The following is a 576,716-nucleotide window of genomic DNA, read 5'->3' as shown; positions in this document are numbered from 1 at the left end:
CTCACCTCATACTCCTCACGATTGCCCACTTGGACCGGACGAGGCCGAGGAACCGAGGAAGTGAAACGATTACACACCAGTGGCTTCAACAGGGAGACATGAAACACGTTGGAGATCCGCATGCCGCTACATATGCGGCGATGTCGGAACGTAGAGAAGGCCACCAGAACAGACGTGAAACAGCCCAGGACAGCTGATTCTTTCCAGGATGCCCCGCGGCCTTGGAGTTATGGTAGGTTCGCAACAACCGAGTGCGCAACTCCTCAGGCACAAAACATCTGCCGTTGGGTCTCCCAGAGGGAGCACCAGATTGAGCCGCCAAAATCTGCTCACCCAGGGGAGAGGTCAGGCTGGTGCGAATGGCGGCCAGGATTTGATTCGGAGGTATGACCGAAGTCGGAATCGACTCCTCCCCGGACAGCTCGGAGTACTGCCGTGATAAGGCATCCGCTCTGATGTTCTTGGAACCGGGTAGGTAGGAGACCACGTAATTAAAACGTGACAAGAACAGAGCCCATCTGGCCTGACGTGGTGTCAATCTCTTGGCCTCAGAGAGGTAGGTCAGATTCTTGTGGTCCGTCAGGATGAGAACCGGAACCACCGAACCCTCGAGCAAGTGCCTCCATTCTTTAAGGGCCTGCACGATGGCCAATAACTCCCTGTCACCAATCTGATAGTTGCACTCCGCGGAAGACAGTTTCCGGGAGTAAAACCCACAAGGAAGCAGAGGACCCTCTGGTGTTCTACGCTGAGACAGAAGGGCGCCTACTCCCGTCTCAGACGCGTCCACCTCGAGGACAAAAGGCAACCCAGGGTTGGGATGCGACAGAATCTGAGCCGACACAAAGGCGGACTTTAGAGCCTCAAAAGCTCGGATGGCCTCGAGCGGCCAGACCTGGGGATTACTGCCCTTCCTGGTCAGATCCGTGAGAGGCTTGGCTAGCATGGAAAAGTCCCTGATGAACTTCCGATAATAATTGGCGAAGCCCAAAAAGCGCTGCAGGGCACGAAGACCACTGGGCTGGGGCCACTGTAAGACAGCCGACACCTTCTCAGGATCCATGGAGAACCCCTCAGCGGAAATGATGTAACCTAAGAAGGTTACCTGGGATCGGTGAAATTCGCATTTCTCAAGCTTACCGAACAGCTTGTTCTCTCGTAACCGTTGCAACACTCGTCTGACATCCAGAATGTGGGCCTCCATGGATTCAGAATATACCAAGATGTCATCCAAATAGACCACCACACACTGCTGCAACAGGTCACGGAAAACATCGTTGATGAATTCCTGGAAGACTGCGGGCGCATTGCACAACCCAAAGGGCATAACCAAGGATTCATAATGACCGGTCCTGGTGTTAAACGCGGTCTTCCACTCATCGCCCGCCTTGATCCTTACCAGGTTATATGCCGCCCTCAGGTCGAGTTTGGTAAAGACCGTGGCCCCTTTGAGGCGATCGAACAGCTCGGAAATCAAGGGTATCGGGTAAGCGTTCTTGATCGTGATGCGATTGAGACCCCTGTAATCGATGCAAGGCCTCAACTCACCGCCCTTCTTTTTCACAAAAAATAAAATCCAGCCCCTGCCGGGGACGAGGATTTGCGAATGTGTCCGCGTGAAAGCGCCTCCCTCACGTACTCCTCCATGGCCTCATTCTCCGCTACCGACAGTGGATAGACTTTGCCACGAGGAGGAACGGCACCAGATTGTAACTCTATGGCACAATCGTATGGGCGGTGCGGAGGTAGGGCAACCGCACGCACCTTATCGAATACATCCCGGTACTCCTCGTATTCAGGAGGCAACAGAGAGTCCGAGGAAGTACACAGCAACTTGACAGGCCCATGGATGCAACTAGCCCCACACTGCGGTGACCACGAGAGGATCTCGGCCGATCTCCAATCGAAAGTCGGATTATGCTTCTGGAGCCAGGGGTACCCCAAGACCACCGAGTAGTGTGGAGACGAAATAACCTGGAGACAGACCGACTCTCTGTGAACGGCACCAATGGCTATCCCCACTGGAAGGGTCTCATGAGTCACGTGTGGCAGCAGAAGGGGTCTGGTGTCTATCGCCTCAAGAGCCAGTGGGGAACCTCGAGGCTGCAGAGGAATGGAATTGGCGGCAGCGAACACACTATCAATGAACAAACCACCAGCACCAGAGTCCACCAACGCCTGGGTCGTCACCGAGCCCCCGACCCAGGAGAGGACAACAGTGATCAGTGGTTTGTCAACACGGGAAACCGGGGACGAGGAGACTCCACCCAAGATCTGCCCCCGACAGGATCTCAGGTGCGAGCGTTTCCCGGACGGTTCGGGCATGCCAACCGAAAATGCCCACCGAGACCACAGTACATGCATCGGCCCTCGCGTCTTCGGAGTACCCTCTCCCCCTCGGACAGGCGAGCAAACCCCAGCTGCATGGGTTCACCCCCAGACAAGTCATCCCCAGGAGGCGTGGGAGGAGAGGGAGGCACGGGTGGGACAGCAAACGTAGGCGCCAATCTGTTAGAAGACCTCCGCAGGCTCTCCTTAAAGGAAGGTCTCTCCCTGAGTCTGGTGTCAATCAAAATCAGGAAAGAAATAAGAGACTCGAGCTCCACTGGTAGGTCCTTAGCTGCAACCTCATCCTTCAAGGCATCCGAGAGACCATGAGAGAAAGCAGCAACCAGAGCCTCATTATTCCAGCCCACCTCTGCTGCCAGGGTACGAAACTCAATGGCGTATTCAGCTACGGATCGTGAACCCTGTCTGATGGACATAAGGAGCTTCGCAGCAGAGGCAGCACGAGCCGGCACATCGAATACCTTCCGAAGAGAAGCAACAAAACCGGAAAACTCGGCAACCACCGGATTGTTGTTCTCCCATAAAGGGCTGGCCCAGGCCAAGGCCTTGTCCGAGAGCAGCGAGATCAAGAAGCCCACCTTTGATCTCTCAGTAGGAAAGGCATGTGGCAGCAACTCGAAATAAATTCCCACCTGGTTAAGGAAACCTCGGCACTGAGTTGGCTCTCCCCCAAAGCGCTGTGGAAGGGGGGCAGAACCGGTCATACCCCGAAACACCGCAGGCGCAGCAACAGGTGTCGGGGTAGACTCTGGCGCAACAACCGGAGCTGCAGTAGGAGCGGGCCCAGGAGCGACAACCGACCCATCGGCAACGGAAGCGAAATGAGCCGTGCGTTCAAGCAGGGTTTGCAACGCCACAGCGAACCGACCCAACAGGTGATCCTGCTGATCAAGTCTGGCAACCAGCGTAGGTAGCGAGGATGGCCCTGTACCGTCAGAATTCAAGGCTTGGTCCTAATGTCATGGAACCATGAACCAGACGTACAACAAGAGATAAGTGGAAATAAGAAGGCTTTATTGAAAATCAAGCTGTAAGGCAAAAGTCCAAACGGATGGCTAAACCGAAGCAGGGTCTTGCGAAGTCAGAGGTCAGGAACCAGAAGGGTAGTCAGACGAAGCCTGGATCAGGAACCAGCAGGGTAGTCAGACGAAGCCTGGATCAGGAACCAGCAGGGTAGTCAGACGAAGCCAGGATCAGGAACCAGAAGCAGCAGCAGTCTTAGAAGCATGTGAACACAGGAGGACCAAGCAAGGAACTGAAGCCACAGACCTCCTATATATATGAGCTAGGCATCCAGCTCCTCCCAGTGGGAAGGAGAAGCCGCAGGGTGGGAGGCTACAAGAAACCCAGAAACCAAGATGGCCGCCAGCACATGTCAAACGAAGGAGAACAGCAAGAAGGTAAGACCATGACACTGGCCTGGTAAGGAAGGGGGATAAACAGATAAATTAAGTGGTTAAGAATGTTTATATTAAAATTTTTCTTTTAAACTTTATTTTTTTTAAACACTTTTTAACCCTTTCAAGACCAAGCTAGTTTTCACCATAAGGACCAGGCCACATTTAGCAAATGTGAGATGTTTTAATTTATGTCGTAATAACTCTGGAACGCTTTTACTTATAAAAGCGATTCTGAGACTGTTTTCTCGTGACATATTGTACTTCCTGTTAGTGGTACTTTTGAGTAAATATATTTTACCTTTATTTATAAAAATTAATTAAAAATTTGCAGAAAATTTGTAAAAATTCTCTATTTTCTGGATTTTAATTTCTTTGCTTTTAAGATGGATAGTGATACCTCATAAAATAATTATTACTTAACAAGCGCCATATGTCTACTTTATGTTGGCATCATTTTGTAAATTTCATTTAATTTTTTAGGACGTTAGAAGGATGTTAGGACGTTAGAAGGCTTTGAATTTCAGAAGCAATTTTGAAAAAAAAATAATCCAGACCCACTTTTTTAAGTAACAATTCAGTTATGAAGTCACTTTGTGGGGCACACATAATACAAACCAACCATACATTTTAGAACCTACTTCCCTTAAATTATTCAAAACTGATTTTTACTTTGTATTTAAGAATTAAAGGAAAATGAAGGTGAAATTTCAAAATATAACTTTTTTTTGCAGATTTCCCATTTTTATAAACTTTTTCCTGTAATACATCAAGGGTTAATGGAAAATTCATTTGTGGTGTCATTTGAGGTGACAGTTTTATAGCTGCTAATTTGGAGTACATATGTTTTTCATAAGGCAAGGTTGTGACACCGTTTTTGTTTTTTATGGAGTTCTCCTGACAGGATAGATCATGTGTTATTTTATGGAGCAGGTTGATACGGACACGACAATACCAAATATGTATATTTTTAGTTTTTTGTATCGGTTTTACGTAATAAAGCATTTTTGAAAACAAAAATGTTTTTGTGTCTTCATTTTCTGAAAGCTACATTTCTTTTATTTTTTTGCCGATCATCTTGTGCAAGGGCTCTTTTTTTGCAGGAAAAGCCTATGTTTTTATTGGTACCAATATTAGGTACATATGATTTTTTGATCATTCAATATTACACTTTTTTGGGGCAAAGTGACCAAAAACTGTCTATTTTAACACAGTTTTTATTTATTTATTTTTTAACAGCGTTCACCTAAGGGGTGATCATGTGATATTATTATAGAGCAGGTCATCATGGACGTAGGATTTCCTAATCTATTTTTTAAATTTTTATTTTAGTTTTATACAATAAAAGCATTTTTGAAAAAAAAATTGTTTTTTGTGTCACCATTTTTTGAAAGCTATAATTTTTTTTTCTGCCATCAACTTATGTAGGGGCTAATTTTTGGCGGGAATAGTTGACGTTTTTATAGGTGCCATTCTTGGGTACGTATGATTTTTTTGATCACTCAATATTATACTTAATGGGGCAAAGTGACCAAAAATTGGGTATTTTGGCACAGTTTTTATTATTTTTTTTAAGGGGGTAAGAAATTATTATAGTGCAGGTCAATACGTATATGGCAATACCTAATATGTCTACTTCTTTATTTATTTATTTCAGTTTTAGACAATAAAAGCATTTAAAAGAAAATGTTTTGGCATCTCTATTTTCTGAAAGCCATATTTTTTTTATATTTTGGGAGATTGTCGGTTTGATTGGTACTATTTTGGGGTACATACGTCTTTTTGATTGCTTGGTATTACAACTTTTGTGATGTACGGTGACAAAAAAATTGCATTTCTGGCACAGTTTTATTTTTTTTATTTTTTTACAGCGTTCACCCTAGGGGTAGAACATGTAATATTTTTATAGAGCAAGTACTTATGGTGTCCATAAGTACCTGCTCTATAAAAATATTACATGTTCTACCCCTAAGGTGAACGCTGTAAAAAAAAAAAAAAAAAACAATTTGACCATGGCATCTGAGGACTTAAATATGTGTGATCGGCATGATCATTGATTGTATACATTAGCCCCGAATGCCTGCTGTTTAAAACAGCAGGGACCCTGTGGCTTTGGCACCCACTGTACTCATGAGCAGGCACCATATTTAAAGTACCGACCGCTGATGTATAGCAGTCGGGAACAGGTTAAACGGGTTGCTTAATAGAGTCAAGATATTGATCATTCTACTCTTCCCTTTATCTCTTTCTAATACATAATTATTACATATACATTTCTGGAAGATTTTAACTCTTATGCAAATTAATTTGTGTGCCCTGTGCCCGTGCAATGGCCACAAATTGTGGTCTGCAATACACGGGCACCTTCCATGTTGACACCGTTTGCAGATGCGGACCCATTCACTTGAATGGGTTTGCGATCCGCAAGAGAAGGTTGGCATGTTAGGACATGTTCTATAAAAAAAAAAAAAAAAACATGGGCATATGATCCATGCCTCCGTATCTTGCAGATTGGGCACATTCGTTTGCATGATCCATTAGGGCCCATTCACATGACCATATATTTTACTTTGCATCTGTTCAGCAATTTTGCGGATACAGAACCACTGATTTCAATGGGGTCACAAAAGATGGAAACAGTACACAGTGTGCTGTGCGCATCCCTTCTTCCCTTCCATGGCCCCGCAAGAAGGATAAAACATATTCTATTCTTGTCCGCAAATGCAGACAAGGCAATTCTATCATTAGGCTGGCAATTCCATCCCGCATAATGTGGAATGCACGTCGGTATCCATGTTTTGTTGGTCGGCATTTTGCGGACCCCAAAAGCGTATACGGTCATCTGAATGAGCCCTATAGGTTGTAGTAATTTCTGAAATGATTGGCTCTCACGGCACACAGCACTCCCATAAATAAGACCTAGCTTATAGTTATCTTGTCTCCTTTAACAATAATTAACATTGTTATATAAAGCTTAATGACAGACTTGCATCAGTATTTAATGGCTAAACTTTCTTGTAATAAGTCTGTGTAGCATAGAATCATATAAGTCATAGGGTGCAGCTGTTAACAGTATAGTGTATCTTTATCTGTGTTTGTTAGTTATCCGACACTTATTCTCATGACATGTATCAGAGATGTGGATTCTCTCTGTAATATTTTTGGGACCAGTTTCACTGAGGGGGGATCCTCTGATTTTAACCCTTAAACTCAGCAAAAAGGAGTGGACTTTGCTGGAGGTTTCTGCCCCAGAATAGCCATGGATTGATGTCAGTAACACTGATGCAGTAGCATTGATGTCAGTAACACTGATGCAGGAGCATTGTAGTCAGGAACATCAATGAGGAAATACCAGCTGGGATACCTACATAAGTTTATTTCAGTTTTACACAGTTTGCTCTAAATGTATGCTGCTATCTACTGATTGCATTATTACTGTTGGATAAAATGTGTAGGTGCAGAGGAGAGGACCTTTTCAAACCTGTGACTTGATTTGAAAAAGGTCCTTAAAATGCAGTGAGAGCATGTGACAAAAAAGATAAATAGTAGTACTCTGCAGACCTCATGTTAGTAGCAGGCAGGATAAAGAAGGGTGACCTGGGAATCTGCTACTGGAAAATAAAACCAGCAATTTTCCTGCTTGTAGCTTGCAAGTAGCCAAGGCTTGCTTAATATTCAGGCTTGTGACTAAGGCCAGCCTCCCTGCCACCTGCAAGCAACCTTGTGTAAAATACTCTTGAGTATTTTACACAAGGTTGAGGAAAGGTGAGTTTCTGCCTTTTAAAGGGACTTTGTTATACAGTATTTGCCTGTTGCCACTTACAGAGACAGTGTACCTAAGTTACCTGTTACCTCTAACTAAGCCACTGCCCTCATTGATAGATTGTAACCTGTTACCTGGCAATAGTCAGCCTGTACCCTTTAAGCTTAGAGATGGCCTTGCGGTTCGCCCGGGGGTCATTTCATGGCGAACTTTGCTCGTTCGCGATTCGCTGAACATGCGAACGATATTCGCACGTGCCATATTTTTTTGCATAGCGCCGAATTTTGACTCATGACACATCCATCAGGTGGGACAGGACAGCCAATTGAGATATTTCAGCACATGGACACACGCACAACCCTATGAACGAACCCGACCTGGTAGCCATTTTACATTATGTGTTTTGCCAGTGAAGGGAGAGGTTGCATTTTGGAGCAGGAACAGGTAGGGACACCAAATGCTAGCTAATAGGACCACAAAAGTCCATTTATGGACAGCGATAGGTGTGATATAGTGGGGTGTGATATACTTATAATATACTTTCTAACATAGAAATTATATTATAGTGTATTTTTATTGTGCAGCAGTTGTGTGCGGTTCTGCTGCGATACCGCAGCTAGATAGAGGAACAAGCGCTATTGGAGTAACTAATTGCAACGGGTGTGATATACCTGTTGCCCCCGTAAAAAAACTGCTTGAGTGCTGCGATATACCTTCTTTCACAAAATGCTGATTGAAGAGTACTATATACCTGTTTCTGCCAAATACTGATTGAGGGGTGTGGCAGGCGCAGCACTATGAAGTGCCTTTTGCACTGTGGCATTAAAAAAAAATTCTTCTATATCTCTGACTTTTAGTCTAACCAGATTGTCTATTACTCTGTAATTCCTCTAGCGCTGTTCTATGGAAACAGTAGGTTTAAAGAGCACACCAAATGCTTGAAATAACTTTTTTATTAACTTCAACTTTTCTTCATATAACACTGCCGCCTCCGCAGCAGATAATCCATGTACATAACACATGTTGAAAAGATATCACAAAATGGTGGTATGATTAAGATGGTGGTTCAACTGTTCAATCTTGTCATTCAACATAAAATGGTGGATATTTTTCTCTTGAGTATCTGTTCTCTCACTTTAAGCTATTTAAACACTTTATGATCTCTTTGAGCAGTTTATCTGAGGTCTAACTAATAGTTCTGCTTGCTCAACTTGGTTTGCAGTTTGCAGTATGCAATTGCTTATGATCTGATATGAGCAGTTTGCAGTTTGTATGCAATTTGTATGGCATCTGGTTTGTATGCTTGCAATTTCTATTTGCAATTGTATGGCTGCAATTAAATTTGATGGAACTGTAAGTAAACACGCATATATCTAGTTCAGTATACAGTTCTAAACACAATACTACCGATATAAACATTATATAACTATTTTAAATACCTATTTTGGCCTCTTGTTCACATAAAACACAGCTCTCAGTGGAGTGAATGTCTCTTCAGCTCCTGTCTCTGGTGAATTATAATTCTAGCAGCAGGAGCTGGGGGAATTCCAAGACAGGCTGTCTGTGAGGCTGGCTGTGATTGGTGAAAACTCTTGCTGTGTGAGAAGCTGCTGTGATTGGTCTAGACTTGGGCCCAGCAACAACAGATTGACACTATGCTTTCTGTTGTTTCTGCTGTGTCACTGAGCTTACCTTACATTACAAAATTACAAGATTGAGGGCTGCGATATACCTACTTCCACAAATACTGCTCTTCTCTATGGACTTAGGCAGAGGGCCATTTAGAAAATGACAGGCAGATGAAGAGGCAGACCATTCTGCAGGGATGGTAGGGGTCTGGCAGGTGCAGCAGGCCAAAGCCTAAGTGGGAAGTTGGAGAAGGGTGCGATAACTTCAAAAAGCCCACCAGAGTTGGTTGAGTGGCTCACCTTCCGCTTCTGCACCCTCCTCATCCTCTGTATCTGCACCCTCCTCCTTCTCTGCTGTGTGCACCCCCAAAGACACCACCACCACCACCATAGCCCCTCCGCTCGAGTCATAGGAATTATTTTTCCATCTATTTCCAGACCTTACCTATGCACAGCCATTCTTGGCATCGGTTAAGGAAGAGGAGGTAGCAACGGCTGCCATCCAGTGGTCTGACGACAGTACACAGATAAGCCCAAGGAGGGTGGTCCCCGCTGTTGCTGCCTACTCCGAGATCTCTAATGTCAGTGGTAGTTAAGGTAACGATGATGACGCGTCGATGGGCGTCACGTGGGTGCGTACAAGAGAGAAAGAGGAGGGCAGTTCAGAGGGAGAGACGGAGCAGCAGATAGGGAGGAAAAGAAGGAGAAGACGGCAGAACTCGCAGTGCACAGGAGGCAAAAAGCAGACTAAAAATGTATCTGGAGCGAGCCATCCACCATGCACGGTCACATCTTGCGCTCCCAGGACACCGGCACATGGCTCCGCAGTGTGTTTTTTTTTACGTGTCAGCTGCTGATAATAGTGTTGCCATCTGCAGGCTGTGCTGTCAACACATAAGCCCAACACTCACCTAGGGATGACCGCCTTAAGAAGGCACCTGGACTCCCATCACCGAGCCCAGTGGGAGCAATGCCGTCAGAACCCACAAAGCCACACTCCCGGCTCTCCACGTTGTGCCTCTTCACCTTCTCCTCTCTCCTACCATTTGTCCTCCACTCCACCTTCCACCGTGCCTTCGTCGCGTTAATCTGGCACAAGGCAGGCTTCCGTGGCCTAAATGTTCGAGTGCAAAAAAATTATGACACTGGATAATCCTCTTGCCTAACGGCTGACTGCTGGCTTGTCAGAACTGCTAGCCCGCCAACTACTGCCATATAAATTGGTGGATTCGGAGGCCTTTAGAAAATTTGGGGCCATTGGCACACCACAATGGAAGGTCACCAGAAGGAAATATTTCTCCCAGAAGGGCATCCCTGAACTATATGGCCACGTTCAGTGGCAAGTTAATATATCTTTGGCACACAGTGTTGGTGCCAAGTTACATCTGACCACAGACACGTGGTCTAGCAAACACGGGCAGGGAAGGTAAATAACTTTTACTGCCCACTGGGTGAACCTTCTGACGGCCGTCAAGCATGTAACCCGTGGTACCCATGTGGATTTGGTAATATGGCCACAGATTGCACGCAGGCCTGTTCCTTCTTCTCCTCCATCTCCTACTCCAGCCTCCGTCTCCTCCTCGGCTGTCTCCTCCTTTTCCACTGGTACTGCCTCTTCTGCTGCACCCGCCAAGCTCCCCAGAACCTTGTCGAAGTGCCAGGTGAGACGTTGCAATGCTGTTCCTGGAAGCCAAGAGCCAGACCGGTCCTGCACTGCTTTCAGCTCAGCGGTCACAGGCCGATCAGTGGATAACCCTGCTCAATTTGACGGTTGGTAAAGTGATGTGCGACAACGGTGCCAATCTGCTGAGTGCGCTGAAACAGGGCAAAATGATATACGTGCCATGCATGGCACATGTCATGAACTTAGTCGTGAGGCGATTTGTTGCCAAATACCCAGGGCTCCAGGACGTCTTGCAGCAGGCCAAGAAAATCTCTGCCCATTTTATAAGATCTTACACGACCATAGCTCGCCTTGCTGACGTTCAGCGGCGACACCAGTTGCCTGTCAGACGTCTGATTTGTGACTGCTCGATGCGCTTGAACTCCACCATGCTTGATAGGCTGCCCCAGCAGAAACGTGCCATTAATGACTACCTCTATGAACTCTGCAGCAGGACAGATTCTGGAGAGCTTGGTTTATTTCCACTGTGCCAGTGGCTGCTCATGCGCGACGCATGAAGACTTCTGTGGCTTTTTGATGAGATCACCAAACTGGTCAGTCGTAGTCAGGGCTCCATCAGTGACATCGTACCTTACGCCTTCTGGAGCGTGCATTGCGTCGTGTCATTGATCAAGACATCGAGGAGCAGGACCTGGAAGATGAGGAAGTCGCAATGCTGAATGAATTCCCAGGAAGAGGCTACTCCATCTGAGAAAAGTCAGCAGGAGTCTGAAGAGGAGGCACAGGAGGATGGTGGCTGGGGGGAGGAGGAGCAGAAAGAAGAGCAAGCTTTAAACTTTTTGGGGATCCCTGGTGTTGTCCGTAGCTGGGGAGAGGAGACCGAGGACGACATTCTCCTGGGCGATGAGCAGGAGCCACGGAGCTCCACCACTTCCAATTTAGTGCAAATAGAGCCTTCATGCTCCAGTGTTTGAAGAGGGACCCCCATATAAAAAGCATAAACGTCAAGGACCTGTACTGGGTGGCAACGTACTTAGACCCCCAGTACAAACACAAAATGGCAGACATGTTACCAGCATCACAGAGTGCTGACAGAATGCAGCATTTCCAGGTGTTGCTGCGAGAAATGCTGCATTCTGCTGTTGCGGGCACTGGCAGAGGAATTTCCACCCACAGCGAAACAGGTGCGGGTACCAATCCTACCTCGCCTGCAAAAAAAGGGCGGTTTGAAGATGTGTTGGTCACTTCGTATATGAGATAATTCTTGCAGCCAACCCATTGACAGCTGCCCTCCGGATCCAGCCTCAGGGAAAGCCTAGACTGACAGGTGTCCGACTACATCGTGTTAACGGCTGATGAGGATGCTCTGAGAAGCGAGGAACCCCTTGACTACTGGGTGTGCAGGCTTGACCTGTGGCCAGAGCTGGCACAATTTGCTTGCCCCTATCACGACCGGCGTGCCGATCACATACGTGACACAAAGGGAGGGAAAAGGAAGGCCCTGTCCAAGGGAGAGGGAAATATGGTGACCCCCTAACTCACCTTGAGGCTGGCACCTGACTGCCCTGACGTCCCTAGACAGGTTTTTCACCCGTACACCGATCACGTTCCTAAACCCTGGCTTTCCCTAAGATGAGCCCTACCTAGTGAATAGGGCGGTGGGAACACTAGTCCGCACCACTAACACTAAAGGGAAACACTAGGGAGAAGACAGACAATACTGACAAAACATATAGTCCCAGGTGGGCGACAACAAACAACCAACAGGGATCCGGAGGGTAATGCTCTGGTACGACAACCAGGGATAACAGCAACTCAGCTCCAGTGGGTCAGTATAGAAGTCCAGGCAGGAAGCTCTATATCTGGCAACCAGAGAATTGGGAGAGGGGAATATAAGGGGGTTGGGAGTGCTGGACAAGAAACAACTGAGGAGAAGAAGCTACGGATCCCTGAGTGAGACAAAAAGGATTGCAAGGCAAACCCAGAAAGCTACCATTAAGTAGCAGCACTATCTTTAGACATAGAGCGCGCAGCCACCCGCTGCGACTTCCTGACCCCGGGTATAACGGAGTCAGACGTGGCTCTTGACACCCTCGTGACAGTACCCCCCTTTCCACGAGGGGCCTCCGGACACTCAGGACTAGGTATCTCAGGATGATAGGCATGAAAAGCCCGAACTAACCTGTTGGCGTTTACCTCTGATGCTGGAACCCACATTCTTTCCTCGGGACCGTAACCCCTCCAATGCACCAGATATTGAAGAGAGCGGCGGACCCGACGAGAATAAACAATTTTGGATATTTGCCACGGGGTTAATGATGGCTACTATTTTGTAAGGACCAATGATCCTAGGACCCAGTTTCCATGAGGGAACCTTTAACTTAATATTCCTAGTAGATAACTACACAGTCATTAACTCCTAGGTCCGGACCTTTTCTTATCAGCCATGCATTTATATTTACCTCCCATATTTTTCAAGTTAGCTTGCACTTTCTGCCATACAGATGAAAGAGATGACGAAAACCGTTCCTCTTCGGGAACCCCAGAAGACCCCCCCCCCTTTGAAAGTACAGAATTGGGGATGAAAACCATATGCACCAAGAAATGGTGACTTGCCAGTGGATTCCTGACGGCGATTAAATATGATGACCACACCTCTTGGTTTTCAGACACAAAACACCTTAGGTATGTCTCAAGGTTTTGGTTGGTACGCTCAGTCTGTCCATTCGACTGAGGATGGAAAGCTGAGGAAAAAGGACAAGTGTACCCCCAAACGGGAACAAAAAGCTTTCCAAAACTTAGAAATAAACTGGGTTCCCTGATCCGAAACAACATCGGAAGGGACCCCGTGAAGCTTCACGATTTCTCTGATGAATACCTGAGCAAGAGTCTTAGCATTAGATAGTTCGGGTAACGCAATGAAGTGTACCATTTTGCTAAACCTTTCTACTACTACCAAGATAACTGTTTTACCCGCAGACAAAAGTAAGTCAGTGATGAAATCCATTGACAGATGTGTCCATGGCCTATTGGGAATGACAAGTGGCAATAAAGACCCTGCAGGACGTGTATGAGAGACTTTAGCGCGTGCACAAGTCGAACAAGTAGACACAAAATCCATTACATCCTGACGCAACCTTGGCCACCAAAAACTACGAGACAATAGCTCCAAGGTTGCTTTACTACCCGGGTTCCTCAGCAAGTGCCGAATTATGATGTTCCTTTAATAATTCGAGACGCAGGTTTAACGGTACAAACAATTTCTCTGAGGGACAAGAGACCGGGGCGTCCCCCTGGGCCTATAACACCTTCCCCTCCAGAACAGAGTGTACAGCCGAGACAACCACTCCTCTTTGTAGAATGGGTACTGGATCACCCACATTACCCCCTCCATGGAAACTACGAGATAATGCGTCTGCCATGGTATTTTTTGCCCCAGGGCGATAGACGCACCTCTGACGCATCTGCTTCAACAAAAAAAGCTGGGAGACATCAGGTTGGATTAGTACCGGTGCCGAGGTAAACCTCTCTTTTAGAGAGGAAAATGCAATTTTGGCAGCGTCAGACCATATAGAAAAATCAGTCCCCTTCCTAGTCATTAGAAGAAAAGACCGACACTCACTAGATCTTCAACGAACTCAAGCTTTTTAATCGTCACATATAGGATACAATTCTGTGACGCGCGTTTCGGCTCACAATCCGAGCCTTTCTCAAACAGATCAGATATAAGTATAACACACACGATTTAAATAGACCACCAAGGCGGAAGTGACATCAAGTAACCATAGTGATACATTAAACAAAGGAAACAGAAACACGTGAGGGAACAGCCCAACTGCAGCAGCATCAATCAAAACAATTTTACTATATCCTATATGGAATTCTCCAGCAAATGAGATAATTTCAAGGTCAGATGATGCGGTTGGGGATTCATCATGTTTTCTGCAAAGATAAAGAAAAAGCTAATAATTACAGAAATATACATAAACGGAGCTTGGAGATTACAGGAAGCTATTAAGATCATACTCCCGGTTCAAGCCCATGGGTTCAAGTGTCTGCAGTGTATGAATCCAATAGGCTTCACTTTTTTTAAGATTTTAATCCTGTCGCCCCCTCTACGTGGTTGCGGCACATGTTCAATAATCTGGAAACGCAATTGTGCGATATTGTGTTTACAGCGATCAAAGTGGTAGGGAATAGGTAGAAGCAGATTCTTTTTTCGTATGGTTGACTTGTGTTTGGAGAAGCGATCCTTCATCCGCATAGAAGTCTCTCCTATGTATAGGAGTCCACACGGACATTTCAATAGATACACTATATACAAACCGGATTCCCAAAAAGTTGGGACACTATACAAATCGTGAATAAAAACTGAATGCAATGATGTGGAGGTGCCAACTTCTAATATTTTATTCAGAATAGAACATAAATCACGGAACAAAAGTTTAAACTGAGAAAATGTACCATTTTAAGGGAAAAATATGTTGAATCAGAATTTCATGGTGTCAACAAATCCCCCAAAAGTTGGGACAAGGCCATTTTCACCACTGTGTGGCATCTCCCCTTCTTCTTACAACACTCAACAGACGTCTGGGGACCGAGGAGACCAGTTTCTCAAGTTTAGAAATAGGAATGCTCTCCCGTTCTTGTCTAATACAGGCCTCTAACTGTTCAATCGTCTTGGGCCTTCTTTGTTGCACCTTCCTCTTTATGATGCGCCAAATGTTCTCTATAGGTGAAAGATCTGGACTGCAGACTGGCCATTTCAGTACCCGGATACTTCTCCTAAGCAGCCATGATGTTGTGATTGATGCAGAATGTGGTCTGGCATTATCTTGTTAAAAAATGCAGGGTCTTCCCTGAAAGAGATGACGTCTGGATGGGATCATATGTTGTTCTAGAACCTGAATATATTTTTCTGCATTGATGGTGCCTTTCCAGACATGCAAGCTGCCCATGCCACACGCACTCATGCAACCCCATACCATGAGAGATGCAGGCTTCTGAACTGAGCGTTGATAACAACTTGGGTTGTTCTTGCCCTCTTTGTCCGGATGACATGGCGTCCCAGATTTCCAAAAAAAACTTTGAATTGTGACTCGTCTGACCACAGAACAGTCTTCCATTTTGCCACACACCCTGGCCCAGTGAAAACGCCTGAGCTTGTGGATCTTGCTTAGAAATGGCTTCTTCTTTGCACTGTAGAGTTTCAGCTGGCAACGGCAAATGGCACGGTGGATTGTGTTCACTGACAATGGTTTCTGGAAGTATTCCTGAGCCCATTCTGTGATTTCCTTTACAGTAGCATTCCTGTTTGTGGTGCAGTGTCGTTTAAGGGCCCGGCGATCACGGGCATCCAGTAGGGTTTTACGGCCTTGACCCTTACGCACAGAGATTGTTCCAGATTCTCTGAATCTTCGGATGATGTTATGCACAGTTGATGATGATAGATGCAAAGCCTTTGCAATTTTTCGCTGGGTAACACCTTTCTGATATTGCTCCACTATCTTTCTGCGCAACATTGTGGGAATTGGTGATCCTCTACCCATCTTGGCTTTACTTTTTCCAGCCTCTTATTGCTACTTGTCCCAACTTTTTTGGGATTTGTTGACACCGTGAAAATTTGAATCAACGTATTTTTCCTTTAAAATGATACATTTACTCGGATTAAACGTTTTATCTGTCATCTACGTTCTATTATAAATAAAATATTGACATTTGCCATCTCCACATCATTGCATTCAGTTTTTATTCACAATTTGTTTAGTGTCCCAACTTTTTTGGAATCCGGTTTGTAGTTGCTGTTGCATGTGAAGAACCCCTTAACAGGAAATTACTTGCCCGTATGGGGATGTGAAAAATATTCCCCTCTGATCACACTCGAACAGTGTATACATCCCAAGCAGGGAAATGTACCCTTTCTTGGAGTGGATAAAGTATGTTGTCGCTTCTCAATCTGACTGCTGCCCACGTCAGCCCTTACCACAAATGTTTTTATTGCGCTTATAACAGATTAAGGGAGGACTCTTAAACTCCTCCACAGAGGGGTATGCCCTGGACAAAATATTCCAATGTCGGTTAAAAATAAGCCTACACTTGTTAACCCATGGGTGATATTTAGCAACAAATGGCTAGGAACCAAAGAAGTGACCTTATTCCTCTCCCTATTCAGCAGTGAAGTGGGATAACCTCGACTCGACTCACCGGAATTTTGGGTATAGAGCTGAGGACATGGGTTGCTAGATGGCCGCTAGAACATCCGCAATATCCAGTCCCCATAGTTCTGTGTGCTTTTATTATGTCAAAAACCCGATTTGATACATATGCAAATTAACCTGAGATGAGTCCTGTCTCTGACTCATCTCACGTACAGGACTCATCTCAGGGTAATTTGCATATGTATCAAATCGTGTTTTTTACACAATAAAAGCACACAGAGCTGTGGGGACTGGGTATTACGGATGTGCTAGCGGCCATCTAGCAACCCATGTCCTCAGCTCTATACCCAAAATCCCGGTGACAGGTTCCCTTTAAGTAGTCTGAAAAGTCATGAAGGAATCGAATGCTGCCCCGCCACACGCAAAACACATCATCAACGAATCTTCGCCAAAAAATACAGTGGAGTTTAAACAGTTCATTATTGTAAATATATTTGTCCTCAAACCATGACATGTAAGCATTTGTGTATAGCGGTGCGGCATTCGAGCCCATCGCGGTCCCACAGCACTGCTGATAGTACATATCTTGGAACAAAAAATAATTTTCATTCAAAATGATCTCAAGTAAGCATAAGAAAAAATGTTTCTCACGTTCTGTATGAGAGGAAAAGGACAATAACCACTCGACAGCCCGTATATCCTTGAAATGAATAATGGAAGTGTATAAAGAACACACATCAAAGGTGGCCAATAAATCCTCATCCTGTAACACCAGGTTTCCAACCTCATTTAAGAATTGATTAGTATCCAGCTAGAAAGATGGCATATTTTTGTGTCATGACCTTTTCCAGCAGAATAGCTGGTGGAGATAAAATAGAATCAGTCAGGGCCACAATTGGGTGGCCAGGCGGTTGACTAAGGGATTTATGCACTTTGGGGAGTGTATAAAACACTGGCATTACAGGATGATGATTAATCAGATATTCCCCCAATTTGGGGTCAATAGTTTGATTGGATACAAAAGTATCCACCAAAGTGCAAAGATTGTGCTTAATGGTAAATACCGGGTCCCCCTTTAATGGCCGACATATATCAGTATTGGCTAGTTGGCCTAAAATCTCCTTAATGTAATATTCCTTGTCCATCAGGACAAGGGCACCCCCTTTGTCAGCGGGTTTGAAAATTAAGCTGCTATCCTGTATCAAATCTTCAATAGCCTGTCTTTCTGGACGTGAGATTGTGACTTAAATGAAAGCCACAATGTCTCACCTCCTGTAATGCATGAGAGATATCACGTTGGACCAGGGAAACAAATGTTTCCACAGGATGGTAACATTTAGGTGGCTGAAAGATACTTTTTACTCTTAGGCCAAAATCCTTCAACATGAGACAAGTATCATCTACAATAACCCTCTCTTGATCCATCTTATCTGGGCCAGCGAAGTGTGCCTTAAGTCGGACATTCCGAAAGAAACGCTGGCAATCCATATCAAGTTCAAAGCGCTGTCCACTGGACTGGTCGGGAAAAAGGACAGTCCCTTTTCAAGTACATGAAGTTGTAATGGACTCAAATTCTTTGAAGAGATATTAAATACTAGGGTGTCACTTGTACCTGGGAGCGTGTGGTCCTCGGTGCATCGATGCCGCCGATAATGATGTCCTGCTCGTCTGGTGTTTTTCTTGGCTGGGGTCTTTATCTTCTTCTGCCTAAAAAAGTCGAGCGGGGTGCTCGAACCTAGGACCCAGTTTCCATGAGGGAACCTTTAACTTAATATTCCTAGTAGATAACCACACAGTCATTAACTCCTAGGTCCGGACCGTTTCTTATCAGCCATGCATTTATATTTACCTCCCATATTTTTCAAGTTAGCTTGCACTTTCTGCCATACAGATGAAAGAGATGACGAAAACCGTTCCTCTTCGGGAAACCCAGAAGACCCCCCCCCCCCTCTTTCAAAGTACAGAATTGGGGATGAAAACCATATGCACCAAGAAATGGTGACTTGCCAGTGGATTCCTGACGGCGATTATTTATAGCAAACTCGGCTAACGGTAAATATGATGACCACACCTCTTGGTTTTCAGACACAAAACACCTTAGGTATGTCTCAAGGTTTTGGTTGGTACGCTCTGTTTGTCCATTCGACTGAGGATGGAAAGCTGAGGAAAAAGGACAAGTGTACCCCCAAACGGGAACAAAAAGCTTTCCAAAACTTAGAAATAAACTGGGTTCCCTGATCCGAAACAACATCGGAAGGGACCCCGTGAAGCTTCACGATTTCTCTGATGAATATCTGAGCAAGAGTCTTAGCATTAGATAGTTCGGGTAACGCAATGAAGTGTACCATTTTGCTAAACCTTTCTACTACTACCAAGATAACTGTTTTACCCGCAGACAAAAGTAAGTCAGTGATGAAATCCATTGACAGATGTGTCCATGGCCTATTGGGAATGACAAGTGGCAATAAAGACCCTGCAGGACGTGTATGAGAGACTTTAGCGCGTGCACAAGTCGAACAAGTAGACACAAAATCCATTACATCCTGATGCAACCTTGGTCACCAAAAACTACGAGACAATAGCTCCAAGGTTGCTTTACTACCCGGGTGCCCAGCAAGTGCCGAATTATGATGTTCTTTTAATAATTCGAGACGCAGGTTTAACGGTACAAACAATTTCTCTGAGGGACAAGAGACCGGGGCGTCCCCCTGGGCCTATAACACCTTCCCCTCCAGAATAGAGTGTACAGCCGAGACAACCACTCCTCTTTGTAGAATGGGTACTGGATCACCCACATTACCCCCTCCATGGAAACTACGAGATAATGCGTCTGCCTTGGTATTTTTTGCCCCAGGACGATAGACGCACCTCTGACGCATCTACTTCAACAATAAAAGGCTGGGAGACATCAGGTTGGATTAGTACCGGTGCCGAGGTAAACCTCTCTTTTAGAGAGGAAAATGCAATTTTGGCAGCGTCAGACCATATAGAAAAATCAGTCCCCTTCCTAGTCATTAGAAGAAAAGACCGGCACTCACTAGATCTTCAACGAACTCAAGCTTTTTAATCGTCACATATAGGATACAATTCTGTGACGCGCGTTTCGGCTCACAATCCGAACCTTTCTCAAACAGATCAGATATAAGTATAACACACACGATTTAAATAGACAGCCAAGGCGGAAGTGACATCAAGTAACCATAGTGATACATTAAACAAAGGAAACAGAAACACATGAGGGAACAGCCCAACTGCAGCAGCATCAATCAAAACAATTTTACTATATCCTATATGGAATTCTCCAGCAAATGAGATAATTTCAAGGTCAGATGATGCGGTTGGGGGTTCATCATGTTTTCTGCAAAGATAAAGAAAAAGCTAATAATTACAGAAATATACATAAACGGAGCTTGGAGATTACAGGAAGCTATTAAGATCATACTCCCGGTTCAAGCCCATGGGTTCAAGTGTCTGCAGTGTATGAATCCAATAGGCTTCACTTTTTTTAAGATTTTAATCCTGTCGCCCCCTCTACGTGGTTGCGGCACATGTTCAATAATCTGGAAACGCAATTGTGCGATATTGTGTTTACAGCGATCAAAGTGGTAGGGAATAGGTAGAAGCAGATTCTTTTTTCGTATGGTTGACTTGTGTTTGGAGAAGCGATCCTTCATCCGCATAGAAGTCTCTCCTATGTATAGGAGTCCACACGGACATTTCAATAGATACACTATATACAAACCGGATTCCCAAAAAGTTGGGACACTATACAAATCGTGAATAAAAACTGAATGCAATGATGTGGAGGTGCCAACTTCTAATATTTTATTCAGAATAGAACATAAATCACGGAACAAAAGTCTAAACTGAGAAAATGTACCATTTTAAGGGAAAAATATGTTGAATCAGAATTTCATGGTGTCAACAAATCCCCCAAAAGTTGGGACAAGGCCATTTTCACCACTGTGTGGCATCTCCCCTTCTTCTTACAACACTCAACAGACGTCTGGGGACCGAGGAGACCAGTTTCTCAAGTTTAGAAATAGGAATGCTCTCCCATTCTTGTCTAAAACAGGCCTCTAACTGTTCAATCGTCTTGGGCCTTCTTTGTTGCACCTTCCTCTTTATGATGCGCCAAATGTTCTCTATAGGTGAAAGATCTGGACTGCAGACTGGCCATTTCAGTACCCGGATACTTCTCCTAAGCAGCCATGATGTTGTGATTGATGCAGAATGTGGTCTGGCATTATCTTGTTAAAAAATGCAGGGTCTTCCCTGAAAGAGATGACGTCTGGATGGGATCATATGTTGTTCTAGAACCTGAATATATTTTTCTGCATTGATGGTGCCTTTCCAGACATGCAAGCTGCCCATGCCACACGCACTCATGCAACCCCATACCATGAGAGATGCAGGCTTCTGAACTGAGCGTTGATAACAACACCAACAACAACAACCGCTGGCAACACAAATTGAGATGTTCGTATGGAGAAAACGTATTCCCCCCGGCTGACATCCTCCCCACAGCCTGGGGTTAGTAGTTTTCCGACGGTCTTTTGTTTTTGAGTATGGAAGGACAGACATTAATGAAATGACCCCTCCCCCCACAGAAAAAACATACCCCACGCCTACGGCGAGCATCAGGAGGACGGACCTGACGAGTAGTTCCTCCTAGCTGCATAGGCTCATCTAGGTCCATACAGACTAGCTGCTGCTTGGGAGGGGTTACTAATTGCTCAGGATCTTTCAATCTGTCCCTAAGACATCTATCTATTCTGATAGAAAGGGACATAACAGCATCAAGGGAAAAGGGGGTCTCATACAGCGCAAGCGCATCCTTAACCCGTTCGGATGACCCAGAGCAAAACTGACTCCTTAGAGCCGGATCGTTCCACTGGGTATCCGTAGCCCACCTACGGAACTCTGAGCAATACTCCTCTGCTGGCCGCTCTCCCTGTAGGAGTCTCCGTAATTTAGACTCAGCCAGTGCGACTCGGTCAGGGTCATCATATATGAGACCCAAAGCCCCAAAAAATTCCTCCACAAACTGGAGAGCCAGAGAATCAGTGGGTAAAGAGAACGCCCAGGATTGCGTGTCCTGCTGAAGCAGGGAAATAACAATCCCCACCCGCTGTTCTTCATTACCAGAGGAGTAGGAGCGCAGCCTAAAATATAACTTACAGGCCTCACGGAACATTACAAATTTATCCCTTCCCCCAGAAAATCTGTTAGGAAGAACAACCTTGGGTTCTGGAGCAACCTGGTTACCCATAGCAACTGCAGGACTTGTGGTCTGCTGCAATTGCTGCTGTTGCTGGAGGACCGACGCCTTCAATCCTGCCACCTCCAAAGACAGGCCTTGAAGTTGCTTTGTGAAAACAGAAATAGTATCCATGCTGGATTCTAAATAGGCAGAAGAGAAAAGAAAAAAAAAATATATATTTTTTTAAAACAAAATAAGGGCCAGATATAATATCACGACCGGCGTGCCGATCACATACGTGACGCAAAGGGAGGGAAAAGGAAGGCCCTGTCCAAGGGAGAGGGAAAGATGGTGACCCCTAACTCACCTTGAGTCTGGCACCTGACTGCCCTGACATCCCTAGATGGGTTTCTCACCCGTACGCCGATCACATTCCTAAACCCTGGCTTTCCCTAAGATGAGCCCTACCTAGTGAATAGGGCGGTGGGAACACTAGTCTGCACCACTAACACTAAAGGGAAACACTAGGGAGAAGACAGACAATACTGACAAAACATATAGTCCCAGGTGGGCGACAACAAACAACCAACAGGGATCCGGAGGGTAATGCTTTGGTATGACAACCAGGGATAACAGCAACTCAGCTCCAGTGGGTCAGTATAGAAGTCCAGGCAGGAAGCTCTATATCTAGCAACCAGAGAAGTGGGAGAGGGGAATATAAGGAGGTTGGGAGTGCTGGACAAGAAACAGCTGAGGAGAAGAAGCTACGGATCCCTGAGTGAGACAAAAAGGATTGCAAGGCAAACCCAGAAAGCTACCATTAAGTAACAGCACTATCTTTAGACATAGAGCGCGCAGCCACCCGCTGCGACTTCCTGTCCCCAGGTATAACGGAGTCAGACGTGGCTCTTGACACCCTCATGACAGCCCCTCATCGAGTGTCCTGTCCGAAAGGACGTTCAACGCAGCAGGGGGGATCATGACCGATAAGCCTAGCTCATGACAGTGTGGACTACCCACATTTTTTAAAATGAATGAGGCATGGAGCTCGGAAAAATTCTGTGATGACCACGTGTAATTGAATTTCCTCATGGCAGCCCACACATATTGGCCACCACCCAGAACAAAGAATGGCCCTTGCCTTATGTACTGTATATACAGCGGCATAAAAGGCCTTTTATGTCAGGTGAATGTCTCATTTTTGGGGCCTATAATGGCCAATAGTTACATATTTATCTTGTGACCACCTAATGTACCTCCAGCCACAGAATCCAAAGTTCCCTGCTGTCAGGTGAATGCCTATTGGCTAATTTTTGGGGCCTGTACTGGCCAACAGTTACATATTTATCCTGTGACCGCCTAGTGCACCTCCAGCCACAGAATCCAAAGTTCTTTGCTGTCAGGTGAATGCCTATTGCCTAATTTTTGGGGCCTATACTGGCCGACAGTTACATATTTATCCTGTGACCGCCCAATGTACCTCCAGCCACAGAATCCAAAGTTCTTTGCTGTCAGGTGAATGCCTATTGGCTAATTTTTGGGGCCAGTACTGGCCGACAGTTACATATTTATCCTGTGACTGCCTAATGTACCTCAAACCACAGAATCCAAAGTTCTTTGCTGTCAGGTGAATGCCTATTGGATAATTTTCGGGGCCTGAACTGGCCGACAGTTACATTTTTATCCTCTGACCGCCTAATGTACCTGCAGCCACAGAATCCAAAGTTCTTTGCTGTCAGGTGAATGCCTATTGGCTAATTTTTGGGGCCTGTACAGGCCGACAGTTAAATTTTTTATTGCATTGGGCAGCCTTTGCACGGCATCGGGCTTGCCACAGCAGCGCGGGGACCCGATGGGCTCCCTCACCGACCGCAAATCCCTTCTATATCGCGGTCTGCGCTGATCGTGGCATAGAAGGGATTAATCTGCCGGCATCGGCTTGTACAGCGATGCCAGCGGATACAGCAGGGGCCCGGCTACCAGGGACTGCCGGCCCCCTGCAGTAATTGGGCACGCACCGCTCCGGTGCCCGCCTGATCACCATGGCGTAATAGTACGTCAAAATGCGGGAGCGCACCTGCCGCCATAAGTTACTATTATGTCATATGTCGGGAAGGGGTTAAAGTCTGCCCCCCCCTTACATACTAGGATAGAGCTATAATTTAGTGAAATATAATTTTTTTATTGGAATGATGTAGAATACATGGCTTGAATATATAATAGTAGTATTTCTTTCTTAAAAACCTCATTAGTGCTATGTGATCTCTCACAGGAGTTCAAGAATATAGTGAGGCCTTGAGAGAAATAATAAAAAAGTAATCAGCAAAATCTGTGAGCTTAATTTTAGTTTACCAAATGCAGAAACCCTACCAAGTACTGTATGTAAGATTTTCAGCGGGATGCCTAGAACTAAACAAAATAAAATATCGAAAGAGGACAGACATATCCCTCTACTGAACATAATGAGAGAGGATTTAATGATAGTAAATATTTTGGGATTTTAATATTGATGACCTAAGGATAGGTCAGGATAGGTCATCAATATCAGATCGGTGGGGTCCGACACCCGGCACTCCCACCAATCAGCTGGTTAAAGTGAAAATTACCCTCTGTGCAAGGGCTCCCTTCCCTTGTTTGTTTACCTGCTCGTCATCGACAGCGCAGCAGTGAGCAGGTGTAGCTACAAGCTGTCCCATTCATTTCTATGGGACAGCTCATTCCTATACACTTGAATAGGAACGAACAGTCCTATTGAAATAAATGGGTTAGCTTGGAATTACACCAGCTCGACACTGCACCGTCGGTGGCGAACAAGGGAAGGCAGCTCTCACACGGAGTGTGACCATCCCTTCAACCGGCTGATCGGTGGGGATGCTGGGTGTCGGACACCCACCGATCTGATATTGATGACCTATCCTGATAGGTCAAAAATATAAAAAACCAAGACAACCTCTTTAATTGCTCATCATTTGTAGCTTCTGTTTGATATATATGGATAAACTGTGGGAACGAGTTTCCTAAATTTCTATGTCTGAGGAATATTTGGTATTCTAGAACTGTCAAGATACAGAATCAAAGTTTTCGTTTTTTTAGCCAAGTACAGTGTTGCAACTGTGGTATAGCCCTTGTTTTGTGGTTCCCCTGAATAAATTCATAATATGTAAGAAAGGCTTGCACCTTGGCTACAATGTAAAGGCACACAGTAGGATACATCGTAATATGTTCCCATTGTAAAAAAGTATACCATGTGGTATATGTCTTTTTACTGTATACCTTTCTGTTTAATTGGTCTAATACACCATTCCATGCCAATATGTATGCCTGATGGAGGTCAAAATTACTCTTTTGGCCTATGCCAGGTGAACTATATGTATGGTTGGCCTATGAACCTGGATCTTTTAAAAAGTATTCACTAAGCTATGGTGAATTGAATATAGTTTAATTTTGATTTTAAAAAATTCTGCAGTCTGTCTCTTGAAATCTTCAACAGGAATTTCCCGTGGTATAGTGGATTTTTATTTATTTTTTGATTTTTTTTTTAAATTTTACATATCTTGCTCCAAATTCTGGGTGCAATCACATTGGGAAATGTGTTCCATTATAAACTTAATATATATCTTTATTTCTATAAATAGTTAACAGAGCAGTGGCATTAATATAATTTAGCACTTTGTATTACTTAAAGTATAACTGTCATATTATTATTATTTTTTTTGAGTATTGGATTGTGGTGATTAATATCACCTTGGTGGCCCTATTTCAACTTTTCACTGTGTATTCAATTACCCCTTAATTCCACAGTTTTGTTCCCTGTCCTGCCTACTTTTACCTGTGCTTAAAATAGGGTTGCTATGCAGGGTCCGTCTATGTGTTGAAGGACCGGAGGACACAGAAGCATGCAGCGTGCAAGGTCAGATTACAGACAGCCAGGGACTGTAAGTAAATGATTAAAGCCAGGTCCTCCCCAGCAGCTGATAGCAGTGCCCGGGCTGTGTGCACTTCTCCCTGTCCCTGCACTTGGCAGACGCTCTCTCACTCAGCAGAGCTGGGACAATGCAGAGTCGAAGCAGCGCAGACCAGGGAAGGGAGATCTGCCATCTGCTCAGTGTATAAATGACAGCAACATGTGGTAAGAGGACCCCTTTGTGCTGCAGGAGATTAACCCTTTAGGCGGGAGGGCTCTGGTTACTGACACCTTTGGGGGGCTATTGTTACTGGCTAGTGCGGCAGGCGGGATTAGCCTCAGGGTGAGGGCTAATATGGGGTAAGTCAGTCTAATAGTAACTGATTCTGGAATATCATGTTATTAGTAACTACATATATGAAAATTGAAATTAGGGTCTAAGTGTGACAGTTATCCTTTAAGGGGCAGCCAGCAACTTTTTATTTTACGTGTACTGACTAGAGATGAGCGAATTTTTCTAAAATTGGATTCGTCGATTCGCTGAATAAAAAAAAAAAAATATTTGGTTTGATCCGAATATATTTGCGGTGAATTACGTAAAAAAACTGCTATTTCCTGGCTGCTGAGAGTCTTTATAGTGGTGTAGAACACTATGCCTTTTGGCAACACGCATAGGGGGTCCGCTTTGTTACTGAAATAATACTGTGAGTCCGTATGACATGCAGATGACAGGCATCGCTCTTAGAATCACTGCACACTTCCCTTATTAGGGCAGTCACGGCGCCAAAGCTGACCAAATAACTCAAGTATAAACTCAGCCTTAAGCCTCATGCACACGTCCGTGGAACACGGACCGTGTGATAAAGGTCTGGATTTCTTCTGAGTGCAGGAGCACACGGCGTCATTGGGTGCTATGACGCCGTGCGCATCCTGCTGCCGCCACAGTACAGTAATACACTGGTATGATCTATTCCAGTGTATTACTGTATTGCGCCGGCAGCAGGAAGCGCACAGCGTCATAGCAACCAATGACGCCGGGCGCTCCTGCACTCAGAAGAAATCCAGACCGGTATCACACGGTCCGTGTTCCACAGGCGTGTGCATGAGGCTTTACAGGTCGATGTTAGCGTCAAGAAGAAGTGCACTCCTTTTACACAGTCGCCACCTGTTCTATTAAACGCGTATACAAATAAACTCCCACTGGACAGAGTGAAGAGGATGTCAGCAGTAAGTTTGTGTTGACATCACTGATTAATTTGCCCTTCATCTGAGCCATCAGAACAATAACCCACAAAAAACGGATCCTGTCTGTGGAGCATACGTCTTCAAACTGTCGGCATTTGCCCAATAATCCTTCAGTATTGCTAATGCCAAAAAATCCTTCAGTATTGCTAATGCCATGTCCTCTGTGTTTTGTACCCACTCCTGCTTTTGGCTAGCAAATCATAAGCCAATTCTGATGGCACCATGCAGGCCTTACAGCTGCTACACAGACAGGATCTGTTGTGCGTCTCATTTTTCTTCCTTCTGACAGATCAGAAGAAAGGTCAAATAAATGATGATGTTAGCCAGGCCGAAAGGCAAAATAGTGGCCCAGTCATGAAGTGGGGAGGGTGGGAACAGCATGAGAAGTCCACAGAGTGGCCCTATGACATATTGATGAGGTGGAAGCAGCATCAGGATACCACAGAGTGGCAAGGTGACATAGTGTGGATATGGCAGCAGCATCAGAAAACCACAGAGTGGCAAGGTGACATAGTGTGAACATGGCAGTAGCAGGAGGATACCACAGAGTGGCAAGTCAACATAGTGTGGAGATGGCAGCAGCAGGAGTATACCACAGAGTGGCAAGGCGACATAGTGTGGAGATTGCAGCAGCAGCAGGTGGATACTTGTCAACTTTCCTATTTGATTGCTAGAATTAGCGAAGTTGACGAATATGGAGCTAAAACGAAGATGGAGAATATTTTGTTAACAACCGAGGCTGCAGGGCTCAGGCTGGGGATGATGATTAATGTCTCAGCTGAGACGAGATCCTGGTTTGGTTCTCTATATGTGGGAGCTCCTAACATGCACACCCTACCCCTAGCAGGGGGTGGGCTACACTCTACTCTAATTTCCTTTTTCTTCCATGAGGCAGGATGTGGGCATAGCCCACTCTGCTCACATTGGGGGGAGCTAAACTGGAATGAACTATTCCATCTTAGATGTGCTGAACCTAGCTCCTTGCCAGAACATTGCTGCCACCTGCTGGTGAACATGGAAATTACAGCAATATACATCTAACATGTATTATAATGCACAGTTGTGAGGAACTAATGTAAAATTACATCAAATTACAAGGTTAATGCTTTTAACAGATTGTAGCAGGGTAAAAGAGTTTCGTAACACAACTCTGGGGTGTTACAACTGCAGCACCAGCAACTTGGACAGGAGCACGTTCAGCTTCTGTGCCGTTGGATGCGTGCATGCATACTGCTGTCTCTTGGCAATCGCTTCGGTAAACGATTGCTGACGGAATGACTCATGAGGAGTAGGAGCAGGAGCATCTGTACCAGCAGAAGATGGGAATGACAGCTCCCTTTGGCTAAGGTGGTGGAACCTTGACTGGCTGAAACGGGTGCGTGCCACTGGGTGATGCAGCGTTAGCTGCGGCAGGCTGGACCACCACATCGGAGCCACAGTTTTCCCTGGCCACTGCATGGCAACGGTGCATATGTAGACGTAGGGCCGTAGTGCCAATATTGGCATTCTGGCCACGCTTCACCTTCTGCCCAAATTTTCTACATGTGGCCACGTTAACCTCCTCTGGCAGCTTAATTAAAAAACTGCCACACCGCTGAGTAGGTGATTTTCCCCCCAACAGTCCGCACTGACTGACTGCTACTGCTGCTGCCTTAGTGAACCCCTGCACCACTACTTCCCGGGCAGGTAGGCTGCTGCGAAGCAGGTGGTCTACCCTGGGCACATTTAGCTCCCGACCTGCAACTGCTGCCACTCTGCTGACTCCCAGCCATGCTACCATCTTGCTGGCTCAGCTCCTGCCTTACAGGCAAGCTGCCACCCTCTTCTCCTGATGATGATGAAACCCCTTCTGCACCCGGCTCCATCATCATCATGTAGAGTCTGCACGTCACTGATGTCCTCCTCAACGGTCTCTGAGTCAGGAGTGTGACCGCTCGCAACACAAGCTTATACGACACTCTCCTCATCACTAGCTTCCCGCCTAACGGAGGAAGCGGCGGATGTCCGATCCAGATCTTGGCTGGGCAGTAGCTGCTGACTGTCCTCTAGTAGCTCTTCCTCGCTGAAAAGTGGAGTTGAGCCCACAGCATATAGTACTTCTTGCGGTGAGGGAACAGAAAAGGACAGAGGCAGGTTGAGGACAGGTGAGGGCAAAGGGCTTTCTCCCAGGCCATGCCAACTAAGGGTACTTTCACACTAGCGTTTTTCTTTTCTGGCACAGAGTTCCCTCACAGGGGCTCTATACCAGAAAATAACTGATCAGGCATATCCCCATGCATTCTGAATGGAGAGTAATCCATTCAGGATGCATCAGGATGTCTTCAGTTCAGTCATTTTGACTGATCAGGGAAAAGATAAAACCGTAGCATGCTACGGTTTTATCTCCGGCGAAAAAAACTGAAGACTTGCCTGAATTCAAAATACCAGAATGCCGGATTCGTCCTTCCGGTAAAAATGTGAAAAAAAAATACAAGACGGATCCGTCTGTCCGCATGACAAGCGGAGAGACGGATCCGTTCTTGCAATGCATTTGTGAGATGGATCCTCATACTGATCCATCTCACAAATGCTTTCAGTCACATCCAAATCGGCGGATCCGACGACGGAACTGCCCGCCGGATCACACTGCCGCAAGTCTGAAAGTAGCCATAGGGTTGTGTCTGACGAACCCATCGACTGTTGGCTAGGGGTGTCTGATGTCACTTGGGATGACGTGGATGACCGAGTTAACCAATCAAGAACTGCTGGGTTGCTGGTCAAGACACGACCGCTAGATGACACCGGGAGCTCAGGCCTCTTGCTGCGACTCCTGCTGCCAAACCCCATTACTCTGCTGCAACCTCTGCTTGCGCCAGAAACATTTAGGCCTCTGCCACTCCTCTGTGCATGACCTGGCACTTCTCTGCCTGATATACTTGTAGCTGAACTAAACAAATTGAACCGAAATTAAAACATCCCTAAAAGTGACAAATATATTTTTCTTTTTGTACTGAAATACACCACTATACGCTTTCAACGGAAATACCTGCAGAAGTGAACTGAGAATATATTTTTCTTGTTGGACTGAAATAGGCTACTATACGCTTTGACCAGAAAAACTTAAATAGTGAGGTGCGTATATACTTTTCTTGTAGTACTGAAATACACCCCTATACGCTTTCACCACAAATAACTGCAACAGTGCAGTGTGTATATATATTTTTTTTATGAAATACACCATTATACGCTTTCAACAGAAATAACTGCAACAGTACGTATATATTTTTCTTTTTTTACTGTAATACGCCCCTATATGCTTTCAACAGAAATAACTGTAGAAGTGAACTGAGAATATATTTTTCTTGTTGTACTGAAACCGACCGTATTCGCTTTGACCAGGAAAAACTTAAAGAGTGAAGTGCGTATATATTTTTTTTCTAGTACTGAAATACGCCCCTATACGCTTTCAACAGAAATAACTGCAACAGTGCAGTGCGTGTTGTGACACAGTAAGGCCCCTTTCACACGGGCGAATATTCCACGCGGGTGCAATGCGTGAGGTGAACGCATTGCATCCGCACTGAATCCTGACCCATTAATTTCTATGGAGCTGTGCACATGAGCGATGAGTTTCACGCATCACTTGTGCGTTGCGTGAAAATTGCAGCATGCTCTATATTCTGCGTTTTTCACGCAACGCAGGCCCCATAGAAGTGAATGGGGCCGCATGAAATTTGCGAGCATCCGCAAGCAAGTGCGGATGTGGTGCGATTTTCACACATGGTTGCTAGGTGACGATCGGGCTGGGGACCCGATCTGTATTATTTTCCCTTATAACATGGTTAAAATAGTGATGGAGGGGTTAAAAATAAAAAATTATTAACTCACCGAGTCCACTTGATCGCGTAGTTGCGGATCTCTGTCTTCTTCTGTAATGTTGAGCTGCCGGCTAAGGACCTGTGGTGACGTCACATCACATGATCCAATCACATGGTCCCTCCCCATGGTGATGAACCATGTGATTGGACCATATGATGAGCACAGTGACGTCATCAAAGGTCCTATTCCTGTGCACAGCAAAGAAGAAGATAGAAGAGAAGCCGGGCTGCGCGATCAAGTGGATTAAGGTGAGTTAAAATATTTGTAATTTTTTTTTAACCCCTCCAGCCTTATTGTACTATGCATTCTGTATTAAGAATGCTATTATTTTCCCTTATAACCATGTTATAAGGTAAAATAATACAATCTACAGAACACCTAACCCAAACCCAAACTTCTGTGAAGAAGTTCGGGTTTGGGTACCAAACATGCCGATTTTTCTCAAGCGAATGCAAAACGCATTACAATGTTTTGCACTCGCGCGGAAAAATCGTGCATTTTCCCGCAACGCATCCGCATCTTATCCGGGCAGAAAACATCACGCCCGTGTGAAAGAGGCCTTAGAGGTTTGGTCTGGGAAAACAGGTATTTTATTTTCCTCCCAGCATGTGCTGCTGGGCTGATTTACAGCTAGGTGAGGTCAAATACAGGCAGTGGCGTTTCTAGCTTTCAATTTTGGGGGGGGGCACACTGGGGGCCAGGACAAAAGTAGGGGGGGCAGCTATGACAACGATACATTTATACAAGAATGCTTAGAAATGCTGCGATACTTTACCCAATACCTAAAACCGCAACAGGGAAGAGAAGTCCTGCTGTCTGTGGTTTAAAAAAATAAATATATACATATGTGGGCTGCCATCTTTTTTTTCACAAGTCTGGCGAGGCACAGGTAAGCGGTCTGAAAACAAATGCGGTCACTGGGAGCAGGCAGTTCCGAGAACAGCCCAATGAAGGCCGCCGGTGGCTGTTCACGGAACTGCCTGCTCCCGCTGACCGCACTTGTTTTCAGACCGGCTCGCGCACAGGCACCTGTCTCTCGCCGGACTTGTGAAAAAAGATGTCAGTCCGCATATGTTCGCGGGCGAACAATGCGAACTGGCCATCACTGCCCTTCTCTTTGTCACATGGCATGACCCAATAGTATCGCTATCGGCGAGCACCTGAAGTACTTGTACAAAGACAATATCTGTAACAAAAATAGAGGCACAAAGGAAATGGTGGAAAATTGTGTGCAAATGTTACTCCTAAATAACTACTGTGTAAGGAATATCTTCAGTTTTATACATACCTTTGCAGTCTTCCCTTCTTCTCTGCAGGGGGACATCAAGCTCTTATGGGCTCACCACACTGAAGCTGAGCCTCACCCACTGCCCTTTCACGATACAAGAGTTCGTGTCACAGGGTTTTATCTTGTGTGCTTTGGACCTTCAGCTGTGATTTAAAAAAAAAAAGTTAAAAAACAAATATATATATATATATATACAAATTTGAATAGCGTATCCCTGTTTACAGTATAAGAGCAGGGGTTCCTGTCAAAATAATAGGAGTTTCTGCACTTTAATGTTATTCGAAGTGCAAAAGGTGTGCCAACTCTAGCTGGGCCTGTGGCCATCTGTACTGCAGCATAGTATAACTGTCAGTATTTTATGACCGTTCGCCTGTGAGATCCACTGGCTTCCTGTTGCCATGGCAACCAGCCAGGTTCTGCCACCGATCTCGAGGTGCAGTGAGAATGCAGGACGTATGCATACGTCCAGTTATGTGAACATTGCAGCTGCAAGGGCATAGGCATACATCCTGAAGCTGGAAGGGGTTAAAGGGTTTTTCCCATCTCATTAAGTTATATATATCCACAGTATCGGGGATAACAAGCAGACAGGTGGGAGTCTGACTGCTGGAACCCCTGCCGATCCTGAGAATGTAGACATGCATAGGGAATAGAAGGAGTGGTGGACACGCAGGTGCAGTCCGCACCATTCACTCCAGGCACAATTATGTCCCATTCTCAGGATTGGTGGGGGCCCCAGTGGTCAGACCCCCATTTACTGCTTTAGCTTATAGAGCAGTGGTCTCCAAACTGTGAAGCTCCAGATATTACAAAACTACAACTCCCAGCATGCCTGGACAGCCAACGGGAGCTGTAGTTTACTGAGGGCAGTGATACAGCTGAATTCAGGAAAGCGCCCGCAGCTGCTGGCCAAGTGCATAAGTACCTGAAGCTCCTAGCATTAAAGGATGACTGTCACACTTAGACCCTAATTTCAATTTTCATATATGTAGTTACTAATAACATGATATTCCAGAATCAGTTACTATTAGACTCACTTACCCCATATTTAATAAGATTCAGCCCTTAGCAACCAGTCTGCATAAAACTGCAATTTCTCTATTCAGTTAAGATGGCCGCCACTGCCTCCACCCTGAGGCTAATCCCGCCTGCCCTCACTAGCCAGTAACAATAGCCCCCCCAAAAGTGTCAGTAACCAGAGCCCTCCCCCTAAAGGATTAATCTCCTGCAGCACAAAGGGGTCCTCTTACCACATGTTGCTTTCATTTATACACTGAGCAGATGGCAGATCTCCCTTCCCTGGTCTGCGCTGCTTCGAAACTGCATTGTCCCAGTCTGCTGAGTGAGGGAGCGTCTGCCAAGCGCAGGGACAGGGAGAAGTGCACACAGCCCAGGCACTGTTATCAGCTGCTGGGGAGGACCTGGCTTTAATCATTTACGTACAGTCCCTGGCTGTCTGTAATCTGACCTTGCACGCTGCATGCTTCTGTGTCCTCCGTCCTTCAACAGATAGACGGACCATGCATAGCAACCTGATTTTAAGCACAGGTAAAAGTAGGCAGTACAAGGAACAAAACTGTGGAATTAAGGGGTAATTGAATACACAGTGAAAAGTTGAAATAGGGCCACCAAGGTGATATTAATCACCACAATCCAATACAAAAAAATAAATATATATGACAGTTATACTTTAAGTAATGATGAGAGCATCAGATCATTATGATCTGTAGATGGCAGTTATGGGGGATCTGTGGATGACACTTAGGCCCCTTTCACATGGGCGAGTATTCCGCGTGGGTGCAATGCGTGAGGTGCACCCGCACTAAATCCTGACCCATTCATTTCTATGGGGCTGTGCACATGAGCTGTGATTTTCACGCATCACTTGTGCGTTTGGTGAAAATCGCAGCATGCTTTTTATTCAGCGTTTTTTACGCAACTCAGGCACCATAGAAGTGAATGGGGCCGCATGAAACTCGCAAGCATCCGCAAGCAAGTGCGGATGCAGTGCAATTTTCCCGCATGGTTGCTAGGTGATGATTGGGCTGGGGACCCGATCTGCATTATTTTCCCTTATAACATGGTTGTAAGGGAAAATAATAGCATTCTGAATACAGAATGCAAAGTAAAATAGTGATGGAGGAGTTAAAAATGAAAAATAATTAACTCACCGAGTCCACTTGATCGTTAGTTGCGGATCTCTGTCTTCTTCTGTAATGTTGAGCTGCCGGCTAAGGACCTGTGGTGACGTCACATCACATGGTCCCATCACATGGCCCCTCACCATGGTGATGAACAATGTGATTGGACCATGTGATGAGCACAGTGACGTTACCACAGGTCTTTTGCCAGGTCCTGAAGATAGAACAGAGACTGGCAGCTATGGAGCAGGTAAGTTAACTTTTTTTTTAACCCCTTCATCCCTAATTTACTTTGCATTCTGTATTAAGAATGTTATTATTTTCCCTTATAACCATGTTATAAGGGAAAATAATAAAATCTACACAACACCTAACCCAAACCTGAACTTCAGTGATAAAGTCCGGGTTTGGGTCTAGGTACCAAACATGGCGTTTTTTCTCACGCGCGTGCAAAACGCATTAAAACGCTTTGCACTCGCGCAGAAAAATCGTGCATTTTACCGCAACGCACCCGCATCTTATCGGGCCCTCACACGCCACGCTCGTGTGAAAGAGGCCTTATGGGGGGATCTGTGGATGACACACTGTTATGGGGGGGATCTGTGGATGACACTGTTATGGAGGGGGATTTGTGGATGGCACTGTTATGGGGGATCTATGGATGGCACTGTTATGGAGGGGGATCTGTGCATGACACTTATGGGGGGGATCTGTGGGTGACACTTATGGGGGGGATCTGTGGATGAGACTTATGGGGGGATCTGTGGATGACACTTATGGGGGAGATCTGTGGATGACACTTATGGGGGGATCTGTGGATGACAGCTATGGGAGGGTCTGTGGATGACACTGCTATGGGGATCTGTGGTTGACACTTATTGGGGGGATCTGTGGTTGACACTTATTGGGGGGGATCTGTGGATGACACTGTTATGGGGGAGGGATCTGTGGATGACACTTATTGGGGGATCTGTGGATGACACTGTTATGGGGGGGATCTGTGGATGACACTGTTATGGTGGTGGGAAGGATCTGTGCCACTCTGTAGATGACACTGTTATAGGGGGAGGATCCCAGGATGACACTACTATGGGGGATCTGTGGATGACAGGGTGGGGAGAGGATACGGAATCGGAGTTTAGAAGAAATGTACAGTACACAGTACACTCCTGTGGCGAGCGGTCCAGTCTGGCCCTGCCTGCAGCACACCAAAATGAATGGGGCGCATTTTAGTTGGGGGGCACATGGGGGGGGCACAGCATGATGTAGGGGGGGCTGTGGCCCCCTTTGGCGACGCCACTGAACACCGGACCGGATTTTAAATTCCGATCCGGGTTTTGGCAGCACCTGGCTATCCTTAAATAGGCAGCTGGGCTCAGAAGACATATCTCTGTGTTGGGATCTGGGAGCCTTGTGTCTGGATGAAGGCTTGCTACCTGTTTGGCGTGAAAACAGGTTGGTGCTGCTATCAGCAAGGACTCTTTGAGGCAGAATTGCTGCATGGTATGAATTACCACCAACACCGCAAGGTGACTTTTTGTTTGAATATGACTGCTTATTTTGTCACTTAACAAACACAGGCCTCAATAAACTAACATTAAATCAGGGCATAAATGCAATAACCATAATATACCTACAATGTTGTTCACTCAAAAACAATGACACAAGCCCAAAATGGTCAAAAAATATAAATAATTTTATTGCATAAAAAATCTATATACAAAGCATATCACGATATGAAATAAAGAATGAAGAGGAAACAACCGACGTATAAGGGTACCAGAATTGCCTAACCCCTCTGCTGCTACCCTCAAATAGATGTAACACATGTCCCGCGTGGTCAAAAATATAAATATGTGCACTTATAAAACATAAATAGCACATGGTGACCAGCCATGTATGCCCCAGGGTATATCCCACTATATAGGTATATTCCTCTCCAGATTACATACCCGGAAAGTGTACAGTAACACTGATAGATATTGCTAATCCAAAGCAATGGTACAGCAAGGGCTCGAGGAGGCCACAAATAATATAATACAACAAATCACAAAAAGCCTAACACTAGAAGGCAGTATATATCGTAAGACATGATTGGGGGTAGGAAAGACAGCACGGGTCAACCAGAAAACCTCGCCTCAGCTTCGTCAGCGGTTATTTTGTCACTTGCCTAAAGTGTGAATAAAACACTGAACTGTTTGATCCAAAGAACTTGTTGTTACCTCTACACTGCGTCTGCTAATCCTGTCTACCAGAGCGAGTCCCCACAGTATATATTTTTATTTTTTTACTGAAATACACCACTATACGCTTTTAACAGAAATAACTGCAGAAGTGAACTGAGAATATATTTTTATTGTTGGACTGAAATAGGCTACTATACGCTTTGGCCAGAAAAACTTAGAGTGAGGTGCGTATATATTTTTCTGTAGTACTGAAATACGCCCCTATACGCTTTCACCAGAAAGAACTTCAACAGTGCAGTGCATGTCAAATTTTTTTTTTTACTGAAATACACCACTAGAGATGGCCTTGCGGTTTGCCCGGCGGTTGTTTCACAGCGAACTTTGCGTGTTCGTGATTCGCCGAACATGCGAACATATGGAAAAATTTGCGCCCGCCATATTCTTTTACATTGTAAAAAACTTTGACCCATGACACATCCATCGGGTGGTACAAGACAGCCAATTGAGACATTTCAGCACATGGACATACCCTCTACCTTATAAATAAACCTGATCGTGCCGCCATTTTACATTCAGTGTTTTGCCAGTGTAGGGAGAGTTTGCTGTGTGGAGCAGGTACAGGCTGTTAGGGACAGGGCCACAAAAGTCATTTTAAGCACTAGTATAGGTGTGCTATCGATATGTGTGATACACAGAGGGGTGCGATATACCTAAAGGCAAAAGAAGAGGCTCAAACAGGATAGGCAGTTGAGCCCACCTGGATACTGCTCCAGAGGATGCAAAAAACTAATGTGAGGGGGCAGTAAACTAGAATAAAATATCACTTTTAATTCAACAGGAGATAAAAAATAAAAAAAATCCCCTACAGACAAACAAACATATAAGACATGCACACCCTCAGCCTAAGAACATGGCCGTTACCATGTGAGGCTGGGATGTCAGGGTTGGTGTTAGTGGTGGGCTAGGCAAGAATAAAAATGAAATGGATAGAGTAGGGTATTAACATGGTACATGTACTGACCCTAATGAATCCCTACTTGTCCTAGTCCGCCCTATTGATATATCCAAGGGACGGGGTCCAAAAAAACCTGCAAGGGGTGGCCCAGACAGGAACTCTGATCCTACGCTGAAAGCCCTTGGAGACCAAATTGTAACCACACATTGATTAGGACTGTAGGATAAAAAAAACAACCAGGCCCAATCAAGTGAAAGAAGAAAAATACTCAAGTAAGCCCGACCAGCAAGCAGAAGAACCCCCGCACCTACTACGAAGTCCCAAAGAAGTCGCTTAAGGTATAAGGAGTGGAGCGACATCCCCAACTCTAAACAAGACTGCTCTGAAGAGGGGCGGGTGTCTGGTTCACAGGAAAAGGTCAGAAATGGATGGAAACACCACTGAAATGGTTCAGGAACAGCATGTGGAGGATGTCTGGACGCATCTTGGCCTCCCAGGTCGCTGCTGGGAACGATGTTGTCTGAGTAGTACGCCACCTTTACAGACTGGCGATAATACGAACAAAACCGAATATGAAATTGATTTTAGGGGAAATATTGTTAGGAAGCTTTCCTTTCTGTATATTTACTTGTATATAAAGTGCAAGTGCTGCCAAAAATTACAAGGAAGAGGCACTCCGATACAACCTGTATATCACATAAAGGAGGGCCTCATTCACATTGTGGTACAATTGTTCATGTAGTGGGACTCCTACACTCATAAAGCCTATGCACTAAATGAAAGGGCTGCCAAAAATTACAAGGAGCCAGCACTCCAATACACCCTTTATTACACATATACATCCTTACAAAATTATGATTGATGGCCTGCTGGTGACCCTCAAAAACATTAGGGGCGAGGGCCTGCTGCTGATATGACCGTCTAAAACATTAGCGGCGAGGGCCTGCTGCTGATCTGACCATCTAAAACATTATGGGCGAGGGACTGTTTGTGACCCTCTAAAACATTAGAGGTGGGAGTCTGTTTCTGAGCTGACACTCTAAAACATTAGGAGCAAGGGCAGCCTAATAAGCATGTTGATATGATGGAGGAGGAGGACGAGAAAAGGAAGATTGAATCAAATACCCTTTTTTGTGGTGGAAGGGGTGCATGGGAATATAGTGTATTTAATACACCATAAAAGCTACATTTAAAGTGCCTTTATGTTCAGCCACTTTCCTCTGTTGGAGTAGAGAAGTCAGGGGCAACCCAGGCCTTGTTCATTTTGATGAGTCAACCTGTCAGCATTTTCAGTTGACAGATGGATGTGCTTATCAGTTATTATGCCCCCAGCAGCACTAAATACACACTCTGACAGAACGCTGGCGGCAGGGCAGGCCAGCACCTCCAAGGCGTAGAGCACCAGTTCGTGCCGGGTGTACAGCTTGGACACTCAATAGTTGTAAGGCACAGAGCGATCACTGAGGACGCTGACACGGTCTGTTACGTACTCCTTCACCATCTTCCAAAACTATTCCCTCCTTGTGACACTAGGCCTCGCATCAGGGTGAGGGTGCTGGCAGGTTGTCATAAAACTGTCCCAGGCTTTTGAGAGTGTTGCCTTGCCTCTGTTGGAACTGCTGTGTGTTCCCCTCGTCTCCCCTCCTCGGTTGCCCAAGGAACTACGAACTCTGCCTCCAGCGTAGTCAGCTGGAAATTTTTGGAGCAATTTTTCCACAAGGACCTTCTGGTATTGCACCATTTTGCTCGTCCTCTCCACCACAGGAATGAGAGATGAAAAGTTCTCTTTGTAGCGGGGTTCGAGAAGGGTGAACAATCAGTAATCGGTATTGGCCAAAATGGGTATAACGCGAGGGACCCGGGAAATGCAGCATAACATAAAGTCAGCCATGTGTGCCAGAGTCCCGACAGACAAGACTTTGAGAGTCATCCTCCTGATGAGGACAGCAATCTCCTCATCCTCTTCCTCCTCTTCTACCCGTCCACACTGAACAGATGGAATACAACTTTCATGGGTACTACCCTCTGTAGCGGAGGCAGCCATCTCCTGCTCCTCCTCCTCATCCAATTTGTGCTGAGAAGACGAACTAAGGGTGGTCTGGCTATCACCCTGTGTACTGTCTTTTTCTATTTCCACCTCTTCCACATGCAAAGCGTCCGCCTTCATTGTGAGCAACGAGCATTTCAGTAGACACAGAAGTGGGATGGTTACGCTGATAATAGCGGCATCGCCGCTCACCATCTGTGTTGATTTTTTAAAGTTGCGTAAAACCTCACAGAGGTCAGACATCCATACCCACTCGTCGCTTGTGAAGAGCGGAAACTGACTGGAAAGGTGACAACCATGTTGCAGCTGGTATTCCACTACTGCCCTCTGCTGCTCACATAGCCTGGCCAACATGTGGAACGTGGAGTTCCAGCGCATGCACAACAGTCGGTGAGCTGGCGATTGCAATTGCTGCTGCAGCGTTGACAGACTGACGGCAGCTGTAGATGCCTTTCAGAAATGGGCACACACGCAGCGCACCTTCAACAGTAGCTCAGGCAAATTGGGGTAGGTTTTGAGAAACCGTTGAACCACTAAAGCTACTTTTACACTCAAGTTTGGTGCATGGATCTGCGCAGATGGATCCACACCGATAATACAACCACATGCATCCGTTCAGAACAGATCCGTTTGCATTATCTTTAACATTGCCAAAACTGATCCGTCTTGAACACCGTTGAAAGTCAATGGGGCGGATCCTTTTTCTATTGTGTCAGTAACATAGTAACATGATGTATAAGGCCAAAAAAAGACATTTGTCCATCCATTTCAGCCTCTTATCCTGCAAGTTGATCCAGAGGAAGGCAAAAAAAAAAAAAAAAACTGTAATGTAGAAGCCGATTTTCCCCACTTAAGGGGAAAAAAATTCATTCCCGACTCCATTCAGGCAATCAAAATAACTCCCTGGATCAACGACCCCTCTCACACTGGAACGTATATTCTGAAATAATGTATTTTATTAGTCAAGCTAAAAATAAATAAAATAAATATTAATAAAAATAAAATAAGACCTCTCAAAATTACACTCAGTTAAAATGGAGGCCGCGATTCAAGTATCAATAGATAACAATAAAAGTAAATAACAATAAAAGGATATGGCAATGTATGTGTTTTAAGGCAGATTTCAGCCTGTATTTGTGGGAGGGACGGAGATCTATTTATAGCCGCCTCCCTCCTTCCCTCAGTACGTGCAATCCTCGTGCGGACGTGGGCTTTACATGGAAGTACGCCGCATGTGCTGGGTTCCGTCCTAGTCAGGCCACGATTCCCTGTCTTCTTACCTTACTATTGGGGTAAGTGGCTCTTCCTTCGGCTCCAGGTTACGTCGGCATCAGGGCTCGTTCATCAGTATTGGTAATTTAGGTGCTGGGGGCGGTCATGGCTCCGTTCCCGGCGGCACTCTGGTCGCGGCTGCAGCTCTCCCCGGCTATTTGGATTCACAGCTCGGGAGCCTGTCCGCACAGACACTAACGTTCTACTGTTACTCACCAGCGCGGTCTGTTCCCCTGCTCTCTTTCAGGTGCTTGTAATCTTTTAGGCCTCTTTCACACAACCGTTTTTTTTTCCGTTTTGCGGGCCGTTTTTTGCGGTCCGTATACGGTCCGTATACGGAACCATTCATTTCAATGGTTCCGCAGTAATGGAGCCGCCGCCATCACACACAGAAGGGAGATCGGGGGCAGCACTGGAAAGGGGGGGGGGGCCGGGGGGTACTGACTACAATATTGAGGGAGGCTGGGGCAGGAGGGGCAGCTAGAAAATTAATGCATGGGGCGTGGAGGGGGTGGACCGCATGCCATCAGGGCAGGAGATGAGCGCAGGAGAGGGGCTCAGATCGACGGGGCACAGATGGGGGGGGGCACAGAGGGGCACCAAGGGCTTGGAGGGGCACAGATCGGGGGGCATGAGGAACACTATCTGCTTTCAGGCTCTGATCTGCAGAGCGCAGATCAGAGCCTGATACCGGCATTTTTTCACTGCCGCGATCCGATTGGTTAGTCTGCACAGACTAACCAATCGGATTGATTGCCGGCAAGGAGCCACTCTGATTGGTCCCTTGCCGGCATTACTGCTTTGCAGCGCTTGGATTAAAGAGCTGCCAGAACGTTTATATACGTGGTAGCTTCACGGGGTATGTGCAGCTATCACGTATATATACAGATTGCGGTCGGGAAGGGGTTAAAAAAATATATAAAATATATATGTAGTAGCTATACTTAAAAAAAAAGAAAAAAAAGGGGGGGGGGCTTTTTCTGTCCCTCGCCTCGTGGTCACAGGCTGCCACCACGGGATTTCACACACATATTTCCGCACGATTCCGCCATTAGTGTCTCGCACACATGGCCTTCGCCATTAGAGTCTCGCACGCATGGCCTTCGCCATTAGAGTCTCGCACGCATGACCTCCGCCATTAGAGTCTCGCACGCATGGCCTCCGCCATTAGAGTCTCGCACGCATGGCCTCCGCCATTAGAGTCTCGCACGCATGGCCTCCGCCATTAGAGTCTCGCACGCATGGCCTCCGCCATTAGAGTCTCGCTCGCATGGCCTCCGCCATTAGAGTCTCGCTCGCATGGCCTCCGCCATTAGAGTCTCACACGCATGGCCTTCGCCATTAGAGTCTCGCACGCATGACCTCCGCCATTACAGTCTCGCACGCATGGCCTCCGCCATTAGAGTTTCGCTCGCATGGCCTCCGCCATTAGAGTTTCGCTCGCATGGCCTCCGCCATTAGAGTCTCGCACGCATGGCCTCCGCCATTAGTCTCGCGCGCATGGCCTCCGCCATTAGAGTCTCGCACGCATGGCCTCCGCCATTAGAGTCTCGCACGCATGGCCTTCACCATTAGAGTCTCGCGCGCATGGCCTCCGCCATTAGAGTCTCGCATGCATGGCCTCCACCATTAGAATCTCGCATGCTTGGCTACACCATTTGGGCCCCGCTTTCAGAAGTATTCCATGCTTTATCCTACTCACATTGCTCCGCCATCCTGAGTTTCACACGCATGGCTCTGCCTTTTGAGGTTGGGCGAAGTTTTTTCGTTTAAAACCTTGCACGCTTGGCTTCTCCATCCTCGTGCCACACATGCCTCAGCCATCCGTGGTCCTCCGTGGGGTCCAGCAAGTTTGCTTGCCTCCACGCTCCGCCCGCTTGGCTCGGTCATCTGTACTCTACCAATACAATGTTTTTGGGAGACTCACACGCGTGGTTTGCGCCACTAGAGTCTACTTTAGTTATCATTTCTCTCTGTTTTTCTTTTTCCAGATTGTTGAGTCTTCTTTTTCTTGTTATTAAAAGTCAAGCATTTAAAGCCTACTGTTCGGACAGGGTCACCTTTTCTTCTTGCCATCTCTGCGTTCATAGGACCACCTTTCCAGGAAATCCTTCCAGCGGCCTTTTTTCTGTTTCCTACTGCAGTTCTGCCTCCCAGGGAATATTAAAAAAAAAAAAAAAAAAAAGCTATATTGCTTCAGGTAGGTAGAAAAATTTAATCAAAAATATGCATAATGGTACGTTCCTTCGCCTTCAGGTTCTCGGGTCATGGTAGCACGCAGTGTACCTTAACAAAAAAAAACACTTTTCACATCGGGTTTCTGCTTCTCTTATTCTTTTTATTCTGATAACCAGTCGGTGGTGGACATTCTGGCGAAAGGCAGATCCGACTCCTGGCAAATTATGACTTTTGTGCATAAATTGGTTTTGCTTTCATTATATTACAACTTCCATTTTTGCTGCCATCACATCCAGGGCTTCAAAAATCTGGCAGCAGATGCCCTATCGCGGTTCAATTTTGCTACTTTTTTCCAGGTCATGCCAGAAGCAGAACCACACGGGTTAACCCCTCCAGTATATCAAGATCTGGTATTGGACTAGAAGGCCACGTCTCGACCACCTACGAATTAGTCGGCAAGTCCCTTTCAGCCAACACGGCAAGGAACTATAAAACCGGATGGAACATCTTCAAGTAGTTTGCAAGGTCTCTCCCAGACTGCCGTATCGTTCCAGATAACCACAAGCATATTATGGCTTTCCTGGCTTATTGTCATCGAGACATCAAGCTGTCCTATAATTCTGATTATACCTAGCCGGGATACAACATTTCTCCCTGCTGGAGCAGCCTGGGCGCAGGTCAGTGTTTGCATCCCCAGTCATCAAGGCCACACTCAGGGGTATTCAGAAAGATTGTGCGGGGAGAGCCCCAAGGCGTCAGCCAGTCTCTGGAGATCTCTTCCATTCCCTGGACGACTAACCCTTTTGGGCCATACTCTAGCATTGTCATAAAAGCGGCAATGTATCTTAGTTTTTATGGTTTCCTACAGCCAAGGGAATACACTTGTGTTTCGGCTAAGAATAAAGGGCTCTCTATTGGCCAGTTAGTTTGGCTAGAGGACCATTTCTCCTTGTCATTAAAAATCACCAAAACTTCACAGGTAGGCCCGGCAATCAAAATCAGGTATTTCCAGTCTCATAATGATTGGTGTCCGGTCAAAGTTCTGAAGGAGTTAATGGCCATGTTGAGGGACGCAAGTCCAGATGAGCCGCTGCTACTTTTTAAAGGTCGACCATTTACCACCTCACAATTCATCAAGCATATATACGCATTCTCATATCCGGTATGGGCCTCGATCCATCCTCCGTGTCGGGCCATTCTTTCCTTATAAGCGCCGCTTCGGCAGCTTCAAAACAAGGGGTCCTGGAACATATCATAAGGAAGTCTCTAATCTGAGCTGCTGTTAACCTGCGATTTCTGAGGCTGGTGACTCGTATGAACTTATCCTTCGCAGCAGAGGTGACTCTTGGTCTTCCTTTCCTGGGGTGGTCCGCATGTGAGCCAGTTTCTTTGTAGCACTTGATGGTTTTTGTGACTACACTTGGGGACACTTTCAAAGTTTTCCCAATTTTTTGGACTGACAGTCCTTCATTTCTTAAAGTAACCATGGCCACTCGTTTTTCTTTACTTGGCTGCTTTTTTCTTGCCATAATACAAATTCTAACAGTCTGTTCAGTAGCTGTGTATCCACCTGACTTCTCCACAACGCAACTGATGGTCCCAACCCCATTTATAAGGCAAGGAATCCCACTTATTAAACCTGACAGGGCACACCTGTGAAGTGAAAACCATTTCAGGTGACTAACTCTTGAAGCTCGGCCCGGCAGTCAAAATCAGGTATTTCCAGTCTCATAATGATTGGTGTCCGGTCAAAGTTCTGAAGGAGTTAATGGCCATGTTGAGGGACGCAAGTCCAGATGAGCCGCTGCTACTTTTTAAAGGTCGACCATTTACCACCTCACAATTCATCAAGCATATATACGCATTCTCATATCCGGTATGGGCCTCGATCCATCCTCCGTGTCGGGCCATTCTTTCCTTATAGGCGCCGCTTCGGCAGCTTCAAAACAAGGGGTCCTGGAACATATCATAAGGAAAATGGGCAGATGGCAGTCATCCTGTTTTAATCGTTATATAACCAATCCTCAGTCGGAAATTTCAAAAACCTTTCGCACTCTCGTGCTGTAAGTTGTTTGTAATGCATAATAAATCTTTAAAGAACACTTCTTTACCTGTCTGGTCTGTTTTTTGCCCCCTTATAGGCTTACCCCGCACGTGGCTAAGGGCACACTTCAGCCATGTCAGGTCCACGGATCTTTCGGGTTGTCCCCACGTTTTTCGGCATCAGTAGTCCTGACCACAAGTTTTAAGGCTGATTTCAGACTGTATTTGTGGGAGGGACGGAGATCTATTTATAGCCACCTCCCTCCTTCCCTCAGTACGTGCGATCCTTGTGCCCCACCCTCGGTTCCCTCCCTCTGGGTTTTTCTCATTTTTCTTTAGGGTATGCCCCATTATAGGCTTACCCTGCACGTGGCTAAGGGCACACTTCAGCCATGTCAGGTCCACGGATCTTTCAGGTTGTCCCCACGTTTTTCGTCATCAGTAGTCCCGACCACAAATGTATATATACACAATTATAGTACCGATGGTATAGCGTTTGCACCAAAAGATCAATAAAAATGAATAGCAGTACATGTGTATAGGTACAGTACAGACCAAAAGTTTGGACACACCTTCTCATTCAAAGAGTTTTCTTTATTTTCATGACTATGAAAATTGTAGATTCACACTGAAGGCATCAAAACTATGAATTAACACATGTGGAATTATAAACATAACAAAAAAGTGTGAAACAACTGAAAATATGTCATATTCTAGGTTCTTCAAAGCAGCCACCTTTTGCTTTGATTACTGCTTTGCACACTCTTGGCATTCTCTTGATGAGCTTCAAGAGGTAGTCACCTGAAATGATCTTCCAACAGTCTTGAAGGAGTTCCCAGAGATGCTTAGCACTTGTTGGCCCTTTTGACTTCACTCTGCGGTCCAGCTCACCCCAAACCATCTCGATTGGGTTCAGGTCCGGTGACTGTGGAGGCCAGGTCATCTGGCGCAGCACCCCATCACTCTCCTTCATGGTCAAATAGCCCTTACACAGCCTGGAGGTGTGTTTGGGGACATTGTCCTGTTGAAAAATAAATGATGGTCCAACTAAATGCAAACCGGATGGAATAGCATGCCGCTGAAAGATGCTGTGGTAGCCATGCTGGTTCAGTATGCCTTCAATTTTAAATAAATCCCCAACAGTGTCACCAGCAAAGCACCCCCACACCATCACACTTCCTCCTCCATGCTTCACAGTGGGAACCAGGCATGTAGAGTCAATCCATTCACCTTTTCTGCATCGCACAAAGACACAGTGGTTGGAACCAAAGATCTCAAATTTGGACTCATCAGACCAAAGCACAGATTTCCACTGGTCTAATGTCTATTCCTTGTGTTATTTAGCCCAAACAAGTCTCTTCTGCTTATTGCCTGTCCTTAGCAGTGGTTTCCTAGCAGATATTCTACCATGAAGACCTGATTCACACAGTCTCCTCTTAGCAGTTGTTCTAGAGATGTGTCTGCTGCTAGACCTGGCATTGACCTGGTCTCTAATCTGAGCTGCTGTTAACCTGCGATTTCTGAGGCTGGTGACTCGTATGAACTTATCCTTCGCAGCAGAGGTGACTCTTGGTCTTCCTTTCCTGGGGCGGTCCGCATGTGAGCCAGTTTCTTTGTAGCGCTTGATGGTTTTTGTGACTACACTTGGGGACACTTTCAAAGTTTTCCCAATTTTTTGGACTGACAGTCCTTCATTTCTTAAAGTAACGATGGCCACTCATTTTTCTTTACTTAGCTGCTTTTTTCTTGCCATAATACAAATTCTAACAGTCTGTTCAGTAGCTGTGTATCCACCTGACTTCTCCACAATGCAACTGATGGTCCCAACCCCATTTATAAGGCAAGGAATCCCACTTATTAAACCTGACAGGGCACACCTGTGAAGTGAAAACCATTTCAGGTGACTAACTCTTGAAGCTCATCAAGAGAATGCCAAGAGTGTGCAAAGCAGTAATCAAAGCAAAAGGTGGCTACTTTGAAGAACCTAGAATATGACATATTTTCAGTTGTTTCACACTTTTTTGTTATGTATATAATTCCACATGTGTTAATTCATAGTTTTGATGCCTTCAGTGTAAATCTACAATTTTCATAGTCATGAAAATAAAGAAAACTCTTTGAATGAGAAGGTGTGTCCAAACTTTTGGTCTGTACTGTATATACAATTAGAATGCCGATATATACTGTAGCTTGCACTGTGTCTATTTTGCGACACTGTTACCGCATATGCTTCATATATTAAAAGTCTCAATTCAACCTTTGATGGCACTTTCCACTCTAATGGCTGTAACAATGGCTGTTTTCATGCCCTTTTAGTGGCCCTTGTTTTTAGATATACCGTGTGTCCCCGAAATTAAGCCTTACCCCGAAAATAAGACCTAGCCCTATTTTGCAGGGTTTTGGGAGTAGGGCTTAAATATAAGCCCTAATCCAAAAATATGCCCTAGATAAATTTTATATTTATGGATTCAACAGCTCAGGAGTGCTCACTAATGGCTCATGAGCTGCCAGAGTGGGTGGGCAGGACCTCAGCGCCGGAAATCTCTCCCAGCTGATCGGAGACGGAGGCGGGCAGGAGTTACAGCAGCACAGGCTACCAACACTTAGCCTTCAGTGAAGCCGCTAGCCCGCGCATACATCCCAGCTGGCGGCTTCACTAAATGCTAAATTATGCAGGCAGCCACGCTTCCATCTACCGTACGGGTACATCGCTGGGCGGGCTGGACGACTTCTCTACCCTGTACTGCCGACAGCCTGCATGTTCTAACTTACCCCTACCGTAGATGAATGAGGCAGCAGGAGGATGTCCTTCTCCTCTCTGCTGCCTGGAGGTGCTGATTGTTTGTGAGCGCGTCCTGCTCCCTCCCCCGCCTGCACCAATCAGCACCCTGTCATCTCTCATGCCTGATCTCTCTGGTAACGTACACATTGCTGCCTACGGCTCAGGGGCAGTGTACGTACCAGAAAGAAGTGTGGCATTGCCTGTCAGAGTACTGTACCGGTATCATACCGTAGTACTGTGCCACCCACTGACACTACCGTACACCACCCATTGTAAGTTACTGTAGGGTTATGGTTACTATGGTAACCCAAGGTTTCTGTCAGTAAAAAATCGCTATGTAGCCTGCTGACATTAGCGATGTACTAATGAGCCTCTAGCACCTAGAGGCTCATTAGCATACTGTATTATAAAAATAATTTTTTTGTGATAACGGCCAAATAAGCCCTACCCTGATAATAAGCCCTAACCCATTTTTTCGGAGAAAAAAATAATAAAAGACCCTGTCTTATTTTCAGAGAAACACGGTATATATAACAATTGAAATATCCAATGTGAATTATTCACAATAAAGTTGGTTTATGTCCAAGACCTTTCTTGCTTTGTGTTGTTTGACAGGTACAGTCTTTTCGTATTTCCCGCCAGAGAAAGTTGCGGAGCTCTCTGATATAATTATAAGTTCCAGGTCTTTAGCTGCATAGGCAGTCGGGGGGTCTTCCTACACCAAAGGAAGTTGGTGTAGGAAGACCCCCCAACTGCCTATGCAGCTAAGGACCTGGAACTTATAATTATATCAGAGCGCTCCGCAAATTTCTCTGGCGGGAAATAGGAAAAAACTGTACTTGTCAAACATCACCGCTGCACGGCTTGCAAACAATCATCCTACCTCACAGGTGTGGCATATCAAGGTGCTGGTTAGACAGCATCAATATTGCACAGGTGTGCCTTAGACTGCCCACATTAAAAGGCCACTCTGAAATGTGCACAGTTTTGCCTTGGGGGGGGGGGGGGCCACCATTTGCCTCACGCAGTGCAACACATCTCCGTTGCATAGAGTTGATCAGGTTGTTGATTGTGGCCTGTGGAATGTTGGTACACTCCTCTTCAATAGCTGTGTGAAGTTGCAGAATATTGGCAGGAACTGGAACATGCTGTCGTATACGCTGATCCAGAGCATTCCAAACATGCTCAATGGGTGACATGTCCGGTGAGTATGTTGGCCATGCAAGAACTGGGATGTTTTTAGCTTCCAGGAATTGTGTACAGATCCTTTCAATATGGGGCCGTGCATTATCATGCTGCAACATGAGGTGATTGTTGTGGATGAATGGCACAACAATGGGCCTCATGATCTCATCACGGTATCTCTGTGAATGCAAAATGCCATCAATAAAATGCACCTGTGTTCGTTGTCCATAACATACGCCTGCCCATACCATAACCCTACCGCCACCAATAGAGAAATTAACATTCATTGCACGGGCAACAGCTCTGGTAGACATTCCTACAGTCAGCATGCCAATTGCACACTCCCTCAAATGTTGCGACATCTGTGGCATTGTGCTGTGTGATCAAACTGCACATTTCAGAGTGGCCTTTTATTGTGGGCAGTCTAAGGCACGCCTGTGCAATATTCATGCTGTCTAACCAGCACGTTGATATGCCACACCTGTGAGGTGGGATGGATTATCTCAGCAAAGGAGAAGTGCTCACTAACACAGATTTAGACAGATTTGTGAACAATATTTGAGAGTAATGGGTCTTTTGTGTATGTAGAAAATGTTTCAGATCTTTGAGTTCAGCTCCTGCAAAATGGGAGCAAAACCGAAAGTGTTGCGTTTATATTTTTGTTTAGTGTATGTACCTCTCACAATTAGATTTTAGGATTCTTTTAAAAATATCCAATTTTGTGGCTGTATTTTTATTTTTGAGGACTTTGTCCCAGTTAGTTAGGCCTATGGCCTCTATTAGTTGGCTAAATTTAGCTTTTTTGAAGTTTGGCATTTTTGTTCCTCCCTGAAGAAACACTCTTTTGAATGACAATTGGAAGGTTATTATTTTATGGTCAGTATTTCCCAGGTGCTCTACAACCTGCACATCTGTTCTGTCAGGTCTATTGGTTAATACTAAGTCTAGTATGGCCGTCCCTCTAGTCGTTTTCAGTTGGGAAAGGTGATTGTCTTTGGCTATTGCCAAGAACCTGTTTCCTTTATGAGATGTTCAGGTTTCAGTTTCCCAGTCTATATCTGGGTAGTTGAAGTCCCCCATAATAACGACCTCATTATGATTTACTGAATCGTCTATCTCGTTTAGTAGCAGATTTTCTGTGGACTCTGGTATATTAGGTGGTTTATAATAAACTCCTATTAATAATTTATTATTGTTTTTGCCTCCATGTGCAACACACAGGCCACAGGGGTACAACTTGTGAGGTGACGATGTACTGAGGAATAATAACAGTTTTTTACTCACAGTTTTGACGCTCCCTGGACCGGGCTGCAGTGATGGGGAGAACAGCACCAAATTCTCCGGGGAACACTCTTCTACAGGGGACACCGGCCAGGTGATGACTGAGGTGCCCTTGATGGTGATTGGATTTTCTGGGTGCTTTTGCGACTGGGCCCCTGAATTAGGTAAAATCGTGACGCCAGCACCTTAGTGGTGCAAAATGATGAGAGTGGTTATAGTATGGTGATGGAAGAATGAGACAGGGTTCGAATCCAACTAAGAACTTTATTGTAAGCAGGGTCTTGACAGCAATTTCCCTCCAGAGATAATCAGTCTCTCATGTATATGGAGGTTGAATGCTGTAAATCCCTTATAACAGGCTTTATGTGTGGTCCTGTGTCAGGCTCAAGTCTTGTTAGAGTATGAAAGGTATGTTCTCACTGGTACTTAGCTCTTTGCCTTGTTCTAATCTCACTAACGGTGGTTTATGTCCTTATCTTCTACACCCAAGTGCTACAACAGATGGCCTGCCTGTCTTTGAAGTAACGGTGAGGCTGCCGGAAGCTAATAATCCTTCACCTTGGTACAAAGGCGCCTAAAGTCTAGTATAATGGCTATTGTCCTTCCTTTGTCTTTTACAAACCGGATTCCAAAAAAGTTGGGACACTATACAAATCGTGAATAAAAACTGAATGCAATAATGTGGAGGTGCCAACTTCTAATATTTTATTCAGAATAGAACATAAATCACGGAACAAAAGTTTAAACTGAGAAAATGTACAATTTTAAGGGAAAAATATGTTGAATCAGAATTTCATGGTGTCAACAAATCCCCAAAAAGTTGGGACAAGGCCATTTTCACCACTGTGTGGCATCTCCCCTACTTCTTACAACACTCAATAGACGTCTGGGGACCGAGGAGACCAGTTTCTCAAGTTTAGAAATAGGAATGCTCTCCCATTCTTGTCTAATACAGGCCTCTAACTGTTCAATCGACTTAGGCCTTCTTTGTTACATCTTCCTCTTTATGATGCGCCAAATGTTCTCTATAGGTGAAAGATCTGGACTGCAGACTGGCCATTTCAGTACCCGGATCCTTCTCCTACGCAGCCAGGATGTTGTGATTGATGCAGAATGTGGTCTGGCATTATCTTGTTGAAAAATGCAGGGTCTTCCCTGAAAGAGGTGACGTCTGGATGGGAGCATATGTTGTTCTAGAACCTGAATATATTTTTCTGCATTGATGGCACCTTTCCAGACATGCAAGCTGCCCATGCCACACGCACTCATGCAACCCATACCATCAGAGATGCAGGCTTCTGAACTGAGCATTGATAATAACTTGGGTTGTCCTTGTCCTCTTTAGACCGGATGACATGGCGTCCCAGATTTCCAAAAAGAACTTCGAATAGTGACTTGTCTGACCACAGAACAGTCTTCCATTTTGCCACACTCCATTTTAAATGATCCCTGGCCCAGTGAAAACGCCTGAGTTTGTGGATCTTGCTTAGAAATGGCTTCTTCTTTGCACTGTAGAGTTTCAGCTGGCAACGGCGGATGGCACGGTGGATTGTTTTCATTGACAATGGTTTCTGGAAGTATTCCTGAGCCCATTCTGTGATTTCCTTTACAGTAGCATTCCTGTTTGTGGTGCAGTGTCGTTTAAGGGCCCGGAGATCACGGGCATCCAGTATGGTTTTACGGCCTTGACCCTTACGCACAGAGATTGTTCCAGATTCTCTGAATCTTCGGATGATGTTATGCACAGTTGATGATGATAGATGCAAAGTCTTTGCAATTTTTCGCTGGGTAACACCTTTCTGATATTGCTCCACTATCTTTCTGCGCAACATTGTGGGAATTGGTGATCCTCTAACCATCTTGGCTTCTGAGAGACACTGCCACTCTGAGAAGCTCTTTTTATACCCAATCATGTTGCCAATTGACCTAATTAGTGTTAATTGGTCTTCCAGGTCTTCGTTATGCTCAAATTTACTTTTTCCAGCCTCTTATTGCTACTTGTCCCAACTTTTTGGGGATTTGTTGACACCATGAAATTCTGATTCAACATATTTTCCCTTAAAATGGTACATTTTCTGAGTTTTTGTTCTGTGATTTATGTTCTATTCTGAATAAAATATTAGAAGTTGGCACCTCCACGTCATTGCATTCAGTTTTTATTCACGATTTGTATAGTGTCCCAACTTTTTTGGAATCCGGTTTGTACATAGATATGATAAAGTCACCTGGCACTCCAAAGAGTAGACGTAGAAGAAGGTCCCACCTCTGCCTGTTTCTTGGCTTGACAACTGAGACAACGAATAGGCTCCTCCGGGACGTGGAGCCCAAGAGAGAGCTGAGAGGAGGGGGTCTTCTCCTTCCCCCTGCTCCTCACTCCAGCTACTCCAACCAACCACTAACTAAGCTTAAACTGTGGTATAAATAGACTATGGTGCTATCCTCAGCTTGTGGTGGAATAAGTGTAGTGCACCTGACAGGTATTTTACTGCTAAGTCACAGAAATATGCAAATAACATAGTAACATAGTAACATAGTACATAAGGCCGAAAAAAGACATTTGTCCATCCAGTTCGGCCTGTTATCCTGCAAGTTGATCCAGAGGAAGGCAAAAAAAACAAAACATGAATATAACAAACTTTGCAGTGCCCCCGTACACGCTGCACATATATTTCTACCCACAGTGATTCCACATGCTCATGTCCCTCACTTATATCTTCTCGGACTGTGGGCTTTAGACAGGACTTTACATAAAGGCAGACCCCTCCCCCTCTCCGGTTTTGGCGATCCTTTCTAAACAGACTGTAACCCTGTACATTAACTGTCCAGTCATAGCTATCATCCAGCCATGTCTCAGTTATTCCCACTATGTCATAGTCCTCCTCACACATCACTAATTGTGATGAGCGGGAGGTGCCATATTAGATTTTGCGATATTTCGCGAATATTCAATTAAATATTCGTCTTATATTCGTCAAAATTGAATATTCGTCTTATATTCATCGAAATCAAATACTCGTCATTATTCTATTTATCGCAAATAATATGCGATTTAATTATTCGTGTATTGCGTTTTTTTTTTTTTAACTGTATAAGGCAACTTTCCTATTGTTGGCTATGGCTATGGCTAATATGTGTATTTTACGAATATTCGCTATATTGCTATAACTTCGTTTTTTAGAATATGACGAATATTCTAAAAAAGTTATAGCAATATAGCGAATATTCGTAAAATACACATATAGACTGTAATTTAGCTAATATAGTGCTATAATCCATGGGCGTAGGGATCACCATAGCAGCCATAGCAATGGCTATGGGGCCCTACGCCACTGGGGGCCCGGGCTGCCTGCTGAGGATTATTATACATTTTTAAATTCATGTGGTATAGCTACAGGGGTCGCAGGCCCCTCCAGGACAGACAGAGAAAGCACTATCTGCAGGCTGTGGGCAGTGCGATAGGGGGTGGCTGGAGGCAGAGAGGCGTACCTGCAATGAGGAGATGGAATGGTCCCGCTCCCAGTCTGGGCGGCAGTCCTACTGGCCGGAAGTGGAAAAGGCGGAGCGTACTGGGCCTGGGCCTGGCAGCACTGCTTGAGTGGGGGCGCGCAGATGTTCAAGTGGCTGTGAGGTGAGGGCTGGCTGACTCTGGGACTGGTAAAAATTTACTCTGGAGTCCTGGACCATTATATCTAGGGAGGAGGGGGGAGCAGGACCCTGGAGGTCTGGACCAGTACATTTAAGGAGAAGTGGGAGCAGAACCCTGGAGGTCTGGACCAGTACATTTAAGGAGAAGGGGGGAGCAGGACCTGGAGGTATGGTCTGGACCATTATATAGGGGGGAACACGACACTGGACCATTATATCTGGGGAGGAGGGGGAGCAGGACCCTGGAGGTCTAGACCAATTTATTGAGGGGGGAGCCGCAGGATCTCCAAGGTCTAAACCATTAAATTGGGGGGGGGGGGGGGAGCAGGACACTTGATGTCTGGACCATTATATCTGGGGACGGGCGGTGGGAGATTTAGGATGGGTGTGGGGGTGGGATGTCTTGGAGGAGTGTGGGGATGCTGGGGTAGGAGGTACTGGAGGGGTATTTGGATGGGAGATCTGGAAGGGGTGGGAGGTCTGAGAGGTATGTGAGGGTGGGAGATCCGGGAGGGGGGCCCATAAATTTTTTTGCTATGGGGCCCAGTCATTTCTAGCTACGCCCCTGCTATAATCTTTTTTTTTATGGTCTAATTTTTTTAGTCTCTTCTGAACTTCAGACTTGGAAAAAATGTACACTATAAAAAAAAATACTATAGCACTATATTAGCTAAATTGCAGTCTATATGTGTATTTTACAAATATTCGCTATATTGCTATAACTTCGTTTTTTTGAATATGATGAATATTCTAAAAAACAAAGTTATAGCACTATAGCGAATATTCCACTGTTCCACTGTTATTCCACTTTGGCATACTTCTCCCCGACAAGCGTCCCCGTCACCATGGGAACGCCTGTGGCTTAGAATATACCATTGAATCTGAGTTTTCACGATCTCATGGAAAACTTAGATCCGATGGTATTTTCTAACTCACAGGCGTTCCCATGGAGGAGTATGTGAACAACTGTACAGATTGGGGGAAAAAAAGGCGAATATTTCCATATGAAAACATGATTCCTTCCTGCTTAAGTTGCTTGTGGGCCAATGACTCATTGACCCACAAGAAAGAAGCAGGGAGGAATCATGTTTTCAGATGTAAAAAAATGACGAATATTCAATATAGCGAATATATAGCTCTGTATTCGAAATAGTCGCAAATTAGCGAAGGTGCGATATTCTTGATTAATATTCGCTATTCGAATATTCATGCTCAACACTAATCACTGATTCCAGTTCCCCAGTTTTATAAGTCAGGCTTTTGGCATTAGTATACTGTAGGAAAATGCAAGGGTCCGTCATAAACGGAAGGTACGTGTCACCGAGGTTCCTGGCCTCGGTGAGATAAGAACCGGTAATTTTATGTGTCAGCGGCAGCTAGTGCTCGCTGACACTGTTTTACTTACTGTGGCTGTAAAGCTAATCCGGGCCAGTTCTTATTGGGTGCAGCCAAAGAGCATGGGGAGTAGCTGTTCCCCACCTCCAGGCCAGGTTTTGGGCTGGGGTTTAAAAACCCAGCAAGCAGCTCAGCTGAGTGTGGTATGAGCCTCCAAGTGATAGTGGAAATGTGGAAGCTCTGTTTTTTTGGGAGCTGCATGAGAGCCGCCTTCTGTGAGTCAGGCGCCCTAAAGCCTGCTGTGGTCTGCCAGGTGATTTATGTTATTTTGGGAACTCTTGCTGTGTGACCTAACACCAGGACCCTGCAAAGTATTGTTTTTCATTCTGCCTTCTCTGTGTGTATAAACACTGGACTTTTGTTTTTTCAACCGTGGTCTTGCCTCTGTATTGCGTCCCCTTACCTTGCCTACCAGAGCAAATCCACAGTACACAGTATTACTCATACAGCAAATGCATTCCAATACAGAAGTATTGGAATGCATTGTAAAGGAATATACCTCCCAAAGTGGGACCAAAAAATAAAGTGTAAAAAAGGTTTAAAAAATAAAGTTTCCCCCCCCCAAAATTAAAAGTTTCAAGTAAAAATAAACAAAAACGTCATTTTTCCCAAATAAAGTTAAAAAAATTGGTAAAAAATAGGGGGGGGGGGGAGTATACATATTAGGTATCGACCGGCTCTATAAACATATCACATGACCTAACCCCTCAGATGAACACCGTAAAAAATAAAAACTGTGCTAAATAAACAATATTTTGTCACATTACATCACAAAAAGTGTAATAGCAAGCAATCAAAAAGTCACACGTACCCCAAAATAGTGCCAATAAAACCGTCATCTCATTCCGCAAAAATCATACCCTACCCAAGGTAATCGCCCAAAAACTGAAAAAATTATGGCTCTCAGACTATGGAAACACTAAAACATGATTTTATTTGCTTAAAAAATGAAATCATTGTGTAAAACTTACATAAATAAAAAAAAAGTATACATATTAGGAATCACCGCATCCGTATCGAACGGCTCTATAAAAATATCACATGACCTAACCCCTCAGAGGAACACCGTAAAAAATTTAAAATAAAAACTGTGCTAAATAAACCATTTTTTGTCACCTTACATCACAAAAAGTGTAATAGCAAGCGATCAGAAAGTCACACGCACCCCAAAATAGTGCCAATAAAACCATCATCTCATCCTGCAAAAATCATACCCTACCCAAGGGAATCGCCAAAAAACTGAAAAAATTATGGCTCTCAGACTATGGAAACACTAAATCATGATTTTGTTTTGCTTCAAAAATGAAATCATTGTGTAAAACTTACATAAATAAAAAAATGTATACATATTAGGTATTGCTGCATCCGTGACAACCTGGTCTATAAAAATATCACATGATCTAACCTGTCAGATGAATGTTGTAAATAACAAAAAAAATAAAAACGGTGCCAAAACAGCTATTTCTTGTTATCTTGCCTCACAAAAAGTGTAGTATAGAGCAACCAAAAATCATATATACCCTAAAATAGTACCAACAATACTGCCACCCTATCCCGTAGTTTCTAAAATGGGGCCACTTTTTTGGAGTTTCTACTCTAGGGGTGCATCAGGGGGACTTTAAATGGGACATGGTTTAAAAAAAAACAGTCCAGCAAAATCTGCCTTTCAAACACCGTATGGCATTCCTTTTCTTCAGTGCCCTGCCGTGTGCCCGTACAGATGTTTATGACCACATATGGGGTGTTTATGTAAACTACAGAATCAGGGCCATAAATATTGAGTTTTGTTTGGCTGTTAACCCTTGCTTTGTTACTGGGAAAAATGGATTAAAATGGAAAACTTGCCAAAAAATTTAAATTCTGAAATTTCATCCCCATTTGCCAATAACTCTTGTGGAACACCTAAAGGGTTAACGACGTTTGTAAAATCTGTTTTGAATACCTTGAGGGGTGTAGTTTCTTAGATGGGGTCACTTTTATTAAGTTTCTACTCTAGGGGTGCATCAAGGGGGCTTCAAATGGGACATGGTGTAAAAAAAACAGTCCAGCAAAACCTGCCTTCCAAAAACTGTATGGCATTCCTTTCCTTCTGCGCCCTGCCATGTGCCCATACAGCGGTTTACGACCACATATGGGGTGTTTCTGTAAACTACAGAATCAGGGCCATAAATATTGAGTTTGGTTTGGCTGTTAACCCTTGCTTTGTAACCGGAAAAAAATTATTAAAATGGAAAATCTGCCCAAAAAGTAAAATTTTTAAATTGTATCTCTATTTTCCATTAATTCTTGTGGAACACCTAAAGGGTTAACAAAGTTTGTAAACTCAGTTATGAATACCTTAAGGGGTGTAGTTTATAGAATGGGGTCATTTTTGGGTGGTTTCTATTATGTAGGCCTCGCAAAGTGACTTCAGACCTGATCTGGTCCCTAAAAATTGGGTTTTTGAAAATTTCTGAAAAATTTCAAGATTTTCTTCTAAACTTCTAAGCCTTGTAACATCCCCAAAAAATAAAATATCATTCCCAAAATGATCCAAACATGAAGTAGACATATGGGGAATGTAAAGTGACAACTATTTTTGGCGGTATTACTATGTATTATAGAATTTTTTAAAATCTTTTGGTAAATTTGGTATTTTTTTATAAATAAAAATGATTTTTTTTTTTTTACTTCATTTTACCAGTGTCATGAAGTACAATATGTGACGAAAAAACAATCTCAGAATGGCCTGGATAAGTCAAAGCGTTTTAAAGTTATCAGCACTGGTCAGATTTGCAAAAAATGGCCAAGTCCTTAAGGTGAAATAGGACTGAGTCCTTAAGGGGTTAAGTACGCTCCACCTACCTTTTAAATTTGTCATTGCTTCCGATATGGACCATGACCGCTGGATCTTATCTAGCCCCTCCCAGTAATCTGTCAATCCGATTCGCGATGTGTTGAACTCGAGTGCCAGAAAGACAACACACCGTTCGACGATCCCGGTCTTTGTGACAAATCGCTCTATCTGTACCCCTAACAATTGAGTCTCCCACTACAGCACCTGTCTGACCTGCCCTGCTCTCCTGGTCCCCTGCTTACTGCAGCCGACATTCCCCTGACTGGCAGAGAAAGTGTCCGGCTCCAGCAGAGCTCTCTCTGAACTGACCTCCCCTCATCTTCCCCCTATCATCCATGATCAGGCCACAAACTTATGCACACCCATTACTACAAAAGAGATAACCACAACTTTGAAACATATAGCAAAAGGGAAATCCTCAGGCCCTGATGTCCTCCCGGTCCTGTATTATATGACTTTCATTGACACCCTTTCACCATACATGCTCCAAACCTTTAATACAGTGCTATCCGGCATTCCTTTCCCACCCCAAACCCTAAATGCACACATTACATTAATGATCCATAAACCACAAAAAGATCCGACTCTATGTTCAAGCTATAGGCCTATCTCTTTGACCTTAGACCTCTAAATTTACGCGAGAATACTATCCTCAAGCATAAAGCCTCTGCTCCATGACCTGATCCACCCAGATCAAACAGGATTTATACCTGGCCGAGAAGGCAAAGATAACACATACAAAATTATGAATGTCATTGTTCTAGTAAAGAGGAGAAACAGCTCTTTGATCCTGCTAAGGACAAGCTCCTATATTAGGGTAAATGATAATGGTACGAGACAGGGCTGCCCCCTCTCTCCAATTTTATTTATTTTAACTGTAGAATCTCTGTTACAACATATTAAACAATCCAAAGAGATTAAAGGCCTGATCTGCGGGGACCTAGAGTTCAAGCAGGCTGCTTATGCGGATGACTTCTAATAGTCTCAAACTCCACACAGTCCTTCCCAACAGTCATTGAGATTTTCCACTCTTTTGGTGTAATTTCAAACTTTAAAATTCACATCTCTAAATCCCAAGCCATGGGAATAAAAAGAATTGCAGGCTTTATGTTCAGAGTCTCCCTTTGAATGAACTGATAAATCATCAAAATTTCTAGGCATCAATATACCCCCAGACCTTAATAAGTTATATGACCTAAATTACCTTCCTCTTCTGAAATCTATCCCTGGGATACTTAGCTCCTGGTCACCCACCTTTATTTCTTGGCTAGGACGTAAAAATATGTTCCTATAACACTCCCACATTACTTCTTTGTATACTTCTGTAAAATTTGCTTAACATATTTATGGGGTTAAGAAAAAGCCAGGATATCTAATACAATCTTACAGCTTCCATTCAACAAAGGAGGGATTGGCTTTCCATCTATACAAAGATTGGTCGAGTGGTTGACTGGATTAGACGACCAGTCCATAAACATTAGATTTGGATATAAGAGTGTTTGGCAAACTATCCGCTCAAAGGTTTGGTCCTCACTGACCCACAGAACACTCCCCAAATACCAAAAGACAACACCCTTCTTAGAGCTACTTTATCAATTTGGAAACTCCTGGAGATAAGAGAATTATGCTCCAAATTTCCCTCACACCTGCTGTCGGTGGGAGATTGTCTTTTATCCTCTGGAGGTGGTTATCGCTCCATACCGACTCAATTACAGAATTCTACAGCCGCTCCAGAGGAACTACTGGACCAGGATTGTGCATTTCTAGATATAACCGCCCTTAAAACAAAGTTTCAACTACCACAGTTAAATGACCTACAATACGCCATTATCTGCACTGTTATTAGGGATGTCTTACCACATGTCAATCAGCACTCTAAGCCAACTTGGTATGAAAAGCTCATAACACAGTCACAGCTCCCCACTAGACTAATCTCCATTATGTGTCAGAACTTACCCACAATTGAAACCCCAGCTTCATCATATTTCATTAGAGAATGGGAAAGGGATTTGCAGGTAAAATTCTCTGATACTGACATTCAAACTATCTTAACTTCTCCCAAACTAACCTCAAGATGCACTAACAAGAGAATACATAAAAAGTCCTAACCAGATGGTATCTGACACCTGTGAAGATAAAATTGATGTATGTATCCTCTCCAGAACTGTGCTGGAGATGTCAGGCTGACAAAGGCACCTTTCTACACATATGGTGGTCCTGCCCCTCTCTGACAACCTTCTGGAGACAGATTTTTGATAATATAAAAAGTGTTTTTAAGCTAGAACATACTAAACTCCATACCTATCCCAAGATTGCTTTACTCAATTTACTACCTGGTACTTTGTCAAGACAGAATAAAAGTTTAATGAGAATATTACTGGCGGCGGCAAGACTTCTGATTGCCTCTAACTGGAAATCTAGTGTGCCCCCTTCTCACACACTCTGGCTTGACAAAGTTGAATCCCTCTCCAGATTAGTGGAACTATCACACTGGGAACAAAGAACACACCATAAATATGCCACGATCTGGGCGCCTTGGGCTGATTGGAAATCTAATAAATAAAGATTTTATCGAAACTTGTCCCTTTTGACCGTTGTTTATGGATACTTCTCCCCTCACACTCTTCTTAGAGAAGTCAACCCAACTGGGGAGATGTGGAGATTGTTTGTTCAATACCATGAAGAGATGATAACTAGAGTCTATCTACATGGTCTTGGGCCACATTCATGCCGTTTCCTATCCCCCCTTCTCCCCCCCCCCCTTTTCCCCTTTTTTTTCTCCTTCTTTGTGTGTCTTTCCTTCCCTATTCTGAGCTAAGTTTTCTTACTTGTTTTGCGAGTTCCCATGGTAATAAAAGTTTGATCTGAGAGCGGTCTAGGGAACAATTATGTTCTCCTTGGTCCATAGTAAACACTATCTTAAAGACCACTTCTATGTTCTGGTGAGCTTGCTTTCTTGTTATAAGTTGTTACGACTGTATTGTAACAATGTCTGGCAACGTAATCTGCTTCTATCGGTGGGTTTATATACCAACTTGCCGGTGCATTTTATTTCTGTCTGTAAACGTTTAAAAATCTATAAAAAGATTTTAAAAAGAAAAAATTAAGAATATATTTTTCTTGTTGGGATTTGCTCTGGTAGGCAGGGTTAGCGGTCGCAGTACAGAGGCAAAAACATGGTAGTAAAGCTAAAAGTTCAGTGTTTATTCACACAAAAGGTAAAAAGTAACACAAACACTTTGCAGAGTCCTGGTGTTAATTCACACCTCACAGAGTCCACAGAACAAAGATGTCACCTGGCAGGCTGATTTGTCCACAGCAGTCCAAAGCAGGCTTTAGGGCACCTGATTCCCAGCAGTGTGACTCCAGCACGGTACCAAATGTTTAGGTCCCAAAGCAGAGCCTGACAGAGTTCCACTGTCAGATGGAGGATACAGCTGGCTGAATTTTTATAGCCCAGCCCAAAACCTGGCCTGGAAACCCTGCTCTTTGGCTGCTTCCAATAAGAAATGGCCCAGATCGGCTTTACAGCAATACTAAATAAAACAACAGTGTCAGCCAGCACTAGCTGCTGCTGATACACAAAATGACCGGTTCTTATCTCACCGAGACCAGGAATCTCGGCGACACGTACCTTCTGTCAATGACGGACCCTTGCGCCCTCCTACATACCTCCCCCTTTGTTTAACCCTGAGGGGGTGAACACTTGCCAGACAGTGTACCCTGGACAGGGCATCTGCATTTCCCTGTAACCTACCTGCCCTATGTTCCACAGAGAACTTAAAGTTCTGTAGAGACAAGAACCACCTGGTGACCCGAGCATTCCTCTCCTTGGCTTGGCTCATCCACTTGAGAGGGGAGTGGTCAGTCACCAGATGGAACTTTCTCCCCAACAGATAATAGCGGAGAGACTCGAGTGCCCACTTGATGGCCAGGTACTCTCTCTCCACTATACTATACCGGGTCTCAGCTGGGGTAAGTTTGCGGCTCAGGAAAACAACGGGATGTTCCTCCCTATTGGTTTCCTGAGAGAGTACAGCTTCGAGGCCTACTTCAGAGGCATCGGTCTGTAAAAAAAACTCCCTCTGGAAGCCGGGCATCACCAAAACCGGGGACCCACACAGGGCCGATTTCAAAGCGGAGAAAGCCTCTTCCGCCTGCTCATTCCAGCAGATTATCACGGACTTACGACCCTTCAAGAGCCCTGTCAATGGAGCCGCTAAAGTGGCAAAATGGGGAACAAACCTCATATAATAGCCCACCATTCCCAGGAACGACTTTACTTGTCTAGAGGTGACAGGTCGGGGCCAATTCCGTATCGCCTCTATTTTGTTTACTTGGGGTTTGATGACTCAGCGCCCAATTACATACACAAGGTATTAAGTCTCCTCTAACCCTATCGCACATTTCTTTGGGTTAGCTGTTAGTCCCGCCTTTCGAAGGGAGTCCACTACGGCCTGTACTTTTGGCAGGTGACTTTCCCAGTCGGTACTGTGAATGATAATATTGTCCAGGTAGGCTGAGGCGTACCGCCGATATGGACAAAGTACAATATCCATTAGACGTTGAAAAGTGCACCATGCAAGCCAAAGGGCAATACTTTATAATTGGTACAGCCCCTCTGGTGTGATGAAGACCGTTTTCTCTTTGGCAGCCTCCGTCAATGGTACCTGCCAGTACCCTTTGGTGAGGTCCAAAACAGAAAAATGGCTGCTTGGCCTAATCTCTCAATAAGTTTATCTACCTGAGGCATAGGATTTGAATCAAATTTAGATATTTTGTTCAACTTCTGAAAATCGTTACAAACTCGCAATGTCCCGTCTGGCTTGGGAATTAAGACTAGGGCCCACTCACTTTTAGACTCCTCAATGATGTCTAGCTGCAGCATGAGCTGCACTTCCTCCGAGATGGCTTTTCGCCGAGCCTCAGGTACCCGGTATGGCTTTAACCGGACTTTTGCCAGGCTCAGTGACAATGTCATGTTGGATTGCGGAAGTGCGTCCAGGGAGGTCCGAGAACACATCCGTGTTCCGACTAACGAACTCCCTGGTCTCCTGAGCCTGTTTAGAGGAGAGGCTTTCAGCAATTTTTATTGTGGCAACCGCTTCCCTTGCATCAGACAGAGGAGCCGGAACCTCTTCCCCTAGCTAGCCCGGCCTCTTCAAGTTTTTCTAGTACCTCCTAGGGTCTCTGCCATCTAGCCAGGAACTTACTGTCCACGGTCGGTACCAGAACCAAAACTCGATCACCCAGGTTAAAGGGATTCTGTCACCAAGTTTTGGGCTATAGAGCTGCGGACATGCACGGCTAGATCGCTGCTAGCATGTCCACAATATACCTGTCCTATAGGGCTGTGTGGTTTTAATTTCTTTAAAAAAGGATTTTATAGATATGTAAATGAGTATTGTATGTGTCCAAGGGGCTGTACTAACCTTCCTGGAGCCCAGCCGTGCCCAGCCACGCCTGCCTGTGAAGGAGCCCAGCACCGCCTATGTCCTCCGAATCTCCTCCTTTCATCAACTATAGATTGCCGTAATCTCGCGATGCGCTAGCTTGCGCATGTGCAGTTCTTTCCCTGAGGCTGATGCCAGCACAGGGAAGGAACACTATACCGGCACTGCGCATGCGCGAGCTCGTGCATCGCGAGATTACGGCAATCTATAGTTGATGAAAGGAGGAGATTCGGAGGACATAGGCGGTGCTGGGCTCCTTCACAGGCAGGCGTGGCTGGGCACGGCTGGGCTCCAGGAAGGTTAGTACAGCCCCTTGGACACATACAATACTCATTTACATATCTATAAAATCCTTTTTTAAAGAAATTAAAACCACACAGCCCTATAGGACAGGTATATTGCGGACAAGCTAGCGGCGATCTAGCCGTGCATGTCCGCAGCTCTATAGCCAAAACTTGGTGACAGAATCCCTTTAAAGATCTGGACCTGAGCCTGTCGATTATAGATCCAACTCTGGGCTCGCTGAGCAGCCTCCATATGCTCCCTGACAAGAGGCAAAATGGTCTCTATCCGCTGTTGCATCTTGACAATATATTCCAGGACACTTTTATGCAGAGTGGGTTGCTGTTTCCACGCCTCTTTGGCTACGTCCAACAGACCACGAGGATGTCTGCCATAAAGCAATTCGAAGGGCGAGAACACAGTAGAAGCCTGGGGCACCTTTTGCACAGCGAACATGAGATAGGGCAGAAGAAGGTCCCAATCCTTTCCATCTTTAGACACCACCCTTTTTAACATGTTTTTTTAGAGTTTTATTAAACCTTTCGACCAGACCGTCCATTTGCGGATGGTACACAGGCTTCCGTAACTGTCTGATATGCAGTAACTTACAGATTTCCCTCATCACCTTGGACATAACAGGGGTCCCCTGGTCAGTCAGAACCTCTTTAGGTAGCCCCACTCGGGAGAACATCTCCATTAGCTCCTTAGCTATAAGTTTCGCTGAGGTATGTCGCAGTGGCACCGCCTCCGGGTACCGAGTGGCGTAATCAAGGACAATCAAGATGTGTTGTTGTCACCTAGCTGACTTCGGTACTGGGCCTACTAGGTCCATAGCGATTCGCTCAAACGGTACCTCGATGATCAGGAGAGGTACCAAGGGACTGCGGAAAAGGTGCTAGTGGCTAGTTGCCTGGCAGGTCGGGCAAGACTTACAGAACTCGTCCACCTCCTTAAACACACTGGGCCAGTAAAACCATTGTAGTATCCGGTCCTGTGTTTTCTGCATTCCCAGATGACCCCCGGGAACATGCTGATGGGATAACTCTAACACGAGTTTGCGATAAGCCTGGGGCACCACCAACTGTTCAATGGATTCACCTCGCAGCTGGTTTACACAAAACAACATACCCTGATGAACCATAAAAATGGGGGAACACTGTCTCTGCCCCTGGTTGTTGTGGTTCATCATCTACCATTAATACATTTTACCAGGCTCGGGATAAGGTTGGATCTTGGTGTTGCGCAGTACCGAAATTATCCCCGGAGACATTGAGGTCTGCCACTATTACACTTAGCGGGGTTTTCTCCTCCTCTTCCACCGAAGTGGCAGTCACCCCTACCGCTGGCCCTTTGGACTCAGGCTCCCAGGGTTCTGGTCTTTCCCCTGAGCTGGGCCACTTTGCTAGGGTTACACCTGTCTCATGGGTATCAGTCACTCTTGGAACAGGCCACAGCGCCAGGAAGCCTGGGAAGTCTCTCCCTAATATAAGTTCATAGTGTAGACAGGTTGCGACAGCCACCTCGTGGGTCCACCGGCCAGAAACCGTAGACAGAGACACCATAGCATTAGGGTAGTCTTTTAAGTTCCCATGTATACACATGACTCCAACTTTATGGCCAGTATACTCATGACTCCATACCAGGGGAGCCCTTACCAGGGTCCAACAGAGCCTCCGCTGGAGTGTCTCCCACCTCCACCTGGCACAAGTGATTCAGTGACTCCGGAGCACCCACTGCACACAGTTTCCTGGCATACAATGATTGACGGAGCCCATAGTTCGTGTCAATGGGTTTCCCTTGACGTGGACAGTCAGCTTGAACATGGCAAGGCTCCCGATACTGCCAGCAGATTATTGTAGCAGGGTCCAGAGGGGTTACATCCCGGGCAGGTTTGGTGGGCACCAGTCGCCGGGTCTGGGGTGGAGAGTTACAGTATTTGACTGCCACCCTCCCAAAAGAACCCCCCTGTAAGTTCCAGGTCACCGAATAATGCTTCACCAAGTCGACCATCTCAAGCGCATTACCTTGAGAGACCTGGCCAATCCATTGCTGGAGAGGGGGTGGCAGAGCCCTCCAAAGCATATCTGCTAACAACCAGTCCAGCATAGCAGTGGGGCTCAGCACGTCAGGCTGTAGCCACTTTTGCAAAAGATTGAGCAGGTTATAATACTGGGGTCTCACAGGCTCAGCCGGGTTGAACCACCACTGATGCACCCGCTGGTCCTGGACCAGCACATTCACTCCCAGTCTTACCAAAATATCATCCTTTACCTTTGGGCAATCGGCCACTTGATCACCCGGCAGGTCGAAATACACCCGCTGAGACTCTGATGCCAGGAGAGGAGCGACGACCTCAGCCCACTGGTCCTGGGGCAGCCTTTCCCTGGTGACAACTTTCTCATACATCGCCAGGTTGGTTTCAACGTCATCTGTGGGTGTCATCTTTGGGATCGCTGCACGGACTGCTTTACGGGCATCATGGACGCTTGGGGTTGCTCCTGCTGTCTGCAAAGCCATCGCGTGTGGTAGCAGCAACTGGTTGGTCTCTTGCTGCTGCTTATTAGCCTCTCGCTGCTGCAGGTTGGTCTCTTGCTGCTGCAAATTAGCCTCCATGAGGGCCTTCACAACAGCCTCCATTTTGTCGTGCAACACAGGTTTGAATTTAGCTGGTTTGACAAATGACATACAACCGTGCCCAAAAATGCAAACCAAAAATATTTTGGCGTTCACGCCAGCCTCACTGTGCTTGCCCGCTCCAAGCCACCAGTTGTAGGGATTTACTCTGGTAGGCAGGGTTAGCAGTCGCAGTACAGAGGCAAGAACACGGTAGTAAAGCAAAAAGTTCAGTGTTTATTCACACAAAAGGAAAAAAGTAACACAAACATTTTGCAGAGTCCTGATGTTAATTCACACCTCACAAAGTCCACAGAACAAAGATGTCACCTGGTAGGCTGATTTGTCCACAGCCGTCCACAGCAGGCTTTAGGGCGCCTGATTCCCAGCAGTGTCACTCCAGCACGGTACCAAATGTTTAGGTCCCAGAGCAGAGCCTGACAGAGCTCCACTGTCAGATGGAGGATACATTCCACCCAGCTGAGGCTGCTGGCTGGGTTTTTATAGCCCAGCCCACAACCCGGCCTGGAAACATGGGGAACAGCCACCCACCCTGCTCTTTGGCTGCTTCCAATAAGAACCATCCCAGATCGGCTTTACAGCCATACTAAATAAAACAACACTGTCAGCCAGCACTAGCTGCTGCTGATACACGAAATTACCAGTTCTTATCTCACCGAGACCAGGAATCTCTGTGATACGTACCTTCTGTCACCTTCTTGTGCCCTCCTTCAGCTTTGACCAGAAAAAACTGTGAAGTGCCTAGATATTTTTCTTGTAGTACTGAAATATGCCCCTATACGCTTTCACCAGAAATAGCTGCAACAGTGCAGTGTGTATATATTTTTATTTTTTACTGAAATACGCCCCTATACGCTTTCACCAGAAATAGCTGCAACAGTGCGGTGTGTGTATATATTTTTCTTTTTTTACTGAAATATGCCCCTATACGCTTTCACCAGAAATAACTGCAGAAGTGAACTGAGAATATATTTTTCTTGTTGGACTGAAATAGGCCACTAAAAGCTTTCATCAGAATTTACTGCAGAAATGCACTGAGAATATATTTTTCATACTGAAACACGACCCTAAACGCTGTGACCAGGAAAAACTTCGAGTGAAAGTGAAATACGCCCCTATACGCTTTCAACAGAAATAACTGCAACAGCGAAGTGCGTATATATTTTTCTTGTAGTACTGAAATATGCCCCTATATTCTTTCATCAGAAATAACTGCAACAGTGCAGTGTGTATATATATTTTTATTTTTTAACTGTAACACGCCCCTATATGCTTTCAACAGGAAAAACTGCAGAAGCGAAATGCGTATATATTTTTCTTGTAGTACTGATATAGGATACTAAAGATAATAAGATATAAGCCACTAAAGTCTTTTCAACATAGCAATTGCAGCCCAAATAGCTGGAATGACAGAGCTGTCTAATGGCTACTAATGGCTATTTGGATCCCCAAATAATCTTTCCCTGAACTTGTAAAACGCTTCCCTATCAATGTCTCTAGCGCCTTCTGACGTCTCTCCCTGCACTAAGATGCTGTGAAATGATTCCTCCCCATCCTTTCCCTGCACTTATAAATCATTTTTTCTGTCTTTTTTTTTTCCACAATTAGGTTTTTCCAACTGCTGTCCCTAGCGCCTTCACACGTCTGTCCCTGCACTCTGAACGCTGGAAAATGTCTGACTGTAAGATGGCTGCCGTATTTATAGGGCTGTGACATCACAGGGCTGGCTGCTGATTTAATGCATGCAGACATGTCAATCTGGGTGATCCTGCCTTTCCAGAGTTTTTTGCCCCATGTCCTCAGTCCTCACATGTGTAGCCTCCATTTTAGGAAGAATGTGATTCGTTATCACGAAGCGCAAGGAAATTCGCATTCGTTGCGAATCAAATTTTTCCTGAAATTCGGATTGAATTCCACTTAGTCAGCTTCGATTCGCTCATCTCTAGTACTGACCTCTGCTCAATTCCCTTATTCTGACTCTGTCACCTAATCTGACCCGTGCCTGTTAACCATACTAACCCTGTGCCACCTGCACTTCATTTTGGACTGTTTCACAGATTCACACATACTCTGCCTAGACCTCTATCTGTTTCCTGACTACAAGTATTGCCTGATCCCTTGGTGGTCCAAGGACTCCCTTGGATCAGCTGCCATCCTCACTGGGACTGTTCGAGGAGGTAGCAGCCTGGTGGCTCCCCTGCAGTAAAGTCCAGATCTCTATACAGAGGTTAAAGGGTGAAAACTAGGGGACTGCCAGGATAACACCATTAGGTCTTCCCGGCTGGTCAGTGCAGCAGTTCCACATACACTGTCTGTGACATGCTATTTATGCTTAAATAGGTCTTACGAACTTTATTGATGGTCTACTTAGGCCATTAATATCAAAATGGTGATGTTTCATCTCCAATCACAACCACAGATCAGCTGATGGAAGACCCAGTGGTGCTCTGCACTGCTTCCTCTTCATTGTTTAGCAGGCACAGCTCCGTACACTTTTGCAATGGCTGTGCCTAATTTTGCAGCTTAATGCTGCTGCTGATCTCATTTGAATGACCGGTGGTCATCCTTGCAGGGAGATGTCTCAGGTTCAGATCCCAGGAGATTGTAGATTTTTCTGTTATTTTTTTCTCCCTTATTTAACCTTAATAAAAGGCTAGCGCCTTACTATATTGTGAATAGAGTTTTTCTATGCTTAGAAAACTAATACAGGAACAATATATCATTCTAAAGACACCGGTAATATGTATTAGCTTTCTAAGTATAGAAAACCTCCATTCGCAGTATAGTAAGGCTATAGCATTTTATTTTGTGTTAAATGAGGGAGAAAAAAATAGAAAAGTCTCTTATGGGATTTGAACCTGGAACATTTACATGTAAGGCTGGCCACTTACCTACAGATTACAGACATCATATTGAAAAGAGGGATTTTATATACTTAGAAAGCTAGTACACATTACTGGCTTCTTTATAACCATATATTGTTCCTGTGAACAAACCAATAATATGTACAAACCGGATTTCAAAATAGTTGGGACACTAAACAAATTGTGAATAAAAACTGAATGCAATGATGTGGAGATGGCAAATGTCAATATTTTATTTGTAATAGAACGTAGATGACAGATCAAACGTTTAATCCGAGTAAATGTATCATTTTAAAGGAAAAATACGTTGATTCAAATTTTCACGGTGTCAACAAATCCCCAAAAAGTTGTGACAAAAAAAGTAAAAGTAAAAAGTAAATTTGAGCATAACGAAGAGCTGGAAGACCAATTAACACTAATGAGGTCAATTGCCAACATGATTGGGTATAAAAAGAGCTTCTCAGAGTGGCAGTGTCTCTCAGAAGCCAAGATGGGTAGAGGATCATCAATTCCCACAATATTGCGCAGAAAGATAGTGGAGCAATATCAGAAAGGTGTTACCCAGCGAAAAATTGCAAAGACTTTGCATCTATCATCATCAACTGTGCATAACATCATCCGAAGATTCAGAGAATCTGGAACAATCTCTGTGCGTAAAGGTCAAGGCCGTAAAACCATACTGGATGCCCGTGATCTCCGGGCCCTTAAACGACACTGCACCACAAACAGGAATGCTACTGTAAAGGAAATCACAGAATGGGCTCAGGAATACTTCCAGAAACCATTGTCAGTGAACACAATCCATCCGCCGTTGCCATCTGAAACTCTACAGTGCAAAGAAGAAGCCATTTCTAAGCAAGATCCACAAGCTCAGGCGTTTTCACTGGGCCAGGGGTCATTTAAAATGGAGTGTGGCAAAATGGAAAACTGTTCTGTGGTCAGACGAGTCACGATTCGAAGTTCTTTTTGGAAATCTGGGACGCCATGTCATCCGGACCAAAGAGGACAAGGACAACCCAAGTTGTTATCAACGCTCAGTTCAGAAGCCTGCATCTCTGATGGTATGGGGTTGCATGAGTGCGTGTGGCATGGGCAGCTTGCATGTCTGGAAAGGCACCATCAATGCAGAAAAATATATTCAGGTTCTAGAACAACATATGCTCCCATCCAGATGTCATCTCTTTCAGGGAAGACCCTGCATTTTTCAACAAGATAATGCCAGACCACATTCTGCATCAATCACAACATCATGGCTGCGTAGGAGAAGGATCTGGGTACTGAAATGGCCAGTCTGCAGTCCAGATCTTTCACCTATAGAGAACATTTAGCGCATCATAAAGAGGAAGGTGCAACAAAGAAGGCCCAAGACGATTGAACAGTTAGAGGCCTGTATTAGACAATAATGGGAGAGCATTCCTATTTCTAAACTTGAGAAACTGGTCTCCTCGGTCCCCAGACGTCTGTTGAGTGTTGTAAGAAGAAGGGGAGATGCCACACAGTGGTGAAAATGGCCTTGTCCCAACTATTTGGGGATTTGTTGACACCATGAAATTCTGATTCAACATATTTTTCCCTTAAAATGGTACATTTCCTCAGTTTAAACTTTTGTTCCGTGATTTATGTTCTATTCTGAATAAAATATTAGAAGTTGGCACCTCCACATCATTGCATTCAGTTTTTATTCACGATTTGTATAGTGTCCCAACTTTTTTGGAATCCGCTTTGTACAGTATTCGCTTTCTAAGAATTTTCGATTATCAACATGGTAAGGCTATAGTAAGTAGCTTATTTAATATGTACATGCTAGGATACTGCTCTAAGACACAATTCTGCCCTCAGCATGCTGATGTCTAGCCATGTCAATCAAGGGGGGAGGAGTGTGCACAGCACAGGGGTTACATAGTAACCTAGGTTAAAAACAGACATGTGTCCATCCAGTTCAGACTGTAATCCTGCAAAGTTGATCCATAGGAAGGCAAAAAAACATCATAAAGTCTAACTCCCTAATTTTATGGGAAGAAATTATTTCCCGACTCCAATCAAGCAATCAGAATAACTCCCTGGATCAATGACCCTTCTCCAGAATTCTAGTAACTAACCTGTAATATTATTACACTCCCAAAATAAATCTAGACCCCTCTTGAACTCTTTTAGTGAGTTCACCACCTCCACCTCCTCTGACAGAGAGTCCCATACTGCTTCTACAGTTAATAATTCCCTTCTATGTTTGTGTAGAAACCTTCTTTCCCCCTTTAACAGTCCTGGGTATAAATAGATCTTGGGAGATATCTCTGTACTCACCCTTGATATATTTGTATATTCTGCCTACGTTTGCGTGGGTTTCCTCCGGGTACTCCAGTTTCCTCCCACAATCCAAAGACATACTGATAGGGAACTTAGATTGTGAGCCCCATTGGGGACAGTTGGATAATGTCTGTAAAGGGCTGCGGAATTTAGTAGCGCCATATAAGTGCATAAAATGAATAAATAAAATATTTTTTTTCTAAACTAAACTCTAGTTTTGATCATTTTGATAATCCTTCTGGGTACTGTAATCCACTCATTTTGGTTATTATTTTAGTTGCCATTCTAAGAACCCTCTCTAGCTCTGGTATGTATTTCTTGTGCACAGGATCTCAGAATTGTACACAATAGTCCATATGCGGTCTAAATAGTGATTTGTAAAGTGGCAGGAAAATGTGCATCTATGCCCCTTTTGATGCAATCCATAATCTAATTGACAAAGGCTGCCTGACACTGGTTCCTACAGTTAAATTTACTGTCAACTAAAATTTCTAAGTACTTTTTCTTGTCATTGTTACCTAGTTAACATTTAGTATGTACTGGTGTTAAACCTCATTTACCACTTCTCTACACAAGCCTCCAATCTATCCATATCCGCCTGTAGCTGTATACTATCCTCTTTTGTATTAATTACTTTTCACAGTTTAGTATTGTCATCAAAAATTTATGATTTACTGTGCAAGCTCTCTACAAGATCATGAATAAATATATTGAAGAGAATAAGGCCCAATACTGACTCCTATGGTACCCCAATGGTGATGGTGACCCAATCTGAGTATATTCTGTTAATGACCATCTTCTGTTTTGCTATCAATGAGCCAGTTAGGCTAGTTTTACTTATGTGGCAGAGCCTCCATCAGGCTTCTCCAGTAGGGAACAGCCTTCTGTAGTTCTCAGATCCGGCATCAGATCCTAGTCGATGGGGTCCGGGGGTGATCTGGCCATACCTGGCAAATATGCCAAGAATCAGCCAGACTGAAACAGCTGCACGCTGACAGAGGCTCTCTAAAGAATTTTTCCAAAACCCCAAAGAAACAATCTGATGACTAGTAATGTTATAAAATGTAAAGATAAGCCTTACAAGCCTGCTCAATCTCCAGCTGTTCCAGCACCACTGCTTTGGTGCTCCCTGTACTCTGTTGTCAGCAATCAGGTGGGGCAATTGGGAATTTAATCTCTACAGAAACAGAAACAAATACCACTGAGAGCAATGTAGTGGCAAAGCTAGAACAGCAGTGTTTAAGCAGGCAAGTTAGGTGTCACTCACTTACCTGTCTGTGTCCCATGGTGAGTCCAGACGCTCTGTTTCTATGGCAACCAGCCCCGCTAAAAGTGAGGCTATCAGGGAACCAGGCCAATCAGGCTCAGTGCCAGAATCACATGCTTCCCGAGGCGGGCTATTTAAACAGGCAACTGCTGGCCACAGTCTTGGTTTTGCCTGTCTGATTTTCACCTCTCTCTGTCTTACTACTCTTTTTCCATTTTGTTTTAGGCCCGTGCACTTAGCTAAGAAGGGAGCGTTGTCCAGTTGTGGGCCATCACTTAGCATGGATCATGCAAGTAGGTAGGGAAAGTGGTGCACATGGAGCACATGACTGCACTGTTCCCTTCCCTTTTATAACATTAGGTTTATTTTGCATTTTCTAACATTACTGGCCCATGGCTAATTTCTTGGGTTCTTTGAAGACCCCTTTAAAAAGGCAATTACTTTGTTGTATTGCATGTTGGGTCAGTGATTCACCCTTTTGCCCTCTAGCACTTTGACTAAAGGTTTCAAACTAACAGGGCAACATTCATAAAACCTGGATCTGAATCTTACTTTTTAAAATCTTTACTAGGGGTTCTCCAGTTTCAAAAGAAAACAAATAGATGAACCAAACAATCTCTGAAATTAGCCTTAAGTCATTTTTATTTGTGTCTAAATTATGAGCTGCTTCTTGGTAGGGGTATGATGTGAATCAATCCATTACTGGGAAACAAATTGGTGCTTTATAAATAATGGGAAATTACATTTTTCTAAACAAGTATTTTAATGAATTGTAAAATACTCATTTAATAATTAAATCTTTCAAGCTATCTTAATTATGGCCAGATACTTCAATCATGCTAAACTTCTGATTGCAAATTACACTGGAAGTACTTCAGCAAGGACTAGAATTGACAGATTATCCACACTATGGAAATCATCCACATAACTGACATTTTCCATAGCATGTAAACACAAAAGACTGCTCCAGCTTACAAGTCTGTCCACTCTGCCCACTTTGTATGCTAAGCACCTTCACATTTTCGTCCTGACCTTCTCTGACATATTTTGATGGGTTTGGAATCTTATAGAACTTTGAAAATAGATAGAAGGAAATTCACAGTGAAATGAAATGAAATGCTCCATAGCACAGCATGGTACGTGTCTTGCTGGAAGAAATACGACCGATCTCCCTAACTTTTATAATTGCTGCCTTCTTAAGTCGAAATATACATTTACATACAAATTGAAAGTGATGGCCGATAAGCCCACCTGACCTGACCATTTACTTAATCTTCTGTAAAACAGTAGCTCCACTTTAACTTCTGCCTGTTTATATAAAAGGGCACATCTGTCTGACATTCAGTTAATTTATTGAGCACGTTTTCTTTACCTTTGCTGAGAGTTTGCTTAATAAATTGAGCACATATTCATTCGGATTTTACTGCACTTTGTGACATTTCAAAGTTCTCCATAGTGCTGTAATGGTGTTTGCTATATCAATGTAATGAAATGGCATTACTTAAACTTTATGTACAGATATGCATGTTATTATCCATAGATCATAATGTTATATGAACACTAGGAAATATATTGGTGTGCATGCACTGTCCCACCAGTGATATGGCTGGGACTGCATGGGGTCAATCTATTTATAATTTGGTTCAAATAGCCTAGGCTACTAAACTCCCGTTTCAGGTCTATTAAATGTATGACAGTAGGATATCTAATGACTCACCCACAATAGCTTTAAGCGCTCACTTGCAAAGCACTTGTGTTGATAGTAGCTCCATTCCCCTGAAGACGCCACATCTAGTGGTGAAACATGTTGGGGGAGCTGTATTTCGGATTTTAGATTAGGTGCATGCCGGAATAAGTGTCTAAGTGTCATGGTCTTACCTTCTTGCTGTCCTCCTTCGTTTGACATGTGCTGGCGGCCATCTTGGTTTCTGGGTTTCTTGTAGCCTCCCACCCTGCGGCTTCTCCTTCCCACTGGGAGGAGCTGGATGCCTAGCTCATATATATAGGAGGTCTGTGGCTTCAGTTCCCTGCTTGGTCCTCCTGTGTTCACATGCTTCTAAGACTGCTGCTGCTTCTGGTTCCTGATCCTGGCTTCGTCTGACTACCCTTCTGGTTCCTGATCCTGGCTTCGTCTGACTACCCTTCTGGTTCCTGATCCTGGCTTCGTCTGACTACCCTTCTGGTTCCCGACTTCTGGCTTCGCAAGACCCTGCTTCAGTTTAGCCATCCGCTTGGACTTTTGCCTTACGGCTTGACTTTCAATAAAGCCTTCTTATTTCCACTATCTCTTGTTGTACGTCTGGTTCATGGTTCCTTGACACTAAGTGGGGAGTGACTGCAGACTCACCACACTTTGACATATAAGCGGCGGAGAGTCGCGAAAAATTATATATATAAAGCGAATAATCAAAAGCGACTTGACAGGTGGTCCTCAAATATGCGATCTATCTAGATACATCAATGACTGCTGTTAACAGTGAATAAAAAGAAAGATGGACGCATAAGAATGAGGCAGGATATATGGGTGAAGTAACCCTTAATCTCTGCCGCTTGAGTCCAAACAGCACCTTTAATTTTAAGGTTTTTCTTTTTTCTCCCGATTCATATTATCTTTAATAAAGTGAAATAAACGTTACGTTTAATAGACCTGAAACGGGAATTTAGTAGCCTAGGCTATTTGAACTATATTTAGAATATCCCGGGTCCAAAGGGTCCTTGAAATATAACAATCTATTTATACTCACTCTTGCACTACCCTTCCACACAATCTGAAAATTGAGCATAGCCAAACCCCAAACACAGCCCACGTACCAGAAACACCTGAAACTACTACCGGTCATTATAGCAGATAACATGCCCCTCTGGTAGAACTCTTTGAAAGACTATGGGGGTCATTTGCAATCAGAAATATGCCGATATTAGCTGTATTTTTTGGTGTAGATTGCGACTGCAATGTAGACAGAAGAAGGTACCATTCCATTTGGATTGTACTGTAAGTTGTCTTGTGAAGTTGTGCAGGTTGCCAATGTCAGCTCTAACCATATTTTCTCTTAGGTTTCAAGGTCTTTTGAGGCACATCATAACAGGTTCCCAGAACTGCTCAATTGTAGGGTGTGCTTCGTTAAGAAGAGGCCAGTGTTTTTTTTCCAACCTGTTAGATTTTGGGAATGAGTAGATGGTATGTGTGGAGAAATGGGACACGTTTACACAGAGTCTTATAGAGTATGTGGTATGAGTTGTATAAACAATTGTGAAGTTCCTTGTTAAGGAGGGGCTGGGTGTAGTTCCTGGCTCTAAATTGATTGGACATGGTGAGAAGAAGTTGTTGGCATATCTGTGAGTTGGAGGCAATTGTTTTAACATGTTAAAATTGGGGCCTGGGTAATGAGTTTTTGATTTACTGAGGGTGACAACTTATGTTCATTGCGGTTTGTTGGTTTGATACAGAGGTCAGTGGTGAGTTTACCTGTGCTGTCTGTGATAACTAAAGTGTCTAGGAAACTGATTATATAGTCGTTGTGATTGAGGGTGAATTGAAGCTCCGGTCTGATCCGGTTGAGTTAGTTAAGGAACAATAGTAGTGTGTCTGGTGAGCATTGTCAGATGCAAAACATGTCATCTAAAACCCTAACCAATATAAAGCATCATTCACACGTCAGTGTTTTGGCCAGTGATTTCCATCAGTGATTGTTAGCCAACACCAGGATTGTAGCCTCCACAGACATACAGTATTATGGATAGATCTGCACCTGTTCTGTGCTTAGAGGCGGTCTTAGTTTTGGCTCACAATTAGGGTCTATTCACACGTCAGTATTTTTACCTTTCCAGATAAACGTTCCTTTTTTTTGCGGATCCGTTTTTCAGTACAACCTTCAGGTTTTTTTTACTAAAGTGCTTCCGAATCCGTTCCGTGTTTCCGTTTTTTTTTTTCCAAAAGAAAAAAAGAGGAGGAGGAATAGATGTTGCTAGGGTACCAAAAAAATTAATAAAAAACTGGTGAAAACAGAGGACATCTTCTAGAACAGGTGCCATTTTATTGTGCTTTTGGTGTAGTAGGAGCTGTGTAAGAAATCTCTGCCTTGCTAGCTTAGTTTTCTACAGTTATCTCACCGATCGTCATGTCTGAAGACTTGGATAATGTATCTGGATCATAGTGATCAATCGGTCAACTTCATATGACATTTTGCAGGAGAGCAGAAGATGACCTGAACTTTTCTCACCACAGGCACTGAGGGCTGGACTTAATTATTTTTTTTTAGTTTCCTGTCAACTGATCAGTTAAAAAACTGATGACATTCGGATGGTTTTGTGCATGTCATCAGTTTTTATGTGGATCCATTGACTTGAATGGACAACGGACCAGAAAAACGGACAGAAAGTAGGACAAGCTTCATTTTTTTTCAGGATCCGCATACTCGAAAATAGAAAAACGGAACGGATTCAGTGATTCGGAAAGCACTATGATTGGTGTCCGCATTTTTGCTGAGGCAATTGAAATTAATGGATCCGAAAAAACGTTCCGATTTAAAACGGAACGGAAAATGAGTGTTATAACAGCCGTGTGAATGGAGCCTTACTGATGGAAATAACTGATGTGTGAAAAAGGCATACTGAGTGTATAGTGGGTTTGTCAACACATGTTGTTCCTCAAATATGTCCATGTAGCCATTCTCATAGGGTGAGATTTGTGCCCATTGCGGCCCCGGATGTCTGAATGGGCACAATTATGGCTCCCACCAGTTAGCGTTCAATTTCCTCAGTGTAGTCTTTAAAGTTCACGGCCAGAATGGCCCCGCCATTATCGTTTGGTTTTATGATAATATCTAGAGATGAGCAAAGTGGAATTCAATCCGAATTTTAGGATAAACTCAATTTCCTCGTGCTTCGTGTCAGCGAATTGATTTAACCTGAAAAAGTGTTTTTAATGTTAATTTCGCACTGTTTTTACCCTCAGATGCAGCGATCGTGTATAAATGCGGCATCTGAGGGGTACAATGACAGGGGGCGGCGCTATCACTGCTCCCTGTCATTGCACCCACTACTTACAAAAAAAAAATGCTCTTCGTGACAAAGTTATTAGTCACAAAGCTAATTTTTTTAGAAAATTCGGTGAATCAGCCGAATCGAACTTTTCATAAATTTGCTCATCTCTAATAATATCCTGATTCGATATTTAGGTTCTGTAGTTCTTTTATTTCTCCTTGGAGATGTTATGATTGATGGGGAAATTACCCTTTTGATACTGGTCAAGTACTTTTCAACATCTCTATCAATTAGTTCTATGACAGTTTCAGTGGCATTGTAGTTCTTAGGATGGCTGTAGTAACAGGAATTTCTACGGTCTAATCAGTCAATTAAAAGTTCTAAAGAGGTAATGTTTATATTCCTTATATCATTAGTGGCATCCGATTCCATAATGAAGTGAGTCTTGAGTAGCAGACTACGGTAAAATCTGTGTAGATCTTGCTTTAATTGAAATTAGTTCATTTGGGGAGAAGGATGAAAAGTGGGTGTGAGGAGACTAAGCTGGTATTCCTACCTGTGAGTATGTCTAGATCTGGGAATCTCTGTCTATGGTGGTTCCTTCCCCGTGCCTCATCTGTCTCCTCCTCTGTGTCGGGGACCTAAAAACAATGGGTATAGTGTGTAGAGGATACTTCACCTTCCACGCTGGTAGCACTTTGGCTGTTGTGTGAACATCTACTGCAGGGAATGTCCCAGCAACTATTGGTCAATGTCGGGTCCTGCAATCTTTATACTCTATCATTAAGTCTTCGGAATTGCAATGGAATTTTTCATGTTTCCATTGTTCCATGTTTTCTGAGGATCTTGTCTGTTTTAGTTTTAAATTCAGACCAGGGGGCAGTGTTGAGGATAACTGGGTCTCAATTAACCTAATCTTCGGTTTGATATCTTGGATTTCAGCAGGAATTCAATAGTGAGGATCATAAGGTTCAGTGAGCATTTATTTAGGGTGCTCCTAAACCTGTCACAGAAATCCAGATTTTCTTGGAACAGGGTAGGTCTCAGGTTACTCCCGAGTCTTCTCGGTATGCAATTTAATCTGTGGTATTTAGCAAGCAACGCACAATGGAGTTCATGCGATATACATTTCTTTGCAGCTCGTTTGTAGTCTCACGTCTTCAATACATGTGAGGGGTTGTGCAAAACGTCTTGTGAAGTCGTCACTTGTGAAAGGATTGCAGATCTCTCATTAGCATCATATGTGAAGATTTCTGTAGACATTGGGTGAGGTGCTGTGAACCAATTTGTCAAGCAGAAATGGTAGAGGGCACACACTCTGCAAGTAACCTGAAGCTGTTCAGTGGAGACCAGCACAATAATCAATTAATAGAAACCCATTGCACACCTCAGATATGGATGCAATTAGGATACAGTTTATTTATCCTCAATCAATGAAAAGCGGAAATGGGTTCATAAATTTGACCAAAACGTCAACCAGACTCAACCTCTATTCAGTCACTGCACTAATACTGCATCAATTTACAAGCAACTACACACTGTTCATTGATTGAGCATTAATAAACTGTATCCTAATGGCATTCAAATCTGAATGTGTGTGCCCTCTACTATTTCTGACAATTACTGACTATTTCTATTTGACATCGGAGCACATGGATGTTTATCCTGTCAGAATTGCACATAATCTAACAGAAGAAATATAGCGCAATGTTCCATCAGATGCTGTATAAAGTAGATTTTCTTCTCTAGAAGCGCAGTTTGTAGAAAAGAATACCTCTGTAATATGGTGCTCTATGGATTTTACATACAGGGACACATGGCCTGATTCTGGCTCCATAGTGGAGGATCATAGGGATCTGTGTCACCATACTGCCAATGTGCAAACAGCTCAACCATACATCTGGATATATTGGATCTTATCACTTTTTCAGCCATTGTCTAAAGAAAGAAAGACATTGGGGCAGCTGCATAGATTGAGAACATCACTTGCATTAGTGAGAACATAAGTGAGCGGCTGATTCCAGGGAACAGCCATACTATTACATCGTGGTTAAATGCCTGTGCCAACACCATCACCAGTGGGTGCCTGCTGCAGGATAAAACTGGCATCCTGTTGTATCAGCTAGTATTAGAGACAACTCCAATTTCACCTGTTTAGCACCTTAGATGCTGCAGTCAGTATATCACTCTGTAGATTTAGCATGCAATGGATTATGATATTATATAACTAACTGTAACTGATAGGTGCACTATCAATTTAAATGCATATCTTCCAATTTTTGAACATTGCAAAGAAGGCAAATGTGTGCTGCGCACATCACGGCAGTTTTTTCATACTAGGCCATGCCTCTAACTCCACTCAAAGCATAATTACTGGAGCCCCTGCGGCAATTTTTTCTTGCATTTCAATGTCCATATAAATAATAGCACATAAATCATCAGATTATAGATATTTTAAGGTCCAAATTGTACCAATTAATGAAGTTCTGGTCTAATATACAGGTAGAAACCATACTGTCACGGTCCCTCCCATGACAGTGGTGAGACGATCGGAGAGACTGGCTGCACATGAGGGTATCTGACAGTCTCTCTGTTTTCTCCTTTTAGTGTTGTGTTTGGTAATGACCACACCTCTTGTCTGGTGCAGCTGGTGGGGCATTAATGAGGCTATTTAGTTCTGACTTAAACTGCTTACCTTGCAGTCAATATTTCATTCTGAAGTTGGTTGAGCTGGTGTGTTGTTCCTTTGAATCTCCTGCTCCTCCATTCTGCTTTAAGCTAAGTGTATTTTGTCTTGCATTTTGTTGTTCGCTTGTGTGTGTTGTTGTCTAGGCCTCAGGGAGATGCTGGTTCCTTCATCTGGGAAGGAACCAGTAGTCTCATTCACTGCCACCATTCCCAGGGCCTTCCAGGGTCTTCAAGGCCTAGGTTCCAGTGTATGAGTGTTTCCACAGTCAGGGTCTACTCATACTGGCAGGATTTAGGGAGAGCTCTAGGGATTCCTAGGAGGTCACCATCCCTCTCCCTTATCTTTGAGGCCTAGACTCCAGTGTATTCCTTTTGTGTGTCATTTGGTGTTATCCCCTCCCCTCCTCATTACCCCTGACACATACAGACACTTTAGTAAGGAGCAATTTAGTAAATTTATTAATGCTCATTTATGCATTAATTCTCCAGGTCAAAAAGAGGGATATATAAGCATCAAAGAGGGAGAGAGGGACTTGGGTCAAAAAGAGGGACACTTGGGAGGAAGGTTCCACAAATACCCATTAAATGTTGAAAGTTGAAAATGCAATTCAAACTGCAGGCAGCATGTTATTAAGAAAGAGATGCTGAGCAGATTTATAGTTTTGTGGGAAAAATGTCAGTATAAGGGCTCGTGCACACAACCGTTGTTGGCTGGTGACCGGATTGCGGCCTGCAAACAGTGGGTCCACAATATATGGGCATTGGCCGTTTGTGCATCTCATCACAGATGTGGACCTATTCTCTTGAATGGGTCTGGAATCTGGAAGGTGCGGTTCAGAATAAATTTTTGTGTTTTGCGGATGGATCATGGACCCATTCAAGTTGAATGGGTCTGCGTCCGTCTGCCCAAGCCACACGGATGGTGTCTGTGCATTGGGGACTGCACGTTGCAGTCCCCAATGCAAGGAACGGGCGGCAGACGTTTATGTGCATGAGCCCTAACTTGCATTTAATTAATTTAGATTCCTGCTTATTCTGGGCTTCGAAGTCGAGGAGGTCCTCTCAGTGATTGACAGTTATCTCTGTATACACAGTTACAGAAGGAAAGGCTGTCAATCACTGATAAGATTCCCTCCTTGACTTCAAAGTCCAGAATGAGCAGGAATTTAACCATTTCATTACCAGAGTGTTACTCTTTACCAGGCTAATTTTTCACTTGTAGCAATGGGCCAATCTAACTGCACATAACTAATTAATTTCTAAACTAACCTACATATATTTGATATGATTTTTCATCACACAACGTCTTATACCTTTCTTTCGTGTCATTAGATGTCAGATAAACTATTTAAAAAATATATATATGAGGAAAAACTGTGATAATTATAAAAAAAAACTTCAAAAGGTTTCAAGATAAAACATTTCTAAAATCATTACCGTACATTTATACTGTGAAAATGGACACTATTTGTGCAATTTATCTACTGACTGGGCTCACCGCAAGACTTCAAAAGAAAAAAGGGCATTTTGGCAGACAATTTTTTTTTATTGCTGGTTCTATGGCACCATACTGCCAGTACAGATCATGAACAGCGCTAAAACATTACAAGCCCCTTCAAAGTGATTTTTTTATGGTGTCTCCCTAAGGGTGCATTCACATCACCGTTTAGCTTTCCGTTCTTCTGATCCGTCAGAAGTAGAGAGAGAGAGAGAAAAAGAAAAACAGGATCCAGTAAAAAAAACGATCCTGTTGCATCAGTTGTCATCCGTTTGAGCCATTTCTGTCTGAGATATGTTTTTTACATGGGAAATAAACTGCATGCAGTGCTTTTGTTTCCATCTAAAAAAATGGATCTCAGACAGAAATTGCTTAAATGGATGACAACTGATAATGCAACAGAATCCGTTTTTTGCTGGATCCTGTAAAAAAAATGATCCTATGCAATCCTATGCATAAGGCTATATGCACACGACCGTGGTGTGTTTTGCGGTCTGCAAAACACGGATGGCGTCCGTGCGCATTCCGCAAGTTGCGGAACGACACGGACAGCCTTTAATATAACTGCCTATTCTTGTCCGCAAGGCCATGGAACAGAGCAACGGCTCGGATGTGGACCAAAACAACGGTCTGAAACACGTAACCAAACTGTACCTGTTTGTCGAAGGTTTTATGCCGCAGGAAGGCTACAATTTTTCCACCATTCCTGAGCTGGATTTTCCTATTTTTCCTATGTTTTTATATTGTACACACACAAATTCCACAATACTATTGCTTAAACTAACAAATATCTATATTTTTTTATTTTGTTATAAAAGAAAAAGGGGGATGTATGTGTGTGTGTGTATGTAGTCTGCTATGCTATTGATAATACTAGTAACTATAGCTATAACTTTTTAATTTTTGTATTGTCTTTATTCCACTTTTTATGAATTTTTAAATGGATTTTCTTATTTATTTTTACTTTTTACTTATTTATTTTAACCCCTTTAGTACTACGCCATTTTTCCCCTTAAGTCCCAGGTCAATTGCTGCAAATCTGACATGTGTCACTTTATGTGGTAATGACTCTGGAATGCTTTTACTTATCCAAGCCATTCTGAGATTGTTTTCTTGTGACACATTGTACTTCGTGTTAGTGATTAATTTGAGTCATTATTTCTTTATTTATTTTAAAAAGTCCAACATTTTCAGAACATTTTTAATAATTAGCGATTTTTACAATTTTTATTTCTTTAAGGCCTCTTGCACACTGCCGTGTTTCACGGCCGTATGCGGGCCGTGGAACCGCGGCCTGGATCCCTCCTGAGAGCAGGAGCGCACGGCGTCACTGGTTGCTATGACGCCGTGCGCCCCCTGCTGCCGGCACAGTACAGTAATACACTGGTATAGATCGTACCAGTGTATTACTGTACTGTGGGGGCAGCAGGGAGCGCACGGCGTCATAGCAACCAGTGACGCCGTGCGCTCCTGCTCTCAGGAGGGATCCAGGCCGCGGTTCCACGGCCCGCATACGGCCGTGAAACACGGCCGTGTGCAAGAGGCCTTCGGCAGATAGCAATACCTCATAAAATAGTTATTACTTTACATTCTTATATATCTAATTCATGTTTATTTAATTCATGGCTGTTTTGACACAGTTTTTATTTATTTTACTGCATTCACCTGAGGGGTTAGATCATGTGATATTTTCATAGAGCAGGTCACTATGGACGCAGTGATACCTAATATGTCTTCTTTTTTTTTTTTTTTCAGTTTTATACAATAAAAGCATTTTCTAAAAGCAATATTGTTTTTAAAGTTTTGGGGGCGATTGTCTTATGTAGGGGCTTATTTTTGCAGGAAGAGTTGATATTTTTATTGGTACCATTTTGGGGTACATATAATTTTTTGATAATTCAATATTACACTTTGTATTTTTATTTTTTACAGCATTCACCTGAAGGATTCGATCATGTGATATTTTTATAGAACAGGTCATTATTGACACAGCGATACCTAATTTTTGTTAAGTTTTACACAGTAAAAGCATTTTTTAGCAGAAAAATTCCTTTTCTGAAAGATATATATATATATATATATATACAGACGTGGACAAAATTGTTGGTACCCTTTGGTCAATGAAAGAAAAAGTCACAATGGTCACAGAAATAACTTTAATCTGACAAAAGTAATAATAAATTAAAATTCTATAAATGTTAACCAATGAAAGTCAGACATTGTTTTTCAACCATGCTTCAACAGAATTATGTAAAAAAATAAACTCATGAAACAGGCATGGACAAAAATGATGGTACCCCTAACTTAATATTTTGTTGCGCAACCTTTTGAGGCAATCACTGCAATCAAACGCTTCCTGTAACTGTCAATGAGACATCTGCACCTCTCAGCAGGTATTTTGGCCCACTCCTCATGAGCAAACTGCTCCAGTTGTGTCCGGTTTGAAGGGTGCCTTTTCCAGACTGCATGTTTCAGCTCCTTCCAAAGATGCTCAATAGGATTGAGGTCAGGGCTCATAGAAGGCCACTTTATAATAGTCCAATTTTTTCCTCTTAGCCATTCTTGGGTGTTTTTAGCGGTGTGTTTTGGGTCATTGTCCTGTTGCAAGACCCATGACCTGCGACTGAGACCAAGCTTTCTGACACTGGCTAGTACATTTCTCTCTAGAATTCCTTGATAGTCTTGAGATTTCATTGTACCCTGCACAGATTCAAGACACCCTGTGCCAGACGCAGCAAAGCAGCCCCAGAACATAACAGAGCCTCCTCCATGTTTCACAGTAGGGACAGTGTTCTTTTCTTGATATGCTTCATTTTTTCGTCTGTGAACATACAGCTGATGTGCCTTGGCAAAAACTTCGATTTTTGTCTCATCTGTCCACAGGACATTCTCCCAGAAGCTTTGTGGCTTGTCAACATGTAGTTTGGCATATTCCAGTCTTGCTTTTTTATGATTCGTTTTCAACAATGGTGTCCTCCTTGGTCGTCTCCCATGTAGTCCACTTTGGCTCAAACAACGACGGATGGTGCGATCTGACACTGATGTTCCTTGAGCATGAAGTTCACCTTGAATCTCTTTAGAAGTCTTTCTAGGCTCTTTTGTTACCATTCGGATTATCCGTCTCTTAGATTTGTCATCAATTTTCCTCCTGCGGCCACGTCCAGGGAGGTTGGCTACAGTCCCATGGATCTTAAACTTATGAATAATATGTGCAACTGTACTCACAGGAACATCTAGTTGCTTGGAGATGGTCTTATAGCCTTTACCTTTAACATGCTTGTCTATAATTTTCTTTCTGATCTCTTGAGACAGCTCTTTCCTTTGCTTCCTCTGGTCCATGTCGAGTGTGGTACACACCATATCACCAAACAACACAGTGATTACCTGGAGCCATATATATAGGCCCAATGGCTGATTACAAGGTTGTAGACACCTGTGATGCTAATTAGTGGACACACCTTGAATTAACATGTCCCTTTGGTCACATTATGTTCTGTGTTTTCTAGGGGTACCATCATTTTTGTCCATGCCTGTTTCATGAGTTTATTTTTTTACATAATTCTGTTGAAGCATGGTTGAAAAACAATGTCTGACTTTCATTGGTTAACATTTATAGAATTTTAATTTATTATTACTTTTGTCAGATTAAAGTTATTTCTGTGACCATTGTGACTTTTTCTTTCATTGACCAAAGGGTACCAACAATTTTGTCCACGTCTGTATATATATATATATATATATATATATATTTTTTTTTTTTAAGCAATTGTCTAATGTAGGGGCTCATTTTTTTGGGATGAGGTGACTGTCAGGATCAGGGACTTCAGGAGGGGAGCCTGCAGGGTCACACTGGATCTCACACTGGACCTCCCTCTGTCAGCAATCCTTCATCTGAAACTAATCAATCTTATCTGTCACCACTCCTCATATTAGGCTGCCAAAACACCTTGCATGAAATAACACTTAAGTACTCTCTACAACTGCTAGCATTCACAGGGTTAATAAATCAATCTAGGTAACACTTCTTCTAAGGAATTGTTAGAACACAAGAAGGCTCTTATTAAAGTGAAGTTGTAATATAAAAAAAGGACTGTGCGTACAAACAATAGGATTATCATCTGATACATAAAGCTGAGTGTATGTGTGTATGTATGTATGTATGTCCGCTAAAGGAATCCGCACGTCGCATTTAAAATCACAAAATTTGGCACAAACGTACATCAGGTGTTCGGGAAGGTTTTAGACCAGGTCTCAGCTCTCTAGGTTCCTGAGATATTCCCCAAAAATGCATTAGCCAATAGAAGCTTGGTCACATGACCCTTATCAGCCAATAGAAGCTCGCAGGTCCTCCAGTCTCCACATACACAGTTTTAGTCCAGGTTTCCATAACAACCCAGCCATTTATCTTCACTGCTGTAGGAGAGCGTTAAAGGAAATCTGTCACAAGGATAATCGCTATTGAAGTAAAGCCATGGCCTAACAGCACTTAGTACCTTATTTTAAGATGTGCCTTTGTTCCAGCAATAGATGTTTCTATCCTCTGAAAATCCAGTTTATTTGGTATGCAAATGAGCCAGTAAGGTGCCCAGAGGGGCGTTACTCTTGCAGAAAGGACCCCAAACACACTCCCTGCCACAATGTGTCCACCCTCAAAAGACTTAAAACCCCACCCCCATGTCCCGCTAAGCCACGCCTATGATTAGCCCACGCCTGGTTAGGCCATGCCCCCTCCCACTCCTGAGCTCATGGGGATGAAAAAATGAAGGTAAAAATCAACTTCTGTCAGCTGCAGGGGTGGGAGAGAGGGTGACTTTCTCCCTGCAGCTCATACTCAAACAGTTCAGTGCTGCTGTCTTAGAGTGAGCTGTTCAAAAGGACATGCCCCTGATCTGGTTAGGCCACGCCCCCTCCTCAACTGACTGAGATTGAAAAAATGAAGTTAAAAATCAACTTCTAGGTCCCGCTAAGCCATGCCCTGATAGTTAGGCCACTCCCCCTCCCACTCCTGACCCAACAGGGATTGAAAAAATGAAGGTAAAAATCTACTTCTGTCAGCTGCAGAGGTGGGAGTGAGGGTGACTTTCTCCCTGCAGCTCACTCTCAGACAGTACAGTGCTGCTAGGTTGCTAAATGATTCTTTTATTGGTCACTCATAGATACAGTGGATCAATGAGTGACCAATAAAAGAATCATTTAGATTTTTGCGTGTCATTTTTCTCCTCGTTGGTTTATCTGGGATGACACCCGCTGACCGAGCACCCACATTGTGACACAGTGACGTCCAATATCTTTGAACAAGTACAGTGCTGCTGTCTTAGAGTGAGCTGTTTAAAAGGACACGTCCCTGATTCAGTAAAGGCCACTGTTAAGCGGAGGTCACTGTTAAAGGGGAAGGCTGCTGTAAAGGTCAAAGTTAAGGGGGTGGGCTGCTGTGGAGGTCCAATTTTAAGGGACGGGGCACTGTGGGGGGCAGTCAGTGTTAAGGGGTGGGGAGCTGTGGAGGCCACTGTTAAGGGGGCGGGGTGCTGTAGATGTCACTGTTATAGTGGATAGTGTTGATATATTTTCTTTTCTTTTTAATATCTTTTTATTGATTTCAAAGATAGACATGGGGGGGTTACAAACAGTCTGTAAATCAAGCTAGCAATAGCCACGATCCATATTACTTGTGAATAGTAACAGAGATATTGTGGTGAACATACAAAGAATAATAACAAACCCTAGTTATCAAGGATAGATACAAGGGACTTTTACGCCCGTAGTGAGTTGTTGAGTAAGGGTATTTAGTCTGTTGACTTATATTTGAAGGCAAGGAATTAAGAGCCATAAAAGAGACAATATCATTGAAAGCAAATTGACATTAATAAGAACAAAACATAACAGGTGGGGGTGGGAAAGGGGGAGGGGGATGGAAAAGGGGGGGGGGGTGGAGTACCCATTAAAGAGCAAGATATGTAAGTGTCTGATATGGAAGAGAGGAAATAAACTAGGTAATTATAGTTCAAGAGAGACGTCTGTTTATCTAAAATGAGTGTTTGTGATCTCGTGAGCCCAAGACATTATAATAAGGATTAAGGTAATGAGGATCTCCATTTGTGCCAAGGGGACCAGATTTTCTTGTATTTGTGATGTGACCTCAATTCCCAATGCGACAGTTAGGTTTATCTAAATGCTCCCTGTTACTGAGCTGGGTTCTCAGAAGGAAGCACGTGGCTCAAATATGGATTTGTCCACTTATTTATTTGATGTATATTGCAATGTGTGACCTCGGCTGGAAAGGGCACTAGCCTTTTCTCGACCCCTCTAACGGTTCTGCTCTTTATAACACTGGTACATGACATCTTCACATTTTATGATAGGGGTCTCTGGTTTCTGTGAAGTTCCATCTTACTGGTTTGTATTGCTACAATCACCTGACCGGTCTCTGGAAAGGACATGGAAGAGGTGATGACCCCCTACAGGAATGTAAATGAAGGGGTTGCCTACTCCTAACAATAAGTTTAATATCTAGATCCCTCTATCACCACAGTGACACTTTGATTGGTACCATTATGGGGTACATAAGGCTTTTTGATTGCTTGCTATGTTTTGCACAGTTTTTATTTTTTACAGTGTTCATCTGACAGGATGGATCATGTTATATTTTTATAGAGCTGGTTGTTACGGATGCAGTGATACCTAATATTCTGTTTTTCTTTTCTTTTTTCTATGCTTACACTTTTATATGTCTTTATTATGGGAAAGGGGCTTTTTTTTACTTGAAATTTTTTATTATGAAAAATACCTTTTTTTTACTTTTTATTTTTGGCCTACTGTAGGACTTCAACTTTTGGGGATCTGATCCCATCTGCAATGCATTACAATACATCCTGCATTGTAGTGCATTGCCTGTCAACTTTTATATTGACAGATGGGGGCTGGATCTCATAGGCTTCAATAGAAGGCAAGCCCCAATGCCTGCGCAAAGCATTGGGCTGCCTTCTGAGCCATCAAGTCCCCATCAGAGCAACGTTGGGACCTGAAGGAGACAGGGAGGGAGCCCGTACCCTCCACAAGCCGAGTGTATGCCACGGTCAGCGCTGACCTTAGCATACAAGGGGTTAATATGCCGGCTTCTGTGTATTCACTGATGCCAGTGTATACAGCAGGGGCTCAGCCGTCAGGAACAGCCAGGCCCTTGGCACTAATCGGGCAGGAGAAGCTGTTGCACCATGTATGGTGCTAGGACTTAAAACATGTTCTGCAGCTCATACACCTTGTTCAATGTGACTTGTTTCCTGTATGACAATGTGAAACTGCATATCATGATAATAATTATCACTGTTTGCTCCTGCTGGTGACAACTGCTCGGTATTACACAGGGGATCTTCTTTTTAAGCTTCTGCAGATTGCTACCGCTCTGTTACATAGCAACAACGCTGTGTTTAATCGAGAGCTTGGCTACCATGATTTCTAAGGAAAATTTTTATTTTTAGCTAGAAATTAGATCGTAACTAGCCTTCAGAAATACAGTATGTAAAACTATGACATACACAGTGCTCAACTTAAAATATTCTCTTGTACTCAGTTACAGCATAAGTCTGCTATACAGGTACAGTAGTTAACGAGGAGCAATTAGTAATTATGCGCTCATTCCTGTCAATATATTTATCCCTGGATGCTGTGTAAGGCTTCATGCACATCACTGCATTATTCAGTCCGCTTCTGATCCGCATTTTTTTGCTGATTGAACGCGTACTTATTAGTGTTGAGCGCGAACATTCGAAAAGCTAATTTTTATTGCGAATATAGGCACTTAGAGAATTTGTGAATATTTAGAATATAGTGCTATATATTTGTAATGACGAATATTCTATTTTTTTCGGTTGTTTTTTTTTTAGCACAGTACACATCCGGTGATCATCCCTCCCTTCTTCTAGCTTGTGGGCCAATGAGAAGGCTTTGTCACAGCTTAGCAACATCCCTAGCAACCAATAGAAAAGTTGCCTGCCCCTTACTATACAAGTTGCATGTATTGGGAAAAAATATGCGCATCATTAATTGCCAAAAATTCGCAAGTGCAAATATATTGGAGCACTCTATCTGCATATAAAGCTATTCTAATGTTCTGCCATGTCAACCATTTTCTCCAGTCTCAGAAAATTTATACCAGCTTGAAAAATGTAGCATAAGTGACCCACGCCGGTATTCTGTGCGCATTAAGCGAATAATACATTGCCGATTTTCGCAATCAAGAATATAATTTCGAATTCTCGAATTCGCTAATATATGACGAATATTCAACAAAATATTTGCAAAATATTGCCAATTCGAATATCACTTGTACCTATTCCTTTCTATGGGGCCGCAAAAAATGTGAATATTATATATGTGCTGTCAACATCCGTTTTTCTACATGTCTTTCCCACAAAAAATATAGAAGATTCTTGCTAGTTTCAGGACAAGAATGGACATTTTTGCAGGACGCACACGGCCAGTATCCGTGTTTTGCGGACTTCAAAACACATATGATCATGTGCATGAGGCCGAACAGACGGTGCTCAGATTGGGCTCATTGACATGGACTGTCACCCAGGGCTACTTTCAACCTTTCCTCTCATACAGTGTCTATTTTCATTTTGAAAAGTTATATTTTCTTATGAAGTCTCATTAGTAGCTTTTCTTCACAATTTAGTACAGGGTAACCGCTGCATAGTTTAGGGGCATGTCAGTAGTTTTGCTCAGAGTAAAATACAAATAGTACCAAAATTAAAAAGATTCACTGATGTGGGAGTGGTGGGGCGCACTCTTATCCCACAAAAAGTAACAAGGATGGTTGATATTGTTGAAAATGTCACTTTCCGTAACTTGCTTGCTATAATATTTTTTCTCTCACTGATGGGGCTATTTTTAACTTAAGGCTGGGGGCCCTTGTATATACTATCTGAGGTGTACTTGACATCTGTGAACCTATTGTTTTATCGCTCAATATGTGATACCAATGTTTAGTTATAATGGTATTGATCTTTTTATAATTACTATTAAATAATTACTATAATTACTATTAAAGGGCAGAACTATCTTGATAGCTGGTTGATTTCTATTCATTGCCAGAACTCCCATCTATGTTCTATAGTATATAGAATCTATATATTCGTGCTGGAACCTACATTGACTGTGTTCCCCTTATTTGTTTAGTCATATACCTGTAGGAATTTCAGCTAACCAACCTTAGTATCTTTCTTATATATAGGAGGGTCATATTACCATGAATTTACATCAGGGGATGGATATATTCCTTAGAAGGATTACCGACATCTCCTGAATTGATTATTAATATGTTTTACGATGTTTTATATATATTTATGTATTTTATACATGTTATGAAAATAGTTTAATATAAATGATTCAATAGGAGGTGATCCCGCAATGAATTAGACATATTCTCAGAGTAAACGCATCAATGCGAAAAAAACGCAATTGCACCGCACGAAAAACGCAATAAGAAATTATACTCGGGTAATCCAGAATCCAGATTTTTTGGATAGCCGAATGGGATATAAAAGGTGGAGGGAGGAGGATTGGCACTTGACCACTGAGGATGGGGTGTAGACGCGTCTGGTAAAAAGGAAAAAGCGCCCACTAAATCAACAGGACCTCCACTAAAGACTGCATGGCCATACGAAAATAACCCAAGCCAAATCAATCCAAGCCAAGGTATCAGCACAACTTACGCCGCTGATAAGGTACTACTCCTGATTGCGTTATCTCGCGAGACCTTGTCGTTGCTAGATTGAGGTGTGCGACGGAGGACGCCGAGGATCACCTCGCACCGCTCGCCCCTCGTGCAATACAAGCGTGGACGTCTCAGCGGAACACCTTAACAGGAGACAGGTAGGAACCTGTAATTGTTTTACCTAGCATCAGTTTTACCTACCAGCGCAATATCGAGTGATTATATATCACCATTATACGGACATTAGACCACAATAACGTGACAAACGAGAATTGGTAGTTACTACAACAGCTGAAAAGCAATTATAACAGTGAACTCTGGTAGGACTGCATATACTCCTTACCATCGACTATTATCTATGCGCAGTCACTGGCTCAAGTGACCTGCAATACAAACATAAAGAGCGGTATATTCCTATGTTGGGGATTTGAGACATTCGCATGTTGGTGATTTGAAACATTCGCAAACCAAGTCTAATTCACTAACAAGGGTTGCTTATTATAGCAAGCAAGTTACGGAAAGTGACATTTTCAACAATATCATCCCTCCTTGTTACTTTTTGTGGGATAAGAGTGCGCCCCACCACTCCCACATCAGTGAATCTTTTTAATTTTGGTACCATTTGTATTTTACTAGTGTTTTATTATTTATCATTTGTTTGATATATGCATTGTATGTGAAGATTTTTATTGCATGTATAACCCTCCTAATAAATATATATCCAATATATCAATTATGGTCCAGATGATATGAGTGCTCACTCACCCTTCACTGCTATTTTACATTATCTTACCCTGGGGTAGGGCACCCCTTTTGTGAGCCAGTAGCACCTTGCATAGCCATTAGGTGTGAGCCAACCCCTCGTATTTTTCTTCATTTAACAAAAAAACTATTTCCTGAATTTGAGGGACCTGTTAAAATACATGAAAAAAAATACATGGATCGTCATTGCGCGAGTAGTCCAGTACAAGGTCTTTTAAACTGTCAAAATTAATGAGTCGGTAGTTAGCAATGTTGAGCGTCATACCCTTAACCTTTAATACGGTTTTACCATTGTTGAGTTTGTAGCCATACGTCTTCGGACCCGCAGATACAAACTCGGTAATGTACGTGGCGTTGGGGAATTTCACTCCTTAGCTCACCGAGAAAATCACCCAGGGGAGGCGTCCAATCACCGTCTCTATTTACAAATATGACGGAGTCTGTGTCTAGGTAAAGACATCATTCCTGCAGTCTGTCTAAGAGGGTGTATAAATAGAGTCTGGCATAGGCGGTTGTAAAACAGGCAATAAATGTTTGTGTTTTTGTTGAGGGTGTAGTGCTCTCTTACATAGCGCCAATTGACTACTGCCATCTCGTCATCGATGAAATTAACCTGGGAGAGGTTGTAGTACGGCACAAAAGCTAATCTGAAAAGCTTGTCAGGATCTGTGACTATACTGGTGCGCGGCAAGTTAGAACGCTGTCCAAACTTACCCCAGAAAGAGTTTAGGAAAAGTTTTGAAATTTGTCTTTTTGCGGGTTTACAGCTATTTTATCAGTTTGCAAGCGAACCCTTTCTTTTTTTTTAAATGCCTTTATGTACGCCGTTTTTTCTGAATCAGTTTTACACCAGCTGGGATAACTGGAAGCCTCCTGTTTATCTCTGATGTGCAGCTTGATGTACGGGGCAAACAGTTTGTCTGTTGTGTTCGGGAAAGGCCAGATCTTGTACATCTCGGCGATCCTGTAACCTTTTTCAACAGCTAAAATTTGTTCTACGGTGCGCCATGTACCGGTCAGTGAATGTTCGTCGTCAGTGTGTTCGCAAATGTGTTTCAAGCAATTCAGGGCGCATGTGTGGAATAGCGGAAACATTTGTTTTTTATTTCGTTTTATGGGCTGGACCGGAAAAAATTAATCTCTGGCGGGTACACTTTAATTTTGGCAATGCCAAAGTATTTTTTGATGTTACCAAAATGTTCGTAAATGATTTCTGGGTGCCCTACCGGGTAAGTCTTAGTTTTATTAACAAAAGGATACAGACTCGTGAAATCATAATAATGCACGGCCTCGTCGGGCTGTACCTTGTGATAAAGTTTAACGGCGCTAGTGCGGCCTCCGTAAAGCAAGTCACGAGGGTCCATAGGTATTGGAAATTTAATTTTGATCAGAAAGTCTTTGACCCCATCGTCACTAACGATCATTTCGTTCCACTCGTGTTCCCACAGGACGCGGACCATAAATCCTTGTCGCTGTAGTTGGCTTTTCCTAGCAACGATTGCTACAACTGTCCGTAGGATGATTTGGTAAGATCGTTGCGATCATGCTCGTTATATCACACTGGGCACCCATGATAAAAGCAACCCTGGAATTCAAAAGCGTTTTTTTTCCCGTTAACAATCGCGTGGCCATCCAAAAAGTATTTACAAACCTTTTATTCGCCGCTCTTTAAGGCATGTTGTACGGAAATACCCTCAGTGTGTTCAATGTACATGAGCCACTGTATAGCGGGTGTTGAAAATCGTTTCTGGGTCTTTTGGTAAATATCTGCAGGGACAATCGCTATGGTATTTTCGGGAAGAAATTTAAACCGATACATAGCCATACACACTGACGCCAACGTGATAAGTTGAAATGGGTCGATACATTTCTGTTCTGTATTTCTTTTCACGTTTACAGTATTGCGCCACCTTTTTTTCAGTCATGGCCATAATCGTGTCCCTGTAACAATCACAAGCCTTCTCAAGACCTTAACATCCTGCTTACAGTAAGCTCTTAGCTCTTCCTGAAAATTAAAGGTGTCATTTTTATGTTTGTCGTACCACCGCATGAATTCTTTTTTTCTCAGCCGGCATCATGCAATTACAGCTGTAATACTTTGCGTCCGGAACGACGCCTATGTAATTTTGCTTTTTGGCCGTATTGAAAAAATGCGGAAAGTGACCCTTGGCGCCTGAAAAGCCTATAACTTCAGGCATCTTACTGAGCTTCATGGGCATAAAATTCAACGAATCTATTAATCAAATTTTTAAATCAGTCAGGGTAACGCACATTAACCGACCCCCTTGGTTTATAATGTAAATTAAAAAATTTTCGTTGGTTAGCTCCTGTACAACAAAATAAGTGTCGTAATGAACCGCATTATGCGCTATTAACGTATAGCCGGAAAACTTTCCGTCGATAAAAAAGCGTACAAAATCACGCGTACAGGATTTACCGCTAAATTGCCAGGAGTTAGGGCCATATAATGTAGTCGCGTAAATGTAATTGCGTATATGTACACCTGTTTCTTGCATGCACTGAAAGTCGTAAAAGATGTACTTGTTAGTCGCTTGTTTGGGGTTCTAAGGCTGCATATAACAGACGTGGTCATCAAATTTGCCAACCAGTCCGCCGCAGACGCTGCATTTTAGACCGCTACACTTGTGCTCAGAGCCCCAGTCTATATATCTGTAACAAAAACCGCAAAAAGTTTTTTCTTGCAAAGCGCGTTATCACTAAGTGACAGGCTTCTATGCGTTGCAAAGCATATCGGGCAACGTACATTATCGTTCTGATCAACACAGCCCGCCCGCTGACACACTTTGCAAAACTGTGTACAGCTGTGTTGGTATTTGTGGTTGTATACAGAACAACACAGGTTGCATAAATATTTGACACGATAAAAGCTTTTAGATTTTTAATGCCGTAATGATTTTCATGATGTAGTATATAGACGGTCTTTTCTTTAGCCGTATTGCCTGTATGATAATAATGCCACTGGCCCCTATTGTGATACAAAACTTTAATTGGTATGTTTAAGAAAATTTCAAACTCAACAATCTCGCTAAAAGATACCAAATGCCCTTCCGGTATTTGCAAATCGCAATGCATTTGTTGGGCTTTCGCTAACAACACTGCGTCGCTCAAAGCTGAGTCCTCCAAAATAGCATAAACACTAGCGGCCAGACAAACGTTATTATCGTAATTGTTAAAATCATATAAATGTCGTTTTGCGTTCGATAATGCGGCTATGCGCTACTCCTCCCAAACGCCTTCGGGCACCACCGTGACGATCCCTGACAATGATGACTACTAGTTTAAGTGAATTACCGGCTATGCATTCCGCGTTGCTCTGTAAAGCGTTAGCGATATTGTTCAAAAATGTTTTGGCACTAAATTCATCTCTAGAATATCTATTTGAAAAAACAGAGTCAAACGTCTCACCGCCGTCTAATCACAGCTGGATATAATCACCCGGCTCAGCGTCCCGTAAAACCCTATCTAACAAAGATTGTATAGCGGCGTGTATAGCATCAAGAGCGTCGACAAATGAACGAATGGATTCGAGGTTAGCGAATCTAAAATGTTCTGTGTACAGGGTGCTTTCAAAATTGACTAAGTCGCGCTGTTGATGGAATACATGTTCTAGATAAGTGGTTCTAACGTTGTGGGGTTCAGGGGGTTCATCTGTAACAGCTGTGTTACCGGGAATTTCGTCAGATTGTGAGTCGCTGCGCCGAGAACGATTTGTTTGATCATTTGAGACCCTGTTCGTTTGTGTGCTGTTTGGCTGAATGTGCTCCGCTTACGATACCTGCAGCTGTTGTGGTGTTTGTCCAGCGTTCAGACAAGCTGTTGCAACAGTCTTGTTACGCGGGCATCGTCTTTTTAACCTAGCGAGCTTAGAGAGTTTTACCGCAAAGTACATTTTTATAGCCTGTCTCAACTTTCTAGCTCTAGCGTTTACAGATATTTTTGCACTTTTAACAGACCGTTCCCCGCCAACCATGTCTAGTCAGTCTCTCCCAACATCTCTTTTTCGATAGCGTCAAAGGTGAGTAATGAGTCTAGCGTATTTGTCACACGTAGTGTGTATTTTCCGGGCAGTAATTTTGTCGGGTCTGTTAAACGTTAAAGAGAAAGAGTCTTTAGCGCAACATTCTAAATACCTCGCTACGCGTAACATTTTGTCGTTGCATATTGAGAGAGAACTCAACGCGGCGTACGTATTGTCGTCCCAACAAATGCAAGAACAAGCATGAGGTTCGCGTGCCTGTTGGTCGTAGTGTGTCTGTTTTAGGTCTGACTCACTGACTGTTGTACATCATCCGGCGTATTTTAAAAAATAATGCGTCTTTTAAAAGATGTTGTACCTTGTGTATCGAACACTGGAGTTATGTTGCAAAAATCTGTATCATTTATTACGCGTGTTGGCTCACTACTCTGCGGAACCGGCTGTGGGGTCGTTAGATTTTCGGGAATTGGGGTTAACTGTTCGGGCTGCTTTGCGATTTTTCGTTGTTTCTCATTAATGGAACAAAATTTTGCGCCTTCTTTTCTTTTGGCTGAAATTTAAAGAGAAACATTAAGATTTGGTTATTAAGAATTTAAAACATATTGATTAAGCTATATTAGTGCGCCGCTTAATTTTAACTCACGAGCATTAGGGCACTGGATAATCGTTATCGCCGGATCTCCATCCCGCCAACTGTCGCGGGTGCTGGTGCTTCTGAGACCAGATAGATAAATAGATAGAGTGGATAGATAGATAATCGTTGAAAAATAACAAAATTATACATGTATATAAAAATAGTCGGGTGTTATAAGATGTTAATACAACCATATAGCTATTACATATTACAGCCATTTTTTCAGACTGTGTTGATAGATAGATAAAGTGGATAGATAGATAGATAGATAGATAGTGTAGGGATCCGCTCTGGTAGGCAGTGGTAGCGAGTGCAGTATAGAGGCAACACAATGTTTTTTTTTTTTTCACACAGTGAATACAAGTGAAAGATGGTGCAGTTCATAGGGAGGGTGGTCACACACAACAGCAAAATAATAGTTCAATCACAGCAAGTCCCTGCTGCAGGCTACTTGAGGCCTGTTTCCGTCACATAAAGCAAAGTCTATTTAAAGCCAGGAGTAATGTCACATTTTTCTCCTTGGTGAAGTTAGTCCCTGGTTCCGGCCTCTAGCCACGGATCCCTCCTGGCTCCAGCTGCAGGTTCCCACACACATCTTTACAGGCCTCAGCACACAGCCCAGCTCACCTCCACTTCTCACTCTCACAGCCAGAGAACAAAAGAAGTTCCACATTGCGCACCACACCCTTGTTGCTGGTCGAGTTTTAACCCTTCCCTGCAAAACCTGGCCTGGACCGTGGGAAGACAGACACCCACCTGCATATCTGCCTGCTCCCAGTTAGAGCCGGCCTGGATCCGCAGTGTTAACAGCATAGTTGCTGCAAAATTCTATTTTCCAGCTATTACTCCACCGGAGCCAGGACCCCCAGTGGCACGCACCTCCCGTCTACCACCACCCCAGGTACTCTCCTACAATAGATAGATAGAGTGGATAGCTAGATAGATAGATAGATAAAGTGGATAGATGGATAATTAGATAAAGTGGATAGATGGATAGATGGATAGATAAAGTGGATAGATGGATAGATAAAGTGGATAAATAGATAGATAGATAGATAGATAGATAGATTGGATAGATAAATAGATAAATACATGACACGATCTGGCGTAATAATCGCAGAGAAATTAGTCAAGTGTTGCATGTTACATTTGATAAATAAAGAATTTAAAACAGGCATGTTAAAAATAGTAACAAGAAGGGTAATATGGAGATACGCTTTTACCTTGAAATAATATGGAGATACGCTTTTACCTTGCAGAGCCTCAATGTCAAATGATTATGACCGGTGGTGATCTGTCTCACATGTATATATACAGATCCTGCTTGGGTTTTCTTAACATTAGCATATGCATTAGGTGTTGTTGATACAACCAATCACAATCATTTTGTTTCCTGAAAAGAGCTGCTATAAAATATGGCTAGATACTGCGTAGTGTTTACCTCAGCTGTTGCAACGATACCACACTGAAACTCATGTGTGGGAAGGTCGTGAAGGAAATGCTAGTTTCGCGATAACCCCTGCTATGGACACAGCAGCTACCTGAAACTCATGTGTGGGGTCTTGTAGGAAATGAAAAGTTTGATGTTAGAATGTATGGCCCGTTTCAGTTTCAGGTAACAGCTGTCATCCTGTGCTATGATCATAACCCACTTCAAGTTTCAATCTAATGTACGCGTGTGGTCCTGTTGGAAAACTTATTGAGGTGTTTATCAATCAATTGTCAATATAAAGAGGTGTAAATATGCTTCCTGTAGGATGTACAGTGCATGAGAAATGGTTGTATAGCTGACAGGACGTACTCATGACAGCTGCATTTCTTGAGTTAAAATGAACTAACAAGTAGTATAGCAGGAATGTGGCATTTCAGGTTTTTAATTCAAATTCAGTGTGTTGACTCAGTTGTCCAGTGTGGTGGGGGGGGGGGTTAAACAAAAAAGGCTTGTCCAGACTTGTCAGACATTGTCTGTAAGGCAGTGATTATAAAAGCGTATCATTTGATAAGGACTTATAAAGTGCTATGAAAAAGCATGGGCATATATAAAATTCATATCAAAATTATATCAAAGTTGTATCAAAGCACAAAATGATATAAAAGGTATATAAAAGGCATATCAAAATGATATCATTTTGATATCAATGCACAAAATCATATCAAAATGTTATAAATGGGATAAAAAGTGTTAATAAAAGCTTATCATTTGATAAGGACTTATAAAGTGAAAATGAAAAGCTTATCATTTAATATAAAATTTATATTAAGCCGTATAAAATAATCTGAAAAGCGTATCAAAGTGGGCGGCATGGTTTGGGATGGGCGAGGGGAGAGAAATGGGCATATCTGGGCGGGGTTAGGGCATTTCTGGGAGGGGTTATGGTGTGAAAAGGGGCAGGGGACCTGTCACTTTGACGAGACATGGGTCCCTATACTACTGACGTCACCACAGGTCCTTTTCCTGTGCACAGCAAAGATGAAGACAGAAGAGAAGCCGGGCTGCGTGAACAAGTGGATTAAGGTGAGTTTAATTTATTTTTATTTTTTTTAACACCTCCAGGCCTTTTGTACTATGCATTCTGTATTAAGAATGCTATTATTTTCCCCTATAACCATGTTATAAGGGAAAATAATAATGATCGGGTCCCCATCCCGATCGTCTCCTAGCAACCGTGCGTGAAAATCGCACCGCATCCGCACTTGCTTGGAGATGCTTACGATTTTCACGCAGCCCTATTCACTTCTATGGGGCCTGCGTTGCGTGAAAAACACACAAAATAGAGCATGCTGCGATATTTACACAACGCACAAGTGATGCGTGAAAATCACCGCTCATGTGCACAGCCCAGTACAAATGAATGGGTCCGGATTCAGTGCAGGTGCAATGCGTTCACCTCCCGCATTGCACCCGTGGGGAAAACTCGCCCGTGTGAAAGGGGCCTTAAAATTGTGGTGGAATTGCTTTTTTCCAATTTCACCCCATTTGGATTTTTTCCCCACTACATTGTATGGTTCCATTAGAAAGAGCCAACTTTGCAAAAAAGAAGCGTTTATCTCAGGATATCTGACAAAAAGCTATAGGACCATCTGTATACTCTTAGCAGACTCCGTATACAATACATGCCTATAACGGGACAAGATTTTACTACATCACTTACATAACACATGAAGGACATAGTACAATGATTGTTTAAAACTGTCTAAAACATTTAATATGGTGAAGGGAAACTTACTTAGCATACCATCGGGAGTAATACAATACACTAGAGAAAAATTTCCATTAAAAACCATGTGAATGACGATAACTCAGTTTGTTTTGGCTGAAAAAAAATAATTACAATTATATAACTTAATTTCTATCAAAAATAATAGGGAAAAACTAATACATATTTTCATTCAAACCTTCTTATTCTACTGTCTAATAATCTTTTAAAATTAGATTTTTTATCCTCGGTAGTTAAAATATAATTCAAACATAATTTAATTTGCATATAAATTACAAGCGCTTGTACAACATAATTATCACTTGCGAACCGAAAAAAGTCCCTTTTGGTTGAGTATTAAAAGTGAAACATAGTAACAAGTAATTCTGGAATTACCAATTAAAGAGAACTTTTGTACTGAAAATTACTGGTTGCCAACACTCGACACATAGGATGTATTGTGTTTTTAAAAGATAGGGAACCACCTCGTTTCCTCAAGATATCAATTGTTTCCCCTCGCAGCTGCATCTTCTAGTCACTTGAACATATTCAAGATGTTCTTTTCAACTACACTTCACAAATTCTGTGAAGTCGCTTGAATAATCTTGTCAGTGTCACAATTACTAACAATAGAAGGAACATTTAAGACAGGCTCAGTGCTACACTAAAAATTGATTTGCCAAGTCACCTGCATAATTTAGTTATCAAGCCTTTTATTAACATACCCAAGTTGAAAAACTTGGCATTGTATATGGAAAGCAGATCTTACCTAGAAAACCTAGTTACTTAAAGTGTTAACTTCTTCAGGACATCACGATTTTCAGTTTTTGAATTTTAATTTTTTACTCCCTGCCATAGTTTTTTTCTCCATTGACATAGCCCTACAGGATTTGTTTTTTGTGTGATAGCTTGTACATTGTACATTTTGTGTGATAGCCAGTACATTGACTCCTTTAGAAATGTAGTACAGTCTACAATACTGGACAAACTGTAGGGGATTAGCTCTTTTCCAGGGGTTGCAAACACACGCTTCTTCACAGACCCCAGGATTTAGGGGCCAAACTGTGCTTTATTGTGGCACACGGCATAAAGAAAAACACACAAAGCCAAAATAAAATACCTTGCCCGTCAGGGCCCTATCTAAACACATAGGTTTCCCTGACTCACCTAAAGCATAACACAGTTCACACGCGTGATGAGATGCAGCTTTCCCAGCCCAACTTCCAGCAGCCTCCAGGCTGCTCCCACAACAATGTCTCCTTGGGGATAGTGGTCTCTGAGCCCTCCTGGCTCAGACCACACAGAGCCACTCCAGCCTTCTGTGTGCAAGTCCCCACCCCCTCTTACTCTGAGGATTCTATTATCCCCAGGTGATTACTGCACTTGGTCTTTCTTCAGACCTGGTGATTCTGGGGGAAGACACAGCAAATCCTGCCATATATCTCCCCTAACAACCATGAGGCATGTCACTGCCTCACATACCTCCCCCCTTTGTTCAAGCCCGTAGAGGTGAACACTAGCATCAAATCCAGATGCTCGTGAACGGGCATTAACCTGGCCTACAGTCTTCCCCTTATTCTGCCAGACCCAGGACAACAGTGCTTGGTTTGTCACCCTCATGAGTTTATTACAGAGCTGACAAGGCCTCTGGGTATTTCTTGTCCATCTCATGAGCAGGTACTGTCTTTTTGGCTTCTGCACAGGCCCCTCATGTCCTTTCTTGGACTGCGGCAACTCTTGACTGAACTGGTCCCAGTCATGGTCATGTCCCAACCCTTTCTCTTTTGCCTTGCGGGGCTCCTTCAGCAGAGCAGGTTTCTTATGTCTCGCTCCTTTTCAACGCATCTGGACCCCTTTACAATTATTCTCAGCAGGTGTTTCTTCGGGTTTGGAGCCAGCTTCAGAGTCTTCTCCGTCTTCAGTGGCTTTTCCCACTTCAGCAGTCGCTCTTCCCGCCCTAACCTTGGTCTCTGGGACATCCAAGGTTTTCTCCCATTTCAAGAGCTCGGCCTTAGCTTCCTTGGCCTCTGCCTCTTTGGCCTTTACTTTATTAGCCTTCTCACCATTCAGGGACATGGCATCATATCCTTGCTTTCTAAATTCCTCCTTCCCTTTCGCATCAAGGTTGGAGGCACTGGGGTCTTCAGCATACTTCTTGTCTTCTGGCGTTTTCTCCAGAGGCTCACCCAGGACACTGGTCTCCTTTTGGGGAGGAGTCAGGAGAGACAGCCCATCGTAATAGCCCGGATCTGCATACTGGTCGTCCATCTCCTCATATTTCTTCCCCAGCAGGCCTTGTAGGCGGAGGGGACGTCTTTTGCGACCTGGTCCTGGTTACACACTGTCATGAGACTCTTGGCCTCTGCATCGACATCAGCCCCATCAACTGGTTCAGCCGATACCTTTTTCACCTTCTCTGCCTTGGCCAGTACCCTGGCACCACCATCTCCAGACCCACTCTTACCAGGCTCTGACTTCTTGGCACCTTCCAGAGGATCTTCCTCTTCCAGGTTTCTCACTTTCTTCCACCTGCTGTGCAGGAGCACGCTTAGGCTTCTCCACCTCATAGATGGCATCTTTTGAGCTCATGAGAGCTTCCATCTCTGCTCTGAGTTGCTTGTTCAGCCTCTCTAATTCATTTCGCTCCTCAAGCACTTCTTCTGGACTCTTTCTCCCAAGCATCAGCCTCCGCTTGGTCACGTTCTTCGGCATATCGAGCCGATATGTATTTCTCTTCAACCAAGAGCTGGTCAAACTTCTTTTGTTTCTTCTCCAATCTAGATACAGTTTGTCTCTGGTGGTCCAGGTCCACCATGTGATCACATAACTCTTGAACAAGTTGAGCCATCCTAGCTTCCAAATGTCTTTTCTCCTCCAAGAGAGCAGATTTTTCTGAGGTGCTGTTTAGAACCTCATCAGCCAGCTCATCTCTTTCCTGCTCTGCATGAAGTCTGGATCGCTCAGAAGCTGCAAGTTCCTCTTGAAGTTGGAGAATTTCCGCTTCTATTAGTGACTCCAGTTCCTTCAGTTCATTCATCTCTTTCTGTGACTCCTCTGGAGATTCCTTCAGTTGCTCTGCGACAACCGCTAGCCCCATCTCTAGTGTATCTAGGGACTGTGCAGAGCGAGCGAAAACATCTTCAAGTTTGTAGCTGTACTGTCCTGTCAGGTCATCTACAACTGTCAGGATATGAGCTTCAGACACTAGGCTGTCACCCGACTGAACTCTCGTCTCGTCAGATATAACTGTCATCTGGTCGCTAGACTCGCTACTAGTAACCACTTTAGTTTTGCTGGGTCTTGACATGGTAGCCTCACTCTCGGAATTGCTAACTGTCACGGCACATAGGCCACTTATACTGCTCGTGTCATTATTAACCCTGGTCTCTAGGGGCACCCCTGAGTCAATCCCCACCTGGTACATTTTATTAATCATAGAAACGTGTGGAGACTGCACATCCACCTCTGGTCCGTGTGGTACACCCTCAAGCCCCGCCACATTGTCTACAATGGGGTCTCCTAGCGGTGTTTCTTCAACCTTTATCAACACTTTTATATCAGACACATGTTTACCAACAGGGGGAGCTTTTTCCCCAATCACAGCCTGCAAAGGAAAAGGCATGTCATTATTATCACATATATCACATGACTTCACATTTCCATTATGTATTTTGACAAACATGGTATCATCACTGTTTTCAATGGTCCTTTCCCTTACATGTTCACTTAAAGGTACAGGTACAAGTTCAGCAGGAGTTTTTGCACTCTCTGCAGAAGTGTCTCCATTACTCCACAACTCCCAGCATAAGGGAAAAGTACACCCCAACACTCCCTCATGCATAAGCTTATCTGTAACATCAAGTTCATCACTCTCTGTTCTCATTGGAGTCTCACGCTCAGTGAAAATCAGTGGATAGTCCTTATCCGCACGACTGTCCAGCACCTTTATTATTTTACCAGTCTCAGGTTTCAATATTGTGCTACCTCTTACCCGGGCTAGCATGGGATCCCGGATCCTTGTCATCCCATGTCTAGCTTTGGTCATGGGCAACTGAGGTAACACAGAAACCTTCTCCCCTGCAGGTTTCTGTGAGGGAGCAATCACAGCAGGCTTATCCGCCTGTCCAGACACAGTTTTTTCTCTGTGTGACTTATTACCTACCGGTCCAGCAGGTATCCCCTGCCGCCGGCTCACTGTCACTGGGTCTGCCACATGGTTAATAACAGGAACAGTCTTACCCTTTGTAATCAACCATTCTGGTAAAGCAGTGACATTCTCTCCCGCGGACTCATCAAGGTTGTGGTTGCTCCTAGCAAAAGCTTCACTGCACCTCCACACTTCCTCTCTAGGACTCCGGGCACAGTCGCAGGGAAGATATGCACTCCTGAGAACCGCACCGCTCTCCACCTCTTTGTCTTCCCGACGGTTGCCCTTGGCAACGGCACATCTTTGCCTTTTATCAGGAACTCCGCTCCACAACTGCCCAAACAATGGAAAGTCCTTGCCCAGTACAAATTCCACTTCCAGTGTCTCACATTTTAACAGCTCCCATTGCACAGAGCTCCCATTGCACAGTCAGTCACAAAGGTCAGTGACACCGTAGTTTTTGTCTCTGGCCCCCTTGTTACAAAGTCCAGAATTACAGGCAGGACCCGAGACACTTGCTGGCGGGAGTCTAGAGGTACTGAGGAAAACTGCCGAAAAATTGCATCATGTCCTACGTAAGGATAAACGACTAAAAACAATCTTCCCAGACCCCCCCCCCCCCTTACTAGCTTACCGACAACCTCCAAATCTAAGGAACATTCTGATCAGATCAAATTCAAGGCCATGTACCACAGAAAAAGAAACCCATCCCAGTAATATAAGAAGATGCAAAACCTGTTCCCATATAATGACAACAGATAAGATCCGGATCCCCAAAACACAGCAGGAACATAGGATCCCTGGGACATTCACATGTTCTGCATTTAATGTTGTTTATCTGATTCTCTGCACTAAATATCCTGTTAGAGGCCTCTACGTTGGAGAAACAGGACAGAGACTCAATGCAAGGATGAGGTCCCACCGCCACACAATTAAAGAGAAGAAGCTACACTTTCCTGTGGCTAAGCATTTCTGTAGCCCAGGACACAATGTAGAACACATGAAAGTTCTCATATTAAAAGGTAACTTCAAATCCCAAAAAGCTAGAAGAATTTGGGAATACAAATTTATAACACTGCTTGACACTTTGAATACTGGACTGAATTTGTCCCCGGGATTTATGACACACTACAAGATCTAAAGAGTCTTCTGAAGACATAGGGCCAGATATATCATTAGGCAAAGTCACTTTTGTGGAGTGGAAAAGTCGCAAAAAAGTCCCAAAGGCTAAAACTGCGCACAAATTTGCGACTTTTTTCTGCTCTGCACTATGCTCGCCAGTTTTCTGAAAGTGGGCGTGTTTTCGTATGTAAATGAATCTCTAGACAGATTTACTATTGGGACTTTTTTAAAAAGTCGCAAAAAAGTCGCAACTTCACTCCAGTGAGGACCATGCTTATCTTATGAGACTTTTTAATAGAACATGCGACTTTTTCATAAAGATGTGCGACTTTTGTAAAGCTGCTTACTGAGGGATAAACTGCTACCGTCAAACCACATTTATTACAGTCTTAAAGGGCCGATCATAAATCTGACTTGGCTAAAACTGACTTTAGCCATATGTGAAAGTGGAGTGAGCTGTCAGAGTCGTGATAAATCTGGCCCATAGTCGGGGCACCAGGTCTCTGAGATAACATCAATTTAGAGACCATAAAACTTTCACACCCCTTATCTGTAAGATAATTAAGGACTCATTCTCAAGATCTTTAATATGTTGTTCTGTTTTTTTTTCAAATGCCCATGCCTCTGTTCTTATTGTATATATATTGCTGTTTCTTCATATATTCTTGTAGTATGCCTGATGAAGAGAATGGTGACGTCTCGAAAGCTCGCTATGTAACATCATTACTTCTATTTTTGTTAGCCATTAAAAGGTCTCAAACCTGCAATACTCTTATTTTGTTTCTCTTAATGAGAGCACTAAACCAGCTTGTACTTTCTAATGGCACCATTTACTATTGCATACAATGTAGTGGGAAGATGGAAAAATATGATGTTTACTTTAACGTTTTTTTAAGCCCCTAAGGGCCTTACAGCATGCAATTGTCAGACTGCGATTTCTATTTAGTAATGGTATTAAATCTATTGCTAAATAGAATATTCAGTATATTCCAATGTAGTGCTGCCCCTTTAAGGCCTACATTGGTATACACATGTGAAAGGCTTCATAGTCTCCAGCAGGCTCAGGCCTTTGCAATAAGTGACTCTCCTAATTGCCATCTGATGGAGCTGCTCCAGACCTGGAAGCTCAGTGCTTCTGGGTTTTATGCTCTCAGATCCAGTGGTCACAGTTAATCACAGCATCTAACAAAGAGCTTCTACTTTTTCTTACAGTAAGTAAAGCAGAAATGTAGTTTCCTTTTCCCCCCATGAATTCACCGTTTACTTAAAGGGGTATTCCCATCATGTGGATCACTGTTAAATCTGTTAATGAGTTGACAGTGATAATTTTTGTAATTATATTTGATTAACCAATTCCCACCGTTTAGGAGAAAATTCATCCCCACTTACCTCATTGTTGTCATTTGGTCTCCCCTGGTTACAGCTACCGCTCTTCTACGGAATCCCGGGAGAAGACTTCAATCAAGATGAAGCCGCCCCCAGCCAGAATCCAGGAAGTGAACAGCGCGCTGACAGCAGGTAAGTATGGAAATGCGAAGTGGGAATACCCCTTTAAGTATGTTCATTAAGCAGTTTGCTGTTACTTGTAGTTCTATGTATGTATTGTATTTTAGACAAGGTAGCGTGCACCTGCGCCCTTATCTATATGCATTATGGAGGTGCTGCATATATATAAAGATTCAGAATAGAAGGCGGCACTCACCAGTGTCTTCAAATCATATCAGCATTTATTCATATCCCAGCGGTACAGGGGATGAGGGCGGACAAACTTACATAAAACACAGGCTCATCTGTTTGTCCGCCCTCATCCCCTGTACTGCTTGGATATGAATAAATGCTGATATGATTTGAAGATGATGGTGAGTGCCGCCTTCTATTCTAAATCTTCATATATATTTTTGCGAGGAGGCAGAGCACCACATGCAGTGAAGGAAAACCTTATTGCAGTTGGTGCCGCTCTGTATATTGATTACTTGAAAGGTGCGTCAGCAGTTTCTCATATTGGGATTATGAAGGTGCTGGTTTAATTTTTCCTTTTAATTATTCACCAAAATTTTGTCTGTAAATTAAAATCAGAGTAGCACATATCCATTTTTTTTCTCATCTGTTTTATTTTCTGATTGCAGATTTATTTCTTCTATTTCTGAACATAATTAGGGGGGTGGCCATTTTGCCTGAGCTGTTCTTAACCCCTTAAGGACTCGCCCTAATTCACCTTACAGACTTGGCCATTTTTTGCAAATCTGACCAGTGTCACTTTAAAACGCTTTGACTTATCCAGGCCATTCTGAGATGATTTTTTCATCACATATTGTACTTCATGACACTGGTAAAATGAAGTAAAAAAAATCATTTTTATTTATAAAAAAATACTAAATTTACCAAAAATGTGTAAAAAATTGCAAATTTCCAAGTTTTGATTTCTCTACTTCTATAATACATAGTAATACCTCCAAAAATAGTTATTACTTTACATTCCCTATATGTCTACTTCATGTTTGGATCATTTGGGGAATGATATTTTATTTTTGTGGGATGTTTTTTGAAGGCTTAGAAGTTTAGAAGCAAATCTTGAAATTTTTCTGAAATTTTCAAAAACCCAATTTTTAGAGACCAGTTCAGGTCTGAAGTCACTTTGTGAGGCTTACATAATATAAACCACCCATTCTATAAACTACCCCCCTCAAGGTATTCAAAACTGATTTTGCAAACTTTAACCCTTTAGGTGTTCCACAAGAATTAATGGAAAACAGCTGTACTGGCACACAGCAGGGCGCAGACGAAAGGAATGCCATACGGTTTTTGAAAGGTAGATTTTGCTGGACTGTTTTTTTTTACACCATGTCCCATTTGAAGCCCCCCTGATGCACCCCTAGAGTAGAAACTCCATAACAGAAACTCCATCTAAGAAACTACACCCCTCAAGGTATTCAAAACTGATTTTACAAACTTTGTTAACCCTTTAGGTGTTCCACAAGAATGAATGGAAAATAGAGATACAATTTCCAAATTTCACTTTTTGGGCAGATTTTTCATTTTAATAATTTTTTTCAAGTTACAAAGCAAGGGTTAACAGCCAAACCAAACTCAATATTTATGGCCCTGATTCTGTAGTTTACAGAAACACCCCATATGTGGTCATAAACAGCTGTACAGGCAGACGGCAGGGTGCAGAAGGAAAGGAATGTCATACGGTTTTTGGTAGGCAGATATTGCTGGACTGATTTTTTTTGACACCATGTCCCATTTGAAGCCCCCCTGATGCACCCCTAGAGTAGAAACTCCAAAAAAGTGGCCCCATTTTAGAAACTACGGGATAGGGTGGCAGTATTGTTGGTACTAGTTTAGGGTACATATGATTTTTGGTTGCTCTATATTACACTTTTTGTGAGGCAAAATAACAAGAAATTGTTGCTGTTTTGGCACCGTTTTTATTTTTTGCTATTTACAACATTTATCTGACAGGTTAGATCATGTGATATTTTTATAGACCAGGTTGTCACGGATGCATCAATACCTAATATGTATACTTTTTCTTATTTATGTAAGTTTTACACAATAATTTCATTTTTGAAGCAAAAAAATCATGTTTTAGTGTTGATGAGAGATGATGGTTTTATTGACACTATTTTGGGGTGCGTGTGACTTTTTGATCGCTTGCTATTACACTTTTTATGATGTAAGGTGAAAAGAAATTGTTTATTTAGCATAGTTTTTATTAAACATTTTTTACAGTGTTTATCTGAGAGGTTAGGTCATGTGATATTTTTATAGAGCCGGTCAATACGGACGCGGCGATACCTAATATGTATGCTTTTTTTTATTTATGTAAGTTTTGCACAATAATATCATTTTTGAAACAAAAAAAAAATCATGTTTTAGTTTCTCCATATTCTGAGAGCCATAGTTTTTTCAGTTTTTGGTTGATTATCTTAGGTAGGGTCTCATTTTTTGCGGGATGAGATGACGGTTTGATTGGCACTATTTTGGGGTGCATATGACTTTTTGATCGCTTGCTATTAAACTTTTTGTGATGTAAGGTGACAAAATGGTTTATTTAGCACAGTTTTTATTTTTTGTTTTTAAACGGTGTTCATCTGAGGGGTTAGGTCATGTGATATTTTTATAGAGCCGGTCGATTCAAACTCGGCGATACTAAATATGTATACTTTTTTTAAATTTATGTAAGATTTACACAATAACAGCTTTTTTAAAACAAAAAAAAGATGTTTTAGTGTCTCCATATTCTGAGCTATATATTTTTTTTTTTTTTTTGGGCGATTGTCTCAGGTAGAGGCTCATTTTTTGCGGGATGAGGTAACAGTTAGATTGGTACTATTTTGGTGGGCAAACGCGTTTTTGTTTTATTTTCTTTTTTACGGTATTCATCTGAGGGGTTAGGTCATGTGATATGTTTATAGAGCCAGTTGATACAGAGGCGGCGATACCTAATATGTATACTTTTTCCCCCCCTATTCTTTACAATTTTTTTAACTTTATTTGGGGAAAATAACGTTTTTGTTTGTTTTTACTTGAAACTTTTAATTTTTTGAGGGGAAAACTTTTTTTTCAACTTTTTTTTTCACTTTATTTTTTGTCCCACTTTGGGACTTAAACTTTTGGGGGACTAATACTTTACAATGCATTCCAATACTTCTGTATTGGAATGCATTGGCTGTATGAGTAATACTGTGTGTATTACTCATACAGCTTCTGGCCTGTGAGATCCAGGGGGCTCACAGGCTCATCACCCGAAGGCAGTGCGATCCCTTCCTTAGACGTTGCGCTGCCTTCCATGCCATCGGGTCCCCCCCACAGCCGCACGGGGACCCGATGGCACCGCCGACCACCGCCGCCGCACCAGGTAAAAGCCGCAAACCGCAGGTCTGAATTGACCTGCGGTTTGCGGCGATCGCCGATACGGGGGGCCACATGACCCCCCCCGGCGTTGTGACAGGATGCCTGCTGAATGATTTCAGCGGGCATCCTGTCACAATTAACCCCCGCCGCTCCGTAATCTACTTTTAAACTTAGGACGTAACGGTACGTCCTGAGTCCTTAAGGACTCGGCAAAGGTGGCGTACCGGTACTTGATAAGTCCCTATGGGGTTAACAGCATTTAGAAAACATTAAGAAAATTGCTTGATGGCAGCCCCATGGGCCATAGAAACAATGGACAGGAGGGGACCATATTGACTAATATGAGAGACTTTTCTAGGCATACTCTGTGACCTGTGCAGAGGGCATCGTACAAGGAAAGAATAGATAAGCTATGACAATCACCTATTGTGAATGGTGGATTCTGTCTTATCTATACACAGAGGTAATATCATTACAGGCAGGATTAGAATGAGTTAACTGCAGTAAAATTATCTGTATAAACCAAGTGGCGCCAATTATTAGACATAGTGGACAGCGCGAATACTGCAGGATTTTCTTTTCTTTACATATATGTAAAACATAGAAAATTAAAAACATCATCAAAAATTCTTTAAAAATATGTTAAACATTAAAAGTACATATACCCTTTTACATCCAGTCTGAGCCTCTGTAATAAATGTTTTGCAGATATAGACAACCTGTCTAAGCTTACTCCATCTAAAGGCTTAGTAAATCTGGGCCATTCTGTAAAACAGCAAAATATACCACTGGTTTATGCTAATACAGCCAATGATATACTTCATTAGTTTGACTGCATAACTGTCTTTATAACTGGCAGCTGCATCAGAGTGAGTCCGCTTTAGGCCTGTTAAGCTGTATTATAGTGGTTGTTCACTTCTACTATACTTATGACCTATCTTCAGGATAGGTCATCAATATAAAAATCGGCTCCCTGTCTATCAGCTGTTTAAAGAGAAAGCAGCGCTTGTACGAGTGCTGACTTCTCTTCTCTGGTAACCTGCTGTCCCCATTCACTTCAATTGGATAGCTCCTTCTTATTTACTTGAACAGGAAGGAGCTGTCCCATTGAAGTGAATGAAATGAAGTGAATTACACTACTCGCCACTGCAGTTGCAACTGCGAGCTGGTAAACAGTGAAGAGAAGGCAGCTCTCGTATAAACGCTGCTCTCTCTTCAAACAGCTGATTTGGGAGGTGGCCCCCTGCTGATCTTATATTTATGACCTGTCCTGAGGATAGGTCATAAATATATACAAAAAAGTTGAGAACCATTTTAAACACAAATGGGGTTATTAATCAAACTGGTGTAAAGTAGAACTGGCTTAGTTGGCCATAGCAACCAATCAGATTTCCCCTTTAATTTTACCAGCCCCTTTGGAAAATGAAAAATGGAATCTGATTGGGTGCTATGGGCAACTAGGCCAGTTCTACTTTACCCCAGTTTGATAAATGACCCCAAAATATCTTAATGTATTCTGAGGTATTTGATAATGCTGATCTTGCCATTAGAAATGTATTTTCTGCAGAAGCAAAGGTTAATAACAATACAGTCTTATTGCAATATGTTGTCTTACTGGATCTAATAAAAGTGTTATATAAATTAAGTCACAGAATAGAGGCTTACTCTCTCCGGCCAGTTGGGGCAGTGTCCCTGCACAGCCTTATACTATCCCATCAGTGCTGTCAGTGTCACAGTGTGCAGGGACAAACCCCTAACTGGTAATACCCAGTAGGACCTTTATTGCAGAATGATGGCAATTCAGTCAAAAGCCTCTAAAAGGAATAGCTGAGGAATGGCACAACATAGAGTTATATAAAAAGAGGCTCCAGAATAGTTATTACATTAGGAATGCAAGTGGTTACTAATACAGACATGTCAGAAGAAGGGATTGGCCTTCTTTAAAACAATATTTTAAGTTAAACATTTTTTGAAGAATTTTTTGTAATGTTAACTTGAAAAATATTCATATATCTCTGCATAATGACCTCTGCAAAAGAGCATGTCTAGAAAAGAAGTCAATGAACATCTCTTGTCCATCATGTTTATGGCCCATGGTGGCTGCTGTAAAGCACATTTCTAAATACTGTTAATAGCAGCCCAGGCAGGATACCCTTCCCATAATCATGTTCAGAAAACAGAATTAAAAAATCTACAGTCAGAAAATTAAAACAGATTAAATCCAAAGAGTATGTTTAATTAGCAAAAGATATTAGGGTCTGTGCAATTTTCGGTTCTCCCAACTCTGTATGTACAGTATAGACCAAAAGTTTGGACACACCTTCTCATTCAAAGAGTGTTCTTTATTTTCATGACTATGAAAATTGTAGATTCACACTGAAGGCATCAGAACCAAGAATTAAACACATGTGGAATTATATACATAACAAAAGAGTGTGAAACAACTGAAAATATGTCATATTCTAGGTTCTTCAAAGTAGCCACCTTTTGCTTTGATTACTGCTTTGCACACTCTTGGCATTCTCTTGATGAGCTTCAAGGGGTAGTCACCTGAAATGGTCTTCCAACAGTCTTGAAGGAGTTCCCAGAGATGCTTAGCACTTCTTGGCCCTTTTGCCTTCACTCTGTGGTCCAGCTCACCCCAAACCATCTCGATTGGGTTCAGGTCCGGTGGCTGTGGAGGCCAGGTCATCTGATGGAGCACCCCATCACTCTCCTTCATGGTCAAATATCCCTTACACAGCCTGGAGGTGTGTTTGGGGTCATTGTCCTGTTGAAAAATAAATGATGGTCCAACTAAATGCAAACCGGATGGAATAGCATGCCGCTGCAAGATGCTGTGGTAGCCATGCTGGTTCAGTATGCCTTCAATTTTGAATAAATCCCCAACAGTGTCACCAGCAAAGCACCCCCACACCATCACACCTCCTCCTCCATGCTTCACGGTGGGAACCAGGCATGTAGAGTCCATCCATTCACCTTTTCTGTGTCGCACAAAGACACGGTGGTTGGAACCAAAGATCTTAAATTTGGACTCATCAGACCAAAGCACAGATTTCCACTGGTCTATTGTCCATTCCTTGTGTTCTTTAGCCCAAACAAGTCTCTTCTGTGTGTTGCCTGTCCTTAGCAGTGGTTTCCTAGCAGATATTCTACCATGAAGGTCTGATTCACACAGTCACCTCTTAACAGTTGTTCTAGAGATGTGTCTGCTGCTAGAACTCTGTGTGGCATTGACCTGGTCTCTAATCTGAGTTGCTGTTAACCTGCGATTTCTGAGGCTGGTGACTTGGATGAACTTATCCTCCGCAGCAGAGGTGACTCTTGGTCTTCCTTTCCTGGGGCGGTCCGCATGTGAGCCAGTTTCTTTGTAGTGCTTGATGGTTTTTGTGACTGCACTTGGGGACACTTTTAAAGTTTTCCCAATTTTTCGGACTGACTGACCTTCATTTCTTAAAGTAATGATGGCCATTAGTTTTTCTTTACTTAGCTGCTTTTTTCTTGCCATAATACAAATTATAACAGTCTATTCAGTAGGACTATCAGCTGTGTATCTACCTGACTTCTCCACAACGCAACTGATGGTCCCAACCCCATTTATAAGGCAAGAAATCCCACTTATTAAACCTGACAGGGCACACCTGTGAAGTAAAAACCATTTCAGGTGACTACCTCTTGAAGCTCATCAAGAGAATGCCAAGAGTGTGCAAATCAGTAATCAAAGCAAAAGGTGGCTACTTTGAAGAACCTAGAATATGACATATTTTCAGTTGTTTCACACTTTTTGGTTATGTATATAATTCCACATGTGTTAAGTCATAGTTTTGATGCCTTCAGTGTGAATCTACAATTTTCATAGTCATGAAAATAAAGAAAACTCTTTGAATGATGAGAACGTGTGTCCAAACTTTTGGTCTGTACTGTATATGACATAGTTTGTTATTGTTGTTAATCCATAGTCTTCTTGAGTGGACCTTTGCATTTATAGCTTCTGAGGTGTTCCTTTGATAAGAAAACTCCACTTCTTTGAATATTTGCACATGCACTTTAACCTCCTATATGCTGGAGACTTTATACCAACCATGGTTTTATATTGTTGGTAGATAAGATCCACATGATCCTTGTCTTTGTCCCTCAAATATATGTGTATTCTTGACATACTTTTTCCTCAGGGGTAGACCGCACTTTACATTTGATGTGTTATGTCTCTTTTATTCTAATTTTTTGTAGGTTGATTTATCATTACTGAGTGGGTTTTTTCTTAGGGTCTGCTCATAGTACCCAGCACTTTATCTGGGTTTATATTTGAATGTTGTGTAACCTGTATATGCTATCGATTTTCAATTGTCACAGAGAAAGCCAGGATTCGATTTCTTGCTGAAGGACACTGAGCAGTTCCTCCCCTGTGCGACTCCGTTCTCCCAGGCAAACCAGGTGCAGAACTGCGTGAGAGTGATAAGAGGGGTCGCATATGGCTTGCATACACTACATGATCTCCAACATAATTCTTGGCTCTCTACATGAAAATAATGTATTTGCTATAAATCGCGAGAGGGGCATAGTTGGAGACATTGATTTCAAAAGAGATACAGAGCAGCGGAGTTCAGCCACCTCTATTTGCTTCTCGCTGTTTACTGCTCCTGAATTAAAATTGGGGCAACCAGCTTCAGCTTCCTCTGATATTTTTGCCTATGGAGTACTTTTGTTATGGCTTTGCACAGGGAGCAAGAATGTTACGCACAATTGTGATAGAACTCCTGATCCTAAGAAATTGGACTTGGACTCCAAAGCGGAGGCTCTCCTGCCATGTCTTGTGTGCTGTGGAGATCGAATGCAGACGGAGGAGAAAAAAACACATTAATATTTTCAACTTACTGAAGCTGCTTGATTTAATTGTGAATAGATAGTAAAGGCAAACTATACTGGTGTGTTGTCATAGGCGTCTTCATTATGCATACTGCAGGACCCATGACAACGTAATTCGGTCCATACAGCAAAAGGAGGTCTACAATTACCCATCAATTTTCCCAAAAAAAACATGTTTGAAATAAAAAATTTCATCACTGCGTAATTCGTTCCATACAGCAAAAAAAGTTTACAATCACCCATCAATTTTCCCAAAAAAAACATGTTTAAAATACAAAATTTCACCACTACGTAATTTGGTCCATAGTGCAAAAAGGGTTTTACCACATATAACTGCACCACTGAACGGCAAATGGGCCCTTATTTTATTCGACTTTTACACTATACAACGCTTTTCAACATGTAAGTGCAACTCTGAATGGCAAATATATTTTTCTTTTGCCACTAATAGGGGGCAAAAAGGACTTTAGAATATATAACTGCACAGCTGAACCGCAACTAGGCCCTCATTTATTTCCACTTTTACACTACACAAAATGCTTTTCAACATGTAAGTGCAACGTTGAACAGCGAATATATTTTTCTTTTGCCACTAATACAGGGCAAAAAAGGCTTTAGAATATATAACTGCACCGCTGAACGAAAAATATATTTTTTCTTTTTCCACTAATGCATGCCACAAAAGGTTTTAGAACATATAACTGCACCGCTGAATGGCAAATATATTTTTTCTTTTTCCACTAATGCATGCCACAAAAGGTTTTAGAACATATAACTGCACCGCTGAATGGCAAATATATTTTTTCTTTTTTCACTAATATACGCCATAAAGGCTTTAGAACATACAACTGCACCGCTAAATGGAAAATATAATTTTTCTTTTTCCACTAGTACACGCCCTAAAAGACTTTATAACATATAACTGCACCGCTGAACGGCAAATAAATTTCTATTTTGTCACTAATACACGCCACAAAAGGCTTTAGATCAGATAACTGCACCGTTGAATGGCAAATATATTTTTTGTTTTTCCACTAATACACACCACAAAAGGCTTCAAAACATATAACTGCACCGCTGACCGGAAAATATTTTTTTTCTTATTCCACTAATATATTCCACAAAAGCCTTTAGAACATATAACTGCACTGCTGACCGGCAAATATATATTTTCTTTTCAACTAATACACAACAAAAAAGGCTTTAGAACATATACAGGTAACTGCACCGCTGAATGGCAAATATATTTTACTTTTGCCAATAATACACAACAAAATGGACTGTAATTTTAGCACTTCACCACACAACGGCCCTTTTTTTCCTACTAAGCCAAAAAATGCTTTAGAACATATAACTGCACCGTACAAGGGCAAATAAGACATAGAAATATTTCCTTGTAATAAACCCTTATAATAGATGTATCAAACAGCACTTGCACCCCAATAACAAGAACGGTTTGCTGGAATTAAAGAGCTCTATAAGGGCAATTTGGATCCCCAGTCAGTGCAGCAAGGTGTAATAGGATTGTTCCTATTACCCAGGTTGTAACCTCCACTACTGAACCCTGTTCAACATAAATGCTGTGAAGTGATTTTTCCCTATCCTTTACCTACACCTTGAATAATCTTTCCCTGCACTTGTAAATAATTTTTTTAGCACAATGAAGTTTTTTTTACCACTGTCCCTAGCACCTGCTGACGTCTTTCCCTGCACTAAGTGCACTGGTAAATGGCAGAATCTAAGACGGCTGACTCTATTTATAGGGCTGTGACATCACAGGGCTGGCTGCTCATTGGCTGCATGCATGGCATTATGGGTGATCCCACCTTCCCAGAGTTCTTTTCTCCATGTCCTCACATGTGCAGCAGCCATTTTAGAAAAAAAAATCAAATTCCACGTCGTCAGCGTCAATTTGCTCATCTCTAATTACAATGGTAACTGATCCTAAGGAATCTCCATTTTAAAGGGAATTTGTATTGTTTAAATCAAGTTTTATATGTAAAATACATGTTTATAAATGTTTTTTGTTATTTTTCCATGTCACTATCTATATATATTTTTTAAAATCCTAAAACCTGTGTTCTGCCCAGTAGGGTTAGAGAATCATTACAGATCACGTCTGCCTCAGTCTTGGTAAGTGTTTAGTTATAGTACCATCTAGCGGTGTTAAGTTGTACTACACTTTGTTTTTCATGTTACAACACTACTGCACTGTGGGTGATGCACTGCATTGTGGGAGTAAAAGGCATTCTTGAAAAGAGAAGTCTCCATTCTCCAGGACCCAGTTCAGAGTTGTCCTACGCATGTCTCCTCAAATTCCACCATCCTTGTAAAAGCAGATTTGGTGAGAGATCTACCTTTGTTTCAGGGACATGATGTTGCAGAGCTGTTCAGCTAGTTGTAATTGTTATTCAGGGAGTTATAACTGCCAAGGCCAATAAGATAATGGGTTGCATCAAAATGGGCATAGATGCCCATGATGAGAACATAGTCCTACCACTTTACAAATCACTAGTCAGACCACACATGGAGTACTGTGTACAGTTCTGGGCTCCTGTAAACAAGGCAGACATAGCAGGGCTGAAGAGGGTCCAGAGGAGGGAAACTAAAGTAATAACTGGAATGGGGCAACTACAGTACCCTGAAAGATTATCAAAATTAGGGTTATTCACTTTAGAAAAAAGACGACTGAGGGGAGATCTAATTACTATGTATAAATATATCAGGGGTCAGTACAGAGATCTATCCCATAATCTATTTATCCCCAGGACTGTAACTGTGACGAGGGGACATCCTCTGCGTCTGGAGGAAAGAAGGTTTGTACACAAACAGAAGAGGATTCTTTACAGTACATTTTGTGAATACATGATACCCATTTTTTTTAATTTTTTTTGGTTAAAAAAGATGAACTGGTAGTTAGGGCTTTATATAAATATATATATATATATATATATATATATATATATATATATATATATAGAGTTCTACATTTCTATATACGGTATACAGATATAAGTACAATTTTTAGCCAGTGTTCATTGTAGTGAATTTTTATACTACAGTTTTTGCACACACGATCTGTGTGTGCGCCTGCTACAGAGCACCGATCAGTAGTGTGCTCAGTAGCATCTGCACATTTGAGTTTTTGGGTTTTTTTTTGTGTGTAAAAAAAGAACTACAGTTGGTGGTAGTTAGTTCTATATATATATATATATATATATATATATATTTCCGTTAGTGTCAACTTACATTTTTGCACAAACGCGCCATCTGCGTGCATGCATTTTGCAGAGCACTGTAGTGAAGTTTTATACTACAGTTTTTGCACACACACACGACTTGTGTGCGTGCAGCAGAGTACCATTCAGTGGTGTGCTCAGTAGCATCTGCCAATTTTTGAGGGTTTTTTTCTTATTTTTTTTGGTGTGAAAAAATACCTGCAGTTAGTGGTAGTTAGTTATATATATATATATATATATATATATATATATATATATGTAAAAATTTCAGTTATTGTGAGTTCAGGGTTTTTGCACGAATGCACCATCTGTGTGCGTGCATTTTGCAACCACTGAGTACCGATCAGTAGTGTCCATTACTGATTTTGTCTGCTCAGTTTGCACTGCAAGTTTTTTGTTGTTGCAGAAAATACTTTTTTTGTGTAGAAAATACTTTTTTGTGCAGAATACTTTTTTGTGCATTTTTTTACATTTCTTCTAAATTTAATTTCAAATTTATTACAAGCCCCTTTACGTGTGAAAACACTACATACACACCCCTCACACTAAATAATGGTTTACACATTTCACACATTACACCCAAATAAAATAAAAATGTCCCATTCATACTAACGAGTGTGCTCATCCGAAGAGGCATACACCATTCTTGCCTTCGATACTAAGACTTCTAGCGAGGGAGAAAAGGATGCCACTTTCCTCTATTCTATCTGCTGATGAGGGACCCTCTAGAAGGCGCCCCAGGGTAGCAGAGGAGGCAGCCCCCCAGAGTGAGCCCATGTGGACCCCACCCCCTGAGAATTATCAGCCCCAAATTGAGTTTGTGGGCAACTCAAGAATTCCGATAGACTGTGCGCGCTTCACTGAAATTGATTTTTTTTTTAATTCTTTTTCTCTGAAGATTTTATAAATTTGATGGTAACACAAACAAATTTATACACACAGCAATTTATTTCCCAGCACCCTACATTGCCATACGCTAGACCCCAAGGTTGGACTCCAGTAAATGCAGCAGAGATGATGACCTTTTAGGGGCTCTTGCTGCATATGGGCCTAGTAGAAAAAACTAAGATTACTCAGTATTGGAGTGTGGATGTCTTGTACCACACTCCAATTTACAGTAATACCATGGCCCTTATTCGATTCCAATCAATACTGAAGTTTTTGCATTACAACGATAATGCACAGTGCCCACCCCAGAATGACCCCGCATTTGACCGTCTGTTCAAAATTAGGCCTGTCCTTGACCACTTCAACGCAAAGTTTTCAGAAGTGTACACCCCAGAACACAATGTCTGCATAGACGAATCCCTGTCTCTTTTCAAAGGGAGGGTAAGGTTACGCCAGTACCTGCCCAGCAAGCGGGCAAGGTATGGCATAAAAACTGTATAAAGTCTGTGAGACTAGATCTGGGTACACTTACAAGTTCCAGGTTTATGAAGGGAGGGACACCAGGATTCAGCGGCGTAGTGTGGGGTGGCCGGGGGAGGTCGTTGCCCCGGGCGCCAGACTGCAGGGGGGCGCTGGCCGCTGGTGGAAAAAATCTGTGAACTGAATGAGTTTCGCTGTGCTCTGCTGCCGTATTAACATAAGGAGCGCGTGCGGCAGTACGAAGCTCCGTCCACCTTCCTGGCGGGGTAGACACTGCGGAGCCAAAGCAAGAAGAAGAAGATGGCTGCCGCAGGGTGCCGCTTCAGGACTCCACAGGCAGCCTGAATGAGCGTCGAGCGACACTGACAGTGAGTCAGTCAGTCACAGTAAGTGTGACAGCTCCCTGAGTGTGTGGGGTGACCAGGCGGGCAGGTGGTATATGAAAGGGTAATACTGGTAGGCCTGGTATATGGACAGCAGAGATGGCATCCTCTGGGCAGTACTGTCTCTGGTCAGCCTTCACCAGCATCCTGACTGCCACCTGCTTGGCCTGGCTCTCATGGCACTTCATTGCCTGCTGCTTGGTTATCAGCAGTTAGTGATAGTCAGTGCCACCCCACTAGTGATGGACGAACATCTGCCAAGACGGTTCGCAAACGCAATCAAATGTTCGCGAACCATAAGTTCGCAGTGGGTCCCATTCATTTAAATGGCAGGCGAACCTGAAAAACCTTCAGCTCATATTTGCAGCCAAGAAATAATTACTAGAAGTGCACAAATAGTCCCACAACATGGACAGTGACGTACCAGATGTATTATTCGAATTTGCAATCTCCATTCATTATTTTTTTCAATGCAAAATATCGGCAATAGAATTTTCGCGTATGTGCACACCAGTTAAAAAAATTTTTTTCCAATACCGTTTGTCACTGTATGTAGCAGAGGGAATGCAGCAAAACAGCAAACAAATGCTGCAGTACCCAAAGGCACTATATAGAAAGTAAATTATTGGTATACACCCCGCTTCTATCAGTTTTTTTGGGGGGGGACTGGTATATCACACCAGTTATAATTATTTTTTCTAATACCATTTGTCACTGTGTGTAGCAGAGGGAACGCAGCAAAACCGCAAACAAATGCTGCTTGTGAAAGTGAAAAATTGGGGTCTGCTAGTAATTTTTTTTTTTTTACAAATGTGTGCTTTGAAATGCTTTCTCTAGTATTTCTGCCTTCTGTGAGTCACCTGTTTGCTGAAAAGTACCCTTTCCACCACTTAAAATGTTCGTACGGGGGTGCTCTTTCCGAAATGGGATCACATATTGGGTTTTTCATTTCTGGGGACCTCAGGAAATTTATTTCATGCAACATGGCACCTAAAATACATATCTGTTTATTCAGGCCTGCAAAAAACATTTTTTGTACTTTTCCTCTAGAGACCTGCTGTGCGCCAATACAACTGGCTACAAGCACATATGGGGTGTTCGCAAAATGGGTAGAAAATGGGGAACATATACTTTGGTGCATTTTCTCCTTTTGTAAACTTTGAAAGTGAAAAATTGTGGACTGCAAGTAATTTTAAATTTTTACAAATGTGTGCTTTGAAATGCTTTCTTTAGTATTTCTGCCTTCTGTGAGTCATCGTTTACTGAAAAGTACCCTTTATACCACTTAAAATGTTTGCATGGGGGTACTCTTTCTGAAATGGGGTCACTTTTTGGGTTTTTTCATTTGTGGGGACCTCAGGAATTTTCTGAATGCGACATGGCACCTAAAATAAATGTCTGCAAATTTAGGTCAGCAAAATCCATATTTAGCTGTTTGACTCTAGAGCCCTGCTGTGCCCCCATACATCATTTTTTGAGCACATATGGGGTGTTGGCATATTCGAGGGGAAATGGGGAACAAAATGTGGGGTGAATTTTGTCCTGTTACCCCTTGGGAAAGTAATAAATGTCTGTGTAAGGCCTCATGCACATGACCGTTGAGTGCATCCGTGGCCGCTGTTACGTTTTCCGTGATTTTCTGCGGACCCATTGACTTTCAATGGGTCCGTTGAAAACTCGGAAAATGCACCGTTGTTCATCAGCGGCCGTTATCCGTGTTTCCTGTCCGGATTGGCATCCGTGTTTTCCTGCACACAAGATTGGCATCCGCGTCCGTGATCCGTGGCCGTAGGTTACTTTTATACAGACGGATCCGAAGATCCGTCTGCATAAAAGCTCATTCAGAGCTGAGTTTTCACTAACAAATCTGAGTTTTCCTAACTTTCCTAACTGAGGTTCTTTTCCTTAATTTTCCTTTGTACAAACTGAACAGAAGTATTCTTTGAGGCAGTCAGCTAGTTCTTTATCTTCTTCCATATACCTTCCTTCTTTTGTTTTTAATTTGGTAATTCCTTGTTTTAGTTTCCTTTTTTCATTTATGTATCTGAAGAATGCCTTATCGCCTTTTTTCCCTGACTGAACTAATTTCTCTTCTGCCTGTGTTTTAGAAGCTCTTATAACTTGTTTGGCCTCTCTCTGCCTAATCTTATAAATATGCCTGTCATCCTTGGTTTTTTTTTATAATTCCTAAATGCTATCTTTTTGTTTTTAATGATTTTGACCACTTCTGCTGAGTACCACAGTGGTCTCTTCCTTTTTTTTGCATTTACTGACAAGCCTAATGCAATTTTCTGTTGCCTTCAATAGTGCCACTTTTAAGTAGTCCTATTTCTCCTGGACTCCAATGAAACTGTTCCAATCTGATAGGGACTCGTATACCACTAATCTAATTTTAGAAAAGTCTGTTTTTCTAAAATCTAAAACTTTTGTTTTTCTGTGGTGTGACTCAGTCACTGTACTTATAGTAAACTACACTGACTGGGGATCACTAGATCCCAAGCTTTCCCCTACAGTAATATCATATACCAAATTCCCATTTGTGAATACTAAATCTAAAATGGCCTCCTTCTGGGTTGGCTCCTCAACTACTTGCTGTAGAGATAATCCCAGTAGGGAATTTAGAATATCTGTACTCCTGGCAGAACTAGCTATTTTGGTTTTCCAGTTTACATCAGGAAGATTGAAATCTCCCATAATGATAACATCCCCCTTCAAGGTCATTTTAGCTATTTCCTCAACTAGTAGATCATCTAATTCTTTGACTTGGCTAGGTGGTCTATATATCACACCTACACGAGTTACCTTATGATTATCAAGCTGCAAGGTAACCCAAACTGACTCTAAATTGTTCTTGCTAACTTGAATCAAATTAGATTTTATGCTATCTTTCACATACAGGGCCACCCTTCCCCCTTCTTGCCTTTCTCTGTCTTTCCTGTATAGACAGAACCCTGGTATTGTTATATCCCAGTCATTACTCCCATTGAACCACGTCTCAGTAACAGCCACTAAATCTATATTCTCAGATGCCATTATAGCCTCAAGTTCATTGATCTTATTCCCTAAACTGCGAGCATTTGTAGACAAGAATCTAAGCTTGTAATTTCTTAACCTTTGTGCTACTGGCATCTTCTGGCATTGTTCCGGGGGGAGGGACAGTTGGACTGCTGGATTATCACTCTTTTGCCCCCCTTTCCTAGTTTAAATGCCCCTTAGCAAATATTTGAAACTGTTCAACGAGGACATTCGTTCCCTTGAGAGAAAGATGCAAACCATCTTTCTTGTACAGTTCTTTTCCATTCCAACAAGAACTAACATGAGACACAAAGCCAAAGCCTTGGTTCAGACACCATTCACCAAGCAATCCATTGAATTCCTTAATGCACATCTTCCTGTCATGCTGAAGGTTATGCACAGGCAAAACTGCAGAGAATGAAACAGTTGATGTAACCTCCCGTATATCCTTTCCAAGTGTGTGAAAAGCTTCTTTCACCTTTGAAACCTCATTGCAAGCCAGATCGTTTGTCCCAAGATGGACAATAACATCCACCTCCCTTTCCTGCTTTGCTTGCCTAACAATATTAAGGATCCGTCGTCTATCCCTGCTAGTGGTAGCACCAGGGAGACATCTCACAACACCATTCTCCTCAAACTTCACACCTCTTATGATGGAATCGCCCACCAACAGCTGTTTACTATCAATCCTTACCTTCTCCTTTTTGTCTTTGGCTGCTGTCTTGCATACTTTAGGCATGGGAGATGATTGTTTCTCACCCACTGTGCTTGAGCCGTCCTCCATTTTGCTCTTGCACTCTGAAAGTGCTGCAAATGAATTATGGAGAGCCACAGACTGTGGGACATGTCTTCTATCCACAACTCTCAGTCTACCAAAACCTACAGTAACCCACCTTCTATTTCTAGGGGGCCTCTGTGGCAGTAACATTGCGATGTTCTCAGCCTGAGTTTGTTTAATGGTTAATTTACAAATCTCATATTTCGAAAAGGTAATTTCCTGCTGCATTATGGAGAGCTGTCTACAGATCAGACAGTATCCAAACCTCTGAAGAGTGGAACCTGAAATAAAACCACAACAATTCCTGCACATAACCAGGTCTGCCATTGTAAAGAGGGGAAAGATTTTAAACAAACAAATCTTGCTTGTTTAGATTGTATCCACCTCCAGATAGCAGCCTTGGAAAAGCAGTTTCCCCTTTGTAAAAGGGAAAAATGTTAGTGTAAAGCAATTTGTTCTGGAAAAAATTTAAATTTTTCATTTTCACAGCCAAACGTTTCCTAATTTTGTGAAACGCCTGATAGGTCAAAGTGCTCACTACACACCTTGAAATATTCCTTGAGTGGTGGAGTTTTCTAGAATGGGGGTCACGTTTTGGGGTTTCCACTGTAGGGCCACCTAAGGGTGTCTTCATATGCTACATAGCTCCCAATTACCATTCCAGCTAAATCCGCTCTCCAAAAGCCATATGGTGCTCCTTCCACTCTGAAGCCTGCTGTGCGCCCATACACCAGTTTTTGGGCACACATGGAGTGTTTCTGTAAACATCCATTCCGTCCCCATAGAGAATGAATGGGTCCGCTCCCATTCCGCAAAATTGTGAAACAGATGCGGATCCATTTGCGGACGTGTGAATGGAGCCTTAGGCTGGGTCTCACAGGCAGGCTGTCAGCATAAAAGCTTACAGCCAATGCATTACAATATAGGCTGTATTGTAATGCATTGCATAGAGGATCAGACCCCAGAAGTTGAAGTCCTAGAGTGGGACAAAAATAAGAAGTAAAAAAAGTAAAAATAAAATGTGTTTTTCATAAAGTTTAAATAAAAAAATGTTTAAATAAAATTTCCCAAAATAAAACACATACTCTGTAAAATTGGAAAAGAAAAGAGAAAAAAAAGAAAATCAGACATATTGGGTATTGCCGCATCCGTAACGACTGGCTCTACAAAAATATTACATGATCCACTCCACCTGAACGCCGTAGAAAAAATAAAATAAAAACTGTACTAAAACAATCATTTTTTGTCACCTTACATCACAAAACGTGCAACACAAAGCGATCAAAAAGGCGTATGTCCCCCAAAATAGTACAACTCTTCACCTCATCCCGCAAAAAATTAGCCCCTACATAAAACATTCAGGCAAAAATTTTTAATACTATGGCTCTCAGACTATGGAGACACTAAAACATATTTTTTTGTTTTAAAAATGATGTTATTGTGTAAAACTTAAATAAAAAAGTATACATATTAGGTATCACTGCGTCCATAGCGACCTGTGTCAAAAAAAAAATGTTTTGTCACCTTACATCACAAAAAGTGTAATACCAAGCGATCAAAAAGTCATATGCACCCTAAAATAGCACCTATAAAACCATAATCTCATACCGAAAAAAAATGAGCCCCTACATAAGACAGTAGCCCCCCCCCCAAAAAAAAAACTATGGCTTTCAGAATATGGAGACACTAAAAATATTTTTTTTAAAAATGCTTTATTATGTAAAACTGAAACAAACAACCAAAAATACCATATTTGGTATTGTCACGTCCGTAACAACCTACTCTATAAAAATGCACCATGATCTAACCCATCATATGAACATTGTAAATAACAAAAAATAAAAACGGTGCTAAAACAGCTATTTTTGTTACCTTGCCAAAAAGTGTAATATAGAGCAACCAAAAATCATATGTACCCTAAAATAGTACCAACACAACTGCCACCTCATCCTGTAGTTTCCAAAATGGGGTAATTTTTTGGGAGTTTCTACTCTAGGGGTGCATCAGGCGATCTTCAAATGTAACATTGCAAATTAAAATTATCCCAGTGAAATCTGCCTTCCAAAAACCACATGGCACTCGTTTCCTTCTGCTTCCTGCCGTGTGCCTGTACAGCAGTTTATGACCACATATGGGGTGTTTCTGAAAATTACAGAATCAGGGCAATAAATATTGAGTTTTGTTTGGCTGGTAACCCTTGGTTTGTTACTGGAAAAAATGGATTAAAATGGAAAATCTGCCAAAAAAGTGACATTCTGAAATTTCATCTCCATTTTGATTTAAATCTTGTGGAACACCTAAAGGGTTAACAAAGTTTGTAAAATCAGTTTTGAATGTCTTGAGGGGTGTAGTTTGTAAAATGGGGTAACTTTTTGGGAGTTTCTACTCTAGGGGTGCATCAGGGGGTCTTCAAATGTGTCATGGCAACTTAAAATTATCCCAGTAAAATCTGCCTCCCAAAAACCATATAACGTTCCTTTCCTTCTGCACCCTGCTGTGTGCCCGTAAAGCAGTTTACAACCACAAATGGGGCGTTTCTATAAACTACAGAATCAGGGTAATAAATATTGTTTTGTTTGGCTGGAAAAAATTGACTAAAATGGAAAACCTGCCAAAAAAGTAAAATTCTGAAATTTAATTTCCATTTTTCTTTAATTCTTGTGGAACACCTAAAGGGTTAAAAAAAGTTTGTAAAATCAGTTTTGAATACCTTGAGGTAGTTTCTAAAATGGGGCCATTTATGGGTGGTTTCTATTATGTAAGCCCCCACAAAGTGACTTCAAACCTGAACTGGTCCTTAATTTTGGAAATTTTCTTAAAAATTTTAAGATTTGCTTCTAAACTTCTAAGCCTTCTAACCTTCTTTACAAAATGATCTAAACATGAAGTAGACATATGGGAAATGTAAAGTAATAACTATTTTAGGAGGTATCGCTGTTTTAAAAGCAGAGAAATTAAAATTTTGGATTTTTTTTTGTCAATTTGGTATTTTTTTTCTAAATAAAACTGACAAATTTTGACTCAAATTTACCACTGTCATGAAGTACAATATGTGATGAGAAAACAGTCTCAGAATGGCATGGATAAGTAAAAGCGTTTTAAAGTTATCACCACATAAATTGACACGTCAGATTTGCAAAAAATGGCCTGATCCTTAAGATGAAAAATGAAGGGGTTAATATCTGCAAAAACATTCCCCAAAATAAACACATGTCCTTCATCTCAATGACAAGCACGTGGACAGGTAAGCGAGGTAAAATATTGTTGCCATGGAAACTAAGATTTCAGTACATGGATATATTGAAATCCTAAATTAATTCCTATAATCTATTTAATGAGAAGCGATTTTGAAAGACATGCTAAACCCTGACATTTAACACATATCATTTTTATTACTTTCAATTGGTTTTTGTACTTTCCATATCCTTTTGTTTGAGGCATTTTGTTGTTTGTGAAAGCCATGTACAATACAATAGCTCTTTATACTGTATATAGAAAGTAGTAGGAAATGGTTGTGAGATCTGCATTATACATATTCCACACAATACATATTCAAAAGTTGCCGAAATAGAGTATAGAAAGCTCAAGTGCACACAATTGGTTTTACATGTATCCCTGCATATGTTTTCATGCAGGGCTGGCATCAGACCCAGCCCAATGCTCCTGGGGGGGCCCACTGAGCTGCACTTTTTTTAGACCTGGCATGAGCGGGAAAAGATATAGATTGCAGTGCTAAGGACCTTTGCGCCACAATCTGTGTCAGAAATACGCCTAATATAGACATATTTCTATTTAATAAATTACCCCCTAATTGTATTATTATTCGGGGGTAGGGCTAATATCTTTATATTATATAGATTCTAGTGTATTATACTGTGCCCTGTATTTCCCAGTAGAAAATGATCCTTGGGAAACACAGTCCTCATCCCTGACCACCAGGACCAGGTAGCGCTCTGTCTAGTACATGGCGGCCTCCCCTCTCCACCACGCTGCTCCGCTGTGTACTGGTGCTTATTCTGACACTAGGGCTGGGTTCATATTCCATTACACTGTGAGGGCCCCTTACACAACATAATGACCCCCAGTGCTCCCCATTTAGTATAATGATCCCCATTGACCCTCCATTTAGTATAATGACTACCAAAGCCCCCATTCAATATAATGACCCCCAGTGCCTCCTCCATACAGTATAACCCACAGTGTGGGGGCGACTGGGGGTCATTATTCTGAATGGAGGGCCACTGTGGGGTCATTATACTGTGAGGGTCCTTTACATAGTATTATGACCCCCAGTGTCCCCCATTTAGTAAAATGATCTCCAATGACCCTCCATTCAGTATAATGACCCGCAGAGCCCCCATTCAATATAATGACCCCCAGTGACCATCATACAGTACAATGACCCCCAGTACCCCCTCCATACAGTATTCCCCCAGTGTGGGGGATACTGGGGGTCATTATTCTGAATGGGGGGCAACTGGGGGTTATTATTCTGAATGGAGGGCCGCTGTGGGGTCATTATACTGTGTGGGGGGGGCATTGGGGGTCATTATACTGTGTGAAGGGCCACTAGTAGTCATTATACTGTAAAGGGCCACTGGGGGTCATTATACTGTGTGGGAGCCACACTGGGATATGTAAATGTAAAAAAATGCCTCAAGGGCTCCCACTGGGATTTATCGCCCAAAGGCCCACATGAACCTGGAGCCTGCCCTGTTTTCATGTATGTAGTAGATTGGACAATACATTTTTCACCAGTTCTCTGACCTTAAAGTGGTTGGGCTTTTACTATTGATGACCTATCCTCAAGATAGGTCATCGATGTCAGATCCTGGCACCCCTGCCGATCAGCTGTATGAGGAGACGGTGCGCACAGTGAGCATATGCCATCTCTCTTCCTGTCTGCTGCTGCTGATCCGACAGTATATTCCAACACAGAGGCGTTCCCATGGTGATGGGGACGCTTCAGGTTAGAATATACTAAAAGAACTGTGTACATGACTGCCCCCTGCTGCATGGCCACCAATGAGTTAACTACAGGGGAGGGAGGGGGGGCCGGCTGCACTGGCCACCAATGAGTTAACTACAGGGGAGGGAGGGGGGGCCGGCCGCACTGGCCACCAATGAGTTAACTACAGGGGAGGGAGGGGGGCAGGCCCACTGGCCACCAATGAGTTGACTACAGGGGAGGGAGGGGGGGCCGGCCGCACTGGCCACCAATGTAACAAATACAGGGGGGGGGGGGTCAAATACAGGGGGGGGGGCAGCAGGGGGCAGTCATGTACACAGTTCTTTTAGTATATTCTAACCTGAAGCGTCCCCATCACCATGGGAATGCCTCTGTGTTAGAATATACTGTCGGATCTGAGTTTTCACAAAGTGAAAACTCAGCTCTAAAAAAGCTTTTATGCAGATGGATCTGCGGATCCATCTGTGTAAAAGTAGCCTACGGCCACGGACGTCAATCTTGTGTGCATCCGTATTTCTTCACTGACCCCTTGACTTGAATGGGTCCGTGAACCGCTGTCCGTCAAAAAAATAGGACAGGTCGTGTGCATGAGGCCTTAAACTGATATAACAATAGTTACAATATATAATATGATAGTATACGAATGTATCAATAATCAGTCTGGTACCATTAGAGGCTGCATCCTTCACGTCAAAGCTCAGAATGAGCAGGAATGTAAATGTATAAAATACAAGTTTTACTGAATCTTTTCTATCAAATCTATGAATCGACCTGCTCAGCTCTTCCTGCTCTATAACATGCTGCTTGCAGATTACACTGCATTTTCTTGGCAACAGGCTCCCTTTAACCATAGAAAAACCAAATTTGATACATGAGTCTGAGGAAAATAACAGTCTGAGCCTCTCAAACTGACACATTATTAAAAAAAAAAAACACAGTACACGTACACCACATACCAAGCCACACTGTTCGCACTTTGTAATGTATAAGGTAATGTTGCGTTTTGTTCATTCCTATTTATGTTGCACCTTGGGCTTTCCTTTTGACTGAAGTCCAGGAAGTTTTCCCAACTGAGAATGTATTTGGAAGGATGGCATTTTTCATTTTCCACCCCATTACATCCAGCACATACAGCTGTGCTGAGTCAGAAGAAGACAAAGATAGGGTGTCTGACAGGTGATTTCCTAGGACTGCATCTATAAACAGTTTCCAAAAATGTGATCTAAAGAAAGTCTCATGCCGGGCCATGGCTTGTAGGGTATTTATCCACACGTTTAAGTAATAAATGTAAATACAGTATTGTGGCATATCACTGAGGAATGTGGATAATGTATGTGCCTCTTAAAGTAATCTCCATTATTAAAGGGGATTTCCAGGCTTTTAATATTGATGACCTATCCGCCCCCCGCTGATGTGATATTGATGACCTATTCTGAGGATAGGTCATCAATATTAAAAGGCTGGAAAACTGCTTCAAGCATATATTAAAGTAAATCTACAGTATGGTAACAAAAAGTACCCTACCCGGTCGTCACCCCCAGCTAGACTTGTCCAAAAGGGCTATATTAAAGAAGTAAAGAAAGACTTGCCTAAAGAACTTATCTAGGAATCTACAATCCAATGCATATGTTAGTGTGATGAATGAATACTGGGCACTGATGTGTCTATATGGTTACATGGGCCCTATAGCAGTATGCTGGTGGTGTTGTTAGGGTGTTCTATTAGTCTATTATTAGGAGAAGTTACAGCTTGAGTTTATGTTTTACATATGGATGCCCTTTTAATTTACTATTTCTATACTTGAGAACCAAAGAGACATAATTTAATTCCCTTTATAATACACATGTATGTGCATATGTTACATGGCTGGAACAGGGAACGCTTAACTGGCCGCACAGTAAACCGTGGCACGAGGGACCATAGATTAGCTGAAGTGCCCCTGCCTGTAAACATTGCATCAGTGCTTAGTTCAGTGCGTGTCCTAGGCTAGGCGCACAGAGATAAAATATATATATATATATATATATATATATATATTGTGGGGTTTCGCTATGGTAGACAGGATTAGCGGACACAGTATAGAGGCAACAAGTTCTTTGGATCAAACAGTTCAGTGTTTTATTCACACTTTAGGCAAGTGACAAAACAAGCAGTCATATTCAAACAAAAACTCACCTTGCGGTGTTGGTGTCAATTCACGCCATGCAGCAATTCTGCCTCAAAAAGTCATTGACTATAGCAGCACCGACCTTTTTTCACGCCAAACAGGTAGCAAGCCTTCATCCAGACACAAGGCTCCCAGAACCCAACACAGAGACCTGGCTTCTGAGCCCAGCTGCCTATTTAAGGACAGCCAGGTGCTGCGAAAACCCAGACCGGCACTTAAAATCCGGTTTGGCATTTGACCTCTTCTGGCTGTTAATCAGCCCAGCAGCAAAAATACCTGTTTTTCCAGACAAAACCTCTCACTGTGTCACATTACCCCCCTTTGTTCAACCCTGAGAGGGTGAAGACACGTCGGGACAGAGCATCCACGTTTCCCTGTAACCGGCCTGCTCTGTGTTCCACCGAAAACGTAAAGTTTTGTAGGGAGAGAAACCATCGGGTAAAACGGGCATTTCTGTCCTTGGCCTAGCTCATCCACTTAAAAAGGGAGCGGTCAGTCACCAGGTGGAATTTTCCCTCCAACAAATAATAGTGGAGAGATTCTAGTGCCCACTTGATAGCCAGGCATTCTCTCTCTACTATAGTCTACCGGGTCTCGGCTGGTGTGAGATTACAGCTGAGGAAGACAATGGGATGCTCCTCCCCATTGACTTCCTGAGACAGTACAGCACCGAGGCCTCGTTCTGTACTATAAACTCCCTTTTAAAGTCGGGCGTCACCAAAACCGGGGACCCGCACAGGGCCGCCTCCAAAGCGGAGAAAGCCTCTTCCGCCCGATCATCCCAGCAAACCATCATTGACTTGTGTCCCTTCAAGAGTCCTGTCAAGGACGCGGCTAGAGTAGCAAAGTGGGGAACAAACCTCATGTAATAGCCCACCATTCCCAGGAATTACTTTATTTGCCTAGTGGTGACAGGTCGGGGCCAATTCCATATCGCCTCTATTTTGTTCACTTGGGGTTTGATGACTCCGTGCCCAATGACATACCCCAGGTACTTAGTCTCTTCTAACCCTATCGCACATTTTTTTGGGTAAAGGAGTCCACTACAGCCTGCACTTTGGGTAGGTGACTTTCCCAGTCGGTACTGTGGATGACAATTTTGTCCAGGTAAGCCGAAGGGTGACTGATATTGAGTCTGTTTAGAGGAGAGGCTGTCAGCAATTTTTACTGTGGCAGCCATCTCTCTTGCATCAGACAGAAGGGCCGGTACCTCTTCTAGAAAACCGGGCCGCGGGCTTTCTTCTGTGCAGATTTCACTATCTTTCCACGATTTGAGTAAATTCACATGGTAAACCTGCTCCGGCTTTTGCCGCCCTGGCTGGTGTACCTTGTAGTTTACATCTCCAATTTTCTCGAGTACCTCATAGGGCCCCTGCCTAGCCAGGCACTTACTGTCCACGGTTGGCACCAGAACCAAAACCTGATCACCCGGGTTAAAGATCCGGATACGAGCTTGCCAATTATAGACCCTCCATATGTTCCCTAACAAGAGGCAATACTGTCTCTATCCGATCTTGCTTTTGAGTAACGTACTCAATAACACTTTTATGTGGAGTTGGTTGTTGTTTCCACACGTCTTTGGCTATGTCCAAGAGACCGCGAGGTTGTCTGCCATATAGCAGTTCGAAGGGCGAGAACCTAGTAAAGGCCTGGGGTACCTCTCGCACTGCGAATATGTGATAGGGCAGAAGGAGGTTCCAGTCCTTCCTATCTTCAGACACTACCTTTTTCAACCCATTTTTTTTATGTTTGGTTAAACCTTTCTACCAGACCGTCCGTTTGCGGATGGTAAACGGACGTCCGTAGTTGTTTTATGTGCAGCAACTTACAGAGATACCTCATCACATTGGACATAAAAGGCATCTCTTGGTCGGTCAGAACCTCTTTAGGTAGTCCTACTCGGGAAAACATCTCCATTAACTCCTTAGCTATGAGTTTGGCCAAGGTATGTCGCAGTGGCACCTTCTCCGGGTACCAAGTGGCGTAGTCTAGAATGACTAAGATGTATTGATGCCCTCTGGTGGACTTCGGTACTGGGCCTATGAGGTCCATAGCTATTCGGTCAAACGGTACTTCGATAATCGGGAGAGGTACTAGGGGACTACGGAAATGTGTCTGGGGGCTAGTTATCTGGCAGGTCGAGCAAGACTTACAAAACTCTTCCACTTCATTGAATATGCTGGGCCAGTAAAACCGCTGTAGAATACGATCCTGAGTTTTCTGCAGCCTCAGGTGACCCCCGAGAACGTATTCGTGGGCTACATCTAACACAAACTTGCGATAAGCCTTGGGGGACCACCAACTGTTCAATAGGCTCACCCCGTTGTTGGTTTACCCGATACAACATATCCTAGTGAACCACAAAACGTGGAAACACTGACTATGCCCCAGGTTGTTGTGGTTCACCATCTACTATTTGCACATTTTCCCAGGCACGGGATAGGTTTGGGTCTCAATGTTGGGCGGTACCAAAATGATCCCAGAAAACATTGAGGTCTGCCAATTCAGGACCCAGCAGCAAGTCCTCCACGTCTCCCACCGTCACACTTAGCGGGGTTGTCTTCCCCTCTTCCACCGAAGTAGTGGTCAGCCCTACTGCTGGCCCTTCGGTCTCAGGTTACAAGGGTTCTGGTCTTTCCCCTGAGCCAGGCCACTCTGCTAGGGTTACCCCTGTCTCATGGGTATCAGTCACTCTCATAGCAGGCCACAGTGCCAGGAAGCCCAGTAAGTTTCTCCCTATTATGAGTTCATAATGCAGATTTGTGGCGACAGCCACCTCGTGGGTCCATCTACCGGCCACCGTAGTTAGAGACACCAGTGCGGTAGGGTAGTCTTTTAAGTCTCCGTGGATGCACATGACACCAACTTTCCAGCCAGTATACTCACGGGACCGCACCAGGGTAGCCCTTACTAGGGTCACCAGACTCCCTGAGTCCAGCAGAGCCTCCGCCGGAACGTCTCCCACTTCCACCTGGCACAAATTATCTAGAGACTCTGGGGTACCTGTTGCACACAGCCTCCTGGCATATAACGACTGATAGTAGTCATAGTTAGTGTCCATGGGCTAAACCCGATGGGGACAATCATCCCTTACATGGCCAGGCTCCTGACACCGCCAGCAGACTATCGGAGCCAGGTCTGCCATGGGTACATCGTAGGCAGGTTTTATCGGCTCAAATCTTTGGGCCTAGGGTGGAGATTTTCAGGATTTGCCGACCCCCCCCTCTCGACAGAACCCTCCTTTAGATCCCTGGTAGCTTCATAGCGTTTCACCAGGTCCACCATCTCAATGGCATTGCTAGGAGACACCTGACCGATCCAGTGCTGGAGAGGGTCTGGCAAAGCCCTCCAGAGCATATTGGCTAACATAACATACTATCCAGTATAGCAGTGGGACTCAGTACGTCAGGCTGTAGACATTTTTGCACGAGGTGAAGTAAGTTATAATACTGGGGTCCTGCAGGCTCAGCCGGTTGAACCCCCACTGATGCACCCGCTGGGCCCGGACCAACACATTCACCCCCAGTCTTGCCAGAATCTCACCCTTGACTTTCTGGTAGTCGGCCGCTTGATCATCCAGCAAGTCGAAATACACCCGCTGGGATTCAGATGCCAGGAACGGAGAAACGACTTCAGCCCACTGGTCATGGGGTAGCTTTTCCCTGATGGCCACTTTCTCGTACATTGCCAGGTCGGTTTCGATGTCGTCTGCAGGGGACATCTTAGGAATCGCGGCATGGACTGCATCGTTGACGCTTGGGGTTGCTTCTGCTGTCTGCAAAGCCATCATGTGTTGTAGCAGCAATGTAGGTAGCGAGGCGGCACAGCTGCACATGCAACAAGCAGCATACAAAGTGAACAGCAATTCCACTGGTTTTCCAATCACACACACTTCCGATGGTGCACAGCTGATAGTAAGTAGAGATACATATGAATAGTATCGAAGAAAGAAATAGTCAGCGGCACTCACCAGTGTGTAGCTTTGACTTGATGCTTTATTCACAGAGTTTCATGCTTAGCACGGGGCAGACAGACAATCAAACATGCACCAAACAGCGATGTCGGACATCTAGAGGAAGACACTCAAATCATTTCTATCATTTAAACCAAGCTCTCCCAGTGCTTGGGTCCGTAGAATCCACCTCGCTTCTCTCTGCAGGAGGAGGCGATGTCTATCCCCTCCCTGCAGAAGGGCGGCTACTGTCTCCAAGCCTGTGAAGGACATACAATCTAAGATGCTTGCATGGACATTCCTTATATGATCGATGAATCTCGGACATCCCTTACCTGTCCTGACAGACTTAAGATGCTCTCTTACTCGTTCGAACAAAGACCTGATTGTTTTGCAAATATTTTACCTGCCACAGCTACAGAGGAGTAAATATACCACATATGTGCTCCTGCAGTTGATAAAACTCCTAATTCTATACTGGATACCCGCAAACTCAATAAACTTTTTGGGGGAATTATACTTGCATAGTGAACGGCTACCACGTTTAAAATTACCTTTCGGTACACTGTTGGTTAGCCAGTTATTACTTTTAATGGGAGTGAACCTGCTCCTTACAAGTTTATCTTTAATTGTGTGGCTTCTTCTGAAAGATATAAGTGGCTTATGTTCAGTAAGTTCACCCAGAGTCGCTCCCCTCCTTAGAATATCCTAATTTTTTAATATCGCTGAACGAATCTGTTCCGCCACAGGGCTGTATTTAAAGGAGAACGCAAATCTAGTGATGTCCCTTATATCCTGTGCTTGCTTTCTCCTACCACTCCTTTTAGTGAGTAAATTGCTCTCAGAGAACACCTCTTCTACTCTCTTCATGTCCCTATTTAACAATTCTTCTGGATAACCTCTTTCTACCAGACATTGTTAGAGCTCCAATGCTTGTTTGTGGTAACCTTCATCCCTGCTGTTTATTCTCCTGAGTTTAATAAATTGGCCATACGGTACGGCTTTTTTGACACTGAGTGGATGAAAGCTATCGTGGTGGAGCAAGGAATTGGTCGCCATGGGCTTGCGAAAGCCCTCCGTGATTAATCCGTCACCCTCAACCACGACAGCCACATCCAAAAATTCTGGGTGAATGTCATCCCCATATAATTAGCATTCAGGTATTCCACAAATTTATTGCATTGCGCCTCTGTGCCTTCCCATACTATAAATGTCATCCACAAAACGTAAAAAAAAGTCTTCAAACGGGATAGAAAAGGATTCAAGGTGGAAAAAACGAATCTGTCCTCTAATCTAGCAAGATACATATTTGCAAAGGTACAGGAGACGGGGGTCACCATAGCTGTACCCAACTTCTGCCTATACCAATCACTTCCAAATCTGAACACGTTGTTGGTTAAAATAAATTCCAGTGCTTCACCAATGAAATCACAAAATACATGGCTCTTTCACAAATTGGTCACGATGTCGAGGGCCGCCTCCACACCCGCAGTATGGGGTATGTGGGTGTAGAGGCTTTCCACATCAAGGGATACCAGCTGGTAATCCTCCTGCCAATGTATTTATTTCAAAGCCAACAGGAAATCATTGGTGTCCCTGAGATATGCAGGGGCACTTGCCAGAGACGGTCTCAAGAGCCAGTCAACATACTTTGATAAAGGCTTTATCACTGAGCCAATCCCCGCCACGATGGGACCTCCCGGGGGCTGGCTCAGCGACTTGTGAATCTTCGGGAGGAAATACCATGATGGTCTAGATGGAAATGAGGGTATTAATTTGTCCACCATGTTTTTAGGAAGGAAACCAACCTCCACATATTTTGCAATAAGGCATCTAAGTTGTTGTTGGATAATGGGTATTAGGTCCCCCCGTTCCCTTTCATAAGTGTGTGTATGCCCCAGTTGCCTAAGGGCTTCACTCACATAATATTCCTTTGACATTAGTACTACATTGCCCCCCTTGTCCGCCGGCTTCACCACTATATAATTTTTAGAGCAGAGCCACTGCAAGGCTTTCTGCTCCTCATGACTGACATTAGACTGGGCATTACAATATATAACAGCCTGAACATCTCTCATAACCTGATGTTGAAAGATATCAATGCTGCTGCCGGCAGGCACAGGGGGGCAAAAAGTGGACTTAACACCACCTTTGAATGAATCTCTCAGAACATCACTGGGGCAATCCTCAGTGAGTGTTGTCCCAGTGAAGAATTCTAAACAGGCCAACTCTTTCTCATCAAATTTGGTGGATACATTAAAGCCAACAGGATTGGGGCCCAATGGTATCTACCCCTGAGTAAGGAGAACAACTGATTGTGGCGTGACTTTGAACATCTTATGTAGATAGAGATTTCTAGTTGAATAAGTCTATTTCGAATGTGACAGGGTCAAACTTCTCAGTCAGGCTGCATCTGAGCCCTTGACTGAGGACTCGGATGCAGCCCGATGGCAGGACTTGACCCCTAAGATTTATCACCAAGTTCGCCTTGGGCGGCATGGGAGTAGTTATCTCCTCCAGGACACTTGTTTTTTTTCCCTCTCTGATTTTCTGATCCCTTTTCATCTTGGTTTTTCTACGGCCCCTTCTGACACTTTTCCTAAAGGGCCACTAACTTCTCCCATGACGTCAGTTGCCACTTGATTGGGTTCATCCGACACGCTTGAATCCGAATCCGTCGTCTAATAATCATTGTTTTGGCAGTCGTTCGTTTCTTTTTTTTTTTTGTCTAAATCTCCTGCCAATGTTCCAGTTATACATCCGCTGGAATTCAGATGCCAGAAACGGAGCAACGACCTCAGCCCACTGGTCATGGGGTAGCTTTTCCCTGATGGCCACTTTCTCATACATCGCCGGGTCAGTTTCGATGTTGCCTGCGGGGGACATCTTAGGAATCGCGGCATGGACTGCTTTCTGGGCATCGTGGACGCTCGGGGTTGCTTCTGCTGTCTGCAAAGTCATCACGTGTTGTAGCAGCAACTGGTTAGTCTCCTGCTGTTACTTATTAGCCTCGCTTGGTTTGAGGTTTGTCTCTCACTGCTGCAGATTAGCCTCCATGAGGGCCTTCACAACAGCCTCCATTTTGTCGTGGGGCAGTGGTTGTAATGCAGCTGGTTTAATGTACGACATACAACCGTGCCTGAAAAATGCAGAAAGCAAAAAAATTGGTGTTCACACCAGCCTCCCTCTCATGCCTGCATCCTCCACCAATTGTGGGGTTTCGCTCTGGTAGACAGGATTAGCAGACACAGTATAGAGGCAACAACAAGTTCTTTGGATCAAACAGTTCAGTGTTTTATTCACACTTTAGGCAAGTGACAAAACAAGCAGTCATAATCAAACAAAAAGTCACCTTGCGGTGTTGGTGGTAATTCACACCATGCGGTAATTCTGCCTCAAAGAGTCCTTGACCATAGCAGCACCAACCTGTTTTCACACCAAACAGGTAGCAAGCCTTCATCCAGACACAAGGCTCCCAGAACCCAACACAGAGACCTCGCTTCTGAGCCCAGCTGCCTATTTAAGGACAGCCAGGTGCTGCGAAAACCCGGATCGGCACTTAAAATCCGGTTTGGCATTTGACCTCATCTGGCTGTTAATCAGCCCAGCAGCACATGCTGGGAAGAAAATACCTGTTTTCCCAGACAAAACCTCTCACTGTGTCACTATATATATATATATATATATAAAGATATATATATTGTGATGGACTGAACCGTCACTGGGGCTGCTGGAGAAGCCTGAGGGCTAGCCTCCTTCCTACGGACTATGGACCCAGAACTATGGAGACCCCCTCAGACCTTTTGGGGTTAACTCTGCACTGAGACTCCCACTGATTGTGTTAGTGATGGGATTAAGATAGCTGACTGTAGGAGCAGCCGAATCCTAGATGATTAGATCACCCTATGATCAGGAGATAATCCCATCACATCTCCTCTCTCCCTATTCATTCATTATGGAGGGGTGAAGATGTCTGTTTGCATGTTGTTCATGGTTGATTGATTTATGTTGTTAGACTTCTTGAACTGTATATATACTGAGTTGATCTTCAATAAAGTGAGTTCCTGTTTTACCCTCAACATTGAGTGTCATCTCATGTGTGGGGGAACAGCTATATTTATTTTGGGGATTGCTATCGGTATTATACTCCCCTGGGATTACAACATGGTTCTACCCACTGTAAATTAGATCCTGGTCTTGGGCCCAGGGTGGGTGGAAGACGGCGAGACCTCAACCAAGCTGCGGCGGTTCATGGGGTCGGCAGTGATTACGGTGTCAAGTGGAGTGCTTTCTTCCCTCAGGAAGCACTAGAAGCATCCATCAACGGAGGTATCCAGTCAGGGTGCCAGGAAATCTGTTATATTTATATATATATACAGTACAGACCAAAAGTTTGGACACACCTTCTCATTCAAAAAGTTTTCTTTATTTTCATTACTATGAAAATTGTAGATTCACACTGAAGGCATCAAAACTATGAATTAACACATGTGGAATTATATACATAACAAATAAGTGTGAAACAACTGAAAATATGTTATATTCTAGGTTCTTCAAAGTAGCCACCTTTTGCTTTGATTACTGCTTTGCACACTCTTGGCATTCTCTTGATGAGCTTCAAGAGGTAGGCACCTGAAATGGTTTTCACTTCACAGGTGTGCCCTGTCAGGTTTAGTAAGTGGGATTTCTTGCCTTATAAATAGGGTTGGGACCATCAGTTGCGTTGTGGAGAAGTCAGGTGGATACACAGCTGATAGTCCTACTAAATAGACTGTTAGAATTTGTATTATGGCAAGAAAAGAGCAGCTAAGTAAAGAAAAACGAGTGGCCACTGGCCATCATTACTTTAAGAAATGAAGGTCAGTCAGTCCGAAAAATTGGGAAAACCTTGAAAGTGTCCCCAAGTGCAGTCACAAAAACCATCAAGCGATACAAAGAAACTGGCTCACATGCGGACCGCCCCAGAAAAGGAAGACCAAGAGTAACCTCTGCTGTGGAGGATAAGTTCATCCGAGTCACCAGCCTCAGAAATCGCAGGTTAACAGCAGCTCAGATTAGAGACCAGGTCAATGCCACAAAGAGTTCTAGCAGCAGACACATCTCTAGAACAACTGTTAAGAGGAGACTGTGTGAATCAGACCTTCGTGGTAGAATATCTGCTAGGAAACCACTGCTAAGGACAGGCAACAAGCAGAAGAGACTTGTTTGGGCTAAAGAACACAATGAATGGACATTAGACCAGTGGAAATCTGTGCTTTGGTCTGATGAGACCAAATTTGAGATCTTTGGTTCCAACCACCGTGTCTTTGTGCGACGCAGAAAATGTGAATGGATGGACTCTACATGCCTGGTTCCCACCGTGAAGCATGGAGGAGGAGGTGTGATGGTGTGGGGGTGCTTTGCTGGTGACACTGTTGGGGATTTATTCAAAATTGAAGGCATACTGAACCAGCATGGCTACCACAGCATCTTGCAGCGGCATGCTATTCCATCCGGTTTGCGTTTAGTTGGACCATCATTTATTTTTCAACAGGACAATGACCCCAAACACACCTCCAGGCTGTGTAAGGGCTATTTGACCATGAATGAGAGTGATGGGGTGCTGCGCTAGATGACCTGGCCTCCACAGTCACCGGACCTGAACCCAATCGAGATGGTTTGGGGTGAGCTGGACCACAGAGTGAAGGCAAAAGGGCCAACAAGTGCTAAGCATCTCTAGGAACTCCTTCAAGACTGTTGGAAGACCATTTCAGGTGACTACCTCTTGAAGCTCATCAAGAGAATGCCAAGAGTGTGCAAAGCAGTAATCAAAGCAAAAGGTAGCTACTTTGAAGAACCTAGAATATGACATATTTTCAGTTGTTTCACACTTTTTTGTTATGTATATAATTCCACATGTGTTAATTCATAGTTTTGATGCCTTCAGTGTGAATCTACAATTTTCATAGTCATGAAAATAAAGAAAACTCTTTGAATGAGAAGGTGTGTCCAAACTTTTGGTCTGTACTGTATATATGAAATTTTCCCATTGTTTTTCCATTGATGCAGCCATATGATGGCTTGCTTTTTGCAGGCCAATTTGTAGTTTTTAATGGGGCCATTTTGGGTACACATAAGGCTGGGTTCACATCACATTTTTCCCATCCATTTAACATATACAAAAACGCATACGTATACAGATGCCTCAGACTTATACCATACAGTTATCCGTCCATAGTAAAAAAAAAAAGAACTCAACACAATGCGTTCTTGCAGGATACAGGAACTTTTTTTGTATCTTTTTTTTTCTAATGCATACGTCAAACGGAGGCATAAAACATGATGTAAACCCAGCCTAATGCACTGGTTAATGTTTATTAACTCTTTCTTGGGGGCAAGGGTGGACTGCAAATTTAAAGGTCCTGAAAAAAAACTAAAAGTGGCCCCATGTTGAAGGTGGTTCCAGATTGACAGAAGGTGGGGCAACAAAAGTAGGCGGTGTCAGCAGTACCTTAGCGCAGGACAAAATATTGTCCCAGCAGAACCATATACTACAGTGCAGCACAAAGTACTGCTGCTCGCGCTGCAGAATAAAGTTGGATTCAGGAGGGCACCTGTGGAGGATAGCCAGGTGCCTACATACCTGATGCTCCTAGTATTAACAAGTGCTGAGAGTATCAGATCATTAGGCACCCAGCTGGTGGTTGTGAGGAGGGCTCAGGCGTCCCCCTGGGCATTGACCCACTGGGAAATTCCCCTGCTGTGGCAGATGGAAAAAACAACAATACTGCCACTGAGCTTCTACATGACAAATTTTGTGGCGTTGATTTTTTTGGCATAAATAACATGAGAACTTAACCTTACTTTCTGGTTCAGTACAATTACAGCGACAAATACATATAGTTTCATTTACATTTTACCACTTTTTCACAATAAAAACCCCTTTAAAAAAAAAAAAGAAGATGTTTTTGCATTGCTACATCCCAAGACACATACATACTTAAATTATCTTTCCATGGAGCTTATGTAATTTTTATTGGTATCATTTTCGGGTACATAACAGTTTTTAATCATTTTTCATTCAGTTTTTTTTGTGGTGAATAAGCAAAAAGCTATTCACTGTACAGGATAAATTAGATGATAATTGTGATGTGACGATATCAAATATGTGAAGGGGATTTTATATATTTTTTTCAATGGTAAAAGTTGTATTTTTTAACTTTAACTTTTTTTTTTTTACAATTTTAACCATAATGGAACTTAAAAAGATAATCTTTTGATCACTTCTATAATTCTTTTGTACTGCTTATGCAGATCATTAGGCACCCAGCGTTGCCAGACCAGCGGAAGCTGTCGATGACTTGCGGAAATGGGCACACACGCAGCGCACCTTCACCAGTAGCTCAGGCAAATTGGGGTAGGCTTTGAGAAACCGCTGAACCACTAGTTTGAACACATGCGCTAGGCATGGTATGTGTGTGAGCTTTCCGAGATCCAAAGCCGCCACTAAGAAGGAGGTGTTGCAGCCACTAACATAGGTGGTGGCGGAAACCCTGATGGAAGTAGGGCCTGCAATTCTTGGCGTCGGTAGCACCTGTGCCACCCCAGGGTACGACTAGCTCCCGTCCTCCACAACGTTCACCCAGTGTGCTGTCAGGGAAATGTAGCATCCCTGGCCAAAAGCACTTGTCCATGTGTCAGTCGTTAAGCGGACCTTCCCAATAACTGCGTTGGTCAGGGAACAGGTGATGTTACGGGACACATGCTGGTGTAAGGCTGGGACTGCACACCATAAAAAATATTGGTGACTGGGGACAGAGTAACCTGGCACGGCCACCGCCATCAGGCTGCGGAAAGCCTCAGTGTCCGCAAGCCTAAATGGCAACATTTACAGGGCCAGCAATTTGGAAAGGTCCCCTTTTAGTGCTATAGCGTGTCGGTGGGTGCCCCAAAGTCCATAGGGTCAGGGAGCGGTATTTTTGCATGCTTGGAAAAAAGTTCCATTGCACCGCCTGGGCCAGAGCCCAGAAAAAAAAAATTCGGGTCAAGGCACAGAAGTGCACCACAATTACCGCAACTAAGTGACATGGCAACAACTGAACTGCCAGTGACTTGAGCAGGCGGGAGTTCAGCTTGCACATAAGCTAATTGTGGTTGAGAATAGTTTTCTCACAGCAGCACAAACCATTATGGATGTCTGATGATTGAGCGGAGGATAAGGAGATGGAGTCTAAGCAGGAGAAGAAGCAGCTGCTATTGATGACAAGGACACTGTACTGCTCGGGGATGTGGGCTGGCTGCCACAAAGAAGACCAGGAGAAGGAGGACAGACTTTTTCTGATTTGGAATGCTGGCAAGTCCTATTTTCCCACAAGATCTGTGGATGCTTCCTCATGTAATAGAGCTCTGGTACCATGTTTGTTTTTGAACACCCACGGCTTATTTTAATCCTGCAGATCTTGCGCACAGCTGTGGTTTTGTGTTCCTTGTGGTGGAAAACAATCATGCAGGAGTTGCCTACAATATTAGCAGCATCCCCAGTTCCTGAGCTGATCACAATAGAAGCTGATCTGTCCTTGCCGGTTGCTTTGGAGGTTTTGGCAGTACATTGCCTACACTCTTTATTTTCACTATGGCCACCACCATTCTCCTCTGATATATCTTTCTTCTGCTCAGCACCCAGATCTGGCTCCCAGGACCTGTCCAACACACAACCATTGTCATAGTCCTTACCCTTGCTCCACTTTTATCAGATAGTGATATCTCATGGTTGATGTAAAGGGGGGAATATTAATTACCAATATTATGCGACTATCGATAATTAATATTCCTAAATAGGAGGAACCGTCTAGTGAAGGTTCCGCCTATTTATACCTTTATATAACAATAACAATATCCTCGCTATGCCTTACACTAATCACTATACTAGCTGCATGCGCCTTACTTACTACCGCTAACAAGTACACACTACAAAGGGTACAAGTAACACAGTATTTATTAACACCTGATACTACGCACACAATACAGTAATACAGCACTAAATATACAATACTCAACTACACTACACGTTCCCAAATTCCACCCACAAACTAACTATACAATACACACATACAGGTATAACAACCCACCCACCTGACTAATATTCTATCCCTAGGGGGCACGACGAGGGTTGACGGTGGTCGTGCTGGGGTAAAGCAGACCACAAACCAATGCAGGGGTGATAACTAAGGGAATGAGGGTATGGCAAGGGTTAATATAATAACCAGGGGCAAGGGAATAAGGGTATGGCAAGGGTTACCAGGGGAATATTAGGGGATGGCAAGGGTTAATATAATAACCAGGGGCAAGGGTTATTATAATGGGGGGGTATGGAAGAATGGGGGTATTGTGGGGGGCTTAGCGTTGGTGGGATAGTGGAGGGGATAATAGCGTTGGTGGGATAGTGGGGGGGATAATAGATTGGAGGGGATAATAGCGTTGGTGGGATAGTGGGGGGGTAAATAGATTGGAGGGGATTGTGGGGGGGATAATAGATTGGAGGGGATAATAGCGTTGGTGGGATAGTGGGGGGGTAAATAGATTGGAGGGGATAATAGCGTTGGTGGGATAGTGGGGGGGTAAATAGAGTGGAGGGGATAATAACGTTGGTGGGATAGTGGGGGTTAATGGGGTTTCGTTAGTGGGATAGTGGGGGGGTTAATAAAGATACTTAGGGTCCTGCTCGTTGTCCAGGGGGGCTCGTCAGTCCAGGGGATGATTCTCCAGGTAAGGTGGGTGGGCGGCCGGCTCTCTTCTGCTTAGTGTCGGGCCAGCCGGACTTATATGTCCAGCCGCCCGCACTCCGTACCGCCCACACAGCAGCGCGCGAGCGCGCACCACTGTGAGGAACACGTGGGCCGGCGCGGTGAGATGACGTCACCGCGCCTGCACGCGCATCCCTGCACGCGCGCCGCAGGGCCGCGTGTACTGGCTGACAGGCGGGAGATCCTTTGATCTCCCGTCTGCAGCTCTTAGCATTCCGGACATCGCAATGGTAATTGCGATGCCGGAATGCGCATAATAGAGGGAGCGGAGGTGTCTCCACTTTCTCTATTATGCTCCAATTATCTCCAGCCGGGCTGGAGATAATTGGAACAAAAGGATTCAGATTCCTTAGAATCTGAATCCTTTTGAGGTCACCAGAATGACCGGACCTTATCCGGTCATCCTGGCGCCTTTACTCAGAATGCATCAATGTGAATGCTTGGGCCACATTCACATTGATGCATCTGGGTCCATGTAGGGGGGGTTTAATGTATGTGGGGCTGTGTGTGGCAGTTACTTCAGGGGGCATGAAGGGGGACATATATATCTATATATATATATATATATATATATATATAGAGAGAGAGAGAGATTGCACCATGTATATATTTTGATTAAAGGGGCCCACAATATATATTAAAGGGGCCCACAATATATACTAAAGGGGCCCACAATATATACTAAAGGGGCCCACAATATACATTAAAGGGGCCCACAATATATATTAAAGGGGCCCACAATATATATTAAAGGGGCCCACAATATATATTAAAGGGGCCCACAATATATATTAAAGGGGCCCACAATATATATTAAAGGGGCCCACAATATATATTAAAGGGGCCCACAATATATATTAAAGGGGCCCACAATATACATTAAAGGGGCCCACAATATATATTAAAGGGGCCCACAATATATTAAAGGGGCCCATCACCTATTAAATGGGCACGTGTACATGTATATGCATTCGCGGGCCACACTATATGAATTCCCACAGGGGCATGGATGAGCCCCTGGGGAATATCGGAGGCGGATGGGCGCAGGTGCTGGGCACATTTGCGCACATCGTCCTCTGCACCGCCAATACATATACATACACACACACCCACACAATACGCGCCACCCTTCCTCAACAGTTGACTCCTTGGCCCTCTACTGTATTTGCTAGAGTGCCACTGTCGCTACCTCTGTCCCTACCACCGCCAACACCTCCGTGGCTACAAGTGCCATCACCCATAACACTAACACAGCTATGTATGCCTGAACCTCCTCCTCGTGGCAGACCAAACACTGACTGCTCTCACACAAGTCATCAACAGGAAGACTCTCTTGACTATCTGATATAGTATGTGGTATTTTTTTTTTTTGCTTCTTTTTAGGAAAAAAGAAGGTGTCCCACTAAAAGGGAGCATTAAAGACAGAGAATATGCAACTGAAAGGCTTCTGTTGGGCTACAAGTAGGAGAAACAGGAGGAATGTTTTGACCCCTGTCTCCAAAGCACAGTGTCAGACTCAGAGGTGCTGTGATTGAGAGGAGGAGTGAGCCATCCAATCCACAATCTCACACTTTTTGTCCTCAATGATAATGTTGTGCCTTTCCGAAGCCAGGGAGAACTGTTGCCTACTACTACTATTTCTGGCCTGATAGCTGGTGCTGATACTGCCACATTCTGGCTCTGGGAGGAACGGTTATAGCAAAATTGCAAGTGTGTTTTCTGTAATTTAAAGACAGAGACACAATTAAATGTCCTTTCCCTTCTACAAACATACTCACTACTATTGGCAATGTACTTTGGGAATATTGCAGGTGTCGGTAAGATTTCTGCTGAGTTATTTGCGTTTAAAAAGGCAGATTCAAATCGATTTCTGTCTACTTCCTTATCTGTGTTTAAAAACATAGGTTCATAAAATACCTTTCTTTACTCTGCAAACTTGTAACATGATTATTCCCCTTCAAAACCACCAATATGATGATGCAGGAAAGGCTGGTAAGATTTCTGCTTACTGAGTCATTTGCATTTTAAAACACAGGTTCCAAAAATATTTTTTCTTCACTAGTACTACAAAGTCATGCTGCTTTTATCAGTTGAAAGGTAAAAATTTGAAAAGTGTCAAAAAAAAAAAAAGATAAATGCAGTGGAAAGTGTGTACACACATTTTCAATGGTAAATCTGTCCCAATGTTCTTTGGACAGACAAAACCAAACACAGTGTATCAGCACCAATTTTGACTTGTTTTGCAGTCACAGGACCTGAGCACCTTGCAAACATTGTGCTGACCATGAACTTCAGTGTACAGGGTGGGCCATTTATATGGATACACCTTAATAAAATGGGAATGGTTGGTGATATTAACTTCCTGTTTGTGGCACATTAGTATATGTGAGGGGGGAAACTTTTCAAGATGGGTGGTGACCATGGCGGCCATTTTGAATCCAACTTTTGTTTTTTCAATAGGAAGAGGGTCATGTGACACCTCAAACTTATTGGGAATTTCACAAGAAAAACAAAGGTGTGCTTTTTTTAACGTAACTTTATTCTTTCATGAGTTATTTACAAGTTTCTGACCACTTATAAAATGTGTTCAATGTGCTGCCCATTGTGTTGTATTATCAATGCAACCCTCTTCTCCCACTCTTCACACACTGATAGCAACACCGCAGGAGAAATGCTAGCACAGGCTTCCAGTATCTGTAGTTTCAGGTGCTGCACATCTCATATCTTCACAGCATATGCATATTTCCAGTGACACAGGAAAAAGAAGAAGGTATTCTAGCAGGCTGAAAGTAACCAGCATTTTTATTAACCCTGTCTGTCTCATTGAATCAGTCACTTACATTCGAACAGAAACAGGGTATATAATTGATCTACACATATGTATTCTGGCCACTTACAGATTATTGTTATTTATTAACATAATTTTAGGAAGCAAATACTCATAGGTAATGGCAAAATTATCAGATGGCACTGATAGTAAATATATATCACAGCACCAGATTTTAACTTATATACTAGATGAAATACAATTCAATAGTATATACTTATTGCATATTAGAGATATACCCCAATAGATACAGTACCCACTAGATTTGATCACCGGATTATAATGAATTTATAGTGCTAAGAGCAGCCCAAACAATTCAATGTACTAAACACAACAAAAATTAGCACCAAACACATGTATATATAAACATGAAAGAGTCTTTATTTAACATACATTAATTTAACATGTATAAAAAATATACTTTGTAAAAACAGCAAGGAAGGGGGAAACCTTGTGTGAGGAAAAAACAACCCTAGAGGAGGCTGAGGGGTCAACACACAAGGGTATATAGATTGCAGAGAGAAGCCACACACAAGCAGACCAATAAGACAATAGAAGCCATCAGACATAAAAATCCTAAGTAAGGCATAAACAGACCTATGTGTGGAAAGAATAAGCAAATAACTACCCAAGAATGCGTGTGGAAGCCTCAGCCGCCTCCTCCCGACGTTGTTTCGCAAGTAACACCTGGCTTCTTCCGGGGATAATACAAAGTATATTTTTTATACATGTTAAATTAATGTATGTTAAATAAAGACTCTTTCGTGTTTTTCATGTGTTTAGTGCTAATTTTTGGTGTGCCCAATAGATACAGGAAAGACGGAGGGGTGGGAGGGATTTATTTGTGGCAGGTACTCATTTTACTTTTTAGATGGATATACCCAAGTAATTAGAAAAAAGGCTTATATGACAGATATTCATTTAAACCATTGGTTGTCACAGAGTTCAACCTGTGTGTCCACTTTGTTTCTGCCCTTAGGATCATTTTATCCCAGTCTCCACCTCTCCTTGGTTTAGGGACATGCTGAATGCCCATAAACCTAAGACAAGTGATGTCCCCTCCGTGACACTGAACTATATGACGTGCCACCGAGGTATCCTTTTTGTTCTGAACATCATTTACGTGGTCTCTGATATGGCAAAGTGGATACACAGAGTGAACTCTGTGACACCCAATAGTTTAAATAAATATCTGTCATATAAGCCTTTTTTGTAATTACTTGGGTGTATCCATCTAAAAAGTAAAATGAGTACCTGCCACAAATAAATCCCTCCCACCCCTCTGTCTTTCCTGTATCTATTGGGGTGTATCTCTAATATGCAATAAGTATATACTATTGAACTGTATTTCATCTAGTATATAAGTTAAAATCTGGTGCTGTGATATATATTTACTATCAGTGCCATCTGATATTTTTTTCATTACCTATGAGTATTTGCTTCCTAAAATGATGTTAATAAATAACAATAATCTGTAAGTGGCCAGAATACATATGTGTAGATCCATTATATACCCTGTTTCTGTTCGAATGTAAGTGACTGATTCAATGAGACAGACAGCGTTAATGAAATGCTGGTTACTTTCAGCCTGCTAGAATACCTTCTTCTTTTCCCTCTGTCTAAAAAATACACTGCCGCGATGCGATCATAAACTAAGACTTGCAGAGTTTGGAATCAGCCGGGGACGCGGAGTAAGATCCCCATGGCAACATGCACGCCCACGGACCACGTCACTTCCAGGAAGGAGCGGAGCGCAGCGAGTCCGGCCCTGCAGTAGGCTGTGCCTTGAGACCGCGCGTCTTCGTGCAGGATTGGTCGGTAGGTCAGGTAGGAGAAGATTATGGGTGGCACACCTACAATGCCCATTGGTTTGCCAATTTGGTAGGTGGAGCCTAGCGTCATAAATAGGACACCAAAAAGTCAATACTTTGCCACTGCCTTGATATGTAAGCAGAAGCACTGCCACTGCTTATAGTGATCTGCGATACTAACAAATCGATGTCCCTTAAGAGCCAATTCGCACTTGGTGAAACGCGTTGGATGATTGATCAGATATGCTAGGGAGGGAAGCCATTAGGGAATTTTAGCACAGGTCTGAAGTTCCAGCGGCTGGGGGTCACCCTTATCAGGGCGGGTGCTCCAACTACAGCCATTGAGGGATTCCCTGCCTATAGACTAGTTGGCATAGGGAAAGCTCATAGGTTGAGAGAACCCCCCCTCAACATTCAATTGTTAGGTCAGTCCCCCTCCAGATAAGGAACTGACAAGGGCCATACATGTGTCAGTATCCCTGTGCTCCCTAGATAGTGCAGTCACATACTTTATTTAGTGTCTCAATTCATTTTATCTAAATTAAATAAAAGTTATATTTTAACTTTCAATAACAAGGCACGCTCAGTATTAGTCACAGTTTGGAGACCACTGAGTTTACTTATTAGTAAGTCTATTCCCTCTAGACCTCTACTAAACACGTTCAATTGTAGAGTCAAATGTGAGGCATCCAACAGTTAAAACTTCCCTGAAACTGAGTCATGCTACTGGACCATGAACTCAATCACAGCAGCAAATATACAACTGAATAAACAGAATATAATCAACTCAGTTGAAATGCTGTTGTTTAAAGGGAATCTGTCACCCTGATTCTGGACTATTATCTGCAGTAATACATGAGTAGTGCTGCAGATAGGGAGTCCAAGGTGGCCATTTTCTATTTTCCTATTGAGTCCACAACCAGTGTCCACAACATACTTATCTGCAGAACTACTCAAGATTACATGTTTACAGTTAAAGGGGTTCTCCGAGCTTTTAATATTGATGAAATATCCTCATTCTGTCTCCCTTCTCTCTTCCTGCTTGCCATAAACATAGCAGCAGCAAGCGGGAAGAGATAAGGGAGACGGCACACACGTGCTGGGCGTTCCTTCCTTTTATACAGCTGATCGGTGGTGGTGCCAGATGTTGGACCCCTGCCAATAATATATTGATGACCTATACTGAGGATAGTAAATAAAGCGTTAAGAGCAGCACTCAATACCATAGAGACACTGGAATGCATCAGCCCATCCACGACCTCAGATCCACCTTGGTCATGCGATCAGCAAACAAAGACAAATGACAACAGCATCTCCAGAAGTGAATTTTATTTACATTGGGTCCATGAAAAAATGTGCAAATGACGCCAAAAAGTGCAACGTTTCGACTAACAAGTAGTCTTTATCAAGCAAAATCAGAAGTGAGCTAAAAACTACTTAAAAATCATATATAGTGCCTCCTCTAATCTGAATGTACCAGTCATAATAGTGTGTTACTCCCAATGACACCTGTCATTTGTCTTTGTAATGCCTCATGCACACGACCGTTGTGTGCATCCGTGGCCGTTGTGCCGTTTTCCGGTTTTTTTCCCATGGAAATCGGAAAATGCACCGTTTTGCAGCCGAGACCGTGATCCGTGTATCCTGTCCGTCAAAAAAAATGACCTGTCCTATTTTTTTGACGGACAACGGTTCACGGACCCATTCAAGTCAATGGGTCCGTGAAAGAACACGGATGCACACAAGATTGGCATCCGTGTCCGTGATCCGTGGCCGTAGGTTACTTTCATACAGATCCGACTTTGTGAAAACTCAGATCCGACAGTATATTCTAACACAGAGGCGTTCCCATAGTGATGGGGACGCTTCTAGTTAGAATATACAACGAACTGTGTACATGACTGCCCCCTGCTGCCTGGCAGCACCCGATCTCTTACAGGGGGCTGTGATCTGTACAATTAACCCCCCCTCCCTCCCCAGTTTAAATTTCATTGGTGGCCAGTGCAGCCCCCCCTCCCTCCCTCTATTGTAATAATAACATTGCTGGCACAGTGTGCGCCCCCCCCCCCCGCCCCCCCCCCCCTTCCTCCCTCTATTGTATTAATACGTTGGTGGCACAGTGTGCGGCCTCCCCCGGCCCCCCCTCCCTCCCTCTATTGCATTAATAACATTGGTGGCAGTGTGCGGCCTCCCCCGGCCCCTCCTCCCTCCCTCTATTGCATTGATAACATTGGTGGCAGTGTGCGGCCTCCCTTCCCCCCCCCCCCCCCGATCCTTGGTCCGGCCGGGAGCTCCTCCTACTGGTAAATGACAGCAATGCGCCGCACAGACCTGTCACTTACCAGTAGGAGGAGCTCCCGGCCGGACACAGACATCGCAGCAGCCAGCAGGTAAGTATGATGCTTCTACTATTGCTAAGTAACCATGGCAACCAGGACTGTAGTAGCGTCCTGGTTGCCATGGTTACCGATCGGAGCCCCAGCGATTAAACTGGGACTCTGATCGGAACTCCGCTGCCACCAACGATCGGGGGGGGGGGGGGAGGCCGCACACTGCCACCAATGTTATCAATGCAATAGAGGGAGGGAGGGGGGCCGGGGGAGGCCGCACACTGCCACCAATGTAATTAATGCAATAGAGGGAGGGAGGGGGGGCCGGGGGAGGCCGCACACTGCCACCAATGTAATTAATGCAATAGAGGGAGGGAGGGGGGGCCGCACTGGTGCGGCACCTGAGGGGTTAATTGTGCTGGTCACGGCCCCCTGTAAGATATCGGGTGCTGCCAGGCAGCAGGGGGCAGTCATGTACACAGTTTGTAGTATATATTCTAACTAGAAGCGTCCCCATCGCTTCAAGTTAAAATATACCATCGCATTGGAGAAAACTCAGATCCGATGGTATAAAAGAGACTCCAGACTTTACATTGAAAGTCAATGGGGACGGATCCGTTTGCAATTGCACCATATTGTGTCAACGTCAAACGGATCCGTCCCCATTGACTTGCATTGTAATTCAGGACGGATCCGTTTGGCTCCGCACGGCCAGGCGGACGCCAAAACTACTTTTTTTTTCATGGATCCTCCAAAAATCAAGGAAGACCCACGGATGAAAAAACTGTCACGGATCACGGCCCTACGGACCCCGTTTTTGTGGACCGTAAAAAAAACAAACGGTCGTGTGCATGAGGCCTTATACTGAGGATAGGTCATGAATATTAAAAGCCCAGATAATCCCTTTAATAGTCCATGATAGTGGTTACAGATTCCCTTTAAGAGAGTTGTGCATAAATGAATGTCTACAAGCCTCATTGAACTGTATAAACGCTGTAAAGAAGAGTGAGCCAAAAAGAGACTGAAAAAGTCATCCAAAAAAACATTATTTCAAGTTATTGCTGCTAAAGGTGATTCTACAAACTACTGATTCATGGGGCATAGTTAGTTTTTCATGCATGGTTTTCCATTTCAGTTAGTTTTTTGTTGAATAAGTAATGGCATAATGGAATGTGTTGTATACTGTTGTTCACTTGAGGTTGCATTTTCAAATTTTAAGACCTTGTAAGGACCAGATGTTTTTTTTTTTATGTCCTGATACATAAAACCATAGGATTCAAAGAGGGTGTACTCTTTTTGACTGTATGTAGCAGAGACCAATTGGTTATTTGAACCATTGGAGGTTGGATAGTTGTGCAGGCCGCCTGAAGGAAATAGTGTAAATGTACAGGTTTGTTCAGGTGCTGAAGAATGCATTTCACAGAAGTAGAGACCATCTCACAAAGGTCGTATTTTCACCATATGGTTTCAGGATCATAACTTTTAGTTCACGGTGTCTGCGCAGTACTTACAGCTAACCACCCTTGAGCATCATATGGATAAGATAAGGGCAGGATCGTAATGTGTCCCTCTGTAATAGACTACATTTTTTATACACTAAAAATATAAAATACTCTGCCACATACCAGCCCAATATATGACAAGGGGAGACCATTTTTGCATATGGTAGGCGCATGAGGTCCTTGAATACATCCAGCGTGAAATACATACTAAACCTTAGACCGTGTGCATTTCCAGGAGGATTTACAGAGGAATTACACAATGAAGGGTTCTAAGACGATGAAGATAACAGACACATCAGTTGAGTGGATAGGTCCTATTTAATATGTTTTACCTGAATTAGAAAGCAATGGAAAGGCTGTTGGTTGGTAGTGGACTACAAACTGAGTGTAGTTCCCCAAGCTTATGTAACACTTGCGATGTCCAGCATCAGACGTGCAGGCTATAACCATCCGTATACTGCCTCTCAATAATCTGATTACTGTAGCACAAACATGAAGGATAAATAGAGGATTAGGTTCATATTCTGCGAGAGGCTCAATTAAGCCTAAGAGTTTTCTCTAACTACAGCTTACTGCTCTCAGGTACAAGTAACTGGACAACAAAATGTCACCAGAGCTGGACTGGTAGGAGATTACTGAAATAATGCAGTTATATGAGTATATAGAGTAATTTATTAGATTTATTTTTTTACCCTTTACCTGCTTTATACAGAAAGGTCCATGACCCTGTGCTTAGTATCCTGGTTGTCCTTCCTTGGACCACTTTTGTAGGTAGTAGGTTCTAAGGGTTGGAGCTGATATAGAGCTCCAAAACCCCCGTCTCCCATTACTCCACCATGATCTGATTAAAATCTGGTTGCTTCCTGTCACTAGTGGAAGTTCAGGAGCTTTCTGCATTCAGATTTATTGCAGTTATTTATCATGGACTTCAACTGGAACAGTATAAAGCTGTTTGAATTTAGCGCCTCCTGGTGGCAGCTGTGGCCAGACGGAATTCTATTGTTCAAAGTATACTTTTTTTTTTAACAAAAACAATTCCTCCTTAGGCAGCAGTGCATGGGTATTAAATGAAGTGCAGCCAGATTTACCTGCCTTCCTTTCTGAGTGGGTGAACCTTTCTTTAAAGGTTTCTGCATTTTTCTGCATGTCATCGTTTTCTCGTGGGCCATTATTAAGCCCTCTATTTTGTCATGAAGAACCCCTTTGCTTATCTTTAAAGAGTTTATCTTTGAAGGGATTTCTTCTGGAAAGGTCATCAATATCTTATCAGTAGGGGCCCGACTCCCCGCTGTTGGAATGGGCCACGGTGCTCAGGTGAGTGCTGCAGCCTCTTCTTCTTCCTGTGATATTATGTCCATCAGTCACAAGGCCTATGTCCAACTCAGGCCCATTTAAAGGGAACCTGTCACCGGGATTTTGTGTATAGAGCTGAGGACATGGGTTGCTAGATGGCCGCTAGCACATCCGCAATACCCAGTCCCCATAGCTCTGTGTGCTTTTATTGTGTCAAAAAAACGATTTGATACATATGCAAATTAACCGGAGATGAGTCCTGTCCCTGACTCATCTCGCATACAGGACTCATCTAAGGTTAATTTGCATATGTATCAAATCGATTTTTTGACACAATAAAAGCACACAGAGCTATGGGGACTGGGTATTGCGGATGTGCTAGCGGCTATCTAGCAACCCATGTCCTCAGCTCTATACCCAAAATCCCGGTGACAGGTTCCCTTTAAGTGAATGGAATGTAGTACCAAACACTGCCGCTATACAACGTACTTGGTTGGTATAGCATGAGAAGGCTGCAGCACTTGTCCGAGCACTGCTGTCCCTTAAAACAGCTTAAAGGGGGTCAGACCACCGCTGATCAGATAATGATGACCCGTCCTGATGCTAGATCATCAATATTTATTTCCCAGAAAAGCCCTTTAATGAACACATTTTTTCATTGACTGTAAGACCTATATTGTATCAACTTTTTTTTTTTTTTTTTTTAGTTATGGTTATGTGTTGAAAATTTGCACGTGACTTATACCATCTCTATGCAATGTTTAAGTTGGCGTTCTGATATTTTGAAGAACTAAAGAAGAACTTTCCGCTAGATTTTGGCATTGCATTATGTCAATTACAAAACAAGTGTTGCCAACATCTAGCGTTCATTTGTAGAAATGTCTTTTTAAATAGTATCTCCAGAAAACAACAGGTTTCTTCAGAGGAGATAAGGTTTTTGTTTTTGACAACATGAAGAATGCGCTTGTGTAGCAACTACATCCTTATCAGCCCAAATTCACTTGCATTAATTAGCCTCCATTCCTTCAAAGATTACAAGAGGGGACTCTTTCATTTTCCATGGCTCAAATGTAACAGGCTTTCAGATTGTTGTGGGAAATTGCTCATTGTGTGAAGACTTGCTAACATCTCCTACTTGGCACATTAGCTGTGTGTTTCTTTTGCTGATTAAAAATTAAGGTCCAATCATGTTTAAGCAGTGTTTTCAAACTCTAAATTGGTTCGGTGATTAGCAGGCACACCAAGGGTTCATTCACATGCAGGTGGAGTATGTTACTTCCATACGACCAGGACGTTTATTAGCGGCAAATTGATAATGAATTCAGCCAGAAAGTGACTAAAGAAGGATAAGAATCTAGCGCCCTCTTGTGGTGAAGACTGGTGAACTACAAGAGTTATGGAAATACATGAAAACAGTTTGCAGAAGACAGAAGACTTCAGAAAAAATCTACAGAGGATCTTTGGAGCTTTTTGGGGATCAAGGTGACTATTTTTGGTGACTTCAAAAACAATTTGGATGTTTTCAGAAAATTAAAATATTTCTGTGGTGTCTTACAAGTATAATTACATTTAAACAATTGAAAAGGCAGATTAAATATTGGGTCTGAAATATTTTAGGATGACTTTTTCTGTTAAATAAATAAATGGAACCAACATGGTATAAAGAACATAGGGGTTAATTTATTAATATCCCTTTAGCTGGTGGTGGATGCGCCGAATTTATGCAGAGGTGTATCCAATGTCCGACTAACTCTATGCCAGCTCCCTTGCTGGCGTAGATTAAAACCATTTTCTATGCCTAAAAGAGGCGTAGAAAATGATAAATGCACTCCCGTTTACTCATACAGCTGATCGGCAGGAGTGCCGGGTGTCGACCCCCCTCCAATCTGATATTGATGACCTGTCCTGAGGATAGGTAATCAATATTAAAAGCCTGGAGAACCCCTTTAATTCCACCTGTGGTGGTGCTGCAGGGAAACTAAACACTTGATGCTAGATGGCACCACATATTACAGATCATTGAGTGTCCCAGCATGCAGACATGTTGTCATCAGCTTATTGCCAAAGCAATTTTCTAACTGATAGGGGTTGTCCTAAGTGGCAAGCCCCCCTTTAAACAATGGATCACAGATTTTGTATTATGTTCCTGTGCTGCTGGATAAATCGTGGTTTAGTGAATAGTAAAAGGATGCTTCCACATTCTTCCCAGATGCATATGTTTGTCCATATTTTGAGCAGAGAATTAATGTAGATAATTGTTAAAAGGACATCAATCAAAATATTTTAAACATATTTAAATGTTTTTACAAAAAAGAGTGGCTGGTTTTCTGAATATAATATTTTAAACTCACTCTATGTATTCTATCTACTTCCTGCCCTGCCATTTTGAAGGGGTTGTCTAGAATTAGAAAAACAAGACTTTCTTCCCAAAACCACAACACCTTTGTGGATAGGTCGTGTCTGGCATTGTAGCTCCATTTAAGTCGGTTCTAGTTTAAGTTTTTGGAAGAAAGCAGCCACATTTTTCTAATTGTGGACAACCCCTTTAACTCCCTCTCTTTTTTGTTCTTTTAGCATGACAGACAGTCTTGCTGACTTTCTCAGCCAGACTATCACTCTGTCCAGAAAGAGAAGGGGATAAGTGAGTCAATTAGAGCATCAGACATTACACTGATAAGTGCAATGCTCCTCTGAGGCCATCTTTATCTGGGGCTATCAAGGGAACAATAGAGCTAACCTACTATTAATCCAGTTCTATATCTACTATTTAAAATGAGGATTAGCTTGCAGATAATATATTTCCCTCACAAGATCGGTAAACCGACAATGGTTTACCTATACAGGAGTTTTATCTCTCTTAGCTGACAGCTACAAGGACAAGATATGGTATTTAAAGGGCATCTGTCAGCAGACTTGTGCCTATGAGACTGGCTTACTCGTTACATGTGTACTTGGCAGCTTAAAGGGTTTTTCCGAGATTTTGATACTGATGACCTATCAGTATAGGTCATCAGTATCTGATCGGTGGGGGTCTTACACTTGGGACCCCCACTGAGCAGCTGTTTGAGAAGGCATCAGCACTCCTATGAGTGCCTTGGCCTTCTTTGTGCATATGAACATGGGACCAACACAGATTGCTTGAGCTGCCAAACGCACATGTAACATGTCAGCTAGTTTCATAGGTACAAATCTGCTGACAGATGAACTTTTGATTTTCAATGCTATAGTACTGCTGGAATGAAAAAGAGAACAAAAGTTCTAAAAAAAAGTTCTAAAAAACATTTCTGTTAGTCTATATATAAAGAAGGACGTATGTATGTATGTTCCGCGATCACTCAAAAACGCAACCATCTATTTCAACGAAACTTTGTATACACATCCCTAACTACCTGAAAAGAAATCTTGTGGGGGGGGGGGGGGGGGGGCTCACAGCTCTCTAGGACGTACCGTTCCTGAGATATTCCCCAAAAAATTATCTGCATTAGCCAATACAAGCCTGCAAGTCTTTCTCTTCACATCCCAACTGCCATACACACGGTCACATGTCCCTTATCAGCCAATAGAAGCTCGCAGACCCTTAGTCTCCACATACACACAGTTTTATTCCAGGTTTCCATAACAACCCAGTCATTTTTCTTCACTGCTGTAGGACAACTTTAGGCTAGGACTACACAACAATAAGCCGCACAACACTTAGGGCACAACTACACTGCTACATCAGTGTCGTGCGACATTGATGTAACTCCAATGTCGCTCGTCAATTTTTATAATGATAGTCTACGGTGTTGCAGTGCGACACCATAGCCTATCATTATAATAATTGTTGAGACAAAATGGCACGCTACGCATTTTGTCGTGTAGCCCTAGCATTAAAGGGGCAGGGCGCTGTGGAGATCACTGTTAAAGGGGCAGGCCACTGTGGAGGTCACTGTTAAAGGGGCAGACACTGTGGAGGTCACTATTAAGTGGTCAGGGGCCACTATTAAAGGGGAAACTACTGTGGAGGTCACTTTTAAGGCACCAGGGTACTGTGGAGGTCACTGTCAATTGAGTGGGGTGCTGTGAAACTCACTGTTAAAGGCGCAGGCTGCTATTAAGGTCAAAGTTAAGGGGCTGCTGTGGAGGTCCCATTTTAAAGTGGGGGGGCAGTGTGGGGGGGTCAGTGTTAAGGGGTGGGGGACTGTGGAGTTCACTGTTAAAGGGGCGGGGTGCTGTAGAGGTCACTGTTATGGGGGATACTGTCGATATCTTTTAATGACATGCACAAACATTAAATGAAATAGATGAAATATACCCATGCAAAGCCGTGTCCTTCTGCTAGTATTGAATATAAAATACCTTTCTGATAGAAGCATTCCTTTTGTACATCTGCATATTCATGTTATCATATCATGCAGGGTGGTTTTTTTTAAATCTTTTTCTGTGATTTTTGACTACAAGTGTCCCTTCTCTCAGAAATGCTTCCAGGATTGTGACAACAGTTTTGTGAAAGTCCCTTGCACGTCCTAACTACTATGCTCCTGTGCATGAAGCATGGTCCATACAAAATAATTTTCTTAGTTTGGTGTAGAGGAAGTAGACATTTCATCTCAAAGCTTCAACCTCCACCTGACATACACCAGTGCAATGAAATGGATCACTGTGATCACTATTAATGCACAAGCTCAGTAATGCTATTGTGGCCCTATGGTCCTAACAACATATTCAAAACTCTGAATAAATTATACATAAAAAGTCTTCCCAGAAAGGTGAAGACCAGTAGCAAATGCGATATTAATGACCAGGGTCTTAGAAAATAGATCTTCTGGTGTGATTCTTGCTCCTACAGTATGTAGTGTGTTTAAGTTGGACCTGATGTGAGGCTCATGTTGAAAATGGATATTCTTCAGTTTATCCAGTCACCTGTATATCCATATAATAATGGATTTGGTTCTGCTCTTGTTTAACTGGGTTTCCACTGGGGAACATTGAAGAGGACCTGTAACATGTCTGTTTTAGCAATTACTTGCATTTCCCCATGTAATAATTCTGGAACATCTATTCTTATGACACTATGTTGTGTCATTCATGTATTATTCTTTCTAGAAGTTATGAATGCATTGATAGCAGTTTGCAATGAAGGGCAGAATGGGTGTTACTAGTTGGGGGTCTGTCCGTTCACAGTCTGCCATTATCCATTCAGTGTTGCCAGCATCAGACCTTTATTGCAAACTGCACGTTATTCATTCATAAATTTTAGTAGGAATAATAAAAGAATGGTACAACATAGAGTCATAAAAATAAATGCTCTTGAATTGTTATTACATGGGGAATGCAAGTAGTGTAAGGATTTGCTCTGGTAGGCAGGGTAAGCGGACGCAATACAAAGGCAAAACCACGGTTGAAATGCAAAAGTCAGTGTTTATTCACAAAAAGGCAGAAAAGAAACACAATACTTGGCAGGGCCCTGGTGTTAATTCACACCGCAGGAATCCTCGTGTTAATTCACACAGCAAAAGTCCACAGAACTCAAAAACACGTCACCTGGCAGTCCACAGCAGGTTTTAGGGCGCCTGGCTTCCAGCTAGCAGCTCTCATGCGGCTCTCAGCCTTGCAGTATGGCGGAATTCCTCAGCTCCCAAACACAGAGCTTTACTATCCTTTGGAGGTTCCTTCCACACCCAGATGAGCTGCTGGCTGGGCTTTTAAAGCCCAGCCCAAAACCTGGCCTGGACGTGGGAAACAGCCATCCACCCTGCTCTTTGGCTGCTCCCAATAAGAACCGGCCTGGATTGGCTTTACAGCCACACTAAGAAAAACTGTCAGCGAACACTAGCTGCCACAGACACACAAAATTACTGGTTCTTACCTCACCGAGGCCAGGAACCTCGGTGACACGTACCTTCCGTCAATGGTGGACCCTTGCGCCTTCCTACATACCTCCCCCCTTTGTTCAACCCTGAGGGGGTAAACACAAGCCAGACAGGGTACTCGGGACAGGGCATCCGTGTTTCCCTGTAACCGGCCGGCCCTGTGTTCTACTGTGAACTTAAAGTTTTGCAGAGACAAGAACCACCTGGTGACGCGAGCATTCCTCTCTTTGGCCTGGCTCATCCACTTGAGAGGGGAGTGATCGGTCACAAGACGGAACTTCCTCCCCAACAGATAATAACGGAGAGTCTCGAGTGCCCACTTGATGGCCAGGCACTCTCTCTCCACTTTACTGTACCAGGTCTCCGCTGGAGTGGGGTTACGGCTGAGGAACACAACAGGATGCTCCTCCCCATTGACTTCCTGAGACAGTACTGCACAGAGGCCTACTTCGGAGGCATCAGTCTGTACCACCAATTCCCGATTTTTAAGCGTCTATCACAGACTTCCGTCCCTTTAAGAGTCCTGTCAACGAAGCTGCTAAAGTACCAAAATGGGGGACAAACCTTATGTAATAGCCCACCATTCCCAGAAACGACTACTTGTCTAGAGGTGGCAGGTCGGGGCCAATTCCGTATCGCTTCTATTTTGCTTACTTGGGGTTTAATGACTCCACGCCCAATGACATACCTCTAACCATATCGCACATTTCTTTGGGTTAGCTGTTAGTCTCGCCTTTCAAAGGGAGTCCACTACGGCCTGTACTTTGGGCAGGTGACTTTCCCAGTTGGTACTGTGAATGATAATAACGTCGAGGTAAGCCGAGGCGTACCGCCGATGTGGACGAAGTACAATATCCATTAGACGTTGGAAAGTGGTGGAGGCATCATGCAGGCCAAAGGGTAACACCTTATACTGGTACAGCCCCTCTGGTGTAATGAAGGCAGTTTTCTCTTTGGCAGCCTCCGTCAAGGGCACCTGCCAGTACCCTTTGGTGAGGTCCAAAACAGAAAAATACCTGGCTTGGCCTAAATTTCTCAATTAGTTCATCTACCCGAGGCATTGGATATGCATCGAACTTTGATATTTCATAAAATTTCAGAAAATCATTACAAAATCGTCACGTCCCGTCTGGCTTGGGAATTAAAACTATAGGACTGGCCCACTGACTTTTAGACTCCTCAATGATGTCCAGCCACAACATGAGCTGCACTTCCTCCGAGATAGCTTTTTGCCGAGCCTTGTGTACTCAGTATGGCTTTAACCGGATTTTTGCCTGAGGTTCAGTGACAATGTCATGTTGGATTACTGAAGTGCGTCCAGGGAGGTCTAAGAACACATCCGTGTTTTCCGACTAACGAACTCCCTGGTTTTCTGAGCTTGTTTAGAGGAGAGGCTGTCAGCAATTTTAGACATAAACATAGGACATAGGAGCCGGAATCTCTGGTCCAAGAAAGCCCAGCCGCGGGCTGTCTTCCGTACAGGTTTCCCTATCCTTCCAAGGTTTTAGTAAATTAACATGGTAAACCTGCTCCGGCTTTTGCCTCCCCGGCTGGTGTACCTTGTAATTTACCTCTCCAATTTTTTCACGTACCTCGTAGGGCCCCTGCCATCTGGCTAGGAACTTACTGTCCACAGTCGGCACCAGAACCAAAACCCGATCACCCGGGTTAAAGTTCCGGACCCTAGCCTGCTGATTATAGATCCGACTTTGGGCTCGCTGAGCGGCCTCCATATGTTCCCTGACAAGAGGCAAAAGGGTCTCTATCCGCTGTTGTATCTTGGTCACATATTCAAGGACGCTTTTATGCTGAGTGGGTTGTTGTTCCCACGCCTCTTTGGCTACATCCAGCAAGCCACGATGATGTCTGTCATATAGCAATTCGAAGGGAGAGAACCCAGCAGAGGCCTGGGGCACCTCTCGCACTGCGAACATGAGATAGGGCAGAAGAAGGTCCCAATCCTTTCCATCTTTGGTCAACACCCTTTTTAACATCGTTTTTAGAGTTTTGTTAAACCTTTCAACCAGTCCGTCCGTTTGTGGATGGTACATGGACGTCCGTAACGTTTAATACGCAGCAACTTGCAGAGTTCCCTCATGACTTTGGACATAAAAGGGGTCCCCTGGTCAGTCAGGACCTCTTTAGGTAGCCCTACTCAGGAAAACATCTCTATTACTGTAGCTCTTTAGCTATAAGTTTCGCCGATGTATGTCGCAGTGGTACTGCCTCCGGTTACCGAGTAGCGTAATCAAGGACAACCAAAATATGTTGGTGTCCCCTAGCGGACTTCGGTACAGGACCTACCAGGTCCATAACGATTTGCTCAAACGGTACCTCGATGATCGGAAGGGGTACCAGGGGACTGTGAAAAAGGTGCTGGGGGTTAGTTTCCTGGCAGGTCAGGCAAGACTTACAGAACTCGTCCACCTCTTTAAACACACTCGGCCAGTAAAACCATTGTAGTATCTGGTCCTGTGTTTTCTGCATTCCCAGATGACTCCCGAGAACATGCTGGTGGGCTAACTCTAACACAAGTTTGCGATAAGCCTGGGGCACCACCAACTGTTCAACGGATTCACCTCGCAGCTGATTCACCCGATACAACATATCCTGATTAACCACAAAACGGGGGAACACCGACTCTGTCCCTGGTTGTTGTGGTTCACCATCTATTATTATTACATTTTCCCAGGCTCGGGATAAGCTTGGATCATGGTGTTGCGCGGTGCCAAAATTATCCCCGGAGACATTGAGGTCCGCCAGCTCAGGCCCCGGCGCCAAGTCCTCCATGTCTCCCACCATTACACCTAGCGGGGTTGTTTCCCCCTCTTCCACCAAAGTGGCGGTCACCCCTACTGCTGGCTCTTTGGACTCAGGTTCCCAGGGTTCTGGTCTCCCGCCTGAGCCGGGCCACTCTTCTAGGGTTACCCCTGTCTCATGGGGTCACTCTTGGAACAGTCACTCTCGGAACAGGCCACAGTCCCGTGAAACCTGGAAAGTCTCTCCCTACTATAAGTTCATAATGTAGGTTGGTTGCGACAGCCACCTCGTGGATCCACCTGCCAGAAACCATAGACAGAGACATCATAGCAGTAGGATAGTCTTTTAAGTCCCCATGTATACACATGACTCCGCCCTTACGGCCGGTGTACTCAGCGGAGAGTACTAGGGAAGCCCTTACCAGAGTCACCAGACTTCCTGAGTCCAACAGAGCCTCCTCAAGAGTGTCTCCCACCTCAACCTGGCACAGGTAATTCAGAGACTCCGGCGCACCCACTACACACAGTTTCCTGGCATATAATGATTGACTGAAGCCATAGTTCGTGTCCATGGGTTCCCCCTGACGTGGACAGTCCGCTCAAACATGGCCAGGCTCCCGACACCGACAGCAAATTATTGGGGCGGGGTCCACAGGAGATACATCCCGGGCGGGTTTGGTGGACACCGGTTGCTGGGTCTAGGGTGGAGAGTTACGGGATTTGACTGCCCCCCTCCCAACAGAACCCCCCTGTAAGTTCCGGGTAGCCTCATAGCGCTCCACCAGGTCGACGATCTCCAGCGCATTACCTGGAAAGACCTGGCCAATCCATTGCTGGAGAGGGGGTGGCAGAGCCCTCCAGAACCTGTCTGCTAGCAACCGGCCCAACATAGCAGTGGGGCTCAGCACGTCAGGTTGTAGCCACTTTTGCAACAGGTTGAGCAGGTCATAATACTGGGGTCTCATGGGCTCCGCCGGGTTGAACCCCCACTGATGCACCCGCTGGGCCCGGACCAGCACATTCACCCCCAGTCTTGCCAAAATCTCCCCCTTTACCTTTGGGTAGTGGCCACTTGATCGTCCGGCAAATCGCAAAACACCCTCTGGACTTTGATGTCAGAAAAGGAACGACGACCTCAGTCCACTGGTCTTGGGGCAGCTTTTCCCTGGTGGCCACTTTCTCATACATCGCCAGGTATGTCTCGATGTCGTCTGCGGGGGTCATTTTAGGGATCGCTGCACGGACTGCTTTCCGGGCATCGTGTACTCCTGGGGTTGCTCCGGCTGTCTGCAAAGCCATTACGTGTTGTAGCAGCAACTGGTTGGTCTCCTGCTGCTGCTTATTAGCCTCGCATTGCTGCAGGTTAGCCTCCATGAGGGCCTTCATAACAGCCTCCATTTCATCACGTGACACCGGTTTGAATCTAGCCGGTTTAATAAATGACATACAACCGTGTGCAAACCAAAAATATTTCAGCATTCACGCCAGTCTCACTGCGTTTGCCCGCATCCTCCACCAATTGTAGGGATTTGCTCTGTTAGGCAGGGTAAGCGGATGCAATACTGAGGCAAAACCACGGTTGAAAAGCAAAAGTCAGTGTTTATGCACACAAAAAGGCAGAAAATAAACACAATATTTGGCAGGGCCCTGGTGTTAATTCACACCGCAGGAATCCTCGTGTTAATTCACACAGCAAAAGTCCACAGAACTCAAAAACACGTCACCTGGCAGTCCACAGCAGGCTTTAGGGGGGCTGGCTTCCAGCTAGCAGCTCTCATGCGGCTCTCAGCCTTGCAGTATGGTGGAACTCCACAGCTCCCAAACAGAGAGCTTCACAACACAGAGCTTCACTATCAACTGGAGGTTCATTTCACATCCAGCTGAGCTGCTGGCTGGGCTTTTAAACCCCAGCCCAAAACCTGGCCTGGACGTGGGGAACAGCCACCCACCCTGCTCTTTGGCTGCTCCCAATAAGAAATGGCCTGGATTGGCTTTACAGCCACATTAAGGCCCCTTTCACACGAGCGAGTTTCCTCGCGGGTGCAATGCGTGATGTGAACGCATAGCACCCGCACTGAATCCTGACATTCATTTCAATGGGTCTGTGTACATGAGTTTTGTTTTTCACGCATCAGTTCTGCGTTGCGTGAAAATCGCAGCATGTTCTTTATTCTGCGTTTGTCACACAGCCCTGGCTCCATAGAAGTGAATGGGGCTGCGTGAAAAACGCATTGCATCCGCTAGCAAGTGCGGGTGCGATGCGTTTTTCATTGATGGTTGCTAAGAGATGTTGTTTGAAAGCCGTCAGTTTTTTATTACGCGCGTGAAAAAAGCATCAAAACGCATTGCACCCGCGCAGAAAAAACTGAACAACTGAATGCAATCGCAGACAAAACTGACTGAACTTGCTTGCAAAATAGTGTGAATTTCACTGAACGCACCCTGAACGCATCCGAACCTAATCCGTCACGCTCGTGTGAAAGGGGCCTAAGAAAAACAGTGTCAGCGAGCACTAGCTGCCGCTGACACACAAAATTATAGTTTTTTACCAGGAACCTCGGTGACACGTATCTTCCGTCAATGATGGACCCTTCCGCCTTCCTACAGTAGTTACTAAGACATGTTAGGAAAGGTTATAGGCCCTCTTTAAGTAGGATTCCTCCCACCTTTTTAAAACATACTAATAGGCCAGCTACAATAATACACAAGTGATGTGCATTTTACAGGGGCACTGTAGGCAAGGGGTTTAGCCACAACTATAAAAAAAAAAAGGCTGATTTCTGCAAGATTGTATTTAAGAGGATGTGTTAATCATTCATTTGCCTTTCAATTTAGCAAAGAAACTGTAACATTTGTAAGACTAAGAGACAAGAGGTAGGTGCTCTATGAATAAATTAAAGGAAGGAGATCAAAGGGCTCCCATACTGTTGAATAATTACATAGGTGAATTGTAGTTACCTTAACTATGAAGGGTTGCACAACCACAGTGCCCTAAGTTATAAAAATATTCTATAAAGTGCTGTTTCATTCTGCGGAAAATGCTGAGTAAGTAAGTTTCCCTTATTTAGCGAAGACAGCAGTTTTTCTGCAAAGTCTCTGGAAGAAACCAATATAATTGTCAATCAATACTGGAGTATAACACAAAAGAAAGCCCAATGAACATTTATGGCAGAAGACTATTAAGTAGAGTTGTAAGCAAAAACTGTCATATTTCAAGAGGCCCACAGAAAGGGTATTAGATGCACCAATCTGGGATGAGTCCAGATTCTCTGCTCCAGATAAAATCAGTTTAGAACATTTGTGGCAAACACAGTAGGTTACGTTGTGGTGTGGGGCATCATCCTGCTGCAAGAGGACAATGCCGTTAGGGAATTGTCCTCATGATGTAAAAGAAAACATGATCAGAACAGACAACCTTTATTTTATTGCTCCTTGGTCTAGTTCTGGTGTCACATGTCCATTTGAGGCACTTTCGGTGGTGGACAGACATCAGTGAGAACTCAAATTCAAATCCATACAAACTCAATGCAATGCACTGTGTGTTCTCGCAGCTTTCTATGACAGCCAGCATTAACGTTCTCTTCAGTTTTGTGCTACAGTAGTTCTTCTCTGGGATCGGGCCAGATGGGTTAGCATCACTGACCACGCATCAACGAACCTTGGCCACCCATGAACTTTTTAGCAGTTCATTGGCTGTCCTTCTTTGGACCACTTTTAGTAGGTGCCAATCACTTCATAGAGTACAAGACCTGCCTCTTTGAAGATGCTCTAACTTGTCTAGCCACCATAATTTGGCCTTGTCAAAGTTGTCAGACCATTTTTCTTCCTTCTAAAACATCAGCTTAAAGAACTGACTTTTTTACTTGCTGCCTAATATGTCCCAGTCCTTTACAGTTGCCATTGTCATAAGATATTTAATGTTATTCACTTCACCTGTAAGTGGTTTTGATCAGTGAAGATATAGTTAATAAATGCACATGTTATATCCAAAATGCCTTCAAAAGGTTGTCCAGGATTGACATGTTTTTTAAATACCTCTACCCCCATGCTGGAGCTGTGTAGCTGCACAATGGCTGCTTTGGTAGCAGAGCATCTGCGCTACTCAGAGCGCAAGCAGAGCACAAGTGGAAAATTGTCAGGGCTGGGAAAATGTCTGGCCCTGTCAATCAAGCGATGGGGGGAGCCTCTTGAGCAACGTGGACAGCCCCTAGCTGCAGAAGAACTCTCTTTGATAAACAAATTGATTCTTATGAATTGATTCACCCATCTCTACTCCAGTGGATTGACAGTCAAAGATATTGCAGCCTTCTCATTGCCCCCCAAGCAAGAAGCAGTGAGAAATCATGGTTACTGATGAAAAAAAATCTAGAATATTCATAATTACAGATATATAGCACTATATTCTAGATATTCGCGAATTCTCGAAGTGCCAGTATTCGCGATAAAAATTTGCTGAATTCGCAATACGAATATTCACGCTCAACACTAATTGTCTCAACTCCCTTAACCTACCTAATCTCAACAAAGAGCAATCAGACTTGTTAGGTAGACCATTTATGCTACAAGAGCTTAAGAAGACACTTAAATCCTCCACATTACACAAAAGCCCAGGCCCAGATGGCCTATCCATGAAATGCTACACCCTCACATGCTGGCAGCCCAAATTACTATTATCCCAAAAGAGTGTAAGGACCCTGCTTCTTGCTCAAGCTATCGACCAATTTCACTACTTAAAGGGAACCTGTCACTAGTTTTATGATGTCCTAACTAAGGGCAACATAAATAAGTGACTGATTCTCTTAGCAAAATGCTGGGTCACTTTCTTTAATTGACCCAGCCAATCTGCCAACATCTTGTATTGAAAAGCTCCAGCTGATAATGATGAGTCATGAATATTTATGAGCTCCTGACTCTCCCAGCCCACCTGCTGCTGATTGACAGTTATTTTCCATATGAATCAGCAGCAGGTGGGCAGAGGAGTGGCTATAGCTCTGAATTAAATATACGCTGGACTCAATGACATCACGCTGGACTCAAATCAGCTCATTAGCATGTGGCATGTGGCATCTTTGTGTGTATATTATGAGGTAACCTTCTGTCACACCAGTAAGTGAATACATCTAAGGCAGTTTTAGTAGTTAATGATTGTATATAATTAGTTAGATTATAATCAAATATCCACATGACAGGTTCCCTTTAACAATGACTTGAAGCTGCTGGGAAATATGTTATCCCTGAGGCTCCAACCTCTCCTTCCTGGGCTGATTCATGCAGAACAGGTGGGGTTTATCAGCAGTTGGGAAGGTAGAATGAACACAACTCTGATCATCAACTTAATCCATTATGCACATCACACCTCTACGCCCTTGGTCCTTCTCGGCACTGACGCCGAGAAGGCCTTTGACAGGGTCGACTGGGCATATATGAAGAAAGCCATGCTAAACTTTCAAATACCTGAAAGTTTCATAAAGGTAGTAATGGCAATATATAAAGGCCCCAGCGCCCGGGTCCTAGTTAATAACACATTGTCACCACCTTTTAAAATAGGCAATGGAACTAGACAGGGGTGCCCGTTGTCCCCGCTCCTGTTCGTTCTCTCTATGGAACCACTTCCAGGCCTTACAGTTAGATCGCAGGATACAGGGAATAGAGATACAGGGGGAGACCCATACACAGGCTGCGTTCGCAGACGATCTTCTAATACTTGTTTCTAATCCAATTGAGGTATTTCCGGCAATCCATGCAATGTTAGAGCAATTTGGTATTTACTCTAACTTTAAAGTGAATCTCTCAAAATTGCAAGTTTTAAATATCACATTAGACCCACTAACCCAGGCAATGTTGGAAAGGTGTTTACCATTTAAATGGGCAACGCATAGTATTCCCTTCTTAGGCATTAACCTTGCCCCCAAATTCCAAAATCTATATCAGGAAAACTATAAAAAAAAACTTCCTCAGATTATTGGCAACAACATTAAATTATCAGATGTTCCATTCGTCACTTGGTTTGGGTGCAGATCGTTACTTAAAGGGAACCTGTCACCAGTTTTATGGTGTCCTAACTAAGGGCAACATAAATAAGTGACTGATTCTCTTAGCAAAATGCTGGGTCACTTTCTTTAATTGACCCAGTCAATCTGCCAACATCTTGTATTGAAAAGCTCCAGCTCATAATGATGAGTCCTGAATATTCATGAGCTCCTGACTCTCCCCGCCTACCTGCTGCTTATTGACAGTTTTTTTCCATATGAATCAGCAGCAGGAGGGCAGGGGAGTGGCTATTGCTCTGAATAAAAAAAAACGCTGGACTCACTGACATCACTGGACTCAAATCAGCTCATTAGCATGCGGCATGTGGCATCTTTGTGTGTATATTATGAGTTAACCTTCTGTCACACTTTTTAGTAGTTAATGATTGTATATAATTAGTTAGATTATAATCAAATATCCACATGACAGGTTCTCTTTAAAACAATCATTCTCCCAAAAATCTTATATTATTTCAGGTCTTACCAATACCTCTCCCGAAGGTCTTCTTCACACAACTGACAAGAACATTTACCCACTTTCTCTGGAATGGGCACCGACCTAGACTTTTTCACTCCCAGATAACTAAATCAATCAGAGAAGGTGGTATAGGTGTACCAGATTTTCTCCAGTACTATAGAGCCATACAGGGTCTACAAGTTTTAGAATGGCAGCGTAAAACTCAGGGGAGGCTAGATATATCCCTTGAACAAGCTATGTCAAAGATAGCCAAAACCTACAAACATGAAACTCTCAAAACGGTTTCAAACCCATTGACACGAAATACGGTTAAACTATAGCATGCCAGGTTGGCAGACTGCCTGCTTACAAACCCGTTAACACCTTTACTTCAAGTTAGAGATGTCCTATGGGACTCCACTTCAGAATTTAGGTCCACATTAACAGCGGCCTGCAAAAACAACACTGGTACAATCTGGGACATACTAAAAGACAACACTAACACGGTTGATTCTAACATGGAAGACTTCTCACCCCCAAATCTCATTAGCTTTCAAAAGAAACATCTCCTCAATGCACTCAGAAAGATGCAGACACCTAGTGATAAGGAACCCACAAGCTCTGAACAGGTGGTTTTGGGGGATAGAAAACTTCTTAAGAAAATATCTAAAATATATGCATCCCTCCTCCCCAAAGACACTTTAAAAAGGCCCCTATTTATCTCTAGTTGGGAGAGGGACTTAAAACAAACCTTTACTGAAGATTAAATAAGGGCATTACTTGCTTGCCCCCCAAAATTTTCTAGGTGCCTGAGTCTTTGGGAGAATTATTATAAAATCCTTACAAGGTGGTATTTCACTCCAGAAAAACTACACAAGCTATTTCCATCAACACCATCGGTCTGTTGGAGATGCCTCCAAGACACTGGTACTTTTATGCACATCTGGTGGTCGTGCCCTCTGATAGTCCCCTTTTGGTCCAATGTCTGTGAGCCGTTGGCCAAAATATGCCACAAGACGATAAGTCAAACACTACAGCTATGACTTCTGGGGATATTTCCGCTTACTACATTCTCCAAACAGGAGGAACGCCTGTGCCAATACCCGCTGGCAACAGTGCGAATACTAATTGCAACAAACTGGAAAGACACTGCTTCTCCAGCAATTACACATTGGCTTAATAGATGCGATCAGGTTTATAGATTGGAGCAATTAGCTAATTCTGAGTCCAATACTTCCTACCAATTTGAATGCATATAGGTTATTTGGAAGAAATTCAGGAATCTCATCTAACTACTCAGCATACAATTGTTTATAGACCCACTGGACCCCCATTTACCCAGGTGCAACTGTTCACTTTATTGTAATGTTATGTTATATGTAATGAAGAAATTATTCATGTTCAAGGAATGGTTGAAAATAATTGTCTTTGACGTATTTTGCGTTCCTTATACGGGCCGTTTTCTGCATTCCGCATGGATCTGCAAAAGATGCGGACAGCAATCTGCTTTCAGAAGCAAAGCAGAGTTCGGATCCAAGTTTTAATATGGTTAAAATCTACAATAAAAAAGTTAAATTTATGGGAGATTTTTCCCACTTTAATGTGACTGTTAGAAGGTTAATGTCAAATTGCTGGTGGTCAACCCCCTTCGCTTACTGATCAGCTGTTTGAAGGGGCCATGGCACTCATGCAAGCTCTGCATCCTGTTTAATGTTTCCCAGCACACTGTCTAGATTATAGCGAGTGTGCAGTAATTATAGCTTCTACTCCCATTTAATTGAATGGGCCGAGCAGCTAAGAACTCAGCACCACTGCCACAATCTAGACATTGAGCAGGTAAACATTGAAAAGGATGCAGTGTTTGCGGGAGAGAACAGTCTGTCTGAATTATCTGGATCCAGCATTGCCGGTTGTTACCCGAATGCCCACTGGCAACATTGGGTCCTGCAGAGAGGTACTGTGCACCGGTATTTGTCCGGCTGCATCACAGCATATTTGCTGGGTAGCAGCCGGATCTCCACCGGATCCCATTATAGTCAATGGGGCCAGCAGGCATTCTAGTATCAACCGGCATTATCAGATGCAGATATCATTGGCAGACATGCCAAAACTATGATGGCAGTGTCTAACAAGCCTAAGGAACTCCTAGAATTTTATCATTTAACTTTATAGCTGTTTGATTGTAACAGGGAATTTGAAGCTGTGTGTCAGAAAAATAGAGCTTTGACCATATATCATAAATAACAAGTACAGAATGTAAAACCAGGGTTCTGTAAGCCTTTATTGATTTTCTTAGGATAGGTCATTAACATCAGAATGGTAGGGGTCCGACGCCTAGTACCCCTGCCTATGAGCAATTTGCTGGAGCACAAGAGAGATGCACCGAAGCTATACAGCTCCATCCACTGTATAGCAGCCATGCCTGGTTACTGCAGCGCTTTTCCCATTCACTACCTAAGTCCCAGATAATCCCTTTACATTGCATAATATCATAACATTTTAAAGTCACATTTACAAATTTTTACAGGAAAAAAAATAATACCACCTAGTGCTGGTTCTTTAACCCCTTAAGGACACAGGGCGTACAGGTACGCCCTTGTGCCCTGGTACTTAAGGACACAGGGCGTACATGTACGCCCTGTGTATTTTCGATCACCACCGTGCAGCGGGCGGTGATCGGAACCCCGTGCCTGCTCAAATCATTGAGCAGGCACTTGGGGCAAATGCGCAATTCAGACCTCAATTCAGACCTGCGGTTTTCTGCGTTTCCGGGTTATTCGGGTCTCTAAAGACCCGATAACCCGGAACAGGATGGTGATGGTGGTGTGATTTCACCCCAAAAATCACCATCCAGCGATCCTGAGTGGTGATGGTGACATCACCACTCAGGATCGCTTTCTGATTGGTCTGTGGGCGGTCTGGCGGCAGATTCAAAAGAGGCGCTCCTCTCCTCCTCCTTTCGTGTTCCGGAGCCGGAGGAGAGAGGAGCTGCCTGCACGTGTGTCCGCCATCGCTGCCAGCACCCCCAGGACCCGATCTCTGCCCCCAGGACCCGATCTGTGCCCCAGCACCCCCCATCAGGTACATAGGGACAGCATAGGGAAAGTTTGGTTTAGGCAGGGAAAAAAAAGGGAAAGTTAGTTTCTGAACTTTGATTGCATCACCCTAAGTTAGGGTGTCTGGGGTCCACAGCTGTGACCCTAGACCCCCCAGGGGGGCTGCCACTTGTATACGAGGGGCGAGATTCCCGGATTCAAACCCCAGAATGTCCCCCCACTCTGGCTGTTACCGGGAAACTTGTGTCGGACCTTATGTACCCACTGCTGGATAAGGGTTACCACCTTTACGTGGATAACTTTTATACCGGTATCCCCTTGTTCCAGTCCCTTGCCGCCAGATCCACGTCCGCTTGTGGGACCGTGCGGAAAAATCAACGCGGCCTCCCTGCCAACCCCCTCCAGGTACCTATCCCCAGGGGTGAGACCCATGGCCTTACCACTGGAAACCTGTTGCTGGTCAGGTATAAGGACAAGAGGGATGTCCTTATGCTGTCCACTATTCATGGTAACGGCATCACCCCTGTCCCTGTGCGAGGTACCGCAGCAATGGTCCTCAAGCCCGATTGTATCGTCGACTACAATTGGTATATGGGAGGAGTTGATCTCTCGGATCAAGTCCTCAAGCCATATAACGCCATGCGCAAAACCCGGGCATGGTACAAAAAAGTTGCGGTCTACTTGGTACAGGTTGCCATGTACAACTCTTTTGTACTATTCCGAAGCGCTGACAGCACAGGGACATTCCTCCAGTTCTATGAGGCAGGCCTCAAGGCCCTGATCTTTTCGGACTGGGAAAGAGCAGGCCGGAGTACCTCGGGAACTGTAGGTGCCCGGATCGTCCCTGGCCAGCACTTTCCAGGTGTGGTCCCCCATACTGGAAAGAAGGGAAGAACCCAAAAAAAGTGCAGAGTGTGTCGCAGGAGGGGGATACGGAAGGACATGACTACTCAGTGCGACACGTGCCCCGATCATCCGGGCCTCTGCATTGACGGTTGCTTCAGGGAGTATCACACTTCCATGGAGTACTAAATTTATATCCCAATTTAGCATTGACATCGGATAAAAAAAACTGGTTCTCAGACTTGAGACACCCAAAAAAACTAAAATAATTTATTAAAAGTAGACATATTAGGTATCGCCGCGTCGGTAATAATCTCCTCTATAAAAATACCCCATGACCTAACCCCCCAGATTAACACGGTCAAAAAAATAATAATAAATAGGTGCATTACATAAGAAAAAGTTTAATAGCAAGCGATAAAAAAGTCATATAGCCCCCAAAATGGTGCCAATAAAACCGTCCGCTCATCCCGCCAAAAATGAGCCCCCACATGAGATAATTGGATAAAAAAGAAATAAAAAAATGACCCTTAGACATTAGAGATACCCCCAAAAAAATTTGTATCAAAAAAGGTTGTATAGTCAAAAACCTAAATAATTGTAAAAAAAAGTAGACTTATTAGGTATTGCCACGTCCGTAAGAGTCAGGGCAATAAAGATACAGTCTTGTTTGGCTGTTAACCCTTGCTTTGTTAGTGGAACAAAATGGGTTAAAATGGAAAATAAGGCAAAAAAATGAAATTTTCTAATTTCATCCCCATTTGCCAATAACTCTTGTGCAACACCTAAAAGGTTAACGATGTATGTAAAATCAGTTTTGAGTACCTTGAGGTGTTTAGTTTCTTAGATGGGGTCACTTTTATGGAGTTTCTACTCCAGGGGTGCATCAGGGGGGTTGAAACAGGACACGGTGTAAATAAACCGGTCCATAAAAATCAGCCCTCCAAAAACCAAACGGCGCACCTTTCCCTCTACGCCCCGCTGTGTGGCTGTACAGTAGTTTACGGCCACATATTGGGTGTTTCTGTAAACGACAGAGTCAGGGCAATAAAGATACAGTCTTGTTTGGCTGTTAACTCTTGCTTTGTTAGTGGAAAAAATTGGTTAAAATTGAAAAATAGGCAAAAAAATGAAATTTTCAAATTTCATCCCCATTTGCCAATAACTCTTGTGCAACACCTAAAGGGTTAATGGCGTATGTAAAATCAGTTTTTAATTACCTTGAGGGGTGTAGTTTCTTAGATGGGGTCACTTTTAGGGAGTTTCTACTCTAGGGGTGCATCAGGGGGCTTCAAATGGGACATGGTGTAAATAAACCAGTCCATAAAAATCAGCCCTCCAAAAACCAAACGGTGCACCTTTCACTCTACAGCCCGCTGTGTGGGCGTACAGTAGTATACGGCCACATATTGGGTGTTTCTGTAAACGGCAGAGTCAGGGCAATAAAGATACAGTCTTGTTTGGCTGTTAACCCTTGCTTTGTTAGTGGAAAAAATGGGTTGAAATGAAAAAATGAATTTTTCAAATTTCATCCCCATTTGCCAATAACTCTTGTGCAACACCTAAAGGGTTAATGACGTATGTAAAATCAGTTTTGAATACCTTGAGGGGTGTAGTTTCTTAGATGGGGTCACTTTTAGGGAGTTTCTACTCTAGGGGTGCATCAGGGGGCTTCAAATGGGACATGGTGTAAATAAACCAGTCCATAAAAATCAGCCCTCCAAAAACCAAACGGCGCACCTTTCACTCTACGCCCCGTTGTGTGGCCGTACAGTAGTTTACGGCCATATATTAGGTGTTTCTGTAAACGGCAGAGTCAGGGCAATAAAGATACAGTCTTGTTTGGCTGTTAACCCTTGCTTTGTTAGTGGAAAAAATGGGTTAAAATGAAAAATTTGACAATCAAAATGAAATTCTCAAATTTCATCCCCATTTGCCAATAACTCTTGTGCAACACCTAAAGGGTTAACAACGTATGTAAAATCAGTTTTGAATACCTTGAGGGGTGTAGTTTCTTAGATGGGGTCATTTTTGGGTGGTTTCTATTATGTAAGTGACTTCAGACCTGAACTGGTCCCTAAAAATTTAGTTTTTGCAAATTTCTGAAAAATTTCAAGATTTGCTTCTAAACTTCTAAGCCTTATAACATCCCCAAAAAATAAAATATCATTCCCAAAATAATTTAAACATGAAGTAGACATATGGGGAAGGTAAAGTCATCACAATTTTCGGGGGTATTACTATGTATTACAGAAGTAGAGAAACTGAAACTTTGAAATTTGCAAAATTTTACAAATTTTTGTTAAATTAGGTATTTTTTGGTGCAAAAAAAATTATTTTTTAGACTTCATTTTACCAGTGTCATGAAGTACAATATGTGACGAAAAAACAATCTCAGAACAGCCTGGATAAGTCAAAGCGTTTTAAAGTTATCAGCACTTAAAGTGACACTGGTCAGATTAGCAAAAAATGGCCTGGTCCTAAGGTGTAATAAGGCTGTGTCCTTAAGGGGTTAAAGGAGGTCTGTAAAAAATAAATGCAAAACTGTGGCAACAAAAAGTAGGGGGTCTAGGGGAACAGAGCAAACCTTGGAACCGAAGCCAAGTTCGGATCCAAGTTTTAAAATGGTTTTCCAGCTTAAAAATCAAATACCAAAGTTATTCACTGACGTCTCGTGAGACTTCGGGAATAACTGACTTTGCCCCATCAGAGGATGTACATTTTAATGCTGTACAGAGAAAGATCTTCTTATAGCAATAAAACCGAAGTGTTGAACGAAGTGACTTCAGATCTAGTATTCAAAGCTCGTTTCGCTCATCCCATGTCATAACTTTTTCATTTTTTCTTCTATATTCTTTTTTTATTTTGCGGGATTAGTTGTAGGTTTTTTAGGAACCATTTTGGGGTATATATAGAGTAGTAAATAACTTTTATTAATTTATTTTTAGGGGGAAAGAGGAAAAAAAAGCTAAATGTGAAAGTAAAAGCAGGTTTTACCCACAATTATTTCAGACTTGATTTCTAAAAGTAATATGTCCTGCTTATCTTGGGCTAATGCTGTAATGCTGTCAGTTTGGTGTTGTATGAAAGCCAGCTCATGCTTCTAGCTACCAATCAGGAGATATCAGCAGCTAAAACAGTCCCCCTTCCACTTCTGCCCAAGCTCAGAAATGGTGATAGATAGACATGATGGATTGGAAATTCTCATCTTTAGCTCCTTGCAATGGCATTCGCTTTAGTCCATAAAACTCAGTTTCGAGTGGATTATACTGGCAGATAATCACACATTTATCTGTTACCGAATGTAGTGTTTTATTCTCCTCTTTTCTGCACATAAACACAAATATTGTGACAGCATTTCTCACTGGTGCCAGTCTTCTCTATGCTGGGAGATGTGTTAAATGTAATCTAGCGAGAAATTAGTATATTTCCTATATGTCTGTAATGCGCAAGAAGGAACTGGATTCAAATCCATGTCCTCCGTCAAGTGAAAAGCTCTATGTGAGTCATAGTCTTCTCTTCTCCTAAATGTCATTGATCATATGCAGAGCTAATTATGTCATGGTATATTAAGAGAATCCACAAAGATAATTTACCCTCAGCTATCACCTCTAGAAAAAGGCTGATGAAGTTGTAATTATTTAGGACTTAAATTCCCAGACTCATATTATGATTTAATTTATGGGATTAGTATTATTAACTTTCCCGGTTTATAGGGAGACAAATAGGGGTAATTGTCCAGTGGCATTCACCACCCAATTCTCTCTAGTCCTTTCTAGACACTCCCAGTGGTATATCTCTAGCAATGTAAGGGTTTAATTTGGGGTAATTGTGAAGCTAGTGTTTTTCAGAATTTAATACGCAAAGTAAAAATTGCAAATTTTTCACAATTATGCAATTTCAGTGCCGGATATATTGTGCCTAGCTTATTTTATTAACACATTGCCGACCTAGGACGAGAATACTCATCCTACCTGGCCAGCACTTAATGCCTTAGAACGAGCATGCTCATCCTAGGCTTTAAATAATGCCCCAGAAGTGCTGCTGCGATTAGCAGCAGGGGCCCAGTTGTTACAAAAGTGATAAAAGTGTTTTTTAACAATAAAAAATTTCAAGCTAAAAAAGCACCCTTTTCCACAATCAAGCAATATCAAAAATAAAATAGAAAAATAGACATATTAAGTATTCCCACATCCGTATCAACTGGCTCTGCAAAAATGTCATATGATGTACCCAGATGAAATAAAACTGTACCAAAATAGCCATTTTTAGTCACATTCCTTTGCAAAAAGTGTACTTGGGGTACTATGTACCCCAAAATAATACCAATGTAAACGTCAACTCTGCCTGCATAAAACGAGCCACGACACAAGATGATGGAACACAAAAATGTTGAAAAAAATATGGCTTTAAGAAAATGGCAACACAAAAACAGGATTTTTTCCCAAAAACTTTTATCGTGTACTATTGCAAAAAATATAATAAAAGACATATTGGGCATTTCCGCATCTGTAACAATAAACTCTATCAAAATATTACATGATCTACATCATCAGGTGAACGCCGTGAAAAAAAATAAAACTGTGTGAAAATAGCCATTTTCAACAACTTGCCTTACAAAAAGAGTAATAGCGAGTGATCAAAAAGTATTATGCACCTTAAAATGCTACCGATCGAAATGTCAACTCATCCTACAAAAAACGAGCCCCCACCAAGATGATTGGCAGAAAAATATGGTTTTTAGAAAATGTCAACACAAAAACATGATTTTTTTTCCAAAAATGCTTTTATTGTGTAATATTGCAAAAATATAGAAATATTAGTAGAGATGGCCTTGCAGTTCGCCCGGCGGTCATTTCCCGGCGAACTTTGCACGTTCGCGATTCGCCGAACATGCGAACATATGGCGATGTCCATAATTTTTTGCATTGCACCAAACTTTAAGCCATGACACATCCTTCAGGTGGGACAGGACAGCCAATTGAGACGTTTCAGCACATGGATACACCCCCACCCTATAACAGAACCCGATCTGGCAGCCATTTTATATTCTGTGTTTTGCCATTGTGGAGCAGGGACAGGCTGTTAGGGACACCAAACGCTAGCTAATAGGGCCACAAAAGTCCCTTTAAGTACTGGTATAGGTGTGCTATCGATAGGTGTGATATACTGAGGGGTGTGATATACTTATAATATACTTTCATTGGTATTGTGCAGCAGTTGTGTGCTGTTCTTCTGCGATACCACAGCTATATAGAGGGACAAGAGCTATTGAAACAGCTATTTGCAACTGATTGAGGGGTGAGATATACCTGCTTCCAGAAAATACTGATTGATGACTGCGATATACCTTTTGCCCCCCAAAAACTGGGTGGTGTGATATAATTGTTATGGCAAAAAAAATAATTGAGGGCTGCTATAGACCTGCTTCCACAAAGTACTGATTTAGGGGTTTGATATACCTGCTTCCACAAAATACTGATTGAGGCCTGCGATATACCTGCTTCTACAAAATACTGATTAAGGGGTTCGATATACCTGTTTCCACCAAATATTGATTGAGGGCTACAATATACCTGCTTGCACAAAATACTGATTAAGGGGATTGATATACCTGCTTCCACAAAATATTGATTGAGGTCAACAAGATACCTGTTTCTAGAAAATACTGATTAAGGGGTTTAATATACCTGTTTCCACCAAATATTGATTGAGGGCTGCGATATACCTGCTTCCACAAAATACTGATTAAGGGGGTTGATATACCTGCTTCCACCAAATATTGATTGAGGCCTGCGATATAGCTGTTTCCACAAAATACTGATTAAGGGGTTTGATATATCTGTTTCAAAAAAATATTGATTGAGGCCTACGAGATACCTGTTTTCACAAAATTATGATTAAGGGGATTGATATACCTGTTACAACCAAATATTTATTGAGGCGTACAGTCGTGGCCAATAGTTTTGAGAATTACATAAATATTGGAAATTGGAAAAGTTGCTGCTTAAGTTTTTATAATAGCAATTTGCATATACTCCAGAATGTTATGAAGAGTGATCAGATGAATTGCATAGTCCTTCTTTGCCATGAAAATTAACTTAATCCCCCAAAAAACTTTCCACTGCATTTCATTGCTGTCATTAAAGGACCTGCTGAGATCATTTCAGTAATCGTCTTGTTAACTCAGGTGAGAATGTTGACGAGCACAAGGCTGGAGATCGTTATGTCAGGCTGATTGGGTTAAAATGGCAGACTTGACCTGTTAAAAGGAGGGTGATGCTTGAAATCATTGTTCTTCCATTGTTAACCATGGTGACCTGCAAAGAAACGCGTGCAGCCATCATTGCGTTTCATAAAAATGGCTTCACAGGCAAGGATATTGTGGCTACTAAGATTGCACCTCAATCAAAAATTTATAGCATCATCAAAAACTTCAAGAAAGAGGTCCAATTCTTGTTAAGAAGGCTTCAGGGCGTCCAAGAAAGTCCAGCAAGCGCCAGGATCGTCTCCTAAAGAGGATTCAGCTGTGGGATCGGAGTGACACCAGTGCAGAGCTTGCTCAGGAATGGCAGCAGGCAGATGTGAGCGCATCTGCACGCACAGTGAGACGAAGACTTTTGGAAGATAGCCTGCTGTCAAGAAGGGCAGCAAAGAAGCCACTTCTCTCCAAAAAAAACCCATCAGGGACAGATTGATCTTCTGCAGAAAATATGGTGAATGGACTGCTGAGGACTATACCTGCTTCCACAAAATACTGATTAAGGGGTTTGATATACCTGTTTCCCCAAAATATTTATTGAGGCCTGCAATATACCTGCTTCCACAAAATACTGATTGAGGGCTGCGATATACCTTCTTCCACAAAATACTGATTAAGGGGTTTGATATACCTGCTTCCACCAAATATTGTTGAGGCCTACGATATACCTGCTTCCACAAAATACTGATTAAGGGGTTTGATATATCTGTTTCCACCAAATTTTGATTGAGGCCTGCGATATACCTGCGTCCACAAAATACTGATTAGGGGTTTAATATACCTGCTTCCACAAAATACTGATTGAGGGCTGCGATATAACTGCTTCTACAAAATACTGATTAAGGGGTTCGATATACCTGTTTCCATTAAATATTGATTGAGGCCTGCGATATACCTGCTTCCACAAAAAACTGATTAAGGGGTTCGATATACCTGTTTCCAACAAATATTGATTGAGGCCTGCAAGATACCTGCTTCCACAAAATACTGATTAAGGGGTTTGATATACCTGCTTCTACAAAATAATGATTGAGGCCTGCAATATATATTCTTCCACAAAATGCTGATTAAGGGCTTTGATATACCTGTTTCCACCAAATATTGATTGAGGCCTACGATATACCTGCTTCCACAAAATACTGATTGAGGGGATTGATATCCCTGCTTCCACCAAATATTGATTTTGGCATGCGAGATACCTGTTTCCACAAAATACGAATTAAGGGGTTTGATATACCTGCTTCCACAAAATACTGATTGAGGGGTTCGATATACCTGTTTCCACCAAATATTAAAAGAGGCCTGCGATATACCTGCTTCCACAAAATACTGATTAAGGGGTTTAATATACCTGCTTCAACTAAATATTGATTGAGGGCTACGATATACCTGCTTCCACAAAATACTGATTAAGGGGTTCGATATACCTGTTTCCACCAAATATTAATTGAGGCTTGCGACATACCTGCTCCCGCAAAATACTGATTAAGGTGTTTTATATACCTGCTTCCATAAAATACTGATTGAGGGCTGCGATATACCTTCTTCCGCAAAATAATGATTAAGGGGTATGATATATCTACTTCCACCAAATATTGATTGAGGCCTACGATATACCTGCTTCCACAAAATACTGATTAAGGGGTTTGATATACCTGTTTCCACAAAATATTGATTGAGGCCTACGAGATACCTGCTTCCACAAAATAATGATTAAGGGGATTGATATACCTGTTACGACCAAATATTTATTGAGGCCTACAATATACCTGCTTCCTCAAAATACTGATTATGGGGTTTGATATACCTGTTTCCCCCAAATATTTATTGAGGCCTGCGATATAACTGCTTCCACAAAATACTGATTGAGGGCTGTGATATACCTGCTTCTACAAAATACTGATTAAGGGGTTCGATATACCTGTTTCCGCTAAATATTTATTGAGGCCTGCGATATACCTGCTTCCACAAAATACTGATTAAGGGGTTTGATATACCTGTTTCCCCAAAATATTTTTTGAGGCCTGCGATATACCTGCTTCCACAAAATACTGATTGAGGGCTGCGATATACATTCTTCCACTAAATACTGATTAAGGGGTTCGATATACCTGCTTCCACCAAATATTGTTGAGGCCTACGATATACCTGCTTCCACAAAATACTGATTAAGGGGTTTGATATACCTGTTGCCACCAAATTTTGATTGAGGCCTGCGATATACCTGCGTCCACAAAATACTGATTAGGGGTTTAATATACCTGCTTCCACAAAATACTGATTGAGGGGTTCGATATACCTGTTTCCAACAAATATTGATTGAGGCCTGCGAGATACCTGCTTCCACAAAATACATATTATGGGGTTTGATATACCTGCTTCTACAAAATAATGATTGAGGCCTGCAATATATCTTCTTCCACAAAATACTGATTAAGGGCTTTGATATACCTGTTTCCAGCAAATATTGACTGAGGCCTACGATATACCTGCTTCCACAAAATACTGATTAAGGGGATTGAGATCCTTGCTTCCACCAAATATTGATTTAGGCATGCGAGATACCTGTTTCCACAAAATACGAATTAAGGAGTTTGATATACCTGCTTCCACAAAATAGTGATTGAGGGCTGAGATATAACTGTTTCTACAAAATACTTAATAAGGTGTTCGATATACCTGTTTCCACTAAATATTGATTTAGGCCTGCGATATACCTGCTTCCACAAAAAACGGATTAAAGGGTTCGATATACCTGTTTCCAAAAAATATTGATTGAGGCCTGCGAGATACCTGCTTCCACAAAATACTGATTAAGGGGTTTGATATACCTGCTTCTACAAAATAATGATTGAGGCCTGCAATATATCTTCTTCCACAAAATACTGATTAAGGGCTTTGATATACCTGTTTCCACCAAATACTGATTGGGGCCTACGATATACCTGCTTCCACAAAATACTGATTGAGGGGATTGATATCCCTGCTTCCACCAATTATTGATTTTGGCATGCGAGATACCTGTTTCCACAAAATCCGAATGAAGGGGTTTGATATACCTGCTTTCACAAAATACTGATTGAGGGGTTCGATATACCTGTTTCCACCAAATATTAAATGAGGCCTGCGATATACCTGCTTCCACAAAATACTGATTAAGGGGTTTAATATACCTGCTTCAACTAAATATTGATTGAGGGCTACGATATACCTGCTTCCACAAAATACTGATTAAGGGGTTCGATATACCTGTTTCCACCAAATATTAATTGAGGCTTGCGACATACCTGCTCCCACAAAATACTGATTAAGGTGTTTTACATACCTGCTTCCATAAAATACTGATTGAGGGCTGCGATATACCTTCTTCCACAAAATAATGATTAAGGGGTTTGATATATCTACTTCCACCAAATATTGATTGAGGCCTACGATATACCTGCTTCCACAAAATACTGTTTAAGGGCTTTGATATACCTGTTTCCACAAAATATTGATTGAGGCCTACGAGATACCTGCTTCCACAAAATAATGATTAAGGGGATTGATATACCTGTTTCCATCAAATATTTATTGAGGCCTACAATATACCTGCTTCCACAAAATACTGATTAAGGGGTTTGATATACCTGTTTCCCCAAAATATTTATTGAGGCCTGCGATATAACTGCTTCCACAAAAAACTGATTGAGGGCTGCGATATACCTGCTTATACAAAATAATGATTAAGGGGTTCGATATACCTGTTTCCGCTAAATATTTATTGAGGCCTGCGATATACCTGCTTCCACAAAATACTGATTAAGGGGATTGATATACCTTCTTCCACCAAATACTGATTGAGGCCTATGTGATACCTGCTTCCACAAAATACTGATTAAGGGGTTTGATATGCCTGCTTCCACAAAATATTAATTGAGGCCTGCATTATACCTACTTCCACAAAATACTGATTAAGGGCTTTGATATACCTGTTTCCATCAAATATTGATTGAGGCCTACGATATACCTGCTTCCACAAAATACTGATTAAGGGGTTTGATATACCTATTTCAACCAAATATTGATTGAGGCCTGCGATATACCTACTTCCAAAAAATACTGATTAAGGGGATTGATATATCTGTTTCCACCAAATATTGATTGAGGCCTGCGATGTACCTGCTTCCACAAAATACTGATTAAGGGGATTGATATGCCTGTTTCCACCTAAAATTGATTGAGGCCTGAGATATACCTGCTTCCACAAATGCTGCTCTTCTCTAGGGACTATTAAAAATGACAGGCAGAGGAAGAAGCAGGCCATTCCGCAGGGATTGTAGGGGTCGGACAGGTGCACCAGGCCAGAGCCTAAGTGGGATGTTGGAGAAGGCGCGTGCGATTAATTCAAAGGACGCACCAGAGTTGGTTGAGATGCTCATTCAGCCTTCCGCTTCTGCTCCCTCTGTATCTGCACCCTCTTCACTCTCTGCTGTGTACACCCCCAAAGACACCACCACCATAGCCCCTTCACTCGAGTCAGAGGAATTATTTTTCCATCCATTCCCAGACCTTACCGATGCGCAGCTATTCTTGACATCGGATGACAAAGAGGAGGTAGCAACGTCCACCACCCAGCTTTCTGATGACAGAACCCAAGTCAGCCCAAGTAGAGAGATCCCCGCTGTTGCTGCCTACTCCGAGATCTCAAATGTCAGTGGTTGTGCAGGTGACGATGATGACGTGTCGATGGACGTCACGTGGGTGTCCACAAGAGAGGAAGAGGAGGGGAGTTCAAAGGGAGAGGTGGAGCAGCAGAGAGGTAGGAGAAGGATGAGAAGCAGGCAGAACTCGCAGGGCACAGGAGGCAAAAAGCAGACTGCAAATGTGCAGTCAGGTCCATGAATATTGGGACATTGACACAATTCTAACATTTTTGGCTCTATACACCACTTCAATGGATTTGAAATGAAACAAACAAGGTGTGCTTTAACTGCAGACTGTCAGCTTTAATTTGAGGGTATTTACATCCAAATCAGGTGAATGGTGTAGGAATTACAACAGTTTGCATATGTGCCTCCCACTTGTTAAGGGACCAAAAGTAATGGGACAATTGGCTTCTCAGCTGTTCCATGGCCAGGTGTGTTTTATTCCCTCATTATCACAATTACATTTGAAGCAAGCCATCATTAGGCTGGAAAAAAAAAACATCAGAGAGATAGCAAAAAATTTGGCCTGACCAAAACAATGCACTGGTGAGCTCAGCAACACCAAAAGACCCGGTGGTGGATGACCAAAGAATTCTTACCCTGGTGAAGAAACACCCTTCACAATAGTCACCACGATCAAGAACACTCTCTAGGAGGTAGGTGTATGTGTGTCAAAGTAAACAATCAAGAGAAGACTTCATTAGAGTGAATACAGAGGGTTTACCACAAGATGTAAACCATTGGTGAGCCTCAAAAACAGGAAGGCCAGATTAGAGTTTGCCAAATGACATCTAAAAAAGCCCTTACAGTTCTGGAACAACATCCTATGGACAAGATCAACTTGTACCAGAGTGATGGGAAAAGAAGAGTATGGAGAAGGAAAGGAACTGCTCATGATCCTAAGCATGCCACCTCATCAGTGAAGCATTGTGGTGGTAGTGTCATGGCGTGGGCATGTATGGCTGCCAATGGAACTGGTTCTCTTGTATTTATTGATGATGTGACTGCTGACAAAAGCAGCAGGATGAATTCTGAAGTGTTTCGGGCAATATTATCTGCTAATATTTAGCCAAATGCTTCAGAACTTATTGGACAGCGCTTCACAGTGCAGATGGACAATGACTAGGGATGAGCGAACCCGAACTGTATAGTTCGGGTTCATACCGAATTTTGGGGTGTCCGTGACACGGACCCGAACCCCAACATTTTAGTAAAAGTCCGGGTTCGGGTTTGGTGATCGTTGTTTTCTTGGCGCTTTTTGAAAGGCTGCAAAGCAGCCAATCAACAAGCGTCATACTAGCCAAGAGGCCGTCACAGCCATGCCTACTATTGGCATGGCTGTGATTGGCCAGTGCAGCATGTGACCCAACCTCTATTTAAGCTGGAGTCACGTAGCGCCGCAAGTCACTCTGCTCTGATCAGTGTAGGGAAAGGTTGCAGCTGCGACTGTTAGGGCGAGATTAGGCAGTGATTAACTCCTCCAAAAGACTTAGGTCAGTGATCGATCTACAGCTGTGGATCATTGAACTGCTGCTATTCAATTGCTCACTGATTTTAGGCTGCCAAGAGCGTTTTTCATTCACTTTTTTCTGGGGTGATCGGCGGCCATTTTGTGTCTTGTGGTGCGCCAGCACAAGCTGCCACCAAGTACATTTAACCATCAATAGTGTGGTTATTTTTTGGCTATATCCTACATCAGGGGCAAGCTGTCACCAAGTGCATTTAACCATCAATAGTGTGGTTATTTTTTGGCTATATCCTACATATGGGGCAAGATGTCACCAAGTGCATTTAACCATCAATAGTGTGGTTATTTTTTGGCTATATCCTACATCAGGGTCAAGCTGTCACCAAGTACATTTAACCATCAATAGTGTGGTTATTTTTTGGCTATATCTTACATATGGGTCAAGCTGTCACCAAGTGCATTTAACCATCAATAGTGTGGTTATTTTTTGGCTATATCTTACATCAGGGTCAAGCTGTCACCAAGAGCATTTAACCATCAATAGTGTGGTTATTTTTTGGCTATATCCTACATCAGGGTCAAGCTGTCACTGTCATGGTCTTACCTTCTTGCTGTTCTCCTTCGTTTGACATGTGCTGGCGGCCATCTTGGTTTCTGGGTTTCTTGTAGCCTCCCACCCTGCGGCTTCTCCTTCCCACTGGGAGGAGCTGGATGCCTAGCTCACATATATAGAAGGTCTGTGGCTTCAGTTCCCTGCTTGGTCCTCCTGTGTTCACATGCTTCTAAGACTGCTGCTGCTTCTGGTTCCTGATCCTGGCTTCGTCTGACTACCCTGCTGGTTCCTGATCCGGGCTTCGTCTGACTACCCTGCTGGTTCCTGATCCAGGCTTCGTCTGACTACCCTTCTGGTTCCTGATCTCTGGCTTCGCAAGACCCTGCTTCGGTTTAGCCATCCGTTTGGACTTTTGCCTTACAGCTTGACTTTCAATAAAGCCTTCTTATTTCCACTTATCTCTTGTTGTACGTCTGGTTCATGGTTCCATGACATTAGGACCAAGCCATGAATTCTGACGGTACAGGGCCATCCTCGCTACCTACGCTGGTTGCCAGACTTGATCAGCAGGATCACCTGTTGGGTCGGTTCGCTGTGGCGTTGCAAACCCTGCTTGAACGCACGGCTCATTTAGCTTCCGTTGCCGATGGGTTGGTTGTCGCTCCTGGGCCCGCTCCTACTGCCGCTCCGGTTGTTGCGCCAGAGTCTACCCCGACACCTGTTGCTGCGCCTGCGGTGTTTCGGGGTATGACCGGTTCTGCCCCCCTTCCACAGCGCTTTGGGGGAGAGCCAACTCAGTGCCGAGGTTTCCTTAACCAGGTGGGCATTTATTTCGAGTTGCTGCCACATGCCTTTCCTACTGAGAGATCAAAGGTGGGCTTCTTGATCTCGCTGCTCTCGGACAAGGCCTTGGCCTGGGCCAGCCCTTTATGGGAGAACAACAATCCGGTGGTTGCCGAGTTTTCCGGTTTTGTTGCTTCTCTTCGGAAGGTATTCGATGTGCCGGCTCGTGCTGCCTCTGCTGCGAAGCTCCTTATGTCCATCAGACAGGGTTCACGATCCGTAGCTGAATACGCCATTGAGTTTCGTACCCTGGCAGCAGAGGTGGGCTGGAATAATGAGGCTCTGGTCGCTGCTTTTCTCTCATGGTCTCTCGGATGCCTTGAAGGATGAGGTTGCAGCTAAGGACCTACCAGTGGAGCTCGAGTCTCTTATTTCTTTCCTGATTTTGATTGACACCAGACTCAGGGAGAGACCTTCCTTTAAGGAGAGCCTGCGGAGGTCTTCTAACAGATTGGCGCCTACGTTTGCTGTCCCACCCGTGCCTCCCTCTCCTCCCACGCCTCCTGGGGATGACTTGTCTGGGGGTGAACCCATGCAGCTGGGGTTTGCTCGCCTGTCCGAGGGGGAGAGGGTACTCCGGAGACGCGAGGGCCGATGCATGTACTGTGGTCTCGGTGGGCATTTTCGGTTGGCATGCCCGAACCGTCCGGGAAACGCTCGCACCTGAGATCCTGTCGGGGGCAGATCTTGGGTGGAGTCTCCTCGTCCCCGGTTTCCCGTGTTGACAAACCACTGATTACTGTTGTCCTCTCCTGGGTCGGGGGCTCGGTGACGACCCAGGCGTTGGTGGACTCTGGTGCTGGTGGTTTGTTCATTGATAGTGTGTTCGCTGCCGCCAATTCCATTCCTCTGCAGCCTCGAGGTTCCCCACTGGCTCTTGAGGCGATAGACGGCAGACCCCTTCTGCCGCCACACGTGACTCAGGAGACCCTTCCAGTGGGGATGGCCATTGGTGCCGTTCACAGAGAGTCGGTCTGTCTCCAGGTTCCTTCGTCTCCACACTACTCGGTGGTCTTGGGGTACCCCTGGCTCCAGAAGCATAATCCGACTTTCGATTGGAGATCGGCCGAGATCCTCTCGTGGTCACCGCAGTGTGGGGCTAGTTGCATCCATGGGCCTGTCAAGTTGCTGTGTACTTCCTCGGACTCTCTGTTGCCTCCTGAATACGAGGAGTACCGGGATGTATTCGATAAGGTGCGTGCGGTTGCCCTACCTCCGCACCGCCCATACGATTGTACCATAGAGTTACATTCTGGTGCCGTTCCTCCTCGTGGCAAAGTCTATCCACTGTCGGTAGCGGAGAATGAGGCCATGGAGGAGTACGTGAGGGAAGCGCTTTCACGCGGACACATTCGCAAATCCTCGTCCCTGGCAGGGGCTGGATTTTTCTTTGTGAAAAAGAAGGGCGGTGAGTTGAGGCCTTGCATCGATTACAGGGGTCTCAATCGCATCACGATCAAGAACGCTTACCCGATACCCTTGATTTCCGAGCTGTTCGATCGCCTCAAAGGGGCCACGGTCTTTACCAAACTCGACCTGAGGGCGGCATATAACCTGGTAAGGATCAAGGCGGGCGATGAGTGGAAGAACGCGTTTAACACCAGGACCGGTCATTATGAATCCTTGGTTATGCCCTTTGGGTTGTGCAATGCGCCCGCAGTCTTCCAGGAATTCATCAACGATGTTTTCTGTGACCTGTTGCAGCAGTGTGTGGTGGTCTATTTGGATGACATCTTGGTATATTCTGAATCCATGGAGGCTCACATTCTGGATGTCAGACGAGTGTTGCAACGGTTACGAGAGAACAAGCTGTTCGGTAAGCTTGAGAAATGCGAATTTCACCGATCCCAGGTAACCTTCTTAGGTTACATCATTTCCGCTGAGGGGTTCTCCATGGATCCTGAGAAGGTTTCGGCTGTCTTACAGTGGCCTCAGCCCAGTGGTCTTCGTGCCCTGCAGCGCTTTTTGGGCTTCGCCAATTATTATCGGAAGTTCATCAGGGACTTTTCCATGCTAGCCAAGCCTCTCACGGATCTGACCAGGAAGGGCAGTAATCCCCAGGTCTGGCCGCTCGAGGCCATCCGAGCTTTTGAGGCTCTAAAGTCCGCCTTTGTGTCGGCTCCGATTCTGTCGCATCCCAACCCTGGGTTGCCTTTTGTCCTCGAGGTGGACGCGTCTGAGACGGGAGTAGGCGCCCTTCTGTCTCAGCGTAGAACACCAGAGGGTCCTCTGCTTCCTTGTGGGTTTTACTCCCGGAAACTGTCTTCCGCGGAGTGCAACTATCAGATTGGTGACAGGGAGTTATTGGCCATCGTGCAGGCCCTTAAAGAATGGAGGCACTTGCTCGAGGGCTCGGTGGTTCCGGTTCTCATCCTGACGGACCACAAGAATCTGACCTACCTCTCTGAGGCCAAGAGATTGACACCACGTCAGGCCAGATGGGCTCTGTTCTTGTCACGTTTTAATTACGTGGTCTCCTACCTACCCGGTTCCAAAAACATCAGAGCGGATGCCTTATCACGGCAGTACTCCGAGCTGTCCGGGGAGGAGTCGATTCCGACTTCGGTCATACCTCCGAATCAGATCCTGGCCGCCATTCGCACCAGCCTGACCTCTCCCCTGGGTGAGCAGATTTTGGCGGCTCAATCTGGTGCTCCCTCTGGGAGACCCAACGGCAGATGTTTTGTGCCTGAGGAGTTGCGCACTCGGTTGTTGCGAACCTACCATAACTCCAAGGCCGCAGGGCATCCTGGAAAGAATCAGCTGTCCTGGGCTGTTTCACGTCTGTTCTGGTGGCCTTCTCTATGTTCCGACATCGCCGCATATGTAGCGGCATGCTCCGTTTGTGCCCAGAGTAAGTCCCCTCGGCACCTTCCGTTGGGCCTTTTGCAACCCATAGCCACCGGGGAGCGTCCATGGTCACACCTGGGGATGGATTTCATTGTGGACCTCCCTGCATCCCGAGGCCATACGGTCATTCTCATGATTGTGGATCGGTTTTCCAAAATGTGCCACTGTGTTCCTCTCAAGAAGTTACCCTCTGCACAAGAGTTGGCCTCGATTTTTGCCAGGGAGGTCTTCCGGTTGCACGGTTTGCCCAAGGAGATTGTGTCGGATCGGGGGAGTCAGTTTGTGTCCAGGTTCTGGCGCGCCTTTTGCTCCCAGTTGGGGATTCATCTCTCTTTCTCCTCGGCCTACCACCCTCAGTCCAATGGGGCCGCAGAATGATCCAATCAGGCCTTGGAGCAATTCCTTCGTTGCTATGTCTCCGATCACCAAGACAATTGGGTTGACCTCCTGCCTTGGGCTGAGTTTGCCAGGAACACTGCGGTGAACTCTTCCTCTGGGACGTCTCCCTTCATGGCCAATTATGGGTTCCAACCTGCCGTGTTACCGGAGGTATTCTCTCCCCAGGATATTCCGGCTGTGGAGGATCACCTTTCCGTCCTACGTGCTTCTTGGGTACAGATCCAGAGGTCCCTTGAGGTCTCTGCGCAGCGCCAGAGACTCCAGGCTGATCGCAGACGAGCGCCCGCTCCTTCCTACCAGGCCGGAGACCGCGTATGGTTGTCCACCCGCAACCTCAACCTTCGAGTGCCCACTCCCAAGCTGGCGCCTCGCTTTGTTGGTCCCTTCCGAGTGCTTCGCAGGGTAAACCCGGTAGCCTATGCCCTTGCGCTTCCTCCTGGCATGCAGATTTCCAACGTGTTTCATGTCTCCCTGTTGAAGCCACTGGTGTGTAATCGTTTCACTTCCTCGGTTCCTCGGCCTCGTCCGGTCCAAGTGGGCAATCGTGAGGAGTATGAGGTGAGCAATATCCTGGACTCACGCCTGGTCCGCGGTCGGGTGCAGTTTTTGGTCCATTGGCGTGGTTATGCTCCAGAGGAGCGTTCCTGGGTTCCCTCCGCAGATGTCCATGCTCCTGCCTTGCTCCGAGCCTTCCACGCACACTTCCCTCAGAAACCGTTCTTTACTCCGCGGAGGAGGGGCCCTTGAGGGGGAGGTACTGTCATGGTCTTACCTTCTTGCTGTTCTCCTTCGTTTGACATGTGCTGGCGGCCATCTTGGTTTCTGGGTTTCTTGTAGCCTCCCACCCTGCGGCTTCTCCTTCCCACTGGGAGGAGCTGGATGCCTAGCTCACATATATAGAAGGTCTGTGGCTTCAGTTCCCTGCTTGGTCCTCCTGTGTTCACATGCTTCTAAGACTGCTGCTGCTTCTGGTTCCTGATCCTGGCTTCGTCTGACTACCCTGCTGGTTCCTGATCCAGGCTTCGTCTGACTACCCTGCTGGTTCCTGATCCAGGCTTCGTCTGACTACCCTTCTGGTTCCTGATCTCTGGCTTCGCAAGACCCTGCTTCGGTTTAGCCATCCGTTTGGACTTTTGCCTTACAGCTTGACTTTCAATAAAGCCTTCTTATTTCCACTTATCTCTTGTTGTACGTCTGGTTCATGGTTCCATGACAGTCACCAATTGCATTTAACCATCAATAGTGTGGTTATTTTTTGGCTATATCCTACATATGGGGCAAGCTGTCACAAAGTGCATTTAACAATCAATAGTGTGGTTATTTTTTGGCTATATCCTACATCAGGGTCAAGCTGTCACCAAGTGCATTTAACCATCAATAGTGTGGTTATTTTTTGGCTATATCCTACATCAGGGGCAAGCTGTCACCAAGTGTATTTAACCATCAATAGTGTGGTTATTTTTTGGCTATATCCTACACCAGGGTCAAGCTGTCACCAAGTGCATTTAACAATCAATAGTGTGGTTATTTTTTGGCTATATCCTACATCAGGGTCAAGCTGTCACCAAGTGCATTTAACCATCAATAGTGTGGTTATTTTTTGGCTATATCCTACATCAGGGGCTTGGCTGTGCTTGCTATTTTATTGAGGGGTGAAATGCAATTACCAAAATAGCAGTACCCTAAATCTGGTGTTTCAGCTGTGGCCAGCCAATTGTAATACTGTCTGCTGTCTGGCAAAGGATATATTTTTGTTCAGGGTTGAAATACAATTCCCAACTTAGCAATTCTCTAAATTAGTGGTTTCTGCTGTATCAGGCCTACTTTAAATCTATCCCTAAAAGGGTATATTAGATTCAAGGTGCAGATAGGGTCATTCTCAATAACTTCACACACACGCTACTGTGCAATTCCAAGTCTAATTCTGTCTGTAAATGTATACCTGTCACCCAGCGCCTAAATAATAGGCCTCAAATTTATATTCATCTAAATCTGTGGTTATTGCTGTGGCTGGTCAAGTTATTTAGTGTCCGTCAAAGCACAGTTTTTGTTCTGGGTTGAAATACAATTCCCAATTTAGCAATTCTCTAAATTAGTGGTTTCTGCTGTATCAGGCCTACTTTAAATCTATCCCTAAAAGGGTATATTAGATTCAAGGTGCAGATAGGGTAATTCTCAATAACTTCACACACATGCTACTGTGCATTTCCAAGTCTAATTCTGTCTGTAAACGTATACCTGTCACCCAGCGCCTAAATAATAGGCCTCAAAGTTATATTCAGCTAAATCTGTGGTTATTGCTATGGCTGGTCAAGTTATTTAGTGTCCGTCAAAGCACAGTTTTTGTTCTGGGTTGAAATACATTTTCCAACTTAGCAATTCTCTAAATTAGTGGTTTCTGCTGTATCAGGCCTACTTTAAATCTATCCCTAAAAGGGTATATTAGATTCAAGGTGCAGATAGGGTCATTCTCAATAACTTCACACACACGCTACTGTGCAATTCCAAGTCTAATTCTGTCTGTAAACGTATACCTGTCACCCAGCGCCTAAATAATAGGCCTCAAATTTATATTCATCTAAATCTGTGGTTATTGCTGTGGCTGGTCAAGTTATTTAGTGTCCGTCAAAGCACAGTTTTTGTTCTGGGTTGAAGTACAATTCTGTAAATTAGTGGTTTCTGCTGTATCAGGCCTACTTTAAATCTATCCCTAAAAGGGTATATTAGATTCAAGGTGCTGATAGGGTCATTCTCAATAACTTCACACGCTACCGTGCATTTCCAAGTCTAATTCTGTCCGTAAACGTATACCTGTCATCCAGCGCCTAAATACTAGGCCTCAAATTTATATTCAGCTAACTCTGACGTTACTGCTGTGCCTTTATTAGTATAATACGGTACCTAAATAGATAGCCAGATAGTGTTAGGTGTCTGTAAAAAAAGGCCTGAATTTGAATTCAATACATTGGGCCAAATAATATTTTTCTTATTGTGGTGAACGGTAACAATGAGGAAAACATCTAGTAAGGGACGCGGACGCGGACATGGTCGTGGTGGTGTTAGTGGACCCTCTGGTCCTGGGAGATGACGTGGCCGTTCTGCCACAGCCACACGTCCTAGTGTACCAACTACCTCAGGTCCCAGTAGCCGCCAGAATTTACAGCGATATTTGGTGGGGCCCAATGCCGTTCTAAGGATGGTAAGGCCTGAGCAGTTACAGGCATTAGTCAATTGGGTGGCCGACAGTGGATCCAGCACGTTCACATTATCTCCCACCCAGTCTTCTGCAGAAAGCGCACAGATGGCGCCTGAAAACCAAGCCCATCAGTCTGTCACATCACCCCCATGCATACCAGGGAAACTGTCTGAGCCTCAAGTTATGCAGCAGTCTCTTATGCTGTTTGAAGACTCTGCTGGCAGGGTTTCCCAAGGGCATCCACCTAGCCCTTCCCCAGCGGTGGAAGACACAGAATGCACTGACGCACAACCACTTATGTTTCCTGATGATGAGGACATGAGAATACCACCTCAGCACGTCTCTGATGATGACGAAACACAGGTGCCAACTGCTGCGTCTTTCTGCAGTGTACAGACTGAACAGGAGGTCAGGGATCAAGGCTGGGTGGAAGACGATGCAGGGGACGATGAGGTCCTAGACCCCACATGGAATGAAGGTCGTGCCACTGACTATCACAGTTCGGTGGAAGAGGCAGTGGTGAGACCGAGCCAATACCGTAGCAAAAGAGGGAGCAGTGGGCAAAAGCAGAACACCCGCCGCCAAGAGACTCCGCCTGCTACTGACCGCCGCCATCTGGGACCGAGCACCCCAAAGGCAGCTTCAAGGAGTTCCCTGGCATGGCACTTCTTCAAACAATGTGCTGACGACAAGACCCGAGTGGTTTGCACGCTGTGCCATCAGAGCCTGAAGCGAGGCATTAACGTTCTGAACCTTAGCACAACCTGCATGACCAGGCACCTGCATGCAAAGCATGAACTGCAGTGGAGTAAACACTTTAAAAACAAGGAAGTCACTCCCCCTGCTACCCCTTCTGCTGCTGCCGCCTCGGCCTCTTCTGCTGCTGCCGCCTCGGCCTCTTCCTCCGCCTCTGGAGGAACGTTGGCACCTGCCGCCCAGCAAACAGAGGATGTACCACCAACACCACCACCACCTCCGTCACAAACATTTGAGAGAAAGCGTAAATTCCCACCTAGCCACCCTCGATCCCTGGCCCTGAATGCCAGCATTTCTAAACTACTGGCCTATGAAATGCTGTCATTCAGGCTGGTGGACACAGACAGCTTCAAACAGCTCATGTCGCTTGCTGTCCCACAGTATGTTGTTCCCAGCCGGCACTACTTCTCCAAGAGAGCCGTGCCTTCCCTGCATAACCAAGTATCCGATAAAATCAAGTGTGCACTGCGCAACGCCATCTGTGGCAAGGTCCACCTAACCACAGATACGTGGACCAGTAAGCATGGCCAGGGACGCTATATCTCCCTAACTGCACACTGGGTAAATGTAGTGGCGGCTGGGCCCCAGGCGGAGAGCTGTTTGGCGCACGTCCTTCCGCCGCCAAGGATCGCAGGGCAACATTCTTTGCCTCCTGTTGCCTCCTCCTCCTACTCGGCTTCCTCCTCCTCTTCTTCCACCTGCTCATCCAGTCAGCCACACACCTTCACCACCAACTTCAGCACAGCCCGGGGTAAACATCAGCAGGCCATTCTGAAACTCATATGTTTGAGGGATAGGCCCCACACCGCACAGGAGTTGTGGCGGGGTATAGAACAACAGACCGACGAGTGGTTGCTGCCGGTGAGCCTCAAGCCCGGCCTGGTGGTGTGCGATAATGGGCGAAATCTTGTTGCAGCTCTGGGACTAGCCGGTTTGACGCACATCCCTTGCCTGGCGCATGTGCTGAATTTGGTGGTGCAGAAGTTCATTCACAACTACCCCGACATGTCAGAGCTGCTGCATAAAGTGCGGGCCGTCTGTTCGCGCTTCTGGCATTCACATCCTGCCGCTGCTCGCCTGTCTGCGCTACAGCGTAACTTCGGCCTTCCCGCTCACCACCTCCTATGCGACGTGCCCACCAGGTGGAACTCCACCTTGCACATGCTGGACAGACTGTGCGAGCAGCAGCAGGCCATAGTGGAGTTTCAGCTACAGCACGCATGGGTCAGTCGCACTGCGGAACAGCACCACTACTCCACCAACATGGCCAGTGGCGATGACGCCGTTATCAACGTTACAATACCACTTCTAGGTCTCCTTGAGAAAACACTTAGGGCGATGATGGAAGAGGAGGTGGCCCAGGAGGAGGAGGAGGAAGAGGGGTAATTTTTAGCACTTTCAGGCCAGTCTCTTCGAAGTGACTCAGAGGGAGGTTTTTTGCAACAGCAGAGGCCAGGTACAAATGTGGCCAGCCAGGGCCCACTACTGGAGGACGAGGAGGACGAGGATGAGGAGGAGGTGGAGGAGGATGAGGATGAAGCATGGTCACAGCGGGGTGGCACCCAATGTAGCTCGGGCCCATCACTGGTGCGTGGCTGGGGGGAAACGCAGGACGATGACGATACGCCTCCCACAGAGGACAGCTTGTCCTTACCCCTGGGCAGCCTGGCACACATGAGCGACTACATGCTGCAGTGCCTGCGCAACGACAGCAGAGTTGCCCACATTTTAACGTGTGCGGACTACTGGGTTGCCACCCTGCTGGATCCACGGTACAAAGACAATGTGCCCACCTTACTTCCTGCACTTGAGCGTGATAGGAAGATGCGCGAGTACAAGCGTATGTTGGTAGACGCGCTACTGAGAGCATTCCCAAATGTCACAGGGGAACAAGTGGAAGCCCAAGGCCAAGGCAGAGGAGGAGCAAGAGGTCGCCAAGGCAGCTGTGTCACGGCCAGCTCCTCTGAGGGCAAGGTTAGCATGGCAGAGATGTGGAAAAGTTTTGTCAACACGCCACAGCTAACTGCACCACCACCTGATACGCAATGTGTTAGCAGGAGGCAACATTTCACTGACATGGTGGAACAGTACGTGTGCACACCCCTCCACGTACTGACTGATGGTTCGGCCCCATTCAACTTCTGGGTCTCTAAATTGTCCACGTGGCCAGAGATAGCCGTTTATGCCTTGGAGGTGCGTTTTGTCTGAACGTGTATTCAGCACGGCAGGGGGCGTCATTACAGACAAACGCAGCCGCCTATCTACAGCCAATGTGGACAAGCTGACGTTCATAAAAATTAACCAGGCATGGATCCCACAGGACCTGTCCATCCCTTGTACAGATTAGACATTAACTACCTCCCCTTAACCTCTCTCCTCTGCCTGGGCGCCTGGGCCTAAATATCTGACAATGGACTGTTCCAGTGTTGGGTGACGTTTAGCATGATTCTCTGCTATGACATAAAGACTGATTCTCTGCTGACATGAAGCCAGATTCTCTGCTACGGGACCTCTCTCCTCTGCCTGGGTGCCTGGTCCTAAATATCTGACAATGGACTGTTCCAGTGTTGGGTGACGTGAAGCATGATTCTCTGCTATGACATGAAGACTGATTCTCTGCTGACATGAAGCCAGATTCTCTGCTACGGGACCTCTCTCCTCTGCCTGGGTGCCTGGGCCTAAATATCTGACAATGGACTGTTCCAGTGTTGGGTGACGTGAAGCATGATTCTCTGCTATGACATGAAGACTGATTCTCTGCTGACATGAAGCCAGATTCTCTGTTACGGGACCTCTCTCCTCTGTCTGGGTGCCTGGGCCTAAATATCTGACAATGGACTGTTCCAGTGTTGGGTGACGTGAAGCATGATTCTTTGCTATGACATGAAGACTGATTCTCTGCTGACATGAAACCAGATTCTCTGTTACGGGACCTCTCTCCTCTGCCTGGATGCCGGGGCCTAAATATCTGACAATGGACTGTTCCAGTGTTGGGTGACGTGAAGCATGATTCTCTGCTATGACATGAAGACTGATTCTCTGCTGACATAAAGCCAAATTCTCTGTTACGGGACCTCTCTACTCTGCCTGGGCGCCTGGGCCTAAATATCTGACAATAGACTGTTCCAGTGTTGGGTGACGTTTAGCATGATTCTCTGCTATGACATGAAGACTGATTCTCTGCTGACATGAAGCCAGATTCTCTGCTACAGGACCTCTCTCCTCTGCCTGGGTGCCTGGGCCTGAATATCTGACAATGGACTGTTCCAGTGTTGGGTGACGTGAAGCATGATTCTCTGCTATGACATGAAGACTGATTCTCTGCTGACATGAAGCCAGATTCTCTGTTACGGGACCTCTCTCCTCTGCCTGGGCGCCTGAGCCTTAATATCTGACAATGGACTGTTCCAGTGTTGGGTGACGTGAAGCATGATTCTCTGCTGACATGAAGCCAGATTCTCTGTTACGGGACCTCTCTCCTCTGCCTGGGTGCCTGGGCCTAAATATCTGACAATGGACTGTTCCAGTGTTGGGTGACGTGAAGCATGATTCTCTGCTATGACATGAAGACTGATTCTCTGCTGACATGAAGCCAGATTCTCTGCTACGGGACCTCTCTCCTCTGCCTGGGTGCCTGGGCCTAAATATCTGACAATGGACTGTTCCAGTGTTGGGTGACGTGAAGCATGATTCTCTGCTATGACATGAAGACTGATTCTCTGCTGACATGAAGCCAGATTCTCTGTTACGGGACCTCTCTCCTCTGTCTGGGTGCCTGGGCCTAAATATCTGACAATGGACTGTTCCAGTGTTAGGTGACGTGAAGCATGATTCTTTGCTATGACATGAAGACTGATTCTCTGCTGACATGAAACCAGATTCTCTGTTACGGGACCTCTCTCCTCTGCCTGGATGCCGGGGCCTAAATATCTGACAATGGACTGTTCCAGTGTTGGGTGACGTGAAGCATGATTCTCTGCTATGACATGAAGACTGATTCTCTGCTGACATAAAGCCAAATTCTCTGTTACGGGACCTCTCTACTCTGCCTGGGCGCCTGGGCCTAAATATCTGACAATAGACTGTTCCAGTGTTGGGTGACGTTTAGCATGATTCTCTGCTATGACATGAAGACTGATTCTCTGCTGACATGAAGCCAGATTCTCTGCTACAGGACCTCTCTCCTCTGCCTGGGTGCCTGGGCCTGAATATCTGACAATGGACTGTTCCAGTGTTGGGTGACGTGAAGCATGATTCTCTGCTATGACATGAAGACTGATTCTCTGCTGACATGAAGCCAGATTCTCTGTTACGGGACCTCTCTCCTCTTCCTGGGCGCCTGAGCCTTAATATCTGACAATGGACTGTTCCAGTGTTGGGTGACGTGAAGCATGATTCTCTGCTGACATGAAGCCAGATTCTCTGTTACGGGACCTCTCTCCTCTGCCTGGGTGCCTGGGCCTAAATATCTGACAATGGACTGTTCCAGTGTTGGGTGACGTGAAGCATGATTCTCTGCTATGACATGAAGACTGATTCTCTGCTGACATGAAGCCAGATTCTCTGTTACGGGACCTCTCTACTCTGCCTGGGCGCCTGGGCCTAAATATCTGACAATGGACTGTTCCAGTGTTGGGTGACGTGAAGCATGATTCTCTGCTATGACATGAAGACTGATTCTCTGCTGACATGAAGACAGATTCTCTGTTACGGGACCTCTCTCCTCTGCCTGGATGCCGGAGCCTAAATATCTGACAATGGACTGTTCCAGTGTTGGGTGACGTGAAGCATGATTCTCTGCTATGACATGAAGACTGATTCTCTGCTGACATGAAGCCAGATTCTCTGTTACGGGACCTCTCTCCTCTGTCTGGGTGCCTGGGCCTAAATATCTGACAATGGACTGTTCCAGTGTTGGGTGACGTGAAGCATGATTCTCTGCTATGACATGAAGACTGATTCTCTGCTGACATAAAGCCAAATTCTCTGTTACGGGACCTCTCTCCTCTGCCTGGGCGCCTGGGCCTAAATATCTGACAATAGACTGTTCCAGTGTTGGGTGACGTTTAGCATGATTCTCTGCTATGACATGAAGACTGATTCTCTGCTGACATGAAGCCAGATTCTCTGCTACAGGACCTCTCTCCTCTGCCTGGGTGCCTGGGCCTAAATATCTGACAATGGACTGTTCCAGTGTTGGGTGACGTGAAGCATGATTCTCTGCTATGACATGAAGACTGATTCTCTGCTGACATGAAGCCAGATTCTCTGCTACAGGACCTCTCTCCTCTGCCTGGGTGCCTGGGCCTGAATATCTGACAATGGACTGTTCCAGTGTTGGGTGACGTGAAGCATGATTCTCTGCTATGACATGAAGACTGATTCTCTGCTGACATAAAGCCAAATTCTCTGTTACGGGACCTCTCTCCTCTGCCTGGGCGCCTGGGCCTGAATAACTGACAATGGACTGTTCCAGTGTTGGGTGACGTGAAGCATGATTCTCTGCTATGACATGAAGACTGATTCTCTGCTGACATGAAGACAGATTCTCTGTTACGGGACCTCTCTCCTCTGCCTGGATGCCGGAGCCTAAATATCTGACAATGGACTGTTCCAGTGTTGGGTGACGTGAAGCATGATTCTCTGCTATGACATGAAGACTGATTCTCTGCTAACATGAAGCCAGATTCTCTGTTACGGGACCTCTCTTCTCTGCCTGGGTGCCTGGGCCTAAATATCTGACAATGAACTGTTCCAGTGTTGGGTGACAGAAGCATGATTCTCTGCTATGACATGAAGACTGATTCTCTGCTGACATGAAGCCAGATTCTCTGTTACGGGACCTCTCTCCTCTGCCTGGGTGCCTGGGCCTAAATATCTGACAATGGACTGTTCCAGTGTTGGGTGACGTGAAGCATAATTCTCTGCTATGACATGAAGACTGATTCTCTGCTGACATGAAGCCAGATTCTCTGCTACAGGACCTCTCTCCTCTGCCTGGGCCTAAATATCTGACAATGGACTGTTCCAGTGTTGGGTGACGTAAAGCATGATTCTCTGCTATGACATGAAGCCAGATTCTCTGTTACGGGACCTCTCTCCTCTGCCTGGGTGCCTGGGCCTAAATATCTGATAATGGGCTGTTCCAGTGTTGGGTGACATGAAGCATGATTCTCTGCTATGACATGAAGACTGATTCTCTGCTGACATGAAGCCAGATTCTCTGTTACGGGACCTCTTTCCTCTGTCTGGGTGCTTTGGCCTAAATATCTGACAATGGACTGTTCCAGTGTTGGGTGACGTGAAGCATGATTCTCTGCTATGACATGAAGACTGATTCTCTGCTGACATGAAGAGAGATTCTCTGTTACGGGACCTCTCTCCTCTGCCTGGGTGCCTGGGCCTAAATATCTGACAATGGACTGTTCCAATGTTGGGTGACGTGAAGCATGATTCTCTGCTATGACATGAAGACTGATACTCTGCTGACATGAAGCCAGATTCTCTTTTACGGGACCTCTCTCCTCTGCCTGGATGCCGGGGCCTAAATATCTGACAATGAACTGTTCCAGTGTTGGGTGACGTGAAGCATGATTTTCTGCTATGACCTGAAGACTGATTCTCTGCTGACATGAAGCCACATTCTCTGTTACGGGACCTCTCGCCTCTGCCTGGGTGCCTGGGCCTAAATATCTGACAATGGACTGTTCCAGTGTTGGGTGACGTAAAGCATGATTCTCTGCTATGACATGAAGACTGATTCTCTGCTGACATGAAGCCAGATTCTCTGTTACGGGACCTCTCTCCTCTGCCTGGGTGCCTGGGCCTAAATATCTGACAATGGGCTGTTCCAGTGTTGGGTGACATGAAGCATGATTCTCTGTTATGACATGAAGACTGATTCTCTGCTGACATGAAGCCAGATTCTCTGTTACGGGACCTCTCTCCTCTGTCTGGGTGCTTGGGCCTAAATATCTGACAATGGACTGTTCCAGTGTTGGGTGACGTGAAGCATGATTCTCTGCTATGACATGAAGACTGATTCTCTGCTGACATGAAGCCAGATTCTCTGTTACGGGACCTCTTTCCTCTGCCTGGGCCTAAATATCTGACAATGGACTGTTCCAGTGTTGGGTGACGTAAAGCATGATTCTCTGCTATGACATGAAGACTGATTCTCTGCTGACATGAAGAGAGATTCTCTGTTACGGGACCTCTCTCCTCTGCCTGGGTGCCTGGGCCTAAATATCTGACAATGGACTGTTCCAATGTTGGGTGACGTGAAGCATGATTCTCTGCTATGACATGAAGACTGATACTCTGCTGACATGAAGCCAGATTCTCTTTTACGGGACCTCTCTCCTCTGCCTGGATGCCGGGGCCTAAATATCTGACAATGAACTGTTCCAGTGTTGGGTGACGTGAAGCATGATTCTCTGCTATGACCTGAAGACTGATTCTCTGCTGACATGAAGCCACATTCTCTGTTACGGGACCTCTCGCCTCTGCCTTGGTGCCTGGGCCTAAATATCTGACAATGGACTGTTCCAGTGTTGGGTGACGTAAAGCATGATTCTCTGCTATGACATGAAGACTGATTCTCTGCTGACATGAAGTCAGATTCTCTGTTACGGGACCTCTCTCCTCTGCCTGGATGCCTGGGCCTAAATATCTGACAATGGACTGTTCCAGTGTTGGGTGACGTGAAGCATGATTCTCTGCTATGACATGAAGACTGATACTCTGCTGACATGAAGCCAGGTTCTCTGTTACGGGACCTCTCTCCTCTGTCTGGGTGCTTGGGCCTAAATATCTGACAATGGACTGTTCCAGTGTTGGGTGACGTGAAGCATGATTCTCTGCTATGACAAGAAGACTGATTCTCTGCTGACATGAAGCCAGATTCTCTGTTACGGGACCTCTTTCCTCTGCCTGGGCGCCTGGGCCTAAATATCTGACAATGGACTGTTCCAGTGTTGGGTGACGTAAAGCATGATTCTCTGCTATGACATGAAGACTGATTCTCTGCTGACATGAAGAGAGATTCTCTGTTACGGGACCTCTCTCCTCTGCTTGGGTGCCTGGGCCTAAATATCTGACAATGGACTGTTCCAATGTTGGGTGACGTGAAGCATGATTCTTTGCTATGACATGAAGACTGATACTCTGCTGACATGAAGCCAGATTCTCTTTTACGGGACCTCTCTCCTCTGCCTGGATGCCGGGGCCTAAATATCTGACAATGAACTGTTCCAGTGTTGGGTGACGTGAAGCATGATTCTCTGCTATGACCTGAAGACTGATTCTCTGCTGACATGAAGCCACATTCTCTGTTACGGGACCTCTCGCCTCTGCCTGGGTGCCTGGGCCTAAATATCTGACAATGGACTGTTCCAGTGTTGGGTGACGTAAAGCATGATTCTCTGCTATGACATGAAGACTGATTCTCTGCTGACATGAAGTCAGATTCTCTGTTACGGGACCTCTCTCCTCTGCCTGGGTGCCTGGGCCTAAATATCTGACAATGGACTGTTCCAGTGTTGGGTGACGTGAAGCATGATTCTCTGCTATGACATGAAGACTGATTTTCTGCTGACATGAAGCCAGGTTCTCTGTTATGGGACCTCTCTCCTCTGCCTGGGTGCCGGGGCCTGGGCCTAAATATCTGACAATGGACTGTTCCAGTGGTGGGTGACGTGAAGCCAGATTCTCTGCTATGGGACCTCTCTCCAATTGATATTGGTTAATTTTTATTTATTTTATTTTTATTTTTATTCATTTCCCTATCCACATTTGTTTGCAGGGGATTTACCTACATGTTGCTGCCTTTTCCAGCCCTCTAGCCCTTTCCTGGGCTGTTTTACAGCCTTTTTAGTGCCGAAAAGTTCGGGTCCCCATTGACTTCAATAGGGTTCGGGATGAAGTTCGGGTCGGGTTCGGATCCCGAACCCGAACATTTCCGGGAAGTTCGGCCGAACTTCTCGAACCCGAACATCCAGGTGTTCGCTCAACTCTAACAATGAACCAAAGCATACTGCAAAAGCAACCAAAGAGTTTTTTTTTTAAGGGAAGGAAGTGGAATGTTATGCAATGCCAAGTCAATCACCTGATCTGAATCCGATTGAGCATGCTTTTTTACTTGCTGAAGACATAACTGAAGAGAAAATGCCCCAAGAACAAGCAGGAACTGAAGACAGTTGTTGCACATTAGCTTAGCAGAGCATCACCAGGGATCAAACAAAGGGGAGGGAGCCAGTGTTTTTTTAACCATCTCCCCGTTCGAAAAATCTATTCAATTCACCTTTCGGGGACCCTTGGTGTTGTACGTGGCTGGGTGGAGGAATAAACCTTCAATGACATCAACGGGACATAGCTAGCTTGGTATCCAACCTTGTGCAAATGGGAAGTATGAGGTTGGGCAAATGGACTGTTTGCGGTTGTTTACGGTGCATTAAAAGGGGAGTTTGGTCTGTCAATGTCTGTGAAGTGGGCGTAACCCTTACACTACCTGATCGATAGAACATCATACCTGATTGTATACACACACTGGATGTTTTAAACCACGTTGTTCAAAAAATTTTAGGATTGTTAGGTGATTTATGCCCTTTATGGATTAAAATCCAACTCGGCGTCAACTATGTAATTTTCCATGGGAGTTTTGCCATGGATCCCCCTCCGGCATGCCACAGTCCAGGTGTTAGTCCCCTTGAAACTACTTTTCCATCACTACTGTGGCTAGAAAGAGTCCCTGTGGGTTTTAAAATTCGCCTGCCTATTGAAGTCAATGGCGGTTCGCCCGGTTCGCCCGTTCGCGAACATCTGCAGAAATTTGCGTTCGCCGTTCGCGAACGGAAAATTTTATGTTCGCAACATCTCTATTAGTGAACTACCAGCTTCCTGAGACATTAGAGGAGACCATGACACTTGCTGTTCGACTTGACAGACGTGTTAGTGAGAGACGGCAGGAACGTTTGCTTTTTTCCCAGGAGGTGCTTCAGTCAGAAGTCTTTCCTGTGAGTAGAGCCGATTTCTCTTCTTAGGAACCCATGCAGGTTGGGGTGACCCATAGAGATCAGCGTTGCCGACAAGAGGCTTGTTTCTATTGAGTCAGGCCATTGGATTAACCAATGCTCTAAGAAACCTTCTTCCGGTAAATCTACCAAGACGGGGGAGCTTAAGAACTAGGCATTTTCTAATATGGTCAAGAATAAGTTACAAGTACCTATTACTGTCTCCATGGGTATTAACACATGTTCTGGTAATGTGTTAATTGACTCAGGTTCTTTTGCCAACTTTATTGATATGAGATTTGCATTAAAGTCGGGTATTCCGATTTTGACACTACCCACTCCCATCCACATCATGGCTATCGACTCCACTCCCCTGGTGGGTGGTACTGTGAAGTATTCTACCCCTGAGATATCCTTGACTGTGGGTGTGTTACTCTGAAATATGCTCTCTGTTGATTCTTAAAAACTTACCAGTAGAAGTAGTACTGGGAATGCCTTGGCTCCAGTTACATAACCCCATTATTGACTGGACCAAGGCAAGGGGGAACTGGTGAAATGGGGGGGTTTAATGCAACTCGTGCTTGTCTGTAGTGCAAGCGGGGGTCTCAGCAGAATCCAATACTTTGCCTTTACTCTTAAAGGAATATATGGATGTATTCTCCTCCTTGAAACCCGAGTTGCTACCGCCCCATAGATCTTATAATTGCACCATTGAATTGATAGTGGTGCCAGGTTTCCCAAGGGACGTATCTATAATCTTTCCAGACCTGAACACAAGGCCATGGAGGATCATCCCTAAAGGCCTTACAATGTTTTTTTAGGATTTGCTAATTATTACCGTAGATTTAAAAAAAAAAAAAAAAACTGTACCGAACTCACCAAAAAAGGGGCGGACCTGGAGAACTGGTCTGTTGAGGCTACTGAAGCATTTGAGACACTTAAAAAGGCTTTCAGCTGCGCCTCAGTTTTGACTCAGCCGGATCAAGAGAGACCTTTTATTGTGGAGGTGGATGCCTCTGAGGACGGAGTGGGGGCGGTCCTCTCTGAAGGTCCCGCTAGTCTTACCAATTTAAGGCCTTGTGCCTTCTTTTCAAAAAACTTTTCTCCAACCGATAGAAATTATGACGTGGGGAATCGTGAATTGCTGGCCATTAAATGGGCGTTTGAGGAGTGGAGACATTTTCTCGAGGGGGCTAAACATTGTGTTACCGTTGTTACTGATCACAAAAATCTGATGTTTCTTGAATCTGCTAAGAGGTTGAATCCCCGTCAAGCCAGATGGGCATAGTTTTTTACACGCTTTAATTTCTCCATCACTTTCAGGCCAGGAAGTAAGAACGTGAAGGCAGATGCCCTATCTCAGAGTTTCTGTGTGTTTCAGCCTGAAACGATACTGCCAGCTAGTGTCTTTGTAGCAGCTGTGTCCCAAAATCTTACGTCTCTTTAAAGCAGAACAACATCTGGCCCTGACACCCACACCAACAGATAAGTTGGGTGAGTGTCATGACTCTGTTTTGTGTGGACATCCTGGTATCAAGAGTACTATAGAGCTGGTATCTAGGTCTTATTGGTGGCTCACCCTATTTAAGGATGTCAAGTCCTATGTGTTGGCCTGCAAAGTGTGTGCCAAGTCCAAAACCTGCTGGTGAACTGCGACCCCCTACCCATTCCCAGTAGACCCTGGTTCCATATTTCTCTGGACTTCATCACAGATCTGCCACCTGCTGATGGTAAAAATGTGGTTTGGGTAGTGGTCGACAGGTTCAGTAAGATGGTAAATTTTTTTCCCCTTGCTAAACTTCCGAATGCTAAGATTCTGGCCTCTGTATTTGTAGAACAAATTGTACATTTGCACAGTGTCCCCGAAAACATTGTGTCTAATAGAGGTGTCCAGTTCGTGTCTAGATTTTGGAGAGCCTTCTGGCAGAAGTGCCAAATCTTATTGTTCTTTTCGTCTACCTATCTTCTTGACATCCCCCAGAGGAAGGCATTACTGCCGACACGCGCATCGGGGTATGTGGCTCTCCTGAGTTGGACAGATTTCTATCTTTATGGGTATGTTACTTTATGTGTGAGGCAACTTTTTGTTGCAACTATCATCTTTCTTGTGGCATAATTAGCTACTTTCTGCATGCTACGGGTGTATCTCCCAGATCCCTGTTTTTACTCAGTGGATGCAGGTGTCTGGGTGATTCATCCCTGTTATCTCTTTCTATACATGGCTTTATTGAAGGTATTGGCAATAACTTTATTTGCCTTATGATATTTTTGTGCATGCTTACACATACATATAGAGTCTGTTTCTTTATCTATGAAACGGCTGACACTGTGTGTATGGGTATGGGACCATTAGTATGAGACCATTTAAGTAATTGATTGCCCTTTATATGTGGGACTATCTAAGTGATCGATTGCTATGTGCATGTATGTAATTCAAAAAGTGGAAACATGCAGGCAATATGCAGAGTCAGGGTAGAGGTAATGCCATGAATCCATCAACAAGGAATGCTGGGAGTCACTCTGAGCCAAGTGATCAGAGCTTGAGTGAGGGTGATTTTTTTTTTATCAGAGGCCAGCAACGACGGAGGACAAGGAGGGGACTACGCAAATCCAAGAAAAAGAGGACCTCAACATCGCAGGAGCAACAACTACCCACTCTTCCAGAAGAGACGACTACAACAATACTAAATGGTACGGATGTTAATGCCCTTCAAGTTATAAACTTATCCTCATATAACTTGACTTCTCACGAAAAGTCAATACTGGAAAAGGGACTTTCCTTTTCTCCTATGCGCATTTTGGATAATTTTGAATTTGTTAAAGACACATATTTGTTTTGCAGACAACTTTGCTTCAAACTTTTATACAATCAACCATCAATATTACAAAATTTGGCTGTGGATGAACGCAGTGTATTTAGGGACCTTATGGACCTTTTATGGGAAAATGAATCTGAAACAGGTACAGCCCTCCTTACTCACTCCCTCTTTGAATTTATTTCCTAACATCCAGCTCTTTTTTTCAAGCTGTAGTGTACGAAATGCGCAAACTTAAATCTGATTCTTTACATGGCAGAAATTTGAACAAGATGAAATCCGAGACTATACGAAAATTACAAGCAAATACCACCTTTGTTATTAAAGAAGCAGATAAGAGTGGGAATGTGGTCCTATGGGACATGGACTTATATATACAGGAAGCGAATCGACAACTCAAGAACAGAACTTTCTACACACCTCTGCCCTCTGACCCTACAATGGTTTTTAAGAAGAAATTGGATCAGTTATTGAAGGCAGCCCGGGAGATGTTCATCATTACCAAAAAGGAGCATCAATTTTTGGAGGTTAGTCAACCAATTATTCCAACATTCTACATGCTCCCTAAAGACCACAAGGACCTGTATAATCCCCCAGGGCGACCAATTGTGGCTGGTATTGGTGGTTTATGTGAACAGGCCTGTACCTATATTGATTTTTTTCTTCAACCTACGGTCTTAGGGCTATCATCCTATGTACGGGATTCTCGTCACCTGATTGAGATGCTGGAACATGTGTCAATTACACCTGACGTACTATTAATGACCTGTGATGTGACATCGAATCTTTGTATACCAGTATCGTGCATAAGGATGGTATTGGGGCCACTACCCATTTTTTGGAGAGGTCGGGTTCCGGGGAGCCAGCCCACCACACATTCCTGGTGAGCCTTCTGGATTTTATTTTACATCATAATTATTTTGTTTTTGATCAAATGTTTTATAGGCAGGAGTCCAGAACGGCAATGGGGGCACACTGTGCGCCCTCATACGCAAACCTAATTTTGGGTTGGTGGGAGGAGGCGTGCGTGTACCCGTTGCCGTTCTTCTGTGACTGTGTGGTGGGCTGGTTCCGCTATATTGATGATATTCTGTTTCTTTGGCAGGGCTCTAAGGAGGCTTGTGTCCAATTTATTGATACATTAAATGAAAACAATTTGTATATCAGTTTAACATACACTATCTCGGAAGATGTAGTGGATTTCTTGGATCTAAGATTACGTAAAGAGGATGAACGGATTGTCACCTCTCTTTTTCGAAAGAGCACCGCTACCAACAGTTTGCTACATTACTGGAGTTTTCATCCGGCACATGAAGAATGGAATATCGAAAGGTCAATTTCTTAGATTACGACGTAACTGCACTTGCTTGACTGATTTCAGGGCAGCCTCAGCAGATCTGTCATCAAGGTTTCAAAACAGGGGTTACCCCAAGAAACATATCCCGTGCCTATCAGGATGCTAAGGGTTCGGATCAAACTAAGCTGTTCACCCACGGGCCTAAAACTAGGGATGGTAAGATACATCTCATCACTCGCTACAATAATCAGTGGACAGCACTTTATAAGATTTTGGAGAACCACTGGTTTCTGCTTACGTCTGATCAAAAGTTGATGCCTTATGTCAGGCATGGCCAACCTGAGGCTCTCCAGCTGTTGCAAAACTACAACTCCCAGCATGCTTAGACTGCCTACAGCTATCAGCCTGCAGCAGGGCATGGTGGGAGTTGTAGTTTTACAACAGCTGGAGAGCCTCAGGTTGGCCATGCCTGCCTTATGTGGACAACAAACCGAAGATTATTGCACGTAAAGCACCTTCTCTTAAAGATCAACTCGTACGGAGTCATTTTCAGCGTCCCACACGGGGACTGAATAGCGGCAAATTGAAGGGCACACATCCAAGTCCACATCAGTTGTCCATATAAGAAATTAAATGTGGGGCAAACGTCACAGGAATTGCGGAAACGGATCCAACAACATATGTCTAACATTGTTTTGGCTGCTCGGGACATGATCGAAAAGGAGAAACCTCTCACTTCTGTGGCTGCACATTTTTTGGATCACCATGGTGGTAAGTATAATGGTCTGCAGGTGGTGGGCTTAGAAAAAGTCCATTACAATATTAGGGGTACACATATGACACAACGTTTGCTCAAAGCTGAATCCCGATGGATTTACAATTTTGATTGTTTGTCCCCGCAGGGTCTTAATGAGGAACTTTTATTCATATGTTTCTATGCTAGATAATTTATTGCATGTTTTATTTACACACATTTTTTGTTTTCTATTTTTCTTCTTTCTAGATATTTTAGTTTTTGCACGTGGACTACCTGGTTAATCACTTTGGGTGCTGTAAGAACATTTTTCTCCTTCTTCTACCTGGAACAGTTCGGCATCGATTACAAGGAATCCTTTGGATTGTCGCTTTGGATTTTTTTGTTCGGATATACAGTGAAGGATACACTACGTTTACCCCATATATATTTCTTGGACTGTATTGATTCGATGTAACATTTATTCTTTGTGTGCTTTACTATGTGCAGCATCTTCTTTTCTGGTTCCCGATTGAGTGCTTTGTGGGCGATGGGACAAAACGCTTTTTCTTTCTTCTTGTAATTTCTTCCTTTCCCTTTCCCCTCTTCCCCTTTTTTTTTTTAATAATTACATAAAATACAAATAAGCAAAAGAACTGAAATGAAAAAATATGTAAAATATAAAGATTATAATAGCAAAAAATATTAATAAAAAATATATAAAAAACATATATAAATAATACAAACTAATAATTTAAAATACATAAAATTAGGGACACTCATTAGATCACAAAATAAGAGGTATAAATTATGTAGTTTAACAAATTTACATGGGTTAAGTAATGTGAGTAACAATAAATTTTGCACATAATTGATAGTGTATTTAAGGGTTAACCTAAGATATTTATGTTGCTTTTTTCATATAAATGAATCATGGTCACCAATAATATGTATTAAATAAGTCACCATATCATATTATTGATTAGTTGAAGTATATGGATTTTAGTATTTTTTATTCTTTATCTTATTTTAAATATTATATTTATCTTTATTTTTGTTCATCTATTTTTTGTTTTATGTTTCTGTGATTTTTTAGCACAATCTATCATGTATTTATATAGTAAAAACACAAATGTAAAAACACAAAATGCAATCGCACACTGCAGCCAGCACTCTGCCCTGCCTTTATGCTGGATGTTGAATAAGGCATTGGTGTACATTTTGGCCAAAGCGTAATAAGCCACTCACCACGTCAAGGTCGCCTTCATGAGTGGTCCCTAACACTAGTTCCTACCTTTTATGGGCCATGACAGCCACATAAAGTCCAGGGAGCGCAGGTACAGCATGCACGCCAAGCACACTCTGCTTTTAACCCCGTCCGGTGCCATTGCAGCTTTCATCGGATCCAGGGATGCAAGTACTCACATGCATGCTGAGCCCACTTTATACTTCTCCTGGAGCCTAATGGCTACTGGTAGGTGCTGTATAAGCTGACTCAGTTTTATACTGACTTTAAAACCAGCCTCCAGGGGGCAGATTAACTGGACAGGTGTGCTTGACTGCTTGGAGATCGCCACGCCTCCAATACGTACTACAAAGAGAAAAATATGGAAAATTTCAGCCCGCACAACCCCTAGCAGGTGCAGATTGCTGTGGCGAAATAGAGAATATGTATTAAATAAGTCACCATATCATATTATTGATTAGTTGAAGTATATGGATTTTAGTATTTTTTATTCTTTATCTTATTTTAAATATTATATTTATCTTTATTTTTGTTCATCTATTTTTTGTTTTATGTTTCTGTGATTTTTTAGCACAATCTATCATGTATTTATATAGGGTTTTAAGTTCTCATTATCTGTTCAATGTCTCTATCTGTCCTTTCCTTTCCCTGTTTTGTCCCCTCGCCCACAGGGTTTTCTTTGTATGCGCAGACCGCGCCTCCAGGGCCGGATTAAGAGCATCATGGGCCTGGTGCTGAGGATTTTGCTGGGCCTTTTTATGGAACTGCACTCAGTGTCTTAATTACATATATATTTTATCGATACCATTAAAGTATTTTGTTCCTGCAACTACCCCTTCATTTGGCGTCTATCTTAGCAACATGGAGGGGGACCACGGGAGGGGGACACTGAGGGTGGGGGCACCCTCAGGGCACTATAGTGTCAGGAAAATCGCTTTGTTTTCCTGACACTATAGCGATCATTTAATATGACTATGAAGATGACTGTTTTCTAGCTGCTGTGGACTGTGGACAACAGCAGCTAGAAACAGTAATTTTCATAGAGCTGTGTTATGATTTATGGACACAGCACTCAGCATGCTTAGCCAGTCAGATAGAAGGCTGAGAGCTGTGTCTAAATAACATAACACATTAAAGGGATTCTGTCACCAGGTTTCACCCCTGTCAGCTAAAAATATGCTGATGTTCAGGGCGTCTTCACGATTCCTAATGTGGGCTTATAAATGTCATCTGTGGGCTTATTTAGCTAAAAAACAGCTTTTACTAACCTGTCAGTCAAACAAATAAGGTGCCCAAGGGGATGTTAATGGTTGCAAGGTGCCGTCTGCACCCGCCGCCGTTCGTGCCCAGCGCCGCCTTTCCAGACTTCTGCGCCGCCTCCTAATCCTCTGTGCCGCCTCTCGCCCTCCCTCTCTCTCCCCTCCTCCTGCTGTAAGATCTCGTGCATACAGCGGTTGAGCGAAGTGCCGGCGCATGAGCACTAAACTCTAAGAAGCCAAATGGAGAAGTCCGCACGGCGCATCAGGCAGAGCCCTGTGCGCAAAATCTTACAGCAGAAGGAGGGGGGAGGGAGGGAGGGATTAGGAGGCGGTGCAGAAGTCCGGAAAGGCGGCGCTGGGCACGAACGGCGGCTGGTGCAGACGGCACCTTGCATCCATTAACATCCCCTTGGGCACCTTATTTGTTTGACTGACAGGTTAGTAAAAGCTGTTTTTTTAGCTAAATAAGCCCACAGATGACATTTATAAGCCCACATTAGGAATCGTGAAGACGCCCTTAACATCAGCATATTTTTAGCTGAGGGGTGAAACCTGGTGACAGAATCCCTTTAAAGGGAACCTGTCACCGGTATTTTGTGTATATAGCTGGGGACATGGTTTGCTAGATGGCCACTAGCACAACCGCAATACCCAGTCCCCATAGCTCTGTGTGCTTTTATTGTGTAAAAAAACCTATTTGATACATATGCAAATTAACCTGAGATGAGTCCTGTATGTGAGATGAGTCAGCGACAGGGCTCATCTCAGGTTAATTTGCATATGTATCAAATTGTTTTTTTTTACACAATAAAAGCACACAGAGCTATGGGGACTGGGTTTTGCGGATGTGCTAGCAGCCATCTAGCAACCCATGTCCTCAACTCTATACACACAATCCCGGTGACAGGTTCCCTTTAAAGGAATTACTGTTTCTAGCTGCTGTGGACTAGCAGCTAGAAACAGTAATTTCTTTATGTGTTATGTTATTTAGACTGAGCTCTCAGCATGCTTAGCCAGTCAGTAATTTTCATAGTGCTGTTATGATTTATGGACACAGCTCTCAACATGCTTAGCCAGCCTTCTATTTGGCTGTGCTTCTTGAGAGTCACAGTCCACAGGCTCAGAAACAGCCTGTGGACTGTGACTCTCAAGATGCAAAGCCAGATAGAAGGCTTGCTAAGCATGCTGAGAGCTGTGTCCATAAATCATAACAGCACTATGATTGCCCTCCCTTCCAACTAGATGAGTTTGTCTGATACCTGCAGCCTCCAGAAGCTCCTGCTGCTGCCTGTCTCCGTGTGGCCGAGTGCTGTGGGCCGTCCCCGTCCGTGTGCTGGCCTGGTCGAAACTGCTGTGGTGCAGGAGGGATAACCGCGGGCGCACTCAGTTCATATCTGGCGGGCCGGCATTACAGGAACCGCACCAGCTGCTCTAACGTCCGCGGGCGCACTGAGTTCATATCCGGCGGGCCGCGGCATTACAGGAACAGCACCAGCTGCTCTGACGTCCTGCCGCCGGATATACGTCACAGGATATCCGGCGGCAGGACGTCAGAGCAGCTGGTGCTGTTCCTGTAATGCCGCGGCCCGCCGGATATGAACTCAGTGCGCCCGCGGTTATCCCTCCTGTACACTGCGCTGTGTACAAACTAACAGAGGACTTTTAGCGCCGGCCGCTCCCGACGGCCTTTTGGCTGCAGCTCCATCAGCCCCTACGTTAATCCGGCCCTGCGCGCCTCCAGCTGGTCATGCGGCTTCTGGTGTATGGCACGCAGTATGTGCCTCCTGAGCCTGCGCGATCTGCCGCTTCCGCTATTTGGAACGCGGTACGTGCTGGCTCGGCTGCACGCATGAGCAGACGGCACTTCTGGTCGCCGTCTGTCTTGGCGTGCATCAGCTGCTATGTCGATCCTCTGCTAAAGGTAATATGCCTTCCTCTCTTCCTCCCCCCCCCCCCCCCGAGAGTGGGGGGTTACTATTCCAATGTATCACATGAACGCCCATGACACAGGTGATAATTAATACTATTGATTACTATGCATATATATATCAGTCTATGTGCCATTTAGGAACAGGCACCCCTGAGGAAGTCAGCAGAGCCTGGCGATACGCGTTGGGCTTTTTTCCTGACCACCACGCATACCCCCACTATGCTACCTCAATGATAAGTATTCCAGTCTTCCATTCTTTTTGAAGGATCTCATGCACTTTAAATTGTAATACATTTACCCTTGTGGGGGCATGTTTATGGTTTTGTGGTGAGCCAGGGTGGCATGTGTACATGTTTGGTTCACATGGCCCTGATTTATTGTATACAATGATTTCAAGCAATTTTCTGTCATGTCTGTTGCTTTGAATAAATTAGATTTTTTTTTTAGATGTGTGGCTCTTATCTCGGTATTCTTTTTCTTTGAACTATATGTGCATGTATGTCTTCATGTGCTACAGTGTATAGGTAGTTTTTCATTCATGTGAAGACATATCAAAATGGTCCTTGATGGTTACGACATTTTTAGACGCATTGGATAGGTTTTGTATATGCATATGTATGTTTGGAGAACTATATTTACATTTTCTCTGTGTCTTTATGAATTTTTTGGTTGCCTCCCTTATTTTTGTGTGACTACATTATGTCCTCCCCAAGTGCAGTCCACCTTTTTATCTGATGTATTGCATTATGTCTAATTAATTATTTTTATGTATCACTTAATAAAATATATTTATATTTTGCTACTATACCCGTTTTCGTTTCAGTTTATCCTTAGTTGTCTATCTTCCTGAGAGTAACGGGCAGATGGAGCGACTTAATTAGTCTGTGGAACAGTTTCTCAGGCCATAGGTCTCTCGTGATCAACAGTTGTGGGTTAAATCCTTTGGCAGAATTTGTGATAAACAACCATGTTTATTCCTCCGCTGGTGTCTCCCCATTTTTTTTGTAATTACGGTTTCCATCCTCGTTTTCATTCTGGATCATCTGTCTCCTCGTCTAACCCTGAGGCGGATAAGGTCTCGTCTGAACTGTGCACAATTTGGGCTCGGGTTCAGTCGGACCTAGAAAAAGCTAAAAAAAAATCACCCTATAAGACACACCCTTCCCCCCAAAAGTGGGAGAAAAATGGCAGTGCATCTTATGGGGCGAATGCTGCAGTTTTTACACTGATACATCGCTGACCGCATACTGCACGGTGCGACCGGCGTGTGTATCAGCGAGGAGGGAGTAGGGGCTGGGGGCCCGGTGCAGTCACTATATTCTATTGCACCGGGCCCCGCTCACTGTACTAATCGTATCTACTGTAACTGCAGGCAGGCAGGCAATGTTTAACTATAGATATATTCGATCCAGCAGCCTGTACTTACGATCATAGCAGGCTGGAGGCAGAAGGCTGGGCGGGCGGGCGGGCACTGGCAGTGTAACTTCCTACGTCACGTGCCTGCTCCGCCCACTTTATGAATGAAGCAGGCGGTGCAGGCACGTGACATAGTGAGTTACGCTGCCAGTGCCCGCCCGCCCAGCCTCCAGCCTGCTATGATCGTAAGTACAGGCTGCTGGATCGAACATATCTATAGTTAAACATTGCCTGCCTGCAGTTACAGTAGATACGATTAGTACAGTGAGTGGGGTCCGATGCAATAAAATACAATGACTGCACTAGGCCCCCGCTGCCATTTAAATACTAGTGTAGATGCCAGCCCCCACCCCCTGCATTGGGGGTCATTCACAGTGGCTGACACTGTTATGGGGAAATCTGTGGATGTCAAATAGCATAAGATGCTATTTATCTGTCATCCACAGATACCTCCCCCATAGCAGTGTCATGCCATCCACAGATGCCCCCATAACAGTGCTATCCACAGACGCCCCTATAACAGTGTATGGTAAGGTCAGGCAGCACTGCGCGTTAGTCAGCGGGTGCTCGGTCTTGCGGATGTAATCCCGAAGTCTGCACAACAAAGAAAAACCGGCACTCCAATTTTCTTTGCTCAAAAGGATTTATTGGTCACTCATGTGATGCATGTTTATGTGAAAGCACAAACAAACAAACTTAAATAGCCCGCCCATGGTCATGTGATGATGACATCACACTGCCAATGGTCATGTGATGATGACATCACGTTGCCGAGGAGACATGTCAACAACAGTATAAGTAGACATCTTTTGTTTAATCTTCACAGAGATGACATCCTGAAGGATAAGTTTCAATTGCACTGCAAAGAGAATAATGTTGCAAAAAAGAAACATATATTATATGCAATTCCATGATCCATGATGTATTGTAACAAATTTACCCAATGAATTTAAATAGCCCGCCCATGGTCATGTGCCCATGGTCATGTGATGATGACATCACGTTGCCGGGGAGACATATCAACAACAGTGTAAATAGACGCCTCTTGTATAGTCTTCGCAGAGATGACGTCCTAAAGGGTAAGTTACAATTGCACTGCAGAACAAAAAGTGTTGCAAAAAGGGACATATATTATATACACATCCATGATTCATGATGTATTGTAACAAATTTACCCAATGAATTTAAATAGCCCGTCCATGGTCATATGCCCATGGTCATGTGATGATGACATCACGTTGCCGGGGAGACATATCAACAACAGTGATGTATTATGACAAATGTGCTAATTACTGACAATCGCAACATAGTGTGGCCAGAAGGGAGAGAGGTAAGACATGTAAAAAAAGGAAGGATCTTACAGGAAGCTATTAATGGCGTAATCCCGATTTAACCCCTTAGGAGCCAATGTCTGTAAATGATGGATCCAAAAAGCTTCGCGTCTGAGCAATATTTCTGTCCGATTCCCACCCCGTCTAGGTAGACTAACTTCTTCAAGGATCTGAAAGCGAAGTTGTGAGACATTGTGTCGTTGCTGATCAAAATGTTGGGGAATTGGGAGTAGTAAATTCTTATTGTGTATGGTGGATTTGTGCTTCCCAAAGCGATCCTTCATGCGCATGGTGGTTTCACCCATGTAACAGAGACCGCAGGGGCACTTCAACAGGTAGACAACAAACGTGCTGTCACATGTGAAGTGTCCCTTAATGGGAATTTGTTCACCTGTGTGGGGGGGGTGAGATATATGCCCCTCTAATGACACTTGAGCAATGGATACAGTTGAGACATGGGAAGGTGCCCTTTTTGACAGTGGCAAGTGTCCTTTGTCTGATATTTGTTTTATTGCTGCCTATGTCGGCCCTAATTATCATGTCTCTTATGTTGCTTGCCTCCATAACAGTGTCAGCCACAGACCCCCATAACAGTGCCATCCACAGACCCCCATAACAGTGCCATCCACAGACCCCCATAACATTGCCATCCACAGATCCCCATAACAGTGCCATCCACAGACCCCCATAACAGTGCCATCCACAGACGCTCATAACAGTGTCATTCACAGCTACCATTAGTTCAAAGCCCACCAAAAGCACACCTTTTGGTTCAAAATATTTTTTTTCTTATTTTCCTCCTCAAAATGGTGCGTCTTATAGGGTGAAAAATGCGGTAATAAAAAAAATCAAAGCAAATAAGAAAAGGTTTTAAAGGGAAAGATTTTCAGGTTGGGGATCAGGTGTGGCTATCCTCTAAGAATGTGCCTCTTAAAGTGGCCTCCAAAAAGTTTGCACCTCGTTTTATAGGTCCATACGAGATTACGGAGGTAATTAATCCAGTGTCATTTAGATTGAAGTTACCTGAATCTTTCCACATCCATGACGTCTTCCACAAATCCCTGCTGAAAAGACATGTTACTCCTGTTGTTCCTTCACAGTCCGCTCCGCCGCCGGTACTGGTTAATAATTCTGAAGAATTTGTGGTTTCCAAAATCTTGGATGTTAGGAGAGTCCGTAACTCCTTACAGTACTTGGTGCACTGGAAAGGCTATGGACCAGAGGAAAGGTCCTGGGTACCAGCTAAGGACGACCATGCCTCTAGACTTGTTAAGAAATTTCATATGGAACAGAGAAGCTGGGGCCTTGGGTCCAGTGGCCCCGCGTAAAAGGGGGGGTACTGTCATGATGCAGAGTTCTGGGAAGCCGGGACGGCCGGGGTGTGCTCGCATCATCAGCGCGCCCGGTGTGGCCCGTTCCCGTGGCAAACGCAATAGGGCTGAGCGCCGAGCTGATTGGCTGCATCGGAACTCAGGAGTAGAGTTGAGCGAACACCTGGATGTTCGGGTTCGAGAAGTTCGGCCGAACATCCCGGAAATGTTCGGGTTCGGGATCCGAACCCGATCCGAACTTCGTCCCGAACCCGAACCCCATTGAAGTCAATGGGGACCCGAACTTTTCGGCACTAAAAAGGCTGTAAAACAGCCCAGGAAAGAGCTAGAGGGCTGCAAAAGGCAGCAACATGTAGGTAAATCCCCTGCAAACAAATGTGGATAGGGAAATGAATTAAAATAAAAATTAAATAAATAAAAATTAACCAAAATCAATTGGAGAGAGGTTCCATAGCAGAGAATCTGGCTTCCCGTCACCCACCACTGGAACAGTCCATTCTCAGATATTTAGGCCCCGGCACCCAGGCAGAGGAGAGAGGTCCCGTAACAGAGAATCTGTCTTCATGTCAGCAGAGAATTAGTCTGCATGTCATAGCAGAGAATGAGGCTTCACGTCAGCCACCACTGCAACAGTCCATTGGCATATATTTAGGCCCAGCACACACACAGGCAGAGGAGAGAGGTCCCGTAACAGAGAATCTGGCTTCATGTCAGCAGAGAATCAGTCTGCATGTCATAGCAGAGAATCAGGCTTCACGTCAGCCACCACTGCAACAGTCCATTGTCATAAATTTAGGCCCAGCACCCAGGCAGAGGAGAGAGGTCCCGTAACAGAGAATCTGGCTTCATGTCAGCAGAGAATCAGTCTTCATATCATAGCAGAGAATCAGGCTTCACGTCACCCACCACTGTAAGAGTCAATTTTCATAAATTTAGGCCCAGAACCCAGGCAGAGGAGAAAGGTCCCGTAACAGACAATCTGGCTTCATGTCAGCAGAGAATCAGTCTTCATATCATAGCAGAGAATCAGGCTTCACGTCACCCACCACTGTAAGAGTCAATTTTCATAAATTTAGGCCCAGAACCCAGGCAGAGGAGAAAGGTCCCGTAACAGACAATCTGGCTTCATGTCAGCAGAGAATCAGTCTTCATATCATAGCAGAGAATCAGGCTTCACGTCACCCACCACTGTAAGAGTCAATTTTCATAAATTTAGGCCCAGAACCCAGGCAGAGGAGAAAGGTCCCGTAACAGACAATCTGGCTTCATGTCAGCAGAGAATCAGTCTTCATATCATAGCAGAGAATCAGGCTTCACGTCACCCACCACTGTAAGAGTCAATTTTCATAAATTTAGGCCCAGAACCCAGGCAGAGGAGAAAGGTCCCGTAACAGACAATCTGGCTTCATGTCAGCAGAGAATCAGTCTTCATATCATAGCAGAGAATCAGGCTTCACGTCACCCACCACTGTAAGAGTCAATTTTCATAAATTTAGGCCCAGAACCCAGGCAGAGGAGAAAGGTCCCGTAACAGACAATCTGGCTTCATGTCAGCAGAGAATCAGTCTTCATATCATAGCAGAGAATCAGGCTTCACGTCACCCACCACTGTAAGAGTCAATTTTCATAAATTTAGGCCCAGAACCCAGGCAGAGGAGAAAGGTCCCGTAACAGACAATCTGGCTTCATGTCAGCAGAGAATCAGTCTTCATATCATAGCAGAGAATCAGGCTTCACGTCACCCACCACTGTAAGAGTCAATTTTCATAAATTTAGGCCCAGAACCCAGGTAGAGGAGAAAGGTCCCGTAACAGACAATCTGGCTTCATGACAGCAGAGAATCAGTCTGCATGTCATAGCAGAGAATCAGGCTTCACGTCAGCCACCACTGCAACAGTCCATTGTCATAAATTTAGGCCCAGCACCCAGGCAGAGGAGAGAGGTCCCGTAACAGACAATCTGGCTTCATGTCAGCAGAGAATTAGTCTGCATGTCATAGCAGAGAATCAGGCTTCATGTCAGCCACCACTGCAACAGTCCATTGGCATATATTTAGGCCTAGCACACAGGCAGAGGAGAGGTTCATTCAACTTTGGGTAGCATCGCAATATAATGGTAAAATGAAAATAAAAATAGGATTGAATGAGGAAGTGCCCTGGAGTCCAATAATATATGGTTATGGGGAGGTAGTTAATGTCTAATCTGGACAAGGGACGGACAGGTCCTGTGGGATCCATGCCTGGTTCATTTTTATGAACGTCAGCTTGTCCACATTGGCTGTAGACAGGCGGCTGCGTTTGTCTGTAATGACGCCCCCTGCCGTGCTGAATACACGTTCAGACAAAACGCTGGCTGCCGGGCAGGCCAGCACCTCCAAGGCATAAAAGGCTAGCTCTGGCCACGTGGACAATTTAGAGACCCAGAAGTTGAATGGGGCCGAACCATCAGTCAGTACGTGGAGGGGTGTGCACACGTACTGTTCCACCATGTTAGTGAAATGTTGCCTCCTGCTAACACGTTGCGTATCAGGTGGTGGTGCAGTTAGCTGTGGCGTGTTGACAAAAGTTTTCCACATCTCTGCCATGCTAACCCTGCCCTCAGAGGAGCTGGCCGTGACACAGCTGCCTTGGCGACCTCTTGCTCCTCCTCTGCCTTGGCCTTGGGCTTCCACTTGTTCCCCTGTGACATTTGGGAATGCTCTCAGTAGCGCGTCTACCAACGTGCGCTTGTACTCGCGCATCTTCCTATCACGCTCCAGTGCAGGAAGTAAGGTGGGCACATTGTCTTTGTAGCGTGGATCCAGCAGGGTGGCAACCCAGTAGTCCGCACAGGTTAAAATGTGGGCAACTCTGCTGTCGTTGCGCAGGCACTGCAGCATGTAGTCGCTCATGTGTGCCAGGCTGCCCAGGGGTAAGGACAAGCTGTCCTCTGTGGGAGGCGTATCGTCATCGTCCTGCCTTTCCCCCCAGCCACGCACCAGTGATGGACCCGAGCTGCGTTGGGTGCCACCCCGCTGTGACCATGCTTCATCCTCATCCTCCTCCACCTCCTCCTCATCCTCGTCCTCCTCGTCCTCCAGTAGTGGGCCCTGGCTGGCCACATTTGTACCTGGCCTCTGCTGTTGCAAAAAACCTCCCTCTGAGTCACTTCGAAGAGACTGGCCTGAAAGTGCTAAAAATGACCCCTCTTCCTCATCCTCCTCCTCCTCCTCCTGGGCCACCTCCTGTTCCATCATCGCCCTAAGTGTTTTCTCAAGGAGACATAGAAGTGGTATTGTAACGCTGATAACGGTGTCATCGCCACTGGCCATGTTGGTGGAGTACTCGAAACAGCGCAACAGGGCACACAGGTCTCGCATGGAGGCCCAGTCATTGGTGGTGAAGTGGTGCTGTTCTGTAGTGCGACTGACCCGTGCGTGCTGCAGCTGAAACTCCACTATGGCCTGCTGCTGCTCGCACAGTCTGTCCAGCATGTGCAAGGTGGAGTTCCACCTGGTGGGCACGTCGCATATGAGGCGGTGAGCGGGAAGGCCGAAGTTACGCTGTAGCGCAGACAGGCGAGCAGCGGCAGGATGTGAACGCCGGAAGCGCGAACAGACGGCCCGCACTTTATGCAGCAGCTCTGACATGTCGGGGTAGTTGTGAATGAACTTCTGCACCACCAAATTCAGCACATGCGCCAAGCAAGGGATGTGCGTCAAATTGGCTAGTCCCAGAGCTGCAACGAGATTTCGCCCATTATCACACACCACCAGGCCGGGCTTGAGGCTCACCGGCAGCAACCACTCGTCGGTCTGTTGTTCAATACCCCGCCACAACTCCTGTGCGGTGTGGGGCCTGTCCCCCAAACATATGAGTTTCAGAATGGCCTGCTGACGTTTACCCCGGGCTGTGCTGAAGTTGGTGGTGAAGGTGTGTGGCTGACTGGATGAGCAGGTGGAAGAAGAGGAGGAGGAAGCCGAGAAGGAGGAGGTGGCAACAGGAGGCAAAGAATGTTGCCCTGCGATCCTTGGCGGCGGCAGGACGTGCGCCAAACAGCTCTCCGCCTGGGGCCCAGCTGCCACTACATTTACCCAGTGTGCAGTTAGGGAGATATAGCGTCCCTGGCCGTGCTTACTGGTCCACGTATCTGTGGTTAGGTGGACCTTGCTACAGATGGCGTTGCGCAGTGCACACTTGATTTTATCGGATACTTGGTTGTGCAGGGAAGGCACGGCTCTCTTGGAGAAGTAGTGCCGGCTGGGAACAACATACTGTGGGACAGCAAGCGACATGAGCTGTTTGAAGCTGTCTGTGTCCACCAGCCTAAATGACAGCATTTCATAGGCCAGTAGTTTAGAAATGCTGGCATTCAGGGCCAGGGATCGAGGGTGGCTAGGTGGGAATTTACGCTTTCTATCAAATGTTTGTGAGATGGAGAGCTGAACGCTGGCGTGTGACATGGTTGAGACGCTTGGTGACGGAGGTGGTGGTGGTGGTGTTGGTGGTACATCCCCTGTTTGCTGGGCGGCAGGTGCCAACGTTCCTCCAGAGGCGGAGGAAGAGGCCGAGGCGGCAGCAGCAGAATAGGCCGAGGCGGCAGCAGCAGAAGAGGTAGCAGGGGGAGCCTGAGTGACTTCCTTGGTTTTAAGGTGTTTACTCCACTGCAGTTCATGCTTTGCATGCAGGTGCCTGGTCATGCAGGTTGTGCTCAGGTTCAGAACGTTAATGCCTCGCTTCAGGCTCTGATGGCACAGCGTGCAAACCACTCGGGTCTTGTCGTCAGCACATTGTTTGAAGAAGTGCCATGCCAGGGAACTCCTTGAAGCTGCCTTTGGGGTGCTCGGTCCCAGATGGCGGCGGTCAGTAGCAGGCGGAGTCTCTTGGCGGCGGGTGTTCTGCTTTTGCCCACTGCTCCCTCTTTTGCTACGCTGTTGGCTCGGTCTCACCACTGCCTCTTCCTCCGAACTGTGAAAGTCAGTGGCACGACCTTCATTCCATGTGGGGTCTAGGACCTCATCGTCCCCTGCATCGTCTTCCACCCAGTCTTGATCCCTGACCTCCTGTTCAGTCTGCACACTGCAGAAAGACGCAGCAGTTGGCACCTGTGTTTCGTCATCATCAGAGACATACTGAGGTGGTATTCCCATGTCCTCATCATCAGGAAACATAAGTGGTTGTGCGTCAGTGCATTCTATGTCTTTCACCGCTGGGGAAGGGCTAGGTGGATGCCCTTGGGAAACCCTGCCAGCGGAGTCTTCAAACAGCATAAGAGACTGCTGCATAACTTGAGGCTGAGACAGTTTCCCTGGTATGCATGGGGGTGATGTGACAGACTGATGGGGTTGGTTTTCAGGCGCCATCTGTGCGCTTTCTGCAGAAGACTGGGTGGGAGATAATGTGAACGTGCTGGATCCACTGTCGGCCACCCAATTGACTAATGCCTGTACCTGCTCAGGCCTTACCATCCTTAGAACGGCATTGGGCCCCACCATATATCGCTGTAAATTCTGGCGGCTACTGGGACCTGAGGTAGTTGGTACACTAGGACGTGTGGATGTGGCAGAACGGCCACGTCCTCTCCCAGCACCAGAGGGTCCACTAACACCACCACGACCATGTCCACGTCCGCGTCCCTTACAAGATGTTTTTCTCATTGTTATGGTTCACCACAACAACAAATATATTATTTGGCCCAATGTATTGTATTCAAATTCAGCGGGATATAAATTTGAGGCCTAGTATTTAGGCGCTGGGTGACCGGTATGGATTTAGTGACAGAATTAGACTTGGAAATGCACAGAAGCGTGTGTGTGAAGTTATTCTGAATGACCCAATGTGCACCTTGAATATTATATACCCTTTTTGGGATAGATTTCAAATAGCTCTGATATAGCAGGAACCACTAAATTATGAAATTGCTAAATTGGGAATTGTACTTCAACCCAGAACAAAAAATGTGCTTTGACGGGCACTAAATAACTTTCCCAGCTACAACAGGACAGCGGTAACGAGAGATTTAGAGGGATTTAAATTTGAGGCCTAGTATTTAGGCGCTGGGTGACAGGTATGGGTTTAGTGACAGAATTAGACTTGGAAATACACAGTAGCGGGTGTGTGTGAAGTTATTCTGAATGACCCAATGTGCACCTTCAATATTATATACCCTTTTTGGGATAGATTTCAAATAGCTCTGATATAGCAGGAACCACTAAATTATGAAATTGCTAAATTGGGAATTGTACTTCAACCCAGAACAAAAAATGTGCTTTGACGGACACTAAATATCTTGCCCAGCAACAACAGTACAGCGGTAACGAGAGATTTAGCGGGATATAAATTTGAGGCCTAGTATTTAGGCGCTGGGTCACCGGTATGGATTTAGTGACAGAATTAGACTTGGAAATGCACAGAAGCGTGTGTGTGAAGTTATTCTGAATGACCCTATGTGCACCTTCAATATTATATACCCTTTTAGGGATAGATTTCAAATAGCTCTGATATAGCAGAAACCACTAAATTATGAAATTGCTAAATTGGGAATTGTACTTCAACCCAGAACAAAAAATGTGCTTTGACGGACACTAAATATCTTGCCCAGCAACAACAGTACAGCGGTGGGTAACGAGAGATTTAGAGGGATTTAAATTTGAGGCCTAGTATTTAGGCGCTGGGTCACCGGTATGGATTTAGTGACAGAATTAGACTTGGAAATGCACAGAAGCGTGTGTGTGAAGTTATTCTGAATGACCCTATGTGCACCTTCAATATTATATACCCTTTTAGGGATAGATTTCAAATAGCTCTGATATAGCAGAAACCACTAAATTATGAAATTGCTAAATTGGGAATTGTACTTCAACCCAGAACAAAAAATGTGCTTTGACGGACACTAAATATCTTGCCCAGCAACAACAGTACAGCGGTGGGTAACGAGAGATTTAGAGGGATTTAAATTTGAGGCCTAGTATTTAGGCGCTGGGTCACCGGTATGGATTTAGTGACAGAATTAGACTTGGAAATGCACAGAAGCGTGTGTGTGAAGTTATTCTGAATGACCCTATGTGCACCTTCAATATTATATACCCTTTTAGGGATAGATTTCAAATAGCTCTGATATAGCAGAAACCACTAAATTATGAAATTGCTAAATTGGGAATTGTACTTCAACCCAGAACAAAAAATGTGCTTTGACGGACACTAAATATCTTGCCCAGCAACAACAGTACAGCGGTGGGTAACGAGAGATTTAGAGGGATTTAAATTTGAGGCCTAGTATTTAGGCGCTGGGTCACCGGTATGGATTTAGTGACAGAATTAGACTTGGAAATGCACAGAAGCGTGTGTGTGAAGTTATTCTGAATGACCCTATGTGCACCTTCAATATTATATACCCTTTTAGGGATAGATTTCAAATAGCTCTGATATAGCAGAAACCACTAAATTATGAAATTGCTAAATTGGGAATTGTACTTCAACCCAGAACAAAAAATGTGCTTTGACGGACACTAAATATCTTGCCCAGCAACAACAGTACAGCGGTGGGTAACGAGAGATTTAGAGGGATTTAAATTTGAGGCCTAGTATTTAGGCGCTGGGTCACCGGTATGGATTTAGTGACAGAATTAGACTTGGAAATGCACAGAAGCGTGTGTGTGAAGTTATTCTGAATGACCCAATGTGCACCTTCAATATTATATACCCTTTTAGGGATAGATTTCAAATAGCTCTGATATAGCAGAAACCACTAAATTATGAAATTGCTAAATTGGGAATTGTACTTCAACCCAGAACAAAAAATGTGCTTTGACGGACACTAAATATCTTGCCCAGCAACAACAGTACAGCGGTAACGAGAGATTTAGAGGGATTTAAATTTGAGGCCTAGTATTTAGGCGCTGGGTGACAGGTATGGGTTTAGTGACAGAATTAGACTTGGAAATACACAGTAGCGGGTGTGTGTGAAGTTATTCTGAATGACCCTATGTGCACCTTCAATATTATATACCCTTTTAGGGATAGATTTCAAATAGCTCTGATATAGCAGAAACCACTAAATTATGAAATTGCTAAATTGGGAATTGTACTTCAACCCAGAACAAAAAATGTGCTTTGACGGACACTAAATATCTTGCCCAGCAACAACAGTACAGCGGTGGGTAACGAGAGATTTAGAGGGATTTAAATTTGAGGCCTAGTATTTAGGCGCTGGGTCACCGGTATGGATTTAGTGACAGAATTAGACTTGGAAATGCACAGAAGCGTGTGTGTGAAGTTATTCTGAATGACCCAATGTGCACCTTCAATATTATATACCCTTTTAGGGATAGATTTCAAATAGCTCTGATATAGCAGAAACCACTAAATTATGAAATTGCTAAATTGGGAATTGTACTTCAACCCAGAACAAAAAATGTGCTTTGACGGACACTAAATATCTTGCCCAGCAACAACAGTACAGCGGTAACGAGAGATTTAGAGGGATTTAAATTTGAGGCCTAGTATTTAGGCGCTGGGTGACAGGTATGGGTTTAGTGACAGAATTAGACTTGGAAATACACAGTAGCGGGTGTGTGTGAAGTTATTCTGAATGACCCAATGTGCACCTTCAATATTATATACCCTTTTTGGGATAGATTTCAAATAGCTCTGATATAGCAGGAACCACTAAATTATGAAATTGCTAAATTGGGAATTGTATTTCAACCCAGAACAAGAAATGTGCTTGAACGGACACTAAATAACTCGCCCAGCTACAGCACTAGGGACAGATTTAGCTGGATATAAATTTGAGGCCTAGTATTTAGGCGCTGGGTGACCGGTATGGATTTAGTGACAGAATTAGACTGGGATATGGCCAAAAAATAAACAGACTATTGCTGGTTAAATGCACTTGGTGTGACAGCTTCACCCTGATGTAGGCTTTAGCCAAAAAACAACCACACCATTGAGGGTTAAATGCACTTGGTGACAGGCGCAGCTTGCCCCTGATTTTGTATATGGCCAAAAAATGAACAGACTATTGCTGGTTAAATGCACTTGGTGTGACAGCTTCACCCTGATGTAGGCTTTAGCCAAAAAACAACCACACCATTGAGGGTTAAATGCACTTGGTGACAGGCGCAGCTTGCCCCTGATTTTGTATATGGCCAAAAAATGAACAGACTATTGCTGGTTAAATGCACTTGGTGTCACAGCTTCACCCTGATGTAGGCTTTAGCCAAAAAACAACCACACCATTGAGGGTTAAATGCACTTGGTGACAGGCGCAGCTTGCCCCTGATTTTGTATATGGCCAAAAAATGAACAGACTATTGCTGGTTAAATGCACTTGGTGTGACAGCTTCACCCTGATGTAGGCTTTAGCCAAAAAACAACCACACCATTGAGGGTTAAATGCACTTGGTCGCAGCTTGTGCTGGCGCACCACAAGACACAAAATGGCCGCCGATCACCCCAGAAAAATGAGACTGACAAACGGTCTGTGCAGCCTAAAAACAGTGAGCAATTGAGGATCAGCAGCTCAATGATCCACAGCTGCAGATCGATCAGTTAATCAAGTCCTTTGGAGGAGTTAATCTGCCTAATCTCGCCCTACTGTCGCAGCCGCAACCTCTCCCTACGCTAATCAGAGCAGAGTGACGGGCGGCGCTATGTGACTCCAGCTTAAATAGAGGCTGGGTCACATGGTGCTCTGGCCAATCACAGCCATGCCAATAGTAGGCATGGCTGTGATGGCCTCTTGGGGCAAGTAGTATGACGCTTGTTGATTGGCTGCTTTGCAGCCTTTCAAAAAGCGCCAAGAAAGCGTCACAAAAGCGCCAAGAAAGCGACGAACACCGAACCCGAACCCGGACTTTTACGAAAATGTCCGGGTTCGGGTCCGTGTCACGGACACCCCAAAATTCGGTACGAACCCGAACTATACAGTTCGAGTTCGCTCATCCCTACTCAGGAGTCATGTGACACTGGCCATGTCACATGACTCCCCCAGCGCCCGATTTAAACAGGCAATCTGCTGGCCACAGATTGCCTGTTATTTAGTTCTTTCCTGCAAGATACTCACCTGGTTTGTTGTTCCTGCTTGGTTTCCGATTTCCTGTCCGTTTCATCCTTTGATCTTGGCGTTCCCTCCTGGTTTTGACTTCGGCTTGTCCTGACGATTCTCTGCCTGTTCCTCCGGTACCTTTCTGTTCTCTTGGTTATTGACATGGCTTCTTTAACTTTCCTGAATTGTATTGTTTGTCTTCCCTGCACTATCCTAGCTGAGGGTATGTCGACCCGAGGCAAGTAGGCAGGGACAGGGGTGCGGGTGGAGTTCAGTGGTCACTACCCCACTCCCTGTGTGTGTGTGACAGTCACGTCCGTAACAACTTACTCTATAAAAATTGCACATATTCTAAACTGTCAGATGAACATTGTAAATAACTAAAAATAAAAACGGTGCCAAAGCAGCTATGTTTTGTTACCTTGCCTCACAAAAAGTGTAATATAGAGCAACCAAAAATTATATGTACCCTAAAATAGTACCAACAAAACTGCCACCTTATCCCATAGTTTCCAAAATGGGGTAACTTTTTGGGAGTTTCTACTCTAGGGGTCCAGTCCAGCAAAATCTGCCTTCCAAAAACCATATGGTGTTCCTTTGCTACTGCACCCTACTGTGTGGCTATACAGCAGTTTACGACCACATATGGGGTGTTTCTGTAAAGTACTGAATCAGGGCAATAAATATTGAGTTTTGTTTGGTGGTTAACCCTTGCTTTGTTACTGGAAAAAATGGATTAAAATGGAAAATTTGCCCAGAAATTGAAATTCTGAAATTTCATCTCCATATTCTATTAACTCTTGTAGAACACCTAAAGGATTACAAACATGTTGTAAAATCAGTTTTGAATACCCTGAGGGGTGTATTTTCTAAAATGGGTCACTTTTTTGGAGTTTCTACTGTAGGGGTGCATTGGGGGGGGGGGGGGGATGGGGGGCTTCAAAAGGGACATGGTGTCAAAAAACCAGCCCAGCAAAATCTGCCTTCCAAAAACCATGTGGCGTTCCTTTCCTTCTGCGCCCTGCCGTGTGGCCATACAGCAGTTTACGACCACATATGGGGTGTTTCTGTAAATTACAGAATCAGAGCCATAAATATTGAGTTTTGTTTGGCTGTTAACCCTTGCTTTGTTAGCGGAAGAAAATGATTAAAATGATTCTAAAATGGGGTCACTTTTGGGTGGTTTCTATTATGTAAGCCTCACAAAGTGACTTCAGACCTGAACTGGTCCTTAAAAAGTAGGTTTTGGAAATTTTGTGAAAAGTTTCAAGATTTGCTTCTAAACTTCTAAGCCTTCTAAAGTCCCCAAAAAATAAAATGACATTCACAACATGATCCAAACATGAAGTAGACATATGGGGAATGTAAAATAATTATGGTATTAATGAGCAGGCACTCTAATTATGGGTACATGGAGGACAATTTATTATTTGAAAATATATTGTTTAAAGATATATATAAAAAATATATAGACATAAAGCAATCACAATGTTCATATAAAAATCACAATGTTCATAAAAATGATTAAATATCCATAGAAATAGTATTAGCAGCAATAGCAATGGTTAATATCAATAATGGCAGTAACAGTTTAAGGATATCAGCAATATTACAATGAATATACAAATAAAAATTAAAATAAAAAGCAGGAACAACTTGGATTAGTGGCAATTAGTTCCATGTACTAGTCCCCATAGAATATATATTGCACTGTTTGTTTGGAGTTCTTTGGATATCTCAGGATATCTCAGCAAAATAGCAACAATGTTTGTAGCAATTGTAGCAGCTTTGTTATTTACTTGTGGCAATTTTACTAACAGTTGATTGCTAGATATCCACACGCTCAGATGCAGTCTCACTTGTTTTAAGTATAGAGATAGGGAATGTTCCGTCTGTGCACATTCAGTGCTTAGTTTACTCACAGTTCAGCTGTTCTCTGGTGCGGCGTCCCGCTCCTGCTGTGAAAACAGCCTGACCTTCGTATTGCAGATCCTCCGGTCACAGCTTATTCAAAGAGGTCGTCGTGCCACGTGTTATGGCAGCGTCCCTGTTGAGTGTCAGTTTCAGCTGTCAGGGTTCCGTTTAGGTCAGTTATCGTGAGTTCAATGTGTTCAATTCCTCTTGGAGCGCTCCAGCAGTGTAGTTTTAGATCTTCATATGCTTGTTCACCCAAACATGTTTCGGAGCGCAAGACTTGCTCCTTCCTCAGTGGTCAAGCATATTCACATCCTATTTCCCTTTTATCCTGTGTCGGTCTGTTGGAAAAGCCGGAGTCTAGTGACAAGGGTGAGTCATAATTGAGCAAGAGCACCTGTTTCCAGAAAACCAGTGGAGAGCCGCCTTTTTTGCTATTTATTTTAAAACTCTATCACCCTTATAAGGCAGAGCTCCCACAGGGACTATGGATCTATGGGACCATGTAGAGACAACAAGATTAAAATTAGAGGAATTTATATTCAATCAATCTATGGATGTAAATTCTGAATCGCTGATTGAAAATATGTCAGAGACATTCAAAGAAGTAGAACACCTTCTACATAAACAATTGCGTCAAAGGTGGGAAATAAAAACCCTTAACCAATATATACACATAGGTAAAGTACCTAAAGGGCTATTATTAACAAAAATTCCAGCCCAAGACCTATGTAGCCCAGACTTTAATGAAGAATGGGACGCATTGTTATTAACACAATCACTATCCTTAACTAAACTAATAGTGAAAAGAAGGGGTCAACTATTGGAACATATAAGTGAGAGAATAAACCAAATGAAAACAAAGATAGACAAATTCCCTAATAATGATGAATACAATAAATGGCAACAAAGATTATGCAGCAGCCTTGATAAAATAGAACAGGAAATTATTAATAAAAAACTGAAGAAATATAAATTCAATACAAGGACTGAATCCGCCAGGGAAGAACAAAAAAACCTGGAAAATAGAGATAACACTCAAAGAAGAGAAGAAAAAGAAAAAACACAAGAAAATACCCAAAAAACACAACAGACTAGATATAACATACCAGTCACAAACAAATATGAAGCCCTTTCTAATGAACATTTTTTAGATGGGACTCCCCCACATCACAAAACAAGAACACGACACAGATCACAAAGATCACAAGAACATCAATACTCACCTCCTATGAGGAGGCATTACTCACCTCCACCATTGAAACATCAATACAACTTACGACACAGACACCAACATTACAGGAATTACCAATCGAACAGAGTACAACATTCACAGGACACACAGTGGGTGACACCGACAAGAGACAATGGGGAGACAAATTACCACAAAGAAAAAACACAAAACAAAAACAGAAGAAAACACGGAGAGGACGAAAGAAATTACCATCACAGGATATAAAAGGAGATGCAATTATTAATTTAAGTGATATAAAATTGTCTGACGCACAAATTAGGGTGTTAAATAAAGGGTTAAAATTTGCACCCACACCAAAAATGAATAAATTTGAGGCTTACATTGGGGTAGAAAAATTTATAAGGAAAATTTGTTTGAAAAAGTATTTTCTGAAAAATCCGGTTTTAGAACAGGCGGAGAAAAATCATAAATACACACATACAGAACTAAAAGAAACTTCAAAAAAAAATTCCTAGACAAGAGATAGGCCAGGAAATTGCAGCTTTTAGACAATGTGTTGGTTCAGATATAAGGAAATAAAAAAATGGACGAAATATTAAAAATAACATAACAAACCAAGAAATACAGGCAATTAAACAGCTCCAAAAACAAGAAAATGTGATAATAAGACCAGCAGATAAAGGAGGAGCTATAGTAATAATGGATGCAGAAAAATACAATAATGAATGTTTGAGACAACTGACAGACTCAAACACCTATGTTAAATTAAAAGGTGATCCAGAACAATTTTTTCAAGAACTCCTACAATATTGTAAAAAGGGTCTAGACAACAATATTTTATTACAGCAGGAATACGATTTTATTACGAAAACACAACGGAGACTGCCAGTATTTTATTGTCTCCCTAAGGTCCATAAAGACCCACAAAATCCCCCTGGCCGCCCTATAATTTCAGGGATCGGATCTTTAACCTCCAACCTGTCGCAATATATAGATAGAATGTTGCAGCCAGCTGTAAAAAAAAGCGCCTCGTATATAAAAGACACTACCCAGATCATTGAAATCCTGGAAAAATTGGAGTGTAATCCAGATTGGATTATGGGGACGCTAGATGTGAACTCCCTATATACAATAATAAATCATGAACAGGGAGTCACAGCAATGAAAAATCAGTTAGAGAAAAATAGTGGACTGCATACTGAACAGATAGGTTTTTTAGAGGATGGGGTAAATTTTATCCTGTCACATAATTATTTTTATTTTGGATCCGATTTTTATCTTCAAACAAGGGGGACTGCCATGGGCACCAGATTTGCCCCCAGTTATGCAAATCTGTTTATGACAGATTGGGAGGACACTAACATCGGTCCAAGACTGGGGACAGATCTGGTGCTCTGGCAACATTTTATAGATGATGTTATTTTTATCTGGAAAAGTGGAAGAGAGGAACTTTTATATTTTTTAGAGGATATTAATGTAAACACGTTTAATATAAAGTTTACCAGTAATGTGAACGAAATGGAGACTGAATATTTGGACATATAAATTAGGAAGGGAGAGGGAAAATATATATGTAGTACCTTCCAAAAGCCAATTTCGAGAAACAGCTATATACTATTCAGCAGCTGTCATCTTCCGAGATGGCTGCTGAATATTCCAACAGGACAATTTGGTAGGCTCAAACGGAATTGTACAAATGTGGAACAGTTTGAAAAGGAAGCTGAGAATATGAAAATCTGCTTCCTAGACAAAAAGTACCCATTAAATAAAGTTGAAAAATCACTATGCAAAATAAGAGAAAAAGACAGAAAGTCCTTCTTTGAAAAGGGGGGCGATAAAGAGAAAGATAAAAATAATACAAGTGAGAGCCTGAAAGATGGGACACCAAGAATTATCTTACCTTTCAACCCAGAGTATAAAAAAGTGGAACGTATTATTAGACGTTATTGGCACCATATCCGGGAGGATAAGACTATAGGTGCTCTAATATCACAAAATCCACAGTTTGTGAATACAAAAGCACAAAATCTGGGATGCAAAATAGCGCCAACAACTAAACAAACCCCAATAAAAAAGAAAGGAATCTCACAATATTGGGACCACCTAAAAGGGTTTTTTAGATGCGGTAAATGCTCAAACTGTAAACAAACAACTTTCCCAAGAAAAACAAATAATTTTAAAATTGAAATTAGTGACCTACTTACATGCAACTCAGACAATGTATTATATTTAATTCAGTGCCCGTGTGGCAAACAATACATAGGCCGAACAAAAAGACTTCTGAAAACTAGGATAGCTGAACATATCGGAAACATAAAGAAAGGGTATGAAAAACATGTCCTGTCGAGACATTTTAAACAGTACCATAACCAGAACGCCTCAGGTCTAGTGTTTGCTGCATTTGAAAAAATAAATAAACACTGGAGGGGGGGTGATCACATTTCTAGGATGTCTCGACAGGAATCAAGAAGAATCTTCGAGTTCGACTCCATTCAACCAAATGGTTTGAATGCGGAACTCGAGATCTTTGGCTTCCTATAAAATGGGGCGCCCCTGGTTGACAGACGACAGTGGTCTCTGTTATTTATCAGCACCCCTGTCTTCCCTTGACTAGGGGCCCCCCAAAAAACTACAAAACTACAAAAAATTACGTATTTTTGGAGGTCCCTATATATCCAAAAAATTACGTATTTTTGGAGGTCCCTATATATTCACACATCGTCTGATATTTCATGAAAACGGAATTTTTGAAAATGTATTTCAACATGTGTAAACTTATATTATATAATTATAACTGTTTTATTATCTTTTTAACAAATGATATATTCCTCCAATATTTGATATTTTATTTCAATTCATTGTGTGTTTTTTAATTATTTGTATTCATATATTATACCTAGGAATAATAATCTGTAGGTATTTTTTTAAAGTATAGAATAATATCCATACAATAGCACTTTAAAACATCAAGGAATAGGAAAAGATTTAGATGCTCTTATAATGGACTATACACTATTCCGGACTAGACTCCGGCTTTTCCAACAGACCGACACAGGATAAAAGGGAAATAGGATGTGAATATGCTTGACCACTGAGGAAGGAGCAAGTCTGCGCTCCGAAACATGTTTGGGTGAACAAGCATATGAAGATCTAAAACTACACTGCTGGAGCGCTCCAAGAGGAATTGAACACATTGAACTCATGATAACTGACCTAAACGGAACCCCGACAGCTGAAACTGACACTCAACAGGGACGCTGCCATAACACGTGGCACGACGACCTCTTTGAATAAGCTGTGACCAGAGGATCTGCAATACGAAGGTCAGGCTGTTTTCACAGCAGGAGCGGGACGCCGCACCAGAGAACAGCTGAACTGTGAGTAAACTAAGCACTGAATGTGCACAGACGGAACATTCCCTATCTCTATACTTAAAACAAGTGAGACTGCATCTGAGCGTGTGGATATCTAGCAATCAACTGTTAGTAAAATTGCTACAAACACTGCCACAAGTAAATAACAAAGCTGCTACAATTGCTACAAACATTGTTGCTATTTTGCTGAGATATCCAAAGAACTCCAAACAAACAGTGCAATATATATTCTATGGAGACTAGTACATGGAACTAATTGCCACTAATCCAAGTTGTTCCTGCTTTTTATTTTAATTTTTATTTGTATATTCATTGTAATATTGCTGATATCCTTAAACTGTTACTGCCATTATTGATATTAACCATTGCTATTGCTGCTAATACTATTTCTATGGATATTTAATCATTTTTATGAACATTGTGATTTTTATATGAACATTGTGATTGCTTTATGTCTATATATTTTTTATATATATTTTTAAACAATATATTTTTAAATAATAAATTGTCCTCCATGTACCCATAATTAGAGTGCCTGCTCATTAATACCATAATTTTAACTATTTAAAAGTGACAAGGGTGAGTCATAATTGAGCAAGAGCACCTGTTTCCAGAAAACCAGTGGAGAGCCGCCTTTTTTGCTATTTATTTTGAATGTAAAATAATAACTATTTTTGGAGGTATTACTATCTATTATAAAAGTAGAGAAATTGACATTTGTAAATTTGCTGATTTTTCCAAATTTTGGGTAAATTTGGTATTTTTTATAATTAAAAATGACATTTTTGGACTCAATTTTACCACTGTCATAAAGTACAATATGTGAAAAGAAAACATTCTCAGAATGGCCTGGATAAATAAAAGCATTTTAAAGTTATTACCAGATAAACTGAATCATGTCAGATTTGCAAAAAATGTCTCTGTCAGGAAGGGGGAAATGGCATGAAGTGGTTAAGAAGTAAATTCCCCCTATGATTCTTCCACCTAAACTTTCAGATCCAGTGGTAATTCTTGTTGTTGTTCAGTATGAGGTGGAGAAAATTCTTGACCCTTGGAGAGTTCAGGGCTCTCTGCAGTACCTAATTCTTTGGAATAGATATGGTGCTGAGGTGAGAACATGGGTGGCAACTTGGGATGTTCATGCTCCTTGTTTAATAAGAAAGTTTCATATCAAATTTTCATTGAAGCCTACTCCTCATGTTGAGGGTCTGGTGGCCCTTCTTAAAAGGGCGTAATGTCACAAACGTACCTTTTTGGTCAGTAGCAGCGAGATCTCCAGCTTTGGCACGGTGCGCACAGAGAGATATGCGCTGCTAAGCCATGCCCCCTGGTGACGCGACAGCATCCTTAGCTACAGAATGCAATGTTTCTCCCCACAGCGGCTGTGTGCTGGAAGAGATTAGCAGTGGGCTGATTGCTTGGCTGCTCTATTCCTGTATACTAGTGTTCTGACTAATGAATAGGTTCTGATCCTGGGACTCGGTGCTCTATTTAAACCCCTTTCTGACCATATACCAGTGCTATTGATAGTTTTGTTTGAGCTCACTAGCTAGGTTCCTTGTTCTTGGATTAATTTGTGTTTTTGGCCTCTGCTTTTTTGACTACTCTGTGTCTATTACTTTTGTACTCCTGGTTCTGACCCAATTTCATATGATAAACACCAAGAGACAAAAACAACACAAATTGATAGTCTGTCTTTGCACCTTAGTAGCATAGGAACCGTCAACCAGTTGCAGTCTTGCTACCTAGGGCTTGAACTGCAAGTAGGTAGGGAAAGTGGGCTGGGTCCCAGGACAGGGCTCACTGTCCGTGTCTTCCCCTATCTACAAGCGTTACAATGTCCATTTATAATACTGATGCTGTAGTCTTGAGCTGCAACCAGAGATGGCATACAGTTGTGACTTTTTGTTTGTTACATGTGGTAAATAATATTGTTCAGTCACCAGGACTACTGTGAACTAAAATATGATGTAATTCTATATAATTTATTTGTAGACAGACCTCAAGGGATGCACTCAGAAAGATTTATTATGTCTCATATTTCCAGCACACTGAACACTGTGCTAACTTGCGGTAAATATCTATTTATATCAAAGTGATTGCATTGTGTACAAGCCAGACATTTAATGAAGACAATTCATATTCATTTAAGTGATACACTTGTAACGTATATAATATACTTGGCTAATGCAGAACGCACTGCATATTATAGTTAGATGTACTGGCACGAATTTTACTGAAGTGCACTGGACTTAACCTTGTTAGAATCAATTGGAAATCACTTAAAGTATATAAAATACAAGTACTGTTATTATGACTAATTCAGGATTGAACCTTCACACAGTTACAAGTATAGAAGCATAAAAGGCTTGGAGATTAGTGTACATAAACAGAGAATAACACAACAATCTACAGAATCTACTATTTGGTATAAGAATTACCATATCTTTCACCATATAAGATGCGCCTACTTTTATAAGACACATTTAGGTTTTAGAACACGGCACGTGTCATGATGTGCCAGCTTAATTCAGGGATATAGGATAACACAATGCACGTGTCACCATGGGCCAGCATCATGTAGGGACAATGGATAGAACACTGCATGTGTCACAATGGGCCAGCATCATCAAAGGATATAGGGTAGAACACCTTGTGTGTCACAATGGGCCATTATTATCCAGGGATGAAGAACTGTGCCTGTCACAGAGGGAAAGAATCATCCAGGAAAAAATGGGTGAAACACCTTGCGTATCACAATGGGCCAGCATTTTCTAGTTATAATGAATGGAACACTGAACATGTCACAATGGGCCAGCATCATCCAGGGATAATGGGTGAAACAATGGGCATGTCATAATGGCCCACCATCATTCATTGTTAATGTATGAAACACTGCACGTGTCACAATGAACCAGCAACATCCGGGGATAAGAACACTGGGCATGTCAAAATGGGCCAAAATCATCCACTGACAATAAATAGAAATCAATAAGCTATCAACTTTCAGGGTTAATGGATGGAAGACTACACGTGTCACAATAGGTCAGGATCATCCAGGGATAATGGATGGAAAACTGTGTGTGTCACAATAGGCCAGCACCATTAAGAGTTAACGGATACACTGCTGTGCGTGTCACGATAAGCCACCATTAACCAGTGATAATACATGGAACATTGAGCGTGTCACAATGGACCGTTATCATCCAGGGATAATGGATGGACCTCTGCGCATGTCACATTGGGCCAGCATCATCCAGGGATAATGGATGAAACACCTTACGTGTACAATGTGTCACCACCAGACATCTGAGAAGCTCTGACAGACGCCTTTCAGAACCTCCTCCTTGAGCTTCCTTTTGTTTTGCTTTCATTTTCTCATCTCGTTAGCCTCTCTCAGCTGTCATGTAGTTGCACTGATTGCATCCCTTTAAATCCCTTCCCAGACTGCTTCACTTTGCGGTTTATATTCCTTCCTGGAGTGTGTGCATGCTGATCCTACTTCTGAGTCTTCTACAGATAAGTTTTGTTCATTAATTTGTGTTTTTCTGTTTGCTGGATCCCAGGTGACCCTGACTCCCTCCGTATCAAGTGTAGGGAGCCGGTGGCTGTGTCCCCTCACTATTATAGGGTGTTCAGGTGTTATACAGTCGAGGTACGAGGATATACGATCATCTACCATTGGGATTTTCGCATAGGCTGAGCAGGGAGAGAGCCAGGTCTGATGCAGGGCTCTCCCTTTTGTTCCTTAGTTTTGGGATCCAGTGAGTCGGATATTCATTTTGTGTCTTCTAGTTTCCTGTACACCTTCCGTGACACAATGGGCCAGCATGTTTTGGGGAAAAATGGATGGACCACTGTGTGTGTAACAATAGGCCAGTGTCATCCAGGGATAATGACATGGGCCCCCCATGCCATATAGCTTGGGGGACACATGGTGGCTCAGTCACTGTCATGAAAGTATTGCGCTGCCTTGCATTTTGCTGCTTTTCTCCTTTTTTCTCCCCCTTTTTTTCTTGGTTTTCTCTCCCCCTTCTTTCCCCTACTTTATATTTGTGATCGGATCGGCTAGCAGATAATGAGCCCTAACCTTAGTAGTGGGGGTGTGGCGGAACTGCTTGTGTGAGGATAGCCTAAAGGGGGCCACCTTGGAAGGAGGATGTGTGAGTTGAGGGCTGTGGGTGGGAGGGTGAGCTGCGCTGAAGACCGCGTCGTCTAGGAGCTCACTGCTCCCACCTTTTGTAGCGTTGCTGGCGCATCCCCTCACACAAATGCGGCGTCTGCCGCGCTTATACTTCTTGTGATCGGATCGGCTAGCAGATAATGAGCCCTAACCTTAGCAGTGGGGGTGTGGCGTAACTGCTTGTGTGAGGATAGCCTAAAGGGGCCAAAAATGACGCGTGAGACCCGGATGGTACAAAGGACTCATGTTACAGACTTACAGTAATAACTTCTGGAAAGCACAAGACATTTCGGAGCGTGGATTAGGAATGTACCTGGTATAGCATGAAGACTGCCAACGACCTAGTTTCTTTATGATGTGCTCCGGGGTGCCATTTTTTGAAGCTGCGGAAGCCGCGCCTATCCTAAATGAATGCCCCGTGATCGACCGCAGGTTTACCTTCAGCTTGGAGAGGAGGATCCATACATGCTTTAGGAAAACTTGAATGCTGAGGGGAACGGAGCCAAGAGCTAGTAGGGGAGATCGAGCCGGGGCCTGTACGATGATGTCAGACCATTCCCGTAGGACCACTACCGGGCACCAGGCGTTCCCGGTGGAGAAATATCTCACTTGTACGGTATCCTCCGGCCGTGCCGTCTTCGAATGCTGTAGGGAGAGTGAGAATGAGGAACCCACCTGAACGAATGTCCCTTCTAGAGGTAACCAGGGGAGGAGCCTGAGCATGTGAATTCGCCTGGGCGTAGGAAACCGTAGAAGCTGAGATATATCGCTGTCTTGATGAGTAGACTGGTATGGTGTCCGAAAGGCTCGTTGTCTAGCATGTGAGACAAGGATTTGAACATTTCCCCTGTGATGTGTTCCCGTGACGCCTTGGGTCTGACCGTTGTACATAGAATCCCCTTAAGGATGGCTTTGATGGGGTGTGCCAAAAATAACGATGGTCTGTCGGGGTACATGCTGTACCAGAAATGCTGGATGCCGGTTAGGTATAATTTGATAGTGCTATGGGACAGTTTAAGAGTCTTATGGCAGTATGCTATGAATGCTAGGATGTAAGACACATGGTCTAGGTGAGCTTGTGGAAATAGGCATTTGAACGTGATGAAATGTCCCCAGGCCGTGTTGTAATTCCTCTGCGTGTTTTTGGACAGGGACTGATTAATGAGTGACCTAGCCACTTCCAAGTGGTGCCTCAATCCATGTGGAGGAGGTTGTAAGCTGGTGTTGGAGTCGGGCATGGGTCTGTGTCTGGAGAAACCTGGAAGAAAGACTGCATGTTAAGTCTTGACAAGGCATCTGCGGCCAAATTTGCCTTCCCGGCAATGTCCGCGACTTCATAGTTGAAATGATGTTGTAATGCCAACCACACGAAGTGCCTTAGGAACGATATGACCTGCCCGGATGCTGATCTCCCTTTGTTGACCAGATCGACCACTACCATGTTATCGGAAATAAATAGTACCGTCTTGTTGGACCAATGACTACCCCAGGCCTGCGCTGCTGCGACTATGAGGTAAATCTCGAATAGAGGCGATGACCCTGAAAACCCCAGGATGCAGGATACCTCTGCCGGCCAAGCGCTAGCTATCCAGTGCCCACCATAAATAGCCGCAAACCCAACCGATGATGAGGCGTCTGTGTGTACGACAGGAGAGTTGTTGGAGAAACTGGGTATAAATAATGAGACTCCGTTCCAGTGTGTCAAGAACTGATCCCACATTACCAGATCTGCCTTGGCCTGGTGATCGAGATGAATGATCGAATTTTAATCTGCTACCTCGGGCAACAAGCGAAGGAGTCTGGAGATGAATGATCTACCCTGGGGGATGATCCTCATGGCGAAATTGAGCATCCTTAAGACGCTTTGCAGATTGACCCTGGACGTGACCCCCCCCCCCCCCCCCTTGGAGCAAGGTGCGCACCGCAGTTCTTATTCTAGACAGCTTGTCTGCTGGTAGACTGACCGGTGTCTAGCTGGATTCCTAAAAAGGTGATCCTGGTGCTGGGCCCGTCCGTTTTGTTATCAGCCACAGGTACGTGAAGTTCCCTGAAAACCCGTATCAGAGTATTGAGATCAACAGGTGATCGTGAAGGGGGTTCGATCAGCAGGAAATCGTCTAAGTAATGTATGACGTGGCATGCATGGAATTTGTGCTGCAAGATCCAGTGCAGGCACTTGGCGAATTGATCAAAAAGCCATGGACTGGATCTAGACCTGAATGTTAACTTGTTGGCAAAATAATAACTCCCCTCCCATTTGACTCTGTGCCATTGCCATAACTGAGGTGGTATAGGAAGGAGCTTAAAGGCATCCGTGATGTCAGCTTTGGATAGCCATGCTTGTTCACCTAAGGACAGAATGACCTGGATGGCTTTGTCTATGGAGGAATATTTCATTGAAAATTCCTCTGCTGGGATGAGTGAGTTGAGACTGGGCGTGGATAAAGAATGGGGCGCTGACAAGTCATAAATCTATCTTTTTTTTATTAGAAAACTTCCCAGTGACTACCCCTATGGGGTTGATCCTGAAGGTTTCAAACAGGGTTTTGATGAATAGACCAATGAGGTATCCCTTGCCTAGCTCGGCCTGAATCAGCTGCCACACCACCTCGTGGTTGTTTAAGGCAGATTGGAGGTTCCTACATTCGAACGAAGCCTGGGGAATAGCAACCTGTCCCGTGTGAAACCCTGATGAACAACCACTTACAAATTTGACCCATGCTATGTCTGGATGACCCGACAGGTGACGCGCAAGCATATCAATGTTTACCACGCTTAGTCATGCAGGGTTGTGCCCTTTCTGTGGGCAAGCGATGCGGGGGTGTGCCCTGAAGCAATTAGCGCAAAGATGCAAAAGGCGGCACTGATTGTAGAAGCAGCTCCCTGCATTGAAATTGTTGCAGATCTGCGACTTCCCCAAGTATCTGATGGGCCGACCTAACTTGTCCACCCCTGTGGCTGTTTTGGACTGAAATGCATCCGGGGAGTTTTAAAGGGATAGGAAAGTCAAGTCGCGCTGGCATTGGTGCACCATTCTTCTCAATGGGAATAAGACCCACAATTGACGCATGCCGGCGATTTCAGCCCGGCGAAGTGTCGACAAAACAGCTCAGTGTCCACGACTGCCCAATCTACAGTATGCTGGAACTGGGTAAGTAAAGCGGCCGCTTTGGTGGAGAACGAGCGATGATATTCATAAAAGGCGGTGCCCCCGTACTTGTGACCAAGGTCCACCACCTTATAGAGGTACAGATCTAACTCTTCTCTGCGTGTTGAGGACACTGAGCATATGACGTCTCTGTATAAGCTGAAAGATAGAATGAACTCGGTGACACTGAGCTTCCTGTTCAATCGGTTGTCTCTAGATTTCAATATGACCGAGACTTCGCCGCATGCGATCGTTTTGTTGCCTGGTACTTTGTGGGTGGCTATTAGTAATGAGGCTAAGTTAATGTCCTTACCCTCGAGAATGTCTTTCCTCAGATTAGCAGGAATGAAGTGAGATGGGGATATGCTGGGGAAATTGGGCGGGGTATGGACGCCCGTGCCGGCGGAAGTAGATGGAACCACCGGACCCTGACTGTCATCAGTGGGATTGGATGCCCCGCTTTCAACGACCTCGACTCTGGCCTGAAAGCTGGACATGGACGAGGCCATGTTATTGATGGCAGCATGCAGCTGACTGATAGAAGTTTGTATGGTGTTCATAGTGACCACGTCTTGGCTGGGGCCCGAATCCGCCTGGAGGAGACGAAACAGTTCGGCCTTCCTGGCCGATGCGGGAAAAGGGATGCCTCTTTGCAGGAGTTCGACTGATAGTTTTGGAATGGTCCAGGATCTGAGAGAATGGGAGTGATCCCTGTCAGACATTAGGTCGAGACTTCTCTGGGAATCGACAGTGCCTTGGCTCCTTTGATCCTGTGATGGTTCCATCTAAAACATTGTGAGATATGAAGGCCCTGTTGCCCGAATGTAGCCCTCATGCATGCACTAGTGCGCCCGGGAACTAATCACCTGTGAAATTCTACCAATTGTGCGCCCGTACTAGGTGGTGACATGGAATGCAATGCGTGCACCTTTTCCCTGGAACATAGTGAGTGGGGTGACCCCGGTATCAAGTGAAATGTATGCGACGTGACATGAATTGATGCATGAACTGATGGTATGGCGTTTTTTTTGTTTTTTTTAATAAAATGCGCCTGTAGTCGTGACAGGACTTAGCTGAGTCCTTGGACGTGAAGGACCGTGTTTGCCTGTGGACGTGACAGGACTTAAATCGTGTCCAAGACCGTGTGGAACTGATGTTTGCCTGCAGACGTGACAGGACTTAAATCGTGTCCTGAGTGCGTGAAGGACTACTGGTGCCTGAAGACGTGACAGGGCTTGACTTTCGGTTCCGAAGGCGTGACGGATCTGCGCGTGTGCGCCAAGCGTACTTAGGTACCATGTGATGACAGACGGAGATATCAGCCTGTTAATTGATGGTGATGCAGAACTTGCACCCCTGCGAAGAGGGGGCACCGATGGTTGGTGTGGAGTACCCGAAGCCGTGCTGCCCCCTATGGAAATGTCCCCTATGTGAAACTATCATGCAGCAGGGTAATGTCACCATCGCCGGCATTTCTCTCTCTTTCCCTCCGTTCCGTCCCCCAACCCCCCCCCCCCCCCAGCCCCAGCGACCCCCCCCCCACCCCACACACACAGGCCGATAATCCCTTTTTTTTTTTTTACCTTGAAATTGTTCACTGAGACTGCCGCCCTGTAAAGAGAGTGTTCTTAGATGATAGAGTCCCAGAATTACCGGTGCCACGACCCTACCATCCCCAGACAATGTGAAGATGGCGATCTGCCACTTGAGACAACCTGTAAATGAAAACATGTGAAGAGGCGAGTTGATGCGCCGCAAGGACCGCATCCAGCGTGATCCAGCTACCAGCCGGTGAGTATGATCGTATGTGCGTTGTGCCTGCGCCGTCTCGCCCCCCCCCCCACTTAACCTCCGTGTGCACCGTTTTACCGCCGCTCGCTTCGGCTGCCCGCCTCATACTTACCCACCGGAGGAAGTATCGGGGAAAACGCCTTCCACGCCGACGCCTGCGCAGGAGAATCCCGGAAGTGACGTCCTGTCAGAGCTGCGCTGAAGACCGCGTCGTCTAGGAGCTCAATGCTCCCACCTTTTGTAGCGCTGCTGGCGCCTCCCCTCACACAAATGCGGCGTCTGCCGCGCCTACACATTACAGTGGTACTTACCAAGAGGAGGTTAACTGTGCTGGGCACGAGTGGCCTTATTCGGTTCTGTCTGGCCCAAGAGCAGGAAGATTTGTAAACTTTGATTGGTTAAGGCCTCATGCACATGACAGTATTTTTTCACGGTCCGCAAAAACGGGGTCCGTAGGTCCGTGATCCGTGACCGTTTTTTCATCCGTGGGTCTTTCTTGATTTTTGGAGGATCCACGGACATGAAAAAAAAGTCGTTTTGGTGTCCGCCTGGCCGTGCAGAGCCAAACGGATCCGTCCTGAATTACAATGCAAGTCAATGGGGACGGATCCGTTTGACGTTGACACAATATGGTGCAATTGCAAACGGATCCGTCCCCATTGACTTTCAATGTAAAGTCTGGAGTCCCTTTTATACCATCGGATCAGAGTTTTCTCCAATCCGATGGTATATTTTAACTTGAAGCGTCCCCATCACCATGGGAACGCCTCTATGTTAGAATATACTGTCGGATATGAGTTACATCGTGAAGGGGCCCCCCCCCTCCCTCCCCTGTAGTTAACTTGTTGGTGGCCAGCCCCCCCTCCTTCCCCTGTAGTTAACTCATTGGTGGCCAGTGGGCCCCCCCCCCTCCCTCCCCTGTAGTTAACTCATTGGTGGCCAGTGGGCCCCCCCTCCCTCCCCTGTAGTTAACTCGTTGGTGGCCAGTGGTCCCTATCCCCTCCCTCCCCCTCCTAATTAAAATCTCCCCCCCCTATCATTGGTGGCAGTGGAGAGTACCAATCGGAGTCCCAGTTTAATCGCTGGGGCTCCGATCGGTAACCATGGCAACCGGGACGCTACTGCAGTCCCGGTTGCCATGGTTACTTAGCAATTTGTAGAAGCATCATACTTACCTGCGAGGTGCGATGTCTGTGTCCGGCCGGGAGCTCCTCCTACTGGTAAGTGACAGATCATTAGGCAATGCACCGCACAGACCTGTCACTTACCAGTAGGAGGAGCTCCCGGCCGGACACAGACATCTCAGCTCGCAGGTAAGTATGATGCTTCTACAAATTGCTAAGTAACCATGGCAACCGGGACTGTCCCGGTTGCCATGGTTACCGATCGGAGCCCCAGCGATTAAACTGGGACTCTGATCGGTACTCTCCACTGCCACCAGTGATAGGGGGGGAGATTTTAATTAGGAGGGGGAGGGAGCGGAGAGGGCCCACTGGCCACCAATGAGTTAACTACAGGGGAGGAAGGGGGGGGCCACTGGCTACCAATGAGTTAACTACAGGGGAGGGAGGGGGGGTCTGCCCCCTGCTGCCTGGCAGCACCTGCCAGGCAGCAGGGGGCAGTCATGTACACAGTTCTTTTAGTATATTCTAACTAGAAGTGTCCCCATCACTATGGGAACGCCTCTGTGTTAGAATATACTGTCGGATCTGAGTTTTCACAAAGTGAAAACTCAGCTCTGAAAAAGCTTTTATGCAGATGGATCTTTGGATCCGTCTGTATGAAAGTAACCTACGGCCACGGACACGGATGCCAATCTTGTGTGCATCCGTGTTCTTTCACGGACCCATTGACTTGAATGGGTCCGTGAACCGTTGTCCGTCAAAAAAATAGGACAGGTCCTATTTTTTTGACGGACAGGATACACGGATCACGGTCTCGGCTGCAAAACGGTGCATTTTACGATTTTTCCACGGACCCATTGAAAGTTAATGGGTCAGCGAAAAAAAACTGAAAACGGCACAACGGCCACGGATGCACACAATGGTCGTGTGCATGAGGCCTAAGAGTGCAAATGGAGGGGAGATTCTCCTATAAAATGCTGTGTCTTACCAGCGTCGATGCCTGTTGAAGAAGACTGAAGATCACTGCCCCACCCTTCGTCCCCATCAATATTTTAAATTCCTGATGGACTGTCGCAATGTTTATTAGTGGGAGTTTTGTCACCCAGCTAATGATGGGTTGACTGGTTTAGATGGGTTCTGATGGTCTAATGGAGATGTTATGAATAGTTATGGTTTTAATTAATTTATTAAGATTAAAGCTACATGCACACGGACGTTTATTTCACTGATGCCTGAGAGATGTGCGTTAAAAAGGGACCCATTCAATTATATGGGGGCAGTCTGTCAATGAAAAACAGACAAGATAGAACATGTTCTATTTTTTTATGTCTGTTTATCAATGACAGCGAGGGCTCATTCAGATGGCCGTATGCTGTCCGCAAAAATACTGAATGCTATCTATTTTTTTGTTGATTTTCACGGACAAGTATAGGACATGTTTCATTTGTTTTGCAGAACCGGGGAATAGAAAAGGGCCCCATAGAAGTGAATGGGTCAGCATCTTATCCGCAAAAAACTGATCCGCATTTTTGCGGATAGCATATGGCCGTCTGAATGAGCCTTTATAAAAATGTACATCACATGTCCGTTTTTCACTGTCGTGTGCATGTAACCTAATTTAATATGGTAATTTCATGTTATTCCATAATAAACATCTCGTCCAAAATATTTCCAATGGTAGATTGGTGTCTAGTGTATTTATTTATTAAAGTTATTGGGAGTCATTTATCAAATAGAAATATGCCTAAATGAGGCATTTTTCTGGGGCAGATTGCGGCACAAAGGATCTTTGCACTGCAATCTGCGTCTTCTCCCTGTTCACGCCAGGTCTAAAAAAGTGGGTGTGTTGTTGGCAGGGAAGGGCTGGCAGGCCCGTCTTATTCATCATTTTCTATACCTGGTTTAGGCATAGAAAATGGTCTTAATGTAAGACAGCAAGGCAGCCGGGCGACTACATAACTGTGGCGGATCCACCTGCAGGTATAGGGGTTATCTAAAATGCCGGTCTTAATAAATGTGCCCCATTGTTTTTATTTTACTTATTAATGACTAGTGTGACTTGAGCCACACGTCACAATGAGCCTGCAACATTCAGGCATAACGGATGGAACACTGGGCATGTCACAATCATCCAGCATCATTCTATAGTAACAGATGGAACCGTGCGGGTGTAACAAAAGGCCAGTTTCATCCCGGGATAATGGATGGAACACTCAGCATCTCATATTTGTCCAGCATCAACAAGTTATAATAGATGGAACACATTGTGCCAGCTTCATTCTGGGATGGAACATTACGAATGTCAGAATGGGCCAGCATCATCCAGTTATAATGCACAGAACATTGAGCATGTCCAAATGGGTCACTATCATTCAGTAGTAATGGATGGAACACTGCATGCGTCAAGCAGCTGCTATGAGCCTAAGGGGAAAGGGGTCCCTGCAGTAGAGTAAAGGCTCTGCCCCCTAATGACACTTTATCTGGGCTTCCGTCCCACTGGCTGGGCCTGCTTTCTGGCTCCCGGCTACCCCTCTGTTGGCAGTGAATGCTGGCTACTTTCACACTAGCGTTCGTCGGTCCGCTCGTGAGCTCCGTTTGAAGGGGCTCACGAGCGGACCCGAACGCAGCCGTCCAGCCCTGATGCAGTCTGAATGGAGCGGATCCGCTCAGACTGCATCAGTCTGGCGGCGTTCAGCCTCCGCTCCGCTCGCCCCCGCACGGACAGGCGGACAGCTGAACGCTGCTTGCAGCGTTCGGGTGTCCGCCTGGCCGTGCGGAGGCGTGCGGATCCGTGCGGATCCGTCCAGACTTACAATGTAAGTCAATGGGGACGGATCCGTTTGAAGATGCCACAATATGGCTCAATCTTCAGGCGGATCCGTCCCCCATTGACTTTACATTGAAAGTCTGGACGGATCCGTACGAGGCTATTTTCACACTTAGCTGTTATATGCTAAAAATAATGCAGACGGATCCGTTCTGAACGGAGCCTCCGTCTGCATTATTATGATCGGATCCGTTCAGAACGGATCCGATCGAACGCTAGTGTGAAAGTAGCCTTATATGGTCTCCATCAGAAGAAGTATGATGAAGAACAGGGTTTTATTAAGAAATAACAGCACAACATATGAATATAACTTTCAATGAGATCAGAATCCCATCACATCTGCTTATGGATTTCTTTCTCTCTCAGCTCTCTCTCTCTCTATATGTGCAGCAAGTCTTTTATTTTTAGCAGTGTTTTATTAACAATATAAAACTGTCTGGAAACAGGCAATCACATAATGCTGTTAGTCCCATAGCTGGCTTGAGTTTTTCAAACTTCTCCTTGGGTAGTGGTTTCAACAATAGCATCTGCTACCATTTTTTCAGTTTTACAGTAATTAAACTAAATTATGCCTTGTTCCACCAAATCACGCAGGTGATGATATTTTACATCAATGTGCTTAGTTCTTGTGCTAATATTCCCACTGCTTGCAAGTTTAAGGCATGCTTGGTTGTCTTCATAGACTTGTTGGTTGACTTACTGGTTCACCAAGACGTTCCAAGAGTTGATTCAACCAGATTACTTTGTCTCTGCTTTCAGATGACCTGTTTTCTTGCACACAAAACACTGACTTGTCTCTTTTAAATGAGCTTTGCTTGTGGCTAGATCCTGTGTCTTTAAGGCCCCTTTCACACGGGGGTGAGTTTTCCTTGCGGGTGCAATGATTGAGGTGAACGCATTGCACCCGCACTGAATCTGGAACAATTAATTTCTATGGGGCTGTGCACATGAGCGGTGATTTTCACACATCACTTGTGTGTTTTGCGTGAAAATCGCAGCATGCTCTATATTGTGCGTTTTTCACGCATTGCAGGCCCCATAGAAGTGAATGGGGCTGCGTGAAAATCGCAAGCATCCGCAAGCAAGTGCGGATCCGGTGAAATTTTCACGCATGGTTGCTAGGTGATGATCGTGATGGGGACCTGATCTTTATTATTTTCCCTTATAACATGCTTATAAGGGAAAATAATAGCATTCTTAATACAGAATGCTAAGTAAATTAGGGATGAAGGGGTTAAAAAATAATAATAATTAAACTCACCTCATCCACTTGTTTGCGCTGCTCGGCTTGTCTTCTTTCTTCTTCTTTAAGGACCTGGGAGAAAAGGACCTTTGGTGACATCACTGTGCTCATCACATGTTCCAAAAATCTACACAACACTGATCCCAAACCCAAACCCGAACTTCTGTGAAGAAGTCCGGGTTCGGGTCTGGGTGCCAAACATGCCGATTTTTCTCATGCGCATTTTCCCGCGATGCACCCACATTCTATCCGGCCCTCACACGCGACGCCCGTGTAAAAGAGGCCTAATGCAGATTCTGCACTGTGACTGTGATTTTCATTTCCTTATTTTCTCTTGAACTCATCTACAAGATTTTCTTTAACATACTCCAGAGTGTCTGGACGTGCATCTAGTGCGGTCACAAGAGTGCAATAACTTTCTGGAAGACAACTGAGTAACAGTGCAGAGACATAGAAATCTTTATTTTTCTACTCCAATACGTTGCAGGCGCTCTACAAGTTTTAAGGCATTTCTTATGTAGTCCTGCATATTCTGGCTCTTGCTTAAGGGTACTTTCACATCTTTTTTAATTTAGGTTTTGAGATCCGGCAGAGGATCTGTTGCATTTAATACATCTGGATGGCTCTGTTTCAGCCAGATCCGGTTATATTAAATAAAAACGCAACAAACCGGATCCAGTATGGAAATCATTCTAAGTCAATGGGCGCCAGATCCGCTTTTTCAGTAAGGAAAAAAAGTGATCCGACACCATTGCCTTACATTGATTTTCATGCCGGATCCAGTTTGTTGCGTTTTGTAAACCGGACACAAAAACGCTGCTTATATACAGTACAGACCAAAAGTTTGGACACACCTTCTCATTCAAAGAGTTTTCTTTATTTTCATGACTATGAAAATTGTAGATTCACACTGAAGGCATCAAAACTATGAATTAACACATGTGGAATTATATACATAACAAAAAAGTGTGAAACAACTGAAAATATGTCATATTCTAGGTTCTTCAAAGTAGCCATCTTTTGCTTTGATTACTGCTTTTCACTCTGTTGGCATTCTCTTGATGAGCTTCAAGAGGTAGTCACCTGAAATGGTCTTCCAACAGTCTTGAAGGAGTTCCCAGAGATGCTTAGCACTTGTTGGCCCATTTGCCTTCACTCTGCGGTCTAGCTCACCCCAAACCATCTCGGGTTCAGGTCCGGTGGCTTTGGAGGCCAGGTCATCTGGCGCAGCACCTCATCACTCTCCTTCATGGTCAAATAGCCCTTACACAGCCTGGAGGTGTGTTTGGGGTCATTGTCCTGTTGAAAAATAAATAATGGTCCAACTAAACGCAAACCCAGGCTCGAACTGGCCCACAGGGGTACAGGGGAATTCCCCAGTGGGCCCCTGAGCAAAGTGGGCCCCTAGTCTCCCACCCCCTGCACAAGTGGCACATAACACAGTAGACTTACTGCACTACATACATATATTCCATGTACAGCACCTCAACCAGCCTCTGTTCATATAAAAACTTGTTCGATTATTTATTATATTTGAATGTATCCGTACGATGGGCCCCCAAAATAAATTTTACTGGTGGGCCCTAGATAGCCCAGTCCGACACTGCGCAAACAGGATGGAATAGCATGGCGCTGCAAGATGCTGTGGTAGCCATGCTGGTTCAGTATGCCTTCAATTTTGAATAAATCCCCAACAGTTTCACCAGCAAAGCACCCCCACACCATCACACCTCCTCCTCCATGCTTCACGGTGGGAACCAGGCATGTAGAGTCCATCCGTTCACCTTTTCTGCATCGCACAAAGACACGGTAGTTGGAACCAAAGATCTCAAATTTGGACTCATCAGACCAAAGCACAGATTTCCACTGGTCTAATGTCCATTCCTTGTGTTATTTAGCCCAAACAAGTCTCTTCTGCTTGTTGCCTGTCCTTAGCAGTGGTTTCCTAACAGATATTTTACCATGAAGGCCTGATTCACACAGTCTCCTCTTAACAGTTGTTCTAGAGATGTGTCTGCTGTTAGAACTCTGTGTGGCATTGACCTGGTCTCTAATCTGAGCTGCTGTTAACCTGCGATTTCTGAGGCTGGTGACTCGGATGAACTTATCCTCCGCAGCAGAGGTGACTTTTGGTCTTCCTTTCCTGGGGAGGTCCGCATGTGAGACAGTTTCTTTATAGCGCTTGATGGTTTTTGTGACTGCACTTGGGGACACTTTCAAAGTTTTCCCAATTTTTCAGACTGACTGACCTTCATTTCTTAACGTAATGATGGCCACTCGTTTTTCTTTACTTAGCTGCTTTTTTCTTGCCATAAAAAAAATTCTAACAGACTATTCAGTAGGACTATCAGCTGTGTATCCACCTGACTTCTCCACAACGCAACTGATGGTCCCAACCCCATTTATAAGGCAAGAAATCCCACTTATTAAACCCGACAGGGCACACCTGTGAAGTTAAAACCATTTGAAGCTCACCAAGAGAATGCCAAGAGTGTGCAAAGCAGTAATCAAAGCAAAAGGTGGCTACTTTGAAGAACCTAGAATATTAAATATTTTCAGTTGTTTCACACTTTTTTGTTATGTATATAATTCCACATGTGTTAATTCATAGTTTTGATGCCTTCAGTGTGAATCTACAATTTTCATAGTCATAAAAAAAAATAAAAAAATATTTGAATAAGAAGGTGTGTCCAAACTTTTGGTCTGTACTGTATATATGGGTCAATATAGGGGTAAGTAAGGCAGCATATTTGGTTGTAAAAGAAACAAAAAAACTCCATGAAATGCAGTAAACTTATTTCCAGCACCATATCTATGTAGTACATTTGCTTCTGATACCGTGTCTTTGTAGAAAACTTGGTTCCGTTATTGCACATATCCTGTAACTTTGGTTCTGTTACCATAGAACAGTCGCAGTAGGGGATCACGATATAATAGCAGCGGCAGTAGGTGATTTGCAGGAAGAAGCAGTAGCTGAGGCAGCGGCGGCAGCAGCTATATGGTATATGTTGGCAGGCAGGCAAGAGCATGATGGAGGCAGCAGCAGCCATATGAAACATGATAGTTGACAGGGCGTGGCAGTAGCATAATGGCGGTGATAGCATGATGGAGGCAACAGCAGCCTTTATGGAAGATGATGGTCGGCAGGCCGCAGCAGTGGCATGATGGCAGCAGTGGTATATTGGAGGCAGTAGCAGCCGTAAAAAACATGATGGTCAGCAGGCCGCAACAGTGGCATGATGGTGGTCATAGTATAATGGAGACCGCAGCAGATTATATAGGTTGGTAGGCCGCAGCAGTGGCATGATGGCAGCGGTGGCATGATGGAGGCAGGCTGGCAGCAACAATAGCAAGATGGGATGGGGCACTGCCAGCAAGTCTTGATCTATACATTGGCTTCAGCAGGAGTAATGTAAAAATCCTCCTGAATCCAGGCTTAGTTCTTTTTGACAAAAGAGATGCTTGGGACATTAGTAAAGGACAATTTGGTCTGTTTGAGTGTCACCACGCCCCTTTTAGCACTGAAAACCCTCTCCAAGATGACACTGGAGGTTGGGCAAAAAAGAAGAAAGAGGGGGTGCTGTGTCAGTTCAGACCACTGTTCCAGTTTGCCTGCCCAGGTTTGCATACAGGTCGCCATTCTGACCAGTGTGCCTGAGGAGCCAGTTCTTTCTGGCTCTACCTCCCACTGAGATGATTTGGTGTCCTGGCTGGTGCCCTTGTCATCATCGCCCTCTTGCTCCTCCACCTCTGACTCCTGCTCCTGCAGTGGCTGCTCCTTATCCTCCTCTTTCATGGCAAATTCCCTTTGTGGGTCCCTAACAGCTATTCTTCTTCGGCCATTGTTACCTACTGCCACTGTCCCTGCTGGTGAACTTTGTGGCTTCTTCGAAGGACTTTAGCACCCAATAGGCATCTCAGATGAGCTGCCACTGCCTGACCTCGAAGTAACACATGCTCCCTGCTGCTAAGGCTGTCTGTTGCATGACAAAATTTGTCATGGCTTTCTGCTGCATGTACAGACAGTCAAGCATGTGCAATGTTGAATTCCAGTGATTTGGCACATTGCGGATTTAGTTTTGTATCGGCAAGCCGTGCTATCGCTGCAAGTCCAGTAGAGTGTTCCTTGCCACATAAGAATGGCTGAAATGCTTGGACGGTCTCCTGGACATTGCCATCACCTTGCGCAAACCAGTGTATATACAGTATTTAGAAAGCGTTGCAGCACTGTTTTGATGACGTGCGCCATGCAGGGAGCTTGTGTTATTTTCCCCAGGTTGAGGCCGGCCAGGATGTTGCATGATTATTGTCTGTGACGAACTTGCCCAGTTAAGGTCAGCGGAGTGACAGGCAGTGGTATTGCTGCTTGATGTACTTTGGCAACTGCTCACCAGTGTGGCTTCTCTCTCCCAAGCCAATCAGCTCCAACACGCATGTCAATGCTTGACACGTGATAGAAAGGATAGGAAGGAGGGATAATGGAGCGACCCTGTGCCCTGCTGCTGTTGGGAAGGAGGATACGAAGGAGGAGGTTAACTGTCTGGTGTGAGAGCTAGACCAACAGAATCATGGGGAGGGGATCAAAAGGATCTGGCCTCGCTGCTGCTGTGCTGCCTTGCCACTGCTGCAAAAAACATTGACCCAGTGTGCTGTGAGAGACATGTACTGTCCTGGCCTGTACGAGCTGCTCCAGGTGTCCACTGTGGTGTGAACCTTGCCACATAGTGAGAATGCAGGGAGTGGCCTACATTGTCCGCCACGTGAGAGAACAAGGCAAGGATGGCCTTTTGAAAGTAATAATACTGGCTAGGAATCTTCCAGCGAGGCTTTGCGCACGCCATTAGCTCCCTAAAACCAGCAGACTCGACTAAATGGTACAACTGGGCCAGGGAAGAATCAAGAATGGGCACCAGCGGATTGCTGGGCTTGTAGAGTTTTTTCCTGGCTACGCATTCCATTATCGATAGCTGATGATGGAGCGGAGGAGGGGGAGGAGTCTGAGAGGGAGAAGTTGAAAGGGATGATGACTATGTGAAAAAGACCATACTGCCCATGGAAGCGGCCTGCCTGCCGCAAGGGGGACTGGGAGAAGGAGGGAACTCCTGTTGCGGTAGCTGGCTGTAGCTTGCCCATGGAATGGGCTGATGCTGCTACATGTAGTTCAATAGAACTGTGGTGCCAATGTTTGTGTTTGCCTGTCCACGTCTTATTTTGCTCTTGTCTTCCGGCAGCATGGAGAAAAACTGCCATACAGGAGATACTCGGCTTAGCTCTCGCATGTTTTGGGCCTAACCCACCAAAGTTTGATTGGAAAAGTGTGGAGAAATAAACGGAAAAGGGTTTAGGCCTAAATTTGTTATCACTCACTGATAATGTTGTCCGCTACTCTGTGTATTGGTGTATGGCGGATATTAGGTCTTTAAAGTTGGTGCCCGCTCCAGAGCTGAGCGAGCGCAATAACCGCCGTGTTCATGCTGTTTCATACAGCAGACACCCGCATCTAATGTCTGAGATTGGCGGTAATACCAACCGCAGATATTTAACCCCTCAGATGCCATGGTCAAATGTGCCTCCCTCTGGTGGAAATCGGTGAAGACGTTCCTTTACAGTAATGAGCCTGTAATAGGCCTCCAGGCTGTGAGCCCCATTGGGGATAGCTTGATGCTAGTGTCTGTAAAGCGCTGCGGAATATAGCAACGCTATATATATCGTTTTTTTCGCGCTATAAGACGCACCGGCCCATAAGACGCACATAGGTTTTTGGGGAGTGAAATAAGAAAAGAAAAAATTTAACCAAAAGGTGTGCTTTTGGTGGGTTTGGAACTAATGGTGGTCTGTGGATGCACTATTACTGGGGATCTGTGGATGGCACTGTTACGGGGGGATCTGTGAAGGACACTGTTATGGGGGGATATGGGGATGGCACTGTTATGGGGGGATCTGTGGATGATGGACTGTTAGGGGGGATCTGTGGATGACGCACTGTTATGGGGGGATCTGTGGATGACGCTCTGCTATGGGGGGATCTGTGGATGACGCACTGTTATGGGGGGATCTGTGATGGACACTGTTATGGAGGGGTCTGTGGCTGACACTGTTACAGGGGGGATCCGTGGCTGACACTGTTACAGCGGGGATCTGTGGCTGGCACTGTTACAGGGGGGATCTGTGGCTGGCACTGTTACAGGAGGATCTGTGGCTGGCACTGTTACAGGGGGGATCTGTGGATGGCACTGTTACAGGTGGGATCTGTGGATGGCACTGTTACAAGGGGATCTGTGGATGGCACTGTTACAGGGGGCATCTGTGGGTTGCACTGTTAAAGGGGGGATCTGTGGGTGGCACTGTTACAGGGGAGATCTGTGGGTGGCACTGTTATATATGTGCCATACACAGATCCCCCACCCCATAACAGTGCCATCCACAGACCCCCCAGCCCATAACAGTACCATCCACAGACCCCCCAGCACATAACAGTGCCATCCACAGACCCCCAGCACAATAAAACTGTCATCCACAGATCCCCCCCCCCACCGCCGCTCCAGTGCTGCAGTATACAAATATAAAATGTCTCATTCAATTAAAAGTGATTACACATGCCCCCTCACTCCTAATATTAACGTACATTCTAACAGCTTCTGTACAATGCAGGCAGGCCGGATGGCCGGCGCGTCACTCACTGACGTCACTTGCCTGCGCCGCCTGCTTTATTCATAAAGTAGGCGGCACAGGCACGTGACATCAGGGAGTTATGCTGCCGCACACCCGACCTGCCTGCCTGCATTCTACAGAAGCTGTTAGGGTGTACAGTAATATTAAAAGTGGGTGGGGGGGGGCATGTTTAATCACTTTTAATTGAATGAGACATTTTATATTTGTATAGTGCAGCACTGGAGCGGCCCCGCCGTAATTGCCGGCCCCCAGCTCCTCCTCCCAGTCCCTCCCCGCTCGCATATACATCGCAGCCTGCAATGTAAAAATGGCAGCATTCGCCATATAAGACGCAGGGGCGTTTTCCCCCATTTTTTTTTGGGGGGGGGGGGAAGTGCGTCTTATGGGGCGAAAAATACGGTATGTAAAAAACAAATAAAAGCAGCTAAATTAGAGACTGAGAGATTAATTATCAAAGAAAGTAATACTAACAGTAAAATGTTCTTCAATTATATAAATGGTACAAAGTATAAATCTGAAGGTGTTGGCCCTTTACAGAGTAATGAGGGGGGAGTTGCAGAGAGTGATGTATTTTTCTCTCCTCTGTATTCACTGGAGAAAATAAACTGTCAGATGAAATGCAGAATGTAAAATAAAATTTCCCATTAAAAGTGCTCTGTCTGACCCAGGAAGAAGTACAGTGACGTCTTAAAAAGCTTACAATAGACAAATCGCCAGGACCGGATGGCATACACCCCCGTATCCTAAAGGAATTAAGTAATGTCATAGCCAGACCCTTATTTCTGATATTTACGGACTCTATACTGACAGGGAGTGTTCCACAGGATTGGCACATAGCAAATGTGGTGCCAATATTCAAAAAGGGTCCAAAAACAGAGCCCGGAAACTATAGGCCGGTAAGTTTAACATTTGTAGTGGGAACACTGTTTAAAGGTTTTCTAAGAGATGCTATCTTCGAGTACCTCAATGAAAATAAGCAAATAACGCCATATCAGCATGGCTTCGTGAGGGATCGGCCATGTCAAACTAATTTAATCAGTTTCTATGAGAAGGTAAGTTCTAGACTTGACAGCAGTGAATCAATGGATGTCGTGTATCTGGACTTCTCCAAAGCATTTGACACTGTACCACATAACAGGTTAGTATATAAAATGAGAATGCTCGGACTGGGAGAAAACGTCTGTAAGTGGGTTAGTAACTGGCTCAATGATAGAAAACAGAGGGTGGTTATTAATGGTAAATACTCAGATTGGGTCACTGTCACTAGTGGGGTACCTCAGGGGTCAGTATTGGGCCCTATTCTCTTCAATATATTTATTAATGATCTTGTAGAAGGCTTGCATAGTAAAATATACATTTTTGCAGATGACACTAAACTGTGTAAAGTAATTGACACTGAAGAGGACAGTATACTACTACAGAGGGATCCGGATAGATTGGAGGCTTGGGCAGAGAAGTGGCAGATGAGGTTTAACACTGACTAATGTAAGGTTATGCACATCGGAAGGAATAATACAAATCTCCCGTACATACTTAATGGTAAAACACTCGGTAACACTGACATGGAAAAGGACCTAGGAATTTTAGTGAACAGCAAACTAAGCTGTAGAAACCAGTGTCAGGCAGCTGCTGCCAAGGCCAATAAGATAATGAGTTGCATCAAAAGGGGCATAGATGCCCATGATGAGAACTGCCACTTTACAAATCATTAGTCAGACCACACATGGAGTACTGTGTACAGTTCTGGGCTCCTGTGAACAATGCAGACATAGCAGAGCTGGAGAGGGTTCAGAGGAGGGCAACTAAAGTAATAACTGGAATGGGTGGACTACAGTACCCTGATAGATTATCAAAATTAGGGTTATTCACTTGCAGAAAAAGGACGACTGAGGGGAGATCTAATAACTATGTATACATATATCAGGGGTCAGTACAGAGATCTCTTCCATCATCTATTTATCCCCAGGACTGTGACAAGGGGACATCCTCTGCGTCTGGAGGAATGAAGCTTTGTGCACAAACATAGAAGAGGATTCTTTACGGTAAGAGCAGTGAGACTATGGAACTCTCTGCCTGAGGAGGTGGTGAAGGTGAGTTCACTAAAAGAGTTCAAGAGGGCCCTGGATGTATTTCTGGAGTGTAATAATATTACAGGCTATAGCTACTAGAGAGGGGTCGTTGATCCAGGGAGTTATTCTGATTGCCTGATTGTCGGGAAGGGATTTTATTTCCCCTTAGGTGGGGAAAATTGGCTTCTACCTCACATTCTTTTTTTTTTGCCTTCCTCTGGATCAACTTGCAGGATAACAGGCCGAACTAGATGGACAGGTGTCTTTTTTTTGGCCTTATAAACTATGTTACTATGTTACAAAAAACTTGACTGATTTTTCACACTCCCTAACTCCCTAAGATGTTTTTTCTGGCAAACACTGTAAGATCCATCCACCCTCATTCACAGCCTAGCACAGAATGATGACATGCTGCTGCCTCACTGATTGGCTCATCAAGGCTGTCTGTCGGCCTGGGAGCCAAGCAGGGCAAATCCTTCTGATCCATCCCCTAAAAAATAGCAAAGTTCGGACCGAGCCTGGTTGGGTACAAACTGGATCGCTCATCTCTAATTCAGTTATAACAGATGGAATACTGAGGGAGTTACAATGGGCCAGCATGATCAAGGGATAATGGATAGAACACTGCACATGTCAAAATGGGCCAGAATAATCCAGTTATAAGATTTGGAACTCTGGGTGTATCACAATGGGTCAGCTTAATCCAGGTATAAGGTTTGGAACACTGGGCTTATCACAATGGGTCAGCATCATCCAGGTATAGAGTTTAGAACACTGGGTGTTTCACAATGGGTCAGCATCATCCAGGTATAAGGTTTAGAACACTGGGCTTATCACAATGGGTCAGCATCATCCAGGTATAGAGTTTAGAACACTGGGTGTTTCACAATGGGTCAGCATCATCCAGGTATAAAGTTTGGAACACTGGGCTTATCACAATGGGTCAGCATCATCCAGGTATAGAGTTTGGAACACTGGGCTTATCACAATGGGTCAGCATGATCCAGGAATAAAATTTGGAACTCTGGGTGTATCACAATGGGTTAGCATGATCCAGGTATAAGATTTGGAACTCTGGGTGTATCACAATGGGTCAGCATCATCCAGATATAAGGTTTAGAACACTGGGCTTATCACAATGGGTCAGCATCATCCAGGTATAGAGTTTAGAACACTGGGCTTATCACAATGGGTCAGCATCATCCAGGTATAGAGTTTAGAACACTGGGCTTATCACAATGGGTCAGCATCATCCAGGTATAGAGTTAAGAACACTGGGTGTATCACAATGGGTCAGCATCATCCAGGTATAGAGTTTAGAACACTGGGCTTATCACAATGGGTCAGCATCATCCAGGTATAAGGTTTGGAACACTGGGCTTATCACAATGGGTCAGCATCATCCAGGTATAAGATTTGGAACACTGGGCTTATAATAATGGGTCAGCATCATCCAGGTATAAGATTTGGAACTCTGGGTGTATCACAATGGGTCAGCATCATCCAGGTATAAGGTTTGGAACACTGGGCTTATCACAATGGCTCAGCATCATCCAGGAATATTGAATGGAACACTGAATGTGTCACAATAGGCCTGCAACATTCCGTTTTAATCGATGAAACACTGGGTGTGTCAAAATGAATCAGCATCATCGAGGAATAATGGATGGAATGGGACAGCATTATTCAGGGACAGTGGATGGAATACTGCATGTGTCACAATGGTCTAGCATCACCTAGGAATAAAGGATAAACCTATAGGCGTGTCACAATGGGCCAGAATCATCAAGTGATAATGGGTGAAACACTGGACGTGTTGCAATGGGCCAGCATCATGCAAGGATTACAGATAGAACACTGCATGCGTCATAATGGATAAGCATCATCTAGGAATACTGGATAGAACACCACGTGTCGCAATGGGCCAGCATTATCCAGTTATAATGGATGTAACACTGAGCGTGTCACAATGGGCCAGCATTATCCAGTTATAATGGATGTAACACTGAGCGTGTCACAATGGGCCAGCATTATCCAGTTATAATGGATGTAACACTGAGCGTGTCGCAATGGGCCAGCATTATCCAGTTATAATGGATGTAACACTGAGCGTGTCGCAATGGGCCAGCATTATCCAGTTATAATGGATGTAACACTGAGCATGTTACAATGGGCCTGCATTATCCAGTTATAATGGATGTAACACTGAGCATCACAATGGGCCAGCATTATCCAGTTACTGTATAATGGATGTAACGTTGAGCGTGTCACAATGGGCCAGCATTATCCAGTTATAATGGAGGTAACACTGAGCGTGTCACAATGGGCCAGCATTATCCAGTTATAATGGAGGTAACACTGAGCGTGTCATAATGGCCCAGCATTATCCAGTTATAATGAAGGTAACACTGAGCGTGTCACAATGGGCCAGCATTATCCAGTTATAATGGATATAACACGGAGCGTGTCACAATGGGCCAGCATTATCCAGTTATAATGGATGTAACACTGAGCGTGTCACAATGAGCCAGCATTATCCAGTTATAATGGATATAACACAGAATGTGTCACAATGGGCCAGCATTATCCAGTTATAATGGATATAACACAGAATGTGTCACAATGGGCCAGCATTATCCAGTTACTGTATAATGGAGGTAACACTTAGCGTGTCACAATGGGCAAGCATTATCCAGTTACTGTATAATGGATGTAACACTGAGTGTGTCACAATGGGCCAGCATTATCCAGTTATAATGGATATAACACAGAATGTGTCACAATGGGCCAGCATTATCCAGTTATAATAGATGTAACACTGAGCGTGTCACAGTGGGCCCGCATTATCCAGTTATAATGGAAGTAACACTGAGCGTGTCACAATGGGCCCGCATTATCCACTTATAGTGGATGAAACACTGAGCGTGTTACAATGGGCCCGCATTATCCAGTTATAATGGATGCAACACTGAGCGTGTCACAATGGGCCAGCATTATCCAGTTATAATGAATCTAACACTGAGTGTATCTCAATGGACCAGCATTATCCAGTTATAATAGATGTAACACTGAGCGAGTCACAATGGGCCAGCATTATCCAGTTATAATGGATATAACACTGAGCGTCACAATGGGCCAGCATTATCCAGTTATAATGGATATAACACTGAGCTGTCACAATGGGCCAGCATTATCCAGTTACTGTATAATGGATGTAACTTTGAGTGTGTCACAATGGCCCCGCATTATCCAGTTATAATGGATGTAAAACTGAGCGTGTCACAATGGACCAGCATTATCCAGTTATAATGGATGTAACACTGAGCGTGTCACAATGGGCCAGCATTATCCAGTTATAATGGAGGTAACACTGAGCATGTCACAATGGGCCAGCATTATCCAGTTATAATGGAGGTAACACTGAGCGTGTCACAATGGGCCAGCATTATCCAGTTATAATGGATATAACACTGAGCGTCACAATGGACCCGCGTTATCCAGTTATAATGGATATAACACTGAGTGGGTCACAATGGGCCCGCATTATCCAGTTAAAATGGATGTAACACTGAGTGTGTGTCATGGTCTTACCTCTTTGCTGTTCCCTTCGTTTGACATGTGCTGGCGGCCATCTTGGTTTCTGGGTTTTCTTGTAGCCTCCCACCCTGCGGCTCCTCCTTCCCAATGGGAGGAGCTGGATGCCTAGCTCATATATATAGGAGGTCTGTGGCTTCAGTTCCTTGCTTGGTCCTCCTGTGTTCACATGCTTCCAAGACTGCTGCTGCTTCTGGTTCCTGATCCTGGCCTCGTCTGACTACCCCGTTGGTTCCTGATTCCGGCTTCGTCTGACTACCCCGTTGGTTCCTGATTCCGGCTTCGTCTGACTACCCCGTTGGTTCCTGTTCCTGGCTTCGTCTGACTACCCTTCTGGTTCCTGACCTCTGTCTCCGCAAGACCCTGCTTTGGTTTAGCCATCCGTTCGGACTTTGCTTACGGCTTGCTCTTCAATAAAACCTTCTTATTTTCCACTTATCCCTTGTTGTACGTCTGGTTCATGGTTCCATGACATTAGGACCAAGCCATGAATTCTGACGGTACAGGGCCACCCTCGCTACCTACGCTGGTTGCCAGACTTGATCAGCAGGATCACCTGTTGGGTCGGTTCGCTGTGGCGTTGCAAACCCTGCTTGAACGCACGGCTCATTTAGCTTCCGTTGCCGATGGGTCGGTTGTCGCTCCTGGGCCCGCTCCTACTGCCGCTCCGGTTGTTGCGCCAGAGTCTACCCTGACACCTGTTGCTGCGCCTGTGGTGTTTCAGGGTATGACCGGTTCTGCCCCCCTTCCACAGCGCTTTGGGGGAGAGCCAACTCAGTGCCGAGGTTTCCTTAACCAGGTGGGCATTTACTTCGAGTTGCTGCCACATGCCTTTCCTACTGAGAGATCAAGGGTGGGCTTCTTGATCTCGCTGCTCTCGGACAAGGCCTTGGCCTGGGCCAGCCCTTTATGGGAGAACAACAATCCGGTGGTTGCCGAGTTTTCCGGTTTTGTTGCTTCTCTTCGGAAGGTATTCGATGTGCCGGCTCGTGCTGCCTCTGCTGCGAAGCTCCTTATGTCCTTCAGACAGGGTTCACGATCCGTAGCTGAATACGCCATTGAGTTTCGTACCCTGGCAGCAGAGGTGGGCTGGAATAATGAGGCTCTGGTCGCTGCTTTCTCTCATGGTCTCTCGGATGCCTTGAAGGATGAGGTTGCAGCTAAGGACCTACCAGTGGAGCTCGAGTCTCTTATTTCTTTCCTGATTTTGATTGACACCAGACTCAGGGAGAGACCTTCCTTTAAGGAGAGCCTGCGGAGGTCTTCTAACAGATTGGCGCCTACGTTTGCTGTCCCACCCGTGCCTCCCTCTCCTCCCACGCCTCCTGGGGATGACTTGTCTGGGGGTGAACCCATGCAGCGGGGGTTTGCTCGCCTGTCTGAGGGGGAGAGGGTACTCCGGAGACGCGAGGGCCGATGCATGTACTGTGGTCTCGGTGGGCATTTTCGGTTGACATGTCCGAACCATCCGGGAGAACGCTCGCACCTGAGGTCCTGTCGGGGGCAGATCTTGGGTGGAGTCTCCTCGTCCCCGGTTTCCCGTGTTGACAAACCACTGATCACGGTTGTCCTCTCCTGGGTCGGGGGCTCGGTGACGACCCAGGCGTTGGTGGACTCTGGTGCTGGTGGTTTGTTCATTGATAGAGTGTTCGTTGCCGCCAATTCCATTCCTCTGCAGCCTCGAGGTTCCCCACTGGCTCTTGAGGCGATAGACGGCAGACCCCTTCTGCCGCCACACGTGACTCATGAGACCCTTCCAGTGGGGATAGCCATTGGTGCCGTTCACAGAGAGTCGGTCTGTCTCCAGGTTATTTCGTCTCCACACTACTCGGTGGTCTTGGGGTACCCCTGGCTCCAGAAGCATAATCCGACTTTCGATTGGAGATCGGTCGAGATCCTCTCGTGGTCACCGCAGTGTGGGGCTAGTTGCATCCATGGGCCTGTCAAGTTGCTGTGTACTTCCTCGGACTCTCTGTTGCCTCCTGAATACGAAGAGTACCGGGATGTATTCGATAAGGTGCGCGCGGTTGCCCTACCTCCGCACCGCCCATACGATTGTGCCATAGAGTTACAATCCGGTGCCGTTCCTCCTCGTGGCAAAGTCTATCCACTGTCGGTAGCGGAGAATGAGGCCATGGAGGAGTACGTGAGGGAGGCGCTTTCACGCGGACACATTCGCAAATCCTCGTCCCCGGCAGGGGCTGGATTTTTCTTTGTGAAAAAGAAGGGCGGCGAGTTGAGGCCTTGCATCGATTACAGGGGTCTCAATCGCATCACGATCAAGAACGCTTACCCGATACCCTTGATTTCCGAGCTGTTCGATCGCCTCAAAGGGGCCACGGTCTTTACCAAACTCGACCTGAGGGCGGCATATAACCTGGTAAGGATCAAGGCGGGCGATGAGTGGAAGACCGCGTTTAACACCAGGACCGGTCATTATGAATCCTTGGTTATGCCCTTTGGGTTGTGCAATGCGCCCGCAGTCTTCCAGGAATTCATCAACGATGTTTTCCGTGACCTGTTGCAGCAGTGTGTGGTGGTCTATTTGGATGACATCTTGGTATATTCTGCATCCATGGAGGCCCACATTCTGGATGTCAGACGAGTGTTGCAACGCTTACGAGAGAACAAGCTGTTCGGTAAGCTTGAGAAATGCGAATTTCACCGATCCCAGGTAACCTTCTTAGGTTACATCATTTCCGCTGAGGGGTTCTCCATGGATCCTGAGAAGGTTTCGGCTGTCTTACAGTGGCCCCAGCCCAGTGGGCTTCGTGCCCTGCAGCGCTTTTTGGGCTTCGCCAATTATTATCGGAAGTTCATCAGGGACTTTTCCATGCTAGCCAAGCCTCTCACGGATCTGACCAGGAAGGGCAGTAATCCTCAGGTCTGGCCGCTCGAGGCCATCCGAGCTTTTGAGGCTCTAAAGTCCGCCTTTGTGTCGGCTCCGATTCTGTCGCATCCCAACCCTGGGTTGCCTTTTGTCCTCGAGGTGGACGCGTCTGAGACGGGAGTAGGCGCCCTCCTGTCTCAGCGTAGAACACCAGAGGGTCCTCTGCTTCCTTGTGGGTTTTACTCCCGGAAACTGTCTTCCGCGGAGTGCAACTATCAGATTGGTGACAGGGAGTTATTGGCCATCGTGCAGGCCCTTAAAGAATGGAGGCACTTGCTCGAGGGCTCGGTGGTTCCGGTTCTCATCCTGACGGACCACAAGAATCTGACCTACCTCTCTGAGGCCAAGAGATTGACACCACGTCAGGCCAGATGGGCTCTGTTCTTGTCACGTTTTAATTACGTGGTCTCCTACCTACCCGGCTCCAAGAACATCAGAGCGGATGCCTTATCACAGCAGTACTCCGAGCTGTCCGGGGAGGAGTCGATTCCGACTACGGTCATAACCTCGAATCAGATCCTGGCCGCTATTCGCACCAGCCTGACTTCTCCTCTGGGTGAGCAGATTTTGCCGGCTCAATCTGGTGCTCCCTCTGGGAGACCCAACGGCAGATGTTTTGTGCCTGAGGAGTTGCGCACTCGGTTGTTGCGAACCTACCATAACTCCAAGGCCGCGGGGCACCCTGGAAAGAATCAGCTGTCCTGGGCGGTTTCAGGCCTGTTCTGGTGGCCTTCTCTACGTTCCGACATCGCCGCATATGTAGCGGCATGCTCCGTTTGTGCCCAGAGTAAGTCCCCTCGGCACCTTCCGTTGGGCCTTTTGCAACCCATAGCCACCGGGGAGCGTCCATGGTCACACCTGGGGATGGATTTCATTGTGGACCTCCCTGCATCCCGAGGCCATATGGTCATTCTCATGATTGTGGATCGGTTTTCCAAAATGTGCCACTGTGTTCCTCTCAAGAAGTTACCCTCTGCACAAGAGTTGGCCTCGATTTTTGCCAGGGAGGTCTTCCGGTTGCACGGTTTGCCCAAGGAGATTGTGTCGGATCGGGGGAGTCAGTTTGTGTCCAGGTTCTGGCGCGCCTTTTGCTCCCAGTTGGGGATTCATCTCTCTTTCTCCTCGGCCTACCACCCTCAGTCCAATGGGGCCGCAGAACGATCCAATCAGGCCTTGGAGCAATTCCTTCGTTGCTATGTCTCCGATCACCAAGACAATTGGGTTGACCTCCTGCCTTGGGCTGAGTTTGCCAGGAACACGGCGGTGAACTCTTCCTCTGGGACGTCTCCCTTCATGGCCAATTATGGGTTCCAACCTGCCGTGTTACCGGAGGTATTCTCTCCCCAGGATATTCCGGCTGTGGAGGATCACCTTTCCGTCCTACGTGCTTCTTGGGTACAGATCCAGAGGTCCCTTGAGGTCTCTGCGCAGCGCCAGAAACTCCAGGCTGATCGCAGACGAGCGCCCGCTCCTTCCTACCAGGTCGGAGACCGCGTATGGTTGTCCACCCGCAACCTCAACCTTCGAGTGCCCACTCCCAAGCTGGCGCCTCGCTTTGTTGGTCCCTTCCGAGTGCTTCGCAGGGTAAACCCGGTAGCCTATGCCCTTGCGCTTCCTCCTGGCATGCGGATCTCCAACGTGTTTCATGTCTCCCTGTTGAAGCCACTGGTGTGTAATCGTTTCACTTCCTCGATTCCTCGGCCTCGTCCGGTCCAAGTGGGCAATCGTGAGGAGTATGAGGTGAGCAATATCCTGGACTCACGCCTGGTCCGCGGCCGGGTGCAGTTTTTGGTCCATTGGCGTGGTTACGGTCCAGAGGAGCGTTCCTGGGTTCCCTCCGCAGATGTCCATGCTCCTGTCTTGCTCCGAGCCTTCCACGCACGCTTCCCTCAGAAACCGTTCCTTACTCCGCGGAGGAGGGGCCCTTGAGGGGGAGGTACTGTCATGGTCTTACCTCCTTGCTGTTCCCTTCGTTTGACATGTGCTGGCGGCCATCTTGGTTTCTGGGTTTTCTTGTAGCCTCCCACCCAGCGGCTCCTCCTTCCCAATGGGAGGAGCTGGATGCCTAGCTCATATATATAGGAGGTCTGTGGCTTCAGTTCCTTGCTTGGTCCTCCTGTGTTCACATGCTTCCAAGACTGCTGCTGCTTCTGGTTCCTGATCCTGGCCTCGTCTGACTACCCCGTTGGTTCCTGATTCCGGCTTCGTCTGACTACCCCGTTGGTTCCTGATTCCGGCTTCGTCTGACTACCCCGTTGGTTCCTGTTCCTGGCTTCGTCTGACTACCCTTCTGGTTCCTGACCTCTGTCTCCGCAAGACCCTGCTTCGGTTTAGCCATCCGTTCGGACTTTGCTTACGGCTTGCTCTTCAATAAAACCTTCTTATTTTCCACTTATCCCTTGTTGTACGTCTGGTTCATGGTTCCATGACAGTGTGTCACAGTGGGCCCGCATTATCCAGTTATAAGATTTGGAACTCTGGGTGTATCACAATGGGTCAGCTTAATCCAGGTATAAGGTTTGGAACACTGGGCTTATCACAATGGGTCAGCGTGATCCAGGTATAGAGTTTAGAACACTGGGTGTTTCACAATGGGTCAGCATCATCCAGGTATAGAGTTTAGAACACTGGGTGTTTCACAATGGGTCAGCATCATCCAGGTATAAGGTTTTAAACACTGGGCTTATCACAATGGGTCAGCATGATCCAGGAATAAGATTTGGAACTCTGGGTGTATCACAATGGGTCAGCATCATCCAGGTATAAGATTTGGAACTCTGGGTGTATCACAATGGGTCAGCATTAGAGTTGAGCGGACACCTGGATGTTCGGGTTCGAGAAGTTCGGCCGAACTTCCCGGAAATGTTCAGGTTCGGGATCCGAACCCGACCCGAACTTCGTCCCGAACCCGAACCCCATTGAAGTCAATGGGGACCCGAACTTTTCGGCACTAAAAAGGCTGTAAAACAGCCCAGGAAAGAGCTAGAAGGCTGCAAAAGGCAGCAACATGTAGGTAAATCCCCTGCAAACAAATGTGGATAGGGAAATGAATAAAATAAAAATAAAATAAATAAAAATTAACCAATATCAATTGGAGAGAGGTCCCATAGCAGAGAATCTGGCTTCACGTCACCCACCACTGTAACAGTCCATTGTCAGATATTTAGGCTCAGGCACCCAGGCAGAGGAGAGAGGTCCCGTAACAGAGAATCTGGCTTCATGTCAGCTGAGAATCAGTCTGCATCTCATAGCAGAGAATCAGGCTTCACGTCACCCACCACTGCAACAGTCCATTGTCATATATTTAGGCCCAGCACCCAGGCAGAGGAGAGAGGTCCCGTAACAGAGAATCTGGCTTCATGTCAGCAGAGAATCAGTCTGCATGTCATAGCAGAGAATCAGGCTTCACGTCACCCACCACTGTAACAGTCCATTGTCATATATTTAGGCCCAGGCACCCAGCCAGAGGAGAGAGGTCCCGTAACAGAGAATCTGGCTTCATGTCAGCAGAGAATCAGTCTGCATGTCATAGCAGAGAATCGGGCTTCACATCAGCCACCACTGTAACAGTCCATTGTCATATATTTAGGCCCAGGCACCCAGCCAGAGGAGAGAGGTCCCGTAACAGAGAATCTGCCTTCATGTCAGCAGAGAATCAGTCTGCATGTCATAGCAGAGAATCAGGCTTCACGTCACCCAACATTGGAACAGTCCATTGGCATATATTTAGGCCCAGGCACCCAGCCAGAGGAGAGAGGTCCCGTAACAGAGAATCTGGCTTCATGTCAGCAGAGAATAAGTCTGCATGTCATAGCAGAGAGTCAGGCTTCACGTCACCCAACATTGGAACAGTCCATTGGCATATATTTAGGCCCAGGCACCCAGCCAGAGGAGAGAGGTCCCGTAACAGAGAATCTGGCTTCATATCAGCAGAGAATCAGTCTGCATGTCATAGCAGAGAATCAGGCTTCACGTCACCCAACATTGGAACAGTCCATTGGCATATATTTAGGCCCAGGCACCCAGGCAGAGGAGAGAGGTCCCGTAACAGAGAATCTGGCTTCATGTCAGCAGAGAATCAGTCTGCATGTCATAGCAGAGAATCAGGCTTCACGTCACCCAACATTGGAACAGTCCATTGGCATATATTTAGGCCCAGGCATCCAGCCAGAGGAGAGAGGTCCCGTAACAGAGAATCTGGCTTCATGTCAGCAGAGAATCAATCTGCATGTCATAGCAGAGAATCAGGCTTCACGTCACCCAACATTGGAACAGTCCATTGGCATATATTTAGGTTCAGGCACCCAGGCAGAGGAGAGAGGTCCCGTAACAGAGAATCTGGCTTCATGTCAGCAGAGAATCAGTCTGCATGTCATAGCAGAGAATCAGGCTTCACGTCACCCAACATTGGAACAGTCCATTGGCATATATTTAGGCCCAGGCACCCAGGCAGAGGAGAGAGGTCCCGTAACAGAGAATCTGGCTTCATGTCAGCAGAGAATCAGTCTGCATGTCATAGCAGAGAATCAGGCTTCACGTCACCCACCAATGTAACAGTCCATTGTCATATATTTAGGCCCAGGCACCCAGGCAGAGGAGAGAGGTCCCATAACAGAGAATCTGGCTTCATGTCAGCAGAGAATCAGTCTGCATGTCATAGCAGAGAATCAGGCTTCACGTCAGCCACCACTGTAACAGTACATTGTCATATATTTAGGCCCAGTCCCAGGCAGAGGAGAGAGGTCCCGTAACAGAGAATCTGGCTTCCTGTCAGCAGAGAATCAGTCTGCATGTCATAGCAGAGAATCATGCTTCACGTCAGCCACCACTGTAACAGTCCATTGTCATATATTTAGGCCCAGGCACCCAGCCAGAGGAGAGAGGTCCCGTAACAGAGAATCTGCCTTCATGTCAGCAGAGAATCAGTCTGCATGTCATAGCAGAGAATCAGGCTTCACGTCACCCAACATTGGAACAGTCCATTGGCATATATTTAGGCCCAGGCACCCAGCCAGAGGACAGAGGTCCCGTAACAGAGAATCTGGCTTCATGTCAGCAGAGAATCAGTCTGCATGTCATAGCAGAGAATCAGGCTTCACGTCACCCAACATTGGAACAGTCCATTGGCATATATTTAGGCCCAGGCACCCAGGCAGAGGAGAGAGGTCCCGTAACAGAGAATCTGGCTTTATGTCAGCAGAGAATCAGTCTGCATGTCATAGCAGAGAATCATGCTTCACGTCACCCAACATTGGAACAGTCCATTGGCATATATTTAGGCCCAGGCACCCAGGCAGAGGAGAGAGGTCCCGTAACAGAGAATCTGGCTTCATGTCAGCAGAGAATCAGTCTGCATGTCATAGCAGAGAATCATGCTTCACGTCACCCAACATTGGAACAGTCCATTGGCATATATTTAGGCCCAGGCACCCAGGCAGAGGAGAGAGGTCCTGTAACAGAGAATCTGGCTTCATGTCAGCAGAGAATCAGTCTGCATGTCATAGCAGAGAATCAGGCTTCACGTCAGCCACCACTGTAACAGTCCATTGTCATATATTTAGGCCCAGGCACCCAGGCAGAGGAGAGAGGTCCCGTAACAGAGAATCTGGCTTCATGTCAGCAGAGAATCAGTCTGCATGTCATAGCAGAGAATCAGGCTTCACGTCACCCAACATTGGAACAGTCCATTGGCATATATTTAGGCCCTGGCACTCAGACAGAGGAGAGGTTCATTCAACTTTGGGTAGCCTCGCAATATAATGGTAAAATGAAAATAAAAATAGGATTGAATGAGGAAGTGCCCTGGAGTACAATAATATATGGTTAAGGGGAGGTAGTTAATGTCTAATCTGCACAAGGGATGGACAGGTCCTGTGGGATCCATGCCTGGTTCATTTTTATGAACGTCAGCTGGTCCACATTGGCTGTAGACAGGCGGCTGCGCTTGTCTGTAATGACGCCCCCTGCCGTGCTGAATACACGTTCAGACAAAAAGCTGGCCGCCGGGCAGGCCAGCACCTCCAAGGCATAAAAGGCTAGCTCTGGCCACGTGGACAATTTAGAGACCCAGAAGTTGAATGGGGCCGAACCATCAGTCAGTACGTGGAGGGGTGTGCACACGTACTGTTCCACCATGTTAGTGAAATGTTGCCTCCTGCTAACACGTTGCGTATCAGGTGGTGGTGCAGTTAGCTGTGGCGTGTTGACAAAACTTTTCCACATCTCTGCCATGCTAACCCTGCCCTCAGAGGAGCTGGCTGTGACACAGCTGCCTTGGCGACCTCTTGCTCCTCCTCTGCCTTCGCCTTGGGCTTCCACTTGTTCCCCTGTGACATTTGGGAATGCTCTCAGTAGCGCGTCTACCAACGTGCGCTTGTACTCTCGCATCTTCCTATCACGCTCCAGTGCAGGAAGTAAGGTGGGCACATTGTCTTTGTACCGTGGATCCAGCAGGGTGGCAACCAAGTAGTCCGCACACGTTAAAATGTGGGCAACTCTGCTGTCGTTGCGCAGGCACTGCAGCATGTAGTCGCTCATGTGTGCCAGGCTGCCCAGGGGTAAGGACAAGCTGTCTTCTGTCGGAGGCGTATCGTCATCGTCCTGCTTTTCACCCCAGCCACGCACCAGTGATGGGCCCGAGCTGCGTTGGGTGCCACCCCGCTGTGACCATGCTTCATCCTCATCCTCCTCCTCCTCATCCTCGTCCTCCTCGTCCTCCAGTAGTGGGCCCTGGCTGGCCACATATGTACCTGGCCTCTGCTGTTGCAAAAAACCTCCCTCTGAGTCACTTCGAAGAGACTGGCCTGAAAGTGCTAAAAATGACCCCTCTTCCTCCTCCTCCTCCTCCTGGGCCACCTCCTCTTCCATCATCGCCCTAAGTGTTTTCTCAAGGAGACATAGAAGTGGTATTGTAACGCTGATAACGGCGTCATCGCCACTGGCCATGTTGGTGGAGTACTCGAAACAGCGCAACAGAGCACACAGGTCTCGCATGGAGGCCCAGTTATTGGTGTTGAACTGGTGCTGTTCCGCAGTGCGACTGACCCGTGCGTGCTGCAGCTGAAACTCCACTATGGCCTGCTGCTGCTCGCACAGTCTGTCCAGCATGTGCAAGGTGAAGTTCCACCTGGTGGGCACGTCGCATATGAGGCGGTGAGCGGGAAGGCCGAAGTTACGCTGTAGCGCAGACAGGCGAGCAGCGGCAGTATGTGAACGCCGGAAGCGCGAACAGACGGCCCGCACTTTATGCAGCAGCTCTGACATGTCGGGGTAGTTGTGAATGAACTTCTGCACCACCAAATTCAGCACATGTGCCAAGCAGGGGATGTGCGTCAAACCGGCTAGTCCCAGAGCTGCAACGAGATTTCGCCCATTATCGCACACCACCAGGCCGGGCTTGAGGCTCACCGGCAGCAACCACTCATTGGTCTGTTGTTCTATACCCCGCCACAACTCCTGTGCGGTGTGGGGCCTGTCCCCCAAACATATGAGTTTCAGAATGGCCTGCTGACGTTTACCCCGAGCTGTGCTGAAGTTGGTGGTGAAGGTGTGTGGCTGACTGGATGAGCAGGTGGAAGAAGAGGAGGAGGAAGCTGAGTAGGAGGAGGTGGCAACAGGAGGCAAAGAATGTTGCCCTGCGATCCTTGGCGGCGGAAGGACGTGCGCCAAACAGCTCTCCGCCTGGGGCCAAGCTGCCACTACATTTACCCAGTGTGCAGTTAGGGAGATATAGCGTCCCTGGCCGTGCTTACTGGTCCACGTATCTTTGGTTAGGTGGACCTTGCCACAGATGGCGTTGCGCAGTGCACACTTGATTTTATCGGATTCTTGGTTGTGCAGGGAAGGCACGGCTCTCTTGGAGAAGTAGTGCCGACTAGGAACAACATACTGTGGGACAGCAAGCGACATGAGCTGTTTGAAGCTGTCTGTGTCCACCAGCCTAAATGACAGCATTTCATAGGCCAGTAGTTTAGAAATGCTGGCATTCAGGGCCAGGGATCGAGGGTGGCTAGGTGGGAATTTACGCTTTGTCTCAAATATTTGTGAGATGGAGAGCTGCACGCTGCCGTGTGACATGGTTGAGATGCTTGGTTACGGAGGTGGTGGTGTTGGTGGTACATCCCCTGTTTGCTGGGCGGCAGGTGCCAACGTTCCTCCAGAGGCGGAGGAAGAGGCCGAGGCGGCAGCAGCAGAAGAGGCCGAGGCGGCAGCAGCAGAAGAGGTAGCAGGGGGAGCCTGAGTGACTTCCTTGGTTTTAAGGTGTTTACTCCACTGCAGTTCATGCTTTGCATGCAGGTGCCTGGTCATGCAGGTTGTGCTAAGGTTCAGAACGTTAATGCCTTGCTTCAGGCTCTGATGGCACAGCGTGCAAACCACTCGGGTCTTGTCGTCAGCACATTGTTTGAAGAAGTGCCATGCCAGGGAACTCCTTGAAGCTGCCTTTGGGGTGCTCGTTCCAGATGGCGGCGGTCAGTAGCAGGCGGAGTCTCTTGGCGGCGGGTGTTCTGCTTTTGCCCACTGCTCCCTCTTTTGCTACGCTGTTGGCTCGGTCTCACCACTGCCTCTTCCTCCGAACTGTGAAAGTCAGTGGCACGACCTTCATTCCATGTGGGGTCTAGGACCTCATCGTCCCCTGCATCGTCTTCCACCCAGTCTTGATCCCTGACCTCCTGTTCAGTCTGCATACTGCAGAAAGATGCAGCAGTTGGCACCTGTGTTTCGTCATCATCAGAGACATGCTGAGGTGGTATTCCCATGTCCTCATCATCAGGAAACATAAGTGGTTGTGCGTCAGTGCATTCTATGTCTTCCACCACTGGGGAAGGGCTGGTGGATGCCCTTGGGAAACCCTGCCAGCGGAGTCTTCAAACAGCATAAGAGACTGCTGCATAACTTGAGGCTCAGACAGTTTCCCTGGTATGCATGGGGGTGATGTGACAGACTGATGGGCTTGGTTTTCAGGTGCCATCTGTGCGCTTTCTGCAGAAGACTGGGTGGGAGATAATGTGAACGTGCTGGATCCACTGTCGGCCACCCAATTGACTAATGCCTGTACCTGCTCAGGCCTTACCATCCTTAGAACGGCATTGGGCCCCACCAAATATCGCTGTAAATTATGGCGGCTACTGGGACCTGAGGTAGTTGGTACACTAGGACGTGTGGCTGTGGCAGAACGGACACGTCCTCTCCCAGCACCAGAGGGTCCACTAACACCACCACGACCATGTCCGCATCCGCGTCCCTTACTAGAGGTTTTCCTCATTGTTACCGTTCACCACAATAAGAAAAATATTATTTGGCCCAATGTATTGAATTCAAATACAGGCCTTTTTTTACAGACACCTAATACTATCTGGCTATCTATTTAGGTACCGTATTACACTAATACAGGCACAGCAGTAACGACAGATTTAGCTGAATATAAATTTGAGGCCTAGTATTTAGGCGCTGGGTGACAGGAATAGGTTTACTGACAGAATTAGACTTGGAAATGCACAGTAGCATGTGTGTGAAGTTATTCAGAATGACCCTATGTGCACCTTGAATCTTATATACCCTTTTAGGGATAGATTTAAAATAGCTCTGATACAGCAGAAACCACTAAATTAGGAAATTGCTGAATTGGGAATTGTATTTCAACCCAGAACAAAAACTGTGCTTTGACGGACACTAAATAACTTGACCAGCCACAGCAGTAACGACAGATTTAGCTGAATATAAATTTGAGGCCTAGTATTTAGGCGCTGGGTGACAGGAATAGGTTTACTGACAGAATTAGACTTGGAAATGCACAGTAGTGTGTGTGTGAAGTTATTCAGAATGATCCTATGTGCACCTTGAATCTTATATACCCTTTTAGGGATAGATTTAAAATAGCTCTGATACAGCAGAAACCACTAAATTAGGAAATTGCTAAATTGGGAATTGTATTTTAACCCAGAACAAAAACTGTGCTTTGACGGACACTAAATAAGTTGACCAGCCACAGCAGTAACGACAGATTTAGCTGGATATAAATTTGAGGCCTAGTATTTAGGCGCTGGGTGACAGGTATAGGTTTACTGGCAGAATTAGACTTGGAAATGCACAGTAGCGTGTGTGTGAAGTTATTCAGAATGACCCTATGTGCACCTTGAATCTTATATACCCTTTTAGGGATAGATTTAAAATAGCTCTGATACAGCAGAAACCACTAAATTAGGAAATTGCTAAATTGGGAATTGTATTTCAACCCAGAACAAAAACTGTGCTTTGACGGACACTAAATAACTTGACCAGCCACAGCAGTAACGACAGATTTAGCTGAATATAAATTTGAGGCCTATTATTTAGTTGCTGGGTGACAGGTATAGGTTTACTGACAGAATTAGACTGGGATATGGCCAAAAAATAACCACACTATTGATGGTTAAATGCACTTGGTGTGACAGCTTGACCAACCACACTATTGAGGGTTAAATGAACTTGGTGACAGGCTCAGCTTGCCCCTGATGTAGTATATGGCCAAAAAATAACCACACTATTGATGGTTAAATGCACTTGGTGTGACAGCTTGACCCTGATGTAGGATTTAGCCAAAAAACAACCACACCATTGAGGGTTAAATGCACTTGGTGACAGCTTGCCCCGATGTAGTATATGGCCAAAAAATAACCAGACTATTGATGGTTAAATGCACTTGGTGTGACAGCTTGACCCTGATGTAGGATTTAGCCAAAAAACAACCACACCATTGAGGGTTAAATGCACTTGGTGACAGCTTGCCCCTGATGTAGTATATGGCCAAAAAATAACCAGACTATTGATGGTTAAATGCACTTGGTGTGACAGCTTGACCCTGATGTAGGATTTAGCCAAAAAACAACCACACTATTGAGGGTTAAATGCACTTGGTGGCAGCTTGTGCTGGCACACCACAAGACACAAAATGGCCGCCGATCACCCCAGAAAAAAGTGACTGAAAAACGCTCTGGGCAGCCTAAAAACAGTGAGCAATACAATAGCAGCAGTTCAATCATCCACAGCTGCAGATCGATCTCTGAATGAAGTCTTTTGGAGGAGTTAATCACTGCCTAATCTCGCCCTAACGTGGCAGGTGCAACCTCTCCCTATGCTGATCAGAGCAGAGTGACGGGCGGCGCTATGTGACTCCAGCTTAAATAGAGGCTGGGTCACATGGTGCTCTGGCCAATCACAGCCATGCCAATAGTAGGCATGGCTGTGACGGCCTCTTGGGGCAAGTAGTATGACGCTTGTTGATTGGCTGCTTTGCAGCCTTTCAAAAAGCGCCAAGAAAGCGACGAACACCGAACCCGAACCCGGACTTTTACGAAAATGTCCAGGTTCGGGTCCGTGTCATGGACACCCCAAAATTCGGTACGAACCCGAACTATACAGTTCGGGTTTGCTCAACCCTAGTCAGCATCATCCAGGTATAAGGTTTAGAACACTGGGCTTATCGCAATGGGTCAGCATCATCCAGGTATAGAGTTTAGAACACTGGGTGTATCACAATGGGTCAGCATCATCCAGGTATAGAGTTTAGAACACTGGGTGTATCACAATGGGTCAGCATCATCTAGGTATAGAGTTTAGAACACTGGGCTTATCACAATGGGTCAGCATCATCCAGGTATAGAGTTTAGAACACTGGGTGTATCACAATGGGTCAGCATCATCCAGGTATAAGGTTTGGAACACTGGGCTTATAACAATGGGTCAGCATCATCCAGGTATAAGATTTGGAACTCTGGGTGTATCACAATGGGTCAGCATCATCCAGGTATAAGGTTTGGAACACTGGGCTTATCACAATGGGTCAGCATGATCCAGGAATATTGAATGGAACACTGAATGTGTCACAATAGGCCTGCAACATTCAGTTTTAATCGATGAAACACTGGGTGTGTCACAATGAATCAGCATTATCGAGGAATAATGGATGGAATGGGACAGCATTATTCAGGGACAGTGGATGGAATACTGCATGTGTCACAATGGTCTAGCATCACCTAGGAATAATGGATAAACCTATAGGCGTGTCACAATGGGCCAGAATCATCAAGTGATAATGGGTGAAACACTGGACGTGTTGCAATGGGCCAGCATCATGCAAGGATTACAGATAGAACACTGCATGTGTCTCAATGGATAAGCATCATCTAGGAATACTGGATAGAACACCACGTGTCGCAATGGGCCAGCATTATCCAGTTATAATGGATGTAACACTGAGCGTGTCACAATGGGCCAGCATTATCCAGTTATAATGGATGTAACACTGAGCGTGTCACAATGGGCCAGCATTATCCAGTTATAATGGATGTAACACTGAGCGTGTCACAATGGGCCAGCATTATCCAGTTATAATGGATGTAACACTGAGCGTGTCACAATGGGCCAGCATTATCCAGTTATAATGGATGTAACACTGAGCGTGTCGCAATGGGCCAGCATTATCCAGTTATAATGGATGTAACACTGAGCGTGTCGCAATGGGCCAGCATTATCCAGTTATAATGGATGTAACACTGAGCATGTTACAATGGGCCTGCATTATCCAGTTATAATGGATGTAACACTGAGCGTCACAATGGGCCAGCATTATCCAGTTACTGTATAATGGATGTAACGTTGAGCGTGTCACAATGGGCCAGCATTATCCAGTTATAATGGAGGTAACACTGAGCGTGTCACAATGGGACAGCATTATCCAGTTATAATGGATATAACACTGAGCGTGTCACAATGGGCCAGCATTATCCAGTTTTAATGGATATAACACAGAATGTGTCACATTGGGCCAGCATTATCCAGTTACTGTATAATGGAGGTAACACTGAGCGAGTCACAATGGGCCAGCATTATCCAGTTATAATGGAGGTAACACTGAGCGTGTCACAATGGGCCAGCATTATCGAGTTATAATGGATATAACACTGAGCGTCACAATGGGCCAGCATTATCCAGTTATAATGGAGGTAACACTGAGCGTGTCACAATGGGCCAGCATTATCCAGTTATAATGGAGGTAACACTGAGCGTGTCACAATGGGCCAGCATTATCGAGTTATAATGGATATAACACTGAGCGTCACAATGGGCCAGCATTATCCAGTTATAATGGATATAACACTGAGTGTGTCACAATGGGCCCACATTATCCAGTTACAATGGAGGTAACACTGAGTGTGTCACAATGGGCCCACATTATCCAGTTACAATGGAGGTAACACTGAGTGTGTCACAATGGGCCAGCATTATCCAGTTATAATAGATATAACACTGAGCGTGTCACAATGGGCCAGCATTATCCAGTTATAATGGATATAACACTGAGTGTGTCACAATGGGCCCACATTATCCAGTTACAATGGAGGTAACACTGAGTGTGTCACAATGGGCCCACATTATCCAGTTACAATGGAGGTAACACTGAGTGTGTCACAATGGGCCAGCATTATCCAGTTATAATAGATATAACACTGAGCGTGTCACAATGGGCCAGCATTATCCAGTTATAATGGATATAACACTGAGCGTGTCACAATGGGCCCGCATTATCCAGTTATAATGGATGTAACACTGAGTGTATCTCAATGGGCCAGCATTATCCAGTTATAATCGAGGTAACACTGAGCGTGTCACAATGGGCCAGCATTATCCAGTTATAATGGATGTAACACTGAGTGTATCTCAATGGGGCAGCATTATCTAGTTATAATGGATCTAACACGGAGCATGTCACAATGGGCCAGCATTATCTAGTTATAATGGATGTAACACTGAGCATGTCACAATGGGCCAGCATTATCTAGTTATAATGGATCTAACACGGAGCGTGTCACAATGGGCCCGCATTATCCAGTTATAATGGAGGTAACACTGAGCGTGTCACAATGGGCCAGCATTATCCAGTTATAATGGAGGTAACACTGAGCGTGTCACAATGGGCCAGCATTATCCAGTTATAATGGATATAACACTGAGTGTGTCACAATGGGCCCACATTATCCAGTTACAATGGAGGTAACACTGAGTGTGTCACAATGGGCCCACATTATCCAGTTACAATGGAGGTAACACTGAGTGTGTCACAATGGGCCAGCATTATCCAGTTATAATAGATATAACACTGAGCGTGTCACAATGGGCCAGCATTATCCAGTTATAATGGATATAACACTGAGTGTGTCACAATGGGCCCGCATTATCCAGTTATAATGGATCTAACACGGAGCGTGTCACAATGGGCCCGCATTATCCAGTTATAATGGATGTAACACTGAGTGTATCTCAATGGGCCAGCATTATCCAGTTATAATGGAGGTAACACTGAGCGTGTCACAATGGGCCAGCATTATCCAGTTATAATGGATGTAACACTGAGTGTATCTCAATGGGGCAGCATTATCTAGTTATAATGGATCTAACACGGAGCGTGTCACAATGGGCCAGCATTATCTAGTTATAATGGATGTAACACTGAGCATGTCACAATGGGCCAGCATTATCTAGTTATAATGGATCTAACACGGAGCGTGTCACAATGGGCCCGCATTATCCAGTTATAATGGAGGTAACACTGAGCGTGTCACAATGGGCCAGCATTATCCAGTTATAATGGAGGTAACACTGAGCCTGTCACAATGGGCCAGCATTATCCAGTTATAATGGATATAACACTCCTCGGCTGACTCCTCCTTTTCCACTGCTATCGCCTCTTCCGCTGTTGTGCCTGGAAGCCAAAGCCACACCGGTCCTGCACTGCGGTCACATGCCGATTAGTGGCTATCCCTGCTCAATTTGACAGTTGGCAAAGTGGTGTGCGACAACGGTGCATATCTGCTGAGCACGCTGAAACAGGGCAAAATGACACACGTGCAGTGCATGGCACACATCCTGATCTTAGTCGTGCAGCAATTCGTTGCCAAATTCCCCGGGGTCCCGGATGTCTTGCGGTAGGCCAGGAAATTCTCTGGTCATTTTAGAAAATCTTACACGGCCATGGCTCTCCTTGCTGACGTTCAGCGGCGACACCACTTGCCCGTCAGACGTCTGATTTGTGACTGCCAGATGCGCTGGAACCTTGTATATGCTTGATAGGCTGCTCAAGAAGAAACGTGCTGTTAACGACTACCTGTACGAACTCCGGGGCAGGACAAGTTCTGGGGAGCTTGGGTTTGTTTCACTGTGCCAGTGGCTGTTCATGCGGACATTTGATGAGATCACCAAACTGGTCAGTCGCAGCCAGGGCGCCATCAGTGACATCGTACCTTACACCTTCCTTTTGGAGCGTGCATTGCGTCGAGGAGCAGGAGCTGAAAGAGGAGGAAGTCGGAATGCTGAATCAATTCCCAGGGGGGGCTACTCCATCTGAGACAAGTAAGCAGGAGTCTGAAGAGGAGTCAGAGGAGGATGGTGGCTGGGGGGAGGAGGAGGAGCAAGAAGAGCATGCTTTAAACTTTTCGGGGATCCCCGGTGTTGTCCGTGGCTGGGGGGAGGAGACCAAGAACGACATTCTCCTGGGCGATGAGCAGGATCCAGGGGGCTCCACCGCTTTCAATTTAGTGCATATGGGGGCTTTCATGCTTCAGTGTTTGAAGAGGTATCCCCATATAAAAAGCATAAAGGTCAAGGACCTGTACTGGGTGGCAACGTGCTTAGACACCCGGTTCAAACACAAAATGGCGGACATGTTACCGGCATCATAGAGGGCTGTCAGAATGCAGCATTTCCAGGCCTTGCTGCGAGAGATGCTGCATTCTGCTGTTGCGGGCACTGGCAGAGGAATTTCCACCCACATCGAAACAGGTGTGGGTACCAATCCTACAGCGCCTGCAAAAAGAGGGCAGTTTGAAGATGTGTTGGTCGCTTCGGATATGAGATCATTCTTGCAGCCAACCCATCGACAGCCGCCCTCCGGATCCAGCCTTAGGGAACGCCTAGACCAGTGATAGGCAAACTGCGGCTCTCCAGCTGTTGCAAAACTGCAACTCCCACCATGCCCTGCTGTAGGCTGAAAGCTGTAGGCAGTCTTTGCATGCTGGGAGTTGTAGTTCTGCAACAGCTGGAGAGCCGCAGTTTGCCTATCACTGGCCTAGACCGACTATATCGGGTTAACGGCTGATGTGGATGCTCTGAGAAGCAAGGAACCCCTTGACTACTGGGTGTGCAGGCTTGACCTGTGGCCAGAGCTGGCACAATTTGCCATGGAACTCTTGGCTTGCCCCTCGTCGAGTGTCTTGTCCGAAAGGACGGTCAGTACAGCAGGGGGATCGTGACCGATAAACACACTTGCCTAGCTCACGACAGTGTGGACTACCTCACATTTTTTTAAATGAATGAGGCATGGATCGCGGAGGAATTTAACACCTGTGATGACCACGTGTAATTGAATTTCCTCATACCAGCCCACACATATCCGCCACCTGCCTTATGTATATACAGCGGCATAAAAGGTCTTTTATGTCAGGTGAATGGCTAATTTGTGGGGCCTGTATTGGCCGACAGTGACATATTTACCTGTGACCGCCTAATGCACCTCCAGCCACAGAATCCAAAGTTCCCTGCTGTCAGGTGAATGCCTATGGCCTAATTTTTGGGGCCTGTACTAGACGACAGTTACATATTTATCCTGTGACTGCCTAATGTACCTCCATCCACAGAATCCAAAGTTCTTTGCTGTCAGGTGAATTCCTATTGCCTAATTTGTGGGGCCTCTACTGTACGACAGTTACATATTTATCCTGTGATCGCCAAATGTACCTCCAGCCACAGAATCCAAAGTTCTTTGCTGTCAGGTGAATGCCTATTGCCTAATTTTTGGGGCGTGTACTGGCCGACAGTAAATTTTTTTTATCTTTAGCCACATAATCACACCCCTGTCTCACTCCTCTGCCATTCATTATGGTTGCGTATGAACCGCATTTACCATAAGGACCTTCTAATGTACTGTGCCACCTTATACCCTGCATTGTGCCCTCTTACCACATCCTGTGCAGTGCCCCTAGTCATTCCCTGTACTGTGCCCTCTTATACCCTTTTATCCAGTCACTGTACAGAGGTGTTATCCGGTCAATGTATGGTGGTGGTATCCAATAACTGGATGGCCATAACTGTATCCCTTTTCCTGCCCACACCATCCTTTTTTAAACCTGGCATGAGCGGGAAAAACATGCAGATTGCGGTGCTAAGGACCTTAGCGCAACAATCTGTGTCAGAAATACGCCTAACATAGACGTATTTCTATATAATAAATGACCACCTAATTGTATTATTATTTAGGGGCAGGGCTTTATATTATATAGATTATAGTGTATTATACTGTGCCCTGTATTTCCTAGTAGAAAATGATCCTTGGGAAGCACAGTACTCATCCCTGACCACCAGGACCAGGTAGCGCTCTCTCAGTACATGGCTGCCTCCCTTTTCCGCCATGCTGCTCCGCTGTGTACTGGTGCCTATTCTGACACTAGGGCTGGGTTCACCTCCTATTTTTGCCATCCATTTAATGCATACCAAAAATGTATGTGTTAACAGATGCCTCAGACTGATGCCGTACAGTGGTGCCTGTTCACCATACAGTTCCATGGTAGAAAAATAATTAACGTTAACGTATGCATTTTTTTAATAGACTCTGCAGGATACAAAAACGTGGAGTGCTGCACATTTGTATACATCAAACCGATAGGAAACAAAATCTCTCTAGGCTCCAGCAGGGCACATTTTGATCCCCCTCTGGTATATCACTGTCCATGTTGTGGGACTATTTGTGTACTTTAAGTGTTTTCTGGCTGCAAATATGACCTGAAGGTTTTTCAGGTTCGCCTGCCATTAAAGTGACAGGGGCCCGCCGCGAACGCGCAGTTCGCGAACATTTGATCACGAACGCGCGTTCGCAAATCGCCCCGGACCGAATGAATTGCTAGCAACTTGTAATAAAGGTACAGTTGGGTGTTACCAGTTGAGGGTGTGTCCCTGCACAGTCTCACACCATCAACACTGATTGGACAGAGTCAGACATACCAACTACTGGTAACACTCAGCAGTACCTGTGTGCTGACCATATTTTTTGTCTGTGTTCCATCAATATTTTTCGTGAATTTTATGCTGCAATAAAAAATAAAAAAAAGGGGACAGCAGACGGATGCGTCTGTGTGCTGTCCACATGCATGTGACCTGTCCTATTCTTGTTTTGGGGACAAGAATAGGCTTTTTTACAGTAGGCCCTGTGAAAAAACTGTGGGATACATAGGACCGCATACATATTTTGCAGATCCGCAAGACAGTCATATGCAGAAGGTGTAAATTGTATTTTTACATTTATCTTAACACTATACATCAGTGATCTTCAGGAACCATATGAATGGAGAATTTCTTTATTTAGTTATTTCTTTTTTCCACTTTTTGCACTTTTCCTCTTCTGGGCAGATGGTGTTTTCTTTTCTTCTGAGCAATTGATGCCTTCTTCAGCTGCATTAACTTCCTGCTTTCTTTTATCTGCCTCTAGTAGTTTTCTCTTATATGCTTCCTGGACACTGATAATCTGTTCCCGCGCACTATCAAGTGATATCTGCAAGAAATGAAAATAGTAATTGATATATAATAATATATAGTAATTTATATATAATAATGTGAGGTTTGCTTTACTAATTTCCATGCTGCTGTGATATGAATAGGTTTCAACCCTAGAGTGATATCTGCGCTGTTGCATGCCAGTGCAGCTACAATAATACTGAAGTGCTAATAATTCCTAACATGCTAGCAATGCTTCCAAGCACCAGATGCTGCACATTATCTTCCTGCATAAAACTTCGAAGGGGGCCAGGGTACAGCATTGGGATTTTTTTTTATAACTATTATATAGGTCACCAAATACATCTGAGAGTCCTATGACTTTCTGTTGTCAAGGAGAACCCCTTTAATCTTATTAAGTTCTAGGAAATCAGCTAAGCATTTTTTAACATTCCACTGTTCCTGCTGTGAACACCTTCTAAGGTAGATTGTTCCACAGATTTGCAGTTTTTGTGGTGAAGAAGCCTTGTTGTCCTCTAGACAAAAAAATTTCACCTCCAGTTGGAGGCAGTGTCCCCCTTATGTTTTGAGGGGATTTTATATGGAACTGCTTTTCACCGTATTGTAATTTATATATTTACATGTCCCCCTCTTAGATGCCTCTTCTCAAGACTAAATACATTTATTTATTTTAGTTTGTCATCATAATCAATACCCTCCATGCCGCTTATCAGTTTCGTTGCTCTTCTTTGTACTTTTCCCAGCTCCAGGGCATCATTTCTATGAACTGGTGTCCAGATCTGAACTGCATATTCCAGATGAGGCCGCACCAAAACGTTGTCCATGCCTTGCGTATTACACGACAATATCTTGCCTTAGAAGCAGCCGATTGACACTGCATGCTCTCATGTAATCTATGAACTACACGTACATCCAGATCTTTCTCTACAAGTGACTCTCCCAGTGTTACTACCTAGAGATGAGCGAATTTCATGTTATGAAATTCGTTCACGTTTTGTTGGTGGTAAGAGCAGAATTGTGTTATGGATTCCGTTACCACGGACCATAATGCTATTCTATGATGGAATGCATAATGGAATTCCTTTAGAGGCATTCCGTTATTCATTCTGTCATAAAAGTCTATGGCCTGCATAACGGATCCGTCCCGTTTCTGTTATGCGAGAGGACTCCCATAGTTTTTTTTTTAGTGATTGTCTTAGGTAGGGTCTCATTTTTTGCGTGATGAGATGACGGTTTAATGGGTACTGTTTTGGGGTGCGTATGTCTTTTTGATTACTTGGTATTACACTTTTTGTGATGTAAGGTGACAATGACTTTTTTGACAGTTTTTTTTACGGTCTTCACTTGAGGGGTTAGGTCATGTGATATTTTAATACAGCAGGTTGTTACGGATGCGGCAATACCTAATATGTAAACTTTTTTTTCACTTTTAACACAATAAAAGCATTTTTGAAGAAAAAAAATAATCATGTTTTAGTGTCTCCATATTCTGAGAGCCATAGCTTTTTATTTTTTGCCCAATTGTTTTATGTAGGGGCTAATTTTTTGCGGATGAGGTGTCGGTTTGATTGCTACTATTTTGGGGGGCATATACCTTTTTAATCGCTTGTTGCACTTTTTGTGATGTAAGGTGACAAAAAAAATGATTGTTTAATCACAGTTTTTATTTTTTATTTTTTCTACGGCGTTCAGGTGAGGGGGTGGATCATGTGATATTTTTGTAGAGGCAGTTATTACGGACGTGGCAACACGAAAATATTTTCTTTTTTATCTAGTTTTTTACTTGAAATGTTTTTTATTATGAAAAAAACTTTTTTAAACTTTTTACTTTTGTCCCACTCTCGGACTTCAACTTCTGGGGTCTGATCCCCTTTGCAATGCATTACAATTCAACCTGTATTGTAATGCATTGGCTGTCAGCTTTTATGCTGGCAGCCTTCCTATGAGACCCAGCCTAAGGGCTGGATCTCACAGGTTTCCGTAGAAGGCTATCCCCGATGTCTATGGAAGGCATCGGACTGCCTTCTCTGCCATTGAGTCCCCGTCACTGCAACGCGGGGACCGGATGGGGAAGGGTAGGGCACCCGTACCCTCGGCAAACCCTCTGCATGCTGCGGTCAGCTTTGATCGCGGAATACAAGGGGTTAATACACAGGCATCAGTGTCTGTGAAGGCTCTCATTTATCCAGGTCATGGTATATCTGTAAAGAATAAATCAAGGCAAGTGTTTTCACCGATGCTGGCAAATGCAGTAGGGGCCCAGCTGTCAGTGACTTCCAGGTTCAATGGTAAAAATTAATCAGTCAAGCTACAAAAAGTCGCATTGTAGCCCCAACCTTATAGTTCAGGGGAAATATAATTATATTGTGGTCACTATTATCCAGTGTCTCATGAACGGTGATGTTCCCAACAAGCTCGGCATTGTTAGAAATGACCAGATCCAGCAGAGCATCACAGTGGAATCTTGTACAATCTGGCCCATAAAGTGGTCCATTCGGCAAGTTAAGGAATTTTCTGCCCTTTGCATATGAAACAGTACCATGACACAAGTCAATAATATCTGCACCAAATTGCATATAAACAATCCATTTATCTAAAGGGCACATTTTTACCTGCAAATCCTCATACATTTGTAGAACTTTCTGCTTTTGCACATTTCTGGCATTTTGTTCTTGTTCACGTTGCTTTCTAATCTCTTCTTTAAGCTGTCGGAATTGTCGGATTTCCTCTGCTTTCTGCGCTGCCTGTTGTTGAATGACCTGCTCATCACGGAGTACAGGTTTTGGCTGTCTGCTTCTGCTAAAGAAGTATGAGGTTAGTACCACAATAAGCATACACTACGTGCAGAATTATTAGGCAAATGAGTATTTTGACCACATCATCCTCTTTATGCATGTTGTCTTACTCCAAGCTGTATAGGCTCGAAAGCCTACTACCAATTAAGCATATTAGGTGATGTGCATCTCTGTAATGAGAAGGGGTGTGGTCTAATGACATCAACACCCTATATCAGGTGTGCATAATTATTAGGCAACTTTCTTTCCTTTGGCAAAATGGGTCAAAAGAAGGACTTGACAGGCTCAGAAAAGTCAAAAATAGTGAGATATCTTGCAGAGGGATGCAGCACTCTTAAAATTGCAAAGCTTCTGAAGCGTGATCATCGAACAATCAAGCGTTTCATTCAAAATAGTCAACAGGGTCGCAAGAAGCGTGTGGAAAAACCAAGGTGCAAAATAACTGCCCATGAACTGAGAAAAGTAAAGCGTGCAGCTGCCAAGATGCCACTTGCCACCAGTTTGGCCATATTTCAGAGCTGCAACATCACTGGAGTGCCCAAAAGCACAAGGTGTGCAATACTCAGAGACATGGCCAAGGTAAGAAAGGCTGAAAGACGACCACCACTGAACAAGACACACAAGCTGAAACGTCAAGACTGGGCCAAGAAATATCTCAAGACTGATTTTTCTAAGGTTTTATGGACTGATGAAATGAGAGTGAGTCTTGATGGGCAGATGGCTGGATTGGTAAAGGGCAGAGAGCTCCAGTCCGACTCAGACGCCAGCAAGGTGGAGGTGGAGTACTGGTTTGGGCTGGTATCATCAAAGATGAGCTTGTGGGGCCTTTTTGGGTTGAGGATGGAGTCAAGCTCAACTTCCAGTCCTACTGCCAGTTTCTGGAAGACACCTTCTTCAAGCAGTGGTACAGGAAGAAGTCTGCAAGGTAAGAAAAACATGATTTTCATGCAGGACAATGCTCCATCACACGCGTCCAAGTACTCCACAACGTGGCTGGCAAGAAAGGGTATAAAAGAAGAAAATCTAATGACATGGCCTCCTTGTTCACCTGATCTGAACCCCATTGAGAACCTGTGGTCCATCATCAAATGTGAGATTTACAAGGAGGGAAAACAGTACACCTCTCTGAAAAGTGTCTGGGAGGCTGTGGTTGCTGCTGCACGCAATGTTGATGGTGAACAGATCAAAACACTGACAGAATCCATGGATGGCAGGCTTTTGAGTGTCCTTGCAAAGAAAGGTGGCTATATTGGTCACTGATTTGTTTTTGTTTTGTTTTTGAATGTCAGAAATGAATATTTGTGAATGTTGAGATGTTATATTGGTTTCACTGGTAAAAATAAATAATTAAAATGTATATATTTGTTTTTTGTTAAGTTGCCTAATAATTATGTACAGTAATAGTCACCTGCACACACAGATATCCCCCTAAAATAGCTAAAACTAAAAACAAACTAAAAACTACTTCCAAAAATATTCAGCTTTGATATTAATGAGTTTTTTGGGTTCATTGAGAACATGGTTGTTGTTCAATAATAAAATTAATCCTCAAAAATACAACTTGCCTAATAATTCTGCACTCCCTGTATATAAGGAACTGTATGTTACTACTAGAACAATTATATGTAAAGGCGCCTTGACATAGGGTAAGCCAACTTTAGAGATATTATCAGAATGTAGCATTTGTTCCCAATAATTGCCTGATTGTGAGAGGAGGTGAGAGCTGCATTTACATGCAGAAATCATCACCAGTGTATGGAGACAAGCGATCAATACTGTGATTGCTTGCCCCCGAGGTCGGAACGAGGGGTAGGGGAGGGTAGGCGCCACTACTCATATGAGGGGGCGTTATTATGGCCCCATCTGCAGCCATTCAGTCTCATAAGCTTCAGGGCCTAAAGACTACGAGGCAGCAGAGTGGCGCAAGAGGTCACAATGTCGTCACTGCGACCTCCTGCGCTAGATCTCATGTGATCACGTCATTGTGCGAGACCCGGAGCAGGAGCGGGACATCGGAACATCCATCTCAGATGGTGGCAGGGGAACGGGAGTGAGGTAAGTGTTTTTTTCCCCCCCTATGCAAGACAGTACTGGGAGCAAAAAGGAAGGGGGTAGAGGAGCCTGGTACTACAGAGGGGATGCATTATATACTGGCACTACAAGGGGAGGGGGTGCATTATATACTGGCACTACAGGGGAGAAGGGGGTGCATTATATACTGGCACTACAGGGGGGTGCATTATATACTGGCACTAAAGGGGGAGGGGGATGCATTATATACCGGCACTAGGATGGGGGAGAGCATTATATACTGGCACTACAGGGGGAGGGGGATGAATAATATACTGGCACTACAGGGGCAGGGGGTACCTTATATACTGTCACTAGAGTGTGGGGGGAGAGCATGATATACTGGCAAAATGGGGGGGAGGGGGATGCATTATATACTGGCACTACGAGGGAAGGGGGTGCATTATATACTGGCACTAAGATGCGGGAGAGCACTAAATACTGGCACTAGGGTGGGGGGAGCATTATATACTGGCACCAGGGTGGGGGGAGCATTATATACTGGCACTAGGATGGGGGGAGAGCATTATATACTGGCACTACAGGGAGAGGGGGATACATTATATACTGGCACTACAGGGGAGGGGGTATATTATATACTGGCACTAGAATGGGGGAGCACTAGAGTGTGGACGGAGAGCATGATATACTGGCACAATGAGGGAGAACATTATATACTGGCACCAGGGTGGGGGAGAGCGGTAAATACTGGCAGTAGAGTTGGGCATGCATTATATACTGGCACTATGGTGGAGACAGCATTATATACTGGCACTACAGGGGGAGGGGGTACATTATATACTGGCACTAGGATGGGGGAGCATTATATACTGGCACTAGAGTGTGGGAGGAGAATATGATATACTGGCACAATGGGGGAGAACATTATATACTGGAACCAGGGTGGGGGAGAGCATTAAATACTTGCAGTAGAGTGGGGGTATGCATTATATACTGGAACTATGGTGGAGACAGAATTATATACTGGCACTAGGGTGGGGAGATGCATTATATACCGCCGCAAGGGTGGAGGGGAGCATTTTATACTGGCACTAGGGTGGAAGGATCATTATATACTGGCACAAGGGTGGGGGTGGGGGGCATTTTATACTGGTGCTAGGGTGGGGGGAGCATTATATACTGGCACTAGGATGGGGAGAGAATTAGATACTGGCATTAAGGTGGGGGGGAGCAGCATTATATACTGGCACGGAACGCGGGGAAGCCGCATGCGGATCGCAGACCCATTAACTTGAATGGGGTCCGTGATCCATCCGTTCCATCCATCCACACTCTTTAGTGCTTCCGTGGGGTTCTGTTCCGTGCTTCCGTTCCGCACCGCAAGTGAATGGGTCCGCATACGTGATGCGGAATGCACACGTCTGGTGACCCCTGTATTGAGAACTGCCGTATGTGGTCCGCAGCACGGGCACGGAGCCCTTACGTTCATGGGCAAGAGGCCTAAATGTGATTTTGCTGAAGTGAGACAATGCCTTTATAGGAACATCCTTTCTACAAGACTATCTCTCACTGTGTTGATGCTTGTAAGGAGGTATAACCATATTTTATACAAGATTTCAGTTTTTTGTTTTTGTTTTCTCTGAAACCTGCTTCACATTCTGGATGGATATTTCCACTCACTCCATATAATACTATTCGTAACTAAATATTAATACTCCGCTGCTTACCTAATGAAAGGAGATAAGTCCAAAGGTTCTAATTCTCTTTTCAATTTTGCCACTTGTTCAGATGACTGAGGCTCTTGGATTTTTGAAGTCAATACTACTGAAAGCCAGAAGGAGAAATGGATAATTTTGCATTATCAGAGGGGTAAAACATAACAAACTGCTAATAGCGTATTTCTTCACACACAAAATGCACTTAAAGAAGACTTTTCACCGTTCCTGACACGCCTGTTTTAATAGCCACATGCATTCCCCGTGTAATAACAATTCTGGAGCATCTAGTCTTATGGCTCCATGTTGTGCCATTCCTCTATTATTTCTACTAGAAGTTATGAATGAATTGCTATTAGCCTTCAGTGAGGTTACAGATGGTAGATAACCAGTTGGGGGGGCGGGGGTACCTACACAAACTGACTCTATCCAATCAGTGCTGCCATTTTCAGACTGTGCAGGTACTACACCCCCCCAACTGGTTAACCCCCTCTGTACCCTTACTGAAGGCTAATAGCAATTCATTCATAACTTTTAGTGCAAATAATAAAGGAACGGCACAACATGGAGCCATAAGAATAGACGCCCCAGAATTGTTATTACACAGGGAATGCATGTGGCTATTAAAATAGGCCTGTCAGGAGAGGTTAAAGGTCCTCTTTATTGTGCAAATTACTTAAAAAAATAATAGTGTAATATATAACTAATATACTTAGCTAAATTTACTTAAAGAAGACTTTTTAACTTTTCAGTTTTGAAATAGCTATGTATACAAGTATATGTAGTATAATATGTATGTAATGAAATCTGAGGTGGACAGATGGATAGATCTTATATTTTCCTAAACTTACATTATCAATAGCTAATTGTATAGCAGTGGCTAATTGATCTATTAAGCAAATGCAAATGGTGCCTCTAGATGCCAGCCCGTCTGAAGACTAGGTGAGACACTCCACATTCTCAGAGGAAGCCCCCATTTAGCACTGGCCAACTGCAAACCATTTGGGCATCCTAATAAAGACCTGGGAGGGGGATACTTAAATTAGCATAATTCCGTCATCTAGAATAGGTGGGTGGGAATTTCTGTGGTAACTTGATGAGCTCACTAGTATAATTCACCCCAATGACGTGACCTATTGTGTAGGGATCGTGACAATGTACATGTAGCAGAACTAAATCTGTAAATTAACTATTCCTTTTGTATGCCAGTTAACTGTAGATTTTTCTGTAGTCCTATGGAGAACAAGATAAAGCACTGATATAAAAGTTAAATGTGTCAAATAACGAATTCAGATTGAACACATTAAAGGGGTTTTCCAGGATTTTGATACTGATGACCTATCCTCAGGATAGGATCTGATCGTTGGGGGTCCAACACCCGGGACCCCCACCGATTAGCTGTTTGAGAAGGCACCGGCGCTCCCGTGGGCGCCTTTCTCTGTGCTTACCAAGCACGGCGCCGTACATTGTATAGAGACTATGCTTGGTATCGCTCTCAGCCCCATTCATTTCAATGGCTTTAACTGGACTCAATATTCTATTTGGCACAAGAGGCTTATGCCTATAGATGACCCAGCAGGAAAAGGTCAGCTCCTGAGGGTCATAGGAAGAATATATATGGCACAGGGACTGGGTTGCGCATATCTACCTGCAGTGACCCACCAAAGAGTGTGTGGATGATGGGAGTGGTAGTTATTATGAGTGGTAGTGGTACTCAAGGATCACGGTAGAAATCTCCATACTGGTGCTCCCTAGGGCTGTGCAGTGACTGGAGGGTGCACCCTTTCTTTTCTCGGGGCACTCTCTAGAGTTGAGGCTACTGCCTGGTGATACTTTCAATGCCCTTGGTGTTGGGGATTTGTCTGGGTGCAAGGCAGAAGTGTGTCATGTAAGATAGGGAATATTGCAGGACTGTACTTCCACCCACACCACTACCCCTACCTACCTAGTTGATGTTCCCTAACCTAAAGGGGTTTTCCAAGATTTTTTTGCTGATAAGTTATCCCAAGGATAGGTCATCAGTATCTGATCGTGGGGGTTCGACACATGTGACCCCCCTGATCAGCTGTTTGAGAAGGCAGCAGTGCTCCTGTGAGCACCGAGGCCTTCTATCTGTTCTTACTAGGCCAGTGATGTCACATTCATTGTTCACGTGGCCTAGGAGCAGCTCAGCCCCATTCAAGTGAATGGGGCTGAGCGCGATACCAAGCACATCTGCTATACAATGTACAGCGCTAAAACAGGTGAGCATGCAGCTCTCACCTGTGTTCCTTTGCAATGAGCACAGACGCAGCCCCTGGAAAGTGCTGGCAATCACGGATTCAACAACTTGAAAAAGTCCAGTCAATTGCCAAGGTAGGAAGAAGGACCCCCACTAAAAAGGTCCGAAACGCGTAACAATTTGTCCTGTTATTTTTACAAAGTCGCTGAAATAAAGATACTTTTTTCTACCTTGGCAATTGAAGCTGGACTTTTTCAAGTAGTTGAATCCAATGTACAGCGCTGTACATGTACAACATGCAGTACTTTTAGTTTAGGCTGCCTCTCGCCGTGCGCTGCCGTGCTGCCACTGGAACCCCGCCCCCATTATAGTCAATGGGGACTGAGCAGCAGTCCGGGGGAACACGTGAACTAGCGGCAGGACGGATCCGACAGACAGTTCACCCCCCAGGAACAGCCTGCCGGACTCCCCTGCCGCTAGTGTGAAACTAGCCTAATGCTGTACAGAGATCTGTCTCCATACAGCATTAAAATATACAATCTCCAATGAGGCGAGGTTAGTTAATCACGAAGTCCCACGGGACTTCGTTGAATAACTTCGGTATTTGATTGTTAAAGTGGAAAACCACTTTAAAACTTAGATCCAAACTTGGGATCAGTTCTGAGGTACCAGTCGTAACTGAACCAGAGTTCAGATCCAAGTTTAACCTCCTAACAGTCACATTTAAATTGGAGGAAAGATTAAAAAAACTGCAATTTTTTATGGCGTACACTGTCTGCTAAAAATAACATGATTTTATAATGTGGTCAACAATTAGGTGGTTAAAGTGGTTTTCCACTTGAAAAAATCAAATACCGAAGCTATTCAACAATGTCTTGCGGGACTTCACGAATAAATTACTTTGTCTCATCAGAGGACGTATATTTTAATGCTGTATGGAGAAGGATCTCTGTACAGCCTTAACCCGAAGTTTTAAATGAAACTAGGATCCGAAGCTCGCTTCGCTCATCACTAATTAATGACAGATGTTTTAAATATGCACATCACGTCGCTGCTGTCCTGCTTTACTTACCTTCCTCTGGGCGGGCCAGCACATGCTCTACTCCTCAGTAGCCAATGGCTGGCAACCTGTGGATACTTTAGGCACCTTCCCCAAGGGGAGGGTGCCTGAGCAATTGGTGTCTCAGCTTGCTAAGTTCCTGCCAAGTGTGCTGTTTTTTATGTCCACTTGTGTACCAATGGGAGGGTTCCTGAGCAATTGGTGTCTCAGCTTGCTAAGGGCTCTTTCACACCTGCGTTCTTTTCTTCCGGCATAGAGTTCCGTCGTCGGTGCTCTATGCCGGAAGAATCCTGATCAGTTTTATCCTAATGCATTCAGAATGGAGAGAAATCCGTTCAGGATGCATCAGGATGTCTTAAGTTCAGGACCGGAACGTTTTTTGGCCGGAGAAAATACTGCAGCATGCTGCGCTTTTTGCTCCGGCCAAAAATCGTGAACACTTGCCACAAGGCCGGATCCGGAATTAATGCCCATTGAAAGGCATTGATCCGGATCCGGCCTTAAGCTAAATGTCGTTTCGGCGCATTGCCGGATCCGATGTTTAGTTTTTTTAGAGTGGTTACCATGGCTGCCGGGACGCTAAAGTCCTGGCAGCCATGGTAAAGTGTAGTGGGGAGCGGGGGAGCAGTATACTTACCGTCCGTGCGGCTCCCGGGGCGCTCCAGAGTGACGTCAGGGCGCCCCACGCGCATGGGGCGCTCTGACGTCATTCTGAAGCGCCCCGGGAGCCGCATGGACTGTAAGTATACCGCTCCCCACTACTACTATGGCAACCAGGACTTTAATAGCGTCCTGGCTGCCATAGTAACACTGAAAGCATTTTGAAGACGGATCCGTCTTCAAATGCTTTCAGTTCACTTGCGTTTTTCCGGATCCGGCGTGTAATTCCGGCAGGTGGAGTACACGCCGGATCCGGACAACGCAAGTGTGAAAGAGGCCTAAGTTCCTGCTAGGTGTGCTGTTTTTTTATGTCCACTTGTGTTCCTGATCTTTGTCCATAGTTGACCCTCTGCTGCCTGACCTGTTACCTGTACTGATCCTACAATGCCTGACCTTGGACTGTTTACCTTATTGCAACACTGACCTCGGCCTGTCCTTAACGGAGAGTCTTTCTAACCCCTTAGTGCCCTACACTGTGTGTCTCTGACCACCATGAGTCAGCTTTTGACCACACAGAAACTTCTTCAAGAGGTAGTGGTCTGGTGGCTGTTCTGCAGTGAAGTCCAGATCTCTGTATAGAGGTTAAGGAGTGAATACCAGGGGATTGTCAGGATAATGCCTTTAAGCTTAGCCCAAACCAAAAACTGTTGTTCCATACCCAATGCCATAACAGCATAACTAACTTTTCAGTGTACCTATTAATCAATCCCTTTGGTTAAGATAAAACACTTAGTACTGTTGAAAGTAATGCAGCATTTCTGTTTGTCTCTCTGCCTTTCTCTCCCTGCAGCTCCTCCCTCTTCCTCCTATGTATTGACTCTTGTGTATGGATTTTACCAGTAAATTCAGAATAAATGATCAGTGCATGAGGGAGGAGAAAGGAGCATATTTCTCTAATAAATTATATTACAAAGTTTCCTATATTCCTCTGTACTATTAATGTATGGGGAAAAAAAGTTTAGTTACTTTTTAATACCATCATTTAGCCAAATGCTTTTGATTGTATGATTACATTTATATATTTGCTTCACTAGTGAATGCACTGTATATTATATGCAATAGCTTACAGGGGCTCTCTGGGATTTTGATATTGATGGCCTATCCTCAGGATAGGTCATCAATATCAGATTGGTGAGGGTCCAATTCCCAGGATCCCCACAGATTAGCTGAAAGAATAGGCCACTGTGCTCCATTGGTCACATGAAGATAAGCAATCAATATGAAAATCCCGGAGAACTCCTTCAACTTACATGTAATGACTTACTGACCTTTTTTAATACACAACCGAAAACAATGACAAAAATGGCATTCTAGCACAGATTCTTTTTCACAGACAATTTTTACCTTCTTCCTCAGCTGAAACTTGGTCATCCTGAGGGGCATTTTCCATCTGCTGGGTTGAAGCTTTATGTATGTACTTGTTCACAAACTGCAGTCGTGACTGTAAAGCCTAAAAATATAGGGTGTATTTATGAAACCTTGTGCATCTGCATTTTGGTGGGGTGGGGGTTGGCATAAAGACTGGAGTCACATTTCTAAGCAAAAGTGTTAGGTTTAAAGATGTGCCAAATTTAACAAACAATGTGCAATACTTGATAAATGTGGTGCAAAGTACTCCAGCCCACACTCAAGCAAAACTGAGTTTAAATATTCTTATGATAACCCCCCCCCCCCCCCCCATAGTTTTCAGTTGATTAGTAAATGATGAAAGGATGTGCTCACATCTGTGTTGGAGACTCAGTTAGGAGCCTTGATTGCAGAAATGGAGTAGAAGAATAAAACTAAGATGCAGCATTATTTTTCCTTCGAAACACTGGACAGCATGGTGGGACCCAACTTACAGCCCCCAAGTCAATGGGGTCTGTCACTTACTGACATGTCTTTTGTGTGACTGATCCTGCATCATTGATTCTGTTTATGGAGGAAGCCAAAACGCAGATTTGAACGTCTAGGAACCTTAACATTCTTGAGAACAGGGCCCCATCTTGAGGCAACCATGAATGAATGGAGAGCTGGCCATGCATGTGTGACTCCTTCATATCTATGGGAGTTCTGAAAATAACCGTGTGTGCTTATTCAGATTCTTCTGGAATCCCAAAGAAGTGAATGGAGAGCAACACATGCAGGCCCACCTCTCCATTTTTTGGTGGCTGCAAGATGGGGGTCCAGTTCCAGAGAAAGATGCAATTCACAGAGGTGAGATCCACACCTATCAGACATTTATGTCACATACTGCAGATATGCCATAAATGTCCAGATGGGAATACATTTCCTGATTATTATTCTAATATTGAAGACTCGTTCAATCTCTGAGTTACCTTTACAGCTCGACCTGGTTCTGCCAACTCCCAGGCTTGTTTTAAGGCTCTAATTTCATCCATACGCTCCGTGTCTTTCTTCACCTCTAGAGTGTCCACCTCACTTGTTTCACTGACAAATCGCAAGATCCAGGAAGGTTTGTTTAGATCAATTTGCAGTTGGGCCTGGAACACATTGACTTTAAGTACTAAGTAATTGTTGTTGAATGAAAAACACTAAAGGCTCATTTAGACAAGTAGACAATCATTCAGGCGATTGACCACACAAATTCATTCATATTGGATTGTATACTCCCTTAAACAATGATTGTTGATTGTGATCAGACAGATCTAGTCATCGCGCCTATCAGCGAAAGGTCACACAAAGCATATTTACATTTCCACAATTCATTAATGAGAAACAGTAATTTACTTGTTTGCAACAATGATTTCACAAGAGTTGAACAAGTGTTTTAGTAAAATTCTTCAGTCGCTACACTTATTCATATTACACGATTATCGTTTGCTTCGAATCATAACAATTATCTTCTCCAAGAAATTAGCCTAATGTTTTCAAGAAATTTGTATCAGAAATTGTATTGATATGAATGGAGTTGTTTAGGAGGTAAACACATGGATTTATACAAGCCTCATTCAGATGAACGGGACAATTACAGAAATTTCTGCAATAAATCTGAAGAAATTTCAGGAACAATTCCCTCTTTAAAATGCACCCCAGTTTTGAAAACCTCTTGTATGTCATAGAGACATATTAGAAGTTTAAAGTGGTTTTCTTAGTGTTTAATACTGGTGACTTATCCTCAGGATAGGTCATCAGTTTCTAATCGTGGAGGTCCACACCCCTGTCGATCAACTGCATAGCCGTAGAGCTCTTGTAAGCTCCTCTGTCTCCTTGCAGCTTACTAAGAACAGCGCCTCCAGTGGATGGCTTGAAAAGGACTGAGCTGCGCCTAGGCCATGTGACTGAAGGACGTGATTTCACTGGCCTAGGAAAGCGCCACAACTGATCAAAAGGGGTGCCAGGAGTCGGCCTCCTCTGAGGATAGGTCATTATTATTAAACACTTGGAAACCTCTTTAAATCATTGGTAATTCTTGGTGACTTCCACCAGTCGCTAGAATGAATGGGCTATTATGAACAACAACCTCTTTTACCATAGAGTTTTGAGATTTTCATGTTTATGAACATCTTTAGACCATATTGTTCCTATTCACTTTATATGGGATTTGGTGCTGCTTTACTGTGACCAATAAAACTATCCCCTAGTTGTCATAAACTGATTACAGCTCCTAAATCAGGAGATATAGGGGAAGCAGGGGAAGAAGATGCCCCCTTAGAATGAGGACTAAAAGATTTTATTGTCAGGACCCCCTCAACAGTTTTATACTATGACGATATATATACAGCTCAAATGTAGGAAATGGATGGAGAAGTTATTGTGCCTTGTCTGAAAGAGCTACCTTGACTAGCCACAGAAGTGGGGGTTGTGAAGAAGTTTCTGGGGATGGGACTTTCACAAATTTGCTGTGGGGCCCAGTCATTTGTAGTTACACCACTGTCCTAAATGTAAAAAAGTGCCTTTCTGGCTGCAAACTACTGGTACCTTTTTACTTTATTAAATTAGGAATCAGAACATAACTAGCAGATTGTGTAGCGTGTACTGCAGTCACAATAGACATCAAAATGAACTGCATATAAGTCTACTGTGGATGTCTATGGGTACCGAATGGAAAAAATTCAAAATGTGAGTAAATCCTCATAGTGGCAGTTGTGACCCGTCACACTTCTGCTACTTATGTATGCAGAAAAATGGGTCCATCACCCCCTAACAATATTTATCACAAAAAGTACAAAAACTCCTACTATTCTACTATTTCAGATGATCATCTGGCAGTATGGGTCTTTTGCAGAAATTAATAATATTAATTTTCATATAAAGGCATACAGAGATTTCTTTTTTCACCATTGCTCCTAGGGATAGGTATACCTGACATATATGGGAGGTAAAACCTGCCAAAATTAAAATGAAATTGAAAAATCTAAAATTATAATTAAAATAACGTTTTAACATTTCATCTAGTGTCTGCAAAATGCATGCCAAAATTAAAAAGAAAATTCAATTTCTCCATTTGAATATTTTTTCCAACTCCAGTGTAGGTAATGAGCGTAAAAAATAAATGTAAAAATAAATAGCCTTTTTCATTTTAAATTTTCACTTTGTCAATTAATTCTCCTCTTCCTATAGTGGGATTTTTTATGTCAAAATCATAAATCAAATGAAAACACCAAGTAGAAACTGATAATGGTAGATTGAGATTTCAATTTCATCTCTTGCAGGAATTTTCCCTGCCACAAGTCAAATGAAAAAGAAAGATCATTAGAATTTTCATTTTAACGTTGTACTAACATTTAGATTAATTTAAATGAGCAGTAGTGGGCGTGATGCAGCATGCAAAATGCTGTTATTTACTTCCTGACTGACCAGACAGTGACTCTGTATGTCCACTAGAGGGCGCTGTGCTTCTCCACATTTCCAACAGCTAACACAGGATCAAGTTTACAAATCCAATAGACGGCACTGAGATAGTGAAAACTTAGTACTGTGCCAAAGCATAGGATAATATTATGAGTCTGATAGATGGTGCCCTCTTTTTGATGCTTATTACCTACACTGGAGTTGGAAAAAAAATTCTAATGGAGAAATTTAATTTTCTTTTTAATTTTGGCATGCATTTTCCAGACACTAGATGAAATTAAAATGTTAGTTTTTTTTTTAGGTTTTTCAATTTCATTTTAATTTTGGCAGGTTTTACCTCCCATAGACATACAGCAATCACTGAAGCATCATAGTGGGCTTACGCCGAGTCCATATTGTGGAGCCTCAGGCATACAGCCTCATGCATATGGCTTGGCCATGTGTTGATGGCCTAGCACATCTATACTTGGACTTCTTATGTGTCCTCTACCCAATTTATAAAGGTGCCCTTATGAGTGAAGGCCACATAACTTCCCACATAGGAAGTCCATGTGCAGATGTATATTAGTGTGATTAGGAGATCAGGAGAAGGAGAGAAAATGAAGCAAAGTGTTAAATTTTACATTATTACCTCAGAGGTACTTCAGAATCAGGTTGAGGAGCACCTGCCACACCACTCCTGACATATTATAAATAATTTTATTTCCCATCCCAACGATTCAATAGCTTCTGCATTGTGTCATGCCTCTGTTATTCCCATGAGAAATTTACCAACACGTTGCAACCTGGAGTTAACAGTTGGGGTGTGTCCCAACACAGACGGACACTGTCAGATCGGTGCTACCAGTGCCAGACTGTGTAGGGACACATCCTTTTGACCGTTTGACAAGGAAAATGGTCAAGCCCAGTTGATGAATTTTTTCATACATTGTTAAGAGTGATAACAAAGGATCAACACAATTCAGAATTTCAATATTTTAGAGGGAATATAAATATTTTTTAAAATAGACATGTCAGTAGAACAGATAGATTATCTTTCCTGAATTATTTACCTAAATTATTGTTAGATTTGATGTTTTCTGCCTGCTTTTTAAGCATCTCTTGCTGCTTACTACGTGTGTGGTATGATACTGCGGGAACACATGGTGGCAGCATTCGCTTAAGAATAACAGCATGTAAATGATCTCTAACATTATAAAATTACTGTTTTGTGATTAGAAACCCAATAACACTAAATTACAATGCTTGTTTGCGCCAATCAAATAAAATTGAGAAATTAATTTGAAAATGTGCTATAAATGAAAAATGTAGATGTAATTAGAGCAGTGAAGGCTAAACCTTGCTGTAAACCAGAGTGGTCTCTGAGAATAGCAGAGCAAGCCCCCTCTGGTATTTTCGGAAGTCCCTTAGCGATAAATGGATGGCACACAGAACAAGCGTGGCCCCATCTCCATTCACCACTATAGGACTCCCGAAAATAGCCCAGCCCTGTTTTAAAACTCCTATAGCTGTAAATGGAGAGTGACCGTGGATGAATGGCTGCTTTTCATTCACTTTAGGGGCACTGTTCTGGATGTAGGAGAGGTCCTAGAGGGGACCCTCACCCATCTGACATTGATGGCATAACGATATGGCGAAGCTATATGAGATGAAACAACCCCTTTAATAACATTGAATTGATGTAATATTTTTTTTTTTTTTTTATCTTACTCCTTTGTAGGCTTTTTACATAGTCTGAAACATGTCTTTTAGGGGAATTCAAGAATTGATGGACTATCAATAGAATATAGCATCACTAAATGATTGGTGGGAGTCCTATCCCGAGTTCGATGGGACTGAAGCCACTTCTGGTCTATTAATGGAGACTATTATTGGGCAGATTATAATAATTGACCCGTATAAAGGTGTCACCTATCATCTGATGAATGAGCAAATGCTCATTCACTGGGTGACTTAATCATTTATGCAGACACAAACAATGAATCTGTATGGGGCGAGCCACTGCAGTAGCAATCACTCTTAGTAATGTCGCCTTAGTAATGGCGAGATGAGGCAACCCCGTTAAGAAGGAGTGTATATGGAGGGCCATATTTTTCGGACTATAAGAAGCACTGGAGTGAGTTAATAGTTTTGGCATGCGCAGCCCCCCTCCATTCATTTTCCATTCATTTTCTATGGAGCAGCTGAAAATAGCCGAGCACTAGCTTAGCTATTTCCATTGGGCCGATAGAAATGAATGGGAGCGGTGGCTGGTCATGCATGGTGCACTCCCATTCACTTATGGGGAGAGCGATTGGTGGTGGCCGGACTGGAGTCCTCCAGCCACCACTTTGCGGGGCTCCATTCTCGATATAGGTGTTGGTCCCCGCAGTGGGACTCTAAAATGCAGGCACTTTGAGCAAGTTTAAAAAAAAGTCTGTCTAATAGTGCAAAATATGGTATATAGATGGTATATAGAACGCACATTGCCGCTTTATGTGTTCTGCGGATCCGCAAAACACGTTGCGGACGTGTGAATGGAGCCTTACAGATTGAAACTAAAGCCATACCCCTTTGCTTCATCTGCATCCTTAACTGACCCTTGGTAATGAAAATATGACTTTTATCAACCATACTAACTACTGTATGCAACATCTTGAACTCATTGCCAAGTTCCTCAAACCATTTCTGAACAATTTTTGCAGTGTGGCAGGTCACTTTATTCTGCTGAAAAAGGGAACACTATTCTGCCATGAGGGAACACAGTTGGGTGGTACTTGTCAAATTATCATCTTTTTGAATGTCAGGCCATTGTCCAGAGCATCAAACTAACTCTGTCAGCTTGCCTTCTTGCCTATAGTACATCCTGGTGCCATATCTTCCCCAACTAAGCAATGCATACAAAAATGGCTTCCACAAGAGGTAAAACAAAACATGATTCATTAGACCAGGTTAACTTCTTTCAATGTTCCAAGGTATTGATGCTCGCCTGCTCATTTTGGGCACTTTCGGTGGTGGACAAGGGTCCGCATGGGCATTCTGACCAGTCTGCAGCTACACAGCCTCATATGCAGAATGCTACTGATACTGCTAATAACCTTTTAAGCAGTTTGTGCTTCACTCCTGTAGCTCCTCAGTAGGATCAGACCAAATGGGCTAGCCTTCGCTCCAGATGTGCATCAGTGAGCCCTGGGCCTACATGACAATGTTGCTTCTTCACAGGCTGTCCTTTCTTGGACCACTTTTGGTAGGTACTAGCCACTGCATATCAGGGACACCCCACAAGAACTGTTTTAAATATGCTGTGACTCAATTGTCTCGGCATCACATTATGGTTCATGCCAAAGTTGCCGAGATCCTTACACTTGCCTATACAGTACGGTATATCCCACCCCTTGACGGTTGCAGTTGTAACTAGATAATCAATAGAATTTACTTCAGTGGTTTTAATGTTTAGCTGATCAGAGACGGTAGCAACAGACAGTCCTGCACAGGGTGCCATTGGTCTTACGCTGGCCCTGAAGGGGATAGTAAGAGATGACAACAAATGTCTAATTACCTGTGATTCGGGTCTTGAGGTAGGGGTTGACTGAAGTCTCTCTCTATCCTTGTCCTTAGCAGGCTTTTCTTTTTCAGATTTCTCTGCTATTTTCTCTTTGCCCTTTCTGGCAGTTTTTGGAGTGCCTGCTGATTTTTGGCTTTCTGAATTGTTGTGTGTCTCAGCTGTAATTTCCTCATTCTTCTCTGTATATACTAAATAGGAGGCAAAAAGTATATAAAAGAAGACATAACATGAGAGCTCACTTGCATTATTACACTAGGCACTACCGTCTTAGACCTGTATGGATTACATTTTATTCAATTTAAACTAGTCATTTATATTTAGTAGCATCACACCACAACATATATTAAATAAAATCAATTACAAGTTAGGGTTTAAATATAAACAAAGGTCTATGATCCAAAAAGCATCTGCAACTGATGTTTACCTATTATAGTATACTGCCATCTAAAAGCTTCCAGTCCGTATAGTTCTTGCTGATGATATAGAGAGAGTAATTCTGCTCAGAATGTGAGGAACGTATGTGCTTGGCTGAAGAGCAAGTATAGAAAAGATTGCATGTCTTTAACTAGGAATCCCCCCTAAAGCTGCTTTCACACAGTCAGTGTTTGATCAGAGATTTCCATTCTGAGCCCAAAGTAGATAAAAGTAAAAAAAAAAAAAAACACTGAATAGTTACAAACCTCTCCATTATACCTTATCTCTGTGTAGGCACAATCCCTGGTCTTGGCTCACAATCACTGATGGAAATCACTGATCAAACACTGACCAAAACACTGACACGTGAATGTGAAAATAAATAAATAATAATTTAACTCACCTTAATCCACTTGTTCACGCAGCCCGGCTTCTCTTCTGTCTTCTTCTTTGAGGAAAAGGACCTGTGGTGATGTCACTGCGCTAATCACATGGTCTGTCACATGATCCATCGCCATTGTGATGGATCATGTGACGGACCATGTGATGTGCGCAGTGACGTCACCACAGGTCCTTTTCCTTGAAGAAGAAAGAAGAGAAGCCGGGCTGTGCGAACAAGTGGATTAAGGTGAGTTAAAAAAATTGTAACCCCTCCATCACTATTTTACTTAGCATTGTGTATTAAAAATGCTATTATTTTCCCTTATAACCATGTTACAAGGGAAAATAATAAAATCTACACAACACCTAACGCAAACCCAAACTTCTGTGAAGACTTTTCCCCGCTCACACCAGGTCTAAAAAAAGTGGGCTTGGCGCGGGGCAGGGCTAGGCCGTCTTATTCATCATTTTCTATGCCTTGGGCATAGAAAATGGTCTAAATGTAAGACAGCTAGGAAGCTGGCCTGCGCCTCTTAATAACTTCTGCGTATCCACCGCCAAATAAAGGGGTTATTAAGACCAGCGTCTGAAACGCCGGTCTTAATAAATGACCGCCTTAGTTTAGAAATAAAACCCACAAACTCTTGGGCAGGTCATGACAACTGCTGCTAAGGACCTTCACACAGTTTTTAACAATGCTAAACTGCTGACAGAACTAGGTAGGGGCTGGGAGGAGCAATACAAAGATACTTATTGTAGATTTTTGATTATCAGGAGTAGTGAGCATATGAACTTTTATTCTGTCAGATTCTGCTCCTTAAAAGGGTTTTCTGGGACTTTTATATTGATCTATCCTCAGGACAGGTTATTCATATCTGATCATCAGGGGTCTAACATTCCACCAAACAGTTGGTCTGTAGCAGCTGCACTACTGACTTCAGGCGAATGGGAGTAGTGATGCAGTAGCCAGATCCTTCCACTACAGAATGCACAATATCTGATCTGCAGGATGTAGGTTATTGGGACCCTGTCAATCAATACAATATTTACCCAGAAAGCCCCTTAAACTGCTCAGGAGGCAAAGTTTTACTTTGAAGTACTCTCTGATTGAACTGCTTCATAGCTTCTCGCCTCTGGGTGACAGCTGTAGTGGTCTCCTGGTTAGACGCTACAGCTGTCTCTGAGCAGAGGAGAGGCACTGTGAAGTAGCTCAGTGCAGTGAAGCTCTGCTTCTAGGGCAAAATCCAGCAGAATAAAACTTCATAAAATTACTCCATATGATAAAAACAGTTAAGCATTGTCAAAACTACTGACAGATTCCTTTTAACATCACGGTCATTCTGAATTGCCAGTATGAAAAAACACCATGGACCTCTAGATCAGCAGGATCCAGGTAAGTATAACCCTGGGGGGTGGTCGTCGAGCTTTCCTCCACAGGATCTTCAGTGAAAGTTTAGGCTAGTCTTTAAAATTGGAGTTGCTACCACATATCTTGGATTGGGAAGAGTTAAAGAGGTTATCCAAAAGCTCAAATACCACCCACAATGCCCGGGTCCCTTCTATAGACAATACTTACCCAGTGTCCCTGTGGATCCCTGCATGGCCACCACTGCATCTCCCCGTTGTGCGGATAGAAACATCCAGCAATGGGGAATGCAGAAAATACCAAGCCATGATGGTGACCAGCCTCCCTAGCGTCACCGCAAGAAACTTTACTAAACGTCTCAGCGGTTAAACGTAGACTAGATTTCTATATGATCATGAAAAACTAACTTCTGTTTTAGCAGTGCACCAAGATCGATTCCTAGATATTAGGACCCCTTGAATGAAATACTCCCTCCCAACTTATTTTAACAGAGACTTACTTTGTATTTAAGAGTTAATCTATACAAGCCCATACATAACTACCTTTGGTCAGCCACTCTATGAGAGGCCCTCTACTTCCCCCCGAGATATATTTGGCATCAGTCTATTATGCTTGTACAATGACGATACCCGAATGCCGCTATATAAATCACACTCTAATCCTATTGTGTTATATTTTCATTACCTGCTCAAGTTTCTCTCTGTTCAAAATGATAGCACAAAATATTGTGAACAGGCAATACATTTATACAGTCCTGATCAAAAGTTTAGACCACTTGAAAAATGGCAAAAAAATCACATTTAGCATGGCTGGATCTTAACAAGGTTCCCTTGCCATCCATCCCCAAAGGTTCTCAATTGGATTTACATCAGGGGAACACGCAGGATGGGCCAAAAGAGTGATGTTATTCTCCTGAAAGAAGTCCCTTGTCCTGCGGGCATTGTGTACTGTAGCGTTGTCCTGTTGAAAAACCCAGTCGTTACCACACAGACGACGGCCCTCAGTCATGAGGAATGCTCTCTGCAACATCTGGACATAGCCAGCGGCCGTTTGACGCCCCTGCACTTCCTGAAGCTCCATTGTTCCACTGAAGGAAAAAGCACCCCAGACCATTATGGCGCCCCCTCCACTGTGGCGCGTAGAAAACATCTCAGGTGGGATCTGCTTGTCATGCCAATAACGTTGGAAACCATCAGGACCATCAAGGTTAAATTTTTTCTCATCAGAGAATAAAACTTTCTTCCGCCTTTGAATGTCCCATGTTTGGTGCTCTCTTGCAAAGTCCAAATGAGCAGTTCTGTGGCGTTCAAGGAGACGAGGTCTTTTGTTTTTGAAGCCCTTCAGTCTCAGATGCCGTCTGATGGTTATAGGGCTGCAGTCAGCACCAGTAAGGACCTTAATTTGGGTCAAGGATCGTCTAGTGTCTTGACGGACAGCCAATTGGATCCCCCGGCTCAGTGCAGATGAAATTTATTTGGGTCTTCCACTTGACTTTTTTGTTCCATAACCCTCAGGATCATTTATTCCAAATGACTGTCTTACTGCGTCCCACCTCAGCAGCGATGGCGCGCTGTGAGAGACCCTGCTTATGCAGTTTAACAACCCAACCACGTTCAAAAAGGGAGAGTTTTGTTGCTTTTGCCATCACAACGTGTGACTACCTGACAGAAAATGACAATGAATCCACATCTTTGCACAGATTTTGCTTTTTAAAGGCATGTGGTCCTAAACTTTTGATCAGCTGAAAAACAGCCTGTTTCAGTTTATTCGTTGTTTTCATTAAATTAAATGCTCAAAACATGTTTTGTCTCACTCCCATTTCTTCTTGTTGCATGTTGAAGCTCTACTTGGAACCTTGTTAAGATCCAGCCATGCTAAATATGATTTTTTGCAATTTTTCAAGTGGTCTTAAACTTTTGATCAGGACTGTATATACTTATAACTGACTGTGCCTGCTACATGGCAGGAGATCCCCCCCATCCTTCCCATGTCAGTCTCCCCTGTCTGTTACGCCATTTGTTTGTTTCCTCATTTCCTACTTCTTTGGTTGGCTTTAATAGCCCCTTTTGGAAAGCCCTGCAGTATATACATATCGTATATGGTTACAACCTGTAAACTATATGTTCTGTTAGACATAGCTATATTAACATACCTGGTACTTTCCTTTCCTATACTGTATGTATAATTTGCAAACAAAGGGGCACATTAATTAGGACCAGCGTTTTAGATGCCGGTCTTGATAAAGCCCCATCGCTGGCGGTGGATCGCTGAAGTTATGAAGAGGCGCCGACTTTGTAAGATGGCTTCCTAGCTGTTTTAGATTTAGGCCCTTTTCAGACGAGTGAGTTTTCCGTGCGGGTGCAATGCGGGATGCGAACGCATTGTGCCCGCACTGAATCCGGACCCATTCATTTCAATGGATCGGTGTACATGAGCGTTATTTTTCACGCAATCACTTGTGCGTTGCGTGAAAATCGCAGCATGTTCTATATTCTAAATTTTTCACGCAACGCTGGCCCCATGGGGCTGCTTGAAAAACATTTAGCATCCGCAAGCAAGTGCGGATGCGATGCGTTTTTCACTAACGGTTGCTAAGAAATGTTGTTTGTAAACATTCAGTTTTCTATCACGCGCGTGAAAAACACATCAATGCAGATTTCGCCCGCGCGATAAAAACTGAACAACTGAACGCAATAGCAAACAAAACTGACAGAACTTGCTTGCGCAATGGTGCGAGTTTTCCTGAATGCACCCTGAACGCATCCGGATCTAATCCGTATTGTTTGTGTGCAAGAGGCCTTACAGATTTTTCTACGCCTGAAACAGCCGGCCTATCACCTTCCCCGCCCACTTTATTAGTGAGTGGGGAGAAGTCGCAGATTCCAGCGCCTAATTTAGGCGTATTTCAGCTTGATAAATGACCCCCAAAGTGTTCAAAACCTTTAATAAAGAAGTTTTGAAAAAAAAAAAAAGAAGCAGATGTTTCAAGACAAGTCACATTAAGTATACTAATATGATGTTTCTTATCAAACTGATGGTGTGTCATGGTTTGGAAATTAAAGGGAATCTGTCACCAGCGACCTTCCAATCCAGCTGTGCATAGACAAATAGCTGCAGTTCACCTGATTAAAACGCTGTTTTTCATCTGTTGATCCGAAACTCCATTCCACAGTTACAATACTTTTTCCTACTATGCAAATTAGATGTCTAGTGCAATGAGGCCATCAATGTTGCCGTTGCTGCACCCAAGCTCCTCCTCCTTTCTGTGGCCAGCTCCTCCCTCACCCCTTTGATTGACAGTGCCAAAGCAGCAAGAGAGGAGCTGGCCACAGAAAGAAGCAGAGCCTGGGTGCAGTGAGAGCAACAACGACACCCTCATTGCACCAAAGGTCTAATTTGCATATTAAGAAAAAAGTATTGAAACACAGGAACAGAGCCTCGGATCAACAAAACAAAAACTGTGCTTTAATCAAGTGAGCCACAGCTATTAATACAATTTGATAGAGAGGTCGCTGGTGACAGACATCCTTTAAATTACATACAGCATTAATATGTTCACACGATATAAGGTAAAATGTATAAAGGAAATACATGCTGATGCTCTCATGTTATGTCCTAATAATATTACTTATTCTGACTAATCAAATAAATATTTGAAACAACATTTGATTGAATATTTGCTAAAATGATTAGGCACAGTAGGTGGCACTGTTACATTAGTTTTCACAAACTTGCCAACTGAAAAAGGGCTCTATGTACATGATGAAATATACTTTGGTTAGTATCGCATATGAAAAAAACAAGCATTTTATATATAGCAGATGTAGCAGGGTTAACACGCAAACTCTTAACTCACATTTCTTAACTCATCGTGTTATCTTAAAACAAAAGCCATTGAAAAGCAATTGAAGGTGTTTGCTTAATAACGCATTTAGTTTAGACAACACGTCTCATAAAGCATGTGTGTTAACTCTACTACATCTGTAGTAATAAAATTATATTCTGTTTACTCCACTGTGTGAATGCTGGGGACAGCTGTGGCCATGAACCACCATTGTAACACATTCCATGGTAGTCTAAGGCTACTTTCACACTTGCGTCTGGAGCGGATCCGTCTGGTGTCTGCACAGACGGATCCGCTCCTATAATGCAGAAGATGGGATCCGTTCAGAACGGATCCGTTTGCATTATATTTCAGAGAAAATTCTAAGTGTGAAAGTAGCTCAGTCGGATCCGTCCAGACTTTACATTGAAAGTCAATGGGGGACGGATCCGTTTGAAATTGAGCCATATTGTGTCAACTTAAAACGGATCTGTCCCCATTGACTTACGATTGCCTCCGCACGGCCAGGCGGACACCCGAACGCCTGCTGAGCGGAGCGGAGGACAAACTCTGCCAGACTGATGCATTCTGAGCGGATCCGCATCCACTGAGAATGCATTAGGGCAGTACGGATGCGTTCGGGGACGCTTGCGAGAGCCTTTAAACGGAACTCACAAGCGGAGCCCCAAACGCTAGTGTGAAAGTAGCCTAAGATTGGTTCATTATGTTCCCTGGTGGTCTAGGTTAGTGTATAGGTCAATGGTACATTTCAGATGCTCCTGGAGGTAATGTCCTGGGCCCTCAGAACAACTGCCCAGTTTCCACCAATTCAAACTGGCTCTGAAGGCATATGTGAGGATAGAGAGACCCGTGAAAATGATGATGTTGTTACAAGCCTCTATAAGTGAGATTTCATAGACATTTAACTGTTGCCTTAGTGCTTAATCATTTGGAGATATGAGATATCAGAGAAAGACACAAGTGGCCATAATTGAGCTTTTTCCATGCTGAAACAAAAATACTACTGTATGTCTGGTATAAGCCAAACACCAAACCCTATTTGACTGTTTCCTGGCTTATAATTTGCCCTCTTGGTATTTTTTTAATTGCAGAATCCTATGGGTGTGCCGTTTTTTTCAGGTATTTTCCCATAAACTGCTCTGTAGGACAAAAATTCTGAGGATAACACGAGTAAAACATACAAAAAGGAAGGAAGCACCCTTATAAAATCCTCTTTTATTTACGTCCTGCAGTTTTGAAAGGCTACTTATTTTTCAATCCGATAAGATCCAATAAGATCCGAAAAGGCTCTGTTCAGATCCCAACGCATCTGACGCACGAGAACAGAGCCTGATTTACAAAGCCTATATAAAAATGTATTTCTTTGTTATATCTTTGTCATATTCAACCATTGACTTACTATTATATAATCATTTTAATGTGTTTCCTACTGAAATGAAATAGTTTCCCTTGAAACGAATACATTTCCCCACACAATTTCTTTTTCTCCTACTGGGTAGCGTTGGCGCAAATTCTCTTATTTAAGAAAAAAAAAGAACGCTCACTGTATCATTACATATATTGCTTCGAAATCTGAGACAGTGGCCATGTAAGCATGCTATCTAAAGGTATATAATAAAATTTGTATACCAAAAAACTGTGACCATGTAGTGATGCCAGCTGTTCTTTTTCTTATACTCCCATTCAGCTCCATTGTAAGTCACAGTGGAGGAAAAAACGTTTATTTGCAGCAGGCTGGAAGGGCTCATGCAAATATCTATTTTAAGGATGCATATAATATGGATGCTAAACATTGTGCCCACAGCCTGCTGTAAGCCATGATTGTACCTCGGAAAGCTTCTAAAAAGCTGTGAGAAAAATAAAAAAGCTACATTCTTCACTAGCATTCTTCCTGAGTAACACTGCCATGTGCATGAGCTTTAAAGATGACCCGCCACCACTCCCGACAGGTCTGTTGTAGCAAATACTTGTATTCCTCATGAAGTATCAATTTCTTGTAAGGGCCCGACAACTGCACCGACATTTTGCCGGTGGCTGCGTGGTTTCTGTCTCTGATTTCAGTGGGAGGTAGCGCTGAAGATGGCAGAGCGGCAGTTTAAAGCTGCGGCCGAGCAAAGAAAGGACATGTCTTTTACTGGTTTAAAAAACGCAGTTGTTATACATTTTAGGAGGAATAACAGAGCAATGACAGCAACATTTTGAAAAATCCTGGGCACGTTCAAAGTTACTTGCACCAATTTTCCGATGCAGTTAGCATCTGAACTCTACACCAGCCCCTAGCTGGCTTAGCTTTTAGATTCTGGTGCACAGACCTGCCAAGATGCACCAAAGTTAATAAACGGGGTGCACCTCTTAATCATTTTTGAGCATATCACATTGTACACGCCAGTCTTGACAAATCTCCCCCTCAGTCTTTCCTTTCTATGCATCCTCCACCTTTGCCTTTGAATAGGGCATCAAGAAACCTGGAGTGTGGAAACCCAGACAAAAGCCAACTGCACAAGCGTATCCAGTTCGGGAAACATGCTCCATGCGACACTTGTATTTCCCTAACTGGACACTGCTCCTCTGAGGTGAACTCATGGCATCATAATTATTTGTGATGCTGAGAGTTTCCGCCTGAATTCAGGTCTACTGAACTGTAGGCATTATCCAAGTACAGTACAGAGGAGCCACAGACAGGTACAACACATAGACTCATAAGCAATGTTGGACTGGCCCATCAGAGTACCACAGGATCCTCAGGTGGGCCCAGGCTCTGATAGCATAGTGGGCAACAATCCATTTGGGGCTTTTGGAACCAATCAGTTGCCACTAGGGTCTATTTCTTTTAATAAAAGCCTATTAGATTTTATGGATGATATGGGGGTTGGGCCCCAAGAATAATTTCCTCTGACGGGCCCAAGAAACCCCAAACCCCATAAGTCGTTATTATGCATTGAGTTCATGTCAGAGGATCAGTGTTCAGTCCAGGCAGGAAATACAGCCGTGTGTGTTTCCTGGGCATGTATTGAGAATTTGCCATAAGAGTAGCTGTCCACTCACAGTCCCTGTGCAAGACCGTAATACAAAAGAGATTAACACTTTATAGGCTATGTATGATGGGCTTAGAAAGAGCGCATACTACAGACGGTTTCACAACAGGGTACTGGCTGCCATAAACAGCAGTGTTTCATTTCTTTATGGTCTTTGCAGGCTAAACAGCAGCTCAATAGTCGCTCAGGTTTGGCGAGGACAGCGTTCATGTTCTATGTATTCCCATTTTTTCTTAAACTTAGTCTTCCTTCGAAGTCTGCAGCAGAATCCTGTCAAATCTGCTTGTATTAACATGGTTTTAATTGCATATTTTATTGCAGGCTTGTCAACATTTTTTAGTTTTTCGGTCAGAGTAGGTGACATTAATAGCAAAATATGGAACTATTTTCCAAATCTACACCTTGCTCTTAAGGGTCCTCAGAATTTGTTCCTCTAAACTTCATTTATATGCATTTTACTGTATTATATTATGAGTTTCTCTGGTTTAAAAGACCTAAAGGACCTAATTATTTATTACGGGATTGCTCCATATGTAATGTTATATTTTTTAGTCTACAGTTTCCAGATTTCCTATTGACTTCAGCACCGTGATTCGTAACCTTGACCTCATTATCGTTAGTTTCTCATACTAGACAGAATTTTCTTGGAACATCAGTTTTTCTGTGCTCTGCTCCTGCCCAGCATGCTCAGCTGCTGTGCGTAGGATAGCAAGTACTTTGCTACATTGTGAAGAGCAAGCTGTTTAGAGAAATTAGATTTCTCATGATTTTTTTTGAAGCTGGTAATAATTTCCTTGTCTTAATGTGGAATGAACACATTTAATATATGGTATGTGGTTCAGCATTGTGCCAGCTTAGTTTACCGACATGCCCATGCTGTAGAATGAGATAAATCACAACCAGGAATCCCCTTCATAATAGGTATCTACTATACTACATCCACAACAGCTTGTCTACATGGGTGTAAACATCCCTTGCTACAACCTGTCTGCTTTGCCAATTACATAATGACCATGAGCCTTTACGATCTTTAAGCCAATATTGATCTCATAGCAGGTGAGCAAAGGAATTCACAGTGTAAAAAATATCTACGTGTGGAAATTTACTCAGTAAAAAAATCATATAAGGATAAAATATGTCTCACATAATAAGCCAGTGGAACATATACAGAAATAACAATGATAAATGATTGCTCCCTAGGTGAATCTGAGATTATAAGCTAAAAATAATGTGTCAAATATATTTTATGTTAGTGTTTCATTTGCAGGTTGAAATATCAAGCTGTTAATTAAGAAACGGCACTGCTCACTTCTTCAAAGCTAATTACTAAAAATAATATAATTCACTTTCTCTCACTTTGGCCACTGCACATGGTGCTCCGATGGTTTCATATTATGAAGCTGTAGGCCATCCAAGTGTAGTCATATGATGCCCAGTATGGTAGTATAATTTCCCCTAAAAGTGATGCTACATACAGATCTAGTGGGTTAGAGTCACTGTACTTTCACAAAAGTTAATTTAATTTAGAATAGTGTAATTAGCGAATTTCTAAAACACGTCATTCAAAAAATATGCCTGCATCCACCTGAAAAAAAGCGGTAAAGTCATGTCCACTAGGGGTCTCACTTCCACCTAATTTGCAGTCCACTTCCTGTTGTCAGGCAAGATCCTTCCCTAGTAACAGAGACTCAAAAGACATCAGAAAGGAAGTGGGGCCTGTCAGAGCTAGCTGAGATCCTGAGTCTGATAAAAGAACTGCTTATACAATGCTTCTGAAGATAACAAGATCCTCCTGCCTTTCAGTAAGTGTGATCTCCCCCTTATTATCTGATCTGTGAGCTTTAGAGCTGAAAACAAACTAAGTGGGAAAGGAAGTCACTGCACTGACTACTGGCAGCATCCACAGAAGGGAAATGCCCCCCTGCTTGTGAGAGAAATGCATCTAACTATACAGCTGAAGAGGGGAATAATTATGCTGAAAAAGGAATTAGGGAAGCCCCAAAAGACCTATTCCTTAACAGATATGATTGTACAAAGAAGCACAGCCATTATGTAAATTTTTTTGAAAACTAAGGTATGCCTCAAAGTATTAACCGGGTTAAGCCGTCAATGTTACAAACTTTGTTAAACTAAGCCAGCATGATAAGCTTGTGTGTTAATGTGCTAGGAGTTATTTTAAAGCTTGCCACATCGATATCACCATAGTTTGTCACATTTTATGACATGGTGGCTCAGTCTCAATGATCAGCATTTTTGGATGTACAGTATGTACCCACAGATATCTATATACTGTATTATGGATAATACAGTCATGTCCATGAAGTCTAAATGTGCAAGGCGGAAGGCTCATACACCAGTGTATGTGTTTTTACCAATACTGCAGTCCTATATAATAAGGAAGAGATGGTGCATATAAAGGCTATTTACACAGGGCTGCAGGTGCCAATGTGTAACTACATTCCAATTCCTTTCCACTGTGAAACTGCACAGTTATTTTAGATGTAAAAGATTTAGCTAAGTGTTATGTGATTGCATGAAACCACTTAAAATGCTTACAGATTTAATGAAGATGAAAACCTTGTCCTTGTTTAACATGTTAGCATTTGCAGATAAGCTTCCAACGGCAATGTTATACAAGTGATTTCTTCAATGGCGGTGAAAGTACTTACTTTATTTTATAGCATTTCTTAGAAATAACATTATGAGTGCTTGTAAAAGTATATGTAATCATGCTTGTCCCAAGTCTACATTTTGTTCTAAGGCTTCCATTATAAGGTTAATATAATACAGTTTTGCTTTGTCTTGCTCTGCTATTTTGAATATAATATTGTTTTGTCTAGGTTCAAGGCTTCCATTTTATGTTATCAGAATTTTCTGGCGGTATATCTGTCCGATGACACTGTTCTGAAATAGTATAGCAGTGCTTTGTTCTCTCTTACTGGTTCTGTCCATGGGAAAGATGGGTTGACAAGGATGTGTGCACAGAAGACTGGAAGGCATTTATGCATTCTTATCTCTATATGTATGTAAGGCTACTTTCACACCTGCGTTAGGTGCGGATCCGTCTGGTATCTGCACAGACGGATCCGCACCTATAATGCAAACGGTTGTATCCGTTCAGAACGGATACGTTTGCATTATGAAAAACAAAGTCAAAACGGATCCGTCCTGACTTACATTGAAAGTCAATGTAGGGCGGATCCGTTTTCAATTGCACCATACTGTGTCAGTGAAAACGGATCCGCTCGCATTGACTTACATTGTAAGTCAGGACGGATCCATTTGGCTTCGCATCGCCAGGCGGACGATGGAAGCAGCGTTTTGGTGTCCGCATCCAGAGCGGAATGGAGGCGGAAGGGAGCCAAACTGATGCATTCTGAACGGATCCTTATCCAATCAGAATGCATTGGGGCTGAACTGATCCGTTTTTAACCGTTTGTGAGATCCCTGAAACGGATCTCACAAACGGAATTCAAAACGCCAGTGTGAAAGGAGCCTAAGATCTGTAAAAACGAGTCATTTTTAACTCTCCGTGTGCAGGTGCCAAACCATGGAGAAAAGTTGGTACTTTGACAGTGCTATAGGATGATTATAAGACATTCAAAATAGGCTAAGCTGACAAAACTTTTGGGTTGTACATTCAGCAGGAGCATTTGTTGAATGCATGCCCAAGCGGAGTTTGTTTGCGTTCTCCCCGTGTTTGCGTGGGTTTCCTCCGGGTACTCCGGTTTCCTCCCACACCAAAGACATACTGATAGGGACCTTAGATTGTGAGCCCTATTGGGGACAGTTGGATGCTAATGTCTGTAAAGCGCTGCGGAATTAGTAGCGCTATATAAGTGTGTATAATAATAATAATAATAATATGTCTGAAATTGACTCCTATATATAAAAAAAATGTGTATAACTTTCTTTTTTTGCAAACAGTTCAGTTGAAAAACTTAGTTGACTACCTTTTTTCAATACAATTGCCCTACTGTATATTGACCCAATGTAACTTTTTACATACAAGGTGTTCAATAATATCCTACGGGCAATAGTCTCTTTACGTGATAACTTTGGCAATAGGAAAATAGCATGGTTTGTGCAATGTATTGATGGTTCTTGATAGAGATGAGCGAATTTCTTAAAAATTTGATTTGGCTGCTTCGCTGAATAAAAATAAAAATTTGCTTCGTGACGAATTACTTCGTCACAAAGCACATTTTTCTGTAAGTAGAGGGTGCAATGACAGGGAGCTGCGATAGCGCTGCCCCTGTCATTGTACCCTTCAGATGCCGCGTTCATACATGATTGCGGCATCTGAGTTTAAAAACTGTGTAAAAATTAAAAAAACAATGACATCAAACTTACCGCCTCCATTTGCTTGCGACGGGCCGGCCGACGCCATCTTGCTTGAAGACCTCGGCCAAAATCCCGTGCAGTGCGAGATTACGTCATCACGCCGGCTGGCATGGTGATGTATGATGTAATCTCGCGCCGCACGGGATTTCGGCCGAGACCTTCAGGCAAGATGGAGGCTGGTGGCCCGTCGCGAGCAAATAAAGGGCGGTAAGTTCGAATTTTTTTGTTTTTATACTATTTCAGGATAAATCGATTTGCTGACATGAAACACAAGGAAATTCGGCTTCTAGGCGAATCGAATTTATCCTAAAATTCGGATCGTTCAATTCGCTCATTTCTAGTTCTTGTTAATGATATGTAGACTTATCGCTAGGATATGCCCTCATTGTCTGATAGGTGCAGGTCCAGCCACCACTAAGTGCTCTCCCCATAGTAATGAATGGGAGCGCACCGCGCTTGTGGAGCCACCCTCCATTCTTTTCTATGGGGCTGCCGAAAATAGCCGAGCGCTAGCTCAGCTATTTCCGTTGGCCCCATAGAAATTCTTGGTGTAGGTGCGGGTCCCAGAGATGAAACCCGCACCTATAAGACAATGGGGGCATATACTAGCAATGGCAATACCCCTTTGAGGGTATCTTGTCAGATTTGTTACAAATATTTCTGGAACTGAAGATCCATGCAAGATGGTTTCTGCATCATGTGCTTGGAACATCAAAGACCCATTCATATGTATTTTAAAATCTTAGATAGGTGGTGTAATATATAATTGATGGAGATATGATGAACAGTGACCTGGCTGTACAGCAGACATGTATAGTCCATTCAGACATTGGTTAAGAGACTAACAGTTTTGGGAGAAGGACATTACAGTTGAGCCAAGCAGAGTGAGGGTTGTAGAGTGAGCGTGAGGGCTATTTTAAGCCTTTATATCTCAGGCTGTGTAGCAGCTAAAAATATGGGCCTGGTCTTTTTTGAAAGCTGGCAATCTAAGATTCAAAAGCAAGAACATGGCATTATTGCCTCTACATCAAGATATATAGCCTTTAGAAGTCAGGTTGGGTGTAATTACAGCAGAAATTAGGTCTAAGCTGCTTTAATTCCCGACTCGAATTCTAAAAGCTTGGGGACAATTGTTTTATGATTGCATTTTACTTTTGTTTTAAAGCTTAGGTTTGTCATATTTCAAACAAGATGACCAGGCTCACATCTCTAGCTGTTACACAGTCTGAGATATGAAGGGTTGAAGCAGCCCTGTGTTCTCAACCAACCTGCAGGAGGAGAGGGCAGTGGGGGAGCTGACAGTCTGCAGGAAGATAAAAAACATCCTTTATGATGACCCCAGGCAGAGGGTAACATGGGATTCTGTGCATGTTATCTATCGTCCTCTCCTCTTTCAGTCAAAATGCATACTCGCGCTCTGTCACATATGGGGGTCTTTTTTATCCACAAAGTGATAACATGAACGCTTAACCATTCAATCACCCCTCTGCACAAAATTATGCCATGTATTGATGCCATGACCCAGACGTTTACCAGCGTCTGGATCAAGGCATCAAATAAGTTACACCAAACACTTGTACCCCACACATAAATACCAATAAAGTTTCCATTCTATACCGTTCCTCTTGCCTACACCCTATCTTTACCATAAAATATACGGACTGCTTCTCTGGCGATATCTGTTACATGCTACAGTTATAGAGATAAAGATTATCACCAGAGAGGAATTTAATATATTAGCTCTCACATAGTTATGTCCTCAGAAAAAAAAAATGTTCTGGGTCTTGGTGACTCAAAAACAGACCAATTTGTAAAAACAAGTGTTTATATTGTGCAAGTAGTAAAATTTAATAAAAACTACATGAGTTTGCCATCATCATAACCGTGCTGACCCACAGAATAAAGTTATCATATTACTTATACCACACAGTGAAGGCCACAAAAATAAGTCCCTGAAAATTGTAAAATTGTTTTTTTTTTCTCTCACCCGAAAAATAAAATAATAAAGGTTGTTTAAAAAACTATACGTATCCCAGAATGGTAAAATAAAATCTACTACAACTCATCCCACAAACTTCAAGGTCTCATAGTTAAAGTGAAGAAAAATTAAAAAAGTTGACTTCTGAAATACAGAGGGGGGGGGGGGGGGGAACTTTTTACTAGTACTTAAACGGGGTCTTCTCTAATTCTATATTGATGACTAGAGATGAGAGAATTTCTCAAAAATTTGATTCGGCCAGTACGCCGAATTTTCCGAAAAAATTTGCTTCGTTCTGAATGTATTCGCAACGAATCGCGATATAAAACGGCTATTTCCGGGCTGCATAGAGCCTTTATTTGGGTGTAGAACACTGTGCCTTGCAGTACCACACATAGGGAGTGTGCTAGGGTAGTGAAATAATACTGTCAGTCAGTATGACATGCAGATGACAGGCGTCGCTATTAGAATCACTGCACACTTCACTTATTTGGGCAGTCACGGAGCCAAAACTGACCAAATAACTCAAGTATTAACTCAGCATTACAGGTCCATGTTAGCGTCAAGAAGAAGCGCACTCCTTTTACACCCTCATCAGCTGATTCCACATTAATGTCTACAGAACCTGTTCTATTAAATGTTTATACAAGTAGAGCCCCACCGACAGAGTGGAGAGGGTGTCAGCAGTAAGTTTGTGTTGAAGTGACTGATTATTTTGTCCTTCCTCTGATCCGTCAGAACAATAACCCACAAAAAACGGATCCTGTCTGGGGAGCATATGCCTTCACTCGGTCAGCATTTGCTTAGTAATCCATGAGTATTGGTAATGCCCCCCCAAAAAAACCAGGAGTGGATCTAAAACAGAGATGACATGTGAAGGTAATATTTGCATGTCTTCTGTGTTTTGTACCCACTTCTGCTTTCGGCTACCAAATCATAAGCCAATTCTAATGCGACCATACAGGCCTTACAGCTGCTACACAGACAGGATCCGTTGTGCGTCTCATTTTTCCTTCCTTCTGACCAATCAGAAGAAAGGTCAAATAAATGGTGATTTCAAGAAGGCCAAACAAGGACAATAGCGACCCCCTCAGAGTGGTGAGAAGTCCACAAAGTGGTGCTATGACATAGTGGTGAGGTGGAAGCAGCATGAGGAGACCACCAAGTGGCACAGTGACAGGGTCTGGAGGTGGCGGCAGCATCAGGAGGCCACAGAGTGGCACAATGACAAAGTGTGGAGGTGACAGTATGATTAGGCCATAGAGTGGCACGGTGACAGTGTGGAGATGGCAGCATCGGGAGGCCACAGAATGGCAAGGTGACATAGTGTGGAGATGGCAGCAAAAGCAGCAGCATGATACCACAGAGTGGCATGGTGACATAGTGTGGACATGGCAGCATCAGGAGGCTACAAAGTGGCACGGTGACATAGTGTGGAGATGGCAGCAACAGCAGTATGATACCACAGAGTGACAAGGTGACATAGTGTGGACATGGCAGCATCAGGAGACCACAGAGTGGCATGGTGACATAGTGTGGACATGGCAGCAACAGCAGCAGCATGATACCAAATACCACAGAGTGGCACAGTGACATAGTGTGGAGATGGATGATATAATCTGATGCATCAGGCATTGGTGGGTGGAAATCCTGGCTGATCCACGCCTGATTCATCTTGACAAAAGTAAATCTCTCCACATTTTGGGTGGACAGGCGAGTTCTTCTTGGGGTAACTATGGCCTCTGCCGCACTAAACACCCGCTCTGATGCCACACTACTGGCCGCGCAGGACAGATTTTCCAGGGCAAACTCGGCCAGTTGCGGCCACAAATCCAGTTTGGCTGCCCAATAGTCCAGCGGATCTTCTATGACGGCTGGCAGGGTGCTGTCAAAGTATTCCACCACCTGCCGGTTCAGGTCCTGCTCCAGGTCTACTTGCTGCTGCTGGTGAGTAGTTTCTTCACTATGCGGGTGAAGAAAGCTGCTCATCAGCGACTCTAGACTCAGGCTGCTGGTGCTGCTGTCACTTGCCACGAAATCGAAGATCCAGTCAACCAATCAAGAACTGCTGGGTTGCTGGTCAAGACACGACCGCTAGCTGACATGTGGACCTGAGGTCTCGGGAAGAAACCCCTGCTGCCACGCCCCCTTACTCTGCTGGGACCTGTGCCTGTGCCAGAATCATTTACGCCTCTGACACTTCCCTGTGCGGGGCCTGGCACTTCTCTCTTTGACATACTTTTAGCTGAACTAAATAAAAAGCAAATTAAAACACCCAAATATAAAAGCGCCAAATATAGTTTTCTTTTTTTACTGAGATAGGTAACTAAAGGATTTGAAATTGGCAACAAAACGATTTTAGCGTAAATAACAGCAATAGTGAACTGCGTATATATTTATCGTATTGGACTAAAATAGGCCACTAAACGATTTCTAAGTAAATAACAGAAAAAGTGAACTGCAAATATTTTTCTCTTTTTCTCTAGAAATATGACAATAAACGCTTTTAGCGCAAATAACACCAAATGTGAACCTCGTCTATTTTTCTCATATTGTAATGAAATATGACAAGTAACACTTTTAAGGCAAATAACAGCAAATATGAACTTAGTCAATTTTTCTCTAGAAATATGGCAAAAAAACTCTTTTACCGCAAATAACACCAAATGTGAACTGCGTCTATTTTTCTCGTATTGTAATGAAATATGACAATAAACTATTTTAGCACAAATAACACCAAATGTGAACTGCGTCTATTTTTCTCGTATTGTAGTAAAATATGACAAGAAACACCTTCAGCGCAAACACCACCAAATGTGAATTGCGTCTATTTTTATCGTATTGTAGTGAAATATGACAAGAAACGCTTTGAGCGCAAATAACACCAAATATGAGCTAAGTCAATTTTTTTCTTTTTCTCTAGAAATATGGCAATAAATGCTTTTAGCGCAAATAACACCAAATGCCAACTGGGTCTATTTTTCTCATATTGTAGTGAAATATGACAAGAAACGCTTTTAGCGCAAATAACAGCAAATATGAGCTTAGTCTATTTTTCTCTAGAAATATGGCAATACATTTTTTTTTAGAGCAAATAACAACAAAAGTGACCTGCGTAAATATTTCTCGTATTGTATTGAAATAGGCCACTAAATGATATCAGCGCAGTTAACAGCAAAAGTGACCTGCGTATATATTTATCTTTTTCCACAGATAAAAGCCACTAAAGGCTTTTCAACATAGCACTTGCACCCCAATAACTAATTGCTGGAATGACAGAGCTGTGTTATGACTATCTGGATCCCCAAGTAATGCTTCCCTGCACTTGTAAGGCCTCATGCACACGACCGTTGTGTGCATCCGTGGCCGTTGTGCCGTTTTCCGTTTTTTTTCGCGGACCCATTGACTTTCAATGGGTCCGTGGAAAAATCGGAGAATGCACCGTTTTGCAGCCGAGGCCGTGATCCGTGTATCCTGTCCGTCAAAAAAATATGACCTGTCCTATTTTTTTGACGGACAACGGTTCACGGACCCATTCAAGTCAATGGGTCCGTGAAAGAACACGGATGCACACAAGATTGGCATCCGTGTCCGTGATCCGTGGCCGTAGGTTGCTTTCATACAGACGGATCCGAAGATCCGTCTGCATAAAAGCTTTTTCTGATCTAAGTTTTCACTTCGTGAAAACTCATTTCCGACAGTATATTCTAACACAGAAGCGTTCCCATGGTGATGGGGACGCTTCAGGTTAGAATACACTGCAAACTTGGTACAAGACTGCCCCCTGCTGCCTGGCACCACCCGATCTCTTACAGGGGGATATGATAGCACAATTAACCTCTTCAGGTGGGGCACCTAAAGGGGTTAATTGTACTATCATATTCTCCTGTAAGAGATCAGGGCTGCCAGGCAGCAGGGGGCAGACCCCCCCCCTCCCCAGTTTGAATATCGTTGGTGGCACAGTGTGTGCCCATCGCCCCCCCCCTTCCTCCCTCTATAGTTAAAAATCGTTGGTGGCACAGTGTGTGCCCATCGCCCCCCCCCTTCCTCCCTCTATAGTTAAAAATCGTTGGGGGCACAGTGTGTGCCCATGGCCCCCCCCCCTTCCTCCCTCTATAGTTAAAAATCGTTGGTGGCACAGTGTGTGCCCATCGCCCCCCCCCCCCCTTCCTCCCTCTATAGTTAAAAATCGTTGGGGGCACAGTGTGTGCCCATGGCCCCCCCCCCTTCCTCCCTCTATAGTTAAAAATCGTTGGTGGCACAGTGTGTGCCCATCGCCCCCCCCCTTCCTCCCTCTATAGTTAAAAATCATACTTACCTGCTTGCTGCTGCGATGTCTGTGACCGGCCGGGAGCTCCTCCTACTGGTAAGTGACAGTTCTTTAGCAATGCACCGCACAGACCTTTCACTTACCAGTAGGTGGAGCTCCCGGCCGGTCACAGACATCGCAGCAGCAGGCAGGTAAGTATGAATCTTCTACAATTGTACTATTGCTAAGTAACCATGGCAACCAGGGATGCAGTAGCTCCCTGGTTGCCATGGTTACCGATCGGAGCCCCAGCGATTAAACTGGGACTCCGATCGGAACTCCGCTGCCACCAATGATGGGGGGGGGGGAAGATGGAGGGGGTCGATGGGCACACACTGTGCCACCAACGATTTTTAACTATAGAGGGAGGAAGGGGGGGGGCGATGGGCACACACTGTGCCACCAACGAATTTTAACTATAGAGGGAGGAAGGGGGGGGGGGGGGCGATGGGCACACACTGTGCCACCAACGATATTCAAACTGGGGAGGGGGGGTCTGCCCCCTGCTGCCTGGCAGCCCTGATCTCTTACAGGAGAATATGATAGTACAATTAACCCCTTTAGGTGCCCCACCTGAAGAGGTTAATTGTGCTATCATATCCCCCTGTAAGAGATCGGGTGGTGCCAGGCAGCAGGGGGCAGTCTTGTACCAAGTTTGCAGTGTATTCTAACCTGAAGCGTCCCCATCACCATGGGAACGCCTCTGTGTTAGAATATACTGTCGGAAATGAGTTTCACGAAGTAGCTCATATCCGACAGTATATTCTAACGTAGAGGCGTTCCCATGGTGATGGGGACGCTTCAAGTTATGTTCGGGTGTCCGCCTGGCCGTGCGGAGGCAAGCGGATCCGTCCAGACTTATAATGTAAGTCAATGGGGACGGATCCGTTTGAAGATGACACACTGTGGCTCAATTTTCAAACGGATCCGTCCCCATTGACTTGCATTGTAATTCAGGACGGATCCGTTTGGCTCCGCACGGCCAGGCGGACGCCAAAACGACTTTTTTTTCATGTCCGTGGATCCTCCAAAAATCAAGGAAGACCCACGGACGAAAAAACGGTCACGGATCACGGACCCACGGACCCCGTTTTTTCGGACCGTGAAAAAAAACTGTCGTGTGCATGAGGCCTAAATCACTTTTTTTCCACAATGAGGATTTTCCTCTGACTCTCCCTAGCACACATCTCTCCCTGCCTGTAAAATGATTCCTCTCACTATCCTTTCCCTGCACTAGTAAATAGTTTCTTTCCTTTTATTTTTTAACAATTAGTTTTTCTTTCAGATTCCCTAGCGCCTGCATACACATCTGTCCTTGAACAAAGTACAATAGTGAATGGCAGACTCTAAAATGGCCGCCGTATTTATAGGGCTGTGACATCACCGGCTGGCTGTCTGCTGATTGGCTGCATGCATGGCATTATGGGTCATCCCGCCTTCCCAGAGTTTCTTGCCCCATGTCCTCACACGTGTAGCCGCCATGTTAGGAAAAATTGCAATTCGTTACCACAAAGCGCAAGGAAATTCGCATTCGTTCAGAATCACATTTTTCCTGAAATTCGGAACGAATTCGACTTCGTCAGCTTCGATTCACTCATCTCTATTGATGAGTTATCCTCAGGCCGCTGCTCCAATGTCGACGGCAAGCAGGTAAACAGTGAGGAGAACACTGTGCTTGTATGAGCGCAGCGTTATCTTTGTACAGCTGATTGGCAGGGTGCCAGCAGTCAGGTCCCTGCCGATTTGATCTTGATGACCTATCCTGAAGATTGTTCATCAATGTAGGATAAGCGCAGAACCCCTTTAAGGCTAAAATTACTTATGTCACTAAGGAGTTACACATATACATATATATATATATATATATATATATATATATATATATATACATAATTATCTATATATATAAAGAAGGACGTATGTATGTATGTATGTATGTATGTTCCGCGATCACTCAAAAACGCAACCATCGATTTCAATGGAACTTTGTATACACATCCCTTGCTACCTGGAAAGAAATCTTGTGGGGGTCACAGCTCTCTAGGACGTACCGTTCCTAAAATATTCCCCAAAAATAAGCCAATACAAGCCTGCAAGTCTTTCTCTTCATATCCCAACTGCCACACACATGGTCACATGTCCATTATCAGCCAATAGAAGCTCGCAGGCCCTTAGTCTCCACATACACACAGTTTTACTCGAGGTTTCCATAACAATCCAGCCATTTTTCTTCACTGCTGTAGCTCAGCTTCAGACTAGGGCTACAGGAGAATAAGTCGCACGACATATAGGGCACAACTACACTGCTACATGTGTCACGTGACATTGATGTCGCACCAATGTCGCGCAACAATTTTTATAATGATAGTCTATGGTGTTGCACTGCGACATGTGACATGCTGCAACTGCGACGCGAGAGTCACAGAAAAATCCATCTTGGATGGATTTTTTGAAACTGTTGTATCACAGTCGCAGTGCGACACCATAGCCTATCATTATAAAAGTTGTTGAGACAAAATGTTGCGCGACACATGTCGTAGTGTAGCTCTAGCATTAAAGGGGCAGGGCGCTGTGGAGGTCACTGTTAAAGGGGTGGACACTGTGGAGGTCTCTGTTAAGAGGACAGGGGCCACTATTAAAGGGGCAACTGCTGTGGAAGTCATTGCTAAGGCAGCAGGGTACTGTGAGGTCACTGTTAAGGGGGTGGGCCCCTGAGGAGGTCACTGTCAAGGGAGTGGGGTGCTGTGAAACTCACTGTTAAAGGGGCAAGCTGCTGTGAAGGTCAAAGTTAAGGGCATGGGCTGCTGTGGAGGTCCCATTTTAAAGTGGTAGGTTATCCTTAAAAAATAATGAAAATAGAAATAATGATGTTACATTACCTTTCATTTCCTGCTTTTCCTGCTCTTTTAGCATTTGAACAAAGGCTGCTTGACTTTCAGTAAGCTCCCAACTTCTATACAGCACAGTTGCTTGTACAATGTATTTATGTGCCTGCACAGAAACAGAGAGGTCACTGATAAAGCAAATGGAGTCCATTCTTATTTCATAAGCTGCTATGTTCTAACTCTATGACAACTTTCATGCTTACATAGGAACAGTCATTTACTGTATCTACCTGTCTAGAGGTTAATATTAAGAAACATTTTATAGATAAATCTGATTTTATAATATTCAAAATTACAATCATATCATATCTGAAGGGGCAGATATGCTCTTGGCAAGTTACAAATGAAGCAGAGCTAAAATTTTCATATGGCACAACTTATCACCATACCATTCATTTCATTAATATTCACATTGCACCAATACATTTGTTAATGCAGGCAAATCTATTAACCAACTTATTTTATGCTGCGCTAAATAAATAGCGTTGATGGCAAATATTCTAATCGCAAATTTTTATCGCGAATATAGGCACTTCGAGACTTCGTGAAAATCTAGGATATAGAGCTATATCTTCGTAATCGCAAATATTCTAGATTTTATTTTCATCAGTAACCTCCCTTCTTGCTTGTGGGCCAATGAGAAGGCTGCAATATCTTTTTCTGAGCTTAGCAACATCCCTAGCAACCAATAGGAAAGTTGCCTACCCCTTACAATATAGGAAACTCCCAGCAGCCATTTTCTGCTGCTTTTTGCAGTTCTGAGAGAGAGAGAGCAGTGTGTGTTTGCTGTGCTCTGTGCTTTGCTGAGTCATCTGGATCCTTAATCAATTACATTAAATAGTTAGTTAGCTCATATAGTCAGTGTAGGTTAGATAGTGACATAGTTTAGCTGATAGGTTCCAGTGCAGGGTGTTAGGTAGTGTGATAGGAATTACTGTGCTGTGATAGGGATTAGTGTCTTTGTCTTTCATCTTTGAAAAAAAAGATATTTGCTGTCTGTTTTACTGTGCTGTGATAGGGATTAGTGTGCTATGATAGGAATTACTGTGCTGTGATAGTGATTAGTGTGCTGTGATAGGAATTACTGTGCTGTGATAGGGATTAGTGTCTTTGTCTTCCGTCTTGAGTTTTTTTGAATCCCTATTTTATTAGATTTTTGCCGCATGTCCCAGTGCTATAATGTAAAATTACTTACAGTGATCAGGAGTTCTTCCTCACAGTCACGAAAGTTGCTGCCAACCATTTTCTCCAGCCTCAGGAAACTTCTAGCAGCTTGAAAAATGTAGCAAAAGTGAGCCACGCCTGTATTGCGCACGCAATACGTGCATATTACATTGGCGATTTTCGCAATCAATAAAATAATGACTGAAGATCATGAATTCTAGAATTTGCGAATGTATAGCGAATATTAGTACAGAAATTCGCGAAATATCACGAAAACAAATATTGCCTATGCTGCTCATCACTATAAATAAACAGATAAATCAGCTCTGCTAGATCTTGTAGTTGGCTTGTTGGTTTAGACTTTAGTGGGGCATTAGATGTAAGAATCAATTGAATAAATGTACTTTTGACAATAATATAGTGATTTAATGAAAAATATTTTCATAACTATTTTGAATATAAAATGTAGTAATTGGCAATAATAGCATAAGTAATAATAAAACACACTATTAACCCCTTAATGCATGACATATATTTCAATCATAACCATGTGAGGTATGGGGAGGACTCACAAGCTGAGACCAAACCATAAAAAGTGGGTGCAATTGTGTAATACTGATGGCATCTGAATAGCTAGACAGATGGACAGAGATCTCTGTCATCCTATCGGAGCCCCCAAACCAAAGTTGGTGTAATTGTACTGAACCACAGAATAAGGTTATCATGTCATTTTTAGTGCACACTGAAAACCATGCCAGAATAGCATTTTGTTCAGTTTTACCCTACAAATATTTTTTTCCACTTTCTAGTGCAAAATATGCTACATTAAATGGTGCCATTAACGCCTTAATGACCAGCTATTTGTTTTTAAGTTTTTGCTCCTCCATGTTTAAGCAGCCATTTATTTTTTTTGTTTTTTCATTGACATGGCTGTTTAAAGCCTAGTTTTATCCAAGATAAATTGTATTTTTTGGTGCTATTTGAGTGTACAAATAAATAATTTTGTAAGATACCGATGTAGTAAAGTTAACACTCATGCTTTCTGAGATTTCTGAGATGTGTTATCTAAACTAAGCAAACACCTTCAATTTTTAATCAAAAAAGGACCCGCCCGATATATTATATCAAAACACCTTCAATTGCTTTTCAATGGCCTTTGTTTCAAGAAACATGATGATTTGAGAAATTTGAGTTAAGAGTTTGAGTGCTAACCATGCTACATCTGTATATACATTTTTGTATCGCAAGTATAGAAAAAGTGATGTTTGACTTTTTTTTTTTACTCCTTCCCAACATGCACTGTATATGTGTGGCGCATGCTGGGTCTTTAAATATGGATCCTGCAGCTAATGTCTGTCATCAGCTTATCCATAGGAGCACTGCACTCCCGGGACCCAAACGGTCCCCCCGCTTCGAGACAAGGGAGCTGTCCATATGCTGTGGTAGCCTCGAGCCTTAGGAAGTTGAGTGAATAATGTGATTTTACTTTATTTTACCTATTTATGGTTCCACTCATGGAAGCCTTTTGTGTTTCTATATGAATGTTCTCTAGGTAGTGTGGGGATTCGCTCTGGTAGGCAGGGTAAGCGGATGCAGTATAGAGGCAAAAACAAGGATGTACAGTCGTGGCCAAAAGTTTTGAGAATTACATAAATATTGGAAATTGGAAAAGTTGCTGCTTAAGTTTTTATAATAGCAATTTGCATATACTCCAGAATGTTATGAAGAGTGATCAGATGAATTGCATAGTCCTTCTTTGCCATTAAAATTAACTTAATCCCCAAAAAATCTTTCCACTGCATTTCATTGCTGTCATTAAAGGACCTGTTGAGGTCATTTCAGTAATCGTCTTGTTAACTCAGGTGAGAATGTTGACGAGCACAAGGCTGGAGATCATTATGTCAGGCTGACTGGGTTAAAATGGCAGACTTGACCTGATCCTTCCATTGTTAACCATGGTGACCTGCAAAGAAACGTGTGCAGCCATCATTGGGTTGCATAAAAATGGCTTCACAGGCAAGGATATTGTGGCTACTAAGATTGCACCTCAATCAACAATTTATAGGATCATCAAGAACTTCAAGGAAAGAGGTTAAAATTCTTGTTAAGAAGGCTTCAGGGCGTCCAAAATAGTCCAGCAAGCGCCAGGATCGTCTCCTAAAGAGGATTCAGCTGCGGGATCGAAGTGCCACCAGTGCAGAGCTTGCTCAGGAATGGCAGCAGGCAGGTGTGAGCGCATCTGCAAGCACAGTGAGGCGAAGACATTTGGAAGATGGTCTGGTGTCAAGAAGGGCAGCAAAGAAGCCACTTCTCTCCAAAAAAACCCATCAGGGACAGATTGATCTTCTGCAGAAAATATGGTGAATGGACTGCTGAGGACTGGGGCAAAGTCATATTCTCCGATGAAGCCTCTTTCCGATTGTTTGCCATAAGGCAAAAGTGATAACTAAGTGGCTCGGGGACCAAAACGCTGACATTTTGGGTCCATGGCCTGGAAACTCCCCAGATCTTAATCCCTTGAGAACTTGTGGTCAATCCTCAAGAGGTGGGTGGACAAACAAAAACCCACTAATTCTGACAAACTCCAAGAAGTGATTATGAAAGAATGGGTTGCTATCAGTCAGGAATTGGCCCAGAAGTTGATTGAGAGCATGCCCAGTCGAATTGCAGAGGTCCTGAAAAAGAAGGGCCAACACTGCAAATACTGACTCTTCGCATAAATGTCATGTAATTGTCGATAAAAGCCTTTGAAACGTATGAAGTGCGTGTAATTATATTTCACTACATCACAGAAACAACTGAAACAAAGATCTAAAAGCAGTTTAGCAGCAAACTTTGTGAAAACTAATATTTGTGTCATTCTCAAAACTTTTGGCTACGACTGTAAATCAAAATTCAGTGTTTTATTCACACAATAGGAAAAACAAGAAAAAACTAACGATGTTCAGTTTTGGTGCTTGTTCACACCACACAAAGTTCATAGTGCACAAAACCTTCACCTGGTCAGTAGATTTCCACCCACAGTCCACAGTAGGCTTTAGAGGCCTGTTTCCCCCAGCACACGGCTCTCACAGCTCCACAGCTTCTCTGCCATTGCGGATAATCCACCCCAGCTGAACTTGCTGGCTGGGTTTTTATATCCCAGCCAAAACCCGGCCTGGAACCGTGGGGAACAGCCACCCACCCTGCTCTTTGGCTGCTCCCAATAAGAACCAGCCCGGATTGGCTTTACAGCCATACTAACAGCTGAAGGAAAAAAATCCGGTTCTTACCTCACCAAGGCCAGGAACCTCGGTGACACGTATCTTCCGTCAATGACGGCTCCTTGTTCCTTCTTACAGTAGACTTAATAAATAATAAAGTGAAATAAAAAGCAAAAAAAAAATAATTTTAAGTATAAAAAAGTATATAAAAATTCTAATCACCCCCCTTACCCCATAATAAAAAAAATATAAAAAAATTAAGATAATTTGCACTGCTGTGTCCCAAAACACCCATACTAATAAAATATATACACATTTATCCCATACGGCGAACACCATAACAGGAAAAAAAATTATAATTTACTGTCTTTGTCTCTTCATTTCCCAAACTTAAATTAAACAGTGATCAAAAAGACATACACACTCCAAAATGGCATCAACTATCATTAAAAACCACAGATCGGCCTGCCATAAAATTAGTCCTCATACAGCTCTGTAGATATAACTATAAAAAAAAGTTATGGGGGTCAGAATGTGGCAATGCACACACAAAAAAACTGTTTAAGGAATTACTATTAAACAAAATTATTTTATACTTACAATGTATTAACATACTGCCGTATAGTAATACATTATGATCTGTGCCTTAACAGCAGGATTACTGAAATTACAGTCCTGGGTTCCTTAGAATCAGAGGAGAAATACCCTTTAGTCATGCTGTGGTCACAGACTGTGGCAATCAAAGGGTTAACACTTGGAACTGGAACTATCTCTTACCCTGGCTGCAGAGCAAAAGTCTGCATTGAGAGCTGGAGCTCTGCTCTCTTTAAAAAGCGACAATAAAAAAAAAACAGCTTGTCCTGCAAAAAGTGTGCCCTTGTATGACTACGCTAATAGAAAATATTAAAAATGTATGGCTCTTGGAAGGTTGAAAGAAAAAAATGAAAATCCAAAAATGTATTTTGGCCTGGTAATGGGTTAACTTATAATGGCGTCCATATGAGTTCTGTTGAGGTCTTCGTAGTGACTGAACACGAGAATATTATTAATGATCTTTATTAGAGATTATACATTTACTAGATACTGTATTTTCTCTGTAACACTTTTCACATAAAAAGGCTTCTTGGACCCTTTTGTTTCATTCCCACTATCACTTTTATCCTATAATATAGAAATTGCTGTTGAACTGTCATTTATTCCATATTTGACTTTCTCATTACTTTCACGAGTTTCCAGTCACCCTAGTGCTTTGGATCTGGTTTCTAAATAAAAATTATTTTTCTTCACATAATTAGATAATTTAAAAACAGTTTTTTATTTGTTTAATTAATATTCACAGTGAAAGATCAGACAATGAAGTCAAACCATTAGGGCCATTTTCTTATAGATTTCCTATGAAACACATTAAATAAGAAAATCATCATGTTCATTAAAGACAAAAACAACCATTCCTATCAAGTGATGTCTCTTTGCGGATTCATATTAGATCAATTCAAGGCTCAAATTTATTTTCCTAAAGGATTCGTGCATAAGAAGTGTTTTGCCAGCAGTGTTCTAGGAAATCAATAATAAGCATAAAAAAGGCTGTGAGAATGCTCAACTCTCTAGCTGCTTGCCATCCTTTAAATTAATTTAGGATTTGAATATTTCCTCTATTTATACTGGACTTTGTTATTATCATTATGAATTGGTTAGGCATATATATTAGGATAATTATACTCAGATTTAATCCGGGTTTAGGTTATTTTTTATATTTATTTTAGGTATCTCATTTAAGGTAGATATATCATATTTTATGTTTTGTGTTTGTAAATTTCTAATGTATATTGGCTACACCATGGGTTTGAGTGAGACATGAAATTTTGATTCCCTATATGTCTTGTACATTCTGAAGTATTGACAATAAAGTAGACTTTGACTTTGAATCTTGGTTTCATCAGATCATATAATCTTGTTTCTCACAGTCTGAGAGTCCTTTAGGTACTTTTTTTTAAACCAAACTCCAGACGGGGTTTCATGTGTAATTACTGAAAAAAGGTTTCTTGATGGCCTCTCTGCCCTAAAGTCCAGATTGGTGGACTGCTGAAGTGATGGTTGACCTTCTAGAATCTTCTCCCATCTGCACACAGGATCTTTGGAGCTCACCAAGAGTGACTATTGGGTTCTTGATCACCTCTCTTACCAAGGCCTTTCTCTCCTGATTAGTTTGATGGGGCAGCCAGCTCTAGAAAGAGTTCTGGTTGTTTCAAATTTCTTGAATCTACAAATTATAAAGGCTACTGTACTCTTGGGAACTTTCAGTGCATCAGATTTTTTTGTACCATTCTCCAGATCTGTACCCCCACACAATCCTGTTTCTGAGCTCTACAGGCAATTCTTTCCTATATGTGGCTTTGTTTTTGCTCTGATAAGCATTGTCAGTTGTGAGACCTTACATAGACCATGGTGTGTCTTTCCAAATAATGTCCTATCCACTGAATTTACCACATATAGACTGAAATTATGACACAAAAACATCTAAAAGATCTAAATTTCATGTGTCATGGCAAAGGGTCTGAATACTGATGTCCCTGAGAAATTTTAGTTCCTCCTTTTTAATACATTTGCATTGCAAAAAATGTTATCTTTTGTTTTCCCTCTCTCATTATGGGGTATTGAATGCAGATTGATGGGAGAAAAGTGAAAGGGTTTGAAGACTTTCCAAGTGCATTGCAGACTCTTTTTCATCTGTCCCCTACTTCTTGTTTACCTACTAAATGTAAGTTGGGTTTTATGATGTGTATATGATTGTGTATATTCTTACAGTCCATTAATGTTAACAGAAATATCTTAAAAATAAACTTGCCAACCTGGGTCAAAAACATGAACAACTGTATACAGTAAACAGCACTCCTAGTGAAGCAAATGGCTGTACAACTAACAGGGACTTGATCCAATTGAACCCAAATGTTAAATCCACCTAAGTGCCACGTAAAAGAACAGTAGTTCACACTACAATCAGCACAGTGCCGTTAGACAAAGAACTATACCACAAAACATTTTTTTTACTATGGTCAGCTTTATATGTTTAATTATGGCTTTCATGCTAAATACTTGGGGAGTTCTGCTTTAAAGAGCATTTGTTGCTAGGACCATTGTTTCACATTTATAAATGCTTTATGGAGCTGTAAGCCAAGGGTGATGTGCTGCTTAACCTGCAACACACACACACACACACACACACTAGAGCTTTCTACTCTATAACACTCATTGGGTTAGTGTTAGGTTTTATAAAGAGCTACAACAGGGCACCTATAGATGTGCATGAGACCTCTAATGTACCTCTGTGTGCCTCTAATTTTAAATGGAAGCTGACAGAGGTTTATGGCCTGCTGCATACCCAGTTGGGCAAAAACAAACCTATGTATACACTAGCATTTAATCTTCATACATTTGGTTTGCAGGACAACAACTACGTGTTTTATTGTTTTTCTATTCTTTCTTATATACTGACTCAAGATAAGTATATAAATGCTGTGACTGGTACTTACAGATTGCCAAATATTTAGTTGTTATTGTAAGGAAATACTATGGTCAACATCAGGGACCACAGCCAGCAAAATCAGAAACTGTTACCGGTCTTCCTTGACCACCCTGGCTAACTTTACTGCTAGGTTCTTTCCCAGAGCTCATCGCACGGCTGGATGTACTTGGCTGCTAGAGACCCAGGTTATTTCTGTGGAGTAATGTAGCCGAAACTGGGCCAGTTCACTAGAAGCAACCCTACCAAAATGACTGGAGTGCAACAGTAGTAGTCAAGCAGGGTCAAAACCAGGAGACACAGTGCCAAAACAATGCATGAGGGGTTAATCCAGAAAAAAGCCACAGTCATAAAACCGGTGGAATCAGTAGAAGCCAAATCAACCAATCAGAGGTTAATCCAAAAAACAAGCCAAGGTTAATAAACACAAAGGCCTCTTTCAAACGGGTGTCGTGTGTGAGGGCCGGACAAGATGCGGGTGCGTTGCGGGAAAATGTGTGATTCTTCCGTGTGACTTTAAAGCGTTTTAATGCGTTTTGCATGCGCGTGAGAAAAATTGGCATGTTTGGTACCCAGACCCAAACCCGGACTTCTTCACAGAAGTTCGGGTTTGGGTTAGGTGTTCTGTAGATTTTATTATTTTCCCTTATAACATGGTTGTAAGGGAAAATAATAGCATTCTTAATACAGAATGCTCAGTAAAATGTCCATTGAGGGGATAAATGTAAATGAGCGCAGTGATGTCACCACAGGTCCTTTAGCCAGGTCCTGAAGAAAGTAGAAAGAAGAGGAGATCTGCTATGTGACCAAGTGGATAGGGTGAGTTAAATTAGTTTATTATTTTTAACCTCTCAATGGACATTTTACTAAGCATTCTGTATTAAGAATGCTATTATTTTCCCTTATAACCATGTTATAAGGGAAAATAATAAAGATCGTGTTCCCATCCTGATCGTCTCCTTGCAACCATGCGTGAAAATCGCACCGCACCCGCACTTGATTTTCACGCGGCCCCATACACGTCTATGGGGCCTGCGTTACGTGAAAAACGCACAATATAGAGCTTGCTGCGATTTTCAAGCAACGCACAAGTGATGTGTGAAAATCACAGCTCATGTACACAGCCTCATTGTAGTGAATGGGTCCAGATTCAGTGCGGGTGCAATGTGTTCACCTCACGCATTGCACCCACGCAGAATTCTCACCCGTGTGAAAGGGGCCAAAGGGTTTATGAGCAGGTCATGAGTTCAGGCACCATGCACAAAGGCACAAACAGAGCAAGGACACTATACACAGTCACAGACAAAGACAGAAAGAGTCTGACTTAAATCTCCTGCTTAGCTCTGGTGTCCTGACTCATTGATAGGTAGACCACCTGGAGCTGGGCTGGTCAGCATAGCAACCATCCCACCACACCATGTACAGGAGTCTGGCTGGATAATTTCCTGACAATTTGTTAATTAAAATTTGAAACCCCTTTTTGCAAAAAGCCATTTATATTCGGAGCTGCAAGCAAGTTGTTAGTGTAACCCATGACATTACTTACAAGTGCCAGCTGCACTATACAGCTGCCACACTGCTATCGCTGCTTGGATTGGAGGTAACTAAGATGCCATGATCAATGGTGATCCCAGCATCTATGTGGTTAGAGAGAGTGGTGGCACAAGTGAAGCAATCATATGGTTTCAAGAGATTGCCATGGCCCATAGGCCTGCCATGTACAGATGTCTATTCAGCGCTACTTTTGTCAGGAGCAAATATGCATTTTGTCAGTTATTACAATAATTGCAGTTATTACAGTTACAGTTATCACATTGCATTACAACAGTATTCCAGTATACAGTATATGAGCAATCAGAAGATTGCATGTTTAGGTTTCCTAGTGGGATATAGATTTTTTATTTTTTTTTAGTTATAAAAAAGTGTTTGGAAAAATAATTAAACAAATCAAGTGAAAAAAACACCCCAAAAGATACATAGATTGTATTGCCACATCTGTAATGACTACAATAAAACTATTACATTTGTTAAACCTTATGGTGAACAGAATAAAAAAATAAAAGATGCCAAAATTGCTAGTTTTGGTCATTTCACAAAAAAACTATCCAAAGGTCAAATTGCACCAATGAAAACTGCCACTCGTCCTGCAAAATGCGGCAACACAAAAAAAAAAAAAAAAAAAAATCAAGTAAGGTAAAGCTTTTCAAATGCAGAAGTTACAATTCACCAGGTCATTAGGTACCAAACTAGAACGCCTCCTTACAGGATTAATATGCCTGCATTTTTCTTTGCAAATATGCTTAACTATAGCCCTGTCTCTATGATTGGGCGTTATAATGGTTCCCTGGTTCATGAAAAACCAGGAGCATCTTAGCTCTCAGGACAACTGTTGATTCGGCCACCCTGTCAACGTTTGGATCGCAGAGACATCTTCTTCAGGGAAGTTTACAGATGAATGACTGAGAGAAGCACACAAGATTTATAAGGGTGTTCCTGGATTTAAATATTGATGACATATCCTATGCCCGACAGATATGACGTCACTGGCCAAGGAAGAGTACCCCAGTCTCTTCAAATAGCTGATCAGCTAAGGCGCCGGGAGTTTCACCCCCCACCGTTCTTGTCATGTATTAAAGGGATACTCCTATCCCTCCTCTAGCAGCTGTTTTCCAGTGCCTGCACTTCTCCTATGATCGCAACAACCAACGTTGGTAAGCATGGCTGCCACAATCCCTCTCTTACAGTGTTATGTGTCAAGGTGGATTTAGGCGAGGTGAGGAGAAGCCGACTGTTGGGAAGGAGGCTTTCTTGCTGTCCATAAACAATAATTTACTTGCAAGCACAAAAGACAGTTTCTCCAAATGAATGAGCAACACCTTTAGATAACAGATTGTCGGGAACGAGCGTTCGCAGGAACATTCATTTCCAATAATCGAGACGAATATTGGGTGTGTAAATTAGTGATGATGGCAGGGGCCATATTCGAATTCGCGATATTTCGCAAATATTTTGTAGAATATTCGCGAATTCGAGATTATATTCTTGATTGCGAAAATCGGCAATGTAATATTTGCGTAATGCGCGCGAAATACAGGCGTAGGTCACTGTTGCTACATTTTTCAGGCTGGAATAAGTTTCCTGAGACTGGAGAAAATGGTTGACACGGCAGAACATTAGAATAGCTTTATATGCAGATAGAGTGCTCCAATATATTTGCGCTTGTGAATTTTTGGCAATTAATGATGCGCATATTTTTTTTGCAATACGTGCAACTTGTGACATCACAGCACTATGTCTGTAGCATGTATGTATGGGCAGCAGAACCTACCAGCTACACTATAGATCAGGGATGGCCAACCTGCGGCTCTCCAGCTGTTGCAAAACTACAACCCCCAGCATGCCCAGGCAGCCTACATCTATCAGCTTACAGCAGGGCATGATGGGAATTGTAGTTTTACAACAGCTGGAGAGCCGCAGGTTGGCCAGCCCTGCTATAGATCAATCTAACCTACACTGACTATCTCCCCCTAACTATCTAAATTATATATATAAGTTAACTGTCTAATGTAATACAACAAAGCACAGAGCACAGCAATGACACTGCTGTCTCTTTCATAACTGCAATAAACTTTAGAAAATGGCTGCTGGGGAGGTTCTTATATAGTAAGGGGTAGGCAACTTTTCTATTGGTTGCTAGGGATGTTGCTAAGCTGTGACAGAGCCCTCTCATTGGCTCACAAGCTAGAAGAAGGGAGGGATGATCACCTGATGTGTACTGTGTTAAAAAAATAAAATAAAATAATAATAATATTCGTCATTACGAATATATAGCACTATATTCTAAATATTCACAAATTCTCGAAGTGCCGATATTCGCAATAAAAATTCGTAAAACGAATATTTGCGCACAACACTAGTGTAAATCCACATTTAGACTTTCAAAAATAGGAGAAGATAATAAGGCGGCACTGCAGTAGTGCCGCCTTATTATCTTCTCCTATTTTTGGAATCTATGACTGTTTGATTGGAGGCGTTGCACCACTGAGCTGCAGTTTGACAAGGGAGCGCTGGACTTCCGTGTCTGAATAATCAACATGTAGGGGGCTATTAGGGTATGTGAGTTGTGCCGACCGGCTTCTTCTCCATTTCCACCTTTAGACTCTGTTCTGCTCTGCAGAGGTGGTGCTGAGACCGAGAGTGAGCGGTCTCTAAACTAAACACGGTTTTATATATATATATATATATATATATATATATATATATATATATATATATATATATATACATACATACAGATGACAGAAGTTTAAGGTGGGTTTGAGCACCTCCTGCTAATGCCACCCTGTCTTTTTAGTTTGTATATATAGATTCCTGGAGGTGTATAAACTCCAATTTAAATGTGCCTGTTTTCCATCTACAGGCCACATTTAGGTGCACCTGTGAGGCCTGGGCCATATCAGTCAGTCTTGAGTGGGACTCGCAGACTCCTCCCTCCTCCCATTGCAAGCATGGTTACATGCTGGAGGTAACTGGTGAGCTGTTTGTGAGTCGGCCTCATGCTCCTGTGATGTGCCCACTGGCTCCTGGTATCGCCCACACGGCTCAGATAGGAGAGTGTTAGGTCTCGGGCTACTTGAGAAACCTTGACGTGGTGCCCGGGCTTAGACATGTTCTACACCGTAGGACATGTTGACTAATCTCTCAATTTTAAAATCAGTTTGAGGGTTTAGTGAGACTGCAGAGTGCACCTGTATTTGTTATTGTTTTGTTATATTGTTAAGGTGGATTTACACAGCCTGATATTCGGGGAGATTATCAGGAACGAACGTTCCAGAGAATGCTCGTTCCCGACAATCTGCCCATCTAAATATGCTGCCGATCACCCCATGAACGAGCGAAACGTTCAATTTTGTCATTAGTGCAGGCACCACCAATCATCATTTCTGAACAGCACATTGTGCTGTATAAACAGTGCAGCTGTATGAGGACCAGCGATCGCAATAGCGATGCCACGTCCACATACTGTGAAGGAAATCGCTGCGGTCTCCTTCTTTGAACAAGCAGCCGACTGTAGGGAGGGAACGCTCCCAGACAATCGGCTGTTAGATCTGAGCGTGTAAAACTGCCTATAGAGACAACTGACTGCGAGACCCTAAATAAGACCTCGGCAGCTACAGTACGTGCTTTTTGATCAGTAGAGGATGGTGTGGCAGGCAGATCTCTAACTTTCTCTATGGAAAGGATTCACATGCCCTGAAGCCTTCCATAGACATATATGCGGCTGAGTAGAGGTGGCCGGACAGAAAGCTCTGGCGTATGCACTCCTGAGGTCCCGGCCACCCATGGAAAACAGCAAAGGTGATGGAAACTGTGCAATCGTGGCCACTGCTTCTGTATTGCAGTGGTGGCCATAACCATAGACTAGAAGTCCAGATATCTGAAAAAGGATTGACGATGGAAAATGTATTTATTAAGTTATTATTTATGCTATTTCGGATATAATTACAACCAGGGGAGTAGCTAAAAGCTCATGGGCCCTAGTTCAAGAGTTCAGCTTCGACCCCCCTTCCCTCAGTGCTTTGTGGCCAAGGGTCGGGATACACAAACCTTTGTGCCGTCCAAGGCAAAAATTGAAACGGCACCCCCCCATGCCAAATTCTTGACCTAACCCCTTCCCACCAGCCAGAGGTGTAACTTGACCAGCATGCACTTTCTATAATGCTGGTGTTTTTTTATGCAGCACAAGGGTCTTTGGGCCCCCTCAGGCTCCTGGGCCCGGTAGCGACTGCTACCTCTGCACCCCCTATAGCTACTCCCCTGATTACAACCGATTCACAAGATGGGAACACCCCTTTATTTTTGTCTACATGATAAGTGTCATTTGTTGAAGAGAGACAACCCCTTTAAGTCCTAGAAAACCCTTTTAAAAATATGACAGCAGGACATTCGTACATGGGGTGATACACCATTAGTATAAGCCATAGCAAAAAAACAGTTTTTTGTTACAGATGGAAAGGCAATAGAGCTGGAAGTAGTAAGATCTGGAGTCAGTTTTGTACAGGGATGTAAAGTATGTCCAAGTAATGACAGAAGTCAGCTAGGTGCTTTTACAATTCATTCTGTATTCACTGCCACCATGTATGATACACGTATCATTTCAAAACCACTAGAGGTTGATCATTAATCAGTATCTAGGGAAATACTATTACCGGCTGTGGAGACGACACTTTATCTTCTGCGGTTTCATTCTCTGCAGAACATTGAGTTTCAGCAATGCTCCCAGGTCTTGAGAAGGTCTTATTTTTCTGGCTTCCACCTGAACTAATTCTTCCTTTCTTTGTTCCACTTATCAACACCTGGCTTTTGCTTGCTATTAAATAGTAAATTACATAAGTAAATAGTAAGTACATACATCATGATAAAAATAAGTCAAAACGCACATATGAAAGTAATCCACACCTCACTTAGTTGTTAGTTTTTTCTCTTTTTGAAATCATTTCCTGCACTGATGTTTTCGTGATTTCCCACTGGTCATTGTTTACACTGCAGCACATGACCGCAGTATTCAACCGAGGGCCACAATGGTGAGATAGACATGACTTGACACATGACAGACAGGACATGGATGGGGAAAAGTTTTTTTTTATTATTTAATTTATTTTTACTCTTTTTCTTTCTTTCTTTTTTTATGAATTGTTTCCCAAAAGGTCAAGCTGGGTGATAAACTTTAGCTCCATGGGAGTTCCAGTCACCAATTCATCATCCTATAGATGGCTGTGGTAGGGAACAGTTAGATGGTGTAATGGCCAATACGCAGTCAGGCCTCTGCTCGTGACCACACTTCTGCTAATCGGCAGCAGAGGATGGACAGGCATAGTTCTTGGTGACAGGTCAGAGGTTAAAGAGCCTGACTAAGCTCTGACCTGCATCCAGCATTGATACAGCCTCTCTGGGTTAATGCTTCAAGTCCCCTGCCCAGCAACACTGAGAACATGTGCTACCGGACGCTCTCCCTATTCTAAAATGTGATAGTATAATCCAGCCCAAAACTGTACAATGAAGGCTAGCAAAGTGGTGAGGGCACTCACTGGATTCACTCACGTACAGTAGGGTGTTTCATTTTTCCAAAGATGTGATTTTCATATGACTTTGCTTACGCCCCGAGTCTCAGTGATGTAAAAGATATATATGCCAAATTTCAAGAAGATTGGATATTATTTAGGGGTTGCACACATTGATCACTTATTACTACTCTTGTAGTAATTATTACTACTCTCTGTACCTAGGAGGTTGGTCTAAAAACAACCTCAGTTTCAGGATCCCAGGGGCTCTGCATCAAGCAAGGTGGATGACAAAGGCAATATATGCACTTAAAATTGTCCTCTTCGCTAAACAGTTGAATATTCCTCAACGAGAACTGAAAGGAATGAAACGGGTTGCACATTTTGTCAGCCTCATATATGTTTGCTTTTTGCACAAGGCAATTGCAAGTCGATAGGCTCCAAAGAATGATTTGGATATGCTACAGCTTCTGAGCACTTACCCAGATGCAGATGTAAAAAAAGTGCTCTCACAGTTGCTAAGAGACACCTTTGGTATCTGTCAGAAACAAACGTAGGATTGGCTTTTTTTGACGAACGCATTACACAGGTTGTTAAAGGGAACCTGTCACCGGGATTTTGTGTATAGAGCTGAGGACATGGGTTGCTAGATGGCCGCTAGCATATCCGCAATACCCATTCACCATAGCTCTGTGTGCTTTTATTGTGTAAAAAAAACTATTTGATACATATGCAAATTAACCTGAGATGAGTTCTGTCCCTGAGATGAGTCACGTACAGGACTCATCTCACATTAATTTGCATATGCATCAAATCATTTTTTTTACACAATAAAAGCACACAGAGCTATGGTGACTGGGTATTGCGGATGTGCTAGCGGCCATATAGCAACCCATGTCCTCAGCTCTATACACAAAATCCCGGTGACAGGTTCCCTTTAAGGAAAATATGACAAAAAATTTAGAAACCAACCCTGCAAAGAAAAAGGAAATTAAACGATTAGAGGGTAAAAAACTAGTTTTTGAAGGAAAAGACCTGAGCCATTACGTTACTAATAAAACAAAGACGTTCTTTGAATAGTTTGGGATCCACGACATGACAGAATACTGCAGTGATTCTCTAAGAAGCCATGTGAACGCTCTTAAGGTGGTCAATGACACCGCAGAAAGAGGAATTGCTCTGATAAAAAAGTTTAACTAATCGGTCAGGAACGAACAACAAAAACAATTCTTGTTGAGGGTAGTCGAGCATCACAGAAAAGTTGTCACCAAGCTAACAAAAGAAGGGATTGCATAGTTCAAACTGGATTAATATAACACGTTTTGCCTATCATACTACCTATTAATCTTAGTATCTAGCTTTATATTATTTTAAGACCTCATGTACACGACCGTTGTGTGTTTTGCGGTCCGCAAATCGCAGATCCGCAAAACACAGATGGCGTCCGTGCGCTCCGAAATTAGCAGAACGGCACGGACAGCCATTAATATAACTGCCTATTCTTGTCTGCAAAACGCGGAGAAGAATAGGACAGGTTATATTTTTATTGCAGAGTGCTGTCCGCATCTTTTGCGGCCCCATTGAAGTGAACAATGGCCGTGTGCACGAGGCCTAACTTTGTGATTTCTAGTTTTCCCAATAAAAGTAATTAACATTGAAAAATCTTATTTTTTGCCTACTTTTTCAAAACTGATCAAAGTGTGCAACCTCTAAATATTATCCAATCTTCATGAAATTTGGCATATATATATCTTTTACATCACTGAGACTTAGGGAGTGCGCAAAGTCATATGAAAATCACATCTTTGGAAAAATGAAACGCCCTACTGTACATGTTTGATGAGTGAATGCAGTGAGCGCCCTCACCACTTTGCTAGCCTGCAAAAATGTTGCATTTTATTTTTTTCCATTACAATATGAAACACCCTAATGTACAGCTACAATTACCTGCTTCCAGCCACCTCATTCAGGTTTCATGGCTTCCGGGCTTTCTTCACTAGACTTCTCCTGTAAACTTTCTGCATGGACAAGGTCACATGCATCACTGCAATCAATGACTGACTTCAGCGTGAGATGCCAATCGGTGCGTAACTCAGCAATGATGTCTCAGAGTCCCATAAAGTGTGTCTGTCTGGACATAGTGAAGTCTTCGCTATTCCCTATCATTCTCAGCTTACTCTGGCTTAAGACACCTAGTTTACACTCTGCTTTGTTGTCCTGACTATAAGTCCAATCAGTCAAATGTAACATTGAATATTTAGAGATAATTTAGAATTTTTTCCCCTACTAATTGTATTTGGCATGTGAAGACCCTACACATAGCTATTAAATATGTAAAATATTGTACATTACAAGATGCGGTGCAAAAATACTCACAGTGAGCGCTTAAAGGTCTTTCATTCGGCATGAAGCAAAACGCAGGTATAAGTGCTTGACCTTTACCAGTAGCACTTACAACTTCTTCATCATTATCAAGGATCTGTATCTTGATGAATACATCTGACTTGGAGGTTTGCACTTGAATGGTTGCGACGTGCTCTATTGCTGATTTTATGGTGTACCTTTGTCAGAAGAGCAGAACCAAGAGATCATCATGTCACAATGCTTCACAAGCAGAAAGACTGCTGACAGATTCTGACAAGAGATTTATGTTACTATAAAGAAACGGATGAATAAGTCACTGGCTTATTTTCTGCCTGTAGATAGTCTGACAGAGGTTGAAAACTTTTTAGAATGAATATTTTAATATTTTCACTTTCTTATTTTATTATATTACAATATTTGCAAATGTATTAAAAAGGAAAAAAACTAAAATCTTGCATTGACAAAAGTATTCAGACTCTGTACTTTACTCTGTACTTAGTTGAAGCCCTTTTGGCAGTAATTATAGCTTCCAGTCTTCTTGGGTATGATGCACACCTGGATTTGGGGATTTTCTGCCATTCTTCTGTGCGGATTATCTCAGGCTATGTCACGTTCGATGGTGATCGGTAGTGGACAGCCATTTTCAAGTCTCTCCAGAGATGTTCGATTGGGTTCAAGTCAGGGCTCTGGGTTGGCCACACAAGGACGTTGATAGAGTTGTCTCCAAACCACTGTTGTGCTGTCTTGGCTATATGCTTAGGGTCATTGTCTTGTTGGAAGGTGAATCTTTGGCCCAGTCTGAGATTCAGAGCAGTCTGGATCAGGTTTTCATTAAAAATATCTCTGTACTTTGCTCCATTCAGCTTTCCCTCAACCCTGACCAGTCTCTGTTTCAGCTGCTGAAAAACAACCCCACAGAATGATGCTGCCACCATCGTACTTGACCGTGCAGTGCCTGGTTTCCTGCAGACATGACACTTAGAACTAGACTAGCTAAATTTGTTTCTCATTGTCTCAGAGTCCTTTAGGTGTTTTTATAAAAACTCCAGATGGGCTTTTACTATAAAGAGGCTTCTTTCTGGCTACTCTGCCATAAAGCCCAGATTGGTGGAGTGCTGCAGTGATGGTTGACCTCCTGGAGGCTTCTCCCATCTGCATACAGGATCTTTGTAGCTCATTCAAAGTGATCATTGGGTTCTTGGTCCCATCTCTTACTAAGACCCTTCTCCCTCAATTACTTAGTTTAGTGGGCAGCCAGTTCTAGGAAGAATCATGGTTGTTCCAAACTGCTTCTAATTAAAAATTATGAGCAACTGTGCTATTAGGAACTTGTAGTGCAGCAAAAAAATAAAAATTTGTATCATTCTCCAGATCTGTGCCTCAATGTAATCCTAATTTATTCCAATGGCGCAGTGCTATAATGATCCTGTTTTTAGCCTATTTACATATAAAATATAGCTTTTATTATTATATTTGCTAAAACTCAAAAGAATTCTAATAAAGAAAAGAAAAAGTGCCCTTTGTGATATTAAAAAAATACAGATTGCACTTATGCAATGTTCTCTTTATTCTCTTATGTTCTCTTTATTTTTTGACTAGCTACTTAGAGCTATTAGGTTAGAGACTGTTATTATGACTCAATGAGGGTATTCCTTCTCATACCATCTCTACTGTCTCAACAGTTTTTCTTATATTTGAGAGTCCCTTTATTTCACTGCTTCACTAGTCACTACTGTGGCTCCAGCTACTATTGTAAATTTCTATCTCTATCAGAGGCTTAAATTTAGCCTAAGTATAATTTACAGTTAGCTTTCTTTGTTGCATTCATCAGAAGGGCTGATTGCCACTAGCCAGTCTCCAAACCAACTACTCAGTTCTCATTCATATATTCCTACCTGTGTAGTAAACCCGGCAACTGTACTTGGATCGGAATTGCCAGGGCGTCTGCAGTGCGTCCCGCCAATCCTAACATCTAAGTGCTTTCTGCTAATTAAAAGCATGTAACAAACTCCCCTGACATGTTTTGCCGAATACACGGAGTCCTCAGGGGTTAAGGAGATGCTAACTAGAGCTTCTTGTGTGTCTGGCCTTTACAGGGAGGGAAGCGCCGCCTCTGCCATCCGCTAGCCAATCGGGATGTCTCTCTCCCCTGGACATTAAACTCAAACTATCATTGCGGAGGAACACAATATCACCCATAATGTCGTGCAGCCAGCCAATCTGCAGATAAACATCCCCTGTGATATCACAGCCGTATAAAATCCTCATCCCGTGTGGTCTCTGCCATTGTCCGGTAAGCTGAGCATAGGGAAAGGTTTGGCAACAGCTCATGTGCTAGGGAAAGTGTTACTGAAAATGATTAATAGAAGAATATTGGAGATGGCAAGTGCAGGGAGAATTATTCTGCGTCAGGTTTATTTATTTATTCCTACTAAGATATGTAATTCAATAGCAAAAAAAGGAACCTTTATTATTCCACTTCCAGCGTGCCAACCAATACCACCCAGTCTGCACCCCTTAGAGGGGCCAGGTCTTAATGATGACCATCCTCATCTTTTGCTGGCTTTACTTCTTCCAAATCATCCTTCAAACTCTCCATGTCCTAGAAAGGTCAGCAAGATGCAGAGAGAGGAGGAGCTGGATGTTCCTGATGACAAATTGTCATTGATAAAAGATTATGTGGAAAGGAGGAAAAGCAGATGGCAGAAGAAGGGCTCCCACCTGTAGGACAGGCGAGAGCTGGGGTGGGAGAAGTTAGTATGCCAGAGCTGATTAATATTCCACATTTACTGTCAAATAACCTGCAGGAGATTGCAGGCCAGAACAGCAATAGTTTGCATATTGCGCCCCCACCTAACCAGCCAAACTCCATACCAGCAACAGCCTCTGTTTAAAGGTTCATTAAATGTGCCACGTGGCCATTAACAATGAAGACCAACTATACAGTGTTCATTATTAAATGAAAAGCAGCTGCAAGCTAATTGGCTGCGCGGTTTTTCACTGAGGCATGACCTCAACCCTCTTGCAGCACGACCGCTTCGTGTGCTCCTACCCTAAGGCAGAGTGCCTTAAGGTATACCTGATTTATAGAAATTTGTGATGAATTAATTCAGAACTAATCGAATTTCTGGGTGAAGTTGCTGAATTGAATTTTTCTAAACTTCGCTCATCTCTAATGATCATATGTGGAGTGATATTTCAGCTTTTCTTGGAGAGGTCAACAGAAAATATTATTTTTACACTTGAATTAAAAACAAACAAGATGTGATGATACAGTGTAGTATATGCAGTAAGCAGCGCTGTCATTTTAGTCCATCACTCAAATGAACAGCAAATTAAAGGGGTTGTCCACCTTTTATTGAAGTGGACAAACTCAACATCACTAGCTCAAGGTGGGGATCCGTCACAACGCACCCTCGGTGATCAGCTATTCAGCACCAGAAGCTGGTAGCTCTGTCAGCCTTGTAGTGGACTGAGCTCATCACTACAGTGCTGCTACCACTTTCCTCAATGTGAGCAGCCGTGCAGTGGCAAGCTCAGTCCTCTACAAAGTAGACAGAGCTGTCTGAGCTGCAGGGATGGGCGGGTGTCGGACACCCTTTGATCAACTATTGATGGTCTATCCTGTGGACAGGCCATCACTTAATAAAAGGTGGACAACCCTTTTAAAATACTTAAAGGGTACAGTTTAATCAAATACATGTTATTTTTTGCGCAATGTACATTTTTTTATCATTTTCAATAAAATCTCTGCTTGACGTCATTTAGTATAAAAAATTTCTTTCTTACTTCCTTTCTTACTGACCTGGTGGATGCACATGGCCAAGAAGAATACCATCTTATCATTTTAGTTTTTAGATTAGTATTATAGACAATAACTTTAGGGAGCTACAAACTAATTGGATTCATAGGTGCACTTACCTAAATATAATTTCTTTCTTATTGGGTATATAATAATCTCTGATTTCTTTCATAGAGAAGGCATTATTTACAGTGTCACGTGAAATTGCCGGTAAAGGATTACAGGCTCCAATGAGTCTAAGTCTCCATTTTCCACATGCCACGGAAAATTCACCAGCATGTGCTTCAGCTAGAAATGTATACCCCTTCTAAAATGTGATAAAATAAAATATGATTATACATAATCTTGTATGAAGTGCTTAAATAATAATATTAGTCTAAGACTTCTAAAGGTAATACTTCGGGTTGTTTGGCCAACAGCTATTTCTCCCGGTTCCCCCCATACACATAAATGCTTGGCTCGGCCAAACATGTACAATGTCCCTCAATACAACAGCCTCAGGATACAATTTTTTTAACTAGAAAATTGAAACTAGACTCAACATACAATGCCTCAGACTCAGATCCAACCAATCAGCATGATTGTTTCTCTAGTATTGTCTAGTAGCTCCTCTTTACAGTACAGTGCTGTATTAATTGTCCTGTACTGTCCTCTGTCTGTGTCAGGAAGAGCCCCTCCTTTGGACGTCAGGTGAGGTTGGTTCCATGATATTTTCCTGGTACACAGTGCGCTATACTGGACCCTGAAAAATGTCCTGCCCTCATCATAAGTGATTTACAGCTTCCAGCCTTCCAGCATCTATTTATGACTGTTACATGTATGGTATGTACTTGCTTTATATGTCTTAGTCATGTGTTTATTTTTCTTAAATTTTCATTTTCTATTATCTTGGGATAAAATTTTGGGCTTTGGAACCAATTACTGGTTTTCCATACAGGTATGGACTCAAGTTACAATGGTTTTAACTTACAATGGTCGTCCCGAAACCAATTAATATTGTAACTTGAGGGACCACTGTATGTGCTTTCACCGAGAAGAGAGGAGAAAGCTCTGAAAAACTGTCTCCCGGGAGAACACAGGGTTTGAGCATTGAAGTTCAACGCAGCTGATCCTTCTTCCAGAGCAAGAGTTACCACAAAACAACTGATAGGTGGGGTTGTGGAGTGTCAGACCACTGTCTATAAGAAAGCAACGGCCATCAATAGTAAAATCTGGGACAGGAGTTATCGCCCCTTTACACGGGATGACAATCTAGCAGATTGTCGGGAAGGAAGAGTTCCTTCCCGACAATCTGCTGATCGCTAGCGGAGTAGTCCTGTGAATTTACATGTCTCCTCCAGAGTATGGGAAGGAGCGATGGCTAATGCCATCGTTCTTCCCTATACTATCTCATTGTTTCCCGGCAGCAAATCGTGGGAAGCGATTATCTTTTGTGCTGCACATAAGAAACAATTACCTGATGAACGAGCATTTTGCTCGTTCTTCAGGTAATCCGCAGTGCATTTAGACCACAAGATCATCACTAACAAGCGTTATTAGTATTGATCTGTTCAATTGTTGGCCCGTGTAAAGGGCCCTTAAGAGTGTCCATCTATCAGTCTACACACAATAATAGCTTTCAGGTGCTATGAATTCCTGTTTCGGTCACTACTGCTGCTGTGCTATGGACACTAATGGGAGAAAATGATCATGTCACCAAAAGAACCTCTGATAAAGGAGCTGGAATCTGAACAACTTCTACCATTTTCTCTTGCACTAGATTTAAAAAAAATGTATTCCTATAAGAATGTCTGAATTGTCGATTGCCAAAGTACAAATTACAGGCTGTTATATTGTATGCAGACAGAGACTGAATGGCAGTGATGGGGAATATTGCAAATCATGTACAATATAACATTTTACTCAGTACACTTAGAAACAATAAGTACCAAAAAGGGTCACAATAGGGGTTAGAAGCCCAACTCTGTAAGTCTAGAGGGCATAAATGTGCCTAGTAAACACTTTTTTGCTAATATAAACTTATAAAATGTGAGTCTTATCACCAGACATTTAGATGGATCTGAATTTCCAGTTACAATTTTAAAACTGTAACATCAAGCTTAAAGGGGTTGTCTGCCTTCAGCAAATAACATTTATGTAGAGGAAGTTAATACAAGGCACTTACTAATGTATTGTGATTGTCCATATTGCCTCCTTTGCTGGATTCATTTTTCCATCAGCTTATACACTGCTCGTTTCCATGGTTACAGACCACTCTGCAATCAGTGGTGGTTGTGCTTGCAGGCTATAGGAAAAACACTAGCCTATGTGCGCTCCCGGCCACCAGAGAGGCAAGCGCTTTTTCCTACAGTGTGCAAACACAACCACCACTGCTGGATTGCAGGGTGGGCGTAACCATGGAAACAAACAGTATATAATGCGATGGAAAAATAAATCCAGCCAGCAAAGGAGGCAATATGGATAATCACAGTACATTAGTAAGTGCCTTGTATTAACTTTCTCTACAGGATAAATGGCACTTTCTGGTGAGACAACCCCTTTAATATATAACTGATTGTCTCCATGATACAGTTTCCAGTCATAACAGTTTAATGCATGGTTGGTTACTTGTCACTCACCGTATTTTTGGTGTATATAAATGGTGCTACTCTGTTACACACCCGAGGAATTTCCTCCAATGTATCATTATTAATGACGTGAAGGGCACAGGCTTGAAGGTTTGTATACATCTTGGGAACTACAAGCATATCTTCAGGAACGTGGAAAACTTCCCTAAACAATTTGAAGGATTTAGTTAAAAAGAGAAGATTAATATTTAGCTGAATGAGATTTTATTCTGAGGTGCCCCTTTAAATTTATGCCCTTATATAGTTTATAACATCTGGAGGACCTAATAACGGCATATATCCACTGAATATTGTATTAACTGGTGATGTCTGCTTTGGTAATTCAGTTATCAAAGTGCTATGGAGATATATAGTCAATCTGATTTGTCAATCGTTGGCCAAAGGCACGTGGAGCCACCAGAAGGCCAGCTCCTCAGTGCTTTTCTGAGGCATCTGCTACTTTGCTCAAATGATCCCAGCAGTTGAAAACTCACTAAATTAATGTCAATGGCATAACCTAGTCTATGCTATCAATGCCCTTAAAGAGTACCCGTCAGCAAAATCAACCCTATGAAGCCAAGCATTCTGTCTGGTAGGGAAGATTCTGCTGATTAAAATGAAACCTGTCTTCACGATTTATCAAAAAAGGCGTAAAGGAAAACTGGTTAGTTGTTCACAGCAACCAATCAGATTCCACCTTTCATTTTCCAAAGAAGCCCTGAAAAATGAAAGGTTGAATCTGATTTGTTGCGATGGGTTACTGAGCCGGTTTTCTTTTACACCAGTTTTGATAAGTCTATCCCTTAGTCTTTATACAAAAGAGGGTTCTGGTCCCGACCCCATTATGTCCCTCACTTTCTCAGCTTTCTAGTGGTGGCCATGCCCCTGAAGCCCCCATTTGCTTACAGAACGTGCCCTTTTTGAATAAAAAGTGAAAGCATTTTTTTCTTGGGAATTCCACAACCAATTTTCACTAGACAGGTATTGTTTTAATTAGCAGGATCAACCCTACCAAGCACAATGCCTGGTGAAGGAAGGATTATCTGTAGGATTATCAGCTCCTAGATGGGTCTAATGAATGCCCCTATCAATAGATAACATCACCCTTTATTAAGGTATACTAACTTACCTAAAGACTACAAAGCATGAGTTTGCAGGTTGATCTGGATAGGTAACCGCGTAATCAGCAAATGCAAGCCTGTATCTCTCATCTGCATAGCAGGGATATTTGTGTGACGCAGCACTGTGCTTAAACAGAAACCTGAAACACAGTGAAACAAAGTGATCTTATTACTGTCTATAAATGTAGGACTGAGCTGGAATCCCAAATCCTATGCAGTACGAACATCATCACCTCTGCAAATCTTGCCTGACAATGATTTAACATGCAAAATCTGCAGGTAATATAGCATGCTGTAGATCCTTTTCTGCTGCATGTGAATTAGATCAAAGAACACAACCTGCATTTTGTAAACTTTTGTATGGTGTGGAATAGTGCCAAACGTGTACCAAAGTCATGGACATGAAGGTATTTTCACAATTTACCTTATTGGGGTTTTTCCATACTTTTATATCCTCAGGCCATCAATACCAGCGGGGGTCTGACACCCTGTACACTCACCGATCCGCTGTTCTGTACTAGTTCTGGAACTTCACAGTTCTGTCCATTGTGTAGTGGACGGAGCCGCTTACTGCAGCACTGTAATGACCAGCTCGGTTCACTCTACAGTTCCGTAGCCTGCTTCTGGCGTAGAGCCACTGCAGAACTTCTGATTGGTGGGGGGTGTGGAGTTTTGGACCCCTGGGTCCTGCTGATCAGATATTGATGGCCTAACCTGACAATACGCCACCGAAATAAAAGTACTGGAAAATCACTTTAAAGTAGAACTCCTGCAAAAATGTTTAGTCTCTGACCTGCTAGAAAGGAACATGATGTAATATGTAGTGAAATTAATCTTCTCATCAGTGACTGTATTTGTGAGTTATAACCTCCCTTCTAATTTTTAGCTGTGTCATGTGACCAACTCTCTGATCTCCAACTGGCACAGGACAGGGAGTGTGATTTGGAAAGTTTGATTGCTGGTCACATGACATGGCTTAAGATCAGAAGGGAGGTTATAAGTCACAAATACAGACACTGGTAAGAAGATTACAATCACTACAGATTACATCATGTACCTGTCACGCTTGTGTGTGGGAGGAAACCACCACACTGAGCATAGGAGGGAAAGGGGATACCAAAATAAGGCCTGGAAACTAGGGAAGGAAGATGGACACCTCCTAGAGAAAACCCTAACTCCTGTCCTGACAGACTACCTGTATGAACAGGCCTCAAAGTTAGGCAAGCTCATACACCGGATACCTAGAATCCTATCTCACCCTATAGGACCCTGGAACTGATGTCAGGACTGAGTCTACCTGTTCCTCCAAAGGGAAGGATGAACAGGAGTCTCCATTTAGGCCTAATGACAAACAACAGGGAAAGGCAACACACACACATATATCTAAACAAAATACAAAAGGGAAAGGAAACAAGTATCTTCAATGAAGCTTTGGTAGCACCAGGAACAGCCGAGAACCAAACACAAGCTAACCACAAGTCCAACAGAAGGTATAAACCGCATAGCATAGTGGGAGAAATGACCACAATAGCCACACCTGGGGAAAGAATGTGTGGAATTTGATCCAAAAGGAAAACACGTGTTGCCAGTCTCACAGATCTGCCACCTGTCGCGGGAACGTCAGTATGTCTCGGTACGTCCGTGACAGTACCTTTCTAGCAGGTCAGAGAATAAAATTATTTGCGGGAGTTTTTCTTTAAGCAGTTGGTTTGGAATGTTCTTTTGTGAGCAGAAATATCAAAACATAATAAGTAAAGTAGGAAGGTGATCAAAAATTACAATATCTGTCTCTGTCGTCATATTCTGAATCACCTAACTAACCCAGAAACAAAAGAAATGACAACATTTCTTTGGCATCCAGTATCATATATATGGCTCAGGACAGATTATCTGCCAATTTGGTCTTTGCCAATTGATTCGGACACACCTTATACCATATCTGTACATCCGAACCTTAAGCAGAACATTGTGGTGTGCTTCACACAACACATGTACAGATTTCCCTTTTCCTTCCAGCAACACTGTGTGCACATAGGTGCAAACCTACTATGGCTGGACAGTAAGTAAATCCGGCATTGTGTGCGAGGTCAACTTTTCCTCTAATCTATACAAATATAAAGTATGCCAAAATTCTATAAAGTCAGTTGAAAACAATGTAACCAGAAGTTTCGTAGAAAGCCCCATGTTCACACTTACTAAACTTACCTCAATAAATTAATACCATACTGTTCAGCATTTGGCTCAACAGCTGAGCTAATTTTGTCGAGAATTCCTTTCACAATGATGTTTTCTTTGGTTCCTAGAATATGCAGTCACATTAGTTACAGGTACAGATTTAGTAAAAATCTAATGAGTTTCGATAGAATTCAATAACGAAGGCTCTGCTTACACCACAATCAGAGGCCTACATACCCCACAGCCAAGATCAAAATGATACCAGATTTTTGCCCTCTCCACATTCTTCTCACGACCTTAGAGCTAATTCTCCAGCCCACAGTTTCTTTGCGGAGGAAAGTCATGCATATGTTCTCACCACTCAAAAAGCAATGGAGAAAGGACCAACCAAGACTAGACCTCCATTTCACAAGGGTCCCATCGCAGCTGCTGGGCCTGACTCTATGGTGTACGTGGCCTGACAACTCATGTTGTGTATATGCCACAAAATGTACACAGTGAACATATCATAGACTGTTATAGACATGACATACAGTATATGCATTTATAGAGCACCAATGGCATAATTTCAGAAGGTATCGATTTTGCTATGTTTTTCTTTTATTGAAAAGTAACTATATCCATCTTTTGTTTGCTGCTCTTTGCAGCATTAATATACTTCAGTTTACCGTGGTGATGGTGGTTTTTAGGGAAGTTTTTTTCAAACTATAGCCCTTTTTTCACTTTAATGGGTTCCCTATTTTGTATCAGCCATTTTGGTATATATCTTTAGCATATAATATGTCCTGACAACCACTACTACACATCTGAATGTTGACCATAACAAAAGCAAAATAACAATGCTAAAAATCTAATAAAATTACCAAATTATAATAGTCCTACACAGAATTTTTTTACTGCAATTTTATAATAATTTCTTGTATTTTAGTGTACTAAAAGGCCTTGTCCACATTTCCGTGTCAGTGACACGTCTGTGAAACAAAGTGGACGTGTTTTATCCGTGAAGATGTCCGTGAAGAATCCGTGGTTGGCCTGTGTGTCCGTTTTTACTACCAGTGTGTCATCCGTAATTCACTGACGTTGCTCAGTTGATACCAACCGTGTTGTGTCTGTGATTTTAGTGGGACCCATAGACTTCAATGGGCGTGCTTGGTCTGCATCACGGCTCAAAGTAGTGCATGTCTCCGCGATTTTTTTTACTGACCCACGGTCAGTAAAAAAATACTGAAATATGAACAGACACATTTAAATCAATGATACATGTGCTGTCCGTGGAAAATGCGGACAGCACACGTCAGTGAAAAACAGAAATCTATGGGTCCATGAAAATCACGGACACACCACAGATGGCATCCGTTGTGCATCCTTTTTCCACTGAAAGCTGATAGGAGATTCTTTGGAGATTAATTTTCAGCTGAGCAATGTCAGTGAATTATGGATGACACACAGATGGCGTAAAAAACGGACACACAGACCAACTACAGATTCTTCACGGACAGATGAAACACATAAGCTTTTTTTTCATTGACGTGTCACTGACACGGAAATGTGGATGAGGCCTAAGGGTGTGAGCATCTTCTTATACAACAGCCTGTGTTATATTGTACTTACACTATTGCAGTGAACCCTGATTGATTGGCTAAGGTGTAAGGATACTTTTACATCTGCTGTTTTATGTGTGTTTTCCACCAGTGTATTTACTACTATTCTTAAAAATCTTAAAAACTACAGCGTGTTTTATGACATGCAATTTTGATGCATTTGTATGGTGGTTTGCTCCCAGAAACAACATAAAAGTTGCATTTTTGTCATGGCTTTTTTGTAGTATAGAAGTGGTAATACATGTACAGCATCATTCAGTATGCATCAGAAGTTTTAGCAAAGTGGTGCTGGATCTCTTTGCAAGATACACTTGCACTAAGTCTGAACTAAAGTATTACTAACAACTTTGGGTATTAAAGGGGTTATCCCATGAAAAGTATTATATACAAAGCATAAGGCATTTCAAATTAAGTCTTGTTGCAATATACATGCAATAAAAATATTGTTTGCTTTTATGTACATTTCTTCTCTGGTAGTTCTTCTTACTGTTTATACTATTTTTTTTTATTGAAAGCTGGAGATTGCAATCATCTTCTTCTTCTTCAGCCTGCAACACAAAAAAAGTCTACAAGGATGCAATGCATCACAAGCCCTCTCAGTAACAGAAGGGCCCCCATAAACCAATTCCCATCCTTCCAAACCAGAAGCCCTACAGGGGTCAGAGAAAGATGTCCATCTGATTCCTAGGAACAGCTAATCTTGCTCCGGCTTCCACCTGGACTGAAACCTCACATGTTGGCCAGGAGCCCAAGTCAATGTCTGGATCCCCAGAAAGGGAAGCCAAGGGGTTGCAGGCGGATGAGGAACTTGATGGCCCTACCCACTCCCTAGACCTACGAGAGGGAACCCCTAAGGACACTGCATCCTAAGGGGTGGACAGACATGCTCTGTAGCTTCCCTGTTACCTTCATATTCTCTACAGTCTTTTCTATCCAGGGGAGAAAGGGACTGACAAGAGCTGTAATGCACTCCTAGGAGAAGCAGGTGCTTAACTGTCACATAGGACGAGCTGCTGCCCATCCACAAAAAGCAAACAAACAAAGAGCTGCAGAGGTAACCAAAAAAGTGTGAAAATTACACTGGAGAGCAGATCTTTTTTGCATTTATATAATTTCAAATAGTGTGCATTGCTCCAGATATTAGATTTTTTTTAATTCTTAAGATAGCCTATTTAAGTGCATATGGATGGAAACAGCGTGAGGCCCACACTAGACAAAACCCAACCATTTCACCTATTAGGGCACATGAATCTTATTAGAAAAGATCCACAAAGGACTCCCCTTTATTTGCCAGAACTGAGAGTTGAACAAAGAGCAAATGCCACTCCGGTGGACTCAGGTTTTGGATGGGTGCTATGGAATTCCAGCTGATGTCCAATGATATTAACTGATCACTAGGTGGCAGTTGGACACATGGTGATCAACTGATCTCTGGAAAAGCTTCCTTTATATATTTCAGACTACTATATTCAAACACAAAATGATTGATAAAATGATCTTTAATTTATGTTTTTGTGCCTTTTCTTACTTTTACCTAATGATATAAAACACTTGCTGTTGCTTGGAAACTGAATTTTGTCTCTTTATTATGAGATCAAGTGAGCAACTCGGCTATCAGTACTTGGTACAATTTTGCTGCTTTTAAGACCTTGTATTTAATCGCTTGACTACAGCTGTGCCACGTCATATTTAGAGTAGATCAGATATACATGACAGTAAACAGAAATTTATATTGCATACAGACGAGAAATGTCGCTTGTGATAAACTGACAGAGAGAATTGAAAGAAAATACTGTAAAGTAGGATGAAAACTGTGAAATATATATTGGCACTTATTGTACAGATTGATAAGGATGTCAATGTAAAGCTGCGGATCTTTAATGGGATGTCACTTTATTCCAAAAAACAATGACAGCATTAAGGAGAGCGGACCAACACTAAATGGTCACACTTGTCTGTTCCAGAAAGTAGCAATCATAGAAACGGTCACTTAAAATGGAATCACATTTTTTTTTACTGAAGATTGTAGCGTGCAATGTAGACTTTATTAACCCCTTAGTGACTAAGCCTGTTTGGGCCTTAGGCCACTTTCACACGAGCGAGAATTCCGTGCGGGTGCAATGCGTGAGGTGAATGCATTGCACCCGCACTGAATCTGGACCCATTTACTTCAATGGGGCTGAGCAGGTGAGTGGTGATTTTCACGCATCACTTGTGCGTTGTGTAAAAATCGCAGCATTTTGCAATTTCCATGCAACGCAGGCCCCATAGAAATGAATGGGGCTGCGTGAAAATCGCATAGCATTCGCAAGCAAGTGCGGATGCAATGCGATTTTCACGCATGATTGCTAGGAGATGATGTTAGTAAATTGATAACTGAAAATTAATTACTGTATTATTTTCCCTTATAACATGGTTATAAAGGAAAATAATAGCATTCTTAATACAGAATGCTAACTAAAATGTTGCTTAAGGGGTTAAAAAATTTTTTTTTATGAACTCACCTCATCCACTTGATCACGCAGCCAGCATCGTCTTCTTTCTTCTTCTTTCAGGACCTGCTAAATGACCTTTGATGACGTAATCGCGCTCACCGTGTGAAAGCTTCTATCTTCATTCAGCAGGACCTACGCTGACGTCACCACGTGGGGCCCTGTGCTGCACATTAGCCTAGTCAAAAAACCCAGTGTCAGGCTGTACTGGAGTGGGGACGTCCTCTACCAGACCCCACTTTACAGTACGGCCAAGACACGCTCCCATTTTTAGGCCATTCGGAAATGCCTGCATTATGCAGATAATCCAGCATGTCCCCCCGCAAGGTGATCCTGCCTATGACTGCCTGTACAAAATCGGGCCGGTCATCAATCACTTTGGGGCCAAATTTTTGGAGGCCTATGTACCTGGAAGGGAGGTCGCGGTTGATGAGTCTCTCATTGCTTTCAAGGGGAGACTCATTTTCCGCTAGCATGTTCCCTCTAAGCGGGCGAGGTATGGCGTGAAGCTGTACAAACTTTGTGAGAGTACCTAAGGATACACTTACAAGTTTCATGTGAACGAGGGGCGAGATTCCAGTATTCAACCCCCAGAATGTCCCCCCACTCTGGGTGTTAGCGGGAAACTTGTGTGGGACCTTATGCACCCACTGGAAGGCAGATTTTGCTGGACTGGTTTATTTACACCATGTCCTATTTGAAGCCCCCCCGATGCACCCCTAGAGTAGAAACTCCATAAAAGTGACCCCATTTTGGAAACTACGGGATAAGGTGGCAGTTTTGTTGGGACTATTTTTAGGGTACATATGCTTTTTGGTTGCTCTATATTACATTTTTGTGAGGCAAGGTTACCAAATATAGAAATTCTGAAATTTCATCTCCATTTGCCGATAACTCTTGTGGAACACCTAAAGGGTTAACAAAGTTTGTGAAATCTGTTTTGAATACCTTTATGGGTATAGTTTCTTATATGGGGTCACCTTTATGGAATTTCTACTCTAGGCGTGCATCAGGGGGGCTTCAAATGGGACATGGTGCCAAAAAAAGGCCACCATCAAAATCTGCCTTCCAAAAACCACACGGCGCTCCTTTCCCTCTACGCCCTGCAGTGTGCCCGTACAGCAGTTTATGACCACATATGGGGTGTTTCTGCAAAGGACAGAATCAGGGCAATACATTTTAAGTTTTCTTTGGCTTTTAACACTTGCTTTGTTACTAGAAAAAATTGATTAAAATTGAACATTTTCAAAAAAAAATAAATTCTTAAATTTCATCTCCATTTGCCAATAACTCTTGTGGAACACCTAAAGGGTTAACAAAGTTTGTAAAATCAGTTTTGAATACCATGAGGGGTGTAGTTTCTTAGATGGGGTCACTTTTATGGAGTTTCTACTCTAGGGGTGCATCAGGGGGTGAAAATAAACCAGTCCAGCAAAATCTGCCTTCCAAAAACCACACGGCGCTCCTTTCCCTCTACGCCCTGCCGTGTGCCCGTACAGTAGTTTACAACCACATATGGGGTGTTTCTGCAAACTAAAGAATCAGGGTAATAAATATTGAGTTTTGTTTGGCTGTCAACTCAAAAAATTTGCCCAAAAAACTTTATCTCCATTTGCCATTAACTCTTGTGGAACACCTAAAGGGTTAACGACGTTTGCAAAATTAGTTTTGAATACCTTGAGGGGTGTAGTTTCTAGAATGGGGTCATTTTTGGGTGGTTTCTGAAAAGAAATGTGACTCCATCTTGTCTTCTCTATATATGTAAAGAATTGTTATAACATCTCACCCATGCACTGTTTCACATCCCCCCGCTGTGAGTTAGGTTCACTTACCTGTCTCAGGACAGATTCTGGGAATATCCTAGAACTAGAACAAACGTTCTTGTCTTATTCAGGGTCATTCGGCACAACTGCGTACATTCTTATATGTGACTGATTAAAACCTATTATTTCTATTTACTGCACGTCCACATGCCATAAAAGGATGTTCCGGTAGTATCTGTATGAGCACCAATGTTTATCTTTTATTTTATGTGATTGGCAACTGGGGCAGTAAAATCAGGTGTCCCTCTTCCTTCCGTGTTTGCTACACATCTGGCATGTTTTCTGAGGATATGTCTTGCTGGCAGTGGCAGGGACGGGGTGAGGGAAGTGGCGTTCTGAAAGCCTTCGAACATCCTCAGATTCAAAGGCTTGCCCAAGGGCAGGGGACTCAAACTGGAGACTCTCAACCACCTTCTCCTGGAACTTGAGAAAGTTGAGGGTTCCTTGGACCTTTTTAAATAAAACAAAACTATTAGGCCCCTTTCACACGAGCAAGTATTCCACGTGGATGCGATGCGTGAGTTAAACACTTTGCACCCGCACTGAATCCCGACCCATTCGTTTCTATGGGGCTGTTCACATGAGTGGTGATTTTCACGCATCACTTATGCGTTGCGTGAAAATCTCAGTATGCTCTATTTTGTGCGTTTTTCACGTAACGCAGGCCCCATAGAAATGAATGGGGTTGCGTGAAAATCGCAAGCATCCGCAAGCAAGTGCGGATGCGGTGCGATTTTCACGCACAGTTGCTAGGAGACGCAGTCGAATGGAGACATTATTATTTAAGGGAAAATAATAGCATTCTGAATACAGAATGCATAGTACAATAGCACTGGAGGGGTTAAAAAAATATAAAAAATAATTTAACTCACCTTAATCCACTTGATCACGCAGCCCGGCATCTCTTCTGTCTGTCTTCTGTGCTGTGTGGAGGAACAGGACCTGTGGTGACGTCACTCCGGTCATCACATGATCCATCACCATGGTAAAAGATCATGTGATGGATCATGTGATGACCGGAGTGACGTCACCACAGGTCCTGTTACTGCACACAGCTAAGATGAAGACAGAAGGAGATGCCGGCTTCGCGATCAAGTGGACTAAGGTGAGTTAAAAAAAAAAATGTAACCCCTCCAGCGCTATTTTACTATACATTCTGTATTCAGAATGCTATTATTTTCCCTTATAACCATGTTATAAGGGAAAATAATACAATCTACAGAACACCGATTCCAAGCCCGAACTTCAGTGAAGAAGTTCGGGTTTGGGTAGCAAACATGTGCGGAAAAATCATGCGTGTTCCCGCCACGCACCCGCACATTTTCCCGCAACGCCCGTGTGAAAGAGGCCTTGTAGGTAGCAATCTGAATGAGGCAGATTGCTACCTTTTTATACCAAGCCCTGTTTTTTCGCTTCACCAGGTAGGGTTGAAGCGCCTGGTCCGAGAGGTCTACACCTTCCATAAATTTATTATAACTCTGTCACAGAGACCGGTTTGTATTTGTCAGCAGTAGCCCCCCTCTCCCTAACTGCCACTGTGGTGTCTGCGTGCACGGTGGTCAGCATGTAGACATCCTTCCTGTCCTTTCCACTTTCCAGCTGGTCACTTGCAAGGACAAGGATGCTCCTTTCTCCAAATGCTCGGACACCAGCGGTTGTGGGTATCCCACTCTATTTTTATGGACTGTCTCATAAGCCCCTGTGTTTGCAGCATGGAGGGATTTAAAAAGGGGTATGCTGCTATAAAAATTATCAGTGTACACATGGTATCCTTTGTATAGGAATGGCGCCAATAAATCCCACACAATTTTTGCCGATGTCCCAATATTTTCAGGGCAGCCTGGGGAGTTAAGTTGGGAGTCTCTGCCCTCATATAAAGACAGACCGCAGGTGTAGCCGGTTGTGCTCTCGCACACCTTATATAATTTTACCCCATATCTGGCACGCTTGGAGGGAATAAACTGACAGTAGGAAAGGCGGCCTTTAAAACTAAAAAGGGATTCATCAACGGATAGATTTTTATCAGGGTTATATAATTTTAAGAATAAATCTGTAAGGAGGGAAATAAGGGGTCTCAATTTATTTAGGCGGTCGTAGGCTGGGTCAGTTCTGTGGGGGACTTGGGAATTGTCTGAAAAATGCATAAACCGTATTAGGGCTTTATAGCGGTTTCGGGACATAACTGTTGCAAGCACAGGGGTTGAGTGGACAGTACTCGCAGCCCAATAGGATCTGACAGATGGTGTCACGGCAGACAGGATCACAGATAAACCAATGACACCACCCAGTGCACCTGAAGGGAGGTGGCTCTAACACGACTCCAAAATAAAACAAAAAACTAAACACGTGCTGCTATTCTGGCCGACCTCCGTACATAACCAGAGCAGGGCATGACAGTACCCCCCCTTCTACGGGTGACCTCCGGACACCCCGGACCAACCTTATCCGGGTGGGATCTGTGAAAAGCCCTCACCAGTCGGCTGGCACTGACATCCAGCGCCAGAACCCACATCCTCTCCTCAGGGCCGTATCCCCTCCAGTGTACCAGGAACTGAAGGGAACCCCGAAGAACTCTAGAGTCAAGAACCCTGGAGATCTCGAACTCTAAATTTCCATCGACCAGAACAGGAAGAGGGGGCAATGGCGATGGTTCCACCGGTTTCACATATTTTTTCAGTAAAGACCTGTTGAACACATCATGGATCCTCCAAGTCTGCGGAAGATCCAGCCGAAACGCTACTGGATTGATCACCGCATATATTTTGTACGGACCAATAAATCTTGGACCCAGTTTCCAAGATGGCACTCTCAGTTTAATATTTTTAGTGGACAACCACACCAGATCACCCATACACAGGTCCGGACCAGTCACACGTCTCTTGTCAGCCATTCGCTTATACCTCTCACCCATCTTCTCCAAATTCACTTGGATTCTTCGCCAGATAGAAGATAAGGCAGAAGAAAATCTCTCCTCCTCTGGTATCCCAGAGGAACTAATCCCAGAAAAGGTACCAAACTGAGGATGAAAACCGTATGCGCCAAAAAATGGCGACTTACCAGTGGACTCCTGCCTACGGTTATTCAAAGCAAATTCTGCTAGGGACAAGAATGAGGACCAGTCCTCCTGATACTCAGCCACAAAGCACCTCAAGTAGGTCTCCAGGTTTTGATTAGTACGCTCTGTCTGTCCATTCGACTGCGGATGAAAAGCCAAAGAGAACGAAAGTTGAATGCCAAGCCGAGAGCAGAACGCCCTCCAAAACCTGGAGACAAACTGCGTGCCCCTATCAGAGACCACATCCGAAGGAATACCATGCAATTTCACAATATTATCAACAAAAATCTGCTCAAGAGTCTTGGCATTAGGCAGACTAGTTAATTATATAAAGGGAGCCATTTTACTAAAACGGTCAACTACCACCAAAATTACTGTTCTCCCGGAGGAACTCGGCAGATCCGTAATAAAGTCCATAGACAAGTGCGTCCAAGGACGAGACGGAATCGGCAAAGGAAGAAGTGAACCAGCCGGTCGAGTATGAGCACCTTTGACCGAGCACAGGTTTCACAAGCTGCAACGTAATCCTCAATGCTCTTACGTAACCCTGGCCACCAGAACCTCCGGGACATCAGGTCACAGGTGGACTTACCCCAAGGATGTCCAGCAAGGACAGTATCGTGATGTTCCTTGAATATCTTGTATCGCAGGCCTTCAGGAACAAACAACCTCCCTGGGGACAAGAACCAGGAGCCCCCTCCTGGGCTCCAAACCCCTCCATCTCCAATTCGGGGTACAGAGCGGAGACCACCATCCCATCAGCCAAAATCGTAGCAGGATCCTCTGAATCACCTCCCCCAGGAAAGCTGCGAGACAAGGCATCTGCCTTGACGTTCTTAACCCCAGGGCGAAAGGTAACCACAAAATTGAACCTGGTAAAAAACAGTGACCATCTGGCCTGTCTAGGGTTCAGACGCTTGGCAAATTGCAGGTAAGCCAAATTCTTATGATCTGTATATACTGTAACAGGGTGAGACGCCCCCTCCAACCAGTGACGCCATTCCTCAAAGGCCAACTTGATGGCCAGCAACTCTCTATCTCCTACATCATAATTCTTCTCGGCGACCGAGAGCTTCTTGGAGAAAAAAGCACACGGGACCCATTTGCCAGGAGATGAACCCTGCGACAGCACCGCTCCAACCCCCACTTCTGATGCATCAACCTCCACCACGAATGGCTGAGACACATCGGGCTGCACCAAACTGGGAGCAGACGCAAAACACTCCTTAATAGCCGAAAAGGCCTGTACACCTCATCCGACCAGACAGAGACGTCGGCGCCCTTCTTAGTCATATCAGTGAGAGGTCTTACAATGGTAGAATAGTTCGAAATACATTTTCTATAATAATTAGTACACCCCCAAAAACGCATCAAAGCTTTCTGATTCTCTGGTCGGTCCCATTCCAGAACCGCCCGGACCTTTTCGGGGTCCATACAAAAACCAGAGTCGGAAAGCAGATATCCCAAAAACGGAAGCTCCTGCACCGAAAACACACATTTCTCCAATTTGGCAATTTCTCCATTTTAATTTTCACATTTCTCCAATTTTAATTTACTCTCCAGAATAGGAGAGTAAATTAAAATGTCATCCAAGTAAACCACCACGAACCTCCCCAACAAATGATGGAAAATGTCATTGACGAATCGCTGAAATACTGCTGGCGCGTTCGTCAACCCAAAAGGCATAACCAGATTCTCAAAATGACCCTCATGCGTATTGAAGGCTGTTTTCCCTTCCTTTATTCTGATCAGATTGTAGGCCCCTCTCAAATCCAACTTGGAGAACACCTTGGCTCCAACAATCTCATCAAAAAGGTCGGAGATCAAAGGAAGGGGATACGGATCCCGGACTGTAATACGGTTCAATTCCTGGAAATCCAAACAAGGTCTCAGCGTTCCAACCTTCTTACAAAGGTCAAACCTCCTGCCACTGGAGACTTAGATGGCCTAATATGACCTTTTGCCAAACTCTCGGCGATATACTTCCGCATGACCTCTCTTTCGGGTTGAGAAAGATTGTAAAGCTGAGACTTTGGCAACTTAGCCCCTGGGATAAGATTAACTGGACAATCATAGTCACGATGAGGGGGCAATTCCTAAGCCCCACCCTCCGAAAAGACATCCTCAAAATCAGAGAGATACTGAGCTAAAGCCGTAGTGGACACACCAGAGATAGATGTGCCAAGACAATTATCCGGACAAAATTCACTCCAACCAATGATTTTTCTTGCTTGACAATCTATAATTGGGTTATGTTTAGTCAACCATGGTAACCCCAAAACTATAGGAGCCGGCAAATCCTTCATGACAAAACAAGACATAATCTCAACATGTGAATAACCCACCCTTAAGTGAATACCATGAGCAATATGAGTGAGACTCCTTTGAGAAAGAGGGGAAGAATAAATTGCAAAATCTGGAATCTCTCTTTCTAAAGTGCAAGTACTCAGACCCAGATTTTTAAGAAAAAGAAAGTCAATAAGGTTTACCCCAGCACCACAGTCAAGGAATACTTCAACAAAAAATTCTCTTGAGTCTAGCGCCACCATAGCTGGAAGGAGAAAACGGGTATTACAGGGAGCTTGCATACCTGCTTGCTCCACCACACAATTCACGCTACGAAGAGTCAGGAAAGTTTTTTTTTTTTTTTCTCATCAACATGCGGTTTAACAAAAGGACAAGCAAAAAAAAAATTACCACTTTTCCCACAGTAATAACATAGTTTATGTAGTTTCCTAAAGTCTCTACTACCAGAACGGAAAGAAACCTGACCCAGCTGCATGGGTTCCTCCCCTACCCCAGAGTTACCTGTAACATCACCCTGGGAAGCAGTGTGACGAAACCACTCACAGAAGGGATCCCTTGCACGGAGGGAGCCCTACACCTCTATCTAACCAAACTGCCAAAGACATTGCATTCTCCAAAGAATCTAGGTACTCATGAAAAGCTAGGGCATATTTCAATCTCTCGGATAACCCCTGACAAAACTGACTACGTAACGCGGGGTCATTCCACTCTGACTCGGTAGCCTATCTCCTAAATTCAACACAGTAAGCCTCTGCAGTATGTTCACCCTGTAATAAATTACGTAATTTCGATTCCGCCATCGAGACCCGATCTGGGTCATCGTAGATTAATCATTGAAGTAAGGAGAAAATAAATAGCGTTGCGGCACTCACCAGGATAAAAAATCAGTAACCTTTATTGTGGCTTCCTTAGAAGAGGATACATGTGGGTCCAGAGGCGGATACACTGTTGCGGGCGGCGACGGCCGTTTCGCGCGTGGGGTCGCGCTTCCTCAGGCCGCTGAATACGTCATGACGCTAGTGCGTTTTATATAGAGGCAGACAGGGCACGGCCGGCGCCGTCATCCACAGCTGTTCGCCCCTGGGAGTAATGACGTCTAAAAACAAGCGCACAGCAGTGACATAATGAGTACAAACAAGGTAATAGCACAAATACATGATTAAATGTGTTGATCTGCATGCACCTCCACGTGGTGGGGGATGCACGCAGAGGTCCGGATGCTTGAAGAGGACGTGTATTAAGACAACATATATTATAGATCCCTACGCTAGGGGAGAGGGGGCGCACAATATGAGTATGGAATTCCATACATTACATAAATAGAGGGATCGGGCATTGCATAGCAAACATGGGATAAGAATAAAGAGAAATATAGAGATGAAGGCCAACTCGTGACTGAGCATAGAGGGACAAGGACGTAAGAACGTATATATCAATTTATGATGCGAGTTGTTGTTTACAGGAAGACAGACATGTCATTTCTGTCATTCATGCCTGCTGGGCCCATTGCGCCTGTCTGAATGATCCACCTTGCCTCCCTCTGCAGGAGTAGACGATGCCGGTCCCCTCCACGAGGAATAGGACGGACATGTTCCACCCCCGCAAAGGAGAGGCAACGCGGTTGAGCATCATGGGCAACCCGAATATGATCAATAAGGCGGGGGCTGCCTCTTCCTGATCTGATAGACCCAACATGCTCGCGTATCCGTTCAAAAAGGGGACGTATGGTTTTACCCACATAAAAACGTCCACACGGGCAGAAGATCACGTAAACAACATAAGGGGTACGGCAATTAATGAATTCTCGCACTGTGTGCGTGATGCCTCCAAAAATTAAATGCTTGCTGCATATATTAAGTGTACAAAACGAGCAGTGACCGCATTTAAAGTTGCCCTTAGGTTTAGCTAACCACGTCTCGTTCTTAGGTGTAGAAAACACACTACTGACGAGTTTATCTTTTAAAGTAGGGCATCTCTTAAATGCAATCAGAGGTTTCTCGCTAGTTACACTGTCCAGGGAGGAATCCCCCTTTAGAAGGTCCCAATTCTGATTGATCACTTGCTTAACCATGTCTGCCGCTGCACTGTATTGAAAAGAAAATGCAAAACGTGAAGGTACAGAATTGACTGTTCTCTCTCTAAGTAGAGAGGCACGATCCAACTTAGCCGCCTTACGCATGGCTGTTGAAACATCATTCGACGGATAACCCCTATCCAGGAGTCTTTTACGGAGTTCCAATGCCTGTTTGAAGAAACTTTCATCTGTATCGTTGATCCTACGGAGACGAATGAATTGACCGTAAGGAACAGCACGCTTGACCGAGGTTGGATGAAAACTGGTCTGGTGGAGGAGGGAGTTGGTGGCAGTAGATTTGCGATGGCCGCTAGTATGTATAGTGCCATCTTTAACGGTAACTTGTACATCTAGAAAGTCTAGGGATTCACTGCCAAATTTGGCAGTGAACCTCATGTTCATCCGGTTGTATGTATTTAAATATTCTACAAAAGCCCAACACAACTCCTCACTCCCCCGCCAGACCATGAAAATGTCATCCACATACCTCAGGAGAAGGTGGATGTGGCATAGATAGGGGTTATCCGTCGAAAAAATGTATGTCTCTTCAAATACCGCCAGGTACAGGTTTGCGAATGTGCACGAAACCGGGGTGCCCATCGCAGTACCTAGTACCTGGCGGTACATCGTAGATTAATCCCAGGGCCTTACAAAATTCTTCCACCGTCCGGAGGGCCGAGAACCGCTGGCAGAGAAAAGGCCCAGGATTGCGCGTCCCCTTTAAGCAGAGAAATGATTATACCAATCCTCTGACTTTCATCACCTGACGACGATGGACGCAACCGAAAATACAATTTGCATAACTCTCTAAAACGGATAAAGTCATCCGTACCTTCTGCAAATCTATCAGGAAGAGTGACTTTAGGCTCCCCACAAATTTGACCTGCACCTGATGCCAGAGCATTCTGACACCGTGTGACCGAATTACGCAGATCCGCAACCTCAACTAGCACATCAATTGACACCATCACAAAACTGCTGAGCAATGACAGTCAAAGTATTGGCGGGTTATAATTGTTGTGGAAATTTTATTAGGATGTGTATTTAATATATTGTGTATTGTCATCATGTCTCTCAGTGTCAGGGTAAACCATTGGAGTGGATACCTTCCCGTGTATATCCTGTAAAGAAACGTGCGTTTGTAGTCTCTAGTGCGCCTGATCAGCCACTGGAGATAATGACGCTGTACTGTAAATAAACATGCATGTGGATCATAGTAACTTTATCTGGCATTGATCACTGAGCAAGGCTGGATAAAGTTCGCTCCAGTGGTAATGTTAGATTATTGTATACATGTGTTTGTTAGCTGGCTATGTTATTCTAAATGATGGTGTTTTGTCTTCCTATGTCATCACTTCCTGTATGTCATCACTTCCTGTATCCTTGTCTTGGGCCAGCCCCTTTTACACCTTTTGTTAGTCAATAAAGGACGGAGACTGGGCAAGGAGGGGAGGGAGATGCTCAGCAAGAATTAAATCAAGATGGTAGAACTTGGGTCTGTCTCTTACTGCAACTGAGGGAGGATGGATTTACCTTTTTCCTTACACAAACTTTCATGCGAGCTGATTACAACTGATACATTTTTCTACAACAGATGGCGAGCTCGGGAAGGAAATAATTTTTTTTCCCTGTTATTAGCAGAACTTAAAGGAGACACAATTTAATTTTCAAAAAGCAAAAAAGGCCGGCATAAGGTAATATCCTTTTTCTAAGGCCTCATGCACACGACCATTGTGTGCATCCGTGGCCGTTGTGCCGTTTTCCGTTTTTTTTCACGTACCCATTGACTTTCAATGGGTCCGTGGAAAAATCGGAAAATGCACCGTTTGGCAGCCGCATCCGTGATCCGTGTTATCTGGCCGTAAAACAAATATGACCTGTCCTATTTTTTTCACGGCCAACGGTTCACGGACCCATTCAAGGCAATGGGTCCGTGAAAAATCACGGATGCACACAAGATTGTCATCCGTGTCCGTGATCCGTGTCCGTTTTTTCCTATCATTTCAATGGCAAACTTGACTTAGATTTTTTTTTTCATTTTTCATGTCCGTGGATCCTCCAAAAAACAAGGAAGACCCACGGACGAAAAAACGGTCACGGATCACGGACCCCGTTTTTGCAGACCTTAAAAAAAAACGGTCGTGTGCATGAGGCCTTACTCTCATTTTGAGAAAGTTTTGGTCTTTGTGAACTGAAATCTGTGTACTCCAATCTGCTGGTATCAGGAAAAAAGGAGATTTTTGTATAACTTACCAGTTAAATCTCTTTCTCGCTCTTCCTTGGGGGACACAGACCTTGGGTATAGCTCAGCTCCCTAGGAGGCGTGACACTAAGTAAAACTGTTAAGCCCCTCCTCCATCAGCTATACCCTCAGCCTGGAGATGGAGGCTACCAGTTGCGTGTCCAAGTAGTGAAAGGATAACAACCAATAACGGAAACAACCAGCCAGCAACCCAACGGGGCGCCAGACCATAACCCTGTAACCAAACACAGAAGGGTGGGTGCTGTGTCCCCCAAGGAAGAGCGAGAAAGAGATTTAACTGGTAAGTTATACAAAAATCTCCTTTTCTCGCCCATTTTCCTTGGGGGACACAGACCTTGGGACGTTCAAGAGCAGTCCAAGAAGGGAGGGACCACAAACCCAAGGCGGAACACCACCAGAGCATCAGGAAACCGCTGCCTGCAAAACCAGGCGGCCCAACGCAGCATCCGCTGATGCATGCGTATGCACCCTATAGAACTTTGTGAAAGTGTGCAGAGAGGACCAAGTGGCTGCTTTGCACAACTGTTCAGCCGAGGCCCGATGCCTCTGCGCCCAGGAAGCTCCGACTGCTCTGGTGGAATGAGCAGTGACGCCAAAAGGCGGAGGCCTGCCCTTGGCTCGATAAGCCTCAGACACCGCCAGTTTAATGAAACGGGCAATAGCCACCTTGGAGACCGCCAACCCTTTGCGCGAACCCTCCGGAACCACAAACAGGGAGTCCGTGCGCCGAAAGGACCCGGTGACCTCCAAGTAAATCCTCAACGCCCTGACCACATCCAGACGGTGCAGTTCCCGTTCTCTGGGGTGGGAAGGAGAGGGACAGAGCGACGGAAGGACGATGTCCTCATTGATGTGAAAGGCGGAGACCACCTTTGGCAGGAAAGTCGGGACAGGCCGAAGCACAACCTTATCCTGGTGGAAGATCAGGAAAGGTTCGGAGCAAGAAAGAGCCGCTAACTCCGACACCCGTCGGAGAGACGTGACGGCCACAAGAAAGATGACCTTGCAGGACAGAAGGCGAAGGGAGACCTCCCGTAAAGGCTCGAAGGGGGCTGATTGGAGCGACGAGAGCACCACATTCAGGTCCCAGGAAGGAACTGGAGGGCGGTACGGCGGAACAGAGTGAGCCACCCCTTGTAAAAAGGTCTTAATTGGCCCTAGAGGGGCCAGGGGACGCTGGAGAAGAATAGACAGCGCCGAAATCTGACCCTTCAGAGAACTGAGGCACAGCCCCAGGTCCAGACCCGACTGGAGGAAGGACAGGATTGTGGGAAGAGAAAAACGGAGAGGTGGGATGCTCCGGGACTCACAGAACCCCAGATAGGACCTCCAAACCCGATAGTAGATCCTAGAGGATACGGGCTTACGAGCCCGGATCATGGTGCGGACTACGTCCGCGGAGAAACCCCGTCGCGTTAAGACGGCGGTCTCAATAGCCACGCCGTCAAACGTAGCGAGCCTAAATGCTCGTGGAAGATCGGTCCCTGAGAGAGAAGGTCTTCCCTGGAGGGCAGTGGCCACGGTGCGTCTGCCAACAGCAACATTAGGTCGGCGTACCAAGACCGGCGGGGCCAATCCGGGGCGATTAGAATCGCGGGGACGCCCTCTGCCGCGATCCTCCGAAGAACCCGTGGCAGGAGGGGAAAAGGAGGAAAGACGTACAGAAGGGAGAATTCGCGCCACGGAAGGACGAGCGCGTCGGCGCCGTATGCCTTCGGGTCCCGTGCCCTGGCCAGGTATAGGGGGACCTTGTGGTTGAATTTGGAGGCCATGAGGTCCACGTCGGGGCGACCCCAGCGAAGACAAAGGGCTTCGAACACCTCTGGGTGCAGGGACCATTCTCCCGGGTCGATGGTGGACCGGCTGAGGAAATCCGCCGCCCAGTTGTCCACCCCCGGGATGTAAATCGCAGAGAAGGCCGGCACGTGCGTCTCCGCCCAGAGGAGAATGAGGGTCACCTCTTGCATCGCTGCGAGTGCCTCCCTGATGGTTTATGTATGCCACAGCCGTGGCATTGTCCGATTGGATCCGAACAGGGTGGCCCCTCAGCAGATGGGTCCAGTGTCTGAGGGACAGAAGAATCGCCCTCAGTTCCAGAATATTGATTGGAAGTCTGGACTCCGATAGAGACCAAACGCCCTGGACGGACCGGGGAGGGAAAACCCCCCCCACCCCCGTAAGCTGGCATCTGTGGTAATCACCAGCCAGTTCAGTGGAAGGAAGGACTTCCCCCTTAGAGGGATATGCAACCACCAGCCGAGGGAAGCCCGAGCCAGGGGAGGCAGAAGAAAGGTCCTGTCCAGACTCCTCGGTGATTTGTCCCAGGCCGACAGAATTGCCCTCTGAAAGGTGCGGGATCGGAATTGTGCGAACGGCACCGCTTCGAAACAGGCAACCATCTTTCCCAACAACCGCATGCTGGATCTGAGGGAAGGGCGGTGATGGCGGAGGAGACTGCGAACCGACCCGCGAAGGGCCAGACGCTTGTCCGACGGAAGGCGGACCTCCGCCAACTCTGTATCTAGGAGCATCCCCAGGAAGATCAGCCGTCTGGAGGGGGTAAGGGAAGATTTGGGGTGGTTGATAATCCAACCGAACCGCGTCAGGGTCTCCAGAGTGAGTTCCACACTGCGGGATGTCTGAGAGAAGGAGGGTGCCTTGACCAGGATGTCGTCCAAGTATGGGAGAAGAAAAACACTTCTTGAACGTAGAAGGGCCAAGACAGGGGCCAGGACCTTGGTGAACACTCGAGGAGCCGTCGCCAGACCAAAGGGAAGGGCGACGAATTGGAAGTGATCGTCCCCCACCGCGAAGCGCAGGAAGCGGTGATGACATGGAGCAACCGGAACGTGGAGGTATGCATCCTGAATGTCGATTGAGGCCATGAAATCCCCTCTTTCCAGGGAGGCCACTGCGGACCTGAGAGACTCCATCCGGAATCTCTGCAGTCGGAGAAAACGGTTCAGGCGTTTTAGGTCCAAGATCGGACGCACTGAGCCTTCCTTCTTGGGAACCACAAAGAGGTTCGAGTAGAACCCCCTGAACCTTTCCGTCGGAGGCACGGGGGCGACGACACCCTTGTCCATTAGAGAGTGAATGGCCGCGAAGAAGGCGGCCACTCGTACGGGATCTCGCGGAGGACGGGATCGGAAGAAACGGTCTGGCGGAATGGACGCAAATTCGATTTTGTATCCGCAAGATACAATCTCGAGCGCCCATGCGTCTGAGATGTGGGCCCGCCATACGTTCCTGAATAGGAGAAGGCGGCCCCCCACCCGGGTGGGTGGGGGCGCACCTTCAGGCAGAGGGCTGCTGGCCTGTGGGAGCCCGTGCAGGCTGGGACTTGCGCCAGGTAGGTTACGTCCGAAAAAACGGCTTCTTGCGTCTATCCTGGGCTGGGCCAGAGGAAGAAGAACTGGCCGCGGGTCTAGACCCGGTGGGGTGGCGAAAGGACCGAAAACGGGACGAACCAGCGCGACCACGGGGGGCGCCCATTGGCCTGGACTGGGGGAGGTGAGTACTCTTCCCACCCGTGGCCTCTGATATAAGTTCGTCCAGACGGGTTCCGAACAGGCGGGAACCCGTGAATGGTAGGCCGGCCAAAGAGCGTTTGGAAGCGGCGTCCGCCGCCCAAACCTTCAGCCAGAGTTCCCTCCTGACAGAAACTGCCAGGGCAGAGGAACGGGCAATGAGGGCACCCGCATCAAGGGAGGCCTCACAGACGAATTTTCCGGCCTGAACAATTAGTTGGGCTAAGGAACGGAGGTCCTGAACAGGGACGTCCGACCCTAACTCCCGTTCCAGTTGCAAACCCCATTCAGAGACCGCTTTGCCAACCCAGGCGGAGGCAAAGACCGGTCTAAGGGCCGAACCAGAGGCAGTAAATATGGCCTTGGAGAGGGATTCCGTACGACGGTCCTCAACAGACTGGAGGGAAGATCCGTCCTGTACAGGAATAGTAGTGCTTTTGGACAGGCGAGCCACGGGAGGATCAACCTTAGGCGGGGATGTCCACGTGGTCACAGAATCCGCTGGAAAGGGATAACAAATGTCCAGCTTTCTGGGTGTAATAAAGCGGACGTTAGGCCGAGTCCAAGCCTTGGATACCACAGAAGAAAAATCAGCGTGTATGGGAAAAACCTTGGAGGCCTGTTTGGGGCGGAGAAAGGACACGCCGGCCTGTTCAGAGCTGGGGGGGTCATCGTGTAGCTGAAAGGTATCACAGATGCTAGTGACAAGATGCCCCACCGCGGACGCCAATTTGGACGGAAGCTCTGAGTCCATGTCCACGTCCGAATCCGCCAGTTCTCCCTCAGAAAGCGTATCCCTTTGAGAGGATAGACTTGACTGAGCTCGCACGCATGGCGGAGAGAGCGAAGCATCTGGAGAAGATGTGCGCTCAACCCTTGAACGTTTCTGAGTATGCCGGGCCCTGGAAGATTCGCTGGGAGGCAGGGAACCAGTGGGGGCGGCAGAAACGGTAGTCCCAGCGGGTGCGACAGGGATTGTGGCAGCCTGCGGGAGAGGCGGTCTATCCACGAGACGGCCCACTACGTGTGTAAGGCTTTCCACCGCCTGAGACAGAGACCTAGCCCAGTCAGGGGGTTCAGAGGCACCGGGGGGCGCAGCGGGAAGCGGGCCCTGCACCGGGGCCTGACATGCAAGGCAATGCGGCTCAGATTGCCCACGCGGAAAAAGTTCCTTACAGGCGGTACAGGCATGGTACCAGGGTTTGGGGGCACCTGTGGGATCTGACATGCTGAAGTGTGGTTGTACTCTAATATAGAGACCACAAAGGGTTATAGCAGCTATGACCAGGAGGGTTAGGAGAGGGTTAACTGTCCTACCAGTGCCTCAGAAGAACGTCAGGAGATGGCCCAGATCAGCAGCAGCAGAGAAGCAGTGAACAGCAGTGAACAGCAGTGAGCAGCAGAGAGCAGCAGAGAGCGCCCACAGAAGCCGAGCGATGTACACAGGAGGTTAGAGTCCCCCACCGTGTCCCAGCTTCCTGTCAGGAGTGAGGAAGCGCGGGAAACCTCAGCAGAAAGCACGGGGAACAAGCTCTGCCCCCTCCAGCGCTTGAAATGTCTCCTGTGAAGGAGAACGTAGCTCCGCCCCCAAAATGACGCGCGCGTAAGCCCCGCCCCCTGCCGGGACCGCTAAGCCCCGCCCCCCGTTCTCGGCGGGAAGGGGGAGAGAGAGAAGAGAAAAATGGAGTCAGCCCCGAATGAGGGGGAGGGGGGGGGAGAAAGATAGCGGCGTGGGGGTGCTGAGGATGCTGCTGTGCTGCATTGTCCTGCAGATGAGCGCTCAGAATGAGCGACCACGGGTGCCCCCCTTACCCAGAGGGGTAGATGCTGCAGATAGGGACGGGGTATGGGCTGGAATAGCCATCTCACCGTCCGACGTCTTCACCCTCAGTCCTTTCCAGCAGGGTCGCCCCTTCAGCCACTGGCACCGCAGTGGCAGGAAGCTGGAAGAGGGGCTTGGCGTGCGGGCGACCCCCTAGCTGGCGGGATGTAGGGGAGCCATTGCTGCCCAGATCCTCCTATTGCTTCTGTGGGGGAGGCAGCAGTGCAGATAAGTTGGCACTGGCGCAGCTCAACCCCGGGAGAGCAGAGAGGTCTAATGCGTCTCTGGTATCCCTAGGAAAAAATAAAATAACAAAATTAGAAGAAAAAGTAAAAATAACAAGGAGAAAACAGCCCTGCAGTAGCAGGGAGTGTCTTGCCTCCTTGGACACTAAGCTAAAACTGGTAGCCTCCATCTCCAGGCTGAGGGTATAGCTGATGGAGGAGGGGCTTAACAGTTTTACTTAGTGTCACGCCTCCTAGGGAGCTGAGCTATACCCAAGGTCTGTGTCCCCCAAGGAAAATGGGCGAGAAAAAAAAATCTATATAAACAATCTATGTGGTTGTTGTCTGCTGCATCAAGGGGTGTAAGGATAAGGAAAGTGTTTTTCCGTTGTGTTGATTGTACAGAGATTGTATGATGAGCAGTACAGGGAATTGTGTTTTTTTGTAACTTCTTAACTTTTATGTTACTGTGATTTTGTAAGAGGCGATTTTAAAGAGGTTTATAGAGGCAGCAATTGGTTTTAGTGTGTGTATGACCATGTGCTTGTCGGCCATCTTTACCATGCTTGTCGGCCATCTTTAAGTTTGTCGGCCATCTTAGTTAGTTTGCTATGGAAAGCGATTTGATGTATTTTGCCTGAAATGTTAGTTTTGTCAAATAGTTATCTTGTCTTTTTGTAACCTTTCTATGTACAGCAGGGGCGTCGCTAGGTTAAAACATTCGGGGCCTGGGCCCCGGATGTTTTGTCCCATGCCCCGAATGTCCTGCCTGCCTGCTAGATGCAACTGTATTGCCGTACACAGAACGGCAAATACAATTGAATCTTATACTGGGAACAGGCGAAGGACCTTTGGTGACATCACAGGTCATGTGATCAGCAAAACAGGCTGTGATAGGATGACCTGGATGATGTCACCATCCAGGTCATCCTATCACAGCCTGTTTTGCTGATCACATGGCCTGTGATGTCACCAAAGGTCTTTCGCCTCTTCCCAGTTCAGGATTGGACCGGAGTCAAGAGGAGAAGGAGCCTAATAGTGATGTCTGTACAGGCGAGGTAAGTGAAGGGAGAGGTAGAAAAAAACTGGGAGTTGTAGTTATTTACATGGGACTGTATGTTGAAAGTGGATGGTGGGGGGGAATGATGTTTATGTACATGGGACTTAATGTTTAGGGTCCGTTCACACTTGCGTTTGGTGATCCGCTTGTGAGATCCGTTTCAGATCTCTCACAAGCAGCCCCAAATGCATCAGTTTAACCCCAATGCATTCTGAATGGATGCGGATCCATTCAGAATGCATTCGTTCGGCTCCGTGCGGTCCCCCGTTCCATTTTGGAGGCGGACCTCAAAATGCTGCAAGCAGCGTTTTTTGTGTCCGCATGGCCTTGCGGAGCCAAACGCATCCGTCCTGACAATGTAAGTCAATGGGGACGGATCCCTTTGCATTGACACAAAATGGTGCAATTGTAAACGGATCCGTCCCCCATTGACTTTCAATGTAAGTCAGGACGGATCCGTATTGGGACTTAGAAATTAAAATCTAATACAAACAAATTGGTCCTGAACGGATGCATTCGTTTGTATTATCGGTGCGGATCCGTCCTGTACAAGTACATGAACGCAAGTGTGAAAGTAGCCTTAGGGGGTGATGTTTACATGGGATTGTGCGTTGGAGGCGGCTGGGGAGGAGGTGATGTTATATACATGGGACTGTATGGTGGAGGGAGGATTATAACTGCAGGGGGCACTGCAAATCCAGGGGACATTATAGGCGTTCTTATTACTACTGGGGGCTCTATAGGAGGGTCTTGTAGATCTGCCTTATTTCTACTAAGCGCACTATGGGGGCCTTATTACTACTGTGGGGTCTGTAGGGAGCTTTATTGCCACTGGGGGAACAATAGGGGGCCTTATTTCTACTAGGGACTCTGTGAGGGTATTATTAATATGGGAGGGCATTGTTGAGGAGCATTATCACGGTTGGGGCAGTGTTACTAATAAGGGCATTCTAGAAGGGAATTACTATTGGTGGGACTATGAGGAGCACTATTACTATGGGGGGCAGTAATGTTTCTTTAGGATAGTATTTGGTGGTATGAGGGGGGGGGGGGGGGGGGGGGGTTGAGGTTTTGGCATAGAAAGCAGCAGGATAACACTGTGGGGACTCCAGTTGGGGGATAATGATAGAAAGTGAGGAAGCTAAGATGTCTGTGTGTCACACTCTGCAGAGACGAGGCGGCTGAGAGAAGTTGTCCAGACCGAGAAGACGATGACAGAGAGGAGACGTCACCTGGAGGCCCTGGATGTGACAGGTAAGTGCCGCTGTATAGCAAGTACAGCATAGTGCGGGGGGGGGGGGCGTATTTATTGGGGCTTGTGCCCCGGATCTTTTGAGACCCTAGCAACGCCCCTGATGTACAGTTTGATTTTGTTTTGATACATTTTGTGCTGGATATCAGTTGAGTGTTCGGTTATGGTATAGCGCAGTGACCAGTCTGATACAGGAATCATTGTGTGAACATTAGTGGCAGTTTAGTGGTGAAATCGTCCTATAGTTGATGATTCTGATTAATGTTTGTATATCTGTGGCTGTTACACTGAATTGTAGACTTGTTTGGCATAATTAATACGGCTACTATAGTGTAGAAAGGTTCTGTGCCAAAAGTATTGGGACAACTCCTAGAAATTGGTACTAGTGCGTTGTTTTTTTTGTAACAACCATTGTGGTGTTTGTTTTTTGTGCAATGGAAAGTATTTTTAAAGAAGTAGCAAAGTTGAAGGACACGGCAGCCATTCTTCAGGCTATGCAGGGATCTACTGATCCATGGCTGCAGGCCCAGAATTGTGTAGCAAACCTGATCGGTACAAAAAAATGGCGCAAAAGGAAAGGCAAGTATGCTCTGATTTTTGCTGCTGGGTGGATAGCGGATAAATATCAGGAGTCTTTGTAAGCTGAAGCTGAGTTTGGAAGGAGAAGTGGAAGATTTAAAAGTGGAAATTGTTAAATTGAGAACTTTTGTCCAGCAGGCAGCTGAAGCTAGCGCTAATTATGAATGTGCTGTGAGGTGTAATACTGAGCTGCGCAAGGAAAATGAAAGTTTATCTGAAAGCCTGATGAAACAACCGTTGGAGAGTAATGTGTCTGGGATTAGAGGCAATGTATGGGCTGAAAGCATGGATAAGGCTACATTCACAAGTCAGTATTTTTCGATATCCCGAATTTCGGTCCGTTTTTTGCGGATCCATTGTTCCTGAAAATGTTTCCGTATGTCATCCGTTTTTTGCGGATCCGCAAAAAACGGAAACATGTATAAATTTCACAAAGCAAATAAAGTTGTTTGGATTTCTTTGAAATCAAAAAAAATATAAAAAAGTGAATAAGTGATTTCTGTGGGCAGGATTTAATTTCCAGGAACGGATTCCGCATAAAACGGATGACATACGTAATGACATACGAATGTCATCCGTTTTTTGCGGAACCATTGACTTTGTATTGTACCAGGATCCGATTTTTGCGGAAAAGAATAGGACAAGTTTTATATTTAATCGGACATGCGGAACGGAACAACGGAAACGGACAGCACACATTGTGTTGTCCGATTTTATTCAGGACCCATTGAAAATGAATGGGTCCAGAACTGGTCCTGATCTGTTCCGCAAAAAACGGAACAGATCAGGAAAGAAACAACGGACATGTGAATGGACCCTTAGTCTGAGGACTGTGGGTCGCATGGTGGATCTGAATCAGGGATGGAGATGGACAATGTGTCTGACCCTGGAGTTGGAAGTGTTAACACAAGGCCAGAAGATTCCTCAGATGAGTCCGTGGTAAGTGGACTCAATACAGATAGCAGTATGGGATCTAGTCATGCTGGGATGGTTAATGTTGTGCGCCAAGTCAAATCGCCATGTGCAAGTTATTGTGCACGGAGGCGAGCTATTCTTTGTTTCGCATGCAGGGAATAGGGCCACATTGCACGATATTGTGACGTTGCTAATGGCATTAGACACAGGCATGTTAAGTACCCCAGAAACACACCTAGAAGTGAAGTGGTTTATTCAGCAAGGTGGGGTAATGGTCCCAGATATGCTTCTTTGCAAAGGCAGAGAACCCAGGGACAGCCAAGGTCATGGATCAATGAAGCGGATTTTAAATCACAATATGAACGGTTAAAATGTGAAAGAAACCAGATTGGGACCTTGTGATGTTAAATCCTGCTTCTCTGGTCAAATGAATCTGAAGCTGTTTGGGGCTGGGCAAATTAACATTTCAATTACTGGGTGGGTAGGAATTTCTCCTGTACGGCTTCAGGGGAACCCTCCAGGACATTGATTTGTTAATTCAGTCCTATACAATTGTATGTGTTCCTAAGGTTTTAGTATGCGTTTTGGGTTTTAAGGTAAAATTTACTTTTTACTGAAGTTCAATGTATGTAATCAAGTTTTTTTTCCTTTTTTATTTTTCAGTTATTTTTGTCTATTTTTGTTTGGGTATTTCTTTGATTAATTTACATTTAGATATTTACATTTTTCTTCTTTTACTAATCCATTTTTATTTTTTAGGTTTTTATTGAAGTTTCTTTCAGTTTTTCCTTATTTACCAACCCATTTTTATTTTTAGTCTATTATGAATTTTTTCCTTTTTTTCATATTTGGTGCTTTTCTCATTTTTCTCTCGCTCCCTCTCTTTTCTCTGTAGATTTGGTTAGGAGTACTGGGGGTCTCATGATATTGTGTGGGAACTACTGTCTGAATTCAAGGGTTGCTGCTGAGTGATGGGTTTTTGATCAGTCACTGCAAAAAGGCCATGGTTCCCTCCAGAAAGCAGAACTGTGGCTGCACGAATCAATCGATCTCCAGCAACAGGGCATTCAAAAGTCCCAGACAGTGCGAACTAACACTGTCATATACTCCTATCCCGCTAAGACTGCAGAGTCCAAGAGAAGCGCTTTTCTCTTTCTCTCTCTCTCTCATCCCTCCGTCAACTCTCCATCTAACCTTGAGACGATGCACCATGTTTAATCCAGCTTCTCTTCGTCCTGGTTTTAAGGACGATGAGAAGGGGGGAAAGTGGTGCAGAAAACAACGATCTTCAAACTTTCTAACCTCTCAAATGTCAATCAATCACAACTGCCTTTTCTTTGCTGGTACTTGGGTCAGATTTTTGCAAAGAAAGTAAAAATCACGGCCGATCCATGGCCTGAATGTTCCGCTGTAACCCTTTTATTCCATCAGGTATGCCTCCAGGCAGCCCCACGGGTTATCACCCGATGTCCACTACCGGGTTCGGGAGTTGCTCCCGGACCCAGACTCAATAACCAGTGTTCATTCTAGTCAACCAGGTGATTGGGTAGTGCTAAAGAAACATCCGAGGACGGGACTAGAGCCGAGATATCTTGGGCCATTCCAGGTGCTGCTGATGACGCCAACCCCTCTGAAGTTCGAGGGACGAGACAACTGGATCCACACTGGTCACTGCAAGAAGCTGCTCAACTAAGTCAAAGAATGCAGAGTATCACTTTTGTTTATTTGTTACAAGGAGGCATTTGTTGATAGACGATATTAATATTAGCTCTGGCTCCTGCTCCTCGCTTGTTAATCCTGTATGGGTGTCCGGGCTGCTAGGCGACCCGTAGATGTGGGATCCTCCAGTTGTGAGGAAGGTATATGGTTATGCCAGGCTAGCAGACACCATTGACAGGGGTCAGGCCCATACTGACAGGAGCTGGGAAGGGGCGGAGCTATGACTAGTGAGAGTCAGAATCCTTTTTAAAGCTTTGGGAGGTTTTGGGGCTCACTGGTTTTCCATTGGATCCGGGCGAAAGGAAATAGGACACGTACTTATGTTTTTTTGTTTCCATTCCTTCTATACGCCGGAGTGGGATGTTCCTGATGTCTAATCGACTGATATACCGAAGCCCGAACAGACAAGACGCCCTGAAGACCAAACCATGGACCAGATGCAGAGGATCCCAAACCAGCCGGTGACCAACGCAAAACGCCACCTCCTAGGTCACCTCCCGAAGAGGAGAAGCTACGTGTCAAGATTGATGTTCTGTTTTCCATCATCTGTTTTGTTTTATGGATTCAGGACTTTTGTAGACAAGACAGTTTTTTTTCAAAGAAGAAGATCGAGATTCGTCAAGGGACACTGGGGAGCATATGACAAAGAGGAGGGACTGTTGTGGAAATTTTATTAGGATGAGTATTTAATATATTGTGTATTGTCATCATGTCTCTCAGTGTCAGGGTAAACCATTGGAGTGGATATCTTCCCGTGTATGTCCTGTAAAGAAACGTGTGTTTGTTGTCTCTAGAGCGCCTGATCAGCCGCTGGAGATAATGACGCTGTACTGTAAATAAACATGCATGTGGATCATAGTAACTTTATCTGGCATTGATCACTGAGCAAGGCTGGATAAAGTTTGCTCCAGTGGTAATGTTAGATTATTGTATACATGTGTTTGTTAGCTGGCTATGTTATTCTAAATGATGGTGTCTTGTCTTCCTATGTCATCACTTCCTGTATCCTTGTCTTGAGCCAGCCCCTTTTACACCTTTTGTTAGTCAATAAAGGACGGAGACTGGGCAAGGAGGGGAGGGAGATGCTCAGCAAGAATTCAATCAAGATGGTAGCACCTGGGTCTGTCTCTTACTGCAGCTGAGAGAAGATGGATTTTCCTTTTTCCTTACACAAACTTTCATGCAAACTGATTACAACTGATTAATTTTTCTACAACATAATGTCACGGCGGACAGGATCTCAGATACACAGATAAACCAATGACCCCACCTAGTGCACCTGAAGGGAGGCGGATCTAACACGACTCCAAAACAAAACAAAAAACTAAACACGTGCTGCTAATCTCCGACCTCCGCACATAGTCAGAGCAGGGCATGACAGATGGCTTTTCTACAATGCCCATGTCCAGGGTAAGCCGCAAAAGTTTTTTAATTTCAGGGACACTTGTGGGGGTCCACGTCTTATATAAATAAAAGTGGGCTTTTGTACAGAAAACTGTGTGGCGTACAGATTAGTCTGCTGCACAATTAATTCCAGGACTTTATCATCCACAAATAAATGAAAAAAGTCATAAAGGGGTAAATTTGGTGATGTCCACATTAATTTGGGGAGTAGATAAAAGTTGGGGTACTTGGGGGGGGATGAAGTATCAGGAACCCACATAGTAAAAGAGACGGGAACGCTGGGTGGAGAATGAGATGAGGTGGCGACTTCTACCACCATAGGGCTATGGGTTCTTGGGATGGAAGCGGAACTAGAGTCCCCGCTATCGTAAAATATTTCCGCCTCTGTAGCGGTGTCGGATTCAGATTTTTCAGAGCATATAAATTCATATGCCTGCTCTGCACTGAATAATCTTTCAGCCATTTTTTTTTACTAAAAAGCTCCGAAAGAAAAAAAAAATATTATATATATCCCACCCTAAAAAATAAAAGTAAATGTTCGCTAGCGTCAGTAACGGTGCGTCCACTAATCGACAATTATGGACGGACTCTAACAAATGTCCACTGAACGCCAGTAACAGATGGACACAGAGACCCTAATGAAAATAACTGACCTTCCCTAATAGAGGACTAATGACAGATGCCTAATGACGGACACCCACTGACCGCCAGTAACAAATGTATACAGGGTCCCTAATGAAAATAACTGACCGTCCTTAATAGAAGCCTCATGACGGACGCCTAATGACAGACACCCACTGACGGACACCCATTGATCGCCAGTAACAGACGGACACAGGGTCCCTAATGAAAATAACTGACCGTCCCCAATAGACGCCTAATGACGGACACCTAATGACGGACGCTCACTGACCGCTAGTTACAGATGGACGGTTTAGAAATTGATTTTTCTTTTTTTCACAGTAAATCACACAGCCAGGACAGAAGTCTGATCTCTCTCTCTCTCCTCACATAACAACTGCACTGAGGGAAGAGAGAACCACAGCCCATGTCCTGGCTGTGTTTAGTAAATAGAATAGATGTCACCTCTATGATAGGTTTATCATGGAGACCACATGAACAGGGACCATTACTATTTGTCCCTGATGGTTACTGTGCTGAAGGCCGATCTTCAGCACAGTAACTAGTGTGCATGTCTGTGCCATTTTGTAATTTTTTTATGTTATTTTTATTAGGGGGGGGGGGCTCCTGCCCTTTATTCAAAACATTGGGGGCCATATTGCCCCAATCGGGGTGCTGCAGGACCCGATCGGGACATAAATAATTACTGTCTCTCCCCTCCTGAGGAGAGAGAACCAGTGCAGGGGCGGCAGCGGCCGGCATATAGTGTGTGCGCATGCGATGGACCGCCGCCGCCATCTTTGCTGAGGTACTGGGGGGGGGGGGTGAGGTTCGGGACCCAACTTTCCCTTAGGGCTCATGCACACGACTGTATGTATTTTGCTGTCTGCAAAAAAACGATCAGCAAAAAATACAGATGACATCTGTGTGCATTCCGTATTTTGCGGAACAGAACAGCTGGCCCTTCATAGAACAGTACCGTAATGCGGACAATAATAGGACATGTTCTATTTTTTTGCTGAACGGAAATACGGACATACAGAAACGGAATGCACATGGAGTAACTTCCGTTTTTTTTGTGGACCTATTGAAGTGACTGGTTCCGCATAAGGTCCGCAAAAAGAAAAAAACGGAACAGACATGGAAAGAAAATACGTTTGTGTGCATGAGCCCTTATGGGGAAGCTGGGGGACCGATCCATGCACTGGAGACTTTCTCTCTCCTCTCTTACATGAGAGGAGGGAGAAAGTTTACTGCCGGCAGCTCTGCTGCTAGCATTTTCGGTGACCGCCGTGATTCACTGTATCATGGTGATCATGTGATCAAAGACCACTTGTCATGGTCCCTGATCACTGCCCCCAGCCCTCAGCTACCTCTGGTATCTGCGGGAAGGGAGCTCCAGCGCTTTTTTGTAGCACTAGCTTGGGCTGAGGTGCCGCCATAAAAGGGCGGTGCTCCAGCCCAAGGCCCCTTAGTGACCGCCGTAAAAACAAGTATGGGTGGTCACTAAGGGGTTAAACTTGCTTCCTGTTCTAACTGTGCAGCAGCCCTGGTGGTTTCAGACTATTACCCATGGTCTTGGGATTCTTGCCTTGCCTTGTCCATGTGTGATCATGTTCAATCACAAAGAACTGTAGAGCTATAAAAATATCACCGATCTTTCTGCTGCAGTTATCTCTGCGGCTTAGGTGGAAAGAGGAAGATGGACATAATTAAACTGTTATAGGATGGACAGATCTTCCTGCATGGGCACCAAAGTAGGAGGCATAGTAGCTGTTTTAGGGTCCATCTTGTCTCATGGTAGATAATGAAAAAAGAAAGCTAGAGATACAGGGGGATTTATCAAGCCATGCATTCCACAAATTTGGCTTGTAAAAGTCAACTTTTTTTGTGCTTCCTTTTGCAAAAATGTGTCACTTTTTGTGATTGTACATCACTCCCCTATTTTTAAAAGCAGGTGTGGTTAACTATGTTAATAAAGTGTAGGCCCTATATAAGAACTTAAAAAGTTGTACTAAGGGAGTGGCATAAAAACTGGGGTGACATCTCTAGACATATTTAAAGATTCACCAAACAACTTGCAATGTTTGATAAATTTGCAGAAAATAATGGCAATGCAATCTCAAGCAAATCTGACTTTGATAAATCCCCTCATGATAAATTTACCCCTTAGTTTGAAATAAAATAGAGGTTACTAAGAGATCATTAAGGTCTCTTTCACACGGGCGTGTGCGCCCTATTGCCGTTTTGCGGACCGCATTTGCGGATCCGCAATACACGGTTGCCATTCCGCATCACAGATGCGGACCCATTCACTTCAATGGGTCCACAAATCCGGAGATGCGGAATGGAACCCTACGGGAGCACTACAGAGTGCTTCCGTGGGGTTTCTTCCCATACTTCCATTGCGCAAAAAGATAGAACATGTCCTATTTCTTTGCAGAACGGCCGGGTCACGGTCCCATTCAAGTGAATGGATCCGCGATCCGCTGCGGCTGCCCCATGGACTGTGCTCGTGCATTGCGGGCCGCAGCATGACCACCGGGCACACACGCCCATGTAAAAGAGGCCTAAAAGAAAGAGAAAATACAGGGCACGATTTAAGAAGCATTGGACTCGCCTGTTGGTACAAGGTATCAAACAAAAGTATTGCCATGTGTAGATAAATATCCAGTCAACGCCGGTCTAATAGCCGGCTTGGCCCACACCATACATAATCCAAAAATACAGATGAAAAAGTAGTTGAATGCAAAAATAATCTTAAATTTAATCCACTGTCATATCCAGTGATGGAACATTTTGTCTGAAGTGAACCTTTTTCAAGCAACTACATGTGCTGCTTTCTCTATTTGGTGGTGAAAGGTGGTCATGCTGGAGTGGAGCTGCATTCAAGTTCTTCCCGAAGGCCTCATGGGTCTTAGCTATGCCTCTGACAACCACACTGATTGTTTACCATTGAATTTTCAGTTAACACTGGGGCCAGAGTCTATCATCCCACACAATATAATGCATATTTGCTTACTCACTAGCTGGTTTCAAGAACCTGTTCAAAAATGCACGTTACGCATGTTACTTATGATGAATTTTGGAAAAAAGTTACCATGTAGTGTTTTTTTTTTGGAATGGTCAGTAATCTGTACTCAAAGCTGCATCTACCTCTGCAGGGATGGCAGTTTACGCCAGGGCACGGGCATTTAGCCTCATAGGCTTTAGGCCTGAACATGTCATTACATCTCCTGAGATCTGCCTGTTCCAGGATGCGACAACTCAGGCTGCACCACTAGGGGCACTACAGAGGGGCATTATAATACAGACCAGAGAACTACAGGGGGCATAATAATACAGGGGGCACTACAGAGGGGCATTATAATACAGACCAGAGTACTACAGGGGGCATTATACATAGGGGAAATATGATTCACACATATATATAGATGCCCCCCCATCAGTATTATGGATAGTACAAAAGACTTGCCCAACAAGAGGGCATGGCTTATGAAATATAAAAGACGGTGCAGAACAAAGGCTATAACAGTGTCATATAGTAATTGTAGGAAGGCGCAAGGGTCCGTCGTTGACGAAAGGTATGTGTCACCGAGATTCCTGGCCTCGGTGAGGTAAGAGCCAGTAATTTCATGTGTCAGTTAGTGCTGGCTGACATGGTTTTGCTATTTAGTATGGCTGTAAAGCCGATCTGGGCCGGCTTCTCCCCACCTTCCAGGCCGGGTCTTGGTTTGGGCTATAAAACACAGGCAGCACTGTCAGTGAAGCTCTGTCAGTCTCTGTGTTGGGACCTGGGAGTTTGGGCCTGGGTAAAGGCCTGCTACCTTGTTGGCGTGAGAGCAGGAAGTATCTGCTATGTCCAAGGACTTCTGCATTGCTGCATGGTGTGAACAAACACCAGACTCAAGGTGACTGTTTTCCTTGAAACTGACTTTTTGTTTTGCTTATCCTTATGTGTGAATAAACACCGCACTGTTTAAGTTAAAGACGTTGTCGTTGCCTCTATACTGCGTCCGCAAGCCTGTCTACCAGAGCAAATCCCCACATAATGTTACATGCACACTGGTTAAAAATAACCAGGAAATGCCCAACCCTTTTCTGACCACTTTCTGACCACTAAAACCAATACATACATGGCTAAGATTATTTTTATTGACTTTATTTACTAGCTGTAATTTTACATATGTCTTATTATATAATACAGCCAGTATTATACTTTCTCCACATAATTGTGTTGTACAGAATTAGTGCCACAACAGTCCATAGGTTTTGTGTGGTATTGCAGCTCAGGCCAATCATTCAGAACAGTTGAGCTGCAATACAAGACACAACCCAAGGACAGATGTGGTGCTGTATATGGAGGAAAGCAGTCATGTTTTTCTAAGCCCTCACAGCCCAACTTAGGGCTCTTTCACACTTGCGTTCTTCTGTTCCAGCATAGAGTTCCCTCGTCGGGGCTCTATGCCGGAAGAATCCTGATCAGGATTATCCTAATGCATTCTGAATGGAGTGAAATCCGTTCAGGATGCATCAGGATGTCTTCAGTTCCGGATCGGAACGTTTTTTGGCCAGAGAAAATACCGCAGCATGCTGCGCTTTTTGCTCCGGCCAAAAATCCTAAACACTTGCCGCAAGGCCGGATCCGGAATTAATGCCCATTGAAAGGCATTAATCCGGATCCGGCCTTAAGCTACACGTCGTTTTGGCGCATTACCGGATCCGACGTTTAGCTTTTTATGAATGGTTACCATGGCTGCCGGGACGCTAAAGTCCTGTTTGCCATGGTAAAGTGTAGTGGGGAGCGGGGGAGCAGTATACTTACTGTCCGTGCGGCTCCCGGGCGCTCCAGAGTGACGTCAGGGCGCCCCACGCGCATGGATGACGTGATCGCATGGACACGTCATCCATGCGCATGGGGCGCTCTGACGTCATTCTGGAGCGCCCCGGGAGCCGCACGGACGGTAAGTATACCGCTCCCCCGCTCCCCACTACACTTTACCATGGCAAACAGGACTTTAATAGCGTTCTGGCTGCCATAGTAACACTGAACGCATTTTGAAGACGGATCCGTCTTCAAATGCTTTCAGTTCACTTGCGTTTTTCTGGATCTGGCGTGTAATTCCGGCAAATGGAGTACACGTGCCTTCCCTCAACAGTCCAGCAAGAAGAGCATCTGTAGAATATCTACCTGGTTTTCTGCCATTCAAACATTTTCGACAGAAAAGTCCCCTCCACCAAGCTTGAAGTTTAGAAGATGCAGCTTCTTCATCATAAGTATTGGTTCTATTTTCCCATGAAGTTGGGATTTCTCCCTTTGGATCTGAAAAAAAAAAAGCATAAATATAATTATAAACATAAAAACTAAATTTGTCATACCAATAGTTTTATAACCTTGGGCTTATTAAAGATGTTGTCTAGATTTTATGAAGCGTAGGCCTATACTCAGGATATTCAGGAAAGGCCACCACTAGCTGATTGGCGTGGGTCAGATACAGTACCCCGCACCACTGCTGACCACCTGGTGCCAGAACTACACAGCTTAACAGCTTAGTCAAATATGTAGTAGGCAGAGTTCATCACCGCAGCACAGCGCCCACTAACTTCAATAGTGTCGACTTCCAATGCCGTAGCTACATCCAAACAGGTGTTCGGCAGGGGGAGCGGGATGTTGATGAATTAACACATAATACTGTATGTGTAATGGCGTTGTGTACATTGTAATCATGTTGATCGGTCTTAGCCTCTTGCAGACACCTGCGTTCAGTATGGTGCATAACACAGCACTCAAACAGAATTGTATTTTGGACAGTGTTTTTGTAATTTTCTTGCTGCATTGCTCTCTTAGAAGAATTTCAGCTCTAATAGGGGGGATATGGCTTGATAGATGGATACTGATATATGCAATCTATGAATAAAAATACCGTAGTTCTGTAGGCTAATATGAGCAAAATATTTTTTTATGTACTACAGAGTACTGGTAAAGTGGCCAAATATGTTTGAAATGTTGATACCTCTCTTCTTTATCCAGGCAACTTCCCAAAACTGAAAATTATCGTTTTCATCTAGTAGCCTTTTTTTTTTTTCTCTAAGAGTGTACTAGATTACCATCATGTATATGAACACCTCTTACTTATACTGGAGAACCTCTTGGAGATTTGCCAAATGTTGTACGTCTAAATAGTATAAGTTTTAAATGGTACAATGTATAAAGCTTGAAAAAAATTTAAAGAAAAAGGGTAACATGCATTTAAAATCCTAGAAGAGATTAGGAGTCTGAGAAAAATTAACACAAATGAGAACCACCCACCACCCAGTGCAATGGTAACATACTAATATATAATCGAAGATAATAATACATAAATGGTAAAAATACCAGATACAGTCAGGTCCATAAATATTGGGACATCGACACAATTGTAACATTTTCTGGCTCTATACCCCACCACAATGGATTTAAAATGAAACTAACAAGATGTGCTTTAACTGCAGACTGTCAGCTTTAGTTTGAGGGTACAAATCAGGTGAACGGTGTAGGAATTACAACAGTGTGCATATGTGCCTCCCACTTGCTAAGGGACCAAAAGTAATGGGACAATTGGCTTCTCAGCTGTTCCATGGCCAGGTGTGTGTTATTCCCTCATTATCCCAATTACAATGAGCAGATAAAAGGTCCAGATTTAATTTCAAGTGTGCTATTTGCATTTGGAATCTGTTGCTGTCAACTCTCAAGGTGAGATCCAAAGAGCTGTCACCATCAGTAAAGCAAGCCATCATTAGGCTGAACAACACAACAAACCCATCAGAGAGATAGCAAAAACATTAGGCGTGGCCAAAACAACTGTTTGGAACAGTCTTAAAAAGAAGGAACGCACCAGTGCACTCAGCAACACCAAAAGACCCAGAAGACCATGGAAAACAACTGTGGTGGATGACAGAAGAATTCTTTCCCTGGTGAAGAAAACACCCTTTACAACAGTTGGCCAGATCAAGAACCCTCTCCAGGAGGTAGGTGTGTCAAAGTCAACAATCAAGAGAAGACTTCACCAGAGTGAATACAAAGGGTTCACCACAAGATGTAAACCATTGGTGAGCCTCAAAAACAGGAAGGCCAGATTAGAGTTTGCCAAACGACATCTAAAAAAGCCTTCACAGTTCTGGAACAACATCCTATGGACAGATGAGACCATGATCAACTTGTACCAGAATGATGGGAAGAGAAGAGTATGGAGAAGGAAAGAAACTGCTCATGATCCTAAGCAAACCACCTCATCAGTGAAGCATGGTGGTGGTAGTGTCATGGCGTGGGCATGTATGGCTGCCAATGGAACTGGTTCTCTTGTATTTATTGATGACGTGACTGCTGACAAAAGCAGCAGGATGAATTCTGAAGTGTTTCGGGAAATATTATCTGCTCATATTCAGCCAAATGCTTCAGAACTCATTGGACAGCGCTTCGCAGTGCAGATGGACAATGACCCAAAGGATACTACAAAAGCAACCAAAGATTTTTTTAAGGGAAAGAAGTGGAATGTTATGCAATGGTCAAGTCAATCACCTGACCTGAATCCGATTGAGCATGCATTTTACTTGCTGAAGACAAAACTGATGGGAAAATGCCCCAAGAACAAGCAGGGACTGAAGACAGTTGCAGTAGAGTCCTGGCAGAGCATCACCAGGGATGAAACCCAGCGTCTGGTAATGTCTATGCGTTCCAGACTTCAGGCTGTAATTGACTGCAAAGGATTAGCAACTAAGTATTAAAAAATACCTAGACGGTCAGAAAAGTAGTAACTATACTGTTACTGGGGTACTCGGAAATATCAATAAACACCCTTAATAAATGAGTACAATGAAACCCATATCATCTTAAAATTTATATAGTCTTTATTAGAAAATCAGAATGAACATGATTACATGACTTTATAACAATATTTCGTAAAAGTTGTACCAAGCCATAAAAGTGAAAGTAACTAATTGCTACAGAGCCAGTTCATATAATGTGACTATTCTCATGGAAAGGGATCATCTGGGTCGAAAACACTGCACAATGGTGGACTCTATTAGGAATTGTATCTGGGGTGTACTAGAATCTGTATACTAGTAGCAAGCACCCATTTAGCTATATAAAAGAGACTGACACCAGGGCGGTGGGCAAAGTGCTAATTAGTGAAGCTGAAATCTAAAGCTACTAACCGTAAGATGAAAATGTAGAACCAGTCAAGAGGGGTCAAAGAATGAGGCTCTGGATCTCCCCGACGTACGTTTCGCCGTTCTGCGTCCTCAGGAGGAGTGAGGACGCAGAACGGCGAAACGTACGTCGGGGAGATCCAGAGCCTCATTCTTTGACCCCTCTTGACTGGTTCTACATTTTCATCTTACGGTTAGTAGCTTTAGATTTCAGCTTCACTAATTAGCACTTTGCCCACCGCCCTGGTGTCAGTCTCTTTTATATAGCTAAATGGGTGCTTGCTACTAGTATACAGATTCTAGTACACCCCAGATACAATTCCTAATAGAGTCCACCATTGTGCAGTGTTTTCGACCCAGATGATCCCTTTCCATGAGAATAGTCACATTATATGAACTGGCTCTGTAGCAATTAGTTACTTTCACTTTTATGGCTTGGTACAACTTTTACGAAATATTGTTATAAAGTCATGTAATCATGTTCATTCTGATTTTCTAATAAAGACTATATAAATTTTAAGATGATATGGGTTTCATTGTACTCATTTATTAAGGGTGTTTATAAGTATTAAAAAGTGAAAGTTTGATTTATGATTATAATTCTGCCCCATTACTTTTGGTCCCTTAACAAGTGGGAGGCACATATGCAAACTGTTGTAATCCTACACCGTTCACCTAATTTGGATGTAAATACCCTCAAATTAAAGCTGACTGTCTGCAGTTAAAGCACATCTTGTTCATTTCAAATACATTGTGGTGGTGTAAAGAGCCAAAAATGTTAGAATTGTGTTGATGTCCCAATATTTATGAACCTCACTGTATATGAATATACCAACTCCAATAAGACTATAATAGTGCAGATCAAAAATTGCCCCACATGAACATGCCCTAAACAAATAAAGACACCATTTCATATACGAAAATTTATTTAAAAAAACTAACAAAAAAAATAAAAACATACAGTCCTGATCAAAAGTTTAAGACCACTTGAAAAATGGCAAAAAAAACATATTTTACATTGTTGGATCTTGACATAGTTCCACATGCAACAAGAAGAAATGAGAGTGAGACAAAACATTTTTTGAGCATTCAATTAATTGAAAATAATGATTAAACTGAAACAGGCTGTTTTTCAGCTGATCCAATTTTTAGGACCACGTGATGACAAAGGCAAAAAAAACCTCTCCCTTTTTGAACGTGGTCGGGTTGTTGAACTGCATAAGCAGGGTCTCTCACAGCACACCATCGCTGCTGAGTTGGGACGCAGTAAGACAGTCATTTGGAATTTCTTAAATGATCCTGAGGGTTATGGAACAAAAAAGTCAAGTGTAAGACCCAAAAAATTTCATCAGCACTGAGCCGGAGGATCCAATTGGCTGTCCGTCAAGACGCTGGACGATCCTCGACCCAAATTAAGGCCCTTACTGGTGCTGACTGCAGCCCCATAACCATCAGACGGTATCTGAGACTACAGGGCTTCAAAAACAAAAAATGTCTTCAAAGACCTCGTCTCCTTGAACTGCTCGTTTGGACTTTGCAAGAGAGCACCAAACATGGGACATTCAAAAGGTGGAAGAAAGTTTTATTCTCTGATGAGAAAAAATTTAACCTTCATGGTCCTGATGGTTTCCAACGTTACTGGCATTACAAGCAGATCCCACCTGAGATGTTTTCTACGTGCCACAGTGGAGGGGGTGCCATAATGGTCAGGTGTGCTTTTTCCTTCAGTTGAACAATGGAGCTTCAGGAAGTGCAGGGGCGTCAAACAGCCGCTGGCTATGTCCAGATGTTGCAGAGAGCATTCCTCATGACTGAGGGCCCTCGTCTGTGTGGTAAGGACTGGGTTTTTCAACAGGACAACGCTACAGTACACAATGCCCGCAGGACAAGGGACTTCTTCCAGGAGAATAACATCACTCTTTTGGCTCATCCTGCGTGTTCCCCTGATCTAAATCCAATTGAGAACCTTTGGGGATGGAGGCAAGGGAAGTTTACAAAAATGGACAACAGTTCCAGACAGTAGGTGGCCTTCGTGCGGCCGTCTTCACCACTTGGAGAAATGTTCCCACTCACCTCATGGAAACGCTTGCATCAAGCATGCTGAAATGAATTTTGGAAGTGATAAACAATAACGGCGGAGCTACTCATTACTGAGTTCATGTTTGGAAGTTGGATTTCTGTTTTGGGGGGATTCGTTTTTTTTAGGAGGTGTGGTCCTAAACTTTTGATCAGCTGAAATACAGCCTGTTTCAGTGTATTCGTTGTTTTCATTAAATTGTCTCTCTCCCATTTCTTCTTGTTGCATGTTGAAGCTCTACTTGGAACCTTGTTAAGAGCCATGCTAAATATGATTTTTTGCGATTTTTCAAGTGATCTTAAACTTTTGATCAGGACTGATATATATATATATATATATATATATATATATTGACCATGCCATTATGCAAAAATGAAGCAGTGAGTGGAGAAATAATAATACAACCTGAAATAGGTGAATAACCTCTATATCAGAGAACTGTGGGACTAATCCTCAAGCAAATCACTGCCATAAGTGATGCAAAATACATATTGGTACTTTACCTATTCTCTATATCAAGTACTGCACTATGTGGTGGACCCTTAGTCTCTTCTTGGATATTTAATTGCTTTCAATGTTCTCCAATAAATTTCTACAAATCTTCCATGTGCATCATTTTGTATGGTACCCTTTTCTTTTTGTTATTTTTTCATTGCTGTTTGTACATGTAGATCGTACTTTTATACTCTGCACAATGATGGGCCTTGTCCTAATTTCCAATGTATTGTACAAAGTTTAGGCCTCGTTCACATCACCGTTTCTCCTTTCCGTTTTCCAGCTCCGTTGAGGAGCAGGAGAACGGAAAGGATGGATTCTGAAGATAACTGAGACCTAACTGAGCGTAACGGAGCCTAAAGACCCCATAGACTATAATGGGGTCTGTTCGGTGTCCACTCAGAACATGATTCTTGATCGGAGAAGAAAGTCCTGCATCAACGGAGCCAGAGAACGGAAAGGAGAAACGATGATGTGAACGAGGCCTTAGCAATGTATAAAGTTTAGGCAGAATTGTCCATCTGCAAAGCTAGACATTATCAACATTTGGCCAGATTTAGACAACTAGTGGGTCCTAAAACCTACGGTGCCATGTATTATGTATGTTGCATATCATTTTCTCTAAAATGGATCATGTCCAAAGGAAACCTGTCAGAAAAGTTATTCTTTATGTGACTTGTTCCAGAATTGAATGTACTACATCTACATGAACAATCCAGGAATATAGCAATGTACCTGCCAAAAACTCATTACAAATAATCTTGAAAGCTTTTAAAGGCACTTTTTGTAATTACATAGTGCCTGTGTACTGTACTTGATAAAGGATTTATGTTCCTTAAAGCGACATTGATGCAGGCTCTCATTGTACTCACTGAGTCATAACCTCCTGGTTGTTTCTAATCCATGATTATACCAGCTGACATGGAAAGAAATGATCATACATTTTACAGTTAAGCCTACTATCTTTCGGAACGTGTTGGAAACTGCTATCTGATTAGTCAGGATTACATTTCATATGCTTTGTCTGGAGATGAGCTCAGATACCTTGCATGAAATTAGATTCTGGTGCCAAAATAGCTGAGAAATCCATTGTGAAGACTCTGAAAGCAAACACCAAGTCGTGTGTAACTTTGTTCCCCATAGCTTCAGTCATGAGATGCCACAAAGCAGTATGAAAAGCCTGAAATAGAACCAAACGAAGACTTCATGTTAGTGTTGAGCGAATCAAAGCATCCGAAGCGGAATTTGATCTGAAGTTTATGAAAAATATGATTTGCCGCAAAAATGAATTTCCTTACACTTCGAGGTAACTAATCAGATATTTTTCTAAAATGGCTGCACGTGTTACAAAGTTAAAGTAAGAAGCCCGGGAACGTAATATGAACAATAATGCTGTGCAGCTAGAGAATCAGCGAACAGCCATCCCCTGTGATGTCACAGCCCTATAAAAAGCCTCATTCTGTGCCATCTCCGCCATTTCACTGTGAGCTGAGCACAGAGAGAGATGTGATAAGCACGCGTGCGCTACGGACAATGTTGCTGAAATCTTTTAATTGTAAAATATTGGATAGGGAGAGTGCAGGGACAGTGTAGGGAGAGTTTTTAGACACTGTATGGAGAGAATAGGGAAATTGCAGGAACAGTGCAGGTTGAGTGTAATCGCCGTGTGCATCTTGTTCACCTGCAGCCACAATCCCAGTTAATCTGTTAGTGTGTTACTGTGCCTCAGTATTAAAGGGCGGTCTAATATATCGCTGTCTGCATCTTGTTGAACTGCTGACCGTCCCGCATCCTCAGAATCTCCTCCTTGCTCCCTGATGTCAGACAACCAGAGATAGGTTTCCTTTAAAGGGGAGGTCACCACTAAAGGGGCAGCCACTGTGAAAGTCAGTGTTAAAGGGGCGGTCACCGTTAAAGAGGCGGCAACTGAGAAAGTCACTGTTAAAGGGGTGGTCACCGTTAAAGAGGCTGCAACTGTGAAAGTCGCTGTTAAAGGGGCGGTCACAGTTAAAGGGGTGGCCATTGTGAAAGTCACTGTTATTTAATGTAATATTGCAATTAATAAATACCCGAGCAACACCGGGTCATCAGCTAGTAAAAAATAGAAAATGAAAGAATCCACATCCAACGAGGCAGTTCAATTGCCTAAATCGAAAATTAATGTTCCTTTTGTTGTTCCATGATTTTATCCGTATTAAATGATAATTTCATGATAGAGGCAAAAAGTTCATATTTCACGTAATTAGTCAAATAATATATTTCTCAAACCCAGTGATTGTAAGGTGGTACTTGTAGTGAATAGTTAATCATAGTTTCAATTAATCATTAGTGATCCGTGATTTGTGCAATTAATGATCAATTAAAAATATATTTCCTTCTGTTATTTAACCCTTTCATGACCAAGGGTCATTGATGCCCCAGTGTCCAGGTCAAAATTTACAAATCTGACATGCATCACTTTATGTGGTAATAGCTTTGGAACACTTTTACTTATCCACGCCATTCTGAGACTGTTTTCTCGTGACACATTGTACTTCATGATAGTCATATATTTGAGTCAATATATTTCACCTTTATTTATGAAAAAATCCCAAATTTGCCAAAAATTTAGAAAAATTGACAATTTTCCAAATTTCAATTTCTCTGCTTCTAAAACAGAAAGTGATACCTAATAAAATACTTATTACTTAACATTCCCATATGTCTACTTTATGTTGGCATCATTTTGGAAATGTCATGTGACAGTTTTATAGAGAAGATCGTTACGGACGTGGCAGTACCTAATATGTATACTTTTTCTTATTTATTTAGGTTTTACACAATAATAGCATTTCTGAAACAAAAAAAAATATGTTTTAGTGTCTCTATAGTCTGAGAGCCATAGCTTTTTTATTTTTTGGGCGATTGTCTTAAATAGTGTATCATTTTTTGCGGGACGAGGTGACGGTTTGATTGGTACTATTTTGGGGGTCATAAGCCTTTTTGATTGCTTGCTGTTGCACTTTTTGTGATGTAAGGTGACAAAAATAGCTTTTTTGGCACTGTTTTTTTATTTTATTTTTATGGTGTTTATCGGACGGGGTCTATCATGTGATATATTTATAGAGACGGTCGTTACGGACGCGGTGACACCTAATATGTGTATTTTATTTTATTTTTTATAGAAAAGGCAATTTATTTTTTTAATTTACATTTTTTTATTTTTTATTTTTATTATTTTCACTTTATTTTTTTATCAAGTCCCTCTTGGATCATGAAGATCCAGTGGGGCTGATGGCTGTACTATACTTTGCAATGCTCTTGCATTGCAAAGTATAATACTATTAGATGCCCTGTAGGTGGCAACAGTGGACACTTTTGCAAAGCATCCGGTTGTCATGGCAACCATCGGGTGCTGCAATCACAGCGCTGCAGCCCCGATGGTTGAGAGAGGGAGTTCCCTCTCAACCGCAGCATCTATGGGGTTACAGGAGAGTGTCAGCATAGAGCTGACACTTTCTGCTGATGGCAGCAGCTCAGTAATGGAGCTGCCGCCATCACACACAGCAGGGGGATCGGGGGCAGCGCTGGAAAGGAGGGGGGATCGGGGGGGTACGGCCGCCAATATTGAGGGAGGCTGGGGCAGGAGGGGCGGGTGAGAATGAATGCATGGGGCGGGGAGGGGGCGGACCGCACCAGGGCAGCTGCCTCTAGGAGATGAGCTGCAGGCGGACACAAGGGGGCGGCTTGGAGGGGCACGGATGGGGGGCACAGCCACAGATCGGGGGCACAGATCGGGAGGGGGGGTATTACGAGGACACTACCTGATTTCAGGCTCTGATATTCAGAGCGCAGATCAGAGCATGAAACCGGTATTTTTTTCACTGCCGCGATCTGATTGGTTAGTCTGCACAGACTAATCAATCGGATCGATTGTCGGCAAGGGGCCACTCTGGTTCCTTGCCGGCATTACTGCACTGCAGGGCTCGGGCAGAAGCTTTAATCCAAGCGCTTTGCAGCGCTTGGATTAAAGAGCTGGTTTGACGTTTATAAATGTGATAGATGCACGGGGCATGTGCAGCTATCACGTATATACACAGATTGCAGTCGGGAAGGGGTTAATATCCTTTAGCTTGTCTTGTTTGTATATAGTCCCACTTATTATGAAAGTGTGCCAATAAGAAACAATGTCTCCTTGATCCTTCACTTAGTTTATAATGTACCTTATCGAGACAGGATGTTCACTCAAAGGTTAAAATGAAACATATTAGATCGTGCTTGTTGTTATATAACATTACCTCCTCGATGTCTTCAGCGGGAACAACTTGTACGGGAATCGCTTCACACATACACCAAGCGCTGTAGCCGAGATAGTTCTTTTCCAGACTTGGCGTCCCATGTGTTGATGGTATTGTCTGTCTCCTGGATTACTAGGTCGCTGCTCACTCTAGGATCATGGAGAATTAATTTTGATCGAGTGATATCAGTATTTCTTCCCTTTTATCTTTAGCTAAGCAGTCTCCTCTTTTATTTAGGTTCCATCTGTGGTATGGATTATTTAGAAGATCTTCCTGGACTGCATTTAGTTTATCACCAGACATTACAGAGCCTGCATGGTCCTTCATCAGTGGATAGATAGATATGCTCCGAAACGAGTCTGGTTATAAACTAAATGCAATCCAGGAAGATCTTCTAGCCACAAATGGAACCTAAATAAAAGAAACTACCTAAATAAAAGAGGAGACTGCTTAACTAAAGATAAACGGGAATAAATACTGATATAACGCGAACTAAATGAATTCTCAATGATCCTAGAGTAAGCAGCGACCTAGTAATCCAGGATTCTTTCATTTTTTATTGAATTTTTTCTTTTTATACTTTTTTTTAGTTTTTTTATAGATGAAATAGCATATTATATGTATTAGGGTTGATGAATTGTTTGTTGATTGCACTTATGTCGAAATTTTTTATAATGATGAGTCTTCATTTGTTCTAATTAAAAATATTTAATTAATACAGCCCCGAATGGTAGAGTGCGTGTTAAATATCTATAAGTATATATTCTTTCTTTAGAGGCTTTTAGGGTAAGCTTTTGTAACAAAGCACCTTAGTCCAGAAATCACGACAGGTGGGCCACCACATACATTTGATTATTCAATATACTCTTCATATGTAGTTTCAGGATGCAAGGTTTAAAGGCAAGTATAACTTTAATTATTAGGTAAAATTTATATAGTGGTAACCTATTGGCCCCATGTGGCCCCTTTATGTAATTCTCATACAAAGGGGCATTTTCAGGAGACTGCAGACCACAACAGCAATAATTAGCATATTATGCCACACACATAACCAGCCAAACCCCATATCAGCCACAGCCCCTGTTTGGCTAACATTTTATATGGGATCTACTTGTTTTCAGGCTACTGTCCCTGATGGCAATAACCCTGCGGCCATGTTTGATCCATCCACCATATTCGGCCCATCTGGAATTAACCGTAATACATCAGAAATAAAACCTATTGTTTAAATCATGTTTTTAAACAAAAAAAAAAACATAAAATCCTGTAGTTCCCGCATTGGCCAAAAAGCCTAATAATTGGCCTCTAGTGTTACAGTCCTACAGGAGAGCTATATAGCCATAATTGAGCACTTCATTTTCAAAACAACAATACAGTGCTGCCACCTAGTGGCCTGCATTGGCATATTCCAGTAATAGCTGCAAAAGCCTGAGTAAGGCTTCGGGCTATTAGAAGAGCATAACAAGTTCCCTATCAAATTTGACCATGGCATCTGAGGGGTTAAATATATGTGATCAGCCTTATGGCTGATCGGATACATGTACCGCGGGTCCCTGCTGTTTGAAAGCAGCGGGCACTATGTTTAAAAACGCAAAGAGGTTGAAGGGGTTGTCCACTTCTACTATATTGATGACCTATACTCAGTATAGGTCATAAATATCAGATCAATGAGGGAATGATTCCCCTAACCTCCCTCCCCACCCCCGATCAACTGTTTGAAGAGAAAGCAGAGCTTGTACAAGCAGTATGTTCTCTTTTTTGTTTACCTGCTCACAGTTGACATTGCAACGGCGAGCAGTGTATGTAATTACGGCTCTACCGACCGCAGTCACTTCATTGGGACAGCTCTATCCTATTCAAGTGAACAGGAGGGTCCGTACCATTGAAGTGAATGACACGGAGGAGCTGTAATTACAGTGCTTGATGCTGCAATGTCAATGGCGAGCAGGTAAACAGAGAAGAGAACACAGCACTCATATGAGCTCTGCTTTCTCTTCAAACAGATGATCGATGGGGGTGTCGGGAGTCAAGCCCTTGTTGATCTGATCGGACAACCCCTTTAATTTGCACATCCAAATATTTAAAACAAATCTATGTGAAAATAAAAATATATTTACCTTAAAATGTTCTTCCCCAAAGTGGTTTTCTCTTACTTGCGGCGGATAGTGTGTAAGTTCCAAGTCTTTAAAGGCCCTGGGCAGCTCATTTTCATTACTAAAGTTATGTATCACTTTCAGTACAGCTCTTACTATATTTGTAGCCTGGTCCATAAATTGAAAGCTTTCCTGTATAATACAATAATTAAAAAGATTATCATTAATATGACCACAATTTGATGTTTATTAGATTTTAAGATATATATATATATATATATATATATATATATATATATTTATTTAAAGGGCTTTTCCAGGTTCTGAACATTGATGGCCAATCCTCAGGACTGCTCCGTAATATCAGAACAGAGGGAGTCTGACTCTGCCCCACCACTGATCAGATGATTGAAGGGGCTGCCGCCTCTTCATTGTTCACATAGATATTTCAATGTGAATGTTAGTCTAAATTCACACTGTGCCTGATTTTTTCAGACTTATACCTTTAATAAAACGCATGTTCATCAAAAAGGTTGGTATATGGTGCCATACAGTTGGAATCTGTTTGATGGATTTTTTATGGACATTTGTTTTCTTTTTTTCTTAGAATGCATTCAAATTTATATTGGACAAACATATGAAAACTAGAGCTGAGCGGACACCTGGATGTTCGGGTTCGCCGGGTTCGGCTGAACTTCAGGTAAAAGTTCGGGTTCAGGACCCGAACTTGACCACGAACCCGGACCCCATTAAAGTCAATGGGGACCCAAACGTCACTTTATTATTGCTGGGGCTCCGATCGGTTACCATGGCATCCATGATGCTACTGAAGTCCTGTCTGCCAGGTTCAGTTATTCAGCAGCATTATACTTACATGCTGGGTGGCCACCCAACGCTCCTCCTTCTTGTAACTCACAGGTCGGTGCGGCGCATTGCTATAAGCATAAGCAATGCACCGCACAGACCTGTCAGTTACAAGAAGGAGCGCTGGGTGGCCACAGGGCATGTAAGTATAATACTGCTGAATAACTGAACATGGCAGGCAGGACTTCAGTAGCGTCCTGGCTGCCAAAGTAACCGATCGGAGCCCCAGCATTACACTGCTGGGACTCTGATCGGAACTGCCGCTGCCACCAATGATGGGGGGGGGGGCGCACTGCCCTACAATGATTTTAATACCAAGGAGGGGGCGCATTGCCCACCAATCATTTTAATACCGGGGGGGGGGGGGGGGGGGGGGGCAGGGCGCACTGCCCACCAATGATTATAATATTGGGGGGGGAGAGGGTGCACTGCCCACCAATGATTTTAATACTGGGGAGGGGGCGCAGTGCTTGATAAAGACTGCATTGAGTGGTTGAAAGGTGCAGAGGGGTCAATAAAAGGTCCATTTTCTTCACTTTATCTATTGGAGTGCTGCCTCGTCTTTGGATACATATCATCTTATATTGACTGCTGAGCCTGCGGTTTGGAGGAATTTGCACCCGTGGTCTATTGGACTAGTGCTGCTGTTTGATTTTTTGTTTTATATATACAGTACAGACCAAAAGTTTGGACACACCTTCTCATTCAAAGAGTTTTCTTTATTTTTCATGACTATGAAAATTGTAGATTCACACTGAAGGCATCAAAACTATGAATTCACACATGTGGAATTATATACATAACAAAAAAGTGTGAAACAACTGAAAATATGTCATATTCTAGGTTCTTCAAAGTAGCCACTTTTTGCTTTGATTACTGCTTTGCACACTCTTGATGAGCTTCAAGAGGTAGTCACCAAAGACGAGGCAGCACTCCAATAGATAAAGTGAAGAAAGTGGACCTTTTATTGACCCCTCTGCAACTTTCAACCACTCAATGCAGTCTTTATCAAGCAGTGCGCCCCGTCCCCTGTATTAAAATCATTGGTGGGCAGTGCACCCTCCCCCCGCTGCCACCAATGATGGGGGGGGGGGCGCACTGCCCTACAATGATTTTAATACCGGGGAGGGGGCGCATTGCCCACCAATCATTTTAATACCGGGGAGGGGGGGCAGGGCGCACTGCCCACCAATGATTATAATATTGGGGAGGGGGGGAGGGTGCACTGCCCACCAATTATATATATATTAATTTTTCTTCAAGTGGTGATGTCCCACACTTCAATACAGTTATGTGAAAATATAATCAGTTGGAACACTGCCAGACATATGCTAAAATGAGAAACCTTTGGCATACACCTGACTCAAGGAGTGTTTTTTTGGGGGGGTTAAAGATGTACCGTGTATCTCAACTGTATTGAACTGTATACTGTGTGTGAATTAAGCCTTAGGAAGCAGGTGCCAGATGGAAAAAAGTGTGACTGCATAATTAATCTACAAAGTTTGTAACCTGTTACCACGGAGACACATAGATTTTCATCGGAGCTGTAGACACCAAATTATAGGATATTTTTTAATCAAGACTGGTTCCAAAATTGATGATTTTTCATTTTAGAGGCATTGGAAAAATAAAAACTGTTGTAAAGGTGAACCTTTCATTAAAAAACATATTTGGTGTTTTTCATTTTTGCAATTTGTCTGATGGTTTACACAATAAAAAAAATGTTTTTGTTGTTTTTTTTATTTATAATCCTATGGACTACTGTATGCCACAGGTAACAAGCTGTACAAGGTTTTGTAATATCAATCATATGTTTGATAAAAGTTTTCAGTTATATACTATTGTTATTATTGAATTAGGAAAAACGGCAGACTCGAAAAATAAAGAGAAAACAAGAACAAAAGCGTAAAAGAATTATCACCCATTGTTCCCATCTTGTACACTGAACGGAAATACAATGAGAATATCATACATCATGTACAGTGACCTAGTACTTTTTTAGTTTCCATGGGAACACGTACCTTGTCAAGATATGGCATAACAGTTTCCTCATCACCAAAGACGAATGGCACTGTACTACACAGGTGGATATGGTGGCCTAAGGGTGAACCTGCAGTGAAGCGTAAGACATGACGCCTGCAATAAAGACACATAAAAGAGTGATCTAACAAAAGGTTTCCAGAATAATTACACACAGAACTTAGGTTTTAAACTGCACTGCAAATCTCATAAAGGTAGTCAGAAAAATATTCTTAAGTAAAATAAACTGAAAGACCTTTGCACTAGATTTATTCTCTTGAGAAAATACTGTAGTTCCATTAAGTCAACCCATGGGAAGACCATCACTGTCTTAGTAATGTTACAGCAATCGTTCTACGGCTCGCTTTGGTTGTTACAGGTACATACAGTGTCGGACTGGGGTACTTAGGGCCCACCAGTGTAACTGATTCTGATTCTTTGTCTGCTCCTGCACACAAAATTATTTTTTGCTATGTCCGTACCGTTCCCTTCACTTCAATGAGGGCCGCAAAAATGACTTTGTGCGCATTCCATGTCTGTATGTCCGCATGGCCATTCTGCAAAATAATAAAACATGTCCTATTATTGTCGGCATTACAGACAAGGATAGGACTGTTCTATTATAGGCCGGCTGTTCTGTTCCACATAATGTGGAATGCACACACCCGGTATTCATGTTTTGCAGATCCGCAATTTTCATACTGCAAAACATTGGTCGTGTGGAGGACTTACAGTGATAACAGAAATATTAAAGATGAAGTATGATGGCAGACATTCACAGCAAAATGCACCAACATACATGTGGGAGAATTTACACATATATGGATATCATACACTGAAGTCAGTCAGAAACAAGACACATGCAGCCCACACCAATCACTCATTGGACAGATGTGGCACACAAGACACTTATACATGGGTCACATGCCACTGATGCATATGTCACTACTGATACATAGATCATATATAGCACACACCAATCACACATAGGAAACACGCAATGCACACACCAAGACATTTATGCCTAACCCTATTAAGTCAGAATGAACCAATCTTTTTTCATACTATGCCAAACAGTGGTAGGTAGGTATTCTATATAACACCCTCACTGCCATGTTGCCTGTAACATATATATGTACTGGTGTTTGTTTTCTTTTTTACTTTAGGCAAACGCTCTTTATAATTTAGATTGCGTTTCAAACTACGCCTAAGAACATTTGATAATATTTTAACAACAGAATATATGGCAGCATGGTGGCTCAGTAAGTAGCACTGATCTTCCAGCGTTGGGGTCCTAGGTTTGAACCCGACCAAGGGCAACATCTGCATGGAGTTTGTATGTTCTCCCGTGTTTGTGTGGGTTTCCTCCGGGTACTCTGGTATCCTCCCACACTCCAAAGACATACTGATAGGGACCTAAGATTGTGAGCCCCATTGGGGACATCTTGTTGCTAATGTCTGTAAAGCTCTGCGGAATATAGTAGTGCTATATAAGTGCATAAAGCAAATACAGTTACAGTATCAAAGGAATAGAGTGAAACTTCAGCAAAAAGACCACCTTTTTGAGAAGCCCACAACCGATCTAGAAAAAAAAAATTATGCATTTTACTTGTTTTTAAAAGATTACACTTTTTACAGTTTTTTTTCTTGTTTTTCCTCTCAACGGGTTTCACTGTAATAACTAACTAGCCAAAATAAATAAATAAAACATATGCATAAACAAAATGCATGTTCCCTCATGTCTACTGGGGTTTTCTATGGGTGCATTCCCACATATATAAATAATAATAACATGATTGGCGTTCTAATAGCATAAGACAGGACACAAAACTCCCTCACTTTCTTGCGCTGTTTCCGGTTTTACAGCTCATCCCCAGTTCATCTAAGTGAGTGGGGCTGAGCTGCAACTGAGCTGTAGGCATAGCGCTAGTGTGCAGGTGGCGCTGTAGCTAATAAAACTCTTTAAGGCCCCCTATACAGATTAGTGTCTTGTCGGCCAAACCCACAGAGAACAGGTTCGGCTGACAGTCTAAGGTGTATGGAGTTCTTCCCCCTGCAGATGAAGAACAAAATGATTGACAAAATGAAATGAATTTTTTCTCCCACTAGATAAGCCGCCACCTGGCATCGGCTTTCACCTCTCTTCCTAGTGAATATACATACACGTTCATAAATGTATATTTATTTATTCATTTTATGCACTTGTATAGTGCTACTATATTCTGCAGCGCTTTACAGACATTTGCAACCAGCTCTAAGGTCCCAATCAGTATGTCTTTGGAGTGTGGGAGAAAACCCACACAAACAAGGGGAGAACATACAAACTCCATGCAGATGTTGTCCTTGGTCGGATTCGAACCTAGGACCCCAACACGGCAAGGCACCAGTGCTAACCACTGAGCCACCGTGCTGCCCATGTATTGGGGCTTTTAGCGCTCATGGTGTTGCACAAAATTCTACAACAAATTGCTATGTACTAGAGGTCCAGAATGGTATAGGGCCACAGAAATACAAATAACACCGGAATTGAAGGTATAACAGAAAAGAACGGATGACCAATAATACACACAAGTGCTGAATGGACAACAAGGGAGACTGATGTTTCCTGTAGCAACATTCTCCAACATTAGAAAATGATAGCTGTAAGTGAATTGTGTGCTAGACGTGGATATCGATCTGTGAATTAAGTGAAAACACAAACCCGGGGGGCAGACTTATCAAGGAAGCTTTGGTCACATAGGTGTGTAGTTTTAATATAACTGGTCCATTGAGGAGACTCTTCCAAGAAAACAGTTCTGCTGTCAATACGCCTTTATGAGATCCCGCATCCTCTTTCACTGTAACGACACAGGTAAGAAAATACATTAAAATCTGCATACAGCATTGTAAGATTACAGGGAAGATGCCCATGCAGAACCAGGGCTTTGACCATCCTGACCTTCTGCAGACCATGCAGGGAGATATTGTACATCCAGCAGGCTTTGTGGAAGTTGCAGGAGGCGACTCACTTCTGCCTTTTTCATCACAAGATAGATATGTATAAATGAAGAGATGTGGTAGATCTACGTTCCGTCTACATTCCAGTGCTCATATAATCACCAAGATGCAGTTTTGGACTGGGGTGACTAGGACCCACCAATAAAATTAATTCTGGGGGGCCACTGTACAGCTACGTGCAAATACTTCCTGCCCCCTCAGCAGTTCGCAGCAGCAAGACAGTACAAGATGACTATGATTATGAAGGTCACTGCAGCGACTTCCAGAAAGCAGGTCCCTGAGTAAAGAGAATGCTTGCCGAAATGCCTCTATATCTAGAAGTCATCAAGATCTAGATGTTATCTCAGCTACTTGATGTATCTACATCAATAAACCTAACTAATAAAAAATACTTTATGTTAAGTAAATACGATTACGACAGAGCACTGTATATGTAACGGCATACAAATACGGCACTCTGATCGAGGTCGGCACAGAAGTTGTGTGCGCCCAATTAGGACAGGGGACGGTTGTTAGTGACAGCTGGACCCCTGCTGTGACCACCAGCAATGGTGAAAGCTCTGATGCTGGCGAATTAGCCCCTTAGGTGCTGTGGTTAATGGAGAGAAAATGTCACCTCCATTTTGCCTTGATACCTGTGGAACCCCTAAAGGGTTAACAAAGTTTGTAAAAAAAGTTTTGAATAACTTGAGGGGTGTAGTTTATAAAATAGGGGGATTTAAGGGCTTTTTGAAAAACAATTTTAGCAGCTATATATCTGTAATATATATCTAAAAATCTGTCTTTAAAAGAACACATTTGTGAAAAAAAAATACTATTTTAAAGGGATTCTGTCACAAAGTTTTGGCCTATAGAGCTGCGGACATGCATGGCTAGATCGCCGCTAGCATGTCCGCAATATACAGACGTGGACAAAATTGTTGGTACCCTTTGGTCAATGAAAGAAAAAGTCACAATGGTCACAGAAATAACTTTAATCTGACAAAAGTAATAATAAATTAAAATTCTATAAATGTTAACCAATGAAAGTCAGACATTGTTTTTCAACCATGCTTCAACAGAATTATGTAAAAAAATAAACTCATGAAACAGGCATGGACAAAAATGATGGTACCCCTAACTTAATATTTTGTTGCGCAACCTTTTGAGGCAATCACTGCAATCAAACGCTTCCTGTAACTGTCAATGAGACATCTGCACCTCTCAGCAGGTATTTTGGCCCACTCCTCATGAGCAAACTGCTCCAGTTGTGTCCGGTTTGAAGGGTGCCTTTTCCAGACTGCATGTTTCAGCTCCTTCCAAAGATGCTCAATAGGATTGAGGTCAGGGCTCATAGAAGGCCACTTTAGAATAGTCCAATTTTTTCCTCTTAGCCATTCTTGGGTGTTTTTAGCGGTGTGTTTTGGGTCATTGTCCTGTTGCAAGACCCATGACCTGCGACTGAGACCAAGCTTTCTGACACTGGCTAGTACATTTCTCTCTAGAATTCCTTGATAGTCTTGAGATTTCATTGTACCCTGCACAGATTCAAGACACCCTGTGCCAGACGCAGCAAAGCAGCCCCAGAACATAACAGAGCCTCCTCCATGTTTCACAGTAGGGACAGTGTTCTTTTCTTGATATGCTTCATTTTTTCGTCTGTGAACATACAGCTGATGTGCCTTGGCAAAAACTTCGATTTTTGTCTCATCTGTCCACAGGACATTCTCCCAGAAGCTTTGTGGCTTGTCAACATGTAGTTTGGCATATTCCAGTCTTGCTTTTTTATGATTCGTTTTCAACAATGGTGTCCTCCTTGGTCGTCTCCCATGTAGTCCACTTTGGCTCAAACAACGACGGATGGTGCGATCTGACACTGATGTTCCTTGAGCATGAAGTTCACCTTGAATCTCTTTAGAAGTCTTTCTAGGCTCTTTTGTTACCATTCGGATTATCCGTCTCTTAGATTTGTCATCAATTTTCCTCCTGCGGCCACGTCCAGGGAGGTTGGCTACAGTCCCATGGATCTTAAACTTATGAATAATATGTGCAACTGTACTCACAGGAACATCTAGTTGCTTGGAGATGGTCTTATAGCCTTTACCTTTAACATGCTTGTCTATAATTTTCTTTCTGATCTCTTGAGACAGCTCTTTCCTTTGCTTCCTCTGGTCCATGTCGAGTGTGGTACACACCATATCACCAAACAACACAGTGATTACCTGGAGCCATATATATAGGCCCAATGGCTGATTACAAGGTTGTAGACACCTGTGATGCTAATTAGTGGACACACCTTGAATTAACATGTCCCTTTGGTCACATTATGTTCTGTGTTTTCTAGGGGTACCATCATTTTTGTCCATGCCTGTTTCATGAGTTTATTTTTTTACATAATTCTGTTGAAGCATGGTTGAAAAACAATGTCTGACTTTCATTGGTTAACATTTATAGAATTTTAATTTATTATTACTTTTGTCAGATTAAAGTTATTTCTGTGACCATTGTGACTTTTTCTTTCATTGACCAAAGGGTACCAACAATTTTGTCCACGTCTGTATCTGTTATATAGGGATGTGTGCTTTTAATGTCTTTAAAAAATGATTTTATAGATATGTAAATTAGTGTTGTATGTGTCAAAGGGGCTGTACTAACCTTCGTGGAGCCCAGCCACGTCTATGTCCTCCGAAAAGATTGCCGTAATCTCGCGATGCGCGAGCTTGCGCATGCGCAGTGCCAGTATAGTGTTCCTTCCCTGTGCTGGCATCAGCCTCAGGGAAAGAACTGAGCATGCGCGAGCTCACGCATCGCGAGATTACGGCAATCTATTCGGAGGACATAGGCGGTGCTGGGCTCCTTCACAGGCAGGCGAGGCTGGGCTCCACGAAGTTTAGTACAGCCCCTTGGACACATACAACACTAATTTACATATCTATAAAAATCCTTTTTTAAAGACATTAAAAGCACACAGCCCTATATGACAGATATATTGTGGACATGCTAGCGGCGATCTAGCCGTGCATGTCTGCAGCTCTATAGGCCAAAACTTTGTGACAGAATCCCTTTAAGGGGTCTAGTTTTCCAAATAGGGTCACTCACTTTGTTTGTTTTTTAATCATTATGACACCTAAGAACCTCTACAAACTTGGTTTGGTGCAGGAAAACACTGTATTTAAAAATAAATTTAAAAAAAGCGTTAAAATTTTAAAAAAACTGTTCAAAAATGGAAAAAAAATTCAAAAGGGCCTCTAAAATAAAGTAAACATATGGAAATATATATCTGATAACATTTTTGTACAGTATGTATCAATATGTATATATGTGACATATTGCAGTTAAAAATAGGGGAAACATTTCAACTTTTGTGTTTTTAGTAAATATTTGCAAATCACATAGATCTAATTATACCACCTAAATAAAGTACAAAAACGATGTCAGAATTTCTTGGATGTGCAATACCTTTAATGAGTAATTCTCTAATAAAGTCACAATGCCCGATTTCTAAAATCTGGCTTGGTCATTAAGGCCTTTTCAGGCCTGGCCATTAAGGGGTAAAATAGAAATTGGCCTGGCAATCAGTTAACACTGGAACCCGGCAATGGTTAGCTGCTGCAGTGAAAATGCTGTATTACTTGTCATCCATTTTAGAACAGCCAACAATGTAATACATGGAAGACTTTTCTTATAGCATCAAGTTAGTTATAGACTGCTACTCGGCACAGTATGGTAATATTATGTGAGCATTGAATGGTAGCATTATTTGGTCACCATCATGCAAAATTAGCCTAAATGTAAGGAAGCAGAAGTGCCTCTTGCTTATGTCTGTGAAGGTTCTCATTTATCCAGGTCATGGTATATATCTGAAAAAAATAAATCAAGGCAATTGGACTTACTGTAGATTTCTTGAAAGTGTTTCACTCGTTCTCCATCTACGTAAAAATGGAGAAGCCAAGCTTGAATAGAGTCGGGGGGGAAGGGGGGGGAGGTTAGACAACTATTGTCTGCCACATACAATGCTGTCTTGACACCTTTTTCTGGGAAGTCTTTATCACCTACTGACTCCAATTAGGATAATGGAATCAACACCTTTGACCCCATGCTGGGTATAATGACCTCTGACCCCATGCTGTGTATAATTACCAGATGTTGATTCAGTTACATATTTATTCCCAGAGAATTCTTGTACAGTCACTCAGAATTGAGAAAGCTTGTTGGAAGAACAAGTGAAACGTTTTCAAGAAATCTACAGTACGTCCAGTTGCCTTGATTTATTCTTTACAAATATGCCTCTTGCTTAGTAGATTGGTCTAAAAATGTATTAAAGAGAGTCTGCCACTGTATTTTTTAAAAGTTAGACTGTTCCTGGTGACCTGTACTTGACATCCACTTTGCTGATGATCTGAGACATTGCAAAATAACTGTTGATCCATATCCAAATTTCTTGAAAAGAGCCCACGAGATAGACAATGTTAATGGTGCCCAGGCATTCCTATCTGAATAAAGCCACGCTCCACCCTTCGGCATGGTTCAGATGTCATCAAGCTACTAGCTGAAATCTAGTTTATAGAGAAGGGCACTGAATGTGCAAGTGTGGGCAGAGCTGTGCACCTGCTCCAAATTTAAACCAGTGGCTTGATGACATTGGGACCAAAGTGAGTTGTAAGAAAGGTGTTGAGGGGAGGAGCATGACTCTATTCAGATGGTCTGGAGACTGTCCCTTGGTCTTGATTTGAATTTGGATCAAAATACATTTATCGAGGGTTCAGATTAGGTATACAGTCATGTGAAAAAATTAGGACACCCTTTGAAAGCATGTGGTTTTTTGTAACATTTTTAATAAAAGGTTATTTCATCTCCGTTTCAACAATACAGAGAGATTAAAGTAATCCAACTAAACAAAGAAAACTGAAGAAAAGTCTTTTCAAGATCTTCTGTAAATGTCATTCTACAAAAATGCCTATTCTAACTGAGGAAAAAGATAGGACACCCTCACATGTATTCCCTCTTAAATTGGCTCAGATCTCACACAGGTATATCACACCAGGTGCACATAATTAGTAGATCGTTACTCTGCATGTTGAATGAGGCTTGCCCTATTTAAACCTCAGACATTTAGTTTGGTGTGCTCCTGACTGTTGAAGTGAGAGTGAGCACCATGGTGAGAGCAAAAGAGCTGTCAGAGGACTTCAGAAAAAAGATTGTAGCAGCCTATGAGTCTGGGAAGGGATTTAAAAAGATCTCAAAAGATTTTGAAATCAGCCATTCCACTGTCCGGAAGATAGTCTACAAGTGGAGGGCTTTCAAAACAACTGCCAACATGCCCAGGACTGGTCGCCCCAGCAAGTTCACCCCAAGAGCAGACCGCAAGATGCTAAAAGAGGTCTCCAAAAACCCTAAAGTGTCATCTCGAGAACTACAGCAGGCTCTGGCTACTGTTGATGTAGAAGTACATGCCTCTACAATCAGAAAGAGACTATACAAGTTTAACTTGCATGGGAGGTGTGCAAGGAGGAAACCTTTGCTTTCCAAGAGAAACATCGAGGCCAGACTGACATTTGCCAGAGATAAAGTTGACAAAGACCAGGACTTCTGGAATAATGTTCTTTGGACAGATGAGTCCAAAATTGAATTATTTGGACACAACAGCAGAGGACATGTTTGGCGTAAACCAAACACAGCATTCCAAGAAAAGAACCTCATACCAACTGTGAAGCATGGAGGTGGAAGTGTCATGGTTTGGGGCTGCTTTGCTGCAGCAAGACCTGGTCAGCTCACCATCATAGAATCCATGATGAATTCTACTGTGTATCAGAAGGTGCTTGAAGAACATGTGAGACCATCAGTTAGAAAATTAAAGCTGAAGCGGAACTGGACCATGCAACATGACAATGACCCAAAACATACTAGTAAATCAACCAAAGATTGGCTGAAAAAGAAGAAATGGAGAGTCCTGGAATGGCCAAGTCAAAGTCCAGATTTGAATCCCATTGAGATGCTGTGGGGTGACTTGAAAAGGGCTGTACGTGCAAGAAACCCCTCAAACATCTCACAGCTGAAAAAGTTCTGCATTGAGGAGTGGGGTAAAATTTCCTCAGACCGATGTCGAAGACTGGTAGATGGCTACAAGAACCGTCTCACTGCAGTTATTTCAGCCAAAGGAGGTAACACTCGCTATTAGGGGCAAGGGTGTCCTATCTTTTTCCTCAGTTAGAATAGGCATTTTTGTAGAATGACATTTACAGAAGATCTTGAAAAGACTTTTCTTCAGTTTTCTTTGTTTAGTTGGATTACTTTAATCTCTCTGTATTGTTGAAACGGAGATGAAATAACCTTTTATTAAAAATGTTACAAAAAACCACATGCTTTCAAAGGGTGTCCTAATTTTTTCACATGACTGTATTTAAGTATGTAGACTACAGGGCACCACGGCAGTGATGGGCTCCATTTTAACACATTGATTATATCTGTCACAATAGATTCCTATAGTACATGGTTAGATGTCACTTCGTTTGAAGGATTCATGGGTATCAGGAGATGGTTCCCAAACCAATCACAATAAATAAGACTCCTATACTCCAAAGTAGAGTACAGAAGTCTTTCTTATTTATTAAAATAGATGCCAAGTCACTTGGACAGTCAAACAAAACATTTTTTTGCCATTAAACCAGAAGTCCCATCAAAAATCAAACACCCAGGTCATGAAGTAGTTAACTAAAAACAAAACTCTTGAACTTACCAAGGGAATCTCCCCAGTGGGTCAGTGCTGAAAAGCTAACTAAAATTTCTGTAGGCCTCAGGTTATCAACACATAGGAAATAGGTTCCTCTATCTCGATCATCTGTTGTCTGTGGTAGTATAAAAAAAATATATATATATAAAACATAAAAATTGACTTCATCCAATTTTACGTGTGGAAAAAAGGCATAAAAAGTAATGTTTCATATATGGAAAAGTCAATGCAATGGTCTCTCTGCAGGTTCCTAACTTGGCCAAGGTCAATTAAATTGCAATCAAATATAATTGTCACATATTAATGCAGTGCTTATGTAATGACTTGACAAAGGCTCCTCATCATCTGCCACCAACATAGACATCTGAAGGTGCTAAATACAAAGTTAAAATTACATAAGCACTGAGCAACATTCCGTACTAAATAATTAATTGCATGTTGACGTAACAGACGAAAGGCACAAGGGTCAAAAAGTTTGACAGTCTCAGGAGCAGCACTGTTTTCACTGTCGCTGTCCTCTCTCCCTGTCCTTCATCACTTCCAATCAATAATTTAAGCTATTCAGTTATTTATAGTCCTTTCACGCTATACTATTGTATTCACTCAACAGATGGAGAAGGTTTTCATCTAGGACTTTAAGTAAGCCTTGTGCTACTAAATAGCAATAACATTTTGTACGGAGATGTTAAAGGGATTCTGTCACCAGATTTAACCCTATTAAGCTAGCTGACAGTAGCGATGTGCTATTGTCAGCTAAACCTAACTAACCTATTCCTACTTTTCTCTATGCCCCCGTTACGCCAGAAATCTAACGTTTATAATATGCTAATTAGCCTCTAGGAGCAGGGTGGGGCGTTGTTCCTGCTCCTAGAGGCTCCGTTCTCCCACCTTTGTCGCCTCCCTCCAAGTCCTTGACAGGGCCAGGCAGCGCTCGCATCTGTCTGCCAGGCCCGTGCTGTGGTGAAATCTCGCGCCGTTCAGTATTCGGTTCAGGCGCGGTGAGGAAGCTGGCAGCCTGCGAGCATCTTTCCCTCACCGCACCTGCGCCGAATGCTGAACGGCGCAATATTTCACCAGAGCACAGGGCTGGCAGACAGATGCGAGCGCTGCCGGGCCCTGTCAATCAGGACTTGGAGGGAGAAAGGAGCCTCTAGGAGAAGGAGAAATGCCCCCCCCCCCCCCCCTAGAGGCTAATTAGCATATTATAAAAGTTAGATTTCTGGCGTAACGGGGCATAGAGAAAAGTAGGAATAGGATAGTTAGGTTTAGCTGACATTAGCACATAGCTAATGTCAGCTAGCTTAATAGGGTTAAATCTGGTGACAGAAACCCTTTAAAGGAAACCTGTCACCAGGATTTTGCGCATAGAGCTGGGGACATGGGCTGCTAGATGGAGATGAGTCAAGCGGAAAGGAGCCCAGCACCGCCACGAGTCCTCCGAATCTCCTCCTTGCTGGCTGACATCACAGAGCTGGAGCGCCGAAATCTCGCGATGCGCGAGCTAGCGCATGTGCAGTGTCGGCATCATGTTCATTCCCTGTGCTGGCATCAGCACAGGGAATGAACTACGCATGCGCTAGCTCGCGCATCGCGAGATTTCGGCGCTCCAGCTCTGTGACGTCAGCCAGCAAGGAGGAGATTCGGAGGACGCGGGGCGGTGCTGGGCTCCTTTCCGCTTGACTCATCTCCGGATACAGGACTCATATCAGGTCATTTGCATATCAATCAAAACGTTTTTTTAACACAATAAAAGCGCAGAGAGCTATGGGACCTGGGTACTGCAGATGTGCTAGCGGCCATCTAGCAGCCCATGTCCCCAGCTCTATGCGCAAAATCCTGGTGACAGGTTTCCTTTAAGTTCATTCCATTTATATGAATTGTCGAATTAATTCAAAAATACATCCAAACATCTCAGGAGGTGAATAATCTAATAATGCAAATCTTTATAATGAGCTTAAAGCCAAGAGAATTAACCAGGAAAGTGGGTTAGAAAGATCTGTTAAATGAAAGACTAAATATAACTAGGCTAACATAGTGTACTCAGCTTGGAGCTGTTCTTATTCTAGGATTCGGTAATTGCTTGTCCTTTAAAGGCTACGAATTATTAGATTCATCCATTAATGGTAACACAAAATCACAATCACGAGAATAGGTTAATGTTTGTACCGTTCCACTCATGTTTGATCAGGTTCTACTGTATTCACTCTACAAGTATGCGTACAATGCAGGAGAGGATGAGACTCTAAAGCCCCAGATTATCAAAATATTTGACAGAACAGAGTATTTCAGCACATGCAATTCACTGGTATCCCCTTAAGAGTGAAGCTGGCAATGAACATTAGATGTTGTCCAAACATCAGAGAAGAGTAAAGTTCTTAAAATTTCCATTTGGCTGCTTTGCCGAATAAAAAAAAAAAATTGCTTTGTGATGAATGACTTTGTAACCCCTCAGTCATTGTACCGCTCAGATGCCGTGTTCATACATGATCGCAGGATCTGGTAGCAAAAATGCAGGGTAAACAAACTGCCTCCATTTGCTCTTGACGAGCCGGCCGCTGCCATCTTGCTTGAAGATCTGGCGCGAAATCTCATCATACATCACCACACACGGGATTTCAGTCGAGATCTTCAATCAAGATGGAGGCGGCCGGCCCGCCGCAAGCAAATGGAGCAGGTAAGTATGATTTTGTTTTTTTTGCTTTTTATGCTAATTCAGGTTAAATCGATTCGCTACCACAAAGCACAAGGAAATTCAGCTTTGTGACGGATCTAATTTATCCTGAAATTCGCATCCACTTCGTCGGATTCGATTCGCTCAACACTACTGAACACCCCTCCAGACCCCCCCTCCCCAGTACACATGCATACTCAACACGGCAAATCACTGGGGAGTAAGTAACCCATGGCAGAGGCTTATCTTCCCCGAGAACAAAACGATGGGACATGTTGAAATCCTTCTCTTCCGCAACACCTGCTGTTAGGAAAGTTGGGTGCTCCTATACACACTAGATGATTGGCTGTGGTGCTGAACTCAGTGGGTTTGGCCGACATTAATGTAATGTGTAGGGTTAGCTTAACCTCGAAGCAGTGTACACCAAGATATATAACAGACCCTTACCTTGAAATCTGCTTTCTGATATGTATATGGATATGTATTTGGCTTGTGGAATATGTACAGTGTCCTGTAAAACAAGAAAGACAAGTGTGTCATAAGATTTCTCACTGACATTATTGCTGTCTGATAGCAGAGGATGGGCTGTAGATTGCTTCACCCTCTGTACCTTCACTAGCTGCTGATTGTAACAAAGGGGGTGTGGATCCACTGTGTCACTGATTGGATTTGGCTTAGGCCTCTTGCACACGATTGTATCTATTTTGCAGTCTGCAAAAAACGGATCCGCAAAAAATAAGGATGATATCCGTGTGCATTCCGTATTTTGCGGAACGGATCAGCTGGCCCCTAATAGAACAGTACTATCCTTGACAATAATAGGACATGTTCTATTTTTATGCGGAACAGAAATACGGAAACGGAATGCACACGGAGTACCTTCCGTTTTTTTTTGCGGATCCATTGAAATTAATATTTCCGTATACGGTTCGCAAAAAAACCTGAATGGAAATGGAATGAAAATAAGTTTGTGTGCAAGAGGCCTTAGGCCTACTGTTAAGGCGCCCACTGGTTTTCACTCACCCACCCCTTCACTCAGGCCGCTTGCAGTAGTCTCTGTTCAGTGACAGGTGGTGTTGAGAGACACTAGTTTTTAATCCAGTAAACAGACAATGGGTCACAGTATGTGGCACAGTTTCAGTATGTCAAACAGGCAGACGTCTGGGCGGGCGGGGCACGTTCAACAGACAACAGTATACAACTTCGCAAGGACTAGACTAGTAGGAACCCTATTGCTCAGGCATCTTCCCATGGAGAGGATGCCTAAAATAACCCAGGGGCACCAGACAATGGCTGAGGACAGATTAGAGTGTCCACGAAGGCCTGTTAAGAACTAGGGAGAGAGTGCATGCTCTATGGGACATAGCATAGCGGACAGAAGGTAGAGAGGCAGCTGTGCTGCTTGGAGGAGAAAAGTGCCAGGGGACACAGGCCACCGTAACATCAATGCTCCAGCAGCCATGCCCTCTAGGAGAAAGGAGATGCCGGAAGAAAGGCCCTCAGGCCTTTTACTGATACTGTTGTGTGCTGTTTTACTATTTTGTTTGAAATTCACCGGACACAGTCATCAGCACTACAAAACATACACAATGGAGCAGATTTTCTAATACTGTCTAAGATTTAGACAGTATTAACTTAGACTAGGGAGACTAAATATGTGTCAAATGTATCACAGTGTCTAATGCTAGATTATAAATCTGCTGTATTTTTAGCCTGTTTATACCACCAATTAGCTTACTTTGCAGCAGAACTTTGTGCAAGAATTTTGGGGCAGATTGATGCGTCCCCTTTCTAAAAAGCCACGCTCCTTTCCAGGAGCTCCTGTCCAGAGCACTCAAAAAATGTGGTGGCAAGTTTTTGGGAGCAAAAATTGATCAGAGTACTGAAACAATTCAGGCTATGCAGACACTCCAAAGTGACAATGAGCCCCTACACAGGGGAAGGGGGCTATTATGCTTCTAGCTACCTACACGGAGCACTCGCCTTGGAAAAGGCGACCCCATCCGGTAGCCTGTCCTTGTATTGGACCTGAACCCTAGAACTACAGACAATTTGCCAGTGAAGAAAAAGATGAAAATACTTCCAATGGTCTGCCGACGTGGCACGTTTCTGTCCGTGACTCTTCAGGGGAACGACTGCAGGAAGGTGACAGATAGATAGCCACAGGTATCTGACCTGAGGCTGAGTAAACACTGGGGAAGGGGACAAGCTGTAAAAGCTTGTGCTCTGCTATCCCAGGGTGGGATGCAGTATTGCACAGGAGGGGTAGTCCTGTGCTGAACGGTCCGGGGGAAACAATAATCCCTAACAGATGAGACCCTTCTGGTTAGGGGTAACAACGTAATAAACCAGCCGCAATAGTATACCTAGGTAGTGGGTTTTAAATAATCGTACTCCATCTCTGTCGCCCATCCTCCCCACTGACGTCATCGGCGGCGTGCGACGCCAGCCTGGAGCGCCGCTGCCCGCCCGGTCACGTGACCCAGGCATCAGGGAACCCTGAGCCGAGGCAACGCATACGAGGCAAGGAGTGGACACAGCCAGTGACGTCACACGCCGGCGGCACCACGTGGGATGGGCGGGATAGCGGCAGGGGATGGGCGGAACTCAAGATCACTCAGCCAATGTTTAACGGTCTGGTGATCACATGGGATGCACAGTGTATGCGTCTCCGTGGTAACACAGGGAATAATAAAGCCTTGAGTCGGCTAATGGCATGTAGCGCAGGGAACGAGGGTTGACAGGTGAACACGGATGCAGATAATGTTAAAATGTTACTAACTGGGTAACATGAAGTGAGATATTCGCAAGTAAGGATGCGCCTATATGGTGAACAAGGGTGCCGTGTGATCAATGCACAGAATGTGATCATATGAGGCACACTTGGGATGAGGTGGATACCTGTGGATGCGCGTTAACGGCGCAGCCCCAGCATGATGTACAGTCAATATGTACAAGTTTTTGGGAGCAAATTGCACTTCATTTTTACACTGCAGTCCAGTCCACTCTGAGCTGCTCAATACTGTAAATATGGATGCAGTGGCCAGTACAATATAAGTTAGCATTTTTCCTTGAAATGGAAAATATAGCCAGAGTAAAGTTTTCCCCATGCACCAGGCAAAAATACTTTCAAAATGATTTCAATACCTATTCCACATAGCCTACATAATTGATGGAATTTATAATTTGCACTTGGCCAAGGTGTAGGAAACTGTGAAAGAACACATTTGGTATATGGTTTAGTTTGTGTTTTCAAATACAAAATGCAATTAAAGAAATTCATGTTGCACATTGTAAGAACTCTTGGGAAAAACATTCAAACTAAAATCTCACTTTTTATTTTCAGCAATTGTTTATTTAAAGATCGTAGCTCCTTTCTAATGCTCTAGAGTCGGTGGAGTGAATATACCAGTAAATAGAAAACTACCGTAACTGAAAGAATATCAGAACTTTAAGCTCAGCTGAATTGATTATTGATCTCTTTCCAATAAAACATTTACAGTGTATATATATATATATATATATATTGTGGGGATCCGCTCTGGTAGGCAGTGGTAGCGAGTGCAGTATAGAGGCAACACAGAATGGTCTTGGTGTAAAACACGATGCTTTGTTTATTCACACGGTGCATACAAGTGAAAGACGGTGCAGTTCATAGGGAGGGTGGTCACACACAACAGCAAAATAATAGTTCAAACACAGCAAGTCCCTGCTGCAGGCTACTTGAGGCCTGTTTCAGTCACATAAAGCAAAGTCTATTTAAAGCCAGGAGTAATGTCACCTTTTTTCGTGAAGTAAGTCCATGGGTCCTGCTTCTAGCCACAGGACACGGATCCCTCCTGGTTTCAGCTGCAGGATCCTGCACAGTCCTCCACAGGCCTCAGCACACAGCCCAGCTCACCTCCACTTCTCACTCTCACAGCCAGAGAACACAGAAGCTTCACATTGCACACCACACCCTTGTTGCTGGTCAGGTTTTAACCCTTCCCTGCAAAACCTGGCCTGGACCGTGGGGAGACAGGCACCCGCCCGCATATCTGCCTGCTCCCAATAAGAGCCGGCCCGGATCCGCTGTGTTAACAGCATAACCGCTGCAATATGCACTTTTCTGGCTCTTACTCCACCGGTGCCAGGACCCCCGGTGGCACGTACCTGCCGTCTATTACCACCCCAGGTACTCTCCTACATATCCCCCCCCTTTGTTCAACCCTGAAGGGTTGCACACCCTGTTCAATCCTGAGGGGTTGGACACATGTACAACAGTGTACCCGGGAAAGGGCATCGGCATTCCCCTGTAAGCGGCCTGCCCTGTGTTCGACACTGAACTTAAAATTCTGGAGGGACAAGAACCATCTGGTGACCCGGGCACTCCCCTCCTTGGCCCGGCTCATCCACTGGAGAGGGGAATGGTCGGTCACCAGACGGAACCTTCTCCCTAACAGATAGTACCTAAGGGACTCGAGGGCCCACTTAATGGCCAGGCATTCTCTCTCTACCACACTGTACCTGGTTTCCGCTGGGGTGAGTTTGCGACTCAGGAAGACAACAGGGTGTTCCTCCCTACTGATTTCCTGAGAGAGTACTGCCCCTAGGCCCACTCCAGAGGCGTCCGTCTGAACGACAAATTCCCGTGTGAAGGCGGGTGTCACCAAAACCGGGGACCCACACAGAGCCGACTTCAAACGGGAGAATGCCTCCTCCGCCTGCTCATCCCAGCGGACCATCACCGTCTTCCTCCCCTTTAAAAGTCTTGTCAATGGGGCCGCTACTGTGGCAAAGTTGGGGATAAAGCGCATGTAATATCCTATCATCCCTAGGAACGAACGTACTTGCTTGGTGGTAAGAGGTCTGGGCCAGCTCTTGATCGCCTCAACCTTGTCTACCTGGGGTTTGACAACTCCCCGCCCAATCACGTATCCCAGGTACCGGACCTCCTCGAACCCGAGCGAACACTTTTTTGGGTTGGCCGTCAGTCCAGCTTTTCTAAGTGAATCGACTACGGCCTGTACCTTGGGCAGGTGACTCTCCCAGTTCTGGCTAAACACGATGATGTCGTCCAGATATGCCGAAGCATATGGACGATGGGGCCGTAGGATGACGTCCATCAATCGCTGGAAGGTGGCTGGAGCGCCATGTAGGCCAAAGGGCAAAGCTTGGTACTGAAATAACCCCTCAGGGGTGACAAAGGCAGTCTTCTCCTTTGCCGCCTCCGTGAGAGGCACCTGCCAATATCCTTTTGTGAGGTCGAGGACCGAGAAATAGCGAGCTTTCCCTAGCCGTTCTATGAGCTCGTCTACCCGGGGCATGGGGTAGGCATCGAATTTCGACACTTCGTTGAGCTTTCTAAAGTCATTGCAGAAGCGCAGAGTACCGTCAGGTTTTGGGATGAGGACTATGGGGCTGGCCCACTCGCTCCTTGACTCCTCAATCACCCCTAACCTCAACATGGACCTTACTTCTTCTGAAATGGCCTGTCGCCGGGCCTCCGGTACACGATACGGCTTTAACCGTACCCTGACGTGGGGCTCGGTGACGATGTCATGTCGGACTACCGAAGTTCGACCAGGAAGCTCAGAGAATACGTCCCTATTTCGACTCACCAACTCTTTGGCTTCCTGAGCTTGTTTAGTCGACAGACCACCCGCTATCTTTACCGCGGAGGTGCCCTCCCGGACCTCGGGTGGAGCTGGGATCTTCCCCGCAGACAAGACAGTGCTTGGGCTGTCCCCAATGAGACACTCCCTATCTCTCCACGATTTCAGTAAATTTACATGATATACTTGTTCTGGCTTCCGCCGGCCTGGCTGGGATATCTTGTAATTCACTGACCCCACCTTCTCTTTCACCTCGTAGGGACCTTGCCACCGTGCCAAAAACTTACTGTCAATGGTGGGGACTAGCACCAGTACCCGGTCACCTGGGTTAAATGTCCGGACCTGGGCACTCCGGTTGTATACCCGGCTCTGTGCCAGTTGGGCGGCTTCCATGTGTTCTCGGACGATTGGTAGGACTGTCTCTATACGGTCCTGCACCTTTTCTATATGCTCTATAATACTCTTGTGGGGGGTGGGCTGTTGCTCCCACGCCTCTTTTGCGATGTCCAGCAACCCTCTTGGCCGTCGACCGTATAATAGCTCGAAGGGCGAGAATCCCGTAGATGCCTGGGGCACTTCTCGCACTGCGAACAATACGTACGGCAGCAACAGGTCCCAATCCTTTCCGTCTTTGGCTACGGTTCTTTTAAGCATAGTTTTTAGGGTTTTGTTAAAGCGTTCCACTAGTCCGTCGGTCTGAGGATGGTATACGGACGTGTGCAACCGTTTAACCCCTAAAAGCTTGCAGAGCTCCCTCGTCACCTTAGACATGAAGGGCGTCCCCTGGTCGGTCAGGATCTCTTTTGGAATCCCCACCCTTGCGAACATACCCATGAGTTCTTTAGCTATGAGCTTAGCAGAAGTATGACGTAGTGGGATCGCTTCAGGATATCTGGTGGCATAGTCTAAGACCACCAAGATATGCTGGTGCCCTCTGGCCGACTTGTTTATGGGGCCTACCAGATCCATCCCTATTCTTTCGAAGGGGACCTCGATGATGGGCATGGGTACTAGGGGACTGCGATAGTGGGGCTGGGGGCTCGTCATCTGACACACTGGACAGGATTGGCAAAACCTTTTGACCTCCTCATAAACCCCGGGCCAATAGAACCTTTGCAGAATCCGCTCTTGGTTTTTTTTTACGCCCAAATGTCCTCCCAGCACGTGGGAGTGGGCCAAGTCCAGTACCACACGGCGGTATGGCTGGGGTACCACCAGCTGCTCCACTACCTCGTGCTGCACTTTGTCCACCCTATACAGCAGGTCCTGGTTAAAAGCCAGATGGGGAAACACCGAGTCGGCCCCTGGGTGCTGAGCCACCCCATTTACCACTGTCACCCCTTCCCTCGCCCGCAATAATGTCGGATCCTGGAGCTGGGCGGTCCCGAACGTGTCACGGGATACCTCCAGGTCCGGGATGGACAGGGTTTCCACGATAGGGGAAACCTATCGGGATGACACTCTACGGGTGATGTGGTGACCCCTACAGCCGGTATCCCTGCATCGGGATCCTCGGGCACTGGGCCCGATTGTCGTCTGTCCCTAAGGGAAGGCATATTGCTCTTCCACAGAGTCCAGAACAAAGGAAAATCCCTTCCCAGTATGGCGGCATAAGGGATTTGGCGTCCCACTCCGACGACATGCTGCACCTCTTTGCCCAACACGGACATGGTAACCCTGGCAGTGGGGTACTCCCGGCGGTCCCCATGGATACAGACAATGGACAGGGTTTGCTTCTCTGGGAGTGTCTCAGACACTAAGGACTCATGCACTAGGGTCACCAGGCTCCCCGAGTCCAGCAAAGCATTAATCAGATGCCCATCGACCAAGACTTGGCACAGAGGTGGCATATCGGTGGTCGGCCTGGCATCCGCGGTACATACAGGCCGGGCAAAGAAAGAGGACCGGCGAGCGAACCCGCAGTCCATGGGTTCAGGTGTTTGAGGACAGTTCGCTGCCCTATGTCCCAGGCTGTGGCAGTGCCAACATTGAATCCCCGTGGTCCCTCCCCAGTCTCTCTTCCCTGGAGTAGGACTAGCCTTCCCCCCCCCCTTTGTGGTTGGGTCCCTTTTTCCGGATCCCTAGCCTGAGAGGGAGCCCGACGGGATTCCTGCGCCTGCGTTGAGTCCCGCACCAAGTCCTGGGTTGCCACATACCTCTCGACAAGGCTTACTAACTGATCCAGGTTGCCGGGGTCTCCCTGACCAACCCAGCGCTGTATGGCCCTTGGCAGTGTGCGCACCAAACGATCAACCACCACCCGTTCCACCATCTGCGAGGGGCTCAATGTCCCAGGCTGCAGCCATTTTCTTACCAGGTGTAACAGGTCATAGGCCTGGGACCGAGCAGGCCGGGACTCGGAGAAGGCCCACCGGTAGACTCGATGTGCACGCACATAGGTATTAACCCCAAGACGAGCCAACACCTCCCCCTTCAGCCTCTTATAGCTTTTGGCTTCCTCCTGTCTCCGAGTAGCCTCCTCATTACTTTGCACCAAGTGTCTAATAGCCTCCTCCATCTTGTCTGGAGCCACAAAACTTGCTGGCTTAATATATGACATACAGTCCAAACAGCACAATTTTCAGCCTCACTGCCGTTTGCCCGCTGAAGCCACCAATTGTGGGGATCCGCTCTGGTAGGCAGTGGTAGCGAGTGCAGTATAGAGGCAACACAGAATGGTCTTGGTGTAAAACACGATGCTTTGTTTATTCACACGGTGCATACAAGTGAAAGACGGTGCAGTTCATAGGGAGGGTGGTCACACACAACAGCAAAATAATAGTTCAAACACAGCAAGTCCCTGCTGCAGGCTACTTGAGGCCTGTTTCAGTCACATAAAGCAAAGTCTATTTAAAGCCAGGAGTAATGTCACCTTTTTTCGTGAAGTAAGTCCATGGGTCCTGCTTCTAGCCACAGGACACGGATCCCTCCTGGTTTCAGCTGCAGGATCCTGCACAGTCCTCCACAGGCCTCAGCACACAGCCCAGCTCACCTCCACTTCTCACTCTCACAGCCAGAGAACACAGAAGCTTCACATTGCACACCACACCCTTGTTGCTGGTCAGGTTTTAACCCTTCCCTGCAAAACCTGGCCTGGACCGTGGGGAGACAGGCACCCGCCCGCATATCTGCCTGCTCCCAATAAGAGCCGGCCCGGATCCGCTGTGTTAACAGCATAACCGCTGCAATATGCACTGTTCTGGCTCTTACTCCACCGGTGCCAGGACCCCTGGTGGCACGTACCTGCCGTCTATTACCACCCCAGGTACTCTCCTATAATATATACACACACACATACACATACAATGGTGGGTATACCTCCACTAAAAAAACTGTCTCAATAACTTGTCAAGTGACCTTGAGCATCAATTATGGCTTGACAATGACATCTCATGCTGTCCACAAGTCAACCTATTGTCTGCTGAGGCATGGCATCCCACTCTTCTTGAAGGGTGGCCCTCAGGTCATTGAGATTCTGGGGTAAAAGGTATGAGCCTCTACATAACGACTCAGCTTATCCCATAGGTTTTCAATGGGATTCAGGTCTGGAGAAAGTGCAGGCCACTTCATTTGAGGTACCCTACTCTCCAGCAGCTGTTCCTAATGATGCAACCTTGATGAGCTGGCTCATTGTTGTCCATGAAAATGAAATTAAGCCTGTGTTATTCATGCAGAGGCACAATGGCTGGATTAATGATGTTTTTCAAGTAGTATGGGCAAATTACCATTCACAAAGTGTAGGGCAGTTCTATATTGATTAGACACACCTGCCCACACTGTAACACCACCACCATCAAAAGCTCTTCTGGTGACAACAGTGGCTGATGCATGGCACTCTCCTTGAGGTCTCCAACATCGTTGGCGGACAATGTTCACAATGAAGTGGTCATTATTGTGGGATGCGGCCAAAAGACATCGACTTAAATGCCTTTCTGTGACTCTTCTAGTCTCTCTGTATCTCTGTTGCAACCTGCTGATGACACTCTATGACACTTTAAGCTCAGTGGCCACTTCCTTATGAGAACATCCTGCTTAAAGCCTCACAATGGCGAGGGACTGTTGATCAATTGTTAGGTGCTGTCTTGGTCTCATGATGTGAAAATGTGAACAGCATGATGAGGAGGACTTTTTAAATACCAATTCTAATTGAACCAGGAAATTTATTGGGCGATTCATGAATCAAACTCTTGTTGTGAATTTTGCCATTAAAGGGGTTTCTCCTATTCAGCAAATAGCATTTATTATGCAGAGAAAGTTTCCATAGTTACGACCACCCTGCAGTCCCGCAGTATGCTGTGCTAGTACACTATAGAAAAAAGTGCCAAAAGCTCCCACGGTCCCGGCCACCAGAGAGGCTGGCATTTTTCTTATAGTAAGCAAGCTGGAGCACCACTGCTAGATTACAGGGTAGTTGTAACCATGGAAACGAGCAGTGTATAATGTGATGGAAAAATGAATCAAGAAAACTAAGGAAGCAATATGGATAATAACAGTACATTAGTAAGTGCCTTGTATTAACTTTCTTCACATGTTATATGTCTGCTGTCCGCATCCATTTAACATTCGTGTGCTGTTCACATTTTTTTGCGGCCCCATAGAAATGAATGGGTCCACATTTGATCCGTAAAAAGTGCTAACTAAAAATATGTTCGTGTGCGTGAGGCCTAAATGTGTATACATATGTACATAGTTCTCAATCACTGATAGTTGACCGGCGGCGGTCTCACTTCAGCAAGTAGCATTTATCATGTAGAGAAAGTTAATACAAGGCACTTACTAATGTAATATTATTATCCATATTGCTTCCTTTGCTGGCTGCATTCATTTTTTCATCACATTATACACTGCCCGTTTCCATGGTTACAACCACCCTGCAATCCATCAGCGGCGCTCGTGCTCGCACACTAGAAGAAAAAATGCCAGACTCTATGGTAGCCGGGACCGTGGGATCGTACGTAAGCTGGTACTTATTTCTATAGTGTACAAGCATAGCCATGCTGCTGGACTGCAGGGTGGTCGTTACCATGGAAACTTTCTTTGCATAATAAATGCTATTTGCTGAAGTGGCAAAACCCCTTTAAGCTCCTTGTTAACGAACTGCAAGTTGTGCAAAAAGTACTGAAACATTGAACAGTTGGACATGTGAATTCAAAAGTTTAGAGAAGATCACATTAAGTGCACCTGTAAAGGTTAGGGTGCATTTTAGGTTCATCCTGAAATTTCACCCACAAACCAAATATCCCTAACTTTTTGTGAGTAGTGTATATAGGGCCTGAATAGGAAAAAAAAAAAAAAGTGTTACTGTTATACTGGCGGCCTGTGTCCGCTGCTCTACTTGCTACATTATGTGTCTGTCCATCTACTGTGTATGTGTGAACAGAAGCTTAGTTAAAGGGGTTACCCTGTAATATATATTAATGATGATCTATCATCAGAATAGGTCATCATTATTAGATTGGCAGGGGTTCGGGTCCCAGCACCCCTGCCGATAGGCTGTTACGGCTACCGGAATCTATCCCAAGCCCAGCACTTCACATACTACAGAGGATGTTCTTGGTATTCCAGCCCAGCCCCATTCACTTTTGATAGTGGCTCAACAATTTGATAAATAACAGTGTGGTGCTCACCCCTCGACACACCCGATGTCGTACTAAAAATGACAGCAATAATAGAAATTAGGGGGGCACTCTGCTATCTGGAACCAGGCGGAGAGATGTATATATTTAAATGTAAAATGTATTAAAGACAAGCTTCCATACATGTAAATACTCCAAATTTCAGGTATTATATATGACCAGGCCGACCTAGTATTCTAAACATAAACATAAAAAATGTTGAATAAAAAAATTATAAACGTGATCAGAAATGTGCAATAAGGGTATAAGTGTTTTCTATATTCCATATATCCCCCCCAAAAAGTCCACTGAAATAGATTCCTTTTTCTTTAGTATCAATGGATAAAAAGTAGTAATTGTCACTGAATATCCATATATTGAATTATAGTAGTTTTGCAATCTTTGGTAAAGTCACCACAATGTCCATATACTCAAATAGATAATAACACTCCTTATATCCTGTATATCTTGGTGTTAGTTCTGATGGTTATATTTTCATCCAATATATAGTAGCTACTTTTTCAGGTTAGTCGTGACTTGATACTATATATATTTGAATGTACGTTACCACTCCTGCAGGTTTATTGCTTTACCATTTGGATCTGGCCGCACTTTGCCTACCACTGGTCTGTATGTCTGTTCGTTACTCGGTGAGCACACGCGGTGTCCCACGTGGTCTCAATACCAGCTGGGGGCAAGTCTGGTACTATGGCGACGATATATAGATGACATTATTTTCATTTGGCAGGACACAGAGGAACATCTTAAAAATGTTCTAGAGGACATCAGCCTTCCGCTGGTCTGTATGACTGTTTGTTACTCGGTGAGCACACGCGGCGTCCCACGTGGTCTCAATACCCCGTCAGTCTCCTTGCAGCCCGTCTAGATGTTGCGCAGCTGCCGGCCGCAGCTCTCGGCTGATGTGTTTGTTCGCCTGTAGATGGACGGACAGTTTCTCATATACAGTGCCGAGATATTTAAAATAACCAGAATTAGCGGGGCGAAGGCAGTATAGTTATGTTATAGTCTCTCAATGTTTCACTGCTGTTCACCAGATGCGTTTCGGGGTTAATTCTCCTTCCTCAGTGGTCAGCAGTGATTTGTTGGATATTTCCTTTTATAGGTATCTGGTAGAGTGGTACACACTGGGAAAGGTTAATTCAAAAACGTGGAGCGGATTCATCTGAAAATAGTTAATTCATGTTTACTTTGATCCTAATCACATTGGAGTCGTATAGACCATAAAAAATAAATAACAATAAAAAACATATAAGGAAGTTAGAAACCAGGGAGAAGAGATCGGGGTGCTAAAAAGAACACCAATGTCATTTATCAGGTTGACACCCATCCCATGGCCTAGAGCAATGATGGCAAACCTATGGCATGGGTGCCAGAGGCGGCACTCAAAGCAATCTCTGTGGGCACCCGCACCCTGGAAAAAGTCTATGGTGTACCAATATGCCTTAGATGTTTCCTGCCATCATCAGCGCAGGGCGCACTATGAACAGCACAGGCAGCGAACTGATTGCAGGCTGGCTATTATAGCTAAATGATAAAGTACATGGAAGATATACTATATAGGACTGTAGTATTCAGGTAACATTGCCGTGTTGCCACTTTGCGATAAATAAGTGGGTTTTAGGTTGCAGTTTGGGCACTCGGCCTCTAAAAGGATCGCCATCACTGGTCTAGAGGAACCCAAAGATTTCAATTTCCGCATTGAGGCTTGCCGGAATTAAGGTATTGAACTCAAAGATTTTCTTGGATTCTGCTCTTGACATATTTGCAATGTGGTTGCCCCCTCTCCATGGTTTTATAATCTTTTCCAAAGCTACATATTTCAAAGTGGAGGGATCATAGTTGTGATGGTCTTTATAATGTTTAGAAACCGAGTGTAACTCGTATCCCTTCTTTATATTGGCGATATGCTCTGGCACCCTCTTTTTAAACAGTCTTTTAGTTCTACCAATGTACTGTTTATGACATGGACATTGTAAAATATAGATAACGTCTATTGAGTCACAAGTAAGACTGAAATTAATTTTGTGTAAATTGTACTGTTATGGTCATTTTTGGAAAGGATGTCATTTTACAATTTTGACAGCGTCCACATCTGAAGAAACCTTTTACTGACAACCAAGTTGATGGAGTACCATTTGACTTTTCTTTAACTGTAGGGGCTACTTTCAGACCTAAATTAGCTGCCTTGGTGTAAGTAACTTAAGGGGTCTTGGTCAATAGTGACCCTATAATTTTGTATAAATGGTAACATCCAATATGTTGATGTCAATGATGGAATATGTGTGTCACTCAGACAGATAACCCATTAAATTACACACATATAGTATAACTCAATCTTTATTATTTGAAAGAGAACAAATAAATACATAGTACAGCAAAAAGGAATTGCATATAGTGGTAGCAGTGCAGGAATGTACTGCGACAAGTATAAAACCACCATCCCTCCAGCAATGATAACTCCTATGGTACGTATGCCTTGGTGTAAGTAACTTGAGGGGTCTTATTCAATAGTGACCCTATAATTTTGTCCCCTAATAAATGGTAACAACCAATATGTTGATGTCAATGATGGAATATGTGTGTCACTCAAGACAGATAACTCATTAAATTACACACATCTAGTATAACTGTCACCGCCAGTTCTGTGAGAAGTTCAAACAGACGTTCTTCTCTACCTCTTGCATGATGTTCTTTGTTTTGGTTTCATTTTCTCATCTCATTTCCTTCTCCCAGGTGTCACCTAATTAGACTAATCCTCTTTCCTTTATATTCCCTCCCCTACTGCCTCACTTTGCGGTTTATACTACTTCCTGGATTGAAGTGTTCACTGCTGGAGGCTTCTGCTGCTGCTTGTTCAGATAAGTCCTTTCATGTATTGTGTTTCCTTGCTGGCTTGATTCTAGGTGACTCTGACTCCCTCCATATGAAGTGCAGGGAAACGGTGGTCATGTCCCCTCACTATTATAGGGTTTTCAGGTGTCATACAGTCTTAGGTACGTGGGCATACAATCGTCTACCTTTTAGACCCTTGTATGTGCTTAGCAGTCAGAGTGAGCTCTTAGGGTTTTATAGGGGTCACCTATATGCTCCTTAGTTTGGGATCAAGCCAGTAGGACGTTTTATAGTAGTACATAGTACAGCAAAAAGGAATTGCATATAGTGGTAGCAGTGCAGGAATGTACTGCGACAAGTATAAAACCACCATCCCTCCAGCAATGATAACTCCTATGGTACGTATGTAACCATAAGTAAGTAACTTGAGGGGTTTTGGTCAATAGTGACCCTATAATTTTGTCCCCTAATAAATGGTGCCAATGTCTGGTAATAATTTTCTCAACTGATCTAGATTGAGAATGAAAGGGTAGGATAATCTGTAGGATCTCTTCTTGTTTATGCTCTTTTGTAGATATAAAAAATCCCTCCTATTTATCAATCTCACTTTGTCAAGAAAGTATGTGACTTGGATATTGTTTCTCTAGAAACTGTTGTGTCAATTCTGAAGCTTCACATTCAAACTGTTTCCTATTTGTACAATTACGTTTGATTCTCCTGTATTGACTTGTAGGTATGTCTGTGAGCCATCTTGGAAGATGGCAGCTAGAATACAGAATGAAACTGTTGCGCATCACAGGTTTGTGGTAAGTACTGCATATACATTTTTGTCTATTTATTAAAAAAATTTAATCTAGAAACTCAATGCATGTCTTGCTGGTAATAGATGTAAACTTGAGATTTCTTTCATTTGTATTGATGTCCTCTAGAAAAATTTTAAGATGTTCCCCTGTGTCCTGCCAAATGAAAATAATGTCATCTATATATCGTCGCCATAGTACCAGACTTGCCCCAGCTGGTATTGAGACCACGTGGGACACCGCACGTGCTCACCGAGTAACGAACAGACATACAGACCAGTGGTATGCAAAGTGCGGCCACATCCAAATGGTGAAGCAATAAACCTGCAGGAGTGGTAACGTACATTCAAATATATATAGTATAAAGTCATGACTAACCTGAAAAAGTAGCTACTATATATTGGATGAAAATATAACCATCAGAACTAACACTAAGATATACAGGCTATAAGGAGTGTTATTACCTATTTGAGTATATAAACATTGTGGTGACTTTACCAAAGATTGCAAAACTACTATAATTCAATATATGGATATTCTCTGACAATTACTACTTTTTATCCATTGATATTTCAGAAAAAGGAATCTATTTCAGTGGACTTTGTTGGGGGGATATATGGAATATAGACAACACTTACAACCTTATTGCACCTTTCTGAACACTTTTATACATTTTTTATTCAAAAATTTTAATGTTTATGTTTAGAATACTAGGTCGACCTGGTCATATATAATACCTGAAATTTGGAGTATTTACATGTATGGAAGCTTGCCTTTAATACATTTTACATTTAAATATATACATCTCTCCGCCTGGTTTCAGATAGCAGAGTGCCCCCTAATTTCTAATTTTTCTGAATCTAAATTACAAGTATTGCCTAATTCCCTGGTGCCTCGTATTGGTGTTTCTGATCCCCGTGGGTCAGCAGCCGACCACACCTGTTGGTTGGCATAGTGGATCCAAATCTACAACTGTTAACAAATAATAACCAATTTTACTCCATTGCCATTCTGACGTTGCTGCAGTCTTTACTGCTCTCCACTTCCTGGCCCCAACTCCACACACAGGAAATGGACTGGAATGTCTCCGCCAATTACTTGCTTGGTTTTGTTTTGTTTTTTACAAATAATCATCTCCATGGAAAACCCACACAGTCACTCACCACTTACTAGTCCAAAATGTGATTTTTATAACTCTTTGTTTAGGGTTACAACTTGCACTTCACCTTCAGCTTGCCAGACAATCATGTTCAGTTCCAGCAATAGGAGTTATAGTAGGATGTAAATAGGAACTAGTATAAGACACTTAGAAGTGAAGAGAGACCATACGAAAGGCAAAAAAGGGAGCGACATGCTCTTTAGCAGCCAGAACCGTACCAAGGGAGGAGAACAGCCTGGTTAGATGTCAGAAATGCATGATTGGAATTGTAGCTCACTACCCACATGGGCTACTGCTGAGGCCAAGCTTGGTGCATCAGGCAGGAACACATAGGGAGAAACAGTGGGACATAAAGGTAAGTATACAAGTTTAGGATGCAGTATTGGTGTTAAATTATTTCAAGTTTCCTCATCCAAACATTGGAATACTTCTTTAAAAATATTGGTGACTTACCTGAAACACCTGCCGAAGTCAGAAAACTCCATCCATGTTTGCTTTGTGACTTGCTTTGCTTCAACCAGTTCTTCTTTCTCAATAGTGTTGGGTGCTTGACCTGACCCATCTGTTATGAGACCATCACCAGCCAAAATATCATTGGAGCCATCTAGGACAGAAATACAAACATTTACAGGGTGCAACCTGCAATAGTATCAGCTTTCTTCAGCAACACTATACTGATGAGCAGGAATAAATTACTATGTGATGCACATAGTAATGTTATAGTGATATACAGTAGTATCTTCTGTTCACACTACCATAATGTCTTCCATTCATAATAAAACCATGAGAAGAGTGAGGGATAAATGGTCCCCCCAGCTAATCCTGCCAGATTCCACTGTCATAGAATGAGGTCCATCAGTTTGTTTTTTTGACTACAGTGTTTAATGACAATGATAATATGCAGAATATGCTGCATGGAATGGAAGACATAGTTGTGTGAACAAAACCTTACTTAAAGTACCGCTATAGGGGCTATTTTAAATTAGTTAATTTGAATATCGAACTTGAATGTAAATTAATGGGATTCTGATAATTACATCAATCTGCAGCATTGTATAACATTTAATAGCCTCATAATTTTTCAAAAAAGTGTGCAGAAAGGGTGGATATCATTCATTTAGACTTAAGCTCTGGTCTAATGATGCCTGATGCATACAAAATGTGCTGTGACATTAGACCCAATGGTAGTCTCATAGCATGCAGTAAAATTTAAGCCAAACATCTCATTGGCGTAATAAGGCTAGGGTCACACCATGATTTTTTTCATTCCACTGAAATGTCCTGTTGTAAAAAGAAAATAAATCAAAATAGGATAAGGCCACAGGATTACCTATCCTGTAGCTTGCTGTTACCATAGATATGCATTGTATAAAAAAACATATCTGTCGGGATCCTGGTGTTCAGCAGGACAGAAAAATGAGACAGTCTACGTTTGTTAGATGGTCTGTCCTTTGGGGGAAAAAAAACATCCTGCAGAAACATAACCATCAGAGACTGTTAATGGATCTGTCAGAAGAAACAAAATCAAAGAGACCCTTGAAAAAGATGTGACATGAACAGGCCCTATAACTGATGCATTTTGCGAGACACCTTTTGGTCTCACATGTGTCATTTTGATGCTATTTTTAAAGCAGTTTTTGAAGCCAAAGAAAGAAGTGGATCATAAAGGAAGAGGAAAAAGACAAAGTGCAAGGGGAACTGCCTATTACTCAACTTTTATGTATAATCTATTTTTGATGAAATTTTCATGTATAACAGACCAGTAGTACGTGCAAAGCAGATGATAAAAGGTACATTCTTAAAAGGTATTCCAGATGCCTCCACCAAACTCCCAGATGAAGTAGTGGGAGCGAAATATCAAGATGATAAACCTGGAATATCAACAATTGAGCTCATTCATTAACAATACTATTTCAGAAACCTTACATCCTTCTACTTTAAGTAAGTTTTATAAATTGCTTTTATGCCCTTCAGCCGTACCTTGTTGCCTATCCTATATGTACTAGCTGCTATTAAAAAGCAGTAATGAGGAAAGGGCTTTGTCCTCTCAAAAATGTGAAGAAGACCTTGGCATTACTTTCGATCTAACAGATGCCCTGAAAATTTGCATGTTTACCCATGGTATGTCCATGGCAGCACAGGTAAAAGAGAAGCATTACAACATTATCTTGCGTTGGGATTATTGTCCTGTTCGAATTCACCCTACCCTGGTAATGTTTCTGGGAAAGCATTTTTGGAATCGACACCTCTTTTTCCCAAAAGAGATTTCAAATTTTCCCCAAATTGTGTGTCTCTGTATCATTACTGGTTCTCTGACCAAGATTAAGACACTTTTTGGCTGTTGGTGTTTTTTTTTTATCCCTCTGCATTGGAAATCTGTATTGACTCCTTCTATTGGCGAGTGGCTCTCGGAGCTTCACAGCATCCTGAGGATGGAAGAACTGATAGCAGAGGCTCATGAGCATTTGTCATTGTTTTGCAATTTTAGCTATAGGGCACCTGGGCAGACTTTTGTGGACACCTCTGAATTTGCAACCTTGATTTGCGGATCCTGTTTCCCTGGTGCCTTTTAAGATCAAGGGCCCGCTACAGGCTGCAGGATTTTCTATGTTTTTTCTCTGTTTTTGGCTTAAAGAGGACCTTTCACCTCTCCTGACATGTCTGTTTAATAGCTTCATTCATTTTCCATGTAATAACAATTCTGGAGCATCTATTCTTATGACTCTATATTGTGCCATTCCTTTATTATTCCTACTAGAAGTTATGAATGAATTGCTATTAGGCTTCAGTAAGGGTCCAAAGGGGAGTAACCAGTTGGAGGTGTGTCCCTGCACAGTCTGAAAATGGCGGCACTGATTGGATAGAGTGAGTCTGTGCAGGTAACACACCTCCAACTAATTACCACCCCTCTGTACCCTTACTGCAGACTGCTAGAAATTCATAAAACAATTCTAGTAGACATAATAAAGGAATGGCACAACATAGAGCCATAAGAATAGATGTTCCAGGATTGTTATTACATTGGGAATCCATGAAGCTATTAAAACATACATGTCAGGACTGGTGAAAGGTCCTCTTTAAGGCATTCTGACCTACCTCCTACCCCTTCCACTTCCTTTCTATTCACTCTTTTTTTATTTGGGACTTATAATTTGCCATATGCTCTTTTATTCTACTTGTTTAGTTGTTGGGTTTCAAGCTGTGATTTGTTAAAGAGAACCTGTCACCTGGATTTTAGGTATTGAGCTGAGGACATGGGCTGCTAGATCGCCGCTAGCACATCCGCAATATCCATTCCCCATAGCTCTCTGTGCTTTTATTGTGTAAAAAAAACAAACGATTTTATATATATGTAAATGAGGCTACTAACGTTTCTGGAGCTCAGCTTTGCCCAGAGCACAGAGTCCTATGGGGAATGGATATTGTGGATGTGCTAGCGGCCATCTAGCAGCCCATGTCCCCCCCAGCTCTATTCCCAAAATCCAGATGACAGGTTCCCTTTAAGGTTATCAACTTAACCAAACCATAATAAAAACGTTTATTCAAGAGCACACAGCACAGCAAACCAAAATGATATATGGACGTTAATTTACCTGGTAGATTTTCTTGAAGTGAAGAGTTTACCTGCGGACATAAAATAAAAGCCATTATTTATGTAACATCTTTATGTTCAGCAAAGCAATACACAAAGTTAAAGGACAACGCAGTGATTTATTTTTCATTAACAGCATTGGTGCCCTGCTTTCTAAACCTGACAAGTGTAACATTTCCATGGAGATTATATTACCTCTCTGACAATTACTGTTTTCTCCCACGTTTCAAAAACATACTGTTGTTTAATTTTCTTCAAATGAAATTGGCCCTTCTTTTACTCGCCAAGGTGGAAACATCATGTTCCCACACAATGCCAGAGAGTTCAAGAGAAAAAGCTGTAAGGCTACATTCACACGACAATGAAAAAAAAAACTCAGTTAAAAATGAACACACTGTCCGTTTTTCATAGCCATTTGTGTATTCTTTTTCTGGCCTTCTGTCCAGTTTTAAAGGCCGTTTAGCATTGGTTTTTAATGTTTGTTAAAAAAGGATGTATTTAATTGGCTTTTTTATTTTAAGTCCCCAGGCTCTCTGCAGTGTCTTTCATGTACCCCCCACAGTGCCCCCAGTATGATTGATTCCCCCTTTGTGGCACCCAGTATAAAGAATTTCCCAATTAGTGGCCCCCAGTATTAAGAATGCACCCATCAGTGGCCCCACTATAAATAATGCCCCCACTAGTAGCCCCCAGTATAAAGAATGCCCCCATTAATGGCCCACAGTATAAAGAATGCCCCCATTAATGGCCCCCAGCATAAAAAATGCCCCTGTTAGTGGCCACAGGTATTAAGAATGCCCCTGTTAGTGACCCCCTACACACTATAAAGAATGCCCCCATTAATGGCCCCCAGTATAAATAATGCCCCTGTTAATGGCCACAGGTATTAAGAATGCCCCTATTAGTGACCACCCACACTATAAAGAATGCCCCCACTAGTAGCCACCAGTATAAAGAATGCCCCTATTAGTGGCGCCCAATATTAAGAATGTCCCCATTAGTGCTCCCCCAGTATAAAGAATGGCCCCACTAGTAGCCCCCAGTATAAAGAATGCCCCTATTAGTTGCCCCCAGTATAAAGAATGGCCCCCCATCAGTGACTCTCTTCCCCCAGCATATAAAATAAAACCTCAATCCTCACCTCACGTCACCATATTGGGAGCATAGGTACTGTTGTATCCAGTGAACAGCAACAGACTTTGTGTATGCAAGTGGATGAGGTAAGTATTTCTTTTAGTTTTAACCCCTGGAAGGCCATTTTTCAATAGGGTCCATTGGGCATTGTTTATCTGGACGAAGTACAACACTCTCTGTATATATTGCCATACATTAGCCAAGTAAATTGTAGATGAAGAAAAATGGGTTACTCCCGTTGGATGAATAAAATCGACCCTATTTATTTCTATGGGATGGCTCTGTCTGTTCAAGTGCATAGGAAGGAGCTGTCCTATAGAAGTAAATGGGGTCGCCATACTTGTAATTTACACCTGCTCACCACTGCAATTGCTGCGAGCAGGTAAACAGAGAAGAGAAGGCAGTACTGCTTTCTCTTCAAATAGCTGATTGGTGGAGGTGCCAGGAATCAGCCCCCCACCGATCTGATATTAATTACCTTTTCTGAGGATAGGTCATCAATAGCGAAAAACAGACAACCCCTTTAATATAAAAAAAAAATGAATGGTGTATTATCATGTCAGACACTTATCTTCAGGATATGTCACACATGTCTGATAGATGCAGGTCCGCACCTACACTGTATCTCTAGAACAGGAGTCCCCTGACTTTGTCTAACTGAGCTCACGGTGCTGCAATGTTTCCCTAACTCCCACAGAAATTAATGAGAATTTTGGAAACCTCATAACACAGCGAGCTACGCTGTTACCATAACATGAGACGATCAGAAAAGGTGCAGCTTGCTGAGCTATGCTGAACTCCTTTTCACTTCTATGAGCTCTTCAGTCTGAAACGGTCAGCGGGATGGAGTAGGTGGCATTGGGAAACTCTGTTGTAACATCTATCAGACATTTATGGCATGTCCTGTGGATAAGAAAGGCTATGTACACCTTTGGGGACATTTTAGTTTTTATTGTTGCATTGTACTTACCGTATTTTGAGCTAAATATAATTTTTTCAATTGGTCTTTATTAACAATATGGAACCTTTTTTGTGTACAGAGCTGATATGCTCTACTAGCAGCCTATGGATATTCCGTCATCTGGGGTGCAGAGGGACTCCTTATCTCTGCTCTCTGACCTTATAAACACTCATTAAAGCTCAATCCTGATCTTACTGATAAAAATGTGGCTTAAATAAGTGTTTATGGCCTCTCAGTACTTTACAGATGAGGGCTATTAGATGACCAAAACAAAGTGAAAGTGAAAATACCAGTCACACAGCTAGACAAACAGTTAACCCTTTGTGACAGAATGGCTCAATATTTTTAATAAAGGCCAATTGAAAATATGATTATTAGCCAAAAATGAGTAAAATGCAATCATAAACAAAAATACCTTTTAAATTGTTGCAGTTAATTTGTTTAAACAGGTTATCGACATTTATGTTTTAATAGTCGCCCTGTGACTATTTATGTGATTAAGCAATTTTACGGTGACAATGACGAAAATATTCCTACTGGCCCAGCGCTGCACTCCCCAGTGTAATTAGATTGTGGGAACTTCCTGGAATATGTGCTGTACATTTAGCACGTGATAATAGCCCAGTTACATCCAGCTATGTAGGTGGATTTGGCCAGAGCAGTTGTTCTAGAGATGTGTCTGCTGCTAGAACTCTGTGTGGCATTGACCTGGTCTCTAATCTGAGCTGCTGTTAACCTGCGATTTCTGAGGCTGGTGACTCGGATGAACTTATCCTCCGCAGCAGAGGTGACTCTTGGTCTTCCTTTCCTGGGGCGGTCCGCATGTGAGCCAGTTTCTTTGTAGCGCTTGATGGTTTTTGTGACTGCACTTGGGGACACTTTCAAAGTTTTCCCAATTTTTCGGACTGACTGACCTTCATTTCTTAAAGTAATGATGGCCACTCGTTTTTCTTTACTTAGCTGCTTTTTTCTTGCCATAATACAAATTCTAACAGTCTATTCGGTAGGACTATCAGCTGTGTATCCACCTGACTTCTCCACAACACAACTGATGGTCCCAACCCCATTTATAAGGCAAGAAATCCCACTTATTAAACCTGACAGGGCACACCTGTGAAGTGAAAACCATTTCAGGTGACTACCTCTTGAAGCATCAAGAGAATGCCAAGAGTGTGCAAAGCAGTAATCAAAGCAAAAGGTGGCTACTTTGAACAACCAAGAATATGACATATTGTCAGTTGTTTCACACTTTTTTGTTATGTATATAATTCCACATGTGTCAATTCATAGTTTTGATGCCTTCAGTGTGAATCTACAATTTTCATAGTCATGAAAATAAAGAAAACTCTTTGAATGAGAAGGTGTGTCCAAACTTTTGGTCTGTACTGTACATTGCGGGTTGTCGGACTAAGATCACATGTTGAATGCATAGGGGGAGAGCGCAGAGTTGGACTGGTAGGAATATTTTCAACATTATCACTGTTAAAGTGTTTAATCACATGAAGGGGAGGACCATTAAAAATTATTTAAAAAAAAATGAAAATAACATTAAAAAAAGTATTTTAAGGGTTTATATAAATTTAGAAGTGATGGGATTTGATACTGCTGTTAAGCAAAAACTTAATAACTAGATCTTGTCAGTACTTGTTGTCAGAAAACACTTCATTTTTACAAAACTGTAAATCATGAATTATGCCTTTAAAATTAACTGTGGATCCTAAATCAATTTTCCACAATTTAATAAAACTCGATAGCAAGCTAAAAATCCTCCCTTCTGGCTCGCCTGCTAGTGTTTCATAAGATCAGGGTTAGTTTTTCTTAATTATCAAACAAATCTCGCCTTCAGTGATGTAAAGGAAAAGAACAAGTTTGGGATACTGTCTTTTGCTCTCATGTTTAATTAATATGTGACACAATGAAGTAGCAAGAGCAGCCGTCATTTACAAAACAAAGTGTCACCACATATGACTCACAAATTCGATACGGCACTTGAGTCATCTCTAATTCCATCAGGCAGTAAGAAGCAAAGTACATACCGTATTTGCATTTGAAAAACATTAAGAATTATACCATCTTCATGTAGGGAAACACCTAACTATTATCTTGCAAGTAACGCTAAGAAAGTCTGACTCAATGACACCTCAAGGTTGTGGTGTCTGTTTCAGAAGAGAAATTATTCTGCACGTCTGAAGTCTGAGAGAAGGCTGTCTGGGCAGATTATACCTAGGATCTGAGGGGTGGCATATATTAGTGGAGACATGCATATTATTTACTGGCTGCATTGTATTCCAAATTACTTCCAATATTTGTTGATCTATTAAGGCTACTTTCACACTAGAGCTTTTACTGGATCTGTCAGGGTCCAGCAAAAATGCTTCCATTACTGATAATGCAACTGTCTGCATCTGTTATGAACGGATCTGGTTGTATTATATTTAACATTGCCAAGACGGATCCCTCATGAACTCCATTGAAAGTCAATGGGGGACAGATCAGTTTTCTATTGTGGCAGAGAAAACTGATCTGTCCCCATTGACTTGCATAGGGGGTCATGACGGATCCGGCTTGCTCAGTTTCCCAGGACTGAAAGCAAAATACAAAATGTTGTGGTTTGCTCTCCGGTATGAGAACGCAACTAAACGGAACGGAATGCATTATGGAACATTTCGTTCTGATCAGTTGAGTTTTGTCCCCTTTGACAATGAATGGGGACAAAACTGAAGCGTTTTTTTCCGGTATTGAGCCCCTAGGACGGAAATACATACCGGAAAACGTAAATGCTAGTTTGAAAGTACCCCAAGTATATAGAAGCATAATAGGCACACCTCCACCTGGGTTAATTGGACTAGACACTGTATAATAAGATATCTTAATCTCATGATCACATGTTTTGATAAAAGATGCACACAAACTGATTTTCTTTCCGTGTCCGTTCCGTGTTTTTTTTGCGGACCGAATGCAGAACTGTTCATTTCAATGGGTCCACAAAAAAAACGGAAGTTACTCCGTGTGCATTCCGTTTCTGTATGTCCGTTCCACAAAAAAATAGAACATAGTACTGTTCTATTAGGGGCCAGCTGTTCCGTTATGCGAAATACGGAATGGACACAGCCGTCATCTGTATTTTTTTGCTGATCCGTTTTTTGCGGACCGCAAAATACATAAGGTCGTGTGCATGAGCCCTTATCCACACAATTTGGAGTAAGGCTACAAGTATATGGCCGTATGTGTTTTGCTGTCTGCAAAACACGGATCCGCAAAAAATACGGATGATGTCCATTTGGCATTTGTATTGCATCTGTTTTTTTTTTGCTGATTCATTGTAACAATGCCTGTCCTTGTTCGCAAAACGGACAAGAATAGGACATGCTCTATATTTTTTTCTTCTATCTTTTGGACAACTTAATTCCCTTAGGGGGCTAGAGCCTGGGATCCTATTCACTCTTGTTCTATTGACCCCGATTGCCATTCCCCGTCATTGCAGGTGAGTGTATGCTGTATGATACAGCCGGCACCTGCTGCGTATGGAGTAGGCTCAATGCGGCAGCCCGCTCTATACAGTCCCTCAGCCACCGTAACAAATCGAATTTCTTGTCAAAGTTCGGTGAATCGACTGAATCGAATTCTTCAAAGCTTTGCTCATCATTAGTTAGTTGGTACACTGAGAGGCTGGCTATAGCGCTAGGAACAACGCTACAGCTATGCCCTGGTGCTCAATACACTTCTCCCTCCCATTTGTTTGTCTTTTTCTCGACTGCACTTTGGCTCACAAACGCTTCACCTGCACTCCAGATCTGCTGCTGCTTGCCGAGCAGTGCAGATTCACAGTGCGCAGCCAACAACAATGTCATTACACCTGGAGGTGGGGGCACTGGTGGCTTCAGGGACAATGGAGGAACATTTCTAGGTGGAATAAAGTCATTGGCGCGTGCACATTGTGAATCTGTGTTGCCTGGAAAGCAGCAGATGTAGAGCGGTAGGTGCAGAGTTTTTGAGCTACAGCGGAGGTGCAAAAAATACCATCAATCAAATGGGAGGGGGAGAGTACTGGGGCATAGCTGTAGTGAGGTTCCTAGGGCCCCCTGGTGCGCCAACTAACTCATTTGCAGAAAAATATGCAGCCTTTCAAGGTAAAAACAAAAGAAAGGTAATGGTTTAATCCAGCATGATCAACCCTACCAGACAGTATGCCTGGTTTAATAGGGCTGATCATGCTGACAGAGGCTCTTTAACAAACAGCACAGAGCACTTAAAGGGGTTGTCTCACTTCGGTAAGTGGCATTTATCATGTAAAGAAAGTTAATACAAGCCACTTACTAATGTATTGTTATTATCCATATTGCTCCCTTTGCTGGCTGGATTCATTTTTCTATCACATTATACCCTACTCGTTTCCATAGTTACAGACCACCCTGCAATCCATCAGTGGTGGTTGTGTTTGCACAATTTAGGAAAAAGCACTGGCCTATGTGACCCCCCGTGGTCCCAGCCATGTGATAGAAAAATGAATCCAGCCAGCAAAGGAGGCAATATGGATAATAACAATATATTAGTAAGTGCCTTGTATTAACTTTCTCTACGTGATAAATGCAATTTACTGAAGTGAGACAACACCCTTTAACTTTTTTAAACTGTAATTTAACCCCTTCAGAACCCTGCCATTTTTCACCTTAAGGACCAGGCCGTTTTTAGCAAATCTGACGTGTTTCAATTTATGTGAGCTGTCAATAACTTTAAAACGCTTTTACTTAGCCAAGCCATTCTGAGATTGTATTTTCATCACATATTATACTTCATGACAGTGGTAAATTTAAGTGAAAATATATCATTTTTATTTATATAAAAATACCAAATTTACAAAAAAAAATAGAACAATTAGTAAATTTCCAAATTTCAATTTCTCTACTTTTATAATAGATAGTAATACCTCCAAAAATAGTTATTACTTTACATTTCCCAAATGTCTATTTTATGTTTGGATCATTTTGAAAATTACATTTAATTTTTTTGGGACGTTAGAAGGCTTTAAAGTTTAGAAGCAAATCTTAAAGTTTTTAAGAAAATTTCCAAAACCCAATTTTTTAAGGACCAGTTTAGTTATGAAGTCACTTACATATTAGAAACCACCCATAAATCACCCCATTTTAGAAACTATACCCCTCAAGATATTCAAAACTCATTTTACAAATGTTGTTAACCCTTTAGGTGCCCCACGAGAATTAAAGGAAAATGGAAATGAAATTTTTAAATTTCACTTTTTTTTTTGCAAATTTTAAACTTTAATCTATTTTTTTTCTACACATCAAGGGTTAACAACCAAACAAACAAAATATATTACCCTGAATCTGGAGATTACAGAAACACCCCATGTGTGCTCAAAAACTGATGTAGTGGTGCACAGCAGGCTTCAGAGTGGAAGGAGCACCATATGGCTTTTGGAGAGAAGATTTACCTGGAATGGTAATTGGGAGCTAGGTCGCATATGAAGACACCCTAAGGTAGCCCTACAGTGGAAACCCCCTAAAAGTGACCCCATTCTGGAAACTACACCCCTCAAGGAATATTTCAAGGTGTGTAGTGAGCACTTTGACCTCAAAGGTGTTTCCTAGAATTAGGAAACACTTGACAGTGAAAATGAAAAATAATTTTTTTTTTCACAAAAAAGTTACTTTATACCCACATTTTTCACTTTCTCAAAGGGTAACAGGACAAAATGCACCCACATTTTGTTCCTCATTTCCCCCCCCCCGAATACGGCAACAACCCATATGTGCTCACAAACTGATGTATGGGCGCACAGCAGGGCTCTAGAGTCAAACCAGTAAAATATGGATTTTGCTGACCTGAATTGGCAGACATTGATTTTAGGTGCCATGTCGCATTTAAAAGATTCCTGAGGTCCCCAGAAATTAAAAACCCCAAGAAGTGACCCCATTTTGGAAAAAGCACCCCCATACGAACATTTTAAGTGGTGGAAAGGGCACTTTTGACCTAGCAGGTGTTTTTTTCAGAAATGAATATGTAGTGGTTGGTGAAAAGTGGATCTGGAGCTATGCGGACTAAATCAGAGATATAAGGTGGTAAAACTACAGGTTACATCATGGATGAAATTAAATTAATACTCCATGGATGAGTGGTAGATTTTAAAACACTTCTGCATGCACAGGCAAAGATTTTCATGGCAGGTTTTGCAGTGGTAAATGGTGTCTTTCCTTATCCCTCCTTTTGGAACACACCCTGCATCTTTTTTGGGTCCTTCCCTTCCTTGCTGTCTGGGGGACTTGACCTGGAAAATGTTGCCCTGGTACAACAGGGGCACCATGACTTCTTGAAGTACTGGGACCCTCCCCGGCCTGGCTTTGAAAAATTAGGGCCTTGATAACCACCTCTTGGACCACACTTTCGTTTTTGGAGTGGCACTGTAGGGCTTCAGAAGTTGATCTGAAAGATCCACCCCTCCCATGTGCCTGTTGTAGTCCAGGATACAAACTGGTTTGGGGATAGTGGTTGTGGTACCTCGTACAAGAGCAGGGGAGCTGGTGTTAGTGTAAATGGTGGTCAGTACAAGGACGTCGCTCTTGTACTTGTACTTAACCACCAACATGTTCTCATGGAGGAAAGCCCTACTTTCACCCACTCTCAGTGGTTGCCCTACCAGGGATCTAGGGAGACCTCTCTGATTTTTGTGCACTGTGCCGCAATTCACAGTACCTCTGGCAGTTAAGGACATGAATAGGGGTATGCTGGTATAATAGTTATCCACACAGAGGTGATAACCCTTATCCAGCAGTGGGTGCAGTAAGTCCCACACGATCTTCCCACTAACTCCTAGGATGGTGGGGCATTCTGATGGTTCTATCCGGGAATCTTTCGCTTCATAAATGCGGAACTTGTAGCTACTCTCACAAAGTTTGTATATCTTTATGACATACCTTGTCCGTTTGCTAGGCAGGTACTGGCGTAATCTAATCCTCCCTTTGAAATGTCAAATGTTGGGTCATTTTGGGGTGGGCACTGTGTCGTTGTACTGTAGGAATTTCCTAATGGACACAAATCGCTTCCGGGTCATGGTCTTACTGTAAATTGGAGTCTGGTAGAAAATGTCTGAACTCCAATATTGTCTAACGTTTGGCTTCTTTATAACGCCCAAAATTTCATCATCTCTGCTGCACTTACTGGGGTCCAACCTAGGGGTCTAGCGTATGCCAATGTAGGGTTCTGATCAATGAATTGTTGGGTGTATCTGTATTCCGGAGCTGCCCTCAAAAGCCGGAATTTTGGGGCTCATAATCGTCAGGAGGTGGGGTCCATATGGGCTCAGTCTGTCAGTCTGGGGGGCTGCCTCAGCTGTTGTTCTGGGGCGCCTTCTAGAGGGTCCCTCATCAGTGGATCATGATGATGATGATGATAAGAGGGTAGAGGAGTAGATGAAAGTGGCATCCTCTTCTCCCTCACTGGCAGACTCAGTACAGGAGGCAAGCATGGTGTATGCCTCTTCAGCTGAGTAAACTCGTTGGGACGGACAGGCCATTTTTATTTTATTGGGGTGTGACGTGTGAAGTGTGTAAACCTTTATTTAGTGTGAGGTGTGTGTATGCTGTGTTTTCACACGTGAAGGGGCTTGTAATAAATTTAAAATATAGAGAAAAGGAGTAGAGAAAAAAAGTAAATAAAAATTTTTTGCTGGATGCACGCACAAAGATGTTGCGTGCGTGCAAAAATCTACACTAACACTACCTAAAATCTTATTATATATATATATATATATATACATACATATACACACACACACACACAGTATATACATATAACTAACTACACGAAAAAAATAAAAAACCTGCACAGTAAACTGAGCAGACCGATCAGAAAAATGTTTCTGATCAGCGCTCAGCAGGTGCAGGACGCACGCACACAGATATTATGTGCGTACAAAAATCTACACTAACACTACCTAACTAAAATTGATTTATATATATATATATATATATATATATATATATATAAAAATAAGAAATTCCTCAGCACATCCAGGTTGTAAGAAAGTAAAAAAAGACTTTATTCACCAAGCATGCGACGTTTCAATCCTCTCAATGGGATTTTCCTCAGGCAGTGACATAGTAAGCAGTGCAATGTGCGTATTTAAACGCTTTCACATCATTAAACAATCAAATAATCAAAGTACATCCATTTAAAGAAAATACATTTAAAAATAGTGATACAAACAGTATTATCAACATCCTGATACATTCACATTGTATCCCCGAATTCAATTCAATGATGCAGTGTTAATCATTCCCATAACCAATTCGGCATATCATGTACAGCATAAAATATTTTAATTATGACAATTATCAATCCAGGTGCATATCTTCTGTGAAAATTAAATGTGCAGGTGTACCTTCAGCAGAGTGATGAGTCCGCTCATAGGAGTGTGCGATGGGGCCGATACACATGGGTCCCGGCGTCCCGGGTATACTACTGCGCATGTCGCAGGACCTTCCTAGGGGTTCCGATCACATGACCATCACAATGTGCTGATGGTTGAAGTGCGCATGTCCAAGGACCTTCCGACATGTGACCGCAGTCCGCACTAAACCCTCCGGTCACGTGATTAGATATATCACATGCTCTGGGCTAGATGATGTTGCTTGAGTGTATCACATGATCGGAACTCCATGGTAAGGCAATAGAAAAGTATGATAATATTCAGGACACGCAATGTAAATGTAAATGTGTCATGAAACATCTACATCTCGAAGATATGGCTATATCTACATCATCATTTACGTCCTAAAAGGCAATAACTCATCAAACAATAAAAAATAGACATACAGATATAGACCTAAGCATGCGGCTGATCCACTACACGTACTGTCACTGGTCCTAGTGGAGTCTTACTGTGTATCGCATGCTCACCTTCCACACATGTCAGTATCGATGGGTCAGAGGTCAATCAGAGGGGATAAAGGTGATTGTATATCGATGGAAGTACCATCATTATACAAAGAGAAATAATGAGTGTTATGCGTAAATACCGCCATTTCTCTTTTAAAGTACTGAAATCAGTATATTTCGTTACAAGATCGTCCCCTAGTCTACTCGAGGAGTTCAGTACAAGTGGCCCATGTTGTCACCATAAAGCCCCAAGCTGAGATGTCCCGCCTGTCAGATGGATACCATCCCTGGAAATCCAGCATGTCAGGTTCGGGATCATCCTCTAGATTCCGGGGATAAACCTGTACAATTCCATTATAATGTCACCAATCCCCAATGAGATCAGTGGCTCCAAAGATTCCCCCATATGTTGGATCCGAGCATGCGGATAAGACAATCAAGACATCCCAAGTGTCCAATAGCTTTATCGTGTGTGGTCATATTCATGCATAACAAGAAGTATTTAATGAGTATAGTTATTCATGTGTCCATGAAAAAAATCGTGAAAAAAAGTTTTTTGCGTTCCGTCATAATTTGGTGGACCGACCTCCCATCGCTCACTCCTAATGTGAACAGTGTTCACCACAATCCTGAGGATAATAAAAACAAGACAAAATATAAGATCACCTTGTTATATAAACAAGGGGCACTACTACTTAAAACTCAACTAAAGAACAGGCGAGCAGAATCCCAGGCGCAACCATCAGGACAATAACCAGGGTCTGTAATCCACATTTAATCCCAGTGGTTTCAATGTATTTAATCCCATTGAGAGGATTGAAACGTCGCATGCTTGGTGAATAAAGTCTTTTTTTACTTTCTTACAACCTGGATGTGCTGCGGAATTTCTTATTTTTATACGTTTGGAGGTGGATCGCCTACCCAGCCGCTGGCACTCCGCATATACCTTACAGATAGTGGTGCTGCCCACACTTTCTCTCTATCTAAATTGTATCAGTGGAGCTGTGCACACCAACGATTCACCAGATGACTTCAGATACGAATCTTCCCACTGAGGACCGGTCTACACCAGGCGTTTTTTCTTACTCCCAGGAACAGGCGAGCAGAATCCTTGGCGCACATAAAGGAGATGCAGAGTTTTTGTCCACTCCCAACATTGCAGATACGAAACGGGACTTTGAACGCATTGCTAAAAAGTTGGTGAGTCTTGATCTACATCTCACTACATTGGGTGAATACTTTAAAACCAGCAGGGTACCCCGTGGCTTACGGACACATTCACAACCAACAATGTACATGCATGAAAATGAATTCCGCATTAAGTATGAATCCATTGCAAACAAATTCTCTCTGGATCTCATACTATTAAACATGGAATTTCTGCAAAAAGATTTGGCTGAGACCACAGAAAAATATGAATCCTTAAAAGCTACATTACATTCCTTATTATCTACAGAGGAACACCAGGATTATTTGTCCAAATTACAACCTCACTTGGATAAATTGAAATCTGAAATCCAGGACACAAAACGTAGCAAGTGGCAACGCGACGCGTTGGATTACAACACTGGGAATATATATAACTGGACAATTAATCACCAACCACAACAACGTGCTCAGAAAATTGGAAAGAAAAATCCCATTAGGGATCTGACGCAAGTTCAACAAAATAACATCACCACGGAACCTTTTTTAGAGTACACAATGAACTCAATAGGAAGAAACGAACGCGGCGTGGAGGACGAAAACGTCACCGCCACCGACACAAAAACGAGGAGCAAGAAACCACTAGCCAAAAAACGCAATTAAATGATACCAACATTGTGGTAAATATCTCTTCACATGTTCTATCACAAGTACAGTTGGATGTGTTGGCCAAGGGCCTAGGCTTCTGTCCTACCAACAAGACGGATTGGCTTCAACTTGAAGCCGATTTACATCAATTCTTCCGTAGACTGAAGCTTAGGACCTGGTTTTCAACACATCCAACTGCAGACAAAATTTGTATTAATACTGAATTGAAACTGAGTGATTATAATTTGTTTAACAAAAGTGAATTCAGTCCACCTGTGTCATCCCCTGCAATTGATTTGTTCATGGATGCGGTAATGAAGGATGTGAATACGTTGAAATTGAATGAAAAGAAAAAATTCACACATCCTAATATAACACAGATTGAGTGGCACGCAATTGATGAGTTGGTCCATGACCACAGTCTCACCATCAAGTCTGCGGACAAGGGTGGTGCGATTGTGGTCATGGACACTCATCAATACATTGCAGAGGCCAACAGACAGTTGGAGGACTGTGAGGTCTATCAGAAATTAAATACGGATCCTAGATGGGACATTGAACGGAGGATACAGAGCTTGCTACAAGAGGCCAGCAATGCCGGCATCATTGATGACAAGCTTAAGATTTTCCTTTCTATTTCACATCCTATGACACCTTTTTTATACTTGTTGCCTAAAATCCACAAGAGCCTTAATAACCCTCCTGGCAGACCGATAGTGTCCGGTCGTGGATCCCTTCTGTCTAATATTTATATTTTCCTTGATAGAGTATTACGACAGTATGCATTGTCAGCTCAGTCCTACATTCAGGATACTTCAGATTTTTTTAAATAAATTAGAAGAAGTTACTTTATCAGGTGATGTAATCCTAGCATCGCTAGATATTGCTAGCCTATACACCTCAATTAGACATGATTTTGGGATAGAGGTGGTAACTAAGGCCTTGTCTCAATCCACTTATACAGCTGAATGTCAGGACTTCATATTGCAGCTGTTACATCTGGTATTGACATGCAATTATTTTTTGTTTGGAGATCATTTTTATCTCCAGAGGAAGGGGACCGCCATGGGGTCCAATGTGGCCCCCACTTATGCCAACATGGCGGTCTCCTTCCTCGAGGAGACCTACATCTATGTATCGCCCCACTTCCGACATGTTCTGAGGTGGTGGCGATACATAGATGATATTTTTTTGATTTGGGTGGACTCAGAGGACACGCTCATGGAGTTCTTCCAATTCTTGAACACCATTGACTCTGATATTAAATTCACGTTGGAACACTCACGTAACCAAATACATTTTTTGGACACTGTGGTGACTTTGGACAATCATAAGCTATCGACGGGCCTATACTCCAAGCCCACCGATCGCAACACGTTGTTAAGTTATCACAGTGCACATCCTAGGGCTATGGTGAAATCCCTCCCCCTGAGCCAATTTTATCGTGCCAAACGCATAGTTAGCAATAACGATGAATTGGAGGGGACTCTTAAGCGTATGACACAGTCCTTTATAGACAGGGATTACCCCATAGCCCTATTGGATCAACATCTTACTACTATTCAAGAAAAATCACGAAGAGACCTCCTTACTAAGAAGAAGGAGAATACTAATAAAGAAATGAAGAGAATTCCTTTAGTCACTGTGTACACAGAGGATAGCTCATACATTCGACAAATTGTTTTGAAACACTGGTCAGTCTTGAAAAGTGGACATGGGGGGATTGAAGAGTTTTCTCTTCCTCCCCTCATGTCATACAAGAGAGCCAGAAACCTCAAAGATAAATTAGTCCACACGGACATAGGTACACAAAAGGAGTCTGGCCAGACTTTTTTGCATACTCCTAAATTAGGAAGTTTTCCATGCTTAAACTGCATCAATTGCCGATATATGCAAAAGGGTAGCTTTTTCTTACATCCCTTGACACAGAAAAAATATTACATCAAGCATTTTTTGACGTGTGAATCGTCATACGTCATATACATCCTTTGGTGCCCATGTCAGTTATTATATATTGGTGAGACTACATGTGATTTTAAAAGTCGAATCAATCAACATCGATATACGATTCGCAAAAAACGCATGGACCTCCCAGTCCCAAAACATTTTACTGACATGGGCCACAAGGAGAGGGACCTTAAATGTATGCTGGTTGATCATATTCCCACTCCACGCAGGGGTGGTAACAGACACACTTTACTGAAAAAATGTGAGATGCAATGGATTGCTACATTAAATACATTGAAACCACTGGGATTAAATGTGGATTACAGACCCTGGTTATTGTCCTGATGGTTGCGCCTGGGATTCTGCTCGCCTGTTCTTTAGTTGAGTTTTAAGTAGTAGTGCCCCTTGTTTATATAACAAGGTGATCTTATATTTTGTCTTGTTTTTATTATCCTCAGGATTGTGGTGAACACTGTTCACATTAGGAGTGAGCGATGGGAGGTCGGTCCACCAAATTATGACGGAACGCAAAAAACTTTTTTTCACGATTTTTTCATGGACACATGAATAACTATACTCATTAAATACTTCTTGTTATGCATGAATATGACCACACACGATAAAGCTATTGGACACTTGGGATGTCTTGATTGTCTTATCCGCATGCTCGGATCCAACATATGGGGGAATCTTTGGAGCCACTGATCTCATTGGGGATTGGTGACATTATAATGGAATTGTACAGGTTTATCCCCGGAATATAGAGGATGATCCCGAACCTGACATGCTGGATTTCCAGGGATGGTATCCATCTGACAGGCGGGACATCTCAGCTTGGGGCTTTATGGTGACAACATGGGCCACTTGTACTGAACTCCTCGAGTAGACTAGGGGACGATCTTGTAACGAAATATACTGATTTCAGTACTTTAAAAGAGAAATGGCGGTATTTACGCATAACACTCATTATTTCTCTTTGTATAATGATGGTACTTCCATCGATATACAATCACCTTTATCCCCTCTGATTGACCTCTGACCCATCGATACTGACATGTGTGGAAGGTGAGCATGCGATACACAGTAAGACTCCACTAGGACCAGTGACAGTACGTGTAGTGGATCAGCCGCATGCTTAGGTCTATATCTGTATGTCTATTTTTTATTGTTTGATGAGTTATTGCCTTTTAGGACGTAAATGATGATGTAGATATAGCCATATCTTCGAGATGTAGATGTTTCATGACACATTTACATTTACATTGCGTGTCCTGAATATTATCATACTTTTCTATTGCCTTACCATGGAGTTCCGATCATGTGATACACTCAAGCAACATCATCTAGCCCAGAGCATGTGATATATCTAATCACGTGACCGGAGGGTTTAGTGCGGACTGCGGTCACATGTCGGAAGGTCCTTGGACATGCGCACTTCAACCATCAGCACATTGTGATGGTCATGTGATCGGAACCCCTAGGAAGGTCCTGCGACATGCGCAGTAGTATACCCGGGACGCCGGGACCCATGTGTATCGGCCCCATCGCACACTCCTATGAGCGGACTCATCACTCTGCTGAAGGTACACCTGCACATTTAATTTTCACAGAAGATATGCACCTGGATTGATAATTGTCATAATTAAAATATTTTATGCTGTACATGATATGCCGAATTGGTTATGGGAATGATTAACACTGCATCATTGAATTGAATTCGGGGATACAATGTGAATGTATCAGGATGTTGATAATACTGTTTGTATCACTATTTTTAAATGTATTTTCTTTAAATGGATGTACTTTGATTATTTGATTGTTTAATGATGTGAAAGCGTTTAAATACGCACATTGCACTGCTTACTATGTCACTGCCTGAGGAAAATCCCATTGAGAGGATTGAAACGTCGCATGCTTGGTGAATAAAGTCTTTTTTTACTTTCTTACAACCTGGATGTGCTGCGGAATTTCTTATTTTTATACGTTTGGAGGTGGATCGCCTACCCAGCCGCTGGCACTCCGCATATACCTTACAGATAGTGGTGCTGCCCACACTTTCTCTCTCTCTCTATATATATATATATATATATATATATATATATATATATAAAACGACATGAAAAATAAAATCTGCACAGTAAACTGAGAAGACCCATCAGAAAAATGGATGTTTCTGATCAGCGCTCAGCAGGTGCAGGACGCAAGCACGCACGCAGATAATATGTGCGTGAAAAAATCTACGTACACTAACACTACCTAAAATTGATTTCAATTTAACACTAAATGTATTTTTGACACCAAAAAAAAAAAGAAAACGGAGCACTAAAGTGACCAGTAAAAAAAAAATGGTACTTATTGGTGCTCAGGGCTGCAGAACGCACGCAAGCTGACGTTTGGTGCGTCCGTGCACACCCTGCGATTGTGCAAGTTCTCCCACTTAGAAATCATGGAGGGGTCTGAAATTCACATTGTAGGTGCATTCCCACTCTGAGAGACAGAATAAAAATAAAAAATAAATCAGGAAATCACATTGTATGATTTTTGAAGAATTCATTTGTCTTGCACTGCTGAACATAAGTATTTGAACACCTGAGAAAATCTGTGTTAATATTTAGTACAGAAGCCTTTGTTTGCAATTACAGAGGTCAAACGTTTCCTGTAGTTCTTGACCAGGTTTGTACACACTGCAACAGGGATTTTGGCCCACTCCTCAGGGATTTCCTGAATTTTCTAAGTGGGAGAATTTACAAAATCGCAGGGTGTTCAAATACTTCTGTTCCTCAATGTGTATAAGATTCTAACTATTACTTCAAAAAAAGGGACAGGGACATAGATGGAGGGTGGTTTAGGGATCTGGAACAGCTGCAAATGAAAAAAAAAAAAAAAAAAAAAAATCAGTACAGCTATTCCAGATGTTCTTCTTTCAGCATGAAAAGCTCAAATCGATGGTGCACCACAAGTCCCAGCAAGCCAACAAGCAGCACAGAGAAGCACAGAACCTCTCTGTATGCAGTCACCAGCTAGAACGGCAGCAAGCAGGGAGGTTTAGCCCTTTCCTGTGCAGCTATAGCGCCGGCATTGGCTGGAGCGTTGTTCCAGCTAATCGTAGCGCTGGCAGGGGATGCCAAACACTGGAGTCCCCTGACTGACCACGGAGGAGACCGGTGCTGACTAGTTCAGCAACGGTCATCTCCCCATGACCCCCCCCCCCCCCGCCTCTTCTTCTGCTTTCGGTGCTGCGATATGTCGGTCTTCATTGACCGCCAATCGCAGCGCTTGGAGCTGCAGGGGGTCGGAAAGAGAGCATGCTGCTCTTACCCGGCATGGATTCTTGCCGGTAAGAGCAGCCATGGTGCCCCGATTCCCCTGCGATCCTGCCCCAGCACCCGGCGGACCTTGAGGACCTCATGTACGGCGCTGGTCCTTAAAGGGGTTATCCCATCTTAGACAATGGGGGCATATCGCTAGGATATGCCCCCATTGTCTGATAGGTGCGGGTCCTCTGGGAGAATGGAGCCGGGTAGAGTTGCGGCTGGAGGACCCTAGGTTTCCTGGGGTCCGTCCACCACCAGGCATGCGCGGCCACCGCTCCCATTCATTTCTATGGGGCCGACAGAAATAGCCGAGCCAGCGCTCAGCTTTTTTCGGCAGCTCCATAGAAATGAATGGAGGGAGGCTGTGCATGCGCAGTGCGCCCTCCTCAACTTTCTCCTCTCTGTTCTCCTTGTAGGTGCGGGTAGCTATAAGACAATGGGGGTATATCCTAGCGATATGTCCCCATTGTCTAAGATCAGATAGCCCCTTTAAGTCCAGCTGCGCCGTGGGTCCTTAAGGGGTTAAGAAATGCGAATTTACCCCCGATGTACAAATGCTAAGAGATAAATGGATCAATTTGTAGTCAACACACTCCTGACTATGTCACTCCCAGTTTATTTTGCTACTAGATCGTCACATCGCCATTTGTTTTATTTCTACTACCTTCCAAATGACAACTGAAAAATGAATATGATCAAACATGTGAGATTAGTTTGACAAGCATAATGGCAAACTGTTTCACTGTGACAAACATGCAAATGCACTGGATATGTCTGATAGACAATGTGTGGGATAATTTGGAACAGCAGGCGAGATCCAAATACACAAACGGATAGTGGAGGAGTTTTTTTTTTATTGACCGTATCGATCTTAGCCCACTGGAGAGCCGGTTACCTAACTATATTTGTGCTGCTTGTTTTAATAAACTTTATTCTAATCTTTATTGAAAGCTCACATTTTACACAAAACATAAAACCCAAAAATGCCTGAACACCTGTAATAAATGTTAGATGTCTGTGATTTTTGGATAAATTATCCAGAAAAAATGTTTTTAAAAAACTCAAGTAATACAGTAAATTGTATCTGATATCAGATATAGAGCTGGTCTCACCCTTTCTTGTTGTAATAACTAAGGCAAAAGAAGATTGTAACTGTCACGTACATACACACACAGGGGGGAGGATAGTGACCACTGCGCTCCACCCTCACCCCTGGCCCTGCCTACTTGCCTCAAGAGTCCTGATGACAGGGGACAACTGGACGGCAGTCCCTAACTTAGAATACGTGCGGGAAGGACAGACAAGACAAATAACGGATAGTGAACGGACCGGGTCAAAACCAAGAGGACAACGCAGTACAGAGGGATAAGCAAAGAAAGGTCAGGAGAAGCCGAGGTCATAAATACCAGGAGAGTCGAGAAGTACCAAAGGAGTCCGCAAAGAATAGTCAGGTGGAAGCCGAGGTCAATATACCAGGAAGGAGTACAGGAGGAGCAGGCAAAGGATCGTCAGGGAACAGGATCAGGTAAGTACACAGGTATCCAACAACTGCCAGGAACCTAAATTAACAGGCAACCTGTGGCCAGCAGGCTGCCTGTATTTATAGTGGGGAGTGAGGGTCATATGACGTGGCCAGCGTCACATGACCGACAGACCGACCAGTCGAGCACCAAGTGATCAGCTCGGCGCTCAAGGCAGACCTAGGAGCAGTGAGCCTCCCAGCTAGCAAAGCCGCCCTGGGAACGAGGTCAAACACAGATACTCGCTCCCAAAGCTAAGCAGCAGGTCTGCGGCTGATGGGAGACCAAGTGCGCCTTCGGAACCCCGTTACAAAGATGTTAATGTATTTGCTATATATTATTCTGTCTCAGATAAGTGATGTCCAAACCTGGAGAGTTATTGGTGCTATTGACACAGCAAATATTCAAGGGGTCATCTACTGTACTTCTTTTTCACTCAATTTCTGATTGGTGGGGTTCGATATTCCGTGACCTCATTCCCTCCCCCGCATGCAGTTTTGGAAGCCATAATCAGGAGTGGATTAAATAAAAAGAAGCAGATAAGTTGTATCTGTCCTTTATACTTTTTCTTTTCAATTTTGGTAGATGAGCTAAGGTGCCAATGACAATCTATGGGCAAGAGTGCAGCCAATTTTCATTTTACAATAATCCACACATTTAAAGGGGTTAGAATGGTGTAAAATAATGAAAGAAGTAATAATGACCTTACTGATCTCCTGTCGGGTCCCCTGCTGGTCTTTGTAACTCCTGGTGCTTCTTGACATGGACATGTGATCGGTGCAGCCAATCACTAGCTGTAATAAGATAGTTAGTGATTGGTTGCAGCTATCACATGTCTGTGCTGAGAGCAGAATGGGAGCAGCGGGGGATTGGTAAGGTGAGTATTACTTCTTTTATCCTTTTAACCATTCTGAGTGTTTTTTGGTATGTAAGGCCTCTTGCACACATGTGCGCCCCATGGCCGTGCTGCGGCCCGCAATGCACGAACATCAACCGTGGGGCAGCCGCAGCAAATTGTGGACCCGTTCACTTTAAAGAGGTCCGCGATCCGCCCGTTCCGCAAAAAAGATAGGACATGTTCTATCGTTTTGCGGAATGGAAGTACAGGATGAAATCCCACGGAAGCACTCCGTAGTGCTTCCGTTCCATACTTCCATTCCGCATATCCGGATTTGCGGACCCATTCAAGTGAATGGGTTCGCATTCGTGATGCGGAATGCCCACAATACGGCACCCATGTATTGCGGATCCGCAATACGTTCGTGTGAAAGAGGCCTAAGGAGCATGGCTACACCTTTAAAGTATTTTGCTTATAAATGCTCAATATTTCTTTATCAGAAGATCGTTATTACCTGAGTTTCGTTTCCAGCATTTAATCCTACATCTTCACTGATGTCTGCGTTACTTTTCTGGGCTGTCTCTTCAGCCTCATCTACGGAAGCTAGGCTCGATGTCACAAGAGAACTTCTCCTTGAAGTAGTACTTACAATTTGTCTAGAACATAAAATACAATAAAACGTTCTTAGATGTGTTTGCAGTAAGCCAATAATGCTCATTTACACGTTGTGGTGACATTTGAAGCTACGGTATACGGGTCTGTTGATTTATCCATTTTATCCTTCTGAGCCTTATATTTTTCAACTCCAAATGCATCGGAGTCAGACGGAAGGTCCTACACAGTGACTGACAGCCTTTCCTACATGGAGAAGGACTGGAAGTTCTGACACTAGGGGGGTCATTTACTATTCTGAAATGCACCTATCGGTGACTTCGCCCTGTTCACGCCAGGTCTAAAGTTGTGGCCGTGGTGTGGGCGGGGAAGGGGACAGGCCGGCAGGCCCATCTCATTCATCATTTTCTATGCATGTTTTAGGAGTAGAAAATGGAATAAATGTAAGGCAGCTCGAAGCTATCTTACATTTAGAACTGGCCCTGGATGCGCCGAACTTATGAAGAGGACGGCACCTCTATAAATTCAGCTTATCCTCCGCCAGCTATAGGGCTTTATTAAAGGGGTTCTAAATATACTAAATTAAAAAAAGAAATATTATGTCATAGTAAAAACATTCATAAGTGCCTTTATTTATCAAAAGAAGCTTGTTATACCTAGGGGGTTATCATTGTGGGACCTTAAAATGGCTGCCATTAAGTCATTGCGCCAGAAACACGGCCTAGAATGCCCAGTAAACTCACTAGGACGGGCTGCCTCCACAGCAGCAGCTCGACACACTGTTCATCCTGAGGTAACAGCTACTTCCTGGTTGAGCTGACTGCTAGTGAGACGTGAACGCGCATATTAGAGCGTGCGCACTGTGCTTAGGCAGCTCTCAGTGAAGAGGAAGGGAGAAAACAGTTCCCCGGAGACTGTGTTTGCGATCCGTCTCAGGCACCTGGCAGGGCTCTGAAGCGGCAATTTTCAAATCTACTCTTGTGCGGTGCCCTGTCAGCCTGACAGGAGTGAGGGAGGCTGGCTACTTCATCAGCTGCTGGCTGTGTAAGCTAGTCGTTTCTGTTCCCAGTAAAAATAAATATGCAGTCACCTGGAGCAGGCAGTTACCAGAACAGCCGCCGGGGGCCTTCATCGGGCTGTTCTCGGAACTGCCTGCTCCCGGTGACCGCATTTGTTTCAGACCGGCTCGCGGCGCAGGCACAGGTAAAGACTTACCTGTGCATCTCCGGACTTGTGATTTAAGATGGCAGCGAACACGGCGAACTGGCCATCACTGTCTGCAGGTTTAAATGTCTGCAATCGGCGATAATGCATTATTAGACATTAGCTTTGGATGTCTGCTGTATTAAACAGCAGAAAGCCAGCGCCTATGGCGCCCACTCAACTGTACAGGTACTGCAGATATCGGAAAGAAGTTAATATGACAATCACTGAGCTGAGCTGGTGCCATATCCGAGAGTCGGTGATCTGCAGCTAAGCTGATCACAGATATTTAGCAGGGGTCACTTGTGATCCTGGCATCTAAGCAGTCTTTTCACCGGGAATGTTGCACTCCTGGGGACCAAACAGCTCCCCTGCGCCTAGATTGAGGGAGCTCTTTGGTTGCTAAAGGCTTCGAGGCCTGTCATAGTGCAGTTTCTATCAGGTCTTCCAATAGGCTGCAATGTTAAATCATTGCAGTCTAGGAAGAAGCAATCAGACGATCGCATGGTAAAGTCCCTTAGTGGGAGTTAAAATAAGAGTGAATCACCCTCCTTTCCCCAATAAAAATAAATAAGCAATAAAAAATAAAGATCATTAGTGTAACATACCATTAAAATATAAAAATATTTATATTTATAACAATGCAAATGGCTGATTTGCAGTTTTTTTTGGTCACTTCATCTTCCAAATAATTGAATAAAAAGTGATCAAGAAAGTCATACACACCCAACATGGCATCAATAAAAACAACAGATTGTGCTGCAAAAAATGAGCACTCACACAGCTCCGTAGACATAAATATAGAAAGTTATGGAGGTCAGAAAATACAATGCAAAGAAAATTTTAGTTTCTCAAAGATGAAATTTTTTTGTAACGTATTAAAACACATCAAAAACTCTAAAAATTTGGTATTGATGCAATTGTGCTGACCAGGAGAATGAAGTCAGTTTTACCGCATAGGGAGTACACTAAAAACAAAACCCATAAAACTGTGACAATTGTGGGATTTTTTTTCCAAATCCACCCCATTTGGCATTGTTTTCAAGCTTCCCACCACATTGTATACAATATAAAATGTTACAACTTGTCCCACTGTCACTAAAAGATATACCGTATGGGGTCATTTACGATCAGAAATACACCTATATTAGCGTACACCTACATTAGGTTATTTGAGCCACAATCTGTGACTTTTCCCTACTCACGGCAGATCTAAAAGAGTGGGTGTATTAGAATTTCAACAGCAGTCAATCTGTAGTTTGCGCTGCGCAGGAAGGGGCGTTTCTCACGAACAATGTAAAAGTAATCCCAGCAAGCGTTTTTTTTTTTTTTTGCTGTGATTACTTTCACATAAAAATGTGGGTGTGGCGTGTGCAGGGAAGGGGATGGGTCAGCAGGCCCATCTCATTCATAATTTTTTACGTCTGTTTTAGGTGTAGAAAATGGTGTAAATGTAAGACAGCTAGGAAACCTCTACATAACTTCGGGCAGCATCTAAAACGCCCATCTTAATAAATGACCACTATAGTTTTACATCATTACACTTACCCTTCAGACGGTACAGAGAGTGGATTTAGCCGAAAGTTAAGAAACGGTGTGGTGATCTCTACAAACTGATCAGCTTTCTTCTCAACAGGTTCTGTGATTCAAAATATTTAGCAAAGACAAAATAGTAACATTAATATAAAATGTTTAATATTTATTATTATACAGTTTCATGAAGAATATATGGTATAATGCAAAATAAGGAGGCTGAAATATGTGTACGCTGTATATGTAAATGCATAAGATTGATAAATTGGTTTACAGAGGGACAATTTTTAGACCAAAAATTCTGCTTATAACTGGAATTTAATGTTCAGTTTTACATAATGACTATGTAAGTGATATTGCCAGGTTACCATATGGAGCAGTGCGCATATGAATTAGCCAGCACTGAGCACGTGAGCAGTGTCGACAAATTCCAGGGCAGTGGGAAGCAGTGATGGCCAGTTCGCCCGCAAACACATGCAAATGTGGTCACCGGGAGCAGGCAGTTCCGAGAACAGCCTCCGGGAGCCTTCATCAGGCTGAGACCGCATTTCATTTCAGACCGGTTCGTGCACAGGCACAGTTAAGGACTTACCTGTGCATCGCCGGACTTGTGAGTTAAGATGGCAGCTCGCATGTGTCCGGGGGCGAACACAGCGAACTGGCGATCCCTGGTGGGAAGTGGCTTGAGCTGCCAAGTGCACAGTGTGTGTCAGGCAGTCTGAGAAGCAGTGCAGCCATCTCGGGTGGCAGAGGAGGCACCTGGGGATTGACGGATTTGCCGATAAAAACATGAAATGGAGGTCACCATGTAAGTAATCTGTCCGTTTCCCACTTATGTGGATTCTATTCTTGAACCAGAGGGTCACGTTAATTACTGGCTGAGCTACTGAAGGGAGAAGGCACTGGAGAAGGAGAAAGTGAAAGAGGATCTTGTGGCGAAACCAACCTCGCCACTGGGTTTTGGAGGGGGCTGTTTAAAAGCCTCTTGCCTCAGGATTATGGCCCATAGTAACTTTTAAACCCCTGAACCTATTCCAGGGAATTTTGGATAGGTTTGTCCCCCAAGTTATACTGTTTAAATTGATGTAAGTTATATGTATGGACAATGTAACCTCACAAAGTTGTAACAACTTATAATAAGTGTAACTTGTCAGCTTGGGAGGAATATGCTGGGTGTGGTTCTATTGTCCCATTGTCCCATTGTGTGTTTAAATGGTGATGTCTGTCCTGTCGTCTCCACATGTGTATTGGTGATCTCCCCTTTGTCCTGAGAGATAATTGGATTATCTTCGGTCGTCTCCCAGGCAGAGAGGAGGAAACCATGATGCATTGTGGGGATATGTTGTATCTGTTCTGTGTCGCAGTCTCCCTTCTGGTCCTCTAGGGGGCGGGAACGATTGGTTGCTGTATTTACATTGTGTGTGTTGTGAATTACTGATTGGTTGGATTTCAAAACCCTGTGGGCAGTACTATGTTTGGTTTTATCAATAAAAGAGGCTGTACTTGAAGTACAGTCAGAGCACTGCTTGACCCTCAACACGGAGCCTTGTCTCGTTATTGGGGGGATTCCCTGTATGCTGTTGGAGACTGATTGCCAGGAGTGTAAGCTGACTGGAATGCTTTTCCTGTTCGTCTGCCGGCAGCTACTTGCGAGGTTCCAGTTTGGAGTGCTATTTTGTATCCAGTTCGGGAGGTTGGTGTTTTGCAGTAGCTGTGCCTGTCTCTTGGAAAGGGGCATATCGTCTAAACGGATTTTAACCCCTTGTCTGCTGAAACGGTCCGTTACAGATCTGACATGCAGGAGGAGGTTAAACATCACTGGGGACAAAATGTAAAAGGGGACAAGGGAGAGGAGAGAGAGGATCTGTTTATCTATGGGGTACTGAGGAGGAACAATGGGACCAAATTACTTATTAATATATCAGCACAGTGACAAGGCAGAGGAGGAAAAATGAGGTGATCGAATGATTTATTTATGGGGCCCGAGGAGGAAGAATAAGGGAACAGATTTGTTAATTTATAGGGCATAGAGGAGGAGAAAGGGAGGACCAAATTATTTATTTATTTACATAAGAATATAGAAATGGGAGAGTGGAGGAGGAGATAACAGACGAGGATAGGGCACGGAGAGGAGGTAAAAGTGGAAGGGACACCTTCACCAACTGGGCAAAGTATTCTTTAGTAGGACTTTGCCCAGGCATTTTTAAGGTATTTTACTTTCCAACCTTAGGCTGGTTCGACACTGCTCAGTGTGGTCCAGGCAAAATTGTTTGTGTTACAGCAGAATTTTTCTGATGACTGTGCGTCAACTGACCCAAAACTGCAACATAGTAATCTACAGGGTGGGCCATTTATATGGATACACCTTAATAAAAATGGGAATGGATGGTGATATTAACTTCCTGTTTGTGGCACATTAGTATATGTGAGGGGGGAAACTTTTCAAGATGGGTGGTGACCATGACAGCCATTTTGAAGTCGGCCAATTTAAATCCAACTTTTGTTTTTTCAATAGGAAGAGAGTCATGTGACACATCAAACTTATTGGGAATTTCACAAGAAAAATAGTGTGCTTGGTTTTAACTTAACTTTATTCTTTCATGAGTTTACAAGTTTCTGACCAGTTATAAAATGTGTTCAATGTGCTGCCCATTGTGTTGGATTGTCAATGCAACCCTCTTCTTCTACTCTTCACACACTGATAGCAACACTCCAGGAGAAATGCTAGCACCGGCTTCCAATATCCGTAGTTTCAGGTGCTGCACATCTCGTATCTTCACAGCATATGCTGTGCAGCACCTGAAACTATGGATACTGGAAGCCTATGCTAGCATTTCTCCTGCGGTGTTTCTATCAGTGTGTGAAGAGTGGGAGAAGAGGGTTGCATTGATAATCCAACACAATGGGCAGCACATTGAACACATTTTATAAGTGGTCAGAAACTTGTAAATAACTCATGAAAGAATAAAGTTAAGTTAAAACCAAGCACACTATTTTTCTTGTGAAATTCCCAATAAGTTTGATGTGTCACATGACCCTCTTCCTATTGAAAAAACAAAAGTTGGATTCAAAATGGCCGACTTCAAAATGGCTGTCATGGTCACCACCCATCTTGAAAAGTTTCCCCCCTCACATATACTAATGTGCCACAAACAGGAAGTTAATATCACCAACCATTCCCATTTTATTAAGGTGTATCCATATAAATGGCCCACCCTGTACAGTACTTGAAAGTTTGTACTAAAGAACTTTCTATATTTCTGCATATATTTGGCATAAAACTGCATCAGATTTACACGCAAGTCCTAAAAGTAGATTCAGATAACCAAATCAAACAAATGAGTCAAAAATATTAGACTTGGTAATTTAGTTTTTGAAGAAAATGATCCAATATCACATGTCTGCGAGTGGTAAGTATATAAACCTTTGCTTTCAGCATCTGAAATCCCCTGTGAAACCTCTGTGAAGCAATAACTGCAGTTCAACATTTCTGGTAACTGTTGATTTAGTCCTGCACATTGGCTTGGATAAACAGCTTCAACTCTGTTAAAGGGAGTCTGTCACCTCCATATGGCCATATACAGCACTTACATGGCTCTGTAGCACATCTATACAGGATTGTAACGGTACCTTTGTTCTTTTCTTTAGACTTGCACCAGCAGGAAAAACAAAGTGTAATTCATATGCAAATGAGCACTCGCAAGTGCCCAGGGGCGGCGTTCAGTGTGTAGGTGCCCAGGCTGCTCTGCCTTCTTTGCACTTTACTCCTCCCCAGCCTCTTCCTTTGCCCGCCCTCCAAGTCCGGACCTATCGATGATGCAAGAGACTTGGAGGGCGGGCAAAGACAGAGGCTGAGGAGGAGTAAAGTGAAAAGAAGGCAGGGCAGCCTGGGCACCTACACACTGAACTCCTCCCCTGGGCACTTGCGAGTGCTCATTTGCATATGAATTAAACTTCGTTTTTCCTGCTGGTGCAAGTCTAAAGAAAAGAACAAAGGTACCGTTACAATCCTATGTAGGTGTGCTACAGAGCCATGTAAGCACTGTATATGGCCATTTGGAGGTGACAGACTCTCTTTAACTATGTGTGTTTCCACCCATGAGTCTTTCCACAACATTTCTATTGGATTAGGTCCAGGACTTTGACTTGGCCATTCCAAAACTTTAACTTTGTTCTTCTTTAAAAGGGAATCTGACACCACATAGCTCGCTATGAAATCATCTTAGATGTCAGATGTGCTGCACCCCCACCACTTTGACTGACAGAGCCAGGCAGTCAAGACGTACTCATGCCTGGCCCTGAAGTCTCCCGAAGGACTAAGATTGCTCATTCACTTCACTGTTCAGTGCAGGCTCTGTACAGAATCCATCAGGCAGCGAGCTTCTGTATTGTACTGCACCTGTGCCGAACAGTGAAGCAAATGTGCAATCGAGAGATTTTGGAAGACTTCAGGGTCAGTCTTTACTGCCTGGCCCAGCCAGTCACAGTAGTGGAGACAAGGCTGAAAAGCAAAAGAATCGAGGCCTCAGATGCAGTGATGTGTAATTGCATTGCCCTCATTGCACCGAGGGGCTAACTAGCAAAAAAAATAAAAAGCATAATTTCTCCACAGTGAGGACACCGATGAAAATAGGACAATCACCGTTATAATGAATTGACAAGTGCGCATCTGGCATGTAAGATGGTTTTATAGCGAGTTATGTGGTGACAGACTCCCTTTAACCATTCTTTGGCAGAATGACTTGTGTGCTTAGGGTTATTGTCTTGCCGCATGACCCACTTTCTCTTGAGATACAGCTCATGGACAGATGTCCTGACATTTTTCTGCTGGTATAATTCATAATTCATTTTTTCCATTAATGATGGCAAGCCGTCTTGGCCCAGATGCCACCATGTTTCACAGATGGGATAAGGTTTTTATGCAGGAATGCAGTGTTCTTCTTTCTCCAAACATAATGTTTCTCATTCAAACCAAAAAAGTTCTACTTTGGTCTCTCATTGGTCAAAATATTGTTCTAATAGCCTTCTGGTTTGTTCAGGCGATCATTAGCAAACTGAAGACGGGTAGCAATGTTCTATTTGGAGAGCAGTGGCTTTCTCCTTGCAATCCTGCCATGCACACCATTCTTGTTCAGGGGCCTCCTGATGGTGACGTCATTAACATTAGCTAATGTCAAAAAGGCCCTTAGTTGTTTAGGGGTTCCCTCGGGTTCCTTTGTGACTAATAAACACCTTGCTCTAGGCATGATCATTGTTGGCCGACTACCTCAGGGGAGGGTAATAATGGTCTTGAATTTCTTCCACTTGAACAAAATTTGTCTGACTGTGGATTAGTGGAGTCCAAACGGTTTTGTAACCTTTTCCATCCTGATGAGAATCAACAAATCTTTTTCTGAGGTCCTCAGAAATCTCTTTTGTTTGTCCCTTGATATACTTCCACAAATGTATTGTAAAGATCAGACTCTGACAAATCCCTTTTAAACAAAACAAGTCGCCCACTCACACCTGATTGTCATCCCAGTGACTGAAAACTGACTGTAATTTCACCTTTACTTTCACCTTGAAATCCTAAAGGTTCACATACTTTTGCCACTCACGTAATATTAGATCATTTTCCTCAATAGATAAATTACTAAGTCTAATATTTTTGATTAGGTCAAATTTATGCAGAAATATAGAAAATTCTGAAGGGTTCACAAACTTTCAAGCACCACTGTATGATACTGTGTGTTCCAGCCTGACTGTGTGAATGCTGTGTTTTACTCCCATGATGCTGTGTGTACAGGACAGTAAAACCACAGTCAAACTAAAAGCATCAAAGATTACTAAACATAGAAACATAGAATGTGTCGGCAGATAAGAACCATTAGGCCCATCTAGTCTGCCCAATATATCTGAATCCTATGAATAGTCCCTGGCCCTATCTTATATTAAGGATAGCCTTATGCCTATCCCATGCATGCTTAAACTCCTTCACTGTATTTGCCGCTACCACTTCTGCAGGAAGTGTGTGGACTATGACACAGTGAGTTTGAATCAACTGACCATTTTTTTCCAGACGACTCTCTTGCTCAAGGACAATCAGCCTAAGTTGCTGGTAGAAGTTGGAGGTGAAAGCAATTGCTAGTAACTAGCAGCTCTTTCTGCGCTTGCACTGTACTCTGGCTCTGTCCCTTTTCTCTTGCTTAAGATACAGTGATAATCACAAGGAGTGTTAACCCCTTCCAGCAAAATTATGTACATGTACGTGGGGGAATGTGGTGCCTAATTGCTTTCCCACGTGCATGTGCGTGATGTTATCGGGCGGGTGCAGGAGCTGCACCCACCCGAACCGCAGCACAGGCCCGGCTGTTACTCAGTAACATCCGGGCCCCTGCTGCATCCGCCGGCATCGCTGTATGCGGTGATGCCAACGGATTAACCCTTTCACATGCTGCGGTCAGCGCTGACCGAGGCACGTGCAGGGTTTACAGAGGGAGGGGGCTCCCTCTGATTCCATCGGCCCCTTGCACTGCGCTGACAGGGGGACGATGGTTGCTATAGCATCGGAGCCTGTCAGCTACAGAAGCACAGGAGATCCAGCCTGAGGGCTGTGTCTTCTAGGCAACTGTCAGCGCCTTACAGAGTAAGACGCTGACATTTCCATTCAGTACAATACATAATGTATTGTACTGAATTGAAACAGGGATCAAACCCTGAAAACGTGAATTCCCACAGTGGGACAAATATATAAAGTAAAAAAAAGTTTAAAAAAGTGTATTTTTTTATAATAAAAAAAAATTAAGTTTCAAGTTAAAAAAAAGTGTCCTTTTCCCAAAATAAAGTAAAAAGAAATTGTAAAAAAATAGGGAAAATAAGAAAAGTAGGTGAACACCGTCAAAAAAATAAAATAAAAACTGTGCTAAAAAAAAACATTTTTTGTCACCTTACATCACTAAAAGTGCAACACCAAGCGATCAAAAAGGCATATGCCCCCCAAAATAGTGAAAATCAAACAGTTATCTCATCCTGCAAAAATGATACCCAACATAAGACAATCGCCCAAAAAAAAAAAGATATATGTCTGCAGAGACACTAAAAAATTATTTTTATTTTGTTTAAAAAAATATTATTGTGTAAAACTTAAATTAAAAAAAGTATACATATTAGGTATTGCCACGTCCGTAAAGACTGGCTCTATAAAAATATCACATGACCTAACCCCTCAGAAGAACACCGTCAAAAAAATAAAATAAAAACTGTACTTAAAAAAAAAGTGCAACACCAAGCGATCAATAAGGCGTATACCCCCAGAATAGTATCAATCTAACCTTCATCTCATCCCTCAAAAAATTTGTCTCTACCTAAGACAATCGCCCAAAAAAAAAAAAAAACTATGGCTCTCAGACTATGGAGACACTAAAACACGATTTTCTTTTTCCAAAATGCTTTTATTGTGTTAAATGTAAAATAAAGTAGACATATTAGGTATTGCCATGTCTGTAACAACCTGCTCTACAAAAATATCTCATGACCTAAACCCTCAGATGAACACCGTAAAAAAAATAAAATAAAAAAAAAAGCCATTTTTTGTCACCTTACATCACAAAAAGTGTAAGGCTTCTTTCACAGGGTGAGTTTTCCACGCGGGTGCAATGCGTGAGGTGAACGCATTTCACCCGCACTGAATCTGGACCCATTCACTTCTATGGGCTGTGCACATGAGCAGTGAATTTCACGCATCACTTGTGCGTTGCGTGAAAATTGCAGCATGCTCTATATTGCGCATTTTTCACGCAACGCAGGCCCCATAGAAGTGAATGGGGCTGCGTGAAAATCGCAAGTGCGGATGCGGTGCGATTTTCACGCATGGTTGCTAGGTGACGATCGAGATGGGGACCCGATCTTTATTATTTTCCCTTATAACATGGTTATAAGGGAAAATAATAGCATTCTTAACCGCCTCTGGACCGCCTAACGCAGGATCGCGGTCCGGAGGCGGCAGCTCCAGGCAGAGTCACGCAGCGATGCGTCATCTCGGGAGACGCGAGATGACGCGCTTAGCCGGCCCGCGCATGCGCATCGCCGGCCGGCAATAGTTCGAGGGGGGTCACGTCATCAGCTTGCCAGCCAATGATCGTGGCTGGCAAGCTGATGATTTAAAAAAAAAACAATCACAAGCCATCTAACACATTAAATTTGTAAATATAATGTGTTAAATGGCTTCCTTGCTCCTCTGCTGGTCCTTTTGGTCGGTTGGTCTCAGCAGAGGAGCAGGCATCACAGTGAGTAGCACCAAACAGCAGACTTAGCCCCAGATCACCCCCTGCACCCCAATTAACCCCTTGATCACCCCTTGATCACTCCTGTCAATCACCTAGTGAAAGGAAAAAAGTGATCAGTGTAAACTGTCAATTTTTGTTTTTCACTGGTATTGACTGTTAGGTTTTAGGATAGTTTAGGCCCCTTGGTTAGGTAGTTAGCGATCGTTTAGTGCCCAGCCCACCGCACCGCAGTCACTTATTCGCTGATTAGCGTATCGCTAATCAGCATTTGTACTTTTATAGTATCTGTAAGTGATCAGAACTGATCACAGTCAGATCTATAATAGTATTAGTGTCACCTTAGTTCGCCCTCCACCCAAAACGCAGTGTTTGCCCGATCAGGCCTGATTGGTCGCCCACACGTGCGTTCACCCACACCCGCCCCGCCGCAGTGACAAAAATTTTTTTTTTAGATCACTGCACAATCACTTTACAAGCGCTGCGGCGACTTTTTTTCTTGGGTAGTCTCAGGGAATACCCCTAAATTTAGTAGCCCAAATGTCAAACAGGGGGTATTCTTCTGAAGAGGCCTACAGGCTTCTGACCCAGTCAGGTGAGGAATGGGAACCCTCATCTGATGAATCTAGCGGGTCAGAATATGAACCAGTCTGGAGTTCGGGTTGAGACAGCTCAGATCAGTTCGGCCCTGGGATTTTTTGAGCTGTTCTTGACTGCGGAGCTCTTGCACATAGTTGTGGCAGAAACAAACCGGTATGCCACACAATTTTTATCCGCCAACCCGGGAAGCTATTATGCCCAGCCTTTCCGGTGGAAACCAGTCCAAGTTTCAAAAATTAAAACTTTTCTGGGCCTTCTCTTCAACATTTTCATCCACATTGATCGATGCGAATGAAGAAATCTGTGCCGTTCATTTTTTTTTTTCAGCCCAGAGGCTGAACGAAAAAATAATAATCTCATTACCTGTATGCTCAATATAAGGAGACTAGCAGAAACTCCTAATGCTGGCCATACATGTAATGATTGCGGAGACCCTCAAATACCAGGGCAGTACAAACACCCCACAAATGACCCCATTTTGGAAAGAAGACACCCCAAGGTATTAGCTGAGGGGCATATTGAGTCCATGAAAGATTAAAATCTTTGTCCCAAGTTAGCGGAAAGTCAGACTTTGTGAGAAAAAAATAAATAAAAAACAATTTCCGCTAACTTATGCAAAAAATAAATAAAAAATTCTATGAACTCGCCAGGCCCCTCATTGAATACTTTGGGGTGTCTTCTTTCCAAAACGGGGTCACATGTGGGGTATTTATACTGCCCTGGCTTTTTAGGGGCCCTAAAGCGTGAGAAGAAGTCTGGGATCCAAATGTCTAAAAATGCCCTCCTAAAAGGAATTTGGGCACCTTTGCGCAACTAGGCTGCAAAAAAGTGTCACACATGTGGTATCGCCGTACTCAGGAGAAGTTGGGGAATGTGTTTTGGGGTGTCATTTTACATATACCCATGCTGGGTGAAATAAATATCTTGGTCAAATGCCACCTTTGTATAAAAAAAATGGGAAAAGTTGTCTTTTGCCGAGATATTTCTCTCACCCAGCATGGGTATATGTAAAATTACACCCCAAAACACATTCCCCAACTTCTCCTGAGTACGGCGATACCACATGTGTGACACTTTTTTGCAGCCTAGGTGGGCAAATGGGCCCACATTCCAAAGAGCACCTTTCGGATTTCACAGGGCATTTTTTACAGATTTTGATTACAAACTACTTCTCACGCATATGGGCCCCTAAAATGCCAGGGCAGTATAACTACCCCACAAGTGACCCCATTTTGGAAAGAAGACACCCCAAGGTATTTCATGATGGGCATAGTGAGTTCATGGAAGTTTTTATTTTTTGTCACAAGTTAGTGGAATATGAGACTTTGTAAGGAAAAAATAAAAAATAAAAAAATCATAATTTTCCGCTAACTTGTGACAAAAAATTTAAAGTTCTATGAAATCACTATGCCCATGAGCAAATACCTTAGGGTGTCTACTTTCTGAAATGGGGTCATTTGTGGGGTTTTTCTACTGTCTGGGCATTGTAGAACCTCAGGAAACATGACAGCTGCTTCAAAAAGCAGAAATTCACATTTTTGTACCATAGTTTGTAAATGCTATAACTTTTACCAAAACATTTTTTTTTTATCAAAGACATGTAGAAAATAAATTTAGCGAAAAATTTAAATATGGATGTCGTTTTTTTTGAAAAATTTTACAACTGAAAGTGAAAAATGTCATTTTTTTGCAAAAATTTTGTTACATTTCGATTAATAACAAAAAAAGTAAAAATGTCAGCAGCAATGAAATACCACTAAATGAAAGCTCTATTAGTGAGAAGAAAAGGAGGTAAAATTCATTTGGGTGGTAAGTTGCATGACCGAGCAATAAACGGTGAAAGTAGTGTAGTGCAGAAGTGTAAAAAGTGGCACATTTTCCCGCAAAGCACCCGCATCTGTTCCCGTACGTCACCCGCAACACCTGTGTGAACCCAGCCTAATACCAAGCGATTAAAAAGTCATACGCACCCCAAAATCATACCAATCAGTCATCTCATTCCGCAAAAAATGAGACCCTACCTAGGACAATCGCCCCAAAAAAATAAAAATAAAAACTATGGCTAAGGAGATTCTAAAATATGATTTTTTTGTTTCAAAAATGCTTTTATTGTGTTAAATGTAAAAAAAAAAAAAAGTTGACATATTAGGTATCGTCGGGTCTGTAACAACCTGCTCTATAAAAATACCACATGACCTAACCCCTCAGGTGAACACTGTAAAAAAGATAAAATAAAAACGGTGTCAAAAAAGCCATTATTTGTCACCTTACATCACAAAAAGTGTAATACCAAGCGATCAAAAAGTCATATGCACCTTAAAATAGTACCAATCAAACCATCATCTCATACTGAAAAAATCAGCCCCTACATAAGACAGTCGCCCAAAACAAAAAAAAACTATGGCTTTCAGAATATGGAGACACTAAAAAAATAATTTTTTTCAAAAAATGCTTTATTATGTAAAACTGAAACAAACAACCATATTTGGTATTGTCGCGTATCAACCTGCTCTATAAAAATAGCACATGATCTAATCCGTCAGATGAACATTGTAAATAACAAAAAATGAAAACGGTGCCAAAACCTTTTGCTTCACAAAAAGTGTAATATAGAGCAACCAAAAATCATATGTACCCTAAAATAGTACCAACAAAACTGCTACCTTATCCTGTAGTTTCTAAAATGAGGTAATTTTTTTGGAGTTTCTACTCTAGGGGTGCATCACGGGGTCTTCAAATGTGACATGGTAACTTCAAATTATCCGAGTGAAATCTGCCTTCCAAAAACCATATGGCGTTCCTTTCCTTCTGCGCGCTGCCGTCTGCCTGTACAGCAGTTTACGACCACATATGGGGTGTTTCTGTAAACTACAGAATCAGGGTAATAAATGTTAAGTTTTGTTTGGCTGTTAACCCTTGCTTTGTTAGCGGAAAAAAAATTATGAAAATGGAAAATCTGCCAAAAAAGTGAAATTCTGAAATTATATCTACATTTTCCTTTAATTCTTGTGGAACACCTAAAGGGCTAACAAAGTTTGTAAAATCAGTTTTGAAAACCTTGAGTGGTGTAGTTTCTAAAATGGGGTGATTTATGGGTGGTTTCTAATATGTAAGCCCCAGAAAGTGACTTCATAACTGAACTGGTCCTGAAAAAAACTGGGTTTTGGAAATTTTCTTAAAAATTTTAAGATTTGCTTCTAAACTTTTAAGGCTGGGTTCACACGGGCGAGATGTCTGCACGGGTGCAATGCTTGAGCTGAACGCATTGCACCCGCACTGAATCCGGACCCATTCATTTCTATGGGGCTGTGCACATGAGCGGTGATTTTCACACATCACTTGTGCGTTGCGTTAAAATCGCAGCATGCTCTATATTGTGCGTTTTTCACGCAACGCAGGCCCCACAGAAGTGAATGGGGCTGCATGAAAATAGCAAGCATCTGCAAGAAAGTGCTGATGCGGTGCGATTTTAACGCATGGTTGCTAATATGAAAGTCTATTCACTGTATTATTTTCCCTTATAACATGGTTCTTTAATACAGAATGCTTAGTAGAAGGTCAATTGAGGGTTAAAAATAAAATTAACTCACCTCCTCCAATTGATTGCATAGCTGCCGGTCTCCTGTTCTTTCTTCAGGACCTGTCAAAGGACCTGTAGTGACATCACTGTGCTCATCACATGATACATCACATGATCCATCATCATGGTGATGGACCATGTGATGAGCTCAGTGACGTCAGGAGACCGGCAGCTACGCAATCAATTGGAGGAGGTATTTTATTTTTTAACCCTCAATTGATCTTCTACTAAGCATTCTGTACTAAAGAATGCTATTATTTTCCCTTATAACCATGTTATAAGGGAAAATAATAAAATTTACAGAATACTAAACCCAAAACCGAACTTCTGTGAAGAAGTCTGGGTTCGGGTCTGGGTATCAAACATGCCGATTTTTCTCACGCACGTGCAAAACGCATTAAAACGCTTTGTACTCGCGGGGGGAAATCGTGCATGTTCCCGCAACGCACCCGCATCTTTTCCCGCAATGCACCCGCAACGCCCGTGTGAACCCAGCCTAAGCCTTTTAACGTGCCAAAAAAATAAAATGTAATTTTTAAAATGATCCAAACATGAAGTAGACATAGGGGGAATGCAAAGTAATAACTATTTTTGGAGGTATTACTATCTATTATAAAAGTAGAGAAATTGAAATTTGCTAATTTGCAAGTTTTTCCAAATTGTTGGTAAATTTGGTAATTTTTTAGAAATAAAAATGAAATATTTTGACTCAATTTTGCCACTGTCATGAAGTGCAAAATATGATGAGAAAAAAAAATCTCTGAATTGCCTGGATAAGTAAAAGCGTTTTAAAGTTATTATCACATAAAGTGACAAACACAGATTAGCTAAATTAGGCTGCGTCCTGAAGGTGAAATAATGGCCTGAAGGGGTTAACAGCAAGCAGTGATCACAGGTTCTCTGTGGGGTCCACAAATAGAAAGTATTTATGAAAGTATTAAAGAGTAATTGCAATTATTCTGTTTTACAAAAAGGATTAGAGGAATATGACTTGTTGATAAGAAGTACATTTTGGAAACATTGCAATACTTTAATACATAGCAAAGCGGACCTGTCACAGTTTTCTTTCTTCAGTCTCACTCACTATTGATGCCATTGGATTTGGTGCCTGATAGAAGTATATTGTCAGATGGCTAATCCCCAGCACTCAAAGTCAATAGCTAAGTGTAGGGGTGTAAGGGAGTCTGCGGTTCCGGTTCCCTTGCGGGCAGATACGGTGGAGCGTCCGCATGGGTGCCAGAGGGGAGGGATCTCAATGAACTTTGTGTTTCCTCATCTAGTCGTGAATGCCTCTGGAAACCTCGTCTCTGCTCTACAGTTGTACCATGTGTGGCCTCGGATAGGACCTTGGATACTTCACCGTCTCATCCTTAGGTACCTGGTTTCACGGATTCTTCTGTATGAACAACTTTAGCCTGGTCTGGCTTTTCTCTGACGTTTTCCCACACAGGTTATTATTTGGACTACATTATTTCTGTATGATTTCTGGCTTGGACTTTACTGCTGTGTTTTCAATAAACCCACGTTTGTCCAAATCTTTGCTTAGGGTTCTGCAGCATTACAGAACAGTGAGCCCCAACTTCCAGTTATCATGGATCCTATCCAACAGCAGCTAGTGGAATTGACCAGAGCAGCAAACCTCTTGGTCCAACACAGGATAAACATCTCTGCTGTGAATATTAATAAGATCCATGCACGACTGGCAACAGTCGGGGACGAGCTTAAAATCCTCCTCCAGGGAGGCCAGGGTTAGCCCGACTCGACTTCAGAAGAACGCCCAGTGGAACCCAAGATACCCCTACCTAGGTTTTTTCAGGTAATAGGCAGTAGTTTCTTAAATTCCGTGACTTCTGCCGCTTATACTTTTAACCTCTAGACAGGGAATCCCGCATTTGACTCAATAGAGGCCTTCTTTCATGCTATGGGGTTTTGTATGATGACCCAGATCGCCCTCGAACTGCTGAGACTCAACTAGAACACCTCCAACAAGGACGACACACAGCGGAAAAACTTTGCTGCGGATTTCCATCGCTGGGCCACCTTTACCAACTGGGGGGATGCTGCTCTTCGCCACCAGTTTCGGTTGGGACTCTCCGACTCTGTCAGAGATCTACTATTATCTCTACCATCTCCATCATCTCTAGATGTGGCAATCCAGCAAGCAATCGACGCTGATCGTCGCATTCGAGAACGTAGTCTGGAGCGGGCTTCTCGTTTAGTTTCTTCCACCCCATCTCCACGACCCGGTAAACCGGCTGAGGAACCCATAGAGAGGGCTCGTTGACAGAATGAGGGTCTTTGTTTATATTGTGGAGGAGTTGGGCACCGACTAAAGAAATGTCCTTTACTATTGTCGGGAAACGACAAAGCCTAGTGGAGATTGAGGATAATCCACTAGGTACTCTGCTGCCTCCGATTTTATTAAAATAAGTCTTCTCATACCTATTACTATTGAGTGGCAAGGGAAGAACCATCCTATCTCCGCCTTACTCGACTCGGGAGCTGCTGGTAATTTCATTGACTCTTCTCTGGTCAAACGACTAAAGATCCCAGTCTTCAAACCGGGAGAAGCCATTTCCGTCACCGCTGTGGATGGGTCTCCCCTTCAAAAAGGCCGGTCATTGTGGATGACACCCGGGTTGCAGGTAATGGTAGGGGTTGGTTACCGGGAAGTCTTATACCTTTTAACCCTGGACATGCCATCCACTGTGATTTTGGGCCTCCCCTGGTCTAGGCTTCATAATCCAGTTGTGGACTGGCGTTCCCGGACAAATTTGCAAGTGGAGTTCTGACTGCTTCACCAGGTGCGTTTTCCTGGTGTTGCCACTTGCATCCACAGAAGTGCTGAGTGCGTTACCCAAACGCTATTATCACTTCCAAGATGTGTTTAGCCCACAAGGGGCCAATGTGTTACCTCCATATGATTGTCCTATTGATTTGTTGCCAGGTACCATGTCTCCCAGAGGGCATCTGTATAATCTCACTGGGCCTGAAATCAAGGCCCAGCGAGAATATATAAAGGAGAATCTCGATAAGGGTTTCATCCGACCGTCCACTTCTCCCCCAGGGGCAGGACTCTTTTTTGTGGAGAAGAAAGACGGCGGATTGAGACCCTGCATTGATTTTCGCACCCTCAATCGAATTACGGCGAAGAATCAGTACCCCTTCCACTTATTGAAGATTTGTTTGCTCGGGTGGCAGGGGCCCGGATTTTTACCAAACTCAATTTGAGGGGTGCATACAACTTAGTACGTATTCGTAAGGGTGACGAATGGAAGACGGCATTTAATACTAGAGACGGCATTATGAGTATCTCCTGCCCTACTGGTGGAAGCTCTTCTCCTGCAATCTGCTTTTCCTCCTTTTCCACATCATCTAATATCGATGAGAAGATGTCATCAGGAACAGCCAGTTCCTCCTCACTCTGCATCTTGCTGACCTGACGTTTCTAGGAAATTGAGACTAAGAAGGATGATTTGGAAGAAGTAAAGCCAGGAAAAGATGAGGATCTCCCCATGTTCAGCTCACAGGAAGAATGGTGGATGTCTGGCTGCACAGCATTATAGGTGATCTCACGTTCCTGGGCTTCTTACTTTCACTTTCTAACACATGCAGCCGCCATTTTAGGAAAAACTGATTTGTTACCACAAAGCGCAAGTAAAATCGGATTAGTTGCAAATTTAAGTTTTCAAATGCTTTGCTTCACTCAACACTAATTACAAGTAAACCCACACTGGCACTAACAAAAGAATATTTGCAAACATAAAAAACATTTATCAATATACTATAGTTTTATGCCCAAAATACATATTATTTGGTTGATTTCAAACACTATCCTCAATATAGACATTCGAAAGGTGTTTAGGACACAAAACAGATTAACTTTGGCAGAGCATATTTTTGCTTGCTGGTCTCCAATATTTGTACAATATTTATGAATTTTCCTGATACACAAAGTACAAAATGACGAATGGATATTGTACAGCTGAAATTGGTTCCTTTGTAGACTGTTATTATGATCAATGACATGTCTTCAGAGTCACAGTGAAGACATATAATAGCCTCACAGTCAACATCTGTTGAAAATCCGCTGGCAAAGTAAATGTACTATTCATCTATTCTGATAATAATTTGATCAAAATTAATAACCAGTCCTCTAGCAAGGTAATCAAATCTGTGGTTTGTGCCATATATGTCTTATAGTTTCTCCTATTGTACATTCTTAACCCTTTCAACCCCAAAGGGTTTCTCGTTTTTGGGTTTTTGTTTTTAACTCCTCGCCTTTCCATGGCCATAACTTTTTTATATTTCCGTTCACATAGCCGGATGAGGGCTTGTTTTTTGCGTGACACGTTGTCATTTATAATCGCACCATTTAATATTGCATATGATATAGTGGGAAGCTGGAAAAAAATTCAATTGAAAAAAAAAGGGTTTTATATTTAAGGTGTTCCTTATGTGGTAAAACTCCAGGTCAGTACAATTACAGCGATGCCACATTTATATACTTTTTCTTGTGTTTTAATACTAAAAAGAAAAAAGAAAAACATTGGGGAAAAAAAAACATTTATTTTTCATCACCATATTCTGACCCTTATTTTTGTATTTATGTGTACGGAGCTGTGTGGTGGCTCATGTTTTGCAGAGTGATCTTTACTTTTCATTGATACCATTTTGGGGCGTTTATGAATTTTTTATTCACTTTTTATTAAATATTTTAGGGGAGGTGAAGTGACCAAAAGACGGTGAATCAGCTATTTAGATTTATTTTCATTTCGCCATTTGCCGTATGGGATAAATATTTTTATATTTTAATAGTACGGGTGCCATTGCACGCAGTGATGCCCATTATGTTTATTTTTTTTATTGTTCATTGTGGAAACGGGGGTGACTTTTAATATTTTTAATCTGAACTTCTCTCATAGACTTAGCATTGGAGTCTATGAGAATTTCACAATGTTCTACTATGTTCACTATGTTCCATAGGAGCAAATCTGTGGCAACCTCGGATCATTCAGGAGGACTGAGGCTGCCGCACACACTATCCGGAACCCCTGATCCCCACTAGGGTAAGCCATTGCAGATCCGGTAGCACAAGCTCCAAGGTTTGTTTAACTCCTAGATGCCCTGGTCCCATTGGTTTACTGGATCTGAGGGGTTAAATGTTTGCGATCAGGCAGGAGCCATCTTTAAAGATCTGCACAGCGCCGTACCTGTATAGTGCTGGGCAGGAAGGGGTTAAACTTACTGAAATCTATTTTATTTCTATTTAGAAGGGTTGGCCCCCTGACTCCGGCAGTCCCATACAGTTAAATGGAGTGAAGGTGGAGTTAGCATGGTCATAGAAGAACCCTTTTGTCAGCCATACTTTCCCAATATGAGGTACCAGTACAGAAACGCCCAAAACAGACCCAAGTTGAACTGTCAGGCCATATAACTCCATGTGAAAATCTAGGGTATGGTACAAGAAACTGTGTGCACATCATACAGATGGCATTATATAATGCATAAATGCTACAATATAACACATACATAATACAAACATATTTTGAGCTTAGACTACAAGTTATGACAATAATTCGAATTTTTCATTCTCATGGCCCAATTCTAATACATTATTTAAAACACGCGTGGGGTCAATATGGTCACAATACATCTATGTGAATTCCTTGAGCGGTGTAGCTTTTAAAAATCTTATGGTTCCTCTGTAAACCTGAAATAGTGCCTTAAAAAGCTCCTAATAAGAATAAGACCCTAAAATCCACAATGCACATTTATTTCTGAGGCCCAAATTACAGTCAAGAGGAACTCTAGAGCCACATAAAGGATACTGTATTTCTAACAACAATAATAGTTAATAATGAGTTTGTGGTGGGAAAAACTAACACCAGCAGCATCACAGTGCATCATTGCCCCAAGTTTCAGGGAACCCTGATTTGCACCTCGAATTGCAACACCGTCGGGCAAGAGAATTTCCAAAGCCAAGGAGTGCCCTGAAGGGAAGAAAGCTGCGCCCTTCTTATCACTCATCAGGGGAGCGTCAGAGTGAGTAACTACAAACTCCATTTTTGCTACTACTACCACTCATATCCTCTCCCTATCTCTGGGCACGCTGCAGTTTTTAAAATGTGGTGATTCATGGGGGATTTAAATTTATAGGACCCTCTAAGCCACTTCATAACTGAATTGTTACCAAAAATAGATTTTGTAAATTTTCTTGAAAATGTGAAAACTTGCTTCTAAACTTAAATAAATAAAAGGATGTTTAAAATTATGGTAAGATAAAGTAAAGTAAACTGTAATCTGTTAGCAGGATCGACCCTATTAAACATGCCATAATGCCTGGCAGGGCTGATCCTGCTGATTTAAAACATGCATCTCTTCATCAGATCTGTTGCTGTCTTTGGAAAAAAGTGAGTGTTTTATTTTAAATACACAAATTAGGATTTAATTGCGCAAACACTTCCGCTCTGCCTCCCTGGCATCCCTCCATTTAAAGGTTTATTCAGCTGCGGACAAGAATAGGACATTCTCTATTTTTTTCCGGAGCCGCGGACCGGAAATGCGGACAGCACACTGTGTTCTGTCCGCATCTTTACCGGCCCCATTAAAAATTAATGGGTCTGCACCCGTTCTGCATAATTGCGGAAAGGATCCGGACCCATTCTACGGACGTCAGAATGTACCCTTAGTGCTAGAATCAGGTGTTCAGGTTGAGGGGGGGTGTCCACAGAAGCAGACCGAAGTAGCTAGGGTAGATCATGTCGCTAGGGCCTGCCCTTCGTCAACTTAATCCCTCATTTGTATATGTTAAAAGACATTTATTTCTTCTAAGAACAGTAACAGATCAGAGGCAGAAAGGTATGCTTTTAACTAGCAGGGTCAGCCCTATCAGGAATTATGGCTGGTTTAATATGATTGATTCTGCTGACAAATGTCCTTTAGCTATTTTTTGTTATATGACTATGTGCTTGACAACAAGAGAAATTCTAATTTTGATATTGTAAATTTTAAAGATTTCTGTAAATTAACATAAAACATATCAACCAAAGTTGCCACTAATATAATGTACAATGTGTCACAAAAACATTCAGACATCGTAGCATAAATTACTATGGTTCTTTTGGGATTAACGTGAAGTTAATTATTCTCCAAAAACGCTCTAATATAACCCTCATTAAAGAGGACCTGTTACCTCTGGAGAATCTTTTCATATAACTCTATGTTGTGCCAGTCCTCTATTATTCTTAATAGACATTTATGAATGAATTGCCAGGAATCTGCAATAAAGGTTCTGAGTGTTACCAGTTGTGCGGGGGGTCCCTGTCAAAATCTGTGCTGTCGGTGGTAGATTGTGCTGGGACCCACCCCAGGTGGAGTAATGGCACCACATGACACTACATCCTGAAGGGGTTAATGGGATTGTCTTACAACAACAACCCAAGTCCCCATGAAAGTCCATAGCGGATGGTGTCCACTGATCAGGTCTTCTTTCTACTAGCCAAAATGAACAGCAGAAGCAGCATCTGGAAAATATACATCCACATCCTTTTACCTTTGGCTTCATCTGTGACATTAACATCTTTTTTCTGCCTTATCAGTTTCCATCGTGGCACAGGAGGTGGTTTTGGTGGAGCTACTAAAGGGCATGATCTAGTTCTAGACACCAGCACTGGGTGGTTGTATATGTGAGATAATCCATATTGTCTCAGCTTCTCCGATGAATCTGCCTTAGAAGAAAAATATACAGGTTCATTTCCTTAGTTCATACATCATGTGTATACTTGCAGTAAACGATGAACAGAAAACTCTCCCTGTATCTATACATGTAGAGGTCAAAGGAATCATAAGTGACAAAAATATGATACATTCAATTTCTGAATACCTAGGCTCTGTTCACACTTCCGCTCTGAGCCTCCATCAGGAGATTCTGTCAAATTGAGAGACACCGTGGCTGAATCTAGTAAATCACATTATAAAGTGAGTCAATGGGGTCTGTTGGATGCCACTGGTGGTCATCAGATGATGGATCTGGCACTCCAAATGTTATGTGTTTCTGCTACTCTGACGATGCAGAACAACCAAAAATAAAATTGTGAAATGTGAACAGCTTAAATCAGCCCTTTATTTCTGACCCCCATCAGACCTCAGATCAGCCCTATATTTCTGACCCCATCAGACCTCAGATCAGCCCCTTAATGTCATACCCCCATCAGACCTCAAATCAGCCCTTTATTTCTGACCCCCATGAGACCTCAAATCAGCCCTTTATTTCTGACCCCCATGAGACCTCAAATTAGTCCTTAATGTCATACACCCATCAAACCTCAAATCAGCCCTTTATATCTGACCCCCATCAGACCTCAGATCAGCCCTTTATTTCTGACCCCCATCAGACCTCAGATCAGCCCTTAATGTCATACCCCCATCAGACCTCAAATCAGCCCTTTATTTCTGACCCCCATCAGACCTCAGATCAGCCCTTTATTTCTGACCCCATCAGACCTCAGATCAGCCCTTAATGTCATACCCCCATCAGACCTCAAATCAGCCCTTTATTTATGACCCCCATCAGACCTTAAATCAGCCCTTTATATCTGACCCCCATCAGACCTCAGATCAGCCCTTTATTTCTGACCCCCATCAGACCTCAGATCAGCCCTTAATGTCATACCCCCATCAGACCTCAAATCAGCCCTTTATTTCTGACCCCCATCAGACCTCAGATCAGCCCTTTATTTCTGACCCCATCAGACCTCAGATCAGCCCTTAATGTCATACCCCCATCAGACCTCAAGTCAGCCCTTTATTTCTGACCCCCATCAGACCTCAGATCAGCCCTTTATTTCTGACCCCACCAGACCTCAGATCAGCCCTTAATGTCATACCCCCATCAGACCTCAAATCAGCCCTTTATTTATGACCCCCATCAGACCTTAAATCAGCCATTTATTTCAGACCCACAGCAGCCCTTTGTTTCTTACCGCAGATCAGAATAAAAAATAAAAAAACTCCTCTTACCTCTCCTGCACCATGGCTCTTCTTCATCTCCGGCAGAAGTCACACTCCCCTGTCTTCTCTGGCCCGTGCTGCACTGCCACCTGACAGCGTGCCGCGTCAGGTCATAGTGCGCGCACTACGTCCTGATGCTGTACGTGATCAGGACAGTGCAGCGCTGGCCCCAGCAAAGAAGACCAGGGAGGGTAAGTACTGGAGGCGCTTACAGCGCTTCTTCCCCGCTCCCGAACCTAATGAATACTAGTGAGCACTTCCATAATGGAAGCGCTCGTTAGTATTCGCTTTATAAGACGCACGGCCATTTTCCCCCCACCGTCTTAAAAAGCTGAAAATATTGTATATTCAGGAATGAAGTGTTAGAGGTCAATAGCTAAAAATCACTGGACCACTGAAAGCCTACTACTCTGACAAAAAGTAGATGGGGGGGGGGGGGGTAATTTTCACTACGCACAGAGGAGACATTGTACATACTCCATGTGTGCTAGAATCTGCAAAGGAAGCCTAGGCACTTGACACTTGTTCCCCGTAACTATTGTCCCAGATTTCCTAGCAAGAATTAATATAGTGTAACTAATAAAAATACAGATTATTGTTTTGAACTGATTAAAAAAGAAGAAATTCTCAAGACTTTCCCAGTTTCTGTTTCACAACAGCTGAATACAGTTAAATTTTCTTACCATCTGCCCAAGTACAGAAATCTTCTGCTCGCTCAAATGGAGAGGTAAGTAGCTTGCATACACAACCATCTGGGGTACCAAGGTTACAGATGTGACTGCAAGAAAAAACACAGAATTTTATTCTGCTTGAAAGCTTAATTAAGACTGTAACAAAGTGCTCATTTCATCTATAGTCATGCAAAATAAAAACCCGATGCTGGAGAAAGTTGTCAGAAGTAAAGTTCTAAATATAAGAAGTCAAGTGAAGTTTTTGGTGTAATTAGTGCTACATTTTCTGATGCAAATGAGAACCCCTTTGGTGTTTGGAGACTGATAACATAACTTGTCCTCCTGACATACCAAGCAAGGCCAACATAATTTAGGAATGTGTGAAAAAGATAATTGCATTTTTGTAGACAAATACTCTAAGGAGAGCCATATAAAAATAAAACCAGTGTAAGCTTCATGTTAAGCTGTGCTAATAAATAAAATCCCTTAGGTTTTTTATATATGTTCTATTTTAGTTGAAGGGTTGAGTACAAAAGATATAACTAGGTCAAAGCCAATATAAAATGAAAAAAAGAACAGGCAAGCTTAAAAAGTATTAGGTCTCTTAAGGTCACCTAGTTTAAGGTAAAATTAGGAAGGAATAGACCAGTAGGATATTTTTTTGTTATATGATAGCCCGGCTTACATTATTATTAGACCTTTAGTATGGGATCAATAAACTTGAAACATACTTAAACAGAATGTGTTATATTTAATTTTATTGTCAATGATATGTAAGTCTAATAAAAAAAAATTACAGGTACAGCTCAATAAATTAGAATATCATCGAAAAAATTTATTTATTTCAGCAATTTAATTCAAAAAGTGAAACTCCTTTATTTCTTTTAATGTTGATGATTATTTATGGCTTACAGCTATAAAACCAAAATGTCAGTATCTCAGAAAATTTGAATATTGTGAAAAAGTTCAATATTGTAGACTCATGGTGTCACACTCTAATCAGCTAATCACCACAAAACACATGCAAAGGTCTCCTAAACCTTTAAAAGATCCCTAAGTCTGGTTAAGCAGGCTACACAATCAAGGGGAAGATTAGTGACTTGACAGTTGTCCAGAAGACAGTCACTGACACCGTCCACAAGGAAGGTAAGCCACAAAAGGTCACTGCTAAAGAAGCTGGCTGTTCACAGTGATGTATACAGTCATATTAATGGTAAGTTGAGTGAAAGGAGACAGTGTAGTAGAAAAAAGGTGCAAAAGCAACAGGGATAACAGCAGCCTTGAAAGGATTGTCAAGAAAAGGCCATTCAAGAAGTTAGTAGAGATTCACAAGGAGTAGACTGCAGCTGGAGTCAGTGCTTCAAGAGCCACAACACACAGACGTATCCAGGACATGGGCTCCAACTGTCGCATTCCCTGTGTCAAGCCATTTATTACATAGAGATAACATCAGAAGCGTCTTACCAGGGCAAAGGAGAAAAAGGACTGGACTGTTGCTCAGTGGTCCAAAGTCCTGTTTTTAGATGAAAGGAAATTTTGCATTTCATTTGGAAATCAAGGTTCCAGAGTCTGGAGGAAGAGTGGAGAGGCACACAATCCAAGTTGCTTGAGGTCCAGTGTGACATTTCCACAGTCAGTGATGGCTTGGGGAGTCATGTCATCTGCTGACGTTGGTCCAGTGTGTTATATCAAGTCCAAAGACAGCGCAGCCGTCTACCAGGAAATTTTAGAGCACTTAATTCTTTCCTCTGCTGACAAGCTTTAGGGAGATGCTGATTTCATTTTCCAGCAGGATTTGGCACCTGCCCACACTGCCAAAAGTACCAATATCCGGTTTAATAACCACAGTATCACTGTACTTGATTGGCCAGCAAACTCCCCGGACCTAAACCCCACAGAGAATCTATGGGGTATTATTAAGAGGAAGACCCAACAAAGCAGACGAGCTGAAGGCCTCTATCAAAGCAACCTGGGCTTCCATAACACCTCAGCAGTTCCACAGTCTGATCGCCTACATGCCACTCCACATTGATGCAGTCATTCATGCAAAAGGAGCCCCAAACGAAGTATGGAGTGCATATACTGTACATATTTTTCAGTAGGCCAACATTTCTGTTGGGAAATAATTTTTTACAGTACAAATTAATTTATGAAGCTATTACCCGAAGTCTTGCAAGACTTCGCGAAGCAATAACTTTGGCTCATCGGAGCCAATACATTCTTATACTGTACGAAGCTCCTGCTCCTTACAGTATTGGAACAAAGTTTTACGTGAATCGACTTCGGATGTTTCATCCGAAGCCGATTCGCTCATCCCTAATTTCTGTATTAAAAATAATTTGTTTAACTGGTCTTATATAATATTCTAATTTTCTGAGAAACGGACTAATTGCAGCTGCATAGAGAGGCTCGCGATAATACTATTAAAGTACTGAACCTGATTCACTATGCTAAACTACAGCGCTCTTCTTTCTGTCTCTTGTCCATGGATGCCGAAAAGGCATTTGACAGGGTGAGTTGGCCGTGGCTCTTTGCAGTCTTTAGCATGTGGGCATAGGTGACCTTATGATGGCCTGGATACGTTCCCTCTATACCTCCCCTACTGCTTCGACGAAGGTTTATGGTGTATTATCACCCGCTTTTGACATACAAAATGGGACCCGCCAGGGTTGTCCTCTCTCTCCCTTGATTTTTGTTCCTACCTTAGAGCCACTGCTCCAAACAGTGTGAATGAATCCCAGTATTACAGGCCTCTCCATGGGTGCCCAGGAATTTAAGATTGCTGCATATGCGGATGACCTGATGTTTGTAATCACTAGGCCTCTAACCTCTTTCCCGAATCTGATCACAGAGTTTAATACGTTCAACACTTTAGCCAATCTGAAAATCCATTTCCAAAAATCAGAGGCTTTAAATATATCGTTAGCAAGCTCACTGGAATCCACCCTAGCCACCTCTCTCCTATTTAGATGGCGAGTCTGAGCCGTCAAATATCTGGGGACTTGGATCCCAAGGGATTTGAGAGAGGTTTACAGCAGGAATTATGCCCCCCCCCCTTTAGGTCGGATTAGAGAGGATCTCAATAGATGGTCGAAGGGACTATACACATGGTTTGGCAGTTGTGCCATATTTAAGACCCTCCCCATAAAATTACCCCCAAGTTTCTTTGTTACTCTTCACCAAGATCTTTTTAGGTTTATCTGGGCGGGAAAGACAGAGACTTGCCCCTTCCCTACTTCATACCCTAAAGGACCGGGGGGGCCTGGGGATACCTGATCTCCGTAAATATTATGCAGCCACCATGCTTCAACAGGTCATGGACTGGTGCAGTCAAGCTCCTTTTAAACAATGGGTTACCATTGAACATCTGTGTTCCCAGCCCCCCTTGCTCTCTTACCTTGGGTGATGTCCCAGATTCCTACTGCATTCTCTACCCACCCCACCATAGGCCCTACTCTATTTCAATTTCACAAAAACGCTAGTGTGGACAAGATCTCACCAACACCATCCCCACTGTTCCCAGTCCTAGGACACCCGGATTTTCCAGCTAGCTGTTCCCCTGGCCCTTTTATGAACTGGAGCTTAGGGTGTAAGTGTCGAGCCCCTTACTTTAGAACTTCAGGACAATGGTGTACATATACCGAACTACTTAACCTCTCAGACCCGTGTGCGTTGGGACCTTGGAGAGTTAGGCAACTGTCCTATTCCCTCGTCACCGGGATTTGAAAGACCTCTCATCCCTTTTGAAAAAGTGTATATTGGCTTGTGTGTATACCGGCATTCTCTGTCTGAATTCTAAAAGGCTTTGGTGATGCCCCAGTCAGACTTCCGCCCTCCCTACATTAACAGATGGGCCTCTGATCTTAAAGTGGACATCCCCTCTGACCAGTAGCCAAGACTATTCCATCTCACAAACAAATCCTTGATAGCTAGCAAATTGCAGGAAGCAGGTTACAAAATACTGTCTAGATGGTATTATGTACCGACCCGTCTTCATAAAATGTTGCCTTCTGCCTCCCTGTTGTACTGGCATTGTGAGTCAGTGCAAGGCTCTCTGAGTCATATCTTCTGGCATTGTAGTAAACTCAGACAGTTCTGGTAATCGGTCCACAGGACCACTGCAACAATCTTTTGATTTTCCATACCAAATACCCCTGGTTTCTTTTTGCTATTCCTCTCGAATTTGCCTACTTGTCTGCTCATTGAGTCAATCTTGCATCATCTGGTTAGTGCTGCTCGGGCCAGCATACCAGCAAGATGGAGGTCTCACTCCACACCTTCTGTAGATCTTTGGGTTCACAAGATGGAAGACATCTGGAGAATGGAGGAACTGACAGCTCTCTTGAGAAACACCCACAAGGCCTTCATTACTTCTTGGACCCAGTGGTTTGTGTTCCAGGAGACACCCCAGAATATCGGGCCTTACAGGCCTAATGGAGACCCCCCCTTTTTTTCCACTTTCTTCAACCGATATAACGTTTTTTTTACATCTCTCTCCCCCACCTTCCCTACAGTTCCAGTCTGCCCCCCCTCTAGTGTCCAGTTGCTGTCTGAATCCCCCTTGCCCATAGTATATTTACCTTTTAGCATGTATGTGGTTATGTGAAGATCTCTCATGCTCTGTTAGATAAGAAATACCATCTTGTTTTCATTTGCTTATCTGATACTTATACTGATATATGTAGACTGGTCATGCTTGGTTAAACAAGATATAATGTACTGTATAGTTTATGTTATTCAGGTGGCCTCGCAACATTAATATTTGTCACCCACCATCTTTATCATCTTTATTGAGAGGTCAGACTATTGTATTTGCTTTTTCTAATTATCTTAAATATTTAATATTTAATTTAATTGCAGCTGCATACGTCACAGTACTCCCGGAAGACGTATGCGCAGTAGGGAAATCCGTGGATGGCAAGCTAATTCCTTTACCATACCTGCTTTGTACACTGAAAGGCATGACACGGGCATGAGTAAGTGCCAGGCAGGATGACGTGGACACTGCCTGGCCCTGTCAATCAACATGAGCAGGGAGTGGTGAAAGGAGGGAGAACGGAGCCTCTAGGAGTAGGGAAAACACCCTCATTGCGCCTAGAGGCTCATTTGCATAAAATACAATTTCAATTTACTCAAAAGCAGAGTCACACAGAAAGAAGAGATTAACACTTTACTTCAGCTGACATTAACACGTCAGCTAGTTTATTAACGCTGTTTCTAATGACAGAAGCCCTTTAATTAGCTAATCATGTAATGAGATAATGAAGCTCTATGTTAAATTAGTGTGTCACTCCTATTGGCTCAATTTTAATCACAACCAGTATTTAAATGACATATGTTGTATTTGTTGGTGTGCTATGAGGAAGGGCTAGATCATCCTGAAACACCTTAGTAATTCCTGCATTTCATATAAATTAAATAAAGATCCTGTTCTTACTGAAGTGCTAGAATACTTTGAGAAATTGCAAACTGACTCCCAACTCTTTCTGTATCACTCACAGTCCTGGAGTATGGAAGAGAAGCTATGAATATGTCAGAGCCGGTGTTCGTAGTCGCTGTGTATTACAGAACAGAAAGGAAGCACCGACCTTTAATTAAAGATATTGCAAACATTCAGTACTTGTCTTAGTAATTACCCCAACAGAGCAAAAGTTACTTGTAACAAGCATGGAAATGTTAATAAAAGAAAGAAAATATTAGATGGTAAGTCTATTTGTGAACTTTTAAAAGTACTATTTAAAGGGAACCTGTCACCTGGATATAGAGCCGCCCCGCATCCTCCGAATCTCCTCCTCGCTCCCCGACGTCACAAAGCTAGAGTGCCGTAATCTCACGATGCACGAGCTAGCGCATGCGCAGTTTGTTCCCTGAGGCTGATGCCAGCACAGGGAAGGAACACTATGCCGACACTGCACATCAGCTAGCTCATGCATCGCCAGATTACGGCGCTCTAGATTTGTGACGTCGGGGAGCAAGGAGGATATTCAGAGTATGCGGGGCGGTGCTGGGCTCCTTCACCGTGGGCGTGGCTGGGCTCCGGAAACATTAGTAGCCTCATTTACATATCTATAAAATAGTTTTCTTACACAATAAAAGCACACAGAGCTATGGGGATATTGCGGATGTGCTGGCAGCGATCTAGCAGCCCATGTCCTCAGCTCTATTCCCAAAATCCAGGTGACAGGTTCCCTTTAATTGGAGCACACAACAAGAATGTTCTCAGGTGTTTTTTCCATGTAAAATTTAATTACACACATATTCAATAAGTCGTAGGTGCTACTTGCAAGATGTTCCATCCCTTCTGTTGCCAAAAGCAAAAAATCTGCTGTTTTTGCGAATATTAACATTTAGTAATAACATTTTAAATATAATAATACATCTGAATTGTAGAACTCCCCAAAAAGGCACGATTAAATCACAGTGTATAGTGTATAAATAATGTAAATCTCAAGCATAAAGCAGCATCGCATCATAACTAATCTTTATGACTGCCCGGTACCACAGAACTGTTGGGACAAGATACATGGCCCTGCTAACATGTACCTATCATGTTATCAAGTATGCCATCTGTCTCCTCCTTCCAGATATACACAGTGTTCTGCCACTGGCATTGTGTCAATCTGTGTTTTGCCAATTGCTTAAGAAGCATCTGACAATACTGTTACTGCTGTTTTGAAAATCTTGTTGTGTTACAGATGGCAACATTTCCAAAATGTTGCTTAGTAAAATATAAGCCATGCCTGTACAGGCAAGACATGCAGACATAATATGGAATATACTGTGACATTTGCTCGCCCTTTGCTGGGGTCCAAGGATACATGTCTGTTTCATCAACAGCAACTTCTAGGTGTGAACTGACACGTGGTCAGGTTTTATTTGAAAGGTTGTACGCATAAAATAAAGAAACAAACAGCAAAAAGAAATTGTGCCCTCTCCAGTACAAGCAACAGCTAGAGAGCCTTTCTCTGCCACATCCAGCAACCTTTTACTCACACTTGCCTCACATAGACAAGCTATCTGTGTCCTTAGGGAGAGAGATCCTATAACTGCCCTCCTAGCTCGTTTGCAGGAAATTTGTCAGCAACTTTGACAATACTAAACTGTTGATGGCACTAAGTAGGGGCTGGGGAGAGCAATATTAACACACCTTTTGTGAAGCTTTTACTATCAGGAGTAGTGAAAATATGAACTTTTATTCTGCCAGATTCTGCCTCTTGGGTACAATGGAGGCGGAGCTTCACTCTGAAGTGCTCTTTGCACTGAACTACCTCACAGCCCCTCCCATATGCTCTGAGTGACAGCTGTAGTGGTTTTCTGGATGGATGCTACAGCTGTCGAGCCTCTCAATACAGAAAGCAGTGAGCACTTGACAGTAACATTCCTTCTCTGTAGGGCCTAATGAGCAGAATCTGGAAGAATAAAAGTTCATATCCTCACTACTCTAGATGATAAGAGCTCCACAAAAAATATATTTGCACTACTCTCACCAGCTGCTACCTGATGCGGTCAGCAGTAGTGTTGGGCGTGAATATTCGAATAGTGAATATTAATCGCGAATATCGGCACTTCAAGAATTCGCAAATATTTAGAATATAGTGATATATATTCGTAATTTCGAATATTCTAGATTTTATTTTAATCAGTAACCTCCCTTCTTGCTTGTGGGCCAATGAGAAGGCTGCAATGTCATTGTCTGAGCTTAGCAACATCGCTAGCAACCAATAGGAAAGTTGCCTACCCCTTCCTATATAAGAACCTCCCCAGCAGCCCTTGTATGCAGTATTTTGCAGTTCTGAGAGAGACAGCAGTGTCATTGCTGTGCTCTGTGCTTTTCTGTGTCACTACATTAGATAGTTAGTTACGAGGTGTGGGCATGATAAGGGCTGCCTAATACATATGATCTGGCAGTGTCCAGTCATATATAGCTTCTGGGAATGGGATCCATGCCTATATCAATGACAAACTGGGCTTTCCCAATGTTTGTACTCAGCTGACGAGTCTGCTGGGGATAGCTAATGAGGTTGTTCCCACCAGATTCGGCAGGAAACTATATAGGATTCTCTTGTTTTATGCAAGGAAAACCATCCTCCTTAATTGGAAACCCCCTAAGAGTCCTACGGTGCAGCAATGGATACAAATAATCAATGCTGACCTTGAGATGTACAAGTTTATTTATGAACGTCGAGGAACCCCAGACCGTTTTATGAAAATCTGGGATCCCTGGATTAATACCCAAACACTGATGCCTTAGGCGGTTGCGTTATCTGGGCTCTGGCTGATGAAGGAGAGGGTGAATGAGTGTGTGTATGCAGTACTCTATATTATTCCAAGGTATATTCTGATGGGTGCTATTCACAATATCTTGCTATTATCCGCTGTTGACCTGTGCAATGGGCTATCAGAACACTGTGGTGATTAATCCCATGCTGATCTATGTACTGCTTCTGTGTGTTTTGCCTTTCAAGGGTGTGTTCGTAATGCCTTTGCTTAAAATTTAATAAAAAAAAGTGACTATAAAAAAATAATAATAATAATAATATATAATACAGATAGTTAGTGGGAGATAGTCAGTGTAGGTTAGATAGAGATATAGTGTAGCTGATTCTGCTGACCATACATACATGCTGCAGACATAGCGCTGTGATGTCACAAGTTCACAACAATACTTAGTGCACCAATCAGTAATATGTAGTCAGACCTGCTAAAATGTGAAGTTGCGCGTATTGCGCCCAAATATTTGCATCATTAGTGCCGATTTCGCAATCGCAAATATACTGGAGCACTCTATCTGCATATAAAGCTATTGTAATGTTCTGCCGTGCCAACCATTTTCTCCAGTCTCAGGAAATTCTAGCAGCTTGAAAAATTTTACTATAGTGACCCACGCCTGTATTTCGCACGCATTACGCGAATATTACATTACCGATTTTTAGCCATCAAGAAAATAATCTTGAATTTGCGAATTTATGACGAATATTCTACCAAATATTCGTGAAATATCGCGAATTCGAATATTCCGGCGGGTGAACAGCCTGTCAGATCCGTCCTGCCTGCCGCTCTGTCCCCATTGACTATAATGGGGCGGGGGCGGAGTTCCGGCGGCAGCACGGCGAGAGGCAGCCGGACTAAAAGTACTGCATGTCGTGAAAAGTAAAGTATTACTATGCAATGAATAGGACATTTCAAATGAAGCATTATTGTAATATACATGTGTAGCACTGCAGACCTGGGGGTACTACAAATTGTTTATTGTTATGCACTGAATTTCAGTTTGTTTCCTGATTATCACAACCAGCAAGGAAGATATGACAAAGGTTGGCAGGAACAGGGTTGGTGGGAGTGGGTTGGTCCTGCTACCTGCCAGAAAGGGAGTTCCTGTGTAGCTACAGTGTGGAGAGGATGCAGACTACAGTGCTCCTACTCCTGACAGATTCCTCTAGAGAACCGTTACTAACTGCCTAAGGCCCCTTTCACACGGGCGAGTATTCTGCGCGGATGCGATGCGTGAGGTGAATGCATTTCCCCCGCACTGAATACCGACCCATTCCGTTCTATGGGGCTGTGCACACTAGCGGTGATTTTCATGCATCACTTGTGCGTTGCGTGAAAATCGCAGCATGCTTCTCTTTGTGCGTTTTTCACGCAACGCAGGCCCCATAGAAGTGAATGGGGTTGCGTGAAAATCGCAAGCATCTGCAAGCAAGTGCGGATGCGGTGCGATTTTCACGCACGGTTGCTAGGAGACGATTGGGATGGAGACCCGATTATTATTATTTTCCCTTATAACATGGTTATAAGGGAAAATAATAGCATTCTTAATACAGAATGCATAGTAAAATAGCGCTGGAGGGGTTAAAAAATAAAATAATAATTTAACGCCCGGCATCTCGTCTGTCTCCTTTGCTGAACAGGACCTGTGGTGACGTCACTCCGGTCATCACATGTTCCATCACATGATCTTTTACCATGGTGATGGATCATGTGATGACCGGAGTGACGTCACCACAGGTCCTGTTCCTGGAATGAATGCTCACCACAGGTCCTGTTCAGCAAAGGAGACAGAAGAGATGGCGGGCTACGCGATCAAGTGGACTAAGATGAGTTAAATTATTTTTATTAATTTTTTTACCCCTCCAGCCCTATTTGACTATGCATTCTATATTTAGAATGCTATTATTTTCCCTTATAACCATGTTATAAGGGAAAAAAATACAATCTACAGAACACTGATCCCAAGCCTGAACTTCTGTGAAGTTCGGGTTTGGGTACCAAACATGTGCGATTTTTCTCACGCGAGTGCAAAACGCATTACAATGTTTTGAACTTGCGCGGAAAAATCGCAGGTGTTCCCGCAACGCACCCACACATTTTCCCGCAACGCCCGTCTGAAAGAGGCCTAAAGCCTTGAGAAGATAAAGACAGCAGAGTGAACTGCAATATTCTGCTTCTATAGACACAGATGAGAAGAGAGGGAATACAGCTAAGCCACCCTTCACCAAACTACCACTAGGCCAGTATCACCTAAGTGCTGAAGTGCCACCAACAAACCCGCCTCAATACCCTTGCTGGTGCAGGAGAAGAATTGCACTAAAGCCTGCTGTTACTGTTTGTATTTTTAAGTTATACGTTGCACTTAGTAAAAGGACTTTGTTAAACTCTGGCTTCATTCTTCAGTGCTACAACTTTCACTGCAATGGACCACAGGAAGTGACGGCCTGAGGTAGGACACGTGACAAAACTACACTACATCAGGGGCACTACCACTCCCATCCTCTACACCGGCTTCCCCAGGTACTGCACATGCAATACAAATATTGTTCCATTTATTACGTACATTACATTTTCCTCTCTGGTAGTGTACCCTACTGTTTCACCTTCTCCTCATTCAGTGGTAGCCTAACATGCTCAGTAGCTTCCCTGCTCCCTTCCCCCGCAGATGAAGCGGTCCAGACATCTTTCAATCATCGACATATATAACTATCTCTATCTAAATAGTGGAGAAGGAAATTGTGAGGGCATAACATAACATATGTATCTCTGGGGCTCTATGTGAGGGACTATTTTTTCTATTCAGAGGAGGAAGGGGTTAACAAGAACTAACTGCAATGCATCATAGGAGATGCAAAAAAAAAATATATATATATATATATATATATATACTGTATATAAAAAGAAAAAAAAAGAGTTTAAAATTTGTTGAATGGTTCCTTTAAATACCCAACCTCTGTGTTACTTAATTCCCTCTCAGGTGAAATTATCTCACCTGCTACTTCAGTCTTGAAGAAATATACCTCTCCTCCACAACCAATACTGGATTGTTGTCACAATATACAGTATACAGTACTTTGGACCTGGAAATAAAATTAAAATCCCTAAAGACGATGGACACCTTTGGAGACCTATTATTTTTGGCTGAAAAACATTTTTTCAAAAGGGTTTTATTAAACATTTTGCAGCTTGTGGCTTTTTGCAGCTTCTATGTATAAGGCTGCGTTCACACGGGCGAGATTTCCGCGCGGGTGCAATGCAGTAGGTGAACGCATTGCACCTGCACTGAATCCTGACCCATTCATTTCAATGGGGCTGTGCACATGAGCATTGTTTTTCATGCATCAGTTCTGCAATGCTTTAAAATCGCAGCATGCTCTATATTCTGCGTTTTTAACGCAGCCCTGGCTCCATAGAAGTGAATGGGGCTGCGTTAATAACGCATTGCATCTGCAAGCAAGTGCGGATGCAATGCGTTTTTCACTGATGGTTGCTAGGAGATGTTGTTTGTAAACCTTCAGTTTTTTATCACGCGCGTGAAAAACGCATCAAAACGCATTGCACCCGCGCGGAAAAAACTGAACAACTAAACGCAATTGCAGCCAAAACTGACTGAACTTGCTTGCAAAATGGTGCGAGTTTAACTGAACGCACCCTGAACGCATCAGGACCAAATCTGTCACGCCCGTGTGAACTCAGCCTAAGGCCTCTTTCACACGGGCGTCATGTTTTTTGCCCGGATAAGAGGCGGGTGCGTTGCGGGAAAATGCGCGATTTTTCTGCGCGAGTGCAAAACATTGTCATGCGTTTTGCACTTGCGTGAGAAAAATCGCGCATGTTTGGTACCCAGACCCGAACTTCTTCACAGAAGGTCGGGCTTGGGATTGATGTTCTGAAGATTGTATTATTTTCCCTTATAACATGGTTATAAGGGAAAATAATAGCATTCTGACTACAGAATGCTTTGTATAATAGTGCTGGAAGGGTTAAAAATAATAAAAAAGTTAACTCACCTTCTCCTCTTGTTCGCGCAGATGCCACTCTGTTCTTTAGCTGTGGACTGAATGACCTGAGGTGACGTCAGATCACATGCTCCAATCACATGGTCCATCACCATGGTGATGGAGCATGTGATCTGACGTCATCAAAGGTCCTTTAGCCCACAGATAAAGAACAGACCGGCATCTGCGCTAACAAGAGGAGAAGGTGAGTTAACTTTTTTATTATTTTTAACCCCTCCAGCACTATTATACTAAGCATTCTGTATTCAGAATGCTATTATTTTCCCTTATAACCATGTTATAAGGGAAAATAATACAGTGAATAGACTGTCACCTAGAACCCATGCGTGAAAATCGCACCGCATCCGCACTTGCTTGCGGATGCATGCGATTTTCACGCAACCCCATTCATTTCTATAGGGCCTGCGTTACGTGAAAAACGCACAAAGAGGAGCATGCTGCGATTTTCACGCAACGCACAAGTGATGCGTGAAAATCACCGCTCGTGTGCACAGTCTCATAGAAATGAATGGGTCAGGATTCAGTGCGGGTGCAATGCGTTCACCGCACGCATCGCACCCGCACGGAAAACTCGCCCGTGTGAAAGGGGCCTAACAGTACATAGTACATAATATTGTACATGGCAGAATAGTAATCATGGCTAGTGTTGAGAGCGAATATTTGAATAACGAATTTTAATCGCAAATATTTAGAATATAATGCTATATATTCGTAATGACGAATATTCGTCATTTTTTACAATCTCAACACATGATTCCTCCCTGCTTCTTGCGTGTGGGCCAATGACGTCATTGGCCCACACGCAAGAAGCAGGGAGGAATCATGTGTTCACTTTAGATGGAAAAAAAAGACAAATATTTTAAAAACAAATATATAGCCTTATATTCTATAGCGCTATACATTCCTTTTTGACCCACGCCTGTATTGAGCGCGAAATAGTCGCATATTATGTGATCATTACCTTGCCGATTTTCACGTAAAAAAATAATAATGTAGACTATAACGAATATACGACAAATATTCTACAAAGTATTTGCGAAATATCACAAATTTGAATATGACCCCTGCCGCTCATCACTAATCATGGCATGTCCACTTTGCCCTTTCTGATTTAATACACTATATAAAATGTATTTGTACTATACTAACCCTCTGGATAGTGGTTACGAAGAAAATGTGAGTTCAAAAGTTTTCTTGCAGTAATAAGTATGTTCCACTACTGTATTAAGTCCAAAAAACATATTTATTTTTTTTGTAAAAGAAAGTACTGGAATTACCCTTGCGAAAACATTTTTCTTCCCTTGAAAACATGTCGAGAAACAAGTCAGTTTTATTGATGTCCTTGAATAAAATGAGCCTCTCTCTGAAGATCAAGCTATGACAATTTATCACACTTTTATACCAAGTAAACAAGCCGGCTCCACAGACCCCGCCGCCGCCGCCTCATTACCACTGTCCTTTTCTTCCACAAACAGCTCGAAATAAAGCACAGCTGTGGGTCGAGTTTTAGCAAAATGGAAATGTGTCCTTTTGGTTGGATAATAGCACATTGGCGATAGATTTGCCTGCTGCAAATGCAATACCATGTCCCAAAATGCTATTAGAGCAACAGTGCGTTCATCTAAAGTACACAACTATACAAAATCACTGTTCCAGATGTGATGTCTGCCTCATATCACGAGCAGCAGATGTATTTACCAGTACAATCCCTGCAATTAGTAAAAGCCATTTCAGTAAATGTGCTACATACTTGTCATATGGTTCAAAAAGTCAATAGGGAATTGATAGGAACACCTGCTACCAAAAGCCACATATGGAACTCAGTACCAGTGGATGGCGCCTATCCTTGGTTAAAGCTCTCCTATAGGGAAGAGCGAATCGATGAAACTTCCGAAGTCGATTTGCATAAAACTTTGTTCTAAGGCTACTTTCACACTAGCGTTCAGGGCTCCGCTTGTGAGTTCTGTTCAAAGGCTCTTACAAGCGGCCCCGAATGCATCCGTACTGCCCTAATGCATTCTCAGTGGATGCGGATCCGCTCAGAATGCATCAGTCTGGCAGCGTTTGGCCTCCGCTCCGCTCAGCAGGCGAACACCTGAACGCTGCTTGCATCGTTCGGGTGTCCGCCTGCCCGTGCGGAGGCAAACGGATCCGTCCAGACTTACAATGTAAGTCAATGGGGACAGATCCGTTTGAATATGACACACTATGGCCTCGTTCAGACGTCAGTGTTTGGTCAGTGATTTCCATCAGTGATTTGTGAGCCAAAACCAGGTGCAACTCTAAACACCGAACAGGAGCAGATCTTTCCCTTCTACCTCATGTCTGTGGAGGCTCCACTTCTGGTTTTGGCTCACAAATCACTGATGGAAATCACTGACCAAACACTGAAGTGTGAACGAGGCCTATGGCTCAATTTTCAAACAGCCCGTCCCCCATTGAGGCTACTTTGACACTTAGAATTTTTTTTACAATATAATGCAGACGGATCCGTTCTGAACGGATCCACCGTCTGCATTATATGAGCAGATCCGTCTCAGACGGATCCGCTCTGAACGCAAGTGTGAAAGTAGCCTAATACTGTACGGAGCAGGAGCTCCCTCGTTCTTGTTTACTAGCATTCTGGTGTGCTGTATGGGTACTATTTTGGGGTACATATGATTTTTAATATTACATTTTTTGTGAGGCAAGGTAACCAAAAAATGGCTGTTTTGGCGCTGTTTTTATTTTTTACAACGTTCACCTGACAGGATAGATAATGCACTATTTTTATAGAGCAGGTTGTTATGGAAGCGGTGATATCAAATATGTCTACTTTACATAATAAAGCATTTTTGAAAAAAAAAAAAAAGATTTGTGTCTACATTTTCTGAACACCATATTTTTTTTATTTTTCTGCCGATCATCTTTTGCAGGGGCTCATTTTTTGCAGGAAGAGTTGACGTTTTTATTGGTATCATTTTTGGGTACATATGATTTTTTGATAATTTATTATTACACTTTATGAGGCAAGGTGACCCAAAAAATTGGTTGTTTTGGCAGTTTTTATTTATTTATTTTTACAGCATTCACCTAAAGGGTTAGGTCACATGATATTTATATAGAGCTAGACATTACAGACATGGCAATACCTAATATGTATACTTTTTATTATTTATTTTTACACAATAATAGCATTTTTAAAACAAAAAAAGTGATGTTTTAGTGTCTCCATATTCTGAGAGCCATAGCTTTTTTATTTTTTGGGTGATTGTCTTAGGTAGGGGCTCATTTTTTGTGAGATGAGATGACGGTTAGATTGTTACTATTTTGGGGGGGGGCATACGCCTTTTTTATCACTTGGTGTTGCACTTTTAGTGATGTAAGGTGACCAAAAAAAGTTTTTTTAAGCACAGTTTTTTTAGTTTTTTTTTAGGATGTTCACCTGAGGGGTTAGGTCATGTAATATTTTTATAGAGTCGGTTGATACGGATACGGCGATACCTAATATGTCTACTGTTTATAGTCGGTCTATACAGTTTCTTTTACACATTTTTTTTTTTATGTACTTTATTTTGGGAAAAAGATGCATTTTTTTTTTTTACTTGACACTTTAAAAATTTTTGTAAAACTTTTTTTTTTTAACTTTTTTTAAACTTTCTTTTTTTTGTCCCACTCTGAGACTTCAACTTTTGGGGGTCTGATCCCCTTTATAATGCATCAAAATAGGGCTGGATCTCACAGGCTAAGGCCTCCTGCACACGACCGTTGTGTGCACCCGTGGCCGTTGTCCCGTTTAACGTGTTTTTCTGCGGTCCCATTGACTTTCAATGGGTCCGTGGAAAAATCGGAAACTGCACCGTTTGGCAGCCGCGTCCGTGATCCGTGTTTCCTGGCCGTGAAAAAAATATGACCTGTCCTATTTTTTTCACGGCCAACGGTTCACGGACCCATTCAAGTCAATGGGTCCGTGAAAATCACGGATGCACACAAGATTGTCATCCGCGTCCGTGATCCGTGTCCGTGATCCGTGTCCGTTTTTTCCTATCATTTCAATGGCAAACTTGACTTAGATTTTTTTTTCATTTTTTATGTCCGTGGATCCTCTAAAAATCACGGAAGAAAAAACGGACACGGATCACGGTACAACGGAACCACGTTTTGCGGGACGTTAAAAAATACTGTCGTGTGCAGGAGGCCTTAGAGGGAAGGCAGCCACGATGCCTAAGTAAGGCATCGGGCTGCCTTCCCTGCCATCGGGTCCCCGTCACAGCAGCACAGGGACCCAATGGCTGCTCCCTCCCCATACACCACACATGCCGCAGTCAGCGCAGACCGCGGCACATCAAAGGTTAATGCTCCGGCATCTGTGTTTTCACCGATGCCTGCGCATACAGAAGGGGTCTGGCTATCAGCCATTGCCAGACCTCTGCCGCTGATCGGGCGGGCGCAGCTCCTGCACGGTTTTGCTCCCATATTGCAGGAGCTGAACTCAAATATCTGAAACATTTTCTACATACACAAAAGACCTATTACTCTCAAATATTGTTCACAAATCTGTCTAAATCTCTGTTAGTGAGCACTTCTCCATTGCCGAGATAATCCATCCCACCTCACAGGTGTGGCATATCAAGGTGCTGATTAGACAGCATGAATATTGCACAGGTGTGCCTTAGACTGCCCACAATAAAAGTCCACTCTGAACACAGTTTTGCCTTACTGCGGGGGGGGCGGGTTGGGCACCATTTGCCTCACGCAGTGCAACACATCTCCGTTGCATAGAGTTGATCAGGTTGTTGATTGTAGCCTGTGGAATGTTGGTCCACTCCTCTTCAATATCTGTGCAAAGTTGCAGAATATTGTCAGGAACTGGAACATGCTGTCGTATACGCCGATCCAGAGCATCCCAAACATGCTCAATGGGTGACATGTCCGGTGAGTATGCTGGCCATGCAAGAACTGAGATGTTTTCAGCTTCCAGGAATTGTGTACAGATCCTTGCAATATGGGGCCGTGCATTATCATGCTGCAACATGAGGTGATGGTCGTGGATGAATGGCACAACAATGGGCCTCAGGATCTCATCACTGTATCTCTGTGCATTCAAAATGCCATTAATAAAATGCACCTGTGTTCGTTGTCCATAACATACTCCTGCCCATACCATAACCCTACCGCCAACATGCGCCACTCGATCCACAAAGTTGATATTAGCAAACCGCTCACCCACACGCGCTGTCTGCCATCTGTCCTGAACAGTGAAAACCGGGACTCATCCATGAACAGAACTCCTCTCCAACGTGCCAGACGCTATTGAATGTGAGCATTTGCCCACTCAAGTCGGTTACGACAACGAACTGCAGTCAGGTCCAGACCCCGATGAGGACGACGAGCATGCAGATGAGCTTCCCTGAGACAGTTTCTGACAGTTTGTGCAGAAATTCTTTGGTTATGCAAACCGATTGTTGCTGTAGCTGTCCGGGTGGCTGGTCTCAGACGATCATGGAGGTGAACATGCTGGATGTGGAGGTCCTGGGCTGGTATGGTTACATGTGGTTTGCAGTTGTGAGGCCAGTTGGATGTACTGACAGATTCTCTGAAACGCCTTTGGAGACGGCTTATGGTAGAGAAATGAACATTCATTGCACGGGCAACAGCTCTGGAAGACATTCCTGCAGTCAGCATGCCAATTGCACGCTCCCTCAAACGTTGCGACATCTGTGGCATTGTGCTGTGTGATCAAACTGCACATTTCAGAGTGGCTTTTATTGTGGGCAGTCTAAGGCATACCTGTGCAAGATTCATGCTGTCTAATCAGCATCTTGATATGTCACACCTGTGAGGTGGGATGGATTATCTCGGCAAAGGAGAAGTGCTCACTAACACAGATTTAGACAGATTTGCGAACAAAATTTGAGAGTAATGGATCTTTTGTGTATGTAGAAAATGTTTCAGATCTTTTAGTTCAGCTCATGCAAAATGGGTGCAAAATCGAAAGTGTTGAGTTTATATTTTTGTTCAGTGTATATATATTTATATATATATAGTTTATGGGCAGCATAACGGATCCATCTGGTTTCCGTTATGTGGGACGGAAAACAAAGTCCTGTCCTGCATAACGAAAACCAGATGGATCCGTTATGCTGCCCATAAACTTCTATTATGACGGAATGCCTCTTAAAGGCTTCTGTTTTGCATTTCGACATAGAATTCCGTTATATTCCATACTAACGGAATCCATAACAGAATTCCTTCACCTCCCGAACGCCAAACCTGAAAAAGTCACATTCATCGGCCACATTGAAGTGAATAGGGCTGAACTGCCATAACAAGCACACCCGATATCAAATGTACAGCGGTGTGCTTGGTAGCAGAGAGTAGGCCCAGAAGTTTTCAACATGTTTACTGCACACTGGAGCCCATACAAGTATATCATTATTTTATTTTTTTACATTTTGTGGTTTACTACTTAAATAAATAATGATAAACAAATGTGCCTCTAGGAACAAGTGGGGTATTGCCATTGTACCTAGAGACTCTGCTCTCTCTGCAGCAACCTTTCCACTTTGATTGACAGAGCCAGGCTGTTGATGATGTTTTCACTGCCTGGCCCTGTCAATGAAAGTGCAGAGAGAGCAGAGCCTCTAGTGTAACGTCAAAGCCCCTGTTGGTACTAGAGGCTGATTTGCTTATATTAAAACATAATTTTTCTCAGCAATGCAATAAACATGGGACCAACATTGATGACTTCAGTTGCCACGTGCAGATGTAAGGCCTCTTTCACACGAGCGTGTCCGGATAAGGTCCGGATGCGTTGCGGAAAACCCGCGCGAGCAGGTACCCAATTGCAGTTAGTTTTGACTGTGATGGTGTTCCGTTGTTCAGTTTTTATCGCGCAGGTGCAATGTGTTTTGCACGCGCGTGATAAAAAACTCACTGTGGTACCCAGACCTGAACTTCTTCACAGAAGTTAAGGTTTGGGTTCAAGGTGTAGATTGTATTATTTTCCCTTATAACATGGTTATAAGGGGAAATAATAGCATTCTGAATACAGAATGCTAAGGAAAATAGGGCTGGAGGGGTTAAAAAAAAAATATCTATTTTTTTTAAACTCACCTTAATCCACTTGTTCGCGCAGCCGGCATCTCTTCTGTCTTCATCTGTGAGGAAAAGGACCTTTGATGACATCACTACGCTCATCACATGGTCCATCACATGATCCATTACCATGGTAAAAGATCATGTGATGGACCATGTGATGAGCGTAGTGACGTCACCAAAAGTCCTTTTCCTCACAGATGAAGACAGAAGAGATGCTGGCTGCGCGAACAAGTGGATTAAGCCGAGTTAAAAATGTTTTTATTTTTTTTTAACCCCTCCAGCCCTATTTTACTTAGCATTCTGTATTCAGAATGATATTATTTTCCATTATAACCATGTTATAATGGAAAATAATAAAGATCAGGTCCCCATCCCGATCGTCTCCTAGCAACCGTGCGTGAAAATCGCACCCCATCCGCACTTGCTTGCGGATGCTTGCTATTTTCACACAGCCCCATTCACTTCTATGGGGCCTGCGTTGCGTGAAAAACGCACAAAATAGAGCTTGCTGCGATTTTCGCGCAACGCACAAGTGATGCGTGAAAATCACCGCTCATGTGCACAGCCCCATAGAAATGAAGGGGCCCGGATTCAGTGCGGGTGCAATGCATTCACCTCACTCATGTGAAAGGGGCCTAATAGGTCAGCCAGTTTTATAGGTACAAATCTGCTGACAGATGCCCTTTAAGACTGCATCCTGTAGTGGCTAATGACCTTACTTAGAAAGTGGGTAGAACTAGGAGGACAAGCACCAGAAGTTGCTAGCGTTAGAAACAAACTCATGCAAGCATATTAGAAGAATGAAATAATCCAATCAGATACCTTATAAACAATGCCTTTCTGATCCAGAGGAGGTTGAAGCAATATGCCTCTTACTTACACTCTTGGAGGGATTGTTGAAAAGGGTTTGACAACTCTGAAGAAGGTCGTGCAGAATGAGTGGCTGACCGGTTTTTCTCTTTTTCTCCTTTCTTTTTGCCAGCATCCTTTGAGTCTGTTTTCTCTAGGGTTGAAAAAAGGATAAAGTTGGATGCTATCTAAGCTGACATTATGACAAGGATTAGACAAATTTAAGAAGCGAAAAGTAAGTGTTCAATTTGTGCACAAAAAGTTCATGTTATACAGGCATGTCAGAGGATATTTGTTATTTAAAGGTAACCTGTCACATTGAACTTGGTGTTTGGGCTGCGGGCAGCATGATAGAGAGCAGGAGGAGCTGAGCAGATTGATATGTACCGTAGATTTTTGGGAAAAGATTCAGTATAACTTGGAATTCATTCTTTTGGATTCCTTCTCGGATTTGAAGTCAAGGAGTTGGTCCTATCAGTGATTGACAACCTTCCCTATATGACTGTGCATACAGCAATAGTTGTCAATCACTGATATGACCTCTGCCTTGACTTCAAGTAGGGAAATAAAATAAGAAATAGGAAAATTTGTAAGGCCTAGAGGAGATGTTAAAGGGGTATTCCCACTTTGCCTTTTCATACTTACCTGCTGCCAGCGCGCCGTTCACTTCCTGGATTCTGGCTGGGGGCGGGCTTCATCTTGATTGAAGTCTTCTCCCGGCCGGGCAGCGTGCTGGTGACTTTTTCCTTGCCAGTATAGTACAGAGCCGGTGTGCGCGTTCTGTACTATTCTGGCCGGGAAGAAGTCACCATCGCGCATGCATGGCAGCGTGCACGTTCAGGACAGTGAGCGGCCCGGCCGGGAGAAATGAAGGCGTCTTCCGCGCAAGCGCAGCCACGGGGATTCTGGAGAAGAGCGGTGGCCGTAACCAGGGGAGACCGAATCACAACAATGAGGTAAGTGGGGATGAATTTTATCCTAAATGGTGGGAATTCGTTAATCAAGTATATTTACAAAAATGATCACTGTCAACTCATTAACAGATTTAATAGTGATCATTATGATGGGAATACCCCTTTAATTAAAGAGAGAAGGGCTGCTAAAGCAGTCTCATAGTCTGATAAGAATAGAAAGGCTTAAGGCCTCATGTTTTTTGCAGTCCGCAAACCCCTGATCAGCAAAAAAACGGAAGCCGACCGTGTGTCTTCTGCAATTTGCGGAACGGAACGGGCGGCCCATTGTAGACATGCCTATTCTTGTCCGCAAAACGGACAAAAATAGGACATGCTATATTTTTTTTTGCGGGGCCTCGGAAAGGAGCAACGGATGCGAACAGCACACGGAGTGCTGTCCGCATCTTTTGCGGCCCCATTAAAGTGAATGGGTCCGCAACCGAGCCGCAAAAACTGCGGCTCGGATGCGGACCCGAATTACGGTCGTGTGAATGAGGCCTAACCTGGACATAGATATTTGATAACTGTTGGCCAAGTGACAGCTCTTCTGACCCTCCTCCGCTCCATACACGTGTTCTCTCAGCTCGGCCAAGTGTGCATATATATTATATAAGGAGGGGGGATTAAGCCACTTCTACGCACCTCTGGTGGCGGCTTATATTCCAAGAACCAAAGATAGGGTATGTTGAATACAAGCAGCCTGATCCTTCTCTTCCCTGACGTTTGCATTTGGGGAAAGTCAGGAGACCTCATAAAAATTAGATGGTTAGCCTTTGCTACAGAAATTGGCGGGTTTGGCCAACATTAACCTAATGTGTGTGGCAATCTTAAAGTGGTGGTATCATCTCAGACATTGGTAGCATATTGCAGTGCACTCTCCTTTACTTTCGGGGGCCCATTCTGTAGATAGGAGCAGGTCCCAGAGGTGGGATCAGCATCTACAGTACCTGACATTGGTGGCATATCCTGGTGATAAGCCACCAATATATGAGATGACACAACCCCTTTAAGTCTTACCATTGCTAAATAATTACAACAATGTAAAACTATAGGTACCTTAACCTATAGGATACATGTTTAGGTTCCCTTTAATTATCTTCATTTGAACATCAGTCTGGGAGACATTATTTAAAGGCAGTGACAAAACAGTTTTATTTTTGTTTTCGGCTAAATAAATGGCTGCCAACAGGTAACACAGCTCACTGCACTTTTAATTTTGCCTTATTTAGTGTCTAAAAGCAATATGCTTGACACCTGCCCCGAGTGCCTCATTTAAAATAAGATATCAATCCTGCAACTTCAATGCCTTCAATGCGCCCTGTGGACGTGCTGCGACCTGCAAATTGTGGGCCACAATGCACGAACACCCACCGTGGGGCAGCACTCCGTAGTGCGTCCGTAGGGTTCCATTCCGCATCTCCGGATTTGCGGACCCATTGAAGTGAATGGGCCCGCATTCCTGATGCGGAATGCACACGGAACGGTGCCCTGTGTATTGCAGATCCGCAAATGCGGTCCGCAATACGGCTACGGGGCGCACAAGTTCGTGTGCAATAAGCCTAAAGAGGATTTTAACCAACAGCTTTAACCGCCTCCGGACCGCCTAACGCAGATGTGCGGTCCGGAGGCGGCAGCCCTGCGCACAACGACGCATATACGCGTCATCTCGCGAGGGCCGGGATTTCCTGTGAACGCGCGCACACAGGCGCGCGCGCTCACAGGAACGGAAGGTAAGCGAGTGGATCACCAGCCTGCCAGCGGCGATCGCTCGCTGGCAGGCTGGAGATCTGATTTTTTTAACCCCTAACAGGTATATTAGACGCTGTTTTGATAACAGCGTCTAATATACCTGCTACCTGGTCCTCTGGTGGTCCCTTTTGTTAGGATCGAACACCAGAGGACACAGGTAGGTCAGTAAAGTGGCACCAAACACCACACTACACTACACCCCCCCCCCCGTCACTTATTAACCCCTTATGAACCCCTGATCACCCATGATCACCCCATATAAACTCCCTGATCACCCCCCTGTCATTGATCACCCCCCTGTCAGGCTCCGTTCAGACGTCCGTATGATTTTTACGGATCCACGGATACATGGATCGGATCCGCAAAACACATGCGGACGTCTGAATGGAGCCTTACAGGGGGGTGATCAATGACAGGCGGGTGATCACCCATATACACTCCCTGATCACCCCCTGTCATTGATCACCCCCCTGTAAGGCTCAATTCAGACGTCCGCATGTGTTTTGCGGATCCGATCCATGTATCCATGGATCCGTAAAAATCATACGGACGTCTGAATGGAGCCTTACAGGGGGGTGATCAATGACAGGGGGGTGATCACCCATATACACTCCCTGATCACCCCCTGTCATTGATCACCCCCCTGTAAGGCTCCATTCAGACGTCCGCATGTGTTTTGCGGATCCGATCCATGGATCCGTAAAAATCATACGGACGTCTGAATGGAGCCTTACCAGGGGGGTGATCAATGACAGGGGGGTGATCAGGGAGTCTATATGGGTGATCACCCCCCTGTCATTGATCACCCCCCCTGTAAGGCTCCATTCAGACATTTTTTTTGGCCCAAGTTAGCGGAAATATATATATTTTTTTGTTTGTTTTTTCTTACAAAGTCTCATATTCCACTAACTTGTGTCAAAAAATAAAATCTCACATGAACTCACCATACCCCTCACGGAATCCAAATGCGTAAACATTTTTAGACATTTATATTCCAGACTTCTTCTCACACTTTAGGGCCCCTAAAAAGCCAGGGCAGTATAAATACCCCACATGTGACCCCATTTTGGAAAGAAGACACCCCAAGGTATTCCGTGATGGGCATATTGAGTCCATGAAAGATTGAAATTTTTGTCCTAAGTTAGCGGAAAGTGAGACTTTGTGAGAAAAAAACAAAAAAATCAATCTCCGCTAACTTATGCAAAAAAAATAAAAAATTCTATGAACTCGCCATGCCCCTCATTGAATACCTTGGGGTGTCTTCTTTCCAAAGTGGGGTCACATGTGGGGTATTTATACTGCCCTGGCTTTTTAGGGGCCCGAAAGTGTGAGAAGAAGTCTGGGATCCAAATGTCTAAAAATGCCCTCCTAAAAGGAATTTGGGCACCTTTGCGCATCTAGGCTGCAAAAAAGTGTCACACATCTGGTATCGCCGTACTCAGGAGAAGTTGGGCAATGTGTTTTGGGGTGTCATTTTACATATACCCATGCTGGGTGAGAAAAATATCTTGGTCAAATGCCAACTTTGTATAAAAAAAATTGGAAAAGTTGTCTTTTGCCAAGATATTTCTCTCACCCAGCATGGTTATATGTAAAATGACACCCCAAAACACATTCCCCAACTTCTCCTGAGTACGGCGATACCAGATGTGTGACACTTTTTTGCAGCCAAGGTGGGCAAAGGGGCACATATTCCAAAGAGCACCTTTCGGATTTCACAGGCCATTTTTTACAGATTTTGATCGCAAGGTACTTCTTACACATTTGGGCCCCTAAATTGCCAGGGCAGTATAACTACGCCACAAGTGACCCCATTTTGGAAAGAAGACACCCCAAGGTATTCCGTGAGGGGCACGGCGAGTTCCTAGAATTTTTTATTTTTTGTCACAAGTTAGTGGAATGAGACTTTGTAAGAAAAAAAAAATTAAAATAAAAATCATCATTTTCCGCTAACTTGTGACAAAAAATAAAAAGTTCTATGAACTCACTATGCCCATCAGCGAATACCTTAGGGTGTATACTTTCCGAAATGGGGTCATTTGTGGGGTTTTTCTACTGTCTGGGCATTGTAGAACCTCAGGAAACATGACAGGTGCTCAGAAAGTCAGAGCTGCTTCAAAAAGCGGAAATTCACATTTTTGTACCATAGTTTGTAAACGCTATAACTTTTACCCAAACCATATTTTTTTTTTGTCCAAACATTTTTTTTTTATCAAAGACATGTAGAACAATAAATTTAGCGAAAAATTTATATATGGATGTCGTTTTTTTTTGCAAAATTTTACAGCTGAAAGTGAAAAATGTAATTTTTTTGCAAAAAAATTTTACATTTCGATTAATAACAAAAAAAGTAAAAATGTCAGCAGCAATGAAATACCACCAAATGAAAGCTCTATTAGTGAGAAGAAAAGGAGGTAAAATTCATTTGGGTGGTAAGTTGCATGACCGAGCGATAAACGGTGAAAGTAGTGTAGTGCAGAAGTGTAAAAAGTGGCCTGGTCATGAAGGGGGTTTTAGCTAGCGGGGTTGAAGTGGTTAATTAGTGCACGTAATGTGTCCTATTGCTCCTCTTAAATTAAATTACAGAAAATAGGTTGCAACATTTTTAGAACAAGATTTGACTTCTTTACCCCTTGCACGAAAACCAAAAATAAAATCCAATGTAACCTTTGCTGGTCTTTTCTGAGGGCTTAATGGCGGTGGGTATGGGGATTTCTGGCTTCGTATCCGCTAGCTTGTTGTCTCTGGATTTGTCTTCTGCTCCTGGTTTGGATTCATGTTTTTCATCGCTCGTTAACTTGAACTCGGGAACTATTCTTTTTAAGAGCTCCCACACTTCATCGAGACAATCATATCTGGGAAATATTACAATTCAGAGAAAAAGATTAGTAGGAGAATTTAGATATACTTTATTAATGTAATTAACCCCTTCAAGACCAAGCCAGTTTTCACCATAAGGAACAAGCCACATTTTGCAAATCTGTCATGTTTAACTTTATGTGGTAATAACTTTGGAACGCTTTTACTTATACAAGCGATTCTGAGATAGTTTTCTCGTGACATATTGTACTTCATGTTGGTGGTAAATTTGAGTCAATATGTGTCACCTTTATTTTAAAAAAAATCCCAAATTTACAGAAAATTTGGAAAAATTCTAAATTTTTAAAATTTGAATGTCTCTGCTTTTAAAGCAGATTGTGATACCTCATAAAATTGTTGTCACAGTACATTTCCCAGATGAGCGAACTTCATATTTTGACGTTCGGGTTGTGGTATATGCTGAATTGCGTTACGGATTCCGTTAAAAAGGACCATAGCGCAATTCCTTGATGGAATGCATAACTGAATGCCTTTAGAGGCATTTCGTTTTTGATTCTGTCATAATAGAAGTCTATGGCCTGCATAAAGGATCTGTCCGGTTGCTGGAGTCCTCTGGAGTCCTCTATTATTACAGAATCAATAACGGAATGCATCTAAAGGAATTCCGTTATGCATTCCGTCAAGGAATTGCGTTATGGTTCATTAGGGATCCATAAGTCAGCATATACCCCAACCCGAACAAAAACTTCAAAATATGAAGTTCGCTCTTCCCTAATGTCTACTTTATGTTGGCATCATTTTGTAAATGTTAATTACATTTTTTTAGGACATTAGAAGGCTTAGAATTTTAGAAGCAATTCTTAAAATGTTAAAGAAAATTTCTAAAACCCACTTTTTAAGGACCAGTTCAGTTATGCAGTAACATAGTAGAAACCACCCATAAATTACCCCATTTAGAAACTACACCTTTCAAGTTATTCTAAACTGATTTTACAAACTTAACCATTTAGGTGTTCCACAAGAATGAAAGGAAAATGGAGGTGAAATTTCAAAATTTCACTTTTTTGCAGATTTTCCATTTTAATCTATTTTTCCCTGTAACACAGCAAGGGTTAACAGCCAAAGAAAACTCACTATTTCTTACCCCGATTCTGCAGTTTACAGAAACACCCCATATGTGGTCGTAAACTGCTGTATGGGCACACGGCAGGGCGCAGAGGGAAAGGAGCGCCAAATGGATTTTGGAGGGCAGATGTCGCTGGGAAAGTTTTAAGTTGCCATGTCACAATTAAAGACCCACTTATGCACCCCTAGAGTAAAAACTCCCAAAAAGTGACCCTATTTTTTGAACTATGGGACGAGGTGACAGTTTTATTGGTACTATTTTGGAGTACATATAATTTTTGATTACTCAATATTACGCTTTTTGTGAGGCAAGGTAGCATAGTAGAGCTGGAGAGGGTTTAGAGGAGGGCAACTAAAGTAATAACTGGAATGATAGACTACAATACCCTGAAAGATTATCAACATTAGGGTTATTCACTTTAGAAAAAAGACGACTGAGGGGAGATCTAATAACTATGTATAAATATATCAGGGGTCAGTACAGAGATCTCTCCCATCATCTATTTATCCCCAGGACTGTGACTGTGACGAAGGGACATCATCTGCGTCTGGAGGAGAGAAGGTTTCTACACAAACATAGAAGAGGATTCTTTACGGTAAGAGCAGTGAGACTATGGAACTCTCTGCCTGAGGAGGTGGTGATGGTGAGTACAATAAAAGAGTTCAAGAGAGGCCTGGATGTATTTCTGGAGCGTAATAATATTACAGGCTATAGCTACTAGAGAGGAGTCGTTGATCCAGGGAGTTAGTTTGATTGCCTGATTGGAGTCGGGAAGGAATTTTTTCCCCTAAAGTGAGGAAGTGGCTTCTACCTCAAAGGGGATTTTTGCCTTCCTCTGGGTCAACTTGCAGGATGACAGGCCGAACTGGATGGACAGATGTCTGTTTTTCAGCCTTATAAACTGTTACTAAGGTAAAAAAAAAAATGGTTGTTGTGGCACAGTTTTTATTTTTAGTTTTTTTACGGAGTTCTCCTGGCAGGATAGTTCATGTGTTGCTTTTATAGAGCAGGTTTATACGGACGCGACAATACCAAATATGTCTTTTTTTTGTTGTTGTTTCAATTTTACATAATAAAGCATTTTTGAAAAGAAAAATCATGTTTTTGGGTCTTCATTTTCTGAAAGCTACATTTCTTTTATTTTTCTGCCGATCGTCTTGTTGACATCGAGAGTTGACATTTTTATTGGTACCATATCAGTACATATGATTTTTTTTATCATTCATTATGACACTTTTTGGGGGCAAGGTTACTTTTTTATCAGCGTTCAACTGAGGGCGTAGATCATGTGATATTTTTATAGAGCAGGTTGTTACAGACGTGGCGATACCTAATATGTATACTTTTTATGTATTTCAGTTTTACACAATAAAGGCATTTTTGAAAACAAAATCATGTTTTGTTTCCATTTTCTGAAAGACATTTTTATTTTATTTTTTGGACGATTGTCTTATATAGGGGCTCATTTTTTGAAGAGACGACGGTTTGATTGGTACTATTTTGGGTTGCATGTGACTTTTTGTTCACTTGGTATTACACTTTGGCCTCATGCATACGACAGTGTTTTTTTAACTGTCAGTGATTTTGGCTTCAGTGGTCCGTGTCCGATGTTGTGTTTCCGATGTTGTGTTTCAGCTAATTTGCACATCTTTTTCCCAGAATTACGAAGGGCATTGCTTGGCCTATAAGACTCCTCATGTCTACTATGAGCTCTCCATAAGGTGAAATAGCACCCCCGAATGACTGCATGCATTACATTTGCATATGTTTGCCACTCCTGTCGTAAAAAAAACGATATTATGCAACATACAATCTTTTATTGGATACCCTTGTATTGGGCGGCATATTCAACAATGGTTTCCAATACAGTTGAAAAGGTATGCCAACATATAGTACAGGAGTAGGCAACCTCCGGCACTCCCAGCATTCATACTTCCTCTGCTCTTCTCAAAACTCTTACGCCCCTTTCACTTGGGCGAGTATTCGGCGCGGATGCGATACGTGAGTTGAACGCATTGCACCCGCACTGAATCCTGACCCATTCATTTCTATGCGCTGTGCACACGAGCAGTGATTTTCACGCATCACTTGTGCGTGGCGTGAAAATCGCAGCATGCTTTTTCACGTAACGCAGGCCCCATAGAAATTAATGGGGCTGCGTGAAAATTGCAAGCATCCGCAAGCAAGTGCGGATGCGGTACGATTTTCACGCATGGTTGCTAGGAGACGATCGGGATGGAGACCCGATCATTATTATTTTCCCTTATAACATGGTTATAAGGGAAAATAATAGCATTCTGAATACAGAATGCATAGTACAATAGCGCTGGAGGGGTTAAGAAAAAATAAAATAAATTTAACTTACCTTAATCCACTTGTTCGCGCAGCCCGGCTTCTCTTCTGTCTTCTTTTTTGCTGTGTGCAGGAAAAGGACCTGTGGTGATGTCACTCCGGTCATCACATGGTCCGTCACATGATCTTTTACCATGGTGATGGATCATGTGATGGACCATGTGATGACCGAAGTGACGTCACCACAGGTCCTTTTCCTGCAATAAGCAAAGAAGAAGACAGAAGAGAAGCCAGCTGCGCGAACAAGTGGATTAAGGTGAGTTAAATTTATTTTATTTTTTCTTAACCCCTCCAGCGCTATTGTACTATGCATTCTGTATTCAGAATGCTATTATTTTCCCTTATAACCATGTTCTAAGGGAAAATAATACAATCTACACAACCCCGATCCCAAACCCGAACTTCTATGAAGAAGTTCGGGTTTGGGTACCAAACATGCCGATTTTTCTCATGCGCGTGCAAAACGCATTACAATGTTTTGAACTCGTGCGGCCAAAAATATGACGCCCGTGTGAAAGAGGCCTTATAGAAATGAATAAAGCATGCTGGGAATTGTAGTTTCACAACAGCTGGAATGCCAAAGGTGGCTGACCCCCGATATAGTATGTAGGCCAGATATGGCAAAAGGACATTTAATAAGATGGCGTTTTAGACATCGGTCTATAAAGCCCAAAGCTGGCGGGGGTTCCGCCGAAGTTGTGAAGAGGTGCCGGCCTCTCCATAACTTCGGCACATCCTCCAACAGTTCTAAATGTAAGACCGCTTCCGAGCTCTCTTACATTTGACCATTTTCTACACCTGAAACAGTGGTGGAAAATGATAAATGGGACAGGCCCGTTTCCTTCCCCGCCACGCCCACAATTTTAGACCTGGCAGGAGCGGTGCTAAGTTGCAGATTGTGCCGCTATCAGCGCCTGAAATACGCCTGATATAGGCTTATTTTAGCATGATAAATGACTCCCTTGGTGTATACACCAAAATCTTTTTCCCAATATGAACCGAACTTTTAGTAAAATATTGGCAAAAGTTAATTATTGTTTATCTACACACCAAACAAACTTTCTCCACAATTCTATTCCAAAAGAGAACTCTGCATGGTAATGTTTACATGATGCATTTATTGTGAAGGCAATCCAATTCAGGGGTCTCCGGGACTTAAGTACTAATGACCTATCCTTAGGAAAGGTCATCAATATCACATCAGCAGCGGGGTTCGACTCATCGTAGATGAGCTGTTTGCCGGTGCTGTGTAGCTGGAAGGAGGCAGCGGTGCTAGACCGCTCCATCACTGTATAGTGGCCCTGCCTTCCTTATAAAAGCATTGTATTGGGTTCAAAATTCTCTTTTGGATTATGATTTATGGAATAGGACCCCACTCTCTATCACAATTAGTCCTACAAAATCTAGACTAAAACTAGTTCATTCACTTACTGTAGAGGTATAACCTCTGGTAGCCATCCAGTTAGTGCATGCAGGACAGTAAATTCTCCAAGCTCCCGTTTTGCAAATCCATTGGTGCTATGTAAAAAGAAAAAAAATACAGCTTTTAGAGGGTAATACCATCTATATCAAACATATATAGGGAGATTTATCAAACTGGTGTAAAGTAGAACTGGCTTAGTTGCCTATAGCAACCAATCAGATGCCACCTTTCATTTTCCAAAGGAGCTGTCCAACGTGTAAGGTGGAATCTGATTGGTTGCTATGGACAACTAAGCAAGTTCTACTTTATACCAGTTTGATAAATTACCCCAGTAATTTTTCACTATTTGTGTGCAAAGTCATGTTACTTTCTGATAGACTAATGGGGTAGTTTATCAAACTGATGTAAAGTAGAACTGGCTTAGTTGCTCATTACAACCAATCAGATTCCACCTTTCATTTTTTACAGCCCCTTTGGAAAATGAAAGGTGGAATCTGATTGGTTGCTAAGGGCAACTACGCCAGTTCTACTTTACACCAGTTTGATAAATGACTCGATAAATGTTTGTACTTAGGAAAACCCTTAATAGATTGTATAAACCTAAAGACATCAACTGCTTATCGTTTGAAAGCAATAGATCAGCCTTTTGAAGATATTATGGGGTGACCTTTGCACTGAAATGTTTTGTTATTGCAAAATTATACCCCTTTCTCATTTATGTTCCTTAAAAATGTTCTACCATTTTGTTTCTGCAGAGTGTGTGTAAGTCCTTCACCTTGCTGCTGGTGCTGCTCAATCTGAGATAAATCCGTCAGACCACTGCTCCTATTTCTGATGGCTCTCTCTCTGTACTCTCTGCCTATTTTCTAAGACCCCTTTCACACGGGCGAGAATTCCGTGCGAGTGCAATGCGTGAGGTGAACGCATTGCACCCGCACTGAATCCGGACCCATTCATTTCTATGGGGCTGTGCAGATGAGCAGTGATTTTCACACATCACTTGTGCGTTAAGTGAAAATCGCAGCATGTTCTATAGGCCTCATGCACACGACCGTTTTTTTTACGGTCCGCAAAAACGGGGTCCATGGGTCCGTGATCCGTGACCGTTTTTTCGTCCGTGGGTCTTCCTTGATTTTTGGAGGATCCACTGACATGAAAAAAAAAATAAAAAATCTAAGTCAAGTTTGCCATTGAAATGATAGGAAAAAACGGACACGGATCACGGACACGGATCACGGACACGGATGACAATCTTGTGTGCATCCGTGATTTTTCACGGACCCATTGACTTGAATGGGTCCGTGAACCGTTGGCCGTGAAAAAAATAGGACAGGTCATATTTTTTTCACGGCCAGGAAACACGGATCACTGATGCGGCTGCCAAACGGTGCATTTTCCGATTTTTCCACGGACCCATTGAAAGTCAATGGGTCCGCGAAAAAAGAACGGAAAGCGGCACAACGGCCACGGATGCACACAACGGTCGTGTGCATGAGGCCATATTCTGCGTTTTTCACGCAACGCAGGCCCCATAGAAATGAATGGGTCTGCATAAAAATCGCAAGCAAGTGCGGATGCGATTTTCACGCATGGTTGCTAGGAGATTAAAGGGATTAAAGCAACCCTGGACCCCATTAAAGTCTATTCACTGTATTATTTTTCCTTATAACATGGTTATAAAGGAAAATAATAGCATTCTTAATACAGAATGATTACAAAAATGTGGCTTGAGGGGTTAAAAAATAAAAAATAAATAACTTTTGCAGGTCCTGAAAGAAGAAGCAAGAAGACGATGCCAGCTGCGCGATTAATTGGATAAGGCGAGTTATTTTTTATTTATTTTTTAACCCCTGAAGCCACATTTTAGTACGCATTCTGTATAAGGAATGCTATTATTTCCCCTTATAACCATGTTATAAGGGAAAATAATAAAATGAATAGAACACCTAACCCAAACCAAAACTTCAGTGAAGAACTCCGGGTTCGGGTCTGGGTACCACATTCAGTTTTTTCTCACACGCGTGCAAAACGCACTGCACTCAAGCAAAAAAAAATTGAACATCGGAAAGCAATCGCAGTCAAAACTGACTGCAAGTGCGTGCCTACTCGCGCAGTATTCCCGCAAGAAAATACAGAAGTTACTCTGTGTGCATTCCGTTTCCGTTTGTCCTCATGGCCTTCGCGCAAAAAAGTAGTGCATGTCCTATTATTGTCCGCAAATCACGGTCCGAGGCCCCATTCAAGTCAATGGGTCCACAAAAAACGGAAACCGTACAGATATGTTTTGTGCAATAACGGAAGAGGACTTAAATCAGAGAGAGAAAAAAACCTCAGATACGTAAAAACGGATCAGTGAAAAACGGACCGCAAAACAACAACAGTCGTGTACATGAGCCCTTAGAGACAGAAGTAGGGATATAGAGGAGGTTGTACATGCCATATAAGCCTATGGAAATGGCGAAACACGTCTAACTAGGACAGCGGACACAGGCTGGAAATAGGGAGGAAACCACATACAGTACAAGGCAAGTCGCAAAAGAAGAATCACATAGGCTGTGTAAAAGTGTAGCCTCCCACAGCCCCTTGTAGTGTCCCCGACCGCCCACAGTCTTCATGTAACTTAATGCCGGGCCCCGTCAGAGTGCTTATTTCACCTGCATGATATGTACTTCTCCAGTCTCTAGGCCTCCAGCATCAGGCCCCAGCGCTGCCACACTAAAGATAGTCACAAATTAAGCAGGTGGGCGGAGCCTGACTAACATAGGTTAGGCTCCACCCACCTGCTTAATGTGTCACTAGTTTTAGTGTGGCAGCGCCGGGGCCTGATGCTGGAGGCCTAGAAGTGCTAGAAGAGACTGGAGAAGTGCATATCATACAGGTTAGATGAGCGCTCTGATAGGGCCCGGCATTAAGTACAGTGAAAATGCCGGGCCGAATTACATGTGAGCGCAGCGGGCCCCCTCGCCTGGCCCGGTCGCCCCTGTCCAGCATGTATTACTAGGAGGGAAACGTCCACGCTAGAAAAGTCTGAAACTATGAACAGGTTGCAAACTGAATATCAGGAGGTCTAAAAGAGAACTAAGGAATGATAATGGCTGCTTTCAACGCATGGGTGCACCTAGCCATTCTGCTGCCTGAGGCAAAAACTGAAACGGTGCCCCAATTCCCCAATGCCAATTTCTTAACTTAACCCCTACCTACCAGCCCTACTGTTAAAGGCATACTTGGAAAACATCACATACAGAGCTACAAAACATACAGGGTAATACAGCGCCACATACTGTGCCCGCTGTGCTTCCCAATTCTATACTGCAGAAACAGATAATCCCCCTTCCGCTGCCCCCCTCTTGCCTCTACCTTAAGGTTAGACTTAAAGGTGGGAAGACAATGTAATAGAGCAGCACGAAATGCCAGCAGAATGCTTGGATGTATAGGGAGAGGTATAAGCAGTAGAAAGAGTGAAGTGCTTATGCCGCTGTACAGAACACTGGTGAGACCTCACTTGGAGTATTGTGCGCAGTACTGGAGACCATATCTCCAGAAGGATATAGATACTCTAGAGAGAGTTCAGAGAAGAGCTACTAAACTAGTACATGGATTGCAGGATAAAACTTACCAGGAAAGGTTAAAAGACCTTAATATGTATAGCTTGGAAGAAAGAAGAGACCGAGGGGATATGATAGAAACTTTTAAATACATAAAGGGAATCAACTCGGTAAAGGAGGAGAGAATATTTAAAAGAAGAAAAACTACCACAAGAGGACACAGTTTTAAATTAGAGGGGCAAAGGTTTAAAAGTAATATAAGGAAGTATTACTTTACTGAGAGAGTAGTGGATGCATGGAATAGCCTTCCTGCAGAAGTGGTAGCTGCAAATACAGTGGAGGAGTTTAAGCATGCATGGGATAGGCATAAGGCCATCCTTCATATAAGATAGGGCCGGGGCTATCCATAGTATTCAGATATATTGGGCAGACTAGATGGGCCAAATGGTTCTTATCTGCCGACACATTCTATGTTTCTATGTTTCTACCTGGTGCTGCCTGAGGCAATTGCCTCACCTCGCCTCATTGGTGATGCGCCCCTGTTTTAAAACCTGATGTTTTCATGGGCTTTAATGCCCTTATATTATAATAGGAACTGAAAGAAAGGTTTATAAAAAAGTGTACATCTAAGGCCTCATGCACACGACAGTATTTTTTCACGGTCCGCAAAAACGGGGTCCGTAGGTCCGTGACCGTTTTTTCGTCCGTGGGTCTTCCTTGATTTTTGGAGGATCCACGGACATGAAAAAAAAGCCAAACGGATCCGTCCTGAATTACAATGCAAGTCAATGGGGACGGATCCGTTTGACGTTGACACAATATGGTGCCATTTCAATCGGATCCGTCCCCATTGACTTTCAATGTAAAGTCTGGAGTCCCTTTTATACCATCGGATCGGAGTTTTCTCCAATCTGATGGTATATTTTAACTTGAAGCGTCCCCATCACCATGGGAATGCCTCTATGTTAGAATATACTGTCGGATATGAGTTAGATGTGAAAACTCATTTCCGACAGTATATTCTAACACAGAGGCGTTCCCATGGTGATGGGGACGCTTCTAGTTAGAATATAGTACAAACTGTGTACATGACTGCCCCCTGCTGCCTGGCAGCACCCGATCTCTTACAGGGGGCCGTGATCAGCACAATTAACCCCTTCAGGTGCGGCACCTGAAGGGGTTAATTGTACTATCATATCCCCCTGTAAGAGATCAGGGCTGCCAGGCAGCAGGGGGCAGACCCCCCCCCCCCCAGTTTGAATATCATTGGTGGCCAGTGCGGCCCCCCCCCCTCCCTCTATTGTAATAATTCGTTGGTGGCACAGTGTGCGCCCCCCATCGGCCCCCCTCCCTCTATAGCATTAACAACATTGGTGGCCAGTGTGCGGCCTCCCACCTCTCCCCACCCCCCATCATTGGTGGCAGCGGAGTTCCGATCGGAGTCCCAGTTTAATCGCTGGGGCTCCGATCGGTAACCATGGCAACCAGGACGCTACTGCAGCCCTGGTTGCCATGGTTACTTAGCAATAGTACAATAGTAAAAGATTCATACTTACCTGGGAGCTGCGATGTCTGTGTCTGGCCGGGAGCTCCTCCTACTGGTAAGTGACAGGTCTGTGCGGCGCATTGCTGTCACTTACCAGTAGGTGGAGCTCCCGGCCGGACACAGACATCGCAGCTCCCAGGTAAGTATGAACCTTTTACTATTGTACTATTGCTAAGTAACCATGGCAACCAGGGCTGCAGTAGCGTCCTGGTTGCCATGGTTACCGATCGGAGCCCCAGCGATTAAACTGGGACTCGATCGGAACTCCGCTGCCACCAATGATCGGGGGGGGGGGGGGGAGGCCGCACACTGGCCACCAATGTTGTTAATGCTATAGAGGGAGGGGGGCCGATGGGGGGCGCACACTGTGCCACCAATGAATAATTATTACAATACAGGGAGAAAGGGGGGGCAATGGGGGGCGCACACTGTGCCACCAACGAATAATTATTACAATACAGGGAGGAAGGGGGGGGGACGATGGGGGGCGCACACTGTGCCACCAACGAATAATTATTACAATACAGGGAGGAAGGGGGGGGGCGCACACTGTGCCACCAACAAATTATTACAATAGAGGGAGGGAGGGGGGGGGCCGCACTGGCCACCAATGATATTCAAACTGGGGAAGGGGGGGGGGGGTCTGCCCCCTGCTGCCTGGCAGCCCTGATCTCTTACAGGGGGATATGATAGTACAATTAACCCCTTCAGGTGCCGCACCTGAAGGGGTTAATTGTGCTGATCACGGCCCCCTGTAAGAGATCGGGTGCTGCCAGGCAGCAGGGGGCAGTCTTGTACACAGTTTGTAGTGTATTCTAACTAGAAGCGTCCCATCACCATGGGAACGCCTCTGTGTTAGAATATACTGTCGGAAATGAGTTTTCACGAAGTGAAAACTTAGATCTGAAAAAGCTTTTATGCAGACGGATCTTCGGATCCGTCTGTATGAAAGTAACCTACGGCCACGGATCACGGACACGGATGCCAATCTTGTGTGCATCCGTGTTCTTTCACGGACCCATTGACTTGAATGGGTCCGTGAACCGTTGTCCGTCAAAAAAATAGGACAGGTCATATTTTTTTGACGGACAGGATACACGGATCATGGCCTCAGCTGCAAAACGGTGCATTTCCGATTTTTCCACTGACCCATTGAAAGTCAATGGGTCCACGAAAAAAAACGGAAAACAGCACAACGGCCACGGATGCACACAACGGTCGTGTGCATGAGGCCTAAAAAAATTGGGCTACACAAACAAAGCGTGAGGTTCTACGTTTTCAAGAACTCCAAGTAAGTTGGGTGAGTTGGCTGTTTGTTTTTTATATAATGCATGACTAGACTAAACTGATGGAAAATATGCATTGGTCTCTATGAACTTCTACAAAATCCAAGGAAGGAACGTATGTAAACAAATGTTCTCGCATCCAAGCAGTGGAGTCCATGAGAACATTGCAAGGTGGAAGGGACATATGACAAAGCTCAAACATGTCTAATGCTCCTTTAGCCTAAAGTCTGTACATCTCTATCAGGTTAACCGCTAACCATATTGTTGTCAAGAGAACCATGATCTCCAAGGCAACTGCTATTTTTGTCCAGTTTGATTTTGATAATGTCATAAGCAAAGCTAACTCTGTGTCCTGTCTCTCTGTCCTTTTACAAAAATTCTAATACTTCTCCCCATTATTATGATTTACTGGGAGAATTCTGAGAAGCTGGAGCAACAACTCATCCTCCATACGCCATGTTGTATATTTGCTGTTTTATACTACATGGACTTTTTGGATTACTGAGGAGGTTCCGTAAAGGGGTTGTGTCACTTCAGCAAGTGGCATTTATCATGTAGAGAAAATTAATACAAGCCACTTACTAAAGTATTGTTATTATCCATATTGCTTACTTTGCTGGCTGGATTCATTTTTCCCATCATATTATACACTGCTCGTTTCAATGGTTACGGCCACTCTGTATAATCCAGCAGTGGTGGCCGTAAACAAGGATACGAGCAGTGTATAATGTGATGGAAAATGAATCCAGCCAGCAAAGGAGGCAATATGGACAATCACAATACATTAGTAATTGACTTTTTCTACTTGATAAATGCCATTTGCTGAAGTGAGACAACCCATTTAACATGCACATAGAGCCTGTAGGTTCCTTAACATGTACATAGAGCCTGTAGGTTCCTTAACATGTACATAGAGCCTGTAGGCTCCTTAACATGTACATAGAGCCTGTAGGTTCCTTAACATGTACATAGAGCCTGTAGGTTCCTTAACATGTACATAGAGCCTGTAGGTTCCTTACCATGTACATAGAGCCAGTAGGTTCCTTAACATGTACATAGAGCCTCTAGGTTCCTTAACATGTACATAGAGCCTCTAGGTTCCTTAACATGTACATAGAGCCTGTAGGTTCCTTAACATGTACATAGAGCCTCTAGGTTCCTTAACACGGACATAAAGCCTATAGGTTCCTTAACATGGACATAGAGCCTCTAGGTTCCTTAACATGGACATAGAGCCTCTAGGTTCCTTAACATGTACATAGAGCCTGTAGGTTCCTTAACATGTACATAGAGCCTGTAGGTTCCTTAACAAGTACATAAAGCCTGTAGGTTCCTTAACATGTACATAGAGCCTGTAGGTTCCTTAACATGTACATAGAGCCTGTAGGTTCCTTAACATGTACATAGAGCCTGTAGTTTCCTTAACATGTACATAGAGCCTGTAGGTTCCTTACCATGTACATAGAGCCTCTAGGTTCCTTAACATGTACATAGAGCCTGTAGGTTCCTTAACATGTACATAGAGCCTGTAGGTTCCTTAACATGTACATAGAGCCTGTAGGTTCCTTAACATGTACATAGAGCCTCTAGGTTCCTTACCATGTACATAGAGCCTCTAGGTTCCTTAACATGTACATAGAGCCTGTAGGTTCCTTAACATGTACATAGAGCCTGTAGGTTCCTTAACATGTACATAGAGCCTGTAGGTTCCTTACCATGTACATAGAGCCTGTAGGTTCCTTACCATGTACATAGAGCCTGTAGGTTCCTTACCATGTACATAGAGCCTGTAGGTTCCTTACCATGTACATAGAGCCTGTAGGTTCCTTACCATGTACATAGAGCCTCTAGGTTCCTTAACATGTACATAGAGCCTGTAGGTTCCTTAACATGTACATAGAGCCTATAGGTTCCTTACCATGTACATAAGGCCCAATGTTACAGAGTTCTAATACTGCGAATATTATAACATGTACATTTTGATGATTTTATCAAACTACTACTTTATTTAAACTTCTCTGCTACAATTTCTTCTATTGCGTGGAGACAAGGAAGTTGCAGCTACTTTAAGTCTTGCTTTTGATACTTTTCACCTCCTCCCCTGATAATATCAGAAACAAGGAGGAGTAAGGAGATGCTTTCCTAGTGTATACTGATATACTGCATAGATGAATAGATTTGTCGGTCATGTAGAAACAGCTGGAAAACAGTCTAAAAATTTCCTTTGTATAAGTAACATTGAAGGAAAGGAATTCCTAAATTTTAGCCGCCTCCTGACCTTCTGTGAATAGAGAGTACTTACATCTCCATCGGGCCGCCAACTGCGCCAGCTCACAGTGTCTGCGGGCCGCCGCGCCAGATAAGTCCCCGAGTCTTCCTGTTAAGCTGTGTACACTATAGAAGGCAGCATTGGCGGCCTGAAGCAGAGGTAGGTACTGATCAAACTGTCTTCTCCCAACAGGGAAGGAGGCATCTGGATTTTTTTTAAAGCCTAGAGAACCCTTTTAAAATGGTTGCATAATAAGTACGGTTGGAAAAAAGACAAACTGTATGTCCATCGAGTACAACAAATGGATGGGAGAGGACTTGGACAAAGGGAAAGGCTGTGAGAAACAAGAACCCTAAACATCTCTATGACTTGAAAGACCAAAAAGTTGGATAAAGTATAAAACAAAAGAAATTTGAATTCTTCATACTCTAAACTTGCAAGTTTAATGATGGCCTTGGACAGAAGCATTGGCCATAGTTCAGCTTCGCAGGTAGTTGCTGGGAGTAGTAACTTGTCATCTTCACTGAAAGGTAGAGTGTCATCCACAAGAACTTTTCTCCAGCACCCCTGAGAATAAAGCAGAAAGAGCAAAGTAATGAAACCCCTACACAGGAATAGAAACTATGATTCAGAGCAAGTTATCCATCTCTCCTACACAAAACACTTCCATTGTTTTCCTGCTGTGGGCCGAGAGAAATTATTGACGGCTTAAATGAAGAGAAGGCACCAAGATTGTAGCTTAGGCACCACGCACGCATGCTTTATGTGACAGCCACTGATAATCTGTCCTAATTTTGTAACCCACTCACTTCACTTCCGACTTTGCTGCTTGTACTTCTGTATATATAAATATCATTGCCAAGTGAAGCCGCAACATACCATTTATTCTAAACAACCGCGCTAAAGCTTTAATTTCACTCTCAAACACATCTGCAAAATGTATTATTAAAATGGGGGTTTCGCAAATTAAATATGGCATGCAAACGCAGAAAGAGAACGTCTGAAAAAAACCTAAACAAGAACATGCAACAGAAGTGTGTGGAAGAGACAATCCACTGTAGCTCCAAGAAACATGACATTTCAAGTAGTTATCAGCAACATGGTGTATCACCAAAGTATAAATATCTAATGACTAACATTAAAGGGGATGTCCAGGGTCACAAAAAGTTTGGGCAAAGGCAGACAATAACAAAAGAACAAACAATCATCTGTCTTGCTACTCCAGCAAACCCGCTCCGGTGATCCCCACTGCTCTTTTTCAGCTTTGCTGCAGCAATTTTGTGACTGTTTTCACATGTGACCCTTAAAGTCGATCGGTGGCCTCAATGTCCTTGAGCCATGTACTGCTGAGGCCGGTGGTTGGCTGCAGCGGTCATGTATGTAGAAGGGCACATCAAAGGCTGGCAGAGCGCCTGAGTTGTGGAGCTGGTGTAGCAGGGTAGTACAACAGAAGAGTATCACGTCTATTGTTATTTTTTCACATTGTCTGCCTTTGCCTAAAATGTTAATGATCTTGGACAACCTTAATAAAATCTGAACAACATATTCTTTATCTTTCCACTTTAATTATGTATGAGAGGTCAGGGGCGCAGTAATGCCTGCGTATGGGCACTGCGCCCCTGACCTCTCATTTGCTGTGTTGACTTGTAGGCATTGGAGGCACGGTCTGCCATACGCTGACATACCTGTGGGACCAGTAGCTATAGAGGTATATACTTGACAGTGACATAACACTTTGAGCACCTTACTGGACTGTTATTTTAGCCTGCTTTCTTAGGCCTCTTTCACACAACCTTATGGCTTTTTCAGTGTTTTGCAGGCCGTTTTTTCCAGATCCGTTGTTCCGTTTTTTTGTTTCCGTTGCATTTCCGTTTTGGTTCTGTTTTTCCGTATGGCATATACAGTATACAGTACATAGAAAAAATTGGGCTGGGCATAACATTTTCAATAGATGGTTCCGCAATAAATGGATACGGAAGACATACGGATGCATCTCCGTATGTGTTTCTTTTTTTGTGGACCCATTGACTTGAATAGAGCCACGGAACGTGATTTGCAGGCAATAATAGCACATGTTCTATCTTTCAACGGAACGGAAAATGGAAATACGGAAAAGGAATGCATAAAGGAGTATTTTTTGCGGATGGTCATGATTAAGACGTACAGTCGAAACGCATAGACCTTGCCTGTCTGGCCAGCATATGAATTTTATAATGAAGAAATAAAGAAATTGGATTTTATCCTGAGCCTGCTGCTGGATTGATTGATTCCTGGTCCAGGATCCGTGCACGGAGAAGGAGGACGGTGGGTGAGCTGAAATCCCTTTTTTTATTACACACTGGTTGTTTTATTTCATCTTTGAATCTACCGCTTTAAGCTCTGAAGTTGGTATCCCGTACCTTAGGGTATAATTTATTTATCTGTCAGATGGGTCCTAGTTGACATTTGGTTCTATTTGTGTTACTATGTAATGTTTGAGTATTTTTGAGGTTGTCAAAACCATTTTTAACTAGAATTTAATAAAAGTGACATTTTAGCAGGTACATTGTTCTTTTTCTAGGGGTATTGTGCTCATGTTATGCCTTTCTTTGATCTTTTGAACAATTGCCTTCTCAAAATCTTGACGTGACCACTGGTGTGTGATAGTGGTGTGTATCACTATGTACGTATTATCCAGTCAGTGCTCACACTGGCAGCACTGACTGGATAATGTCAAACTGTGCAGTGACAAGTCTTCAATTGGTAACACCCATCTGCACCTTCACTACAAACTGCTAGTAACTCATTCATCATTTCTATAAAGAGTAATAAAGGAATGGCACATGCTAAAACAGACACCCCAGAAGGTTTACACGTCATCTTTAAAGGGAATTTGCCACCAGTATGGTACTGTTCTTACTAAGGGCAACATGAGATAGAGACAGATCCCTTTAGTGCTAGAGCTGTTCAGTACACAGCACATGCTGATGTGTCCTGATATTCATTAGCTCCTGGCTCTCCTGTACACCTGCCGCTGATTACAAGATACTTTTATATTTTAAATGTTTGGACATTTTTGGATGCAGCAACACCAGTTATGTTTATTGTTCATTTTTATATCTAAAATTGGGAAAGAGGATCATTTTAAAATGTTCAGTTGTTTATACCATAGACTGCAATAATTTACTGCAGTATATGTGGAGTCTATGGACTCCCTATTAAGCCCTGCCACAGACAGGGCTTAACAAGCAGTTTATGACTGCAGTCTTAAGAGGCTTCCCAAGGTCCCACAGAACCCCACAATTTCAACATGGGGCAGCCATCAGACCACATCTGAGGGGTTAACTGGCCAGAATCATAGTTATTTCTGATCCCAACTGGAGCAGACAGGTTTCAACTGTATAATACAGCCAGCACTTATTTACTTACTTTTTGCAACTTACTTACTGATGACCCATCTTTAGGACAGGTCATTAGATAGGCAGGGGTTGGTCTCCCGTCAATGGGAGCAGGGCTGCAGTAACCATGCTTGGCCACTGCACAGTGGATGGAGCTATAAAGTTCTGGTGTCTAGTTCTGGTGCTGGAGCTTCTGAAAATAGCTGATCAGCAGGGGTGCCAGGAAGCGAACCCCACACCGATCTGATATTGATGACCAATGCTAAGGATGGGTCATCAATAAGTAAGTGCTCTTTACAAGGGTACTTAAAAGACAAAAAGGAGGACACCATATAAGTGTTCTGTTTGTTCCCTAGTTAATGTGCATTTTTTTCTTGAACCGGAGGGTCGCTTCAAGCACCACTTATACTATATCTGTGATTTCATTAAATGAGTTAATAAACCAAAGATATTATATTGGCTTCAATGCTTTTACAGCTGATCATTGATGGTGCAAAAGTCCCAAAGGGCATCAAGGAAATTGCAGATTCCTTTTATATGGGATGACACTATAATTTAAGTTTTCTTGAGTATTTTTTCAAAATAGCTCTCCTACAGACGGTGGAAACCTTTCTCTCTAGTGTTACCTACTGTATAGGTTGCTATCCTGTAAGTCAATGTTGACCCTATATAGGGATTTTTCATAATTAGCACACAGCAGCAGGCGCTATAAAATAAAGAAATAATACTTTACTCACCTTTTACTCATTTGCCACTCCAGCACTGCCGTTCCGATCCCCACTGGGCCTACAACTGTCACAAGCCGTTCATCATTTACATCAACACTGCAGCCAATCACTGAACAGTGAACCCTCTACTCCTGCCTAGTACTGTTCCTACCTAATTGCATGATCTGCCCTAAATGGTAGCCCACAACTGGACGGCAGTCCCTTCCTATATAAGTGCTGGGTCCGAAACAGGAAAAGGAATGCAGGGAGACAAAAATAACAGATGGCTAGTGACAGAATGGCACAGCGGACAGAAGACAGAATCCAAAATGAACCAACTGAGGTCAATACCAGGAGAATCCAAACAAAATCAGAACCATTAGGGCAAACTAGGGGTAGCCAGAGATCAAAGCCAGGAGATCACATCAAATATAAGGGCTCAAACAAAAGTCAGCATACAAGCAGATGTCAGGGATTCAGTAGCAACTTCACAGAGAATACAATGCTAGTGTAGTAATCCAGAGGATAAGACCAATCACAGGCAACCTGTAGCCATCAGGGTGCCTATTTATATATGCCGCATTTCCGTCCCCTAACAAACAGATGCTGGCGGTGATGTACCGGCATAAGGACATGACAGGTGACTGCTGAGACCAGTGACTGGCTGCAGCAGTCATTTGACCGATTAATGCATATGACTACTGCACGACCAGCAGAGAAAGAAGTAAAGCCTTATGCACAAGACCGTATCCATTTTGCAGTTCAGAAATCGCGGATCTGCAAAATACAGATGGTTTGACTTTAATGGGTCCACGGTCCGCATTTTGAGGACAAGTATAGGAACAAACATACAGATGTGGAAAGCCCACGAATCATCTGTGTGCTTTCCGCATCCGTATGTCAATGCCATAAAAAAGACAGAATATGTCCGCAAATTGCAAACCATGGACCCATTAAAAACAATGGGTCAGCAAATTAAATGCAGACGAACAGAATCTGTATTTTGCGGATCCATGAATTTGAGGACCGCAAAACGGAAAGGGTCATGTGCATGAAACCTAATTGGGAAAGGAGTAGCAGCGCTAGACTGGTGGGGCATTTAAATAGTGAGTAGGGACTTTTCCTTTATTTTATAAAAATCGCTGCTCTATGCCAATCGCTGCTCTTGGAAACCACTTTAAAAGAGCCTTGAAGCACGAATCCTTCACAGACCTATATATGGTAGTCTTGGCGATCACAAAAAATGTTTTATATCTAGACTGGAGAACTTTCATGAGGTGCATTTAATTACTTACCATCCAATATAGTTTGACAACATATTTCCCATAGCTGTTGTAGAGAGGCATGTGCCCCTTTACGGCTTTACAAAGAGAATAGATGTGCTCCCATGGCTTCCATGCCAGCACTGGCGGTTCTGCAGATGAGGCTTTATTTTCCATCAGACCTTCATTGTAAATTCTCCAGACGGCACTGACCTCGCTAATTATCCACCGCATGAGCTGAGAGGTAAAATGAAAATACCATATTACAACAGAATTTTTCTTTTACATGTATAACTTAGTTTCAAGGGGTGTCAGCCTAAATCCACGGCTTGAACAGTTTGACGTACCTCACTTCCAATGAGATGTTCGTTTGCCGATAATAAATCACAGGAGGTCTCATCCTTAACAACCACAGGAGACTAAATCAAAATGGAGAAGAAAAAAAATGACACACAATATTAGGTTCTGGTGACCTCTGGGTCATTCTTCTATACAATATATAAATGTAGCACTTTTGGGTGTAATGTGTAGTATTCCCATGATATGAATGTGTATATTCTGGAAGCCTTCAGAAAAGGTGACTATCACTACGGCATCATTAGGACAAAGCTCAACCCTCTGTATGTAATATGTATGAATATAATGTTGGTACCACATTAAAGAGTAAACTTTTGTAGAATTTTTTGCGAACATGACCCTAATGCCCTAATTACAGTTTTTATAATATAGTTTATTAATGTATTTTGTATGTTTAATACACTTTACACCCCCCCCCCCCCCCCTAAAATCTACTTCTCTGGAGTACGGGCTCTAGACACTTTGGGACAGATTTATCATTACACTTACATCTTACGCCACTTTTACCATATGTCCTAAGTCAGAGTTATTAATGGTCCTTTATACTGTGATAAATGTGGTTTGACGGTAGCAGTTTATCCTTCAGTAAGCGGCTCTACAAAATTCGCACGTCTTTAGGAAAAAGTTGCATGTTCTATTAAAAAGTCGCATAAGATAAACATGGTCCTCACTGGAGTGAAATTGCGCAATTTTTAGCGACCTTTTAAATTGTCGCAATAGTAAATCTGTCTAGAGATTCATTTACATAAGAAAACACGCCCACTTTCAGAAACAGGCGAGCATAGCGCAAAACCAATAAAAGTCGCAAGTTCTTGCGCAGTTTTAGCGATTGTGCAAATTTGCAACTTTTTCACTCCATTATTTTGACTTGAGCTAATGATAAATCTGTCCCTTTATGAATGGGGCCGCAGCACAGTGAGTACGGGAAGGAGCGCACATTGCTGCTCCTGCCTGTGCCCCCCGAGGTTTACTAACTCCAGGCATAGAACATGGGTACCCTGCAACCATGTACTATACCAGGATTAGATGAGCAGAGCGGGCTCCTGCTTGTGCCTGCTTCGCTAAGCTAAAATTCCTGCATGTTAGCTCTTAGCTTAGCGAAGAAGGCACAGACAGGAGCCGCTCAGCTCAGCTAATCCTGGTATAGTACATGGTTACAGGATACCCATGTGCTATGCCAGCATTAAGTAAACCTCCGGGGGGGGCACGAGTAGGAGCAGCAATGTGCGCTCCTGCTCGTACTCACTGCGCTGCGGCCCCATTCATAAAATGTCTACAGCGGGTACTCCAGAGAAGTAGATTTTAAGCGTCCAGTGAAGCGTGCGCTTTGGTGTGGGGGGAAAGGGGGGGGGGAATGTATTAGGGCATTAGGGACATGTTCACAAAAATGTATACAAAAGTTTATAATCATAGCTTTTTATACCATTCTCAATTGCGGACAAGAAAAGGCATTTTCTATGAAAGTGTGTTGTCCGTGTTTTGCAGATCCGCAAAACACATGCGGACATGTGAACGGACCCTAATACTGATCATCCCATAGATGGGAAAATACCAAAATAACAAAAAGCCTCTACACCAATATTATTAAACCATCGAAAAAGATACCAGGAAAATAAAACAATCGCTACATCAGCTTCCTCAGTAAATGATCAGCTCTCTGTTCAGCGGCAAGCTGGGATTCCGGGGAGCATTCTGCACAGTGCCACTAGATGGCAATAATATCCTGAGTACAAAATAAAAAGAACTAAAGCAAAAGAATAAAATGAGATAAAAGGTACCCTTCTATCCTCCTCATTTATCTGCATTAATAAGTAACCAGGGATCCCAAACACTGGTTTACATTATTGGATTTCTGTAAATGTACTTGATACTGCAATTTGTACTTTTTTTTTTCTCCTCCATGTACACTTTTAAAAAAAGCTGCTTTTACTTCCGAGCTCTGTACCCACTAAACTATGTTCTCTGGAATTGAAACAGTTAAAATGTCCAAACTCTACAGCAGCAAAGCTGTTACTGGGCTTTGGTAGTCCTTGTTAGGATGCTGTTTTAACTCTCTACTTTCCAGAATGCTCAGTTTGGAGGAAACACTGCTTTATGAGCTGCTGTATCTAAATTCATTGCTTCGACATCTGACATGGCTTTCAGTTTTAGATTACAAAGAGTTAATAGATCGGCGAGGTATCTCAGATTCCTAATAATACCTAGGGGGCGCCACAGGGAAGGTCTGTATCTATATTGATTATTTAATGTGGTATCAATGTTCAATAATCAATGAGTCATCAATAATCAATAAATCATCCAGACTCTTGACATGCTCTAGAAAAAGGGATTGATCCCGAAACGCGTCGATCTGAAATAATAAAGACTTCCACTTCAGCCTGGAGCCCCGGTATCATCTCTTTGGGGACAAGGAAGCTCCTGGCATATCTTGCAAGGTGATCTCGGCGGGGGAGGCAGAGGCATAGGGGTCTTGAGCTTTATCCTATCCCCCCCCCCGGTGAAGTAAGTGTGACACTCTGTTATTACGTAACAGAGTTATCATCTTTTATCATCCACATATTGAATATTGGAGTCCATCACTGGATGATTTATTGATGACTCATTGATTATTGAACATTGATACCACATCACATAATCAATATAGATACAGACCTTCCCTAGGTATTATCAGGAATCTGAGATACCTCGCCCATCCATTAACTCTTATTTTCTATATCAGTCCACAAGAGGGTACTGACCTTTTATTTTTCTCGGCTTGGGGAGCTGCCTCACGTCTGTACCACACGTCCACTTTCACAACTCCTAGCCTCCATTATCACCGTAGTGGTTATCCCTTGGCGCCCCACATACCTCTATCCTCCCATTCCTCTCCCCCCTCTTCCCTTTTATTTCCCGTCCACCCATAACCCGTGCAGTCAACTCCATTTTTTTTACTTTTTCTTTACAGTTTTAGATTACAGCATACTGGCACAAAAACGGATATACATTTAGGGAAAAGTAGACCCCCTCCCTGTCAGACACTAACCCACGAGAAGGGAAGAAAAAAAGACCACTGCTCTTTACCAAATAGCCCACTAATCGTAATCTGTTTTCCAGCCATACTGCACGTCTCAGATAGGTGGCCACTCATTTAATCCATGGAGGCCAGCTTAAGAGTGAAAAATGTCAGGACCTGAACAATCCACATATGTAACATAGGGAATTGGGCAATAACCAGTTTAGCAATTATATTACAGGCCACAAAAAGCAACTTAAAGGCTATGTACACCTTCAGAGGCAATTTTTATTTTTATGATTGCATTTTACTCATTTTGGGCAAAAAAATTGTTTTTCAATTGGTCTTTATTAAAAATATTGCGGCGTTCTCACACAAAGGGTTAACTGTTTGTCCAGCTGTGTGATTGGTACTTTGACTTTGACTTTGTGCCACTCTTTGACTAGCCACAGGAGTGGGGGTTGCGAAAAAGTTGCTTGGGGGGGGGGTGCGCGGAGCCCCGTTCAAAAAAATTGCTGTGGGGCCCAATCAATTGTAGTTACTCCACTGAGGCATACGTTAGGCGGAGGCTAAAAACATGATGTGAATGGGGCCTAGCAGGACAGGGAAAGTCATCTTTGAAGAAAATGGCCATTTTAAAAATAGACTGTTTTGCCATCATACAAGTGTGAACAGCGGATTAAATGCATTCAGCTCCTAGGAGACCAGTGTGTAGCTTATGTTCTGTCCGATGACGGGCATAATAGCGTGGTAGGGTAAGCTCTTCTATGCATTAGAAAAAATCATTCCTATCATGAAGTGAACCCCGAGAGCGGTAACTACTGGTAAGTGACTGCAGACTGCCAGGCTTTACAATGAATTTAGTTTTATTTGCTGTCAAAGTGAATGGCTAGACAATGCATTTCAAATGTCATAGACGCAAAGTGAAATGTAGGACCCCCATAATGTTAATAATACTGTTTGCCTTGAGAAATTGCAGTGGAGCCAATGCTTTTCTTCTTTCTCCACATCTACGACTGAATATGAGCGTACATACCTGCTGTACAAGGAGAGACCCAACTCTCATTTTAATACAGAGAAATTCTGAAACGCCAGGAGTGGCAAAAACTGGTTTTATTCTGACCATGGCCAGTGAAATAGACAGGAGAGTTAGGGGTAGGTTCACACTTACATTAAACAGATCCTGCAGGCTGTTCTGGATTCGGCCAGTCACCGCCAGACCCCATTGACTATAATGGGATCCGGCCGCTCTTGCATAAGTGACGGTTTTTGGCCGGACAAAAACTGTTGCATGCAACGTTTTTTTGTCCGATCGAAAGCTGGGATTTTGCCGGAAAGTGTCCGGATCCCATTATAGTCAATATAGTCCTGCAGTGAATGGCTGTATCCGTCTAGGTCAGATCCGGTGAACTCCACCAGGCTGTCCTCTGTCGGATCCATTTAACGCAAGTGTGAACCTACCCTAAGGCCCCTTTCACACGGCCGAGTATTCCGCGCGATGCATGAGTTGAACGCATTGCACCCGCACTGAATACCGACCCATTCATTTCTATGGGGCTGTTCACATGAGCGGTGATTTTCACGCATCACTTATGCGTTGCGTGAAAATCGCAGCATGCTCTATTTTGTGCGTTTTTCACGTAACGCAGGTCCTATAGAAATGAATGGGGTCGCGTGAAAATCGCAAGCATCCGCAAGCAAGTGCGGATGCAGTGCGATTTTCACGCACGGTTGCTAGGAGACGATCGGGATGGAGACCCGATCATTATTATTTTCCCTTATAACATGGTTATAAGGGAACATAATAGCATTCTGAATACAGAATGCATAGTCAAATAGCGCTGGAGGGGTTAAAAAAAAAAAAAAAAAAAAAGATTTAACTCACCTTAGTCCACTTGTTCGCGTAGCCCGGCATCGCCTTCTGTCTCCTTTGCTGAACAGGACCTGGGGTGAGCATTAATTACATGAACAGGACCTGTGATGTCGTCACTCCGGTCATCACATGATCCATCACCATGGTAAAAGATCATGTGATGGAACATGTGATAACCGGAGTGACGTCATCACAGGTCCTGTTCGTGTAATTAATGCTCACCCCAGGTCCTGTTCAGCAAAGGAGACCGAAGGAAATGCCGGGCTACGCGAACAAGGGGACTAAGGTGAGTTAAATCTTTTTTTTTTTTTTTAACCCCTCCAGTGCTATTTGACTATGCATTCTGTGGTTTAAAAATAGTTTTTTTTCCTGTTATTTTCTGTTCTTCTGATGGATTAGAACAGGCATGCTCAACTTGCGGCCCTCCAGCTGTTGAAAAACTACAACTCCCACAATGCCCTGTTGGAGGCTGATAGCTGTAGGCTGTTTGGGCATGCTGGGAGTTGTAGTTTTGCAACAGCTGGAGGGCCGCAGGTTAAGCATGCCTGGATTAGAAGAACGCAATACGAATAGTGATGTAAACGCAGCCTTATTGTTAGGCACCTGACACCATGAAAATCAGTGTGATCTGCAAGGCCGCAGGTTATAGAGCAGGAGGAGCTGAGCAGATTGATATCTAGTTTTGTGGGAAAATATTGAGTATAACTTGTAATTTATAAATTTAAATTCCTGCTCATTCTGGGCTTTGAAGTCAAGGAGGTGATCATATCAGTGATTGACAGCCTTCCCTCTATGACTGTGTATATAGAGATAGCTGTCAATCACTGATAGGACCGCCTCCTGGAGTTCAAAGCCCAGAACGAGCAGGAATGTAAATGAATACAATACTGGTTATCCTGAGTGTTTCCCATAAACCTACTGTATATATCAATCTACTCAGCTACTCCTGCTGTACAACATACAGCTCAGATATCATGTTCCACATGGCAGGTTCCCTTTAAACTGGATCCTTCATGATGAGTTTTTAGGTCCCTAAACCGACACCATGGTGTTATACAAGCGGGAATAGGTTTATAAAGATGCCTTGGCATAAAATGTCTGTTGCTGCATTATGTACGGTATAATATATCAACTTATAAAATAGGGTGTTCTGCATGCCAATCACTGCTGAAAAGTCATGGAGGCAGTGCTGTCATCCAATTGGCACGTGGTCTGATCTTCACACCTGCCCTTGACATCCCCCCTGGCCACTCTATGGCACATGTCTACACTTGAAGAGTGGTCTTTACAAGGCATCATCGCTGTTAAAACTTCTTTTCTAAGGCATGCTGCTACTTCTGTAATATCTCTCTAGCCCCTCTAGAGCCGTTATAGTGATTTAGGGGTGCTAAAACTGATGGGAGATTTACTTTGAAATATGAAAGTATACTGAAAGTCATTTAAATGTATGAATGAGCTACCGATGTGGCGCAAAGACCATCCACAGCAACGTCTCCACTTGACCTTCTGATTAGAATTTGTGCTTTCTGTTGCAAGGTAGGGTTAACAATTATGTTCAAGAGTTTAATGCGTGCATTAGGAGCAGTAAAAGCCTAGATCTCAATGCAGACAAGAAACACTATAATACAATTCATTATAATCTCGCAGCTCTTCAAAAGAGAATTTATTAAAGCTCAGTGTTTCCATCTAGGTACAATCATTCTTACCGTGCTTGTTATAAACTCAAGGGGACGTTTCCAAGAACGGATTTTTAGATTAGCTGGTAATTCAATTTTTCCTTCAGGGTCATCAAAAAAATGCTGAAAACAAAATGAAAAATTGAATTATGGAAAATCAACAAATGTAAGTCCATAGACTCTACTCCCTACCGGGAGCTTCGAAATTGTGTAGAAAATCAGAGAATGTATCACAGGCAGGAATCGAAGATATATTCCAAAAACATACAGAGATTAATTGGCTTCCTTTGTAACTGACCCTTGTATGTGCATGTAACAGCGTGCTTAAATGGTGTAACTTTTCACACAACTTTGTATAAATAAATAGTACAAGCGACCACAAGAAACTTTGTAATATATTTTATCAGTGAGAAATGTCTAGTTCTCCTGTTATCAGCTGTTTACCAGGGTCAGAGGGGTCCCAGTCAACAGATTACTATCGATCAGTTGTTGTGTGGGCTTTTGACATGGGGAGATAATTGTATGAAATATTGTTTGTATGAATGTTCATTCTCGATCAAAGGATTGTGTAGACATATCCATCGACCAAACAACAAATGGATAATTCACGTGTTTGCCAATGATCTCATCTTTTAATGATGACATAAAGCTCATTGTTTGTCGGCAGCACATCCCCTCATGTAAACTGCAGAGGAAATGAATGGATGTATGAAAATCCGTAATGATGACTGCAGCATATGAAAGTAAACATCCGCCGATTCATTAGCATATCGTCGATGTGCCAGTGTAAAAAGCCTTAGATCTCATTTCGATTTAAAGGGTTGTCCCACAAAAAATATTCTACATTTTTCAAACCAGCACCTGGATCTGAATTATTTTGTAACTGCGTGTAATTAAAAATTTTGTATAGCTTCTGAGTTATCACTAAAATCTTTGTAGTGCCACCTGCTGTTTGCCCTTTTCTAAATTCTCTGCCCAGAGAAGAGGTTGACATGCATGCTTAGGCTACTTTCACACTTGCGTTCAGAGCGGATCCGTCTGAGACGGATCCGCTCATATAATGCAGACGGTGGCTCCGTTCAGAACGGATCCGTCTGCATTATATTGTAAAAAAAATTGTAAGTGTGAAAGTAGCCTGAACGGATCCGTCCAGACTTTACATTGAAAGTCAATGGGGGACGGATCCGTTTGAAGATTGAGCCATATTGTGTCATCTTCAAACGGATCCGTCCCCATTGACTTACATTGTAAGTCTGGACGGATCCGCACGCCTCCGCACGGCCAGGCGGACAGCTGAACGCTGCAAGCAGCGTTCAGGTGTTCGCCTGCTGAGCGGAGCGGAGGCTGAACGCTGCCAGACTGATGCATTCTGAGCGGATCCGCGTCCACTCAGAATGCATTAGTGCTGGACGGATGCGTTCAGGGCCACTTGTGAGCCCCTTCAAACGGAGCTCACAAGCGGACACCCAAACGCTAGTGTGAAAGTAGCCTTGGCTCCATCCTTCAACTGCCACCATCCGCAGTAGAAAAAACATGCCCCCTGAGAAAGTGTACGTCCCCTGAGCTCTCATCTTGACATAAATCTAGCAGACCAACAGGGACAATGAATGAGCAGATCTCTGGAACCATGTGAGGTACAGGGCTGGTTCTAACTTTGTTAGAAAAAGACTGTAATGATCTCTGATTTTCATTTTTTACATTACTCATGGGACAACCGCTCTAACTAGGGTGCAGTTGCTTCAGTGCCTCATGATAGTCCCAGCCAATGGGAACAGTGGCATAATGTTTTAAAATGTTGATTACTATACCCTAGAAAAAGCAATGCATCTTTACATAAAATGAGAAAAACCTCAATAACAAAATAAAATACATATCACTGGAGTCATCAAAAGAGGAGCCCTAGCACTTCACATAGGCTACAGCGCAGGGAGTCTTTTATTAATTTTGATTACTTTTTTTTTTTATTATTATTGCATTGTACCCATTTTGAGTTAAAAATAATTTTTTCAATTGGTCTTTATTAAACATATTGAGCTGTTTTCCCTGTACAGCTTTGAGTTTATCTAGTAGATGCATTTCCGTATGTGTTCTGTTTTTTTTTGCGGACCCATTGACTTGAATGGAGCCACGGAACGTGATTTGCAGACAATAATAGGACATGTTCTATCTTTCAAGGGAACGGTAATACTGAAACGGAATGCATACGGAGTACATTCAGTTTTTTTGCGGAACAATTGAAATGAATGGTTCCGTATACGGAACGCAAAAAACGGCCCGTGAACAGAAAAAAAAACGGTCATGTGAAAGAGGCCTTACTGCTATGGGAGTTACGGAAACAGAAGACTGCCGCTTGAATGTTTATGCAAGTCCAGCCACCCCACCTCTGGCCATGAAAGGTGGAGATGGGAATAACCTATAGTATAGGGCAAACATTAAAATATCGCACGGAAAAGGGAACAAGTTAAAAATTAGCAACATAGTGCCAAGACAAAACTGCCATTAGGGATCCCAGTCGATACCCAAATTACATTTATTTACCGTATGTAAAAAAAAAAACTTACTAATGCTGGACTCTTTCCAGTTTTGTCTTTTTCCTTTCCAGCTTTTCCCGTGTCCCATTTCTCAGCGTTGATATCTGCTTCACTCCATTCTGGCCACATTGAAGATCTTCCTTTCTTAAACTCAACAGATGCAGCCAATGTATTGGCAACCACGGACGCCACACTAGAAAGTAGAACATGTATTAATATACTTACATCAACATTAAATCCAATAACAAAGAGCATTATAATCAGTATATTGGGGGAGGTTTATCAAACTGGTGTAAAGTAGACCTGGCTTAGTTGCCCATAGCATCAGATTCCACCTTTCATTTTCCAAAGGAGATGTAAAAAAATAAAAGGTGGAATATGATTGGTTTCTAAGCCAGTTCTACCTTACACCAGTTTTGTATTATAACAGGGATAGATCCCAGTTTAACTAATACAAAAGTCAAATGAACTTTCTATCAGCTTTTCATTGGGTTTTATTTTCATAAAAACACACAGAAAGTTAGCTGACAGGAACTAAAGTCGTTTCTTCACGTACTGGCTTCCCAGCTACAAAATTTGGGCAGCCCAAGATGCCTGACTTGAAGCCCCTGGGCCCCAATGCAAAATATGTACCAGGGCCCCCATCTACCAGGTGTAATTTATAACAATGGGGAAGCAGGGGCTACAGGTACAAGGTCCCTAATGTGAGTGTTACCACTGCACCCTCTACGGCTATGCCGCCAGCCATAACACATACAATGATATCTAGGCTGAACAGCATTAAACGGTTTGTTTGGCTTAAAGGGGTTGTCCAGGTTCAGAGCTGAACCCGGACATACCTCCATTTCAACCCCTGCAGCCCCCCTGACTTGAGCATCAGAGCAGTTCATGCTCCAATGCTCTCCTTTGCCCAGCGCTAAATCGCGCAGGGCAAAGGCATTTTTGGGAGATCCGTTGATGTACAGGGGTTTTCCATGGGGCTGCCAGGAAGCCCGGTGACGTCACCGGCACTGATGGGTGGGATTTAGCGCTGCCCTAGCCAGTAAAAGGGCTAGGGCAGCGCCAAAGCTCGCCCATCAGAGCCGATGACATCACTGAGCACCCTCCCGGGCGGAAGTTTCCGCCCGGCAGTGTGTTATTGAAAACAAAAGAGCCCCTGCCCTGCGCGATCTAGCGCAGGGCAAGGGAGCGCATCGGAACACGAGATGCTCCGATGCTAGGCTCAGGGGGGCTGCCTGGGTGAAAATAAGGGTATGTCCGGGTTCAGCTCTGAACTCGGACAACCCCTTTAATTAAAAAATGAATGGCAGGCAGCAGTGAGTTAAAGAAAAAAAAAATGCCCTCTGTTCCAGCACCAGCTCCCAGAGCAGATCGATACATAGTTTTATTGGAAAAGATTCAGCAGAACTTGTAATTTATACATTTAAGGAGGACCTTTCACCTGTTCTGACAGTACAATATCAATACTTGGCACTGTATGGCATGTTTATTAGATGTGATATTGATATTTCTTTCTGATCTACCGCTCTATTGTGGCACTGTGCCCCCCGTTCTGTTTTGGCGCCCTGTATGCTAAATAACAATAACTTTTACAAAGACAGGTGCACTCTGCGGTCCTACTAAACCCTCACACTGATGTTAAAATTGAGAGATTAGCCAACATATCCTTCTGTGGAGGACATGTCTGAGCCCGAGCACAGCGCCAAGGTTTCTCAAGTAGCTCGGGACCTAACGATAAACCTACCTGTGCCGTATGGGCAATACCAGGAGCCAGTGGGCGAATTACAGGAGCGTGAGGTCCGACTGACAGCAAACTCCCAGTTACCTGACTAAATATACCTAGAATGTGTAATACAGGTATAATAGGAATAAAATACTCTGCCTAGGGCTCCCAGTAATATAACGTGACTAAATATACCTAGAATGTGTAATACAGGTATAATAGGAATAAAATATTCTGCCTAGGGCTCCCAGTAACATAACGTGACTAAATATACCTAGAATGTGTAATACAGGTATAATAGAAATAAAATACTCTGCCTAGGGCTCCCAGTAACATAATGTGACTAAATATACCTAGAATGTGTAATACAGGTATAATAGAAATAAAATACTCTGCCTAGGGCTCCCAGTAACATAATGTGACTAAATATACCTAGAATGTGTAATACAGGTATAATAGAAATAAAATACTCTGCCTAGGGCTCCCAGTAACATAATGTGACTAAATATACCTAGAATGTGTAATACAGGTATAATAGAAATAAAATACTCTGCCTAGGGCTCCCAGTAACATAATGTGACTAAATATACCTAGAATGTGTAATACAGGTATAATAGAAATAAAATACTCTGCCTAGGGCTCCCAGTAACATAATGTGACTAAATATACCTAGAATGTGTAATACAGGTATAATAGAAATAAAATACTCTGCCTAGGGCTCCCAGTAACATAACGTGACTAAATATACCTAGAATGTGTAATACAGGTATAATAGAAATAAAATACTCTGCCTAGGGCTCCCAGTAATATAACGTGACTAAATATACCTAGAATGTGTAATACAGGTATAATAGGAATAAAATACTCTGCCTAGGGCTCCCAGTAATATAACGTGACTAAATATACCTAGAATGTGTAATACAGGTATAATAGGAATAAAATACTCTGCCCAGGGCTCCCAGTAATATAACGTGACTAAATATACCTAGAATGTGTAATACAGGTATAATAGGAATAAAATACTCTGCCCAGGGCTCCCAGTAATATAACGTGACTGAATATACCTAGAATGTGTAATACAGGTATAATAGGAATAATCTACTGATAAATCCTCTCCAAACACATCTATTGTATGTATCCAGGGCACAGGGATTACCCACATTACCACCAGGTTTGCCAACTATCCAAACATTTCTGGACTGTCGGCAAAAATAGGTGACTTTTTCCTTGTGTCCGTGAAAAAAACATGTGTCCGTGTCTGTTTTGAGGCAGATGGTACATGACTAGACTATTATTTTGGTGGTAATTATCATCGTTTTACAGCTCGCAGTACATGCCGGTAATGAGGTCTTATCAGTATATTGAGCGATAGACATGGATTACTTATCTTTATCATTCATTGTGGCTTTCCAATTTGTCTGTAAAATATGTCTGTCCGTGATTTTTGGATAAGTTGTCCGGACAAAAGAAAATTTCTGGTTGGCAACCCTGACTACCACACTGGTACAAGGACAACCAGACAGCATTTCTATAATATTTGAAACATAGATAGATAGATAGATAGATAGATAGATAGATATGAGATAGATAGATATTAGATAGATAGATAGATAGATAGATAGATATAGATATAGATATAGATATAGATATGAGATAGATAGATAGATAGACAGATAGAGAGATATGAGTTAGATAGATATTAGATAGATAGATAGATAGATAGATAGATAATAGAAAGAAATATAGATATGAGGTAGATAGATAGATAGATAGATAGATAGATAGATAGATAGATAGATATGAGATAGATAGATATTAGATAGATAGATAGATAGATATAGATATAGATATAGATATAGATATAGATATAGATATAGATATGAGATAGATAGATAGATAGACAGATAGAGAGATATGAGTTAGATAGATATTAGATAGATAGATAGATAGATAGATAGATATATAGATAGATAGATATGAGATAGATAGATAGATAGATAGATAGATAGATAGATAGATAGAAAGCTAGATAGATAGATATGAGGCAGACAGATAGATAGAAAGTTAGGATGAATAGATAGATATGAGATAGATTAGATAGATAGATAGATAGATAGATAGATAGATAGATAGATAGATAGATATGAGGCAGACATATAGATAGAAAGATATGATGGATATATAGATATGAGGTAGATAGATAGATAGATAGATAGATATATAGATATGAGATAGATAGACAGATAGATAGATAGATAGATAGAGAGATATGAGTTAGATAGATAGATAGATAGATAGATAGATAGAAAATAGAAAGAAATATAGATATGAGGTAGATAGATAGATAGATAGATAGATAGATAGAAAGTTAGGATGAATAGATAGATATGAGATAGATAAGATAGATAGATATGAGATAGATAGATAGATAGATAGATATGAGGCAGACATATAGATAGAAAGATATGATGGATATATAGATATGAGGTAGATAGATAGATAGATACAGGTATGAGATAAACAGATAGATAGATATGAAAAGATAGATAGATACAGGTATGAGATAAACAGATAGATAGATAGATAGATATGAAAAGATAGATAGATAGATAGATATTAGGCAGACAGATAGATAGAAAGATATGATGGATAGATAGATAGATAGATAGATAGATAGATAGATAGATAGATAGATAGATACAGGTATGAGATAAACAGATAAACAGATAGATATGAAAAGATAGATAATTGCAGGTACGGGCTTTTTGCCGATTTGGCAAGGTTTTCACCCTTTTAATTACAACAAAATTCTGAAACAAACTAAAGCCTCATGCACACAAACGTATTTTCTTTCCGTGTCCGTTTAGATTTTTTTAACGGACCGTATGCGGAACCATTCATTTCAATGGGTCCGCAAAAAAACGGAAGTTACTCACTGTGCATTCCGTTTCTGTATGTCCGCATTTCCGTTCCGCAAAAAAAAATAGAACATGTCCTATTATTGTCCGCATTACGGAGAAGGATAGCACAGCTCTATCAGGGGCCAGCTGTTCCATTCCGCAAAATATGGAATGCACACGGACGTCATCCGTATTTTTTGTGGATTTGTTTTTTGCAGACCACAAAATACATACGGTCGTGTGCATGAGGCCTATAGGAAAGAAAGAAAGGATGGAAGGATGGAAAAGGTGAGTAGAGGAAAGGAAAACAGAAGGGTCCCTCTGCACCCCTTCTAGCTCCTGGATGCACTTGGGTCCTTCCACATGAGACCCCGATACCACAAATGGCACTGTTAGAGACTTTGTATTGGGGACTTCTGTGACTCTGCGCTGCTAATACTATTATACTGGTTATTCCGATTTACAGATCACTAATAATCCCATACCACAAGGACAGCACTGGAAAAAACGGCATCTCATTTCTTTGTAATCATTATAACCACTAGATCAGACGCTCCCTCCATCTGATATTTATTTACCAGTCTTAGGCCTCATGCACACGACAGTTTTTTTTCACGGCCCGCAAAAACGGGGTCCGTGATCCGTGACCGTTTTTCCGTCCGTGGGTCTTCCTTGATTTTTGGAGGATCCACGGACATGAAAAAAAAGTCATTTTGGTGTCCGCCTGGCCGTGCGGAGCCAAACGGATCCGTCCTGAATTACAATGCAAGTCAATGGGGACGGATCCGTTTGATGTTGACACAATATGGTGCCATTTCAAACGGATCCGTCCCCATTGACTTTCAATGTAAAGTCTGGAGTTCTGTTATACCATCGGATTGGAGTTTTCTCCAATCCGATGGTATATTTTAACTTGTAGCGTCCCCATCACCATGGGAACGCCTCTATGTTAGAATATACTGTCGGATATGAGCTACATCGTGAAACTCATTTCCGACAGTATATTCTAACACAGAGGCGTTCCCATGGTGATGGAGACGCTTCAGGTTAGAATATACAAAAAAACTGTGTACATGACTGTCCCCTGCTGCCTGGCAGGTGCTGCCAGGCAGCAGGGGGCAGACCCCCCCCCCCCTCCCCAGTTTGAATATCATTGTGCGGCCCCCCCCTCCCCTGTTGTTAACTCGTTGGTGGCCAGTGTGCGCACCCCCTCCCTCCCTCCCTCTATTGTTTTAATACATTGGGGCCAGTGTGCGCGCGCCCCCCCAACCCCCCCCCCCTCCCTCCCTCTATTGTTTTAATACATTGGGGCCAGTGTGCGCACCCCCCCAACCCCCCCCCCCCCTCCCTCCCTCTATTGTAATAATAGCATTGGGGCCAGTGTGCCCCCCCCCCCGATCATCGGTGCCAGCGGAGTAGAAGATTCATACTTACCTGGCTGCTGGCTGCTGCGATCTCTGTGTCCGGCCGGGAGCTCCTCCTACTGGTAAGTGACAGGTCTGTGCGGCGCATTGCTGTCACTTACCAGTAGGAGGAGCTCCCGGCCGGACGCAGACATCGCAGCAGCCAGCAGCCAGGTAAGTATGAAAATCTTCTACTCCGCTGCCACCGATGAATGGGGGGGGGGGGGGGGGGGTGTGCGCACACTGGCCCCAATGCTATTATTACAATAGAGGGAGGGAGGGGGGGGGGGTTGGGGGGGTGCGCACACTGGCCCCAATGTATTAAAACAATAGAGGGAGGGAGGGAGGGGGGTGCGCACACTGGCCACCAACGAGTTAACAACAGGGGAGGGGGGGGCCGCACAATGATATTCAAACTGGGGAGGGGGGGGTCTGCCCCCTGCTGCCTGGCAGCCCTGATCTCTTACAGGGGGATATGATAGTACAATTAACCCCTTCAGGTGCCGCACCTGATGGGGTTAATTGTACTATCATATCCCCCTGTAAGAGATCGGGTGCTGCCAGGCAGCAGGGGGCAGTCTTGTACACAGTTTGTAGTGTATTCTAACTAGAAGCGTCCCATCACCATGGGAACGCCTCTGTGTTAGAATATACTGTCGGATCTGAGTTTTCACGAAGTGAAAACTCAGCTCTGAAAAAGCTTTTATGCAGACGGATCTTCGGATCCGTCTGTATGAAACTAAAACCTACGGCCACGGATCACGGACACGGATGCCAATCTTGTGTGCATCCGTGTTCTTTCACGGACCCATTGACTTGAATGGGCCCGTGAACCGTTGGCCGTGAAAAAAATAGGACAGGTCATATTTTTTTCACGGCCAGGAAACACGGCTCACGGATGCGGCTGCCAAACGGTGCATTTTCCGATTTTTCCACGGACCCATTGAAAGTCAATGGGTCCGTGAAAAAAAACGGAAAACGGCACAACGGCCAAGGATGCACACAACGGTCGTGTGCATGAGGCCTTACTGAAATTAGTATTTTTTGTACAGGAATAGAAAACATGGCTGTTTTCTTCCAAAAAAGAGCATCACACCTGTCCACAGGTTGTGTCTGGTATTGTAGCTGGGCTCCATTGAAGTAAACAGGGCTGAGCTGCAATACCGCACACAACCTGTGGACAAGTGTGGCGCTGTTTAAAAAAAAAATCTAATCCTGGATAACGCCTTTAAGCTCTGTCCAACCAGGACTGTATAATTCTAGACGGCTATGTCATTGTATCACTTGTCTTTTTTCTCCGTTGTGCTTTCTTTGCGGACAGTCCAGCTTGGAGAAGTCTAAGCGTCCTGAAGACTTTGATTCATTTTTACATGAAATTTGGATCTCTTCATAACACCTTGTCCTCCCATCTGTTGCAGAGGAATATAAATCTGACTGCCCGCACTGCAGTCTGCCAGGTTGGCATTCTTTACACCTTTTATTTTTTTTCCTCTTTAAAATGGCATCTCTGCTGAGACACATATTAAATTGGCAAGAACATCAAATATCCTTGAAGGGCAGATGGAAGTGTAAGGGCATGCATAATGATGTTTGAAACCTGCGCACATCTACCTTGTGATGTCCTGCAGAGCTTCAGCATTATTATGGGGTTTGGGCCTTTTTTTAACCCCTCAGTGACCCGCCAATTATTATTATTTTTTCATCTTTTTTTTTTTTTTTTATCAATGTAGTCCTATGAGATCTTTTTCTTTGCGGGACATGTAGATTTTAATGGCGCCATTTGGGTACACATAACTTTTATTAACTCTTTCTAAGGGCTCATGCAAACGACTGTATGTATTTTGTGGTCCGCAAAAAATGGATCCGAAAAAATACGGGTGACATCCGCGTGCATTCTGTATTTTACGGAACAGCTGGCCCTTCATAGAACTGTACTATACTTGTCCGTAATGCGGACAATATTAGGACATGTTCTTTTTTTGCCGAACGGAAATACGGACATACGGAATGCACATGGAGTAACTTGCACACGGAACGGAAAGAAAATACATTCGTGTGCATGAGCCCTAAGAGTGGGTGTAAAAAAAGAGCAATAATAAAAAAAAAAATTACATTTTGCAGCATTTATTTTTCGGCATAAGTAACATGATAACTTTACTCTTTGGATCAATCTGATTACAATGATACTAAATACATATAGTTATTTTACATTTTTCTTACTCCGTTTACCCCACAGGAAAAATTCCGGTGTAGTGCGGGTCATTACAGATGCTGGTAAACCAAATATGTGGAGATTTTTTTTTGAATTTTTTTTTATTGGAAATCGTTTTGTTTTGGGGGGTTTTCTTGGAATGTTTATTTTTTTTTATAAAACTCCTTTTCACTTTTTTTTTAACCATTTAATATATATATTAAGCGGTCTTTTTATCACTTCTAAAATACATTACACTATTCATGCAGTGCAATTAATTTTACTGTCAGTGCTATACGGACATTCACCAGCAGGTTGTGCCAGATAGGCACGGCCTGCTAGGATACGTTGGTGGCAGGCCTAGGGTTTTAATTAGGCTGCAGCCTTCATGCACCAACATTGGCACCCCACAATCTCATTCATGGGGTGCTGATGGGAGACAGAGGGAGTCCGCTTGCTCTGTAACTACTTACATGCTGGGCCTCTACTGACTATATAAGTCTCTAAGAGGTTAAACTACCAAAACTGGCACTTCTACTGGTCTGGGTCATTAGAGCAGGAGGTTCTCCCTAAGGCCTCTTAGTGGCCTCCATAAAAAGGCGTGTGGGTGGTCACTAAGGGGTTATTTTTTTTTTAAAATCTAATATTAAAGGACTAGTATTGGAGTAAGGCAGTACCTGGGATGCATGTTGGCTCAGTGGTTAGCACTGTTGTCTAGCGTTGCTGAGGTCTTAGCTTCAAATTCAGCTTTCTACCCACAACCCTCAGAAAGAGATTTTCAGGGTGCCTCCTAGTAATGGTCTGTGAAAAACATACTGAACACAGATGGCATCTGTCTGCTGTCTTCCATGGATCCATAGGTGAGTTTGGTGTAGAAAACAAACCAAAGTAGTGTAGGCTTCAGCACGTGTCTTTGGTTCATGAGTCATTGGGTAAAGAAGGCCTTACATGGACTCTCCCACAATTAGCTTTTATGATATTGTGATTATCAAATCTCCAGACTTTTTATAAGAGCCACATCAATGGCTTTCCAGGACCAGGGACAACACTAGTCTTCTCGTTGCAAGAGGTGGAAAGTGAAATGCATCCTACTGTCATATTGTAAATGGGAAAGGGTACAAGAGATGTGGTCAGCTTACTGCCCTGGTTCCTACACCCCTCCATCATCTCCAGTTCAACATGAGTTTACCCTTGGTCATCTACTAGATTTTCTGTACATTGGTTGAATTTGATATATGAATATGATATACCACTGGATAGACCTCCACCTAATCTTCTATTCAGGGGCCTAGACCAACATGGATCTGACTTGGTGAATAGCATTCTTCTTCCTTCTAGACCAGTGGTGGTGAACCTACGGCATCGGTGCCAGAGGCGGCATACAGAGCCCTCTCTGTGGGCACCCACGCCCTGGAAAAAGTCTATGGTGTACCAATATATAGGGATCGACTGATATAGATTTTTTTTCAATACCGATAACCTGTGAACTTTCAGGCCGATAGCCGATAATGTATACCAATATTCTGTGCATTTTCATTTTTGAAAAATTAAAATTTCTGTTACACTGTTCACCACCAGTGATGGTCAGTTCACAGTGTTCGCCAGCGAACACATGCGGACTGCCATCTTTAGTATGGTAGACTCACCCGTCTGGCGATGCACAGGTAAGCCCTTACCTGTGCCTGTGACGGGAGCCGGTCTGAAATTAAATGCAGTCACCGGAAGCAGGCAGTACCGAGAACAGCCTGATGAAGGCCCCCGGGGGCTGTTCTTGGAACTGCCTGCTCCCGGTGACTGCATTTGATTTCAGACCGGCTCCCAGGCACAGGTAAGGGCTTACCTGTGCATTGCAGACGGGTGAGTCTACCATACTAAAGATGGCAGTCCGCATGTGTTCGCTGGCGAACACTGTGAACTGACCATCACTGGTGGTGAACACTGTAACAGAAATTTTAATTTTTCAAAAATGAAAATGCACAGAATATTGGCGTCCTGGCTGCCATGGTAACCAATCGGAGGCCCAGGCTTACACTGCTGGTGTTCTGATCAGGAGCTGCCACCAATGAAAAGGAGGGGACCCTGTGGCCACCGCCACCAATGATTTTAATACTGGGGGGTGGGGGGGCGCACTGCACCCCCAATGATTTTAATACTGGGGTGTGAGGCGGAGGGCGCACTGCACCACCAATGATTTTAATACTGGGGGGTGAGGAGGAGGGCGCACTGTGCCACAAATGTCTTTAATACTGGGGAGGGCGCACTGCGCCACCAATGATAATTAACGTTTAATACAGGAGGTGGGTGTGTCGGCGCAGAATGACATAGTCGGCACGCTGCCTCTGACAGGGAGCTGCCATCAGCGGCAGCAGTTAACCCCTCAGGTGCCGCTGATCGCAGCTTACTGTCATATAGGCTGGGCACTGCCTCCTGTATTTGTAGTAGACGTTAATTATCATTGGTGGCGCAATGTGCCGCCCCTCCTCCTCCCGTCTCTCTCCTCACTGCAGCGCGGCACAGGGGGGAGGAAGAGAGTGACTCCTTCTCCTCTGTGCTGTGATAGCACGCTGGATGCATTATCTGCAAGGTTAGATGACGATACCGATAACTTTGAAAATCATGAATATCGGCCACTCCGATAATCGGTTGATCCCTACCAATATGCCTTAGCCTTTTCCTGCCATTCATTAGCGCAGGCAGCGCACTGAATGCAGGCCGGCTATTATAGCTAAATGATAAAGTACATGGAAGAAATACTATATGGGACTGTAGTATTCAGGTTATCTTGCCATGTTGGCACTTTGTGATAAATAAGTGGGTTTTGGGTTGCATTTTGGGCACTCGGTCTGTAAAAGGTTCGCCATCACTGTCCTAGACTGTCGACAGTTTTTTTTCAAAGCAATTATCGAGAAAACTGTCATAGTTACATTGATAACTATGCCCAGGTGCACTTTTATGAGGCACCTGTTAATTTAATCCAATTTCTGTTCTCAGATGAGCAGCTTTTTACTTCACTACAAGTAGTAAGGTGTATACATAAAACAGTAAGGGCTTTTTATAAAATAAAAATAAAAGAAAGAAAAAAGAACCCCCTTCTAGTCAGGGGCAGATTTGACAATCTGGGGCCCCAAGCAAAGTTTGTTTGGGAGACCCTGCTGCACTGCTAAAGTCTATCCCTATCATACCGCTAAGCTCCGCCCATCATACTACTTAGCATATGCTCTATCACTGCTCGGCACTGCCCCCATTGGCCCACCAAACTCCACCCCTGCCAACTTGCTAAGCCCCACTCATTTTAGAGATACAGAGTGGAGACCGCTACTGCTGGGATAAGACCTACTGCACAGGTTGTATGTCCACCTAAGCGGTCATGTCCAACAGAGGGCCCCCTGATCTTGGGGGCCGAACATTTTTTCTTGGTTTTCATAGTAGCCAACAACAAACAATGCAACAGCACTCTGCAAACACAAATAATAAAGTAAATACAATTGTGTCATACTCACTATAGAAAATGTAAAATGCTAATGCTGTGTTATAAATGTGAGATTCTTGGTAAATACATTTTGCTAAAAATTATTTGTGCCCATCTGCCAGCGTCAAGGTGATCTCATTAAGGCGGGAACCTAACACTAAGTACCACAATTTACTGGTGCCAGTGGAAGCTGCATTCCCTGATCAAAATGGGGGCCAGTGAGGCACCAAAGAGGTACATTATAGCGTGGGTTCGGCATGCATGTGGAGCCTGCATTCCCTGAATATAATGGGAGGCCATTGTGGCACCATGAGAGGTATAAAATAATGTGGGCTCGGCATGCATGTGAAACCTGCATTCCCTGAATGTAATGGAGGCCGGTATGGCACCAGTAAATTGTGGTATTTAGTGTTAGGTTCCCGCCTTAATGAGATTGCCTTGACGCCAGCAGACTGGCACAAATAAATTTGTACAAAATGTATTTGCCAAGAATCTCACATTTATAACGCAGCATTAGCTGTGCCAGTGGAACCTGCATTACCTGAACAAAATGGAGGCCAGTGATGCACCAAAGAGGTACATTCAAGTGTGGGTTCGGCATGCATGTGGAGCCTGCATTCCCTGAATATAATGGGAGGCCATTGTGGCACCATGAGAGGTATAATATAATGTGGGCTCGGCATGCATGTAGAACCTGCTCTCGCTGAATGTAATGGAGACCGGTATGACACCAGTAAATTGTGGAATTTAGTGTTAGGTTCCCGCCTTAATGAGATCGCCTGGACGCCAGCAGACGGGCACAAATAATTTGGTACAAAATGTATTTGCCAAGAATCTCACATTTATAACGCAGCATTAGCATTTTACATTTTCTATAGTGAGTATGACACGATTGTATTTACTTTATTATTTGTGTTTGCAGAGTGCTGTTTCATTGTTTGTTTTTGCTTTTGTACTTTCAGCCATGGCGTCGTGCACCTGCGCACTGGGATGTGCTGACTGACCCCCAATTTTCTTTTCTTTGCAGTTGGTTTTCATAGTGGTAATGTCTGTCACTGCTTCTGGTACTAGTTCAGGTTATTACGTCTACTATCCTTGTTTGTCATTCCCTTCCCACCCCCCTACCCCCAACATATTCTGACTGTTGAGCTACGTAGAGGAGAGCCCTGCACAGGTTTGGGTTGCCTGTGTGAAAGGAGGAAAGGGCCAAACTCCAAAACTGGGGTAAATATGTGCTTATGTTTGTGGGCTTTACAGATATTTTATAGTCACATGAAGAAGGCTATTAACCCTAAGGGTGAAGCATCAGTTCCTTGACAACCCTCAGCATAAATGAACTGAGCCATAGCCTGAAACAGAAACTGGAAGAAAATAAGGTTTGTCAGTTCTTGTCTGCGAGTATACGAAATATTATGACAGCAAATTGTCACCCTACATCATAGACCTGATGCCAAGCAGGGGCTTTGTTGTCTTGAGGGCTCTTCTTTCCAGACTCACAAAGATGGACAGCGCTCACTCGACATGCTTTAGGACTTGGGTAGATACAAGACAGTCCCCTGTCAGACAGCATAAGTGTCAGGCCACCACTGCCTTTATGAGATGCTATAGAGTCCAAGTCGTATGAGCACCTTCTGCTAAAATGTGTACGTCACTCTGCATCCAAGTCAAGGTAAAGAATGCTACAAATAGATCGGGATTTAGGTCAATCAATACGTCTACCAGGAATTGCAATCCTCATGGCAGTACGACTAATGACAGCTTCTTGGAAAGTAAGAGCGGATTATATATACAACCTGTTAGCTCAAAAAACAAGAACAACAAGGAGAAAATGACTATACTAAACCTAATAAATCAAAACCAGCCAAGTAGATGTCATCACGTCTGTTTAGCCCATTTTCTAATTTGGTAGTAGGTGCAGACTTTCTATTGACTTGGGGCAGATATATTAAGACTGGAATTAGAAACGCCACTATTAGGGCTCTTTCACACTTGCGTATTTCCTTTCCGGCATAGAGTTCCGTCATCGGGGATTATCCCAATGCATTCTGAATAGAGAGAAATCCGTTCAGGATGCATCAGGATGTCTTCAGTTCAGGACCGGAACGTTTTTTGGGCCGGAGAAAATACCGCAGCATGCTGCGCTTTTTGCTCCGGCCAAAAATCCTGAACACTTGCCGCAAGACCGGATCCGGAATTAATGCCCATTGAAAGGCATTAATCCGGATCTGGCCTTAAGCTAAACGTCGTTTCGGCGCATTAACGGATCCGACGTTTAGCTTTTGTCTGAATGGTTACCATGGATGCCAGGACGCTAAAGTCCTGTTTGCCATGGTAAAGTGTAGTGGGGAGCGGGGGAGCAGTATACTTACCGTCCGTGCTGCTCCCGGTGCGCTTCAGAGTGACGTCAGGGCGCCCCACGCGCATGGATGACGTGATCGCATGCGCATGGGGTGCTCTGACGTCATTCTGGAGCGCCCCGGGAGCCGCACGGGCGGTAAGTATACTGCTCCCCCGCTCCCCACTACTACTATGGCAACCAGGACTTTAATAGTCCTGGCTGCCATAGTAACACTGAACGCATTTTGAAGACTGATCAGTCTTCAAATGCTTTCAGTTCACTTGCGGTGTTACGGATCCGGCGGGCACTTCCGGCAACGGAAGTGCACGCCGGATCCTAACAACGCAAGTGTGAAAGAGGCCTTAGTATAAAGTCCGTCAGCGCAGGATCAAATTATGAAGCACCCTGCGCCAGAAATTCACAACTAAACCTGTTTTGAGCTGGCATAGATTTTTCCTATCATTTTGTAACACCCCGGAGTTACCATTCCTACACCCTGCTACTATTTTTAATGGTCTAACCTAAATGCCATCTTATGTATTTCTGTCCAGGTCCTTTACATCGTGCAATGATATAATCTTTCTATGCAACTGTCTATTACATGTAATGTGCCTGGTTCACCAGCAAGTGGCAGATAGATAGAATGGAACTTACCATTCCATTCTCCCCCCTTTGGGCAGAAGTGGGCCAGTCCTGCTTCCTGCCGGAAGGCTGGGGCAAAAGCTTCCAGTTAGTTCTAGTTCTAAGCTAGACAGGAGGAGTGTGAGCAGGGGCACGCTCAGGCGTGCCTACGCCAGCCAGAGTACCCTAAGCTCTGCTGGCCATGAAGAAAGATGTCTGGAAGCCATACAGGCCAGAGCAATAGTTCTTCGGCCACCATAAGAGAAGTCAGCAGGAGGAAGAGTTCTTCGGGAATTAAGAAAATTAAAATATTTAAATTTAATTAGTTATAATGGCTTGTTTTGCCTAGGGAGCATTCATCAGGGGGAAAATAAAACGGCCGACGTCCTATAGTCCTATAAGTACACACATAGTCCTAATCACACAGCAGGACACGTTACTTCACAACACTGACGTAAAAACTTTTCTCATCCTCCTCTCTGCTCTAATAATTGCTCCCCAGACAAGACAAGCCATTATAACTAATGAAATGTATTTGGGAATATATTTATAATAAACTAATATTTAAAGGGAACCTGTCATGTGGATATTTGATTATAATCTAACTAATTATATACAATCATTAATTACTAAAAAGTGCCTTAGATGTATTCACTTACTGGTGTGACAGATGGTTACCTCATAATATACACACAAAGATGCCGCATGCTAATGAGCTGTTTCGAGTCTGGCGTGAGGTCATCGAGTCCAGCGTATATTTAATTCAGAGCTATAGCCACTCGCCTGCCCACCTGCTGCTGATTCATATAGAAACAAACTGTCACTCAGCAGCAGGTGGGCTGGGAGAGTCAGGAGCTCATGAATATTCAGGACTCATCATTACGAGCTGGAGCTTTTCAATACAAGATGTTGGCAGATTGACTGGGTCAATTAAAGAAAGTGACCCAGCATTTTGATAAGCGAATCAATCACTTATTTATGTTGCCCTTAGTTAGGACACCATAAAACTGGTGACAGGTTCCCTTTAAGCATTTTCATTTACTTAATTCCCGGAGAACCCCTTTAAGCAGAGTTTAGTGCAGCATAAAGAAAGAAAGCAGAGTATTTGAGCAAGCCTGTCATTACAGCATAGAAAGAAAGAAAGTAAAGCTATCAAGTTTGCCTGCCAGTTTATGCCAAAGCCTGCTGGGACCAAGACAAAGCTTGAAAATCGTTTGGATGAAAGTTTATTCCAGTAAAGCTGCCGTTGAATTTCACCTCAAGGTCTGGGCTCAAGTTATTTTCCTTCATCCCTCAATTATTCACCTTTTTAACCACCTCAGGACCGCCGTACGCAGGATTGCGTCCTGCCGGCGGCCCTGCTCTTCTGGGTGGACGCATATACGCGTCCTCCCGCGAGAGCCGAGATTTCCTGTGAACGCGCACACACAGGCGCGCGCGCTCACAGGAACGGAAGGTAAGCGAGTGGATCTCCAGCCTGCCAGCGGCGATCGCTCGCTGGCAGGCTGGAGATCCGAATTTTTTAACCCCTAACAGGTATATTAGACGCTGTTTTGATAACAGCGTCTAATATACCTCCTACCTGGTCCTCTGGTGGTCCCTTTTGTTAGGATCGACCACCAGAGGACTCAGGTAGCTCAGTACAGTCGCACCAAACGCCACACTACACTACACCCCCCCCCCCCGTCACTTATTAACCCCTTATAAACCCCTGATCACCCATGATCACCCTATATAAACTCCCTGATCACCCCCCTGTCATTGATCACCGCCCTGTCATTGATCACCCCCCTGTCAGGCTCCGTTCAGACGTCCGTATGATTTTTACGGATCCACGGATACATGGATCGGATCCGCAAAAAGCATACGGACTTCTGAATGGAGCCTTACAGGGGGGTGATCAATGACAGGCGGGTGATCACCCATATACACTCCCTGATCACCCCCTGTCATTGATCACCCCCCTGTAAGGCTCCATTCAGACGTCCGCATGATTTTTACGGATCCATGGATACATGGATCGGATCCGCAAAACACATGCGGACGTCTGAATGGAGCCTTACAGGAGGTGATCAATGACAGGCGGGTGATCACCCATATACACTCCCTGATCACCCCCCTGTCATTGATAACCCCCCTGTAAGGCTCCATTCAGACGTCCGCATGTGTTTTGTGGATCCGATCCATGTATCCATGGATCCGTAAAAATCATGCGGACGTCTGAATGGAGTCTTACAGGGGGGTGATCAATGACAGGCGGGTGATCACCCATATACACTCCCTGATCACCCCCTGCCATTGATCACCCCCCTGTCATTGATCACCCCCCTGTAAGGCTCCATTCAGACGTCCGCATGATTTTTACGGATCCATGGATACATGGATCGGATCCGCAAAACACATGCGGATGTCTGAATGGAGCCTTACAGGGGGGGTGATCAGTGACAGGGGGGTGATCACCCTGATCACCCCCTGTCATTGATAACCCCCCTGTAAGGCTCCATTCAGACGTCCGCATGTGTTTTGTGGATCCGATCCATGTATCCATGGATCCGTAAAAAATCATGCGGATGTCTGAATGGAGCCTTACAGGGGGGGTGATCAGTGACAGGGGGGTGATCACCCTGATCACCCCCTGTCATTGATAACCCCCCTGTAAGGCTCCATTCAGACGTCCGCATGTGTTTTGTGGATCCGATCCATGTATCCATGGATCCGTAAAAAATCATGCGGATGTCTGAATGGAGCCTTACAGGGGGGGTGATCAGTGACAGGGGGGTGATCACCCTGATCACCCCCTGTCATTGATAACCCCCCTGTAAGGCTCCATTCAGACGTCCGCATGTGTTTTGTGGATCCGATCCATGTATCCATGGATCCGTAAAAAATCATGCGGATGTCTGAATGGAGCCTTACAGGGGGGGTGATCAGTGACAGGGGGGTGATCACCCTGATCACCCTGATCACCCCCCTGTCATTGATCACCCCCCTGTAAGGCTCCATTCAGACGTCCGCATGTGTTTTGTGGATCCGATCCATGTATCCATGGATCCGTAAATATCATGCGGATGTCTGAATGGAGCCTTACAGGGGGGGTGATCAGTGACAGGGGGGTGATCACCCTGATCACCCCCTGTCATTGATAACCCCCCTGTAAGGCTCCATTCAGACGTCCGCATGTGTTTTGCGGATCCGATCCATGAATCCGTAAAAATTATACGGACGTCTGAATGGAGCCTTACAGGGGGGTGATCAATGACAGGGGGGTGATCAGGGAGTCTATATGGGTGATCACCCCCCTGTCATTGATCACCCCCCTGTCATTGATCACTCCCCCTGTAAGGCTCCATTCAGACATTTTTTTTGGCACAAGTTAGCGGAAATTTTTTGTTTGTTTTTTCTTACAAAGTCTCATATTCCACTAACTTGTGTCAAAAAATAAAATCTCACATGAACTCACCATACCCCTCACGGAATCCAAATGCGTAAACATTTTTAGACATTTATATTCCAGACTTCTTCTCACGCTTTAGGGCCCCTAAAAAGCCAGGGCAGTATAAATACCCCACATGTGACCCCATTTCGGAAAGAAGACACCCCAAGGTATTCCGTGAGGGGCATATTGAGTCCATGAAAGATTGAAATTTTTGTCCTAAGTTAGCGGAAAGTGAGACTTTGTGAGAAAAAAACAAAAAAAAAATCAATATCCGCTAACTTATGCAAAAAAAAAAAAAAATTCTAGGAACTCGCCATGCCCCTCATTGAATACCTTGGGGTGTCTTCTTTCCAAAGTGGGGTCACATGTGGGGTATTTATACTGCCCTGGCTTTTTAGGGGCCCGAAAGTGTGAGAAGAAGTCTGGGATCCAAATGTCTAAAAATGCCCTCCTAAAAGGAATTTGGGCCCCTTTGCGCATCTAGGCTGCAAAAAAGTGTCACACATGTGGTATCGCCGTACTCAGGAGAAGTTGGGGAATGTGTTTTGGGGTGTCATTTTACATATACCCATGCTGGGTGAGAAAAATATCTTGGTCAAATGCCAACTTTGTATAAAAAAATGGGAAAAGTTGTCTTTTGCCAAGATATTTCTCTCACCCAGCATGGGTATATGTAAAATGACCCCCCAAAACACATTGCCCAACTTCTCCTGAGTACGGCGATACCACATGTGTGACACTTTTTTGCAGCCAAGGTGGGCAAAGGGGCACATATTCCAAAGTGCACCTTTCGGATTTCGCAGGCCATTTTTTACACATTTTGATTGCAAGGTACTTCTTACACATTTGGGCCCCTAAATTGCCAGGGCAGTATAACTACGCCACAAGTGACCCCATTTTGGAAAGAAGACACCCCAAGGTATTCCGTGAGGGGCACGGCGAGTTCCTAGAATTTTTTATTTTTTGTCACAAGTTAGCGGAAAATGATGATTTTTCTTTTTTTTTCTTTTTTCCTTACAAAGTCTCATATTCCACTAACTTGCGACAAAAAATAAAAAATTCTAGGAACTCGCCATGCCCCTCACGGAATACCTTGGGGTGTCTTCTTTCCAAAATGGGGTCACTTGTGGCGTAGTTATACTGCCCTGGCAATTTAGGGGCCCTAATGTGTGAGAAGTACTTTGCAATCAAAATGTGTAAAAAATGACCGGTGAAATCCAAAAGGTGCACTTTGGAATATGTGCCCCTTTGCCCACCTTGGCTGCAAAAAAGTGTCACACATCTGGTATCGCCGTACTCAGGAGAAGTTGGGCAATGTGTTTTGGGGTGTAATTTTACATATACCCATGCTGGGTGAGAAAAATATCTTGGTCAAATGCCAACTTTGTATAAAAAAAATGGGAAAAGTTGTCTTTTGCCAAGATATTTCTCTCACCCAGCATGGGTATATGTAAAATGACACCCCAAAACACATTCCCCAACTTCTCCTAAGTACGGCGATACCAGATGTGTGACACTTTTTTGATGCCAAGGTGGGCAAAGGGGCACATATTCCAAAGTGCACCTTTCGGATTTCACCGGTCATTTTTTACAGATTTTGATTGCAAAGTACTTCTCACACATTTGGGCCCCTAAATTGCCAGGGCAGTATAACTACGCCACAAGTGACCCCATTTTGGAAAGAAGACACCCCAAGGTATTCCGTGAGGGGCATGGCGAGTTCCTAGAATTTTTTATTTTTTGTCGCAAGTTAGTGGAATATGAGACTTTGTAAGGAAAAAAGAGAAAAAAAAAAAATCATCATTTTCCGCTAACTTGTGACAAAAAATAAAAAATTCTAGGAACTTGCCATGCCCCTCACGGAATACCTTGGGGTGTCTTCTTTCCAAAATGGGGTCACTTGTGGCGTAGTTATACTGCCCTGGCAATTTAGGGGCCCAAATGTGTGAGAAGTACTTTGCAATCAAAATGTGTAAAAAATGGCCTGCAAAATCTGAAAGGTGCACTTTGGAATATGTGCCCCTTTGCCCACCTTGGCAGCAAAAAAGTGTGACACATCTGGTATCGCCGTACTCAGGAGAAGTTGGGGAATGTGTTTTGGGGTGTCATTTTACATATACCCATGCTGGGTGAGAGAAATATCTTGGCAAAAGACAACTTTTCCCATTTTTTTATACAAAGTTGGCATTTGACCAAGATATTTTTCTCACCCAGCATGGGTATATGGTAAAATGACACCCCAAAACACATTCCCCAACTTCTCCTGAGTACGGCGATACCAGATGTGTCACACTTTTTTGCTGCCAAGGTGGGCAAAGGGGCACATATTCCAAAGTGCACCTTTTGGATTTCACCGGTCATTTCTTACACATTTTGATTGCAAAGTTCTTCTCACACATTAGGGCCCCTAAATTGCCAGGGCAGTATAACTACGCCACAAGTGACCCCATTTTGGAAAGAAGACACCCCAAGGTATTCTGTGATGGGCATGGTGAGTTCCTAGAATTTTTTATTTTTTGTCGCAAGTTAGTGGAATATGAGACTTTGTAAGAAAAAATAAAAAAAATAAAATCATCATCATTTTCCGCTAACTTGTGACAAAAAATAAAAAGTTCTATGAACTCACTATGCCCATCAGCGAATACCTTAGGGTGTCTACTTTCCGAAATGGGCATTGTAGAACCTCAGGAAACATGACAGGTGTCATGATCTGTTTCAAAAAGCGGAAATGCACATTTTTGTACCATAGTTTGTAAATGCTATAACTTTTACCCAAACCATTTTTTTTTTGCCCAAACATTTTTTTTTATCAAAGACATGTAGAACAATAAATTTGGCGAAAAATGTATATATGGATGTCGTTTTTTTTGCAAAATTTTACAGCTGAAAGTGAAAAATTTCATTTTTTTGCAAAAAAATCGTTACATTTTGATTAATAACAAAAAAAGTAAAAATGTCAGCAGCAATAAAATACCACCAAATGAAAGCTCCATTAGTGAGAAGAAAAGGAGGTAAAATTCATTTGGGTGGTAAGTTGCATGACCGAGCGATAAACGGCGAAAGGAGTGTAGTGCCGAAGTGTAAAAAGTGCTCTGGTCATGAAGGGGGTTTCACCTAGCGGAGCTGAAGTGGTTAATGCTACGGAGCCAAAGCCTGGGGTCCCGCTGTATCCAGCTAGGAGCACCGTGACAGATGAAGAGACATATAGGCCGCACTACACCACTCGGCATTCCAACTAAACCTGGGATGAGACAGGGCCCTGGGGGGCGGCGCGTTGCATTTACTCTTTTCAGGACCTGACCCCCTCACTAAGACAAATAATTTGTGACTTCTTTACTCCAAAATTGTGGCATAAGACACTTAATAAGAGTCTCTCACTGTGTCTGCAGTACCTGTTTAGCGTATGTAATGGATAGGCTCTTGGGGCATATTGCAAAGAAAATAATGGCGGTTAGTCAGCACTAACTCTGCCAACGACAAGGCGATCTCTTTAGGACAGGAACCTACACTAAATACTACCTCCACTGGTGCCATACCGACCTCTATTAAATTCAAGGAATGCAGGTTCCAGATGTATGCTGAGCCCAGACTATATTATACCTATTATGAAGCCACAATGATCTTCAATAAATGCAGGGAGAGCAGTCTACAGCTAAGTTAGTGCAAGCATACATATACGTATATATATCGCGAGTATTATGTTACATGTAGACTGTACCTGTCACGGATCAGCGAGTGTGGACCCACTGTGTCAACTAACTGGTTTGGCTTTGGGCTAAACCCAAAGGGCATTATGATGGATGGGATGCTGGGACAATGCACCACAATCGCAGAAGTGGTCTGGACAGTCTCTAATACTAGAACTGCAGATATCAGGCACCAAGGAACAGGAGATATTAGGAGAGCTAGCGTGTGGGGTAGTGGTGGATGCAAGAACAAGGCAGACAGCAACCAAGACTGTAGCACAGACGGACAGTCAGACTGGGAGAACTTAAACACAGACTTAAACTGAAACTGAAGTGAGGTCAAGAGCACACAGGTAGGATGGGAACACAGAAGGAACACAGACTGGATAACGCAGACAAATCGCAATCTCTGAAGCACAAAGTCTTCCAAACACCTTTGCTGATCACAAGGAACCTCAAAGCTCAGGCACCCTCTGCCTGGAGAGGGTTCCTTAAATATCCAGTGACCCTCATCCATTGGCTGGGGAAGGATTTGCAAATGTGCACACTTGCCCTTTAAGAGGCCACAGGTGAGCATTCCCTAAGGCAGCGGTGGGGAACCTTTTTGCTGCCGAGGGCCATTTGGATATCTGTAACATTGTTTGCAGCCATACTAAATTCTAAACATAAAAATAAGGCTGCAACATTTGGTCAAATATATTAGACCACCAAGCTCCATCAGCCTCAGATCAGACCCCCTACCTCCATCAGCATCTGATCAGCCTCCCATCAGACTCCCCCATCCTACATCAGCCTCAGATGAGACACCCCCCAGCCTTCATTAGCCTCAGATCAGACTCCCCAGCTCCCATCAGACCCCAATCAGCCTCAGATCGACTCCCCAATCCCTATCAGCCCCCCCCCAGCCCCCATCAGATCAGACCCACAGATCAGATGTAATCAGTCTCAGATCGGACCCCCCCAGGCCAATCAGCCTTAGATCAGACCCCCTAGACCCAATCAGCCCCAGATCAGATATAATCAGTCTTAGTACAGTATGCTCTGGCAGGCGGGCAGGGAGCCGGGGGCCATATGAAATGATACTGAGGGCCGTATGTGGCCCACGGGCCAGAGGTCTCCCATCCCTGCCCTAAAGGAACAGAGACAGAAGCAATGGAGACAGTAGCTTGCAGAGGACATCGAACAGCATGGTGAGTAGTATAGCAGCGGTGGGCATGGACTGCTAACCTAACAGTACCTAAAGCCTCCTACGCAGTATTGTGGAACTTGGGCCAGACTGTATATAGGGGGGCAAAATCAAGGGATTTTGAAGTCCTGCCATATGTAATCTCCCTGATTTTGCCCTTCCTAGGTACAATCTGGCCCAAATGCCACTATACTGTGTAGAAGCTTCTTCATATTCATGCTGTGCTCCCTGAGGAATCTGAAGGCCAGATGTCAAGATGGGTACGGATCAGTGCACCACCTAGTCTCCAACCACATCACTGTCACTACCTACTTTGACAATCAACCCTAAATGGTGGCCCCCAACTTGGCGACGGTCCATGGTCTAGCTAAGTGCAGTGGACCTAAAAGGAAATGAAAGACAAACTGAGACAGAACCTAGAGTAGACAACACAGGCAGAGGAAGCATACCAATACAGAGTAAAGCAAGCCAAGGTCAAAAACCAGAGAGTAAAGTTAAACCAAAGAGTGTTACCAAAGTGTAGTTAAATACCAGAAAAGAGTCAATACCAGGAGATCACACCAGATACCAAATCAGAAAGTCACAGGCAATGTCACAAACGGGCAGAATAACTGCAATCCAGGAGTCCAATATGAAAGTCAAACTAAGGCCTCATGCACACGACAGTTTTTTTTCACGGTCCGCAAAAACGGGGTCCGTGGGTCCGTTATCCGTGACCGTTTTTTCGTCCGTGGGTCTTCCTTGATTTTTGGAGGATCCACGGACATGAAAAAAAAGTTGTTTTGTCGTCCGCCTGGCCGTGCGGAGCCAAACGGATCCGTCCTGAATTACAATGCAAGTCAATGGGGACGGATCCGTTTGATGTTGACACAATATGGTGCCATTTCAAATGGATCCGTCCCCATTGACTTTCAATGTAAAGTCTGGAGTTCTTTTATACCATCGGATTGGAGTTTTCTCCAATCCGATGGTATATTTTAACTTGAAGCGTCCCCATCACCATGGGAACGCCTCTATGTTAGAATATACTGTCGGATATGAGCTACTTCGTGAACCTCAGATCCGACAGTATATTCTAACACAGAGGCGTTCCCATGGTGATGGGGACGCTTCAGGTTAGAATACACTACAAACTTTGTACAAGACTGCCCCCTGCTGCCTGGCAGCACCGGATCTCTTACAGGGGGATATGATAGCACAATTAACCCCTTCAGGTGCGGCACCTAAAGGGGTTAATTGTACTATCATATTCCCCTGTAAGAGATCAGGGCTGCCAGGCAGCAGGGGGCAGACCCCCCCCCCCTCCCCAGTTTGAATATCGTTGGTGGCACAGTGTGCGCCCCCCATTGGGCCCCCCCTTCCTCCCTCTAATGTTAGAAATCGTTGGTGGCACAGTGTGCGCCCACCATCGCCCCCCCTCTCTCCCTCTATTGTATTAAATCGTTGGTGGCACAGTGTGCCAACCACCATCGGCCCCCCTCCCTCTATAGCAGTAACAACATTGGTGGCAGTGTGCGGCCTCCCATTCCCCCCCCCCCCATCATTGGTGGTAGCGGAGTTACCGCACACTGCCACCAATGTTGTTACTGCTATAGAGGGAGGGGGGGCCGATGGTGGTTGGCACACTGTGCCACCAACGATTTATTACAATAGAGGGAGGGGAGGGGCGATGGTGGGGGCACACTGTGCCACCAACGATTTCTAACATTAGAGGGAGGAAGGGGGGCCCGATGGGCGGCGCACACTGTGCCACCAACGATATTCAAACTGGGGAGGGGGGGGGGCTGCCCCCTGCTGCCTGGCAGCCCTGATCTCTTACAGGGGAATATGATAGTACAATTAACCCCTTTAGGTGCCGCACCTGAAGGGGTTAATTGTGCTATCATATCCCCCTGTAAGAGATCGGGTGCTGCCAGGCAGCAGGGGGCAGTCTTGTACAAAGTTTGCAGTGTATTCTAACTAGAAGCGTCCCCATCACCATGGGAACGCTTCTGTGTTAGAATATACTGTCGGATATGAGTTTTCACGAAGTGAAAACTTAGATCAGAAAAAGCTTTTATGCAGACGGATCTTCGGATCCGTCTGTATGAAAGCAACCTACGGCCACGGATCACGGACACGGATGCCAATCTTGTGTGCATCCGTGTTCTTTCACGGACCCATTGACTTGAATGGGTCCGTGAACCGTTGTCCGTCAAAAAAATAGGACAGGTCATATTTTTTTGACGGACAGGATACACGGATCACGGCCTCGGCTCCAAAACGGTGCATTTTCCGATTTTTCCACGGACCCATTGAAAGTCAATGGGTCCGCGAAAAAAAACGGAAAGCGGCACAACGGCCACGGATGCACACAACGGTCGTGTGCATGAGGCCTAAGCGTGTGAGGTGAGAAGACCAATCACAGGCTAGCAGGTGCTTGTTTAAACACCCCACCAACGGGAAGCATGTGATGCCTGCATCGAGCCTGATTGGTCTGGTGTCTCTGCTCCCCGATAGCGAAAGAGCAACGCCGGTGGCGCCGTGGCAGAGGGGCTGTGTTTGATTAGGAAGCGAAGACAGGTGAGTATGTGACACTAGAAACATGACATGTCAGAACAACTAAGTTAGTAGGGGCAATGTCTAATTGGGGAGGCACCACTGATCACAAGAATGGGGGTCCTGGGCATCATAGTGTGAACGGAGTACCGGTCGTTCATGCACGCAGCCACTCTAGAGGACTACCAGAGATTATAGCGCGGTGAACTTGGCTACCTATGGCAGTCCCATAGAGACGAATAGAGCGGCAGTGATCTCGATTGCAGCACCATTCTGGTTAGCTGAGCACCCGCTGGGACCTCTACTGATCACACACATCTCCCATCCGGTAAATGTTTAAAACTGGGCACACACCCTTTAATGCCATTGTGTCACGGCCATGGTTATGGTCGTGACTCCTGAACCGCATGCGGTTGTCAGCTGTTTTGTTTTGGTTGTCAATCACAGGTGAGGGCTATGGTATTTGCCTCACCTGTGGTTGCCGCTGGCAACAGTATTTATGTGGCAGCATGGCAGCCTGAGCTGTCTCGTGGCAGCTTGCTGTGTTGTGCGTGCGGTTGCACTTGGCAACTTGTGTGATTGGTGTGCACTCCCCATGTTTGGTGTGCACGGGGTTGTTTGTGTGTTCACTTCCCCTTTAAGTTGCTGTCTTCCCTTGTTTGGTGTGTGAAGGGTTAATTCCCTTCCTAGGCTGTGAGCACTGGGTGTGTCTGCGTGGGTGTGGCCACTTTGGGCTATATAGCCTTGTTGGAGATCAGAAGCTGAGGGGTGCTTCAGCCATGCTTTGCTGGAGACACCCTCCTGGTATTTCCATCTGCCAGTGGGGGCCACCCTTGTGGTCATAAACAAATTGTGACTGAGGTTTTATGTTGATGTCCACTTGATGTTTTCCTTTGTTATGTTATGCACCTATGGATCTGGGTTCCTGTGTGTTTGTGTGTGTGCTGTGTCCATTGGTGTTTGTGTGTGGACACTTGCTTGTATTGCACGGGATCCAGTCTGTGTGTCTGTGGCAGGTAGGTGTGGAAGTGCTTTTCATCCTCCTGCCATATCCATAGGCTGTTTATGTTCTTTTCCCTTTGCAGCTTGGCTAGTGAGACTCCTGTTCCTCCGTGCCTAGGAAGAACAGGTCGTCTTACCCTGCTCCTTGTTCCAGGGCAATCCTGAGGGCTAGCAGGGACCCCAAGGCATCCGGTGTATGAGCCCTCCCACCTTCATTGTTGGCTCATATGGTTAGGAGTCAGGGTCAGGTTAGGGACGCAATAGGAGGTGACCTGTTCCCTAATTCTGTCGTCCTGGCCAAGCAGCGCTTAACATCTTTGGGCATCGCACGGCTGAGGGTTTTCCCCATCCTCAGCCGTGACACATTGGTTGAGAGAGCTTTAGATCTCCCGTTAATAATTTGTGTGCATAGTACGCAATGTACTTCAGAACTCATATTCCAATCAAAAATAAGAAAACTTCCCATTCAGCCCTTAATCAAAACTGTGACAATAATATTTTAAGGAGCAACGAATTAGAAAAAGCTGACTGCAATATTCTGAGTTCAAAGGATCCTTGAAAGCTTTAGTTTTGATGAATGATTAGCATTTTGCAGAAATAAGAACACCCAGGTGATTAGTTATAGCAAAGAAGCCTAAAATAATGCATTCCTATTTATGTGCTTTAAATCCATAGGAAGAACAAGATAAAGACAACCCGGTGACAGCTTATGTAAAAAATAACAATGAGACACATAGTACATGGCAATCTCTGTCTAACAAAGCTAGAACCAGCCCTGTACCTCACATGGATCCAGAGATCTACCCATTCACTGCTCTGATTTATATCAAGCAGACAGCTCAAGGGGGAGTGTCTATTCTGCTACTGCTCAGGGGGGCGTGTCTATTCTGCTACTGCTGAGGGGGGCCTGTCTATTCTGCTACTGCTCAGGGGGGCGTGTCTATTCTGCTACAGCTCAGGGGCGTGTCTATTCTGCTACCGCTCAGGGGGCGTGTCTATTCTGCTACCGCTCAGGGGGCGTGTCTATTCTGCTACCGCTCAGGGGGCGTGTCTATTCTGCTACAGCTCGGAAGGCGTGTCGGTACTCTCCCTATCACAGCTCAGAGGCAGTTGAAGGATGAAACTGAGCATGTGCGGCCTTCTCAGTGAGCAGGACGGAAAAAAAAAAACCTGCAGGTGGCGCTATGCGGATGCATTTTATTGAATAACTCAGTGGCTATGCTAAATTTTTAATTACATCCAATTACAGAAGTATTTAGATCCAGGTGCTGGTTTGAAAACTGTAGAATATTTTTCGTGGGACAACCCCTTTAAATTACAAAAGGCCTTAGGTTACAATATTTGTAAATCAGACCAGTGACAGGATTGCACTGAACTGCAGAACATGTGGTTCCCTTACAAGACATAAGTTTGCCCCGTGCCTTTGTGCAGTCGGGGCAAATCAAGAAATTTGCCCAGGCGAGCACTGTTCGTGATATGTTAAATCTTCCCCAGACCTGATCGATATGATAATGATCGGTATAGCATTATGGCCATGCAGTTGTCTCTATCCCTGGCATGCAACCATCTCTGTGATCAGTGTCAGACAGGAAGAGGAAATGGAAAATTCAGCTTCCTGTCACAGGGACAATGCCTGGAAAGTGGGTAGTGTCTAAACTCCATGCGTCGTAAGGGCCTTCTGACGTCACATGGTCATGTCACATTCAAAGGCTCAATTTTAAAGTGAGCAGATGCCCCACCCTAAACACCATCATTAGGGCTCGTTCACACAAATGTATTTTGTGTTCCGTATATGGTCCATATACGGAACCATTCATTTCAATGGGTCCGCAAAAGATGCGGACAGCACTCTGTGTGCTGTCCTCATCCGTTGCGTGGCCCCGCAAAAATTATGAGTCCTGTCCTATTCTTGTCCGTTTTGCGTCCAAGAATAGGCATTTCTATAATGGGCCTCCTGTTCCTTTCCGCAAATTGCGGAATGCACACGGGCGGCATCCGTTTTTTGCGGATCCACAATTTGCGGACCGTTAAAAAAAACAGTACAGTCGTGTGAACAAGCCCTTAGGCCTCATGCACGTGACACGGAAAAAAAAGTCTGTTAAAAACGGACACACTGTCAGTTTTTCATTGTCATTTTGCATCAGTGTGTGCATCCATTTTCTGGCCGTGTCCCCATTTTTAATGTCCGTTTTGCATCAGTTTTTCATGTCTGTTAAAAACGGACATGAAAAATTGATGAATTTGGCCCACCCTTCTGACAACACCCCAAGGATAGTAGGCCCCCAGCTAAAATAATGTCCCCCATACTGTAGGAATTATTATAATTTTTTGCTGCCCCCAGCTTTAATAATGCCCCCATGGAGGCCCCCAGCTAAATAAATGTCCCCCACAGTGTATATAATTATTTTAACCGCCCCTAGCTTTAATAATGCCCCCAATGTATGGCCCTATCTTAAATAATGTCCCCCATAGTGTATTTTTTTTTTTTTGTTTTTTTTTTAGGGCCCCCAGCTTTATAATGTCCCCCATGGTTTATATAATGCCCCCAACCTCACCTTATCTACTTGTCCGTGCTGCAGCAGTCTCTTCTCTCTTCACAGAACAGGACCTGCCGAAGGTGCGCAATGACATCACTGCGCGCTCCCACGTGGTTACGTCACCATGCAGATCGCAGGTCCTTCTCAATGAATAGAGTGGATGAGGTGAGTTTTTTTATTTTTAACCCCTAAATGGCCTGTGTACCCGTTTTTAACGGCCGTTAGACGGGTGCACTCCTGTCAATTGGCTGTTAAAAACGGTCCAACTGATTTCAATAGGGTCCGTCTAGCAGCGAAAATGGGCAAAAATAGGACATGTCCTATTTTTGGAAGGACCCTATTCACTGGCCTTCAAAAGAACGGCCATGTGAATAGCCCCATAGACTTTCATTGGTGCTAAAAATGGCTGTGTGACGGCCATTACACAACCATTTTTCACTGTCGTGTGCATGTAGCCTTAGGGTTAGTTATATTACTAATGCCTATTACCAGAGTGCATGGGATGTAGATCTATTCCTACAGGTACATCCGGCGGCTGCTTCAAACCCACGTGACTTCCGCATGTCATGTGACCTTGTGACATCACAAGGTCCTTGCGGAGCATGGAGTTTAGACAAAACATTGGAAAGGCCTGACTCTTTCATTACCCTAGACCACCAGGGACACTGAATGCATGCACACAGCAGTACAACATAACAGAATACCATTGCATCCTATCCTCCACACACAGTAGTGTCACATAACGTAATATTACCACCTTGTACTGTCACGTAGGTTAATGTCCCTACAAACTAGACCCACATGATACAGAATTGGACATGAGACAATACCATGACCACACAGTAGTAACACATAGCATAATAGCTCAGTATCGTCCTGTCACCTAGGGCTATTAATCCCACGTCATACAGTTATTATCACATAGTACTGCCATGGCATCACCAGATATTGCAATACCATCGTACCGTATTGTTCCTCAGCTTATTGTGCTCATAGAACAATATCGCATAACACCACCACAGTCACATAGATTGGAGTCCCGGGTGAGTGGACTCCCCATTTACATGATGCTATGGAGCCCTCCCATCAGCATGTACACCACGCGCCACCTAATACGACATAAGGACATGTTCACATGGAGGAAACTTAACATAGATTCCAACACGTATTCTGCGCTGAAATCTACTTGTATTCCGCCTCCCATTGTTTCCAATAGGAATCCGTGCTGCAGTTCATTTGGACCAGAACTGAGATATGTCACAGGAAAATAAAAAAGTGACTTGTCACTTCTTCACGTGGAATTCCATGTACTGGTCCGTGGCCCCCAAACCTGCAGCAGAAATGCAAGGGTCAGCCTCAGATCTCTGCTGTGGATTCCCATAGACAGGTAGGTCTGAGGCCTTCTTGGGGTGGGGTTGATGCCCTCGGTAAGTATGGATTCCACAGCCTATTCTTGTGACGTGGACATGGACATAGATTATAGTCCCAAGTGTCACATAAATTCAGGGGCGTAGCTATAAGGAAAGCAGGGGCAGCGGCTGCTTTGGGGCCCTGACCCAGAAGGGGCCCATCCAGGAGGAGGACTAAAAGACTTTGTCAGGGCCCCATCAACAGTATTACACAATGAAATAATATACAGTGTAGGAAACGGATGGAACAGCTGCCGGGCTTGGTCTGAGAGAGCGATCTTTACTAGTCACAGGAATGGGGGCGGCATGAAAGGAAGGGGTTGCGAAAAAATTACTGGGGGAGGGGGGCCCCATTCAAAAATTTGCTGTAGGGCCCAGTCATTTCTAGCTACGCCACTGCATAGATTTTTAACCGGAGACCATGTGCCACAGGCGAGCCGTGGGCCGATGATCACTCATAACCATGCTCATACCCAATCACTGCCCAGGTAAACAGGGCAGCAATCTGCCAACAGATTGGATCTTTTATGCAAGCTAAGAAATGCCCGCTGGTTGGCAGCAGTGTAACCAATGGCTGCTTTTACACATAGCACTTTTAGGAAAAAATACAGCTTTTCATTATTTTTTTGTTGTTTTTACAAAAAACAATGCAGCCAGGCTCAGCGGAAAGCCAAGAGTGAAAAGTCTAACAACCATCAATGATTTTTTGTTCCTGGCATTATTTTCACTCTTGGTGTGTGGATCTGCCGCAAAACACAACCGAAATGGGATGCCTTATGGCAGCAGAGCTGGAGGAATGGCGGTGGGTCTTCTGTGGCTTTCAGGTTACGCACTGCAATGGTTGACAGACCGAAAACCTGCAGCATGAGTCGGTTTCTTAAAGGAGTTGGCCCATCTGGGACCTTGATGGTATATCGCTAGGCTATGCCATCACTGTCAAATAGGTCCTATCTCCAAATATGGGACTCTCTGTTTACCGCTATGGGACTTCCCAAAACAGCCAAGCACACTCGATCGCCTATTTTCGGAACTCCCATAGCATTGAATGGAGATAGGAGCAGGTTCAGTATTTGCCTCATAATTGAGGCTGCACAGAATTCCCAATATTTACCCCACATCTGGACATACCCTTATAGTAATGGCAGATGGTATATACTGTAATTAAAGCAGTGCCAGCTGTAGCCCTAGTAGCTGAATAGAAGAAGTAGTTATGGGCACTAGAGATGCCAGGTCCTATACCAGTGAGTGATCCAATAGGTGGGTTCCTGCAGAGGCAGCAGTACAGGGCCCCAGCAGTGAGCAGTCCCTCCCTCTGCCCGTATTGCCCACACTCACTCTCTGGGCGTCTGCCCCATTGCTGAGCTCAGGCGATGCCCGGACTCCTTCTTCTTGGCTTGTTTGGAGGACATGGTGGCGGCCCCGCGCTATCTGTTCGGCTATGTGCTGTACTGGAAGCGGCGCGTCTGTCGGTCGCTAGGAGACGAGGGCTGCGCGTCCATGTGGCGGGAGCGCGCGCCGGACGTCGCCGGTTACCTCAGAGTGTGTGTGTGTGCAGACACAGCGAAGTGCAGCCAGTAGGCACTTCCAAACTGTAGAGAAGTAGAAAGAGGGGTATTCACTGGGGCACCACATCCTGGCAAACTTTTTCATCATAAGCTAAGCCTGTAACTCCCGCCTAAAACACAAGTATACCCACCCAGTCCCCTTAATGCCCCCACACAGTAACTATTCCCCCCTGTATGCCCCCACACAGTAATTATTCCCCCCTGTATGCCCCCACACAGTAATTATTTCCCTCTTTATGCCCAACATAGTAATTATTTACCCTTTTATGCCCCCACACAGTAATTATTCCCCCCTGTATGCCCCCACACAGTAATTATTTCCCTCTTTATGCCCAACATAGTAATTATTCACCCTTTTATGTCCCCACACAGTAATTATTCCCCCATTTATAGCCCAACATAGTAATTATTCCCCCCTGTATGACCCCCACATAGTAATTATTCCCTCCTTTATGCCCTACATAGTAATTATTCCCCCCTGTATGCCCCCATACAGTAATTATTCCCCCCTGTATGCCCCCATACAGTAATTATTCCCCTCTTTATGCCCCACATAGTAATTATTCCCCCCTGTATGCCCCCACACAGTAATTATTCCCCCCTTTATGCCCCCACACAGTAATTATTCCCCTCTTTATGGCCCCACATAGTAATTCTTCCCCCCTTTATGACTCCACATAGTAATTATCCCCCCTTTATGCCCCACATAGTAATTATTCCACCGTTGATGACCCCACACAGTAATTATTCCCTCCTTTATGCCCCACATAGTAATTATTCCCCCCTGTATGCCCCCACACGGTAATTATTCCCCCCTTTATGCCCCCACACAGTAATTATTCCCCTCTTTATGGCCCCACATAGTAATTCTTCCCCCCTTTATGACCCCACATAGTAATTATCCCCCCTTTATGCCCCCACATTGTAATTATTCCCCCCTTTATGACCCCACACAGTAATTACTCCCCCCTTTATGCCCCACATAGTAATTATTCACCCCTTTATCACCCCACACAGTAATTAGTCCCCCCCTTATTCCACCACACAGTAATTATTCCCCCCTTTATGCACCCACATAGTAATTATTCCCCCCTTTATGCCCCCACACAGTAATTATTCCCCCCTTTATGCCCCCACACAGTAATTATTCCCCCCTTTATGCCCCCCACATAGTAATTATCCCCCTTTATGCCCCCACACAGTAATTCCCCCTTTATGCCCCCATACAGTAATTACTCCCTTCTTTGTGCCCCATATAGTTATTATTCCCCCCTTTATGCCCCCATACAGTAACTATTCCCCCCGTTGTGCCCCCATATAGTAATTATCCCCCTTTATGCCCCCACACAGTAATTATTCCCCCCTTTATGCCCCCATACAGTAATTATTCCCCCCCCTTTTTGCCCCCATACAGTAATTATTCCCCCCTTTATGCCCCCACACAGTAATTATTCCCCCCCTTTATGTCCCCATACAGTAATTATTCCCCCCTTTGTGCCCCATATAGTAATTATTCCCCCCCTTTATGCCCCCATATAGTAATTGTTCTCCCCTTTATGCCCCTATACAGTAATTATTTCCCCCTTTGTGCCCCCATATAGTAATTATTCCCCCCCTTAATGCCCCCACATCACATGATGTGTTCTTTCACGCAATGAACACTTATGGTTCATTGCGTGAAAGATAGTTTTTTCCTGCATATCTTTACACGTCAAGAGTTTTCTCTTACGAAATGCCGAAAAAATAATCTGAATATAGAAATTTCTAAAATCCCAACTGCAAATAATGAAATAATATACAAGATGGGCTCAAAAGTACAGAGAGGAACCAGACAAACACCGCCGCACAGGCGCACAACGACGGGTTAGGAAATTTTACAGCAGAGTGCGCATGCACCGGGAGCCTCGCCGGCGGTAAGGGTAGGGGAAAATTATGGGCCAGTGCGCAGGCGCGGTGATCAGATGGATGTTCTCAGCTGGACACCGGCCGTCACTGCCCACGCGCTGGGAGCCTCACCAGTGGTTAGGGTAGGGAAAAAGCACTGGCCTGTATGTAATTTTTCCCTTCCCTAACCGCTGGTGAGGCTCCTGGCGCATGCGCAGTGTCGGCCGGTGTCCAGCTGAGAACATCCATCCGATCACCGCACCTGCGCACTGGCCCATAATTTTTCTTTACCCTAACCGCCGGCAAGGCTCCCGGCGCATGCGCACTCTGCTTTGAAATTTCCCTAACCCGTCGTTGTGCGCCTGCGCGGCGCTGCACACCACCTCACGTCATGTCCGGTGCGACCGGAAGTGACGAGAGTAGGGAAATCTCACGAAATAACTTTACACCTCCTTCATAGGAAATAAAAAAAATCACTTGCCCCCCTTCAGCCTCCTCCAATATGCAGTCCCATGTAAATAACATCAGTCTCTGCACCACCCTGCTTCAACATACAGTCCCATGTAACTAACATCACTCTCCACCACCCGCCTTATATACAGTCAAGTAAAGCTAAATGCAAATGTATGGGGAAAAAAATGGACACATTGAGGGACATTTATCACGCTACATGTAGCCCACCTTCCCAACAGTCCTGTATACATATACGCCGCTATTGTGGCGTAAAAAAAAAAGTATAGTGCACGCCAAATATGCACCATAATTTGCAATATGTTTTTTTAGGTTTCAAGCCACTTTTCCAAAGTGGCAAAAAAAGGGGTAGGCCTTAGCATACATGGGCGGGGCTTCTTACCGCCCTCCGCATTTACTGAAAGTGACGGACGTTATAGCTGGAGTCTATGCCAGCCTGTAGCTGGCGTAGACGTCACTTTCTGGCGCACAGCAGGGCAAAGGTGCGCCTGATTTGTTAAGGCTTCTGCCTCTTGGTAAATTAGGTGTGAGATTAAGAAACAGATATAGATAGAAAGGGTCTCTGAGGCTCACCAGACGGTCAATATGGATAGAGGTGCTCAATCACCGGTACACCTAAAAACCGTAGAGCAAAGTTGTGTAAAAAGAGAATTGTGATGGCACACTCACATTTGGTTTTGTTGATTAAAATTATTTTATTATTGTTAATAAAAATATTTAATTAAGATTATTTGGATAGAAGTAGATATAAATGAAGATGATAGTATTGTGTTTATAGAACTTGCAGATATTAGATCAATCGAGATGTATATGATTCGTTTGGACTCTGATATATTTGTTCCAATATGTATTTAAAAGATAGTGGAAGGTGGTCGGAGTGTTTCCTAACAAGGATGGTAGTCCAATGTTCAAATGGTAATTATAGTCTCAAATTTATAAACGTGTGATCACATAAAACATAAGTGTTGCGTGATTTCAAGTGACAAAAAAGTGTACAATGTCTCCTCTTATAAAATCCACTGTGGATAAAAATATGAATAAAAATGAAAATAAAAATATAATTCCTATGCAAAGTTATGAAAAAATATATATAACTCAATTGAGTAAAAACGTGTTGTGCACAACGAAAAGCCTATATTAAATAACACTCATAATGTCCATAAGAATGCTTTGGAAATGTAAATTGTAACATATATGTCACATAGACACTGTTCATGTGTTGGATCACGATGAGATCGATGTTATTATGATCGTAACTGTTGTATATCTTGTATTTTCTCGGATATATTCAGGTCCTGGAGTGCCCGCCTTTTAAAGAGAGCGATCCTCCTTATAAATGGTAGACTTGCTCGAATTTGCATATAAGTTATCCAAGTGCTTTTGCTGTATATTGTCTATACCATTAAAAGTACATTTAGTAAAATTTCATATGTATAATTAAGGGCTCTTTCACACCTGCATTCTTTTCTTCCGGCATAGAGTTCCATCGTCGGGGCTCTATGCTGGAAGAATCCTGATCAGTTTTATCCTAATGCATTCTGAATGGAGAGAAATCCGTTCAGGATGCATCAGGATGTCTTCAGTTCAGGACCGGAACGTTTTTTGGCCGGAGAAAATACTGCAGCATGCTGCGCTTTTTGCTCCGGCCAAAAATCCTGAACACTTGCCGCAAGGCCGGATCCGGGATTAATGCCCATTGAAAGGCATTAATCCGGATCCGGCCTTAAGCTAAACGTCGTTTCGGCGCATTGCCGGATCCGACGTTTAGCTTTTTCTGAATGGTTACCATGGCTGCCGGGAAGCTAAAGTCCTGGCAGCCATGGTAAAGTGTAGTGGGGAGAGGGGGAGCAGTATACTTACCGTCCGTGCGGCTCCTGGGGCGCTCCAGAGTGACATCAGAGCGCCCCAAGCGCATGGATCACGTGATTGCATGGCACGTCATCCATGCGCATGGGGCGCTCTGACGTCATTCTGGAGCGCCCCGGGAGCCGCGCGGACTGTAAGTATACCGCTCCCCCGCTCCCCACTACTACTATGGCAACCAGGACTTTATTAGTGTCCTGGCTGCCATAGTAACACTGAACGCATTTTGAAGACGGATCCGTCTTCAAATGCTTTCAGTTCACTTGCGTTTTTCCGGATCCGGCGTGTAATTCCGGCAAGTGGAGTACATGCCGGATCCGGACAACGCAAGTGTGAAAGAGCCCTAAGGGTGTGTATTACTTTACCCCTCTTCAGTTTATTCCGGTTTCTTCTGTTTGGCAAGGACCTGCGTGGCGTCCCACGTGATCGCTTGTCTTACCATGTGATGCTGATGATGCGGCTTGACGTCACACGGGATCTGGTTGCTGATTGGCCAATCCTGTTTAGCTGTCCGAAGATTTAAAATGTTGTCGCGGTAAGAATAATTTCCTCGATTAGTCTTCTCTTTAAAATCTTTAAATCCTTGAATCCTTAATCCTTAGTCCTCACCGCTTATTCAGACCAGACGCGTTTTGGGACACTTGCTGGTCCCTTCCTCAGTGGTCAATTACTGGTATGTCCGGAGCGAGTGAGGATTTATGTGCGGTTTTCTTTAAGGGGGTGTTGTCTTAATTTCGCTGAGTTGGTTCGAAGTACTGGACTGGATCTATTTGATCACTGGATAGTATTTTCTTGACCTTCTTTATTTTAAAGTATGGTGGGAGACAGAATGCATTGGAATTGTTCCTTGCTGTAAATATAGATAAGATATGTTCCTATGTTGGGAGGCTGAGTATTCGATTAAAGATGCTGTTACTATTTACATCAAGCGCAATATCTAATACTTGCAGTGTGTTGTGCGATTATCATGCGTTTAATTTGATGCGTTTTTTTTTTTTTAATTGGGGGATTAGATTTTATTTGTATTGCGTTTTGTTTATATTGTGTTTTATTTGCATTCTGTTTAAGGATGGCATTGTTGTCTTCCAATTGTGAATATATTCCAGTTGTATGCCTGTATGGTAATTATCAGTGGGTGTTTAAAAATATTTATTCCATAGTCTCAGTGGTATTATAGAATTTCTATATGTTTTTTTATTTTTTATTTAAAGGGAACCTGTCACTAGGATTTTGTGTATAGAGCTGAGGACATGGGTTGCTAGATGGCCGCTAGCACATCCGCAATACCCAGTCCCCATAGCTCTGTGTGCTTTTATTGTGTAAAAAGAACGATTTGATACAAATGCAAATTAACCTGAGATGAGTCCTGTACGTGAGATGAGTCAGGGACAGGACTCATCTCAGGTTAATTAGTAGATGTATCACATTGTTATTTTTACACAATAAAAGCACACAGAGCTATGGGGACTGGGTATAGCGGATGTGCTAGCGGCCATCTAGCAACCCATGTCCTCAGCTCTATATCCAAAATCCCGGTGACAGGTTCCCTTTAAAACTGGTAAGTAGCTTATGTTTCTGCTCCTTGGTTTATACTATCCTTTAGATGTATATTCACATATATCTACAATGTGTGTTCTATTATTGATGTTTATAGTCCATGCGTTTGCTGTACGGTTCTCGTGCGTTTTTTTATGAAAACAATCATCGCGTTTGTTATGTGTTTCTCCTGCGATTTTTTTTTATATATATAGAGACATCCCAAAAGACATCATGATAGTTGTCTTCTCTGAAGGATAAAATAAAATGAACAAAGTTGGCAATCTTTTTCTTTTCCATTTTAGATTTAAGTGTTTGTCATTCTATTAGTAGTTGATCCTGATCCTGTTTTGTTTCCTGTTTTTCATTGGTTTGATATGAGCTGTATTGCTTTATATTTTGTTTTCTATTTTTTAATTGTTAATTAATTCCCGTTATTTTGAGAGTGTGGGTGTGTCTGCATACTCCGCGTGTTTCCTTGTTGGTGTTTCACTAGTCCGTAATTTTATTGTGCGATTTCTATGCGGTTTTTACACATGTAGGTATGCAGTTTTTGACAATATTTTTTGAGGACAGTGTTTTCTGAAGGCAAGGATGTTTCTGAGTTGGACTTTCTTATTCTAGTCTTCAGACTTTATTTAAAATTCTTTGATTTTCTGTTAGATGACGTGGGTATAGTTGATGTGTGAGAGGGAGAGGGACCTTAATAGGAGAGGAGATAGAGGTGTTGGTAGACAGCCGGACCTCTATTTCACTTTCCCAGAAAGGCACCACCCCGATTTAAGCTACTTTCACACTTGCGTTAGGAGCGGATCCGTCTGGTGTCTGCACAGACGGATCCGCTCCTATAATGCAAACGCATGCATCCGTTCAGAACGGATCCGTTTGCATAACTGTTTATTTCAGATCTGATTTTTCACTTCGGAAAACTCAGATCCGACAGTATATTCTAAACACAGAAGCGTTCCCATGGTGATGGGGACGCTTCAAGTTAGAATATACTGAGAACTGTGTACATGACTGCCCCCTGCTGCTTGGCAGATGCTGCCAGGCAGCAGGGGGCAGACCCCCCCCTCCTGTATTCAACTTATTGGTGGCCAGTGCGGCCCCCCCTCCCTCCCCAGTATTAATTGTAACCAGTGCGGCCCCCCCTCCCTCTATATTCATCGGTGGCCGGCCAGTGCGGATTCCCAGTATTAAATATGACCAGTGCGGCCTCCCCCTCCCTCCCCAGTATTAAATATAACCAGTGCGGCCCCCCTCCCTCTATATTCATTGGTGGCCGGCCAGTGCGGATTCCAAGTATTGTGACCAGTGCGGCCTCCCCTCTCCCCCCCCCCTAATTAAAATCACCCCCCCCCCCCATCATTGGTGGCAGCGGAGAGTACCGATCGGAGTCCCAGTTTAAATCGCTGGGGCTCCGATCGGTTACCATGGCAGCCAAGACGCTAATGCAGTCTTGGCTGCCATGGTTACTTGGCAATAAATACAAGCATTATACTTACCTGAAGAGCTGCGATGTCTGACCGGGCCGGGCGCTCCTCCTACTGGTAAGTGAAAGGTCTGTGCGGCGCATTGCCTATAGCACAGACCTGTCACTTACCAGTAGCAGGAGCGCCCGGCCGGTCAGACATCGCAGCTCTTCAGGTAAGTATAATGCTTGTATTTATTGCTAAGTAACCATGGCAATAACTGCAATAGCGTCTTGGCTGCCATGGTAACCGATCGGAGCCCCAACGATTTAAACTGGGACTCCGAACGGTACTCTCCGCTGCCACCAATGATGGGGGGGGGGGAGGCGGGGGAGGATGGGGTGATTTTAATTAGGGGGGGGGGAGGCTGCACTGGTCATAATACTTGGAATCCGCACTGGCCACCAATAAATATAGAGGGAGGGGGAGGCCGCACTGGTCATATTTAATACTACTGGGGAGGGAGGGAGGGGGAGGCCGCACTGGTCATATTTAATACTGGGAATCCTCACTGGCCGGCCACCGATGAATATAGAGGGAGGGGGGCCGCACTGGTTACAATTAATACTGGGGAGGGAGGGGGGGCCGCATCAAAGGAATAGGTATCTATTTTTCTACATTTGTTTTCCATATGACTCCAAATGTCCATATACAGATATAGATAGAAAGGGTCTCTGAGGCTCACCAGACGGTCAATATGGATAGAGGTGCTCAATCACCGGTACACCTAAAAACCGTAGAGCAAAGTTGTGTAAAAAGAGAATTGTGATGGCACACTCACATTTGGTTTTGTTGATTAAAATTATTTTATTATTGTTAATAAAAGTATTTAATTAAGATTATTTGGATTAAGAAACAGCTCTCATTGTTTGAACACTGTTTGTGTGTGGATTAAGTTAAATAATCAGGCCTGATATTCTACTGTTTGGCCACAAGATTCCGCTTATTCTTAAACACAGATAACAGACTGCAGATTTTTGAATATTCAGAGGATTTGTTTGAGAACCTGCTAGAAAGAAGAAGCAGCAGCCATCTTAGAAGCTAGCTGAGACTGAGGAGCTGTGTGTGAGCAGAGAATCTAATGGATCCAGGAGTAAGAGGACCCCTCAGTGATCACAGCTACAGCAGAGTGAAGTTGACCGTAGTCCAAGACCCAGATCCTGTCCAGGGAAAAGAGGATTGTTTCCAGGAAGGCTGATAAGAGTTGGGAACAAAGGTACATAGTACAAACCTTGCGTGACCTCATATTTGCTGCAGAGACTGGTTGTTCAGTTCAGAGTCATCAGCGGAAGAAGAGCAGACCCGGGTTGGTAAGATCATGCACGCACCTCATTGCAGTGTTGGCACCTAGAGACTGAGACCAGGGCTGTAGTTAGCTAGTTAGGGTCTCTGCTTTGGGTCAGACCTAAAGTGTTGCTACTGTTACTACAAGGACTCCATTACTTAAAGGGACATTGCACATTTGAGAACTGATAAACACCTCCACGAACTCGATCCATTAAAGCGTTTTTGCTCAGGAGTAATACTCAGGCATGTAGTTATGGGAGGGGGAATACTATAGAGCACGGTAAGATTGTGAACCGTTGTGTTGCACTGCAGGCTAGCCCGTACTAAGCACCCAAACAATCGTTCGTGTTTGCTTCAGGGTAATGATAGATGCGGCAAGGCAGTTTTAGTTGTGCCTGCCAGTAGGTAAATTACCGCCCAATTTTCTCCGGCATCCATCAGAGGGTGCCGCGCTGTGCAGCACAGGGGTCTCAGCCTTCGGGCTGGGTGTATGTAAATTTATTCTCAGCATTTGTGGTTGTGTTTATTATCACGTGTTAGTAAAATTCTGTTTTAGCAAAAGCTGGTGTCCGAGTTGCTTTACTCGTTTGTGACTTTGCTGTATCCTGGGGAGCCCACCCCGGTACACAGCTTACATATGCACCTCTCATTCCAGTGAAGGGAGATCAAGATTGGCGGATGGATGCACCAGTCTTCATATATTCATTTTTCATGGCCATTTTTTAGCCCTTTATGCAATCCATTTTCTGGCCTTATGGCTGTTTTCAATGGCGTTTTGCATCTGGATGAATTTCAATGGATTATCCCAACCCCTACAGTACACATAATGTCCCCTATAGTGCCCCCATTGAAAATAAATCCCCATAATGACCCCCAGCATACATTATGTTCCCTATCGCAGCCCCCAGCTTTCATAATGTCCTCCATGGTGTGTCCATCTTTTTTTGGGGGACTGCCGACAAAAATAAAAAATGCTCACCTCAACCACTTGCGGGAACACTCGTTCCTCACCGGAGGCCGCAAGACCTGATGCTCAGAGCGTGATCATGTGATGTTGTCACACTGGGAGAGCAGGTCCTGCTGTCTCTGGTGAGGAGCGAGTGTCCCTGCAAGTGGTTGAGGTGAGTATTTTTTCAAAATTATTGTAACCCCCGAAATACCAGTTTTAACAGCCGTTAGAGAGGTGCACTCCTGTCTAAACAGGTGGTAAAATAGTCCTATTGATTTCACGGCCAAAAAGAGGACATGCTATTTGTTTTCTATTCTTTGGCCATTAAACAAAACAGCCATGTGACTAGCCCCATAGACTTTAATTGGTTATGAAAATGGCTGTGTGACAACTGTTACTTAACCCTTTCGCTACCAGAGCCGTACATGTACGGTGTAACGGATCACCTGGCACCCCGACTGAGTACCCCCGTTGACGGATGCTCCCAGCGTTTTCCTGAGGTTTCCAAGCACTCTGGCAGACACCACAATCACCGAACCGAAGAAGCAGATAAATCCTTTTCAAGCATATGAATGCTGTAGACAGTTGAATAGGAAACCATACAAATAGGTTTACACTCCTAGCAGTCAAACTGGGACAGCATGCAATAAATCCTCCCCCAAGAATGAGACGACACTTCACCTTGAGGGTAAAAACAGGAACTAACTTTATTTGGACATAGCACACCTACTTTAAACCCCCCCCCAACAGCCTCATTTGCATACAATAGGGCACATGGAGAGCTATGGTACAAGGAAGGGTGGGGCCCGACAATAGCAAGGGCTGATGGGAGATTTGAGGGGGGACAGGAAAAGGGGGAGGAGAAGAGGCACAGAACAGCAATGCCTTTAACATCACAGCAAGAGCAAGATACACACAGACCACAATACATCGCAATACAATCCAACCGAACCCATAACAACATACACAATATTCAAGACAGCCCGAATGCAATTTGCTACACAGTCTCAAAGGCCATTGTTCCCAAAAGTCATATGTCCACGGCTGGTCCCCCAAAGGGCCAGCAGCAGCAACACAAAACACCACATGCCCAAATTGCATTCAAACGTACAAATTTACCAGGGGCCATAGTCAGCAGGTAGGAGGCGGGTAGCCAGTCCTCTCCAATGCCCAGTGGCGAGGCGGGTTCCGCCACATACGGCGCTGGACCAATGGGCAGACATGGCACCAGCGGGTCTCCGCTGTTTGAAACAGCAGAGAGCCGCGGCTAATAATAGTGCTCAGCAATAATGCTGATCATGGTCATTAAAGCCTTTAGATGCCATGATCAAGGCATCTTAAAGCTAAAAAAACTTCCAATGAGGAGGTCGGCAATTGAATTCAATATGTTGGGTCTCTCTGAAGAGACCCAGTGTATTGGAGCTGCAAGTCTTATTTTGGCCAGCAGGTGGCAGGCCAATATAAGAAATGAGCAATTCTAGTACAAATATACATTCCCATTTAAATAACATCCCACTCTATTTCCAGCCTCTTCCAATGTACAGCCCCATGTAAATAACATCACTCTCTATCTATAGCCTCCTCCAACATACAATGCCATGTAAATTACATCACTCCCTCTGTCCAGCCCCTCCAACATACAGTCCCATGCAAGTATCATCATTCCTTTCCCCCAGCTAGCTCCAATATGCAGTCCAATGTTAAAACATCACTCCCTTCCCTTCAAACCTATAGTGCTAAGTAAATAACATCACTCTCTCCCTCCAAGCAGAGAGGGAGTATAAGAGGAGTACAACTCCTAGCATATCCCAGGCTCTCAGTATCCTGGCCAAGATGTCATCACAGGTCCTTTAACTGCTGAGCTCTGCCTACTGACATCATCACGGGTCCTTCAGCCATTGAGAAACACAACTGCACTCAGAGGACCGCTGAAAGAACAAGTCCTGGTCAGAGTTCCACAGCTCCCCCCACCCACTTCGTCCTGATGAGCTTGATGGGTGAAGCGGGGAGCGGACTGCTCCCTGCTTCATCATTATCTGTCCTGTGGATGCAAAGACAGCTGACAGCGGGACATACCTCAGCCCTTCCGGGACTGTGGGACAGCCACTGAAATCCAGGACTGTCCCGCCGGATCTTAGATGGTTGGGAGGTATGCTGTATATTCTACTCTGTTTATGACAGTTTTATACAATGTCCTTATAAAGGTTCTATTAGAGCACGTTCACACATTGTAGGAACGCTGCAGACTTTCTGTCTCAGAACTGCATGCAGAAAATCCACAGTGTTTTACAGTTTCAGCAAAGTGAATGAGTTTTTGGCAAATCTCATCTAAGAATTCAGAAGTGGAAATTGGTCTGTAGTGCAGATTTAAAAATCTAATATGTCAATTTACAAGATTTGTTTTGCGGATTTCACCTTTGCCATAATGGAGGATAAAATCAGCACACTCAAAATGCACAGTTTGGTGTTTTTTTGTGCTGTGTATTGTCAGAAAATCTGCAGCATCTCCGTATTGTGTGAATGTACCCTTAGGTAGATGTTGCGTTTAAGTCGCAAATCTGTGCAGATTTTCTCCTATTAATGGATACGGATGGGGATTTTCAAACCCAGGGACAGACTGGCCATAGGGAAATTTCATGGTGGGCCGATGCTCAGGGGCGACCCAGGCCCTCCTCATGGCCGCCAGGAAGGTACATAAATATCTGATGCTCTCATGTTGGAGCATGAGGCACTTATTCACCTGGCCAACAGCTGAAGGTGCCCTCATGAATTCAACTGTATTGCCTGCCTTAAGATGATGATACAGTTTCATACTGTGGTGTGGAAGGCAGTACTTTGTGCTGCACTGTGGTATTTGGTTCTGCTGAGGCTAGGGCTGCAACGATTAATCAAAGTTATCGATAATATTTGATAACAGGAATCGTTGTCAATAATCAAATAATAGGCCGATTCGGGTGCGGGAGGTCAGGGTCCTTAACCAGCAGTAACTTTTACTTCAACTTTAAATCAGCGCATCTTTACTAACTTACAATGAATCTCCGGTAACAGGCAGAGCGGGCGGCGGCATTACGCCACTTACTCACATGATGCGCCTGCTTCATTCATAAAGTGGGCGGAGCAGGTGAGCCACATGAGTGAGTGACGTTACGCCG

General features: G+C 43.8%; 1 protein-coding gene across 4 annotated transcripts; it reads right to left on the bottom strand.

Moving 5' to 3' along the window:
* Nucleotides 1–282,303: 282,303 nt before the first annotated feature.
* ADGB (androglobin) lies at nt 282,304–563,971 on the bottom strand. 4 transcript variants are annotated; one of them, XM_044290689.1, is made up of 35 exons: nt 563,873–563,971; nt 532,129–532,291; nt 529,598–529,690; nt 523,014–523,085; nt 522,700–522,903; nt 517,748–517,887; nt 508,683–508,769; nt 503,621–503,808; nt 498,283–498,405; nt 478,045–478,139; nt 475,905–476,079; nt 455,924–456,014; nt 453,075–453,216; nt 432,159–432,189; nt 429,019–429,169; nt 412,992–413,055; nt 409,880–409,988; nt 402,869–403,004; nt 400,170–400,284; nt 397,309–397,476; nt 391,959–392,094; nt 385,344–385,475; nt 351,442–351,535; nt 349,245–349,376; nt 348,128–348,281; nt 345,629–345,816; nt 341,720–341,904; nt 338,492–338,652; nt 324,390–324,501; nt 301,834–302,027; nt 295,820–295,984; nt 294,846–294,951; nt 289,573–289,669; nt 285,632–285,818; nt 282,304–283,056 (listed from the first exon to the last, which is right to left on the bottom strand). In XM_044290689.1, the coding sequence occupies exons 1-35, from the start codon at nt 563,944–563,946 to the stop codon at nt 282,871–282,873; spliced, it is 4,650 nt and encodes a 1,549-aa protein (XP_044146624.1). In that variant the 5' UTR covers nt 563,947–563,971; the 3' UTR covers nt 282,304–282,870. The 4 variants fall into 4 exon arrangements, with proteins under 4 accessions (XP_044146624.1, XP_044146625.1, XP_044146626.1 ...); XM_044290690.1 differs by having other exon boundaries at nt 285,632–285,815; XM_044290691.1 differs by having other exon boundaries at nt 289,573–289,666.
* Nucleotides 563,972–576,716: the final 12,745 nt, after the last annotated feature.

The sequence above is a fragment of the Bufo gargarizans genome, chromosome 4 (genome assembly GCF_014858855.1).
Source record: "Bufo gargarizans isolate SCDJY-AF-19 chromosome 4, ASM1485885v1, whole genome shotgun sequence".
Lineage (NCBI taxonomy): Eukaryota > Metazoa > Chordata > Amphibia > Anura > Bufonidae > Bufo > Bufo gargarizans.
Note: the sequence above shows the minus strand (reverse complement) of the source record. Positions and strands in the feature narration are given on the sequence as shown.

Excerpts from the sequence above, each read along its gene's own strand:
- ADGB (XM_044290689.1), bottom strand. The coding sequence starts at position 563,946 with ATGTCCTCCAAACAAGCCAAGAAGAAGGAGTCCGGGCATCGCCTGAGC. Across the intron at positions 338,653-341,719 it reads AAGACCTTTAAGCGCTCACT|CAAGCAAAAGCCAGGTGTTG; the intron begins GTGAGTATTTTT and ends ACTATTTAATAG. Across the intron at positions 302,028-324,389 it reads GGAAAAGCAGGAAATGAAAG|TATATACAGAGAAGAATGAG; the intron begins GTAATGTAACAT and ends CCTCCTATTTAG.